We start from the raw sequence: 436,427 nt of genomic DNA on the forward strand, positions 1-436,427 counted from the left end.
TGAGCGCACCATCCGTGATGAGTAATGACGACTTATTTGCACAAAAGAAAGACCGGCGTTTAGGTTTGCTGGAATCCTTCACCACATTAGAGCTCGTTTCAAGCACCTTGTGACATTGACCATATATTCCAATGAGCCTTCCACCAGTTTCCACTGCAAAACCAGCTCTTGCTGAACAGGTCTCATACGAAGCCTGAAAAACAGAATGAGGCCTATAATTGATGCCATCAGGCCTATTAAGAGACTAGTATTGCCTCAATGTCCTTGTTTAGCAGCACTAGTCTTTACCGTTGTCTGCAACTTTGGATGGAAAGGCATAGCCGAATTGAGTGTCTAGTATCGTTCTCAGAAACTGGATTTTTTGGGGGTTTCAAAGCTTATTTTCCTTGTACAACGTGAGACCTAATCTCTGGAAGAGATTGATGCAAGAAATTGTGGAAGCTTTTGCTATTTCCCTGAAGGGCGCTTTGACTAACAAGTAGTCCAGGTATAGGAACACCTGGTGATCATCTCTCCTGAGAAAAGTGGCAACTTGAGCAAGACATTTGGTGAATATTCTCAGCGCCGATTGGAGACAAAAAGGGAGCACCTTGAAATGATAGTGCTGACCCGCTACTGAGAACTGAAAGTACTTTGTGTTTTATATAAATGGGAATGTGAAAGTATGCATCCCAAAGGTCCAGGGAGGTCAAAAAATACCCTTCCTGCATCATCAGAAGGACTTCTTGCAAAATAAGCATCCAAAATGACTTTATTTAAATAGGTGTTCAGCTCTCTTAGATCCAGTATTGGTCTCCATTAGGAAGAACTTGGAATAAAAACCAGATTCCTTTGCAATTTAGAGACAATCTCGAAGGTTCCTTTGAAGAGAAGAACAATTGTTACTTACCTGTAAACAGGTGGTTCTCCAGTATTGGTGTCTTTCATAGATTCACATGCTTGAATATTCCCAGTCGTCGGAGTGGGAGTCCCACGGTAAATAAAATAGCAATAAATACTAAATATATAATAATATATAATAAATATATATAAACATAGTAAGGAAAAACCCAAAAAATGCATACAAGAAGCATAGGGTACCTAACCAAAAAGTTCTCCATAGGAATGCATGGGAATATAACAGTTGCAATGCAGCCTATCCTTGTCATTATGTTAGTCCAAACTGCAGCCAATCAGGCGCCAGCAGCCCTCTAGAACCTTCTCCTCAGAGCTCAAGCCCTCAGATTTTCATAGCACAAGAGTGACCACAGAGTCTATGAGGAGAAGAGAGCCTCTGAGGGGAGGATGGGAGGGTCGCATGTGAATCTATGAAAGACACCAATACTGGAGAACCACCTGTTTACAGGTAAGTAACAATTGTTCTTCTCCAGTATTGGGGTGTCTTTCATAGATTCACATGCTTGAATATAGAATAGTTAGCAGTCCGTATCCCAACACAAAGTTTCCAGAATGCAATGTATAAACAAAAGGTTGGAATCAACGGGTGTAATGACCCATGTCATAGAAGTTATACAACTATATGTGTACATAGAGAAGACATGCATAAAAACTGGAAACTAGTAGGAGGAGGGTAGAATAGAGGCTCACCTTATGGAAAAAGATTACGGAGCACAGCTTGTCCCACTGCGGTATCTCCTTCAGCCATGGCACCCAGATTGTGGTGCTTTGTGAACGTGTGCCTGCTGGACCACGTGGCTGCTCTGCAAATCTGATGCAATGGAACTCCGGCAAAGAGTGCAGTCGAAGAGGCCATAGATCTGGTAGAGTGGGCCCGTACTGCAGTCTGTAAAGGCTTTCCCGCTTTCTGATGGCAGAAAGCAATCGCCGAAGCCACCCAGCGGGCTACCGTAGGTTTGGTGACTGGCCGCCCTTTTTGAAAGCGGCCATAGGCCACAAAGAGCTGATACTACTTTCGGAACTGGGCAGTTCTGCTGATGTAAAACTTTAAACATCTTCTAATGTCCAAAGAGTGCAAGCGTTGTCCCGCAGGAGATTGCGGGTTGGCAAAGAAAGACTTCAGTATAACAGGCTCATTAATATGGAAGTCTGAAGGCACTTTTGGAAGAAAAGTAGGGTTAGTGCGTAAAAGCACAGAATCCGGTTTAAACTGTAGAAATGGTGGTTTGATCGTGAATGCATGCATATCACTCACTCGACGTGAAGACGTCAAAGCAAGTAAAAGCGCGACCTTCCAGGTGACATACTTGAGGTCTGCTTTATGGATTGGTTCAAAAGGTGCAGTCATTAATTGTGATAGGACAATGTTGAGGCGCCACTCGGGAGGGGGACGCCGAACTCGTGGAAAAGTCAGAAGAAGTCCCTTGAAAAATGGACGTATTAACCTGGATGAACATAGGGAGGCGGAGCCATCATGGCGGAAGCGTGATATTGCCGCCAGAAAGACTCTTAAAGTAGCATGTGACAAACCCGACTGAGCCAGTTGGAAAAAGAAAGGGAGGAGCTCGGCGGGCGTGGCACGCAAAGGATGTACTCCGGCGTCTGCACACCAGTGGCAAAAGCGTTTCCATTTCAACTTATAGGTCTTTATAGTTGATGGAGCCCTGGCCTGAGCAAGGATGTTACGGCACTCCTGAGGGATGGTTAGATGTGCAAATTCACAGTGTTCAGGTTCCAGGCTGATAAGCTCAGAGAAGAGGGGTCTGGATGGTAGATTTGACCCCTGTTCATGGAAAGAAGATCCATTCGAGGATGAAGAAGAATGGGTTTGCATTGAGACAGGAGTAGCAGCTCCGAGAACCACGCCTGTCGTGGCCCCCTGGGAGCAATCAGAAGGATGTGGCAGGGTTCTCTCCGAATCTTCCAAAGTACTCGTGGCATTAGAGGGATCGGAGGAAAGGCGTAGGCGAAGAGATTCGACCAATCCATCAAAAGGGCATTGCCTTGGGATCCTTTGTGGGGATGCCAGCTTGCGTAAGCGGGGCATTTGCGGTTCTCTGGAGTTGCAAAGAGGTCGATTTCCGGGAATCCCCAACGACGAAAGACCATATCGAGTGTTGGCTGGTGGAGTTCCCACTCGTGGTTGGATGATCTGGATCTGCTTAGGGAATCCGCCAGAAGGTTGGACAACCCCGGAAGATGAACTGCGGTGATTGTGATCTGATGCTTGATGGACCAGTCCCAAATCGTCTCTGCCAGGCGGGATAACACCGGAGACTTTGTTCCGCCCTGCTTGTTTATGTAATGCATGCAGGTTGTGTTGTCTGTCTGTATGAGAACCGACTCCCCTTGCAGCACTGGTTGAAATGATTTCAGGGCCAAAAAGATAGCCATGAGCTCCAATTTGTTGATGTGCCAGGTCTTTTGATGCACAGTCCATTTCCCCTTGACGGAAAGGTCTAGGAGGTGAGCTCCCCAACCCTCCAGGGATGCATCCGTCGTTAAAGTTAGATCCGGGGTGTTGAACAGAAAGGACGTGCCTGCCGCTAGCTGATGTGGTTGTGCCCACCATCTGAGCGCTTTCTTCATGGGGACGGTGATGGTAACCTGATCGTTGAAGGAACCGGTGACTTGGCGCCACTGTTTGTCTAGAGCCTGTTGGATAGGTCGCGCTCGTAGTCGGTAATGAGGGACAAGAGCGATGCACGACGAGGCCATCCCTAGAAAGGACTTCAACAAACGGACTGAAGCGCACCTCTTTGCCAGAAGTAGCGAAACTAATCGGAGAATCCTTTGCTGACGCTCCCGGGAGACAAACGCCTTTGCTAGTTTGGTGTCCAGCGTTGCTCCTAGGAAATCCTTGCAAGTTGTTGGCTGCAATTGAGATTTCTCCAGATTGATGGACAGACCCAAGGAACGGAATACTGTCTGACAAATGGAAGTATGGTGTTGGAGTTGTGAGCGGGATTGCGATTTCAGGAGGCAGTCGTCGAGATATGGGAATATCTGGATGCCTTGGAGACGAAGAAAGGCCATGACCGGAGCCAACATTTTTGTAAAGACTCGGGGGGCTGACCGGAGGCCAAATGGAAGGACCTTGAATTGGCAATGAAGGTGCCCCACCTTGAAGCGCAGGAACTTTCGATGACCTGCGAGTATTGGGACATGGAAGTAGGCGTCTCGGAGATCGATGGTCGTCATGAAATCTCCGACAGAGAGTAAACGCAAGATTTCTGTAAGCGTTAGCATACGGAAGGTCTGATCCTTGAGATAGTGATTGAGTGCTCTCAAGTCCAATATGGGTCTCCATTCTCCGTTCTTCTTGACGACAAGGAAAAAACGGGAATAAAACCCCTTCCCTCTCTGAGACTTTGGTACTACTTCCACCGCACCTTTTTGAATGATAAGGCGAACTTGATGAAATAGTTCCCTGAGGTGCGGAGGTGGTGGTCCGGAAGGTGGCGTCGGAGGAGGAACCTCGACAAATTCCAATGCATGGCCTCTTTTCACAATGTCGAGTACCCAACGGTCCGTAGTAATGGAGGTCCATTGAGAACCAAACAGAGAGATTTGACCTCCAATTCTCCGTTCGACAGACAAGTCATTGACGTTTGTTGGATTGTCCTGTAATTTCTGGCAGGTTGCTGACGGGAAGACTGTTGACGGTTACCGGTGAAACGTTGGTTACCTTGGTTAAAGGACCGATATTGACTGCTTCCTCCACGAAAAGTGGATGTAGTGCCACGTCCTCGAGCACCCCGAAAGGGCTGCTTCTTAAATTGAAGGGTACCCAAAGCACGTGCAGTGTCCGTGTCCTTTTTTTTTTTTTTTTTTATTTTTATTTTTGAAAACCTTTATTGTGCTAAAAGACAGTACAAGTACGGGCCCACAACCATCCGGCCGGCCACGGTCACACATTCGGCACTGGTGCATGCAATACGATGCCATGGTAATGCGGCATAACAATGGCTACAGTATACTAGTAGACTGGAAAGCGCCGTCGTACCTTGGCCCAGGAGCAATGCAGGTTAATTTTCAAAGTCTTTTGTTTGCGCAAATAGTAGTCAGGTCATGCTGCTCCGCACTTAAACAACGAAAGTAAAAGGCAAGGTCCATGTAGGTGGGACTCGACAAAAATATCTATATCTGGCAGAGCAGTGTACAACATGCAAGTCCCGACCAGAGGATGGTCACAGGATAGTAGGACCACAGGAAGCTATCCAGCAACCCATCCCCAATGCTACCACTACCCATCCCCCAGTATTCCCAACACGGGCCTAAGAAGAAGGGAAAATCAAGAAGAGCATAAATGGTGCCATAGAAAGAAAAAATCAACCAATAAGTAACCCCCCACCCTACACACATGCAGAGGCTATGGCCAACCCCCCCCTAGCAGAGTGTCTGTCGCCCCGTAAACCCGAAATACAGAAGGAAGAGAAAGTAAGAAGAAGAGAAAGTGAAAGTAAAATAAGAATAAGAGCTAATTCCAATGACATAGGGAGTCTGAACAGGAACCCCGTCCCTGAACGTCCCTAAGAAAGAACCGGGAGGAGGGTCAAGCAAACATACGCGCAAGCTCCATCAGTCCAGTAAGCAATCCCCACCCCAATAACAACTTCAATAAAACTGTGGCAAGCAATACAGTGGGGAGGGAATCAATACTTATTCAGCAATACAAGAAGCCGCAACGTTATTACCCAGGCTCCCAGCCCACATCTAACCTCCCACCCGACCACCACGACCCACCAGAGACCATGTCAAATGCAGCGCAGAACAAACAGTTATACCAACCTTGTAGCCTCCCAATACATCAAGAGATCACCCAACCCAAATGCAAGCAGTCAAATAAAGAAAACCGCGGCAGGGACCCCACCATCCCCACCCACCCCAATACCAACTGCAGCACAAACCCCCATCCCCCAGGCAGAAATCAACAGCTGTACCCTCCAATTACAACCCCATGTCGGCCAATACAAGACGCCATCAGAAGTTCCAAAGTGGATCAAGAGTCCCGATGTCCAGCAGCTAGGTAAGCAAAATCAATACAAAAAGATATCACCCCTGGCCTGAGCGTTGCAGTCCATCCGGAGAGGACCTTCTCGGGAACCATGCCGAAGGCGAAACAAAGGGACAAGATGGCCGTCCCCAACAATGAGAAAAACTGACCAGAAGAGGTGCAGGGCCCCGAGCCACGGGGGGACGGCTGACCAAAAGGGAGGGCTTCCCAGCACCCTCGGGAGAGGAGATTACCAACCGAGGAGAGGAGGAAGTTCCTGCAGCAAGGGCAGCAAGGAGGTCCAGCCGTCGGGGTGGCAGCAAACCATGTGGGAGCAATAATGGCGAAGGCTGGGCCTCAGAGTACAGGGTGGGGGAAGACAGTGTATCCATCTTCGCAGCGGCAGACAATTCCGCAACAGTGTCGCCAGATACCATTAGTTTCGAGGCAGGCGCCAGCTGTAACATAGTATCCGGGCCGTTGATTGCGACAGGCAGCCGGTGTCTCGATACGGAAAGCACCTCTTCGAACTTGCGGCTCAACTCCTTAGCGGCTTGTCGACATGTGGAACCCAGATCCACGAGAGCCGCCAGGACCTCCATACGAGTCGGAGCCCGCTGCGGGGCTTCACAGTCCGGCATTTGGGTCGGTGTCCCCGGAGAATAGGAGCGGGGCGGTGCAGGCAGGGCAGGATAGCCGAAGGACAAAGAAGCAAGCACCTATCTTAGTCCGCCATCTTCCCCACAGCCATCCGGTTACAACGGGGGGGGGGGAGAGAGACTATCACAATTCGGGATGTTGCAGGCGAAGGGCGCCGGCAGAGGTGCAGATTGTAAGCCTGAGTAACGAACAGCAAGCAACCCCTCGCCGCTGGTCAGGAGGCGGCCCCCGGCGCAGGCGGCACCGCCAGCCGGAGCCGAGGCAGCCCTCCAGCCGAGCCACTGTCGGAGAACAAAGGGGGTTAGGGGTCCCAACCTGCCAGCGCCCACCGCATCCAAGGTCGGGGAGGATGACCCCACCGTTGCACTCCACCGGCAGTCCAATTGTAAGTGCGGCGCCTCCCGTGTCAGTACTCCCCACGCCGCGTCATCTCGCAGCGGCCATCAGGGCGAGGTCCAGGGGGAGACAATGGTGAACGGCTCAAGCCACCGTATCGTCGTCCACCCGGCCAGTAGAGCCCTCGGGAGAACGCGGTCGTAGTCTGCACGGTAGCGCGGTCGTGGCGCCGCGACTAATGATCAGGATTAATGACAGGATACCGGTAGAAGAGTAGGAGGCTTGCGGAGCTGGGAGCCTACACGACCGTCCTGTCGGCCATCTTGGCTCCTCCCTCCGTGTCCTTTTTTATGGATTGTAGCGCTTCATCAATATGCGCTCCAAATAATGACTCGCCGTCATATGGCATATCCAGGATTCTTGTCTGAACTTCCTGTCGAAACGAAGTTGAGCGTAACCAACCTTGTCGACGCAGGACGGCCGCTCCAGCGAGTTGGCGAAAACCAGTGCAGGCCACATCCACTGCACAATCAATGAGTTCCTCTGCAGTTCTTTCTCCTTCTTGCAGAATTTTCTGTGCTTCTGCCTTGGAAGCATCCGGGAGTAACGCCACATAGGCGGACATATCAGACCAAGCCTGACGGTCATAACGACCTAAGATAGCCATAGCGTTAGCTACTCGAACCGTTGTAGAGGACATAGAGGAAAATTTACGCCCAACAGCATCTAGGCGACGGCCCTCTCGGTCTGGAGGAGCGGTGATTGTAGACGCTGGATTCTTCGAACCTCTTTGAGCTGCCTGCGTGACGACAGAATCGGGCTTAGGTTGACCTGTAAGGCATGCTGGAGATCCCACCGGCGCCTTATATTTCTTTTCCAACCTCGGCAGTTGTGCTGGTAAAGAGTTAGGCGTTTTCATTAATTTGACCCCTTCAGTCCAGATGAAGTCTATAATCGGGACTGTGTGTATCTGTTTTAATGGTTGGTTCTTGAAATCATATAGGAAGCAATCTTCCTCTCTGTGGGCTCGTGGTAATTTGAACCGTTGCGCCGCCCTGTCCATTAATTGGTGGAAGCCTGCAATATCCACTGGAGGAGAATCCCCTGGCGGCACTTGAGAAGGGGATGGTGTCTGAGCACGATAGTCATCCCACTTCGCTAAATGTTCTTCACCATCCTCATCCACATCAGAAACTTCTCCATCCTCACGCTCTGGAGGATTCTCGTCATCATCATCATCTGGATAAATGGTTGTGTGAACACGAACTGATGTACTCCTGTGAACAGTAACAGGCGGCGCCGGTTGTGGAGGAGCCAGTGCCGGCTCCGTTATTGGTTTCAACACCGATGGGACTGCGGTAACCTGTGGAGATGGTGGGAATCGTCGATTGTAATCTTCCAACATACTTTGGAGGTTCGATATCATTGATATAGGCAACATCGCAGCTGGTACTTGAGGATGAGTTGCTTGATGTTGGCCATACTGATCCTCTTCATCGTTACTGAAGTCTTGGCACTTTATGTTCAAGTCCGAAAGACTTTGAGCTTGGTCATCAGACTCTTGATCTGAGTCAGTAGCAAACAAAGGAGATGGAGGATTAATCATTTCTCCTTCTGTAAAAGTCCCGAACTGGACAGATTTGCTGGACTGTAGAGGCAATAAAGGCATTGAAGCAAATGAAGAGGCTGGCGTGGAAACTGTGTCCTGCGTACGCGTCGACGGCATGACATCAGTCGTCTTCTGCGAGGGAACTGTCTTGGATGCCGTCGCCGACGAGGAGACCGTCGACGGAGTAATCTTCATGGGCATCGTCGTCGTCGTCGACGGAACCTTCACTTTCAAGGTCTTTGTCGACGGAGCAGTCGTCGACGGAGCGGTCGTCGACGGAGCGGTCGTCGACGGGGCAGATGGAACAGGTCCTCTCGTCGACGGGACAGACGTCGACGGTACGCTCGTCGTCGAGGGCGTAGACGAACCCAGAGTCTTCGATCCTTTCGTCGACGACGACCGGGTCGTCGACGAGTGAACTCTCTTCGTCGAGGAAGATGAAATTTGAATTAAAGAAGAAACAGTCTTAGAACTGAGAACCACTCTCATCGACGACGAAGACGTCGACGCCGAAGCCGACGACGATCCAGAGGCCAGCGTCGTCGTGACTGTCGTCGTAGATTTTGATCCAGAGACAGCCATTCTCGTCGACTGAGCTGAAACTACCGTCGTCGACGAAAAATCCGTTTTCTTCACAGAAAAACTGGAATTTGAAGCAGAAAGAGCCTGAGAGCTATGTCTCGTGGGCCCAGACGTGGTAGGTAATGGTGAAGACACCGCAGGGGTCAAAGCGAGGGATAGTTTCCTCTTTTTAAGAAATGGGGAAGGCACCTCCTGCACACTACCACGCTTAGAAGCTGCTTTAGAACGGCCTGACACAAGACTTTCAGCATCAGAAAGTATATTGTCTTTGTCTTTCAGTCTTTGGAGCCAAACTAGTAAGCGGCCTTCTCTGTCCTTAAGAGTTTTCTCTGAGAATTTTCTACAGAGCTTACAGGTGCCCACTTCATGGTCCGGGTAAAGGCAGTAAATACACTTACTGTGTGGGTCGTCATGAAATAATCTCAGCTTTCCACAGGAGGAACAAGCTCTGAAGAGAGACTTCTTACTTGAAGACATTGTGGAGAAACTGGAAACACTTGAAGAGAAGAAAACTGAGCAGAGCTCAGGGAGACTCCCTTACACACGACGTGCGGTAGAAAATCTGAGGGCTTGAGCTCTGAGAAGGTTCTAGAGGGCTGCTGGCGCCTGATTGGCTGCAGTTTGGACTAACATAATGACAAGGATAGGCTGCATTGCAACTGTTATATTCCCATGCATTCCTAAGGAGAACTTTTTGGTTAGGTACCCTATGCTTCTTGTATGCATTTTTTGGGTTTTTCCTTACTATGTTTATATATATTTATTATATATTATTATATATTTAGTATTTATTGCTATTTTATTTACCGTGGGACTCCCACTCCGACGACGGGGAATATTCAAGCATGTGAATCTATGAAAGACACCCCAATACTGGAGAAACATGCGCTTTTCCATTTGCAGCTCCTTCAGATAAAGATTATGTTCCTTTCTTGGTGGACAAAAGGGGGGTCCTGAATGAACTCCAATGTATGGCATGATTGGACAATTTGTATCACCTATTTGCCGGACGTTATGTACTTCCATGCAGGAGCAAAAAGGGAAATTCTCCCACCCACTTCTAAGGACCAAATTAAAAGAGGGTATTAGCTGGGTGTCAAGCTCTTTTCGGATTGTCAATGGTTCGTGCTTGTGAAGACCTTCTCTTCCTGATTAAAGACCTCCTGTAGGCCTTCTTTAGTTTAAATTGAAAGTATCCTTGATCCGATCCAGACTCTGGATAATAAGGACATCCATACAAATTGAATCCTACTCTGAAATTGTAATCTTTCTGAGCCACGAAAACTAGATGTCCCAAATCTGCAATACTGAAATATCCCCAACGCTTTTGCTGTGTCAGTGTTGGTTTTAAGGCTTTGCAAAGCTTCATCAACATGTTTACCAAAAAGAATTAGCCCATCTCAGATTTTAGATGGGGCATCAGTATGGAAGGCTGTGGGCTTTAACCAGCCTCGATGTGTACAATATCTCCTGCCAACTAGCGAATACCTGTATTCGAGGTATCCATTGCTGCGTCAATAAGAAAAGTTACATCTCCCTTTTTTAGGGTGGCTCTTGCTGGTTCCATCTCCTCCTCAGGAATAGGGTCCAGTAATGGAGCAATGTCATGCCACATTTAGCGATCATAAGGACCTGGAATCGCCACAGCATTGGCCTTCTTAATTGAGGTGGCAGCCATAAAGGAAATTCTTTGGCCCAGATTGTCAATACATTTGCTATCCTTGTCTGAACGACTAGATGATGGTGTTAGGTGGGGGTTTTTTGTTCTTTTCTGAGCTGCTGAAGCAATTACTGAATCCAGTCTAGTATGACCAGTGAGGCAAGCCTGGGCTGAATCCGGAACCTTACATTTATGCAGATGAGGAATCACAGCTGGTACAGTAGACAGTCTTCATTAATTTCAAACCTTCTGACCAGACATACTCAAGAACGGGAATGGACTAAACACATTTCCAAAGTTGCTCGGTAAAGTCTAAGAGATAGCATGGTTTGATCTACAGAGGTCATTGGTAGTTTCAATTTATTGGCAGCTCTTTCAATCAATGAAAGACATTTGGAGCCATCATTTGTTGAATACAGTGGAATCGGTCCTTCATCTCCACTTTCGCCCATTATCATCTTTCCCATCACCACCTGGTGGCTGCTCTACTTCCATAATAGAGGATGCTGAACCATTAGAATAAGCCTCATCCATATCTTCTCCATGGACTGATCCCGTTGGAGGTGGTAGCGGTGATGGCTGCCTAGGGGGTGAAACCAGAAATTGAGACGGCTGAGGAGGTGGGAAGATGGGTGTAGCAGGAAACACCAAGTTAGGATTATTAGTTGGTTGTTGCGCTAATCACTCATTAAAAGTATTCATCGTCTGTTGCATGGTTGATCAGACCATTGGCTTTAGGACCACATCTGGTTCTCTATAATATGTAAGTGGCTTCTCCCTGATACCAAATGGAGTACGCTCAGACTTATAATCCTGCAGATAAACATATTTGCTGTGGGACTACTCATCATCCATTGCTTACTCTCCAAAATCAGGGACATAGCTCCCATCCAATTTAAGCGGTCAGTGAGGCATAATCACTAGGCCCCTCTTGATCTGACTGCAATAACTGCACTGGAGGAAATTATGTCAACCTTAAAGGTGAAAAAACATTTACTCCTATGTCTTATGGTCTGAGGGGTTCTCAGCTGTGATGCGGATCACGGTACGGTTGGGGACAGTATCCATGTTGACTGTCATCCTCATCGTTGACTGAATGCTCGTCGTCAGGTATATTTTTGTCGGCAAGTTGAAGTTGTCAACGATTCCCTCATCAACAAGGTTTCATTTGAAGATGATTATTACAGGTGAATCTCTGTACCGCTTACATGCATACTAATCTGTTTTTCTCAGTCTTGAAGTCTTAGTTGAGAAAGATTTACAAATCTTGCACTATGCAGACTTATGTTTAGGATAAAGACAATAACTACAGAGTGTGGGTCATCAGTGTAAATAATTTTCCTATCAAGATGAGCAGGTTTTAAAAAACAGATTGCTTCTCTGTCAGCCATGCTGACAGTTAATTGTCAGACCAAATAATCTTCCTGGTCCAGAAATTGTCACAATCAAGACCTCACAGTACAGTAATGCTGAAGACAGGGCTTGTCCAAATCCAGGGCAGACCAAACGGAGACAATTTGTCGTTCACTGAAAGGTTCGAGCACAACTCTGGCAAATGACTCACACACAACGTGATGTAGAAATCTGAGCTATGGTGGCGTCTAGGGAGAGTAGGTAGCGTAAGCTTCCACCTTGTTGGCTGAAGTTTGGTTTCTTTCAATTGAGGTGTATGTGTTACTAAACATACTATGTTGTTTCAGGCACATTGACATTTTCCACTGTGTATTGAATATTTTACACTAAATACTATTTTAGTGCACCCAGGATTCCCAGCCTGACAACAGGGATTGTATATGAATGATCTTATGTTGGAGAATCAGACAATATAAATCGGATCCTCAACTGGTATCGGTGCCATCAATATCACTGCTGGAGAGGGCAATCATGGTGGTTAAAATGGCACAAAGAACTGGGCCAATGACCTTGTCAGGTCCAAATTCGATTGACTTGGAATGAGCTCCGACCTCAACCTCGGAGCAAGGTCAAGAGGCACAGCTGGCTTCGAGGACTGATCCGCCAATGTTAGCTTATTTTGAGTTCCCCTCCGATCCATTGGGCCTGAACGCACACCAGAGGGTCCTGGGCAACAATTTTCTCCACAGCTCACTATAGCTGTTGAAGTTGAGCTAGCATTGCCACCTGGTTGGGATGAATCCAGAACGGGGCTGGCATCAGAGCCAGTCCTGCAGGAGAGGAACAGCTCTGTGGCCAGCACATCTTAGCACTAGAGGCAGGGAATTCCTCTGGTAGGAGCACCCAAGCAATTTCCTGCCTCTAGTGATAAAAACACTACACCACTTGTGTGTTGGTCTAGTGCCTGTGATACAAAACGCCCTAAAACACAATGTGGATAATCGGCAATAGGGGTTACGCTAGAGTTTGGGCACTACAGCAGCCTCCCAGGAAAACCTACCAAACCCAGGCATTTCTGAAAACTAGTCATCCAGGGGAGTGTATGGTGGTGTGCCTCGTCTGATCTCATGTTTTCTTACCCACTATGCCCTGCAAATCTCAAACCTTTGACTAAAATCTCACATATCCTTGCATTTCTCAGATGTGAACTTACAGAAATCACAGGCATGCTTCAAACCAAGGTTAATGAGAGCCCCCTAATTGACTGATTTAATGCATGCCTGTCACAGGCACCAGGGCTAGCCGCTCAAGTGCGGTAGCATTTTTATCAGGACAACTGGGAGGGAGGCTAGATGGTAGCATATTTGTGGATCTCTGAGGTTCCCAGAGGTGTACGTCACAGAAATAGAAGGAAAATTTGGGTCTTTAGCACCAGTTTGAGGAATAATGGGTAAGAAAATCTGGTGTGGGACAGACAAGTCACCCCACCCTGGACTCCTATGGGTGTCTAGTTTTAAGAAATGTGTGGGTTTGGTAGGTTTTACTAGGTGCCACTTGAACTAGGGTCTAAATTCCACATCTACCAAAATTGCACAAAAAAAGGTCTGTTTTGAGTCGAATAATGTGATCTGTCCATGTTGCGTTTTGGGCCCATTCCTGTAGCGGGCGCTGGGTACACCCACACAAGTGAGGTAACACTTTTATTGGGATATGTGCGGGATGCTGGTTAGTAGGATATATGCGGCTCCCCACAGATTCCAGAACACTCCCTCGCAGAAATGTGAAGAAAATGTGTGTTCTTCCCCAAAGTTTGAGGTTTGCTAGGATTTATGGGTGAGAAAACCTCATGAGAACCATACAAGTTGCACCACCCTGGTACACCCCACACCCCAATCCCAGGGTGTTTAATTTTCAGAAGCGTCTAGGCATGGTAGGTTTCCCTGGGTGGCAGCTGATCCCGGGTAAAAAAACTGCAGCAACGCACATAGGAAGAAAAAAGTGCGGCTTCTGCTAGGTGAAATAAATTGCACACCCTGAACTCACTCAAAGGATGGAGGTCGCATACGTGATAGTGAAAGAAAAGGAGGTTCTATAAAATAAAATATTTGCTTAGGATCCCAAAATTTGGTAAAGCGAGGAAGCCAGGATCGGTACCAGGTTTTCTGTTGTCACATTGTGCATTTTATCCACAAGTCGCCTACTTTTTTCTGCTGTTTTTAATTCTTGGTGCATGATGGCAGAGCGTGGATGACAAGCAGAAGGCACCCTATAGCTGGGCTCGAGAAACTAAAAGCCAGAGCCAGGCATGTGGTTCAAGTCCATAGTGGCCCACCTCTAATAGCATTCTTTTTCAGTTGGATATTCTTTTGCATTAGTAGATGATATTTGCCCCCAATGCACAGTTTTGATGTTAAAATGTATCTGGCACCTGGAAAGAACCAAACTCCTTTCAACCAGTGCTTTAAGTGGAAAATTAAAAGTGCCGGTACTCAGTAATTTAGAGTGACCGAACGTCCTGGATTTGCCAGGACAGTCCCGATTTTCGGGAAATGTCCTGGTGTACGACACTTATTGTAAAAATTATAAAATGTCCTGGTTTTGAGAGAGGGTCGGGTAAGCACGAGAGAGAACAGTTTGAAAGATTCTCTTAATGTGCTGCCTGACTTAATTCAGGCAACAAAGCAGGGTTTAATGAAGGGTGAATCAACCCACTGCAAAGCACATTACCGGAGGCCAGAATCACAACGCTCCCCTTGCAACACACCCCAGTTTGGCACTTTCATCGCTGCACAACATATTGACAGAGCAGGGTCTGTCTAGAGACCCTGCCCTGTTAATCACTGCGTGGTGACGAGCGCCCACTCAAACCCCTGCAGTTTGGAAACAATGAAATGGGCGCTTCTAATCTTCAGCAGAAACTCTGCGAAAGGGCGGCTACTTCACGGCTCATTTACTTGCAAGCTGCTCGGAAGCCCTGCCCTGGAGGAGATGACTAGCCTGAGCCTGCCGTTGATGAGGGTACTAGTACTCTCCCTGTGCTACAGAGAAGTGCCAGTACTAAGGACCCAAAATTTCGGAAGTGCCATTACTCCGTACCGGTGAGTACCGGCCCATTTAAAGCACTGCTTTCAACATGAAGCTTAAGACATATAGGAGGATTGGCAATCAAACTATATTCTCCAGGAGCTAAAAAGCAAGACAGTACAACCCGTCCATCAATCTCAGATTTTGATACATTAAAGCACAAACTCGCTCAAGACAAGGACCAGGGTGAAAATCAATTTTATTAAATCATACAGTGCATCAAAAGCAAGATAAGTTAATTGGCACAAAGTATCAAACTGAAGCTGAGGAGTACTTCCTCCTCTGTTTAAAGGCACTTTAAGACCCCACCCAAAATAAAAGGCGTGTACAACTTCATGCAAAAAACTGTTCTAATTCAAAGTTGGTGAGACACTTCTTAAGAAAAGGCAAAAGGTGCAGTATCAGCTAAAATCTATCAAGGACACTTTGGAGGATTTAAGAGATATTGGCACTTTGGTGTTAGGGGGAAAGCCACACACAAGAGAGAATAGCCCCATCCTCATTGCAAACTCATTAATATACACATTTTCAGCTGCATGAATCTTCCAGCTTGTGGATGGACTTTGTGCACCTCTAGATATTTTGAACGGTCACATAGATGTTTTTACAGCACTGCTTTATATCGCCTATTTACCCGCTCAGACAAAACTAAAATACATTTCCCGTGTCTCTCAGCAGATCCGAGGGTCAAACATATAAATAAAAGGCAGTAGGTACAGCATCAACTATCTTCGTCATCCAATCAATGACAGAAACCTACACAAGAACGTGCCACTAACACTGGGCTCATTCATGCCATGCTCCCAGAGGACGTAGCCGGACTTAAAAACAACTTGGAATCTCATTAAGAATCTTGCTACTCATGAGCGCAAGTGCTTTACCAGTGAATGACATCTCAGGTGGACGTTAAAGGGCACTTTGGAGGAGATAAAAGATAGTGGCACTTTGGTGTTAGGAGAAAATCACCGAAGACAATGGGAAAGCTCCATCCTCCGTGTTATCAGTCGTTAATGTACCAATTTTCAGCTGCATGAATCTTCCAGCCTTTGGACAGCGTTTGTGCTTTTGTAGATATTTTGAAGTCACACAGGCGTTTGCAGCATTGTTTTCTATTGCCTATTTACAGTCTCACACAGCACAAAAGTACATTTTCTTTGCCTCTCAGAATAACGGAGTCAAACTGATAAAGAAAATGCACTGGCACAGCATCAGCGATTATGTTCTTCCCATCAGTGGCAGAAACCTGGACGAACGTGCTACTATCATGGTGCACCCCACGAGCACGTAGGCGGACTTCAACTCAATTGATTGGACTCTAATTGAGAAGCTTGCTAATCATGAGAGCACGTGTTTTACCAGCACATTCCAGGTGGCTGTAGCACAATATTTATCAGGAAGCTCCCAAACACCACTGGTGCGGGTTTAACACTGCAAGCAAATGGCTTCAGTGAAACGCCGGTTGTACATACCTTTGCAAGGCACGAGTTTGCTTTTTTCAGGCCAAGGCCTGGCCACTGTTAATGTTAAGCTGGCATATATGCACAGCGGTGCAATCTTCAGTCTAGGAAGGATGAGAATGGCACCTTCAGATCCATAATTTTAATCTAAGTCACCCTGGTTCCAGGTTGGCCGGAGAGCTTTATATGCCAAGAACAAATTGATCTGTGTGCAAATGAGAGAACTCCTTATTGATTTAAGTTGCGATTCTAAACTTACTAGACAATTTCATTAAGGACAAGTGGTAGAATACAGTTAGTGCAAATTAAGAACAACTATGCCAGCTCCGTTAGGGGCCTGTCACTGTGTGCTCTGCACTGATTACTCAGGCCACAAAAATTGGAATATTTAAGGACTTCAACCTCTATCAACCATCAGTCTGCCATGTTTTAAAGCTCAGATGTACTGCAGGTACCACTTTTAAGATGACACAAAGCACAATTTATACATGAGAAGCTGTACTTCTTGCACGGCAACAGGAAGAGTGGCTAAAACATGACAAACAACCATCACAATGTAGTATTTTTAAACTCATCCATTGCCAATTGTGACTCCTATCAATGTCTAAGCAAGTGCCGTCAGATGGTTACAGTATCAACATAAAATATTCTCGAATAAAATAATTATTAAATGAGAAACAAAACATATAATTTCTTGAATCATGTAAACTCCTGCAATACTCTCATCCCCACACCCAGATTAAGTACCCATGGTACGCTATGAAACATACAAACATTTACATTAAAAAGTGGCTTTTTCACATCGGACATTCCCCCTTTTTACTATTCTACCACTACTACCAGGGTTCTATGCATATGCTAAATCCCAGAAAACAAATAAAAAGATATACAGAAGAAATTAGGCATAATGACCAGTGTTATGTGCAGGACAATGAACCCTAAAAGCAAATTAATGCCCTTGTATATTCCACATATCAAAATATGAAATAGGGAAATTACTAGGAATAATAAAGGTTCAATTATGTTAAATATTATGGTATGTTTTACTTGTGCAGGGAGGAAACCTGCTGCTGAGGACATGCATAGTAACCTTAACTCCCTTAGTGAAAGGAGATTACAAGGTAGTAACTTGGAGTAAAAAAACAAACCGTCTGATCTTGTCAAAGAGCTTTGGAGTGGATAAAAGAGTGATGCTCCACATTAACAAACTGTTGTCTGGGAAAGAAAAATATGTTGTTTAGGGGTGAGAGCAGGTAACAAGATAGCTGTTATAATAAACATGTTATGTGTGAGACACTACAAGGTAAAAACTAATGGAGGACAGTAATAATAGTTCCTACCTCAAACACCCTCAGCATCCAGCCCAACACTGACAGAGGATTAGAATTATTTCCAAAAACCTTCATACAAAGTGAATAGTAAAAAATAATATGGACAGCAAGATGCTCCCATTCACTTTGATCAGCAAATTAAGCACCAGACATGCTAAATGTAAGAGTGGGCATGTGCAACTTTGCCAGCTTGACCCTGATCGGTTTCCTGGCCATCCCACATAAAGGCCTGCAAGCAACTCGTGCTCCAGTTTTTGGCAGATTGCTAATATGCTGGTGGCTGGTACCCGCCTGCAGGGTCTGGGTTGTTGCTGAAAGGGGGTTGCTGGTAGCTAGCACCCCCAACATTGGGGTAACTGGAGTAAGGGGGAATTGTTGAGTCCTGTGTGGGGTCAGCATAACTTTGGGTGAAGTCATCCACTCCCATTTTGTATCTCTTGTAGGCAAAGATTGAAAGCATGATCTAGGAGGGAAAACACAAGATGACAGTTAAAATTGGCACCATGCCCACCATCAGCTGTGTTCTTAAAGGCACAGTTCCTCCCACAACTATGCATATTACAGAGACTCATCCATCTCGCACACCACTGTCCCCTAAATCAGAAGGCAACATAAGGCAAACAATACTTGCCTGGTAACAGATGTTCTGAAGCTTGTAATTACTGATTCACATGCTGAACATATCCCTGCCATTTAGCGGCTGGACGGAGAATATCACTTTGCTTTTATCAAGTAGACATTGTTCGTTATAGAGTGACTCACGAGGACACAGACTCTAATGCCACCATGCTAGTACGCTTAACATTTCTTTTTTAATTGTATGATGCAAGGTGTATTGTAATATAAACAACCATTAGAAATCCTGGGGTCTATAGATGTGTGAAACCATTACTAGCAGTTTAAACAAATAAACCAAAACCCACGTGAAACGAAACACATAAGCCCAACACAACTAACCGTGGGCATATCCCTTTACAAGACTAATTCCCTCACTCACCAAAGGTGACATGCTTCATCATTTGGGATTCTCCTCCCAGAGGAAAAACCTAGTTCCTCTGGGGGCTACAACCCCCTCTCTAAGAGGGAAGAGCTCAGGGACATTTTAAGTTCACTATTGGATATACTAAATCCACAAATGAAGAGCTGAGGGCGCAGCGCACATTTTTTTTTAAAAACTGTGAGGAAAGTGAACTTAAAACTAGCTCAAGAACATCAAAAAACCTTTATTATGAGAGGTACTTCGCCAGGATTAAAAACGCAGTGCACCAATGGTCTATATTTAAAACCGCAGTGGTGGACAAGAAACTACTTGGTCAACATGATTCAGCCGTTGTGCCTACAAGTAGGCTAGGCTTTCATCAGGATCTATGATGCTGCTGCAAAAACTGTGCACGTGATAGAACACAAAAGGATACAAGGACACAAATCTTCTTGATGTGCCTGTAACAAAAGAATTACCTACAAACAAAAAACAACAAAGATGTAATGTTTGTAGGTGTATCAACCACATTTGCTGCATTTCTCATGGAGAAAACCATCTAAAAGCAAGAATGAACTTACCCGTAATCCCTGGGTAAGTCACCACACCTCTACCTGGCAACCGCTCAGGAAAGGGGCACCGCTCTAGAAAAAACGGTAGCAACTAATAGTTAGTAATAACATACTTCGGGAGCTAGGAGTGTCATAGAACTGTGACTACCCCACTAAGTCAAAGTGTAAGGAGCCAAACTTACAGATGGAAACTTATATATGAAGGGTAAAGATATAAGAGACTGTTTACACCAAAATATTAGTTGGCTTCGATAGTCTGAACTTCATCAATATGGTCTATTTGTAAAAGTCTGCATACCAAGCTCATATAAAGTCAAAAAGTCATCAGGAAGACTTTTAACTCAAATAACCAGCCGGCAAGAATACAGACAAGTTTTACCATAAAAAAGTAGAAAATGTCTACCACCCCCTAAAGAAAGGGTTCCTGAAAGTGTGTAAACATCAGGGTGAGGCTGGACTATGATTATAACAAGGTTGCTGCAAAGTCACGAGTGCAGGCGACTTAAATACAACGATAGACGGTTTTACAAACAAGAAACACAGAGTCCCTGCGGGGGGGGGCTTACCTGTCCGTCGGTACGCTGCAATGTGTGGAGCCTGAAGCAGGAGGTACGGGGACATTTTCAAGCCTTCTTTTGAGATAATCCTTCCGTAATGTTAGCCAATCAAAGCATGCATCGGGGCTCACATGTGATGGAATACGTCACCATAAGCCCAACACATGCGCAAACAGAGTACAATATTTCAGTGAGCATGTGCTGTAATATCGATGTGCCCAAACATACTGGAAAAACATATATATATATATATATATATTCTGCCCCTGTTACTGTGCATAAAGATAGTGTACTCGGTTCGCACATGCATTGGGCTTATGGTGACGTCTTCCATCACATGTGAGCCCCGATGCATGCTTTGATTGGCTTACATTACGGAAGGATTATCTCAAAAGGAGGCTTGAAAAAGTCCCGGTCCCTCCGGCTTCAGGCTCTACAAATTGCAGCGTACCGACGGACAGGTAAGCCCCCCGCAGGTACTTTGTGTTTCTTGTTTGTAAAACTGTCTATCGTTCGGTATTTACACTAAGTGGGCTCCCGCTTGACCTATATTATCGTTGTATTTAAGTCACCTGCACTTGTGACTAGCAGCAACCTTGTTATAATCGTAGTCCAGCCTCACCCTGATGTTTACACACTTTCAGGAACCCTTTCTTTAGGGGGTTGGTAGACATTTTCTACTTGTTTATGGTAAAACTTGTCTGTATTCTTGCCGGCTGGTTATTGGAGTTGAAAGTCTTTCTGATGACTTTTTGACTTTATAGCAGCTTGGTATGCAGGCTTTGGTAAATAGACAATATTGATTAAGTTCAGACTATCAAAGCCAACCAAAATGTTGGTGTAAATAGTCTCTTACATCTTAACCCATTATATGCAAGTTTCCCTCTGTTAGTTTGGCTCCTTACACTTTGACTTAGTGGGATAGTCACAGTTCTGCGACACTCCTTCTGGCTCCTAAAGTATGTTATTACTATTAGTTGCAACCGTTTTTTCTAGAGCAGTGCTACCTTTCCTGAGCGGTTGCCTGGTAGAGGTGTGGTGACTTACCCAGTGATTACGGGTGAGTTCATTCTTGCTTTTTGATGGTTTTCTCCATGTGAAACGCAGCAAATGTGGTGGATACACCTACAACCATTACATCTTTGTTGTTTTTTGTTTGTAGGTAATTCTTTTGTTACAGGCACATCAAGAAGATTTGTGTCCTTGTATCGTTTTGCGTTCTATCACGTGCACATTTCTTGCAGCAGCATCATAGGTCCTGATGAAAGCCTAGCCTACTTTTAGGCACAACGGCTGAAACATGTTGACCAAGTAGTTTCTTGTCCACCACTGCGGTTTTGCATATAGACCGTTGGTGCACTGCATTTTAATCCTGGCGAAGTAAGACTCATAATAAGGGTTTTTTACGTTCTTGAGCTAGTTTCAAGTTCACTTTCCTCAAAGTTAAAAAAAACATTTTTTTTTTCACTGCACCAACACTCATACTGTTAGCTCTTCATTTGTGGATTTAGCATATCCAATACTGAACTTAAAACATCCCTGAGCTCCTCCCTCTCAGAGAGGGGGTTGTAGCGCCCAGAGGAACTAGGTTTTTCCTCTGGGAGGAGAATCCCAAATGATGAAGCATGTCACCTTTGGTAAGTGAGGGATTTAGTCCTGTAAAGGGATATGCCCACGGTTAGTTGTGTTGGACTTATTTGTTTCGTTTCACATGGGTTTTGGGTTTATTTGTTTAAACTGCTAGTAGTGGTTTCACACTTCTATAGACCCCAGGATTTCTTATGGTTGTTTGTTCTGACTTTGGGGATTAAATCCTGTGTGGTCTTAAAACTTTCCCAGGACCCTCCGGCTCAAAACCGAACTTGGTTATAGTATTGTAATATATACATAGTAGCACTAACACTTCTGTATGGGGCTCTTCAAACCACTTCTCCCCCCCCAAGGATGCTTGGAGGGGAGTGTGTGGATCTTCATAGTTATGAATTTAAGCAAATCTGTAAAAACATAACCTGATCCTTAGGAACTTGCTCCTAATGTAAACATATTTTTAAAATACCTCCTTGCATATGGTGTGAATACTGAGGCAGTGTTATGGTACAGGTGATAAGCTGCCTACCATCCAAGAGGTGGCTTGCTTCTTTTGTGAGAATCGTGCAAATATTACTTCAATCATTCGAGTAGCAAAATTGCCGTTACATGCAATGCTTTTCTTTTGCAGAATAAATTTTGGGGTAGATTCACATCATGCTATGTATCAGCCTCACAGCAGTGTTCTTCCGCTCAAGAAGACATCAGGTGAATGATGTCACAATCTGCCTCGAATTCAAAACTGACACCAAACAAAGAACGTTTTTGAAGGCCTACTGCTGGTGACTGGGAGCGATGCAGAATAGAAGAAAGTGTTTTTTTTCTGAAATGGATGGCCCTTTTAATATTGGAGGTGGATGAGAAGCTTGAACAGAAACCAATATATATTTCTTGCATATATTTTGCCGCAGTACTGCTTAATTATGTAATTGCAAAGCTAGCCTCTGTTGGTAAACAAAGATTTACAAAAAATATTGGTAACTCTACTGAATGATAGACAAACAATGTAAGCACATTCGGCAAAAATTCAGCAAAGACCTAAAAACAACTTGGTGTTAATATCTATTAAATGATCTTGGGTTGCAAGCCCATGAAACTCACTGACTCAGGTGGTAGCAGTCAGAACAATGTTTACATGCTACATTGATGGGTGGTGCCTCCTGACACGATCACTCTTAGTGCATTCTCTGAAGGGCCTAATAACTATTTCAATAAACAACAAACTAAGTTTTCCATTTCACGTGTAGGAGCTCATAGCACCTAACATACGTTCATGTATTTGCCAAACCCAGGTTTACTAAATGGACAATGTATTTCCATAGTACTAGGTTAGTTTGTAGAGGTGAAAGATGTCCTAGTAAGCACCTCACACAAACATTTTGTGGTGTAACAATCTAGTAAGACTATTTGCTTCCAGTAGGACACCCAAAGTCTTGGTACTAAATTTAATGAATCCAAGTTCTAGGATTTTAGAAGCAAACGACCGCTTTGTTATGTGAAATGGGCTCTGGAGGAAATTCTGTTCATTATCGCAGTGTTACCAATTCCAATTCGGATATAAGAAGTGTTTGTGTTGCCCATGTCAGGTCTCTTTGCAAGTATCATTGTCATTCATGGTTCCCTGACCATGCGTACTCCCAGTCAGAAAAGAGGTGTTCTTGGAAAAGGGAATGCAAAGTTACTAAACAAATTCTTGGACAGCACATTCTTGTTATACTGTATTGGATAAGTAATTTTGCCATTTTTGTTTCCAGCCTGCAAAAGAAAGAGTTTATGTTTGGTAACTGTTTCTAGGGCAGTGCTTCCCAAACGTTTAGAACCACAACACAATTGCTAAAACGACAAACCTTTGCGGCCCACCCACCTTTATAGGACATGAGGTAGGCGATTAAGTGCACTTTCATTTTTAGTCTGCACATTTGCTATTGAAATGAGCACTGAAAACTATACTGCATACAAACGATAATGTGTGGAAAACGGTTTCAGTGAGTATCATCATTTGTGCATCACCAAGTAAAGTGTCTTGATTTGTTTTGATCCCATTAAAATAATAGCTTCCATTAAACTTATGAATTACAAAAAATGCCCTTCATCTTTGCTTTCCTAACTGTTGAATGTTTACAGGTCTTTTTTTTTTAACACAAACTTCATTGCACTTCTTTAGTCATTGTCACACTTACTATGAAAATTGACAGTGGATAAATAGTGAAAAAGCAAAGGATAATACACAACTATCCGATTAGTACACATCACAGGCTACATCGTGACATTTTCAGTGAAGATTAAATAACAAATGCTGCATCTCCAAATCCAATAACCAAGCCACCTAATCCAGGAAATCCATGTATGGATCAACACGAGGGGATACATATGTCAATTTTGCATGCGAGAGAGAGGAGGGGAATACTGTACATGAATAGTGATAAGGAGTAGGGAGCCAGCCCCATCAACTAAGAAAGTTAATCATTCCAAGCATTTTCAATGAGCTCGCTAGGTACAATGGGGCAAAGCTTATGGAATAGCATGCGCATCAGAGGTATTGCGAAAAAGCGGTTTGGGTGACTAGTCAGGTGCCATATTTAAAACCCCTCTGGAAGAGCATCCCACTCCAGGGAGATTTTTTAAATTTATTTTTTTAACAGAAGCTACACTACTCCTCTCGTCGAGAGCATCACTTAATAGTCCCCAGTGAGCCATCTCATTCTGCCATGTATCTAACCTCAGGGATATGGGGGATTTCCAGTTTTGCGTGACAAGTCTTTTTGCCAGCAATATGGCCAGATAGGCAAATCACAGTGTCACCTTGGAACCGCACGGCTGAGGATAAAGGCCAAGGAGACAATGCACTGGAGTACCCCATTGATCCAGTCCTGTGACGTCTAATCGGGCCAGTGCACCCCCACCCAACATGGAGATAAACTGGGACAAAGCCATAATATATGTAAAAGATCCCCCTCAGGGGCCTTACATCAAGGACAGCCGAAGGAAGTTGTAGGGAATATTTTAGCGAGTTTGTGGTTTTAAATACATCCTGTGTAAAATAGAAAACTGGATGAATTTAAAATCTGGAGTTGGGATATTCCAGTATACGTGTTCAAGATTTGTCCCGGATTCTCCAAATGAGGTTTGTTTCACAAGTCCGCTTTAGAGGAATCAGCAATGCCGCCAGGTGCCCTTGCAGCTCGCGATATAGCCAGCAGATAAAGTGTCGCCCATTCCCCATGGTATGTAGAGCCAGAAGCAATTCATGTTGCTGGGTTTATTCTTATTAGGGTCCCAGTGAGCCCGCATGTGATAACAGTGTACCCTCTTGAAACAGTGACCTGACCGTCACAACCCCCTCCCGCGGGCCCAAACAGCACATTCAAGTTCAAGTTCGGAAATTTGTATAGCGCACTACTCACCCAGAGGGTCTCAAGGCGCTTGGGGGGGGGGGGGGGTACTTTACTTATCGAATATCCAAGTTTTAAGTTGCTTTCTGAAGGAGAGGTGGTTCTGTACAAGGCGGAGGTGGGTGGGGAGAGAATTCCAGGTTTTGGCCGCTAAGTAGGAGAAGGTTCGTCCCCCCATGGGGGATCTATGGATGCGCGGAATTGCGGCGAGGGCTTGATTGGATGATCGTAGTTGGCGGGTGGGGGTGTAGAAGGATAGTCGCGTGTTGAGGCATTCAGGTCCTAGGTCGTAGAGGGCTTGTAAGAGTACATGAGGATGTTGGAAGCCAGCAGAAACATTTGACACATAAGGTATTTGGGCGCAGTGTATCTCAGCGCCAACTTCCAGTAGGCAAGTGCCACCTGAAGGAGAGGACAGGGCCGCGGGCTAGTTACCCTGGGACATAGCCTATGAAGATGACGGCAAGCGACCTGAGCCGGTGCCTAGCCTATTTCCAACAAATGATGCCAATATGACAGCCAATTAAGTTGCCCCACGATGCAATACGCTTTAAAGTCAGGGGGCCTCCAAATCACGCTCAGTTGTGCGGAGTTGCAATTTAATGACTTACCTTGTGGCGCCTGGTACCTCAAACAAGCTCCTCTGATAATGTATTCAACCGGCAACACTACAACAATGAGGTTTACGAAATAACACACAAGGTGTTCTAACAATCATCTTCGTCAGGGCCTGTTGGCCTGCTACCGACAGGGGCAGCGTGACCAAAAAGGTGATCTGCGGTTTGAGTGAATTGATAGACCTCACAAGGTTCCCCTTCAACAAGACCTTCCTATACCAGTAAATTTGAATGCGAAAGGTGTGAATAGCGACAGGAATGTTCTGGTCTCCGAATTGCAATGCCAAGGCTGTGGGTTGGACTGCAAAGTGATAGGCACAAGGTTTGTTGACGTTGATATAGAGGCTAGAAAGTGCCCCGAAATATGTTAGCAGATGAGATAAGTTCTGCAGTTCGGCACAGAGGTCCAGGAAGAAAACAAGTTACTCACCTGTAACTTTGGTTCTCCAGTATTGGTAACTTTCATAGATTCCCATAGCTTATGTCATTCCCTGTCGTCGGAATGGGAGCCTCTGTAAATAAAGAATAACATAGCAGTAGGTACAAAAGAGAAAGAAAGGCCTAGGCCTCATCTCATTTTGTAGCATATCCACCTCTTTTTGCAAAAGAGACCAAAATCATGCAACAACCAAATCAGATTAGCCTCACCCCATAGAACCTTCCTATGAGAGTCTCAGATTTTCGTAGACGTTGTGTAACAGTAACCAAATATTCTGAAGGCTGAGCTTTCCCAGGGGAGGAGGGTGGGCGCATGGGAATCTATGAAAGTTACCAATAATGGAGAACTAAAGTTACAGGTAAGTAACTGGTTTTCTTACTCCAGTATTGGAACTTTCATAGATTCCCATAGCTTGACTCAGAGTAGCTAGCAGTTAGAAACAAAGCACATTTTGTGAAAAAAATACTGGAATAACACTGTCTCCATATTTTCATAAGAAATAAACAGACATTGAAACGTTTGTCAGTAAACATTACCAGATACCAAATGTGCAATAATAAGAAGGAGGAATAGAAGGGAAAGCTCACCGCTTACTGGAAGAGGTTCCTCAGGACTGCTTGTCCCACTGCTGCCTCACTGTGTGGAAGAGTCCAAGCAGTAGTGCTTTGTGAAAGAATGGGCACTGCTCCATGTAGCTGCCCTACAAATGTCCTTTATAGGAACTTCAGCGAAAAGAACAGCAGACGATGAAACTGATCTTGTGGAGTGAGCCCGTACACGTCCTTCTAGCGGCTTCCCCACCGCTTGGAGACAGTAGTGAATTGTGCTGGCAATCCAACATGAATTCCCTTGCTTCGAAAGGGGAAATCCTTTTCGAGGAGCACTAAAAGTGACAAAGAGTTGGGTAGATTTCCTGAAATCCTGGTACACTGAAGATAGAATTTCAGATACCTTTGGGCATCCAAGGACTGAAAAGACCTTTCTGCTGGAGTCGTAGGTCGAGGGAAAAAAGATTTTAGAATGACCGGCTCATTCAAATGGAAATCTGAAGAAACCTTTGGAATACATTTCGGATTTGTTCTCAGAATCAGAGTGTCCTCTTTGAACTGTAAAACAGGTCCCTTAATCGTGAGAGCTTGAAGTTCTCAAAATCTTCTGGCTGACGTTAAAGCGAGAAGGAGAGCCACCTTCCATGACAGAAACTTCAGATCCGCTCTATGAATAGGCTCAAACTGAGGTATCATGAGTAGCAAGAACCAAATTGAGATGCCACATGGGAGGCGGAAGTCGAACTGGAGGGAAAACCCTAAAGAGTCCTTTCAGAAATTGTTTGACTATTCTTGCAGACCAGAGGTAAGGACCAGAGGCTGTCAGTCTGAATCCGGATATAGCCGCCAGGTGTACCTTGATAGAAGAATGGGCATGACCTGACTTGGCCAGAGACAGAATGTAAGGTAATACTTGATGAGGAGCAGAAGAGAAAGGATGAAGGTTTTCCCGATGGCACAACAAACAGATATATTTCCATTTTGAACAATAGGTTTTATTCGTACTTGGTGCACGGGCTTGAGCTAAAACCCCTCTACACTCCTGAGGGATATTTAAATTCTGAAACTCTGTGTTCAGGAGGCACGCTGTCAACTGCAGTGAGCTTGGATCCGGATGTACCACTTGGCCCTGGGACTTAGTCAATAGAGAAGGAATGGGTCGCAGGTGAACCGGCTAATCTTGAGAGAGTAGGAGAAGCTCAGTGAACTAGAACTGGCGGGGCCACGCCAGTGCTATTCGAATCATTGTGCAGGGTTCTGTCTTGAGTTTCCTGAGTAATCTTGGAATCAGGGGAATTGGAGGAAAGGCGTAAACAAATGCGCCTGACCAGGCCATCGAAAGAGCATCCCCCAACGACCCACCATGGTGTTCCCTGCTTGAGTAAAATCGGCATTACCTGTTTTTTGAGGTGGCGAACAGGTCTATGGACGGAGTGCCCCGACGATTGAAAATACTGTTATGAGTGCCCTGGTCCAGTTCCCACTCGTGATAGATTGACTTCAGACGTCACGTTGAGGGTACCTGGAAGATGTTCTGTTGAAAGAGTGACATGGTGAAGAATTGCCCATTCCCAAATCTCTTGGGCCTCCCTGAAAAGAAGTTGAGACCTCGTTCCACCTTGTTTGTTCACATAGTGCATGGCTGTCTTGTTGTCGGAACGGACCAGGACGGTGGAATTCCAAATCCTCGGAGGGAAAGCCTGTAAAGCCAGTCGATTCGCCTTGAGCTCCAGAAGATTGATGTGGAGAGTGGGTTGCTTGGGTTTCCAGTGATTGCTTACTTGGAGGTCTTGCAAGACTGCTCCCCAGCCTTCAAGAGAGGCGTCGGTGGTCAGGATCAAAGGAGCTGGAGCAACTGTAAAAGTGAGACCTTTTGAGATATTGTCTGATCGCCCACCAGCTGACCGCCTCTTTCATCAGAGGAGTAACTATTATCTTGTCGAACGAGCCTTCCGCTTGGCGCCATTGCATGTCCAGCTGTTCTTGTAATGGGCGCATACGAAGACTGCAATGCGGAATTAAGGGAATGCAAGATGAAATTGATCGTAGGAGAGATTTGTATAGGCGGACAGACAGAGACCGTCTACTTTGCGATGGACAGGCAGAAATAATCAGCCTTTTCTGTCTCTTCTGATGGAAAAGCCTTGCAACAAGTTGTATCCAGAATGGCCCCTAGAAACTTGGCCGACCTGGAGGGAAGAAGAACTGACTTGTTTCTGTTGAGTTGAAAACCCAGATGATTGAAAAGCTGAATGCGACTTTCGACTGCACTTGTAGTTGCTTGAGCTTTTATCAACCAATCGTCTAGGTAGGGAAAAACCTGCAGTGACTTTTCTGAGAAACGCTGCAACTGGGGCCAATACCTTCGTGAATATCCGCGGCGCGGATCTGAGTCTGAAAGGCAGGACCTTGAACTGAAAGTGGCTCTTGGGTACTGTGAAGAGTAGAAATCTCCTGTGGGCTAGGTGAATAGGACCATGGAAGTATGCGTCCTCGAGATCCAGATTTGCCATGTAATCGCCGGGATTCAGAAGACGCAAGATGTCCTGAAGGGATACCATCCGAAACGATGAGATCGGTGTTGAGCTCCCTCAGGTCTAAGATTGGGAGCCATTTTTCTTCTGTCTTGCGAACCAGGAAAAAACAGGAATAGAACCCTTTGCCTCGTTGGGATACAGGTACTGGTTCTATCACTCCTTTAATGAGCAGTTGATGAGGTTCGAGACGTAGAAGGTGTAGATGTTTTGATTCGGTGGCGCGAGGGGCTCTGGAAGGTGGGAGGTGTTGAAACTCTAGTGTGTGGCAAAACCGGATGATATTGAGGACCCACCGATCTGATGTTATGATCTCCAAGCTACGGAGGCATTGTGATATCCTGCCCCCCACTGATGTTACAGGGGGTGAAGGTACAGTAGACAGAGCCGGGAAGCCGCTTTTGGCATTTAGAGGAATCCCTCCCCCGACGCGCCTGTTGTCCTCTTGAATGAAGGCTGGCGAGAGAAACGCCGATTGGCCCTGGCGTTGAGAGTACTGGGGTTTGTCCGACTGTGAAGATTGCGAATAGGAGGAGTAGCGCTGCTGTTGGTATCCTTCTCTATAAGTAGAAAAACATTTCCCTCTTGCACCACAGAAAGGCACTTTGCGGTATTGCAAAGTCCCAATGGACCTTGCCGTTTGTGTCTTTTTTAATATCCTGCAGTGCGTCGTCCACATGCTTTCCAAAAAGCATTTCCTATCAAATGGCAAGTCTAATATCTTATTTTGAACCTCCGGGCGAAACCAGGTGGCCCGAAGCCAACCGTGCAGTCTTAGAACAGCCGAACCCACCAAGGCGCAGAAAGCAGTGGTGGAAATGTCCATAGCGCAATCGATGATCTCTGAAGAAAACCGCTCTCCTTCCTCCAGGATCTTCTTTGCGTCAGCCTTGGAACCATCTGGGAGCTGATCCATAAATGGTGATAAATCGCCCCACGTTTGGCGATCATATTGTCCCAATATGGCTAGTGCATTGGCAGCCCTAACAAGGAGGCTGGATATAGAGGAAAACCTTTTTCCTACATTATCTAGATGCCTACCCTCCTTATCCGGTGGTGTGGAAAGGAGCGCCAATGGATTTTTTTACTGCCTGAAAGATGACATAGTCTGGCTTCGGTTGACCAACCAGGCGCTCGCATTGATTGTTGTTCAGAGGTTTGTGATAGAAATCTCCTCTTATAATCTAACAACATGATTTGTAAGTCACTAATAAGTGAAGACGGCAAGGCCACCATACCCTGTTGCGGTTGATCCAGAGGTCTTTCTTGTGGAAGGTATTGCTGTTGTTCCATATAATAGTCCTCAGAATCCGAATCCTGGTATTTTACTTGAAGTTAGGACGGACTGTATGCATCCCCATAAGGACCCTCACCTTCCTCTGGAAATTCATCATCCAAGAGCAATGCTAGAGGTAATGGTTTCACTCTACGAGGAGATGTTGTTTCTGGTGTTATTTGACGTCTTTTTATTGAAATTTAAAGTTTCTGTATCGTCGACGGAGATTGGATCGTCCACAAGGACGGATTGGTAGTTGACGGTAGCGTCGACGAGCTTGTCGTCCGTACCATTGTAGATGTCGAAATAGTCATCGACCCCATCGTTGGCGTCATCATAGTCGATGACATTGTAACAGGTACCTGTAGTGTCGAAGTAGTAGTCGTCGCTCTCGTCTGCGCACCCGTCGATGGAGCTGGAATAGATGTCTGGTGAATCTTGGATGCCGTTGTCAACGTACCTGGTGTCGTCGTCGACGGATGGATTTTCTTCTCAGATCTTCCATCCTGAGGTAAAGAAGCTGTTTTTTTTTTTTAACAGCTTTGGCTTGTCAGATGGTGGAGGAGAAACAGAAGGTCCATGGCTAGCCTAAGTAGACAGTACCTCAGGAACTAGTCCCTCCCTCTCCTTTACACCTCGGTGAGGAGATTGTTTGGGACTGGGCCTGTCGGACCTATCAGAGGTCCCAGGAGGACCAGTCGAAGCTGAAGGGGAAGACCTACCCTTCTTTCTAGACCTCCTTGAAGATGTTGCTGAGGAGGCATCATCACTGTCACTAGATACTTCTTTACATGACTTTAGCTTCAGCAACCAGGTCAGCAAACGTCCTTCGTGGTCTTTTAGGGTCTTGGAAGAGAATGTCCTGCAGATCTTACAACCAGTGGCCTTGTGATCAGAGTACAAGCAATAAATGCAGTCCTTATGCTTGTCCTCAATGTAAAGCCTTTTCTTAGAACAAGTAGCACCAGCTTTAAATAAAGCTTTCTTCTCCTTGTCTGACATCCTGAAGATAATTGTAGAGAATAGAGATGAAATCCAAAGTTGTAGAGAAATCTAAGCAGAGCTCAGTGGAGACTCCCTTAGCACAACGTGTGGTAGAAAATCCTAGGCTCTGAGGCTCTCTCATCAAGGTTCTATGGGGTGAGGCTAATCCGATTGGTTGTTGCATGATTGTGGTCTCTTTTGTAAAAAGAGGGGATATGCTACAAAATGAGATGAGGCCTAGGCCTTTCTTTCTCTTTTGTACCTACTGCTATATTATTTTGTATTTACAGAGGTTCCCATTCCGATGACGGCGAATGATACAAGCTATGGGAATCTATGAAAGTTCCAATACTGGAGTAAATATAAGATCATCTGCATATAAGGCACAGAGTGGTACACCCCACCTGCCGGGTCTTGCCGGATATGCTGTGCTAGAGGTTCCAGCGCAGAACAAATAAAAGTGGTGACAAGGGGCAGCCCTGTTGAGTTCCACGTGCAATCCGGTATGAGTTCGAAATATGTGGACTTGTCCTAGCCCTTGTTGTAAGACCTGTATACAGAAGGTTGACCCATCACATATGCCTGTGGAATGCCATAATGGGCTAGTGCCGTGAGCATCAAATCCACACCCAAAGTGTTGAAGCTTAGCGTACGTCCAGAGATGCAACCTGCAAAAGGGAAAAAATACAGGATGCAGCCATGATATGGAGAATCCGGAAAATATTCAGCGAAGTACTGCGTCGGTGTACAAACCCACATTGATCATCATGAATTAACTGTGGGAGCAATGAGAGCAATTTGCGGGCAATAATTCTACGCAATCTTATATTCGATGTTCAGGATGGAGCGGGGTCGATACGAAATAAATTCCACAGTCTATTTGCCAGATTTCAACAGTGATGTTACCAACGCCTCTCTAGTAGAAGGAAGCATACCTTCCTCCAAAGAAGAGTTGTATAGTTTTTCCAGACAATGCACTAATTTAGATGTGTACATAGAGCCAAATTCGATCTGTAGCCCGTCCGAGCATGGTGTTTAGTTTCTGGAGTTCTTTAATAGCCCCAGGTATTGCTCCTGATGCTATGGGTGCACTTAAGGATTCCTGGTCGTCCGGCGGCACTATAAGCAGTGTTGCACGCTGTAAAAACCCAGCTAACCTCACAGGTTCCAGGGAGGGTGTGCTGTATAAGAAGGGCATAGAAGTCACAAAACACCCCATTGGGAGTCTGCTGGGTGCCCAGAACTCCATGGGCCCAACATATCCGCCTCTGCATGTATTTTCTCCTGCAGCGCGGTGTCAGTGTGTGTGTATGTGTGCGTTTTTTTTTTTTTTTTTTAAGGGCCAAACCTACTCTTCAGTCGAGTGGTTTCCTTCCCAACCTCCTGTCTATCTCTTACCACTGCACCAACCCACGAACCACGAAGATCTCCCATACTACTAAAGGGAAAAAAAACGTCCCACCGTTTTCTGTAAAATAGGTGTCAACGATATTCCTCAACGTCTTCCTAAAAACTGCATCCTATAGTAGAGCAGGTTGCAGACGCCAAATAGGTATCAGGGTCACCCCTCCACACCCCCCCAACCCTGAATCTACAGCCCCACATGCCAAGAACAGATGCTTATAGGGTAAGTAACAATCAGTTTAAGGCATGTGTGGCTGTTGATACACATGCTTCGCATATACTGTATAGCAGTGTTCTCCAAAAGCAGTGGCTAACCAGTGAACGTTGTGAATGTTTGCGAAAATGCATGTAGCGCCACCTGTCCTCATTAGTTTGTTGGCGTGCTAAAAAATCCATACAATAGTGCATAGTGAAAGTGTGTGATGCAGACCATGTAGCTGCTTTACAAATGTCAACTATGGGGAAGTTGCCCAAGAAAGCCATAGATGCCCCTATTATGCAATTAGAGTGCACTCTGAGGTATAGCTAAAGTTTGTTCAGGTTTGATAGAGCATGTCTAAAAATTCATTTAACGATCCATCTAGAAATGCCTAACTTAGAAATGGCCTTTCCTTTATGAGGCTGTGCAAAAACATCAACAAGTTTTGTTTTGCTAAAGTCTTTTGTTCTATAAATATAATACATTAATGCTCTTTTGACATCTAGTGTTCGAAGAGTGCTTTCTGCCACAGAATCTGGTTGAGGGAAGAAAACAGGTAGTTCAACAGATTGGTTTATGTGGAAAGGGGACAGTACCTTTGGAAAGAATTTTGGGTTGGTACGAAGAACCACCCTACCCTATGTAGTTGGAAAAAAGGTTAGTGCATTCAGCTCACCGACATACCTTAGCAAAGTGATGGCAGTTAGGAAATCATCCTTCCACAATAGAAATTGGAGGGGGCAATTGTTTAATGGTTCAAAAGGTGGACCCATAAGTCTTGTGAGAATAATATTGAGATTCCACCCGGGTGCATGCGGGTCTCTGGGTGGCATTAATCCTTTAAGGCCTTCCATGAAAGCTTTAATAAAAGGCACTTTAAACAAGGATACGTGTTGCCTGTTTTCTAGATAGGCAGCCACATATGGAAGTATAAGCATGGCCAGGGTGCAAATGGTAACAAATTATGTTTTGTACAGATGCATTTAGAGGATCAATATTTTGGTAGAAACAGTAAAAAAAACAAATCTTTTTCATTTGGCTGCAGAACAAGCTCTAGTGGTAGGCTCACATGCTTCCTTAAGAATGGTGATACATTCTGGTGGCAGATTTAGGTACCCTAATTCTACGATTTCAGGAGCCAAATTGCAGGTTTTGGTGTTGGATTTTGCCATGAGTCTGAGTGAGAAGATTTGGGTTGAGGTGAAGCCTCTTGTGTGGAAATACTGAGAGTTCAAGTAGTTTTGTGAACCAAGGTTGACGCACCCATGTGGGAGCCACCAGAATGAGGGAGAGAGACACTTGCCTGAGCCTCCGAACCAGAAACGGAAGAGGCAGAAAGTGTAGAAAAATATCCCAGACCAACTAATCCATACTGCATTGCCTTTGGATAAGGGGTGTGGGAACCTTTCTCTGCAGATGCATAGAGGTCTATTTTTGTACAACCACACTTGTGGAAGTAGGAGAGGAGGACATTTGGGGGGGCGGGGGGGGGGGGGGTTTCGGGGGGTTGAGATCCTACTCATGGACTTATTGCTGCATCATGCTTGGGAATCGTTGTCCATACCCTGAGGATGTTCCGCTAGCAGATGGATTTTGTGATGTATTTCCCAATGCCAAATGGTCAGAGGCGTGAAACTGTAGTGTGTCCACCCCAGTTTTACTATATAGTACATAGCTATCATATTGTCCGTCCGGACTAACCGAACCTTGCCTTTCAGGTGAGGTAGAAATACTTTCAGAGCTAGTGGAGCAGCTTGAAGCTCTAGCAAATTATTATTATTAGGAGCTTATAAAGCGCACTTAAACCCAAGGGCGTCCTGGCGCTGTGAACTCACTCCCTAGAGCACATAAAGATCTAATCTATGAATAACCAGGTCTTAAACCCCTTTCTAAAGGAGAGGAGCTCAGACGCATTCCTAAGATGAGTCGGCAGGCTATTCCAGGCCTCGATGCACCGTAGGAGAAGAGGTTTCCTCCCAAACTGGCCTTTTTAATTCGTGGCACCACAACTAGCCTGCCTTCGGAAGAACGCAAGGCTCATTGATATGGAGATTCTGGTGTTAGTGTCCCAGAGACCCTGAACTGAATTTTGTAGGTGAGCACCCGCTCTGTGAGGGAAGCGTCTGTTTGCATGACCTGCAGAACAGGGTCAATGAACTGACGCCCTTTTAACAGGTTTTGTGAGTTCAACCACTGCAGAGAATGAGGGGTGCGTCTAAATCTCCCAGTCAACTCTGTGATTGGGTACACTGTGGTGCTAAACTTTCTTGTAGAGGACTCATGCAGAGTCTTGCACCAGGCCTTATGGCGATGCATGATGCCATCATCCCCAAAACACACATGAAAGTTTTTGACTGTCAAGTATTGATTAGCTTGAAATTACCATAGCAGTGTTTGAAAATGTTGAATTCTGGCTACATTTGGATAGGCTAAACCTAATTGAGTGATGAGCATAGGACCTAGATATGGTTGCAGCTGGGATTGTGAATTGACATGGCTAGTGAACTTAAATAACTTCGATCCAACCATCTGTGCTTCCGCCGTGCTAGAATGGGCGTTCGAGCCTTTGCGGTGTTCTCCGCTAAAACTTGGAACAGCCTGCCTATCCCCTTGCACCAAATCTGAATCAATCTTCTGACGTGACCTTAAGACCTGGCTTTTCTCTAGTGCTTAAACCTGCTCAGTGTACTCGCATCCTTCGCCTGTCCAAGCGCCGGGACACCCCCATTGGGGGTAGCTGCACGCTTTATAAGCTCCTAAAAATAAAATAAATAAATAAATAAGCTAGTCATCTATATGAACAAGTTACTTACCTTCGGTAACGATATATCTGTAAGAAACATAGGTTAGTTATAGATTCCTTACCTTAAAATTACCCCTCGGCGTCAGACTGGATACAGAACGTTTTTAGTCAGCAGTACCCCTGCGCGTCAGAAGGTGGCGTCGGTCGACTCGTCAGTTCTTTACACTTTTTTTCCACGCCAGAAGTGCAGAGCTATGCAAGACACTGACCACTGGTGCACAAAACTAGGGCCCTGAAGGGATGTCCTTAACCCTAGAAGTCAGTTTGCAGAACAAGGAGGATGGATCGGGCGGTAAGGAATCTATAACTAACCTATGTTTCTTACAGATATATCGTTACCAAAGGTAAGTAACATGTTCATCTGAAAGAAACCGATATAGATTCCTTACCTTAGAATAGATACCCCAGCAATACCAATCTTGGTGGTGGGTCTGCGAACTAAGTTCACACCAGAAAGTCCTAGAGAACTGAACGGCCAAAGAAGCAGTCTCTCCGAACTTGGCTGTCCAGGCAGTAGTGTTTGGTGAACGTGTGCAGCGATGACCACGTAGCTGCCTGACAGATGTCATGTAGGGGGACTCCTCGTCCTAAAGCAGTAGTAGCAGCCGTCGCCCTGTTGGAATGGGCACGCAGCCTCATTGGAGGCACCTTCTTTGCCAAAGAGTAGCAGGCTTTTATGCACGGAACGACCAACCTAGAGATGGTTTGTTTGTGCACAGCCCGACCTTTATTAGCGCCTTAGTAACCAACAAAGCAGGTCATCCACCTGGAATTATTTGGTGTGATCCAAGTTAAAGGAAAGCGGACGTTTTGGATCCAGACGGTGGAGCCTCTCATCCTCTTTTGAAGGATGCGGAGGCGGAAAGAAGGCGGCCAAAGTGATGGTTTGGCCAATGTGGAAAGAAGTAACCACATTGGGAAGGAAGGAAGGTCTAGTTCTCAGGACAACCTTGTCCGATGGCTAGCAAGAAAGGGAGGCTTGGAAGTAAGAGCTTGTAGCTCACCCTGCATGTAGAGGTGATGGCCACTAGAAAGGCAGTTTTCAAAGTGAGAAGTCTGAGGGGACAGTTATGTAGCAGCTCAAAGGGAGCGCACATGAGGTAGGTAAGAACCAAGTCCAAGTCCCACTGAGGCATTACGAAAGGAATGTGAGGAAAAAGATGAGTAATGCCCTTAAGCAATCTATTTATAACAGGGAACATGAAAAGAGAAGGCTTATCAGGAAGCCTAAGAAAAGATGAAATGGCCGATATGTAGTCTTTAAAGAGTGCCCAGAGCAGAGTCCTGCTGGGCCAAAGAAAGGAGGAGCATGAGGACCTGAGAAAGAAGGGTGGAAAAGGGATCCACAGCCTTTGCTGTGCACCATGCTACAAATCTTTTCCATCTGCAGGTGTATACCGTCTTAGTGGAGGGACGCCTGGCTGTCAAGATAACCTAGCAAATGACGTCACCTGCGCCGCTCAATCGCCACGCAAGGAGGTGAAGGCTGTACAGGTTCGGGTGGAGGACATCCCCTGCTGCTGCGACAGAAGATCCTCTCTAAGAGGCAACCTGATCGGAGGATCAATGGCCAAGTTGAGCAGCTCGGGATACCAGACTCTTTGTGCCTAATCCGGAGTCACAAGAATGACTTGGGCCTGGTCGCGATTGATCATCTTCAGCACTCTGGGCAGAAGTGCCTAACGAGTACCGTCTTAGAAATTCCAACAAGCAGAACTGCTAACATTGCGCGTTATCTTCAGTGGCTTTCCCCACTGCTGAAAGATACCTTGCACCACCTCAGAGAGGAGACACCATTCGTGATCCATTATGCACCTGCAGCCGAGTTTGTACGCCCTAGAGTTCAGAGAACCTGCCAGGTGTTGAACCACCAGGGAAATGCTGTGATGTTCCAGCCATGTCCAGAGGCGAAGAGCCTCTTGACATAGGGTCCACGACCCCACCCTGCCTTGTTTTTTGCAGTACCATATGTCGGTGGTGGTGTCCGTGGACACCTGCACCACTCTTCCCCAGACAGAGGGAAGGAATGCTTTGAGTGCAAAACGGATCGCACGAAGCTCCAGAAAGTGGATGTGGAGCCCGGACTCCGCCGGAGACCAGAGGCCTCTGACCTCCGCCTCTCCCATGTGGCCGCCCCATCCCAGAAGGGATGCGTCTGTCACCACTGTGTGTTCTGGTTGAAGAAGGGAGAGTGATCTGCCGTTGACCCAATCCTGGTTTGTGAGTCACCACTGCAATTGTCGTGCAGTGTCCTCCGAGATCTGGGTGCAATCAGACAGATTCCCTTGATGCTGCCCCCACTGGAACTTCAGATCCTACTGCTGAGCCTGCATATGCCACCTGGCATGATCGACCAGCAGGATGCATGAGGCACATACGGCCCAGCAGCCTCAGGGTCAACCTGACCAAAACCCGGGATAGGGGCTGATAGATCGGAATCCTAGCCCAAATACCCTGTACTCCCTGTTCGGGAGATAAACCCAAAACTGGGTTGTGTCCAGAACTGCTCCGACAAAGAGGAGGTCAGGTGTGATTTCAGCACGTTGATGGGAGAACCCCAGCGAATGCAGGAGGTCGGCCTGAGAAGTTGGCCTGGTATAGGATGTCCACTATTCTAGTGGGCATCCTGTATCAGTCCAAACAACCCTTAAGGTGATGGTTGTAAAGTCAACCTTATAGACCAGATATCCTAGTGGTAGCATGGACAAAGCAGTGTTAGGCTAAAACTTCAGAGAGCATGTGAAGCCAGCTGTTTTACCAATAATAATTCCTTGAATATCAAATGAAAGGACACCACACAAGGTATATATGAACATAAGTTACTTACCTGTAAACTGTGGTTCTCCAGTATTGGTGTCTTTCATAGATTCACATGCTTGAATATTCCCAGTCGTCGAAGTGGGAGTCCCACGGTACATAAAATAGCAGTAATATATGCATATATAAGTAAAAGTATTATAATTATATAAATACATATACATATATAAAATACAGTAAAATATCCAGAAAACTCAAAAGTACCATAGAACAGAATAGGCCCATAGAAAGCCTAAGGGAGAAACTCAACTTGGTAACATCAGTGTCATTATGTTTTGGTCAAAATTCCAGCCAATCAGGCTGTAGCTCCCTCTAGAACCTTCTCCTCAGAAGCCCAAGACCTCAGATTTTCGTAGCACAGAGTAACCAAAAGTGCCTGAGGAGAAGAGAGCCTCTGAGGGGAGGACGGGAGGGTCGCATGTGAATCTATGAAAGACACCAATACTGGAGAACCACAGTTTACAGGTAAGTAACTTATGTTCTTCTCCAGTATTAGGGGTGTCTTTCATAGATTCACATGCTTGAATAAGAGTAGAAAGCAGTAATCATCACATAAGTCATAAAGGTAACAGTAAATTCAAGCATACAATAAACATATCATATTTAAAGAGAAAAAACCTTTATGACTGGAGGCGGGTAGCAACAGAGGCTCACCTTTAATGGAAAAGATTCCGCAGCACCGCTTGTCCTACTGATGCATCTGCGGCGTCTGTTGACTGCAGACAGTAGTGCTTCGTAAAAGTATGGCTGCTCGACCACGTAGCAGCTCTGCAAATGTGTCGCAGAGGTACCCCCGCAAAGAGGGCAGTAGAAGCTGACACAGCTCTAGTTGAATGAGCACGCACTGGAGCTGGAAGAGGCTTGCCAGCCCGTTGATGACAAAAGGTAATGGTGGAAGAAATCCACCTAGTAATAGTTTGTTTGGTAACAGGTTGTCCTTTGCAGATCGGGCAATAGGCCACGAATAGTTGATCCGATTTCCTGAAGGATGCAGTGCGCTGAATGTAAAACTTAAGACAATGTTTAAAATCCAGGGAACGTAATGAACGTTCCTCAGGAGTTTGTGGATCAGGAAAGAAAGTTTTTAAAATGACTGGTTCATTGAGATGAAAATCACTGGGAACTTTCGGAATAAATTCAGGATTAGTACGTAGTGTAACAGCCTCTTTTGAGAACTGGAGAAAAGGAGGCTGAATTGTGAATGCCTGAATGTCACTGACACGCCTAGATGACGTCAAGGCGAGCAATAGGGCAAATTTCCACGTGAGGAATTTTAAGCTTGCTGAATGGGTTCAAAAGGAGGTAGGAGGAGCCGAGACAAAACCAGATTTAAGCACCAAGCAGGCGGAGGACGCCGAATGGGTGGAAACATACGGAAGAGGCCTCTGAAAAACTGTTGAATGATTCTAGACTAATACAGTGATGTAGAACCATCATGGCGGAAGCGGGAGAGAGCCGCCAGAAAGACCTTCAGAGTGGAGTGGGAAAGTCCTGACTTTGCAAGGGATAGGAAGAAAGACAGGATCTGTTCTGGTTTGGCAGTCATCGGATCCAAGGCTTTGGTGTGGCACCAGACACAGAAACGCTTCCACTTCAACTGATAGGTTTTAATGGTGGAAGGAGCACGGGCGTGCGCTAACACCTCTACAGTCAGCGTCGATGGTCAGACGCGCAAATTCATGGTGTTCAGGTTCCAGGCATGGAGCTGGAGGTATGCTGGATCCGGATGGCAAATCTGCCCCTGCTGCATCGTGAGGAGGTGAGGGAGTGGATGAAGCGGAATTGACTCGTTCTGGGAGAACAAGAGCAGGTCCGAGAACCATGGGCGCCGCGACCACTTGGGTGCGATCAGGATGATGTGGCAGGGTTGAAGCCTCATCCTGTGCAACAAGCGCGGAATCAGAGGAAACGGAAGGAAAGCGTAGCCGAATGCGTTCAACCAGCTGATTGAAAATGCATTTCCGCTCGACTCTGTGGGGATGAAGACTTGCAAAGCGTTGGCATTTCCGGTTGGTGATAGTCGCAAATAGATCCATCTGCGGCTGGCCCCACTAGTGGAATATGAACGAGAGTTGGTTGATTGAGTTCCGACTCGTGGTTGTCCGAGAAAGACCTGCTGAGCGAATCCGCCAGAACATTGGAAGCACCCGGCACATGGATGGCTGTGAGATGAACTGGATGACGAATCGCCCAATTCCATATCTCCTGTGCTTGTTCGGAAAGCAAAAGGGACCTTGTGCCGCCCTGCTTGTTCAGGTAATGCATGCTGGTTGTGTTGTCTGTCCTCACCAGCAGAGATTGACCTTTAACGATCCGTTGGAAAGACTTCAGGGCAAGGAAGATCGCCAGAAGCTCTAGGCGGTTTATATGCCAAGTGCGTTGGACCGCAGTCCATTTCCCTTGTACTGACAGATCTTCGAGATGCGCTCCCCAGCCCTCCAGGGACGCATCGGTTGTAAGCGTCAGATTTGGAACATCGTCTTGAAAAGACCGACCTTTTGAAATGTTTGGAGGGTGAGTCCACCATTCCAGAGCTTTGAATGCGGGGCGTGAGAAGGATCCTGTCATTGAATGATCCTGAAATCTGTTTCCACTGCTTGTATAATTCCTCTTGGACGACCCTCATATGTAGTCTGCAGTGGGGAAATCAACTGTATGGCAGAGGAAGCCATGCCGAGGAATGATTTCAACATCCGGACTGAAACGTACAGTTTTGACTGCAAGGACCGTACCATCTGGAGCATACGGTCTTGTCTTTCCTGGGAGACAAAAACCATTGCCAGCTGAGAATCTAGTGAGGCTCCTAGAAAATCTCGCCGCTGAGGCGGGCGAAAGTGTGACTTCTGGCAGTTGATGGAAAGGCCCAAGTCTTGAAACAGGGAGCTGCAAGACTGAGTATGCTTGATTGCCAGTTGGAGGTTCGGAGCCTTTATGAGACAATCGTCCAGGTATGGATAAAACTGTATGCCTTGCAGGCGCAGAAAAGCAGCTAACGGGGCCATGATCTTGGTAAAGACCCTCGGTGCTGAACGGAGGCCGAACAGCAGGACTCTGAATTGGAAGTGTAGGTGTCCAACTGTAAAACAAAATATGTTTTGTGCCTGGGGTGGATCGGAACATGAAAATATGCGTCCTGGAGGTCGATCGTGGAGTAGAACTCTCCGGGATTGAGGTAATGTAGAATCTGGAGCAGGGTTAACATTTGAAAAGTTTTGGACGTGATGAATTTGTTTAAAGCTTGTAGATCCAAAATTGGGCTCTATTCCCCCGATTTTTTCTTGACTAGAAAAAAGCGGGAGTAAAATCCTTTGCCCTGCTGGCCTTGTGGTACTACCTCGACAGCACCCTTCCTGATCATTAATTTGACTTGAGTCAAAAGGTCTTTGAAATGGGGAGGCGGTGGGCCAGTAGGAGAGCGAGGTGGAGGAAATGTTAATTCCAAGGTCTGTCCTTTTGAAATCAGATCCAGGACCCACTGATCGGAAGTAATGTTGGACCAATTCAAGATGTAATCTGAGATTCGACCTCCAATTTTTACAGTCGGTGGAGAAATAGTGCTGGGACTGTCTCTGTTTCTTTGCATTTGAACCACCTCTATAGGTAGTTTTTCTTTGGTATGGTCTGGAGGAGGTCTGACGACTCTGGAACTGGTAAGTTTGTCTTTGCAGGTTGTCATTGTAGGAGCGATATTGGTTTGAGCCACGAAAAATGGAATAGGTGCCGCCTCTACCACGTGCTCCTCGAAAAGGGCGTTTCTTATAATGGAGAGACCCCAACGCCTTGGCAGTATCCGTGTCTTTTTTAATTGATTCGAGGACCTCGTCGACATGCTTCCTGAAAAGCGATTCCCCATCATAATAAAGATCGAGGACTTTCGCTTGGACTTCAGGGCGAAATGCTGTTGATTTTAACCAGCCTTGACGCCGTAAATCAGCAGCTCCCGCCAACTGTCTAAACCCCGCAGAGGAGATATCAATGGCGCAGTCTATGATCTCTGAGGAGATTTTTTCACCCTCCTGAATGATGGTTTGTGCTTCTGCGCGAATATCATCTGGAAGTTGTGGAAGCAATGTCGCAATCTTGGACCACATTTGGCGGTCATACCGTCCAAGAATGGCCAAGGAATTAGCTGCTCTTACAGTGGTGGCTGCCATGGTAGTAAATTTTTTCCCTATGGAATCCAGCTTTCGGCCTTCCTGATCTGGATGAGAAGTAAGGGGCGTGGAAGGATTGCGAGACCTCTTTTGAGCCGCCTGAGTAATGACGGAGTCCGCCTTAGGTTGAGACACCAAACATGCTGGAGAATTTGCTGGTGCTTTACATTTTTTATCAAGTCTTGGCAGGACAGCTGGGATCGAATTCGCCGCTCCATTAATTTGAGACCGTCCTCCCAAATGTGGTCAATTATAGGGATAGTGTGAGCTTACCTTTGAGGTAGGCCCTTAAAATCGTAGAGAAAACAGTCAGTTTGTTGGACGTCCAAAGTGAGATGAAATCTCTTAGCCGCGCGGACCATCAAATTGTGGAAGCTGCCAATGTCCACAGGAGGCGAAGCCAATGGCGATGTTGGTGGAGTGGAAGGTGTGAGAGCCCTGTAATCATCCCATTCTTGAAGGGCATTGTCGTCATCATTTGGATCCGTATTTTGAGGATCAGGATCGTCATTGTCCGTATCAGGCAGGGCCTGCACCGGTGATCGTGACGCAACTGGTGCCGAGACTCGTGTTTGCGGAGGAGGCTGCGGGACTGGAGAAACAGGCCGAGATGGAGGAAATCTGTGGTTATAATCATCCAGAATGTGTTGCAGATTCCTTACCAAAGACAGTGGTATCTGTGTCGTTTGGTCTGACATAAGTGCTTCCGACCTATCTACTGGAAAAAGTTCCGTCCCATCTTCGACGTACTCTTCGTCCTCCTCATCATAATCCTGGCACTTAGTGCAGCTCGGATGGACTAGTCGCTTGACCGAAGGCATTATCATGCTCCGAATCATCATTGGAGTCCTCCTCCGCAGACTGAAATAACTTTTCAGGAAGTGCAGAACCACTCTTAATTGGACTCAGTGGAATTAGAGGTACGCGTTGCAGCGTAGAAGCAGTAACCACTGTGAAGGTGGTAGCTGTGGCTAAAGAGTGGTGCAGCGTAGACAAGCCCGTCGACGTGGCGATGGAAGAGTCAACAGCCGGTTGAGGCGTTTGCACTGTGTCCACAGGCAAGGATTCCGTCGACGGATGTGTCTTAGGCTTCGTCGACGAAGATTTCTTCGCAGTCGACGGCGCCGTCAACAAGGCAATGGACTTGCTCGTCGACGAAGATGGTCCCGTCGACAAAGGGTGGACCGTCGACGGAGTGACAGTCGTCGACGAAGCCGTCGTCGACGGTAAGGCAGTCGTCGACGAGGTAGTCGACGTTGAAGCAGGTCCCGTCGACATGCGACAACGATGTAGAAGTCTTGGTCGACGTCGAGGAGCACGTCGATGAAAGGCGCGTCGACTGGTGAGTCTTCGTCGACGAGGTGGATTTAGCAGCAGTAGACGAGATCCTCAAAACAGAGGTAATAGGCCTCACCTCATGTGATGTCGTCGACGAGGTGGACGTCGTAGACGTAGTTTGAGGACATAGAGCAAGTCGGCGTCGACGTGGAGACCGCATCCACGGATTTAGTCGTCGTCGACGGACGCGTCGACGAGCCAATGCCCAGATTAGAGGATGAAGGCATGGCTTTGGACAATGACGCAAGAGAACCAGGTCTCGTAGGTGCATGTGGAGGTAAATCCTGTGGGGAGACAACCTTCGAAACATCAACAAGTCTCTTTTTCTTCAGAAAAGGAGAAGGTATTTCAGTCTCCGACCCACGTTTCTGAGAGGTCTTTGAGTGAAAAGAAGAGACACTCATCCTCTGAGACCACAGCGTCCGTTATCTTCAACTTCTGAAGCCACAGAAGGAGACGGGCCTCTCTGTCCCTTAAAGTTTTAGGTGGAAAAGTACAACAGTACTTACAGGTTTTCACTTCATGGTCAGGGTAGAGACAGTAAATACATTTACTGTGTGGATCTTCATGAAAGACGCAGTTTTCCACAGGATGTTTCCTTGAAGAAGACAGAGTTGAAAAAACGGCTAAATAGGTTGAAAAACTAAGCAGAGCTCAGGGAGACTCCCTTCACACGACGTGCGGTAGAAAATCTGAGGTCTTGGGCTTCTGAGGAGAAGGTTCTAGAGGGAGCTACAGCCTGATTGGCTGGAATTTGGACCAAAACATAATGACACTGATATGTTACCAAGTTGAGTTTCTCCCTTAGGCTTTCTATGGGCCTATTCTGTTCTTTGGTACTATTGGGTTTTCTGGATATTTTACTGTATTTTATATATGTATTTATATAATTATAATACTTTTACTTATATATACATATATTACTGCTATTTTATGTACCGTGGGACTCCCACTTTGACGACTGGGAATATTCAAGCATGTGAATCTATGAAAGACACCCCTAATACTGGAGAACAAGTATATATGTATTTATTACTAACACAAACCCTCTGAACTCTTTATGTGGTCAGAGTTCGAGATACGTTACAAGTTACTCATTAAGCATACTATAAGTTGCACAAATACAATTCTGCCCTAGGGGCCTCACGAATCTTATACTAAGTAAGTGGTATAAGAACCACTTCAGGAAAGGTGAATAGGCCTAGGGCCTAGAGAATCGCTGGGGCTACACTTAACAACCAAGGGATTAGAAGTAGGAGGCCCACGGGCGGCGTGTGCAGTGTCTAAACACACACGCGAGTTACCATAGAGTTAAAATGGGAATCTAAAAGTTACAAAGTAGTAGATTTCGGACACTTCCGGATGGACTACGGGAGAACCCTGTTAAACTAGGACACTTGGATAGTTAATACCCACGGGAGCACCAGAGTACTCTAGTTACTTCACCCAGGGAAGCCGGGTGCATAGCTGTTCTTTCGTGTCAGGTTTTGTCGCGGTTTCCTATGGAGAGCTGCAAGAAAGTGCTGCAGGCGACCAGAAGAAAAGTGTCTGGGTGGATCCAAGGGTGGATCGGAGTCAAGAAGAACCTGAAAGCAGAGGGGACAGAGTCTGGGTCACTAGCCAGTGACCAGGAAGGAACCAGGCGATGTCGAGATGCAATCAGGTGAAGAGGTGAAGCTTGTCTCTGCAGCCACGTGGACCAGGAGGCGTCGACGACGACCAGGCGCTCGATACTAGCTGTCCCACGAAAGATCTAGGTGACTGCAGTGTCAGTATCCGGATTGGACCCAACAAGCCTTGGTAACCGCAACCCACGAAGGAAGTGAAAACTGGCATCTGTTCAGACCAGCAAGGTCTGGGGCGCTTCTCCTTCACAAGGAAGCTGGAGCAAGACTGGAGAAACCAGATAAGCGTTGTAGATTCAAATGTTAGTCTTCGTAGGGCTCACTAGCCAACGGGCTAGCAACCGGGAAGACGCCTTGAGCTATAATCCAGGTACAGGCCCCTCGCGGAGTGTGGAAGGTTGAGCTTCGGTGCAAATGCTGCTTGGGTCTGGGGCTTCTCAAACCCCAATGCACAACTTCGAGAGTACCTCAGAAGCTGCACAGGTAGCAACAAACAGGTAGTCCAGGATGTCCGGTCGCACGTCTCTCGGCCCGGCACGGGTCTCAGCTTTGCTGTGGATGTGGGTCGTAGTCAGAGAAGTCTGGAAGTCCAGTTCCTGAGTCTTCAGGTTCCGGCGGGAGCGTCGACAAAGCAAACCGGCAAGTTACTGGTGGTGCCTGTTTGCAAAGGGTGGTCACTCCTTGACCACAAGGGAGATGTCTTCAGTCTACCAGTCGATATGGAACGTTGAATGTCCAAGAGTTTCGTTTCAGAGTTTTTTTTCCAGGATAATCTAATGTCTCTAGACACAGCTCCTATCTTTATACTAAACTAAGGGGCTGGATTAACTGATTGGTCCCTCCCATGGGTGGAACCTGGGAAGGGGGTGGTTACACCCCTTTCCCTTTGTCCACTTTCGCGTCAGAGCTGGGGCTGGAGTGCCCCAGCAACTGGTTTGAACCGGGCTATGCATGGAGCACCCTGTGTGCCCCAGGCAGTGTCTGGAAAAGCATCTTTCCATTGAACCCACTCTGCCCCAATCCACTACAGGCTGTCTGGGGCCGTAGCCAGAGAGTCCTTTAAGAGCTCTAGCCCGTGGTCAGCCTTGTTGCCGAAAAGGCGACAGCCATCACAGGGTGTTAGACCTGGCATGAGTCTCTCCTCCCTTTTTTGTCTGTTTGCCTCCTCTGTTTACGATGTTTTGCTGGAATATTGCTTTGGGCACTGTGCCACTGCTGATCAGTGCCACAGTGTAAGTGCTCCCTATGTTAAATTGGTACATTAATTGGATTCCATGTTTGGCTTATTTGGTTTACTGTCAGTCCCTAGTATAGTGCACCAGGAGTGCCAGGGCTTGTAAATACAAATGCTGCTGGTGGGCTTGCAGCACTGGTTGTGCCACCTACAGAAGCGACCTAGTAAAATATGTCTAAAGTCTGCCATCGCAGAACCTGCATGCAGTTTGGTACTGCCATGCTGACTGCGCAAGTACACCTACTTGCCAGTCCCTAAAACCTTCCCTTCACTTCATGTTAGTCACCCCTATGGTAGGCCCAAGGGCAGGGTGCATTGTAAGCATAAGGTAGGACAAGCCCTGATGTGTGTGGCATGTCCTAATAGTGAATTACAGCCATTTTCGTTTTTCACTATTGTAAGGCTACCTGCTCCCCTTAGGTCAGAATGGGCTGCTGGAATTATTACACTATATAATCCTAACAGACTCCGAGAGCATGGTGGAAAGTCGAGTTTAGTATCCCTGAACTCAGAAGTTAATAACACATCCTTTAGGATGGATGGTTTTTAGATTCTGAGTTTGAAACTAGCACTTTTAGAAAGTGACTAGTTTCTCGTCTAACTCTCTACCGGTCTCTGCTGGTTTTTGTGTGTATGACAGGAGCTGGGTGGCTCCAGAGGTCTGAATGAGTCAGTGTGGGGTGAATAAGGCATTTGCGTTTAGAGTGGGGGAAGAGTAGTTCCCGATAGCCTGCCCTGCCTGACACAATACTGGCTGTACCTCCTGCCGGGCGACTGATGGCCCTGCCAGTGACAATACTGGCTCCACCTTCTGCTGGGCGGCTGAAGACCCTGCCCTGCACAGTGAATAGGCCAGGATGGGGAAATTCCCCTGCATGGACAAAGGGATCAAAGCAGAAAAGGGGTATAAGAGAAGGACCCCTGAACCAAAGATTGAGATAACTTCTGACAAGGAAACCTATACCAAGGACAAGAAGCCTGCTGATCCAAGGACTTGCCTACCCCTTCTACCAGAGTGCTGTTTGCTGGGGGGGGAATCCTGCAGTTGCTTCTTTATTTTTGCCAAGGAACAAGGAGAGAGGAACTGAGTGTGTACTCTCAAGCTTTGCCAAGAAAATCTCCAAGGGCTGGAAGAGTGCCAGTCTCCTGTTGAAGTCACAGGGCTAAAGGACTTCACCATCTGCTAAAATTGCCTGTTGCTGGAACTTGGGAGTCCAGCACACCTAAAGAAACCAGCAATCACGACGCAGCCGAATCCAGCTCGACATAGTGAATACGACTCCAGTGTCCCGCACCTTCGACGCCGGCCGCGATCGACACCAGTAGCGACGTCGCTACCGATCGCATTGACACCACGGCCCCTCTCGACGCAGTGAGCGCTGCTCACTCTTGCAACGACGACAGACAACGACGCCGTATCCTGCTTCGCCACCGTGAGCGCTGCTCCGGCCCGACATCTCTCGACGCCGCTGCGGATCGCCCCGACTCCGAAGCTCGATCGACGCCGACGCCTACACTTCGACGCAGTGGATCATTTTCTTCATTCTAAAAGTTACTGTGTTTCTGGGGTCTGTTTCAACTCCGGGCTCGACGTAGCGCTCCTCGTGGTAGACGCCGAACCTTTGGAATAACTATGCCTCGACGTCATGTGACGCCTGTGGGGGTTACATTGTTGCCAAGAACTGTGCTTTAGAGAAGAGTTACTTTTGTTGCTAAAGAACTATTTACTAAGAAGAAACTTTACCTGAACTATTATTTTTCCTTCCAAAGAGTATTTATTGAGATTGTGGTATATTTTTGTTGTTACTTGGTCTTGTGCTAAGCCTTATATAAATATCCTTATTTTTATAATACCCTCTGTGTTGTGTCCATTTGTGGTGTATTCACTTTATTACTGTATGTGGTCATAAATGCTTAACACACTGCCTCTGAGATAAGCCTGTCTGCTCTGCCAAGCTACCAAGGGGGTGAGCAGGGGTTATCTGAGTGTGTGATCCCCTTGCCCTGACTAGAGGAGGTGGGTCCCTATTTGTCAGAAGTGTATACCTCTGCCAACTAGAGACCAGCCGATTCTAACACAGGGCATGTCCATAAGGGTGGATTGGGCATCCCTGGAAAACCCAGTTGAGCGCAACCAGGCGTAGCGTTGAAGGGCTACGGACATGGAAATCGTCCTGCCAAGTGAATCGGCGGTACCCAGCCCACAGCAGATGGTAAACTTTGCTACATCTCTCCCCTCGGCTACTGCATAGGAGTATGTTCCGGGCCTCCTCCAGGCACTGAGGCAGCACCAGCGCCACCATATCATACACAGAGTGGGTGTAACAGCCCAATAGACATGCAGTGTTTACAGGTCGCAATCCCAAGCTGGCGGAAAAAACATTTTCTTCCCAAGGTGGTCCAGCTTTTTGGATTCCCTTTCCGGTGGTGCAGTAGGGAATGCGCCTTCAGAAGTGGAGGCTTGAACCACCAAGCCCTCAGGGGTGGGGTGCTCGCAGAGAAAAGTGGGGTAGCCCGGGCCGGGTGGTGGTGGTGTCTGGCAATCATCCTGTCCCCCAGGAGCCCGTGTAGGGCCTGGACCACGTGCCCAAAAGGATGTCCATGAGGGCTTCATTAAACGGCAGCAGGGGCTCCGAAGAGCTGCCTGACAGTTGAAGGACTTCTGTCAGTGGGTCGGGGAGAAGTCGAAGAGCACAATGCTTCTTTGACTTCCTTTTGTGCTTCGACTTCCCTGACCCAGAGTGCGAAGACTTAGAGAATGACTGGTGGGCACTCCGCCACCGGTCCCTCAACCTCATCCTCGAACAGCACAGAGCCAACTGCCGGGCTTCAAGTAGCTTTCGAGACTGCTCCCGCAATGTCATCGGGCCATGGTCCGGCAGTCAGAGTACAACTAGGAGAGGCACACGTGGTGCGGATCCGTCTCCGACATCAGTCGGGTACAGGAACAGCAAGCCTTAAACCCAGGCATCCCTCGTGCACCAGGAGTCGTGAGGGATAAAAAAAAAACAACAAAGTCGACAAAAGTCAAGAAAAAGGCTACGTCAAAAAATGACTGGGGGTACCACTCTCTCCGGATCTGCGCTTGCTGGCGTGAAAAAAGAAAGAACTGCCGTCAGCGCAGGGGTACTGCTGACGAAAAATGTTTCGGATCCAGTCTGACGCCTGGGGGAGATTCTAAAGTAAAAATATCTATAACTTTCTTTCAGATTGGAAGTGTTAAGATCTTACACTGAAGCATAAATACTTCCTGTGAGACTGCAGAATATGGATGCAACAGCAGGCATCCAGCAAGTCGATTGACACCATCTAGTCTTTCAGCTTACGTAGAAGAACCTGAGCTAAGATCAGCATCTTGAACTTTTCCTGCTTGAGAAACAAGTTCAAAATCCAGAGATTCAGGATTGGACGTAAACGCCCGCCTTCCTTGGTTATCAAGAATTACCCAGAATAGTATCCCTGACCCTGTTCCTGATCAGGAATTAACTCCACTGTGCACTTTAGGAGTAGGGATTGGACCCCCCCTGCTGGAGGAGCTGAAGGTCGTCTGCCGAAAGCAAATTTGGTTGTGGAGTAAAGAGTGGAGGAAATTCTTGGAAGGGTATGGTATACCCTTTTTCCACAATACTAAGCACCCAATGTTCTGATGTTCTAGACTTACATTGAGGTAGAAATTGATACCCTATCCTCCCAGCAGTAAAGGATGCTTTAAGATGGGAAAAGTGGGGCTGCTTTCCTATGTTCTTAGCAGATAAGGAAGAGGATGAGGTGGAAGGTGGAAAGAGGGGAAATGGCCTGCTCCTTACCTAGGTCATGCCCTCTTTAGCTCTTCAAGAAGTGGGCGCTGGGGGGTGGAGGGGGGAAGGTTAGGTGACTGCTGCTGTTGGCCATACTGTTGTCATTGTTGAAAAGAAAAGCCTCTGGAGAAGCCTCAAGATCTTTTAAATGGTCAATACTCCCTTGGCGGAGAGGAGAGACTCAGAACAAGTTGCGACTTTACTGTCCTTGAAATGTTCTAAAGACGAATCTGCTTTAATTCTGAACAGATTAGAGCCATTACAAGGTAAATCCAGAAGGGTGCTCTGTACATCCCGAGAAAAACCAGAACCCCTTTACCATGCATGTCTATGGGTAGAAATTGAAGTACCCATAGCTCTTGCTACAGAATCTGCTGTATCAATTACCCAATTGTATCACTTGGCGGGCTGCAGCCCTTCCATCATGTATTAATTCTAAAAAAGAAATATGTATCAATCCCAGGCAATCTGGGAATAACTGCCTGCACTGAATCCAGAAGGGCATGGACATATCTCTCCAGAAGGCGGGTGGTATTGGTAGATTTAATGCCATGTTTCCAGAAGAGAATTCTCAGCTGACTGTTCGATTTTCTTGGATTCTCTATCAATCAACCAATTAGTATTTGTAAAGCGTTTTAATCACCACAGGGATATCCAAGCGCTGAGGGGGGGGGGAAGCTACTCTAAAATCCAGGTCTTGAGGCTGCTCCTGAATTTGGCGAGGGAGGCGGAGGTTCAGAGGAGGATGGGGAGGTTGTTCCAGGCGAGTTTGGAGAAGGTGTGTCCTCTGGCTCAAGTGCTCTCTATTTGGAGGATGGTGGAGGGCCAGGGGGGCCAAATACAGGAGTCTGGTGGGGTGGTGAAAAGTCAGGCGGTTGTTCAGATATTCAGCTCCTGCATTCTGGAGGGCATTATAGGCATGCAAGAGAAGTTTGAAGAGGCATATCTTCTTAAGGGGGAGCCAGTGCAGGGTGCAGAAGTGGTGTGAAACCATCTTGGCAGATCCGGGATTATTTTTGCCACTTTGTTCTGGATGGTTTGGAGACGTTTGAAGAGGAGGGCGTTCCCGTACTCAAGACGGCTGGTGATGAGGGCTTGTGGGATGGTTCTCCGATGTCTTTTGAAATCCATCTGAAGATTTTGTGGCAAATTAAGAGGGTGCTGAAGTAGGTGGAGGCCACTCAGTTGACCTGTTGTCTCATGGAGAGCTCACTGTCGAACTTCGCTGCAGGCGAAGTGGGAAATTAACTTGGGGTCAGCTTCGAAGAACTTGAGGCTACGACAACCAGACTCTCTGGTGTAGGATGAGATGATAGACTAATCATAAGGAGCCGTGTTTGTAACATCTGGCTATTAGCTTTGACAAAGCAGTGTCCATCATAGGTTTCTGCCAAAGGTCTAAGACTGTTCAGTCAAAGCTTCATTAAAAGGAAGCAGAGGCTTTCAGTACACTGTAGAGGAGTGAAGTATTTCAGTTAAAATCTTAGGCTTGAGCTCTGCCATACGGAGTCTAAGAGCCAACATATCCTCAACCTTTCAGATGACCGAATGATATGTAGTGATTTCCCAAGGTGAAATGCCCTTTGGAAATCCCCACACTGGATAAGTGTCCAAACCACATGCCTCTTTTAGACCTTCAAAGTCCAGGTGAACTGCAGGGTGCCCCACAATCTCTACTTTTTGAGAATCCTGTTATCCTAAGAAATACTCTCCTATTAGCCACCAGGTTTGTTCAGGATCCTGGTTGAGACTTACAACTACATTCTTTTCTCATCTTTTGCCTTGGCCATGAACAAACAAGACTATCTCCTTCAGGGCCTTCGGATTCATCCTCCGACAGCTGGAGCAGGCATCTACAAGATTGTCTGATCCTAAATGCCAAAAACGGATGCCATTAGTCTCACTAATGGACATCTGACCTTCACAATCTTTGCATGGTTTAAAACCAGATTTCGAAGGTTCGGTTATAAAAACACCAGTTAAACATATGAAAAACATTGAAAATACAGTTCCCTTATGGAGATTTTGAAAAAAAGTTATGCATCAAAAGGAGCAGAAAAAGGGAACTTGCGACTGCACCTCAATAGAGAGGCGGCTTATGGCTCCAGTGATGTTACGTAGCGTTGCGTACAGAGTTGTGTTGAAGCAGATGCCCCCTATGGGTATGGCAGAACTATCGATACCTTTTCTGTTCCAAGCTGGGGCACAGGGATGTACAAAAGGTGAGAAATCCACAGATAGATGCATCCTGCAGAAACAAATTTATAGAGGATTTAGATCAGTAGGTTTAGATCAGATAGATCACTTGACTCCATGCACCATGCCCAAAATGTCGCTTCACTGAAGCTACCACAGTACCACGGCTAATGCAAACAAGTGCTCAGGTCCAAGTTGTAAGAACCAGGGTTATTGGTGGAAGGGGTAAAACCATACTCAAACAAGCCACAATCTTTTCCAGTATGAAATCACAAGCAAACCCTAAACCCTTGGGTAGCTTGGCACAGAGTTGTCAGGCTTAACTCCAAGGTAATGTGTACAGTATTTGTGCAACACTCCAAAGAGCAACAGTATGAGAAAAAACTCCAAGAAGATCCTCACCACATTAATGAAAAAAAGTGTTATGTTTCCCAACCTACTAGGCCTATGTAGCAAAACGACCTTTCAACCTACATTTGTCCTACCTAGCTCTGCATATTGGTTCTAGCACTGACCTTTTACCCAGTTAAGTGCTGAATAAATGTCGATTGGTTTCCTTGAAACTAGGCTAATTTATTATGCATTAGGATTCTTAGAAAAGTCCCCTGCACAGGACATACATGACAGGATTAACATACTCTGTATAAAAGTAATGGTCTTCATCCTAGTGCGAGAGAACTGTTTTGCATAATTGCAGGTATTGATTTAGGCTCATTTCATAATCTTACTCCAACTTCGAATGTGTAGGAACCCCAAGGCTATCTTTTTAGTATAAAAGAACCATACCTTCAATAGGGAAGCAGAGAAAACGCTTCCATGCTGACAAGACATTGAGGTCCAGGCCTGCTGAAGCTTCAACACGCAGCTGTCCGACATCCCTTGTGGGGTGTCCAACTCAAGACAGGGTCCTTTGTTCTCTTTTCTAGGAAATCTTGGCTTTACACCTACATGCATGCTAGGTACACAAAGGTAGGGTCCACATCGTAGGAGTATGCTTGATTACTTTCAAGTTTATAGCCTGCACGTATTCACTGTTTTAGCACCATGGTAGAATTCTACCGTCTATTTACTTTGTTAGTGCTTGCAATCTTTTACATTTGCTTCGGTCTAATGATTGTCGCAGCAAACATGTTTTCTACTATAATTACGCAGGTTCAATGAATGCTTATTGAAAACGGCCCCCATGTTAATTCTGTTTATCTCTCAGAGACTGAGCGAGCACGACTGACTGAAAAGTACTGTACTGTACAGTTTCCACGATCCCTGAAGGGTCAAGTGTTGTCATGTTCGATGGTGGCCAGGAACTATTCGCTCCTTGGTAAGGTTAGGGGGCTTATGGTGCCACTGTGAGCTATCTGGTCTATGGGCGGATATATCCTATGGGGAAGCCTGGAATCAGACTTGGCACCAATCCCTTAGTTAATGTTGGTCAACAAACACTCATACTATGCATTTTTAGGACCAACACGACATGGGTAATATTTTAATAAATAAAACAAGACCAGAACAACAAAAATCTAATCAATAGAACTAGGGATCTGCAGTTTTAAAGATTTCAGTAATAGCAATGCCAAAAACACATAGCACCAACTGTGGGTACCTAGTCTTGCCGTACCGGGACAAAGTCACAAGTTCAAGCCAACCGTGGTAGAGCATAGGCCAACTACAAGGACCCAATTAGGCCAGCTGAACAAGAGTTCCTTAATTTCTAGCTGCAGAGTGTCGCGACATCTCGCACCAAGGATGTCAAGAGGCCAAGGCGGGGCACTGGTTCTGAGGTGTTGGAATGCTGCAATGCGAGGTCCGGCATGGTCATCGAAAATGCAGTCAAGAAGGACTTGCGATGGGAAGTCCAACATCAAGCATACATTGTTCAGTCGAGGAGATACATAGTTTCCAAGAATTGATGAGGCTGCGATGCAACAACATGCATCGTCATAGATGCTGCCCTCGGCAAATGATTTGCAATGAGAGAGCCTGTGTTGGGAAAGCTTCGCATAGGAGGGGGTACGGATGCGGACTGCAAAGTTGACAAATTTCATGCGCTGAGGGAACCTTCTCAGCAGAGCCGATGCGTCAGTTCTGCTTGGGATTGCGCAGCACAACAAAGGAGAATCGTCGGTTCTACTGGGTTCACAGATGGTCTGGCAGAGCACCTTTAGGCCCACTTCCTATGGTCCAGGACTGGGGTGGCGCCACTTGGCAGTGCAGGACTCACAGATGGTCGTATCCAGGTGCTGGGTTCAAGGTTGTTGGAGGAGTCTGTCCCTGAGACTAATCTGGAGGCCAGATAACTCGTGGTTGGAGGCACTCTGGGAGCCCAATTTCAAGAAATACAGGTCCAAGCCCCCTAACCCAGGCAAGAGGGCAGCAGGCAGCACAGCAGTTCAGCAGAGTGGCAGTCCTTTTCGGTAGCACAACAGTAGTTTTTCCTGGCAGAGTATTCACAGTTCCAGAAGAGTACTGAATAGTTGGTGTCTGAGGTCCAATATTTATACATGGGCCTTCCTTTGACGTGGGAGAAGTTTCTAAAAGGTTCCCCTTGAGGTGCACAGGCTTATTGCCTGCCCTAGCTCCAGACTATCTACAGGGGGTATGCAGTCCATTGAGTGGAGGCAGGACACAGCCTATACAAGTGTAAGTAGGGCTGTGAATAGATCCGCCCTCCCATCACACTGGTGTGGCTGTCTAGGAGAAATACATAAAGCCCAACTATCCGCTACACCCATTCATGTGACCCAGAGGGATGCTGCAGGAACTAAATGGCTAAGACAGGAAAAGGCAAAGTTTTTAAAATCTGCATCTGAAAAATGCCAACTTTCGAAAATCAGCGTTTTCAAAATTGTAATTTTAAAATCAGACTTTACTGTAAAAGAGGATTTTTCATTACAATTCAAAAGATGCCAAACATGATCTGGTTGCGTGTACCCATTTAAGAGTTACAGCTTACTAAATGTAATAATGCAACTTCATTATCCTATGGGAGACGTTGGTCTTGCAGTAGTGAACAAAATTAATTTAGTAGTTTTTGCTATCAGGACATGTAAACTTAAAAGTACATGTCCAACCTTTTAAATACACTGCCCCCTGGATTGTCGAGGGACTACCTTTGCGGGGTCTTACATGAATTATAAAGAAAGGTTTGGGCCTGGACAAGGATTATTTTGCCAGGTTGAAATTGCTGTTTTAAACTGCACTCATAGACTGCAATGACAGGCCTGAGACAGTACCACTTTACTAGGGACTTCTAAGTAAATTAAATAAGCCACTTGGGGATACACCAATGGTGCCATGGTTTAACAAGTTAGTACATGCACTTTAGCACTGGGTAGCAATGGTAAAGTGCACATAGTCCTAAATCCAACAAAAATAAGATCAGAAAATAAGGAGGAGGAAGGCAAAAAGTTTGAAGGAAGACCACCCTAAACCTAATAGGTCTAACAGGATTATTTGAGATTGCTTGACATCAGCCAACCAGGGAATCCTTTGGGATTGCTGGTAACCAACAAAATCTCTCAGCGCATCTCTATATGGTTTAAGTTCCTGAGTACTACAGACTCTAAACCAATATAGAACAGGACGGAGCTTAGCAGGATCCGCAAATGGCCTCCAAGCAAGATCAAATCTCAGAAGCAATAAAGGAATACTTCTACCAAGATTCAAATGTTCCCTTAAAAAGTTATTTTCACCTACCCCAGAGAAAATGTACTACAATGGCCACATAGATCTGCACCGTACAGTGCAGCACTCCTTATATGGACATTAAAAATAACTACTACTGGTGTAATGGGGCGCAATGGTGCCTTTTTTTACAAACCTATTTAAGGTAGTAGGCTCATGTTGAATCAACAAGCAGCTCTTAGTAATTTGGGACATCCAAGAGCCCATGTTGGACAGCCTAACTCCTAGATCATCAAATTATTTAAACCCTCTCCGGGGTTATTAGACCCAACTGTATGGGCCCTTTTAAAGTTCTGTGCTTGTTGTAAGTCACAAATTAACTTTTCAAGTCATTACTTTCCAGCCAGTGAAACTCACAAAATAAGGAAAAACCATTACCAAGAGTTTGCAATCCCTGAGGGATCTTAGAAAGTAAAAGGTTATAATTTGTAAACAGTAGAACATGCACCTTCTTTCTAGCTAAGATAGGGGAGTCATTTACACAGTGTCAAAAAACAAAATCAACCATGTTGCCAAATTCTTACCAAGGTTTATTTCTTTGGCCAAATCAAAGGCAGAACGTAGGTCGACAAAGACATCAAAAATGTCTCCTGCACCAACGTCAGTCTTCAGCTTGGTTAACAAAAAGCAAAAAACCTTGACCTGAACCTGTTTGCAAAAACATCTTTTGGAGGTTATCCAATATGCGAATAGGGCAATAGTTGCTAAGGATGTTATGACTTTCTTTTTTAAAACAGAACAGGAATGATCTGGGCTCATTCCAGGTCAAGATTATTGGTGCACTCTCAGCTCTTGCATTAGAAACTAAGCTGATGTAAGGAAATGAAATAGCAGGGTCAGAGCGAAACAATTCAGCATGGACCTGGTCTAACCTAGGAACTTTGTCAAAGTTTTTGCGACAAGGCAGTCTTATTTGTGTCAGCAAGCGATAACTTGGGCAGAGGAAAAATAGGCTTGGGTGATTAGTCCATTCCTGGGGCTACACAAACCAGAGGTGTACCAGGTCGAGGAGTAAAGCGGCTCAAATGGAGCAGTCCACATTAATCTGCAGGCCTCGAAAAGTCCACTCGCAAATTGGGAGTGAAATTTTAGCAGGTCAAGCTATTTTTAGCACATATTCAACCCTGCTGGCTGGGGAGTAGCTGGAGGAAAAAGTTCTTCTGTTTCTTCAGAATGTGAATGAGTAATTAAAACTCCTTTAAATCTTGTTTTATCTCGACACATTGCTCAACTGTTCAAGGGCAGAGGTCAAATGTCAATTTGTCTTTTTACTAATTGTTGCTCATGTGTTCCTGGAAAATGGTGCTTACTTTTCTTTCTCTTTTTACAGTTAATGCTTTTTATAAAGTGAGCTATTTGACAATAGTTTTGAAACAAAATGCAGTAAAGTCCTTTTATTCCCTAACATTTGAACAGCTTGTAAATGAATAGTACAAGTAGATCAGAAATTATGAAAACATTTTTTGCAATTCAGAAGTGTGATGCAAACAAAGATTTAAATTGTAGGAAAACAAATCAGAAAACTTTACTTGGTGATGTGCAAATGACAAATATTTGCAGAAACTTTATTTCCAAACATTGTACACAATATAGTTTTAAAACCACATGTCAGTGACGAATTATGTGGCCATTTCAACGTAAAATCTGCTGATAGCAAATAGTGGGCTGCTACTTTATGCTTTAGTTATGTATTTATTAAAAGTGATAGTTTTTAAACGATGTGAGAGACATGCCTGCTCAAGCCCTGATGACAATGCATTTAATGAACTAAGAGGCAAGTCTGCAGTCAAGTGTATTATATGTTGCTAGATTTGCATTCTATATGGAGGTAATGTTTTTAGCCTACTAAATCAAACAAGAGTTTTCGGTACAGCAGACGTGCTGTACTTGCACATTTGAAGGTGCACTCATATGTGATCAAGAAGAAAATGGCCTCTCACTTAGTGAATTAAAATACTTGCCCAGGATCACATAATTTGAAACCAGTTTATGGGTCAAGATCATTATAATTAGGTCGAGTAGATTATTTAAGTCAATGGACCTGCAGGGCTAGTAAAAAAAAAAAAAAAAAAAAAAAAAAAAATGATTTTTCGAGCCCTGGTCTGGATGTGTACCTCGGGAGTCTTTACTGGACATAGAATACCCTGACTGACAATATGCCAGAATGTGCTAAAATCTTTATTCTTGGCAGCTACAAGACGATCCTTCCAGATACTATGTTTCCAATTTGATCTGACTGGTCTTAAATTGTTTTCTAGAAGTTTCTAGTCTCCCTGATCATGGGCCTGTTCCCTTGTTTAATAGAGGCCAGAAGAGCCTCCTTGACAGACCAACAGGCTAGGAAAAGCACTCCTGCCCGTAATGCCATTTTATTTCTTTTGTATATAAAAAAAAGTTTGTGAAAGATGTTCCAAATCACCTTTTGCTGAACCTGTGACCTGTTTAACAGTCATTTTTTATTTTAAAAAAAAAAAGGAAAATAATTGCATTTTGTAGCCTGTTGATAAGCAGCAAAGAGTTGTTTTTCACTCTGTTTAAGGGCACAATTTCAATGAAAAGCATTGCACATATGTTAAAATGTACATTTTATATACGTATTTGTAAGGTGCTCTGGGATCCCACGTGTCTTGAGGGACAAGTCCGTGCTGATTACGAGCCTCTGGAAAAGTAGTAATGTTCCCTTCTTTCCCCAATGCATTCTCCTGCCTGTTCATATAAAGTAGAATGCACTAGCAAGGTAACCCAACCTTAAAAGTGCGATGAGTGCACAGTATCTTATACAAATCAATTACGAAGGAAAGGCTGAAGTATCTGGCTGCATGTCAGAATAATAATAATGTCTACTTAGAAACGGTATCAATACCCCAGGGAACGCCAAATCCGTCGCAGATTTTACCAATGGGGTTCCCCCAGTGATTAATCTTGAGAATCCAACATGCAATTGATCCCTTTTTCAATCTCTCAAGACATGCCTTAACAGAGCAGAAATGCTCCCTACTTAGCAAAGGCCTCTCCTTTGTTGCAACAGAGCGCAGTAATTTCTTTGATTTCCAAGAGAACTTTTTCCAATTCTTCAGAAGAATTCGACTTAGACAGTTTTTTTGCTGATAGACCACCCACTGATCATGTACCCCATTCTCCCTTTCGGCCTCCTACTTTTGGTCCTCCAGCTACTCTTGCCACCGGAAAACTATTGTTTGAGAGATTATTCCTCCATGAGATTTCTGAGATCAAGGAAGAATTCAAGTACATTCCCTATAATATAATCTTTGCAGAAAAACAGGCATTACTCAATCTAAAAAATAACCCTAATGTTGTAATCAAACCAGCAGACAAAGGTGGTGGTGTTGTGATGGACATAGACAAATATGACAGAGCTAACTAGACAGCTATGCAACAGCTCCCACTACAGTGCACTCACTACTGATCCCCTACCAGACATTAAAACCAAAATATAAACCATGACTAACCAAGCAAGACTACTCAACATAATCTCTTAGAAAGAGCCCGCTTACCTGAATAACCAACATCCTCGCACGCCTGTCATCTAAGTTCTTCCTAAAATCCATAAAGATGCCTCTAACCCATCAGGGCGCCACATGGTCTCTGACTGCAGTTCCATCCTTGAACCGTTCGGCAAATATACTGATGCCGTGATAAAGGAATTTGTTCCACACAGACACCTATGTCAGAGACATTATGGATCTAATTGAGGATAGACCATTCGACACACTCCGAACTGATTGTTGGACTGGACATTGAGTACTTATACACCAACATCGTGCATGACGATGGCCTACTCATTATCCAAAATCTCCTGGAAACCAGACCTGAACCCATACGGATACCAACGGATTTCATTAGGGATCTTCTCAGAATTGCCTTCAGCAACAACTACTTCTTGTACAGAGATACTTTTTATCTCCAAATAAATGGAGCATCAATGGGTGCTTGTTTTGACCCGAATATTGCAATCCTGTCAGTGGCGTAGCTAGAGCTTCTGACGCCCGGGGCTATCCCCAAGATTGCCGCCCATGGCAGGTAGCGGCGGGGAGGGTGGATATGGGGAAAAATTTTGGCGAGCAGCAGGGGTGGATTGGCAGGGTTTAAGTTATGACGCCACTCTCTACTCCAATGCATAAGGAAGGGTGTGAAACTGCAGCGTGAGCATAGCGCAAACCTCGAAGGTCAAGTCTCAGTTGATGAAGGCCCACCAGCACTAAAATGGCAGATAAACGCATAAGTAAATGTATCCCTTCCTCCTCTTACACCTCTCCATACTGAACTGCTGCTACAAGACCACAGCAGTAAAACCAGCCGCTAGACATCAAGCACACCACCAAAACAACTCCCACATAGGTCACACTGTACACCCACACTCTACCAAACAACCACAGTACTTAAAAACATGGGCAAAGCTATAGCAATAGAACAGCTTCATTTTCTCTTCCATCCATGCATCTATCTATCCATTCTTTTACCCTTCCATCCACCTACTGGCATCCACTATTTCACCTTTAGATTCTGTCATCCATTCATTCTCTCATCCATCATTCAATATTTCGCCATTCTATCCATTTATCTATCTAGCCATCTATCCAATTTGCCATCCATCTATTATGTCATCCATCTGCCCATCCATAGTCGAAAAACCAATCATCCACTCTGCCACCCATTGATCTATTCACTCTGCCATCCATCCTCCACTCTGTTATCTTACCATCACCTCTGCCATTCATCGATCAACTGACATCCTTTCTTCAAATTCATTAACTCTTCCATTCATCCACTCAGCCATCCATCAGCCTACTCTGTTATCCATCCATCCTCCTATCCTCTCTACCATCCATCCATCAATCCACTCTGTCATTCACCCTCTCTGCCATCCACTCTGCCACCCATTCACCAGCCATCCACTCTGTCACCCATCCATTCATCAACTCTTATATCTATCCATTCAACCACCCATTCACTCTGCCATTCATTCATTTATCCATCAATCCACCCACTCTGCTATTCAACCACCCATTCATCCACTCTGCCATCCATCAATCCCCTCTGCCATCCATCCATCTATTCTGCCATCCATCCGCTCATCCATTCATCCATTTATCCACTCTGCCATCCATCCTGCCATTCATTCATCAATCCATCCACTCTGCTATCCAATCATGGATACAGTCACTTTGCCTTTAATCCATTCACGCTGCCACACATCCATCCATTTACTTTGCCATCCATCCAATCTGCCATCCATCCATACATTCATTCACTTTGCCACCCTTCTATTCACCCTGCCATCCATTCATCATCCATCCACTACGACTTCCATTCACAGATCTTTCGCCCACTCATCCATCCCTTTACTCTATCCTCCTTTCAGCTGTCCCTCCACCTATTCATTCACTCAACGATTCATCCATTTGTTCTGCCATCCTTTCACTTGCCCATCCACCTATCCATTCATGCACTCACCCATCCCTTTACTTTACTATACTTTCATGTGTCCATCCATCATCATTCATTTCTTTCACCCACTCATTCATCCGCATATCCATTCATCCTCCTACTCCATCATCCCTACTTCCTTTTTTTCACCCTTTTCTTCCAGCATTCCTTCTTTCTTTCCCTGTTCTATTTTTACAGCTGTCGCTTTTCGTCTGTGGCTGTGGGAGTGTTTCCGGTTTCCACTGAGGCACGTTTGGTGTCCTTGCTGGTCCACAAAATGTAATTAATTGAATTTGTGCTTATTGTGGCGCTGGGAGTGAGCCTCGCATAACAGAGCACACGAGGACGGAGACGAGAGCAGAGAGGCGGGCGGGGCGGCGAACATAGGAGGATATTTGACTTTTTGGGAGCACTGGATTCAATGTCGGGCATCGGAACGCCTAAGAGAAACCGAATGAACAAGTGCAGTCCTATCCTAACTAAAGCTTACCTAGGAGGATCTCCTTATGTAGGCGGCTTGGAGCGGTGGTGGTCGGTCTCAAACTAAGTGAGACTGGTGTTCTTAATGTAGCTGGACTGTCTGCAGACAATACCCGGCACTCCAAGAGTGCGTAGTGGTGGCGCGCGAGCGTGCGCCTGCGCATCACTTCTGCATTTTAAAAGCACAGTGCGGGGGCTGGCCCAAAATGTCCAGGGCCTTCAATGGTAGCACTTTTGCGCGCTACAATATTGACGGCCTGGCCCCTGGAACCAGGTGCGCGTGCACTTAGATACACGTGAGGTGTGCAGTGCACTGTGCTGCTCGACAATGTGCCTAAGTGAATCCTGGGCTGGCCACTAGTATAAGGCAGCTGCCGCCCCCAAAATAGTGCCGCCTGGGGCGGACCGCCCCCCTCGCCCCCCCCCTAGCTACGCCATTGAATCCTGTACATACACAACCTTGAAAAAACTCCTATTCTGATTGCCAATAACCCTTTCTTTAAACACATTTGCTTTCGGCGAAGATACATCGATGTCCTCATGCTGTGGCAGGGCAACAAAGAAAACTTGGATTCCTTCTTAGATTGGCTGAACGCTTCCCAACCACAACTGAAGTTTACCTCAGAATTAAAGTCCAATGATTTTCCTTTCCTTGACCTCACCCATCATGTGGAAGATGATCGAATAGGTACTACATTGTTCAGGAAACCCGCTGAACGAAATACACTGCTACTCTATTCCAGCTACCACCCTGTGGCCTCAGATGGCCTTCCGAACGGGTAGTTCCGCCCTATCTGGAGGAACTGTACATGGAAAAAAGATTATTTCTGATAAGCTGCCATTCTCACCACCAAACCTATCCAACGTGCCTAACTGTCGCTTAGTCTCTGGAGCACATAAACGTGCATGGTACTGCCATAGAGACATTCTACTGAAACAGAAGAGTGAAAACAACAGTATCCCTTTGCCTCCACTTTTTGCCCCTCAAGCAATAAGGTTAGCAAAATCATTAAGGAAAATTGGCACATCCTTCGTACTCAGGCATTTCAACAAATCTCAATTATTCTCCTATAAAAGAGGAAGCAATTTGGCCAATCATCTAGTATATGCCATCACTTGGCATAAGAAACCCAATGTCACAGAATAGATTACCTCAGCATGGGGGCTCCCGCCCATCATTGGACACTATAAAGGTCAGAACTTGTGGAATGTGCCTTGACGATCAACACTAAAGAATTCAAAGCAATTGTGATATTTTCAAAATTAACAGTCAACACTGTTCAAATGAGTCTTCCCTACATGACTGTAGTCGCGTCCTTACTTGAATTGCTATGCCTTTCCTTAAGTGCCTCGATCCTTATTCAATTTCATTAGCTTTTCCAGAGTGTTTCAGGGCTCTGTTTCATTTTTTCCTTTCACTTCACGCTCTTTGTCACTTTAATCAGTGTCCCGGCTGCGACCACGCCTCCCCCCACGCCTGCCGTCATGACACACCTAGTCAGAGACGTTTAGGCCACTCCCTAGTTGCGCTTGACTTTCTATTTCACTCGGGACTCACGCTGAGGATCGTACCCTGCCTGATGAGGATCCCACTGGACCTGTAACTCCCAAGTCACCTTCCCAGGATTCTTCCGATCTTCAGGTTAGTACGTAGTACTACGCTTGCTCTCGACCACCCTGCCTCTCCTGTGGTCAGCACTTAACTCTAGTTTTCCTGCAGACCAGTCCCTGGTCGCCCTCCGCATGATGCCGGGTCGGCACACCCTCAACCCCTTGACAATTAGGGTCACTAACTATGGGTCACTATGCTGGAACCAAACCACCCGCCCACTTTAATTTAACACGATTTGACGTTTCTCCAGTATAAGGGTGAGTCCCACCAATTGCTATGTAAATGTTTTTGTACTTGTATAGCGCACAACTACCCGCTGTGGGTTTTCCAGCGCTTGTACGAATACCGCAAGGGAACCATTCCTGGCTTTCCCTGTGAAGTGTCCACTCCTGGGCATCCCCATGGTGCAGACCAGGCATCCCTCGCGTTGTGGGGGCCGTTGTGGAGACTAAGCAAGCTATTGCCCAGAGTTGCGGCGTGGGACCCATGATCGGAATAGGCACTGAGGCGAGAATATCCAGCCAGGGGAATTAATGAGCCCGAGACCCGCCGGGGCAGGAATCGAACCCTGGTCCCTGGCCAGAGCTCTGCATCGAGGTCTTCCCGCTCTAACCATTGAGCCACACTTCTCCACAAGGCTATCTATAGGGACCATAGTCCTCTGCTGGGGCCTTTGCACGAATCTCTCCTCTTATCTCATCAGCAAATGCTCCCTCTCTCTCTTTTTCCCCCTCTCCCCACAGATCAGCTCACTGAAGCACACCGGATGGTGTTGCTCCTTGATTCCCCACATTGGTATTTCCTCCCTTCTGGGATCCACATTGAGCTCAGGTCCCCTCTTACTTTCCCTACCTCCGTTCTGCTATGTTCCACTCCCAGCTTATCCTAATTCTTGCCTTTCACTTTCTCCCTTAATGTACATCATGAAAAATAACAGTAACCTGGCCCTGAAGATGACCGTAACTCATTATAGGTCGAAACGCCGTTGAACTTCCAGTGCAATCCTTGGCGCAAATCTATTGTTCACAAAATTGTTAATCCTTTATAAAATAATTGTTAAAATTACTCGTGAACCAGAAAGTACCTTGCATATATTGCCAAGTGTGTTTTCTCTGCGCCGTTCCTGGCGGTTATTTTCAGGTTACGCACACTTATTGTAAACCGTGCCGATACGGTTCTCCTGCTTATACTTTTTCTAAATACAGATTGCTCCTTGCATCTTTCACCAAACCCTTGAGCCTCTAAGCAACTTAATGTGCATGTTTTATTTAACGGCCTTCTAAACATTACCTGTTGAGACATTGTTTTTTGCTATATACTTAGTAAAGGTAGTCACAGATCAACTTCCAAGTATCAGCTTAACCAATTTCCTGAAAGGGGAATTTTTTTTAATCAAAGCAGCAGTAGCAGCAGCTGTTTTCCCCTTTGTTGAATGGGACCCGAGATTATCTGCTAGCATCCTTTTATGGAATAACTCCAAAGACCGTCTGGAAGGTACTAAGGAACCCAGTGCCAATTGTTTTTTAAAAATGTGCTATCTACGAAGTATTGAAAATGTTATTAATGCGGTGTGCTGCTCCCCAAAATGGGGTGGGAGATTACTGCAAAGTAGGGACTGTATCGCAGAGGAAGACCTTTCAACTTGAAGATCATACATTTCGTGTGAAGACGTTAAGGCCACTTCCTTCTGGAACAATCAGGGTATCAGGCTGCTTAAAGCATCGAAGTTATCGCTCAAAATGTTTATCGAAGGTCAAATTGTAGCATCCCTGACTGCAGGGACAGATGGAAATAGCACTTGTGTCACAACCCCAGAAACCATCACCAAACATGGTAAATCCTGGTTTCATCCCACAGAAACTTTGACATCAAATAACTCCTATTAGAGAGCCGGGTAACCTTTCAGATAACATGAAAAATTTGCCTTGGATGCATTGCATGTGCCATGTAGTGTAACCTCTTGCAACTATAGAAGGCCCTAAAGTATTTTTGCAGTCTGTACCACTAAGAAAATACTCAGTTGCAGCATTCCTACAACAAGTGAAAGAAAGGATCCATGACCCCATGTACAAACCTTTCTCCTAGCACTTCCTATCTGCCTACTTGATAGTATTGCAAGCAGTATTCGAAGTGAAAAGTTGAAATTGGCAAAGAAAAAAAAATGTGCATTTCCAATCTGCAGATGGTATTTCCACCACAGTAAATGGTACTCTTTCTAACTTTTCAATGTGTAACAAAGTAGGTCACATCTTTCTTAGCCATACGGTCTGTTCTTTTAATAAGTTGTATGGTAAAAAGAAACTAGATGCACATAAGCAAATATGTGTCAAATGTCAACATTCAAGGAAAGATATCAACTTTAAATTTGAGCATGTAAAATGGTGATGTTCCTGCCCTGTCCTAATGTGACCACATGACACTATGGCCAAATGATCTATGAGCTCTTACACTGAGACTCAAAAATGGGATGGTGGAAACCTGATCAACTATCCGACTGTTGGCATCTTCTCAGTCAATGGTCTCTTCCTCTGTGAAAATAGCATTACCTTTGGGGGCTCCACCCCCAAAGCCGCATCCTTTCATACAGTTGTTAATAAATCTGAAGATGTGCTAGAGCTAGACTTGTCGCTTCCCTTCTTGAACGTGAAGGCTAATATTGAGCCCCCCCCGCTTACATCTTCGACCTTGGGCCCGAGCTCCTTTTTAATGATACCCTATTGGAATCAGTCCTGGGGGTGTAGGATGAGCCCCTTCAGTGCCAACAGTAAAAAGATTATTGGCAAGGAACGATCATCACCAGCTGATCCACCCCTCCTGTCCACTCTCCAGTCTCTGGGCAGCCTAGTTCTTCAGGCTTCTGGGTAGATATGGATTAGTTACTTACCTGTAATACTCGTTCTCTTCCAGGGGTATCCTTATCAAAGTCAAATGCATTAGAATATTCCTGCCCATGCGCGGGACCCTGGAAACACTATATTATATGGGGGTGTATATATACATATATACATATATATATATATATATATATATATATATATACATATATACATACTTGATAAAAATCACTGGGGAAAACAGTTGGTCAGGGAGCGGAAACAAACAGATTTCAAAAGGTTTGGGAAGCACTTAAAAAAGACAATGCTGAATTCTACCAAAAAAACATTGGAAATAGGACAGCCTATGCATTAGCATCTTCACTAGGCGTCAAGTGGCAGTCAAAGATTTTAATGCAATACTTCCAACTTGCAAAATGTTCTTAACCCAAGCCTCCAGACATTTGGATTCCTTGTCTAGCAGTGTCGCACATAAAGTCCCAGTTCTCTTCCAGGGGTTCCTCATCAAAGTCATAAGCATTGGAATATTCCCGCCCATACGCAAGACCTCGGAAACACTATATTATATGTGCCCCACATATATATACACCCACATATATATATATATATATATATATATATATATATATATATACACACATACACATATATACATATATACACACATATATACATACACATATATACACACATATATACATACACATATATATACACATATATATACACACATATATACATACACATATATACACACACATATACACACACATATATACACACACATATATACACACACATATACACATATATACACACACATATACACATATATACACACACATATACATATATATACACACACATACATATATACACATACATACATATATACACATATACATATATATACACATATATATATACACACATATATATACACACATATATATACACACACATATACACACATATATACACATATATATACACACATATATACACATATATATACACACATATATATATACACACATATATATACACACATATATACACACACATATATATACACATATATATACACATACATATATATACACATACATATATATACACATACATATATATACACATACATATATACACATACATATATACACACACATATATATATATACACACATATATATATATATATACACACATACATATGTATACACATACATATATACATATATACATATACACATATATACATATACATATACATATACATATATAATATATACAAATTATATTACCTACTGGCGGTCGCCAGTAGGTAGTTATAGTTATGATTGTTTTCCATAGGAAATCCTCAACATTCTATTTGGAATAACTTTGGCCCTGGTTGAAGAATCTTAGCGAATTTCTCAAAGAAGATGGCTCGGTCCGCTGCGCTCCTTCCCTGAAAGTTTGGGGGGGATTGGTCAAGTGGGGGCTGATATATATATAGATATATATATATATATAAAAAAAATAAGCAATTGCAGCCTAATAAACACCAGAGCTGAATCATGCTGTAAAGAATTTCCACCATATATGAAAAACATGCATTAGAAACAGGAGACACAACAACAAAATTTGTTTAGAAACTGTTTTAATGCTCAGAAAACAGTAGAAATTCTCAGAAATCACTGAAAGCATAGGAAGCTCCCAGACTGCATTGCAAACACACAGTCTAAAAAGACTGAAAAGCTAACCTGTAGCTGCATAGCAATAAACTGACACCGTGCCTTTAAGGCACTCCTGACCCCCAGCTTCCCATCATGCCTCAGGGGTGACAGTTATGTCAGTTGTTCTTTGAGGAGACTGAAAAAAACATGCAACAAAGGGGTTAACAATATCTCCAAAATATAATCTTCCTTTGCCCAGCTAGGATTACAGGTAAGTAACTAATCCTTCTCTTCCAGGGGATCCTCATCAATAGTCATTAGCATTAGAATAGAATAGCGAACCTCGCCTCATCTCCCTGCGGACAAAGGATAACACAGAAAACGTGATCAGTAAGCTTAGAAAACACCAAGCTAGGATAGAGCAAAAAACTATCCAAACAGATTTCTCAATGAGGCATGGCCTACTTGAGCATCAGCCCTGGAATCAGATTCTAGGCAGTAGTGCCTCGTAAAGGTATGAACTGATTTCCAGGTTACAGCCTTGGGGCGTCATGTAAGAAAGTAACTGTGGCCGCTTTCTCCCTAGTGGAATGTGCCTTAGGAGGCAAAGGTAAGGGCCTTTTCGCCAGCTGGTAAGCTAAGGTGATACAGGAAACAATCCATCTCGAAATGGATTTCTTAGCGGCTGGGAAGCCTGTTCTCATGGCGCCATAATTGACAAATAACTGATCTGTCTTCCTTGTGCCCTTGGTACTATCTAAGTAGAACTTAAGCACCCTCTTGAGGTCTAAGGAATGAAGAGACCGCTCTGCCGGGGTCACTGGATTAGGGAAAAAAGATGGCAGGGAAATAAACTGATTGATACGAAAATCAGACACCACCTTAGGGTAAAAAGAAGGATGCGCCCTTAAAACTACCCTGTTATGGTGGAAAACAGTGTAAGGCTCATTGGTACACAGCGCTTCGATCTCGCTTACTCTGCGCGCTGATGTAATGGCTACCAGAAAAGCGGCCTACCAAGACAAATGCTGCAAGGAAGCTCTATGGATTGGCTCAAAAGGTGGGCCCATCAATTTAGATAACACCAGGTTCAACTCCCACGGAGCAGAAGGTTTTCGAACAGGGGGATACACTTTCTTCTGCCCCTGTAAGAAGTCCTTGACAACCTGCATTTGGAAAAGGGAGGGCTGACTAGGAGACTTCCTGTACGCCGAAATGGCCGATAAATGCACTCATACTTTAGACCAGATCTTTCTAAGTACAGAAGGTAAGGGAGAATGACATCCTCCTGCCCCTTCGTAGGATCAAGGTGATGTTCTCTACACCAAAGAAAAAACCTCTTCCACTTTAACGCGTAGGACGCTCTTATGGAGGGCCTTTTTGCTTCGTTCAAAATATGCATGCAATCAGGGGGCAGTTTCAAATGTCCGTATTGCAGGACCTCAGGAGCCATGCTGTCAAGTTCAGGGAGGAAAGGTTGGGATGAAGAATCCTCCCGCCCATCTTGGTCAGCAGGTCCGTCCTGCAAGGTAGTCTCCTGTGTGGAGGTACCAACAGATGAAGAAGGTCTGGGTACCACCACTGCCATGGCTAGTCTGGAGCTATCAGGATCATGGTCTTGCTGGATCTGAGTATCTATTACACCACCTTTGGGGTTCGGGGCAGAGGAGGAAAGGCGTAGGCAAATGTCCCCGACCAGTCCATCAAAATCGCATTCCCTCTTGTCCCTGGACGATTAAATCTGGACGCGAAGGCGTGGCATTTTGAGCATTCGTCGTCTGCGAATAGGTCTATTTCCGGACGACCCAAACGATGGAAACGGTCCGCCACCAACTCGTTGTGTAGCACCCAGTCTGGCTGATCTTCGAAGTGCCTGCTGAGTGCGTCTGCTTTGACATCTCTCTCCTGGAAGGTGCACTGCCACCACCAAGAGCTTCCGGGCGAGAAGCCAGTGCCAGATTGCCTGTGACTCCAGGGAGAGAGGATGCGACAGAGTTCCACCCTGTTTGTTCAGGTAGAACATGGTCATCATGTTGTCGGTCTGGACCAGGACTGAATCGGACTCTATTGCAGGCAGGAAAGCATCCAGAGCCAGATGGACCGCTCGTAGCTCCAGCATATTGATGTGGTAGGACTGCTCTTTTGCCGACCACGTCCTTGTATCTGAAGGCACCCCATGTGTGCCCCCCTGCCTTGCAGAGACGCGTCGGTCACTACCGATTGAACTGAAAGTGGCTGGTGAAAAGGGACTCCCACCATCAGATTGCACTGCTGAGTCCACCATGAGAGGGAGGATCTCACCGCCTGGGAGAGAGATATCTGATCTTCCCAGCGACCTGTTGACTGATCCCACTGGTCTTCCAGAGTCTGCTGCAAAGGACGCATCCTCAGCCTGGCGTTGGGAATGAGAAAGATGCAGGACGCCATGGATCCTAGCAGGGATGCCACCTGCCAGACTGATTCTGCACCTGGAACAGAAGCCTGCACCTGTCGCATTGAAGACAGTCTCTCCTCCGACGGATATGCTCTTCCCACGCTTGTGTCCAGAACAAAGCTGAGGTAGTGGATGGTCTGAATGGGATGCAGCACTGACTTCATGTTGACATGAAGGCTGAGGTCGTGCAGCTGTTGCAGACAGGTCTGGAAGTCGTGCCTCACTTGCAGCGGGGATGGACCTTTCAGCAGCCAGTCGTCCAGGTATGGATAGATGAAGAGACCTTTCTTGTGAAGAAAAGCTGCCACCACTGGCATGCATTTGGTGAAGACTCGCAGAGCCGACTTGAGACCAAAGGGCAGGAATTTGTACTGATAATGTTTGTGGCCAACCACAAAACGTAGGTACTTGCGTTGACGTCTTGCAATGGAAATGTGGAAGTACGCATCTTGGAGGTCCACCAAACACATACAATCCCCTACTTGCACATGTGGACATATTTGGTGAAGGGCCAACATGCAAAACTTCTCCTTGACTATGACCTTGTTCAGAAGTCTAAGGTCCAGGATCGGTCGAAACTTGTCCTCCTGATCTTTTTTGGGAACAAGAAATTACCTGGAGTAAACTGCCAAGCCATGCCTTCCCTGGACCGGAAACAAGCTTCCGAAGACTGGTTTCTGGCATTCCAGCCGTCTTCAGCCTGGCTTGCTTGAATCCAGTGGTGTGGAGAGCATGGGACTCACGTCTGAGCATACCTATCCCACTCGGGGTGAGAAATGTAAAAACCACAGTTGATGGACAGACGTGAGTTCGGGCTGGACTGTTCCCATGAGGCACAGGGTCAGACTGATTTGCATATGGGCATGTCTGAACTGGGGTGGTGTGGAGTGCAAAAAACGATGGATTTAGGCCAGATCTCTGTACTGGGGTGAATGTATGACATGCATTCTGTCCATCAACTGTGGTTTTTGCTGCTGGAGTTAAAATAATGTCCATGACCGGGTCAAGGATCCCAAGAACCAATGGAAGCAATGGAAGCAATGGCCGAGATGCAGTCTTCTGATGGAGTCTCGAAAATCACTGTTGTTGTGACTTGTGGGATAGACATCTCAATATTGAGCTTCTGAGCACCTCTCTGCAGAACCTCATGGTATGTATTAATGTCATCTATGGGAGCGACCCTGGAAATCGGGCTGTCCGATAAGAGCGGGGGAGTAATCCCTCCTGGACGACCGGGTAGAGGAAGTAGATGGTGTTCTCCTACTTTGCCGGTGTGCACTGCGCCTCCTCTCCCGTGATCGGACTACGCGTTCTTCGCGCCTCCGAGAACGCGATCTATAGTGCCTTCTCTCAGGAGACCTCTCGTGCCTGTGCCTGGGAGAGCTCACTCCGTCCACCAGTCTCTGAAGAGGAGATCTATGAACGGGACTGGCATACTCCTGCATACGCCTTGTTGCCCCAGTGTCCTGCCAGTGAGTTAAGGGCAGCCGCCATCTTGGGGACAACTGAACAGCAGCAGGGACCTTCTTTAGCCTTGAAGGAGACTTGCGGACATGGGCAGCAGCTTCCGGAGTGGCCGACCTTGAAGAAGCCCTCCTGGAAGAAGCCCTCCTGGAAGAATGAGAGGACGAATGGCGCGAGGCTGACTCCGTCACCAGGACCACTGATCCATCTCCAGACCTCTATGAGGCCTGTCTCGACGTAGAGCGTGCTCTCGATGTCGAACCTGCACGCACTCCAGACGTTGATCTAGGTTCCTGCCATCTGCTCGACGGCGACCGGTGCCGATGACAAGCAGGTTAGTGCTGTCTTGACGTAGAACGGCGATGAGAAGCAGACGACGGAGGGTGTCTCTCTCTCTCGACGCCGAGCGTCGTCTAGACGACGGCGGTGCTGCGTCCAATCTCGACGTCGAAGGTCTGCGAGACGAGGGTGGAGGGTTTTTTTAACCCTCGAACGCCGTCGAGACGACAGACGTCATCCTCGACGCCGATCGCCGCCGACGGCGGATGGGACCTTGCTCTAGACGTCGATCGCCGATAGGACTGCGATGAAAGAAGTGAGCCTGCCCTAGACGCCAAACGTCATGCCGACGCCGGCGGAGGAAGAATTTCTATAGCTCCATTGAAGAGGAATAAGATAATTTCCTAGTGAAGCTCCTTCAGATGTGGAGGATGCTTCTTCGTGAGTGGGTTCACAAGAAGTTTCTGAATGAACTCAAACATATGGCCTGAAATAACAATTTGCCTCACTTGATGATATAGCAATTGGAGTTGCTATATCATCTTGTCCTACATCATCTTATGGCAGTTCACCCTCTTCCATATCAGCGTATATCGATTGATTGGAGTCATCCTCTTCCATATGCACAAGTTACTTACCTTCGGTAACGATATATCTGTAAGAAACAGTAGTTCGTGTTAGATTCCTTACCTTAGAATATCCCCAGGCATCAGACTGGGTCCCGAAAGTTTTGCATAGCAGTAACCCTGCGCATCGGTAGGCGTCGTCTGCGGCTCCGCGTCAGTTGTCGGTGTGACGTCGGAGTACTTAAACGCCGCCCTTGCGCGATGTCAGTTCTTATACACAGCTTTACCGCGCCAGGAACGTAGAGCCATGATAAAAACCGACACTGGTGCCATGAAACTAGGGCCCTCAAAGGGGGGAACCTTAACCCTAGGTATCGTTTCACAGAACAGGGAGGATGGGTGGGGCGGTAAGGAATCTAACAACTACTGTTTCTTACAGATATATCGTTACCGAAGGCAAGTAACTTGTGCATCTGAAAGAAACAGGTTGGTGTTAGATTCCTTACCTTAGAATAGATACCCTAGCAATACCAATCCCGGTGGTGGGTCTGTGAACCAATGATCACACCAGAAAGTCCTGGAGAACAGATAGGCCGAAAAAGCAGTCTCTCCAGACTTGGCTGTCCAGGCAGTAGTGTCTAGCAAACGTGTGCAGCGAGGCCCACGTAGCTGCCCGACAGATGTCCTGCAAGGGGACTCCCGGACCCAGGCCAGTAGTAGCCGCCGTGGCCCGAGTGGAATGGGCCCTCAGCCCAACAGGAGGCTCCTTTTTAGCCAAAGAGTAGCATACCTTGATGCACAACACGACCCACCAAGAGATGGTCCGTTTGTGCACCGCCCGTCCCTTCTTAGCGCCCACGTAACCACCCGGAACTGGTGTGTGCGGAACAGATAGAACGAAAGTGCACGTTTTGGGTCCAGACGGTGGAGCCTCTCTTCTTTCGAGGGATGCAGAGGCGGAAAGAAGGTGGGCAAGGTGATGGACTGCCCGATGTGGAAGGCTGTGACTACCTTGGGCAGGAAAGAGGGATGCGTTCTCAAGACAACTTTGTCCGGATGGACAGAAAGGAAAGGAGGTTTGGAAGTAAGAGCCTGGAGCTCACTCGCTCTCCTGGCAGAGGTGATGACAACCAGGAAGGCAGTCTTAAGAGTGAGAAGATGAAGAGGCAAATTGTGAAGTGGCTCGAAAGGAGCGCACATCAAATAAGTAAGAACAAGATTCAAGTCCCACTGAGGCATCACGAAAGGAACAGGAGGAAACATGTGAGTGATGCCCTTCAAGAATCTATTCACAACAGGGGACTTGAAAAGAAAAGGCTGATCAGGTAGCCTTAAAAAGTCTGAAATGGCAGAGAGGTAGCCCTTGATAGTGCCCAGAGCAGAGCCCTGCTGGGCAAGAGAAAGCAGAACCTCTGAAAGGGGGGCGGAAAGGGAATCCGCAGCCTTTGCTGTGCACCATGCAACAAATTTGTTCCACCTGTAGGCATATACAGATTTCGTGGAGGGACGCCTGGCTGCCAGAATCACATCACAGACCTCAGGAGGCAAGTCAAATGGCATCAACTGCCGCCACTCAATCTCCACGCATGGAGGTGGAGATTGGACAGGTTCGGGTGGAGGACCGTCCCCGCCTGCTGCGACAGAAGGTCCTCCTGAAGAGGCAGACGAATCGGGGGATCGACTGACATGCTGAGTAGCTCGGGATACCAGTATGTTCGTGCCCAGTCCGGAGCCACAAGGATGACTTTGGGCCCGGTCTCGCCTGATCTTCTTCAGCACTCTGGGTAGAAGTGGTACAGGCGGAAAGGCGTACAACAAACCGCAACTCCACTTGAGACAAAAAGCGTCGCCGAGCGAGTGCTGCCTTGGAAATTCCAACGTGCAGAACTGATGACATTGCACGTTCTCTTCGGGGGCGAATAGATCTAACCAAGGCTCTCCACATTGTTGAAAGAGACCTTGCGCCACATCAGAGTTCAGACGCCATTCGTGATCCATCATGCACCGGCGGCTGAGTTCGTCCACCCTGGCGTTCAGGGAACCTGCCAGGTGTTGAACCACCAGGGTCACGCCCCGATGTTCCAGCCATTGCCAGAGGCGCAGAGCCTCCTGACACAGGGTCCACGACCCAATGCTACCTTGTTTGTTGGAGTACCACATGGCGGTGGTGTTGGCCGTGAACACCTGCACTACACTCCCCCGGACAGAGGGGAGGAATGCTGTCAGTGCAAGCCGGATCGCCTGTAGCTCCAGAAGGTTAATGTGGAGCCGGAACTCCGCCGGAGACCAAAGCCTCTGATCTAAGTCTCTCCCATGTGCCTCCCCCACCCCCAGGAGGGACGCATCCGTCACTACTACATGCTCCGGTTGGAGTAGGGAGAGGGATATGCTGCTGAACCAATCACTGTCCGTGAGCCACCACTGCAACTGTCTCGCAGTGCCCTTTGAGATCAGGACATGGTCGGACAGGTTGCCCTGATGCTGGGCCCACTGAAACTTCAGGTCCAACAGCAGAGCCCGCATCCGCCACCGGGCGTGACGCACCAGAACGATGCAGGAGGCCATCAGCCCCAGAAGCCACAGCGTCAACCTGACCGAGACCCGGGATAAAGGCTGAAAGATCGCAATCAGAGCCTGAATATCCCGAACCTGCTGTTCGGGAGCATAAACCCGAAACCGCAACGAGTCCAGAACTGCTCCGATGAAGAGGAGCTTCTTAGAGGGACACAGGTGTGACTTTGGCACATTGATGGAGAACCCCAGCAGGTGCAGGAGGTCGGCCGTAGTCTGGAGGTGGCTGACTGTCTGGGGCGAGCCCGCCTTCAACAACCAGTCGTCGAGATAGGCGAAGACTGTCACCCCTAATCTGCGCAGATGAGCTGCGACCACCGCCATCACTTTCGTGAACACCCGAGGGGCGCTGGTAAGGCCGAAGGAGAGCACGGTAAACTGAAAATGCTCGTGGCCTACCGTGAACCACAGGTAGTGAAGGTGGGCTGGCAAGACGGGGATGTGAAAATAAGCATCCTGCAAGTCCAACGCCACCATCCAGTCTCCAGGGTGTAGGGCAGCTAGGACCTGAGCCAAAGTCAGCATCTTGAACTTCTCCTTCCGGAGGAAGCTGTTGACGTTCCGCAGGTCCAATATAGGGCATAGGCCCCTTTTGCCCTTCTTGGGAACCAGAAAGTAGTGGGAGTAACAACCACACCCTACTTCTGGCCCAGGAACGCGCTCGATGGCCCCCTTGGCCAAGAGGGCCGTTACTTCCTCTTGCAGAAGTTGCAAGTGATCCCCCGACATGCGGTGGTACTGCGGTGGCATGGCTGGAGGGGGTCGCCTCGAAGGGGAGGGAGTAGCCCTTTCGGACGATTTGCAGCACCTGTCAGACGTGATGGTGCACCAGTGGAGGAGGTGATGGCGTACCCTGCCCCCCACTGGCGTCAAATGGGCCTGAAAGCTCGGACTAGGAGGGCTTTTAGGAGGATGCTGTGGGGGTGGATGTGGACAGGCCTCGCTGCTGTCCCCTGGCACCACGGTTACCACCTCCGCCCCTGCGCTGGATTTTAGTCTGCGGCCCGTGGCTGGCAGGACATGAGGGGCGCCCCTTACTTGTCCACAAAAGGCAGAAGTTTGCTTGCGCTCGCCCGACAGGCACAAGGACTTGGCTGTAGCCCTGGAGAGTCCTTGAAACGCTCAAGCGCACTGTCTGCCTTGTCGCCAGAGGCGACGGCCATCAAACGGCATGTCCATGAGGGAATTCTGGACATAAGCCGAAAAGTTGGCGGACCTCAGCCAGGCGTGGCGGCGAACCGCCACAGTCGTGGAAATCGCCCTGCCCAGCGAGTCCGTGGTATCCAGCCCACATGGGATAGAGAACCGTGCTGCATCTCGCCCTTCCGCAAGGGCTGGAGCGTGTTTGACCCGGTCCTCCTACGGGCAACCTGGCAGCACGTCGGCGACCGTGTCCCACAGAGAGTGGGTATAACGGCCCAAAAGGCAAGCGGTGTTGACCGACTCAAACCACAAAAACTGAGTGAGCAGAACTGCTTCTTACCGAACTGCTCATACCTTTTTGATTCTCGATCAGGTGGAGCAGTCGGGAATGTGGTCTGGGAGTTAGAGTCCTGGATAACCAGGCTCTCTGGGTGGGGTGGGTGGACAGGAAGCTAGGGTCGCCCGGGGCCGGGCTGTGGCACCTGGCCACATTCCAATCTACAGGGGGACCAAGTGCCCAACAGAACGTCAGTAAGGGTCTCATTAAACAGCAGTAGAGGCTCCGAAGAGCTTGCCTGCGGTTTAGGGACCTCGGTGAGGAGGTTAGTCCTCACGGACGTGACAGGGAGCTTAAGACCCAAGGCCTTGGCCGCCCTCGTCAGCACCACGCTGTAAGTAGCCCCCCTCCTCCGTAGCCACGGTAGGAGCGGAGACAAAGCCAGTGTGAGCGAAGTGTCCAAACCACTGGCCTCCCCTAGATCCACTGCCCAGTCCTGATACGACTGCACTCTCGTGCCTGAGGGTCCTCAGACCCCTCCCAATCCTCCTCGTCTCCCATCTCCTGATAGTCCGGTGCAAAGATGGGGCCGGATCATAGAAGAATTGCTCTTCTCTCGGCGTTGAATGTGGCATCGAGCGACGCAGGTCCGACGCCGGATCCAGACCGAGGGAAGGAACGAGGAAGACGTCGGGGGTAAAACCCTGGGGGGGCGGTACCAGCGGAGGGGTCGTAAGGTCGACCAGCGGCGACCCGGATCCGGTGGGGCCCTGCGGCTTCGGGACCGTAGTCGTCGACGGCGCCGGGGCCGAAGCACCTGGCCCGCTTGGGCTCCCAGCCGGGGCCGCAAGAACGGAAGGCGCCACAGCGGGACTAGAGGGAGGAGAGAGTGACCTCATGGCCATGAGGAAGGCATCAATATCCTCCGGCGTCGCGTTCAGCTCAGGGACCGGTGGGTATCGGCTGCGCGGGGGGGGGGGGGGGGGGGGGGGGGGGTCAGAAGAGCGATGTTGTCTCTTCGACTTCTTGTGCCTCTTACCAGAGGACTTGGAGCCCGGCGAATGGTGTCGACTCCCCGAGCTGGGATTAATGTGGCCCTGCGACTGGTCCTTCGACCTCCTCCTCGACCTGGACCGTGAACGGCGCAGGGCCCACTGCCGGAGCTAGAGGCGCTTACGGGACCGCTGATGCCTAGCCTTCGCTGTCAAGGCCTGGCAGTCGGGGCACGACTTGTCATGGTCGGCCCCAAGGCAATACAGGCACCGGCGATGGGGGTCGGTAACCGACATCAGTCGTACAGGGCTTGAACCAAGGCAACCCTACCTGCACCGATAGTCTTACGGCTCGAAACAGGATCAAAAAGATCAAAACAGTTAGTCAAAAAGTGACTGAGGAGTACTGCCTTTTCCGGATCTGCACTTGCTGGAGCGGAAAAAAGAAGAACTGATGTCACCGCAGGAGGGCGGCGTTTAAGTACTCCGACGACGTCATCCCGGCGCCAACTACGCAGACGACGGACGCGGAGCCGCAGACGACGCCTACCGACGCATAGGGGGTACTGCTACGCAAAACTTTCCGGATCCAGTCGGACGCCTGGGGATATTCTAAGGTAAGGAATCTAACACTAACCTGTTTCTTTCAGATATTCAGGCACTGATGGTGGTTTCTGAACAACTATGGGTAATTCTCTTAGAGGTATACCATCGACGAATTACATTCGATAAATTTGTCACAGTCGATGGTGTCATCGTCAAGGTCATGTTAAACATTGTAATTATGAATATTTTTTTCTCCTTGTTAGTAGATGGATCCCCCATGGCTTTTGAAGTCTGTTTGGATTCTTTAGCAGAATATCCATGTTTAGGGACAGAAGAAGTGGCTTTAAACGCTGTCCCAAACAAATTCAATTCAGGAAACTCAATCAATGCATTTGTAGAGCGTGCTACTCACCCGTGGGGTATCAAGGCGCTGAAGGGAGGGGGGGGGGTGCGGCTACTGCTTGAATAGCCAAGTCTTGAGGTGTCTCCTGAAGGTGAGATGGTCCTGGGTCAGTCGTAGGTGTGCGGGTAGGGAGTTCCATGTCTCGGCTGCCAGGTAGGAGAACGATCTTCCTCTGGTGGTGGCTCTGAGAATCCGTGGGACGGTGGCGAGGGCGAAGCGGAGCTGGCGGGTGGGGGTGTAGAACAAGAGGCGGTTGTTGAGGTATTCGGGGCCCATGTTGTGGAGTGCTTTGTGTGCGTGGGTGAGCAGCCTGAACGTGATCCTCTTGCTGATGGGGAGCCAGTGCAGGTTTCTCAGGTTGGCGGATATGTGGCTGTGGCGAGGGATATCTAGGATGAGTCTTGCGGACGCGTTCTGTTTGCGCTGAAGGAGTTTCTGGAGTTTGGCTGGGGTTCCTGCGTACAGGGCGTTCCCGTAGTCCAGTCGGCTGGTGACGAGGGCCTGGGTGACCGTCTTTCTGGTTTCGGTGGGGATCCACCGGAAGATCTTTCGGAGCATGCGCAGGGTGTTGAAGCAGGAGGACGAGACTGCATTGACTTGCTTGGTCATCGTGAGGGAGGAGTCCAGGATGAATCCCAGAATGCGTGCGTGGTCCGTGGGTGTCGGTGCGGTGTGGTCCCAGCATCGTGGGCCACCAGGAGTCGTCCCAGGCAGATGGGGATTGCTAAATGATGAGTACCTCCGTCTTGTCCGAGTTGAGCTTTAGACGGCTGTGCTTCAACCATTCTGCGAGATCTTTCATTCCGTCCTGGAAGTTGGTTTTGGCGGTGAGAGGGTCTTTGGTGAGGGAGAGTATCAGTTGGGTGTCGTCGGCGTAGGAGACTATGTTGATGTTGCGTTTGCGTGCGATGGTGGCGAGGGGGCTCATGTGGATATTGAAGAGGGTTGGGCTGAGTGAGGAGCCCTGGGGTACGCCGCAGATCTTGGTTGCCTCGGAGCGGAAGGGAGGGAGGCGGACACTGGGTTCTGTCGGAGAGGAACGATCTGATCCAGTCCAGGGCCTTACCTTGGATCCCAGTGTGGTAGGGACGGGTTATTAGGGTGCGGTGGCAGACGGTATCAAAGGCTGCCGAGAGGTCCAGGAGGATGAGAGCGGCCGTCTCTCCATTGTCCATCAGGGTCCTGATGTCATTGGTGGCTGCGATGAGGGCGGTGTCGGTGCTGTGGTTGGCTCGAAATCCGGACTGGGATGGGTCGAGCAAGTTGTTTGCTTCAAGGAATGCAGTCGGCTGTTTATTGACGGTCTTCTCTATGACTTTAGCAGGGAAGGGGAGAAGAGATATGGGGCAGAAGTTCTTGAGGTCTTTGGAGTCCGCTGTTGGTTTCTTCAGTAGGGCGTTGATTTCTGCATGTTTCCAGCTTCCTGGGAAGGTGGTTGACGTGAAGGAGCTGTTGATGTTCCGGAGGTGGGGTGCGATGATGGCGTTGGCTTTGTTGAAGATATGATGAGGTCATGGGTCGGAGGGGGAGCCGGAGTGGATGGTGTTCATAACGCGGGTGGTGTCGTCAGTGCTGATGGGTGCCAATGCACTGAGGCTGGTGTGGGGGTCAATGGTTTGGTAGCCGGGGGCGGAGTCTGGGGTCCGAAGCGGTCATGTATATCTGCGATCTTGCGGTGGAAAAATGTGTCAGGGGAGTTGCAGAGGTCTTGTGACGGTGTGATGTCGTTGTTGCTGGCTCTGGGGTTGGAGAGCTCTTTGACAATGCTGAAGAGTTCCTTGCTGTTATGGGAGTTGTTGTCCAGCCGCTCTTTGAACGCTGTCCTTTTGGTGGTGCGGATCATCTGGTGGTATTCGCGGGTGGCGCTCGAGGGCTGTCATGTTTTCTGATGTCAGTTTGTGGCGCCAAGCTTTTTAGAGGGTTCGGCATGATTTCTTTGCGGTCTTGAGGGCGTCTGTGAACCATGAGGTTTTTCTGTTGCCAGTCTTGCCTGGGGGTTTCTTCAGTGGGGCGAGGCCGTCAGCGCAGTTGGTGATCCACTGTGCGAGGTTGTCTGCTGCGTCGTTGGTGTCAGGGGTGTCGACAGGTGGGTTCTGGCTCAGCGATGTGGTCAGCTGGTCTATGGTGACTTTGCTCCAGCATTTGTGGGGGATCTGTGGTGTGTGGTGGTGGGATGTGGTCTTCTTGAAGGTGAAGTGGATGCAGCTGTGGTCAGTCCAGTGTAGTCTGGTGGAGTGGCTGAAGGAGACGTGAGAAGATGGGGTCGAGCGTGTGGCCAGCGAGGTGGGTGGGCCTGTTCACCAGCTGCTTGAGTCAGAGGTTGGCGAGGATGTCGAGCAGGGTGGTGGTGGGGTTGTCGTTTTTCTCCAGGTTGAAGTTCAGGTCCCCTAGGAGGATGTACTCAGGTGAGGCTAGGGCGTGCGGGCTGATGAAGTCTGCGATTGTTTCGCTGAATTGTGTCCGTGGGCCTGGGGGCCTGTAGATGAGCGTTCCTCTGAGGGTGGTCTGGGGGTCGGTGTGGCCCTGGAAGTGTATGTGTTCGGCGGCGGTGAGTGTGTCATCTGTGTTGGTCGTGATGCTGATAGTGTTCCTGTAGATGATGGCGATTCCTCCTCCGGTTTTGTTGACATGGTCCTTCCGGGTGATTTTGTAGCCTTCCGGGATGGCTATGGCGATGTCGGGGGCCGAGGAGGCGTTCATCCAGGTTTCCGTGAGGAAGGCGACGTCTGGTGCTGCTGTATCAAGGAGATCCCAGAGTTAGACAGCGTGTTTGTGGGCGGAACAGGTGTTGAGGAGGATGCACTTGAGGTGGCTGTTATTGTTCCTGTGTTCGGTGGGCGGGTTGCAGGTTCGGAGGCAGGTGAATTAGCATGCTTGGCAGGAGAAGGGTCCGTGGGTGTCCCTCTCGGTGGCAGGTCGTCCTGTGTTGAGTGCGATGAGGGTGGCGGTGTAGTACCTCAATCTGGTTCCCTGGAAACAACGGGGGCCAGGGGTTGTGGCGTTGGGCGCGTTCCAGGCGCAGACGTGCTTGCTTCCGCGCGGTGTTGACCGAGTAAACTTCAATTTTTGCACTGCCTTTATGTAAGTGTCCGAAAAAGCACTTTTCACAGAATCTTTCCCTGAAGAGGAGGCATCTTCTTTAGAAAGAGGAAAATTGTCTTTAGCCTTCGGATACAATGCCAACCTCCTTTTTTCAGTTCTAAAGAGTCTTAGATGAGAAACTGACAAAAATCAGATTTGGATGCCTTTTGCTTTCGAAGAAGACAAATACACTGAACACTAGTATCTTCAATTTAAATCTTTACAAACTTGCAGGATGAACAACCGTTGAAAAGAGATTAACTCAGTCAGCCAAGGTGACAGTTGACTATCAAGTAAAAAGATCTCCCCAACCCAGGATTTAATAGAAATTCCTCAAACACAACTCCCAATACTTCAGAGCTGAAAACCGTGATGGTTCCGATCCAGGGTACATCATTAAGCAACAACTTACGGTTCACCGAAAGGTCATAGCAGAGATCTGGCAGGAGGGCAACCTCTAAGGACTTGTGGTAGAAATATGAGCTATGCAGGCCTCGGGTGAGCGAGGGAGTAAGGAGAGCTTTAGTCTCCATCTCATTGGCTGAAATGTGAGCTCTTTCAAATGCAAGACCAGAGACTCCAGCCCAAGAAGAAAACAAGTTACTTACCTGTAACTTTGGTTCCCCAGTATTGGTAACTTACATTGATTCCCATGCTTTGTATCATTCCCCGTCATCGGAATGGGAGCCTCTGTAGTATCACAACCATAGAAACAAAAGAGAAAAATAGACCTAGGCCTTATCTCATTTTGTATCCTATCACTCTCTTTGTGTACAAGAGACCAACATTTTGCCAGGACCAATCAGAGCAGCCTCACCCCATAGAACCATCCCGAGAGAGCTCAGAGCCTCAGATTTTCATAGCCGTTGTGCAAACCGCCACTAACTCTGTAAAACAACTGAGCTTTCCCAGGGGAGGAGGGTGGGCGCATGGGAATCTATGAAAGTTACTAATACTGGGGAACCAAAGTTACAGGTAAGTAACTTGTTTTTTTGCCCCAGTATTGGAACTTACATAGATTCCCATGCTTTGTATCAGAGTAGCTAGCAGTAAATTACCAAGACACATTTTGTAGATACATGGCATGACATAACCATATAGCAATACTTATAGCACAGCAAAAACAAGAAACAAAATGTGCTCACCAGGAAGGAGGGACTGTAGGGAAAGCTCACCTCTCAATGAAAAAGATTCAGCAGAACTGCTTGACCAACAGCCGCATCGTCTCGTCCTGCAGACTCCAGGCAGTAGTGTTTCGTGAAGGTATGAGCACTGCTCCACGTTGCTGCCCTGCATATGTCCTTAATGGCGACTCCAGAAAAAAGAGCCACAGACGATGCCACAGACCTTGTGGAATGTGCACGGACTTTTCTGTCCAGTGGCTTGCCCGCCTCCTGATGGCAGAATTGAATCGCACTTGAGATCCAGCGGGAAATGCCACTCTTTGCCAAAGGAAACCCCTTCCTTGGTGTGCTGTAGGACACAAACAATTGGGATGATTTTCGAAAGGGTCGTGTGCGTTCTAAGTAGAATTTCAAGCATCTTTGAACATCCAAAGAATGTAATGTGCGTTCCGCAGGCGTAGAAGGGCGCGGAAAGAAAGACTTTAAAATCAAAGGTTCACTCAAGTGGGACTCAGATGGCACCTTCGGAATAAATGTCGGATTGGTGCGAAGTATAAGCACATCCTTTTTTAATTGAAGGAATGGATGCACTATGGATAGGGCTTGAAGCTCACTAACTCTTCTCGCTGATGTTAGAGCTAAGAGGAGAGCCCGTTTCCAAGACAGGAATTTCAAGTCCGCCTTGTGCACCGGCTCAAACGGAGCTTTCATGAGTTGAGCCAGGACAAGATTGAGCTGCCAAACTGGCAGAGGAGGGCGAACAGGAGGATACATCCGAAACAAGCCTTTCAAGAATTGTTTCACAATCCTAGAGGACCATAAGGACGGGCCTGAAGAACTGCGCCGAAACCTCGATATGGCTGCAAGATGTACCTTCACAGACGAATGTGCCAACCCAGACTTAGCCAATGATAGTAAATAGGGCAAAAGTTGATGAGGCAGATTTGTAAGGATGGAGACCTTGTCTTTGACAACACAGGCAGAAACTCTTCCATTTCGCCTTGTAAGTTTTATTAGTGCTTGGTGCTCGAGCCTGGGACAACACTCCTCTACACTCCTTGGGGAGATTCAGATGACGGACCTCTCTGTGTTCAGGAGCCACGCTGTCAAGTGCAGTGATTTCGGATCCGGATGGAACACCTGCCCCTGAATCCTCGATAAAAGGGATGGAATTGGTCTCAAGCGAATTGGATAATCCTGGGAGAGTAGAAGGAGTTCTGTGTACCAGAATTGCCGGTGCCACGCCGGTGCAATGAGAATCATCTTGCAAGCTTCCGCCTTCATCTTCCTGAGTACTCGTGGGATGAGGGGAATTGGAGGAAAAGCGTAAAAGAATGCGCCGTACCAGGCAATCGAAAGGGCGTTCCCCAGAGATCCCTGATGGTGAACTTTGCTTGCGTAGAACCGGCATTTGGCGTTCACCGGAGAGGCAAAGAGGTTGATGGTCTGTGTCCCCCAAACCGAGAACACACTCTCCAGAATGGACTGATTCAATTCCCATTTGTGATTCACTTCTGTCTGGCGACTCAGGAGAGAACCTGCCAGGTGTTCGGCCTTCAAATTGATCCCGTGCAGAATCGCATAATCCCAGATTCTCTGAGCTTCTTTGGACAGAGTTTGTGACTTCGTTCCTCCTTGCTTGTTGATGTAGTGCATGGCCGTCGTATTGTCCGTCCGGACCAGCACTGTTTGATTTTGAACTCTGGGAAGGAAAGCCTGCAAAGCCAACCGAATGGCCGTTAGCTCCAAAAAATGTATATGGCACTGGCGCTGGTCTGGACTCCAGTGTCCGCTGACTTGACGCTCTCGGAGCACTGCTCCCCAGCCTTCCAAAGAGGCATCTGTAGTCATGATCAGGGGGGGATGGTGAAATCCTGAATGTCAGACCTTCCGCGATATTGTCTTTTACTAGCCACCACTTGCATGCTGTTCTCATTTGTGGCGTCACAAACACCTTGTCGTTGAATGATCCCTCTGCCTGGCACCATTGTTTGTCTAGCTCTTCCTGCAGAGGACGCATTCGCAACCTGCAATGCGGTATTAATGGTATGCAGGATGACATCGACCCGAGCAGGGACTGGTATTGTCGAACTTTAAGGCATTTCTTGTTGAGCACCTGGCGAGCTGAGACGATCAACTTTTGTTGACGTTCCTCCAAAGGACGAGCTGTGCATTGCGTCGTGTCCAAAGTGGCCCCAAGGAACCTTGTGGATCGTGAGGGCTGCAGAACTGACTTGTGTTTGTTTAGCTGAAGGCCCAGGTGACTGAACAACTGGATGCAAGTTGAAACGGCTTGAGAAGTTTCCTTGAAAGATGGAGCCTTGACGAGCCAGTCGTCCAAGTAAGGGTTTCATAGAAATGCTGCTACTGGTGCTAACACTTTGGTGAAGACCCGTGATGTAGACCGAAGGCCAAACGGAAGCACCTTGAATTGGAAATGGCTCTTGCCCACTGTGAAGCGTAGATAGTGTCTGTGAGATGGGTGTATCGGTATGTGGAAATACGCATCTTCTAAATCCAGAGACGCCAAAAAGTCGCCTGGGTTCAAAAGAGGAAGAATATCTTGGAGAGTGACCATCCTGAAAGAGAGTTTGATGAGATAAGTGTTGAGCTCTCGTAGGTCTAGTATGGGGCGCCAAGTCTGCTGTCTTCCGAACCAGGAAGAACCTGGAATAAAAACCTCTGCCCCTCTGAGAGAGAGGTACCGGTTCTATTGCCCCCTTGATGAACAATTGGTGGGCTTCGAGGTGGAGCAGATCCAGATGTTTTGTGCGGTTGGCGCCCGGAGCTCTTGTTGGAGGAAGATCTTGGAATTCCAACGTATGGCCACTCTGAACAATATTCAGAACCCACTGGTCCGATGTTATACACTTCCAGCTGTTCAGACAAAAGGATATCCTGCACCCCACTGATGTTACTGGGAGGGAAGGAACAGTAGGTAGAGCCAGGAGGCCGCTATTGCCTCTTGGCATTGTCGTGTCCTTGGCGGTTCTGACGCCCTCGCTGAGGCTGGCGAGAGAAAGACGCCGATTGTCCCTGCCGTTGATTTGAATATTGAGTCTTATAAGACTGCGAAGACTGTGAGGAATCTCTCTGCTGGGTGTTTCTTCTATAAGGAGAGAAGCCTCTGCCTCGTGCACCTCTAAATGGGACCTTACGATAGTTCAGTGATCCCAATGACTTCGCCGTGTCCGTATCTTTCTTTATACTTTGCAGGGCATCATCAACATATTCACCAAAAAGCATCTCCCCATCAAATGGGAGGTCCAGGATTTTATTTTGGACCTCCTGACGAAAACAGGTGGCTCTCAGCCAGCCCTGGCGACGTAGTACTGCTGACCCTGCTAAGGCACGAAAAGCCGTGGAAGCTATATCCATAGCACAGTCGATTACTTTGGAGGAAGATTTTTCTCCCTCCATAAGGACTATCCTGGCCTCTTCCCTCGCGGAGTCTGGCAGTTGTTCCACAAATGGCTCCATGTCACACAACATCTGGCGATCGTATCTGCCTAGAATGGCGAGAGCATTTGCTGCTCGAACAAGCAAGCTGGCCATGGAATAAAACCTCTTTCCCACGTTATCCAGGCACCTACCGTCCTTGTCCGGAGGCGTAGTCAAAGGAGTTGATGGGTTTTTGGATTTGCTTTGAGCGGCCTGAGTGATCACCGAATCAGGCTTCGGCTGACCAAGAAGACAAGCTGGACTGCCCTCCGGAGCCTTATATTTCTTTTCCAGCCTGGGAAGAACCGGGATAACAGTGGCTGGATTTTGCATGATTTTTATCCCTTTATCCCACACATGCTCAATTATGGGAATGGATTTGACTGATTTTCTGTATTGTTCTTTGAAGTCATACAGGAAATATTCAGGCTCTTCCCTAGCAATTGGTAGTCCAAACCTCTTTGACGCTCTCTCCATGAGATTATGGAATCCCCCTATATCGACTGGAGGGGAAACAGAAGTATCTCGACCAGTGGCGTCTAGATCTTGTAGTCCACTGTCACCGGGATCCAAATCTGGGTCCTGCAATGGATCAGTCAATGGATCCACCTGTACTTCATCATCAGAAGAGGAATCCTGCTGAACGGTATTGGCGGGCTTGGGATCCGAGGTCCTGGAAAGGACCGTTGGTATGATCACTGGCGTGAGAGGTACCACTTGCGAAGGAGGCCGCACGACAACTGGTTGCGCTTGCGGCAACACCTGAGGCAGAGGTTGTGCAGGCTGCAATAAAGGTTCCGAAGGAAACCTGGTTCTATAGTCCTGCAGCATCATCTGTAGATCAGAGACTAGAGAGGCCGGCATGGCCACCATGTCCTGTCCTAAACCAGGTGGACGTCGCTCCTGAGGAACATAGCGATGCACCTCTTGATCATATGCATGTTCATAATATTCCTCCGTGTCAGTCTCTTGCAATTTGACATGTAAATCCGAGGGACTGTAGGCATCCCCATATTGGCCTCCATCCTCCTCCTCCTCATCCGACTCGTCATCCAGAAGCAGTGTAGGTGGAAGCGTTGAAACTCGTCTTGGAGACGTCATTTCAGGTGTAATTTTCAGCTTTTGTATAGGAAATTGCGGTTTTTGACACGTCGACGACCTCGTCGACGGGGCAGTCGTCGACGCTATCGTCGATGGAATAGTAGACGATATAGTGGACCTCGTCGACAGAGCCTTGGACTTCGTCGTCATCACCATTAGTGTCGTCGAAGTCTTTGTTGTCGTCGACGTAGTCTTAGTCGACGACGAGGCAGTCAACAGCACCTTCCCGGAGATCATCATCGTCGACGAGGAAGAAGTCATTGTCGACGAACCTGGTACCTTAAATGACGAAGTCGTCGACGTCGAAACCGCCACCGACGACTATCTCGTTGACGGAGCCAAGGAAACAGCGGGAATTTTCATAGAAGCAATAGTCGTCGACGTACCTGATGTTTGTGTCGTCGACGGATGCTGTTTTCTCTCAGGCACGGTCCCTGGATTGACTGTAGAGTATTTTTCACCAGTCTTTTCTTTTTTGGATGGAGGAGAAGTGATAGAAACATCCTTTTTGTCCTTAGTGGCTGTAACCAATCCAGCAGCCTGTCCCTGCCTCTCCTTTTCACTTCCGTGAGGAGATTTAATGGGACTAGCCCTCTCAGACCTGTCAGAGATCTTATGAGGGGCCTTGATCAGGGGCTTGGCTGAAGGAGACCTACCCCTCTTCTTGGATCTGTGAGAGGAAGCCATAGATGTTGAATCCTCTTCATCTGATGAAAGCACCTCCCTCCGAGTCTTCATTTTCTGAAGCCAGGTCAATAGCCGGCCCTCTTTGTCACAAAGCGTTTTTGTAGAGAAGGTTCTACAAATCTTCCATTCAGTGGCCTTGTGGTCCGGGTATAAGCAATATATACAGATTTCATGCTCATCTTCCACAAAAAGTCCTTTTTTTCCCACAAGACGCACAGGACCTGAATAAGGCCTTCTTCTCCTTGTCAGACATGTCTTGATTGTAGTACAAAAGTTGAAGAAATAACTAGTAAGAATGAGAAAACTGAGCAGAGCTCAGTGGAGACTCCCTAGCACAACGTGCGGTAGAAAAATCTGAGGCTCTGAGCTCTGTCAGGAAGGTTCTATGGGGTGAGGCTGCTCTGATTGGACCTGGCAAAATGTTGGTCTCTTTTACACAGAGAGTGATAGGATACAAAATGAGATGAGGCCTAGGCCTATTTTTCTCTTTTGTTTCTATGGTTGTGATACTACCGAGGCTCCCATTCAGATGACGGGGAATGATACAAAGCATGGGAATCTATGAAAGTTCCAATACTGGGGCAACAGAGACACCGGCCCAGGAGCAGATTCCAAACTCGTAACTTTACTACACTTAAGTACCTTCCTGAATCATGCCCATAGAATCCACCAGAAAAATTGTTACCAAAGGTCAGTAACTTTCTCCGATTGATACTTCTACCTGCAGATTTCTCACCTGTTGAATGGATTCCAAAGTAATACCTCCTAGGTGGTGGGTCTGAAGGATTAGTCATACGAGGAAATCCTGGAGCATGAAGCACACGAAATGACCATCACGTCGCACCTCCGAATCCAGACACAAATGCTTGGTGAAGGTGGGAAGGGAATCCCATGGCAGTGGCCGGGCGATCTCAGCCACAGAATCACCACTGAGAAAACCAAGATGAAAGACGTGACCCCCAATGTAACAGCCCCAGAATCTATGCAGCGATTCCTTCAAGAGAGTAGCACATCTTGATAATTAATTGGAGCAGGTTCTCCACTCAACTGCTTTGCACTTTGGGCTACCTGTGTGTCCCAGACAAAGCTGTTTGACATCCCTAATATTTTTTACACAGTCGATATAGTAGCGGACTGCTTTTCTGGGGTGCAGCTAGAGTATTCTCTCAACCTCCTTGGTAGGATAAGGTGGAGGGTAAAAACTGGGAAGGGTAATAGATTGACCCAGATGGAAAGGTATTAGCACCCGAGGGAGGAAAGCCGCTTTATTTCGTAGGACCAACTTACCTGGAAAGAAACATGTACAAGGTGCCAACAAGGCCACTATGGTTCTGTTGGAAGTGCCCACTGAAAAGCATGGCAGGGAAATTGAGATCAGTAAGCTTCAATGGGTTCATGCTGTATTCTATGCATCAAGCAACAAATTTATTCCATGTTCCGGAGCATGAAGGGCTGAAAGAACGACAACTTGGCAGGGAATTGGAAAGTATGCTTAAGTACCCTAGTTCAATCGCCAGGTATGAAGGTGGAGGTTCTGGAGATTGTCGTACAGAACCGGACACTCAGTTCGGGAAAGGAAGGCAGAGAAAGGGGCACAGGGAGAGGTAAAGAAGGTCCGCTGCGTATCACACCCTTCTCAGCCAGTGTGGGGTAATGAAGACTAGTTAGGCAATATGGGAGAAAAAGCATAGTGAAGCAGGAAAATCCACCTCAAATGAAACATGTCCCCCAAAGCTCCCAGGAGCAGACATGGGAGGGCACAGAACTGTGGGCAATGGCCATTTCTGTGAGTGGCAGACAGACCCACATGGGGGTGCCCATCGGGCAAAGATCTTCTGAAACATCTGCAGATTCAGATGCATCTCATTATCAGCAGGATGACGCCACCTGAGCCATCAGCCCTCATGGTAAAGAGCCAGCCAAAGGTTCATCACCTGTGTGAAGACTCAAGGTGCTGATGTCAATACAACAGCGGGAGCAGCAAACTGGTAGTGAGTTAATCCTACAATGAAAACCAGTTGCATCCTGTATGACTGCAGGATCGCTATATCAGAAAGCGTATCCTGCAAGTCAAGTGACACCTTCCTGTCTTCTGCTTCCAGGGCTAAAAGAACAAGAGAGAGGCCCAGAGGTAAAGGTTCAAGAGCCAGTTAGGATAGAACAAAGACCGTTGTCCTTTTTGGGTACTAGAGCCCACAGTTCAGTTCTCTTTTTACCCGGATTATAAAACCCACCAAATAATTCTTTGTAGAGCCCATCTGTTGAACTGCCTAAGAATCCATAACCTACTTTGTAGACTTTTTACTGTGTTCCGAGATTAGGAAGATTTGATAATTCGCCAATTATCTGTCGGTATGTGCCAACTAGTTTTAATCCCAAACAGAGCTCCATTCAGATTACATGCTCTACACTTTCACTGCCCTTGTACAATCTTCCTGCCTAGAGTTCTACTAATCCTCAGCTCTACAACACCTATTTAGTTTGCCTATCTCTACTCTTTCCTAGTTCTCATCGTGATCTCTAGTGTAATGCCTGCTCCTACAGGGCACAGACTCCTCTCATATTTGATATGTGGCAGTCAGGATACTGATCAAACGTCACTCCGTGTCTACCTGAACTGTCATTTGTTCGCATCAGAGGAAAATCTTTTGCAGTTCTTGTTTCAGCTGATGGACTTCAAGAGAATTCCCTTGTAATGGTTCTATTATTCTTTATGGACTTCCTCCCTCACATAGAAATAAGTGGGTATCTTTATTCACTCGGAATTGCTAAAGGCAATGGTCACCCACACCCTCCCAACAATCTAATGATCACATAACACCCTTGTATCTCTTTCTGTACACTTCAGAAATTGTTAATTTGAGTATCTCTAACCAAAGAAACTGGAACCTGACAAACATCACCAAAACGTTTTTACAAGTCAAATTTGACTGCTTAAGTCACTTTCCATGCATGCACAAATAAAAAGCTTAAACATACCCATGATAAGATGGAGAAGAAGCTAAAGGCAATAGCAGCTTGAACTCCACTGACGATCATAATTGTACTGAACTTGGTTATCGCCCACTCGTGTGTCAAGAAGCAAAACCCCACAAACCACAGGAAACACCAAAAACCTAGTAAAGAAAATAGAGCATACAAAAAAATTCTCAGAGAAGTCAAGTCAAGGGTCACTTATAACATGCACAGAAATCATACAAGCAGTTTGTCATACATGCCTATATACATACACCTGTAACTACAGTAACCTTTGATATATTCATGCTTTTATTTTATTGCCCTTTGGCTTAGGAAAAGGATCACACAAGACTTCTAGCTTTTTGAGAATCTGTGCCATCAGACATGCACAACCAACTGCTGTGAAAATGTTGTACAAGTCATCAGACTCCCCTTCATACAGCAGTTGATTCACTTTAGGTGCTACTCTTCCTGGCTTTTCAAAGTATTAAATTTGAGGACCTAAAGCTGGCATAGTGAGTCCGTGAACCGTTATTACACTGCAAATAGTAGTTCCAAGTTCATAGTCCAAAGAGGACAGAAGTACATGTTGAAATTATGTGTCACATTTACACAGTGCCACCTAACAAGCCAGAGTGTCTCCAGATTTCAACCCTTTCTTTTTCCATGGTAAAGGCCAATTGTGAGATTGGATCGTGGGTGGATATGGCGGTGAAAGGAGGACAGAAACTGCTAGGACTAAGACAGCAAGACAACACAGTGAGTAATGTATATTTACTCACATTATTAGCAATATTCCGGTATACTAACCGATTAAACACACACTGGCAGAGGCAAAAGGTCTCGCTTAGGAGACGTATTGGCTTTGCAAATGATTTATAGCAAGGCTGCATAAAATGCTTCAGGTGTGCCGCACAGCTGAAAAACAAGAGCAAAATAAAAAGCCATTTTTTATTTTTGTGTACCAAAACAAGAGATTGGTAAATAAAATGTAGCCTCAAAAGTGCTTTATTAAAGAGCAAGTTACTTATCTTCAGTAATGCCTCATCTAGCAGAGACTATACCTAGTCGCAGATTCCTTACCTTAGAATTATTCCCAGGATTCAGATATTTTTTGTGGGCAGTAACCCTGTGTGCCAGTAGGTGGAATAGATAGGCTCCTCGTGGCGTCTGAGGACATTCATGGTGCATATATAGGCCGCATGCTGACATCAGTTTTTGTGAGTTTTCAGACCAGGAACACAGCCACGAAGAACACTGACCACAGGTGTGGAAAACTAGGGCCCTGAAAGGGGAAAGCCTTGTCCCTTAAAATCTATTTACAGAGCTGGGAAGATGGGTGAGTCGGTAAGAAATCTACAACAAGATATAGTCTCTACCTGATAAGGCATTAACAAAGGTAAGTAACTTGTTCAACTGAGAGAGACTTGTAGATGCAGATTCCTTACATTAGAAAAGATATACCCAGGCAATACCTCCATAGAGGTGGGTCTGCCAACCAATTTCAAACCAAATAGTCCTACAGGAGGAAAAAAGCAAAGTGCCCATGCCTACGGACCTAATGTCCCAGTAGGAGTGTTTAATAAAGGTGTGCAGAGAGACCCACGTCGCTGCCTGGTAGACGCTAGGACTGGGACTGCGCATGCTAAAGAAGTGGTCACAGCCTTGGCTCTGGTGGAAGAAGCTCACTAACCATCAGGGAGTTGCTTCTTGGCCAATGTGTAGCAGATATTAATGCAGAGCATGATTCATCAGGAGATGGTCTACTTATGCACACCCTTTCCTTTCTTTGCTTCAGCATACCCCACAAAGAGTTGGTCTTCCACCTGGCACTCTTTTGTGCGGTCAAGGTAGAACGAACAAAGCTCTTTGGGTCCAGTTGGTGAAATCTCTCCTCTTTAGAGGAATGTGGCGAAGCGTAAAATGTATGAAGGGTGATGGATTGGTCTACATGAAAGGGAGTGATGACTTCTCGGAAGAAATGGAGCTCTAGTTCGAAGAACCAGTTTGTCTGGGTAGATGTTCAGGTATTGAGGCTTTGGATGACAAAGTCTGAAGCTCACTGACCCTCTGGGCAGATGCTATTGACACTAGGAAAGCCATCTTGATGGTAAGGAGTCAGAGGACAGCGTTGCAAAGGCTAAAAGGGAGCGCACATCAGGAACGTTCAAACTAGATTAAGGTTCCACTGTGCAATTATGAAAGAAGGGGGAAACATGTTTCAAACCTTTCACAAATTTGAAGAGGGATGGCTGATCAGGCAACCACAGAAAGACTGCGATAGCAGAAAAGTAACCCTATTAGGTGCCCAGAGAGGAGCCCTAATGGGCAAGGGAAATCAAAGAAAAAAGCCTGAGAAAAGGGAGTAGGAAGGGTGAACCTGTTTTTCTGCACACCATGCCAAAAACTTGCACCAATGGCAGGTGTATACCATTTTGTAAGAGGAACACCTGGCTGCCAGAATAACATCACAGACTTCAGGCGGAAGGTCGAAAGCTGGCAACTGCTGCAGTTTAATTTCCACACAAGGTTTGGGTGGAGAACCCACCCCTGCTGCTGCGATAAATATCCTCCCAAAGAGGCAGCCTGATCGGAGGACCAATGGAAAGTTTCAACAGCTCGGCATAAATAAAAAAATTTGAGCCCAGTCCGGAGCCACAAGGATGACTTGGGCCTGGTTGTTCCTGATCTTCAGAACTTTGGGCAGGAGTGTAATGGGCAAAAGGGTGCACAAGCTTCACTCCAGAGCCGCCTAGGAAACTCCAGCACGCAGAAATACCGACATTGTGCATTCTCTGCAGTGGTGAACAGATTTAACGGAGGATATCTCCACTGCTGAAAGAGAACCTTCAACACCTCCAGATGGAGACGCCATTCATGAGCTGCTCTGCATCTTCAGCTGACTTAGTCTGCCATTGTGTTAAGAAAGCCCGCAAGGTGTTGAACCACCAAGGATATCTTAGACGTTCCAGTAATGCCCAGAGATGCAGGGCCTACTGACCAAGGGTCCACAACACCACATAGAAGTGGTGTTGTATGTTAATACCCGCACTAGCCTTCCCTTAATGGAAGGTAGAGAGGCTTTTATTTCAAGTACGATCGCTTGGAGCGCCAGAAGGTTGATGTGAAGTCGGGATTCTGCGAGAGACCAGAAACCTCTGGTCTCCACCTGTCCTAGAGGGCTGTGCCATCCCAGGAGTGACTCATCGGTCACTACTGTCAGATCTGGCTGGGGAAGGGAGAGGAGTCTGCTGCTGATCCAATCATGGTTTGTTAACCACCATTGCAAATCTTCTGCAGTCCCCTCCGAAATATAGACCATGTCAGATTACCCTGATGCTGCACCCACTGGAACTTTAGGTCGCACTGCACTGAGCGCATATACCATCTGGCATGTCACACCAGCAGGATGCTAGGAGGTCCAGCAGCATCCAAGTCAGTCTCACCGAAATCCAAGAAACAGGCGGAAACATCGGTATTATACCCTGGATTCGCTGACCAGTAGGATAGGCCCACAGCTGCGCAGTGTCCAGAACAGCTCAAAATAAAGGGAGCCTCTGAGAGGGAGTCAGGTGTGACTTTGGCACATTGATAGCAAATCCCAGCGAGTCTGTCATAGCGTGGAGGTGGGAGAAAACATAGGGTTAGCCCGCCTTCAACAGCCAGTCGTCAAGACAAGGGAAGTCTGGAACCCCTGATTTCCACAGATGAGCTGAAACCACAGACATCACCTTGGTAAACACCCGAAGGACACTGGTAAGGCCAAAAAGGAGAAGGCAAACAAAATGCTTGTGGCCCACTGTAAAGCTTAGGCATCGTAGCCCACCGTAAAGCGCAAGTAATGCTTGCAGGCAGGCAGGATGGGAGTGTGGAAATATGCGTCCATTAAGTCCAACGTTACCACCAAGCACTTGATCAAGCGTGAGCACTTTGACCTTCTTGAGGAAGAGATTGAGAGGGTGCAGGTCTTAGATAGGACAACAGCCTCCACTCTTCTTGGGCACCAGGAAGTAGCGAGAATAGCAACCACAAACTACTTCTGGCATCTGCACCCTCTCTATACTTCCCTTGGTCTGCCATAAGCAGGTGGCATGGGTGGAGGATAGTCATGAAGGGGAGGGAGAATCCCCTCCAGGCAATCTGCAAAACCCATTGGCCTGTTGTGATAGACCTTAGTGTGGCAGGTGATAGCGTATCCTGCCTCCCTCTGGGTGCTCATGACAGTTCGAGGGCAAACTAGAGGAGCTTGGAAGCTACGGGGAGGGCGGAGGGGTGGTGGTTGGCCGACCCAACCTCTGGCTGCCCAAACCACGAGGTCTGTGGGGACCACATCCTCTGCCATGCAGAGGCTGGGAAGCTTGCGTGCTGTGGTGTAAACGTGTCCAGCGCTGAAACCACCTTGTCTCGGAAGAGACATAAGCCATCAAAGGGCATGTTCATATGCAATGCTTGGACATCCTCCCCTCAAAAGGTGTGGCGCAGTAAGGCCACCAATAAGGATCTCTCTCTGCCAAGCGAGTCATTGGCATCCAGCCCACATCCGATTGTGAACTTGGCTGCGTCTCTCCAGTCAGCAACAACAAGAGAGTATGGGCCTCACCTAGGGCAATAGGCAGCACCTGCGGAACCGAATCCCATACAGCATGGGAGTAAAAGCTTAAAAGGCACACTGTGTTCATGGACCACAGTGACAGGCTGGTGGAAGAAAACCTCTTCACCTAAGGAGTCCAGCCTCTTGGATTCCCGATCCTGAGGGACGGTAGAGAATGCACCAGGATTACGTGGTAGGTGGAGGCTTGGACTACCAAGCTCTCCCGGGTAGGGTGCTCAGTGAGGAAGCTGGGATCCTCTAGAGCAGGGCGGTGATGGCAGGCAATCATCACATTAACAGGAGCCCCTGAGCTGTGCTTGGACCAGGTCCCAATCAGAACAACTGTAAGGGCTTTATTAAATGAGAAAAGTGGTTCTGAGGTGGTCACTCTCGGCTGAAGCACCTCCATGAAGTCATTCATATGGACTGTCACGGAGGGCAGGCTAAGGTCCAGGCCCTCAGTCGCCCTTGTCACCAATGTTGCAAAGGACATCCCTCCTCCGTATCCACGGTAGGAGCAGAAAGCATGCCAGTATCTGGAAAAGTGTTCCGCCAAATCTTCACACCTGTCAAGATTTGGGTCTAAAGTCTGGCATTCATCAAGGTCCAGCAACCCCTCTTAATCCTTCCCTAGTCTGAGCTCATAGCAATAAGGCTCAAGTGCCGGCTTAGAGTACTTGGCTCCAGCTGGTGTCGGATCAAACCCCTCTGGCTCCGTGTCAGAGTCTGGGATCAGAATGGGGATAGCGCCTCAAGCTAACCTCTGAGGCCTTAGTAGCAGAAATCTCCCGCCTGGTCATCCTTTGTCAGATCGTGACGCCTGTACCTCTCCGTCCCAATCTGCCCAGTAGCACGGTCACTAAAGGACTTACTGCCATCTATCTCAATGCGCGGTCCATTTGTAAACATTCATTCGAAATATGGAGCCTGCTTAATTTAGAAACTCCGGACATCTGCTTCGTCCTCGAGACCTGGCTACATGAGAATGCCACTCCCGATTTACATGTTGCCATTCCTCCCGAGTATAACATCACACGATTCAACAGGAATGACTCCAGGGGGGGCGGACTATTAATCGCAACCAACCAAAACATAAGTGTTGTCAGTGTGGAAAATCTTGTTTCTAATCGTACCGAAATGATCATGTTCAAGATTAAAGGTCCCTTAAATAGCACCTGGAAGGGAGCCTTACTTTACCACCTTCCTGGAGCTAAAGAGAGTTTGCCAACGAACTGCTTGAGATCATCGCCCCTCACGTTTTGACCTCTGAGAAAATTCTTTTCATAGGTGATTTTAATTACCATGCGGACGTACAGCTGAATGAGGATACTGGAAAATTAATTTCTAATATGAACACCTTAGATCTTGTTCAGATGATCTCAGGCCCCACCGATCAGGCCGGTCATACTCTTGACCTTTTTTTTCCTCAAATTCTCCTGACATGGTAGACCACCCCATTCCATTGCTTTGGACAGACCATGATCTGTTGAAATTTACCATTCCTATTGCTACTTCCGAAGTGGCTCTTGAAAATTAATTCGTATTACGCAGACATCTGAAAAAAATTACCCTATCCTCGTTTTCTAAACACTTCCACTTTGATCCAACAGCTCTCCCTATGAGTGCTAGTAGAGCAGCACAAACGGGGGTGGTGATGGACGGAGCATCTGAATCAATCAAACACTCACACCCAGTCAAAAGATCTGGGTTTAATCCATCACCGTTCTTTAGCCCACTCCACACCACCCCAGTTCAGACATGGCCATATGTAAATCGGTAGGACCCTGTGCCTCATGGGAACAGTCCAGCCCGAACTGCCAAGCCATGTCTTCCCTGGACCGGAAACAAGCTTCAGAGGACCGGTTTCTAGCATTCCAGCCGTCTTCAGCCCGGCTTGCTTGAATCCAGTGGCAAAGTGAGCAAGGGACTCCCGTCGGAGCATACCCTGCCACACTTATGGCGGCCAAAAGCGGTACAAAAGGGGGTGGTGATGGACGGAGAATCTGAACCAATCAAACACTCACACCCAGTCAAAAGATCTGGGTAGAGCAGCACATCACTTTGATAAAGCCATTGAGTCTACATTGGATAAAATTGCCCCTTGGAGTAATGTTAAACATAAGATCATAAGTGCCCCATGGTTCACTGAACAACTAAAAACCACTAAATCCTTAACTAGAGCTGCTCAGAAAATATGGCGGAATAGCAAAGAGCAGGTCGACCGCAAGGCATATAAAGTATTGCACACTGGTTATATGCGTGATATAAGGTCGGCAAAGCGGACGTTTCTTGCTGAGCGGATAAATAAAGCTGAGAACTCCTCCAAAGAACTGTACCAAATCCTAAAGGAGTTTACCACCTTTTGCAATCCGTTATCAACACCTAATTCCCAAGAGTGGACTGATGCCCTTTCAGTATTCTTGGAGGATAAAATAACGGCAATTCACATCTCATTTCCCCCACATCAAGCTATAATGCAGTCTGAAGCTCGGGCAAACCTGTCATGCGACCCTTCTCATATCCTGAGTGAATTTGTGAAATTCGACAGTGAAATGACCATGTCAGTTGGGCAAAAAATAAAGTCTGGTTCTCCTACTGACCATATTTCCCCCAAACTATTTTCCATACTTGCCCCGGTTTTGGTGGAATGTCTGACCGGTCTCCTCAATAAATGTCTCTCGGAAGCAGACTTCCCCACAGCATGGAAAGCAGCAAGAATCAGACCAATATTAAAGAAACCCCTGGCCGACCCTTATATCCTCTTAAACTATCGACCAATCTCATTACTCCCGTACTTTGGGAAAATACTTGATTTTTTTGTCAACAAACAGCTTGTGAGCCATCTTGAAAACCAAGGACTTCTCGACCCGTCTCAATCGGGTTTCCGGTCATCACACAGTACAGAGACAGCATTGGTCGAGGTTGTTGATAATATTAGATTAGCATTAGATAAACAATCAACCAACCATCCGTGTCCTGCTCGATCTGTCCGCAGCATTTGACACCATCTCCCATCGCATCTTAATTCAACGGCTTTGGGAGATTGGTGTCAGAGGCAATGCCCTAAAATGGCTCACTAGCTATCTGATCGTACTACCGCGGTCCAAATTGGCAAAAATATAGCAGGTAAAAGACCTGTTAAGATGGGTGTCCCTCAGAGCTCTATTTTAAGCACTACGCTTTTTAATGTCTATATGACACCCCTGGCCAGAATTATCAGAGCCTTTGGCTTTGATGTTTTGTCTTATGCAGACGACACACAGATTTTAATCACTCTGGATCCGGATCCCAATGAGACAAGGCAGCGTTTAAAATTTTTTATGATTGAGGTTGATAAATGGATGAACACCAACCAGCAGCTAAATGGCAGCAAATCGGAAATAATGCTCTTTGGCAAGGCCGCAGAACACTGGGCACATGACTGGTGGCCAACTAACCTGGGCAATTGTCCAATGCCCAAAGAATCAGTGCGGAATTTGGGTTTTTATTTGGACAACGAACTATCCATGAGAAACCTAATAAATCATATCGTAGGGACCTGCTTTGGACTTATGTGTAGCCTTAGAAAGGTCTTCAAGTGATCCCAGCTGAGGCTCGGAAACCCTTAGTCCAGGGTCTAATCATAAATAGAATGGACTATGGGAATGCGCTTCTACTAGCCACCAATGAGTACCATCTGAATAGACCCCAGGTTCTTCAGAACACTGCAGCTCGACTGGTGCTCAACCTTCCACGAAGATCTTAATCGGCCCCTTGTTTAAATACCCTTCACAGGCTCCCGGTAAAAAAACAAATCCTGTTCAAAACACGATGTCTAATCCACAAAAATATGCACGGAAACGGTCCAAAATACTGGTCTCAAAAGTTAACATGGTACCAGCCTCAAAGAGAACTCCGATCCAGCTCAGAGTCTCTGCTAACATCTCTTAGAATACATACTTCCATAAATGGAGATCGTGCATACTTGTTTCTGGCCCCCGTTTCATGAAACAAAATGCCCCACTACCTCCGCATCATCCCCAAACACAGCTGCTTTCGTAAGAAGCTGAAGACATGGCTCTTTCTAAACTAAGATCTCTCACTTTCGGGTCAGAGCCGTCTGCAAGCGCCATGAGACTTTGGATGTGATATGTGCGCGATACAAATGCTTCTGACTTGACAGAGTGTTGTGTAGACATCAGGACCGGCACTGGGGAAGGTGGAGTTGGTACGAACAGTGCAGGGCCAGATCCATCTGTGGATCCAAGAGGCTTGAATGGCACCAGAGCCACCTGAGTGGAAGTGGTTGCACCTCTCAAACCCACTGTGCCGGAAGGCACCGGATGGAACGGGCTGCTCAAATATGAAACACGTGGACTTACACAACTCCCAGAGTTAAGCAGGGGTTGCTACGGTTCCCAGAAACTCGAAGCACTAAACTGCCCCAAATGCTGGCTCCATTGTGGAGCAAGACTTAGAATGTCGACGCTCCCTTATCTGGTAGGTCGACGGACAAGGAGAAGTTGAAGACTTCAACTTATTAATTGGTTTCTTTTTGTGGGACTTACCTGAATGACCTGATGACTGAGTGTGATTAAGATTTTGGGCTCTGTGACTTGTCCAGAGACCTTTCTTTTGACTGGACGAGATTGTTGTGGCATAGCCGGTTGAGGCCACCAGGAGTTTGAGGGATTGCTCCCTTAAGGCCTTTGGGTTCATGGCATGGCAATCAGCGCAGGCCTTCGGAATGTGGTCACGCTCGAATCAGCAAAGGAATACTAGGTGTGGGTCAGTCAATGACATTTGAATGTGACAGGCGCCACAGAGCCTGATGCTGGCCTTCCTAGTTGGCATCACTGTCACACCAGGAGAAGATCCGAAACAACAACTTCAACTAAAGTAAAAAATAAATAAAAAGGTTAATCAAAAAGGGACCTTGAGGTAGCTCTCCCTGGATCTGCGCTGACTAGTGTGAAAAGAACTCACACTCTGAGATTGCGCTTAGATAGGTACCACCCACATCACATCCACCGCAGACCATCCCATGTAAAACCGATCAACACCACCTACCTGCACGCAAAGGGGTACTGCTCACAAAAAAAGTCAAGATCCAGTCTGATACCTGGGGATACATCTAAGTTAATGAATCTGCGGCTATAAGTCTCTAGCAAATCATTGGCACAAACGTGTTTTCTTAAAAAAACAAATGGGTAGCAGGCTGGGATGGGGAACTAAAGAAACAGAAAGGTCAAGTTGGGGGAGAAGGACAGGTGAGCAAGAAACGGAAGTAGGTTGAGGGATTGCAATGGGTATGGCGAATGAGAGGATGGGGAGCAAACTGGCATGGAGAGTGGGAAGGCTGGGAGGCAAAAAGGACAACTGCAATGGACGGTGGGGGAAAGACAGTGGCAATGGATTGTGGCAGGAGGGAGAGCAGAACGAGAGCTCTCAAACCACACAAACAACATTCCTGGTTAATTGCAAACTCTGAATTTCCCTTTAAAACGTAAAAAGCTGCTTATAAAAGATTTAATACAAGTGATCCACTCTGAGCATATACTATCGCCTTGATTACAGTAGTCTGATGAGACCCCAGTTTTAACTCACTGGAACCCAATAATTCTTCCCAATCATGAGAGAAGGAACACACTCCTGGATAGAAGTTACTTACATGTAATACTAGTCTACAGTCATGGGAATTAGCTATTGGTTTTGCCTAGTTGGGTGTCGGAGTCCAGATCAAGGGAAAAACATTTTAACACATATGCCCGTTATAAAAGGACAGATTAGAGATGGGCAATTAATAAACTAATCTGACATATGCAGCCAGTTGCCAATGACAGACAGCTGCCTATTTTAGTTTTTCAGACCTAAAAATTATACAAAGCGGGCATATATGCAAAACAGCCTTAAAGGGTCGGAAAACTGCCTTTTATTGTTACGGCCCAAGGCTGATGCAGTCATTCAAGAGGCAGAGCTTCAAAAGATGATCTGTGGTTTCAGAACTATATGGGAGTACTTCATCCAGTTCAAGGTTTTTGCTTAGCATTCTTAGGCTATTAGACCCATTTACCCCATTATGAAATTAGGATTACAAGTCATAGAATGCAAAGCGAAAACCTGGACTGGATGAATGATGCAACACACCAATGACCTGGAAATCCAAGAGCTATTAGGAGAAAGGCAATATGATGTTCCTTTAGTAATATCCACTTATAAGGTTTCAGAGACAGAGGATTGATCAGCATGATTTTAAAAAATGCATTAATTTTCCTTCTCAATTATGAGATCTGCACCAATATTTAAGAACAATAAGAAGGATAATTCGCATTCATACCATCAGAAGAAGAAATGGAAAACTAGTTAGGTGGAGGAGGAATGGGCAGAAAGTATATAAATTCCTGTCATATAGATGCTGCTCTTCTATATACTGTGTTAAGTTAGCATGAGTTTATTAAGTGTTTAAACAACATATTTTCCTTTGGCTTCAGTTTGCACACGACACGTAATTGTTATTGTAGCTTTCAACCTAGACGAAAGATGTGATTTATTTCAGAATAATATGTTATTGCTCTGATATCAGTTGTGCTTGGTACACTGTCTGAACAGTGAGTGCGGAACCCTCTAAGAATAACCTAACACAAGGTTGCTGGGAGCTCTGATCCTCGCACCACTAGACATAACACAAATACAGTTGCTGCCAACATTGGGCTCTAAGCGGGTTTAAGATAGAGTTACTGAGAATGCAAAAACACACTTGATGGTGCTTTGAATGCAGAGAGCTGGTCGCTGATGATGTGATCTCCTCCTACTGACATTTAGAGGTATGGGCCCGCCCTGCTAAAACCCAAATGAGACCTTAGATATAATATAGTATGCTAAATAGGGTGCGCGAAATATAGGTGATACAGATTTCTATAGATTTTTGCATTATAATATGCTATCACCGTTTGCTTATTCTGGATTAGTGACTATGCTGATAACCCTGGTTTTTATAATATGTGTTCTCGTATTATATAAGATACTGCGTTTGAGAACCTTGCATTGAATAATAAATATTTCAAAATTGCACGTGTCTTCTTTTACTCCCCGTTCTGGGTTGAAATGATTATAGAGCGAAAGAGTGTTCATGTGTTCCACGATACCTGAGGTAATTTAAGTTCATGTTCTGGTTTGTCTAAGTCATTTGTAGTTTGTTATGACCAATGAGACACTGTAGCTAGCTCGGTAAGGGCATTTTGGATACTGAGGTGAGTTTTGGGTCACCCTAATTCACTGAGGTTCCTGATCTTAATGCACAGTTCTGTAAGAGAACGGAATCCCTGCTACATGGCGCCCGTACGTTGTTGGCCTTATATCATGACACTCGAGTAGTATATCATTCAATCCTTAACCCCTTCATTCCCGTTGCCGGAAAACGGTGGTGTCGGAAAAACCTACCTATTTTTGAAATAGGTCTTTTCAAGCTTGAATTAATCTAAAACGGTTTCCTTGAATTACTACCCAGTTATGCTACAAAGTAATCTTTGTTTTTTCAATTTCCTGTGCAGTCATGGCACAAGCCGTGGACATCCCGCTGCATAGCCGCATTGCGGTGCGTGATCATTTGCGGGCTTATGATGTTCCTGTGGAAGGCTTGGCTGTGGTTCTGGTGGTGAGTGCGGAACATGCTTAACCATACGAACTGTTTTATTCGTGGGTGACATTTACGGCAGTGGACGCAAATTCTGGTGTGTTCCACTCGTACACTGCGTCACCTGTACCTGCTGAATATGCTCCGTACAGAGCACAGGAAGTACCTATTGATGTTTGGCAGCATGGAGTTTGGTTTGGTGGCGCCCTACCCCATTTTTTAACCGCTCCGAGGTTAGGTCCTTTGTCCATTCCGGGCGCAAATTGGCCCGTTTTGGCTGGATTTACTCCTCACCCTAATCACGGCACTTGTAACTTAGGTGAACTTAGGCGACTTCATGTAGTCGCAATTGCCGTGATTCGAGCCCTTGTACATTACACGAGTCGTAATGTTCAAGGTGAAGCCCCTAGAGGTGCAGCCCTTCTGGCAGGGCAGGCTGGTTTGAAAATCAGTCCGGTCATGGTAAATTCCGTAATTTGCAGAAAGCCCCAGGATAAGGATGAATTTCCTTTCTGGCTTGCCGAGAAATTTGACCAGCTGGAAGCAGTGCTTTCGAATAAGACTCCTGGTGAAAAACACTGGATTCTAACGCTTAGCTTGCCGAAGGATTTGGCCCCTGAGCTTTGTGACCGAGTCTTGGGGTAAGACTTTTGCAGCGGTCTATTCGAGGTGCTATGGCACCCCGTCTATGTCCAATCTGTCTGCGGTCCTTAAACATGTTCAAGATGACCACAGACCGGAGTCTGCGGTTCAATTGGGTATGCGGCTGTGTGGCACCTTTGATGTGGTTTGCGATCTGAACCTTGCAAATGTCAAGGGAGATGCAGTGAACTTTCAGGTGGCTAACGCGTTAAAGGCGATTCCCGAACCCGAAAAACCCAGACAGTTAGCGAGGATAATTGTGGCTGCTTATAAAACGGTTGGCCGCAATGCCAAGGGTCTTAAGCCTTTTTCTGACAAAGAGAAAAAGCAGCCCCAGGGACAGATTTCGGCAGCAGCGGTTCAACCCAATACCAATAAAAAACAAAATTGGCCTAAAAAACAGAATCGGGGTAAGCAACAGCAACAACAGGCTCAGACATCTCGCGCTGCGTCTCCCTTGCCTGCGCAGTCGGAACGTGATTATGATTTGCGCGACAGCGCGATGATTAAATCTCCTGATCGGTTTCAGGCTTCTGAGCAACGCTCTCCTTGTTCCTTTCAGGACTCATCGGCTTCGTCAACCGGTGGTGGAGGGGGCGGCAGGGGCCGGGGTGGCCAGCAAGGACGTGGTCAGCCCCGCCCGCGCAACGGTGCAGACAAGCAGGAAGGCTCTACGCCTCAGAGACCGCAGTTTGCCAAGAAAAAAGTCGCAGCCTTAACGGCGCATCGATATGCCCCAGATTGTGAGAACGCGGCTTCGGAATCTGACGTGGGCTCTGATCTTGCTGGACAGCGCGGCGGAGATTACCATAGTGAGAGAGGCCCTCCGTCCACTACTGAAGGTGACAGCGACTGACACTTATGTTGTGATCGAAACAGCTGATACAAGAGTTGCTCCCCCTGATAGACTTTTTGAAATCGTCCTGTTAATTGAAGGTGACATACAGCGTACCATAAAAGGGGTATTTTGGGAAAATCTTTCGTCTACGTATGACATTTTGCTTTCGGAGGCTGACTGGGCCCCACCTTTTGTGCTCACGGCTCCGAGAGGGGAGGAGGTAATCCTCCCCAGTTTCGCGAATACTGTCTCTAGAGTGGAAGCGCTGCACTTTGCAGAAGAGTGGGCTCTAGCGCTTGCACCGGCTGTGTACCACAATCAATGTGGCTGGGATAAATTGTCCCCTAGCCACGAGATTCCTTTACGGTCTCAGCCGCAGCCTCAACCTCAACCTCAATATCCCATACGACGTGAAGCCAAAGCTTCGGTCGCAGCGATCCTTGAACAATTTGAATATCAGGGTGTAATTGAAACATGTGTGTCACCGATGAATAACCCCCTTTTTACTGTAAACAAGCCAGACGGCTCTTAACGTTTGGTTTTGGATTACCGGCATTTGAACTCGCATTGCCGTAACTGTGCAGTACAGAATACTCACGGCTCTGCCCTTGTAAATAGTCTTGTGCGTAAGCGGTTCAAAACCACGCTTGACATTTCCAATGGTTTTTATGCCCATTCATTGGACAGTCTTAGTTCCCAATGGACTTCTTTCACATGCGGCGGTGTCCAAAAAATGTTTCGGCGTCTCCCAATGGGCTATAAGAATAGTCCTGGAGTATTTTCCGCCCGCATTGTCTCTCTGTTGGAGAGGGTCGACCCAGATGCTTGTTCCTATGTGGATGACATCTATCTCACAGACGACGAACTTTGGGAGCATCTGTGTCAGGTGAACAGTATTATTTGTAACTTTGCAGACATGGGTTACAAGTTTAACTTTGCAAAATCGCACATTGCAGAGTACACAGTGTTGTTTCTAGGCTATGAACTGAACAATGAAGGAAAAGGCTTGGCACCTCACTTCCTGGAGAAATGCGCACAGCTGCGCTCTCCAACAACACTGAAGAAATTACAATCTTTACTGGGCTTTTTGAATTTCGGAAGGACATACATTCCGGAATATGCCCAGCGTATCAAGCCTTTGTATGCTTTGATACAACTATCTTTTTCCAAATCATGCTGGCTGCCTGAGCATTCAGCTATTCTGCAGTCTTTGCAGGCGGATTTGCTCGCTTCTGAATATTTACAGACTCGTGATAACCAAACCAACCTGGTGATAAGAATTGTCCCTGGGACGGTGGGTTGCACGTACCTAACCTTTAATGAAGGAGATACAGTACCTATTGCTTACAAGTCACACTTGTACACTTTGGCTGAAATGCGCTTTTCCACTGTGGAGAAAGTTTTAACGGCTGTGCAGATGGCGATTCTCAAGGAACGTGCCCTGTCACAGGGAAAACGCATGTTGGTTGTTACCCCGTGTCCTGCCTTGGAGGCAGTTACAAAAGCCAGTGTACTTAATTCTAAGGCTTTGCACCCTCGGTGGATCCAGTGGGCTGCATCCTTGACATCCCAGGATGTCACGTTTATTTTTGACGCCACTTTACGGTCGCAGGAGTACTTACAGTATGAATTTGTTCATCCTGCTCCTTTAGCTATGCGGCCGTTGGAGGATTTCCATTGCATCATTTACACCGATGGTTCGGCGCAGGTTGCGTATGGCTCTAAACATGCCTACGTTTCCGCATGCGCCATTGTGGTCGGTGCCATGGTGAACGATGAGTTCAAGTCCAGTGTCGTGCGCACGCAGACGCTTGGGGACTGCACCGCACAATTAGCAGAGCTTCGTGCTCTGATGCTTGCATTAGAGTACGCAGATCCTAGTGTGACGACTTTGATCGTAAGTGACTCTTACTACTGTGTCCAGTCTTACAATGAAAACTTGTTCTTTTGGATTCAGAATGAATTTTGTGATTCCAAAGGTAGCACAATAAAACATAAAATGATCTGGGTCCGAGTGGCAGAACTTAAAGAAAAGTTGCCGCTCATGTTTGTGATTCATACTCTTGGCCATCAGAGCGTGGGAGTCCACGCTGTCGGTAACTCGCTTGCTGATGAAGCAGCGAAGTCAGCAGTATCAAAATACTTAGTTGCAGCAGTCACGCGGTCCAAAAGTAAGATAGATGATGACATCTTGGAGGCTGTTGCTGCCACTGAGAAGGGAGGTAAATATCCTGCGGGGTTCCCTTCGAAGTACACATACCACTTAAGTCCTGATAAGGTTCCTTATGTGAAAATTCCTGATGTTGGTGAACGTTTAATTCCCAACTCGGATCGCAGAGCTACTTTGATTACAGCGGCTCATGAAGGTGTAGCATCTGCGCATGCGGGCGTCTCGGCCACTGTAACTCCGCTACAACAGAGGTTCTGGAGCGGGGACTGTACAAACAGACGAGCGATTATGTCCTTCAATGTGACATTTGCCAGCAGATTAAGCCATCAACTGCTGCGCGTCCGCCTCAGACACAGTTGTACATTTCTAATAAACCACTGGGTTGCATTTATTTAGATCACTGCGGTCCTTTTTCTTCTGATACTGCGTATAAGTACATCTTAGTAGCAGTTCATTCATGCACACGCTTTGTGTGGGTCTGGCCACATCTGAGCGCTGATTCACGGACTGTCATTAAGGATTTGTGAGTCTATGTAGGGATTTTTGCCTGTGGTACCTTCCATTTGGATCAGGGTCCGGCTTTCGCCTCTAAGGCGTATAAGGATGCAATGGTTTCGTTGGGGGTCCAAGTCAAGTTTTCGTCTCCGTACAGACCTGAGGGTAACAGTGTAGTGGAACGAATGAACCGTGACTTAAAGCAATCTTTGACAGCTTGAGTTATAGGCACTGGCAGAAACTGGTTGGCCCACCTCAATGGCGTGCAGCGTGCGCTTAATAATCTCCCTAGAAGGTCTCTGGGTGGGCGGACCCCATACGAAATGCTCTTTGGTATCAAGATGTATGTCCCTGACCTCGACGGTCTAGACTGCAAGGCCCAGGCCGCGGCCTTTGACGTAGATGAACATTGCAATGCTTTACAGGATCTACAAAAGACCAGAGACAGTCTAGCTAAGGAACATTTGCCCTCCACATCGGATGACGCGTTGCAGATCCCTGTAGTTGGCTGGCTACCCCAAGTTGGAGAACTGGTTCGAGAGAAGATCGATAACAACAGAGTTTGGTCCCTCATATCGTGCACCGGTTCGAGTTCTTGGAGTGAAGGGCACGAGAGCAGTCATTTTACCACCACTTCCAGGTCGTAAGGAAAACAGATTTATCTCAATTGACAATGTCAAGACACACAGGGTGGCCGATTGTTCATAGCATGACACCGGCTGTATCCTGTCCTTCCATGGTGAGGCACTCTGTGCTGGCTATTACTTCTGGTGCAGAACAGGAGGTGGCCCTCGAGATGCCTGCTATTTCCAGTCCTTTATTAAATACTATTCCCGTTACTAACATTGATGAGCTGAACTACACCTATCCAACTGATTTATCAATGCCTGATTTGCAGACTCGTTTGGCCGACCAGTCCAGATTCTCTTTTGACTGTTTCGGAACATTCAAAGAAATGCTCAACTATTGCAAAATATGCCACTTTATTTAAAAAACATTTTTTAATTCCCCCTTGGACATACGTTTGGTTGATTCTATTTTCATTTTATCTTTTTATGTCAATTGGTTTTGTGTTTTATTTTTTCCGCCTGATCGATGGCCACTATGTCAAAGAAAGAACAGGAATTCGGTACCTTAATGGAACATTGGCCCCTCTTTCCTCTTCACATTCAGCACACAGACTGAAACGAGACTTGAATACAGTCAACATTACTGCTTGGCCTGTCCTTGATGGGATTGTGTGGGATGCGGTTAGATTTCAAATAAATGGCCCCACTGAAGTGATTAATGTTCCAAACGTGCTTAGAGTAAACATGGGGGATGTGATTAAACAAAATATACGTTCTGATGATTAAGATATTCAGGCCGTAGAAGCATTATTTTTTGATTTGAAATACTATGCTACCTTTGATGCTGAGGATTTATACTTAGATTCTATTAATTATGGTGATTTGTTTTGTTTCCAACATTATGGTAATCATTTTTTACATAAGACATATTCCAGGAGAGTTGCTGTAAATTGCACACAGTGGGAACATTGCCCAGCTCCATTGGGAGGCAGCTCAAATGCATTTCTGAAAAAATACACTTATTTTACAGACTTTAATCAATCAAATCCTGAGTCATTTTATTTCAAAATGACACAAAAGTCCACGTCCAAAGTTAGACTTACCGATACAAAATTGCTGTATTCGAAGTCCTTTCTAGACAAGTTAGCTGTAGATGGCTACGAGTTATGGAAAGGAACAATTGACCTTAAATCGGTTTGGGGTACCAAAGATTGGCAGGTACAAGGCACTGAGGCTTTGCACCGTGCATGTCTCATCCCGAATCACATGTTGTTTCTAAATTCTACTATTTCCCAAACAACATGCTTTGGATTGGCTACTTCTAAAAAAATTAAATACACCAATTATCCCCGAATTGGAAGAATATTCAGGATGGGGTAATTATACTGAATTGTCCATTCGTGAGTTACAAGCTCTATTGCGCAATTCATCCTTTAATATATCCAGTTTGGATCCGAAGGGTTGGCTGATGTGGCATAGAAGTGCTGATTCTTGCCAACGTCGTTTTTTGGGTTTGGCTGAAGGGTTCACACAAGTCAGACCTGATCCCCGTTTTGAAACTGATTATACTGTCACTACTTACTCTGTGGGGAAACTGTGTCAGAATTGGTTACACCATTCCACGTTAGCTGCAGTTAAACTACATCTGTCTCAGTTAAATGATAATGTGGATTTAAACGATTTTATAAAAGGCCCGGCTAAGGGTAGGTCTAGACGGTGGATTTATGCGGTTTACAATGAAATTTGGAAATTTTCACAAATTGAGGCTGCTAAGCGCCTAAGGGCGATTGACCAAGCAAATTTGGAAAAAGTACTTGCAGTTGTCGATAACAGTATTAACATGCTTTCTTCCTGAATTTACACGTTGAACAATATTGTCTATTCTGTAGTTGACATTGTGAATGATGAGGTGTCTGTGTTGTACCATGGTCAAAATCAATTGCGTTCTGTAATGCAGTTTGCATGGACACTACAGACTCTTAAGGCGGGCCGCGTGCCCTGGAGTTACATGAACGTGTCCTCCCTATTTGCCCCATTTAATATGACTGACAAGCAGCACATGCTTTCCATGCGAGATGCGTCATTTTCTATGTTACACATTGAAAAGTTAGAATCTTTGCCCTTTTCTGTAGCTGAGGCAGCTGCTGCAACATGGCTTATCCATGGAGTTATTACGTTACCATTTGCTTTGTACAAGTTTACTAATTGTATGCGGTATATTGCGATAGGGCGATATGAACCATTAGGCAGTGCTTTCCTCCATGAGGCATGGTCTTTACCATACACGTACAGATGTCTGAAAGATGGAAAGGAAGTGAATCTAAATGGTGAAGAATGCACACAGTCGCCTGACCGTTCACGGATATGCAGACACATTCAGTTGCATGGTTCTTGTAATCAGGACCGGCCTAATTTAGCCTGTGTTTTAAAAGGCACACCAGTTCCAGCGATAGTTCCCACATTTACGTTATTGACAAACAATAGTTATTTGCTTTTGAATAACGAGGATTGTTGTGGGTTAATGGTCGGTATCGCTTATGTGGTTACTGTATCAGAACGTGTGGTGTGTTGCAAAAATGTGCTATATCCTCCCACACATGGGAATTCAGATGTTTCCATCTGGCCGCGCATCCCAACCTTGAAAGCGGAGTTCAATGGTATTAGCAGAATAAGGGCTCTTTTGTCTCAAAAGGAAGTGGCCCTGAGCTCGGCCCGTGAAACTTATGTCCTTCACATAGCTAACACACGCACAGGGGTGCAGGCACTTTTAAATACTGACTTGGCTTTTCATTTCTGCGAATTAGTTCATCAAATCTTTAATGCCTCCTCCACGTCTGGCTTGGCTCATTTTTTTAAATTGGTTAGCAGTGGTCTCGTGACTACTTTTGAAAAGATTTTTGGTGTCATCCTCGCTTTCTTCCATTCTATATTTTTGAGTTTGTTTGGCGGATTCCCTGTTTTGCTGGCTTTAGCTGCAGGCGTTTTGATATTATTCTGCTTCCTAAAACATGGATGCCCATCCTGCGCAAGAAGCTGCTCAGTCCCTTCTGACACTGTTTCGCAACCGGAAGCTTGATTACTAAGGCACCCTGCCGCTAGCGACCTTAAGCACGGCATTTGGATTATCGTTTCGATTTTCCTATTTCACATGTGTCCAGCCTGTGTTTCATTGCCTGAGCTGCGATTTCGACTGGGCCATTGATGTGTGTCTCTGCTTGCCGATCTCTCCTGACGTCGATTTTAATCACCTGATGGGCCCCGTAGTTGCTCACGAGTTGGTTTGTTCTGGCGAAAGGATTATGGCCTTGGCAGCGATGCATGGACTAATGGGTCAGTGGGACATACCCGCAGGGGCGCATGAGTTTCTGGCACATAGCGTTCTTGAGAACCCACCGAGTTGTCCTCTGATGTTGCTAGAGGGTCCGGTGCTGGAGGAGCACGTATGTTCTTTCCCATTACTTAATTGGATGGCTCAACTGTTTTCGGATGATGACAGTGATTTCATGTTGGAGGCTGTTGCTACCCATTTTGCATATTCCATCCACCCATGAATTGCTTTGAAGACTTTCATTATAATGGCACGTGACTTTTTAGTATCTCTGAATGGTGCCTTTTTCTTACGAACATTCAATTTTATATGATCTAGGCCTATGGTTTTATATTTGGCCTCTAGTTCAAGACTTGCTATTTCATTTTTTGTTTGGCCACTATAGGCATTCATACATATTTTTATATACATTTTTTTAGCTTGGCTCAATATTGTTGAACTCTGCTTTCATGTTATGCCTTTATACTGATATTGGCTTGCTAGTTTTGACGTCCTCGGATCATTGGGGGGGTGTCATATAGATGCTGCTCTTCTATATACTGTGTTAAGTTAGCATGAGTTTATTAAGTGTTTAAACAACATTTTCCTTTGGCTTCAGTTTGCACACGACACGTAATTGTTATTGTAGCTTTCAACCTAGACGAAAGATGTGATTTATTTCAGAATAATATGTTATTGTTCTGATATCAGTCGTGCTTGGTACACTGTCTGAACAGTGAGTGCGGAACCCTCTAAGAATAACCTAACACAAGGTTGCTGGGAGCTCTGATCCTCGCACCACTAGACATAACACAAATACAGTTGCTGCCAACATTGGGCTCTAAGCGGGTTTAAGATAGAGTTACTGAGAATGCAAAAACACACTTGATGGTGCTTCGCATGCAGAGAGCTGGTAGTTGATGATGTGATCTCCTCCTACTGACATTTAGAGGTATGTGCCCGCCCTGCTAAAACCCAAATGAGACCTTCTTAGATAGAATATAGTATGCTAAATAGGGTGCGCGAAATATAGGTGATACAGATTTCTATAGATTTTTGCATTATAATATGCTATCACCGTTTGCTTATTCTGGATTAGTGACTATGCTGATAACCCTGGTTTTTATAATACGTCTTCTCGTATTATATAAGATACTGCGTTTGAGAACCTTGCATTGAATAATAAATATTTCAAAATTGCACATGTCTTCTTTAACTCCCCGTTCTGGGTTGAAATGATTATAGAGCGAAAGAGTGTTCATGTGTTCCACGATACCTGAGGTAATCAAAGTTCATGTTCTGGTTTGTCTAAGTCATTGGTAGTTTGTTATGACCAATGAGACACTGTAGCTAGCTCGGTAAGGGGATTTTGGATACTGAGGTGAGTTTTGGGTCACCCTAATTCACTGAGGTTCCTGATCTTAATGCACAGTTCTGTAAGAGAACGGAATCCCTGCTACATGGCGCCCGTACGTTGTTGGCCTTATCGAGGTAGGGTTCTAATTTGCAGATAGATTTGTGCTCACAGAACACCTCAGTAAGTTTCCCTGTTTTGGGATTGCATAACTCTTGCATCTGTATTCATTCCCAGTAGGCGCGTTTTAAATCCTGTTTGGATGGCGGGAAATGGCTGGCCCAGGCCTCTCTGAATCCTATATAGGTTAAAAGCTGCCTAAGGTCAGTTATCCATTTAATCCTGTTCCCTGTATCAGCTATTATTAAATCATTAAGGGCAGCAGCATAATTGTACAGCTCAGCGTTCCTTCTTATGCGCACCCAGAAAAGCAGGGGACGAAGGCGTGCAATGTCCTGAATGGAGAGTCTTCCCATATCATAAAATAAGGGTTTCAACTGGGTGGAAGTGGGGAGGGAGATGAGGTCTCTTAAAAACTTGTTTTCTGATTAGGCAAGCTCGCTAATATTCTCGAAGCCCCAGAGTTCGGCCCCATATAGGGCCAAGGTAACGCTTTGCCGTCATAGACCACAAGAGCCGGTAGCAACTGGCCTGATCGCCGAAAGATGGTGTTCTCCAACGATGGCCCCAGACACCCGCTTGCGGCTTAGGAGCATAGTGGCTAAGTGGGAACTCCATTTCATGCCTTTAGAGACCCGAATTCCCAGATAGTCAAAAGACTCATCAGCGTCTAATGGGGTATCGTTCAGAACGATGCCATTTCTAAATAGTTTTGATGGATTAATAGTCATTAATTTGCTTTTGCTTGTGTTAATTGTTAACCCCCGAGAATTGCAGAAAAGGCGAAACCTGTTTAAAAGTTTTTGGAGACAGCTCGGTGACTAGGAGATCAGGAGTGTATCGTCGCGAATAGGAGGGTTGGTGTTTTTCCCCCGCCAGAATGGGAGCATCAGCTGGTTCCTCTCAGATGGTCTACCACCCCATTGATGAATAACGAAAACAGGGTAGGGGCCAGCACGCATCCCTGGCGTACCCCCCCTATTCACCACGACCCTCTCCGTCAGTTGCCCTTGTGATCACCACCTAATTTTAGCATAGTTGTCCTTATGCAGGCGTTTTGTAAAGTCAAGGATCTGGGGGGGGAATGCCCAATTCATGTAGGACCTGCCAAAGCTTATCCCGGGGTACTTAATCTAATGCAGTCTTCAGGTCTATAAAGGCCAGGTACAAGGCCAGGTACAAACTGCCTTTCCCTATAATCACTGTTTTGCAGTAAATCATAAAGAATCTGAACACCTTGTCCATTGTACCGACCTTTTGCCTAAAACCTGCTTGGTAGTGAGAGAGGATGTTCCCATCTTCCATCCAAGTTCTAATCCTCATAAGGAGCACCCTGCCAACCACCTTCTGCATCACATTGATTAAACTAATCGGTCTGTAGTTAGCAGGGTCCTCCTTATTTCCCTTTTTGAATATTGGGATAACCTCCGCACCTTTCCAAGAATCTAGGACAGGGGACCCCTAGCTATTGAATTCATCACAAGTAGAATAATATGGGCCCAAGGCTTTGGATCATACAAAAGCAGGTCCAGGGGAAGACCATCAGGTCCCGCAACCTTTCCGGGAGCGATACTATTTAATGTTATATCCACCTCATGGAGCTCAAAACAATCCAATGGCTGTGGAACGCAAGGGATGTTTTTTTGAAGTTTCGACATAAGGGGGCAAAGGGCCTTCTTCTCCTGAATAAAGATTGGAGAAGTGATCATGCCATTGGTGGTCTGTAATATGATTTGGTATTAGGTCAGATCCCTTTCTATTCCCTCTATTGATTAAATCCCAAAATAGAGTTGCACTCCTTTGCTTGGAGGTATGTTTAAGTACCTGCCAATGGGCCTCGTCCCAATTACGTTTGGCTTCCACCAGTGCCTTAGAACAGTCCTTTATTGCTACTTTAATTGCAGATAAGTCTTTTTTTCTAACAACGACGGATAGCGCCGCCCTCTTCTCCCTGCAGCCCGATGAATACCAAGGGTTTGTAGACCTTGCTCGATCTCGCTTTGAAGCCGTTTTCCCTTTCACAATAAAGACCAAACTGATCTTATCTATTGATTCTCGGTAGAGCAGGGAAAATTTGGATCGTTTCCCCATTTCACTATGGAGCACTGCAAGCTCCTGATTCTTAAGCTCAAGAACTTCCCTGATACTTAAGAGTTTGTCTTCTTGCTGAGAGACTTTATGCCATTTAATGCATCTATTACAGTTGGAGGGGGTTACCTCTTGAGTTGACAGTAGAGCAGGATTGGGCGCCTTTGTCCCAGAGGATGGCCAATCGTTGTTGACTTGTAGACAGAAAGGATTATGGTCGCTGTCTAGAGAGGGTTTAACTACCATATCTGGGATACGAAGAAGGACAGCAATACCCCGACACTATGGGTTGAAACAGATTGAAACAGCAGGGGCAGATTGTGGTGGACCCCACGCAAGATGCGACAGATGAAGTGGATATTATGCCGAGATCAGACTGTGTCCCCCCTACGATGGTGCCCGCACAGATAGACAAGCTGGACCTTATTCTGCAGGAAGTGCGAGACTCCAGAAAGGCCATAGAGTCGCAGATAGCTACTCTAACCACAGGTCTAACCCTACTGAGAGCGGATCACACGAAGGTAGCGGACAAAGTGAAGGACCATGCCAAGACCTTAGCGGGGATGCTACCGCAACGGAAACAAGCGGAGGCAGATGTGAAAACCCTGCAGACTCAGGTAGCCGTCCTAATAGACCGGGTGGAGGACGTGGAAGGAAGGGCAAGGCGCAATAACAGAGTGATCGGCCTACCGGAGAAAAGTGAAGGGACTGACGCCACAAGCTACATGGAACAATGGTTTAGGGACCATGTAACGATGGAAGGTCTCTCCTCGCAATATTGCATTGAACGGGCACATCGCATACCTACTGGCAGACCGAAACCGGGTGCCCCGCCACGTCCCCTTATTGTGAAACTGCTCAATTTCAGAGACAGAGATGAACTATTGCAGAAGGCCACAGAGAAGGCGCCGATCACCTTTGAAAACACGAGTCTCCCTATACCCGGACGACGCGCAGACGGTTCAACGCCAGCATTCCTCATTCCTGGATGTGAAACGAAGCTTACGGGACCTGAATGTCCAATATTCTCTCTTGTTTCCGGAACGCCTGAACATCCTACATGAACAAAAAGCCTACTTCTTCGAGAGCCCTGGGGACGTCGAGGTTTGGATCGAGGTGATGGAGCAAACTGCCACAACAGATGCCACTGGCCGCCAGGGCCTCGCCAAAGGATCTCAGCAGACTGCATTGAGGGGCCGTAGAGGTGGACACATCCGTAGGACCTTCCTGAGTAAGCGATTCCACTCTCAACGGCTGCAACAATCTAAGCAACAGGCGATCGTCGCGACGGCAACCTTTACAAACGGTCCGCGAGCTGGTAATGAGACTAAATCCTCCACAGAAGTGGAGTCTTCACATGGTTCAGACTCTGAAGGCAGCGTGGCCCTGTTCCCCTCGGCTACACCCCAACTGATCACGGACTTATTTGGTTGATATACTCACGCAAGTATACACTATGCTGCATTTCTATGGCATAACTAAGATACACTGTTGAACATTGTTACTTGCTATTTGTATGCCTATTGCAGGAAAGTACCGATAGGGCTCGGATACCGTCGTAGCTTCACAAAGTTCTTTCAAGGTAATGCACGTGCGCATGCGAAGTGCAGGAACCGCCCCCTAAATGGCCAAGGCCCTTGGTTTGCAATTTTTTATTTGCCTGTTGCAATGTTACGTTGAGGTCTGGTATAGTTCCGGTCCCAGACTGTGTATTGGGAAAGTTGGGGGGAGGGTTGGCCACATTCATGCCGTATATAACACTAGTCGCTTTACTACACACCACATTTGCACCCTATTGGATGTACAGATTGACACAATGCATGCACTGGACAGCTATACTATAATCACATGGAATGTACGAGGTATGGGCACCACACACAAATATCATAGGATACATGCACATCTGATTCGACGTAAGGTGCAGATAGCCTGTTTACAGGAATCACACATGGTGGCCGGTGAAATAGTAAAACTTAGAAAGAAATGGAGAGGGCAGATTTTCTCCACCTCTTATTCAGGCTACGCTAGGGTTCTACGATATGGGTACGTCATGGGGTGCCCTTTGTGGCGCATGAACACAAAAAAAAATAAAAAATAAAAATCGATAAGGAGGGCAGATATGTTTTTGTACGGGGGACATTGGACGGACAATTGGTGGTGTTAGGATCCATCTATGCCCATAATACCGGGCAGGACAAATACTGGGATTTCCTCCGCAGTGCACTTGCAGGATGGGATACGTTCCGCTGGATACTGGGTGGGGACTACAATACGGTAGTAGATGTGACCTTAGGTAGATCACACCCGCCACTATGCGGAGCAGGGGTACTCAAGCAAACTGAGGCGTTTGTACGCTGATGACGGGTTGGAGTCTCTGATGTGTGGAGGATGCGACATCAAGAACACCGGGAATACTCATTTTACTCTGCAGTGCACTCCTTACACACTAGAATAGACAGGATTATATGCTCTGCGGATATTGCAATGCAGGTGCTTCGCTCTACAAACCTACCCAAAACATTCTCCGACCATAAACCACTAGAGGTCACCATCACATGGGGCAGGGTACCTTAACCGGTCCCTACGTGGCGCCTTTGGCCACAGTTACTGGAAGATACGGTATTTCGCACAGATATATTACACACAATAGATCGGTACTTCACCGAAAACAGCGGCACTGCGACCAGCAGACTGATAGAATGGGATGCGTTCAAGACGGTGTTGCGGGGTTGGGCGATCAGCGCAACGCTAGATGCACGACAATAATTACATAGGTCACTGGTAGAAACCGAAACGGAGATGGGCAGATTAGATTAGCTGGCAGCGACTGACGATACACACTCGGGGGCGCTCCAGGAAATGCGGATTGTACATGCTGAACTGTTGGAATCTCTTAGAAAAGTAGATTATCAAGAATATACCAGACATACACATGTAGATGCAGACAAAGCAGGCACCATGCTAGCCAGACTTCTCCGGGATACTCCTCCCACAATAGTGATTACTGAAATCAAAAAGGTTGATGATACAAGCATATAAACACAGGGAAAGATCAATGAGGCCTTCAAAACATACTATGCTTCTCTATATGGCGTACCCGAGGCAGCACCCGCCGAGCGAACAGATTATTTCCTATCCACCTCGACCTTCCCCACACTGATACCCACGGCACAAAAAGACCTCTCAGGGCCCATAACCCCACAGGAAATAAGGGTTGCTATGAAAGACCTCCCTCGTAATAAGACCCCTGGTATGGATGGTCTACCCATCGAATTTTACACCACGTACGCAGAGACTTTAGTACCCAAATTAACAGACTTATACAAGACGGTTTGGGAGGAAGGTGCACTGCCTCTTACTACCGCACAATCACTGGTAATATCATTGCCTAAGCCAGGCAGGGATCATACGGACATGGCCAATTATCGCCCGCTCGCTTTTACCCACTGAATACAAAATACTGAGTAAGGTGCTGGCCAATAGGCTGCAACCCTTCTTACCCCACCTGATACATGTAGATCAGACAAGGTTCATACCAGCACGTAGCACCTCCATGAGCATTAGAAAGTTGCATCACTTGATGTCGGAGGCACCGCAGGGATTCCCACACGCGGGGTGTCTCTCTTTAGACCTCAATCAGGCGTTTGATTCGATCCACTGGGATTACATGTTTAGGGCACTCCCACGCTTTGGGATACCAGAGAGCTATATAACATGGCTAAGACTGCTTTACATGGAGCAGACAGCAAGAGCACGGACCGGTAGACACATCTCGGGCGAATATAGGATACACCGAGGGACGAGACAGGGCTGCCTGTTACCGCCTGATTTATATACTAGCACTGGAACCCCTGGCGATTCCACTGAGGCAGACCTTCCCAGATATGGGAATACCACTCAGACATACTACAAATCTTTTTGCGGCTTATGCCGATGACAATTATCTATCTCCGTGACCTCCGTCAGCCTTTAGCTCCACTTTATGACTTGTTTAAGTCCTTCGAGATCATGTCCGGCCTTGCCGTGAATATTGCCAAATCACAGGCCTTTTACTTTACGGGTCACGCTGCCACAGCAGAGGTGGACTTCGGGGACACTCCACTACAGGTTGCCCCCACTACATTTAAATACTTGGGTATTTAAGTGTATAGAACACATGCTAATATGTTAGAGGGCAATCTTGACAGGACTATACAATCCCTGCGATCCAGTATTGTTTTTTGAACCTCGCTGCCTTTATCAGTTATGGGGAGAGTCGCAATAGCAAAAATGGTAGTCCTACCACGCCTGCTTTATTACTTTACGAATTTGCCCCTAATAGTGCCACTATCCAACTTTCAAACATTGAACACGCTGCTACTAGACTTAATATGGGGCACAGGAAGGCGGCGTATTAGCTTGAAGAAATTACAAGTAGGTAGTAGTATGGGAGGATTGGGAGTCCCAGATTTCCGGGCATATCATTACGCCTGCCAATTGCAATGGTTATCCTACTGGACGGCAGGCCGTAATCTCCATGAAATAGGATACACTACAACTGATTTGGAAAATGGAGCCCTACACGCTCTCTTACTGCCCACCTACAAATTGCGGAAAGACTTACCTTCACTACTAACCACTGCATTGACGTGCTGGAAGGCGGCAATCCAATACGCAAAAGCACCCTCCACATATGTAAGCAATATACCTCTGCTGGGAATCCCGCTTGCCGCTGGTATCCTCACTACATGTATACTGACACCATGGGCAGACTCTGGTGTCACAACAGTGGCGGACCTGTTTAGCCACGAGCTCCTGATGGATCATGACACGTTCGCTCACGAGACAGGCGCACCGCAACACTTATTTTTAACCCACGCTGCTCTCCTACAGTACATTAAAAAGTATTGGGCACCACAGGGCCAGGAACCCGACCAAAATGAATTAGTGAAGATGGTACATTATATGGGGAGAGGACGGCACTTGATCCGCTGGATAGATCATGGGATCAGCGCCCACACCAGGATGAGCCTAGATTCATTGCGTGCTATATGGGGGGGGGGGGGGAGATAGGTAGGGAACTTTCGGACACTGAGTGGGCAAAGGTTCTAGAGCACCCCAAAAAGGTTTTTGGATTCAAGTTTATACAAACCATGATACTGCATCGAGCCTATCTGGCCCCAGGTCGGCTGGATAAAATGTTCCCCCAGACAACACTCATGCCCACGATGCCATGCCGCGGGAGCGTTATTATTACATATGCTGTGGACATGCCCCTCCCTATTAGACTATTGGGTCAGGATTAGAGAACTTATGGGAACAGTAACACCTTACATTGCATGATACGGTGGAGGAATGCCTACTGGGCTTACACAAACACAGATCAAAGCACAAGGTACCATTTCGCTTCATTGACCTGGCGTTACTCCTGGCTGGCGAAATCCAGCAGGCCCCCTGAAATACGCAAGTGGCACGCGGAAATGATAAAATGGGGTAGTGCAGAAGAAGCAGCGCTGCGAAGAGCAGAGGCGAGAGGATTACGTAAAGTACAGATAGCCCTAGAATGGGAGGCTATGTTAGAGGCGCTCAGATCGGAGGAACCTGATGCGTTCGTTTGATGATTACAATGTATGTGTAGTAAATATCGCAAATTGCCCACACCTGGCTATCCAACGGAATGTGTAGTTCTGTTACGCAGCTGTATGTAAATGAATTTACTTGGAATGCAAATGTACAGATACGGATTTTGCTTTTGAAATGTGACCACAGTTATTGGGGGGGGGGGGGGGGGGGGGTTGTACAGGGGTATTTCTTTATGGTTACCCGTTATGGACCACTGATATGTATTTCATTGTCGTAATTGTAGTACCAATCATATTTATGACATGTAATGTACTTATATGACCATTTTACAAGACTATGAACTGAAATTAAAAATCAATAAAATATGTTTAAAAAAAAACTACCATATCTTGGAGGTCCCCCCAAAGTCGAACATCGACAAGAATATAATCTATTCTGGTCGGGGAGCTTATCCTGTTAAAAGGTATTTGCTCCACTTGGAACAGAACCTGTCCTTCCATTTGCAGCTCTTAGATTAAATTACAGAGTGAGGGCATTGATTTGAATTGCCCTCTGTGACCATTTCTTGACGAGAGCTAATTTGAGGGGCGGGATAGCCCATTTGGTGTCCCTCTTCAGGGGCACCCAAAAGGTCGTCCGTACCCAGAGGTTCAAATGTGCAATTGAGGTCCCCAGCTACTATAATATTGGAAAGAAATGGAATACGAGATAGCTCGCTCTCCAAAGCTGTTATGGTCGAAGATGTTTGGGCACCTACAGTGCCTCTTGCATATATATTAAATAACTCTAGGGATGTGCCGTTGGATGACCCTCTAGCGGTCAAGCGCAAAATATCCAGTGACAGACAAGTATGAGTGACAATTGTCCAATTTAGGGAAATACTAATCCAGATTTGTAGTCCCCCAGAGGGGCGACCCTTACCTAAGCCAATTGCTGGAATAAAATAAGAAATGTAGCTGGATTCATGTAAAGACGTTAAACTCCACGTGTCCTGGAATAAACATACATCTAACTTTGACAAACTCATTCCATTCAGGGAGCAGTAATTTCTTCTGTAGCCCCGCTATGTTCCAGGAGAGCAGATTGAGCACGTTAGAATCTGACCTGGCCTCCGTTGCTGCACTGTCTAGTGCGCCAAGTGGGGTCCGTACATGTTCTACAATCATTTCCTGGCCCTTTAGGATTTCTATGGAAGGGGAATTTGCAATGGCATTAGTCTCACTACATCTAGCTCCAGTTATATCAATAATGCTACTGGATGGGCCCTCGATGTAGTCAGTCCACCCTGTTTAAACCAGATCCTCCTCCCAATCTCCCCGATGTTTCATGGTCTGCCACCCCAGATAGTGTCCAGAGTGGAGAGCGTCTAATCTGAATAGCAGAGTGCTCTGGGGAGGAGGTGCGGAACTCCAGAGCTAGCAAATTCCCAGCAAGAACAGCATTAGTTAGCAATAACTCAATGCAGTCTAACTCAGCATTACGCGATGAAATCCTCCTTACTCTAAGAATATCATCACGAATTATAGATCTGCATCCCCTCACATGTCGCAGCCAATGCGTTGCATTATTGCGCAAGGACTCGCTGCTTTCATACCCCTGCCTACAAGAGGGTTTGGGGACTTTGACCATATATACAGTTGACGGGTTGTCCCCTTGTGGTATGGAGTCTCCGTGGGGGGGAGGCTGTAGCCGGAGTTTTAATACTGGTGCGGGATGGAATTGCCCCTGGAACCCCATGCTATTGGAAGGTGTATATCGAGCCCCAGGAGCTTTCATTAAGTCAGCATACGATCTTTTGAAACTAGGGGTGGGGGCCATGGGAGGGGTGGGAATGCCTCGAGCTCGTAGTCCAGGATGGATCCTTCCACCCCCCTCCGTGAAAGCACTGATCAGTGGCTATTCGATTGTGCAAAGGATGTGGGGGAAGGACGAGACAATGAAGTAGCAGCTGGAAGAGGGGGCTTAGCCCTGCAATTTAAAGCTTCCACCATCTTTCTCAGGGAATCTACCTCTTTTTGGAGTAGTTCCACTTTCTGTAGCAACCCCTCATTTGTATCTCTACATTTGCATCTATTCACAGAATCGCCAGCGTTGGCAATATTACATTTATTCGTTATTGGGGATAGAGTACCCTCAACCATATGCTCCAACGCTGCAAATCTGTTTGAACAAGGGATTGGAGGAAAATGCTCAACAACTACACTGTCCCGTGGGTCCCCTAAGTTATTTCGATTTAAAAATGGTGAAAGAGGAGTGTGTAAGGGAGATTCCTTGGTGCCCTCTACCAATGGGCTGTGGCAGATTAGATTGGTGGGATGATGGGACAGTTTTTTTAAACATGGATGGAATTACTCGTTTGGGATTATTAGCTAATGCCTCCTCCAGATGGTCGGTAACAGTATCAGATGCTACATTATTGCCTCCTAGAATCTCCTCGCAGTCGCTTACTATTGACTCTGTTCTATCGAGGACACAGTTGCTGGCTGCATGACTCGCTTTTTTTACCTTTTTACATTTCTTGCTCCCAATTGCCCCCCCCCCTCCATTGATTATCTTTAGCCCAAAAGGTATTTGTAGACATCAATAGTAAGGCTTTAACAAAAACGGACTGTCAAAATGCGGCTTTCGCTATATAAAGTTCACCTATGGGAGAAGCCACCAGATATACGCCACAATGGTCCAGCAGAAATGTTAGTAAAAAGTACCTTATGTCCCGTGGCAGAGATGAAAGAGGGGGGCCCTGCCCTGCCTCTTCTTGGCTAGGACGGGCCTGCCCTTGGCCCGGGCTTCACCTGCGCGAAGCGGGAGGCGCAAGAGCTTAATAAACAGCTGCAGGTGGGCGGGCAAGAGCAGGACAGCTGATGCGGGCCCTGTGTGTTCCTGGGACCTGGAGTCCTTTGCGCTGCCAAAATGCCCCCACAAAGGTCTTCACAAACGAAGCGTATCCCCTTGATGCTACAAAGACACGACGAGTCAAGAGAGCAACACACAGAAATGGGGAGGCCTGGGAAAAACAGTTACACATCAATGCGCGGACGAGGTCTTCTTATGGCTCTGATGAGGTCATGCGGAGTAGAGTGCAGAGACTATTTAATGTGATGTCCTCGTCGGCATAGGAGAGCGGAGGAGAAAGTTCTGTGGAATGCTGCACATGCAGGTTTTTCAAAGGTGAGGAATCCACAGGCAGATGTATCCATCAGAACCTCATTCACATGTCGGCTTAGTTGATGGCAATGAGGAAAACAGTCTTGAGAGTAAAGTGCCATGAAGGACAGCTGTGAAGCGGCTACAATGGAGTGCACATCAGATAAGTCAGGGCCAGATTAAGATCCCATTTGAGCATGACAAAAGGGAAAGGGGAAACATGTTGCATCCCTTCCATAAAATCGCACACAACTGGTGACTTCAAAAGTCAGGACTTTCCTGAAAAATTTAAGAAGGCCAAAGGGGCAGAAAGAGAACCCTTAACTGTGCCCAAAACAAGAACTTACCAGGCAAGATACAGAACAAAGAAAAGAATGCCAGATCCTCCTACCAGCACCCCACTGCAACAGTTCCAGTCCAGCCTGCCCACAGTTCTGTTTTACCATTACTGCTCGATTTTCTGCCCTCTAGTTTGGCTTATTTATGCTCATTTTCTGCCACGTTTTGCTTTTTCTGTTCAATTCTCTGCCCTTTGTTTTGCCTTTCTCATCCTCGTTTTGCCTTTGCTGCTCATTTTTACACTTTGTTTTGCCTTATCGGCTTGTTTCTCCGTTTAGCCATTTCTGCCCTCTGCAATGCTCTCTTCAATTTTGCCATTTTCAGCTTGTTTCTTCCCGCAGTTTCCCTCCTGTTTCTCTCCCGCCACACAGTGCTTCGTCCTCCCTTAATGGAGGGAGCAGCGTCACCACATTGAGAAGGTACTCATGCCAGCTCCCCTGTCCAGCTTGTCTGCAGCCCGCTACCCTCTGCTGCTGGTCTATCTGCTGCCTTCTGGTTGTGTCTGCTCTGCTAATTTCTTGCCTTTTCTGCTCGATTGTTTACCCTCCGTTTGCCTTTTCTGCTTGTATTCTGCCCTCCATTTTGCTTTTTCTGCCCTGTGTTTTGCTTTTCTGCTGGTTTTACCCCGTTTTGACGTCTTCTGCTCTGTTTTGCCTTATCTTCTCACTCTTATGCTCTCCATTTTGCTTCTTCTGCTGTGCCTTTTCTGCTACATTTTCTATTCTGTTTTGTCCTTTTCTGCTAGTTTCTTACTGCTGTTTCCTTGAGACCTGTCGCAGGGGAAGCTGGCAGGACAGATCTCGCACCCCAGAGCCCAGATGAACAAGTTACTTACCTTCGGTAACGCTTTTTCTGGTGGATACAGCCTTCGGAAACTTTTGTAGCTCTCCTCGCCGACAAGGACGTCACAAAAGGGACGGCTTAGCTGCGAACTCCCTGACGTCACCGGAGCCATAAGAGCGCCCAGTTCCGCCCTTTCCATGCCCCCGAGGCACACGGACGGACTGACATAAATAGGTATAGTATACACAGTAATCAAACCAACACACACAGTGTGAAATCAATGCAAAAATCAAGAACAATTAAACATTTCCAGTATAATATATAATCATAAAATAAATAGTTTGCAGGTATAGAAGAGTGAACAACGGGGAGGCGGGTGGGTCAGTGAGCAATCCACAGGCAGATACTGTATCCACCAGAAAAAGCATCAGCGAGGGTAAGTAACTTGTTCTTCTGATGGATACTTCTGCCAGTGGATTCCTCACCTTGTGAATAGAATCCCACAAAAGCAGTCCCCACTCCCGGAGGAGGGTGTTCACTCTTTTATACCAAGAAATCCTGTAGGACAGAACGCACAAAATAGCCATCTCTCCTCACTACGGATTCTAAGCAGTAATGCTTCGCGAAAGTGTGGAGGGAGGTCCAAGTTGCCGCTCTACAAATGTCCTCAACAGGAACACCTCTAGATAAGGCAGATGTAGAAGACTTTGCCCTGGTAGAATGAGCTTTTAACCCCTCTGGAGGTTCCTAACCGGCCAAAGAGTAACAAATCTTGATGCACAAGACAATCCATCTGGAAAGTGTGAGCTTGTGCACCGCTCTGCCTTTTCTGCAGCCAGCATAGCCCACGAAGAGCTGGTCATCCACACAATAGTCTTTAGATCTATCAAGGTAGAAGCTCACGCCCTCTTTGGGTCCAAGCAGTCAAGCCGCTCCTCCTCCTTGGAAGGGTGAGGGGGAAGATAGAAGGAAGGGTAATGGACTGCCCCAGATGGAAGGGAGTTACCACCTTTGGCAGAAAAGCAGCCCTGGTCCCGAGTACCATTCTTTCAGCATGAATGGTCAAGAATGGGGGTTTCGAACTCAGAGCTTGAAGCTCCGTTACCCTCCTTGCCGAGGTAATAGCAACTTAAAATACTGTCTTAAAAGACAACAGTCTCAAGGGACACTTTTGCAAGGGCTCGATGGGAGAACTCATCAAATAGGTTAAGCCAAGATTTAAGTCCCATTGAGGCACAATAAAAGGAGATGGCGGATATTTGTTGGTAAGGCCCTTAATAAAGCGCAAAACAATAGGTGACTTAAACAAAGATGCTGATCCGGCAAGCAAAGGAATGCAGACAAAGCCAATAAATAACCTTTCACAGTAGCCACAGCAAAACCCTGCTGAGCTAAAGAAAGAGCAAACTGAAGGATGTTGGATAAACAAGCTCTTAAGGGGTCAATAGACTTCTCTTCACACCATGAGACAAATTTGGATCACCAATAGGAATAAATAGACTTGGTGGAGCGTCGCCTGGCCGACAGAATCACATCCACCACATCACGCAGGAGAGAAAAAGAATTCAGATTGCCCCGTTCAATCTCCAGTCATGAAGGTGTAAGCTCTGGAGGTGGGGTGTAGAACCTGCCCCGTGACTGCGAGAGGAGGTCTGCCCTGAGAGGGAGACGGAGCAGAGGGCACAAGGAGAGGTGGAGAAGATCTGTATACTACACTCTTCTTGGCCAATCCGGGGCGATCAATATGACTTGGGCCTGATCTTGGCTAATCTTCCTCAGAACCCGAGGAATCAAGGGTATAGGAGGAAATGCGTAAAGGAGTTGTGAGTCCCAACTCAACTGAAATGAGCCCCCCAAAGCTCCCTGCATCGGATACTGGAGACTGCAGAATGACGGGCAGTGAGCATTCTCGTGAGTGGCAAACAGGTCCACTCGAGGAGTTCACCACGTCCGGAAGCCGTGTTGAACCACCTCTGGATAAAGCCTCCACTCGTGATCGGCTGAGAACTGCCGACTGAGACTGTCTGCACGTAAGTTCAGAACTCCGGCCAGATGATTTGCCAACAGACAAGTCTGATGGCCCTGAACTCAGGACCAGAGACTCTCTGCAGAGACAATGCAACCCTACTCCTCCCTGTTTGTTGACATACCACATCGCTGTAGTGTTGTCCATTAGGACTTGAACCGACTGACTGCAAAGGGAAGGGAGGAAGGCCGGAAGACCTTGAGCGCCAAACGTATCGCCCGTAACTCCAGAAGGTTGATGTGAAACAACCTTTCTTCTGGAGACCAAAGACCCTTGATCTCCAGGACCCCCAGATGAGCACCCCACCCTAGAGTGGATGCATCCGTTATCACTGTAGCCACCGATGGAGGTAGGTGGAAGGGCTTTCCCTGAGACAGATTGCCTTCCACGCTCCACCAAGATAGACCCGCTGCAGCTTCTCTGGAGATACTCACAGACTCCCTGAGATCTCCATTGTGATGATACCACTGCCTGCGGAGGCACCACTGGAGCGCCCTCATGTGCCAGCGTGCATGGTTGACCAACGGGATGCAGGAAGCAAAAAGACTGAGCAGGCGAAGGACCTTCAGGACTGGAACAACCGCTCCATTGAAAAACAAGGGAAACATATCCTGAATGTCGAGAATCCTTTGAGGAGGAGGGAATGCTCGACACACAGTAGTGTCCAGTACCGCCCCTATGAACAGGTTGCACTGAAAGGGCACCAGGTGAGACTTGGGCACATTTATCGAAAAACCCAACTTGTACAACAGCCGAGTTGTCACCTGCAGATGATGAAGCACCTTCTCTGGTGACTCCGCTTTGATCAGCCATTCGTCCAGATAGGGGAAAACTGGAATCCCCGATCTTCTGAGATGGGCTGCCACCACTGCCATCACCTTGGTGAAGATTCGAGGGGCAGTAATAAGTCCAAACTGATAATGTTGCGACCCCACCGTGAAACAGAGATTGTTCCTGTGCGACTTCAGGATCGGGATATGAAAATACGGGTCCTGCAAGTCGATCGACACCATCCAGTCCTCTTGCTGCAGCGCATGAAGAACCTGCACCTGGGAGGAGCATCTTGAACTTTTCTTGCTTTAGAAAAATATTCAAGATCCTGAGATCCAGGCTTGGACGTAACCGCCCATCCTTCTTGGGTATCAGGAAATACCGGGAGTAGCATCCCTGACCCCTTTCCTGCTCTGGCACCACCTCTATCGCACCTTTTATTAATAAAGCTAGAACTTCCTCCTGTAGGAAAAGATGGTGGTCCTCCGAGCAAACCCCTTGACAAGGAGGGTAATTTGGAGGGAATTCCCGAAAGGGAACAGCATACCCATTCTCCACAAGATTGAGAACCCAAAGGTCTGTAGTGACCGATTCCAAATCTTATAAAAAATGAGTAAGCCGACCACCCCCCCGGACCAACATGATCCAGAATGGTGGATCTAGTGCTGCTTTGTTGTGGTAAGGAGGGAGGAGGAAGGAGGGGGGGAGGGAGGAGGAGGAGGAGGGCTGACCACCTTGTAGGCAACCTCTGTTTCTGCCCCTATATGACTTATATAGGGTGTTCTGCTGCTGAGGCCGTTTGTAGGTTCGAAAGGACGACCTCCCAAAGCCTCTGTACTTTCTATAAGAGGAACCCCTAGGCTGTGCCTGCAGACCCAGGGACTTGGCTGTAGCCTTGCTATCCTTAAATCTTTCTAAAGCTGCATCTGCCTTCTTTCCAAAAAGACCAGAACCATCAAACGGGAGGTCCACAAGAGTCACCTGGACATCCTGAGAAAACTCTGAAGACTTAAGCCAGGCACTCCTAGATTCAACTGAAGACCCCATTATCCTGGCTACAGAGTCCGCAGTATCAAGACCACTCTGGATCACCTGTCGTGCAGCAGTCAAACAAGACCTCATCAAAATGCTTTCTGTCCTCCTCCGATAACTTTGGGGCCAGCAGTTTAGCAGAATCCATTAAGGCATGAATGTACCTGCCCAAAAGGCAAGTAGCATTAGTGGACTTAAGTGCCATAGACGCTGAAGAAAACACCTTTTTAGCAGCCTGATCCAGGCTCTTTGACCGTTACCCAGAATCTGCGGAAAAGCACCAGCAGATTTCTTTGAACAGGCAGCTTGGATAACTAGGCTCTCAAGTGAAGGATGTGAAGTTAGAGACTCTGGATCTCCTGGAGCCGCGCTGTATCTCCTGGCAACAGATCTTGAGACTGCCGGAGCCAAAAAGGGCTTTTGCCAAACCTTCATAACCGGTTCAGTGATGGAGTCATTGAATGGTAGTAAAGGTTCTATTACTGCAGAAGGAGAATGGAGTACCTCTGTTAGAATGTTGGATTTAAATTCCGCTGTCGGGAGTTGTAGACCTAAAAGATTAGCAGCCTTACGTATCACAGTGTGGTAGGGAGTCACATCCTTAGAGGGAACCTCCGAAGGAGGAGAGAGTTGCCATTCTGGTGACATATCCAGACCACTTGCCACTCTTAAGTCTTCAAAAAAGTCCTCTGACTCCTGAAGCTCACCTTCCTTTATCTCATCCTTCCTATATTGCGGTTCCTCCAACAATCTTTGTGCCTCCTGCCTGGACCTTATCCTCTGAGTCGGCGCCGACGGAGTCGTACACGGCTCCGATGGATTGGGAACCGGCATCGAACCCGGATCTAGGGGCACAATCGAAGTCGAACGAGGTCGAGCTGACGGCGCCAGAGATGGAGGTATCGACGTCGAAGTCCTCGGTGCCGAGAAATGCCAGGACGGAGCCGCAGGAAGAAAAGGCATAAAGGGAGCCTGACCATAGGCTTGAGGAATCCCCAAATTGAACGTCATAGGACCCATGGGACCCGAAGGTGCACCAGAGGGGTACATTGCCCTCGCAAAGACACCATACATAGCATTAAGATAATGCAATGGGTCTTGCCCTGGACCAGGAAAAGGAGGGTACTCGCCTGGAATACACTCAGGCATAGGCATCACCGGACTAGGGCCTGCCGGCACAGATGGTGGATCCATTGGAGTAGACGGCCCTTCAGGTACTGGTACCTCTTCTACCGGAGCCGGAGAATGTTCCTGAGATGGAGAAGGAATCCGCGCCGGCCTATGACTGTGGGTATGCAAGCGTGCACCTGGGTGCGTTATTGAATGCATTAGTATTTGGCAATCTGTGGCAGTGTCTGCATTGCTGTATGCAGGGGGGGGTGTCAGTGTCTGCAGTGCTGTATGCCCAGGTGTGAGAGTCTCTGCCGTAGTAAGTCCCTGGGTGTCTCACTGTATGTGGGTGTGTTATTTCATGCATTAGATTTTGGTTGGATATTTCAGTGGCTATATGTGTGTGCCACTGCCTATCAATGTGTGTCTAGCTGTATCAATGTGAGCCTGTGTGTACCTCTATTCGTCTGTAGTTGGGTGTGTGAGTTGCTGTGCTGATGTGTTAGTAACTGTATCAATCTTTTTGTGGGTGTGCATCCTCAAAATCTAAAGTTAAGCAACAAACCTGTAAGAACTAATTAGTAAGTACATTACCTCAATAGATGCTGCCATTAATCTGCATAAAAGGAAAAATAACTAAAAGTTGTATTAGTTTTACAATTAATAGAATTACAAAAGCAACTTACAATGCATAAATAAATTTCTAAGAAGTAACTAGACATTCATCATTCTGTAAAGGTATGTATAAATATAAACAAACATTTAATTTTCCCCTTTTTACTGTCCCCAGCTTCTTTACACATAGACCGTAAACTATGCACTGTTTAAGCGCCACTTAAAATATGTATTCTAGGTTTCCATTTTCCCTTCTACTGTACATATGTGAATGACTGTAAAGGTACATGAGTACATGTATGAGAACCTGTAAGGTTTGTTTGTGACCCGTAACTTCATAATAAGGAAAATGCTACTTACCCGTATGCATCTGTTCTTGGCATGTAGAGCTGCAGAATTGTACACTTAGCATTAGATCGCCACCTGTTGTTGAGCTCGGATGATTGCATTTTGTTGTCGTCTTGGAAAAAGTCTTTGTAATCACGAGATAGGTGACTCCTCCCTTGGACGATAGTACGCATGGGCATAGGATCCATCCTTATATTGTTTTTCGCCATGATGGGAAATGATGGAGTTAGTAGAAGTAAAGAAAAAAGATGTCCATGCGTGTGCATCTAAGTAAGATAAAACAAACAGATACAGGTCCCGGGTAGGGGGAGGGCGTGTACAACTCTGCAGCTCTACATGCCAAGAACAGATGGATACTGGTAAGTAGCATTTTCCGTTCGAGGCATATGAGCTGCAGATTGTACACTTAGCATCGATTGTGCAGGAGTGTCTCCCCTAGCGGTGGTCACTTGCATCTGTTGCAGTAGTTTGAAAGAGTTTTAAGGACAGCTTGGCCTACTGCAGCTTGGCCTGCACATCAACACAGTAGTGTTTAGTGAAGGTGTGTGTTGTAGACCATGTTGTTGCCTTGCATATGTCCACTAGGGGAATGTTTCCTAAGAAAGCCATAGAGGCTCCTAGTTTGCGTGTTGAGTGCGCTCTAGGAAGAACTGTTAATGTACATTTTGCTTTTTGATAGCATATTTGTATGCATTTTACAATCCACCTTGCAATGCCACCTTTAGAGATGGGTTTGCCTTTATGAGGCGGAGAAAAAGACACAAACAGTTGTTTTATTTTTTGAAAAGACTTAGTCCTATCTATATAGTAGAGAAGAGCTCTCTTAACATCTAATGTGTGTAGAGCCCTTTATGCCACAGAGTCTGGGTTTTGGAAAAACACAGGTAATTCTACAGATTGGTTTAAATGAAAAGGAGTTATTACTTTTGGAAGGAATTTTGGATTACTTCTTAAAACCACTTTGTAACGATGTAGTTGTAAAAATGGTTCTTGTATAGTAAATGCTTGTATTTCACTTACTCTTCTAAGAGAGGTGATAGCAATAAGGAAAGCTGTTTTCCACGTGAGGAATTGCAGTTCACATTTATGCAAAGGCTCACAAGGGGGTCCCATGAGCCTTGTAAGAACAACTTTTAGGTTCCATACTGGAGAAGGTGGCAACCTAGGTGGGATGATTTTTTAATCCTTCCATAAATGCTTTAATTGCAGGTACTCCGAAAAGATACAGATGTGGTCTGTTTTGTAAATATGCTGCAAGGTGCAGGCGTATGGATGAATATGACAAGTTACCCCTCTGTAAATGTAAAAGGTAACAAATGATATTCTGGATTGAAGCATTCAGGGGATCAATTTGGTTATTGTTGTAATAAATGGCAAATCTCTTCCATCTAGCAGCATAACAAGCTCTGGTAGTAGGTCTCCTGGCCTCCTTAATAATGTTGATACAGTCGGGTGGTAGGTTAAGATAACCAAACTCTAAGACCTCAGGAGCCAGATCGCCAGATTCAGTTGATTTGGGTCTGGATGTCGGATGTCTCCAGGGTTCTGCGTGAGCAGGGATGGAGTCAGTCGTAGCTTTTGGTGTGGAACTAGAGATAGTTCTAGCAGTGTGGTGAACCACGGCTGGAGTGCCCATGTGGGAGTTACTAGGATTAGTTTGAGAGACTGTTGTCTGAGCTTGTGTACTACTAATGGTATTAGTGGCGGAAATGCGTATGCAAATTTGCCTGACCAGTTCATCCATATTGCATTGCCCTTGGACAGCGGGTGTGGAAACCTGGCGGCGAAGGTTGGGCAGTTTGCGTTTCCGTGTGTGGCGAACAGATCTATGTCTGGATGACCCCACTTGTGAAAGAATGGTTGAAGAACCTGCGGATGTAGTTCCCCTTCGTGAATTTGTTGTGTCTGCCGACTCAACAGATCTGCTATCTAATTGTGAACACCTGGAAGGTGCTCTGCCAACAGATATATATTTTGTGGAATGGCCCATCTCCAAATGTTCTGTGCGAGCTGGGACAGTTGTAGAGAGTGCATCCCCCCCTGTTTTTGTATATAATACATGGCTGTCATGTTGTCCGTTCGGATCAAGACAGCTTTGTTCTGTACTTGTACTTGGAATGTTTTGAGTGCTAAGAATATTGCTAGCAGCTCCAGATGGTGGATATGGAACATTTTTGTTGACTGTTCCATTGTCCTTGAGTCGTATGATGTAGGAGATGGGCTCCCCATCCTGTGAGGGATGAGTCTGCTGTGAGCACTAACTGTGGAACAGGTTCGAGGAACGGCCACCCTTTTGTCAAGTTTTTGGTGTTCCACCACTGCAGAGAGTGATGTGTGCGGCTGTCTAACAACACCAGGTCGGTTAGTTGACCATGAGCCTGGTTCCACTGTTGTGCTAGACATTCCTGTAACGGACGCATTTGCAGTCTTGCATATGGTACTATGAAGATGCAAGATGCCATCATGCCTATTAGTCTTATGAACACTCCGGCTTGCAGAGATTGTTGCTGTTGAAAAACTGTGACTAAGGCTTGAATGCTCTGTATCCTTACTGGACTGGGATATGCTAGAGCTGTAGACGTGTTTATTGTAGCTCCTAGATACGGATGTATGTGAAAGGGTTGTAGGTGCGACTTGGTGTAGTTGATGGTGAACCCTAAGTCGTGCAATGTTTGAATTGTCTGATGTGTGTGTTGGACACACTGATTGAATGACTTGGCTTTTATGAGCCAATCGTCTAGATAAGGGAAGACATGTATTTGTTGTCTTCTGAGATGTTCTGCTACTACTGCTAGGCACTTTGTGAATACTCGTGGTGCCGTTGTCACTCCGAATGGAAGGACTTTGAACTGATAATGTTGTCCTTCCAGCACAAACCCTAGATACTTCCTGTGAGCAGGTTGTATGAGAATGTGGAAGTAGGCGTCCTTTAGGTCTAGTGTTGTAAGGCAATCGCCTTGTTGCAGCAATGGGAGCACTTGTTGTAAAGTGATCATATGAAAATGATCTGATTGTATGTAGTGATTGAGGGGCCTGAGGTCGAGAATTGGTCTTAGTGTCCAGTCTTTCTTGGGAATTAGAAAGTACAGCGAGTAAACCCCTGTTCCTTGTTCTTGTAAAGGAACTATTTGTATTGCGTCCTTTTGTAAAAGTGACAGAACTTCTTGTTTGAGCAGGGTAAGGTGTTCTGTAGAAATTGGACGCTGCCTGGGTGGTATGTGTGGAGGTGTTGCTGTAGGTTCTAGGCAGTAGCCATACTGGATAATCTGTCGTACCCACCTGTCTGTTGTGATGGAGTTCCAGACAGGCAGGAACTACGTTAATCTGCCCCCCACAGGAGTGGAATGCTGTTGGGGGAGCAGAGGGAAGTCACTGTTTTGTGGCGGAAGAAGTTCGATTACTGTTGTTACCCGACCTCTTCCTTTATTGTTATGACCTCTATATCCTCCTCTAAAATATCCCTTGATAGAGGATGTTTGTGTGTTAGATTTGAAGGATGTTGTATTGTCTACACCGGTTTGTTTGGAGCCCCCTCTATAGAAGGAGCGACGAAAGGAACTTCCAGTTTGTGTGGACTGTAAATCTCCCATACATTTGGTAGTGTCCGTAACCTCCTTCATTTTTTTAAGTGCTGTGTCTACTTCTGGACCAAACTATTGGTTTTGATTAAAGGGTGGATTTAAAATGATAGTTTGCACTTCCTGTTTAAACCCTGAAATGCGTAGCCACGCATGTCTTCTAAGTACGACACTAGTATTTACAGCTCTAGATGCAGTATCTGCTACATCTAGTGCGCACTTGATTGAGGCATTAAAAATAAGCTTGCCTTCTTGTATACGATCAGGTGCCTGTGCCCTATATTGGTCAGGTAGATGTTCTAGCAGTTTCTCTAACTTATCATAATGAGCCCTATCATATCGTGAAAGGAGGGCTTGTGTATTAGCAATACGCCATAGTTTGGTAGCTTGCGCAGCTATTCTTTTGCCTGAGGCATCTATGACCTTGGATTCTTTGTCAGGTGGGGGTGCCTCATCTGAAGTTTGTGAGTTTGCTCTCTTCCGAGCATTTGACACAACTAGTGAATCTAATGGTAGTTGTCCTTTAATGTAGGCTGGATCTGCAGGTGCAGGCCTATATTTTTTCTCAATTCTAGGGTTTAAAATTCTAGTACATACAGGGACTTTAAAAATTTCTGGAGCATGTTTGATGACCCCATTAATCAAAGGAAGAATTTGAACAGACCTCTGTGATTGTTCAAATGTGTCTAATAGAAAATCTTCCTCTGCCTCGTCAGAATGTATAGTGACCCCCTGGTAAATGGCAGCTCTGTTCAAGAGGTGCCCAAAGCCAATGTTATCTTCTGGGGGAGAATGTTTTGATGGGTATGACTGTGGATCAGGAATACCTGGTATATCTTGTGGGTTTGGGTACTCCCAGTCTGTGTCATCTGTAGGGTATGGGAAAGACTCATCTGTGTCTATCCCTGTTACTAAATTATACTCATCATTTTGAGGTGAGTGTGGAGATAAAAGAGAAGAATGTGAAGGAGACATCTGTGGTGAATTGTTAAGAGGAGCAGGAGATGAAGGAGAAGGAAGTATAGGTGAAGAAAGGTGCATAGGGGATGTGGCAGAGTCCTTCTTCTTGGCAGGAACCACAGATGTGGATGTTTCATCTGCCTTCCTCTTGTGTGGTGTAGTGGACACCTGACCTGTTTTTGGGTCAATGTAGATCTTCTTTTGCAGAGGATCTGGCTGGAAGAGTTCTTCTCCTTGTGGAACTTTTTTTTTTTTTAAACACTTTATTAAGGCAGATGTTGCAATCCACAGCAGTAAAACAAACACTGTGACAAGTACTGTACTTATGGCCGCCAAGTAACTCGGTCAGCAGAACAATGAGTACAGCGGAACGTACAATCGGGTTGCACCATAGAGCACTGTAACTGTTACAATAGGAACATTTTCTGATAAAGCAACTTAAATACAAAATAAACATAACCATTAGTTCAAAAAGCAAAGAAAGGATAAAAGGGACAGGAATCATGAGAATCAGATTGCAAGACCAGCACAGTAAATCGATCTGTATCACGTCAAGTGGCACCGTTGACAATAACCACATCACAGTAAAAGCAATTAATGAACCTTTCCACCCAACAATGAGCTGGACTAAGAGCAGGAGTTCGCGCACTTCAAAATTGTCGTGAAGGGCCAAGAGTTGGGCCGCAGGAGTGTGAAAATAACCTCCATCGTTGGCATAAAGACCCCTGAGTCGGGAACAGTATCGGGGCCCCCACCTATCCAGGTCCTGCACCCACACCCAAGAGGCGACGGCAAGTAATAGCAGAAGCAGCGCCAGAGTGGGTGTATGGAATGGGCGTCCCATGGTCTAGCCCACCCCGGTCGGTATATTGGGATGTAGGGACTGAGAGGGCACTTCAAGGGCCTTCCCTGAAATGTATTGGTGGTACGGACCCCAAATGTCCGTAGGGCGGGAAGAGGCCGGGAGTTGGTCAGAGTATTCCGCACTGTTTACATTGCAGTATGCCACACTCCTTAGCCACGCGGCAACAGAGGGAGCACGTCTTGAGCACCAGTGCAGTGCGATCTCTCTCTTGGCCAAAAGGAAGCAGATCGATGCTAACTTGCGAATTTAGCGGGGAAAATTGGACACATATCCCATCAGGGCAATCTCCGGTAGGACAGATAGCGACAGGCCCACTATTGCACCCAGTGTGTCGTGCATTTCAACCCAATAGGAGTGTAATTTTGGGCAGGTCCAGGAAAGATGGGCAAAGTCGGCCTGAGGGGCGTTACATTTAGGACAAGTGTGGGGACGTGCTGGGTCGATTCTGTGGGCCAACGCTGGAGTGTGGTACAGCCGTCGAAGGAATTTAAAGTGTATAAGTTTGTGCCTGCTATTCATTGAAACCTCCCTGGTCATGGCACAGCACGCCTCCCATTGGTCGTCAGAGATCTGAGCGCCCAGATCCAGTTCCCATGCGGCGCGAACCGCCTCGTCGGACGATGGGAGTGAGGACAGGCAAAGTTTGTAGAGTTTGGACACAACGTGGGCCCCCGAAGAGTTCTGGATGATGGATGTGAGTGCGTGAGTGTCATCAGGTGGCAAATGTAGCCCGCATCAGCGCCCTAAGTCTTGCGCAAACAAAAGTATCCATAAAAGTGCGCTCGGTGAAACGGGGGTATTCGGTTACAGAAATAGCATGGCCATCGGGGAATAGATCACCGATCGTGTTAAGTTGGTATTTAGAGAGTGTTCGACTAATCACTGTTTCGCCTGTTATAGGGAGCCAATGTGGGTTGGGCAGCGGGAGGGCAGGAGAGTACAGAGTGTCAACGCGCAGCAAGCGTCTAAGTTTGTCCCAAGCCCAAGTCATCGTGGTGAGAGGGAGTATGTCGTGTGGGTCGCGGGGGAGGCCTCTAGGAAGAACGGCATCCAGAGACACCGGGAGCGCAGCGTCTGCTTCGGGTTTCAAATGTTGGATCCTGGCATCAGGATGGTACCAGGGGTGGGCATATGAGCATTGAGCCACCAGGTAGTAGAGGTGGAAGTCTGGGACCCCAAATCCGCCCTTCTCGTAAGGTAGTGTCAGTGTGCGCCAGGCAAGGCGAGGGCGCTCCCCCCCCCCCACACCAGTCTCAGCAGGGCAGTGCGCAATTGGGTGAAAAAAACCTTTGTGAGAGGGATGGGAATGTTGTTGAAGAGATATAAAAACCGGGGCAGAACCACCATTTTCACTATAGCAATGCGCCCAGCCATCGATAAAGGGAGGCAGAGCCATCGGTCAGTGTTATCCTCCAAAAAGTCAAGGGCGCGTCTATAGGTCAGGCGGATAATGGACACGGTATCTAGGTGGATATGTGTCCCAAGGTATTTAACGGAGTCCTCGCACCATTCCAACGGGAGGGAGCAAGGCCATCTCGCAGTGGCGAGGGTGAGAGGAAACAATTGTGATTTGTGCCAATTAACCCTAAGGCCCGAATATTCGCCAAAGCGCGTAATTTCAGATAGTAGGGGCTGCAGATTGGTCTCAGGGGTGCGGACGTATAGAACCATGTCGTCCACGTAGAGTGATACCAAAAGAGGCCCGGTGCGGAACTGGAGTCCCCTATGTAAATGCTTCTCTTGGAAGTGTCGGACCAGAGGATCCACTGCCAAAATAAAAAGTAAGGGGGATAGGGGGCACCCTTGTCGCGCACCTCTGGAGAGGGTGAACCTGTCGTTGATAGTGCCGTTAAGGCGAATACGTGCCGTGGGTGCTGTGTACAGCAATTCAACAGTCGCCACAATGCCCATCCTTCGCATCACATCCCAAAAAAAAGGGCCACTCCAGAGTGTCAAAAGCTTTTTCGGTGTCCAGAAAGACCGCGGCAGCCGGGATGGCGGGATCAATTCTGTGCAGGACCGAGAAGACCGTGCGAAGGTTCAGGGATGTCGACCTCTGAGGGACAAAGCCAGATTGTACCGGCGAAATAATAGAGTTCACCAGCAGCGCAAGCCGCATTGCGAGCACTTTGGCCAGGATTTTATAGTCCAGGTTCAGGAGTGACAGCGGGCGGTATGAACTGCAAACCGTTGGGTCGCGGCCTGGCTTGGGCAACAATACTATAACCGCCTCACGGAGCGTAGGGGGGAGAATACCGGACTCCAGGGCCTCGGCATAGACCTCGACCAGAATGGGCACCAGTTCCTCCCTGTATTCTTGATAGAAATCGGCCGTGAAGCCATCCAGGCCCGGAGCCGAGGACCCCTTCAGTGAGTCTATCGCCGCTGCGATCAACTCGGGCGTAATGGGATGCGCCAAGAAATCTTGCATATACTTCTCCAAGAAGACCATGGCAATTTCGTTAATATATGGGCCGGGGTCACGGCGTTCGTCAGTAAGGGCAGACTTGTAAAGGCGCTTATAGTAAGTCAAGAATGTGTTGCAAATGGCGGGAGTAGTGAAGTGTGGCGTGCCGTCGGCATCAGCTATTTGTGTAATGTACGCAGCCTGCCGAGGTGGGCGCAGCAATTGGGCCAGTAGCCTGCCCGGTCTGTCTCCCTCGCCATACTGGCGCGCCGAATGGTACCTGCCCAGATACTTCAGTTCCCTGTCCGCCGCATCCCTGAACTCCAAAAGGAGCTCAATGCGTCGTGTTTCGTTGACCGGGGAGGGGTCAGCGAGGATCCGGGATTCAATAGCCAATAGGTTGGTTTCTAGGCGGGACAGGGTGGCTCGAATTTCGCACAGCGCTCCAACATGTTTGGTGATGCACACCCCCCCTTATGGTAGCCTTGAATCCCTCCCACAGTGTTGCCCATGCGGTCACCGAGCCAGTGTTAAGGTCGAAATAGTCTTCGATCGCTGAGCGAATCTCCTCTGTGAAGACCGGGTCCGCAAGTGCTCGCCCAGGAAATCGCCACTGCCGCTCATACCCACCCAATCTGGGAACCGCAAGCGCCAGAATCACCGGAGAGTGATCTGAAAGGGTGCGAGGCAGGGTGCGCAAATCAGTGACCCAACCCGCCACGCCTGGAGAAAGGAGCCAGTAGTCAATTCTGGTACTCGTGTTGTGGTAGCCGGAATGGTGCGTGAAGGAAGGGGAGGCAGTGTGTCGCGTGGCTTCTATGTCCTGAAGTGAAAAGTGTGAGCAAATGTCCGCCATCGCAGCGCGGGAAAGCGGCTTGCGGTCAGGGGAGGGGGATGTGCTGTCTCTACCGGGGTTCATCAGTAAGTTGAAGTCACCCCCCCATCGCCAGTAAGTCAATGTCTGCAGGTAATAGTGACAGGTGTAGCTCCTCGAGGCAGGCCGGGGAATCAACATTAGGACCATATACCCCCACAATGGCAATCTTATAACCAAACACTAGCCCATGGAGTATCACATATCTGCCTTCCCCATCAATTTTGATACCCGTCAAGACAAAGGGTATTAGTTTGTGTATTAAAACTGCCACACCACGTGCATATCTACTGAAGCTTGAAAACACTCTGTGGGCGCCCCAACCCCGTGCAAAGGAAGTTGTGTCTGATTGAACCATGTGCATCTCCTGTAAAACAAGTACATCAACATTATGTCTCTCTGCATACTGTAGAACTTGTTTCCGTGTTCGGGTGGAGTTCAAGTCACGGACATTCCAAGTCATCAATGTTAGACTAGAAGGGCCAGTCTGCAAACCTATCCGGGCCATAGAGCCATGAACGTCCACCTTCAGCCGGGCTGGGTAGAGCATGCTGTACTTAAGGCCAAGATTACAAAGTGCCGCCTTGACGCTGGTGCACTTCCTCCGAGCCTCTTGCACCATAACTGTATAGAAGGACAACTTGCTCCCCTGCCACCTTACCTCCCCCATCTCTCACGCTGCCCAAAGTGCAGCATCTCGGTCACGAAAGTTCATTATTCTGGCAATGATGGGTCGGGGCAGCTGTCCAGTGCGTGGTTTGGGCCCTAAGGACCTGTGTGCTCTTTCCACAACAAAGCCAGCCGTTAAAGTGTCTTTTCCGAACAGTTCAATGAGAAGGTTTTCCACGAAAGTGTCGAACCGGCCAGAGGCTGTAGTCTCCGCCACGCCAAGGATTCTGATGTTGTTCCGCCGGCTGCGCGCTTCCAAATCCTCTTTCTTGATGGCGACATCTTTAAGAATCTTTTCTACCCTCTCCAGCCGCTTTAGAGCCTTGGAGGACCCGTTCTCGCTGGCAGCCCCGGACCATCGGTAGGCAGGACACGGCGTTTGGTGTCGGCAGGGGTGCAGCTTACAACCTATCTCGTCCGTAGTGGGAGCCCGCTCGGAGGAGCCTCACAGCAGAGCGGCCATTACGGTTGCCGCCGTGGCCACGCCCCCCTGTGGAACCTTTGTTGGCGCCGATTTTTTCGGTACCGGACAAGGTTGTTGCTTGTCTTTAGCCTTAGGAGTTGTTACAGTGTCCTTTGGCGTAGTTTGACACCGAAGTTGTTGTTTTCGGTGTTGTAGGCTGTTTCGAGGTCTTGGACACGTCAGAATCAGGCCTTGTCTGTTTCGGCACCAAAGACTATGTCTTTGAAGTGGAAGCAGGTCTCGTCGGCTTAGAGGCGTCGGAATCTGGCTTCATACCCTTGTCTTTAGAAGTCGACGGTTTCGGAGCCGAGACTTCTTTCGGTTCAGAGGATGCTTGTGGGATCGGCACATGCGGCTTGCTCGGTACCACCCGATGGTATGGAGTCACCTGAGTCGTCTGCCTCTGATACGATCTGGAGATCATCGGAATCTTCTTCGGGAACGAGCGGAACCTCCTCGTCAAAGATATCCACCGGTTCCGGAACTGATCTCTGCATGTTGTGTTGACAGGCCCTCCGATCTCTGATGGTTTTCCCTGGATCGAAAGGACGCGCAGGCTGTACAGCTAGATTCGTCGTAGTCTGGCGATAAGCACAGATTGCAGACCTCGTGGTGGTCACTGTGTGGAAACTTTGCTCCACACCTGGGGCATTTCTTGAACAGCGTCCTTTCCATGAGGTGTAGGCCTCACGGCGTGAATAGGTCCAACGGCCCACGCCGGCGACCGGAATTGAGCTGATGGAGTCGAAACGATGTTAGTTGATGTCGAAAGTAGTTTGGTACGTTTTTAGGACGTTTTATGCGCTTCGAAGTGTTTGAAAAGTCTATTTCTAGCCGGAGCGGAAAACTTTCATCCAAACCCAGTTGCGGAAAAAAACTATCAAAGGATGGAGCTGATGCCCATGCGCACTATCGTCCAAGGGAGGAGTCACCTATCTCGTGACTACAAAGACTTCTTTCAAGACGACAACAAGCAATCATCCGAGCTCAACACCAGGTGGCGATCTAATGCTAAGTGTACAATCTGCAGCTCATTTGCGTCGAACAAAGATTTATAACTTTACAAGTATATTTTTAACCTATTAAAATAGAATTTAAAACAAAATTTAAAATAACTCATAAAAGAACTTATTTAACTATTTACTAATACAGAAACACACTAACTTCAACAAAAAGCAGTACCAATGGAGAAGAGAATTCCTAGAAATGTAGAGGAAGAAATAGGTGAAGAGGTACAAGGGATGTGTATACATGCTCATGTGTATAAATGGGAGTGCAGAGGTTCGCGTATTATTTTTTGTCTTTCAAAAAAGTGGTACTGTACAATACCAAGAACATAACAGTTTGGCTGTGTGGAATCAATCAGATACATAGTAGGAACCTGTGACATACACAATTGTACAAACAATATATATTGTGAGGACAGCGGTGACATTGTAGAACTGCATATAAATCGATAAACTTTGTGTATATATGCACCATGTAGTGTGACTCAACTTGACAGTTAGATTGCGTGTAAACACCACTGGGAATATATATTATATATATTTCTTATTTCTTTTGACACTTATTGTCTAGTAGCCTCCATTTGACCTTGTTTTACACATTGCATTCTGAAGATCACACAGGAATTTCTACATCTCCAGCCTCCCCAGTATGAATAGAGTTAACAGCATGTGTCCGAACCCATTCGATAAATGGCTCCCATATCTCCCTAGGCCGGGAGGTCGGTGGCATGAGTTCCCAGTACGTCGCTAGTTGTGTTTGACCATATGTTGCTTCCATCAGCCATTCTTGGATTGTGGGTGTCCTTTATTTCCCCCAAACAATTGCTACCTGTCGCCTGGCAAATAACAAAAGCAGCGCATGCAATTTGCGTTTTTTAATGAGCGTGTTCTTGATGTATCCTAATAGGTCCACCAGAGGGGAAAGGGCTACCCTGAGGTCTAGGATTTGAATAATCGATTCAAAAATTCAAGACCAATATGCACTGAGGGCAGGACGTTCCCAAGCCATATGGAGGAGCAATGTGGCATACGTGCCGCACAGCAAGCAGTCGTTTTCTCGTAACCCCATCCTGTGTAGACTAATAGGCATTCTGTAATAACGGTGTAACATCACTAGCTCTTGCCTGCATTTTACTCCAGCGGAGGAAAGCTGCTTGCTGTCCACGGAGCATTTCACGGACCTTTGGGGATATCTGACGGGTCGCGCTGCTGGTGGGAGCAGTACCGCACTCGGCGGATACTCTGCATGCTCCCAGCGTGCGCTTGACTGTTGGAGAAAACTACTGCTGACCACACCGGGGGACTGCGAGGACCAGCAGCCTCTAGCCCTTACAGCTGGTGCCTCTTCCCCCGGCGGAAACGCCCCCTCATTACCGGCCTTTTACTTTTCGCGACACCCGCTCCGCGGGTGCCGCTCACTAGCTCTTGCCTGCATTTTACTCCAGCGGAGGAAAGCTGCTTGCTGTCCACGGAGCATTTTACGGACCTTTGGGGATATCTGACGGGTCGCGCTGCTGGTGGGAGCAGTACCGCACTCGGCGGATACTCTGCATGCTCCCAGCGTGCGCTTGACTGTTGGAGAAAACTACTGCTGACCACACCGGGGGACTGCGAGGACCAGCAGCCTCTAGCCCTTACAGCTGGTGCCTCTTCCCCCGGCGGCCACGCCCCCTCGACACAACATAAGAACTAGTTCAGTCTTTCCCGCAGCGCGGGGCGAAGCCCGGGCCATGGGTGGGCCCGTTTCAGCCCGTTCCAGACTGTGAGAGACTGGACTGGGCCACGGTATTTGTGTTTTATTTTTTGATCCTTAGTCTTGTTCTGATAATAACTGTAGGGACCCACACCCACATCTTCAGTCAACAGGAAGACCTGTCTGTGTCTGCCCTATCACCATTGTATAGCGTCCGACCATGACCCGAGTCACTAGAAGTAAAAAGACAGACAAAACCACTGACATAACCGGACCCATTGACTTATTCCTGAACAAAGCCAATGCTGTTATCGATAATACCATACAATTGATAGATCGTCGGGTGTCACATGAACTGGAGATTGCTAGAAAAAAATCGTCATTGGGCCCCTTGGCTCTAGCACAAACTCCAAGTTGCAAGGGTCCAATCACTCCCTTGTTGAATCAAGCAAGTGCACTAGTTCACACAGTTCCAAATACTGTGGACCTGTCAGCAACACAACTGTCATTAGGATCTGATTCTGTGGAGGACTTGGAAAAAACCCCGGATTTGCAACTCCTACACAGTCAAGACATGGCATTAGAATCTAACTCCATGGGTGAAAGGGAGGGGGCCATACCTAAGAGGTCAAGTAAGGGGTTGATTTTACAGGAGAACACACCGTCTCCACTTAACCGTGCAAACCCTTGTAACCTGAATAGGAACAGCAACAATATTGTAGTACTGCAAACCCCCCCACCCACACATAGAGCGGTCCCTGACATGCCCCCACAGTTCACTGAGTCCAGGGGAAACCCAGACGCACTAGGCGCTGCAGGTGGTACACACAAACCATGCACCACATGTGTATCACTACACGATTTTCTTACAAACAGCATGGGGGAATTGTTAAAATATCATCTGAAACCCCTGGAAAAAAGTATAAGAATAATCGAAAAACAACTTGCAAAATTAAATACCCCTGCATTTACTCAGAAGTCACTGGGCGCCCTAGTCATGGGGGAGGGGAAATCCAAAGAGCCAAGTAAACCGGCTAAACCGGCTCAACCGCTTACCTTACCAGCGGCGTGCCCAAAGCCGGCCAAACAGGCCCAAACGCTTACCACACCAGCGGCGTGCCCAAAGCCCCGTGTTCAAGATAAAGTAGCAAACACCCAGACTAATAAAAGTGTCAAATCAAATTCACAAAATACCCCTAAACCCCTAACTGTAGAAGGGAAGGGCCAATCCGATAACACTAGTGATAATGCGCAACCCACCCCAGCCCTTGTGGCGTTAAATACTCAGTTAGCTAATCTAAAGGAGACTGCACACACATCACAAAAAAACCAGCCACCCCAGTCTCAGGGAAAACAGAGGACGGGCATTAGATTCAGGCGGCCGTTCCACCTGCCACCTGAGGCTACCCCGTACACTGTCGTCCTAACAGGGGTGTCAGAATTGCCAGATGGCTCGGATGAGCCCCCGTGGTCACTGAGGAACAAAGTTCTGCAATGGTTAAGCCAAAATAGACCCATACAGCCATCGCATCTAAGCAGAATAAATTCAGTGAGAAGAGTGTATTGGATTGGGGACACGAAAAAAAGCCTACAGGGTGATTGTGTTATAGTCAATTGTGACGATCCTGCCATGGTTGACTATATTTCCTCCTGGCCAGCGCTCGAAAAAAGGGGGGGGGGGGTTGACGTACAGCGTCTTTCCTTCTTCTATCCACCTTTAAATACTCCCAATTATGGTGATACAACCGGTTGGGACGAAGACCAAGAGTGGCCATGGACGCAGGTGGGGTACACCAATAGAAGTAGAAACAGGAATAGCAATAATCACTGGAACAGAGGTTGGGATTCTCGCCCCTGGTATTATAGTAGAGGAAACCCAAATCACGATTACTGGAGGGGGGCTCCTACAAGGAACAGATACGACTGTTTAGATATGGTCGATTGACCAACAAAGGTCATCACAGGGGTACCAGTAATCTTAGTTCCCCAAATTAAGACCCATGATGTCCCTTCCCAGGTAGAAAGCTCTGATCCCGTGATGATAGAGACCACATTAGATCATGACACAGGAGGTGTAATACTGTCAGGCCAGCATCTAACAGATAAATCTAGTAAGCCACTGAAGGAGAACGGATCTGAGTCCACAACCGTAACCTTCTCTATGCTTTCACATCTGAGCACAGTAGATAAGTATAAGAGTCAAATCCACAATGAGATTGGAGCCCTGCCCGTGGGCATTGCCCCACCAACTACCCAGGAAGAACCGAGTCCAACCAATGAGGGGAAATGTTCATTAGAAATAACATCATGGAATATTGCTGGGCTGGCAAAAAAAATGCGGGACCAGTTATTTCTAACTTTCATGGAAAGGCAGGATATAATCTGCCTACAGGAGTGCTGGGACCCAGTTGAGACCCACATTGAGGGTTTTAGCACTTTCTATGTTCCCTCGATCCAGGGCAACCGAGGCAGAGGCTCTGGGGGACTGTGTATTTTCACTTCAAACCTCTGTAATATAGAACAGAGTATGCATGAGGCAAGCGGACCAAAAGCAGGCGTAGGGAGCTTACTACAAGGCCTGTTTTTTAAATCGAACGGGCGCTCCTTTTTCCTGATCAACCTCTATAACAACGCGCCAAAAGTTGAGGTTAAAACCTTAATAGCGGAGTTGGACTCTCTGTTAAAGAAAGGTCGGCAGACTGCTTACTTATAGCAGGGGATTTTAATTGCCACTTATGCCCCTATAGTCAAACTAAAAACTGTGGCATTTTTGACCTAAAAGGGGATCCGACTACGCACTTTGAACACTCCATAGGGGGCGACCTGTTAAATCAACTCATGCACGAGTGGGATTTTGCTTTTGCAAATGAACTCTGTCAGCCACCTGTAGCGTTCCATACAACTTTTTTTGGCCATGGGGCAGGCACTGTAATTGACTTTATTTTAGTCTCCAACAGGAATCAAGGCTGGGTGGGGGGTTTTGATACGGAGGATCTAGCAATAAGCGATCATTTCCCTATCAGTACCTCCCTTAGTCTAGGGAAATCGGGGTCCCAAAAAACAAGTACTATGAATATACTTCATGGTCATTCAGTCGCGTTGGCCAGAACAAATGGCTACGCCATTAAATGGGCAAAAATTGAACCTACAAACTTTCTAAAAGATCTGGTACGGAAAGAGTCTAGACAATTTGACATCTGCTTGGAACCAAGTGCCAACCCCGAGCTAATAACACAGGCGTATGAAGGGATCAAAGCTACAATAAACGCCAAGTTAACAAAAAAATTAAAGTTAGGGGATGACACAAGATTACATGGCTGGTTCAATCGAGCCTGTTCCAAGGCACACAAAACCCTGTTACAGGCCCTAAAGATCGTACCTAGGGATAGCGGTCTGGTTAGGGAAGAGAGACAGGCTTATAAGCAGACCCTCCGACTTAGACAGAAAGAACTCAAAAACGCAGCCTGGGAAGCCCTGATAAAGGCAAGTGCTCTAAGGGACAATACGTCGTTCTGGAAAGAAATTAACGCCCCCTTCTTTCTGGACAGGAAGGCAGACACCATAGAAATAGGCATACCAGAAGATGTCTGGGTTAATTACTTTACCTCCCTCTACAAGAAAGATTCACTTGCTCCGATCCCACAAGGTGAGACGGATGCGGGGCAAGGGGTTCTTTCACCTCTTCAGGAAAATTTCCCACTAAAAGTACTGTTTTCCCCTGCAGACGTGGAACAAGCTATCTGCCAGAGCGCTAGTTTAAAGGCCCCTGGACCTGATGGAGTTCCCATTGATTTGTTTAAAGGGAACGTAGATCTTTGGGCCCCCTTATTAGCAAATGTACTGAATGCTTACACTAAACTAGGTTTTCCCAACACATGGAATGAAGCAATAGTTATCCCAATATTTAAAAAAGGGGACAGACAAGACCCAAAATGTTATCGCCCCATCTCCCTGCTAGATAACCTAATGAAAATAGCAGGCAGGGTGTTGTTAACCAAATTACAAAGCTGGTCTAAAAGCAATGGAATACTTTCAAAATTCCAATATGGTTTTAAGTCTGGTTTGGGAACCATAGAGCAGGGTCTAAACCTGTCCCTCATAATGAATAAATATATTGGAACAAAAAAAGGGAATCTGTTTTTAACATTCGTCGATTTAACTTCGGCGTTTGATTGTTTGGATCATGGTATGCTGTGGAAAACCCTGAACACAATGGGGATAGATAAAAACATCTTAAGTTTCATCCAGGAGCTGTATAGAGATGCAGGCGCTACGGTGAGATTTGGCAAAAATGGCGAGCAAACTAGAAAATTTCCCATAGCAAAGGGTGTTCGCCAGGGCTGCATACTTGCGCCATTTCTATTCAACCTGTACATCAACGAGGTAGCAGCTTCTTTGTCTGATCTGGAGGTGGACTACCCCAAGATAAATGGTCTCGCAGTCCCACTATTGTTATACGCCGATGATGCGGTGATCATGGCCCGCACACAGCGGGGACTCCAAAAGGCATTAACGGGCTTTGCAACCTTTATGAGCTCTAGAGGCCTAAAAATAAACGTGGGGAAAACTTTCACGATGTCATGCACCACCAGTAAAAAAGTTCCTGATTGCAAAACCTTCGTTAGTGATTTAAAGATAGCTATGACTAAAACGTTTTCTTACCTAGGCATTACTTTTAACAATAGGGGGACATGGTCCGCAGCAATCACCTCCCGGAACCTGGCCTTTGCCCGCTCAATAGGGGCGGTCAAGCAATTCGCTAAAAGACTTGGTGGAAAACCGGTAGACACACTACTCAAGATCTATGCAGCAAAATGCGTGTCTACAGCTGTATATGGGGCGGGGATATGGGGACTTGCAGACAGTTCCCAAATTCAGAGGGAGGAAAATGCTTTCCTGAGATATCTTTTAGGAGTCCCGCGTTCCACATCTACTACCATATGCCACAATGAACTTGACAGATCCCATATTAGTGATCTGATAAAGATAGCGCCAGTCATGCTGTGGTACAAGATTTGGACATGCGAGGACACGACCTTTAATAGGGAAGTAATTCATGACTGCTTGCAGCAAGCCAAGGGCTTTAAACAGCCATGGCTGGCCTACGTTAAAAAATTCCTGATTTCCATCGGCCAACCGGAATTTTTCTCAAACCCAACCTCATGTGCCCAAATGTCAAAAAAAGCACTAAAAGAGACATGTCTTGGTCTACTGGAGGAGAGGAGATATTATCTAGATGGGAATAAGTCTACCATCGTAGCCCATCGCCAGATCCTCCATGATCATGGCCTTCACCCCTATCTGACGCCAAACTATTCATGTTATCATAGAATGCTCTTAGCACGATTGAGGACGGATTCTTTTTTCAGGCTAATAACGTTCCCCGCTCCAAATGACTGGTCTGGGAATTTGATAAAATGCCCATGTGATGGAGTAGCCACTCAGTCTAACATACACTGTATTCTTTTTTGCCAGTACTATCAGTGGGGAAGGAAAAAACATCTGTTGCCACTATTAAAGCTGTGGGGCCTGAGAAGTTGTAAACCTGCTCTTCATAGATTGTATCTGCTCCAAGATGAGCTTACCATTGTAGTGGTGATAAAATTCCTGTCGTTCATTATAAAATGTAGAGGAACCATGAGAAGTGACTAGAAGGCTGAGGGTTTGTTGAGTATTATTCTGTGCCTAATAAACACCATATAATACATAAATATGTCATATTTACCTCAACCGTTCCATCAACCAAATGAAATTACTTTCCTACTAAATGTATTTTATAAAAAGGTTTTTATGGCTTGTAAGATTAGATTAATTGATTGATATATGTAACAAAGTGTAATTGCTGCAGTGATTTCGTTTTAAAAATCAAGTTTTTAATGTTGTGTTTGGTATGTACCTTGCATTGTTCGCTTTTATGGTGTTTTGACAAATACCGAATAAAGTTATTTTTGAATTTGAATTTGAATTTGTGTAACATTTTTTCATGGATTAATCTGAGTTTGTAGTTAGGTGACAGATCAGTCATCGTCGGTCAAGGGGACAGGCAACTCTGTGTCCCATTTAAAACAAGCATTCAAAGTCACGCCAGGCGCATATGTCAGCATATGTATGTATAGTCTGGTGATCAATTTACGAGTAAGCGTATTATTTGGCAGGAATAAATTAATACAGTAGGACCCCACCCATGTACTTGCAGCGCTGCTGTTGATTTACTTTATCTTGGCAAAAGTTATTACGAATGAGTACTGCATCGTAGTCATGTTGAGTTCAAGTGCATGTTGTGAAATTTAGGAACATTAGTTTGGTTTCTAACTCAAGAGTTGTGCAGAATGCCCATGGGATCACTTGCATTACTTTAGAGAGAAGCAATCAACATAAAAGGTACCATCTACAGCGCTTCAGAATGGGCTTACAGGTACAGTTGTGTATTTTCCTTTAGAAGTGAAACACAATATTGAACCTGTGGGTGTAGAGGAAGAACCACTTGTTATTATAGTAGTAACTAGTGGATGTAAATAAGGTTAAGAAAGTTACATTATTTCTTAGGCATAACAATGTGCACTATAAAGATGTAGATGTTCCTTCCTCTCCGGCAGAACCCAGAGAGTCCGCCTCCCACCCTACCGACCCGAAGCAACTGACCTTATCTGCGGCGTACCCCAGGGCTAATCCCTCAGCCTGACCCAGTTCAACGTCTACATGGCCCACCTCGCACAAGTAGCCCGCAACACGACCTAAACATCATCTCCTATGCCGACGACACCCAGCTCATCCTCTCCCTCACCAAGGACCCGCAAACCGCCAAAACCAACCTCCACGAGGGAATGAAGGCCGTCGCCGAGTGGATAAAAAGCAGCCTCCTGAAGCTGAACTCGGACAAGACTGAAGTCCTCCTCCTCGGCCCTACCCCTTTGGACTATTGGTGGCCGACCACACTAGGAACAGCGTCGACACCCACGGACCACGCACACAACCTGTGATGTATCCTCGACTCCTCCATCTCCATGTCTAAGCAGGTCACGCCGTCTACTCCTCCTGCTACAACACCCTCCGCATGCTTCGCAGGATCTACAAGTGGATCCCAACCGAAACCAGAACGGTGACCCAAGCCCTCGTCAGCAGCAGGCTGGACTACGGCAACGCACTCTACGCAGGAATCCCGACCAAACACCTACGGCAACGCATCCAGAACGCCTCGGCCTGCCTGATCCTTAACATTCATCGACACAACCGTATCACCCCCCACCTAAAAGACCTGCACTGTCTCCCCGTCAACAAGAGGATCACCTTCAAGCTCCTCCCCCACGCACACACACAAAGCACTCCACAACACCAGACCAGCCTACCTGAACAACAGACTCAACTTCTACACCCCCGCCCGCCAGCTCCGCTTCGCCAGCCTCGCCGCCATCCCGCGAATCCAACGTACAACGTCTGGTGGGAGATCCTTCTCCTTCCTCGCCGCCAAGACCTGGAACACCCTCCCCAACCACCTGCGGCAGACCCAGGATCTGCTCACTTTCACGATGCTCCTCAAGACCTGGCTCTTCGAGCAGTAGCAGCAGCCCCCTCAGCGCCTTGAGACCCTCACGGGTAAGTAGTGCTCTTTACAAATTCTATGATTGATTGATTCTCTAACATGAAGTTGTATGAAGGAAGAAATGATGCCTTTAAGTGGACAGTTTGGAGAAGTGCATAGAAGTAGATCTGAAGAAATATGAGCATTACAGCATCCACCCACTACATTCAAGAGACATAATGGGGGGTGACTTAGAATTGCATCTGATGATACAAGCTAAAAGAACTCCAACACATGTGTTGCTAAAAGGTTCCTCAAGTTGCATCTTCTCATTTCTCTTAAAAAAAAAAAAGAAAAAGTATAAAATTGTTAGAAAAAACACCTTCTTAAACAACAGTACTTTAAACAAACATTTCAAAGCTGCCCCATGAAATCCTCCAAGCAGCAGTGACACAGTTTCTCACCAATTTACAATTTCAACCTGCACTCCTCTGGGGTTACTTCATACTTGTGGACGTGGAACTCCTTTATATTGGGATATCTCAGCCTTTACCCTTTCTCTAGAGCCAGTATTTAGTCCCTCCCATCACCATGAATATGACTCCAAAGGCACCTCTCTAATCCTCCTATGTACCACTACAGCTACTTCTTATGAAAGAAATAACCTGTCAATATCAAACCCCTTCTTAAAGTCAGGCACCAAGTCCCTGAATAGATGAACTTTTTCTTCTGGCCTGGACACAGCAGTGGTGCTCACACCTATTTTGCAACACTAAGAGCTACTTAAGACTTCAAGTGCATCTCCTTAACACTCCAGCCAGCAAGACCCTTTTCTCCTCCAAGGTTCTCTGAAGCCTCTTCTCTCCTCTGCATCTAAATGGGCTAGCTGCAGCCTCAGGACCCACTCATCCTGTCTGTCCTTGAGGTCCTCAGGGGACTGCTGAGTTTGGGAGGAGACAGTACTTCCTGCACCTCAAGGCTCTAAGGGCGAACTAGTACTCAAACTAGGACTTATAGGTGTGTAAATGGGTGCGTGAATGGTCTTATTGGTGTGTCACCGAGTGTTGCAGCCACTTTCTGGCTATATGAGTGGTGGGTATGCAAGTGCTTTTCTGGCCATGTGCAAATTACATGCTATTAAAAGGACATACAATAAGAAACACCGACATCCAATTTCAAACACATTCATTCATTCTGGCTTAGTAAAATTATTAAACTTTTAATACCGATTTCTCTTCCTCCTTTCCTGCTCACTGTATTTTTAGTTAATGTTCTCGTCCAAGCTCCTTTCTATTTTCCCTTCTAGTATATGTCTAGAAAGTACACATTTTCTTTTAGCTTTCATATTTTATCGAAATATACTTTTATATACTACAAACTAATTAACTTACCTGTAAAAGCTCTTTGCTGTTCTCTCAGTTTTATTTCTATGTTTGGAAACATCTGATGGTAACATCTGTTTCCATTCCAATCCTCCAGTCAGAAATCCTGCAAACCACCTCCTTTTCTCAGTAGAAAAGCAGGTAAAATGACTAACCTTCACAATGTGCTCCTATCCTTCTCTAGTTAACAAATCACAGGCTCCTTTCAATTTTCTATTTTGTTATACCACTTCTAAATGGTTAGTATTTCTTTTAACACTTTCCACGTTTTCTGCGGAGAAGCCCAATTCGGTTGTTTTTTTCCCCCGATAATCCTCCGGAAAGTTCAGGACATCCCCAATTTAACTTCACAGCGAGGTTTGTGGATTTACACATGGAGCCGCACTGAGCTGCGGAGTGGCTCGGCCTGGATGGCACTGTGCTAATCCTAAGCTTTTAGATTTGATAGAAAAGCAGACATTTGAGGTGAGCAAATTTTGAGTGCTGCTGGTGTTGTAGGGTGCTCTATACAGGAGCTGCTCTCCACCTAAACTTGGGAACTCCCCGGGTGGGGGTGGGGGAGTGTGTAATATATATATATCCGATTTGGAAAGGAACAAAGGAAGAATTTATGGAATATCTTGACAATTAAAGAAAAACATCCATTATGGTGAGTTGATCAGAATGAAACGCAAATGCTCTGATGAAATGGAATTAGAAATCAAAAGGAAACAGAACAGAAATTATACAGATCAAGAGACATAAAAGAAGGAAAGAAACTGGCAATATCCAGGACTCGTGCAGAAACTTTGATATGCAAGACCACAGAGAAAGAGGATTCTAAAATAAGAATGATACTAAATGTTAGTAAAGAGAGTCAACAAACCACTCAAATACTGGAACATACTTTAAAAAGACCCTGACATTGGACATATGCTGGGAGATGAACTGGAAATCACATATTGGAAAGCCCCATCTGTGAAAGATCAACTAAGTCACTTTGAGAACAGGAAATCCAAATCATGGTTAATAAAACAACAAATAGGATTTGTAAGATGTGACAAATGCAAAGCATGCAGGATGGGAAAAGACATTTGTGTAGTCAAGGACTTTAATGGTAAGGTTTTCACTATAAATGAGAGGTTAACAGGTGAAACAACCTATGCAGTATATATGATTGAATGTCAGTGTTAACTAAAATATATGGACATTACTATCTGCCATTTGAAAAAAAGAATCCTGGAGTCTCTTCTAGAACATACATGCAGTGCAAAATAAAGACAAGTATTATGCTATGGCCAAACACTTGGAGACACATACAGAATGTAACTGAAGGGAGATTAATTTCTATGGAATAGCGAACATACCTAGAAGGTAAAGAGGAGGAGACAGGACATTAAAACTGAGGCGTTTGAAATCGCGTCTCATCATTAGATTCAAAACAAAGAACCCGCCCCATAGGCTTAACGGGGACGAAGAACTTTATGTTCACTTTTGAACTAAGTAGGAGTGAGGCAACATGAACATATCAGTAAATTCAATGAAATGCTCAAAAAGGCTTGTTATACACCTGCACTCCACAGAGTTGCGACTTCACTATCACTATCACTATCACTATCACTAAATGAAAGTTACGTTGTCGCCGTAACTCATTTAGTGATAGCGCTGTTCCCGAAACATACACTCATTGAAAAAACTACAATTCCCATCCTACTTCCTGTTGAATGACAGGAAGTGACATCAGCAACAATTGTTTGTGGCGAGTTTTTTTCAAAACATAAGAGAACCGCAACATTGTACCCTTACCGTGAACAAGCTACAGGGTGTAGCGAAACGCGTTGGTGTTGTGCAGATGATGCTGTAAATCTGAAAATAAATCTAGGAAAATGGGAAGCAAATCCTTTGTTGAGTGCTGACTTTCTCCATCGTTCGATAGAATTGTGGACTATATGAAAGCGGGGCTCTGCTTTGTAGTCAGCACCGGTGATAAGAGCGCCACTGGACTACGAAATTGGAGCCAAGGCTGTGGATTTTACGAGGTGGTCCTGGTGAACGCCAACCCTGTGAAAATTGTCAGCAAAAACGCAGGACGTTTGAAGAGGGAAACGCACAGGACCTGGCGGACCAACATCGGAAGGTGGAGGTAAGCACGGGAACTGTGTCGCGGTACTTTTGATATACATCCTGACAAAGTATGCTGTTTAAAATAATTTAAGGGTTTGGCTACATTGTGAATTGGAACCGTCGGGAGTACTGGATAATAACAATACCGCAATTAATTGTGTATGATACACAGAAGCGGAGTAAAAGACTTTACAGTAACTTCGAAGTACGTGTTTTTCTCACACAAAGGACTCCCAAATAAATATGAACTCCTGTACAAACAAGGCAGCAGGGTTCTAAATAAAAGTCGATCAGATTTCAAATAAAAAGGGAGAAAAAGTACGGTGGTCTTTTTCTTCGAAGCATCCAAACACAATTGTTTTTTTTGGTACAAAATGAATAAACGAGACGCCGAGAGAACGGAACTATTGGACTCACGCTTTTTTGAGCAAAGAATAACCGGAACTGACAAAACCAGAAACAAAGATGACAACCTAAAAACAGACACTAAAAGTAAGCTTAAGATGTGGGAAAGACTAAGTAAGAAAGAAATCAATAAATGGTGGGAGCTGATTACTTTGAAAAAATATATTGAAGTTCAAAGAGTCCCAAGAGGATTACGGATCTCTTTAATGCCAAGCCAACAAGATGTATCGGATGAATTGTTAAATGAATGGGGAGAATTTATACTGGAATCCTCTTTGGGATTAATTAAAATCCTAGTCAAACATCTGGAGGCTGCACTCACAAAAATAAAAGAGGAACTGGCGGAGCTAGAAAAAGAATTGGATGTATTGGAATTAACCCCAGAACAGATCAAGTTCAAAGAAGATTTGGAAAAATATGTGAGCAAACATGAAGAAGTGGTAAGAAACCGCAAACAATCCAAATTCCAAAGAGATGAGGAAGATTATACCAATGGATGTATTTTCACGTATGCCAGGAAATTCGATATCTTCAAAAAACAAGGTAGCAAAAGTTTTGATAAACAAAGCTCATCAAGTGCAACATCACTAACTTCTACCGGAACAAGTGAAGATGGAGTACAAAATCCTAATCAAACCAACAAGGATTTTTTAGGAGATATGAGACTGGTATTAGAACAAAGAACATGGGAGTTCAGTCAAAACCAGAGTATCAGAGGAAGAGGTAGAGGACGCAGATGGGTACCCAGATCAGGAATATCTAAAAAAAAAACAACCAGAAGAGGACAAAGAAAGAAATGGATCAGAAACTATAGGTACGGAAACAAGATCAATGCGTCAAAAGAGGCGCAAATAAACATAATGGAAGATGAACTTGTGGTTTTGAATTTATCTAATAGAAAAATCAGTGAATATGAAACATCTTTACTAAAAAGAGGAATAACTTTTTGTCCGTCAGAATCAATGGATATAGCACAAACGAGAATCGATATATACAAATATATCAGAAAAATCAAACTAATGAAAACCTTTGAGGAAAATGAGAAAATGGCAACATATGTGAAAAAGAAAAACCAAACAAGAATAGATCAAACAATCACAGACAAAGGTTTGACCTCAGCGGACCTACCGGCATTGGTAGCACTCACAAATCTGGATACAGATAATGAGAATGATAACATCTTGGAATCAGAAATAGTACCTCAAAAAGGTACGGGTTTAAGTGGGATGAAAGTACCCTCAAAATTCTACCCTCAATTACCTCAAGGGAATAAGATCGATCTTTTTCAAGAGGCTATCGTCAAAGACATTTACAAAATTAAAGGACAAAAGTATAAAGACAACCTATCCAAAGAGGAAAGAATGGCCCTGAGTAATTTAAAAGATGACAAAACAATAACTATAAAAACCGCGGACAAAGGCGGAAATATCGTCATCCTAAACACAATTGAGTATGTGGCTGAAGCACATCTACAGTTGGACAACAATAAATATTATAGGAAACTAGAAACGAATCCAACTAAAATGTTCAAGGAAAAACTGGACCAGAAACTTCAAATGTGGAACAACCAAAATCTAATCGACCTAGACGAAAAGAAATTCTTATGCACGGAACATCCAAAAATGGCTACGATTTACTTTCTACCGAAAGTGCACAAGAATCCACTAAAACCACCAGGGAGACCCATTGTGTCATCGAAAGGGTCCCTAATGGAGCAAATAGCAAATTATATAGATTTCTTCCTTATGCCGTTCGTTACCAACTTAAGCTCATACTTACGAGACACAACAGACCTCCTCAAACATCTAGAGGACCTACCATGGCAAACCAATTATCTATTGGTCACAATGGATGTTGTATCTCTGTATACAAATATTGATAATGATATTGGTTTGAAGGCCTGTGCTTTCTTTTTGAAAGAACGTAATATCCAACTCAACCAACATAAATCAGATGTTGATAGATATGGTGGAGATGTGTTTAACCCAGAATGTATTTCTATTTGGAGATGAGATCTACCAACAAATCCATGGCTGCGCCATGGGATTTTCTTTCAGCCCAGCATATGCGTGTCTCACAATGGGATGGTGGGAACAACAGATTGCTTGGCACACAGACAATGATTTTTATGTGGAAAAAATAGCTAAATGGACAAGATATATAGACGATGATCTGATAATTTGGCAAGGAACAGCCCAAGAATTTGAGAACTACTTTCAGATCCTAAATTCCTCTACTTCAAACATTCGCTTTACATATCAAATCAGTAAAGAGAGAGCAATTTTTCTTGATACGGAAATCTATATCCAAAACAACAAGGTGGAGACGACACTCCACAGAAAAGATACGGCGACCAACTCAATCTTACATTTTAATAGTTTCCACAAACCTTCAATAAAGGAAAACATACCGTACGGAGAGTTTTTAAGAGTAAGAAGAATATGCTCAGAGGAAAAAGAATGGGAAACAACAAGCAAAACCATGGCACAAAGGTTCAGTACCAGAGGATACCATAAAGCTATCATTGAAAAGGGATGGCAAACAGCAAACATGAAAGAACGAAAAGATGCCTTGATCACTAAAAAAACATTAATAAACACCACCCAAAATAAAGAACCGAATGAAAGAAAAGTGAGATTGATACTTGACTATACGAGAGAATCAAAACAAATTGTAAATATTTTAAGAAAGAACTGGAAATTATTGCAATTAGATCAAACAGTGGGCAAGATAATGGGGAACCATCCTCTTGTAACATATCGCCGGGCCAAAAACCTAAGAGATAGACTTATACAGAGCCACTACCAAGACAGGACCAAAAAGAAAAAAGGAATCCAATGGCTGAATACGAAAGGATTCATCAAATGTCAACGGTGTAAGGTGTGCCAAATTGCCATCAACAAAAAAGAAGTAATGTTACCAAATAAAAAATGGTGGAAGATCAACCAATTAATAGACTGTATGAGCACACACGTAGTATATGTAATCTAATGTCCGTGTGCGCTCAAGTACATCGGCAGCACGAAGAATGAGTTTAAAAAACGGATCCTGGAGCATATTAGAGCTACAGTAAACAAAGATAAAAGTAATGCTGTCGCGAAGCATATGGAGTTGGCTCACAACAGTGACTGGAAACTCCTCAAAACATATGCATTGGAATGCATCTTGCCACACGAAAGGGGCGGAGATCAGGAGAAACAACTGAGATTTTGGACAGCTGGAGAACTGTTTGTGTATCTGAAAAATTTCTTTGCAATGAAAAGTGAGAACCAATAGTAAATAATTAAATTAGAACAAAAATGGGTGGAATTATATGGTTTCCTGGGAACGGCTCGAACATGAAGGGACAATGCGCTATCTTTTGTACTATGAATTAATAGTGATGTATACAACATGTGGCAGAGAATAGAAAATGTGAAAGCGTGTAGATTTGGGTTGACAAGGAACCAATAACGTAATGGAGTCACATCTTAGACAATTGAAGGGAACTATATTTTGTTTGCCCACCTGAGGGCCTTATTATAGTTCAGGCACTTCAGCCTAAATGCTCACTAGAGAGCTTTATTGAAATAACAAAAGTTGAATTAACTTTGCCCACTAGAGGGCAATATATATTCATTGATTTCTTATGTTCATTCGGCTATCAGAATCATGCATTAGACCGAAGGCATCACCCTTAAACATGTGAAATTGTAACATGCTTTCTCACATAAACTGCCATTCAATGAGATATAACTACTAAGTGTTATACATTTGTGACAACGTAACTTTCATTTAGTGATAGCGCTGTTCCCGAAACATACACTCATTGAAAAAACTGCAATTCCCATCCTACTTCCTGTTGAATGACAGGAAGTGACATCAGCAACAATTGTTTGTGGCGAGTTTTTTTCAAAACATAAGCCTTGGCTCCAATTTCGTAGTCCAATGGCGCTCTCATCTATATATTTATATCTATATCTATCTCCACACGAGCTCCTTCCAAGAAAAGAGACAGAAACCCTGGAGGAAACGGTAGGAAGCCTTCTTTTTATTACACAGTGGCGACAGCATTTCGGCAGCCCTCTGCCTTCTTCAGCGCCCAAAGCATCCTGTAAGTGTGGTCACACGCGGTGGAGGAGTCCCTCCTCTTAACCATTTGCCGTTGCAAGCCCGCTCCACCCCTTGTTGTTAAGTTCACGCACCTGTGTGAAGTCCCGAAAGTAGGGCAAGACTTCATTTCAGAATGCAGCATGATGAAGTCTGGGAACTGCGGTGCCAGGGTGAGACACAGAATGTCAAAATAGACATTGCGGGGGGGGGGGGGGGGGGCAGGGAACAGCGTGCGACCCACAGAACACTCCGATGGATTTTCCTGCTTTGGTGTGCAATTTGCAGAGTGCCTCCTCCGGTACCCCAATACTACCTCAGCCACGATATCCAGAAAGTGTGTGTATGTATGTGTGTGTGTATGTGTATGTGTGTATATATATATATATATATATATATATATATATATATATATATATATATATATATATATATATATATATATATATATATATATATAAATAAATAATCTACTGGCGTGTCGCCAGTAGGTATATATAGTTAGGATTATTTGTCTATGGAACTTTTGAAAATTCTATGTCTAATAACTTTGGCGTTTGTGGACGGAATCGGCTGAAATTTTCAGGAAAATGGCACATTTTGTTTCTGAGCAGCCCCTGAAAATTCGGGGGGGGTTTCATCAAGGGGGGGCCGAGAAAAAAGGGGGGTCCCAAAACACGTTTTTCCCATTCATTTTTCCATAGGGCCTTTGGCCTCACTTTTAGCTCTAACGGCTGAATGGATTTGCACGAAACTTGGCAAAATTGTAGGGACTGTTAGCCCGATGTGCCTTTGCTAGGTCTCAATATATGTGCTCCAGTGGTTTTTGAGAAATTAACGTTCAAAACAAGATATATATCTGTAACAGCGCTCCGGGCTGCGCTCCGGTCCGCTTACTTTTCGCGAAACGGAACTTTGCGCACAGAAAGCTGATTGGCTCTCCGGTGTCTGTCAACATTCTAAACAGTCCGGAGCGGCCGCCATCTTATCTCTCGGTAGGATCGAGAGAGAAGAAGAGGTGAAAAACGAAGGGGGAATTTAATGAAAGGGGGCAAGGTATACCCCTCTTGACCCCCTAGGAATGATGTTGGGGTTATTAAAGGGTCCCGTGGGGAAAATAAAAAAAAAATGATTTTTCACGGTAGAAGCGCATCCCGGGCCGCGAACTGGGCCGCAAACTGGTAGCGAAACGGGAATTCGCCATTTTGTGTTTTGTTTTAATTAAATTACTAGGTATAAGGGGGTTCGGGAGACGTATCCTGACCCCTTATGTTTTTTGAGGGTGGCTGAGGAGGCTCATATATGTTGATACATGTCTTCAAGCGGCTGTGCGTGAGTTTTTTTTTTTTTTTTTGCTGCGTGACGTCTGATAACGTTCGATTCGATGGAAATCAGGAAGTGTTGACCACCATTTTGTCACTGCGAGTAAATGTTTTGTTATAAATGAATCCTTATTGATAAACATTGTCTGCGCCATCTTGCCTTTTTGTCCAATGCCACAATTTTGTCGTGCACGGCAGCCATTTTAGATGCCTTGACCAGACCCACTCTCTGCACGCCGTCGATTCTCAGCACGGCTCCCCACCCTCGCAAGCATCTCCCCCACGCACTGGTCACCCCCGCTCTCTCTCTTATGTATGGGCCATATACTTCCCCCCCATCTGCGCTGCTCTTCCCTGAGAATCACACCCTGTGCCCGCCCGACACCTCCCTTTCACCCTATTCACTACCGCACCCTCTGACAATCCTCTTCCTCTGTGTCCGATTGTCCAGGCCGGACCCAGGCTATCACCTAGCCCTGCGGATGTAGTTTATGGCCCCAGCTGTAGAGAATCCAGACATACCAATCCTCCCGATTCAGGCGTGAGACTACTGATTTCAGTGCTAGTCTTCCGCCTCCCGATTCCTGCAAGGAAAAACCCGGGGGCATATTACCAACAACTAGCGATAATTTTTGTCTCTAACTTGTTTAGAGACAAAAATTATCGCCGCACATCGGCGAATTTTATCGCAGATAAACCTTGCTATTAGCAAGGTTTATCGCAAATGCGATAAAAAACGGCCGCAATGCATGAATATCGCTGAAAAGTCAGCGATATTCATGCATTATCCAGCAAATGCTCTTAGCCATGTTATCCACCTTCCATTGGATAACATGGCTAAAAACTGCTCAGGGCAGGTGTTAGCTTTTGGAGATATTCGCGCTTAGCGTGAATATCTCCAAAAGTTGGTAATAGGAGATAGCGATGTTAGGGACTGTTTCCAGTCGCTAACATCTTGGCACGCCCACTTTGCATTTCATTAGTGATAAATATCACTGACATGCAAAGCGGGGCCCAAGATGGTCGCTATCTCCTTTTAGCTGTCACTAACTGGTGTTAGCGACAGCTTGGTAATAGGGAGATAATTTTATCTCCTTTTTTTGGCTTTTAAAGCCAAAAAAGCGGAAATAAACCCCCTTGATAATATGCCCCACGATTCCTCGGGGGTTTCAGCTGACAGGGCTTGGTATTGTGTTACGTGCTAATTCTTCCAGGAAACGTCAGAGGGTCGATGCAGGGGTTCTAGAAGGGGTGATAAACCATTTAAGCCTCATGAACAAGCGCATGGTCTTTTAAAGATTTGTGAAGTACTCGGGGCGGCGGTGTGTGTGTGCCCTCTTTCAGGAGCGGGCGGGGGGGAGTTGGGGGGGGCACTGCCAGCAACTTGCCAGGCCAGGCAGTGTTCAACACGTGCATCACCCTTTCTCTGCCTGCTATTGCGCTCCATGCTTCGGAAAGGTAAGAAAAAGAACGTGCATTTGAGTTTGAAATGTCCGATCCTGTAGCAGTACACTTGCAAAGCCCACACATGACAATAACCCGATTCAAGGCCCCATTCACCCGATTTTTAAAAAAAATATAGTACTCCAAGAAAGTAGGATTATAAAACTTTATTAACTTTTAAATATAACGAACGCAACAAAAACTGTAAATATATTTAAACATTTTTTGATAAAAAAAAACAACAATGGTCAGAAGCTGTCTTTTGTGCGAATAGTCCCAAGGCAGCACAACGTGCTGAGTTGTGGAAGGCACCCAGGTGAAGAACCATCCCTTCTTTAAACCCCATGGTGACCAACTATAGTTTCAATGAGTGCTATGTCCCAGGTTTTACATAAAGTAGTGTTTACCTAGAGTGGTGCTGTGTAGGACACTCTGAATGGAAATTAACCAGAACTATAACGATAACAACAACAACAACAAGAATATAACTTTTATGCCCAAATTACGCAAACATTTAGCTAATCTGCTAAAGGGGGGAGTCGCCATTTCTTTTGATAATTTATTCACCCATCCGTAGCCTCTCTAATCTCCATTACAATGTGTTTCTTGCTGAAATTAACCAGAACTATAACCATAACAACAACAATAATATAACTTAAATGTCCAAATTACGCAAAGATTTAGCCTATCTGCTAAAGGGGGGAGTCGCCATTTCTTTGGATAATTTATTCATCCATCCGTAGCCTCTCTAATCTCCATTACAATATGTTTCTTGCTGTCGCTAGCTGATGAAAAAACTAAAGTGATAACTTCCTCATCCTTATTTTGTCTTTCTTTGTTCCTTAAGATGTTATCTGTGTCAACCTCTTCCGAGAATGCTGATGCGTTAGGGATTTCCTTGTGTTTCTTAATAGCATTGGTGTCTGCACACTTCTTTGTCAATTCTGTGAACATGATAACTGCTTCATAAACAGACGATATCTTTGTTAAGTCATTAGTGTTAAGTGTGTCTGAAACTACAGTGCCCTTCTGTTTTTCTTTCTTCAGGCTCTACAGAGTTTTGTGTGTTGTTCTTTTGAGCGACAATTATTCCAGAGCTTTCAGGTTCACTTGTTTTGTCCTGCAGTGAGTTAACAGCTTTAGAGACTTCATGTTTATTTGCTATGTCCTGCTGTGCGTCAACTGCTTCAGAGACGTCAGCCTCATTTGTTATGTTTGACTAGATCCTGGACCTGCCCGGCCGCGCCCAAAATGGCGCCGGTGTAAATGGGACTCGTAACTGCTTGTTGTGTACTGGTTGCCCAACCTTGATATCACGAGATACGTATGCAGTTTTGAAGCACATGGCGGAGGCTCGTCTGCTGTAGTGGGGCGCCCCTTTATCTTTTCAGTTGCCATTCCGCCCGCTTTTGCTACACTGTGCCTTTTCCGCCATTCAGCTGTTTACCGCCCGCTCTTACGGCTACAGCGTCTCGCTCACCATGTAGTTGAGTTGCTCCCACTCTTGCGGTGCAGCGATAGGCGGCTGCCACAGGACTCTTAAAATGGCGGCCGGCTCTTCGGATTTGGGCCTGGTCCAGTAAAATGGCCCTGGGACACCTTGGAACTCGGAAGCTTGTCTGCCAGGGCTTGGGTCCCATTCTCGAAAGAGTCCCCTCAGCCTTGAAGATTCTACAAAAGTCTTGGGGGCCCTCGACTCCCGCAGGCTTCCGGTGGGGAGCGGCTGCCATGATTGCTTGCGGAATGGCCACGACGGAGCTACGAGATGGTGGTGCTCTCATGGTGACGCCAGCTTCAGTCTGAAACATCCAGAAACAAGGTGGGGCTTTCATCGTTTGGGAAAAAAAATGTTTTCATCCAATGAAAAGTGTTATTTTTAGGTCACATGACCTAGTCTTACATCATTAGGAAAACAAAAGTAAAATGAACCAATGAAAAGTTTTATTAACAAGTCACATGACCTGTTATGCTTACGTTACGCGCTGCGCAGCGCGCTCTGGATCGTTTCCGGGAAGCTGCGCCTTGCGCACCGGAGCACTTCCGGGTGCGCTAACGCGGCGCGTCATATGACGCATTACGCGACAACGCAGGTCCAGAATATAGTCAAAATGTCTCCACCAACCAGCGGTCGGAATACAACCGCTTTCAGCAGTCCAAAAAGTTCTGTTAAATCTTAAGAGCGGGAGCAACTCAACTACATGGTGAGCGAGACGCTGTAGTCGCAAGAGCGGGCGGTAAACAGCTGAATGGCGGAAGAGGCACAGAGTACCAAAAGCGGGCAGAATGGCAACTAAAACGGTAAAGGGGCGCCCCACTACAGCGTGTCTTCAGGTCAAACGGATTGTGGGACAAGGTCCAGAATGGAAGAGTCATCAAAAGGCAAAAAATTCCGCCGGACCCCGGGAGCCGGCCGCCTATGTCGGGGGCGATCTCAGGCCACACCAGGGCAACACGACTTGGGGAGGGGGCAGGAGCCAAGCGCCCCTTCCCAGTCCGCGCCATCTCACCGCCCCTTGGGGGCCTCCGTCAAGCGGTTTAGGGAGGCAACGTATCACATTGTTTTCCAATGCAGTCAGGTCCACAAACGGACCCCACTTACTTTGAATAGTGAAGCTGCAGCAGGTGCAAATAAGGTTTAGACAGTGTTACAAGCGCTGCTTAGAACTCTGAAGTATGGCACTCAACATCCAGGACTTATGCCATTTGTGTAAGGCAGTGACATCGAAGCAACTCAGGGACCAAAAGCATGAACGAACACTCACGTATGAAAATCTTATTTGGGGAAGGGGCAGGATCCAAACGCCCCCTCCCAGTTCGCGCCACTACACCGTATGTAGAAAATCTGAAGCCATCGTTCTACAAACTCTCAACGCTTGCTATCAGTGCATGAGTTTCATGCTTGATCGATTGAGCTAGCCGGATCGGGTAACAAAAAGTATAAAATAGTTATGTAAATAGTTATTTAATAAAATGTTTTACCCTGTTTCTTTGCTGGTGTGTTGTCTATATTTATAATATTTGCATAGGGTTTGTCGTTATTTTGGGCGGGGTGGGTGGCGGAGTCGAGCTGTCTTGCAGCCCTCATGGTGTGGAGCTCAGTTAATTTCACTATTTTCGTATTTCTCATGAAGGGTTGTTCCTAATGCTTGTATTTTAGCGAGGTCAAAAAGAGATCCAATTAGTGGTCTACTGATTTTGCTCGATTACTTTTATTTTTTTACACGATTTTTCACTATCTGCAAAGACTAAACAGAGTATTGCGACTTTGTGCTTGTTTGTAAATAGAGAATGATCCAAAGAGAACCAATTCTAAAACAGTAAATGCTTGGATAACAATCAATCAAATGGAGAGACAAGCAGGTACGACGGATTACAACGGGGGTAAAGGTCTGCGGTAACTACCCTTCACTATCTGCAAAGAGAGAGTACTACTAAGAGAAAAGAGGGGGGGGGGGGGAGGGGGGCAGCGTTCAAAGCACATCAGCGTGCATAAACACGAAAACGTTTTTACCTATCACGTACTTGACATTTGACAGCTTTTGATATTTGCTATTAAAAAACCATTGAAATTCACAGAAAAAAACCATAGGTTATAGTCCATATATAGTTAGGAATTTGCATTTACAAAACCTTGAAAATTCAATGAAAAAACCATTGGTTATAGAACATATATAGTTAGGAATTTGCATTTACAAAACCTTATTTTACTCGCATAAAACCATTGAAATTCCATCTATAGTTAGATGCGCTAACTATATATCGCGCACCCGCAATCCACTGCTGATGATGTCACATATTACATCATTCATGACATGGTTAGTGACATCACTGATGACATCACTGATATTGGGTGCTGTGGTTCCTGAGATTACCCGCCTCAAAAGGTTTGGGTTCTCTCTTTATTATATTAGTATTGATATATATATATATATATATATATATATATATATATATATATATATATATATCGCAGCTCCTTTTTCTTTTGTCTAAGCAAAGAAAACAGCACTCACAGGAGTAGGATCAACGATTTTATTTCGACCCTTCGAGCACCAGACGAGTTTCGGCTCCTGCCTTTGTACCACTGACAAAGGCAGGAGAAGAATCGCGTCTGGTGCTCGAAGGGTCGAAATAAAATAGTTGATCCTACTCCCGTGAGTGCTGTTTTCTTTGCTTAAGACAAAAGAAAAAGGAGCCGCGATATTAGCGAGGCACGTCCCTCGCAACACGCACCCGTGCTGGAGTGCAAGACCAGGCGTAATGAGAAGCAGTGATATATATATATATATATATATACACGCTGAAAGGTCCCTTCACTCAAAGGAACGACAGCACTCCGGGGGGGGGATGAATTTCACAGCGGTCTTAGTTTATTCAGATGAAAGTCAACAACAAACGCGCTTCGGCATCAGCCTTCGTCAGTGTCAATGACACTAAGCACATGATATAATTTCAAACCTCCCTCATGGTAGCAGACATAGGTGAAGGACAAACCCTTAGATCTAATATGGCCGCCATCTTGTAATGGATAAGATGTGCACATTAACACATATAATTACCCTTCCAAAGTGATCAAACAGTGTATCGGTTAGAAAAACAAGTGGTAAATGCCAAAAGTAACAATTATACAAATTATATAATGTGTCAACATCTAGCCGTGGATTGGCATAAGTCCTTACATTATTGGTCTGCTGTTATAAGAATGAGGCTTATGTCGGCATGAAAATCAAAGAGCAAATACACTAATAAATATATACATATATACACATATATGCATTACATCTGAGGGGTTGTACAGAAAAATATATATATACACACATGATATCTGACCTAATCTCATATGTCTTGGCTTCATATTATTTCAAGGTTTCAGAGAGTATATACATATATATATACAAGTTAATGAATAGGCTGGACAAACTAATAGTGAAAATCCAAAGAATCATTTCTTACTTTCATATTCTTCTGATATATTCATTTTCTAGAATCATGAATCTTAAGCACTTCTACTCTGAGATCGTACTTCAGACTTTTTTTCCTATTTTATCTAACAATGACTACAGAACAGAATATCAGCTAGAAGCGAATACCCTCCCTAGGCAGATCATTTTCCTAGGTGAACGGCCATCTCCTCCCCGCTGTTAAGGCCTCCCGGATGTTTGGTCGCTAAATCGATGATCTATTTATATATAAAAATCTTTCCAATCAAAAGAAAGATTTAGCTCTCTTTGGGTTCCATAAGGCTAGTCAGAAATGCATTTGACGTACATAATTGACAGTTACGTCGTATATATTTGGGTAGTTCGGAAAAAAAAAAAACATCTGCACACAAAATTGTAAAAAACAAAGAATGAAGGTGAAACAATTCATCAGTGGTATGATACCATTTTAATGGACTTGTTCTCTCCAGCTTTTTAATTATGCACGGTTTATTTTCCACATAAAACTTAGACTACATATCCCACAATGCTCCATTACAAGCAACAGTGGGAAAGATGTATATATAGAAGCTGTAGAAGGACTCACTTTACGTGAACTAGACATGAGAATCGAAACTGGTTGGTAGTGGCAAGAGATGACCACAAAATAAAACATCTGCAACAGACTCCTGGAGTGTGGCGTATATGCCATATTGACAGGCGATGGTTTCATCCGGATTGCTGGCAACCTTTCACAAGCAAACTATCCGTGGGAAGCGATTTATCTCCATTGTTTGATTAATTTGAAAATGTATGGAAAAACTTTGGGAGGGATCCCAACATTACTGTTTCATGGTGGAAAACTGAAGGTTCTATTGCATATAATGCGGTTGGCTGACTGACTTTTTATTTAAGCTGATGTACCCAATACTGAAAAGACCGTTTTATTGGAAAGGCGCTGCAATTATGCCTCATGAGTAGACTCACAAATAGATGCCATTCATTTAGTGGGGACTAAATGAAGTTTCCATGGGGAAGAAAGATGCCCTCTACGAAGAAAAGTTTTATTTAACCCTTTAAGACAGGCTTATTACTGGGATTGTAAGGAATGGCCTTTGCGTTGGGCAGAACTGCAGCCAGGTGAACTCTTATGGGAGAATATTGTAGCTTCGCTAATAGTGGAGACCGGGGATGGTTCCATTTTCCGAACAAAAACAGAATGGGACTGTTCTGCAGACAATTAAAAAGTATTTTCCAATTAAAATTATAATGAAACCCAGATGGGCATACATATGGCTTTATGACTTCATACAATCCGGAGGTATATTTAGGTGGCAATATGCTAGACCTCAGGAGCCATGCAGCCAAATTCATATTCTATGTTGAGGATGATCTATTTTCCCGGCATTTTCAACAGTAGAATCAGTCTGCACAGCAGTTCTTTTATGCAGTTTTATTGTTAGATAAAGGTCGGGAATCACCACTGCACTCTGGATCAATGAGAATCTTAGTGGCATTTCACTGCTCCAGTTTTATCCGCACTGATGTAATCAGTGAAAACCCGTACAAAGATTGATTGCACCAATTAATCAAAAGTGCATTGCACAGTGATCCTGGTCCCCATACTCGAGGCAAAGCTTGGGCATTTCACTTTGTTTAGTATCAAAGAGGTGTACTTGAGAAAAAACAATGTCATGAAAAATATATCTTTCAAAATGTCATGGTCCAGCTCCTATTACCGATTGTCAATTTAATACGTCAATTTAATATCTGCTTAGCTTGTATGTTTCGCAATTCTGAAGACTTGGAAGATATACTGTTTGGATAGATTACTTTCTCGCAAGAAACCGGGCAGAATTATTTTAACCTCCAGAGACAAGAGCCTGGAACTGGCGATGCTTCGCTTGCTTAAAGAAAGCACTGTGGTTTTGCCGTCTGTCAGTATTAACCCCTTGTAATGGAGAGTAGAAATGTTTTCAGAGCTAAATGTATATAACTTTAGGATCTATGGTTTTTTATATGATACAGTTTCTGTTTCTTCAATCACAGCAATTATAATAACGGGGGCTGTAAAAGGGCTCCCGAAACACGTCAGAGATGCATCTGTCACTGTAGTCTGAAGAAGTAGGTTGTGGTGAAAAGCAGTTCTGCTCAAAAGCTTTTGTATTGCACCACAGTTTCAGTGGCTTTAAGGTTTGTAATGCAAAAGTCAACTTGTGCTCCCAATTGTATTGAATCTATTTGTCATGCATATAAGTTGGAGAGGGTGTCATGAACAGATTTGCAATGAGCACTAGATAAATGCACATGGTCATTGTTCCCAGCATGGATGAAACTTGATGAGCTGTAAGCAGAGTTTGTAGCAATTGATTTTTTAAAATTAAAATATGGACACACTGCCATACGAAGGAGGCACTTCTCTTTTCTCAGTGTTCAGAGTTGCCTCCAGAAGGTCCAGAGTCTGTAGAAGGGTTGCTGGTTCTTCAGGAGTTAACACGAAGACGCACACAAATGTGCAACTGGATGGTGATTAGGAGATCCTAACGAACTTGCTCTGGTGAATGTGATTTTATTATTAACCAGTCATCTGGTTACAGGAAAATGTGTATGGTAACGCTATGACTGCCATGCACTTGGGAAACATTCTTAGTGCACATTTTAGCTCGAAAAGGAGTAATTTGTATTGGCATTTACCTTCTCATAGAAAAATACAGGAGGTTATTGAAATTCACCGTTAGTGGGATGTGAAAATGGGAGCCTTGAAAATCCACTGAGAATCAACAAAGAGGTGCCAGTACTGCACTTCAATTCAATATTTTCAACAATTGAGTAACAATCCTCAATTCAGAAAGACCAATCTTTTAGTCTGAAATCTTATGAATAATTCTTTTTATTTTAAATTTTCATTTGAAGTTTTTTTCTTTTGACGTTATGACAATATATTTATATGAGCCTTTGTTTTCAAAAAGAAGAGACTTGAAAGGTATATACAGAACATTCAATATGAACACGAATTCCGTCAGTCTAATTAATTGAGAGCATGTGGGTTTATCATAGATCGTGTATTGGAGAAAAAGTAGTCCAAAAGTTTGTGGATTTGGTTGGAGCCCGCTGCTCGGGTTTATGTGAAATGTAGTGTGTTGTGATAATGGAGGTGTTATAAACATTGTTGTTTTGGTCCTTCCAAATGTCGCAATTCCGTGAGTCAAATATTACAGCTATATCATCAAACCATTCTTTGGGACAACAACTGAAAATAAAAATACAGGTATGACCTGAGTGAGTGCGGTACTGCTTTGAAGATGGGTGTTGCCTAGCATGACTGACTGATTGTGTGTTTATTATTTTTTTTAGATTGATTCCACACGGTCCTGATGAGATTCCCTTTCACATAAGGGATTCGAAACGCGTCGACCCCTGTTCGCACGAACCTCCGTTCTCTAAATAGACCAATCCTCCCATGATTGGAACTCAAATATTAACTATTGGATGGTCTATTGCATAAATTATGCTTGAACAAATCTCGTACTAAGCACCAATACTCGCACCTGTTGCTTCAAAAGAACTTTATTAAAAGCAGGGCGTGTATATTCACTTCAGAATAGTGAATTTTTTGGCACAATTTCTGTCAATTTGTCTTGTCTTGTATGTCCTTGTCTCTAAGTATATTGAGTGTAGTGTTTTGAATGTCCCATGTGTCCACAAAACGTTTTGCAAAATGATATATATTGTCTTTGAGCTGTGATATATTGTCTATTTTGGTATTCGTGTTCATATTGAATGTTCTGTATATACCTTTCAAGTCTCTTCTTTTTGAAAACAAAGGCTCATATAAATATATTGTCATAACGTCAAAAGAAAAAAACTTCAAATGAAAATTTAAAATAAAAAGAATTATTCATAAGATTTCAGACTAAAAGATTGGTCTTTCTGAATTGAGGATTGTTACTCAATTGTTGAAAATATTGAATTGAAGTGCAGTACTGGCACCTCTTTGTTGATTCTCTATGTAGGCGCAGCCTTACTGCCCAAGCCAGAACCCCCATTGTTGTTACTTGAAAATCCACTGAGCACATCCAATCTATTTGCATAAGTGTTGAGTAAATCTGATTCAAGGCTAATATTCTGATATTTTGCATCTGGATCCACTTGTTGCCGTATGCAAATGCTACTTACCAGTATGCATCTGTTCATGGCATGTAGGGCTGCTGACATTCATATCTGTGCATAGATCGCCGCCTAGTGTTGGGTCCGGATGATTGCACATTGTTGTCCTGGAAGAGTCTTCGAAGTATCACGAGATAGGTGGCTCCTCCCCTGGACTACAGTGCGCATGGGCATCGACTCCATCCCCAGATTGTTTTTAGCCATTGTGGCCGAGATGGAGTGAACTTTGTGAGTGATGACCATGGCATGAAATGCATGTAAATACTGCAGCTGCTACAGGCGCCGGGGAGGAGGGCGGGCGATATGCATGTCAGCAGCCCTACATGCCAAGAACAGATGCATACTGGTAAGTAGCATTTGCAGTTCGAGGCATGTGGGCTGCTGAATTCATATCTGTGCATAGAATACATAGCAGTCCCTCCATTAGCGACGGCCGCCCGTGCCAGCTGCAGCAGTTTGGAAAAGTGTCTTGAGAACAGCCTGCCCTACAGCTGCCTGCTGTTTAGAGTGCACGTCTTCACAGTAACGTTTTGTAAATGTATGTGTGGTAGACCATGTGGCTGCTCTACATATGTCCTCTAAGGGAATGTTTCCAAGGAAGGCCATAGAGGCCCCCAACTTTCTGGTGGAGTGGGCTCTTGGTGGAATTGTAAGAGTACGTTTAGCTTTTGCATAACAGATCTGAATACATTTCACGATCCACCTAGCAATACCAGCCTTGGAAATAGCGTTACCTTTGTGCTGTGACGCAAAGACAACGAAAAGCTGCTTAGTCTTTCTAAAATCTTTGGTTCTGTCAATGTAATACATTAGTGCCCTCTTGACGTCAAGGGTGTGGAGCATCCGCTCTGCCAGTGACTCAGGATTTTGGAAAAACACTGGCAACTCAATTGTTTGGTTTATGTGGAATTGAGACACAACCTTGGGTAGAAATTTAGGATTAGTGCGGAGCACTACCCTGTTAGCATGGACCTGGAAGAAAGGTTCCTGAATTGTGAGGGCCTGCAGCTCACTAACCCTCCGTGGCGATGTAATTGCTACTAGGAAAGCCACCTTCCAAGTCAAGAATTGAAGTTCGCAGGAATGTAGTGGCTCAAAGGGAGGACCCATCAGCCTTGTAAGAACCACATTGAGGTTCCATTCTGGAGCTGGAGGGGTCCGTGGTGGAATGACCCTCTTGAGTCCTTCCAGAAAAGCTTTGATAGCAGGCACCTTGAAAAGTGAAAGGTGCTGTCTATTTTGGAGGTATGCGGCCATCGCAGACAGGTGAATGCGGATGGAAGTATATGCCAAATTACACTGGTACTGATGAAACAGGTACCAGATGATGTTCTGAATGGAAGCATCTAGTGGATTGATGTTGTAGTTTGCACAATAAATGACAAACCGCTTCCATTTGGCCGCATAACAGGCTCTAGTAGTGGGCTTTCTTGCCTCCCGAATGATGTCCATGCAATTGGGAGGAAGGTTAAGGTAGCCAAACTCTAGGACTTCAGGAGCCAGATCGCCAGGTTGAGCTGTTGCGGATCTGGGTGCTGAATGTCGCCATGGCTCTGCGTCAGAAGGCTGGGTGTGAGGCGAAGCCTTTGATGCGGTACCACGGACAGTTCCAGAAACGTGGTGTACCATGGTTGGCGAGCCCACGTTGGAGCAACCAGGATGAGGGTCATCGAGTGCTGCCTGAGCTTGCGTGCCACCAGCGGTATCAGGGGTGCTGGGGGAAAAGCGTACGCAAATCTGCCTGACCAGTTCATCCATATCGCATTGCCCTGCGATTGCGGGTGTGGGAACCTGGCGGCGAAGCTTTGGCATTTTGCGTTCTCCCTTGTGGCGAACAGGTCTATTTCTAGATGACCCCATGTCTGAAAGTACGGCTGGAGTACTGATGGGTGTATCTCCCACTCGTGCATCTGGTGGCTGTGCCTGCTGAGCAGGTCCGCCATCTGGTTGTCCTTGCCTGGGAGGTGTTCTGCCATGAGAAAGATGTTCCTCTGAATGGCCCACTTCCACATGCTCTGAGCCAGATGAGACAGCTGTGGAGAGTGTGTCCCTCCCTGTTTCTGAATGTAGTACATGGCCGTCATGTTGTCCGTCCGGATCAACACGACCTTATTGCACAGATGTACTTTGAACGCCTTTAAGGCCATGAAGATTGCCATCAGTTTCAACACATTGATGTGCATCTTCTTTTGCTGTAGTGTCCATAGTCCCTGCACTGTGTAGTGGAGTACATGCGCTCCCCAACCCTGGAGAGAAGCGTCCGTCGTCAGGATAATCTGTGGCACAGGCTCCTGGAACGGTCGGCCCTTGCAAGGGTTTTGTGGATTCCACCAATGCAGAGAGTTGTATGCCCGACCGCTCACCAACACTAGGTCTTTTAATTGCCCATGAGCCTGAGTCCACTGACGTGCTAAGCACTCCTGAAGCGGGCGCATATGTAGTCTCGCGTGCGGCACAATGGAGATGCAGGAGGCCATCATGCCGATCAACTGAATGAACACTCGTGCTGGAAGTGAGTGTTGAGGTCTGAATTTTTGAATCAGCGATAGAATGCTGTGGATCCTCACTGAATTTGGCTGTGCTGTAGCCACCAGAGTGTTTATGGTCGCGCCCAAATACTGCCGTATGTGAGCGGGCTGGAGATGGGACTTTGGGTAATTCAGTGAGAATCCCAGATCGTGCAGAAGGTGAATGGTTTGGGACACGTGGTCGGCGCACTGTCTGTGCGACTTTGCTTGAATGAGCCAGTCGTCCAGATAGGGGTATACGTGGATGTTCTGACGTCTCAGATGCGCCACCAGTGTCGCTAGGCACTTTGTGAAGACCCTGGGCGCCGTGGTGACCCCAAAGGACAGAACCTTGAACTGGTAGTGCTGGTCGTGAATGGTGAACCTTAGATACTTTCTGTGTGAAGGATGCAGGGGAATGTGAAAATATGCATCCTTGAGGTCCAGAGTTGCCAGGAAGTCCCCTTGCTGAAGCAGTGGGAGAACCTGTTGCAGAGTAAGCATATGAAAATGCTCTGACAGAATGTACATGTTGAGAGGTCTGAGGTCCAGGATGGACCTGAGAGATCCGTCCTTTTTTGGGATTAGAAAGTACAGGGAGTAAACCCCTGTTCCCCTTTCCTGCAGTGGAACGAGCTCTATTGCCCCTTTTTGCAGCATGACCTGAACTTCTTGCTGCAACAAGTGCAAGTGCTCGCCGGACATAGGACGGTTCTTTGGAGGTATGTTTGGTGAGATGGAAGTGAGTTCCAGACAATAACCGTACTGAATAAGAGATTTGACCCACCTGTCCGTGGTGATGGACCTCCACACGGGCAGGAACCTCCCCCCACCGGTGTTGTGTGGTCGGGGGGCAGTGACAAGGCGTCACTGTTTGCTGGCGGTGGAGGACCTGGAGCTATTATTTCCACGTCCTCTGCCCTTGACGTTGTTACCACGGTATCCCCCCTACCTTTGTTGGTATATGAGGTTTGGGTGTTAGTCTTATAGAATTGTGTGGATTGTGACGCTTGACCCCTTGAGGTGCCTCTGTTATTGGAGCGGCGAAAGGAACCACCCCGAAACTGCTGGGATTGAAGGGCACCCATAGATTTGGCGGTGTCAGTGTCCTTCTTCATCTTTTCGAGTGTGGCATCTACTTCAGGTCCAAACAGGTGGTCTGGATTTACTGTTTGGTTGAGGATGGTGGTCTGAATGTCTGGTTTAAAGCCTGATATTCTGAGCCATGCATGCCGGCGCAGCAGAACGCTAGTATTTATAGCTCGCGAGGCGGTATCAGCCACATCTAGAGCACACTTGATGGAGGCATTGGTAATGAGTTTACCCTCCTGAATCATCATTTCCGCACCCTCCTTATACTGATCTGGCAAGTGCTGTAGAAGTGTTTCTAGGGTGTCATAGTGTGCCCTATCGTAGCGTGCAAGTAGCGCCTGCGTGTTTGATATGCGCCATATATTGGCTGCCTGCGCAGCAATACGTTTCCCTGATGCCTCAAACACCTTTGATACTTTGTCAGGGGGAGGAGCATCACCCGTGGTCTGTGAATTGGCTCGTTTACGGGCGTTGGAGACAACCAAAGAGTCCAGTGGCAACTGTCCCTTGATGTATGTTGGGTCAGTGGGCGCTGCCTTGTATTTTTTATCAATGCGAGGATTGATGACTCTTGCCCGGGTGGGCTCCTTGAAAACCTCTGGCGCATGCTTTAGCACACCCTTAAGCATTGGCAATGTCTTGACGGTCTTATCAGCCACTGAGAAAGTGTCAAAAAGAAAATCGACATCCACTGGGTCGGCGTGGAGGTCGACATCATGGTTGGCCGCAGCTCTTTCAATCAAAGCGTTGAAGGCTGCAGAGTCCTCCGTTGGTGAAGTTTTTGCAGCAAAAAGTTGCGGCTCGTGTCCTGACTGAGGGTCCTCGGGGTCGCCTCCCGCAGACCATGGCTCATGGACATCCTCTGGGTCTGAGTATGCTGGATAATTATACTCGTCCTCCTCGTCTCCGTCACCCTCCCCAGCGTTAGAGTGAGTGGGTGAGAGGTCCAGACCCTGTGGAGATGTCGGCTCCATAGGGGCAGATGCACCGGCAGAGTCCAACTTCTTTTTAAGAGGAATATGGAAATGTTCCAACGCAGGCTCCGGAGTGATTTTCCTCTTGAGGAGAGAGAGCTTGCCTGTGTTGGCGTCGATGATGACCTCTCGACGCTCCTCGTTTGCCAGTGGTTGATGCCGTGTCTTCGGCACCACCAATGATGCCTTCGGCGTTGAAACCAGCTTCAAAGGCACCCGGCCCCATGTTTCGGAGCGAAGGCCTTCGGCGCCGTTCTCGGCGGTAGCGTGAAGTGAATCGGCTTCTGCGCCTTTGCCGGCTTCTGTGGAGGCTTGTGCGGCACGGCGTCCTTTGGCTCGGCCGCCGCGGCTTCCTCCCGAATCCGCTGCAGGGACTCCTAGACCTTCTTGGTGAGAGATGGGGAGGGCCGGATCGGCTCGAGCGAGTCCTCCGAGTCCGGATTTGGGTAGGCGACCAAAGCAGCCGTCTTCGGAGCCGACGCGTCACCTGCCGTTGCCTTATCAACTGGGATTAGTGCAGTCATAGGCTTGGGGTCGTCCTGACGCTTCTTCGGGGCCTTCTTATGGTCATCGACTTTCTTGGCGTCGACGCGACTCTTTAGAGCGTCGACCAGCTTCGGCGTCGACGCCGCCGCATCGGGGGTCTTAGCCTTAGGCTTCGGCACCGTGGTCTTCGGATCGGCCATTTTGGCGTGGCTCTTGGGCTCGACAGCCATTTTGGATTTCTTCGGCGCCGAGGTCTCCGGCGCCTTTGACCCAACCAGTGCGACTTGCGCTTTCGGTTTCGATCCGGATGGTGTTGACCCCGATGGCTTCTCTTTCGGTTTCTGGACCGGGAGTGGCGCATCACCAATGTCTGTGGCCGGGCCAGGAGGCGGGGCCGTGGGACGAGTATTGAGGTCTTGGGTAAGGCCCGAAGGCGATCCCTCGACCTGGGCCTTATGATGGGGGTTGACCCCGGAGTCAGTCTGAGGATGCTCCTCCTCTGAGCTATCCTCCATGGTGGCAATGGCCCCGTCGTCGTCCCCTACCTCCTCGACGACTTCCTCGAACTCTTCGTCTCCCGCGTCGTAGTCTTCCTCGCCCACCGACGCCGGGTTAGAGTCCGAAACATTTAGGATGGTGTCGTCTTCAACATCCTCTTCAAAGATGTTTGTTGGTGGGGGTGCCGATATCTGGGCCTGCAGTCTTGCGGCCCGACGTAACTTGAGAGTCTTCTTCGACCGGAACTTGGAGCAGGCCATACACTTGGCCTCGTCGTGGTCCGGCGACAAGCATCCGTTGCACACAGGGTGCACGTCGATGTGGGAATACTTTGAGGCACACACTGGGCACCTCTTAAATGGAGTTCGTTCCATGTTGAAGTAGTCTGGAGCGTCGTGTAGGCCCGTCCGCGCCGACAGCACGCGGAAGTGTTCGGAGCCGATGAATAAACCAACCCGAACGATAGACAATACCGACGCGAGTCCTAAAGACCTTTTGGTCTCAAGTAAAGAAAAGTTAAACAACTATCGATTCCGACAGAGGGAACCGAAACACATCCGAACCCAATGGCGGAAAAAAACAATCTGGGGATGGAGTCGATGCCCATGCGCACTGTAGTCCAGGGGAGGAGCCACCTATCTCGTGATACTTCGAAGACTCTTCCAGGACAACAATGTGCAATCATCCGGACCCAACACTAGGCGGCGATCTATGCACAGATATGAATTCAGCAGCCCACATGCCTCGAACGCTTGCGTCCAGGATCAGACTATATTTATTTTTGTGCTTTTGAGAGCCAAAAAATATTGAGTAGATACCTTTTCCTTGTAGGAATGGAATAACGGGTTCTATTGATTGTTGTTCAAGGAGAGGGATTAGTTACTTACCTGTAATCCTAGTTCTCTTCCAGGGGTATCCTCATCAAAGTCATAAGCATTAGAATATTCCCACCCATGTGCGGGACCCGGAAACACTATATTATATGTGATATATATATATATATATATATATATATATATATATATATATACACATGCAATAGCAGCCAAATAACATCAGAGCTGAAATATGCTGTGAAGAATTTCCGCCATACCTGAATAATCAGCATTAGAAACATGAAACACCAAAGATTGTTTAGAAACTGTTTTAATGCTCGAGCAACAGTAGAAATTCTCATAACTCACTGGAAGCATAGGAAGCTCCCAGGCTGCATTGCAAGCACACAGTCTAAAAATACTGAAAAGCTAACCTGTAGCTGAATAGCCATAAACTGACACCGTGCCTTTAAGGCACTCATGACTCCCTGTATCCCATCATGCCCCAGGGGTGACAGTTAGGTCAGTTCTTTTCGGAGACTGAAAACAAACCCAGTAACAAATATGTTAACAATGTAGGAAGGTGGATACCGGACTATGGTTGCCCCCAACTTTTTGCTTGGTGTTTTGCTAGTTTTCAGACTTAGTTGACCTGGGGCCCTACCAATCAGGACCCCAGGCCTACTGCTCTCTCTCTAAAATGGATTCCATGTACCTTAGGTACATTTCCAATTGGTACTGGACCACCTTATCAGACCCTGTAACTCAGGGCATAGGTGTACCCAGGGCCTACCAGGGGCTGAAGCATGTATTATGCCACCCCTGGATGGCCATCTAAATCTGACACAACTGGCTGCACGACAGCTGGGGCAAGGTGGTGTAATCACCCTTTGCTGTAGATATAGTATACCTATATCTAACCCTAAAATGGACACACAGATTCCTATCAGTCACTCCTATGGCAGGCCTTGACAAGCCTGAAGGCAGAGTGCTTGGAATCGTGTGAGATGGTGCTCTGGCATGAGCTGAGCCCGTTTGCAGCTTGCGGAACCAAGTCCTAATAGCTGTTCCATGATAACGCATACCATATACTCTTAATTGCATTATAATCCTCGTGGTTAAATGCTATCTTTGGTATCGCTTTATCAAAACATGTCGAGTAAGGTGTCATACGAATTGGAATACTAACCCCTCGCCAATTCTGGCGACGGGGTTAGCATTCCACCCTTCTAGAGGGACACGACATGTATGTAACTGTGAACCCCGGTTAAAGTTAACTCAAGCCTCAGCATCACAAAATGGATGCTGCCACCACAGACACGAGTCTGACCCCCTGCAGCTGGGAGTCCTTCCAGCGAGGGGAGCTTGGACAAAGGGTTTCCTGTTGGGGGCGGTGCTAGCACCATCCCAGACAGGGTTTTGTGTATCCTGGGTAGGCAGGGCTTTACAGGAAGGTGACTGCAAGTGGCACCCTGGTGCTCACTACGCATCTGCCGGCTAGAACCAGTTCCAGGGGCACACCAGCCCCTGGCCTGGGGAAAGTCCGGCATGGGAGAGGGGTGTAACCACCCCCCTTACTGGTCCCACCCCTAGGGCAGGACCTAGTCGCGTACCTACCCCTTTCTTTAGGATAAAGGCAGGAGCGGGGACCCTTCCAAATTAGATCATCTTTGAATCAAGAAACTACTTTCTACGAAAGGATCTCTCGACTTCTTCTCAAGATTTCTCCCTTGTGACTAAGGAGTAGTCACCCTGCACCCGCAGGCACCATCTAAAAACACTGCAGTTTGCTGCACGCCCTTCCTCCGGAATCCGACTGACCAGCACGACGAGACCCGGCTTCCCTGGCCCCTCTGACCTCTACCTACGTCTACAGCTCAGCTGTGATCCGTGGGTGCGATGAGACCTCGAGGGACCGGCCATCTTCCAGACTGCACGACTCTTGCCCAGCACGACCGCCGAGGGATCCTCGTGTGAGTGCTTTGGGGTCCGAGAAGCCCCAACCCTGAGCAGCTCCAGCACCGAAGTTCAGCTCTCCAGCATCCACCAGATCTGCGTGGGGCCCTTCTGCTTTTTGCTGCTCACCGCGTTGTCTGGCTACTAGCCCGCTGGCTTGTGGCCTTCCCGACGACGACCGACGACATCACCACTGCTAGTCTGGTTGCTCCAGACTGGCCCTTGCTCCCTTCCAAAAGAGGAGCACCCCGGACCCTCCTGGTCCACTCCAGACGCCATTTTAGGTCCACCGCGTGGGCTTGAATTTGCCAAGACTTGTTGCCCCAATCCTGGGTCCAGCGACGTCGACAGCATCAACCATCGTGGGACAGCTCGCACCTTCATCCTGGTCGCCGACAACGCCTCCTGGTCCGTGAGACTGCAGAGCCCAGCGTCGCCCACTCACCTGGTCGAGGTGACTCCATCCGGTGCCATCCTGGTGCCCATCTGATCACTGGCCAGGACTTGGTGCCCTCTGCTTACAGGTGTCTTCCATCTTCGATCCAGGCTTGGCTCCATCGAACAATCTTCACTGGTCGCCTGCCAGCAACTCCTTTCAGGCTCCGGTTCGTCAACGAGGATTCCCGACGTCTTTTCAGACCTATGCAGCCGCAGCCCCTGGGCTAGGTAACTTCGGCATTTCGGTGCCCCAGCATAGCCTCACTATCCAAGGGTCCAGATCCACTTTCGTTTTTGACCTACCTAGTCGGGTTCGCCCGAGAACACCAACTTTGCTTTTACTAGCCTCCATAGACTTTGTCCCGCATCCCGCGTGAGAGTGCACACTCTGCACCCGAGTCCCCTAGGCCTCATACTAGTAATCTGAAGGTTCAGTAACGTAGTCCTAGCGATTCCAAAGCCTATTAGTCCAGTACTTACCTGCTAGTAATTTCGCATTCCCCTTTCATAGTATATGGTTTTCCGTGCCCCTCGGGCATTTGTGTAAATTGTGCAACTTAAAGTATTTTCGTAAGAGTTTTGTTGTGTGCTTAGTACCCTGTCCTCATAAAGAGTACAGGGCTGTTATGAAAATAAACAGTGTATTTATTTAGATCACAACACTTGTGTGGTGTCCTTTCACTTGGTGTTCAAGGGGTATATGTGATGGTATAACAGCTGGCTTAACACGCCCTCTAGAGTTTAGCCCGTAGACTGCTCTTGTCCATGCTACTAGGATAGCTGGTCCATCGGTTGACTTACAACCAATCATCAATAAGGGTTGTTTGGACTGATACATAGTGATCACTAGAATAGTGAGCACTGAATATCAGGCCAACTTCTCACAAACAATATCTCCTTATTAAAGAGTATCCTTTGCCCGGGGAGGCGGGAGGGTTGCTTATGACTTTGATGAGGATACCCCTGGAAGAGAACTAGGATTACAGGTAAGTAACTAATCCTTCTCTTCCAGGGGATCCTCATCAACAGTCATAAGCATTAGAATAGAATAGCAAGCCTCGCCTATTCCCGGCGGGCAAAGGAATGATAAGACAGTAATCACATCAACGAGTCTGAGTAGGCTATAGGCTACCCAAACAGATTCCTCAAGGAGGCTTGCCCTACTTGAGTATCGGCCCTGGAATCAGATTTGAGACAGTAATGCCTCATAAAGGTATGAACCGATTTCCAGGTTGCAGCCTTGCATATTTCTGACATTGGAATGTCATGCAAGAAAGCTACTGTAGCGCTTTCCCTCTAGTGGAATGCGCTTTGGGTGACACCAACAAAGGCTTGCCTGCAAGCTGATAGGCCAATTTAATGCAAGAGACAATCCATCTGGAGATGGACCTCTTGGCCGCTGGAAAACCTGTCCTCATTGAACCATAGTTTACGAACAGTTGATTCGTTTTCCTAATCCCTTTAGTCTTTTCCAAATAAAACTTGAGCACTCTCTTAAGATCTAATGAGTGAAGTGACCGCTCGGCTGGGGTCGTAGGATTTGGAAAAAACGAAGGGAGGGAAATGAACTGATTTATATGAAAATCAGAAATGACTTTAGGCAAGAAAGATGGATGAGCCCTTAGGACTAATCTGTTGTGGTGGAAAACAGTATATGGTTCCTTCGCACAGAGTGCTTGTATCTCGCTTACTCTGCGAGGAGAGGTAATCACCACCAAAAAGGCTGCCTTCCAAGAGTGATGTTGCAAGGAGGCCTTGTGGATGGGCTCGAAAGGAGGTGACATTAACCTGGATAGAACCAGGTTCAATTCCCATAGAGGAGAAGGATTTCGCACAGGGGGATACACTTTTTTCAACCCCTGGAGGAAGTCCTTAACCACTGGAACCTGAAAGAAAGAAATCTGATCAGGTGATTTTCTGTATGCTACTATGGCTGACAAATGCACTCTAATAGAAGTGTACTTTAAACCAGCAGTTGCCAGGGAAAGGAGGTATGGCAAGATGACGTCCTCCTGCCCTTTAGTCAGATCTAAGTGATGATCCCTACACCACAAGTAAAACCTTTTCCACTTGAACGCATAGGACGCTCTCGTGGAAGGTCTCTTAGCCTCCTTTAAAATGTTCATGCATTCAGGAGGCAAGTTCAAATGTCCATTTTGCAGGACCTCAGGAGCCATGCTGTTTGGTTCAGTGATGGGAGGTTGGGATGCATTATCCTGCCGTTTATCTTGCTCAACAGGTCCGGCCTGCAAGGGAGTCGTTTGTGTGGACACACAGATGTAGAAGGTCTGGGTACCACCACTGCAGCGGCCAATCCGGAGCTCTCAGGATCATTTCCATGTTCGACCTGAGGAGCTTGGAAACTACTCTCGGAATCAGAGCCAGGGGAGGAAACGCGTATGCGAATGTCCCTGACCAATCCATCAGTAGAGCATTCCCCTGCGTTCCTGGCCGGTGGAACCTGGACGCGAAGGCGTGGCATTTGGCGTTTGTCGTCTGCAAACAAGTCTATGGATGGACGACCCCAGCAACAAAAAAGCTCTTCTACTACTTTGTCGTTTAGCACCCAGTCTGGCTGATCTTCGAAGTGCCTGCTGAGTGAGTCTGCTTTTACGTTCAACTCGCCCAGAAGGTGCACTGCCACTACTGTGAGGCCTCGAGAGAGAAGCCAATACCAGATTGTCTGAGCCTCTCGAGAGAGTGGGCGAGATCTTGTGCCTCCTTGTTTGTTCAGATAGAACTTGGTGGTCGTATTGTCCGTCTGAACTAGGACTGAGTTGGACTATCGCTGGAAAGAAAGCTTTGAGAGCCAGGAATACCGCTCTGAGCTCCAGCATGTTGATGTGGTATGTCTGCTCCTGCGCAGACCACTGGCCTTGAATTTGAAGCGGACCCAGTGTGCTCCCCAGCCTTGCAGGGAGCCGTCACTATAGACTGGGATGGAAAGGGTTGGTGAAGCGGTACCCCCACCAGTAAATTCTTTCTCCGAGGCCACCATTTGATGGCATCTTTCGTGGCCTGGGAAACAGTGATACGATCTTCCCAGCGTCCTGTCGCTTGGTCCCACTGGTCCTCTAGAGCCTGTTGTAGAGGACGCATCCTTAGCCTGGCGTTTGGGATGAGAAAAATGCAGGACGCCATGGAACCCAGCAGGGATGCTACTTGTCGGGCTGTTGGAAGCCGAGACTCTAGCAGAATCCCACATTTCTGACTCATGGAAAAAAGTCTCTCCTCCGAAGGAAACGCTTTTCGCACGCTTGTGTCCAGAACGGAGCCTAGGTAGTGGATGGACTGTGTAGGCCGCTGGACTGACTTCTCCAGGTTCACATGGAGGCTGAGCCTGTGTAGCTGGTGCAGGCACAGTTGTAGATCGTGCGTTACCTGTACCGGAGATGGGCCTTTTAGGAGCCAGTCGTCCAGGTATGGGTAGATGAAGAGTCCCTTTTTGTGAAGAAAAGCCGCCACCACTGCCATGCATTTGGTGAAGACTTGTGGCGCGGACTTGAGACCGAAGGGTAACACTTTGTACTGGTAGTGCTTGTTCCCTACAACTAACCTCAAGTACTTGCGATGTTGTTGAGCAATTGGGATGTGAAAGTACGCCTCTTGCAGATCCCCCGAACACATCCAATCTCCGGCTTAAAGATGTGGACATATTTGCAGAGGCGGCTGGTGACATTTGAAAATGGTGCGGCGTTAACCAATTGACGTACAACACTGTAGCAAGCGAGCGTAGCGAACGAGCCCGAACCACCTACCCCCCCCCAAGAAAATTTAGAAAAAAGAGTGGGCAAACAGTGGATTAATGGCACGCACTGCCAACCCTTTCAACCATGCACAAAGACCAGACAATTCTCCAAGCAGGACTTGTACTCCTTTCCTTTCACAATAAAAGGGATCCTTTGAAGCGCCCAACAGCCCTCCCTTAATTTCAAGTACCGAAGCAATGATGAAAGTATCAATGTGAAGGGCATTTTTGAACGGGGGCCACGTTCAAGAAGCCCCTTAAATAGAGCACAAAGAAGAAAAAGTAAACGTATTACAGTGGATTAGCAAACGAGCAAGCACTCATTACTCTGTCCACAAAAGGACAATTACAATTGGCTGCAGAGTTCATATTCCATACAATTACAATACAATACTGATCCCACTGGAATCAATTAAATAATTAGCGGGCAGTGATGAAGCATTTCTAGATGGTGAAGTATTTTCAGGAGCCAAATAGTATGTTCTGTCAAACATTTGTTACAGTCTGTATTTCGCACGTCACATGCCCTAAACTGACATAACATCCAAACTTCAAAAGTTGGATTACATAATTTACAACATATGTACATTTCCTCTTGTGTCTGGCGTTGCCCCCATTAAACATCACTGTTCACCTGTCTGAGCTTGCTATGTTTCTTGGAATTCCAGGTTCCAGATTCATAGGGTCTGCTTGGACTCAGTCGTACACACCTCCCAGTAGCAAGAGAAAGCAGATTAGGTACAAAAACACACAGGGTGCAGGTTCAATATTGGCATGACCCCACTGGATTTACCAAGGGGGTGAGGAGAACTGTTCCTTCTATGTAGAGGAATAAAGGGTATACCCCACTATCGCCAGCCAGTACTGCTCCCAATCTAAGGGTCAGCCATTACGACTCAGGAGGATACTACCCAAGATGAGGAATGTAGTCCTAGCCCCCTAGAAACCAAGCACCCTGGAACGAGTAACTGTGTGGTCTCTGTCATAGGCAACCATGAAGAACATATGTATAATTGGTGAGAACTCTAAGGAGACACGGAAATATAATCACAGGATGGTGTATCGGCAACAAGAGCACAGGGCTTTGATCCTTCCACTTCTACTTAGACACAGCCCTGCACAAAGCTGAAGCAGACTAAAGGAAAGTACCCCCCCATCCTGCCAGAACATTTGTTATTGCCAGGACTGAATGTAATGCAAGCACACCGGACAAATGGACTGAGGAAGGCAAAAGGGATGCCCAGCCCTCCACTAAAGGAGAACCCTGAAAGAGAACATCTCAGAAAAAGATGACTGACTTCACCAGTGAAGAGCATCGTTATTCAGCAATTAAGGGGGCATACCTGTGTGTTGGTCAAGATGTTTGCAATCACAGCAATGTGTGAAGCATGATTACTGAAATCATACCTGCGTGTGGTGCACGATTGCAGAAACAATAGTAGAGTGGGACACATTATTACAAATACTCCGAGCAAAATATGGTAAAGTCAGCCTTAATTTCAGAGATCGGCCTACGTAGTTATCTATAGAACTGTTTACACAATACTTTAATATCAATGAGGTTGACTGCAATGTTGCACCACTTATGCCTCTCACAATATGAGGGGTATTGCGCTTGTGAAAAATAAACTCCTGCTGGAGCAGGAAACAAATCAGCAGCAAGATATTTGAGTGAGCTGGCTCCCCGGGGGCTTTAACTTAACAATATTACTTCCACTTGTGAAACGGACAAACACAATGTCAAAGGCACTGTGGCAATAATGCTGCGAATGCCACCAGCAGATGGGTGCTTCGTATGGGATTCTTCGACTTTGCGGCCCATGGCTAGGAGGTCAGGTCAAGCAGCTGAGGCTGTGAGCTTCATACTGCCAACCGAATGTACCTGACATTTATCTGTGGCTCATCCCGCAATCAGCTTCCCTGTACTCATGGAAACTAATCACGGACACATCCGCAATCTGTGCCTCTTGTAACGTGCAGTATCCCTGCCCTTTAGAGACGGGTATTAAACTCTTACTGAGTTTTCCCTCAGATAGTGGCATTTACCATTAAAATGTGTGTTGTCCTCAAAAGTAGGCAAAACAAAGCAAATTATGCAGCTTAATGCGGCACACTTTCAAACACTTTCACTGTTTTGCCACTGCTGCATACATTAACGCCGTATGGGCAAACATTTCACCTTTTTATCAGTTGAATATCTAAATATAGCAATCAGCAACTGACAGGTCTGAGGGGACCTGCAGCCGCGCGATAGAAGGAAGGTCTGCCCCTGCACAGCAACACATGCGGTACCGTTTTTATTAATGCGTTTTGATCTGTTTGAGCTAGAAAAAGTAATTTTTTTGTCAAAATCAGCAAGTTATGCAAACCGTGATGGATTATGTGGCAAGTGTGGCAAATCAAAGATTATGCCAGAAACGCCGCAAAATTGCATGTTTACAGGGGTCGTACTCCAGTAGTGAGCCCCACAAATTCACAACAATACTTAATTATTAACTGTCACTTTGCATACATGTGTTTACTTTAATATCAAGCGAGTACGCCGTCTCAGAGAGAATAAGTTAGAAGGGATCCATCAAGTCAGGCGGAATTCTCTTCACTTCGTCGAGGGTTCATGTAAAAGTTGCTTCTTCAGTCGCGGCCGGTGGAACGACTCCAGTCACGGCCGGCATGAATCAGGGGGCTGGGGGGAAAGGGGGTAACCGCGCGGGGAGGGGTGGGTTAATGCAATGAATTAAACTTACCAGGCATGAGGCATCTTCTTCGGTCCCACGTCGCCCCACATCTCCTTTGCAACGCTCAACAGGAAATACTAACGGCGCCAAATCAGGAGACCGAATGCGAGGGGGGGGGGGGGGGGGGGGGTGCGGGCGGCGGGCCCTTGTTTCCTCGTATCCTGGAATTTGATAGGGCATGGGGCGACTTTGCGCAAAACGCGTCACCGCCCGGGCAGGAACCTATCTACAGACGCATGCACTACACTGGGCATGCGCAGCATCCTAATGGTGTGTGAATGTGAGTGAGGGGCAATGCTCCTCACTCACATGCGCAGTCAGACCATCTTCTGGATGCCTGCTCTCGCCTGCGTGCGCAGGCGAGAGCAGGAGACATGCGCACTTTAACCCCTGAAGCACAGGCCGGCCCGGAAATGTAAACAGATGAATTGTGAAAGCCGTCAATTTGTCTGCTTACATTCCTGTTGCCCAAACTGCAGTGAGCAGTTTCTTTTATGAGGCGCTGCCCCGGCGCCCCTATGGACCAGCCGCCCCTGCTGATTTGCGGAACTTTTCTTTGACAATGACTTTATTTAATAGTCTTAGATCGAGTATTGGTCTGAACTTACCCTCCTGATCTTTTTTGGTGACAAGAAAGTATCTGGAGTAAACTCCCTTTCCTCTTAGAGAGGGAGGAACCTCCTATCGCTCTTTTTTGCAGTAGGACTTTCACCTCTCTTCGGAGCAAGCTTAGCTGGTGAGGGCAAGAGCTCTTTGGAGGAATGCTCTTCGGAGGCGCACGGAAACGTAGCTTGTATCCATTGCACAGTATATTCAGCACCCACTGATCCTTTATGATGCTGACCCACTCTGCCAGGTGTTGTGAAGCACTTCCTCCCACTGGAGTGGGTAACGGCGCCAGAGGAAGCCACTGCTCAGGCCTTTCCTCCTCTTGTGGTGTTAGAGGATTGTTGGTGACCTCCTCTACCTCTGCTGGGTTTGCCTCGAAACTGGGGTTTCCCCTGTTTCTTACTTTGGGACCACTGAGGGGTTTGAACCCTCTGTTGAGCCCCTCTCCCCCTGTTGGTCTTGAAGCGGCGTTTGAATTCTTATTTCTTCTCCAAACCCACCGCTTTCACTGTATGTAGTTCAGTCTTCATTCGGGTCATCTCTTCGTCAGCATGTTCCCCGAAGAGAGCAGAACCCGAAAAGGGGAGATTAAGGATGCGATGTTGAGCATCCGGCTTCAGACCTGTAAGGCGTAACCAGGCCGACCTTCTGGCACAAACCCCATGTGAATAGGAATGCGCCGCAAGTACTGCCCCATCCGCAGCCGTGCTTATCATCTGATTCGCCACCAGACATCCTTCTGTCACAGTCTCTTCAAAATCCTGCTGGGCTTCCTTTGGCAGTTTGGATTTTAACCTTTCCATGGAGTCCCATAAGGTTCTGTCGTATCGACCCAGAAGCGCAGCCGCACTAGACACCTTAAGAGAGGAAGCAGCTGAGTTGCAAACCTTGTGACCCCAGGAGTCTTGAGATTTGCTGTCCTTGTCTGGTGGGACTGAAGAGGAACCAGCGACTGCGTGCGTCTTCCTCGCCGCTGCCACAATTACAGAGTCTGCTGGAGGGTCAGATTTTACAAAAACCGGGTCAGAAGAGGCCGGTTTGTATTTTTTCTGAATGCGGGCTGGCACCGCTCTGATAGCCGCTTGAGTTAGGAAAACCTCTTTGACAGGATCCATAATCCCCGGGACTAAAGGCAGCAGTGGACGGGAGATGGCTTTCTTGTGCAAAGTCTCAAAAACGACTGTCGTTGTTACCTGAGGGACAGACATTTCAATGTTCAGTTTCAGTGCTCCTCTTTGCAGGGCATCCAGATACGTGCCAATGTCATCCACTGGGGAGGATCTGGACGTAGGACTGTCCGTCAACGTAGGGGTGTAGTCCCTCTTGGACGACATGGTAGAAAAGGTAGATGAAGTAGACAGAGTTCGTCGACGTCTACGGTGAGCACTGTGCCTCCGCTCCCGCGATCTTTTTGAACGCTCCTCCTGTCTAGGAGAGCGAGATCTGATCCGATCTTCTGACAGAGGTCTTCTTCTGTGAGATCGGGATCTTCTGGGAGATCTGGTTATTGTTCTCACAGGTGATTTGCGCCTGGGAGGACTACGGTTGTCCATCTCCTCTACCAGATTCTAAAGAGGAGACCTGTGTTGTGGGCTGGCATATTCTTGCATACGTTTGGTAGCCCCAGAATTTCGCCAGTGGTCCAAAGACTTGTACCATCTAGGTGACAGTCTGACTTGCTCAGCCGAAGGATCTGGCCGACGCTCAGGAGACCTGCGCACAGGACTTCTGGACCTTGAAGATTCAGTTGAGGAGCCAGAGGACCGTGAAGAAGAATGACAGGAAGCAGACTGTTACCATGATCACATCTGAATGCCTCGACGTCGAGCGTTCTTCCCTCGCCGCCAAACGCCTTCGGGGAGTCGGCGGGTCAAACAAACAATCTCGACTTCGGATGCCTATGTGAGGATCTATGGTCTCTCGACGTCGAGCGGCGATGACCAGCCGTTGACTGAGTCCTCTGTATCGATGTCGAACGGCGATGACCGGCCGTCGATGGAGCTCTCTGCCTCGACGTCGAACGGCGATGCCCGGCCGTCGACGGAGCCCTCTCGCTCGACGTCGAACGGCGATGACCGGCAGTCGACGGAGTCTTCTGTCTCAACGTCGAGTGCCTGTGCGACGACAGTGGAGGGGTATTGGGCACCCTCGACGCCGAGCGTCGACGAGACACTGACGGAGAATGCGTCCTCGATGCCGATCGACGAGTTACTGTCGACGGCGGAGGGGTCTTGGTCCTCGAAGCCGAACGCCGCTTCTTGGACGACGGCGGAGGAGTCACACTTCGACGCCAGTCGTCGCCTGGATGACGACGGCAGAGTGACCTCCCTCGACGCCGATCGTCGCCTGGTTGACGACGGCGGAGGGGATTTAGACGACAGAATTGGATCCTTCGTCGACGTACCTGTTCTTTGACGGCCTTTTTGACGCCAAACGATCCACCGGTGGTTCTTTCCTCAGCGCCAAGCCTGACGCTGAGGCTGAAGGGATGGAAGACCTGTGTTTTGAAGGTGTTTTAGTCTACTTGGAACCCTTCTTTCCCGGAGACCTTCCTCTGGATGACCTATGAGCCAGGCCATAGATGCAAATTCTCTCCCTGTCTTTGAGAGTTCTTCCTGACAGGTGCTCGCAGTGAGGACAGCTGCCTGGATCATGTTCTTCAGGCAGACACAGGATACAAACATCGTGGTTGTCTGATTTTGCTTTCTTGTTACCACAAAAAGGACACTTATCAAAAAGTGAAGGCATTTTCCACTGAAAAAGCCCAGTAAACTGACTTAAAAAGGCAGTTCCTTACTTGACTAGATGTAAAATGTCAAAGTAAGTGAAAAAGTTGTTCAAAGTGAAGTAATTTTCTGTCAGAAAACAGAAAATAGTGGAGCTGTGTAACCAGGATCCTTCCTGAAGGAGCCGGAAAGAACAACTGACCTGTCACCCCTGGGGCATGATGGGATACAGGGGGTGATGAGTGCCTTAAAGGCACGGTGTCAGTTTATTGCTATTCAGCTACAGGCTAGCTTTTCAGTCTTTTTAGACTGTGTTTGCAATGCAGCCTGGGAGCTTCCTATGCTTCCAGTGAGTTATGAGAATTTCTACTGTTTCCTGAGCATTAAAACAGTTTCTAAACAATCTTTGGTGTTGTTTCTCATGTTTCTAATGCTGATTATTCATGTATGGTGGAAATTCTTCACAGCATATTTCAGCTCTGATGTTATTTGGCTGCTATTGCATGTTTATACATATCTATATACATATATATATATATATATATATATATATATATATATCACATATAAAATAGTGTTTCCGGGGGCCCGCACATGGGCGAGAATATTCTAATGCTTATGACTATTGATGAGGATCCCCTGGAAGAGAACTATAGTTTCCTTTTGTAATGCACGCAATGGGCGTTTTTAAGCTCTTTGGTAGAATCGTGGGCAGAGGGGACTTGGACAGAGTTGTGAATTTGTTCTCGATAATTTGCAATACTCACTTGTCTTTCATCAGATTCCACTTTTTCAGGTGTCTTGATGTACTCCCTCCCAGTGGAGTGGTGAACAGAAGCGAAGAATTGGAGCCCTCATTGTTTGGACTGAGTTCTGGATTTTGCAGAGGAGGAAGAGCATTGCTGCGGGTGTCCTCTTCCTCCAGCCAGGGGTATTTTTCTTGTTGATGTTGCCCTCAATGTTTTGCACACAGGACCACTGTTGGGACTGAACTTGCTGCCTGCCTTGGTATCTATATTGTTATCAGGGATATCAAGACTCATTATTTAGGTTTCTCCTTTAGTCCAACTACTTTCAGTATCTCAGCTTCCTCATTCATCCATTCCATTGTCCATGTGGGAGCCAAGTAGGACCGAACCAGGGAAGGGAAGATTCACGAGTTTAAATTGTGTATCTGGTTTCAAGGATGTTAAATGCAACCAGGACGAACATCAAAAAGAAACATCATGGCACTACAGTGTGTCAATTAAGTATGCAGAATCGAATCAACAGATGTAATGACGCCCCGGTTTGAAACTAGTGGTTCTAAATTACCTCTAGAAGTCTTGTATGCTGTACCTTGGCAGACTGTCTGCAAAAAAGGGCAGCAACTCCCAAAGTGATGTGTTTAGTCTTCGTAGCAATGTTGAGATGCTTGTTGTCTTAAAGGCAACCACGGAGGGTGGCGGAGTGAGCTAAAGAATAATGATGGATTAAACCCAGATCAGTTGACTGGGGATGAGTGCTTTCAATGTTCAACACTACGTCCATCACCGCCTTTGGTTTTGCTTTGGTAACCACTGTAGTGTAGTTCCTATTTTCCCTATAGGCCCTGCGCATTGGAATAACAAACAGTAGTATGGACGTAGAAGTGCGGTCTTCCAGGTCTCTACTGACTATGCTAAACTTAATTGGGTTTGTACCAACTAGCTCAGAGGTCACTGGAAACTTTCTTGACTGAATAGGAAGTGATCAGCTTCCCTGGTACAGACAATAAGGGATTCAGTTTTCCAACAACCGCATAAACATGACAACGGGCGTTTTCAGGACTCGATATTTGTGGCACCTGTGTCATCTTTGTAATCGTTTTTAACCCAGCTCTAACTTATTATTGTAAGAGTTGACGCAAAAATGCGAATCGCACACGATTAGTGTCGGGAATTCACGTTCTGCATTTTCAAGCGCCATCTTTAAAGATCTGATTTCAGCTCTCTGAGCCGAACAGTTTCTCACTGATTCAGTTTGTTATTTTCGCTCTGAATTTACCGCACAGCCAGCGACCTTTAACAATCGCGCAGGCTGCATCGTAGGATTTGTTCTCTACGTTGTAATGCTGTACAAATCTGTCTGTATAGATTATACAGGAGTATTGTTGGAGGCAGAATTTCGATTGGCAGAGGATATTCTTGTTCATAAGTCAAATCATTCAGTTTTTTTCATGTGTGGGGCGAAATAGTATTTCACATCTTCCGCGCCAAGAGAATTTACATACTGTATCCATTTCGGATCCAGTGACATAGGCAGGTTTACTGGGCTGAATAGCGCCTCGAAGGCGGATTCCGCTGTGAGGACATTGATCCTTTTGCTATGTGCTAGTTCTCGTTCATTCGCTAATGCAGTTTCTACTGCTTTCACAGTATTTTCTGTGGGACTGAATGTTTTTTCTGCTTGTGTGTACAAGTGTGATTTGTAAGCTATTGGTACCGTTTCTCCCTCATTAGAGGTTAGGTACGTGAATCCGCATCTTCCTGGGATGACTCTGATTACAAGATTGCGTGTGTTGTCACGTGCATCTAATTTTGTTTTTGCTAACATATCTGTTTGCAGTGATCTCAAAATTTGTGTGTTTTTGAGTCCAGTTGATTGGTTTAAAATCAGGTTTAATTCGTTCGTAGAGAGGTTTAACCCTCTCCGCGTAGCTTAGAATGTAAGTTCTTCCGAAATTCAGGAAACCTAGAATCGATTGCAAGTTCTTCAGCGTTTTCGGTGCTTGGAGTACAGCGCACTTCTCTAAGAAGTTGTCTGCTATGCTTTTTCCTTCACTTGATAATTCGTATCCGAAAAATAATACTGTCATATGGGCAATTCGAGACTTTCTAAAGTTGAATTTGTAACCCTCTGCTGCGAACCCAAGTATTATGGTGTTCACTCTTTTCAAGTGAGTCTCCAAGTCGTCGTCTGTTAGATAGATATCATCGACGTTAGATAATGCCTCATCATCATACATTTGTAGTAACTCTGTTACTCTGGCTGAAAATAGTCCTGGGCTGTTCTTGAATCCCTGTGGGAGCCTACAGAAATTTTTCTGAGACCCCATTACTGAGAAAGCGGTCAAGTATCTGCTTTCTGGTGCAATATTTTGACAAAAGAAACCATTAGATATATCTAATGTCATTTTATATTTTTTACGGACTATGTTATTCATTAGTGAAGCACTATGCGAATTCTGTACTGCAAATGTTTTGCAACATGAGTTAAGGTGTCTGTAATCCAAAACTAGACGATATGAATCGTCCGGTTTGGAGACAGGAAACAAAGGTTTGTTCATTTGAGAGGTGCATGTTTCAATCACCCCCTGGTATTCAAGTTGATCTAAAATCTCCCTGACTTGTTTTTTAGCTTCTTGCTTAATTGGATACTGCCTTTGTGCAGTCGGTTGACTTTTTAACTGGATTTTGTGAGGAGGAGAGTCCTCATCCCATCCTACATGATTTTTATATAATGCTGGTGCCTGGGCCACTGCCCATTTCCATATTTAGTGTGAATCGGAATGTGATTCGAGAAGGCAGGCATAATCATTTCTTCGCCACGAGGGCACTCCCTGACAAACTCTGGGGGCCAATCTTTTTCAGCTAACAGGATGTCATAGCCTTTTGAGAGTTTATCCCAAAATAGACCCCTTATTTTTCTGGTCTTATCCTCTATACGCAATGTTATTTCGTATATCTTATGAGGGTCGCTAACTCTGGTGTCGGCAGTTTCTACTTGAAAGTATTCATTCGTGTCCACTGTCTCCAGATGACTCATCAGGATCTTGCGAGCTATGGTGATTTCTGCTGCACTGTCTAGCATTGTCTGTGCCCACTCCCCGTTTTTCAACTGTGTCCTCAGTATTCTCGGCATGTTCGATTACTTTAATACTGGCTACCTTCTTTCTTGGAAATTGAGATTTTTTACTTTGAGCAGGTTCCTTGTCTTTGGACTTGGTGTGCTCTCCTGGGTCTGACCGTCCTCTTCTTTCCGATTTCTGCGAAAAAGATCCAGAGGGACGTGTATCAATACTTTGATATCTATCAGGTTTCTTCAAATTATCCCTATTTCTAAGGTTATATCTTTTCTCAGAGGGCTCCCTCTAGGGAGACTGGTGTTCTCGAGTCGGAGTTCTTTCCCTCCGTCGAGGAGACCTTCCTCTGGATTGGAAAACTTTTTCCTTGGGAGTGGATTGTTTATTTCCATCCCAGCTCTTTTTAGGAGTATTTGAATTATTTTTAATAAGTTTTTCAGGATTTTCGAGCAGTTGGGGCTTTACTGGTTTTCCACCCAAGCTGTCTCTACCTAGTTCTTCATAACATTTTTCTATAATTCTGGCAAGCTCAATTGGTTGATCTGTTATATCCGTTTCCTTCAATTTCTGGCGGATCGCTTTATCCTCCATTGCCAATTGAACTAACTCTCTATATGCCTTTGTTAATTCTCTTATTTTAACTAAGAGTTTTTCACTTGACATTTTATCAATGTCCGGATGTGGTGTGTAGCTGGCTAGAACCGGCCACGTTGCTCCTGGTCTACCTAGTGGACCGAGCCTGGTAATATGATCATTGTGTTTTAGGGCGCCTTTAAACCAGAGAAGGTGCTGTTGGTATTTTAATGGGATTTCAATCTCCTCGAAAGGAGCGTACTCATCCGGTGGTTCCCCTATTTTGTAATAGTGGAACTCGTTTGTTGCAGCGTTTGCCGCTGGAAATTTTATCCAAGAATAGAATACCTCTGTCTGCCGATATTCGTGTGCCTCTATCACGAAGACGACTGTGCCACCTTGTGTGGTCAGTCCATTTTCTATAAGTTTTAACGTTATAGTTTTTCTTATGGGATGATTATCGCACCCGGTTCAGTAGTCCCTGTACCATAGGGACCCTGCTGAGTCGCATTTACTGCAGCATCAACAGTTCCGTTTTCAGTGTCTGACATTGTAAAAATGCAGGTTTTTTGCAGAGCAGGTCTCCAAGGAGACAAAGATTAGGTGCACAATATTTTGGAACACAGCATCCTTCAACGTTTAATAAACCAGAGCTTTACATAGGAATCTCTTCCTACTAAGTTCGGGCGGATTTTAACCTTTCACCCACTCCAGACGTCTATTGGAGTATTTACGGGAGAAAGGGTCTGTGTGAAAAATGCACGACTGAGTTACTCTAACGTCTTGCGTTAGTTTTATCGCCTTACCAAACGTTGGGCGCCATGTAGTGTAGTTCCTATTTTACCTATAGGCCCTGCGCATTGGAATAACAAACAGTAGTATGGACGTAGAAGTGCGGTCTTCCAGGTCTCTACTGACTATGCTAAACTTAATTGGGTTTGTACCAACTAGCTCAGAGGTCACTGGAAACTTTCTTGACTGAATAGGAAGTGATCAGCTTCCCTGGTACAGACAAGAAGGGTTCAGTTTTCCAACAACCGCATAAACATGACAACTTTGCTCCTTAGAATAAGAGTCAATCTCTAGAGTCGTGTGAAACAATAGACAGTTATTTTACTCAGTCAGTTGTGCAGATTACTTTCACCAAGATGCAAAGAACAGAGAGACGGGCGTTTTCAATAAAAAGGTATTATTTATTGAACAGTCTTTCTTCTCATGCAAGAGAAATGAATTGCCACAATTGCAAGACTTGTTATTATAAAAAGTGCGTACAGTAAAATGAGGATTGCGAAATAATACTGTAAAAGCATTGATATGGTTTCTTAGCCATACAATGGTTAAAATGAATAAAATATATACATTCATATATATACACATTTGACTAACGTACTCAACTGGTGCTTCTAACTACGCCTACCCCAGTGTACCTGACCTAAGCCTAATACTTGGGAGGGAGTAAGTAGCAGTTTTAGTTAAGTTGGTTTTGCCAAGGTTTGCTTCAAGAATTCTCTCTAAGGGTTTAGTCAACACCATACCTCTGAAATAGAATGTTGGAGGTCTTGTATCTCCTTTCAGGACTCGATATCCCAGTCACTCACAAGAGTAGGCTGGAAACGCCGGAGCTGGATTTTCTCTGCAAGAGAAAAGACAGCGTCTCTCTCAGCGCGTCAAGGAGGAGGGGCAGCGTCCGTGGGCTTCTCGCATCTGCTGGGCTCTGCAAGGGACAGCTGTTCTGCTCCTGTATTCACCACACCATCGCTATCATCGATGTCGCAGCTTTTGCTTAAGGCAACGTTGGTAATATTTATACCTGAAAGGTGCCTTGTTTGACGTAAGTTTTTGGACATAAGACTTCAATAAAGATGTCACTAGGAAGTGATCATCCTTTCAGTGCTCATTAGAGTTCTATTACTAAACAAAACATAGCAAGCAGGGTTTTCCCAGGTTGCTGAGTTTTATCTTGTTGAAGAACCCTGAGTGTAATCTCGGAATCTAAGATAGTGGCTTCTGCTGTGTCATCTGCTGTAATGAGCTACAGAGGCGAGTTTCAGAAATGTGGCTGAAATATGGCTCTGATCATGTATGCCATTATAGGGGTATGAATGGATTATAGCCGTATAGGGGCATACGGTCACAGTATTGATCGGGGTCCTAGATTAGAACACGACACCACGGAGGTTCAACAGACTTTGGATCAGCAGTATTCTTTTGCCCTTTGGGTCTGTAGGTACTGATGTCTATAGAGCATATGGATGTTTTTTGTCTTATTGCCACCACAGTGACTGAATACGGCTATGGCTACTACTGGGATTATGGTGGAACTTTCTCTGAGGTTTTGTACTGCTGGAGGAGCTTGCTTGCGGTCATCTGAACTGTCACTGAGGAAAGACATTTCTCTAACCCTTCAAAAAAAACTGTAACCAAAGGCAACGCTGGTCTCAGTCTCACCCTTGGCCCCAGTGTTTCTATGATTGTGTATATAGTTTTTGTCACACCTCCATTTGAATATTTTGTTTAATAGCCCATCTAATCAGCACAACTTGAAAAATGGTAACATCGCGGTGATATCATCCATGGAACAAGTGTGAAATGGAGATGCTGGTGATGTAGCATGTGCCTAGATGGAGATGTAACTAAGCGTGGAATGTCTTGAAAAATATGGAGAACAGGATAGAGACCATTTTCTTTTGCATCTATCCAGCATGCTGCTAGTAGAGTATTAGTCCAACTGGCTGCCACTGTAGGTGAAAGATGCATTGGCATTTTCTTTATTGGGGACACCAAAACAGTATTTTGTATTATTCCTGGCTTAGAAGGTAAATCAAGAAGTAGAAGATGATTCTGTAAGGTTCACTGGCAAAATGGTCATATTTGGTATTTTTGCTAGCGATATAAATAAATGACAAGCACCCTTATCAACCTGAATGGCTGAGAGGGGTCACTTAAGATTGGCTTGATGTAGACTTCTTCAACCACATGTGCTTCAAAGATGGTCGTTTTGCAGTCTAGGACAGTGTCCCTGGCAATGGTCTTTGTGGCAGTAATTTGGGTAGGGCCTTCTGACTGTCGTCATCCCTGCGGTTGAGCTGCGCTTGGACGGCGAACAAGCCAGTGCCTTGGGTTATCTCAACGTCAACAGATGGTCATGAGACTGTTGGGAGGGATGGTGATTGAATCTATGCCTCCTTTTCGCTTGGATCGTCCTTTTCGGGAGCTCCTTCTGTGAGAACGCAGGAGTCTAGTGGAGAGTTCCCACTCTCTAACTTGCTTTTGCCATTTTCTATCTCTCAACTACAGCATTAAGATCTTCAACTACCCCATGAGGCAGATCCGTCCACCGTCTTTAAGCATTCTTCATCGCTTACCAGATATCTGACCTGATTTGCAGCTTGTGACAGTGCACAGATAGTAAAAAAAAATATTAAATAAAAAAAAAGAGTTTAGTAGCCTTCTTCCTTTCATAAAAAGGACATGTCAAACAGTGAAGGTATTGTGAATGAAAATACTATCCACAAATGTGGCAAAAGGGGTTGATGCAAATGAAAAGAAAAAAAACACACAGTAAAGTGGAACACCACGGGGTTTGAAGAGTCAAACTTCAAGAAAATAGGAAGAAAATCTCCCTGCAGTGTTCAAGGATCCACTTTGCATGAGCAGGAAAAATATATATATTTTTTTTTAAAACAGAAGCTAGGAGTTAAACTGCAAGTACAATACATGCTGAGAGATAAAGGGAAGCTGTTGGCTACTTAAATGACAATTATATCTATATTCACCTAATGTACTGGTAACCTAGCAGACATCCTTCACCTTTGCTCTCCACTGTACCACAGTTGTTTGGCATTTTCCATGCTGAGAACTGACATTTTTCAGTTAGGTGTGGTAATGTCGTATTTACCCGCTTTTTTTGTTAAATAGACGATTCCTGGAATAATCAACAGTTGACCTGTTTAGTCCCATGGAGGTGACAAACTGGGAACTTTGAAATATCTAAATCCAGTGAAACGGTTTACTACTCTGCAAACAAAAAAATGTGTTCCTTAGTCCTACAATCCAGAAACTGATGCCCCTCCACATATGAAAAGGCAATCATTAAACCAGATTCTAAGACAACCTTTACATTATCATTCATAACTCAAAGACAACTTTCTGCAAATCTTACAGAACAGCACAATGAGATCTGCAAAGAAAGGGTATTGGCACACAGCTACAATCTAACCAACAAGAGCAACCTACCAGCTCAGAGAGATACAATTACAGGCACCATTTGAAAAGTGGGTGGGGTGTCTAGGTTGTCACCACAGCACTGCTATGAACTATCCAGTCTCAGGGTCGTCACAGTGCCTGTCGAATAGAGGTGGAAAAATGACCGCAGAATGCTGTAATCAAGGAGAACTTGGAAGATGAGCAGTACTTGCTTCAAAATAACGATTTAAAAAATATGTTAAATGTTTTGTAGCGTTGTTTGAGAATATTTTAACCTTTTAGACGTCACTGAAAAATTATGTTTGTTCTGCAATTAAACCTTCAAAAACAAAGAAAACAATCACATTTAATAGATTTGTCATACATAGAGGAACTACACATTTAGCAAGAATGTCTGAACAGACATCAGCAATCAAATTTTTTCAGGCTAAAACAAGAGTCGCCCATTACCACTCCCTCGAAAATCGCTTTACCACCACTACCTGGTCCTTTTAGCAAAATGTCACCGCAATTTTAAATTTGCTTTACTTAGAATAGCAATCCATGAATACTTTCTGCTATCCAATAAATGAGCAAATCCTCAATAATGGGCTGCTGTCAAGTCTACAACAGCCATGCTGAATGGAAGGCCTCTTGTCAGCATTTGTAACTGAGGAAGTAATCAAGCATTGCAAAGCCAATTGGTCTCACTTAGCCATTGTTCAGAGAGCGGCACAATCTGCTTGTCAAAGCACGACAAGCCAAGTCATAAGTATAGGAAGCAATGATATTGCTGGCTGTACTTTAAACATGGCAAACACGTTGCATTATCACAGGACAAAGAATCCGTAACTGTAGACGGATGTGATTTAGTCTTCGTCTGCGAAGATTTTCTCGCGGTCGACGAAAGTAGAGCCTTACTACTAGACGAAGATGGTCCCGTCGACTAATGTTGGGCCGTCGACGGGATGGCAATCGTCGGCGAAGTCGTCGTGGACGGTGAGGCAGTCGTCAACGAAGTTGTCGTTGACGATGAGGGTCCCGTCGACGGACGGTGGCCCGTCAACGATGCTGTAATCTTGGTCAACGACGAGGAGCGAGTCGACGAATGACGCGTCGACGGTGGCTTCTTCGTCGACGGTGTTGATTTGATAGTAGTCAACGAGATCTTTAAGATAGAGGTAATGGGTCTCACCTCATGGGTCGCCGTCTACGTGGACGTAGTCCTCGAAGACACTGAACAGGTCGTCGACGACGTGGAGACAGCATCCATGGATTTAGTCGTCGTTGTCTACGACGGGCCAGTGCCCGTTTTTGAGGATGATGGCATGGCTTTGGACAGCGACGCCAGAGAGCCAGGTCCCGTAGGCGTAATTGGAGGTAAATCCTGTGGGGAGACATCCTAAGAGATTCCCACAAGTCTACTTTTCTTGAGAAAAGGAGAAGGCATCTCCGTCTCCGACCCACGCTTCTGAGAGGTCTTTGACTGGAAAGAAGAGACACTCTCAACCTCCGAGACCACAGTGTCAGTGGTCTTAAACTTCTGTAGCCACAGAAGGAGACGGGCCTCTCTGTCCCTTAAAGTTTTAGGTGGAAAAGTACGGCAGTACTCAGTTGTTCACTTCATGGTCCGGGTAGAGACAGTAAATACATTTACTATGTGGATCTTCATCAAAGAGACGCAATTTTCCACATGATGGACATGGTTTGAACAAATATTTCCTTGAGGAAGACATCTGAGAAGAAGAAAAAAAACTAAGCAGAGCTCAGGGAGACTCCCTTTACACGACATGCGGTAGAAAATCTGAGGACTTGGGCTTCTGAGGAGAAGGTTCTAGAGGGAGCTATAGCCTGATTGGCTAGAAAGTGGACCAATACATAATGACACTGATATGTTACTAAAGTGAGTTCTCCCTTAGGCTTTCTTTGGGCCTATTCTGTTCTATTGTACTTTTAAACTTTTGATATTTTACTGCATTATATTTATGTATGTATATATGTAATTATGGTAATTTTCATTTATATATGCATATATTACTGCTATTCTATGTACCGTGGGACTCCCACTTCGACGACGGGAAATATTCAAGCATGTGAATCTATGAAAGACACCCCTAATACTGGAGAAGTACAAGTTCTCCAGGATCCCTGCACATGGGCGGGACTATTCAGTGCTTATGATGATCAATGGAGAGTCCCTGAGAGAGAACGGAGATTGATAAGAAAGCTTTCTAATCCAGAGAAAGGTCTGGCTTTGTGAGGTATTGTATACCCACACCAGGCGCCAATCCCTACTCATAGGCGCAGCAACTGCCCTCGTCCCCAGCATCGCCCCTGCAACCCTTCACACATTTACACCGCCCCGCCAAACTTGTCCCCCACCCCTCCGACTAACTCTCGCTCTCAGCTACCCCCCAATCTGACAGCAATCCCAGCTCTTAATCGCAACAACCGCTCTCAGCTACCCCCCAATCTGACATCAATCCCAGCTCTTAATCGCAACAACCGCCCTCGCCGCACCCACAACTCTTCTTCTGACCTCGACACACTCACCCTTCTCCGCTCATATGACCCAGCCCCCCAAACTCACACAAGCACCCCACACCGCAACATTCCCACGATACACCCAAATCCCCTTAGACCACCCACACTAAACAGCAGATCCTCCATCCCCAATAACCTTAGAAAAGTCCCTCTCTCGATAGAACCATCTAACACCCTCTACACACCCCGTCTCAAATGCGCTCTTCTCAACTGCAGATCGGCCACAAAACACTCAGCAGCCATTGCTGAACTCCTCTTATCGCAGGACCTTGACCTAATCATCCTGACTGAAACGTGGTTAACTGAATCCTCGACACCCATAATGGACATTCTGGTTCCTCCCAACTACCACATTATCAGGCTCGACAGAACAGGCCAAATAGGTGGCGGAATCGCATGCATATACAAGAACAACCTCTCTGTTCAGAAAGTCAATTCCACATCACTACCATCCCCAACATCCTGGGAATACATCTGCCTCAACATTATTAGTGAGGGCAAACCGATATGCTCTCTGCACAGCATTTACCATCCACCCAGGGACAACCTCACCTTTTCCCAACAAATCATGGATATGATCTCAACCAATTCCGGACGCCAGCTCACCCAAATATACCTTGGTGACTTCAACCTCCACTGGAATGACCGCAACGACGCGGTGGTAAATAGTCTTAAAAATTTCCTCGATGCCCTGAACCTCACCCAAATATGCAACAGCCCGACCCACGAGAAAGGCTCTACCATCGACCTGATCATCTCCAAAGAGCACTCTATCCAACTCGAATCCATCCAACCCTGTGACTGGTCAGATCATCATATTATCACATTCTTTATCAACGAAAAAGTCAAAGTCAACCCGGCGCAACTCGCCAAGCCCAAAGTCTGGAAAAGAGACTCGAAAAAGCTCAACCCTAGCTCTCTGCCCCCTAACAGCTGCAATCTCCTACTCCCTCCTGCAGGCGCCTCGGACGTCCAAACTCTAACTGACCACTATCTCAACACTATGACCTCTATAATTAATGAGGCTGCACCTATGCAGCTAAAAAGAGTCTCTACTAAAATCTCCAAACCATGGTACGACGGGAGTCTCAACGAAGATAGAAGAGACATGCGAATGGCAGAACAGACCTGGAGATCAGCCCCCTCCGCAATGCACCTAAAAGATTTGAAGAAGAAGAGAAACGCCTACTTCAGGAAAATAAAACGCTCAAAATCGGACTTCTTCCGCCTCCAACTTAACCAAGCAAAGAACCGCCCGAGAAAACTGTTTGAGCTAATCAAATCGCAATCCAAGGAGCAACCACAACCACTCAACACTGGGCGTGAGGCACCCACATGTGAAGACTTCGCTGCTTTCTTTATCCAAAAAACTGACAAAATAAAAAGCGATCTCCTCATTGACGCAAGCCTCTACTCCAAACCCAAATGCCCAGCACCCGCTGAACCAAAAAACAATGCTACATGGTCAACCTTTGACACATACTCGGAAGAAGAAATTGGCAAATTACTCAGCACCCTGAAACCATCCAATCACCTCACGGACCCCCTCCCTGCCTTCGCAGTAAAAGACTTTACCCCTTTGCTTCTCCCTCTCTGGACTAAAATCATCAACAGCTCTCTCCAACAAGGAAGCATACCTGACTCCCTCAAAGTTGGTCAGGTCACACCTCTACTAAAGAAGCCAACAGCCGACCCCTCTGATCTCAACAACTACCGTCCCATCACCAATATCCCCACTCTCGCCAAACTGCTGGAAAAATGCGCACAACTACAATTGACTAAACACATTGAGCAATTCGATCTCCTCAACCCTCACCAGTCAGGCTTCCGAGCAGGACACAGCACAGAAACTGCTATGACTCACATAATTGACGACGCACTTCAAATGCTAGACCAAAACGACACCTGCCTCCTCATCCTTCTTGATCTCTCCTCAGCATTCGACACCGTTAAACATGAGAATCTACTAGAACTACTAAACACAAGAATGGGCTTATCTGGAACTGTCCTCAAATGGTTCACTTCCTTTCTCCGCAACAGGTCGCAGAAATTCAAGAGCAACAACCTGATGTCCACGCCAGTACCTGTAACGCTAGGCGTCCCCCAAGGATCCTCTCTATCCCCAACTTTGTTCAACCTAGTCATGGAACCTCTCACCACCTTGCTACAAGCATCCAATGTACACTTTCACATGTACGCTGATGATACCCAACTTTACCTCAAATTACAATCACCCAATGACATCCTGCTCCTGAACTCAACGATCAGATGCACCCAATCCTGGCTTGCCGACAATCACCTCAAACTCAATGCCCTGAAAACAGAGTTCCTTCTGATCTCACCTCCAGCGAAGATATCCACCACTCAACATTGGCTTAAACTCCTAACCGCACTCAATGTCCAACCCACCATCGTGGACTCAGCAAAATCTTTAGGCATAACACTCGACACCAATCTCAACATGCAGCAACATATCAGCAAGGCAACAAAGGGAGCGAACTTCCAGATCAATACTCTGAGGAAACTTAAATCGTACCTCCCAGCCAAAGACTTCCAAACTGCGGTGCAAGCACTAGTCATCCCACGAATTGAATACGGCAGTACCGCCCTCTGCGGACTCCCACTAACTACAACCGCACCACTAAAAGCGTCTCTAAATGCTGCAGCGAGACTCATCACTGGGTCAAAAAAGCACTCCCACATTACCCCCGACTTGAAATCCCTGAATTGGTTGCCGTTTGAAGCCAGAATACATCTGAAAATCGCCTGCATGACACACAAGGCGGTACACCTAAACTCACCCGGCTACCTTGCTCAGAAATTGACAATCTCCGGGGGAATCAGAAACACGAGAGGCGCAAACAATCTTCTGCTGAAACCCCGAAGATTCCGGAAGGAGAAAACATACAAGCGCTCTTTCTCAGGAATGGCGCCTAGGATTTGGAACTCACTCCCTCCCGAAACCAGGCTTATCTCCTCCACTACACTTTTCAAAAAAGAAGTAAAAGCTATCCTCATGGCTAAATACACTTGAACTACTATCTCGAACCCTATTAACACCCTGCAATGATCTGTATTACTTGCTTGACCTCTTTACTTATTTGTACGGGTTGTCTTATCATTCACATGATTGGCTTTGCAGACACCCGTTTGTATTATTTGTACTGTATTATCTACTGATTTACTTATTTGACTTTGTTCCCTCATGTACCCTTCTGTACTGTGTGAACTATTGATTTACCTATTTGATTTTGTTCCCTCATGTACCCGTCTATGTAAAGCGCTCTGATATCTGCGAAGATCTTGTTCGCGCTATATAAAACTCTGAAAATAAAAATAAAATAAATAAAAATAAAAATAAAATAATGCGGTCTGTGACAAACAGCTAAAGATGCCTCTAGCAACACTGAGAAAAAACAAGTCAGTGAAACTTGGCTACATGTTGCTTAGCAGTCTCGAATAATTTGGGGTGCCAATTCTGGTATTGTGTTTGTGTTGCAGCCCTTCCCCACAGCCATCCCAGAGTCTACTGTTAGTCTATGACTGTAAAAAAAAGCTGGCAGACCACCAGGATAATGTCGGAGATGTACGAGGCAAACAATATATATATATGTATATGACATTTCCCACATGCGAGACCTTTTCTTCGGGTCTCAAGACGGGGTTACTGAGCTTTAATTATAACTAATGTTTATCATTTTATACTTTGATAACAATACATTTGCACTCCAATTAAATGAACAATTATTCCCTTTTAGCACTTGACTCAATGTAGTGAGTAAAAAAAGAAATGTAACTGTACAGAAATTATATATCGCACACTAAACACAATCAAATGTTCCCCCAAAAAATTGCCTTGCACTTTCTGCTCCAGTCATCACCTGAAACACTAATTTACCTTCATTGGTTCATTGGAGAATGTGGAGGTTCCCGAAGTTTTAGCTGCAAAGATTTAGTTTACATGATGCTGAAGAATAGACTACAGTGAAACAGCTCGAAAACTTACGATGCAAAAGGGACTTCCCATGAATAGGAATGAAGTGCTCACTTCCTTAAAGTAACCAAAGCATTCAGTTTGTGGAGTCCTGTAGGATCTTGAGTGACCCGGTGTCCAGATTAGGGGACCTCAGCGGCAGGAGTCGTCCTGGGACAGAGAAAGATCCCTCTTCTCAATGTATGAAGGCAACAGTGTCTCCAGGACCCAAATGGCGTTGTGCTCAATGTGGTTTTCCTAAGGCAGCTAACTACTTTAACAGTTAGTATACCGGGCAGAATGTTAGTGTACAGGGGAGCCTACATACGTGGAGGCAGTTCGGCGGTGTCCTTCCAGCAGCTACACTCTTTTTGCTGGAGGGCAGCAAGGCTCTGCTCTTCGAGAGCAATCAATCATAAAAGAAGTTGCATGTAGTGCTTCGGACAGGCAAGGGACTCTGTTCATTTGCACAGGACAGTTGTTGAACAGCTCCTTAAACACTTACCTGAATAGATCTCTTATATGTTGAAGAGAGTAGTGAGACAGCAGCCTTTCCACTTGTGCTTCTTCTGTGTTCTCCCTCTACCACACTGGAGACTAGCAATACCCAACAAGACATGTGGCAGGGCTTTCCTGATAATACATATATATTACATACACTTCAGGCATAACTGTATGACAAACATGAGACACTAACTCTTTAGAGTGTGTATTAGGGTCTAGAGAAACGAATATTTTGAATGGTGATAAAGTGAGCGAGATCGCTATAATATTATCTAAGTTGCACTAACAAAAATTACAGAACAAAGCAGAGAGAAAAAGTACATTCTGCTGTCTTACAAGCTTGTGTAAGTAGTTAACTTTGCAAGGACTTCCAGCTGCACAGAGAACAGATATAGAAGGAAGCTGGGTTGGATACATTTGCTTGACTTTTGAATGAGTCTTAGACATGGTTTTTTGTGTACAGTGCCGTACAGTGCAGTACAGTGCAGTAGCGTATATTGAGACGGGAGAATTTGGGAGGAGCAGTCACAAAAACTGGTTGCTTGAGGGTAGATTCCAGAGGGCCCCTATCAAACTGCACTTCTGGCAGCTTTCTAAAGTGTATGGGGGTACACTACATAGCCTGGATTAAAATAATAATTAAAGAACAAAAGTTACTTACCTGTAAACTGTGGTTCAATCAATCAATCAATCAATCAGTGACACTTATAAAGCGCGCTACATACCCGTGGGGTCTCAAGGCGCTGGGGGGGGGGGGGGAGCCGCTACTGCTCGAACAGCCAGGTCTTCAGCTTCTTCCTGAAGGAGAGGTGGTCTTGGGTCAGGCGCAGGTCGGTCGGGAGGGAGTTCCAGGTCTTGGCGGCCAGGTGGGAGAAGGACCTTCCTCCTGTAGTCGCTCTTCGGATGCGGGGGACGGCGGCGAGGGCGTGGTTGGCTGATCGGAGGTGGCGTTTGGGAGCGTAGAAGTTGACTCGGCTGTTGAGGTAGCTCGGGCCTTGGTCGTGTAGGGCTTTGTGTGCGTGGGTGAGGAGGCGGAAGGTGATTCTTTTGTTGACGGGGAGCCAGTGAAGGTCTCGCAGATGTCCGGAGATGTGGCTGGTTCGTGGGATGTCGAGGATGAGTCTGGCTGAGGCGTTCTGGATCCGCTGGAGTCTCTTCTGGAGCTTGGCGGTGGTCCCGGCGTAGAGGGCGTTGCCGTAGTCCAGTCGGCTGGTGACGAGGGCCTGGGTGACGGTCTTCCTGGTCTCGGTGGGGATCCACCAGAAGATCTTCCGTAGCATGCGTAGGATGTTGAAGCATGCCGAGGAGACGTTGTTGACTTGCCTGGTCATGGAGAGGGAGGAGTCCAGGATGAAGCCCAGGTTGCGTGCATGGTCTGTCGGTTTGGGTGCGGTGCCCAGGGCGGGAGGCCACCAGGAGTCGTCCCAGGCGGAGGGAGAGGAGCCCAGGATGAGGACCTCCGTCTTGTCCGAGTTCAGTTTCAGGCGGCTGGTCGTCATCCACTCGGCTACCTCTTTCATCCCTTCGTGCAGGTTGGCTCTGGCGGCGGCGGGGTCGTTGGTCAGGGAGAGGATCAGCTGGGTGTCGTCGGCGTAGGAGATTATGCTGAGGTTGTGTTTGCGTACGATGGCCGCGAGGGGGCTCATGTAGACGTTGAAGAGGGTGGGGCTCAGAGATGATCCTTGGGGGACGCCGCAGATGACTTCGGTGGCCTCTGATTTGTACGGTGGTAGGCGGACTCTCTGTGTTCTCCCGTCGAGGAAGGAGGTGATCCACTCCAGCGCCTTGTCCTGGATTCCGACGTTGCTGAGGCGCCGTACTAGGGTGCGGTGGCAGACCGTGTCGAATGCCGCGGAGAGGTCTAGGAGGATGAGGGCCGCTGTTTCTCCATTGTCCATCAGGGCTCGGATGTCGTCGGTGGCGGCGATGAGGGCGGTCTCGGTGCTGTGGTTGGCTCGGAAGCCGGACTGTGAGGGGTCGAGGGATCCGTTCGTCTCGAGGAAAGCGGCCATCTGCTTGTTGACGGTCTTCTCGATGACTTTGGCTGGAAACGGGAGGAGCGAGATGGGGCGGTAATTCTTGAGGTCGGTGGGGTCCGCTGTTGGTTTCTTGAGTAGGGCGCTGAGTTCGGCGTGTTTCCAGCTCTCGGGGAAGATGGTGGTGTCGAGGGATGTGTTGATGATTGTTCTCCAGTATTGGTGTCTTTCATAGATTCACATGCTTGAATATTCCCCATCATCGAAGTGGGAGTCCCACAGTGCATAAAATAGCAATAACATATGCATGTATACATGAAAAATATCATAAATAAAAATATACATACATATAATGTAATAAAATTGTACATTTTAAAAGTACCATAGAACATAATAGGCCCATTGAAAATCCTAAGGGAGAACTCACTTTAGTAGCATATTAGTGTCATTATGTTTAGGTTTACATTCCAGCCTATCAGGCTGTAGCCTCCTCTAGAACCTTCTCCTCAGAAGCCCAAGTCCTCAGATTTTCGTAGCACAAAGTAAGTTAAAGTGCCCGAGGAGAAGAGAGCCTCTGAGGGGGAGGATGGGAGGGTCGCATGTGAATCTATGAAAGACACCAATACTGGAGAACCACAGTTTACAGGTGTGAGAAGTTGGCCCGATATGCAGCGTTCCCTATTCTAGCGACCACTATGCATCGGTCCAAACGACCCTTATGGTGATTGGTTGTAAGTCAACCTTAGACCAGCTATCCTAGTAGCGTGGATACGAGCAGTCTTCGGGCTAAACTCTAGAGGGCGTGTTAAGCCAGCTGTAATACCATCACATACCCCTTGAACACCAAGTGAAAGGACACCACACAAGTGTTATGAAATTAAACAGTGTATTTATTAGAATCACAACAGCCCTGTACTCTTTATGAGGACAGGGTACTAAGCACAGAACAAAACTCTTAGGAAAATACTTCAAGTGCACAATTAAAACAAGTGCCCGAGGGCACGGAAAGTTCTAGTGGTCTCGGGCGGACCCGATAAGGCAAGTCGGAAGCGAGGGACTCAGGACCCTTGAGTAAGGAGGCTATGCAGACACCGTAGTGTCGGAGTTACCTAGCCACAAGGGCTGCGGCTGCACAAGTCTTACAGGCGTCGTGGGTCTTCGCTGACGAGCCAGGAGCCGGGAGGAAGGAGTTGCTGGCCGGCGACCAGTGATGAATAGTTCGTAGAGATCCAAGCCTGGATCAGAGATCGTTGATACCTGAAAGCAGAGGGGACCAAGTTCGTACTACTAGCCAGTAGTCAGAGGGTACCAGGAAGGTACTGCATGGCCGTCACCTCGACTAGGTGAGTGGGCGACGCTAGGCTCTGCAGTCTCATGGACCAGGAGGCGTTGTCGGCGACCAGGATGGAGGTGCGAGCTGTCCCACGAAGATTGATGCTGTCGGCGTCGCTGGGCCCAGGATTGGGGCAACAAGCCTTGGCAGATTTCAGGGCCATGTGGTGGGCCTAAAATGGCGTCTTGAGTGGACCAGGAGGGTCCGCGGTGCTCCTCTCGTAAAAAGGAGCAGAAGGCTAGTCTGGAACAACCAGACCAGCAGCGTTGGTTGTCGTTCGTCGTCAAGGGGTCACAAGCCAGCGGCTAGTGATCGGACAACGTACTGAGCAGCGGCAGAAGAGCCCCACGCAGATCGTGGAGATGCTGGGAGACTGCACTTCGGTGCTGGAGCTGCTCAGGGTCGGGGCTTCTCGGACCCCAGAGCACTCACTAGAGAATTCCTTCGGTGGTCGTGCTGGTTAAGAAAGCGTGCAGGTTTTGATGATGGCCGGTCCCTCGAGGTCTCGTCGCACCCACAGATCTCAGCTGAGCTGACGACATGGGTAGAGGTCAGAGGTGCCAGGGAAGCCGGTTCTCGTCGAGCTGGGTCGTCGGATTCCTGAGGAAGGACTTGCAGCAAACCGCAGAGTTCTTAGATGGTGCCTGCGGGTGCAGGGTGACTACTCCTTAGCCACAAGGGAGAAATCTTGAGAAGAGTCTCGAATGTCCTTTCGTAGAAAGTAGTTCTTGATTCAAAGATGATCTAATTTGGAAGGGTCCCCGCTCCGGCCTTTATCCTAAAGAAAGGGGTGGGTACATGACTAGGTCCTGCCCTAGGGGTGGGACCAGGAAGGGGGGTAGTTACACCTCTCTCCCCTGCCGGACTTTCCCCCAGGTCAGGGGCTGCGCGCCCCTGGAACTGGTTCCAACCGGCAGATGCGTAGTGAGCACCGGGGTGCCACTCCGTAGTCACCTCCCTGCAAAGCCTTACCTACCCAGAATACACAAACCCTGTCTGGGACGGTGCGAACACCGCCCCTGACAGGAAACCCTTTGTCCAAGCTCTCCTCGCTGGAAGGACTCCCAGCAGCAGGAGGTCAGACTCGTGTCTGTGGTGGCAGCATCCATTTTGTGGAGCTGAGGCTTCGGCTAACTTTAACCAGGGTTCACAGTTACGTACATGTCGTGTCCCTCTAGAAGGGCGGAATGCTAACCTCGTCGCCAGAATTGGTGAGGGGGGCAGCATCCAGATTCGTATGACACCTTACTCGACATGTCTTGATAACGCTATACCGATGTTACCGATATGATACGCGTTATCATGGAACAGCATTTGGGTCTTGGTTCCGCAAGCTGCAACCGGGCTCGGCTCGTGCCAGAGCCCAGTTCAGTTAACTTTGCAAGGACTTCCAGCTGCACAGAGAACAGATATAGAAGGAAGCTGGGTTGGATACATTTGCTTGACTTTTGAATGAGTCTTAGACATGGTTTTTTGTGTACAGTGCCGTACAGTGCAGTAGCGTATATTGAGACGGGAGAATTTGGGAGGAGCAGTCACAAAAACTGGTTGCTTGAGGGTAGATTCCAGAGGGCCCCTATCAAACTGCACTTCTGGCAGCTTTCTAAAGTGTATGGGGGTACACTACATAGCCTGGATTAAAATAATAATTAAAGAACAAAAGTTACTTACCTGTAAACTGTGGTTCTCCAGTATTGGTGTCTTTCATAGATTCACATGCTTGAATATTCCCCATCATCGAAGTGGGAGTCCCACGGTGCATAAAATAGCAATAACATATGCATGTATACATGAAAAATATCATAAATAAAAATATACATACATATAATGTAATAAAATTGTACATTTTAAAAGTACCATAGAACATAATAGGCCCATTGAAAAGCCTAAGGGAGAACTCACTTTAGTAGCATATTAGTGTCATTATGTTTAGGTTTACATTCCAGCCTATCAGGCTGTAGCCTCCTCTAGAACCTTCTCCTCAGAAGCCCAAGTCCTCAGATTTTCGTAGCACAAAGTAAGTTAAAGTGCCCGAGGAGAAGAGAGCCTCTGAGGGGAGGATGGGAGGGTCGCATGTGAATCTATGAAAGACACCAATACTGGAGAACCACAGTTTACAGGTAAGTAACTTTTGTTCTTCTCCAGTATTAGGGGTGTCTTTCATAGATTCACATGCTTGAATAAGAGTAGAAAGCAGTAAATCATCACAAGTCATAAAGGTAATATACCAAAGCAAGTAAGGTAAACGTATCAGTCAAAATGCAATGAACATTAAAATATTATTAGAAAAAACCTTTATGACTGGAGGCGGGTAGCAACAGAGGCTCACCTTTACTGGAAAAGATTCCGCAGCACCGTCTGACCTACTGCCGCATCCGCAGTGTCTGTTGATTGCAGGCAGTAGTGTTTTGTAAAAGTATGGCTGCTCGACCAAGTAGCAGCTCTGCAGATCTGCCTCAGGGGTACCCCGGCAAAAAGGGCAGCAGAAGTAGACACCGCTCAAGTTGAGTGAGCACGAACTGGAGCAGGAAGGGGCTTCCCAGCCCGTTGGTGGCAAAAGGATATGGTAGAAGATATCCATCTGGTTATTGTCTGTTTGGTAACAGGTTGTCCTTTGCAAATTGGGCCATATGCCACAAACAATTGATCTGACTTTCTGACAGTTGTAGTTCGCTGAATGTAAAATTTGAGACAACGTTTCACATCCAATGAGTGTAATGACCGCTCAGCTGGAGTTTGCGGAGCAGGAAAGAAATTCTTCAGGATTACGGGTTTGTTGAGATGAAAGTCACTGGGAACCTTCGGGATGAACTTAGGATTAGTTTGCAATGTCACAGCCTCATTGGAGAATTGTAGAAAAGGAGGCTGTATGGTATATGCCTGGATGTCACTGACATGCCTCGAGGATATCAAGGCGAGCAAAAGAGCAACTTTCCATGTGAGAAATTTTAGACTTGCAGAGTGGATAGGCTCAAATGGAGGTAGAAGCAGTTGAGACAAGACCAAATTTAAGCGCCAAGCTGGTGGAGGGCGACGGATAGGTGGAAACATTCTAAAACGGCCCTTGTAAAATTGCTTAATGATTCTCGAGGAACAGAGATGTAGAACCATCATGACGGAAGCGGGAAATCACCGCCAGAAACACTTTAAGAGTTGAGTGTGAAAGACCTGATCTCGCCAGGGATAAAAAGAAAGGCAAGATCTGTTCAGGTTTTGCAGTCATGGGGGTCCAAATCTTTAGTGCGGCACCAGACACAGAAACGTTTCCACTTTAATTGGTAGGTCTTAATGGTGGGTGGAGCGCGAGCGCTCGCTAACACCTCTGCAGTCCTCGTCAATATTTAGACTTGCAAATTCATTGTATTCAGGTTCCAGGCATGGAGTTGGAGGTATGCCGGATACGGGTGACAGATTTTTCCCAGCTTCATCGTGAGGAGGTGAGGTAGAGGATGAAGCGGTATCGGGTCGGACTGTGAAAATAGGAGCAGGTCCGTGAACCATGGGCGCCTCGGCCATTTGGGTGCAATCAGGATGATGCGGCAAGGTTGAAACCTCATCCTGTGTAACAGGCGAGGAATTAGAGGAAGTGGAGGGAAAGCGTAGATGAAGTTGTTCGACCAATTGATCGAAAATGCATTTCCACTCGACTCTGTGGGGATGCCGACTTGCAAAGCGTTGGCATTTCCTGTTGGTAGCAGTCCATCTGCGGCTTGCCCCGCCGCCGGAAGATGAAATCAACGGTTGGTTGGCTGAGTTCCCACTCGCGATTGTCTGACGACGCCCGGCTGAGTGAGTCCGCCAGAACATTGGCCACACCCGGCACATGGATGGCTGTGAGATGGATTTGATGTTGAATCGCCCAATCCCATATTTCTTGTGCCAGTTGTGAAAGCAGGAGAGACCTCGTGCCACCCTGCTTGTTGAGGTAGTGCATGCTGGTGGTGTTGTCTGTCCTCACTAACAGAGTGTGTCCCTGCACTAACCTCTGGAAGGACTTCAGGGCCAAGAAAATCGCCAAGAGTTCCAGGCGATTGATATGCCAAGTACGTTGGGTCGCAGTCCACTTTCTTTTTACAGACATGCCGTCGAGATGCGCACTCCATCCCTCGAGAGACGCGTCTGTTGTAAGCGTCAGAGTCGGAGGTTCGTCTTGGTATGAACGGCCCGCAGATATGTTTAGAGGGTGAGCCCACCACTCCAGCGCTTTCTGGATGCGAGGTGTTAGAAGGACTTTGTCCTCGAATGACCCTGACACCTGTTTCGAATGTTTGTCTAATTCCTCCTGTAGAGTCCTCATGTGCGATCTGCAATTGGGGATAATTTGGATGCACGAGGAAGTCATGCCAAGGAATGATGTGAACATTCGAACAGAAACGTACAGTTTTGACTGTAGGAATTGCACCATCTTTACCATGCTGTCCTGTCTTTCTTTGGAAACGAACACTTTCCCCCCGAGAATCTAGCGAGGCATTGAGAAAATCTCGCCTTTGCGACGGATGAAAGTGTGACTTCTGGCAATTGATTGAAAACCCCAAGGTTTGGAAAAGGGAGACGCAGAGCTGAGTGTGCTGCTCCGTCAGTTCAAAAGTCTTGGCCTTGAAAAGCGGGTCGTCCAGGTATGGATAAAATTGGACGCCTTGCAGACGCAGGAAGGCAGCTACCGGGGCCAAGATCTTGGTAAAGACCCTCGGCGCTGATCGAAGGCCGAATGGTAGGACTTTGAATTGGAAGTGCAGCTGTCCGACTGTGAAGCGTAGATACTTCCTGTGTCTGGGGTGAATTGGCACATGGAAATATGCGTCTTGGAGGTCGATCGTTGAAAAGAATTCCCCTGTATTGAGATAATTCAGAATTTGAAGCAGAGTTAACATCTGAAAAGTTTTCGAAATGATAATTTGCTCAGGGCTCGTAAATCCAAAATTGGACGCCATTCTCCCAACTTTATCTTGACTAAGAAGAACTGTGTATAAAACCCCTTGCCGCGTTGACCTTGCGGCACTACCTCGATGGCTCCTTTTTTGATCATCAATTTTACCTGGGCCAAAAGTTCTTTGAGATGGGGAGAGGGTGACCCCGAAGGTGGACGAGTGGGAGGGAATTTTGTAAACTCCAGGGTATGTCCTTTGGAGATAACGTCCAGGACCCATTGGTTGGAGGTGATTTCGGACCATTTGCAAAAGTACCTTGAGATGCGACCTCCAAGATTTACAGTCGGCAGAAGAAAGGAACTGAGACTGTCACTGCTTTTTATTGTTTGAGCCACCTCTATATGTTGTTTTTCGTTGGTATGGTCTGGTGGAGGACTGACGATTCTGGGATTGGTAGGTACCCCTCTGCCGGTTATCGTTGTAGGTGTTGTACGAACGATATTGACCTGATCCTCGAAAAGTAGAGGAACCTCCGCCTCTACCTCGTGCCCCCCGAAAGGGCCGTTTCTTGTACTGGAGGGTAGCTAAGGACTTTGCAGTGTCGGTGTCCTTTTTTATCGCCTCAAGGGCATCATCTACATGCTTGCCAAACAACGATTCCCCGTCTTACGGCAGTCCAGGACTTTTGCTTGTACCTCTGGACGGAAGGTGGTAGACTTCAACCAGCCTTGACGCCTCAAGACTGCAGCCCCAGCCCATTGACGAAAGCCCGTGGAGGAAATGTCGAGCGCGCATTCAATAATTTCGGATGAAATTGGCTCTCCCTCCTGAATAATGGCCTGCGCTTCTGCACGGATGGCCTCGGGTATTTGAGGAATCAGTGCGGCAATCTCGGACCACATCTGGCGGTCGTAACGGCCCAAAATAGCCAAGGTATTAGCCGCCCTCACAGTAGTAGCCGCCATTGTTGTAAATGTTTTGCCTATAGAGCCCAACTTGCGGCCTTCCTGATCAGGAGGAGACGTGAGCGGTGTAGCAGGATTGTGGGATCTTTTCTGTGCTGCTTGAGTTATAACCGAATCTGCTTTCGGTTGTGACACCAAACAGGCCGGGGCAGACGCCGGAGCCTTATATTTCTTGTCTAATCTGGGCAAGACTGCAGGTACCGAATTTGGATGTTCCATTAACTTAAGGCCCACCTGCCAAATAAAGTCAATGATTGGCATTGTGTGGGATTGCCTTTGTGAAAGGTCCTTAAAATCATACAAAAAGCATTCACTTTCATGTTGTTGTTTTTCGACAGTGTGATGAAAACGCTTTGCAGCACGGACCATCAAATTATGGAAATTTGCAATGTCCACTGGAGGCGATGTGGGCGGAGTGGAAGGTGTTTGAGCCCTGTAATTGTCCCACTCATTCATATCGACGTCATTGTCGTCGTCATCAGTGTTGAGAGGATCAGGATCCTCGTTGTCGGTGTCAGGACGAGTACCCCCCGGTGACACGGGTGGAAAAGGTGCAGGTGCTTGAGGAAGTTGAGGTTGAGGCTGTGGAGAAAGTTGTGATGCTGGAGAGGCAGGTGTAGATGGAGGGAACCTGCGGTTATAGTCATCTAGCATGTGCTGCAGATTCATGACCAAAGATAATGGTATTTGCGTAACCGGCTCCGAAGTAACTGGTTCCGATTCCTCAACAGGAAATAATTTGTTCCCCATCTTCGATGTTTTCCTCTTCGTCACCCTCATCACTATACTCCTGGCATACTCCTGGCACTTAATGTACAAATCAGATGGACTAGATGCCTGTCCGAATAGTTGTTCCACCTCTGAATCGTTTCCGGATTCTTCCCCACCAGACTGAAACAATTGGTCTGGAAGACGAGTTCCACTTCTCACTGGACTTAGTTGAAGGAGAGGTACTGTCCTCAAAGAAGAAGCAGCAACCACTGTAAAAGTGGCAGCTGTGGCCAAAGGTTGAGGAGACTTCAACGAGCCCAGTGATGTAACTGCGGCAGTCTTAGAACCAACCTGAGGCGTCTGCGTCGTCGCCATAGATGTAATCAACGCTGAAATTGAAGGCTTTTTCTTCGTCGACGAAGACTTCTTGTCCGTCGACGGAGCAGTCGACGAGATTGGAGCCTTACTCGTCGACGATGATGTAGACGTCGACGGGATGACAGCCGTCGACGAAGTCGTCGACGATATGATGGTAGTCGACGGAGGCGCCGACAACGAGACGGTCGTCGACGATGATGGGCCCGTCGACGAGCTGCTTTTAGAAGATGACTTTATCTTCGACTGGGTTCGCGTAGACGATGACTTCTTTGTCGACGGTATTGATCTGACACTTGTCGACGAGATCTTCACAATAGAAGTAATGGATCTCACCTCCTGGGCTGTCGTCGACGAGGTGATCGTCGTCGACGCAGTACTGGTTGACATAGTACATGTCGTTGTCGACGTAGAGGCTACAGTCACTGACTTAGTCGTCGCTGAAGACTTCGACGGATGCGTCGACGGGCCCGTCGACAAGCCAATGCCAGATTTAAAAGCGGAAGGCAAGGCTTTGGGCGCAGACGTCAGAGAACCAGGTCCCGTAGACGTGCCCTGAAGCGAATCCTGGGGGGAAACAATCGTGGAGGATTCCAACAGTCTACTTTTCTTCAGAAAAGGAGATGGAACCTCAGTTTCAGACCCACGCTTCTGAGAGGATTTTGAAATACCAGATGACAAACTTTCTACCTCAGAAACCACAGACTCTGAAGTCTTCAACTTCAGTAGCCACAGAAGGAGACGGGCCTCTCTATCCCTCAGAGTCTTGGGAGGAAAAGTGCGACAGTACACAGTTTTTCACCTCGTGGTCTGGGTCGAGACAGTAAATGCATTTACTGTGTGGATCCTCATGGAAAAGGCGCAGTTTACCACAAGAAGGGCAGGCTTTAAATAAAGATCTCCTATTTGAAGACATTTTCTGAAGAAACAAACAGCTACAGTGGAAGAAAACTGAGCAGAGCTCAGGGAGACTCCCTTCACACGATGTGCGGTAGAAAATCTGAGGACTTGGGCTTCTGAGGAGAAGGTTCTGGAGGAGGCTACAGCCTGATTGGCTAGAATGTGAACCTACACATAATGACACTAATATGCTACTAAAGTGAGTTCTCCCTTAGGCTTTTCAATGGGCCTATTATGTTCTATAGTACTTTTAAAATTGACAATTTTATTACATTATATGTATGTATATTTTTATTTATGATATTTTTCATGTATACATGCATATGTTATTGCTATTTTATGTACCCTGGGACTCCCACTTTGAAGACTGGAAATATTCAAGCATGTGAATCTTTGAAAGACACCCCTAATACTGGAGAAATTACCATTCGTTCAGTCAATCTAATGACCTAGAGGATGAACAATATACGTAGATGCTTAGCAGGGGGTATGGTAATCTATTACAACTATCAAGGATGAGTGTTATAAAGGTTTTTATAATGCTCATATCCTTTAATAAAATTACTGCGTAGAGAACCAGAATTATTACTAGTATTCTGACAAGGTTGATGTACTGATTGTATGTAATAAATAACCTCTTGTTTAAAAGTACCAATAGCTATGTGTGTCCGCCATTTATGGGTTCCCATGGGACAGTTCATACATATACTAATAACCCCTGTGCAAAAGAGTTTGGCAGTGTTATCCGACTCATAACACTCTGAATGTCGATGAACCTAACTTGTCAAAGGAAACAGGGAAAAACACTGGTCTTTTTTCCTTTTATCCATAGGGGTGTGTGAAGCACATAGCCCCTAGGTGCGAAGACGATCCAACCAGGCATGCCCCCTCCAAATAGGGAGGTTCACTACAAAGATATTGAGATGAAATGCTAGGAAGCTCAGTACTTATCCTTCAGAGGCCAGTCACGCCCTATTAGAAGCGATGCAGCTTTTGGATTTTTGTTGCCTCTATGAAATCCCTAAGGGCATTTTCCAGGTGAAACGCCTTCGTGCCAAGGGCATGCATATCAATCTGCCTAGGGACCATTTTAGATTGATGTGAGAAATAATGGTTTGAGAACTGGAGGTCAATCCGCATGGGTTGCTCACAAAAAGGCAGGAGGGGGTAAAGGCGAAGTCATTATGGTGAAAGAAGTCTGCTATTTGAAAGGGCTGCTCTCCTCTGGAGGCTGCAGTGCTGGTCGGCCTGGACTATGTTCACTAACCCACTAAGTTGCAGCTTGTATCAGGGAGGCAGACTGGGAATGTGTCTGTAGGTAGCACGTCCAGCAGGCCAATACCAGCCTGGTTACGACAAGCACCAGGCAATCATAGTTCATTCTTAAACAGTGAAACATGCATTTTTCTGTCACAACCAGTGAGATGCCTTACATGCAGTTCTCAAACACCATGAAAGCTATGGATTCTATTTACATGAGACTGCAGTCTTTCCTTATGTAGCGGGGAGGCACCCTCCCCCCAATCGGGGCCCAAGTAAAAAAGGATCAGCCCCTGACTTTATATAATGATGCCAAAATCGTTATGCACACAGCTTGAACAGCAGAAAGAATAGTCACCCTAATGAGGAGGTGCATTTTTGATGCCCCCCATTCACATCCCAGCAGACCTCTGCTTCCTAATATTCTTAGTCTCACTCAATTTCCTTGCCTCTCATTCTTATCTTATCTTATCTTAGGTGCCATTTGTAAAGCGCACCGACGCCGAAGCTTCCTGGCGCTGATGGACAGAGAGGGTGAGGAGAAATCGCAGGAGGCGAAAATCTAGCTAAGGAGGGGGGGGGGGATAGGTTTTTAACAGTTTTCTGAAATTAAGAAGAGAGGAAGAAGATTTGATAGACAGAGGAAGGAGGTTCCAGAGCACAGGAGCTAGATAAGAGAAACGGCGGCTGCCGAATTTCTTAGTTTTGTTTTTGGGGGTGACTAGCAGATCACGGTGGGCTGATCGGAGGTTGCGTGTAGGACAGTGGGGACGGATGAGGGATTTGAGAAACCCAGGGCCGGAGCAGTGAAGGGTTTTGAAGGTGAGACATGCCACCTTGAAGGCAGCCCTTTGGTCTATTGGTAGCCAGTGGAGGCTATGGAGCAGAGGCTTGGCTGATTGCCATCTGGGGGTTCCATGGATCAAGTGGGCCGCTTGATTCTGGACGACTTGGAGGCTGTGTAACAGAAATTGTGGGAGACCGTGGTAAATGGAGTTGGAAAAGTCCAAACGGGAGAGCACAAGTGAGATGACAGTTTGAGTGATTGCCGCGGGAGGGAGAAGGTGACGGACTTTGCGAATCCTCCGAAGTTGGTACATGCATGATGAGATTACCGCTCTTACTTGGGCTTTGAGAGCGAGTTCGGCGTCGATGAATACGCCCAGACTCTTTACTGTTTTTGCTGGGGTAGGGGGAGAGCCGAGCTCCGACGGCCAGAACTGTGGGCCCCAGTGGGCGTGGCTGAGTCCAGGGAGAAGGAGCTCGGTTTTACCGGGGTTCAGTTTTATGGATTCTGGTTCATCCAGAGTTGGTTATGGATCATAACTGCGTGGAACGTATTGATAGCCTGTGGTGAGTTAAGTGAGAGGATGAGCTGTAAGTCGTCGGCGTAGTTATAGGCTATGATGTCCCATTTGAGGAGAGATTGAATCAATGGCCGGAGATATAAATTAAATAGAAGCGGGGAAAGGGAGGAGCCCTGGGGGACTCCACAGGACGTGGGGGATTTTTTGGCCGTGTAAGGTCCCAGGCGGACCGCCGGTGTTTTCCCAGTGAGGAAGGACCTGACCCACTCAAGAGCAGACCCCTGGATGCCTGCCTGCTCGACACGGTGGAGGAGGATGTATGGTCCACCGTGTCGAACGCGGCCGACAAGTCCAGGAGGACGAGGGCTTTCGGACGCCCCGCGTCCGCGTTGCTCCTGAGTGTGTCAAGGACTGCCAGGATGACGGCCTCTGTAGAGTGGGCAGGTCGGAAGCCAGCCTGATTAGGCTCAAGATGACAGGAGGATTCAATAAAGTTTGACAGGCAATGGGTGGGCCTCAATGATTTTGGAGAAGTAGGGAAGGAGGGAAATGGGGCGATAATTCGACGGCTCTGCAAGGTCGGCACCAGGTTTTTGAGGAGGGGTACTAAGATGACCTCCTTGAAAGAAGTGGGGAAGATGCCACTGCTAAGAGATCTGTTGAGTAAGTGTAGAATACAATCTGGCAGATTGAGACACATGCTCCGCAGGACAGAGGGTGGACAACAGTCATTGGGGGAGCCAGATTTCACACGGGTGGCAAGTTCCGCTAGGGAGGTAGGATCCAGAGCGGGAAAGGTAGTGACGGTCAGGGGATTATTAGAGGAAAAATCCGGGGGGGATGACTGGGGAAGGGGGGCGGGGGGCGGGGGGGTGGGGGGGTAGACTTTTTGATTTTTATGATTTTTTCCAAAAAGAAAGAGTTCAGAGTGTCGCAGGCATCCTGAGTAGGGGTCTGAGCTGGGAGGGTTCTGTCATCTGTAGTTAGCTCGTTCAGGACTCTGAACACCTCCTTGGATTTGTCTGCTGCCGATGAGAAATATATTAGAGAAGTGTTCCATTTTGGCTGACCTGATAGCTGATTTATAGTCTTTACGTGCGGCTAGATAGGACTGTCTGGCTGAATCAGAGTAGTCGCGTCTCCAGGTGCGTTCTAACTGGCGCATTTTTAATTTATGAGCCTTGAGGTCGTCTGAGAACCACCTGTGGGAATTCCGGTGCCTGGTGCGAGGGAATTTAACTAAGGGGGCAAACTGGTCGCTGGCCGACTAACCAGGAGCCTATGTCTTGTTCTAGTTCGTCGATGTCACTGGAGGGGTGAGAGCCTGGGCGAGAGTCGGCGAGGGCAGTGAGGAAGCCCTGGGCATCGTATGTGCTTCATTTCCGTGACAGGCCCCCGGCCATTGGGGGGGGCGGAGATCTGGCCAGCGACTGTGATGGTAATATCCACCAAGTGGTGGTCTGACCAGACACAGGGGAGAATGTCCGGTAGGGACAGGGCCAGGTTGCAGGACCAAATCTGGTCCAGAATATGTCCTTTGATATGGGTGGGTTGAGAGACATGTTGAGTGAGATTCAGATTTTTAAGGGTCTCAAAGAGCTCAGTGGCATGGGAGCCGGCGTTGGTGTCGTTAACCAGTAGTTTAGATCGCCAAAAATAGCGAAGCAGGAGTGCATTGTTAACAGGGTTGACAGTTGTTCACTCATGATGGAAGAGAAGGAAGGCATAGAGTGGGGAGGCCGGTATAGGAGGAGGAGGATGAGGGGACCGATGTCAGTTTGCACACTGATGAGTAAGTTCTCCACCTCAGGGAGGGGAAGAGAGTAAGAGGAGATAGAGGTGAGGCGTTTGGATATAATGGCTGCCACCCCACCCCCAGGCCGGTCATCAGGGCGATCGGCGTGAAGAATATAATAATCAGGGGGAGGGCTGCCAGGATGTCTGGAAGGGACTCTGATGTTAGCCAGGTTTCTGTAAGTAGGAGCATGTCAGGGTTGGAGTTAGACAGCAAGATAAAAATGTCCTCGGAGTGTTTCACCAGCGAGCGGGTGTTCAGGTATAATCCCCCGATAGACGTAGAGTTCCTAATTGGCGTAGCTGGAGGTGAGCGTCCGCCTAGATGGAGTTGGTCAGGGCGCGTGATGCCAAACAGCAGATATGCGTCGAGTGGCCGTTGGAGAAGGCGTGGTGGCGAAGTGTTGTAGATCTCTAAGGGATTGAGCACAGTACGTGGCTCTCTGTTTTGTTTTTTACCTCACCTTCGCCTCAACCTCCCTCCCACTCCTGGTTCCCCCTTTACCTTTTCACAGCCACCTTTTGTTTAGTTTCCTTTATTTTCCTACTTCCTACCTCCTACCTCCAGAAATGGACTGCTGGCTATCTGACTAAGTTTGTACTAAATGGTTACATTCAGTCTGTTTTGATCCCTGTTAAAGGATGCCACGCATCACTGGCTGTCCTATTGAACAAAGTACTGATACCCTGTTAGGCTGAATTCACTGGATTGGAAAGCAAAATTTAAATCACATAAAATAAAATGATTTTCAAGGTCAAAGTGAAAAAATACACTGGACTGTCCACAAGCGTACAAGAGTTAATAGCATAGCTTCTCCAAGTCATGCAGAGGACTTTCACCCCAAATATGCCTCGAAGTTGGAGAGTTAACAAAAATAAATAAATACAAGGTCATTCCGCAATTTTTCAGAAAGGCCAGATGAACACAAAAATACAACATTCGGTGGGGAACTCAACGGGTAACGGCCATTATTAAATAAACTGAAACCATCGTTCTAACACCAGTGATGTACTTGCTACTCAAAATACAAACTATTAACACAAACAGAAACTACAATCTCCCCCAAAATTCTCAAGAGTGGGCTAGCTAGAATACAATTCTAGTATTCTACCCAAACTAATCAAAAATAATTGGTGTAAAAAACATCCTATGTAAATGGAAATCATTCCAAAACCTCTCATACCATACATGGTGGGTGTAGGTCTACTTTACAGAAAGCGCATACATCTAACAGCAATTAGAACAACCAGACATCGCAGAAACTATGGAACAGACTAAATCTATACATGCAAAAAAAAAAAAAAAAACTCCACGGAGAACACACCCCAGCACCAGCAACATTGGGGCCTGCCTCATATCCCTTTCTCATTCCGGAGATTAGCAAGGACATTCAGATCACGGCTAGTGCTCGAACCCCAAATCCCAACCCCCATCCCCTCCCCCGCTCTTTCTCGTATCCCTCCATCCCTCTGGGGCCCCCTTGCGACTTTTCCCTTGTGTCATTTCCCTTCCCCTTCACCCCTGCCTCTTCACCGACCGCCTCCCCGGAGTTTTCTACCATTAACATTTCGAAACAAACATCTGATTTAGATCTGTACCCAGCGGATGGTATTGCGTTTTATCCTTTGATGTTTTTAGATTCCATAATAATTCCTCTCACTATATACGTTCAATACCACTCTTTATCCTTATTTTTTTTGTACCCCCCCCCCCCCCCCAAAACTAAAAATACTTTGAAATTAAAAATATTAAATGCATTATAATTTCATAACAGCTTGTTTCTATAAAAAAAACACAGTCATTAAATTCAGTCAACGGGGGTATTGCAACCAAAAGGGCGAAAAAGTGAGTTTATGGTGCACAAAAGGCAGATCAAAACAACTCAATATGATACAATGTCAAAGTAAAGATAAAAACGTACATGATTATATTAGCAAACCACAAGAGACTCAACGGTGGTGTATTAAAAGCACCATCGCGCTTTACACATTATTAAATACCAATATCGGCTAATTCAGCAGAGAATGCTAATCAATAAAACATTTGACAAGAGCCAAAAATTAGGAACGTACAGGAAAAGGCGAGGTCTGCGAGTACGACATAGCGGCGGTCTGTGGCACTGCTCAGCTGAGGGAAATAGATGTCGATGATAAAGAAGACGATGCACCCCAGGAAGGCAAGGAATCCGATTCCGATACCGTAACGACACGCGTCTTCGTTGCCATTATAAAGGCACTTCACGGTGGACGTTGAGTCGTTCCAATACCCCTCTGAGATGATGCAGGCAAAAACAACCAGCGCAAACAACTGCACAAAGGACAGAAGAGAATAGGTTACATGGTGCTTTCAAAGGCACGAGCACAAACATTTGCTTTCATCAGGCATGACGGGTCTAAACGACAACCCAAATCTGTCATTCCATTAAACACATTTGGAATAATGCAATTATGTTAGTTTTTTTAAAATAAAGTTTTGATTAAGTTTTCAGTTTTGATGAAAAAAGCGCATTACATTTGATAGCTTCGATATTAATCTGTGAAATCGTGGAACCAACAGTAGGCAATGACATGGTATCTTTGTTAAGCACTAAGCAGACAAGAATTACATTGTGATAACGTCCACTTACATATACAGGTCGTTGAAATGAGCAAAGCTGGATAGAACTAATAAATCAAATGTGTTATACATGTATAATCAATATATTGACCATAATCTGGAATGTAATAGCCATCATCATATTAATCCACAAATCTGTGTCAATGTTAAAACACAACAATAAAGAACTGTGCTACTAAGAACTAATTGTCTGTGCCAACTACCATCGGGGTGCAATCATGACGGGCAGAACAAGTATTTGCAATGCAATAGCTCTCGCTAGGAAAGTTTGAGCTATTGGCATTGTAAATGACAAATTTTGTATTTATGTGTTGGTTTTGAAAATAGATAAATTAATAGCATTGTCATTTACAATGCCAATAGCTTAAACGTTCGCAAATGTGACACCTATTGCATTTGTAATGCAATATGTGTTGAGAGTGAGTGAGTGTGTTTTGGTATGCTACGCTATATTTTGTTATGCTACGCTAGGTTTTGTTATGCTACGCTAGGTTTTGTTATGCTATGCTAGGTTTTGTTATGCTATGCTAGGTTTTGTTATGCTATGCTAGGTTTTGCTATGCTATGCTAGGTTTTGCTATGCTATGCAATGTTTTGTTATGCTGTGCTTTATGCTATGCTAGGTTTTGTTATGCTATGTTGTTGTTTGTGTTTTGTTATGCTATGCTGTTTTGCTGTGCTTTGTTATGCTATGCTAGGTTTTGTTTTGCTATTCTGTTTTGTTATGCTATGCTTCGTTGTGCCATGCTATGCTTCGTTATGCCATGCTATGCTTCGTTATGCCATGCTATGCTTCGTTATGCCATGCTATGCTTCGTTATGCCATGCTAGGTTTTGTTTTGCCATGCTAGGTTTTGTTTTGCCATGCTAGGTTTTGTTTTGCCATGCTAGGTTTTGTTATGCCATGCTAGGTTTTGTTATGCCATGCTAGGTTTTGTTATGCCATGCTAGGTTTTGTTATGCTATGCTATGTTTTGTTTTGCCATGCTATGTTTTGTTATGCCATGCTATGTTTTGTTTTGCCATGCTAGGTTTTGTTATGCCATGCTAGGTTTTGTTATGCTATGCTATTTTATTTATTTATTTATTTATTTATTTAATTGCTTATATCGCGCTAGAATCGACCCATGAGGTATCTCCGCGCTTTGCTCACAACAAATTCTGGAATATGTTGGCTCTGTGGGATACCACAGGGAGGGTTATGCTACCTGAAACAAAAGAGTTTTTAACCCCTTCCATGCTGGTGACGAACCCCAGCCGTCATGCACTACGGTGCGTGTGTGCTGATGACGGCTGGGGTTCGTCATGGCCCGCCCGTGTTCGGCCGGCGGCCGCACACGGGAAAAAAAACGGCCGCATCGAAGGGGTTAAGGCCTTCCTATAACATAGATGGTTGTCGTTGTGTCTTAGGTCAGATGGAAGTTTGTTCCACATGGTTGGGCCTACAAATGAAAGGGCACGTCCACCTTGTCTGGCTTTTTTTATAGTGGGGATTTCCAGTAGACATTGCTTTGTTATGCTGTGCTTTGTTATGCTGTGCTTTGTTATGCTGTGCTATCTTTGGTTGTGTTATGCTATGCTTTGCTTTATTTTGTTATGCAATTGCTTTGTTATGCTATGCTAGGTTTTGTTGAGATATAGCATAACAAAACAAAACCTAGAATAACAAAACAAAGCATGGCATGGGAAGTTGGGGTTGTGGTTGTGTGTGTGGGGGGTTGTGGTTGTGTGTGTGTGTGGGGGGTTGTGGTTGTGTGTGTGTGTGTGGAGGGTTGTGGTTGTGTGTGTGTGGAGGGTTGTGGTTGTGTGTGTGTGGGGGGGGTTGTGGTTGTGTGTGTGGGGGGGGTTGTGGTTGTGTGTGTGTGGGGGGTAGTGGTTGTGTGTGTAGGGGGGTTGTGGTTGTGTGTGTAGGGGGGTTGTGGTTGTGTGTGTGAGGGGTTGTGGTTGTGTGTGTGAGGGGTTCTGGTTGTGTGTGTGAGGGGTTCTGGTTGTGTGTGTGAGGGGTTCTGGTTGTGTGTGTGGAGGGTTCTGGTTGAGTGTGTGTGGGTTGTGGTTGCGTGTGTGGTGTGTGTGTGTGCGGGGGGTGTGTGTGTGTGTTTGTGGTCGTGCGTGTGTGGGGGGGTTGTAGAAGTGCTCAACGTTTTAAATTGAACTATTAATAAATGCAGAGTACTATATATACATATTTCTAGGTGGAGAGGACATTAGGTCTGTTGTGACATAATTTTTCTAAATTACACTCAAGGCGAACACTTAAAAAGCAAGATTTGTGCTGTTGTATGCAGTACTATTATTCTGTCTCTTTGTTGAATGTTGATCTCGTGATGTACTTATTAATACAATAAACAATGGATGCCGTGGTAGAAACTCCACATGATCAGAATTTAAGACAATATAGGCCATGTTAGAGCCAGTCAGATGTTTCCCAGTATACCCTCTGAAGCAAGTCTTGAGAATACTTTTGTGCTTTAAATAAAACAGTAGGTGTTATTTACAACAGTGCAGTGCTGCCTGAGTTAGGCTTAATGTGCACCAGTATGTGTAATGTGGCAAGTGGCAAGACTGATATAAGGCAAGGTGAAATGAAGGACATAGGGAACAAACCCAAAGATGTACATCATTGACAAAAGTAATTCACAAAGCCAACAGGTTTCAAAAGCGCAAGACCTATTGGCTTTGCCAATGTTTTTTTTTTTTAAGGTAAACACGCATACAATGCCAGTGCCATAGTGACCAGGATCTCCCTCCAGATCACCAGAAACTCAGGTGGTGTGGAGTAATGTTACTACTCGGGCACTCTAAGACTTATTAGGTAAGGAGTTTCAACGCTTATTTACATTGAACCTCCCATCATAGTTTCCGCTAGTGTGCATGTTAGAAATCAAGAACTTCTCAACCAACTCGTGGTTTAAATTGGGCATGATTGAAAGTCAGCCTATGATCCGTGCACGAGTCCAGTTGAACCATTCTGGAGATACATCCTCCGGGATGCGATAGTGGTCTTGTGGAGGTACAGTTCTACCTTAAGAACCAAGTTTCTCCCAGGGGTGGGGTAAGATCTTTATTGCTTTCTTGAATTCTAGTTGACTGCTGATGATCCTTATTCTCTTTAGGGTGTTTACCAGTCTTTGCGTGTTTGCTCAGAAAAAGCTCTAAGGAATGCAGGTTCTCTTATGAAAGAGGAATTTTCTGGAGTAGAGCTATTCACAATGTTAGCTGTAGAATCTAAGTTTAGATGTCAGGAAAGTTGGACCTGCGCCACAGATCATGCAAAGATCTGTAGGCTTTGAAGGAGGCTCCTCTTCTGATTGGACGCCATTGTAGGACCTCCGGTACTGGGGTAATGTAGTCATTACTAATCAGGTTTATGACTTTTCTGGCAGCAGAATTTTAGATCTGCTATAACCTGCTGATTAGTTGTCAAGAGAACCCAATGTTAAGGCCAGCAGAACAGACATTATATGAAACTACTGAAGGCTGCATCTTCAAAGTAAAGGAAAATACACTATAAATGGTTCATTGTGTAGAAAGTGCATCAGATCACACTAGTCACCAGCACCTTTCTACTTTGAATGGGGAGATAAGGAATGAGGCTATTGAAGGAACACGTGTAAAATGAAATGAGTTTGGCACCTGGAAAGTATTATACAATGTAAATGATAACAAAATGGCGATGTAAGAGGTTTATTTTCAAACCTTCGCATACGATTGTCAAATAGAGGTTAGCAATGAAATAGGGATACTTAAGTGTAGAAGGCCTGAGAGTGACCTTTGGCTTTTAGTATGCACTCAAACTTCAGGCAAGGTGTTGCAGTTTTGTAATGTCTATATATTATGTACGAAGGAGGCCTTGGTAAGAGGGGGCAAGTGGGTACGAAATCATGATGGGGGTTCTTCACCAAAAGAGAAAGTAACGCATATGTTAGTAGCAAAAGAAACTCAGACACATTCTCAACAACAGAGGCATGACTTGGAGAGGTACCACGTAGTGAGTGGGTGCACGCAAAAGGTCAAAAGGGAGGAAAATCGAAGGGTCAGTCTCTGTGTGGGCGAAGAGTGACACGGGGGAGGTAGATAATATGGGTGGCAGGCAGTGTGTGCATAGCTGGAGACCGCCGTCTGAGAGAATGATGGGCAGTGAATGGTCACATGGAGGGACGGAGGTGCAGCCCATAAACACTTCAATCTGCTTTTGGATCGTTGTCAGGCACAGAGAGTGCGCCCACTGGAAAGCGGGGTCTGCTTTGCCATGAGCATACGAATCGAGGGAATGTGGTACTAGGTGCCGGACACTAAGTAGTGGCGTGTAGCTGGACACATAGAGAGAGTGGCCCAGAGAAGAGGCAGACACTGAGTGAGGAATGCGTCTTATGTGTTCTTGGGCACTCATTATGCACTGGTCTGGTGCAGTGGAACCGGGGGGGAGGGAGGGCTAGAGAGCTGCTAGGTCCTGAGCCTAGGCACCAGAGCAGGGGAAGGGGTCCATGAGAGGTGCAATGTGAGGCACTTTGTGTTCACATCGTCAACAGAAAGAGTACATAGTGTGCATATGGGGGAAGGGGTGTTGCCCATCACCAAAACGAGGTGCCATGTAGATGTGTGGAGACCTGGGAAGGGTTCAGTTCTAAACATGATTCAAAGTTATTACACGCCGCCCATCCATGCTGTTTGCATTCTTGTGAGAGCACAGCGATTCGTGCCTGCCAAGACGCTCTCTGAGCAGCACAAATGCTTCCAGGGAGGGTGAGCCGGAGGAGGAATAGTGCGCACCGGAGGAATAGTGCAACCGGAGGAATAGTGAGCACTGGAGTAATAGTGCACCGGAGGAGGAGGAGAGCGAGCCGGAGGAGAGCTTGCCAGAAGGAGGAGGAGGGCGATCCGGAGGATGAAAACGAGGAGGAGGAAAGTGAGCGGAAGGAGGAGGGCGATCCGGAGAAGGGGGAGGGAAAGGAGGAGGGCAAGCCGGAGAAGGAGGAGAGCGCGCCGGAGGAGGAGGTGGGCGAGCCAGAGGGGGAGAGCGAGTCGGCGATCTCTTGTGTTTCAGGCTGGTATCCCTTGGGAGCCAAGAGCAGAGTGCAGTTTCAATTAAACACTGGCGGTTTCTGTGGGAGACAGCAGGATACCTGAATATGCTATTTAAAGGTTAGCCGCTGAACTGGTGGCTGTGCGGACATAACAATGGTTTGTGGTGTCTGGGAGGACATGAAAGTATGGTGGGAAAAAGGACGGCAAGGGGGCGAAACAAACTGAGCAAGAGGTGCGGTAAGGTAGGGCATGGCCTAGGAACACGAGCCGCGGGTGTAGGATGGGCATTTTGAAAACAAAAACGCAGGCACCGTGCTGAAACATTAAGCGTGGCGGGCTGGGACGGGGATAACTGGATGCGAGCCTCGTGCGCCATTATTAAATGTGTGCGCTAGTGTTGTGAAAGTAAAAGGAGGTGCCGTGCTCAACCATCAAGTGCGGCGCTCGTAGGTGGGACTATGACGGGTTGCGATGTGTGCGCCCGTGTTGTGAAAATAAATGCGGGCGCCTTGCTGAAACATTAAGCGCGGCGCCAGATGGCGGGACGGCGAGGAGGGGCTACGAGATAAGCGTTCTAGGACAGGAAAGTGATGCCTCCTTTAACAAAACAAGCGCGGCTGCGAAAGCGAAGTGGAAGAGGCGCACAGGGACAATCGTGGGTGCATGGTAAGGAGAACAAGCTCTTGGCATTGCTGTGGCAGGGGAGCGCATTGCTTTGAAGTCTGATGCCGAGGCAGATTGTGTTTGATGTGCACACGCCTGAATCACATGAACTGTATGCGATCCGCAGCTAGGTAGACTTTTCGGACTGCTTACTATAATCTCGACAAACAAGCATTGCTAAAGCAATGCTAGAGGTCGAGACCTAAAAAAAATGAATGCTGAAGCAGCCGGCCAGTTGCATTCACGAGATAAGGCCCAAACAATGCCAAGTAAGAAGTGTCACCCTAGATAACACCCATGACACACCCGGCCACCTGGACCACTTCAGAATATGACCTCCTGTTGATATTTAAGACCTCTACTATCAGAGTGGGATCAAGCATAAAAGCATGCAATTTATGAAACCCTGTACCAGTATTTCGGCCAACAGTGGGACGAGCTTCACTTTATTGCACCTACTGTACAGTTTACAGCATGCCGTGCACCTAATGCAAATTGAATTCCAAAACGCAACTAAGATGTGGCTGCTATTCCCAGCCGTTATTTTTTAATTAAACTTAAACTGTTCCCGATTGTCAAGCATCGCTGTTCTCCTGTTTGATAATCAGAACCGGCTTCAACGTTTCAATATCGGATATTAGAACAGGTTTTGTATAGAGTTATTTAAACAGTACAAACAAACAGACTAGGGGAACTAGGATGAATGATGCATTAGACCATGACAATGCCCTAAATGGCATTTGAAATAGCCAAATTCTCATTGAATCTGTTACTAGACAAAAACAAAACAAATCATTTTAAAAACGAACACTACACTGTCCGAAGTGGTTTTTGGAAAACTCTGACAGATTTTTAAGATATCCAAAATAACAAGCATACAAGCTCATGCACTAGTGATCCTGAAAAACATCCGCAAAAACAGTTGACGGACAGAATGCAGAACAATGTCATACATTTACCCCAGTACAGAGATCTGGGCCTAAATACATAGTTTTTTTTGCTAACCATGCCGTTCCAGTTTGGACGCAGTGACTCGGGTGAATGCTTGCATTGTCCAGCATTCCGTCCATCAATTGTTTCTTTTGCATATGTTGCCCAAAGTGGGAAGGGTATGCCCAGATGCGGGTCCCTTGCTCACCACACCACTGGATTCAAGTTAGCCGAATGGTGATGCCCTGAAACCGGTCCCAGGATGCTTGTTTCCCATCCAGGGAGGACCAGGCTTGGCAGTTCGGGCTCGACTGTTCCCGTGAGGAACAGAGTCAAGACTGATTTGCCTATGGCTGGGTCAAACTGGGGTGAGCAAAAGAATGATGGATTAAACCCAGATCCTTGTGACTGGGGGTGAATGCTTGCATTGTACAGCATTACGTCCAATTGTTTCTTTTTCATATGTCGCCCTAAGTGGGAAGGGTATGCCCAGACTTGGTTCCCGTGCTCACCACATCACTAGATTCAAGCTAGCGTGGCCGATAATGGGTGATGTCCTGAAACTGGTCCCAGGATGCTGGTTTCCACTCCAGTAAGGACCTTGGCTTGGCAGTTCGGGCTGGACTGTTCCCATAAGGAACAGGGTCAAGACGGATTTGCATATGACTTGGTCCAAACTGGGGTGGTGCGGTGAGCAAAAGAATGATGGATTAAACCCAGATCCTTGTGACTAGGGGTGAATGCTTGCATTATCCAACATTCCATCCATCAATTGTTTCTTTTGCATATTCAGCATATGGGCATAAAGCTCAGTCTACTTTCCGCCCATCTTTTTAATTGGCTCCTGTCCTTTGTAGATGGCGGCTTTTCATTTGTCATTAGCTTAGTAGTCCCTCCTTAGTACCGCATTGTCTCTTCTCCTAACCTCCCATGAGGACATTCCCTGTTACATGTGTTGTTACGCCCTAGGTTTTAATTACAGCCTCAAGGAACTATTTTCTTAAGGGCCTTCAGTCAACACACTCACTTGGACCTAAACTAGGTAGGCAGTGGTTACTTAACACGCTAGCACAACTCACATTTATATTAGCCCTCCTATAAAACTTCCCTTCATCAACTCCACAAAGAGTACAACCTAATCCGGAATTAATATAATTATTTTGTCTCATTTCAAAGCTACTAAATTGCATATATGGACATAGCTATTTGAATGTATCTGTGGTACACTCTTGCATGCTATGCATTATGGGTAGGGTGGTTTTACCATATCTTCTGCAGGGTGCAGTACCATATGGGACACAACGTTTATGATTCTCACTAGGGACCTCTAGGAGCAGCTTGCGGTACTGCACTGAGACATACAATGCTGGTTCCTGGCTCACTAAGTAAGAATTTGCAATACACTAGGTCTTGCATTACCGAAAAAATGAGCTATTGGCGTTGTATTTATATTTGCGACGCCAATACCTAAAACTATCAGTAATGCGAGACCTATTGATAGCAAATGCTTGTTACTTTATCAAATGTCGATGGATGATTTTATCAAAACGGTCTCTTAATCTGTTCAGGAGAATGCATAAGAATGAATGGTTGGCCTTGTGTGTGATAATACTGACAAGCTAAAATAAGCTTTGGTGAAGCCAGTAGGTCTGACCTTGGCACAGGGATTTGACATGAGACAAGATTAGCTTAAACAATAAAAACAGGATAAGAAATATGAAGCGAAAAGACATTGTCAATGTAAAGTTTTGGCTCACCAGCCTCGACACTCAAGCACACTTCTTTTAAGACCTGTGCACATGTGATCAGATTGCAGGAGTCCACCCAGATATTTTACGACTCTTTCAGAACCATTACACAATGGTCTACAAATGTCCCAAACAAGCCTGCCAAAGACTAGCCAAACACTTCCTAGCACCCCTCGGATCCCAATAGAGGATAGATCACTCCTTGAAGCGGAAATCACACCCCCGAATGTGAAACAAGCCATACAGGCCCTGGCTCGGAACAAAGCCCCCGGGCTAGACAGCCTGCCCTTGGAGTATTAGGGAACTTTCGCCGCATTGTTAGCACCGAAACTAGCAGACACGTACAAATCAGCATTGGAGGAAGAGGAACTTACCAATTTCCTTCGGGAATCTCTAATAGTTTCATTCCTGAAGCCTAAAAGGGGCCAGATGCAAATGGCCTTGTATCGGCCAATAACGCTGCTATCCGCCAATTGCAAGATCATGGGTAAGATCCTAGTTGATAGTTTAGCCCAGGCCCTCCCACCATTAATATACCCAGATCAAAACGGGTTTGTGCCAGGTAGAAGCACCTCGCAAAACATTTGCAGACTGTTCTATGTCCAGGAGTGGGCACAGAGCCATTACCCGAGGGCGGCCTGTCTGATCCTGGAAAAGGCATTAGATACCCTGACCTGGCCTTACCTTTTCGGGACGCTCGTACGGATGGGGCTTGGTCCAGTCTTCAGAGCGTGCACAAAACTACTATATATGAAGCTTACATCCAGGGTGAGGCTGGGAAAATATCTCTCATCGATCCTTCAAATAGAGAGGGGCACCCGCCAAGGACGTTCCCTCTCCCCCCTGTTTGCCATGGCGATGGATCCTCTGGCAATCTGGCTGCGTCTGGAGGGAGATAGCTGGGGAATCCCGATAGCAAGCACCACACAAAGTGTGTCCTCATATGCAGATGACTTGCTGCTGTATGTACGAGATATCAAAGCAGACCTCAGCTCCATTTGGACAATGCTTTCAGACTTTGCGGCTGCATCAGGCCTGAAAGTTAACTGGGCGAAGTCCACCATATATCCACTGAGTCCGAACCTTCCTCCCATATACGCAGGAGGCTCGAGAATAGCCTGGAGTGAGCAAGACCTGCGCTACCTCGGTATCAAGCTTTACCATTCCCCCTGAGACCTACTCAAGAGCAATTACCACAGAGCTCTGGCTGGAGCTAGAACCCGGATAAAATGCTGGATGAACCTACCCCTAGCCCCTCTATGCAAGATTTCATTGGCAAAGACGATCCTGGTGCCACAATTCCCCTATTAGTTTGCCAACATCCCAGTCATTGCCCCTTACTCCCCCTTCGGAGTACTAGATACACTATTATGCTCCCTCTTATAGGGAAACTGATATCGCAGAGTAGCCCTTACAAAACTACAGCTACCAACAAACCGTGGTGGACTGGGAGCCCCCTCATTCGAGGCTCATTTCCTCTTAGCGCAGTTCCAACTGCTGTCTCGCTGACAGCAGGGAGACACCTGGGGGAGACCACCTTAGAGGAAGACCCAAGGACAGTGCAAGCTCTCTGCTGGCTACTGCTCCCGGGAGCCCACCCTGCATTTGCGTACCCTATACAGGTAGCAGTGGCACGCACTTTCACTCAGCGCCTCCTACGAATGTCGTGTGGAATTCCCCTATACACCCCACTGCGCCCCTAGCCGGTCTCTGGACAAACCACTCTACGCTTGAGGTGGGATCCTTGTTTACAGAGGGCCAGTTTCTCCCATTCAGTCAGCTGGCAGAAGAGACTGGTCTCCCACGGGGCAATTCCTACTGCACAGACAGATAGTTCTCAGTTGCTGATGTCTCTGGAAGCTCTCGGAGGGGGAGCCTGCAACACACCCCATGCTCCATACATTACTCCTCATGGGCACAGTCCAGCACTTAATCACCTGGCTTAATAAAGCTATCCGCGACCTTACCACCATTGTGCCTGAGGTGCCAATCCCTGGACGCAACATTCAAACACATGTTTTGGCAATGCCCCATGATACATCCCTATTGGCGCGCGGTACACACCACTACGGGAAATAATGGGGCTCATCGACATTAACACATGGGAGGCTAGTGGGATCGGAGTATTACGCAGGCAGAAGACTATTAAGGCGCAAATGCGATTTGCCTCCTTAGCTTTCCTACTGGCGGAGAGCGATTGCAATGCACTGGCAGGATCCAGAGGGGCCCCTGATCGCAGCATGGATCGAGGCGGTAGGCAAGTGGAGCTCAGCGGAAGAAGACAACAATAAGGCAGGAGGAGGTTCGGGGTATACATAGGAAACGTAAATCCATGGAGTTGGCCACGCTACTACACCAATTCCGACACCATACAACAAACTCCCAATAACCACCTTCATCGCCACCAGAAGCCTCGGGACCCCAAGATACCCAGGACGGCTTAGACACGCACAGACATTGCCATGGCCTACACACGCAGGGTGCTATCAGGAAGACAGAGACTCTTGCGAGTCACCCAGACACACAAGCGCCATGACTCAGAACACCTCCTAAAGCACCCATAACACCACAACCCCTTGGTGGTCCACTGGGGATGGCCCATGCCACCGCCTTAAACCCCTCCCGCCCATGGTCCCAACCACAAGTTAGCTGTTCGCAACAGTAGTTCTAGAGACCAGGCATTACCCAGGAAGGCTGGTCACTGGCCATACTCAAACACAATTCGACACAGCATGACATTAGTAGAGCAATCAACTGATGTACCCACTATTCATACGCATCACCATGGACTCTATGGACAAAAAGAAATGTGGTATACGCATGCAATAATTTTGCCAGAAATACGACAATACTTGTGTAAAATGTAATCAAAAGGAAATAAAATTGTTCAAAAAAAGTGTAAAAGTACAGCCAAGTGGGAGAAAATGTTTCCATATTATGAACATTTTTCTGCACTTTAAATTTCTCCCAATTAAAAACGGTAATGTTTGTGTATACATGCATTGGTGCCAAATATGGCGAAAGGTATGTATGTCCTGTTAGACAGTACATACGACCCAGGCTCAAAAACACACACATCCCATTAATATGCACACATGTTCGTACATCCCCAAAGACCAGGCTCTAACTGACACACATTGCAGCCCTGCCATAGTGTTTCTAGCCAAAGTATTTTGTTCAAACTATAGTATTTGGTGCCATTGACATTATGCTTAAAGTAAGGAAGCAGGACGTGGGGGTGTCTGGTAACCATGCGCAAGTGGCTTCACCGTGAGCAGCTCACAATGATTTTTACTGATTAGAAGTAGCTCTCACCAAAGAAAAGGTTGTAGACTCCTGTGTTAGGATGATGAGGAACTGGAAGTCTCAGTATCACACTGTAATTATCAGAAAAGGCTGCAATCAGTCCCTGAACTGTAAATCACATTCAAATTTATGGTGGGAAGTTGTGCACCACTACAAGTCCAGGCAGCCAGCTCAGACCTGGAATGCAGGAAGACATGTGAGGCAAGAATTGTAAAAAAAAAAAAAAAAAAAAAAAGAAAAAAAAACACCTTCTTGTGTGTGAGCCTGTAGTGTATGTGAATGTCTGCTTTTGTCTATGACAGGGTGTGGGGGGAGGAGAGGGCGTTGGTGGGGGAGTTTAGGGGGGGGGGGGGGGAAATCGGGGCACTAAGAAGATATTTCAAAGAAAATTTTTGGAATGCTTTGCATGTGCATGTCTGCTTGTGCCCGTGTGGGTGTGTGGGTGTGTGTGCAAGCAAGAGTATGTACGATTGTGAGCATAAAGCAAACAAAAAAAGCTGAAAATATAACGAAACCCAGAAACTTTAGTATAATAACATTGTTTGGCCTTCATTTAATTTTTTTATTTTAGACAAGTTAACCTGTTTCTGCATTTATAATGTGTTTTGGTATGTGCCGCAACTGCTGTAAGTCTTTATTTACTGATATTCCAAAGTCTGACTGACCATTAACTTAATAGTGCTATTGCTGGCAGGGCTGTGGAATTCCTATACCCCGACGCCCAGGACATACTGTTTGGTGTCAAGGACAAGAAGTTTTTATGTTTATTTTGTCCTTGGGGCAAGTAGACCTAGCCCCCTGCAACACAAACCCTCTGGCTGCCAGATTACACCAACACATTATTGATTGGGGAAAGGCATTGTCTGAAGTTAAGGCAATATTTGTGTCTATATGTTAATGCTGTTCGAACTTGCATTTATGGTTCATTTATAGAAAGCCTTTATTATTAGGCTGACTGCTCTGAGTAAAAGTTGCAAGTTCAGACTCCCCTACTGACTGGTTCAAGTATAAAAACGTGTACACACGTTTGCGAAGTTTAACAATATAAGGCTACATATAATGCTTCCAGGATGCTCTCGGATTAGATGCACCTATATGCAAAAGCTTGAAAGCAAGATTGAGGATTCTTTGCTTTAAAAATGAAATAATTAAAAAAAAAATGCAACTAGGAAAATAACGATTTGCTACACTACTGTAAAATTTTAGATACCATTTCTTTGATGGTATTATTTCCCCAAAAAATCCATAATGGAAAATCGGTGCAACCAGTTTAAAAAAAGATTATGGGAAGCGTGAAAATAATCAATGGCGAAGGCAATAGGTATGACATTGGTGGTCAGCCTTTTGGTTTTTCAATGCGTGTCTTGTTTTGACATAGGTTTTGTAAAGCTTTATTGTTGTGGGAGATGCCAGGCCCTTAATATTATAACAAACATTGGCAAAAAGCAATAATATTTTTTGGTCTCAAAAAGCACACATTGCCACAGTAGTCCCTGGCACTGAACAAAACTATTTTGTGTCAGATATGTTCCTTGTGAAAGAACAGAATGAGGTCACACACAGTGAATGATGTCACACACAGTAAAGCCAGCCTACAGATAGATCGAGAGAGAGACAGAATTCTTATAAAAACAAAAAGGTCTTGGTTAACTCAATACGTAATTAGGGGCCCAATTCTTAAAGTAGTTCACAAATGTGCATCCAGGTATATGTCTTTGCAGATTTACTGCTTTCATAAATTCACAGTAACTGACAGAAGTAGGCCAGAAACCGTACTCCTAAAACATATTTGCGAACTGCTTTTTAGCATGAGCAAATCTGCATTTGTAGTTTTGCTCATGCGAAAATCTGGAGTGTTTTTAAGTTCACTTTCCCTCCAACCACTTTCATCCCAACCCTAGAAAAGGTTTCATTTCTGCCCTTGTCAGGAGTACATTTCCAACCTTTCTTAGTACAGGAAAAGATTAGAGTAGACTCAAAAGCGCATTCCAAACCTAAACTATTAATTGACACTACCTCTAGCTCCAATATGAAGATCTGTGGAAAGGTGGCAAAATAAGGGAACTGCTAGAATTTAAACCCTACTAAAGCATTAGCCCTGGCATAATCAGAGAAGCTATTAACAGAGCTCTTATATATTGAGATTGTTGCCATAATTTGGTGCCACACCAAAGAGACAAGTGTTTTTTTTTACCGGACAAATAGATTTTTGAAGTAACCAGCCCCATGGACAAGTAGATATTTTATTAAATTCGACAAGTGCTAAGAAGGCATGACTGCAATGAAAATAAAGAGGATACTTCTCTTCTGGGTTAGAGCCTCTTCCCAGCAGGTTTAACACTCCTGAATGAATTGAATCAATGAATGAATGAATGAATTGAGGATTTCTACAGCGCAACTAAACCCGAAGGCATCAAGTCGCTAACAGATGGTACGGCTGTTTGCACAGAGGGGAAAAGGAGAGTAGATTACAGGTAGGCTTCCAGGAAGAGCCAGGTCTTGAGTGCTTTACGGAAGAGCGCGTGAGAAGCCAGGCCCTTGAGATCATCTGGAAGAGAGTTCCACAGTCTGGGCGCAAGAGAGCGGAAGGCCCTTCCTCCCCATCTGGCCTAAGAGAATCAGGGGACGGCTAGCAGTTTTTTGTTGGCAGAGTGGAGGGTCCTGCCGGGCACATAATAGGAAACAAGGGACCGGATATCTTCGGATATCTTCAGGTCCAGCCTCAGACAAGGCACGGTGCGTAAGGCAGAGGACCTTGAAGTTGATCCTGGCCTGCATGGGGAGCCAGTGAAGGTCCTTCGTAATGGTGGAGCCCGAGGAGCGCTTCGGGGCGTCTACCACAAACAGGGCAGCTGCATTTTGCACTATCTGAAGGCGCTGAACTAGACCTTTATTAGTGCCAAGGTAAAGTGCATTGCAGTAGTCGAGCCTGGAAGATATAAGAGCCACAGCGACCGGTTTTCGGGCTTCGAAGAAAAGATACTGGGTAATCTTTCTCAGGATCCTTAGGGCACCACAGCAGGTAGAGACTGTTCTGCTTACTTGTTTATCAAAAGAGAGGGTGGTGTCCAAGATCACACCCAGGTTGCGTGCCGAAGTAGATGGTGTGGGGCAGGTGCCAAGAACAGAGGGCCACCAGTCCATTGACCAGAGCTCCCATTTGCCTCCGAAAATAAGGACCTCCGTTTTCTTCCCATTTAACTTGAGGAAGTTCTTAATCATCCAGCCTGGGACTGCCTCCATACAGTTCCTAAGGTTTAGGGCCGTTATGTTAACTGATTGTGACAGAGAGACCATGATCTGGGTGTCGTCGGTATAGGCAAGAACTTTCAGGCCAAACGATCTTACAAGCCTGGCGAGTGGGGCCACGTAGATGTTAAAAAGTGTGGGGCTCAAAGATGAGCCCTGGGGAACCCCACACTGCACAGGCTTGACTGCCGAAAGGAAGTCACCTAACTTGACCCTTTGATTCCGTTGGTCCAGAAAAGATGTAAGAAGGCTAAGTGCTGGTCCGTCGACTGCAGTCTCCCTGAGGCAAGTAGCCAGAATGGAAGGGGACAGGGTGTCAAATGCGGCTGTAAGGTCGAGCACTACCAGCAAAGCAGTCTGGCCACTGTTGACCTTGGTGCGGATGTTATGGACAACCACTGTGAGAGCCGACTCGGTGCTACGCTGGGAAGAGTCCAGAGAGCTGGCGCTATCCAGGAAGGTACTCAAGTGGTGGTTAAGGTGGGCCTCTAGCATCTTAGCGGGAGCAGGAAGAAGGGAGATGGGGCGGAGGTTTTTCAAGATTCCGGGGTCTAGGGAAGCCTTCTTTAGATGGTGCTTGACTATGGCATTTTCCAAGATGATGGATAGACACCATCAGAGATTGCCAGGTTCATAACCTCCAGGAGGGGGGGGCAGCATTATCTCCCTACACTCTCTAAAGATCCTCAGTGGACAAGGGTCCAAAGGGGATCCAGAATTGAGCTTGTCCAGGAGCAGACTAAGTTGATCAAGTGTGAGGAGGAGGAACTTTGAAAAGTTGATGCAGGATTCATGGGTCTGTCTTTCCTGGGGGAATGGAGCGGGCAAGGGGGGACTCGGAGTCAGAGTGGAGGACTTCCAGGGCTGTGTGAATATACATAATCTTAGTATGGAAAAAGGCAGAGATCTGATCACACAGCTCTTGAGAAGGTACTATGGGGTCGGGTGACTGAAGAAGAGACAGGGAGTCAACAATTTTAAACAGTTCCCTGGGGGAGCTAAGAGAGGCGGTCAATTTTGCAAAGTATGCTTTCTTTTCTGCCAGCACCGCGATTTTATATCCTTTAAGTAAGCATTTGTGTTTCTCCCTCTATTTAGGATACAAATAAGACCTTCAGAGTCTTTCTTGTTTCCTGCACCCCTGTCTAAGCAATCTGAGGAAGTCTGAGAACCATGGGGCCGAAGGCCGTTTCCTGGCAGAATAGTGATGTCTGACCGGCGCAAGAATATCCACTGCACTTGCCAGCGTGTTAGACAGGTCAAGGGCGGCTACGTCGGTATCCCTCCGGAGGTGAGGTTTGAGGCTAGCCATCAGGGGAGCAAGAGTTTCATTATTCAGCCCCCTGAAGTTCCTCCTCAATTCCCAATTATTATGATCTAACTGAGACATATCAGGGTGGGAAGATGCGAATTCGAGGGGAACGGCCAGATGGTCGGACCAGGACAGGGGGAAAGGGGAGCCAATTTCGAGTCTGGAATCGTTGGTGAAGACTCCATCCAGGGTATGACCGGCTGAGTGGGTGGAGGTCCCTACTCCTTGTAGCAGTCCGCAGGAGGCCAGGGAGTCCAACAGGTGACTAGTGTCAGAGGAGTTCACATCCTCCAAATGAAAATTAAAGTCCCCGAGAATGGTCATATTGGGTCTGTCAATATAGGGTTCAAAGATCTCAAGTAGATCATGCCTGAAAGCAGACCTAGGGCCTGGGGGTCTATAGATCAAAATCCCGGAGAAGGAGACGGTGGGGGAGGAGTTTAGCGCAAAGTACATGGCCTGGAAGGAATCCAGCGGGGAGGGCAAGGGCTCAGTTCGACATCTGATTGAATTTTTGTGCAGTATGCCCAGCCCTCCTCCCCTGCGGCCTACTCTATCCATTCTAGCAAGGGCATATCCCTCGGGGATAGCAATTATTAGTTCAGGCCCTGAAAATTCAGAGGCCCAAGTCTCAGTAATGAAGGCCCAAGAGGGATTTCTATCTAAGATAAGTTCCCTGAACGCCACGTTATTTTTAACAAGTGAACAAGCATTGATAAGAAACCTGGTGCCTTTTGTCAGGGGGAACCTAGCTTTTTAAGGGAGGGCCGCTTATGGGAGCAGTCAGAGGTGTTTAAATGACTTCCTCTCCCACTACATCCGCAATCTAGGGCACCCATGAGCTATTACGGGGCGAAAGTGTATTGGCAAGGCTGCCAGGAGGGTTTGAGGGCTTGTAAATAACGTAGGTTGTATAAGGGACCAGCTGGGACGTGGGAGTGGATGGAACTAGCTTCCCTGGCCCCTGGCGCTTCATTAGCGCAGACTGGCGCGACTCTGACATTACCACTGATCGCGTCTGCTGCGCGGAGCCATGTCCGTCTCCTTATATACTGACGACTAGAGTGCAGCGTGTGATGCCTCCCACCCAAGATGGCCGCTGCCAAATAGTACAACCCGGGAACGAGAGAATCAGCACCTGACTCGGCTGAGTATCGCCCGGAGTGCGGGGAAATACAAGTTAAAACTGCCTAGGATAGGGCAGATTGCAAGGTAACAACATTACCAGTGAATGATTTTAAATTCATAAAAGCGAAATGAGCGCCACGATAAGTCCGTGACACAGCATGAGGTTAAAAATATTACCAGTGAGTGATTTAAAGTTCATAAAAGGGATATGAGCGACACGATAAGTCTGTGACACAGCACATCATGAGGGTTCACACACGCACGTCAGACACTTCACTCAGCACAGCTCCCGGCTTTCCGCCTCAGGAGTAAAAACGAACCCCTCCTTATCAACATATCTCAAGTTCATACCTCCTCCATCTCACTGTATATAGGAGGGTTGGCCCTTCGATGGAACACTTTCGCACTTCAATTATGTGTAACTACATACTCTTCAAGCAATTTGTTTCACTCCAGCTGGGTGCTTTCAATTCAGTAACCAGAAATCTAGTGTTGGACTTTGTTAATTTAATAAACTGAACAAAGAATCCTTCCAGCTGTAGTGCAATTTCAGAACAATCACTAATGCAATCAGAGCATCTGGCTAATCTAAAGTCTTTAGTCGAGGATACACATGCTTCTACATCTCGTGCAAAAATAATTTTATTATACTATCTATGCGTGGTATACAGTCACGGAATGAAATATGCCACGTTTATATATATTGTCCAGAGCAAGTCACTGGACAGGAAACGTGCACAGGCAGTAAGTATAATAAATCTCCATTTGGAATTAACTGTGAAAGAACCAAGCTCTCTTTAAGTACACTAAAGTTGTGCACATAATCAATTAGGCGCTTCTCAGCAAGACGGTAAACATTATATGAGGTGGACAGACAATTTCCTCGATATAATGTTGGTGCATTAAAAACGCTCATCTCAATACACCGTGTTGGCCCAGTCCCTCTAAATACACAGAATTAGGCCAAGATCATTCAGCTATCATTGTGGCAGTACCAGACAGTACGGGCTGGGTATCACAAAGCGCTGCCACAGTATTACAGTGCTCATCCAATATACATCAATGGCACAACTTCACATGCCATCTTACCAACACCCAATATCCTAAAGTCCTGGGGTCACATAATACTGACTTAGAACATTGTGCAGGCCCAATATCGCACACAGTGAAGACCAATCTGCGCAGTTCTTAGTCAAAGACATTCTATGGATCCTTAGGCATGGTTTAGTGTGTGGCATGTTCCTATGCATGCAACTAACTGACTTAATATACCCATTGTGTATAATAGAAAATTAGGATGGAGCCCATCAATTCAGGATCACTTAAAAACTGGTGTAGAAGCGGGTTGATGTCCAGGACTGTAAAGATATTGATTGGGAAAGCAGTGTTGAGTGTCTGTTGAAGATGCTTTGCTGAAGGTGTTCCTCAATCCGCTTACATGGTTGTAAACATAGGTGGAGGGACCATGACTCCTCACAATACAGACTCCATTGTATACATTGCAATATACTCGGAATAGATTCAGACACATACAGTTCAATAATTTTATTTTCCGGTTAGCTTATCAAAATGAAAGGTAAAGTATGAGAAAGTTAAAATATAGTTTTAAGACAAAATGTCCCCCATCTACATTGCGAGTTTTGCCATAAGGAATTAAGTGTTTCCCTCTGTGAACTCGCCCTTATATTTTCAAAGGATGTGTCCTCTGTAGGGAACAAATCACTGGGAAGAGATCTGAAATTACTCAGCCACGATAAAACAGGGCGGAGCCAGCCCCCACAGAACAAGACAGTATATCAGAGGGCCAGTATCACCCAGTGTTGGCCTAAATCACAGTAATGGCTCAAGGACAGGCCAGAATGCCTTAAGATCACAGTGTAGAGCCACGAAAACACACTGTCAGCTAAATACTACACACCCTGGACTCAAGGTCACACAGTACTGAACCAATATCAGAAACTGCTTTGGCAAAAATCAACTAGATGCTTGCCCAAGATCATGGAATCCTGGGTCAACAACACAAAGATTAGCCAAGATCATCAGACACTGGTGGGTCACAAGCAGAGCCAAAATCATGCATGACGGAGACAAGATTATCACACCACAGAATCAAGAAAACAGAGCTGGTTCAGTATTGCCTGCTGCTAACCCAATCTCACTCAACACTAGCCAAGATCATACATTAATGGCTTAACAACGCTGGCACAGAATCAAACACTGGTGGTCCATGATTAACCACGAGCGCCCAAGATCAAATAGTACTTAGCCAAAGTCAGGGCCGGCCTTCTATCACACTGTGTAGATGATGATACACAGCTCTAGACCTTGTAAATGTGTACTGAAAATCCTGTGCCATAGAAGCTATGGTCCCAACTTAAAATGCCCCATTAAATGCAACAGGTTGCTTACATATTTGAGAGGGTCATAGTAGCAGACATGCTAGTAACTGACTATATATACACACACATATACATTAGGCAAAAATACGTCTCCTGTAGTCACGCAGGTTTGAAAAGACGAGGCGAGCCCAGGTACTGGTGCTAGTTATTTTATTTTGCTCTCCACCACACCACCACACACACACACACACACACACACACTCACCACTTGTGCCACACGTGTAGAGAGAATATGCATATGTAGGAAAATTGAGACTTAACAAGGGCAATATGAATACTTGACAGATGGCGGAAGTGTCTTTGTATAATCCTGCCCCCAGCTCAATTTGAGGAGTACCCTCACTTGTATTTTACTAATTTAAAGCACAGAAGAGGAGGGAATGAGGAACATTTTGATGTTGTATGTTGTTTTTGGGAGTAAGTAGAGTATTAAACCATCAAATGTGTAGTGTGCGCGCCCCTGGTCATTGAGGGCATACATCACATCCATGATGGTCACAGTCTTCCTCTTTGCATGCTCTGTGTAACTGATGGCTTCCCACATCACATTCTCCAGAAAAACCGTGAGCACCCCGCGAGTCTTCTCATAAATAAGGACAGAGATGCACTGTCTTGGTAATGTCCTGGATGTTGTCCTCAAGCACCTTCTTGTGCCATTTGGCGCCCGTGGACCAATACATTTCCCCCCTTTGCTGCATGCAGACATGTTCTGCTTCTACTGTTGAACTGGATGTGAGATTCTGATTGAGCCAGATGCCGCTAGTGGCATTTGGCCAGTTCAACATGTACTTGCACAGAAGAATTGGTCTTCTTTTCAGAGGTCTGCTATAGCAGAATAAAGGAGACAAAAAGAAAAGGGTAAGGTAGCAAGCCAGACTCTGGGAAAGTCAGGCTGGATTGAAATTTTCTGATAGGACATAGAAAAAAAAAAGTATAACAAGGGACTATTAAGTGGAAGGATCCAGCTTAAATAAACAAACTCACTATATAACACTGGTAGCAGTGTTGTGGCTTTGTCAAACTTCATAAGTATGTATTGTAGGGTCGTGTGTTCCAGTTAGGCCCGGAGGGAACCTGCCATTTTACATGTACATAGGTCTTTCTAAAAGCTGAGTGACATTTGCATTCGTGACAATTTGGAAACTATACCTGCTTACAGAATCAACTTCGGAAAAACACCGTTATGCTACCTTGACACCATGTACAATATTTATACCTACGTTTCAAATGTGCTTGTCGTTTTCGTACAGATGGCGACATAGCTATCTTTTACACACAAACAATGGCAGCCTGATCAAGATCTCAACCCAATGAAAGGATTCCTTTGGTTATAAATAAACATCAGTTTCCGGGTCTTGGCAGAGGAGCACTTTGCTGTCATTGGCGAGGTCTCGGCATGATAATGCATCGCCCTGCAGGCAGCATGCTGATATCTCTGCCAGGGGTATCCAGCTCGTGACCACAACAGGTATGTACATTCTCTCTCTACAGGTAACAGGGGTTTGGATCATCCAGTATGGTGATTCTTGGCAGAACACATACACTTCCTAGGCACTTAGGTTAGGGGACGCATAGTAATAGTACATCAGATTTCTATATTGTTCTATATGCTTGCATATATACACGTTGCTTTGGCACAATGGTGGAAATGTGTATTCCGTTCACTGCATAGTACGTCCCATAACTCATTTGCTTCGGTCTATTGATCACCTACTGAAAAATCCTGACAGCAGTGCAGACTGCTTTGATGTGAGCGCTGGCTCAGAGTAAACGCATAGTAGTTGTGACCCTGGTGCAGACCTTAGAGGCAGTCAACCAAAGCAAGCATTCCAACTACTAAAGCTTTACATTCATGATGGCTACAATGGGCTAACACACTCACCACAACAGATGTAGGCTACAGATTTGATTCTACACTACAAACATTAGCTTTTTTTTGTGGCGTTTTATATAGAGCGAACTTGGCCCGAAGGTATCAGATATCAGAGCACTTTACACGAGCACCAATTGCATCACAGGAAGACTCATTCATTTTTGTCCAGAATCACAGGATGTTGCATATCCTTGTCGAGAGTCAAGCCTGGTTCCCGAGATTGGAGTTTGACCATCCTAGCCGTCAGGCCAACTCTAACCCCTCCCCCACCCCCAGCTTTTCGCCAGTATGAACACAAAAAAATGCCTCTTAATCGCTATGATTATAACATATACTGATGGGTAGGCCCGCCTGTCGTAGGGAATAAGCAGCAATACTCAGCTGCGTGCACAATTGTGATAGGGCGCGTGCACGATAAAGAATTCCATCCTGAGAGAACCTATACACAGTCACTTGGTGACTGCGCAGCTGGCAGCACTAAAGGCTCTAATTCTGGCAGGAGGAAATACAGGTCCAGGATTCCCCACACTTCTAGTGTGTGATTCGAACTACTGTGTCCAGTCCTATATCCAAAGGATACGTACACTATTGGAGCCAGAATGGACTCAGAGAATCAAAGGGTTACACAATATGCTTAAGGAACAAGTGAAAAAGCTGAAAGATTGCTTGCCACAGACTCATGTAATACAAACATGGAGTCATCAACGTGTTGGTGTTCATATTGCAGGGAATTCAAAGGCTGATGAAACACAAACGCAACAGTTTGCACTGCTGCGGCTGATGCATTTACTTGTTCTAGCACGAGGATGGACAGAGATATCATGTGGCTGTCAACACTGAACGCGATGGCACCCACCTGCCTTAAGGTTTCCACTCAAGTACTCCTACAAATAAGTTGCACAGAACATACGATATGCTCACATTCCTAGAGTGGGGAATAAAGTGATACCCAACACTGATTGCAGAGTGGGGTTAAGACTAGCTGCACAGGAGGGTCTCGATTCAGCACATGCAGAGGGGGGAGGGGGGAACTGTTACAATTTCATTTTTGCAGCTGTGCGATTGGTGGCCAGGTCTTTATAAACAGATCAAGGACTTTGCCCTTAAATGTGATATCTGCCAGCAGATAAAGGGTTCTTCTATAACCCGTCCACCCCAGACACCTACTGATTTCACAGAAGCCACTGGCTTGTGTCTAACTGGACCATTGCGGCCCTCTGTCATCAGATGGGGGCTTACAAGTATTTCTTGGTAGCAGTGGATTCTTGCTCTCGATTCCTTTGGGTATGGCCACAGCAGTTGTCTGATGCCCGAACTATTATGAAGGATCTGCAAGTCTTTATGGGGGACTTACGCAGTTGGCACATTACATTCTGAGCAAGGTCCGGCGTTTCGCTCCAAGGCTTAGCTCTAGGGCTTACAAAGAGGCCATGGTAAGTTTAGGTGTGACCCTGTGTTTCTCGTCTCCACACCATACAGAAAGAAATGCGGTTGTGTAGAGGAAAAACCGTGACTTGAAGCAGTTCTTTAACAGCTAGAGTACTAGGCTCAAGTCGAAGTTGGGTCCATCTGCTATATTGGGTCCAGAGGGCACTCAAGATGCCGTTAAAATCCCTGGGTGGTTGGACTCTCTATGAAATCCTGTTTGGGGTTAAGATGCAGGTCCCAGACCGCTACAATCCAAGCACGGGGGCAGCAGATACACCATTTGACCTCAATGAACGTTTGGCTGTTTTACAGGAACTGAACGACTTCAGGGACCAACAAAGCACTGTCCAAGTAAAACGTGTCAAAAAATTGTGGACAAGAAAGAAAGACTTTGGGCCTGTCCTGGCTGTTGAAGGTGCCAGAACTCTACTTACTCTGCCCCTTACTAGTAGCAAAGAAAAAAAGATTGGTCTCCATTGATCTGATCAAACCACACTGGCCTCTAGGGTAGATTCCTGCCTTCTCTCACTACCGTGCAGAAAGTTCAAATGAAAACTTTGATAACTAAAGCATCAATCTCTCTTCAACGAGAGACAACAATCAACAACAAAGTACGTCTTCTACTTTTTAAAACTACAACTGTGCAGTCAACTAGTACAGAAATGCAGATGTCAATTCAGAAACCTGACAAGAACACGGTCTACGTCTATGTACAACAGATATGTTGACGTACCACAGATCAAGTCATCTCCCAGTTCTACAGAACCTGCTGACCTGCCAAACATAGATCAGACGGCATCTAGCTACTTCATCGACCTTGATGACTTCTCATCGGATTCAACTGGCCACCGTCACTACGACTGCCTCTTCCTTTCAGGCTGAAAGGGCACGTTTTCAATTTCTTGCTGAAAAGGACATATTTTGTTACTCTATGGATACATCTTTGGATTACAATTGCGTTACTTTTCCTAGTACTTTGGAATTGTTTTTTCGACAGTCTCTTCCCTGCTTCTGAATGGCCATTTCTTCCTAGAACGCTCTGCAGTACAACTGGTGAACTTGGTTCTTAAACCACATTTGTCATCACACCAAGAACAAAAAGACCTTTCCCTGGTGATCCTACAGCTGTTCCAGTGCCTGAGGGGATTGTTTGGGATCGAGAATTGCATGATTTGTATGGCCCCACTGAGCTTTTACAAGTTCCATATTTGTTCAAAATTTCTTTAAATTACGTCATTATCCCTAGTACCATTTCTGATGATTGGGACGTTGATACAGTGCATGAACTGCTAGAAGATCTAGAGTATTCAACTGTATTTATTACAGTCATTTTCTGCATAAAGCAAGTATTACAGGGTTTCGATTTTTGGAGGGACTGATGTAAAGTCTATTTGGGGGAGAAAAGACCAGCAGGTTCAGGGAACTGAGGCTTTGTTTAGAGCATGCCTAATACCACAACAAGTTATGTCCCTGAACAAAACTGTGCAACAAACACCATGCCTTGGAATAGTCGAGATGAACGATGTGAACACCATGAATTCTCACATTTGCACGTTTTGAAAACTAGCAACAATATACACACTACAGTGAGAATACATTAGATATCATTCTGCAAAATGGCACATACAATTCCTTTGACCCCAATTGGAAGGGATGGCTAGTTTGGCCACTAGACATGAATGGATGTCAGGGACGCTACTTCGACAACACTAAGGTTGTTAAAACAAGTAGGCCTGATATGCGGTACGAGCAGTATGAACACTCAGGGGGTAGCACCAACTTACAGTGTTGGGACATTGTGCCTTGATTGACTAAAACCCATGACACTGTCTCAAATGAAACCCCACTTATCCCTTTTATCTGATGAGTTCGTCAAAAGCGCTTCTTGTATACCATATACAATGAAATAGGTTCGGGCTCTTAGCAGGAGGCTGCTGAAAGATTGCGCGAAATTCACAGGGCTAATTTAGAACAGGCTCTTGCAGTAGTTGAGAACAGCATGACCGCCTTATCAATCTAGGATATACTCTTTGGGAAACATAGTATCCTCAGCGATAGACATGTCCTCATTACAACATGGGCAGTCACAACTTGGGTCAATTATGCTACTGAGATGGACATTACAAATACTATGTTCTGGCCACGTGCTGAAGCAACATATCAACGTCACACAACTGTTTTCCCCAATACCATCTTACGGGATAACATTCTTAATGCACCCAAGGATGCTAAATACACTGTTTTACACAGAGAAGTTACTTTTCACAGTTGCTGAAATTGCATTTGTGGATTGGATAATCGATGGGTATATTGCACTGCCAATCTTGACATTTCTTTTTCAGCACTGTTTACAACATCACCAAGAGGGCAGATATGAAGCGTTAGGAGAAGGGTTTGTGCACAAGCCTTGAGAACTTCTTTTTAAGTTTGTGTCGAAACAAGGGAATTGATGTGTTTATCGGTTTCGACTACGAGAGTACTTTAAGTGGATCCTTCTTTGCAAGGACATTTCGTTGCAAGGGGCTTTCAATGCTTCTCTAGCTAACCAGTTCTGCTACTTGAAAGGTTCTCCTGCAGCTGTAATACGTACGACTTTCAGATAACTCTCTAAAGGGGGTTACCTGATGTTGAACGGTCAAGGTTGCTGCCGAAGGAAGCTGGGAGTAGCCTATCAACTGGAAGAGGTGTGGCCAGTTTGCCTGACTCCAGACCACGGGGTTCACGGTTCGCTCCCCGGTGCCAGGTTAGCCCAGCACCATGTGACTCTGGGCAGTAGCTCGCTTAATCTTCCCAGCAGCCCCCATTGCTGGGACTCCTCTCCGGAGGTAGCTGTGCGCTTTACAAATGCTTGTATTTCATTTACTATCTGGTAACGGTTTCTTACATTGTTACTTGTTGTACACAAGTATTGTTTCCACCTGCCCATACAGTGAGGAATGGGACGCTTTGGCCTTCAATTAATCTTACCACTGTGCATTTGGACACCCTGAACAAATAAACTTTACTGTTTCAAAAAGATGTGGCCTTAGCTTCTGCTAGGGAGGCGTTAGCTCTTCAGGTGGAAAGGTTCTCTTCAGAGATACAGGCGCTACTCCGCACTAACTCCCCCACGACATTTTGAAGAGCTGATGCATCTTATTTTTTAACATGTCTAGTATAAAAGAAATCGGGCATTTTGTCAAAAGTATAGGCTCTGGGTTGGTTAGCACCTTCCAGACAGTTTTCAGCGTGATTCTATCTTTTATATACTCAGTTCTCTGGATCCTCTTTGGAGGTTTACAGTTGGCCCCGTTCCCGATTGATAGGACAGTCATTTTAGTATTTTTGGTCCCCAATGGATGTCCCATTTTGAGATGAAATGGAGCTGGAAAAGCCTCATGTCCTACTATGCCACAATAGCATGATGCATTGCTTTGGTGCACCCTTGCTTTAAGAACTGAATGAGCATTGGTTCTTATTTCAGCCTGTGTGGCTTCACTGCCTGCAGCCAGTGATCTGCTGAGCACTTTCGAGTGTGCCTTGGATTTATGCCTGGGGTCGCAATTGGTTGAGCTCTGACATAGGCATACTGGTGGACCCCTTGAAAGTCCATATGTATAGTGGTCTGCTGTGTATTTTATTACTCTTGGGGCGCATTTTAAGAGCCAACCTGGGATGCTTCTGCCCCGAATGGATTGGATCTTGGCTCTGGTTCGGCAGAACACCAACTGGCTGTTCTTGCTCCCTCAGAGGCTGCTGTGGGGTTTGGACGGGAACATTTTGCTCTGTAAACTTGCTCCGAGGTGCGCCTTTGAGATCACAGTCTGTGGATTCTGGGAAAAGAAATGCTTTTTCTAACACTCAGAACCCAAACATCTGGCTATTCATCCTGTTTTTAACATCTTAAATTGACCCAATACGATTCTGTTGATGAGGGGGGAAGCTCAGGGACACCTGTTAGGACAATTACATAGGGATGGGCATCTGGGGGCAAATTAATATTCCAACGTATTTTAATATTCGCTGGATGGAATAAAGAAGGTTTGGGATCAAGAGTAATGGGAGGTTTGGAGGCAGCAGTAATGGGGCCGTTTACTTTCTGGGGGTATACTAGGCACAGTAGAGGGCAATTTATTACTGCTATTTGTATTAACCTTGGTTGGAGGTATTTTGGACGAACACTCTTGGGGGTAAGGTTTTTCCCTGCTACTTGAGTATTAGACAATGGTGGTTTGGCACCAGCCAGTACTGGTCCACCGGTTGCCTTTTTGGCAGGAACTTTTGGTCTGGCTTTTAATTCCAGATTTAAGGCCTGCAATTGGTCTTCGATGCCTTTTAGTCTAGATTCCAAGGGAGACAGTAAGGTTTTGATGAGCTCAGCTATAGAGCTCATAAAAATACCCTTCTTGTCTTCAGCCCCATCAAAGGATTCATCCAGGCTACTCTCATCAAGAAAATTTGCCAAACTTGGGGTTGAGGCTGTATCATCAGGTATGCCCAGTGGTAGGGGGTGTGAAACACGGCGCCCCTCAGCTTTATCTTCACTATTTTCTAAAGTAACCACTATATCCCTCCCCACCTCTAGCCCATAAGAAGTACTAATTGGATCACTGGGAGTTCCAATAGTTATAGTTGACGGGGCAGGATCAGCACTATCCTTGTTTGATGTTTGGAAGCATTTAGGGATAGCGCCTTCCCTCAAATCTCTTTGTACAAGTGCGGTGTCATGATCGTTTATAGCAATCGGAAGAGCCATTAGAGAGGTAGGAGGGGCTACTTGAGGGGGCATCAAAGGCGCAGAATCCATGGGTACAAATTGACTATTAGAAATAGGGTGGCTTACGGGTATAGGCTGAATATGATCTAACTGGGGAGTGCATGGAGCTCTACTTGGTGTGCGCACAGAGGCTATAGGGCCTAAAGATGATCTCCTCGCTAATGCGAGATCCTGTGACACTCTTCTTTTCATGAGGGCAATGCCCTCATCGATTAGAGTGTTTGTGCTCACAATAAAATTATCCAATGTGCCCGTCAACTTGGTGGCACTAGCCGCAGCCTTACTTTCGGGTTTCCCGAGTACACATCTCTATACCCAAGGGTCAAAGACTAGCTGATACAATATACAACAGCAATTGCCAAATCAAAGCAACCAACAGTAATATATAAAAGTAGGCAAAGGTCCTCGCACTAAATAATCCCAAGGCAACTAAAATGAGAGCAAGTTTCAAAACAGTATGCAGAACCAAGAGCTGTGGCCCAGACCAGACTCTACAGGCCTCAAAGGGCCACAGAGGGCCCGACCTTTACCCCGGGCGCTACCGCGCAGCGGGGAAAGTTAATTGCTAATATAGGGCTGTTGGTTAGTGGGGCGGGCGAGCAGGGAGAGCGGCCCAGGTGTCACAGGCTCGGGTTTACCAGGACTCCTGGGATATGGAGTCCCGGTCCCGACGCTCGCAGCCCTGCACACAGACACGCACCCACAGCAGTTTCCACAGGTCCAGGAATGATGCACCGGCAATGCGGGACCCACGAAGCGGGTTCCGCGAGGTATGGCGTTTAAAACTTGAGTGCACCTATAGCAGCAGGAACCTGAAGACCCAACAGGTCAGAAGTAGCGTCCCGAGTCCATTCGGCAGGCAAAGGTTTTTAAAGTTTGTAGGTGGGGCGGGCCAACCTGGGTTGCTTCTGCCTCGAATGGATTGGATCTTGGCTCTGGTTCGGTAGAACACCAACTGGCTGTTCTTGCTCCCTCAGAGGCTGCTGTGGGGTTTGGACGGGAACATTTTGCTCTGTAAACTTGTTCCGAGGTGCGCCTTTGAGATCACAGTCTGTGGATTCTGGGAACAGAATTTTTTTCTAACACTCAGAACCCAAATATCTGGCTATTCCCTTTGGTGAGAACTTTTATTCATCCTGTTTTTAACATCTTAAATTGACCATTTTAATGTTTTTAAAATTGGCTTTCTTTGTGCTTCTGAATCTCATGATAGCCTTTTAAACAGTTTTTTAGCTTGATTTTAAGAAATATAGGGCCAGATGTAAGAAAGTTAAATTTTTGAATTTCCTAAATAGCCAATTTTAAGAAATGGTTATTAGGAAATGCAAATTTGTATGTAAGAAAATAGTGATTCCCTAATAGCGATTACTACAGTTGCAATTGCAATAATGTAATCGCCGTTAGGAAATTCTAAGTGCACATATGCATTTTTGGTGCATTTTTTTAAAGTCACACATGGTTATCATTAACTTGCAATCAATGGGAAAAGCATTTCCTGAATGCTCATTTCGCATTAAGAAAATGCTTGGTGCATGTGCTTAGGAAATTGCAAAAAAGGAAATCCCTATTGCGATTAACTATTTAGGGAATCGCAAACTGCAATTTTCTATTTTAAGTAGCAATTTTAGGAAAGTGCAAAAAATTGCGATCCCCTAAAATTGGACTTCTAATGCCTTTCATACATCTGGAAAGGCTATTTTGCATTTGCAAACAACTGTTTGAGAATACAAAATAGGTTGATGCATATGGCCCATAGTATTTAGGATTTCCTTTTGCATATACTAATGCATTTTTAGCAATAAAAAGACACACAATTAATGGACAGAATGCAGAACAAATCAAAACATTCACCCCCAGTCAAGAGATCTGGGTTATGCTCACCATGCCTCCCCAGTTTAGACCTGGCCATATGCAAATCAGTCTTGACCCTGTGCCTCATAGGAACAGTCCAGCACGAACTTCCAAGCCAGGTTGTAAAATCAAGAGAATCTTCCATAAGATGAATAAAAGTAAGTTTATTCAGGAGAAGTAATTGTCCCATCCATCAGCTTGATCTAGTCAGATGCAATTGACTCTCTGAGCACACATGTCTATTCCATTGCCATGGAGCTGCTTGAACAATAACTAAAACACTTAAAAGGAACAACTAGGTCAATATAAGTAAAAGGCACAATGTTACACACCTTCCTCCCATACAACCAAAAAAAATAAAAAAAGAAATGACAATGGACTATGATATACAGTGTAATAATATTTAAGAACTCAAAGTCTTTGAATCTGGATGGTACATTTTTATTTCTAAATTCTCGCTGGATAGGGGTGGGAACCTTAGATGTGGTATTAGACCACTATATCACCCTTGTTTTTGTCATTGATAAGTGCTTTATTTTTCAGTACGACTACCCTATTTAAATTCCATATGCGAGAGTCTTCAGCAATGTTCCCTCTAATTATTTTCCTCTGTGTGCGGCAGTGGAAGGTCTCCGTGCACTGCAACCAAGGCTATGTGCGCCAAGAACCAGACCACGCGCGTGTAGAGCCCCAACTGTCACTCTAAATGTTTACTTAAAAAAGTGAAAAGATGGTGCATTTTCACACATACAGCGCCACGTTAAGGGTCTTAAGGCCGGTTTGAAAATTGGATAAGCATTTCCTATACGCTGATTTACACACGTATGTTTGATTGTTTATGTGTAATGTGTGTGTGATGCGAAGTGCCTCTGACATCCTTTAATGGCATGAGTACCATACCAAAGACATCTCGCCCACACGCCACCACCATCTGAATGGTACCTTTAGCCACCCAGTTGGCCCTCTCAGCAATACCATTCCTCTAGGGGGTTGTTAAGAGAGGTGTGGTTGTGCCCAATACCGGAGAACGCTAAAGACCCTACATTTCTAGGGAGGTCAACTGCATGCCATTATCCATTATGATCACTGTCAGAACTCCTTCATGCAAAATGTCCTTCAATATACCAACTATCGCTTTGGTGGTAAACTCCTTCATAGACATTACCACCAGCCATTACTGCCGCAGACGGAAAGTGGAACACCAGAACTGACTGTGTTCCACATTCCTCCAGAACACAGAGAAAGGCTATGCAAACACAGTCTTATAGGACTTAACATACAATATAAGTCACAGACTTATTTTAACTCCAGTGTGAGGGAATGAATGGCTTTCAGCAACTGAGAACGACTGTGGAAGAACATAAGAGCTCCCCTGGTTCATTGAATCATCGGGTTCTTGTTACTACATGACTGCCGCGCATTAAACCTACCGTCCAATGCCATCATATTGCGGAAGGTAGATTTAATGCTGGAACTGAAGATGTTCATAACTGGAGAGGAGAAAGCAAAGTTTATTAAGAAGATGCCAAACTGGGTTGCAGGATCAAAATCGAAATTGGAGTAGTAATCAATGAGCAGAACCTTGCTATAATTGCAGATGTGTGCCCCTCTAAGGAAGTTGAATGCTACTCCACATAGAGCATAGATTCTGTAATCTAGCAGTTGCCAGAAAAAATAATAATTCTGCATTGGAAAGGATACAACTACCTCTAGAACAGGGAGATACTACTTATATATTAGCATTAGATTAAGTCATGAGCCAAAGATGACACCCTCAGTTTCCTCATATCGATTCTGGCAGGTCAAACCTGCGGGCGGTGAATGATTCTAGTTGCATCAAAAATATAGTATAGCTTTTTTTTTCTTTTACCTAAACCTTCATCTGTTGTACTGAGTAGCTGATGACTGGTTACTGAAAGTCAGGAAATGAGTAGAGGTAAATGTGCATAAGTCGTCAGATTTCAGGCGATAGTTGGGAAATGGGGAGTTTAATGTTTGTGAGTAATGGCACAAACACGACAGACTGGCCAGTGGCATAGTGAGAACAATCTTAATTTACTGTAATGCCTCGTTTCCTAATGGATAGTGTTGCCCTTGATTTTTTGTTGTTAAATGCAAATAAAAACTTGAAAAAAAAGAAAGCGGAAATGATTTGAGAAATTCATAATTCACTCCCTAAAATTGATTTGATAAGTTCATAACTCTCCCCCTAAAATGATGGGCAGAGGAACTAGGAGCCCAATGTGCAAAGTTATTTGCAGTTGGAAGGTCTGCGAATTGCTGAAAACACAGGTTTTGAACTCACATAATTAAACTAGAGCCCTTTTCAGATGCTTGGATAGTAGGGGTCTGAGGGCTCAGGGGACTAATGCGTCCATTGCTAGAAAGTGTTTCCCATGTTTCAGAGAGTCAAAAGCAAACAGAATGTTTCCTCCAAAACAATTCAGTTTCCTCAGTTGTCAAAGAAGGAAACATCAAAAATAGTTAAGCAGCCCAGCTTCCGTAGGGCTTCATGAGGTCAGTGGCACCACAGGACACGGGGCCACCCAACTGCTGCACAGGAGGAGGGGAGCCCCACTTCTATTTTCATTGAATGAGGTGATGAGAATAGTCAGTGTCTGCATCATTATTTTGTTAGCCCACTTTGTACCCGACCCTGCCAGTGAAGCACGGAAACCTGTTTGAGCTCACAGAAGCGATTCAGGAACTGTTGACCACTTGCACAATTTTCAAACGGGTTTTGCTGTTTCAGTCCGAGAAGCCAAGTCCCCAATCGCCTCATTTACCCTGACTACTGATCTATCTGTCCCGAGATCCGTGTACATCACTTGAGCTGTAACTCGAACCATGAGCAGAGGCTTACTACCAATAACATTTTTTTATATTTCAAAATAATCTTCAAGTTTTCAGAAAGCATGGGATACAGCGGCGATAATTATGGCTAATTAAATAATAGCACTCCCCCGCAGCCTCGTGTTATTGCCAAACCAATACAGTCACTTTAAAAACACTGCGTGTATTTCTAGGCTACTCTGCCTTGTTTGCAGACTTGCTGTATTGTTTTTGTAGTAACGCGAGGCTGCGGGGGAGATGAAGTGCTTTATTTAAGAATCCATGTTAATTGCAGCCCCTTCACGAGCGGCGATTAACATGGATATTTAAATAAAGCACTCCATTTCCCCTGCAGCCTCGTGTTACTACAAAACCAATACAGCAAGTCTGCAAACAAGGTAGATTAGCCTAGAAATACACGCAGTGTTTTTAAACGTGCTGTATTGTTTTTGTAGTAACGCGAGGCTGCGGGGTAAATGGAGTGCTTTTATTTGAATATCCATGTTAATCGCCGCTCGTTTGGGGGGCTGCAATTGACATGGATTCTTAAATAAAGCACTCCAGCTCCCCCGGAGCCTCTCGTTACTACAAAAACAATACAGCAAGGAAAGGCGCTTCAGGGAAATACTTAAAGCAAACACCAAATGGGCAAAGGAAACACCTTCCCTCCTTTCTCCGCCGTCTTCTGCAATTTGGAAATGCCCATGTTAAACAAGGAATGACTTGGTTTGAACAGGTCCGTAATGAATCTGACCATGTTGGTCAATTTTGACACTACAACTTCTATGTCGCTAAGTACATAAGAATCTGGCACTCTTGTTTAATCATTCTTTTTAAATGTGGATTTTAATTGTATGTTTATATGTTTTTTTGGCAGCCCTGAAGAAGTCCTATGAGGACGAAACGCGTCGGCTGCAAGCAACCGTGTTTTGATTGTACACCTGTCCTGTTTTTTGGAATAAAGAAAATCATAACTATAAAACTCACGTCTGTGACTATTGATATCAGATTTCTAGATGTATGTGGTGCACCTTTGCTCTTATGTATTAATTTACTAATTTCTTGACTGAACCTTCACTATGACAGTGGGTGTTAACCAGTGTGCACACATCTTGCCCATACAAACTATCTTGGGCTTGCTTTCTTAAAACATTTTTGGAGTAATTTGAGTTAGGTGCTGTAATTAGGAAGTTTCCACTGTCTCTCCAGCTGTTTAAACATTGCCAAACTCACCTCCAAAGCACTAACCAACTCCACATTTGAGTTTCAATAATATTCTCTCTATACTAATCTTCATACTAAATAGATCATCATCATGCCAGACTTCAAGGATAGGCGACAGGAGTTGGCTCAGGACCTGTTTGCGACCAATTCTAAAAACACGAACAAATTGACTCCAATAACCTCGGGCCTAAAGGCTAAATTCCAAAAATTGGAAAAACTTAAAAAAAGTGAAATGTCAAGGTGGTGGGATGGGACCACCCTAGAGAAGTACATCGAAAATGAAAAAATCCCACAAGGCCTCCGAATCTTAATCTTTCCAACATTTGAGGACCTCAGCCCTGAACAACTAGAGGATTGGGAGGGCAATTTACGAACTGCATCCTATAACATGATGAAAATCCTCATAAAGAATGCTGAAATAAAAGGTGAAAAATTAAGACGAGAAATTGAGGAACTTGAAAAGGAAATTGAAAGTTCCACATTGAAGGAAACAAAAGAACTATGCAATCTTGGATGGCATCTTAGAGAACCATCAGTTATATCTAAGGGACAAAAAGCTCAAGAAAATAAAAAAGGGATGACAAAGACTATAAGGATGGAAGAATTTATACATTCTCTCATAAGTTTGACAATGTCAAAGTGGCAGGAGAGGGAAAGAGGCAAAGAGAGGAAAACTCAGAACTGACCTCCGCAGGAAACATAACCTCCCTATCATCAGTAGCAAGCTCCATCTCAACAGATGTCCCTGTAACATCAGAGACCGGGGAAAATAGATCTGCCCGAGCAATTTTTTATTGGAGATGGAAAGATTAAGACTAGGTGCAAGACCAAAAGATCAAAACAAGAAGGGGGGTGGAGATGGCAGGAACGTAAGCAGAAGCAGAAACTCAAATGTGGAAACAGTGGCGAAACGAACGAGATCGAACAAGAACTAACTGTTCATAATGACACAAAAACTTAGTGGAACAAAATAAGTCAATTATTGTCAATCTTTCTGAAAAATGTCTGACGGATGATGAAATATCTGTATTGGAGTTGGGTTGGGGATTCTGTCCTAATCAATCAGGGGATGATATTGAGATATTTGCTGATTTGTTTAAATTTATTCGTACCTTAAAATTGAAGGACCACTTTGTTAGAAACCCAATGTCTAAAGAGAAATGTGTTGAAGCCAATGTTGTTAACAGCCATACTGTAAGTGAAATACATTTATTGCAAACAATGATGTCGGTGGAACTGGAGACTTCTATTGATTTGGATGTAATTTGCCAAGTGTTAGAACTGGGGGTCTCTAGTTGGCAGAGGTAAGTACCTTAGACCAAGTAGGGACCCTTGCTTCTAGTCAGGGTGAATGAATACACACCGTAGATAACCTCCGCTCTCCCTCTAGGTAGCTTGGCGCGAGCAGGCAGGCTTATCCCCAAGGCAATGTGTAGAATAATTGCACTTTACACCACAATAATCCCCAATCCACCACAAACTGAGACCACACAGGTAAGTATATTTTTATAAAAATATATAACTTTATCTAGTTTCAGCATGTAAATGAAGCAGTTGCATGATAATCACTTCTGTAGACAACTTAGCATTTTATCTTAAAGGTTGCACTTAATCTTATGGTTGCAGTTGGTTTCAGGAAGTTCTTAATAAAAAAAATGTCTCAAGTCTCTCAAATCTGGTATTAAAAATAATGCCACTTATTTATAATTGATGCGCTCTAAAAACGAGCAGTCCAAACTATGCCAGCGTTAAAAATATGCCACAATGATCCCCTAGCCTCAGGGACCCCAAGCGCTTCAAGCGCGTCTCACCCGGTATCCTGGGGACTTCTTTTCCGCTGTGTGGGGGCTTCCGCGTGCACCGGATGGTCTCAGGCGCCTCGCGCCTAGAAGCGCACACTCGCCCTTGCCCCGGCCGGTCCCCTGGTGCTCTCCCGCCCGCTCTCGACAATCCAACGAGCGGCGGGGGATGCAGCACACCTCGGGGGACGACAGACCCGGGGTGAGGAACTCAAGCGGACTCACTCCCTCGGCGAGGACGGGTCAGCCAGCTGCTCCGGCGGTCGGCTCCTCGCTGGGGGGGGTAATCAGGTCACGATTCCCTCGGCGGCTTCGAGGCTGCTCCACGCTGCGGGCCAATCAGGTCGCGGCCCTCCGGTCGAGCCCCTTCAGTACCAGGGAGTCAGCCAATGACAGAGCGGCTCCCGGGACAGTCAGGCGCTGACGCTCCGCTACTTCGGCCAATCACGGCCCACCACGCTGATGACGCTGCGCCGCACGGGCCAATCCCGTCGCGCCGTTAGTGAGGGGGCTCGGCTCCGATCAGGATGGCGCTTCACGTAGAGGTTTTCTGGCCCCGGGCAGCGGCGGTGATCAGGCGGCAGATGATTTTAGAGGGCGCGGTCATGGCCAGACCGCCCTCATAGCCTCACAACCGCTCTGGAGTGGATTCTGCGAGGGGAGGCACCACAGACCTCCGACCCTCGCCGGGAATGTGCCGATGAGCACCACGATCCCTTCCCACACTCAGCAATCGAGCACCACACGCTCCAGGTCCACAACAGCACGATCTTGCAGTAATTCTGGGCAAAGCTTTAGGAACCTTTAACCCTGGGTTCCCATCAGGAGGCCAGCTCTTCTCAGGCCCTTGGAGATTCAGTAAAGATACAGCACGCAGCAGAGTCTTGGCAGTTTCAAGTAGGCAGGGTCACAGCACACAGCATAGTCCCTTTCTCCTCCTCAGCTTCCAGTTAGACAGTAGAACAGGTCAGCCCTTAGAGCACACAGCAAGGCAATCTTCCTTCAGTTCTCCAGCAGTCTTTCTTCCAGCAGAGGTTCCTTCTTGCTTGTAGAATTTTAGAATCTAATCTTCTGTAGTAAGGGGTCCTTCCCTTATACCCCTGAACGCCTTTGAAGTCCTTTGTGCAAGGGGCCCTTAGCTCTGGAATGTTTCTGGTGGTGTTCTTCCTGTCAGCTTCAGGGCTAGAGGTGACAGTGGGCCGGCAGGGGAGTTAGCCAGCACGGTGGTCAGGCAGACACAGCCCAGCACTATCAGGCGCCTCTTCCTCCCCTTCCCCGGGCAACAGATGTCGCCTTTCACCCCTGGGCTGACTCCAACCCCCTCCGGGGCCCTGCAGCTCCTGTCACGCAGGCATTCCACACACAGGTCCAGGCACACAGAAAGGTTTATACAAAAGAACAGCCACTTTCTAAAAGTGCTATTCTCAACTCCAGGATCCAAAAACAACCTTCACTAAAAGATGTATCATTTAATTCTGAGTTCAGGGATATCTTTCATTGATGTTCCATCTTGTTCCTATAGGAAGATAGGCTGGGATCCAATGGGACCAGCCTCCCCATGTTACCCTAGGGAGCCATACAGCCCTACAGCAGTGAGCACACAAAGTGGCTGCTGCTCTCCACCAGAGCATGTTACCTGCACTAGTGCATGCTCTACCCTATCCATACACTGCACCCTGCCCAGGGGGGTACCTTGAGCCTTCCATAGGGGTGGCTGATGTGCACAGTCAGGGGAGGGTTAAGCCCAGCCAGTGGGGACACTGGCCAGGCGGACATGGCAGTCCACTGACTGCACACAGGCCCTGCGCTGGCAGGCCTGAGACACCATTTTAGAGCTTCTCCTGTGGGTGGCGCAATCTGCGCTGCAGGCCCACTAGTAGCATCTGTCATCACCAGCCCTGGCACACACAGTGCACTTTACTAGGGACTTCATGGTGATACAGATATGCCAATCAGGTATACCCAATCAATATGACAATTTACAGAGGGAGCACTTACCCTCTGACACTGATCAGCAGTGGCAGAGGGTCCAAAGCATCTAAATCAGCAAAAACGAAATCCAGCACAGCATCAAAAATACATGAGTCAGAGGCAAAAAGATGGGGAAAAACCACGCCAAGGATGTCAGGTCTAACACCAAGAATTAGAAATTGTCGAAAATGTATCAACTGACAGTGGCCTAAAACCCAGGTCAAAATTCACACCGGTAGGAACACATCCGAATATAGACATCTTTAAAAATAGAGTAACATCAGGGTTTCGCCATTTGATTGACCATCCCACCCGCTCTAAACCTAGTGCTCAGAATCCGACCCCCAAAGAAAAACTAGCCTTGAAAAATTTTAATTCAGACCAGTCGATTGTAATCCGCGAAGCGGATAAGGGGGGGCAATGTTGTCCTAATGAGAAAAATGGACTATATGAATGAAATCAATCTTCAACTTTCAGACACCGCCTGTTATAGAAAACTCTCAGACAACCCTGTAGCTGGACTTACTGCACATATAAACATGAGACTAACAGATTGGCGAGAAACCGGATTACTAAGCGAGGAAGAACATAAACAGCTCACAGTTTCAAACCCAAACTATCCCTGCATATACATTTTACCAAAAATTTGCAAGGGCGGCCCATTTCCACCTGGCCGCCCTATCATTTCTGGGGTCAACTCGCCAACCGAAAGGTTGTCAGAGTATGTCTATGTATATATCCAACCCTTTGTTCAGAACTTGCCCGCATATATTCGGGATACAAAAGATATACTCTCGAAATTTGAGGGTCTAACATGGGGTGACAGTATGTTGTTTGTTACCCTAGATGTTACAAGCTTATACACTTGTATTAAGAAGGAGTTTGGCATGAATGAATTGGCCTTTTCTTGGGTCAGAGAACAGCGGATCACCTGCTTCACAATATTAATGGAAATGACAGATATAATCCTGTCCAAAAACTTTTTCCTCCATGATTCAATCTGGTTCCAGCAGACACAGGGTACGGGGATGGGATCCAGGTTTGCTCCCGCTTACTCCGGCCTTTTCATGGGCTGGTTCGAGCGGGAGCATGCCTGGGGCCGACATGCGGCGGAATGGTCAGATCATGTGATTTTCTGGGGCAGGTATATTGATTATATTATTATACTCTGGAATGGACCTGCCCCAGATCTGTTGTCATATTATGACTTTCTTAACGACAACCCATACAATGTCCATTTTACTATGGAATTCAGTGACAAGCAAATTGATTTCCTAGACGTACCTTTCTTCATTGAGGACAAGAAGATCAACAGTAGAACCCACAGAAAAAGTACGGCGTGCAATAGCACTTTACATTTTAAAAGTTCCCATCCTCGACATGTGATTGAAAACATACCCTATGGAGAGATGCCCCGCATGCGGCGGAATTGCAGTACGGAGAATTCATTTATCTCTAACATAGGTGAAATAGAAAAACGTTTCTTAAAGCGAGGGTATCCACCAAAAATATTGCGTAAAGCCAAAGAAAAAGTCAACAATGTAAAAAGGGAAATGACGCTTATGTCCATGCCCGGCAAGAAACAACAAAATGCCCCTATAGCTTTTGCAACCAAATATACTGATGAAAATAGTAGAATCTACAATACCCTAAGAAAGCATTGGCACTTGTTAATAGAAATACCAACTTTACCAATATCATATCCATCAAACCGAAAATAACTTACAGACGGGGACAAAACTTGAGAAATATGCTATGTCCAAGCTACGTGACAACGAAAAAGTCTTGTTGGCTCCCACCTAAGACTGTAGGTTTTTACACCTGTAGAGGATGCAACATTTGCAAACTGGGCAGAGATAAAACAAAGGAATTTTGTTTCAATACTCCAAAAACACACCAGATCAAATATTTAATCAATTGTAATACATCCTTTGTGATATATGTTGTAGGATGCCCTAGTGAAAAAATCTATGTGGGTAGCACAAAACGGCCCCAATTGAGAATCCAGGAGCATGTTCGTGCTCGCCGCAATGGGGATCACAAATATGCAATGACTTTTCATATGCAAGAAAAACATAAACCCGAAGATGATCTTTGGTTTATGGGAATTGATCATGTACCTGCACACCCAAGAGGTGGTGACAGGACCCTGACCCTTCGAAAAAAAGAGGCAGAATGGATCTGTAGATTGAGGAGTGTGGAACTGGGTCACAACTTTGATGAAGAAATGCAGTATTTACTAGTGTGAACAACATCCTCCTTTCCATCAAATGCAGAAATCTCTTTAAGACAACGGTCACTTTAAGTGACCTTCCAGAACAAGTGAATTACATCTCACTATTATGTCAAAGCGATTGACAGATGAGCCCTTATGATCATAACATTAGAAGGAACACTAGGAACAGTAAGAATGATAGTCTACTACAAAACAGTTGAACACAAAATGGAAGTTCAAAAAATACAAATGCAACTCTCAATAATTTTGTTTGTAATTATGTTAATCCCTACATCTCCACTGTGTGATGTACAACTAAGAAAAATACTGCCAATATTCATATATAATGATTTATTACATATATTTCTATTAAGAAACTTGAAATGATCACTAGAACAAATATTGGAACTGTACTGTGTATTGATAATTGGAATGTATCAACGCAAATGTTAAGAAACACTGTAGTGTATTAAGTTCTCATCAAACGTCCACTGATGTTAATTTGCTGTTCCTTTGTTGCTATTTCAAATAATATACTCTTTGCATCCATATGCTGACAATATGTTATGTTATGTTATTAAGTCACTTATAAAGCGCGCTAACACTGATTAGTTTCTTGGCGCTAAAATTGACAGTAACACAACCTAAGGTGGAGGAGGAGGTGGATTAAAAAGCTTGTCTAAAGAGCCAGGTCTTCAGAGCTTTCCGAAAAGGTAGAAGGTCTTGGTAAGATCGGATCTCCAGGGGAAAGGTGTTCCATAGACAGGGGGCAAGGGTGGCAAATCTACGACCACCAGAGCGTTTGAGTTTAAAGGGGGGGGTCTGGAGCAGGGCTAGATGGAGTGAGCGGAGGTTGCGGGAGGGGACGTGTCTGGTGATCAGTTGATTGATAAATTTAGGGCTTTTGCCATGTAATGACTTGAAGACAATACAGTCCTTTGTTTTCCACTGTCTATCCTTCTCCCAATTTTTTGTATTCTCTTGTCTATCCTTCTCCCGCTCCTTTTCTTCCAGATGCTTTAAATCAAATTTCATATTCGAGATCATAGGTATCTCCCCTTTTTATGTATACACCCGGAAGTTAAATTCCATAAACGTGCACATTGAGATTTTTATATAACCTGATAATAGCCTGTTTTTTATTTACTATCATTATTAGGGACTTCCGTATGTCTTTTTGTTATCCTTACTTTCATATCGATGGGACTATCTATACATCCGGGCCCGTTTTGGACTTTCCAATATGGCCGCCATGTGCTGCGTCGTATTACCCCTGGTGGTGATCTTATATACTGAAATATACATATGAATATACATATGAATACCAATCTTGGATTTACCAGTCGCAATCACCTTTTCCTTTTGTATTCAGATATCAGTAGGAAAATTCATATCATACCATTTGTACAGTACTCATATTCAGAAGTTCCATCGTTAATACGACTTTACATCGCCTGTAACGTAATTTAATATGGAGATGAGATATAGAAAGGTCAAGAGTTCTTAATAGCAATTTGTCTTTATTAAGGCCTGTTCCTCGATATAATGTATATCATCCTCCGGATCCCTACATGCCCGATTCCCTCATGTATACACAACATGGATGACATCTTTGGAGAATTGCTTCATGCCTTACATAACATGGCGGACGCACAATGTAGGTATAGCCTCGCTAACAATCGTTGCTGGATCCTTTTTACTCAGGTGGTAATTAAAACAATTTACATTTCCCAAATTATCAAAAATGCTTCATAAGTAATAACCCACACGACATTTTCATATGTGAACGCATTTTTTCACGCAAACTCAACAAAATGGAACTACAGACATGGCCGCGACTAGCAATAACAGACCGAATGACTGCTCCAACATGTCCGCCGTGCAGGTACGAAGGAGGGATTTTTGAACACAGGTGAATTCACTTTTACAATTGATTTGCGCTATATATAGCCTGGGAGTATGCCTCACCTTTACACGCCCTGGGTCTAGGAAGGAAGTCGAACCTTTACGCGATGCGGTATTAAGGAGGAGGATGTGAGACTTTGCAGACTTTATTAAGGTAAGCACATTGGGAACGCTGTTCCTTGGAGATAACTCTTAGAACCACCACTGGGGATATAGTCCAAAATGAGAACTTGCCCCCATGTTTCTAGAGGCATATACGCCTACGTTAATTTTTACCCATGTTGTAATTTCGTTTTATTTTATTGTAGGATTGCAAGAACCTTGAGGGGACAGTGCCTTTAATACTTACCCATGTCTCAGATATATTGGATTCTTTGCTGGATCCAGAAGTATTAGGATATATAACTAGCGTACATAGACACTTCTAGACTTCGGTCATTTTAAATGACATTTTTTATAAAGCTCTTGGTCCACATATTTAATGAACATGATATACTATATATGGATCGCCCTAAATGTTGGGTTTCTACCATCAGATTATTGCACTTGTTTTCCCACCATGACTATCATAATATACTTACCTACATTGGAGTTATGAGTGACATGGTTCCTATATATATATTTTTTAGAGTCTACCCTGATGGAATATCTTTCCTTCAGTTCATCCTCCTCAAATATTTCCAAATCCATACCAGATTTAGCAAGGTAAGATTTTTTTCTGTCTTCTTTCACTGGCTATTATAAGACAAGCAGATCCACATAGATATTTAAAAGGTCTTATCTTCATCTTTTCAGGATTACTTGCAGAATTTTAATACTTTGAATAGGATACATACAGTGACTCCAATACTGCATATATAGACAACCCATTTGTGAGTTACACTCTTAGTATACAGTTTAGAATATAGACGTAATAACAAGAAAGACAGTCTCTTTGATAAAATGGGCATCTACATTGTCCTGGATCTTTTCCATTCAAGACGGTTTTATTGTTGATACCTTCAGAGTGAATAATGACAATATATTAAGTATGCCGATACAACTTAGGTCTGCATATCAATCTGACATATGTGAAATAATCACGTGCATTCTCAACATATGCACATAGAAATTGGATTTCGATTCTTTCAGTATTGGTATATATATATCCTAGCTGGAACGTATTGATCATGTAAACTGAGTTATAAATACTCTCTATGAATAATAGATATTGTTTATTAGAACGCGGTCCACATCATTTTGGGATACTGTGATATCAGTGTTTCCTTTCTAACAAACTATTGTTTGTTTACCCTATTGCTATACTAGACTATCTGGGATACTGTGTTTACAGTGCTCTCTCTCTGATAGACCTCATTGTTATTTGATTTCATTCTCATCAGGCTTTTCAATATATATTGCATCTAAAGATAGTCTGGACACGCACCTTCATTAAGAAAATCCTTCTTCGTACATGCCCTTTTTTCCAAGGACCTTGGTAGGTTATATTTGCAATCCCTTTCAGACATGACAAAAAGTACCCTATGGCTCTCTTACTACAGGTCTTTCCTCTATTCTCTCCTAATATCTTATCTAAACTTTCCCTTTCGTCTTTCCATCTTACTCCCACATCCAAGCACACTTTTGAAATGGATATAATATACTTTCCTTATTGAAAGTATATACAAAAAAAAATCAAAATAGATACTAGAAAATATAAAAAACATTCAACAAGTATTTCCATGTTGTCTTCCCATCCGATATCAAGAATAAGTTCATGTTAAACAAGGATTTACTTGGTTTGAACAGGTCCGTAATGAATCTGACCATGTTGGTCAATTTTGACACTACAACTTCTATGTCGTTAAGTACATAAGAATCTGGCACTCTTGTTTAATCATTCTTTTTAAATGTGGATTTTAATTGTATCTTTATATGTTTTTATTGCAGCCCTGAAGAAGTCCTATGAGGACTAAACGCGTCGGCTGCAAGCAACCGTGTTTTGATTGTACACCTGTCCTGTTTTTTGGAATAAAGAAAATCACAAATATAAGAAACTCACGTCTGTGACTACGGATATCAGATTTCTAGATTTATGTGGTGCACCTTTGCTCTTATGTATTAATTTACTAAGTTCTTGACTGAACCTTCACTGTGACAGTGGGTGTTAACCAGTGTGCACACATCTTGCCCATACAAACTATCTTGGGCCTGCTTTCTTAAAAAATTTTGGGAGTAATTTGAATTAGGTGCTGTAATTAGGAAGTTTCAACTGTCTCTCCAGCTGTTTAAAAATACTTTCTCTAATGCCCTCTGAAAAACTGATGCTGCCGAGACTAGACAAAAAGGCAATCTTAAGAACCTAAATGTGCCAAAAGGGGTTATGAAAGTGGTGAGATCTCTGGAACTCTCATCTAGCTCTATCTGATGGTAAGCTGACTTAAGGTCAACTGTGGAGTAGACTTTGGCATCTTTGAGCAACATGAGCAGATCAGAGATCTTAGGGAGAGGATACCTATCCACAATGACCTGCTTGTTGAGAGAGCGCAAGTCAATGCATAGGAGCAGGCTCCCATCAGATTTCCTGCCTGCGACCACTGGGGCCAACCACTATGTGCCTTCAACCTCCTCTATAATGCCTTCACTCTTCAACTTATTCAATTGACTTTCCATTTCTTCACATACTGAAAAGGGTACACCTCGAACCTTACACGCAACAGGTCCAGCATCAGGTACTAATTTAATTTTAGGAGTGTAATTATGTAGACAACTGTAACGGCGTGAGACCATCACAGGTGCAGGGGTGTGTCCAGGGTTCACTTCACCAGATGTCCACTACCTCTTCTCCTTCCTTATGCTTCCCACAGAACGTCGATATTGACTTTGAAGACCAAGAGAAGGTGACGGTACAATGGCCCTTTAATTCGGACTGGAACAACAAGTGGGAAGAGTCACAACCAGACGTAGAGACGTCTTATACGAAGAACGACGAATCAAGAGTGTGTTTATTCACCTGGAGGGAGAGAGTTGTCAAACGGAGCGTGGAGAAGAGAGGAAGCGAACCAGAGGAGAGTGTTGGAGAGTTCGGGGAAGAGGAGACAGGAGGCGGAGAAGTGAAAGTGGAGAAGGAGAAGCCAGGAGGCCACCGATATCACGAGTCGCCCAGCCATACACCCACGGGAGGTGTATGGCTCACACAGGTACGGAACAAAATCAAGGGCTGGGTCAGTCGTAAGGGTGTGTCTACCAAATGACCTGGGTATTCCCACATCCCCGGTTTGTTTTCCCTATCCTGAGCACTAACCCCTCACTTCGGCACTGTAAATAGATGTGTTGCACGGGTTGCTGCTTCCTCACTCCTTTTCCCCTAACGTGGTAAAACAAGAGGACATCCGACTTACACCCTGTTATCTCCTTCTGTTTGTACCGAGCGGCAAGACGGAACCGGACGAGACACTACATCGACGGAACCCAGAGAGAACCCGTCGAACGGAATCTACAGAGCCCTGTCAAAGAAGAGCAGAGAGAAGCCATTCACCGCGTCGGACTGTACAGATCAAGAAGAAGAGTTCGGATTTGTTGTATAGAAAAATAAAGCCTAAGAAAACAAACTCACGTGTTACCTATTCGTCCTGCGCCCGTCACAACAACCCAACTTGTCCTTAAAAACACTGGGAAATAAGTTTTTGATATGTTCGGTATACACGGTATCACTCATTCCCATTAATTTCACACACATTTAATCTCTCTTTTAATAAAATGGGGGGGGGAGGTTACTGTTGGGATCGAACATGACCAAGTCTCGCTGGTGGAACCAGCTTGAAATGCTGTCCCCTCTGTGAGATACATAAACCTTCCGAGAGACTAATCTCCCTTACATTCAATCAAACCATGGAAATAGCCAATGAGTTTGATGGGTTCACCACCGTATGCAAAAGGTTTTATATCAGCTTTTAACATTTTAAACTTTATCCTCCAGATGAGGAGTGTAAAAATGTCTGGAAATAATGGTTATCTTCGCTCCGGAGTCAAATAATAGATGTCTTCCACAAGTATTTCATCAGAAGGTCCTTTCTTGTCACAATCCGACACTTGTGATACAATGTGTCCGCAATCCACATCTGAGTCTGAATCACTATCAGATACTACTTGTCGTGACAATGAACTTACTTGGACTCCTTTTTTCTTAGCATGACAGACTGAGGTGAAATGCCCAACTTTCTTGCAAGTACTACATGTGGCTTTTAGTGTGGGACATTTCTTATCATTGGCTAAATGACCCACATTACCACATAGATAGCACTTGCCTATAAATGTAGATTTTTTGACCAAATGTGATTTGTTGATACAGGTTTGGAACTCTTAAGAATCTCCTCCGTTGGAAGAGGTTTTTATTACATGTACCATATCACCTTTATGTTCATGCTCAGTTATAATCTCAACACATTTTAGTGAATGCTCAATTTGCTTTGCAATGCTTATAACTTCATCTAGAGAGGGATCATCTTGTTGCCAGATGTCAGCTCTGACTTTTTGAATACTACAACCTAGCATAAACGGGTCCGTAATTCTTTCCTCCAGTAAGCCATCAAATTTGCAAGATACCCCAGCTTTCGTAAAGCCGTGATGTAATTTTCTACAGTTTCTCCTTCATTTTGGCTCCTGCAACCAAAATGGTACCTTTCTAGAAAGGTGCTAACCTTTGGTAAGTAACGTTTATCCAATTTTTAAATGCAGATTTCATACTCATTTAACGTTTGATCATTTATATCAGGAAGATGATAAAAAAAACTTCCTGTCCTTCTGACCCCGGATAATGTAATAAAAGTGCAGTTCTACGTACTGCGCTTAAGTTTGTTCCACACACCTTCGCGTATCTTTTCCCACTTTTGCCACTTTATGGGTGGATCACCAGGTGTTGAAAGGAAAAACGGAGGTGTGGCAACATTCTGCATTTTAACACTATACACGTATACATATTTATCTTCAGAATATAACTTCAACTTTACATGAAATGTACTGAGAGGTGCACTCAGACTAGAACAAGTTAAAAACCTGGAAGAAAAGAAACACTCCAATGTATAGCAAATCTATAAATTCGTATAGCTTGTATCTCTATCACGTAAGAACAAAGTTACCCAAAAATCAAATAAAAAAAAAAAAGTGTATCTTGAGGCAGAGGAAGAAAAAAATATGGATAGTTTCCACTTTGAAAATGAGGTACATAAGTTACATCAAGAATCCACAAGATGGCCCTTTTGCACAATGTTGACAGAAGTCAGAGTCAGTTTTCCAAACGAATAAAGATACTGATTCAAACCTAAAAACGCTGATCCGAACTTAGACCAATCCTGATTTTCCCCCTCTTTCTTTTTTAAAAGAAATGTTTCAGTCTAACTTGGTATTTTTCTTACAGGGAAACGTTTCAAATACTTGTAGTTCAGTCAATGGCAGTTTTGAAGAGCTTTCTTTCTCAAGATGCGATAAAACTATTACAAAATGGCACCCATGTGACGTTGCACGCACATGTAGCGCTGCGTAGTGACGAGGGAGAGAGGAAGTTCGGAAGCTGAACACTGCCGGTGTCCCTCGAGGAGCTGTGACGGCAGAACCACTATGAAGATAGCTGAACAAGCATTTACAATGCAATGGTTTCGCCTTTGTTAAAGTTAGAGCTATTGGCATTGCTCTTGACATTATTTTTATTTATGTATTTTTTAACATAAATAAATGGCATTGTCATTTACAATGCCACTAGCTTTATCTCTCGCAAATGACACACACAGAGCCCCCCCCACACACACAGCCACACAAAGCTCCCCACACACACAGCCGCACAAAGCTCCCCACACACACAGCCGCACAAAGCTCCCCACACACACAGCCACACAAAGCTCCCCACACACACAGCCACACAAAGCTCCCCACACACACAGCCACACAAAGCTCCCCACACACACAGCCACACAAACCTCCCCACACACACAGCCACACAGAGCCCTCCACACACACCCACATGGCACAAGCAGGCAACAGGGGCACACTGAGGCACAAGCAGGCAACAGGGGCACACGGACGCACAAGCAGGCAACAGGGGCACACGGAGGCACAAGCAGGCAACAGGGGCACAAGCAGGCAACAAGGGCACACGGAGGCACAAGCAGGCAACAAGGGCACACGGAGGCACAAGCAGGCAACAGGGGCACACGGAGGCACAAGCAGGCAACAGGGGCGCACAAGCAGGCAACAGGGGCACGAAAACTGAGGCACAAGCAGGCGACAGGGGCACACGGAGGCACAAGCAGGCAACAGGGGCACACGGAGGCACAAGCAGGCAACAGGGGCGCACAAGCAGGCAACAGGGGCACGAAAACTGAGGCACAAACAGGCGACAGGGGCACACGGAGGCACAAGCAGGCAACAGGGGCACACGGAGGCACAAGCAGGCAACAGGGTCAGGAAAACAAGCACAAGCAGGCAAAAGGGTCACAAGCAGGAATTGTAATTTAGACGGGGCTGAAGTGGAGAACGGTCAGTAGGGAAGTAGTGTGGCTGGTGCAGTGGTACCAAGTGGTACCAATTATTCTGCAATTGACACTTGCTTTATTCCCACCTTTCTGTTTACAGACTACACTCCGAGCTACTGTAGTGGCAGTATCCTCTGAGCTCGTGTCGCAGAGCTGCCAGGTGGTGCAATGTATATTCAAGAGCACGTATGGGCCCCTATGTATAATATAGTCTCGGCGTGAAAGCAGCAAAATACAAAAAATATGTATGATTACAGCTTTACAGATGAACAGCAGTAAAGATGCATGATTAGAAATAGTGAGTTTAAACTACTAGTGTGAACTTTTTGGGTGTGTTCCTGCCTAATCAAATATATGAAGAATGCTACCTTTTTTTACTGGATCTGTACTATAAATGTATTAAAATGTGTTTTATTGGAATACAAATAGCTTAATTAAATCCCTCCTTCAGAAACAAAAAGAGTAGTTTTGGGTTCAAAAAGAAGGTTGTGTGCTAAAGGTCACACTGTGTGACAGAGCTTGGGTATAGTAGTCGTTTTACAAAGTGCACTTAAGCCGAAGCTGGTTTAGCATTTACTGTATCATAAAAAGATATAAAATAAAAATGTTCTTTAGAAGAAAGCACTCTGTCTGAGTGGGACAGGTGGGTACACGACGCCCCCTGAACGATCGTCGCCACCCTAAATTTCATGTTTCAGATTTCCATTTATTTTTACTGAGTATGTAATAAATAGAATATTAGTCTCCAAAATATGAAATGCCCAGGGTGTGTACAGGGAGGACTAAAAACAGTGGAAGCGGAGCCATTGCTAGTTACCTGATGACGTTTGTGACAGACTTACGGTAGGAGGTGGGGTGAGCTAAGAGTCTGGGACTCCAGACATTCACGGTGTCATTACAAACACTGTCTAAAACTGCTCCCATGTATCGAAGTTCTGAGGTTCCCTACACCTTAAATATGGGGCTCCAGCACAGAATGCATATCGTGTGCGCATCGTATTTGATTATTGGGTAATAAATGTATTTCCAATTAAAAACAAGTGCCTGGCCCGTAAAATGTGTCTCGGGAGTGAACAGACCCAATGGGCGCAGGTAGCCGGGTGTGGGATGATGGACATGGCGGGTAAAGGTAGTCGGGCTTACCGAAACGTTATCGCGCCCACACCTGCTGCCGTGGATGGGGCGAGAGACTGCTAGCGCTGTTATCCAGGGTGGGGAGTTGTCATACGCATGTGTATGAACGCACCTGTTGCTCTGGTGGTCCTCACAGTGCACATGGTGGAGGGAGAAGGCTTGAGTCATTTTTCTTAGTGGTATCTCTTAGTGGTTATCACTTGTGTAGTGGGTAGGTGTTGAGCTTAGTTGGTTATCTTAGGTAGGAGCTACATACATATTTACCGGAGGCGATTTGACCTGATGTGCATATGCTGACTAATGCTTTTGAGTATCTTATTGTCTTCTGGGGGGCAAGGGCGTGATATATTGTTCAGTGGGCATCTGGTGCTCACAGTGATAAGTGGGTGGAGGAGGTTGTCTGTTGTAAGGGGGTGTCTTGGGTAACGGGAAGCGAACGTGTATGAACTAGATACTGATTTTGGTGCTACGTGGGACGGGTGACCGGCTGGCTCGCAGCCGCTCAGCGTAGTGGCACTGCGAGGGTCATTCTTTGTTTTTCTCTTGACCACGACACCTGCGCGCTTCGGTGGTACGTGCATTTTCCACAACATCCAGACTACCCGTTTTGTGATCTGAACGCGGAAATGAGAAACGGGGAGCCGACGAGGAGCAGCAGCAGCCAGGTTTGGACTGTCACATGTGCGTGGGAAGCGGGCCCCGCCCCCTGGACTCGCGGCAGGTTGAACGAGAGAGGTTGGCGCTTTGCGCTGACGAACAAGTCCTCCTTGGTCTGCCTCCCGCGGGTGCACACAGGACACCAGCAAAGGCGTCATCAATGGTGGCAGTGCCAGTCTCCTGAGCCCATTGCTGAACCTTCGGTGCAAGCGAGGAGCATGGTGGTTTTGAGTGTCCCATGGGTGGGTATCTGAGAGGTCTACTTAATAAGCGGGAGTTCCTGTATTCTCCTCCCATATGCTTATATCGTCTTCCCCACGCCCCCACAGCTAATCCGGGTCTCCTTGGAGAGCATCACACCCTTGGTGTCGCAGTATTTATTGTATTAGTTACGTGATGCGAGCTTCCCCATTCCACAAGAGTCATCCCCCCCTAGGCACCCCCGCAGTCGCTGTTCAGTCAAAGAGGAGGGGGCGCGTGGGAAAAGAGGAGGGATCCCTCTTTCCCTAGCTGTGTGGGCAGGATGTTCGTCCAATCAGAAGACAGAGCCGTATCCCGCTGAGCAGAACGGAGGAGAGAGGGGCAGGGCTAGAAGCCTGGAGAAGTTTTAGGCTTGCCCAGTCACGTGCTGCTCCTCGGGCTTTATCTAGCCGGCTTGAGAGCAACTGTCAAAGGCAGAATCACGCTGCTTCGCTAGGATAACGCCCCGTGTCCGCCACACACGGAAGGCAGGCAGCAGCCCAGAGCAGGTGCTTGAGACTGGTTACGAGGCCCACACCCGTCCTGCGGAATCCTCCTTTATACTGATAAATTCATCTTGATTCGCTCTTACGAGCTCGCATGCTTTATTAGTACCGCATGGAGAGTGCCACCCGTTAACACTCGTTCGTATCCCAGTTTCCCGTGAAAGTATACAACCGAGTACAGGGCTTAATCGTTCTAAGGTGTCATATACAGCCTAAAACTGAAACTATTATTCGAGAGGCCGCGCGCTGAGATTTCTCAGGTCTAAAACGTTTCTCAGGTCTGATTAGGACCTACGGGGTCCTGCTATGCACTTTGCCGCGCTTCGCGGTGCCTTGGACGGGTGAAATCCCGACTCCCTACCAAGTCTCACGCTTCCCGCGTGAGACGCGATCGGCCCGGTCGGGTCTTGTAGAGCGGATGGCCCCCCTGGTCTACAGGACCCACTCGGGGGGGAACCACCGACCTCAGGGCTATCCAGGGGGAGGGAAGGCCCAAGGACCCAGCGCCGCCTCAGTCACGCGGGCGGGGGCTTCGTTTGCAGCCTGCTGGACCCGACCGCTAAAGGATTCCAGCGGGAGGGGCTGGAGCGCTCTCGCAGCGCGGAGCTGCAGGCAGGCAGAGAGACACAGAGCGGTGCGAGTCAGCGGGAAGGGGCAGCTCGCACCGCGGGGGATATCAACAATACCTTGGCACTTGCAGGCAGGCTGGCAACCCCAAAACCAAGGGGGGAAACAAACGTTGCGGGCCCCGAGCCCGATGATAGTCTCGGTGGCGGCTTTTCTCCGGGGACAGATGCGACACGGGGCAGGAGAGACGTAGGAGTGCCGGCAATGCCGGACCAGACACGGGGGCGTTCCCGGCGTCGCGTGACGTCGGCAAAAGCCAAAGAATGTCGGGAACGCCCCCGTGTCTGGTCCGGCATTGACGGACAGGCCCCTCGTCCAATGGCAAGGCTCCGTTTACGGAGCCAGCCAATCAAGGACGAGGGCCGAACAAAAGCCACACTACAGTTCTCAACAGGATTTCGCCTGCGCGGAAAAGCTGCGCAGAGCGCAGCTTCCGCTAGGCGAAACCTAAAAAGGAGTAGAGATGGAATTCCAAAGTCACTTAGCAACAGGTGAGAGCAATGCGGGATGAAACAGTTAGGTTCGATGTTTATTTTCAATTGGCTCGACATAGTTGTTTACTTTCGATGATTTTAAGCTCCCATGAAATTGCAATTAACACAAAGGTTGTAATTGTCAAATAAAGTTAACAGCATAGAACTCAAAATGCAGTGCCCTGGCAAAATTGTTAAGGCCACAGTTTAAGACTACAAAAATCCACGCAAAGTATTCACTCAAGTTCCTTAGGCAAGCAGACAGTTCAAACCTCGTGAAAAATCAAATATCAAAAACAGACTTCAATCCAAATTAGTCACGCATGTTGCACAAATTATGCAATGAAGTAGAATAAGTCCAATCGAGTCCCTATTAAGATGGAAGAAAGGGAAACTGACTTTCTAGCTCAGAGTTACAGATGAAACAAGGAGTAATCAACTTAAACCAACTTAACTTAAACGTCAGATAAGTTATGAAACCGCTGTGTAGTGATGTTAAATGAAGATCAGGTCACGTAGGTTCTTGTAGAAAGATGTATTTATTAATCAAGTTGACATGAGGTGGTAGTTCATATAAGATAAGATGGTAAGAATAATCTTCAGTTAAATTCCTTAGTAAATCCCCTAGTAAATCCCCACCAGGAGCTGTCACCAGTCAGCTCAATCCTCAGCTCCTAACTGACACTAGCATCAGAACATAACATTCCAAATGATGACATATGTGAAACAACTAGAAAGCCAACACTACACGCTGTCACTACCATCAAAGATCATTATCATTATACGTTTTAATAGGCAGTAATCTTTAGTGAGAATGTCGAAGTCAAATTAAGACAATGACTAGAAACTTTCCACAAACATGTAGAGAACCTACATCGAAGCCTCTCAACACTAACAGAGAAAAATTAAGTTTATCTAGAGCAGAGGTCTTCAAACTTTTGTCGGCTGAGCCACCCCATCTAAACCTTTTTACAGGTCGAGCCCCCCCTACCACCACCACCACCTGACAAAAAAGTTCTGGAAACTGGCACTCTGCATCATTGATGGATATTCCCTCCTGCAGAGCCCAGGTCGTATAGGGCAAAAAATATTAAATAAAGGTAGAGTGTTTAGAATAAGCACATGGACTAACAAAAACTTAAATTTACTAAAGTTCAAATGAAAAGTCTCCAAGAAAAAAGTTAGCACAAAAAATTACATTGGTGCTTTATTTTTCCACATAAAACACAAAATTTAGGCTAGATTAGCAAAAACGCTCCCAAAACACAGGTGTGGGAGTGCATGTTTTTCTCCACAGAGACAATGTGTGGATGGATTCTTGCTTCTGCCATACTTAGGTTGAGCTCCAGTTCCAGTCTTGAGCAGTGCCTTGAAATGGGAGTGCTCACAAAATGTTGTAATATATTTTTTGCAGTTTTATATAGTGCGAACATGACCCAAAAGTTATTGGAGTGCTTTACAGGAGCATCTTTTATATTACACAAGCACACATTCTTTTTTTGAAAGCACGGGGAAATTAAGTGATTTACCCATAATCACAGGATGTTGAGCAGACATCAAGAATTGAACCTGGTTTCCCAGCTCTACAGTCATCAGCTCTGGCTGTTGTGCCACATCCTTGCCCCTAAACAAGTTATCAGAAAAAGAAGTTCCACAAAACATGCTTTCTGACACAATTGAAAAATCCATGATTATGTGGAGTATGGCCATGTGTTGCCATGCTTCCGGTTTTAGAGGTCACATGGCTCGAGGAGAGCTCCAGTGGGCAGTACCCCCTGTGAGCGGTCCTATTTCAATCTCTGCAAGTTTCGACCGCAGCTAGGGCCAAGGGGTCTAATTGCATTGCTAAACACTGAAAATCTGTAGTCCCCCTTTGTCACCCACCTCCACGCAGACATGGCTGAAGAGCATGGGTACATGAGGCAGGACACAACAGCTGGATATGTTATGGACACGCATTTTATCATCATGTGAGAATTGACAGTATCTGAATCGGTGGCGGCAGCCATGTCAAAGGCCTTAAAAAAACCATACAGGGCCTCCTGTCTGACCAGTTTCGACTTGCAAAGAGTCGCAATTCAGACACACCCTGTGGGTGCAGGTGGAACCCCAAAGTGTGGATCAGAGATAAGAGAAGTTGGGAACAAAGGCATACTCTTTTGACAAGTTTCAGTTGCGAAGACCAGAGGGATGAGGTACCTGCTGGGCCCAGTGGTGTATTTTGACCAGATTAGGGTGCCGCCCATAAAGGGGCTTCTGACTAAGACCTGGGGGATACAAATGCCTTCATATCAGGTGTGCAACCCCCATAGGGCTCAAAGGGCTTTGTCATGTGTGTCAGCCCAATATGAGACAGCTTCCCGGGCACACACACACACAGACAGTTTTGGAGCTGCCAGCCGCACCAGAGTACTTCACACAAACATGATTGTTCGCCATCACAGACTACTACTGCAGGGCTAAATTACAATCCAAATCAGTGCAATTCAGAAGCTGGTATTTAAAAGACCATTTCATGTTAACAAGGCTTTGTTTTTTTTCACCCTTCTTAAACCCCTGCATGTCTAATCTTCGTATTGCTGGAAGAATTAGCCCCCCCCCCCCCCTCCCCAACTGTTGTGTCTCTGGCCTGTGACTCCAGACACTGTCAGCCAACCATGGCTTGGTCAAAGCAAGTGAATTTAAAATGACTTTTCTGTGACCACGTTTGCAAACAATGCCATTACTGAAGTAGTAGATGCAGTGGAAGGTACAATGCAATTCCCTGAATCATGTGAAAGTTGCTAAGGTGTTACAAACATTATCGTTTACCATCACAGACTACTACTGCAGGGCTAAACTACAATCCAAATCAGTGCAATTCAGAAGCTGGTCTTTAAAAGAGCATTTTGCGTTAACGAGGCTTTGTATTTTTTTTACCCCTTCTTAGAGCCCTTGCAAGTCTACTCTCCCTATTGCTGGAAGAATTAGCCCTACCCCCCTGCCCAACTGTTGCGCCTCTGGCCTCTGACTCCAGACACTCTCAGCCAGGCTTACAGCAACAGGAGCTGCAGCAGCCCTGGGCTAAGACACGTGATTCGTGAAGGTGAAGTGGTGGGATGAAGTGTGTGCCCCCCAGAGGGGCACGTCCCACAGTTTGAAGACCTATGATCTAGAGTGAGGCATGTGACGGTGCTCAAAATGTTAAGTGAAATAACTACTCACTTGAAAGCTGCCAATCTCCATGTAGAGCAAAGCAGATGTAGAGGAGGTTTCAAAAGTCAGAGTCTCAGTCAGAGTCTTCTTCCCATTTGAAGGAGAGCAAAATCTCTTGATGGTGGGACAAATCCATAAAAAAAAGTGCAGGAAACACAGGGTAGGTTTCAGACCCTCGTCGCCCGTGTAAAATCAAGAGAAATCTTCCATAAGATGAATACAAGTAAGTTTATTCAGGAGAAGGAATTTTCCCATCCATCAGGTTGATCTAGTCAGATGCATCTGACTCTTTGAGCACACATGTACATTCCATTGCCATGGAGCTGCTTGAACAACAACTAAAACACTTAAAGGAACAACTAGGTAAATAGAAGTAAAAAAGGCACAATGTTACACAGGTCCTCCCTGGACCAGAAACAAGCATCCTAGGACCGGTTTCAGGGTGTCACACGTCTTCAGCAAGGATAGCTTGATTCCAGTGGCACTGTGAGCCCAGGACCCACGTCTGAGCATACCTGGCGCACTTAGGGCGAGAAAGCAAAAGACACACAATTGATGGACGGAATGCCCTTTGGTATAGCTTTGTTTGCCCTAAGTTGGCAGGGTATGCCCAGACGTGGGTCCCTTGCTCACTTTGCCACTGAATTCAAGCTAACCTGGCTGATAACGGCTGATTAGCCAGAAACCAGCCCCAGGATGCTTGTTTCCGGTCCAGGGAAGACAAGGCTTGGCAGTTCAGGCTGGACTGTTCCCATGAGGCACAGGGTCAGACTGATTTGCATATGGCCATGTCTGAACAGGGGAGGCAGAGTGAGCTAAAGAATAATGATGGATTAAACCCAGATCAGTTGACTGGGGTTGAGTTCTTGTATTGTTTAACACTCCGTCCATCATCCCCTTTGGTATTTTTAATAATAGGATTTGCTCTTATAGACAGCATTCGTAGTCTACTTATATCCTAGGAGTAGGTGTCATGTGTTCCAGTTAGGCCTGGAGGGAAACACTGCCATTTTACATATATATTGGTCTTTACTTAAGTTGCCTTCACTTTTACACTGACTTCCGACACATTTGTACACTTGACAGTCTAGATTAGTTTTTAGGAAACAATACCTGCTTACAGAATCAACTTCTCAAGAACACAATCATGCTACCTTGACAACATGTACAAGGTTTATACATACGTTGTGTAATGTGCTTGTTATTTTCATACATAACGCGACAGCTATAATGGAAACCTGATCAAGATCTCAGCCGAAGGCAGGCATCCCTTTTGTTATAAATGAACATCCGTTTACCGGTGTTGGCAGAGGAGCGAATTGCTGTCATTAGCAAGGTCTCTAAATGAGGATGCTTAGGTCCAGTAGCCTGCTGATCTCTGAGGGGGGTGTCCAGCTCGTGACTACAACAGGACCGGTAACAGGGGTTGGATCATCCAGTATGGGGATTCTTAGAAGAACATACAAGACGCCCTAGACACTTAGTAGGATTCATAGTAGGAGTACGCCAGATTTCTTTAGTGTTTTATATGATTACATATATACAATGTTTTAGTACAATGGTGGAACTTTTTATTCTGTTCACTATCCTAGTACTTCTAATAACTTTTAATTTGCTTCTGTCTATTGATCATTGCGGCACATATTTTATATAAGAATAACGTTGGTTCAATAGACATTGAAGACGTCACACAGTGTATTCCTTGTATATTTCTCTGAGAGGAAGAGAGTATGAGTGACTGAGCAAAAGGCTTCTAAGTCTGTTGCTAGGATTCCTGGGGGGTGGGGTTTAGATCAGGGTTGTCCTGTTCCGTGGTTACCAGAATCATTTGCTACCTGCCTAGGTTTAGAGGTACTCATGGTGGCACTGAGATTCGGGCCTATAAGACTACATATACTGAGAAGGGTGCATGGAATCTGTCTGCCACCATCCCAACGGTTAAGCTGTCCACAAAATGTGTAGTTCCTACCAGAGGGTGGAAACTACACAACAAGTGTAATAAAAAAATTAAATTAAACACCAACGGCATGTATAGTTCAACAATTCACTAAAATACTTAGGCAATAATTGTTTGGCTTTGCAAACGGAGGGAATGCTGGGCGATGGGTTTCGTCCTATCAGCGAGAGAAATAGCTTTACTGTACAACTGATTTGACAATAAGCACTTACATATAAAGGCCCAAATTTTAAGAACAAACATTGAGGCAGACGGCCTGCTTAAGTAGAGGTTAACTTCACTCCTTAAGCGCGTCCTTAAGATTTGGCATAATCACCTCCTGACACCCACCCCCGGCATGTGGGGTGAATAATCCAAATATGGGGGCGAAGGGGGGAGGGTGGGGGGGGGGGGGGAGTGGAAGAAAGCCCACTAGACACCAGTGTATATATTTTTTTAAATAAACAGAGGAGTAGAGGCTGCCCATCATTGGCATGGCCATACCCCATCCTAAAAGGCCAAAAGGGCACAGTCTTTCTGCCCCTCTGTGATGGGTGTGACTACCCTGAATCTGCACCTCAGAGTGTAGAAAGCCCACTAGGGGAAATAAACTCTGGGATGGGACTGCCGATCATAGGCATGGTGATGCCCTGCATCCCAAAAAAGGGCTCTATCTTTCTGTCCCGCCTAGGAGGTAGATGGAACAATTAGCCCCAATGTGCTTCTTTCTCCCAGTGAACAGAAAGCCCACTAGATACGAGGGACTGCATTTATGCAGTATTGACGGGGGTGGGAGCAAAAAGCACAGTAAACACCTGTTATTTAAAAAAGGACACCAGGCCCTTGTCGACGGGTCCGGCTCTGGCGCCTGCGAGGCCATATCCACATTACCACACGGCCCACCTGCCTCTTGTCGGCCTACCGGGCCGTGACCCAGCTTTCACGCCGCCGGAGCAATCCGCCTCCTACTCCAGGGGCTAACAACACCGAGCCTGCCCGATAGTGAGACACTGTGGCCTACAGCAACGCCGCTGCGACCACGCCTGGGTCTGCGCATCCGCGCCATACCTCTCAACGTCCCCGGATCTCGCACCCAGACCTGGGCTGGGCGTGGGTGCCTGAATGGCGGGTCTCAGGAAGAGAGGGGAATGCCCACTCCCGGAAATAATGGCGAAAACTCAGACACAGGCCGAAAAAGGGCCGCCCTCCCCCGAAACCGCCAAGTCCCAGCCGACGTCATCTGGCGATCAAGTACCTATCACTAAATCCTTCCTGGAATCGCTGTTCAATTCTCTCCGCGAGGACTTCAAATCCCTGAAACGGGACGTTGCTGGAGAAGTGAGATAACTCAGGAGGGATGTAGGAGGGATGTAGAAGGCCTCGGAGAACGTGTGGATGCCGTGGAGACCGCCGACATCGCTAGGAGTGAAGAAGTCAAGCAACTCCAGCATGAAGTCCTCCGACTCCAAGACCAACAGCTAGATCTTCAGGCCCATGCTGAAGACCTTGAAAACCGGTCCAGTCGCAATAACATACGGGTCCGAGGGGCCCCTCAGAACTCGGAGGGGTCGGACATTACGGCCTACCTGCAAGATCTTTCGGGACATTCTGGGAGAACCCTCCGATTTTGACATCAGGATAGATAGAGCACAGAGTGGGGCTTCCCAGACGCTCGCCCGCGCCGCCACCTGACATTCTGGCGTTCCTTCCCGACTTTACGCTCAAAGAAAGGATCCTTCGAGAGGCCCAGAAGAATCAACCCCTCCACTTCCCCACTATATCGCTTTATATCAGGATCCATCGGCTATCACTCTCCAGAAGCGGAAAACATTCAAGGTGGCCACGGACTTTCTGCGGAAACAGGAGGTTCCTTATTCCTGGGGTCACCAGTTTCGCCTGATATTCAGATGGAATGGCGCCCTACATCAGATGCGATCCCTCAAAGACACTTGTGCCTTGTTGAACATTGACCTGCCGGACGACACATCGCCCTTGAGGCCCTCCAAGAGCCAATCCAGAGGGGGCTGGCACACAGTGGATCGTAGATGCTCTCCTAAACTGCGCTTCAAGCCCGAAGCCCACATCATTTCTCAAGAAAAAGCTACTGCCATTCTGGAGATGGCCAAGGACACTTCGTCCTCTGATTGAATCCTCATGCCAGGGAGGACTGTCTTAGCATGTTCTTCAGCAGGGGGGGGGGGGCGGGGGGGCAAGGGGCCGTGCAGGTCATTACTAGACTTCACCCTTCTAGATACTTTTCACCACAGCCCTGTGTTGGACTGACAGGACTGGGACTTTATCTTCACACAGTTTGGGGGTTGAGAATGGGAGGGTGGGTGGAATTGGGGCTTCCGGGAGGGAGGCGGGAAGAAGGGACCGCCAGTTGGGCCGCAGTTGGCTTGGAAGTTGAGGCTTCAGGCGGGGGGGGGGCGGTCTGTGGGGAGGGACAGTTGGGGCGATGTTGGGGCGGGGAGTGAGATTGCGGGAGGGACCCAGTGTGCCAGGGGGTTCTGTGGGGCTGGGATGCTCATTGCATCTTCATCGGATCAGACAAGGGGAAATCGCACTTACATAGCGCAAAGCCCGTCTGACCTCCCATGATGGACTCCAGTTTGAAGATATTAACCCTTAATGTGAAGGGCTTGAATAACCCTATTAAGCGGAGGGTTGTGATCTCGTACCTGGAGAACTCCGGGGCTGACATCTGTTTATTGAAGGAAACCCATCTCCTACCTAAAGACTGGCACAGGATGCGCTTACGAGCCTTTCCCCAGCAGTTCTTTTCATCTCTCCCAGCGAAAAAGGCAGGGGCGTCTATCTTGGTGTCCGCGCGCTTCCGGGGTAGCGTGGGAGACAAGATGGGGGCGATCAAAGGCAGGTTATTAGCATACACCTTTTTAGTGGGGGGCCAGAGCTTCACGATAGTCTCCCTTTATGCTAAAAACTCGGGACAAGAAGCCTTTTTAAAAAGCGCCATTTCCGAATCACTTCAATCCCCTACCTCCCTCTTGCTTCTCAGGGGAGGGGGGGGGGGGGTGGGGGGGGGGGGGGACCTCAACCTAGTGATGGATACACATATGGACAGGTCGGGACACCGCTACGGGGACACTGGCGCCATTACGACCGCCGGTAAGGACTCGCTACATGAGAGAGATCAGATAGATCTATGGAGGGCTACACATCCCAACACGCTACATTTCACATTTTACTCCCACGTACATCGCACATATGCCAGGTTAGATCACTACTTGGGTTCCTCTGAACTGCTCGCCACCCTCGGAAACGTAAACATTGTACCGGCGGCATTGTCAGATCATGACGCGGTTGAGTTAACGCTCCGGGTCCACGCATCCACCCGTCCCCCCGGATCGTGGCGACTGCGCGAAACCCTCTTACAACGGCCGGAAGTCATCAAGCAGCTTCATACGTGCCTCACTGACTATCTGGCCATCAATGATACCCCCGAGATATCGGTGTCAGCCCTCTGGGGGGCTTTGAAGGCGGTGGCCGGCGGCGAACTTATTGCAATCGCAGCGGCCAAGGTCCGCAAGGCGAAACGGGATGAACCCACTGCTCGGGTCTCCGAACTGGAGAGGGTTCACGGCCGCACCGGTGCTCCGCGTGTCTGGAGACAATTGAAGTCAGCCAGAGCCCAGTTAGCCAGCCTCGATACAGACAGGGCGGAATTCGCCGCTCTTCGCCTCCTCCATACTTATTACGTTGGGGGGAACAAAACTGGCCGTTTGCTTGCCAGCGCTCTGAGGGCGAAAACCCAACGCTCCAAAATCACCAGTCAAGGAGGACTCTGGTTTGGATATCACTGGGGAGACCAAGGTCGCGGAGGCGTTCCGGACCTTCTACGCCACTTTATATAACGCCGACTGTCTCACCGGAGGATGTTGATGCCTATTTGGAATCGGCGAAGATCACAGAGCTATCTCAAGCTAACACGGATGCCCTAGATGCCCCTATCCGCCTGGATGAGGTACTCGCTGCTATCTCACGCCTTCGCCCTCTCAAGTCTCTGGGGCCCGACGGCTTTTCGGCCGGGTTCTATAAGACCTTCAACCAACTTCTGGCTCCTATCCTCACCAGGCTGTTCAACTCCTTCGAAGGCCCGAGCTCCATCCCCCCAGATATGCTTGCAGCCGAAATTGTAGTGCTGCCTAAACCAGGTAAGAAACCCACACATTCCTCCGCGTTCTGGCCTATCTCTTTACTTAATCTGGACCTAAAACTCTTTACGGGGTCCTTGCAGCACTTCTTGGTCCATGTCTGCCCGGAATACTGGAGCCCGACCAATCGGGCTTCGTGCCGAATCGCCAATGCAGCGATAACACTAAGAGGATACTCCATTTGATTGACAAGGGCACTACCAAAACTAGGATTCTGCACTGCTGTCTGTCGACGCTGAGAAGGCGTTCAACCGGGTCGACTGGACCTACCTTCAACGGGTGCTGCGGCGCTTCGGTTAGGGGACCGCTTCCAGGCCTGGATCGCAAGTTGCTACCACCGTCCTCAGGCTAGGGTCCTACGTTCGAGCGCTTTTGAGATCTAGCGCGGCACGAGACAGGGGTGCCCCCTCTCGCCTCTCCTGTTCGCCCTGTATGTAGAGCCCTTCGTGCAAAGGACTCGCGACAATCCTGCTATTCACGGCATTACCTTCGGCCGGGAACCTCATGTAGTCGGCCTTTACGCTGATGATATCATAGCTGCTCTGGATCGCCCGGACCGCTTTCCTTGCAGAATTGGAATCTTTTGGAGCGGTCTCCGGCTTCAAATTCAACAGGGGGAAATCCCCCCTACTGCCACTGGGCAAAAATGCCTAACAGCGGGCAAGTATACCTGTGTATGGGGGAGGACTATCGTCGACCGCGCAACTCCCATACTTGGGTGTCACTCTAACCTCGTCTACGGAGTCAATGGTAGCTCTTAACTATGCAGCCCTCACCCCCCAAATCCGAACCAATCTGGCGCGTTGGTCCAAGCAACCCCTCTCCCAGCTAGGACGGGTAGCGGTGGTGAAAATGTCGGCCTTGCCCAAAATTCTATACATTTTCCAGACCCTTCCGGTGTTTCCCCCGGCTGGCACAATCGCGTGCCTCCATCATTTTATCTGGGAAGGTAAGCGTGCACATACGACTAGCATACAGAACTGCGGACGAAGGGGGCCTTGGGATCCCCAATCTGTTGCAGTACTTCCAGGCCTCACAACTCCGATATCTGGTGGAGTGGTTCCGACCGGAATCCGAGAAGCGTTGGTTAATCCAGGACAAGGCAATGGCCCAGACATCCCTCTGGAAAGTTCCATTCCTCCCCCGGCAACACCGGCCACGCCATCTCTTGCGATCCCCCATCACTCGCACCGTCATGCAAGTCTGGAAGGCGGTCGCTGTAAAGAAAGGGTTGACTACCTTCCCCTCCCCACTTACCCCTGTCTTGGATAACCCCAAGTTTCCACCAGGCACTGCTCCTCATGCATTTCCGCAATGGCGGGATATTAGCTGCTTCTCCGCCGGTCACCTTTCTGACCTACGGGGCTTTCTCCCTCTCGCGGACATCATTCAGGGCTACGATGTGGTCTCCCCACTTATTTTGATACTTCCAACTCCGACACTGGCTCACACAACCAGACATTGCCCCCTTGGTTGGTAGACCTATGACAGATTTTGAGAAGTGGCTGGTGACGAAGGACTCGGATAGGCATCTCATCTCAGACCTTTACAAAATGCTTACACCCCCTGCAGCTTCGGAAAAGTCGGCTGGCCAGAAACGTTGGGAGGCAGACCTGGGGAGGGCCCTGTCACTGAAGGAATGGAGTTATGTATATTATAGAGCCTCTCATACCACCCGCAACACCACAGGTAGGGAAACAGCAACGAAGTTGGCCATGTACTGGCATCTCACCCCGGTCCGGCTCAACAGGGGCAACCCGACACGTAGTGCGCTGTGCTGGAGAGGCTGCGGGGAAAGGGGCACCTTGACTCACCTCCTCTGGGAGTGCTGTGAAATCCAGGACTACTGGAAGGAGGTCCTGGATGACATTGACTCTACCTTTGATACTGACATCCCTAGATTCCCTACTTACACCATTTTAGGTCTACCTAATGCACTCACCTTTCACCTTAGGTCCCCCAGAGGTCGCCAAATGGGGATTGCCATGCAAGCTGCAACACAACACGCTCTGTCATTTTGGGGCTCTACCACCAGGCCCACTCACACGGGATGGCTACATAAAATCTGGTTCACCCTGGGGATGGAACGTATCCACGCCACGCTCACACATTCCACGACTGCTTATCGGAAAGTCTGGCTCCCGTTACTTTACCTCTTGTCCAAAGAATTTAACGAGATCACCTGCCCCAGGTATCTTCGCATACTGCGACTTACGGAGACCACACATGATCCTCCGTGATCCCATGGATAACTGCGAGACTTACACCACAAATGCATCCATGATTGTTCCACGAGTACGGCACACTGGGTGGGGTGGGGGGAGGCAGGGATCGGGGAGGGAGTTCTGGTTTGTATTCCTACAATTTTGTTACCTCACTACACTTGCCATTTGCAGCCTTGGCACTACATCTCTGTTATGTCAACTAAACCTAGCCTGCTATTTGATCAGTAGAGAAGACATACTTATCTGTATTGTCTGCATTCTATGCCTGATGCATTTCTTTTGTACTGTAGTGTCTACTATCGTTCTTAAACGAAATAAAACAAATTTGAAATTAAAAAAAGACGCCAAATAAAAAAAAATGTAAAGGAGGTGGAGGCTTACCCTGGAATTGAGCCAAAGCCTGCCCGTTCTTCCTGATCACACTGATTAGGAGCCACACCCTTTGACTAGGTCTCAAAACCCATGACCTTGGGTTTTCTTTGTTTGTATACGTAAGGAGGGCGACCTAGTCTCTTATCCTCTACCTCCCCCTCCCTACCTTGTGTACTAATCTCTAAACTCTACATACCATGTATGGATAGCCTCATGAAACTGATGAAACTGGATAGCCTCACTATTCCAGTTGGCCATATCTGAAACTGTGGGAGAGTACATTAAATAGGGTGAATATGCTAAAAGAATGGGAGTGGCTCCAAGTGGAAGTTGGTCATACTGTGTGAAAAATCGAAGTAAAATACAAAATTGTTAACTGGAACTGTACCCCTAGCCCATTGCACCACATGCACCCAGCGATTGATCCAGTTTGCTAGAATGCTCCTGAATTTCACCCTTTTCGGAGAGAGCAAGAACGTTGAAAGTAATGGCATACTTCCTGCCCCTAGACATGGGACTTATACTGTTGGGCTTATGTCCTCTAGAATACAGGCGTGTGTGTAGTTGAGTGACACTTAGACCATATCTGAGTGATGCAAAACTCACAAACAAGCTTTGGCATGGCCAACAGGTCATGCCTTTGGGACCTTACAAGTGTTTAGCCATGCAGCATATTACCCTGGGTATTGTGCTACAAGTGATTAAAAAGCTATAAAATTACTACACACTGGGCCATGCAGCTTGATTCAGGAATGCATGGTTGCCTCAGGAAACAGAATTAAATCCTGGTTGGTAAATCTTGGTTGGTGCAGTGTAGAATATTAACCAGTGTATTTTAAGTGCTACGAGGTCAGAGCCTGTGTGAATATACAAGTCATTTAAGATTTGTATTACACAGTATAATTTAGACTGGTAAAAATGCACTAAAAGATTTAAGAAAAATGGTGCTTCCAAAATACAGATATTATTTCCAAAACTTTACATAATGCAATTTTTTGGGACAGGACTGTCCCTTCAACACATAGTCAGAGATAGTAAGCACTATATAAATACAATTTCAATTGAAAGTGCGCACTTTACAGCTCAGTTAACTCTCTGTACTACCACTGAAAAAGAATAAATCTTTGTAATCACACAGCTTCGAGTGATTCGACCAATGAAAGCCAATAGTGATTCTTCCTTTATATTTGCGGATTATCCAAATCATTTTCAGACTAACTAACTGCGCACACTTGCATTTCTTCCAGGCAGTGGATACCCTGGCAGAAAGCATTATTTATCATGACTGCAGATTCAAATGGGTGACGGATTTCATCCATCAGTAATGGAGAGATTGTGGCTGTAGGGCAGAGAGCAGCAACATATACAGTGATTAAGAAGGGGTTAGAAAGGGAAGGTGGGCCAATCAGACACCAATGAAGAGATGCACAGGCATGACGGAAGGACTGGGCATTGGAAGGGTAGGGCATTAACAAAGATGGGGACTAGGGCAGTGACGGATTTGCTGCAGGGGATAGATTCACTTGGTAGGAGGCAGAGAAAAGAGTGATTCGGAAGAAAGTGAGTGGCAGTAGGAAAAGGAGTGACGGTAATGAGTCATAAAGCCTTACGATCAGTAGACGTATTTTTCTTAATTTCTCAGGCACAAGAAAGTGTCTAATACCATTGAAAACTGTTCCCTTTTTCCCCAAAACAACTAATGGAAATAACACTGCGAGTGCTGTAGAAGGCCCTGGCAGACCTGAACACCGCATTGCAGAATTGTAGCATTGTTTCAGGTTTGAAAACAAGGGGTAGTGTGGCTCACTGGTTAGAGGCGGCAGACCCGAGAGCAGAGGACGGCCCGGGACCAGGGTTCGATTCCCGGCGCGGCAGGTTTCTGGACCAGGGTCAGCGGACTCGATAATTCTCTCGCCTCGGTGCCCACTCTGATCAGCGATCACACTCGGCAACTCTGGGCATTAGCTTGCCTCATCTTCACTAACGGCCCCACCAGACCGCCGGGGATGCCTGGTCTCACCCTGGAGATACCCATTAAGGGACCATCTCTCAGGGAAGCCAGGAAGGGTTTCGCAGCGGTCGAAGCGCCTTGGGACCCTCCGGGTAAGTAGTGCGCTATATAAATGCCTATACATTACATTACATTACATTACATTACATTACATTACAAAAGATTACCGGGATCACTTGACAAAATGGAGCCCCAATAGGCATAACTGATGGATTTCCCCTGAGTGGCTTGGCAAGGATAAAAAGTATGGGTCGGCCAAGGGTGGCAGTAAATGCTACAGAACTGCAGGTCCTAAATGGCCGTCTACCTCGGCAAGAAATTTGATGCAGTGACTAAGGAAAATGTTTTGGCTTTTGACTAATGCTTTTCTCAGCGGCACACAATAGGAGTGCATATGATATTTGCAACACTCAGACCAACTCCTGGACACAAACACACACTCTCTCTCACTCTGGGGCCTCGGCCGTAGACCGGTCTTGGCTGGAGCAGCAGAGAACGTGGTGGTGTAAGAGCAGTGTGGAGAGGCCTTCTGGTTGCCTGGGCATGCTCCGCCTCTGCTATTCCAAAGCCTAAGTCCTTCTTCTCTCTGAACACTTGAACCCACCCACCGTTGAACCAACTTTCCCATCGATCTTCTCCTTCCAACCAGTGAAGAACCTGGACAACTCTATTTCTCACCATAACAATCTTTTGAATTAACCTACCAACGTCTTCTCCATTGTATATTGTCTTCAAACGCTGCTGTTAACCTGTATACTCCACCATAATTTATACATTATCATGTTTGCCTGTTGTCTTTATTATTTGCCCTATACATTGCCAGTAAATATTGCTCTGCATAACATGTAAAGCTCTCCGATACCCTCAGGTCAAGTTTGCGCTATATAAAACCTAAATCGATCGATAATAGTCTATCTGCCTTGCCCGGGGCAGATAGGAAGTTTGTCGCAATCAGGGAGGTTGCCCCCAAATCTACCCCCTCTCCCTTAGAAAGCCCACTAGACGCTCTGCATTTTGCATCTGGGGCAAAGAAAGGGGCGCAGTAAGGAGCGCAGCCATGCACTCTGGCATTGGCCCCCTTCACCAAAGGGCACAAACCATTAATTCGTTCCCCAGCGGAGAACAGAGAAGGAGTCTGCACACAATTTACCCCCGGGAGCAGTTGCCTAGTAGATTACAAGACGTTTTCTTTTTTTTTTTTTCTTCAAACAACTGGGTGGGTGTGGCCCATCCTGACATCAAGCCCTTCCCTCACCTCCAAGGCTCTCCTGGAGACTATAACATCACATCCCAGAGGCATGAGAGGACATTGATTCATTTGAGTGTTGCTTTTCCATATAGGCAGGAGAGTAGAGCTAAATCCAACAATGCTTTTCCATATAGGCAGGAGAGTAGGGCTAAATCCCAACAACTTCCAGTAGGAAAGTGCCCCTTTTTGTCATCGTCACCTCCCCTTTTTGCCACTGGTATGGATGTTTTTCGAACGATGTGCACTGTGTCCCTGCTAACCAGTTCCCAGTGCTCTTTCCTTAAAACAAGGTAAAATGGTCTAATTGTAACACAATTTTCACACACTTTACCACCCCTTTAAGTCCCTACTAAGTGGTAGCCCTGGTACCTACGGCATGGGTACTAAAGAGGGACCCCAAGGGCTGCAGCACGTATTGTGCCACCTTAAGGTCCTTGCCGCAGAAAACCAGCCTAAGGAGATCTTTACGATTGTCCATAACCTGGCGTTCTCGGACAGAACAACTCTCAAGCCCGCCCCCTCCGAGGAACTCTGCCACTCCCTCAACAACTACTTCATCCACAAAATTGCTACCATTAAAGCCAACATCCCGCCCCCTTCTTCCTCCTTTGTTGACCCCCAATGTCCCCCTCCCAAGTGACACCTCACTGCCCTCCCCCCCATATCTAAGGAAGCCCTGTCCTCCTTAGTACCCTTGGTTAAATCTGGCTCTCCACTTGACCCCTGTCCTGCTCACATTCTTCGCCATATCTTTGTTACCTGCCCAGACCCCCCCCCCTTCATCTCCTCAACAGTTCTCTGGCTCAAGGTGTGGTACCACCCCCCTTGAAGTCCGCGGTTATTGTGCAGATTCTCAAAAAACCTGGGGCAGACCCCTCTGTCCCTGCCAATTTCAGCCCCATTTCCCTTCTACCTTTTCTAGCAAAGGTGCTCGAGCGCCATGTCACCTGCTCTGAGCTCCTTTGTAGAGACTCATGGAGCTCTCGCTCCCCGCCAGGCCGGCTTCCGCCCCGCACACTCCACGGAGTCCGTTGTCATCTCGGTCTTAGACAACCTTAGGGAGGGTATGGATACCAACCAGCGCCAGGCCCTAGTGCTCCTCGATCTCTCAGCCGCCTTTGACACAGTGGATCATACCATCTTGCTTTCCCGTGTCGGGCGGCGGAGATCGGGGGGACTGCTCTTGTCTGGCTATCCTCCTTCCTGAGCGACTGCACCCAGGCCGTCCGCCTGGGTGACTTTACAGCGGACGTCCGGAAAGTCCAGTGCGGGGTTCCCCAAGGCTCCTCCCTTTCCCCCCTCTTGTTCAATCTCTATGTCGCCCCTCTTATCTTTTCTCTTCAACAAATGGAGGTCGCCGTATTTAATTATGCGGACGACCTCCAGCTTGTCTTTAACCTCTCCTCTTCCCCCTCTTCTGTCCTTAATTTCCAATCTGTCATGCTCCACATCCAGGACTGGATGAACCACAACCACCTTAAACTCAACCCCGATAAGACCGAGCTGGTGTTGACGGGTGGTTCATCCAGCCCCTGGTCCTCTCTCTTCTGGCCCCCTTCTCTTGGCCCCTCTCCTGAACCCACTACCTCCGTCAAAACCCTCGGCATAAAACTCAATTCTCAACTCACCCTTCACTCCCAGGTTAGCTCTGAGGTATCTTCCTCTTTCCTTTCACTGCGCACTATACGCAGGGTGTCCCGTTTCTTCACTTTCTCTGCTCTTAAACTCATCATCTTAGCCATGGTGGTATCCCGCCTGGACTACGGCAACGCCCTATATGCAGGCATCCCTGCATACAGCTTACGGCGTTTGCAGCAGATACAAAACCAGGCGGTCCGCCTGGTCTTCAATCTTCCTAAATTTCACCGTTCCTCCCCCCTCTTGAAATCCCTACACTGGCTCCCTGTGCGAGCCCGGATCCAATTCAAGGTCGCCTCCATCACCTTCTTGGCCCGACTGGGCCTGGCACCTGCATTCATCTCCTCAGAGATCACCCCCTACGTACCTACCAGGGAACTTCGCTCGTCCTCCCAGTCCCTCCTCACTATCCTACGCTACCGGACAAAGAAGTGGGGAGGCTCGAAATTTGCCACCCTTGCCCCGATCCTCTGGAACTCCCTTTCCCTGGAATTTCGAACCATCACTCTGTACCCTCAATTTCGTAAACACCTCAAGGCCCACTTGTTCACAAAGTCTTTTGACTAAATCCCCAGCAGTTTCCCCCGTCTTTTAGCCCTGGATCTTGTTAGCTGTAGCGCCAAGAAACCGCAGGTGTATGAGTGCTTTACAAGTATTTTAAAACTCAAACTCAAACTTAAGGGACCCCCTCACAAATTGTATGCTGGCTGCCATCGCAGACTGTCATGGTGCAAATTATGAGTGAAAACATAACATGGCACATTCACTGCGTGCCATGCCAAAGTCACTGCCTGTAAAATATGTAAATGGGTATGCCCAGATGTGGGTCCCTTGCTCACTATGCCACTGGAGTCAAGCTATCTTGCTGAAGAGGGCTGATAGCCAGAAACCGGTCCTAGGATGCTTTGTTCCGGTCCAGAGAAGATATGGCTTGGCAGTTCGGGCTGGACTGTTCCCATGAGGCACAGGGTCAAGACTGATTTGCATATGGCCATGTGAGCAAAATAACAATGGATTAAACCCAAATCTGAGACTGGGGGTGAATGTTTTGCCATTGTGCAACATTCCGTCCATCATCTTGTGTGTTTTGCTGTAAAATATGTAAGTCACCCCTACAGCAGGCCTTGTATCCCTAAGACAGGGCGCATTATATTACATGTGAGGGAATATCCGCATGAGCAGCTATGCTCCTGTGCGGTCTCGTTCAATTGCTAAATGGTACAAGTGAACAGGCAACCATCTTAAGCAGCTGTACTGGGCACCGGTCATCACGAGTTCCCCAGCTACATGAGTACTTTGCTGAAGCCTATGGTGTTTGGAATCAAACACCTTGTCTTAATAAATCTTTACTGTAGCCAGTCAGATTTATTATGACATGCACCCAAAGGACACCTGACAGGTGACCCTGAAAAACCTAACAGTGTCTAGTGTGCTGACATCATCCAGCCTGCCACCACAGAAGTTTCTGCCCCACTGCAGCCCATGTTCTGAGATAAGAAACAATGTCTGCTCCAGAAGAAGGTGTTCACACCTCCTCTAGCAGAATGGCTAATGAATCTGCATGGCCAGGAGCTTTAAAGCCCCTGAAGACTTTGATATAAGACGCCTGCTTCCCCCAGACCTGAGATGCCACCCCATGCCCTGAGACCCTATTGGCACCAGGACACCTGGGAAAATTGCTACACAAGTAGGTGTGTAGCACTATAGGCCAGTCACACCTCTAAGGTGGATTACCTAATATGCCCCACGAAAAAGGGTTCCACTATCTTGTTTTTGGTGGAATTAGGAACTCTGGGAGAGGGCTATGTCCACTCCCCATTGTAAGAGATCATAAAAAGGGGGTGTAGTGACCCCAAGGGTACGTAGCCCATTTGCTGCTACCCTTCACTTTCCATAATGCCCTTAAATTTAGTATTTAGATGCCCCACTGACACCAGGAACTCAGATTAGCCTGACTAAAGAAGAAGGACAAAGAATGTTAAATCGGTGGACTAGCTGTGGGCATGGTGCCAAGCCGTGCCTGCCTGCTCCTGCCCCGACAACTGAAAAGAGCCAACTAATCCTGCAGATGTGCATCCTCCCAAAGCCTTGGACGGCTGCCAGCACTTCGCAAACCAGCCAGCATATCTCTTGAAGTGGAGGAGCCACTTCCTTGCAGCCACGGACTGCAACATCTGGTTCACCAATCTGCTGACAACAGGGTACACCAACGTAGGGGCCACCCAGGAATAGGTCACAGAGCTGCAGGAGCTCAGTTATGCCTCAATCACCAATTTAGGAGACAGTAGGACCCCAGGAGCCGCCCTGCATGAATAGCTGGTGAACCGTAGCCCTTGCAGCAGCCAAGGCATGTTCAATTTCCAGCCCGGACTCAAACACCACCAAGAATTGACCTACCAACATGGAATGTCTGCATCTGGGAGGCCATCTTCAAGAGTGGTCCTGTTTTGTCCCCATCTCCAAGTCAACCAAAAAAGTGACAGCCTTCAACGCATGCGATCAACTGGAAAAAAACTACTTCTGCACCTGAGCCCCACAGCCCATGTCAGAGCATACCAACGGTGCACCAGGGGCACTGAGTGTTTCAAGAATGGGGCCCATTTTTGGGTTCCAACAGACTTGTCCCCACTTGCAGCATTTTTTTGTTACAGGTTTCTCTGTAGACTTCAGCAGTAGTAATCGAGGCTACCCTTGCGACCAGCACCTTTGCCCCTGGACAAACCAGGTCAGGTAAACCGAAACTGCTGGTGGTTTTAAGAACCTTGGCCCCCTACTTAAGTCCAGAAGAACAACCCTGTAACTCAATTGCAAATACCTCTATGCAGTGTATATGTCTCTCATAGGATAACAGTACCAAGTTAGAGGCTCATGGCTCAAATCTGACAGCTGTATTTTGTGTGTTTCTGAAAATCTGTAACTCAAGAAGTACTTACTCAATCTCTTATATCTTGATATCTAAATATAAAAATTAATGTCATTATTAGGTCTCGGCTAGTGTAGGCTGCGCACATGCGCAGTCTCGCTGGAGAGATTTAATGAGATAGAGAGAATATCACTAGCGATGTTAAGCCCCGCCCCTCTTCTTCATTGGCTGGCCTCCTTAACGGTGGCTAGCCATTGGAGAAGAGGTCCTAGTGACGTTCTCCTTTCTCGCTAAGTCCCGTCCTTTTCAGACTGGCTGACTTGACTTCCTGCTGGTTTAAAAGCCTTCTTATCTTGTTTATGGGGCCATCTGTTGGCCTCATAAAGAAGATAAGAAAGCTTTTACACCAGCAGGAAGTCAGGCGTTTGTTCCGAGCGCTTGTTTTTCAAACCTACTACACTGTGCGCGTAACGTAAAAAAGTGACGTTTTTACTAAGGAATCTTATCTAAACACAAACTTAACCCGAGGCAAAACCATTAGAAATTTTGAACAGTGAGTAAATTACATGCATTCGCGGTTTTGTGGACGTGTGACAGGAATGTGCAGCCGGAGCATGTCCAATCAGTTTTCGTTTCACTGTACATTCTTCTGGGTGCCTTGGGGGGAACCCACACACCTACAGCCTGGTGAGACAGCTGCGCGAGCAGCCAGCAGCATGGCTACGAGCTAAGGTCATCCCGTCAGCGCTGGCTACGAGTTGCCCGTGAGAGCGAGCGCCAAAAAGCTTCAGCCCCCGCCTCCCTCCCTCAAGCTTTCGCTTTTCCTAGAAACAAAGGAAATTCCGCGCTCCATGTAAGAGGTAAGTGGCAAGCGAAGGGGAATGCATGTCAACAAACGCTTGTTCCGAGCGCTTGTTACTTCCTGTATGGGAGAATGGAAAGCTTCCACCGCGCTGCTCCCCAGCCCTGTGCAGCCGCCAAGGCTCTGAGAATGGACTGAGCCTCCTCGTGCTCCGGGTGCCTCGCACTATGCGCCTCCCTGAGACCTGGGCAGCGCGGACTACATGAGGAGCCGCCGGTGGCTGGGAAGAAGCCCCTCTTCTGCGCCTCCTTCCCAGGCGCCCCAAGTTCGGAGATTCCTGCAAGTGAACAGCCGTTGCTGTCCTGCGCCAGGCCCAGCACTGCAGGGGCTGGTTTCTGGCAGAAGGGGAAGAAGGCCAGGAGACACAGTAGCGTTTATGGCTGGCTTCAGCAAATCGTGCTTTGGGGAAAGGGCGCTCAGTTGAATGCGACAATGATTTGTGGATTTAGTAATAACCTGGCAGGAAAGCCCCGGAAAGAAGTATGGGGGGGCTGGCTGCGGTTGAGGATGTGCGCCAACGTCTATTGGAGGCGAAGCAAGCTATAGCTCTCGTTTGCTCACAGTTCATGCTTCTGAGGGGTCAGTGGTTGGGAGTGTTGGATTTGTTAGAGATGGTGTTGTTTACAGACAACCACGCCGGCTCCATCGTGGAGTCACCGGTTGAGTTTCTGCTCTGGGCAGTCCAGGTTACGTTTCGGAGCTTCTGTAGTCAAGATCGTTCTCAGAAGTGAAGAGGCCAACCAACCACAATGGCTAGGGGGGGGGGGGGGGGGAGCCCTGTGACTGTACTGCACAGTCTGGTCGACGTGTACTTTTAAGACCACTTATTGAAAGCGAACTCCATGCTCTGTTTGTGATGTATCATTTGAGGGCTGAATGTGGAGGGGGCGTGGCTTCCATGGGTTCAGTAGCACCAGGGCCACGAGCCCTTATTTCCGTGGTTGATAATTCATAAATTAGCTAGAGGGGACATTTCTTTCCTGTCAATGGGGACCTGGCACAGCAGCTACGCTACAGTGATTTTTGCTGTCCCCTCTCTCTCCCCGGGGTGTTGCATTTGCTGCTGCCCCCTCTCTCCACTGGGTGCTGTGCTTGCTGCTGCCCCCCTCTTCACCCTGGGTGCCCAGTATACCAGTCCGTCCTACGCACCCGGACTAAGATAACCTCTCCGCGATGCCCTTTGGTAAACATGTGCACAGACAGGGTGCTCACCTGCAGATTACAGGGCTGAATACCCAGGCAGCTCTTGCACCAGCCTTTAAATTACATGTCTGTCGGGCAGCGCCACAGGTCCATACCCAGGCAGTTCTTGCACCAGCCTTTAAATTAAATGTCTGCCGGGTATCGCCACAGGTCCAGACTACTCCTATGGGGGAGAGTGAGCTTGAAGAGGCTACTGCCTTTGGCTCAGAGCTCCCCACGCACAGAACCAATATCGGAGCTCGCCCCTCACACAACCTAAGCCGGGCGTGCTGATGGCACTAGTCTGCTCAAAGAAACTAGGACGTGCCGATTAATAAAAGAGCAATTTGAATCTAAGAACGAGCTCTTGATGTGTATTCTTTTCAGTTAAGGCCAGCATGCCAGTAAAGACATTTTTTAATAAAATCATGGATAGTTCTACATATTTGCATAATAAAATGTCGTCGTTGCATCCCTCAAGCGCAAGCCGTGATCAGCCGTAAATGTTCATTTAAAGAGAAGACTGTTTGCTTTAAAGAGCAAGAAATCCGAGCTGTCAAACTTTCAGTGGCGCCTTGACAGCACGCGCCGGACAGGACTCTGGTGTACCTGCCCACTCCCAGTCCACGCGCAGTCTGGGCACCCGCTGCCGTCTGCTTCATGTTGCCCTTGAGAGGCCGATAACAGTACATGCTGCTGTCCAGATGCAGTCAAGAAACATGGATATTTGTGATAAATGAAGGGCACCTGTCTGTCAGTGGCACATTGCGCCGGGACGGCGAGGCAGGAGGGCAGAGCGGCCAGTTATTCCCACAATATATAACGGCATTTTGGGAAATATATACTCCGTCTCTTAAAGGCGTCTTAGCATCAAAAGTTTACGAGCAGTGCTCTCAACGGTATGCCAATCCTATTAATCACAGAGGCCGACCCCTGGAGCTGAATGCGGACTGGCATGCTAATGGGAGGCAGGGCGTTTAAAGGGAAAACTTCACCGCTGGCTCTGTGGCATGGAAAAAGCGTTAACCTTGTACTGGCAGAGAACCAGTGGGGAAAAAAAACTGCTACACGGTTTGAATCGAGCATGCATGGTAGCTGCTGCTCTCTGGGATAGCTGTGGGGTTGTTGTGCAGTGTCCTTGCATCTTGGTTGCATCACGAGGGCCAGGGCGATGCGGTGGTTTCTGGCTCTAGGGTTTGCGAGCTGGAACGTGACCTGACCTGACCTAAGCTAACCCCCCTCCCCCACCCCCTTATCTAAAATATCTGAGACTGGGAGTAAATAACTGTGCTGATGTCATCGGCAAACCGGTGTGCATGCGGAGTTTGATTTTGTAGACATATTTACACCTGGTTCAGGCTCCATGAACCCCCATATTGCCTACATATTAAATTAGTATAACTAAGGGCAATCGGCGTTCGAACTGGTGGTTTAAACGTGATTGTAGCAGGCACTGGGGCGACGAACTCTCCTGCTGCCATTTCAATCCTGAAGTGTCTCCGTGCGTGATCGGAGGAAGGGGGTCGGGGGCTGCGAGAGGCAGTGTTGGCTGTGGTAGGTAATCTACTTCTACTTTTAAATCTGTTATTTGCTGTCCAAGTTATAAATCTTGGCCTACAAGTTCTCCAATACAAGTAAAACCAAACATTGTCAAAGCCGGGGGGGGGTTGTAGGGGGCGGGGTATTCTACTACTCACTCTTTACTACTCGCTCTTTACTACTCTCTAATACGCACTACTACTCTCTCTAGTCCTCTCTACAACTCACTACTACTAACTCTCTATTAATCACTCTATTACTCTCTAGTACTCACGCTACTACTCTACTACACACTACTCCTCTACTACGCACTCTCTACTACTCACTCTACTACTAGGTCTCACATTTGCGAGAGATTAAGCTATTGGCATTGTAAATGCCATTTATCTATTTTCAAAACCAAAACATTAATAACAATTTTGTCATTTACAATTCCAATAGCTCTAACTTTTGCAAAGGCGAGATTGTTTATAATTGTCTCGTATTTCCTTATCGAGTGCATGTCTCTTTTTGACTGTGCCTGCAACAAATGGCCAATACTCCCCTCTGCTAACCTAAGGCTGCTCAACCACACTACCACAAATAGAGCACCTTGTGACTGTTAAAGCAAGCACCTGTACACGAGTAAGGGATATCTTGACTTTCAGGAAAGTGCACCTTATTTTGGTACACTACACAGAGAGACAGCTTCCTACACTTCCCACTTGCAATGGTGAATGGCTGCACTTTTTGGGCTTGGCTTTGGGCTGAAAAAATTACCAGTCCCAGATATATCAGAAGACTAGACATCAAGGGGAATCCAGGGTGGTATGCCTTGTCTGGGTCCCATTATTTTGTCTTACCCACAATGCCTTGCATACCTCAAACTCTTCCTCAAAGTGCAGGAAATACAGTGGCCAAAAGCCAGAAAACCATACAAGTATACAGTATTACATTGACCCCCACACCACCCCCTCCCCAGTGAAAAGGATTTGGTGGCCTTGGGCACTAGGCACCTCAAATACTGTGGTTCATTAGACCGAGCCAAAACTGTGAGAGCCTGAAAAGGAGGACAATGGAGCCCACCCACCACCCTTATGAGCAAAAGACAAAAGGAAGCCCTTTTATTATTGTCTCCCTCGCTAATACTAATTTGCATTGCCCTTCTACAGTATTAAGATCTCTTCAGGACACTAATAACAAGCATTGGCATAGCCAATAGGTCTCGCCTTTGGTACCATATAAGTTTTTAGTTATCCAGCACAATATCCTTGGTGCAACAACATCAAGTGTTAAATGGTTAAACACTTATAAGGTCGCAAAGGCAAGACCAATTGGCTATGCCAATGCTTGTTTCAGGAGCTCCGGCTAGTTCTCAAAAAAGTCTTAAATTTGTGTCATAGTAAAGATTTTGGAGGCCCCATGATAGAAATATTTGGAGCAGCATTTGGAATAACTTTGAACTTTACTACCGATTTTATACTAATTCAAGCCTATTATGCCAAACAATATTGACAGGTTGCGATAGGGAAATAAAAGCGAGATAAAAGGTTCACTTTTCGAGAGCCCTGTTGGAAAAACAAGACCCTGTATATGGTCTACTTGCTCCATGCCTTAAAACACAGATGCTGCGTCACACGGCTGGCAAACGCTCGGAGCATACAACTGTTTACAGACTTATCATTTGATGTTATCTGTAGGGAAATATGCAAATGCTGCAGATACCTCATAATACATATAACTCAAGGCACACTAAAACAAGATGACCTGGGTACTGAAATATTAATGATATCAGGTGTGTATGCATCATTAGCAATTGTACAGTCTGGTTTCTTGAATTGTCTTTTTCCTGAACGTGTACCAGCCATAATGTTTTGTTTTTGGAGGGGGGGGGAGGGAGGTCAGTCCGCGGGCTCCCATACTATTGATGCAAATCACACTGTAGCTGCTGCACTAATCGTGTTTCCTGAACCTACTTCACCTACGTAAACAGAGTATTACATATGTAATGAGTGAAGCCGACCATAACTCAAAACACCCAAAAGTGTAAGTGTGGCTGCCTGGCCACGCACATAAACAGCGCTGCCACCCCTGAACTCACAAAAACATAATTCACGTTCGTAAGTAATATTTCACTTTAGTAAAGTACTTAAACGGTAACCATCGGTGGTGGCAGAGAAAGCAGTTGGGTCTGGAAGTGATGCGACCGAGATCTAAACTGCTGCATGCCCTTTCGTGTAGCTCCTACACAAATTAGGCAAAGTCTAAAATGAAACTTCTTTCTGTTGATAAACGGTCTATGTTACGGGGATGGGGAGGGGGAGGGGGCAAAACGATGGACATGAAAAACAGGGAGGAGGCGAGTGAAAGCAAGAGACAGATGGAAAGAGATAAAAGTAGAGAGGGAAAGCAAGTAAAAGTAATAAAGAAGGGGGAGAGAGAAAGTGGAAGCAGGAAAGAAAAGATGGAGTGAACGACAAAGAGAAAAGGAAGGGAAGGCAAAATAAGAAAAAGTGGGACAAAAGGAATGAAGTACAAGTATGAGGAGACAAAAAGAACAAGCAGGCAGCAGCGGGAGAGAGAGGTGGAGGGGTGCACCCGCGAGTGGTGCGCACATGCTGGGGAGAGCAGTCTGCTTTTTCAAAGCAGATACTTGTGCTTGTGGCGTGCCGCTGCGCACTCCAGCAAGGCGTATGCCGCCAAAAGCACGAGTATGTGCTGCACGACGGCTAAAGGTCAGGTCTCCTATGCAGCGCATACGCGCTGCGTAGGCGAGACCTAAAAACAGAACATGATCAGTAACCTCTGAGATTACTGGGTAGAAAAACCCACCTCGTGCCCGATGCACACTTTTTTAATGCATCAAATACAAATATTGATATGATGAATCCTGATGAAAGAGCTGCCCTTTGCCCCCAGGCCCGGTTTTAGGGGGGTGGGAGCTGGGTCGGCCAAGCCCTCCCAAGCAAAACCTCTTTTGTGAGGCTGCGCCGGCGCAAAGCCAGCGCCATGCTGCGAGGTATTTACTACGTGACACATCTGGGAGACGCATCACGTTGTAAAGCCCTGCGCAGGAACGCCTCGGAAAAGTGGCTGAGTGAAATCTACAAGATTTCCCTTAGTCACTTTTACAGCCATGCTGCGTCAAAACCCTGTGCCTGCTTGAAGCAGGCGTAACGATTGACGCGGCATAGGGGCACCCGTGCCTTGCTAGAGCTGCGTCGCCCATGTGACGCAACTCCAGCAATGCGCTGCCTTTCCGCCAGGGGATGTGACACGCATCTGCCCATCCGTGCGTCACGGTCTGCCGCATAATAAATGCGGTGCATCAGTGGTAGCGCACTGGTGGTTTGGCGTGGCGCAACTGTTCTGGCGCACGCATCCCTGCTGATTAGCAGAGAAGCGCCATAAGTTGTAAATCTGCCCCAGAGAACGGAAAGACTCCTTACGGTCAGGGAAACGTTCACCTGACTTATAGAGAGGAAAGGTATAAAGGCAGCATTTTGTGCATTCCTGCATTCTTTTTCTTCGCCCATCCATGCTCCCTCATGACCCCAATTCTAGAATCCTGCAACTGGAGCTGTGTCACACTGCCCAAAGGACAGCAAGAGGGAATTTTAGCAGGCCAGAGAGATGAAAGTTATCAAAGACCAGGCTACCCAGAACAAGGAGCAGTAATGTCTTATTCTGGAATAAACTGCTTGCTAAAGAGATGATGATGGACTGAGCATTGAAACTTTTCAGGCACTCAACCCCATGTGACTCTTAGATCTGGGATAAACCCATCATTGTTCTTCTGCTCACTTCGCTATCCCAGCTCAAACCCAGCATAACAGTCGTGACCCTGTTCCTCATGAGAACAGTCCAGCCCGGTCCTCCCTGGACAAGAAACAAGCATCCTGGGACCGAATTCATCAGAAGGGTTAGCTTGAATTCAGTCAGTTATATGTGTGAACAGCTATCCATCTAGTAACCGTCTCGGTGGTATCAGAACGGGAGAAACAGTATTTTGAAATGATACTGTTGAGACAACTCTTCCTTGGCAAAGTGAGGTCAGTGCCCACTATCTATGCTAAACCCTTATTTGTACAGAGCAAATTCTCCAACAACTGAGGTTAAAATCAGGTAGTGGGACAGTTTGGTCAGTCCGAGCCATCATAATGTATTTAAGCATCCTGGCTCCCAGAATTGCCCCTCTTGATCGCTGCAACTCAAAGGGATGCTGACTGAGGCTCCTGCAAAAGTCCTTCCACGGCTGTGCAAGCATACCGCTGCCAGGTGCATGGCTACGCAAAGCTAAAAAGTGTAGCATGTTCGAGGCAGCGCTTAACCCCACCCTCTGCTCTACAAGTTGTTTCTAACCTCGGATTATGACAGGAAAGTGAAAATGCAACTGAAAGTACATTTTCTAACTGTGTCAGCAGAGAAGACTACGGCTCTAAATGCGTAAAGCTTTCCGGTTTCGCTGTCAACCGTAGCACGATTGCCTATGCTCATGGTTCCTCACCGCGCTAATGATTCGGGTCACAGTCTGTGGCTGCCGCAGGAACCTCTCGAGGTCGAAGCTGCCGCCAGAACTAGGAGCTCCATAAGCCCCTCGGGCCGCCCCGCTTCCGCCGTCTTCCATCAGCCCGAAAACGTGTACCGACCTGGCCGCCGCCTCAACTGTCAACCGCTTCACCTGGAGCGACAAGTATGCAGTGCAGCCAATCGACTCTTGCTACGTCATGCGACACGCGCATCACGGGACTTGGGGCCAACCAGAGTCACGGGATTTTGGGCTAAAGACTACACAGGCAACTTGGGAAACCCGGAAAACAAAAACGTAGCGTCATCTCTACGAACCCCCAATCGATTTAAAGTCTAATCTTTTAACTTGGGAATTAACTTCTTTTCTGCTTTATCAAACCACAAATGAATTTAGTATGCTTCTTAAAAACTCCGTCAAGTATAATAGACTTGTTTACGCTTCGATAGTCGCGAAGTCTCAAAAAAGCGGCCATGTTTGTGTCAGGCACGAACTCGCAATATCGTCGGCCCACAGGTGGCCAAGAAAAAACTTTACGTGCACCTGAGGAGTCGTAGGCCCTAGGCCTAGGGCGATGTTTGAAGAGATTTGAGCATTGTCACATCAAAAGTTGTAATGTTTTTTTATTGAAAACGAAGCTATACCACACATCTTTAGAACAAAACAAGTGTTTCTGTATAACTCCGGTTCCACAAAGAACAGAAACAAGGAAAGTGGCTGCAGTAGCTGCAGGTTCTAACGTTACCCATTTAAAAGGCACAATGCCCATCTTAATGCAAATTATTATTTTGTGTAATAAATGTGTTTTAAGCAATACAGTCATATAATTCTACAGTTAAATAATAGACGTTAAAACATCACAAACTACGAACTATCGCGCAAAAAAGGACTCCAACACGACTCTGCTTTCTTAGCATAAAAGGTCACTTTTATTATACTAGGACAGCCGAAGACAGACCCGCAACATTAACTTTACCATCAAACTTTGTACTATTTCCCCAACCTTTTTCCCCATTGTATACATTTCCTTTCCCCAATGCTTTATTGTTTGCAACAATCCATAGCTTGTTTTTCCATATCCATCAGTATTATTTCCATTTTTCCTTTTCCTTCCCCACCTACCCTCCCAACCCCTCCCCCTAGAGAAAGGATTAATCCGCTCTAGATTATCCTATCCCTTAAAACACGCCAACAACATATAACAAAAGAGAGTCTGCCTATAGCGCCCTAAAGTGACATCTTTTCTTCAATTTAAATACCACAAGACCAACACATTCCAATATAGAACAAAAAACACCTTCCCCGACTTCTTCAAAAGCCAGGGTGGGTCAAACACGACACCACCGCTCCTTCACTCGCTCAGAGTGACGTCGCCCTCCCTCTCCCTCCCCGCGCCTGGAAACAGCCCCTCCCACCCTCCCAATCCCCCAATCAGGTCGCGTGAGGAGATCCCTCGCGCGAAATACCCCAGGGGAACATCGGCTCTCGCCAGTCCCCCTGGGGCCCATCGCGCAAATAAGGACTCCAACATGACTCTGCTTTATTAGCATAAAAGGTCACTTTTATTATACTAGGACAGCCAAAGACAGACCCGCAACATTAACTTTACCAACAAACTTTGTACTATTTCCCCAACCTTTTTCCCCATTGTATACATTTCCTTTCCCCAATGCTTTATTGTTTGCAACAATCCATAACTTGTTATTCCATACCCATCAGTATCATTTCCATTTTTCCTTTTCTTTCCCCACCTACCCTCCCAACCCCTCCCCCTAGAGAAAAGATTAATCCGCTCTAGATTATCCTATCCCTTAAAACACGCCACCCAGGAAAACCTTCAGAGTTTTTCTGCCCCACCCAAACCTTATCAACCCCAATTGGCATCAAATGTGTTTCCTAACATATTATTTGCGCCAAGTTCACTTTTTTTTTTTTTTAATTTCTTTCTGTGAGCACCATAAATCAATGCACCATAAGTTAGCTAATGCATCCCGCAGCTCCATGAGATAATATGATTGTCCCATCTGTGAAAGGTGTACACCATCACTTCGCAATAAATGCAGCATTTTATTGTTAAAATGCTCATGAGCCAGTACCGTGATACCCATAGCTGTGCAGAAATTTTTTAGCGCTCTGTTCACTTTGCGGTGAGCTCTCTCAACATCCGCATGCACACGTGCACCTCTCCAATGATTTCTGTACAAAAATTCCGTCCAAACCACCCGCGTACCCACCCAATTGTCCTTAATGACTGTTAAATCCAGCTTCATTTGCTTAATGAGCGTTAATCCAGACAAGTCCACTAGGTCGTTCTCACCCAGGTGTATTATTAACAAATCCGGAATCCCCAAAGACACTGCTAGCTTGGATAGCGAAGGAAATAAATCCTTCCATTTCATGCCCCCCACACCTTTCCATAACACCTCATGGTCTTTGCTATACAAACCTAAACCTCTTCCACAAATTTGCTGTTCAGCAAAAATTGCCGCCCATTTACCTATGGAATGTCCAATAATCCACGTTCTCTTTTTGCGAGGGAAATCCAGAACTTGACCTATGATACAAAAACTAATATTACTATGATAAACAGTAACACTTGCTTTACAATCTCAAATATCTGTAGCAACAGTTAGATTTCCATCTCCCTATCTGTTGCAACTCCTCCTTCCCCCAACCCAACCTAGCAGCTTCTGTAGCTGCGCCTATTCTAAAAGAGTGTGTACCAAAACTCCTTGGATTCACCCCCACCAATGATAAAGTTTTTCTCAAGACTGCCAAAAATTGAAAACTAGTCAACTTATCTCCTTTCTCGTAACAAAATATTGAACCCTCCCGAAACCTTACCGACTTAAGAAAAGATTCCCACTCTTCTACAGGGCAACAACCCCCCACCCCACTCCTTCCCAACCTCACCCACATCCCCCTCCCCATTTGGTCTGTCTTTGACTGTCTCAACTTGATCTGCAAAAACTCTCCCCCCAGAATGTGAATATCCGATGTCTGAATCCCAACTTGGTTCCGCAACCCCAGTAATTCCGAGATGCGAAACGCTCCGAAAAACAACCACATCATACATAACCTAAAACGAAACAATTCCCATTCATTGTAACAACAATCAGGCAGGACACCTAAAATTCGTTGTAACAAATCAAAAGTAATAGGATCCCTCAACTGTTTTGCCTGCAAATTGGTTTTTCCAAAACCTTTCAACATTTTTCTCAAAAGGAAACCTATCCGAACCTCACTCCCCAACAACAGCTGGCTATAAAAAGAAATACCTGCCAACTTGCCTGAAATCGTCGTATGGGACCAACCTTTGTCCATCAAATCTAGCACAAACTCTAACATAAACTGTTCACATTGCACTGCTGTACCGTCCATCCCGCGCTGCAAAGCATAGCCTAGAAAGCCAGACCACGCCTGCTGGTAACTTCGTCTCGTGCAGTCCGCTAATGACTGCTCAACCAGCTCTGCAATCCTCAGTCCCCCAGGTCCCAAATGCTCGAAGGGATCGCTGTCTTGTGTCTGTCTGCTCTGGGTGCCAACTCCCGGAACCTCTGCCACTGGCAACAAGATAAAGCGTCAGCAATTGAGTTGTTCACTCCAGGAATGTGCTTTGCCTTAAAAACAATATCCAACTGAAGGATTCGTAACATGAACACCCTCAACAATTGTAAAACCCTCACATCTTTTGCCCGTTGGCCATTGACCAAACTCACTACCGCCATGTTATCTATGTGAAACAAAACGCAGCGGTCCCTGAATTCATTACCCCAGACATGTAGTGCAACCAAAAGTGGAAAGAATTCTAAAAAGGCGATGCTACGACCTTGTTCCAACCATTGTGCCGGCCAAAGCTCCGCACACCACCTTCCTTCCCAAAACAACCCAAAACCTAAGGCTCCGGAGGCGTCTGAGAAAATTTGCACTTGCCACACTGTGTCTTCATCCACGAAGTTGACAGACACTCCATTGAAGTCCTCCAAAAATCTCAACCATATATGCAAATCCTCTTTGATTTTATTTGTTAGGTGTATGTGATGATGAGGCAATACAGCACCCGCCATTGCAAAACCAAGGCGCCTGCAAAACGTCCTACCTGCCTTAACTACTCTACATGCAAAAGTCAGGTAGCCCAGAAGCCTCTGGACTTGACGCAGCTGTACTTTCTTAGCACCAATTATTTCCTGTATAAAAAGCTTGATCTCCTGCACTTTAGCCAAAGGCAAGCGAGCCACCATCGCTATGGTGTCAATCTCTATACTCAAAAATACCAATGTTGATGTCGGACCTTCCGTCTTATCCTCCGCCAATGGCACTCCAAATTCGCCTGCCATATCTTGGAAACAAGCCAAGACCTTAGAACACTGTTCAGTACCAGCCTAGCCAACAAACAAAAAATCATCTAAATAATGACAGACTGCTGCATGCCCGGAACGACGAATGACACACCACTCCAGAAATTTGCTAAATGTTTCAAATAGAGAACAGGAAATAGGGCAGCCCATTGGTAACACGCGGTCCACTTAATATGCTTCCTCAAAATACATACCCAGTAATTCATAATCCATGGGATGTATGGGTAAAAGACGAAAAGCTGCCTGAATATCGCATTTTGCTAGTTCTGCTCCTGTCCCAGCCTTGCGAACCATCTGCAGAGCATCATCAACTGACGAATATGACACAGCCGAGTCATTTGTCGAAATAAAGTCATTGACCGACTGCCCTTCCGGCCAAGACAAATGATGAATCAACGTAAACTCACCTCGGGCCTTCTTCGGAATAACTCCAAGGGGTGACACCATCAAATTTGGCAAAGGGCAGTGTGAAAAAGGTCCAACTATTCTACCTAATTCCAGCTCTTTTTGCAACTTGCACTGTACCACCTTAGGCAATTCCTTCACTGACTTGAGGTTATCAGCCCAGCGCAACACTCTCGGACCTTGATACCCAATTCGAAAGCCCAGCCTGAAACTCAAAATCAATTTAACTGCCGCCTCGACATCCGTGTACCTCTCCAGGTAACTCATCATCGCTTGCAACTTACTTGGGGTAGGAGCCTTTTGGTAAAAGAGGCGGTAGTGCCCCACGTCCCCTCTGTCCCCTCCCATGGTCACCGTGTTGTTGGTTAGGAAAGCACTGGAAGATGGCATGTCTACCCCCACACTGAGCACATTCGTGTTTGAACTTACAATATTGACGTACGCAGGAGCCTCTATTGAAACCCCAACAAGCTCCTGTGGTAGGCAACTGACCTCTCCCCAATTCCCCCACCCCCATCGTGGCGGGACCCTGCAGAAAGGGCCGATAAGTTATTGGTTAATCACTGGCCGTATGAATCATGTTAGAAGCAGCGTGTCCTGACAACCATTGCAACCACAACTCCTGATCCACTTCTCCCCATGGTTTATCATTAAAGAGACTCACCCTAGCCCGAAACTCCTCGTCATAATTCAACCAAGCATAGCCTCCCGCCTGCAGATGTGCCCTTCTGATAATATCTATATATTTAAAAAGTGAAACTGCCCTTTCAGGGTAACGCTCACAGTAAACACTGGCATAGATAATGAAGGCAGCCGTCCAATTTTAAATTGTTTTCGGCACTTTGGGGCAGCGAGACAATTCCAACTCCTCCTCCTTAGACCCTTCCCTGGCTTGTAAATCCCTATGCAAAAGGTGAAAAATATCCACATAATCGTGGCTCCAAATTCTCTGCCTAGTTCTCTGAGACAAATGGGTGCCTAAGGGCATAGCTACCCCCATATATGGCAATTTTGTACGGCTAACTCTAGGCTTCTCACTGTGTACTGAGCTAGATACCGATGACACCGGGCTCACCCTACCTTCCTTATCCTTCTGCTCCTCCCGCCCCAAAGTGGACTGCGGTCTCTCCAATACCTGTGCACCCAACTCTTGACCTTTTGCCAACTCCCCATTTCTCCCTTCCACAGGCGCAGCACCTGGCCCGCTTGCCAACGGCCGAGTCCACGCAGCCCACCAGTCTGCCTTACCTGCTGGTAGCTGTGAAGCACGTTGACGAAATTCTTCCAGACCATCACGCTGATGATGTCTGCCATGTTGCTTGTGTTCCGATGAGAGAACCGTTCCAGATCTCTGTTAAACACTAGCAGAGGTGAATTGGCCTTCCCCCCTCCCTCCTGACACCTGGTCGCCCAAACCAGCCGCCACTTCTGAAGCCACCCCACCAAATCTTGGGTACATGTCATTTTCTTTATCCCAGTCATCAACATTATCATCCTGCACATTTCTGAAGTCCGGAAATTCAAAACTCGTACCTGGCCTAGCACCAGACGCCATGTCTACATCCTGACATACTACATCAGACTCAGGCCCCCATGGAAGATGCCTAGTCGCTGGCCTAAAATCCGCACTAGATCCGCTGTGAGAAATGCACCTCCCCCCCAAAGCCGCACTCTGCTTCGCTGTGTTATGAAAAGAACTCAGAACCGTAGGAAAACGTCCAGAGTCCGCCATACAGTTCCCGCCGCTCCAGCGTGAAACCGTTCCATACCTACCTTTTACCTGCTGTGCTGGGGTACCAGACACTTGTTGTTTATGTATGTCTGTATGGTTTACCCACACCCATTGCCCTTGCTGTGGACCCAATCCAGACTCAAAATCCATTGGGGGGTGCTGGGGTGGGGGCCTAGATTCCGGAAATACCACACCCTGACCCCTGACATGACTTTTAGCAACCTTAACACCCATTGCCCCCCCCCAACACCTTGATTCTCCCCAACCTGCTGACCCCAACAGGTTTCCTGCACCGCCTGGCAATCATATATATCACCAGAAGCATAGAGTTCTTCAAAGTTAAAGTCTGAGCCATTGAAAGCTCTTGGAGGGCCTCTAGGCTGAGGCATTATAACCTCTTGGCAGTCCGCAAACTCCCTCTGTCGCATTGTGTCAGCCGGCGCTCGCTCTTCTCCCATGAGGCCCTCACATTCCATCACCTCCAATTGCTCATAATCTTCTTCCTCACTGTCGCTCGAATAGTCTACTAAATTAGCTTTCTGCCCAATAGAGCAAACCTGAGGTGCAATGTCTACACTATTGCTCACTTGGGATACTGCAAAGGACCTTTGAGGCATTACTCTGGACAACTCCTTGTCACCATGCAAGACAGCCACATTTGATGACTGAGACGTGTTTCCAAAACCAGCACTGCTCCCACTGCCAGAAACTGCCTCCATCAATTGTATGTGGCTCACTCGAGTATCAAAGTAACAGCTGGCTCTACCTCCACGCCTCCCAGCCCGCTTCCTGGCTTGCTGCGCACCTGCCATCTGATTGCCACTCACCACACACGGAGCAGAAACAGAACGAACAGGTGGGGGCTTCTTCACTCGACTGCCCCTACTTGAGGATCTCGCTCTTCGCGCTCGCACAGCCGGCGCTTTCAACACACCCATAACTTCTGTGGAAATACTTGCTGTGGACCTGCAGGCAGCTACAGCACGACCCACACCTTCAGCTGCTAGGCGACGAGGACGCTTTGCTTCCACAGAAGTGTCCATTATAGCGCCTGGCCGTAGTAAATCACTACGTCCTACAGCCACTAATGCTCTAATCGCCTCTCTGACAATCTCTTCATTCGCCATGGTTTGACAATTAAAAAGAACTTCTTTGAAAAACCACTCACAAATACAGTTTGAAAACGCTGACAGGAATACCTCACAGCTGTTCCTGTCAAACACGACACCACCGCTCCTTCACTCGCTCAGAGTGACGTCGCCCTCCCTCTCCCTCACCGCGGCTGGAAACAGCCCCTCCCACCCTCCCAATCCCCCAATCAGGTCGCATGAGGAGATCCCTCGCGCGAAATACCCCAGGGGGACATCGGCTCTCGCCAGTCCCCCTGGGGCCCATTCAGCCACTTAACCGTTCAATAAATACAATAAAAGTACAAGCGGGAGCCCTTGTAATTTCAGGAGTGATTAATGAAAACACAAATGATGTTGCATAGTTAAATCCAGGGCTTTAATTGGGCCGGGTGTGCCCGTGCTCAGCACGGGCAGTTCTTAAAAGCAGGTGCCGAGACGGGTCCCTATCGGGCTCTCCATCTTTACTCTCAGGGTGAAAAAAAATACTTAACTCTGCAATAGTAAAATCCGTCACTGCGTTTGATATAACTTCAAAGGCACTGTTTTTAATGTTGTGCAAACTAGGAGCATTTAACATGGGAAACAGTTACATTACACAAGGACATATTAATTTTTTGAATCACAGAATGTTGAGACATGAGGCTCGAACCTGCTGCTCAGTTCAAAAGTGGGCAGCTCTAGCCTAATGCCACACCCTCGTCTCAAGAACAAAAGCATTTTCAATATTAAATACAATAAAGTCATAGTTGTTGCTTATTTATTTTATTCAGCTAATAACCATTGACAAAGCCAATCGTCCTGGCTTGTTGTAGGTGTAATGTTATTGTAGTAAGGTCCAAAAAGTAGAAATCGAGTGTTCCAAGCAAGGGAAGTGGACACAGAAAACCTGTCCCAAACCCCACTCTCTTTTTTTAGCTTCTAGGTACAACCAGTACATTTACATATGGTGAGACCTTGACCTCGGTCACCGACCTGCACTCCCCCGACAGCTCCTGCGATCTGCTGCTTCCCCCTGGTCACCTGCCTTGTGGGTATGAGGCTGCTGTGAGCTGCTGCCAAATTCTTGCACTGATTTATATTGTATTTCTCAGACCATTGTTGTGTGCCTTGTATTTCTCTTGATTCCACGCTTGCCTGCTTCTTGCTTTATTACTGCCATTTTCTTGACCCCATTTGTCTCCCCTGGTTTCTGGTCCCAATTTGGATTGTATTTCTCAGACTATTGTTGCGTGCCCTGTATTTCTCTTGATTCCACGCCTGCCTGCTTCTTGCTTTATTCCTGCCATTTTCTTGACCCCATTTGTCTCCCCCTGGTTTCTGGCCCTCTCGCCGTCCACACCCCTCGCTTCCCGCCTCTGTTCACCCGGCCACTCCCCTCTCCTTGAGCCCATTCTCCCGCCTGTTCTCCCACCTCCCAGTTGAGCGTCCTTCCCCTCCCCTACAAATGCAGATCGCTGCGCGGTCGCGCCGCTGGCGCACCAAAGGCAAGCCCGTCTGCGCCAGTCCACGCCTGGACCGCACCCAGCGACAGGACCCCTGGACCCCGCAAACGTCACGACCACGACGCCCACCTCCGCTAGGACTCCAGCACCCTCCACGCACTCAACACCAGACGATCCCGCACCTGCTGCCTGGCCCCTCCAAAGCACACCCATGGACCTGTCTCCTGCCGGTACTGCAGCTTCACTAGCCCCAACACCCTGCCCACCAAACCACCAACCATCGAAACCCAACTACCTCAGATGCATACTCCTCAACACCCGCTCTGCCCGCAAACAAGCCGTGGAACTTTGGGACCTTCTCAATTCTACCTTCCCAGACGTCGCCTTCCTGACGGAGACCTGGCTGAACCCCACCTCAGCGCCCTTCCGAAGGCTCCCCATCATAGCCATCCCGAAGGCTAGAAGATCACCCGCAGGGACCGTACCAACGGCATAGGAGGCGAAATCACCATTGTCCACAGGAACACCCTCAGAGTCTCCACCAACACCGACGACACCCTCAGCACCGCCGAACACATGCACTTCCAGATCCACACCGACCCCAACACCACCGTCAGAGGAACCCTCATCTACAGAACCCCCCGGTCCCCGACCACAGTTCAGCGACTCCATCGCCGACTTCGTCAGCACTCACGCCTTCGCCTCCACGGACTGCATTCTCCTGTGGGACCTGAACTTCCACCTCGAGAACAACAACAACACCAACTCCACCACCCTGAATGACAACCTCGGACTCAGACAGGTTGTGACAACACCCACCCACGCCGCCGGCCACACGCTCGACCCCATCTTTACCGCAAGCCCCCACATAACCTTCAACCACACCACAGAACCCCACTGGACTGACCACCACTGCATCCACTTGACCTTCAGGAAGCCCACCATGCACCACAGCACCCAACAGATGCCTCGACGTTGCTGGAGAAAAGTCACCGCAGACCAACTAACCACCGCCCTCGCCCAGAGCCCACCCGCCGACCCCACAGACCCGGACACCGCCAGCCGCAACCTTATAAAATGGATCAACGACTGTGTCAACACCCTCGCCCCACTCAAGACACCCTCCAACAGCCACACCAGCAAGCAAGCCACCTGGTTCACCGAAGATCTCCAGGCCTCCAAGCGAACATGCCAAAAACCGGAGAAGAACTTGGCTCCATGAATGAATACCGGACAGCCACGCAGCCCACAAGAATGCTACCCGCAGACACCATCAACTCATCAGAGCCACCAAAAGAGCCTAATTCAAAGACCGCCCAGATAATAACGCACACAACAGCAAAGAGATCTTCAACATCGTGAAGGAACTCTCCAACCCCAGCTCCAACACCAACAACATCCCGCCCTCGCAAGACCTGTGCGACTCACTGGCCACCTTCTTCCACCATAAGATCGCCGACATTCACAACAGCTTCAACGCCACGACTGCCCGACAGCCACTGCCCCCACGACCACCACCTGCACCAACCGCCTGCTCTCCTGGACCAGCACCAACAACGAGGACACCAGCGAGATCATGAACACCATCTACTCCGGATCAACATTAGACCCATGCCCTCACCACATCTTCAACAAAGCCTGCACAGGCATTGCACCCCATCTCCGGAAAGTAAGCAACATCTCCTTTGTCACCTCTAACTCAGTTTTGTCAGAGTTCAGTTTCAGTTGACGGTTATCAATCCAATCCTGTACGTAAAGCATGATGTTTTGAAAGAAGGTTTTTGATTTTAGTGTTGTCAATTGTGAAGATCAGCTGCATGTCATCAGCGTAGATATATATCTTCACCTTTCACTGCCAAAGAGAGCATATCAGGGGCCGGATATAGAGATTAAATAAGTGAGGAGAGAGTCCTGGGGTACTCCACAGCCAAGTTCAACTTTCGGTGAGTAGAAGGGAATGAGGAGGACCACCTGAGTACATTTATATTGAAAGGACTTTATCCAGTCAAGGGCGGTGTCTTACAAGCCAGCAGTTCTGACACGGTCGATCAAAATGGAATGGTCGACCATGCCAAAAGCAGCAGAGAGATCCAATAGGACCAGTGCCTGTGTAACATCTGTATCCGCTCCATGCCTTAAGTCATCCACTGCTGCCAAGATGAGTGCATCCATTACATGAGCAGGACGGAAGCCAGCCTGGTGGGGGTCCAGAAAAGCAGACTTCTCTCAGAAGGTACCAAAGTGATTGGCAACATTTGCCTCAAGTAATTTTGCCAAAAAAGGAAGTAAAGAGATGGGCCTCTACTTTTTCAGGTTGGTAGGATCCTCCCCAGCTTTGTTCTGGAGGAGTACCACCGCCTGCTTGAAGGAATGAAGGAACTTCCCCTGCCTAAGAGATTGATTAAGGAAGGAGATGGTTATATCTGAGAAGTGGAAAAAATAGTTTTGGGAATCTTGGGGGGATAGCTGTCATTTAAAGAGCCATATTTGACCTTAAGCAACAGTTCATAAAATAAGTGTCAGCTGATGTCTGGGAAGGCTGATAGAACCCAAGGATTACTATCTTCAAGTGGGATTGCAAAATTCAAAGAGCTAGGATTGATACTATCTTTTATCATTTTTATTTTATCTATAAAGCAGGAGTTCAAGGCATAGCATAGCTCTTGAGATGGGACCACGGGTCTAGATTTTATAGTTCCACCACTGTCTCAAATATAACCTTGGTTTTTATTTTCAGAGTTCACAATTTTGTTAGAGAAAAATGTTCCTTTGCCTGTAAGATTCATTTTTTATAATGTTTCAAACTCTCCACAAAAGCATCTCTCAATTCAGGCGTATAAGACTTTCTCCATTTCTAATCAGCTTGCCGAAGTTCCAGTTTGAAAAAACAACAGTTGATGGACAGAATGCAGAACAATGTCACAATGTCACACATTCACCCCAGTACAGAGATCTGGGCCTAAATCCATCGTTTTTTTGCACTCCACACCACCCCAGTTCAGACATGGCCATAACCAAATCAGCCTTGACCCTGTGCCTCATGGGAACAGTCCAGCTTGAACTGCCAAGCCATGTCTTTCCTGGACCGGAATCAAGCATCCTAGGACTGGTTTCTGGCTATCAGCCGTCTTCAGCCAGGATAGCTTGACTCCAGTATTGTGGAGAGCATGAGACTCACGTCTGAGCATACCCATCCCACTCGGGGTGACAAATGCAACAACAACAGTTGATGGACCGAATGCAGAACAATGTCATACATTCACCCCAGTACAGAGATCTGGGCCTAAATCCATCATTTTTTTGCACTCCACACCACCTCAGTTCAGACATGGCCTTATCAGCCTGAAGACGGCTGATAGCCAGAAACTGGTCCTAGGATGCTTGATTCCGTTCCAGGAAAGACATGGCTTGGCAGTTCGGGCTGGACTGTTCCCATGAGGCACAGGGTAAAGGCTGAACTGGGGTGGTGTGGAGTAAAAAAAAAGGATGGATTTAGGCCCAGATAACTGTTCCAATTTAGCAAGCTTTAAAGTCTCCGAAAACCATTTGGAAGCTTCATGACGCAACAGTGTTTTTATTTCTTGTAAGGGGGCATGAGTATTGCTGGCAACTGTCAGCCGATTTGTTAATATCTCCTCAGATTCTTCCAGGTTCTTGGTGGAGGTAGGAAAGGAAAATGAAAGGGTATCACAAAATGTCTCAATATTCATTCAAATCCAATTCCTAACAAGGGAACTTAGACAAGGGGAAGGTTTCCATCAGTAGGAATCTTTCAGTGAGAACCTAACAAGGTGGTGATCTGACCATGTGCAAGGCAAGACTGTATGCTCTGAAATGGTTGGGATGGATTACCAGACTTGGTCTAATATGTGACCTTTTTCATTTGTCACCTCATTCACATGTTGGGCAAGGTTAACGTTGGTGATAGTGTTGAATAATTCCGTAACAGTATGACCACCTAACTCCTCATTCACCCAATAGTTTAAGTCTCCCAGAAGCAAAATGTTTGCATAATCAAGGGCGAGTGAGGCTTAAGAGTCTGCTAAAACTTGAAGAAATTGTTCCATGTAGCCTGGAAGTCTGAGCAAAAGGACAATTAGTAGGGGGCTGGAGGAAGATGCAGATCTATTAATATTTACGTGACAAATAGGATGTAGGAATTGTCCCCTTACCTGCAAACATTTAGCGCTTATTTTTTTATTGTTGGAAGCTGTCTCTCTATATAGTGCACTAAAATCAAGTACACTGCTCAAAGTGTTCAGTGAATCCCAAAATGGTATACAGGTGTAAAAACAATGAATTCTAATGCTCTTTTTCTGGTAGTGTGGGTGAGCAGTTAGGCTTGTAAGAGGATAGTGCTAAGCATTTGTTGTACTCTCAGAGGCAATAAATGAGACATACACTCAAGAATAAATCCGAGAACAATTTATAAAAACAATTTTGATTTGTATGTAGCTCTTAAAACCAAGAACAAAGTTCTAAGGTAAGTACTTCTGGAGTTACGATTTTTGAAAGTTCGGAAAAATGTCACTTTTGTGCACAATAAGCGCCATTGGAAAGAATGGGGAAAAAGTAGAAAAATGCATATAAAATCAGGCAGGGCTTTCACCAAGTTCACCTTCTCGTTTAAGATCGATGTCGGGACCAGGTCCAAAGTTCCAGCAGGAGAAGTTCTGTAGCGTTCCTGATCTACTGGGAACTGAGTGCTGAGGGTCTTGGAAGCTTAAGCGCAAAGATGAAGGTGGCCAACTGAAAGTACACCGCACAAGAGGACTTACAGGTAAGTGCGATGTATCTCCTTCGAGGAAGGAGGTCGCAAGGACTTGGGGCTATGAGAGCACAAATGGTTGGTCGGAATCGGGGTCGGTGAGGCCGAGTGCAGAGTGAACAGGTCAGCCAGGCATCGTGCGTCTTGAGGTTTTCATGGTCAGGAGCAGGCAAATTTGAGAGGCAATCTCGGGACCGATGCCCACACAGGAAGTGTGTCTCAGATTTCTCGATGTCCCTCGACTGGTGCTGCTAGCTTCTGGTGTTATAAGAGTCCGATGTGGACTTTTCTTCTTGGAGTTTACCGTTGGGAGTCCGGTACCCAGGGTATTGGTACACCGCGGCTCCGGTAGGTCCAGGTGTCTCCAAACCTGGTGTATAGAACGATCTGACCCCCCGGAGCTGTTGTACTGTTTCTTGCTTCGATGCTGTGTCGAGGTTGTCAGGGAGCAGCAAGTTGACAAACTGGACTTCACGGAATCGGTGCCTCCGGGGTGCAGCGGAGAGATACATTCACTCCAAGGGAGCTTCTTTGCAATTACTTGAAGGCGGAGGTGCTCTGGGGTTCTTGGAGTCCTTTCAGGTCCAGGATGACACAGCAGGCAGCGACTGTTGAGTCCTAGAGGCAGCAGCCAGGGTTTGATACCTTTTTCTTCTGCAGCAGGGCTTCAGTTCTCATGCAGCGGGTCTTCTTTGCCCTGGTCTTCTCTGGTCAGTTGAATTTGATGTTCAGGGAGTGTTGTACCATCTGTATACTGAATGTAGGGGAGTTACAAGGGGAGACAGGTAGTAGCCAATGGAGCCCTTCTCCTATTCTCACTAATTTCCCTGCCTTTCCTTCCACTAAATGTGAAACAAGAAAGGCGTTTTGGCTTCCTCCTTTATATTGTGGTTCCTGGGTTGGATTTCAGAGGCGGCATCACCTTTAAAGCTTCCCGCCCAGGAAGGCCATCCTGTCCTGGAGGAGGTGTGAATCATTTCCTCCCGGAGCAGGCTTTCTCTCTGTCCTCTGAGAGCGCTGGCTTGCACCCCATGAGGTCAGAAACATTCTGGTTGTAGCATACTGGTGAAACAAGTCAGAGACCACACCAGTGCTTGGTAGGTTATCAGGGGACCCTCAAAAAGGGTTGCCCATGTGAATTTATCAGTAAATCCAACACTGTCATCAGTGAGGATTTATCAAGACAAAATGTTTGGTACCAATCATCCTATAAATCAGTAAAGCCATCCCGGAGCTAGTAAACTCATTTTGACAAGTATCCAGCCCAAGTACTCATTATGTCGTCACTGTGCACCTACAATACCTCAGAATAGAAAAGACATTGTAGGGGCATGTCTGCCCATGCTGAAATGCCCTCACATATGATATAGTGCATCCCGCCATAGGGCTAAAGGCCTGCAGTAGGGGTGACTTGCCTATATCCTATGCAGTGTATGGGTGGCATGACACACAGGGCTGTGTGCCATGTCGGCTCTTCGGATTTCTCTGCACCAAGACACATAGCCTGCAGTTTCAGAATTCGTAGACTTGGTGAGGGGTCCCTAGGGTGGAACAACCAGTGATGCAGCCCCAGAGGACCCTCTTCAGTATCTAGGCAATAGGTATCAGGGGTACCCTTTACTTGGGACAGTGAAGGGTAGTCTCTAAAGCAACACTAGCATCCCCTGCAGGCAGACCAGTGGGTTTGTTTCTAGGAAAACAGGGATCCCTGCCTATATCTCCTGTCTTGTTGCAGTTTGCACCAAGTCTTCTTGGGGACCTAGTTCTTTCTCTGGTGCCCACCTTTATTTTGTGAGGTGTCTCTGTACCCATCCTTGTGGACATGTTTTCGGGGGCCTACAGGGGACTCCATACCTTTGTCTTTTTTCAGAGAGATCCACTGTCTTTTCCGAAGTGGGAGAGGGTAGGCCCTATTTGGCCTCTTTCTTTTGGTCCCCCCACCATGTCTAGTTTTGGACACTCTGGTTCTTACCCAATGATCAGCCTTCTTCCCCCAGCTCTTGGGGAGATACTGGCCCCATGTCTGCTAGGTATTGATGCAACTTTTACTGAACACAATTACTTAACTTTCATTATTAAATTATGAAGCCCATCATAATCATATACATTGTTGCCTTTTAACCAACCACCTAGTGTTTTCACTGGGAAGTCCACAAAGTCACTCCAATACGGACTCTGGGTTTTCTGAGTCTCCCTGAATTTGATTCTGTATTCTTCAGTGGTGAGTTCAAAGCACTCCATGAGGGTACGCTTCATGAGGTCGTAAGACTCGTTATCTTTCTCATTCAATCTCAGGAGTCTATGCCTGCATTTTCCTGAAAACAGTTCCCACAAGAGAGAAGCCCAGTTTTTTCCTAGCTACATTTCTGGCTACACAGGCTTTTTCAAATGCAGGGAACTATTTGGTAATGTCACCGCCATCTGAATATTTAGGGACAATCCCTTTGGGGAGTTTTGAGTCATAAGAACCTTCACTTTCCCTATGTATTTGTATGCTGACACAAGAGATAGGTCCTAGACCCATCTCTTTCCTTTTGCCTTTCTATTTTCAGGAGCTGAGCTTCTAAGTTCAGTCTCCTGGTCAATCTTTCTAGCATGAGGTCCTCATCTGAGGGGGCCTCATCTGTGTCTGAGGGGACCGGCTCAAGTTCATATCAGTAACATCTTCATTAGCAAGCTCATCATCCTCAGAGTGAGTAACTAGCTATGTATGATCTCCCTCAAACTGAGCTATCAGTTGGCTGAGATATTCCTTCTTGGTACTTTTACTTGGTTTGATACCACATCCCTTACAGAGGGCCACACATTGGGCATGGCTCAGGTCCATGGACGGGGTCAGATCGAGGTCCTGAGCTTGGCTATCAGTATCAGGCATTATTTGACTTAAGTTGGGACCTTTTTATGAAGTTACCAAAAAGAACTACACACTAAATACTTTGCCCTCACTAAAGTAAAGATTTTTACATTTCTAACCATTTACTTTCAGGGACATAGCCAAGGTCCTAACAGTTAATTGCAGAAATGTAGGAAAAATAGACCAATTGAAAAGCATTAACTTACCACAAAGAATGTTTGTATTTATTCATGTGATCCCTTATTGGTAAAGTGGTTCCAGCTAATGTAAAGTGATCTGTTCCACTGATGCCACCGAATGTAGGAAGCTGGATCTCTATATAGTGTACTAAAATGTACACTGTGCTGAGAGTCCAGTGAATTCAGATAATTCTAATGTTCTTTTTGTGGTAGCGCAGCTAGGCTTATCAGAGGGTAGTGCTAAGCATTGTTGTACTCACAGAGGCAATAAATGAGACACGTACTCAAGAATAAATCCGAGACCAATTTCTTAAAATAATATCAATTATTATGTCATTTTTAAGACCAAGAACATAGTTCTAAGGTAAGTTATTTCGGAGTTAAGTTTTTTTGAAAGTTCGAAAAATATATCACTTTTGTGCGCAATACGCACCATTGGAAACAATGGCAAAAAAGGAGAAAAATGCATATAAAACCGGGCAATGCTTTCATGAAGTTCACCTTCTCTTTTTAGGTCGATGTCGAGAACAGGTCAAAAGTTCCAGCAGGAGACGTTCGGGAGAGTCTCAGATCAGCTGGGAGCTAAGGGTCTTGGAGCTGGTGAGCAAAGACAAAGGGGGCCTCTTGAAAGTACACTGCACAGGAGGACTTACAGGTAAGTCAATGGGGCTCCTTCGAGGGAGGAAGTCAAAAGGGCATGGGGCCGCAGGAACACAGTTGGTTGATCGGTGCCAGGGCTGGTGGGGCTGGGTGCAGAGCAAACAGGTCAGCCAGATCCATATGTCTTGAGGTTCTCGCAGTCACGAGGAGGCAACTTGGAGAGGAGATCTCGGGACATCTGGGCCACTCAGGAAGTGGGTCTCAGGTGTCTTGATGACCCTTAACTGGTGCTTGCTTCTGGTATATTGGAAGTCCGGTGTGGACTTTTCTACTTGGTGTTTGCTGTTGGGGGTCGGGTACCCCAAGTATTGGTACGCTGCGGCATTTGGTAGGTCCTGGTGTCTCCAAACGTGGTGTGGAGACAGACCTGACCCTCCGGAGCTGTTGTACCTTTTCTTGCTTTGGTGCTGTATCGAGATCGTAGGGGAGCAACAAATCAACAAACCAGATTTCATGGGATCGGTGCCTCCGGGGTGCAGGGGAGTGCACCCCGGAGGCACCGATCAACCCAGAAGACGAGACTCCGCCAATGGGTGGGCTGATGGGTTTATATATCTCTCCTTTTACAACACACATATACATATATATATATATATGTACTCCTATATCTGTACACTACTTACTGAGTGCTCTGGCAGTGTTCTCGAGACCCTTGGCATCCTTTGTGTTTTGTGATGAGAGATTTGGGGGATAGGATGCAAGCAGGTCTTTAAAAGGTTCCCCTCTGACCCCTTTCCTACGGTTTGTTTTTTGTGTTTCTCCACCATCCCAAGTTAGTGGAATTTCAGGAGAGGGGTTAACATCACCTGCCCCACCCCAGGGATGAGGTAGGCTTAGTGGGGACCCTCCTCTTAAACTAACTAATTTTCCACCTTTCCTCCCACCAAAAGTGAAACCATTAAAGGGGGATCGGCTTCCCCCACTATCTGGAGGTTCCTGGATTGGATTTTAAAGGTGCCAGTGCCTTTGAAGCTTCCCGCCCAGGAAGATAATCCTGTCTTGGGGGAGGCGTGAAGCACATCTGCCCAGAGCAGGCTTTGTCTCTGTCCTCTGACAGCGCTGACTATCACCCCATGAGGTAAGAAGCTTATCTGGTGCTGGCAGACTGATGAAAACAAGTCAGAGACCACACCAGTGCTTGGTAGGTTTTCAGGGGACCCTCTTTAAGGGTTTCCTGTGTGGATTTATCAAAAGTCCAACATTGGCACCAGTGAGGATTTATCAAGACAAGATGTTTGGTACCAAACATCCTAGAAATCAGTGAAGCCACCATGGAGCTAGGAAACTGATTTTGACAAGCATGAATCCAATGTACTCCTTATGGCTTCCCTGTGCACCTACAATACCTCAGAATAGACTTGACATTATGGGGGCATATCTGCTCATGCTGATATGCCCTCACATAGAATATAGTGCACCCTGCTATAGGGCTAACAGCCTGCAGTAGGGGTGACTTACCATATATTATGCAGTGTTTGGGTGGCATGATACACAGGGCTGTGTGCCATGTCGACTCTTCAGATTTCTCTGCACCAAGACAAACAGCCTTCAATGGCAGAGTGTATAGCCTCGGTGAGGGTCCCAGTGTTGCAGCCCCAGAGGACCCTCTTCAGTACCCAGGCCTTAGGTACCAGGGGTACTCTTTAATTGGGACTTTCAAGGGTAGCTGACAATTGTGATACATTTTTAGGGAAAGAACACAAGTAGTGGGAGGGACCCAGTACACCTCAGTCAAAGTTGCATCAAAAAAGCATTTTGACAAGTATCAAGCCAATGTACTCCTTATGGCTTCCCTGTGCACCTACAATACCTCAAAATAGACTGGATATATCTGCTCATGCTGATATACCCTCACATAGGATATAGTACACCCTGCTGTAGGGCTGAAGGCATGCAGTAGTGGTGACTTACCATTATCTTATGCAGTGTATGGGTGACATGGCACACAGGGCTGTGTGCTAGGTTGACTCTTCAGATTTCTCTGCACCAAGACAAACAGCCTGCAATGGCAGAGTGTATAGCCTTGGTGAGGGGTCCCTGGGGTGGAACAACCAGTGCTGCAGCCCCAGAGGACCCTCTTCAGTATCCAGGCCTTAGGTACCAGGGGTACCATTTACTTGGGATTTTCAGGGGTAGCTGAAGTTGTGACCATTGTGGTACATTTTTAGTGATAGAACACGGGTACTGTGAGGGACCCAGTACATTTCAGTCAAAGTTACATCAAAAGCCAGACAAAAAGAGGGGGGGTACTGTAACACACACCCAGTTTCTCACATTTATGTATTTATTTATTTATTGGTTTTCTATAGTGTGGACAAAGCCAAATGGTGTGTTAGCGCTTTACATGGGTACAGGTACCAGATGCATTCTAACATTTACAGCATAGAGTATTGAACATGCAGTGGTGATTACATATCCAAGTTTATGGTTTAAGGGCCCGATGTAGGTAATTACATTTTACCACTTCTTAAATACTGAATGATACCGAATCGGTAATTAAGAAGTGGTAAAATAGAGGGGGGGGTGGATGTAGGTAATACAGTTTTGGTAAATACCGAATCTAAGGGCATGTCTGTGTGTCTGTGTGTCTGTGTGTCACATTGCACAGGTGTGCATGCACAGATGTGCATGCACACCTGAATTCGGTATTTTACCACCCAATAGGATTGGGTGGTAAAATACAGATTCTTAAGGGCCTGTGGCACTCTTAGGAGTGCCACCTACATGTGGATTTACCGAATCGGTAAATATACAGATTCAGTATTTTACCGATTCTGTAAATTTACCGATTCGGTAAATTTACAGAATCGGTAAAATATAGACCCCCCTACATCTGAAAACCCATTTACCGGTCGGTAACGGCCAAATTCGGCCGTTACCGGCTGGTGAATGGCCACCTACATCGGGCCCTAAATGTTTTATTATTTTTGCAGAGACAAGTGTAACAATAGCCGCCACCTACATACACCGGCCGGTTGGGATCAGTTGCTTTCAGTGAAATGAAAAATATGGAGAAAACAAGAGATAGTAGAGAAGAGGGGGAGAGGGTAGGCCTATTATTTACGGGGTGTTTTCTGTGAGTCAAGTGGACACTGTGTTGGCGTGCAGGGGTGGCCGGAGTCGGTTACCTTCATTCGTCCTTGGAGGAAGGAGCCTTAGTAAGCTCCAGCACTCGGAGATATCTCGGGCATGTAAGCTCTGTGAATTCGGTGGATAGGAATTCTATGGTGGAGCCCCATGTTTTGTCAAACTTAGGTAGAGAGCATGTGAGGCCGGCTGTAAACTTCTCCATCCCCAGGGTTTCCAATAATTTATATAACCAATCCAATCGGGAAGGTATCTCCTCAGTTCCCCACCTAGAAAATAGCGCCTGTTTAGCTTCTCCTAGAGCTAGGGTAATTGCTCTGCCTCTATAGGATCAAAGAAGGTACATCAAGGCATTGGGGAGTCCTAACAATATGAAAGATGGTTGTTTAGGTAAGTCAGTGTGGTATATGCTGTCTGTATCTTGAAGGACAGCATCCCAGTAGGCTGTATCTTCAGACATGACCAAATAATATATGTAAGGGTGCCCAAATGCCCACATTGACGCCAGCATAACCTATTCCCTCCCGGTTTCCATCTAGCTAGCCTCGCCGGTGTATAATACCAATAATGTGCTATTTTTAAAAACATCTCTTTACCAGCGGTACTGCAGGAGGAGGCTCTGGCTCTATGGAAAATGTCTTGCCACTCCTTGAGAGAGAACTCATATTCCAATTCCGCTTCCCACCTACCCTGTGCAGGGGACTTACCATGCTGCTTAGGGGAAATCAGGAAAGACTAAATGTCCAACAGTAAATGCTTATCAGATGTACTTTTAATGTACCACACCTCATACTTGGTCAGGGGGTGACCTCTGTGGATTCACACCTGTGGATGGGACACCCACTGGCGAAGAGCAAGGTATTGTCAATATGCTTTCTGGGGGATCCCGTAGCCTGTGATAAGGCTAGCAAAATCCATCACTCCCTTTTCATCAAAGAGGTCTCCAACGCTTTTGCAATTGGCCTCTTGCCAATGGAGATAGCCATCACCCACGCTTGCCGGGGGGAAGTCCGGGTTTCCTATGAAGGGGGTTGGGAGAGACAGGGGTTGAGCAGCCGAACAACTCCTGTACCCTATCCCACACTCCCAGGGTGTCTCTCAGAACTGGGGACACATACATCCCACTGGGTCAATGCCTCTGAGGGAGTCATGGCACTTTCCAGATGTGCATGCTCGCTATCGAGCGGTTGATGAAGCACCAATGCTTCTCCGACTCCAGCTTGTACCATTCGAGCATATATCTGAGTTGTGCCACCTGGAAGTAGCATTCCAAATGCAGGACACCAAGCCCCCCATCTCTCTGCCTCAAATATGTCAGGTGACGGGCCATTCTCGCCTTCTTCCCTCCCCAGGCACAGTTACCTATGAGGCATTGTAGTTGTGCCATATTCCACAAAAAATATTCCAATGTAATTCACCAGATCTGAATGCCTGGTGATGTGTTGCCTGTAACCAGGAACAGGAATACCCCTTGACAGGTAACAAAAAATATAGCTATCCTCTCAAGGAAAAAGAGCCATGATAATCATACCCATGTAAGGTTATGCCAGTCATAACCTTATGTTAGGTGGGGAAAAGCACTATTTCTTTTTAATTACCCTCACACATCCTAGTGGTGTCATGCTTCATCATTGGGTCAGCTCGACCCCTAAAAGGCGGGGTGGGCTCAACCACAGTGTTGGGTAGCTCTTTGGATAGATGAAGGAAGGGGGGCTTAAATAATAAAAAAACTCAGTCAGACCCCTGGTTTCCCTTTATTCTTGGGTCTGGCTGGGTCAATTAAATTCTAAAAAAGCGGGTCTCATTGGATTTTAATGGTCCTAAGACCCTAGTGCCGACATGTTTCAGTCCATGATGGCCAAAATAACCCCCTTATATATGTGGGGAATTACAGGATGGGAAGTCCCTATCCTATCCGTGTGGCGAGGGAAGAGTAGCTTCTCCTCTTATGTTGTAAGAATCACTATGTCTGTGTGTTGCCAGGCTCCATCTGTAGAACACAAATCACAAATGGACACAGTTACATGTATCGCAATTTTAACTGTAAGTGCTTATTCCGGAGTGCTGCATGCATTTTGACTGCTGAACAGGCGGCTATATTACGCTTGTTTTTCCCGCAATCTGGGAAGACAGCCTGAGTTTTGCTCCTTAATTGCCCCCACACGTCTTGTTTTTCTTACATTCTCATTAGGAACACTCAAACGCTCAATTCGGTCCTGTGAGAAACACAAAGCCCCCATAATTTGCGTAAGTGCTAATGTGAGTACTAACACGCGAGTGGCATGATTGAATGTATGCATGTATAGATGTATGGTGGTTTTATAAAATGTTTACAGACCGTGTTCCTTATCCTGCAATTCAGACTACATCTACAGATATTACCTTCTTTCTATTACCCATCCTAACACAGAGCTAGTGTTAGAATGCAAGTTACATTGCTACCCTATAGATCTGTCACATTATGATAGCATGTAACAGAGCCTCTAGTATGAGTGGCACAAAGTGGGGTAATTCTCCACCACAACAGCATGCACACTGAATTCGGCATGCAACACTCCGGAATAAGCACTTATAGTTTACATTTTGATACATGTAACTGTGTCCATTTGTGATTTGTGTTCTACAGATGGAGCCTGGCAACACACAGACCCAGTGATTCTTACAACATACGAGGGGATGCTACTCTTCCCTCGCCACATGGATATGATAGGGACTTCCCATCCTGTAATTCCCCACATATATAGGGGGGGTTCTTTTCCAGCCCTGAAGAAAGTCCTGAACCTTTATGGCCATAGTGGACTGAAACATGTCGGCACTAGGGTCTATCCAAAGAGCTACCCAACACTGTGGTTGAGCCCACCCCGACTTTTAGGGGTCGGGTGACCCAATGATGAAGCATGACACCACTAGGGTGTGTGAGGGTACTTAAAAAGAAATAGTGCTTTTCCCCACTTAACATACGGTTTTGACTGGCATCACGGGTATGATTAGCATGGCCCTTTTTCCTTGAGAGGATAACTATATTTTTTGTTACCTGTCAAGGGGTATTCCTGTTCCTCGTTACAGGCAACACATCACCAGGCATTCAGATCTGGTGAATTAGTGTAGCGGGGTGGCAGGGAACGCTACTGAGAGTGACTGGTGGTCGACAGACAAACCTGATACCCCTCTCTTTCACCGCTTCAGGACACCTAGGAAACGGAGTCCGAAGCGTGGTGGAATAAACTACCATTTAGAAATAAGGACAGTACCTTTAAAGGGGCCGTGTTTGCAGGAGAAAACACACCCACCCATGACGCGCTGCTGTGCCGAGCGAATCGACTGGAGGAACAATGTATGCCCCACGATGACGAGCCGACTCGAGGAATGGTCAAAAAGCAGGAAGTGGAAGAATCCGTGTGTCTCGACACCTGGAGGAGTAGAGGAGAGCGACGGGAGACTGCGGAGGACGGAGAAGGATTGAGTGAGGACATTGCGGAGAACGGGAGTAGCAGTGCCTGGAGGCCAACATTCCCAAGCACCGCCCAGCCACACCCACGGAGGAGTGTGGCTCACTCAGGTGTGTGACCGAGTATCGGGTTGGCTGGGACGGCGTGGCAACGCCGTGTAATTAGTGTAAATATCGTCCTGTCTTTCCACTCCAATCACTCCCAAGAACCCCCCTACCTCCTATCCTCACCACATTTTCCTTCACCTGTCCTACACTAAAAAACTGTACAGAGCACAAACCACCAGTGTCCGCGCTTCCCTGGCGTCCCGAGGGGAACCTTAAGTTCATAGCTCAAAGCGCTAAAGCCCTCTCTTTCTTCTCCTGCATGTGGCACTGAAACCCGGCCAGAGAGAGAGAACGGGAATCACCAGAGGAGGAAAGAAGGCAGACCAGTCCCCGAAGATTCCGCGCCCTCGCTGACACCTTGGACCCTGCAACCTTAGCTCGTGAAAGACACACTCAGAGAAAGAAAAAAACTTTCATAAAAATAAAACCCCATTTACCTAGCTCTGTTGTCCGGGTCCCTCCTTCTGAACCACCACAACTGGTGTCAGAAGTGGGATTTGAGCCTTCTATCCCGTCTGCCAAGATAGATCAGGTGATACAACACATTGTTAAGGGTCAAGAGAAGCTAGAATGCGCGGTTGAACGCCAGATGACGTCAGCACAGGCTGATAGAGAAATGTTCAAGGCAGCTATGGCTGCCCAGATGGAGGGACTACAGAGAGCATTGAAAGAACCCGGTAGCGCCCCCATGATAGAACGAAGAGCTCCGGTGCCACATCCCTCAGGGGTATCACTTCAGAAATACAGTCCTAGCGAGGACCCGGACGTCTTCTTGACAAACTTCGAGAGGGCAGCCAGAGCCTGTGGATGGCCGGAAGACAAATGGCCATTCTTCTTGGCTCCTCTACCATCAGGAGAAGCACAGGCGGTGTACCAAGTAGCGAACGGTACCGGAATGACACTGTTAGAACCGGAGGTCTCTGGTTGGCACAGGTATGCACTTGTGACAAGCAAGGACCCTCAGCCCCAAGTCAGGGCAAGGGAACTACTCCTTTGAATAACCCCTGCTCACCCTCTAGGTAGTGTGGCGCGAGCAGACAAGGCTAATCCTCAGGGCGATAGTAAGTTAAGCATTCATGATCACACACAGTAAACGCACTGACCCACCACAAATGGACACCAGTCGTATGGTTGTATCAAAAATACATATACTTTATATAAAAGATAGATTCAAGCAGGATTATCACTTTAGTAAATTGAGGTCACCAGATTACAATAGGCAAACTTAGTCTTTCATTGTTCGTTGTTTAGCAAGGTACGATGGCAGGGAAATAAGAACGTTGCGGACCCTGGATCCGATATGATCTCGAGACGGAGTTCAAGTGTATCTTGCTGGTGGAAGTCCGAGGCGTTTCAAGCGCGGCTACTTGTGAGTGTGGACCCCGAACGAGGCCGACGGTTCTCCAGAGGATCTCTCCGGCTCAATCCCCCTCAAGGAGCGAGGTGAAAGAGCTAGACTGTGGAGGGTTGCGGCGATCCGGGATCGGTGCAGCTCACGGGGCGAGGCGCCGTTCAGGCCTGCGGGGCGTACTACTTCTTAGCACGCCGGGTCTGACTCGTGGATCTGTGAGGGGCGTAGAGTTCTCGGACTGACGGGTGCAGCACCAGGCTTCCGGTACCACGGTATGGGAGGCCTTTCTTGAGGTGCGGCACGAGCCTTGGTATGCAGGAGCGCAAAGAGAGACAGTCGGGCACGTTACGACGTACAGACCATCCGAGGCTATGAGATGCTCTCCGTGCATATTCAGGCTGGAGAAGATGAGAGGTGCGAAGCTCGCTCCATAAGCGGCGAGGTGACAGGAGAGCAGGCGGCCCGGCACTGAAGCGGAGAGCGGCTCAGGGATGAGCGGGCTCTCTACGGCGGGGCGACCAGGCTCCGAGCTGTCACGACCTGGGAGAGGACGAAGGCACCCGAGTCACAACTCTGGCGAGGGAATAAGAACTGAGGCCCAACAGCAAACGGGCACAAGCAGATAGAACTCAATGGTCCTGGGGTTCCGTTCAGGGGGCAAGCTCTCGATCAAGCCCTTGGAGATCGTTTCAGGCACAAGTCTACAAAGTCCTCTCTGGTCCTTTCCTCTCCGTTCTCAGCAAGGCACCACTGCAGGCGAGTCTTACAGGATACAGACTGGTTTCCGTCCTTCGGCTTCTCTTGGTCCTTCTAGTCAGGCAGAGGTTTGTCGTGGTCAAAACTGGATCTGATTTGTAAGGAGCGGAGCTCCTATATTTATACGGCATTTCTTTTGTCTTTGCAGGCCAGGGGGCCTGAGCCTGGTCCAACCCGGTTCTGAAGTACTTTGTTGACAGGACACTGCCGTCTTCTTTCAGGGTGCAGGGCAGAGACATCAGACGCTCCGCAGGAGGTGGAGCCAGCATTGTGGTGGTGGAGCACAACCCTATTCAGAGTCAAGGACTACTCCGCCCACCCATCCTGGTGCAAGCATCTCATTCACCCTCCTGAGCACCCGACTATCCCCGGCGCTTACAATGCACCCTGCCCGTAGGCCTACCATAGGGGTGACTGATATGAAGGTGAGGGACTGGCAAGTGTGGGCACTGCATTGTCAGCGTATTAGTACGGGACTGTACGCGGGGTCAGCAATGGCGGACCTGAGAGATATCTTATGAGGCCGCTTCTGTGGGTGGCGCAACCAGCGCTGCAGCCCCACTAGCAGCATTTGTATCTACAAGCCCCTGCACACCTCTTGCACTTTACTGGGGACTGACAGTAAACCAAATAATCCAATCGTGGAAATCAATTACATATACACTTTATATTGGGAGCACTTGCACTGCGGCACGGATCGGCCGTGGCACAGTGCCCTGAGCATCGAATACCAGCAAAACATCTGAGGCACATCAGCAAAAAGTGGAAGGGAGACTCACGCCAAGGTGCCGGGTCTAACAGACACCAAATGCCCAGATAAAGAATATAATTTTGGATCACCTGGGTATGGACTCAGAAGCCTACCGAGTCCGCTTCCGCAAGGAAAAGGGTTTGACAGGCGAAAACCTTAAAACATTGTTTTTTCGCTTGAAAAACGCTGCTGATAAGTGGATTCAGCGTGAGAGCAAAACTAAGGAAGAGATTATGGACGGCATATATCTTGAACAGTTTATGGAGGCATTACCATACGCTACCCAGAGGTGGTTAAGACAGCATGCAGGCTTAACACCGGCTCAGGCGATTGAAATGGCCTCTACTTATACTAGGGCACAACCGAAATCTTACCCCTGGGAAACCGAAAAACCAAAAGCGCAGATGACTAACAAACTAGAGAAAAAAGGGAAGCCTGGTCTGGAGCCCCTCAAGCAAAAACCACCTTGAGTCGAATATCCTGTGATGAGGGGGCCCCAGTGTTTCGACTGTGGAGAGTGGGGCCACATAGCCCGGATGTGCCCGAGAAAAAAAACAAGCGAAGACCCCATGGAAGTGGGCTATGCTCCTAGAGCCATCATGTATACAGCCGAAATGGGCCCTTCCTTTTATGTAAGAGTCATGGTTAACCAGAGGTGGGTTAGGGCATTGCTAGATTCAGGTTGCCGACAGTCGGTTATACAAAAGTCCCTGGTACTACCCCAACAGCTCATGCGCGGTTCCCAGGTGTTTATCCGATGTGTCCACGGGGATGTGAAACCCTATACCATGGCCGAGATCATGATACAGCCCATGGGTAGGAACCCCTGTAAGGTTAAGGTAGGAGCTGTAGAGACACTTCCTGAAGACCTGATCCTGGAGGTTGACAACCCGGACTTTGTAGCTATGTTTACAAAACAGACACAGAAACCGGCATCAAACACGCTCTTAACGCAAGAACCGTGGGCACTAGACCGCAACTTTAGATTTGAACAAGCAAACGACGCCACACTGTTCAATGCCTGGGAGGCGGCCCACTCAGGTCAGGGAAACCCCCATACACCATACCCCAGGTTCATCATAGAAACGGATTTACTGTACCGGGAGGGAAAAGAGGAGGATCCCAAACAATTGTTAGTAACTAAAGAGTTCAGAGAACAGGTCCTATATTATGCACATACACACTTGACTGCTGGTCACATTGGGGCGGAGAAAACTCTACAGAATATACTAAAGTGGTTCTTTAAGCCTGGCCTGTACAAGGAAGCAACGGCCTTTTGTAGGACCTGTGAGGTTTGTCAGGGGAAAAACCTAAAGAGACCCCCAGCTGTTCCCTTACAGCCAATGCCGATAATAGGCCAACCATTTGAGAGGGTGGGTATGGACATCATTGGACCTCTGCCGCGTTCTTCCAAAGGGAATACATACGCGCTAGTGTTCGTAGACTACGCTACACGCTTCCCAGAAGCTTTCACTCTAAAATCTCCTACCACAAAGAATGTAGCGGAAACGTTCTTAGAACTGTTCGCTCAAGTAGGGTTTCCCAAAGAGGTCGTAACCGACCAGGGGACACCCTTCGTTTCCAAGCTGATGAAGGAGGTCACCAAGTTGTTGAATATCCAACAAATCCGCACGTCTGTCTATCACCCGCAGACAGACAGCTTGGTTGAGCGTTACAACCGGTCACTCAAAACTACCTTGAGGAAAATGCTGTTCCTAGAAAACCAAGATTGGGACCGCCTACTCCCTTTGGCCCTGTGTGTCTTGCGGGCACAAATGCAGAGTTCCACGGGCTATTCTGCATTTGAACTGATCTACGGAAGACAACCTAGATCACTGCTTGAAATTACAAGAGATGCCAGGGAAAGAGAAGAACAAGAGGAATCTCGGTCACTCCTAGAATACACGCAGCTACTGCGCAGCAAGATAGGGAAATTGAGGGACCTTGATTACTCTAACATCGAACGCAGCCAGCTACGACAAAAAAAAGCATATGACAGAGGAAAAAGGTGGAGAACGCTTAATTTGGGGGATTGGGCTTTGGTCCTAATGCCAACCACAGCCCACAAATTTTAGAGGGAATGGAAGGGACCATATCAGGTTGTTGAAGTAATCGGGACAACAACCTATAGACTCCAGATATCTCCCGCCAGAAAACAATGCTTTCATATAAACATGCTAAAGAGGTGGCTTGGACCTATACACAGGAATGCCTAGTTCAGTTTACCATCCACTATGGATGCCACCACCCTTGCAGCACTCCCTATTAACAAGGAGATCAGTGCCGACATGAAGCAGGAAATAGATGACACCCTCAAACCCTTCGCTGATTTATTTTCGGATCAACCAGGTTGTACCTCGTTGATCGAACATAGAATAGACACAGAGCCAGGGAAGAAAGTGAAAATGCGACCCTATAGGATTCCAGCCGCTAGACGGGAGTCCGTAAGGAAAGAGGTACAAGAAATGTTGCGCCTAGGAGTAATCAGGCTATCACGCAGCAGCTGGTCATCACCAATTGTAATGGTGCCTAAGCCAGACAGAACCACGAGGTTCTGTATGGACTTTAGAGCACTCAATTCTATTTCCTCATTTGATGCGTACCCCATACCGAGGGTAGATGAGTTAATTGAGCGCATTGGTGAAGCCCGTTTTATAACAACATTAGACCTAACGAAGGGCTACTGGCAAGTGCCTCTACGGGAGGAGGACAGACACAAAACGGCCTTCTCTACAGACTAAGGACTTTTTGAATTTAAGGTGTTGCAGTTCGGCTTACATGGTGCACCAGCCACATTTCAGCCGTGTAATTAGTGTAAATATCGTCCTGTCTTTCCGCCCCAATCACTCCCAAGAACCCCCCCCCACCTCCTATCCTCACCACGTTTTCCTTCACCTGTCTTACACTAAAACACTGTACAGAGCAGAAACCACCGGTGTCCGTGCTTCCCGGGCGTCCCGAGGGGAACCTTAAGTTCATAGCTCAAAGCGCTAAAGCCCTCTCTTTCTTCTCCCGCATGTGGCGCTGGAACCCAGCCAGAGAGAGAGAACAGGAATCACCAGAGGAGGAGAGAAGGCGGACCAGTCCCCGAAGATTCTGCGCCCTCACTGACACCTTGGACCCTGCAACCTTAGCTCGTGAAAGACACGCTCTGAGTCCCTCCTTCTGAACCGCCACAATTACATTGGAGTATTTTTGTGGAATACAGTTTAAGGGAGGATATACTCCAGTTATTCTCCTCCCCAACCCCCCAGCTACTGGAAATCTTACCAGCAGCTTCTTTTGATAACATTGTAGTTGTGCCAAAATTGTGGGTGGAGGTCATAACGGTAGTGTTGCATCACATATAGGATGCGTGGGAGGATGGTCATTTTAATGGCTGCCAGTCGACCCAGCCAGGACATCATGTGCCTTTTCCAGTTCGAGAGTTCTCCCCTGACTTCCGACAAGAGAGTGGAGTAGTTTACATGAGCTATCTTGTCTAGAGTGGGGTACATCTGCAAGCCCAGGTACGGGACGTCATCGGCTGCCCACGCAAATGGGAATTGTGCCACCAAAGTCTGTTGCTCCGTTCTGGGGAGGGTGAGACTAAGGGCCTGTGTTTTGTGGATAATAACTTTAAATCTTGAGGCTCGGCTGAAGCACTCAAGTTCCTCCACTAAAGGGGATATTGATGTCACAAGCTGGGTTAAAAACAATACCACATCATCTGCGTAAAGTGCGATTTTATGCTCCCTATCGCCCATTCTGATCCCAGAGATAGCCGGGTTTTGGCGTATCCTCTCTGCAAATGGCTCCATATATAAAACAAAGAGAAGGGGCGATAAAGGGCAGCTTTGTTTAGTACCTCTTCTAATATGAAATTTGCAGGAGGTCACCCCGGTAACTCTAATCTGCACCTGTAGGTCCCTATATATGCAGTCCACCCATCTCAGAAATCGGTCCCCTGCTCCCAATCTGCGCAATACCAATTGCAAGTATGACCAGTGAACCCGGTCGAACGCCTTCTCTGCGTCTATCGAGAGAAGCCGCGCAGGTCGCTGAGCATGTTTGGTTTTATCCAGTAAATGGCACATCTGTCTCGTTCCATTGCTGCAATTAAGTTCTGGAATGAAACCCGACTGATGGGAGCCAATCAGCCCTGGCATATAAGGTGCCAGTCAGGCAGCCAGAATGCTCGTAAAGATCTTAAGATTGACATTCAATAATGAGATAGGGCAGTACGATGCGCAATCCAGTTGATCCTTGCCCGGTTTAGGGATCACAACCACCTCAGCCATGGTCATGGTTGGAGTCAAGCTACCGGTGTCTCTAAAGGAGTTAAATTAACAAACCAGCATATGGGGCCAAATCGTGGGCGAAGGTCTTATAAAAATTAGTCTAGAATCCGTCCTCCCCAGGCGCCTTTCCGGACGTAAGCCCACGAATGGCAGTAAGTACCTCCTCCAAGTGGACACCAGCATCTAGGTTTGTTGCCTCCAGTGGGGGGCGAGACACCACCGGGACATCCTGCATGGAGTCCTCGACTGCTTCTGGGACTAGATCGTCAGCCCTATATAGATCAGTGTAAAAGGACTCGAACCTGCCTGCTATGTTGCGATCCGCTCACAGGACTTGTCCTCTGGGGTTTCTAATTTCTGCAATAGGCCGTGCATTTGTTTGGATTCGGAGTAGGTTTGCAAGAAGTTTCCCGGCTTTATCGCCTCCAGGGTAATAACCCTGTTTGGTCCGCAGGAGAGAAATTCTGCCAGGTCGTAGTCAAGGGCTTTCAGCTGCTGTCTAGCAGTGTTGAGTTGCCTCCTAACTTGTAAGTCTCCCATACGACAATGGACTCCTTCTAGTTCTTTCCTTTGCGATTCGAGGTGGTCCAGTTTTTCCCGTCTATCTTTATTGACCCCTGCCGCTAATGCAATAAATTGCCCTTGGATGATGGCTTTGAGTGTGTCCCACAGAAGAGCAACTGAAGATACACCATCGTCATTAGTCTCAAAGTATGACTTAATTGCCGCCCTTATTTCCTAGATTTTGGCTTCATAGGTTAGTAATTTGTGATTGAACCTTCATGGCCTGTGTCCTGAGGAGCCCCCCTGAATGTGCAACTCTAAGCTAATTGGTGCTTGGTCTGAGAGCGCCGCGGTTCCTATCGAAACCCCCCTCGTGGCCTCCGTGACCCACTGGGAAGTTAAAAACCAGTCTATGCGGGTAGAAATTTGGTGATCCGCTGAGAAGCATGTACACTCCATGGCATTAAGGTAATTCTTTCTCCACATATCCGTCAAAACCAATTCTCACAGTTTTAGCTGCATCATTTCTGAAAGTGCCCCAGTGTGTCCCTGTCTGTGTGCAGCTCTATCTAGTTGTACATCAGGTACTATGTTGATATCCCCCCAGGACTAGGTTTTCATCTGGCGACTCCAATATAACATTCAAAGTGTCATTCAGAAACCCCTCCTGGCACTCACTCGGGCCATAAATGGATGCAATGGTATATGTGTGATTCCCCATCACCACTCTCAAGGGCAAGACTCTGCCCTGCACCTCTGCGTGTATACCCACAACTGAGCCACAGTAGTGTGTAGCCAACAGGATCACCACTCCCGCTTTCTTGCCCCACAAGGAAGAGAAATATTGCCTATCGAACCATCTGGATCAAAGGCATTTCCAGTCTGTTTTCAGTAAGTGGGTCTCCTGTAAGAGGCAGATCTCACACTTGGACTCTCTCAATAGTGCCAGGAGCGCACGTCTCTTAACCGGGGAGTTACGGCCTCTGACTTTGAGGCTCAAAATGCTCACCTTAAGTGTCAATGTTGGGTCTAGTTGGTGGTTCTAATTGCCCAGAGGGCCACGCACGGAGCATGCGCAGTACGCGCCGACATAAAACGGACCATGGCCGCAGGGAACGACGTCGGATATTCCGTGTTCGTGGTGTCGGAACACAGCGCCTGAGCCTCTGACAAGGTGAGACCTCGCTTCCAGGACTTCTTCTTGGTTACCCGGAGTTAGCGTAGCAGGGGACGCGAATGCGCTCTACAGGTTAAAAGTCCTGCGAACCGTTGTTTAGATCCCGCGGTTCGGAGCTGCTGTCCCCGCTTGAGGGTATTTGTGCGAGCAACACGCTCCTTGCCTCCAGGTTGTCCCAGTCCCCGCTCGAGGGTTATCGAGCGTGCAGGACAAGGAGCAACACTGCACATTTGGCCCCAGTCCGCGCTCGAGGATTATCGAGCGTGCAGGACAAGGAGCATTACCGCACATTTGGCCCCAGCCCCCACTCGAGGGTTATCGAGCGTGCAGGACAAGGAGCATTACAGCACACTTGGCCCTAGTCCCCGCTCGAGGGTTATCGAGCGTGCAGGACAAGGAGCATTACAGCACACTTGGCCCCAGTCCCCGCTCGAGGGCTATCGAGCGTGCAGGACAAGGAGCATTACCGCACATTTGGCCCCAGCCCCCACTCGAGGGTTATCGAGCGTGCAGGACAAGGAGCATTACAGCACACTTGGCCCTAGTCCCCGCTCGAGGGTTATCGAGCGTGCAGGACAAGGAGCATTACAGCACACTTGGCCCCAGTCCCCGCTCGAGGGCTATCGAGCGTGCAGGACAAGGAGCATTACCGCACATTTGGCCCCAGTCCCCGCTCGAGGGTTATCGAGCATGCAGGACAAGGAGCATTACTGCATATTGGGTTGCCACAATCCCCGAGGGTATCGAGCAGGACCAGAGCTAGCCTTTGTCTTTTGCCCTCCTTTGGAGAGTGTCGGGACCGACACTAATGCGGAGGACGATAACAGGCGTGGAGACCTAAAGCGTTACTGAAGCCCTATACAAGTATTCGAGTGGCATTGTCGGCCACTGCTTAGCACGGTGCCCTCTGTTGGTGAATGCCGGGACCGGCATTCGTGCAGAGGACGGTTTGACGGATAGGGCTCAAACCAACACGGGGTGTCTTTAAACCCTGTAGCTGACCGTTGCTGCATTGTTTCCCTCTAGCAGTACCTGGAGTTAATAAATCTGGTTTACGCAACCCAACAGGTCTGTACTGTTTCATTACACTGAGAAGGTTGTTAGGGTGGTGTTCGTAACGTACCCTATCCTGAGGAACCAGGGGATTACACTCTCCTGCTGCTTTTCAAATTCCGTGGGTTTTGTGGGCTTCCCTCTCCCAGTTCTCCTGCGTCTTTCCGTGTTGGCCTGCCTTAGGGACATCGCAGCAGACCTTTGGCTGCCTTCTGGCTCTTCTTAATCTGGGCTGACACCAAGTATTTCCTGTGCCTCCTTCAGGGATCTCACTGTTCGCCACTTCTTATCCCACGTAAAGGACAAACTGAAGAGGTGGCCCCAGCTATAGCGTATTCCTTTTTCCCTCAGGAGAGAAGTAATTGGTCTAAGAGCCCTCCGGTATTGGAGAGTAAGAGGGGAAAGGTCCTGATATATGCCAATCTGGAGGCCCTCAAATGCAATAGTTGCCTTGTCCATGGTAACATTCATGATAAGTTCCTTCTGTCTGTACGAGTGAAGGCAAGTAAGGATATCTTGCTGCTGTCCTGGGTTCGTCACTGTCGTCCCGCACGGTGCGTGCGATCCAGGATGATCTCTCCATCTCCAAACTCTGGGGCTGCGTGTCGGAAGAAGGGCACCACCCATTCTTCTAGCTTCCACCCATCCGCCTGCACTGGCACCCCCTTGATGCTGATGTTGGATCTCTGGGAGTCGTTCTCCAGATCTTCCAGGCGGAGATGTAGCTCTTCGTTGTGATCTCTGAGCTCCAGTAGCACCCGGACTTGTTCTATAAACACCTCATCTCTACGGTAGCTCCCGGACTTGTTCAATAAACTCCTCATCTCTATGGTCTCCTGCTCGCTCGAGGGAGTCCACTCGGTCCCCAGTTTCCTGGACATCCGCCTTAAGTAATTTAACGTCTGAGGCCACCTACTGTCGGAGGGCTGCGAAGTCCTCTCCTGTCAGGAGCCAAAGAGTTGCTCCAAGAACCCCCTCGTTATTGGCTCTGCCGACTGGTCGCTCGCAGACTCCGTCTCCTTCTCCGCAAGCAGCTGGTCAGGCCCATGCATCTCTGCCTTTTTAGAGTTAGTCTTTTGTAGGAGATCTTTGATTATGGAGTACTTCTTTTCTCTGAGGGTGGGCATCCCGGCAGCTGATTATGTCAGAAAGCGTGGTGGGAAAGTAGATCAGGGATCCGTTCCCACCTTGTGGCCAGTTCTGGTCAGTGTCACTTTGTCACCTCTGGCTCCTCCAACTGACCTCCACCTCGTGTCTGCGGCTGCAGACCAATGCTCCGAGGGCCCAACCAGCCTACCTTCGCTTCTCGTGGTGAGCCGACTCCATGCGATAAACAGTTCCGCCGCTCGCCCGGCTCCCAGGACCAGGCCGTCCCTGCGTCACTGGGCTGCAGGCCCTATCTACCACCTGTGGCTCGAGGGGCACTCTGGCGGTGCCAACCAAGCCCTGGCTTTGTCTTTGTCTACGAGGCCGTCACGCACCGCAGGCAGGCTCCTCCCATCCTGATGCCGTGGCTGCGCTATTTGGCTGAGGCCTGGTGCGCTGCTGTGCAATAATGCAATCTCCTGCCTCTGCCCCAAGGCCTTTCTTTAGGACCCAACTAGGCCCACCAGGCAGGTAGTGCTTCTGGCCCCCACCGCTACTCGTAGCACCTCCGGGTCACCCCAGGCTCAGTTTGCCTCCCCAACCATAGGCATCTTGTTGCAGGGGGGGCACGAATCCTCGCGCTCACCTCCTACACCAGGCACCGGGTCTGTTCCTCTGTAGATGATACCTGCTGCAATACATTCAGTCCCTTCTGGGGTGCGGCCCACCTTCTCTCTGCTTCAGGAGGACCGAGGGGCTCCGACCGTCATCCGCTGCTTCACGCCGGCCCGGCTCACGGGATCTATGTCAATGGAGACCCTTTGGACTCAAAATTAGAGCGGCTCCATCTCCAGGGCTCCTGCAACTCCTTCAGATCCTCTGGAGTCCCAAACCAAGCGGTATGGACGCTATAATCAGACACGGCGAGTGGTGCTCCTAAAGTTCTCTGCTACTCCACCGCCATCTTGGTCACGCCCCCCACATCCAAGTTTGTGGACCAATAATCTTTGCGATTAAGAATACAGATAAATCTTCCTTTGTATACTCTGATGTCAGCCAAATGCAACCCAAGTCTGACTCAAAGAAAGACCTGTCTCATTTGAAGCAGTAAACTTGTATCAGGGTTAATGACTTAGTGAAGCAGAGGACATTTAGTCTGCTACACTGATGTACTACCGCTCATCAAATTTAGAGATTGCTACCAACCTATAAGTCATCTCTGTACATTGAAAGTGTTGGTGTTATTTTCTAGTTTAAATAGTATTTGCTTTGTAAAATGACACTTTACAATTGAAAATATTAATGCTGTGATGTTCAGAACTGGGTTTTTCCTGGTAGAGGCCAAACTAGGCTTCAATTAGGCCTCAACTTCATTTTGGATTCAGAATTAACTGTTTTCACTTCTCATCACCGTAGCACACTGTGAAATTTGCACTGATGAGTCTCAGGAGGCAGTTCTTTAGTTCAAATGTTGCTTTCCAAAGTCTGTCCCTTCCCTGACTAGGGTAGACATTAATTTATAAGGCTACTGTTGTTTATGTAACCAGATTTATACTAACATGTAACATGCTAGGATGGTGGTTGTTGGAAATAGCCCTCTTTGCAGCGTCACCCCAAACCTTTTGTCTTCTTCCAACCTTGTTTGCTGAATTCGTGTTTGTTGGCCTTAGGACTCAGTACATTTTACAACTTCTAACCAGTGCTAAAGTGCTTGTGCTCTATGCTTAAAACATGGTAGTATTGGCTTAGCCCCAATTGTCATATTTAATTTACTTTTACGTCCCTAGTAAAGTGGTACTACATGTGCCCAGGGCCTGTAAATTAAATGATACTAGTGGGCCTGCAGCATTGATTGTGCCAACCACTTAAGTATCCCGTTAAACATGTCTCAGGCCTGCCACTGCAGTTCTTGTGTGTGCAGTTTTAAATTACCATATCGACCTGGCTAGATAAACCTCTTGCCAGGCCCAAACCTTCCCTTATATTACATACAAGTCACCCGTAGCGTAGGCCCGGGACAGCCCTAACGGCAGGGTGCAATATATTTAAAAAGCAGGACATGTGTTTTTAGGTTTTACATGTCCTGGTAGCGAACAACCCTTACATTTGTTTTTCAATACAGCAAGGCCAACATCTCCATAGAATAACATTGGGATTACCGTTTCACATTTTCTAAGTGTAATTTACAAATGGGACGATATAACTGATTGAAGGTTGGTGTCTCTGAAATACTAATTTAAAATCCTAGTTTATATTGAAGTCCGAATTTAAATTGAAATTCTGAAGATGCCACTTTTAGAAAGTTGGATATCTAACTAAGGGGAATGATTCAGTTAAGGGAGACAGGCTGGAATCAAAAATGTAGTATTTCAACAAACATAATGCCTCTGAAATCATAAATCACAATAAAGTTTTTTGTCACAGAAGTCCCTTTTATTGACTCTGTGCTTATATTCCTATTTTTTCTTTCTTCAAAAACTTCTTGTAATTTAAGTATTCCTTCACCTTATACATAACAAGACGTCTTCAATGTTTTCTGAATAGACTTAACATTAATATAAAAAAACATATATACAGTACATTACTCACTAGATATACCTTCACTTATTAAATGACAGTACACATAAATACATTCAAGAATTCTTATATATTGCATATTTTTTCATTTACTTCATGCATAAGAATGTATTTCGCGCTTACATTAGCAGGAAATATCAACACTGTATGTTTTCCTACGTTTCGTGGTGTCCTACTAGTAACTGTGGTGCTGGAACTAAGTCCAACTTAGTTCTCTGCACTTATCTAATCTTCAGGTCCTTTTTAGTGGTCAGGGACTTTTTGGCGACTTTTCTAAGTGAGTTTGACTAGTTCAACTCTACTGGCTGAAGGAAGCAGCATCCTCTGGTTTCCTAAGTATCTCTGAGCCGCTAAATGAGCCGACGCGTTTCGACCTTGTAGCTGTGGGACCAGCGCACTTTGTTTACACCAAGGTCTTCACCAGGGCTGATTTTGATTGAGGTAGGACATCTTTAAACTCTATGGGGTAATAATAGAACTGCTTTTAGTGTGTACTCATCAATATTTAAGATTATGGTTCTACGAGTAATTTGAGGCCTCACACACCGTCTTATGTTGCAGAAGTAGATTACTGTAGCTTTACTACCTGTTTGAATGAAATTGAAAGTTAAAAGGCCATCTCAATTTGTATGGCTGCTTACTAAAAAAATAGACCAAACTTTAACATACTCTCATTTGGTACCTACCAATTCTCCTATGGTTCTGCGGGAGAATGGTCTTAATTTATCGTGGATCTGTTACTTCCTAGGTATTATGGAGGCTGGGGAAATGGAAAGGAGGGCACTGTATTATAATTACGTCCCTTTGAGTGGAGATTATGATTGACTTAGAGATGGCTATTCTTAAAAGTGATGTGGAGTACTACAAAAATTTACTGCATGCGTGCATTAGGGTGAACAAGTGTGGCCGAGTTGCAGAGAAGGCGAATTAAACTTTGGCCATGCTTCTCATGCTGTTCAATTGGTGCACTAGGTGATTTCCCGTGCTCTCGATTAGTTGGATGATCTTCTTTCATTGAAAACATGGAACTTCAGAATTATGCGTGTGCTTTAGGTTGAGCAGAAGCTCATTATACTTCTCTTTACATGGGCTGTTGGAATAAAGTTATTCACAGTCCCTTATACATCTCCATGCTCGCGAGTGTATGAGGTGGCATAATTAAATTATGGGTGCCGGAGTGTGGCAAAGTTTTAACGGCATCGCATATCGTGCATATCCCGGCTGGTTACCTTCTTGTCTACGGCGTCCTATTCGGCAACAATTATCCGGGTTTAGGTTCTCGCTTCGTCTGGCAGTATCCAAGCGCTAGGGAAGATTAATCGGTCATGGCGATGTATTTCACGTACCTGCCTGGCGTCTGACGTCAGCGTCGTCAGGCTGTACTTCCTGTTTACATCACATGACTGTTTTGGTATTTTTTTAGTTACTAGTGGACTCCTCATTTGGAGATGCAAACTTTCATCATTATTACGTAATGCAATGTTTCGGGTACAGATAATTTTTGAGTTTGATATCATAACATTAGGTGCTCGGTTATACATGAGCTAATTTTTCCCGATTTTATTGATATCCCTTAGGGCTACCCGTTGTGTTTGTATTTCATAGCTGGCAATTCTGTGATTCCCTTTTACATGCGGAGATCGCTTTTGTAAATTTGGTGTTGTAACATGGGAGCTCCGGGGTTTCTTAAGCCTGTGTTTTGCCGATTTGCTTATCTCACTTTGCACTATATATTGCACATTAGACTCAATGCTTGCGTCCCTCTGGTTTCGTAACATAGAGGCTCAGGGGTTCGTGAGCCGGTGTTTTCCGATTTACTTACCTCACTTTTCACTGTATGTTGCACATCGGTAGACTGCACCTTCTTTCACAGTTACTTTTATTGAGTCTACATTTGCCATTAATCCTACTTCTTTTCCGGTAAAATCCCACACATCAGGATTTACTGTATTTTGGACCTCTTCAGGTAGCTCATCTAGGGTCATCTTTTTAACCGCAGTTTCCTGTCTAGCTAACATGATCTTGTACACTCTTTCTTCATCAGGAGTCTGAATTGCAACACCATCCGGTGTGCAATATATTGTGCAGTTCATTTTGCACAATAAATCCCTTCCTAACAAGTTTACAGGACTTGAGTCACAGACGACAAGCTTGTGCATTTCTTTGAAGTTGCCAATACATACCTCCATTGGTTCGGTAATTGGGGTCCTTATCTGTTTATTACAAACGCCCACTACTTGGATCGCTTCTCCCCAGAGGGGTAGGCTTGGGACGTCTGCTTTTCTCACAGTAGAACAGGTAGTACCAGTGTCCAACAAGAAATTTATGTAATTTCCAGCAACCTTACCTTCTATGTATGGACCTGACTGATCTACTGGCAAGGATGCGCCAAGTACACATTCCTCTTCCCCCCCTCTCAGGCACCGTCATTGAGTTTCTTTGTCAAAAAATGTATCCTGCAAAAGAAGCTGTTCAAGAGGTAAAGTTCTCAGGCGCATCGCTGGTAAGATGGGACTTGGCAACTCTTCAATGTCATTGTTCAAGGTCTTTCAGTGTTTTTTCAACGCAGGCATGTACATTTCAAAATGGAGATTTCAGTCACCCTCCAGGCCCAAATATGAGCTAATAATAAAGTGAAAGAAGAACAGGTTAGAATACGAAAATAAATGAATGCACTGTATACCACTTATTCCTACTCTGATTCCATTATTTTAACTATGACATTAATAGTTTAGCAGAACATGCAAGGTTTAGTTTGAGCAAAAGCATATGCATTAGCATGTGAGGTTCAAAGTGGCCCTTTTAGTTATTACTGCGCAGTTGCAACAAATTCCCACCAAAAGAAAAAGACGTCATGCTACGTAGATGCAGTAGACGCATGCGCAGAAGAGTTCCTGCGTTTTCGGCAGCCATATTAAGACACTTGGGTTACTAGTTAGTATAGCACATTGATGAAGAAAATGTTGTGTAATACAGTTATTAGCATTCACAAAACATATTGGTTATGTTATTGCATGTTATTCGAGAGGATTGAGTCCGAGCAAGTTTCTTTACATATGAAACCTTGCTCCATCAGTAAAGCAAAAAAGAAAATGTCTGAAGTAGTGAATGAAGCAAAAGCCAGTAAGAGTGCGCTTGGAATTAGATCAGTTGTGGCTGGATTCCCGTTGCTGTAAATACATGGAGGTGATAATTTGTGTGTTCCTTTGCAGGGATCTGATCTCCATGCACTTACAACCAACCTTCTAGAGCAGAAAGAAAGGAACCAGAGAACTGGTATACATAAGTTGATAGACTAGTGACAGTCTCATAAGAGCAGTGGGTTGATTTGAATATGTTGTTCCAAATTGTGATTCTGAAATATTTGTAGGCAGAATGTAAAGCAGCAGTAGATTATCCAGCAGAAGAGCCTCCGAGGAGGCCTCCTCATAATACTCTAGCTGCTTAGTTATGGAAAAGTACAAACAGGGGAATGCCTGTTTGAAACACAAGGTTACAGAGAAAGAGATGAACCGTTCAAAGATTACAAGAGTTACTCAAAAGCTGAAATAGTTGGTGCATGCATATTACGAGAGACTTATGCAGATTTATAGAAAGTTCGATGGAGTTGAAGATTCCACAAAAGAAATCAGTGATTTCCTATCTGCATTATTTTGGGTTTGCGTCTGGAGTAGTTCTCATATTCAGCAGTGTGTTATGCTGGCTGGCTAATGATATACATAAGACATTGATGTATGTGAAGTTTTGTAGTGATTACTTCGAGGCACAGTAGCCGAAATTGAAAAATAAGCTGCTTGTTGGGCAGAAGAAGCATGTTCAGTGAGGTGCTAGAAAGCAGCAAGTGGATATAATTGATTCGGATTTTGTTGGTGGTACAAATGCTAGTGCGAATTCTGATATGCATGGTATGAATGCAGTTTCCTGTGGGAATGGTGCTTATAATGCGCAAGTTCTTCCAAGTAGATATAGGGGTTTTGTGAATGGTTCAAATGGAACAAATGTGAACATTAACATGTTAAAGAAGACTATCCCTTGCCACTTATATAGGCACCTGGGACACTGGAAACTGGAATGCAGATCAAATCCAAATCGAATTTAGGATGGTTTTTCCCCAAATGCAGCAGTACACTTATGAGATGACACAGTCAAATGTCCCAGCCGAACAGGCGTCAATGGAGAATGTGTACATTCAAAGAAAGTTCCATACAAATGTGTCTGTAGCTCCAGTGATGCAGCAAAACATGAGAAATAAAATGTCTTACTTACAGAGAGTTCAGGTTTTCAGCAAAACATTCTGATTATAAATAGTGAATCTCTAAGGTTTTGACCAAATGTGATTACGTTTGGTACAGGGAGAAGGATCGGATGCTTGGTGTAGTCCTAGAGGCTGACCATAATGGCCCTTATGTACATTTTGAGGTGAATGGCCACTCAATATCATTCTTCATTGCTACAGGAGCTACATTCTCCACTGTGCGTTCCATGGAGGTCCCAAATCTACACCACTCGGCAAAAGATGTCCAAGTTGTAGGAATCTCAAAGTAAACAGATAACAAATAAGGTAACAGCAAATGTTCATGCGCAAGTCAATTGAATGGAAAATGATCGCTAATTCATTTGTGTTTCGAGTCCTGTTAATTTGCTAGGAAGGGACTTGCTGTGCAAGATGAATTACATAATTTACTGTACACCAGATGTGTTGCAATTCAAATTCAGGATGAGGATTTAGAGTGCAAAATAAATCACAAGAGTCAAAAGTTCAGCTGTTCCCAATTCTTACAAAAGAAGACCTGGAGGAATCTTTCCCTTTAAGTAAGTTTTTACCTGATTATATTTTTTCATTACCTCATCTGACGGTCTCCTGTTTTTGGATCTCTTGGGTACTCATCGTTAGGCCAATCTACAATGATTTTACATACTGCCCATAAATCAGCAGGAACCACAATGTCAAATGAGCCATCAAAATCTTTCAACAAACTTTTGAAATCTTCACAAACATTTCAACTTGCCTGTACCATTCTACTGATTTTTCTCTGAGCTTTGGGAAATCATTTGTAAATGATAAAATATCTTGTCGGGTCCATGGGACATGTACATAACCTCCTCTCGGGAACCTCTCTCATTGGGCACAACCTCTCAACTTTCTCTGTTTCCTTCATTAAATATTCAGATGTTGTTCGATTTGCCTGAGCTTCTTCCTTTTTCTTGGTCCATCTAGCTTTCCATCTATCTAAGTCTCCCCATTTTTGCAATAATGTCAACAATTCTTTTATCTGTAATTTCCTTCTTGACACATTCATGTTTTCTAAATCTTTGTCAGAGAATTCTGCTCTACATGGTTTCTGCAATACTTTAGATTTACCTATGTCGATTTCCATTTCTGCAGCCAAACTCATTAATTTCTCATGAAATATTTTTGTATTTCGGGTAATGCTCCTGCATATAAATAATAATTCTTCTTCGCTGAAAGTATTTAATCTTTCTATCCCTACATTTCCAGCAACCATTTCTTCCAATTTGTCATTTAAATATATCCAATATCTTTGGTTGCGATTTTGGATTTTCTATATTTCGTGTCCATCATTCTATCTTTTCTGGGGTTACTACAGTAGCATTTCTTGTTCCTGTGGGACTTTCAATCTGTACTTCTTTTGAACACCCAGGTGTAACTTTTCTAAATGAGTCACTAATTGGCTCTCATATTTGCAAATCCATTAGAGAAATTATCGACTCACACTCACTTGCTTGAACATCAACTATTATTTTCTCTTTCCTTGGTTGTGCGATCGGTGTAGTCAGAACAGGAGTTTTAGGGCAGCTAGGTTTGTCTCCATATAAGGGAAAAACAGGACCTATAGTTACTGGTATTGTTAGGGCTTTAGGATTTGTACTTAACTGAGTTATTTTCTGAATTAACTCACTTCTGTTTTTATTTATCGTTTCCCTTTCTTTTTCTTGAAGTACCATTCCCATTGAAGTCTCATATATAATCTACGGAACTAAAGGTGTTTATAATAGTGGAGCATAGGGGTAATTCTATTTAATTCTTCTTGATATGGTGGAGGATTTTTCATTAAAATATCTTCAAAATAATCATCTGCTGAATCTCCACTACCAGTCATTAAATGCTTTGTTTTCTCTGTACATTTACATCCTGTTGCTTCTTCTGTGTTCAAAGCAGGATATAATCCTTCTACTACCATAGCCTGTCTCCATTGTTTCATCTGCTTATCTTGAGTCTCTCGTGGAAATCTTGGATGAAATGTACTTAAGTTCCTGTCACAGCGTGGTCTATTTCGCTCAAAAGCCTCAGTTTCCCATTCTTCTAGAGCTTCATACTGAGTTAATCTAGGCTTTGGTTCTAATTCATTCATGCGAGTTCGTAAATTGTGCAAAATTCTTCCATTAAATGTTCCGTATGCTGGAAATGCTATTATTCCATCATTTTTATGTACTCTATCCAATTTCCTAACCATACACAAGTGAGGTTACCTCTTTCTATCATCATGTATGATGCAGGTGTTTTCGGGGGAGGAATAATAATTCCTTCTCTAGTTTTGATGGGCTTGTCCTTTTTAAAATAATTCTTAATTTTCTGCATAAATGACATTTTCCATTTTCCTCCTTACATGGCGGTTGGTTTCCCTCTATTGTACTGCTCGTGGGCAAATCCTATAAATCCTCTATCTGGACAGGTCCCTATAGTTGTTGGATCTAATCTCCACATACAAATCCCTCCGTCTATTATTATTGTTGGGGCTTCTATTTTGTTGGCTTATTAAAAGTTACCTTTTACTTTTGTGCTTCTCCAATACTTGTGCGTCTTCTATTTTAATTGACCAATTAACATCAGGTTTACTATTTTCTTTAACCAATGCTAGCGCGGCTTTCCTGTGACGTGAGTTTCACTCTCTCTACTCACCCCTCCTTTAAATATTACCTCAGCTACACACCCGCTGTCTCAACCAATCCCAGTGCGGCTCTCAGTGATGTCAGTACAGCACCCGTGACTAACCCCTCCTTTGTAAGGTAGTGCAAAAACTCAATTTCTTCCAATTTTTAATTACATATTTAATTAATTAACAACGTAAAAACATGCGCTACTATGCCTTAATGACTAATTTCAGAAAAATATCAATTTCTTTTGCTGTGAGTAAAACCTTCTGTTTACCCTTCACACACTACGAGTAAAACCTCTTCCCTTTACTCTTCACTCAAGCATCAAAGAACCTGTTACTCTTTTGCTACCAGTCACTCTCACTTTTATACAAGAAAAGAATCCCTAATTAGTGCTTCAAGTTCTACCGAACATTTCACACTTACCTTCATCAAGGCAAGTAACCTCACTGCAGTGTGGCTCCCATTTACCACCCGCTATTCAATATCCCCAGGGAATTCTGGACAATGAATAACAATACAAACGGGTTTTGGTTAATACATAAATCAATATAAAATTAATACACAACTACCTATCTTTAACAAAAACCTAACCATCATTATGCTGCCAAGAAAATACTGATGGCGCGAGATTACCAGGTTGGGCTATTTCCAAAACACCATACTCACCTGGGCCCATAAATAATACACATGCTAAGCCAGTAATCTAATTGCTGCTGATCAGGAATTATTTTACCTTATAATGACTTGTACCTGTACACCATTGCTTACCAATCCTTTGTCACCTTATTTCTCAATTTACTCAGGTCGATAGATCAGGTTGTAAGCCTAATAGATATAAACAACAATCTACCTTTTTTCATAAAAGGACCACAGACTCGAGAGAGTTATAAAACCTTTATCTATGCAATATTTTGTGAGTCAAATACCAATACATGTCAATCACCAACTTCTCAAGGAATAAAGTAATGATCAATGCAAAAATCTTTAAAGACTTAGTAAAATCTCTAGATATTGGTACCTGGGAATGGTGAGGAAGGGAAAACAGTACAAGGACATACCACACAGATTTTTATTGACCTAATATGGTGCGAGGACCAACCCCTGGCCAAGGGCTGGAAAGAAAAGGGGCTCCTGACTAATCAGGAGTCAACAGGTCAGGACTGGACAGATAACATCCTCTAAGTGCAACACCAGCGTTACACCCTTCTCTGGTGCTACTCTCGTTCCCCTCAAGACAGATTGATTCTTCTTCGGCATCAACGATTCTTATCCCAGAGTGCTTGTTTAGCCCTCTGGCCTCAGTCTCCTTCTTCTGCAATGTTGGGTCAGTGACAGGTCTGTGACAAGTCGGACAATCTAACTGGCTGAGCCTACCTTAGTTATACTATTCGCAGTGTATGTACCACCCCCCAATGTTTCAATATTCATGTATTCCCTTCATTCGATTGGTCAGTGGGATGGGGAGAGGTCATCACACCATACTAATGTGAAGTAATTTTCTTTGGTTTAATTGTTCTACGTTCCAACCCTTAAATATAGTTTCCCATGCTTTATTCCACCCAGCAACATTCATATTACTTCAAGTACAATGTATATAATTTTAAGCAAGTCTTCTTCCCCTCTGCTGGTCAAGAGGTAAAGTTCTCAGGCGCATCGCTGGTAAGATGGGACTTGGCAACTCTTCAATGTCATTGTTCAAGGTCTTTCAGTGTTTTTTCAACGCAGGCATGTACATTTCAAAATGGAGATTTCAGTCACCCTCCAGGCCCAAATATGAGCTAATAATAAAGTGAAAGAAGAACAGGTTAGAATACGAAAATAAATGAATGCACTGTATACCACTTATTCCTACTCTGATTCCATTATTTTAACTATGACATTAATAGTTTAGCAGAACATGCAAGGTTTAGTTTGAGCAAAAGCATATGCATTAGCATGTGAGGTTCAAAGTGGCCATTTTAGTTATTACTGCGCAGTTGCAACAAATTCCCACCAAAAGAAAAAGACGTCATGCTACGTAGATGCAGTAGACGCATGCGCAGAAGAGTTCCTGCGTTTTCGGCAGCCATATTAAGACACTTGGGTTACTAGTTAGTATAGCACATTGATGAAGAAAATGTTGTGTAATACCGTTATTAGCATTCACAAAACATATTGGTTATGTTATTGCATGTTATTCGAGAGGATTGAGTCCGAGCAAGTTTCTTTACATATGAAACCTTGCTCCATCAGTAAAGCAAAAAAGAAAATGTCTGAAGTAGTGAATGAAGCAAAAGCCAGTAAGAGTGCGCTTGGAATTAGATCAGTTGTGGCTGGATTCCCGTTGCTGTAAATACATGGAGGTGATAATTTGTGTGTTCCTTTGCAGGGATCTGATCTCCATGCACTTACAACCAACCTTCTAGAGCAGAAAGAAAGGAACCAGAGAACTGGTATACATAAGTTGATAGACTAGTGACAGTCTCATAAGAGCAGTGGGTTGATTTGAATATGTTGTTCCAAATTGTGATTCTGAAATATTTGTAGGCAGAATGTAAAGCAGCAGTAGATTATCCAGCAGAAGAGCCTCCGAGGAGGCCTCCTCATAATACTCTAGCTGCTTAGTTATGGAAAAGTACAAACAGGGGAATGCCTGTTTGAAACACAAGGTTACAGAGAAAGAGATGAACCGTTCAAAGATTACAAGAGTTACTCAAAAGCTGAAATAGTTGGTGCATGCATATTACGAGAGACTTATGCAGATTTATAGAAAGTTCGATGGAGTTGAAGATTCCACAAAAGAAATCAGTGATTTCCTATCTGCATTATTTTGGGTTTGCGTCTGGAGTAGTTCTCATATTCAGCAGTGTGTTATGCTGGCTGGCTAATGATATACATAAGACATTGACGTATGTGAAGTTTTGTAGTGATTACTTCGAGGCACAGTAGCCGAAATTAAAAAATAAGCTGCTTGTTGGGCAGAAGAAGCATGTTCAGTGAGGTGCTAGAAAGCAGCAAGTGGATATAATTGATTCGGATTTTGTTGGTGGTACAAATGCTAGTGCGAATTCTGATATGCATGGTATGAATGCAGTTTCCTGTGGGAATGGTGCTTATAATGCGCAAGTTCTTCCAAGTAGATATAGGGGTTTTGTGAATGGTTCAAATGGAACAAATGTGAACATTAACATGTTAAAGAAGACTATCCCTTGCCACTTATATAGGCACCTGGGACACTGGAAACTGGAATGCAGATCAAATCCAAATCGAATTTAGGATGGTTTTTCCCCAAATGCAGCAGTACACTTATGAGATGACACAGTCAAATGTCCCAGCCGAACAGGCGTCAATGGAGAATGTGTACATTCAAAGAAAGTTCCATACAAATGTGTCTGTAGCTCCAGTGATGCAGCAAAACATGAGAAATAAAATGTCTTACTTACAGAGAGTTCAGGTTTTCAGCAAAACATTCTGATTATAAATAGTGAATCTCTAAGGTTTTGACCAAATGTGATTACGTTTGGTACAGGGAGAAGGATCGGATGCTTGGTGTAGTCCTAGAGGCTGACCATAATGGCCCTTATGTACATTTTGAGGTGAATGGCCACTCAATATCATTCTTCATTGCTACAGGAGCTACATTCTCCACAGTGCGTTCCATGGAGGTCCCAAATCTACACCACTCGGCAAAAGATGTCCAAGTTGTAGGAATCTCAAAGTAAACAGATAACAAATAAGGTAACAGCAAATGTTCATGCGCAAGTCAAATGGAAAATGATCGCTAATTCATTTGTGTTTCGAGTCCTGTTAATTTGCTAGGAAGGGACTTACTGTGCAAGATGAATTACATAATTTACTGTACACCAGATGTGTTGCAATTCAAATTCAGGATGAGGATTTAGAGTGCAAAATAAATCACAAGAGTCAAAAGTTCAGCTGTTCCCAATTCTTACAAAAGAAGACCTGCGTCGTGTTTTGCCCCAAAGGGAAGTCCTCTACCTCCTAAGCTTTTTAACTCAGATGAGGTCGTGACACTAGGTTTTAGTATAAGTGAATTATTTTATTTGTAGCAAAACAGAATCTCCAGTTATCGCATGTGAATAAGGGATAAAACAAATCCAAACAAATCAAAGTCTTTCTCTCTATAAATCATACTGTGCTCCACCACCACCGGTGTCCCTAAAGTGCAGTGTCTAGGTGAGGGGGGATTTAACGTGTTGTTCTCAGTGTGGCCCTTAGACCCGTCCACCACCCCCTGAAAGAGAATGGGCACGCAGTTGTTACTTGCCTGACATCATGACCCTCCAGGGCAGTGGTGTAGGGAGAACCAGCTTCCGTGTCCCTTCCAGGAGAGCTGGTCGTGTTTCCGTTACTCCCGTCCTCGCCACCTCTTCCCGCCGATCGGCCAGGTTGGGAGTCATCTTCTGCGATGTCCCTCGTGGTCCCCTAGGTTCTGCTGGACTCGTGGGCGCCTTCCTCGTCTTCTTCCGTCTCTCCAGCTTCCCGCTGCTTGTGTCCTTTTCGTTCCTCCATCTCTGCCTTTTGTCCCTCCTCCAGGTTCCTGCTTCCGGCACTTTGGGGGAGAAAGTCTAGACCGTCACCACTACTTCCTGTCAGTGGTACAGCAGCGGCCATGTTGGAGTTCTCGGACTTCTCAAGCGGTGGTGGTCATTCGGTATCCTCACCACAACCTGCTTTTTGATTTGAGACTTATAGTGAAATAAGAGGTATGGGAATTCACAAGGAAGGAAATTGGGCTAATTAAAAGTGCAGAGCCAATTAAGGTTATAGTAATAACCAGATGCAGTCTAGCCTCAAATCCCTCAATACAGGCTTACACAGGAAGCAGAGGAGGAAATGAAGCTTATGATCGAAAACATATTAGAGCTGGGTGTTTTAAAAGAAGTGCTAGGTAACCCATGCCAGTGTCCCATGCTAGTCCTTAAGAAACAGAGCAGAAAATGTTGGGTGGTTGTAAAGTTCTACCTTATTAAGTAGACTGCTACACGTGATGATGATTTATAATAGGATTTATTGAAGGATATAAATATAAAGGAATAAACGGAGACACACGTCTCTAAGGATTAAAAGCCTGGGCCAACTGACATTGTATGGAATCTGGAACTACCAGGTTCTGCCACCAGATTCCATACAAGCGGATTGGTCAGGATACAACACATCCCCTATTATTAATACATGAAACCTAATACAACTAACAACAGGATCTATAAACTCTTGAACACAGCACAGTACATTGAAGGTTGCAATGGAACAATTCAATAAATATATATGTATATAAATAGATATATATAAATAAATATATATATATCTCCGCAGTCATGCAGAAAAATGACGAGACAAACCCAGGAATTGGTGCTGGTTATTTTATTCTGCTCTCCACCACTTCACCACCATTACACGTTTTGGCCGACCACAGCCTTGATCACATGACAACGAGTAAGGGCGTGTGTGCTCAATTTAAAGTGCTAGTGCCAATGAAAAAAACCCTATTGCTAGTAATAGACATAAACGACATACTGTCTTAACTTGTTAATCCTTAAATGCAGTTAACCACAAGCCTGTCAATAGCTCATGAAAACCCGAAGGGTATTACTGTATAAATACAATGGCGGTCACTCATATAAATACATCTATAAATAAATAATTATAAATATAAATATCAAAAATATGAATTGTGAGCATAAATATAAATATAGTTATAAATATAGCAGCAATCATAAGAATAATGGCATTCCTATAATGATTCATAATAAAATCAATGTTGTTCCACCATTGCTGATATAAACTCAGATTTTACCACCTGTCTGTTGCCACAAAGAATGAGACAACAATTGACATATCATGAGCTAAAACAGGCATATGTGCAAAAATTTGCAATAAATATTGGCATAAAAGATAAGTGCTTCCAAGTGTAAACTAATACAACTAGCTAAAAAATGTGTGTTTAAAAACAATGCTCTTCAATAGAAAATTTAGGAATAGATATAGGCTATAGGTATGTTTACAGTTTACAATAAATTTGAAAAAATGATGTTCACAAGTAGGTGTAACAGTCTTCCCCTGCGTTCAAACCATTCGGAGTCTTGGTGTCTAGTAAGATAATTTGTCTAGTCTCCAATCGACGCAATATGGCTTCACGGTCTCCTCCCCTCCTCTGGGGGGCACTGTGTCAATTACAAAATATCTAAATTCTAAGGCATTCTTATTGTGCTTCTCTTCAAAATGCCTGGCCACAGGGTAAGCAGTGTCACCATTGGTTATGGCCCTGAGGTGCTGCAGAATGCGTTTGTATACGTGCGGTCTCGTACTGCCAACATAACGCAGGCCACAGGGGCATTCCAGCACATACACTGCATAATCTGTGCAACATGTTAATTGGCATTTGATGGCAGTAGGCTTGTCAGTAAATGGGGTAGAATATTCCTTCCTGCTAACTCCATTTTTGCAAGCTTTATAAGAGGCACACTTACGAAAACCTCTACTTGAATCTAGCCATGATGTTGTGGTTCTGGTTTCTGGGCTGCTAGAGACTATACAATCACCCATATTTATTTATTTATTTATTTATAGTGTTTTGTATTGCGCGGACAAGACCCGTGGGTATCAGAGCGCTTAACATTGACGGTAGATTACAAATAGACATTATAATAGCAATTATAACAACAAACATATGTGAGGTAGAAGGCGATAGGCTATAAGGGTGATTAGATATATATATTCTTAGGCCTGTGCAGTTAGCATTACGAGGTGAATAAGTATTAGCTTGAGTCTTAGGCATATAGCCAGGCTCGGTGAGGTAGGGTTATATAGCATTACCAGTGCAATCACATGTGCAATTAGCATTAAGAGTTGAATAAGGCTTAGCTGTATCCAGGATCACCGAGATAAGCCAAAGTGAGGTAGAGGTTATATAGTTTTGGCTGTGGGATACAGTTATCAGATCACATAGATGTGAAGTAGTAGTAAAGGGAATAGCCGAAATCTTGAACGTGAAATCAGTCATTTGTCAGATATTGATCTTCAGAAAATTCTTGACAAGGCCATCCTCCTTTTTGGCGTAAATGTTCATATCAGTGATCAATAGGCTTCTCTATGTAAGGTATTTACTCATCATGTGACTCTTCAGTTCCTGTTTGAAGGTTACAGTATTTTGAATCTTCCTGATGTTTGGAGGTAGTGAGTTCCAGACTCTAGGGGCGGCTCCAGAGAACGCTCGGTCATAGGTCTTTTTCTTACGGAAGAAGGCTGGCCTCAATAGCAACTCCTTAACGCTTCTAGTTGGTCTGTTACCTCCGAATAGCTTAATTTTCTTGGCTAGGTATCTCGGCGTGTTGAAGTGAACCGCTTTGTGAGTTATACAAGCCATCTTCATTTGAATTCTGGCCTCGTAAGGTAGCCAGTTTAGTGCTTTCAGGTGAGGAGATATGTGATCGAATTTCTTCGAACCCTTGATGAGTCTTGCAGCTGCGTTGAGACAGGCTTTTAGCGGTGCTGTGGATGTTTTTGGTAGGCCAGCTAACGTGGTGCAGCCGTATTCGATCCTCGAGATAACTAGGGATTGGATAGCCAATTTTAGATCCGCCTCTGAGATAAACGGTTTCAGTTTTCTTAAATAGTTCAGGTGGAAACGGGCGCTCTTGGCCATTGAGTTAATGTGGTCTTTCATGTCGAGGTTCTCATCTAACGTAATTCCTAGTGATTTAGCTGAATTGACTAGGGTCGGGGTGCAATTCAGCGCGGTCACCAGTTTAGTCCATTCCTTTACCTCGGGCAGGCTCCTTGTAGGTGAAATTAGTAGGAATTCTGTTTTATGGGCATTTAGTTTTAGATGGTTAGTGGTTAACCATTGCAGAGCTCTCTTTAGTGTCTCGTTCATTAGGTCAATGTCATCAAGGGAGGCGATCTTTATGTATATTTGCGTGTCATCTGCATACATGTGATATGATATCTGTGATTTTTGAAGAATCTCCGTGAGAGGTTCCACGTACAAGTTGAATAGGTCAGGGGATAACGTTGAACCTTGTGGGACCCCGATTGCGTTAGGGCGCGGGGAGGAGATTGCTTGGTTGACCAGGAATCGTTGAGTCCTATTCTGCAGGAAAGAATTGAACCATTTCAGCACGTTTCCGGACAAACCCATCCTGTCTTGTAGCCTGGTCATTAGCATTTTGTGATTTACCATGTCAAATGCGGATGACAGGTCTAGGAGAATAAGTAGGCATGCTTGATTTCGATCTAGGGCTTGTAAGGCGTCATCAACAATATGCAGGATCGCAGTTTTTGTACTATGCCCTGTTCTGAATCCAGATTAGCAATCATCTAGTAATGAGAACTTCGCAATGTGTTGACTCAGTTGGCCCTGCACGCACTTCTCAATAAGTTTGGCCAGTAAAGGGATGTTGGTCACTGGTCTGTAGTTGTTCGGGTCTGTTGCATCCGCTGTCGGTTTTTTGATGATGGGCACAACCTGACCTGTTTTTAGGCAGTCAGGGAGGATCCCTTGTGCCAGTGAAGCATTTATTATCTCGGTCCAGATCGGAACTAGAGTGTGGCTGATTTCTCTTACGCACTTTGCCGGTAGAGGGTCTTGGTAATGGTTGTTCGGTCTGAGCTCCGCTAGCGTTTTGGAGATCTTTTCCTGGTCGTATAATTCAAAAGTGTCCCAATTTGCCTTATTTTTTGTTTGGAGACCCTCTGTTGTCACATTGGCCTCCTTATTAGGAGAAGGAAGGGTCAGGAGGTTGGCCACGGCACTTGTGAGCTCAGTTTCCAGCAGTTTGGTTTTCTCCGTGAAAAATGTGGAGAATTCTTCGCAACCTATGGGAGTTTTTGAGTTCTCTTGAACCGTTTTGGTTAGTTTATTTGACTGTTGTTTTAGAATCTCAAAGAGTTTTCGTAGTCTGTTTATGGCATTGTCCAGTTCAGCTCTTATAAATTCTTTTTTGGAATTGATTATCTTTTTGTTATATTGATTTCTGGTATTTCTGAGGGCTTTCAGCTCGGGAGAGGAGGGATGTTGCCTCCATTTCCTTTTGGCCATTCTCAGTTTGCGCCTGTCTTCGTTCAGTGATTCACTAAACCAAGGATTTTTTGGCTTCTCTGAGACTCTTTTCATTTTTTGTGGCATGGTGTCATTGACGATGTTTCCTATTGAGGTTATGTAGTGATCCGTCAACTCATTAACATTCTGTCTGTTGTTAGGTGGTTTCAGGTCTTTCTCGCATCTATCAACCAATAGTTCAATATTGGCCTCTTTTGTATCTCAGATCAGTTTTTTGAACTTGCGGGGTTGTATGGTCCTGCCCTTTTTAGGTTTCGCTGGGGAACGGAGCCTTTAGGCTCCGCCTCCAGAGAAATCTTATGTTTCTTAGTGTGTACTCTTAGTCCCTCCCTCTGTTTCATTGGCTAGCTCCATAAATGGAGGCTAGCCATTGGAACAGAGAGGCGTCCGTCATGGCCGGAGGAGACTCGGGGGCGTTCCCGAGAATCTTTGGCTTTTGGCTACGTCATGATACGTCAGCCAAAAGCCGGGAACGCCCCCGAATCTGGTCCGGCCGGGCCGTGCTTGCTGCTGTCCTGCCTTCTTCCGTGTCCCTCCTTCCGCCGTCCCCCCTCCCCCCTCCTCGCTGTCCTGTGCACGTTTCCCGCCGTCCGTTCCTCTCCCCCGCCTCCCGAGCCGCAGCTGATCCCGATCCGCTCTCCCCGCCTCCCTCTCCCCTCCCACAGCAGATCCCCGCCTACCGGCTGCTGTGCCGTGCTGTGAGGTCGCCGTGTTCATCGACACGTGTTTGGTGCAGACTGAAGGTTTGTGAGCCTTCCCCGAGTAGAGCGCACTAAAATAACCTGTGTGCAGCTTCACCACCGCGACCCGGGATCAGTAAACCCCCGACGAAGGGCCCCGTACCTTGCTGGTACCAACGTGACCGAAAACGAGCCCGCTGCTCTCCGATTGGACGGGAGAGCCGAGCCCCCTCACCAAACGCCGCGACGGGATTGGCCCGTGCGGCGCAGCGTCACCACTGTTGCCGTGTCCCCTGCCCCCACTGTCCTGTGCACGTTTCCCGCCTCCCGTGTCCTCTCCCGCCCCCTCCCGCCCCCCTCGTCCTCTTCCGCCCCCCTCGTCCTCTCACGCCCCCCTCCCCCTGTCCTCGTAGGTGCTTGTCCTTTTCCTTGCCTTCCCGCCCCCCTCCCGCTGACCGTGTGATGTTCCCGCCCCCCCCCCCCCTCGCTGTCCTGTGCCACCTGGAGCGCGTGGCCCCCCACAATGCAGGGGCTGCGGGGGCTTGTGTTACGCCCCTGGGCAAACATTGTTGGCAGCGTGCATCTGTGACAGAATACAGGGTGGAGAGAAAATCCCTGAACAGTTGTTATTGATTCCAGCGTTTACCGACTGAGAGGTAAGTGCCGTTTACGAAACAGAACAGATGCAGATGTTGACAAAAAAGGTAAACAATTGTTTCATGGCGCGCTGCCAGGCCCCGCGCCGATATATTAAACTCCAAGTGAAGCGCATTTCCCCTATGGATTGCACTTACTGCCACTTCATTTCCTATGTGCGCGGCCTCTCCAGGGCTGCGCCGAGCACTAAGCTATTTCCAGGCTCGCGCTGACCCCCGAGGCCTGCTGCTACCTCACACTGCCATTAGTGAGGGGAATTGCATGTGTCTGACACGGGCTGAAACCAATTATTAGATATTTTCTACAGAATGCTGCCCAACTCTGTTGGGAATGAGCAATCATGAAATAATTTACCTCCTGATTTAATTTTTTCCTGAACAAATTAGTTGTAGCGCGAGCCCAGCCGTACACAGCTGCCTATGACACATCTCTGTCTTATCGAGATTATACCTGGAATGATGAGAAGGAAGGAAGGGACGGGCGGGAGGGACAGGTTTGGGAATCCTCCGGTGAGGAAAAGCCATTGAGAAGTGTATCTGATATACTGATCACATGTACTCTCTGCTGATTGAAAATGACAGAGCCATAAAGGACTATCAGGGCAAGGCTGAATGGCGCAGACGGCAAGCCTTATCTCAGCGAGGAGGATTTTTTTGAAACACTTGTCTGCCTTTCAGAAGCTTTTTGTCCTGTTCAGTCCCGAGGATGGTATCACACATCTGATGAAAGAGGCTAGAATACTCAAAAGGGCAGCGCGTGCCTACTCGGTATTAAACAGCTTTCGGGGAAGTTATAAAAACAAAATCATGCTGCCCGTGACCGTGGATATTGTCAGTGTGGCGAGCTTCTGAAATGGCGGCTCTGAACTGCACCAGACAGAACTCTGCACCAGGAGACCTGCTTCGCATCAGAGGCCTAAAACCAACTCTCCTTTTCATCTGCACAGAGCCCAGTCGTGATATAAGTAGTATGGGTATTTCTTCCTTCCTGTCCAAGACTTTAGTACCTTGAACTGCTACTGTCCTTCAGACGTTACTAGGATGGGTCTTGCAACCATTCCTTTTAGGCCTTTGCCGCTGTGTACCACACAAGCACAACATCATCCTATCTGCCTCACCATTTTACCTTCTCATTAGTACTCCGCAGCAAATGGACAAAGTAATTTACAGCTTTACAGAACTTTTACTAAATAGCAAATATTAGCGCAGAGACGTGTGTAATGGTTGTAGAACTTAGTAAACACAAACACAAACAGGTATACCATGACCATCATAAATGTGGACCTTTTAAATTACACATTTCGTTTACATATATAGATGAAATTGGCACCAGTTGGAGACCTGTACCTGTAAACAGAGAAAGCATGTATATATCGAAATGTTTATACACAAATATGTAACAGCAGCAAACAAATTTCACTGCAAACTGCAAGTGGAGCAAAGCAGTCCCAGTGTAATCGGAAATACTCACTAGAAAGAGAGGCTATGTAAGCTTTACACAGATGCACGTTTCTTTAATTATACCTTTCTTCTCAATTATTATGTTTATTCTTAATGAGATGGCGCTCGAAGATACTTTTTCGAACTGCTGTACAACAGAGCTTGAGCCAGTTCAAGGTCAAGATTTAATTTCCTTCTGGCCAGTGACCTCTGATGAAGCGCTTGCAGATCATTGGAAGCCCTGAGACCTACAATATGATCACATTAGGATTAATTCAGTTAGCAAGAAAGGAAAAACCTTCATGTGGCTTCTTGGAGAGCTGCCTGTGTTTTGCACACTCCCAAGGAGATGGGGGGCTACTTCAAAAGTCCTTTGTTGTATCTGTGGTAAGAAGTAAGGTCTGACCATAAACAGGCATGCATGCCTGCACCTCTACACCTACATGTGTTCTAATCGTACTGCCAGGGCCGGACTGGGATCAAAAACCGGCCCTGACAAAGTGCTCGGCCGGACCCCCCCCTCACCCCCCCAACCCTCACCCCCAGGGTTTGGGGGTGCGGCCGAGCTCTTTGCCAGGGCTGGCCTTCGGCCGATTTTGTTACAGGGCAGATTTTGCTACAGGGCCGATTTTGCAGCTATCGGCCCTGTAACAAAAACGGCCCCCAGGGGCCCAAAACCGCCCCCCACCAGTGCAGCGCACCAGGGGATTGCCCGGTGCCCGCTACGGCCAGTCCGGCCCTGGGTACTGCCAGTACTGGCTCCAAAGTCATGGCCCGACCAATGGCCCTCTACTGCGCAACTGCCCCACTGCCCCCACCACTTGCTCCATCTGGGTTTGGATTCGCACAGTGGAAACTGCTCATGTGCTGAAAGGTCTGCTACCAGATTTAAGAAGTGTTCTTTTTTGTATGTTTCTTGGTAGTATTTATTTTCTCTTTAGTTCAAATCCGACTTAAGCAAGCTCTGAAATGACCCACCCAGTCTGGAAAAGGGGAGTGACATTTTCTGTAGAGTGTCACTCACTAGGTGATCATCCATGCAATGAATCAGTCTCGGAAGCCAGCACCAAACCCTGGGAGAGAATGAATACTATCGCCCAAAAATGTCCAGCAAAAAATCCAACAATTGGATCATTGATAAAATTGGAGTTTTGAGATTAAAGCGCAGCAATGACATCTCTTCAGAATAAATGCAGTCAGTTAGAAAATGTAAGGTAATTGTTTGTGACCATAGAAGATAACCAACTTACCCTGAAAAACAAAATGCAAGAGATACTGAACACTGAGTTGGAAATGCCTACAATGCGTACTGTAGTCAGGAGGATAATGCCAATCAATACAATATTAATTCATTTATCCTTTTGTTTTAAAATGACTATGCTTTGACACGTGTTTCGTATTTATTGGACGTTTGCTTGCAATGTGCTGGCATTAAAGGTAACTGAATTAACAAGCATTTACAATGCAACGGTTTCGCCTTTGGAAAAGTTAGAGCTATTGGCAATGTAAATGACAATGCCATTTATTTATCTGTTTTCAAAACCAACACATAAATACAAATGTTGTCATTTACAATGCCAATAGCTCAAACTTTTCCAAAGGCGAAACCGTTGCATTGTAAATGCTTGTTCATTGTAGGTATTGCGAATGTTATAGCGTGGTGGTCCGACCAGTCACACGGGTCTATAGCGAGGATTGATGCCTCTTTATTTCTTGAAATAATCCATTCTAAGGTCGCTCCTTGTGAATGAGTGGGTTGGGTGCAAGTTTGTGTAAGGTTTAGCTCAATCAGGAAGTCTTTAAGCGAGTTAACCAGTTTGTCATTGCCGTCGTCCCAGTGGAGGTTGAAGTCGCCTAGGAAAATATTGTTGGCATCCGAGTTAGTGTTGGCCGTTATGATCTCTATTAGTTGCTCTGTGAACTTTGCGTTCTCTCCAGGTGGATGGTAGAACGCATGCATATTGCATCTTTGATTATTTGTAAATCTTATATTAAGACCCAGGTATTCACAAGATTCTAGGGGGTCAGATTGGAATTGACTGACTTCGATCTCTGACCGGTGAATGCAAGCTATACCTCCTCCCACTTTCCTTGGTCTGTCTAACCTAACGATATTATATTGTGGTGGTACTAAGAGATCGATGTTAGGAGATGATGATTCACTGAGCCATGTTTCCGTGAGGATGGCCAGGTCGATTTCCTTGTTAATGATGCGGGCAGCTATGTCTGAAGCATGTTTAGTTGCCGAACGACAGTTAAGTAGTAGGCAATTTAGGGGTTTCTGTGAGTTAGAGAGGTTTCCATTATCGGATTCGGTTGCGGTTACCTGGATATGTCGTAAGTTGTGGTGGATTGCTTTCCTGTCATTCTTTCTGGACGTTCTATTAGAGTCAATAGGTACTATTTTGATATTCTCCTCTCTTCCCCGGGCCAGTTGTTCATACGATTGGAGTAAGGCCAAGGCTTCTTCATTTGCCAAGGGATTGGTCCATACTTCTGGCTCGTTTATAAGTGATATTGGGACTATCCTTAACTAGACTACCTAACACCGGGTCACTAGAGATTAATGTCCAGTTGCGTTTAATTATGTTTCTAATGACCAAGTGTTGGTTGCTAAATGTTAGGTTAAGTCGGGTCTCATTATTGGCAATTGGAGATGATATGGTTCTGTTCTGAGTAACACTAGACACCAATGCTGTTCTGTCTCTGGAATTTGCTCTGCTGATGGCCTTGTCTATGCAATCATTGGTGTATCCTCTTTTCAAAAATCTAGCTTTGCATGCTAGTTGAGCTAACCTACAATCGCTTTCTGCACTACATATCCTTCTTATGCGGAGCATTTCCCCTTAAGGGATGCTCCTAATGAGATGGGCAAGATGATGGCTAACTGCATGGAGGATACTGTTGCCAGCAGTTGGTTTCCGGTATAGCTTGGTTTCTAGTTTTCCCGCTCTGGGAAAAACCTCTACATCCAGGAAACACACGGTTGTCTCGCTTATCTGTGCAGTGAACTGTAGGTTTAAGTTGTTTACATTGAGCTGTGAAATGAAATCATTGGCCTCATTAGCTGATCCATCCCAGATTATAAAAAGGTCATCAATGTACCTTAACCACCTTATAACTTTAGTCTGCATGATTAGAGTATAGTTTTGCATTAGGACCTGCTCCTCCCAGTAACCCATGTGCAAACAGGCATAACTGGGAGAGAAGCAGGCCCCCATTGCAACACCCCTCATCTGCTGAAACAATTGCTTGCCGAGCAAGAAAAAGTTGTTCTCCAAATACATGGTAATCATAGAAATAATTATGCGTGTATGTTCAGTTAAGCTTCTTGGTCTTGAGTCAAGAAAGTGTTGGACTGCTCTCAACCCATCCCTGTGAAAAATGCTATATATATATATATATATATATATTTTTTTTTTCAACAGCAAACTTTGAAGAAAATGCACTCCTAAACACGAGGCTTTCCGTTTTTTGAAGCGTTTTATTCCATTAGCACAGCCACCATCACCCACCAACGTTTCGAACAAATATTTTCTTTCTCACGGTGTCGTAAGTCCTTTTTTAGTTTCAGTATATATAGGTTTCACTTAAAAAGCCAGAACAGTGCATTCTGGTATTTGTATTCCTGTAAGGACATCAGCTATCCTAAACATATTTTTCTTTTACATCGTTTCAAGTGCATGTTTATCAGATGTAAATTGTGTGTGTACATTTCAGCATTTGTTTTTCGCAATTCACATTGAATTTATCATTATTGTAGAAAGCGATTATTTATGCTATCAGTTGACATTCCTGAGTCGAATTTATATTGTTGTGATATATATGCGATTATTAAAGCATACATTTGCATTTCTTTTTGCAACAGAGTCAATGATTTTTTGTTGTTAAAAGCAAAGTCTTGGTTTAGTACCCAAGATCTATTGTTCATTTACTAAGAGGTATAGTACCTTTTTATAACATTTATGACTCGGAAATTGCTTAGCATAACAGTATTATAAATGTACATACATCTCTTCATCCCCGTTCAGTCCATACGGGATTTTTGTTTTGAAACGTATGATGAGACGTGATTCTAATTTTCTCAATTTCAAAGTTCGATTGCCGCCTCTTTCATTAGCCGGCACTGTAGCAATCCCAAAGTAACGAATGTCTTCCCAATTAGTTTGATGTTGTAGATGAAGATGTTTGGAGATTGCATACGACATGTCTTTGTTGTGAATTGCCCTTAGATGTTCCAAAATGCGCTTTTTCAGGGGGCAAATAGTACTTCCTATATAGCGCATTCCACATGTGCACTCTAGCATGTAGACTACATAGGGTGTCTCACAAGTGATCGATGGGCACCTGTTTTGCCCCCAGCTATGCCAACCTACTGGTAGGCTGGTGGGAGGAACAGGTGCTCAGAGACGATACCCTTGAGGAATGGACAAAAAATGTGAACATTTGGGTAAGGTTCATCGATGATATTTTCTTTGTCTGGGAGGGAGGTGAAAGAGAATTAACCACATTTGTAAGTGTATTAAATTCGAATTGTTTAAATCTGAAATTCACGATGATACACAGTCAAAAGACCTTAGACTTCCTTGACATTAGACTGAATATTATTGAGAACAAGATTGAAACTGAAATCTTTAGAAAAGAAACAGCTGGGAACTCAATACTCTATTCCACTAGTTGCCACCCCTGAGTTTCAGGTGCGCAATACCATTTGGCGAATTTCTTCGCGCCAAGAGGAATTGCAGCTCTCAAATATCATTTGAGAACCACAAAAAAGCTATGCATGGGAGATTTGTTGTAAGAGGCTACCATCAAAACATGCTCCAGAAAGGTGAGGCAAGAGTCTCCCTAATAGACCGGAAAGACACCCTGTTTCAAGCACCGAAGTGCAAACAGGACCCCTCCACCGAACCCATAAGGCTGATCACCACATATAACACTCAATCACCCGAGTTTAGCAAGATTATAAGAAAGAGATGGGATATCCTTTTACAGGATAAAACTTTGAAAGACAAACTAGAAAAACACCCATCAATAACCTACAGGAAAAACAAATCCATTAAGGATTTAATTGTACAGAGCCATATGGAGAAGAAAAGGATATGGCTAGAACCAAAGGGTGGATTTTCAAAATGTGGGAAATGCAAAGCCTGCAGATACAGTACAAATGTGAAGGAGGTGGTACTCAGTAGGGTGAACAAAAAGTGGAAGATAAATAAGAAAATTACATGCACTACTGAGTTTGTAATTTATTTAGTGACATGTCCCTGTGGAAAATGGTACATAGGGTCAACCACCTTTCCAGCAAAAAAGAGAATTCTGGAACATTGGCGTGCCATTACCAATAAAGACTTTACATACAGCACAGCCAAACACTTTCACACCCATCATGACGGAGATTGGACTAAGGCTAAATTCTTTGCCCTTGACTCAATTCCCAAACATGTAAGAGGTGGTGATAGAGTGACAGCACTACACAGAGCAGAATCGAAGTTTATCCTTCAAGCAGGCAGTATCGTTCCGATGGGGATGAACGTTGATGAAGAAATGTACGTTCATCTATAAAATTGCTTTCTTGCCTTAGATCTTCCTTACTCCCCTTGAGGGACTCTGAATCTATGATCATATGTTTTTTAAACACACCTTTATAATTTTGTTTTGTTCGTATATAAATATTTGTGTGTATCTGCAAACACCTTGATTAATCGGAGGAAAATAGAACCCAAAATATAAATGATTATATGATGAACTGACTGTATATTGTTTAATCGATGATGAACAATGATCATAATCTCTTCTCTCTACTTTATCTTTAGAGTACGGGCTATCGACGCAGCATTATGAATAATCACCTTCACGGATAAAGATATTGATACGAGCACAACTACGTTCACGAAATTGCACTAGTCATACGATATGAGCACAGATTTGCATGGAAATTATGAATAGACACGGTATACCAGTTTTATTTATGTATTAACTGCTTACAATCAGTTTGGGTGATACTGTCTAGACGGGATTACTATCGCGAATTTTTCAAATTAATTGGACAGTACTCCCAGCTCTAGACTTAATATAACTATTATGGGTACTATACCCGTTATGTTGAACATCAGTCAATTAAGCTCTATCACACCGTAACCTAACTCCGTTATAGCCCTATAAATCTTGCCCATATCATATTTCTCATAATCACAGTCTGTCATTTTTCTTTACGACCAATTGGTAACTTCTTCCCCTCTGTCCTCTTAATGGTCTTAAATTAAGAATCAACCTGGGTACTATACCCTCAATATTTTTTGTTATGTGTATAAAACAAGATAAAATGTTTTGCATAAAATCACACATGTATTATAATTGTGCTTTACTCACTTTTCATTTGAATGTCTTTAAATTATTATAATTTATAAAAGCACAATTGCAAACTCTGTGTGACGTAAACACAGAGTCTTTCTTTCATTGTCATTACCTTATGTTTTTATAAAATGAGTAAAAATGTCTGTGGTGGTCATGTGACCAAAAGCCAGTGTGCTCGAAACGCGTCTTCTTTGTGCCCAATAAAGAAAACTTGAGCTTACCCGGCTGGTGCGGCTTGTCATTCCTTCGCTTTGCGGGAAGTTCGAGTGAATATATATATATATATATATCACAACAACCCTCTCTACACGAGAGTGGAATGAGTCGCCACTCTATCCGGTTGTTTCAAATATTTATTGGCAATTCAGCACGTTTCTTTTTCTTGTTTTCTAATGCATTTCGGTCACTTCTGTGATCTTCGTCAGAGATTAGGTGAGGCTCCGTAGCTCAAGGTAGCAAACAGCTTCTCCACACGGCCAAATTGTTTTTATACCATCCGTTTTATGCCCCCTACTGGGCGCCACGTTTTAGGCTGTTTGTGTTTGTGGGACATGTAGTTCGCTGTTGCCTTGTGATTCAACAGCTTCTCCACACGGCCAAATTGTTTTTAATACCATCCGTTTTATGCCCCCTACTGGGCGCCACGTTTTAGGCTCAGTTCGTGTTTGTGGGACATGTAGTTTGATGTTGCCTCGCGATTCTTTCCCTCCAGTGGGTGCTGCGTCTTTAAAGTCTCCCATCCAGTGCTCTCCCGGAAACCCGTCAAAATGTCCTTTTCAACACTGACAGGACCCAACCACAGTCCAGTCCGTGGCGGCACCTTACACCCTCCGTGTTTCCACTTCCAACCGTTTGGTCCTTTTTTTGGGTGCACTTAGGCGCTCTTGATGGGCGGTGCGTGTCTCTTGGGCCGGACCAGGCCACATATAAATCACAACAACCCTCTCTAAACGAGAGAGGAATGAGTTGCCACTCTATCCGGTTGTTCAAGTTATTTATTGGCAATTCAGCACGTTCTTTTTCTTGTTTTCTAATGCATTTCGGTCACTTCTGTGACCTTCGTCAGAGATTAGGTGAGGCTCCGTAGCTCGAGGTAGCAAACAGCTTCTCCACAAGGCCAAATTGTTTTTATACCATCCGTTTTATGCCCCCTACTGGGTGCCACGTTTTAGGCTCAGTTCGTGTTTGTGGGACATGTAGTTCGATGTTGCCTTGCGATTCAACAGCTTCTCCACACGGCCAAATTGTTTTTAATACCATCCGTTTTATGCCCCCTACTGGGCGCCACGTTTTAGGCTCAGTTCGTGTTTGTGGGACATGTAGTTCGATGTTGCCTCGCGATTCTTTCCCTCCAGTGGGTGCTGCGTCTTTGAAGTCTCCCATCCAGTGCTCTCCCGGAAACCCGTCGAAATGTCCTTTTCAACATTGACAGGACCCAACCACAGTCCAGTCCGTGGCGGCACCTTACCACCTCCGTGTTTCCACTTCCAACCGTTTGGTCCTTTTTTTGGGTGCACTTAGGTGCTCTTGATGGGCGGTGCGTGTCTCTTGGGCCGGACCATGCCAAATATAAATCACAACAACCCTCTCTACACGAGAGAGGAATGAGTTGCCACTCTATCCGGTTGTTTCAAATTATTTATTGGTAATTCAGCACGTTCTTTTTCTTGTTTTCTAATGCATTTCGGTCACTTCTGTGACCTTCGTCAGAGATTAATTGAGGCTCCGTAGCTCGAGGTAGCAAACAGCTTCTCCACACGGCCAAATTGTTTTTATACCATCCGTTTTATGCCCCCTACTGGGCGCCACGTTTTAGGCTCAGTTTGTGTTTGTGGGACATGTAGTTGGCTGTTGCCTCGCCATTCAACAGCTTCTCCACACGGCCAAATTGTTTTTAATACCATCCGTTTTATGCCCCCTACTGGGCGCCACGTTTTAGGTTCAGTTCGTGTTTGTTGGACATGTAGTTCGATGTTGCCTCGCGATTCTTTATATATATATACTAGCAGCCCGTCACGACGTTGTCCGGGTATGAATTGCTGCCGGACAGTAGTATATTGTTTTGTAGGATTTCGTTTTGATAGCATTTCGTATCTGTGACAGACCTGTGAAACGCTCCGATTCACAGTGCACTGCTGATGCACTTAAGAGTGCGCGTTCAGGTGTGTGTGAACTCGAGTTTCCCTACTATATTTTTCTTTGCAATATTATATAGCGCGAACTCGACAACATGGCATGAGCACAATTTACATTACAGAAGAACACATTCATTTGTGGTAGGCACGGGGAGACAAAGTGATTTGCCTGGAATCACAGGATGTTGAGCTGATGCCGAGATTCGAACGTAGCTCCCCAGCTCTAAAGTACGCAATTCTAGAACTTGTGGCGGGAGGTGTGTCTAAAAGTGTATGTCGGTGCTGGCCATCAATGAGAGAGACCTGTGCATTTTTCAAATGGGTGGTGAAAAAATATGAGTATGTTGCTGGAGATGTGGGCCGACGTGCCACCAATGTACTTACCGGGGAGGGTAAACACACATTATCCCGCAACTTTCTTTCGGCATACCATCATTCCGCATACTTTCATTACGAAAGTACCATGACTCCGCAATGCCATTATAACACATGGCATTACATTTCATATTCTTTTACCAAGCATACATTTACAACGAAATTCGTTGTGAATGCATGAATGGTAAAAGCATGTTCTTTTTAAATGTTTGGATAAGGTCAGTATGGGTATAGGGGTATATGTTTTTGGGGTACTGAGGTATGTTTTGGGGTGTTTTGGTATTTTAAGGGTTCAGATATAGTTTTGGGTTATGAGGTACAGGGGTAGTTTTAGGGTTTAGGGATAGGTATGGGTTTTGGGGGTACAGGGGTATTTTTAGGGTTCAGGGCTAGGTTTGGGTTTTGGGGTATAGGGGTATTTTTAGGGTTCAGAGTAGGTTTGGGTTTTAGGGTACAGGGGTATTTTAAGGGTTCAGGGCTAGGTTTGGGTTTTGGGGTACAGGGGTATTTTTAGGGTTCAGGGTTAGGTTTGGGTTTTGGGGTACAGGGGTATTTTAGGTTTCAGGGGTAGGTTTGGGTTTTGGGGTACAGCGTTATTTTTAGGGTTCAGGGCTAGGTTTGGGTTTTGGGGTACAGGGGTATTTTTAGGGTTCATGGGTAAGTTTTGGGTACAGGGGTATTTTAAGGGTTCATGGATAGGTTTGGGTTTTGGGATACAGTGGTATTTTAGGGTTATGGGGTAGGTTTGGGTTTGGGTTTTGGGGTACAGGGGTATTTTTAGGGTTCACGGGTAGGTTTGGGTTTTGAGGTACAGGGGTATTTATAGGGTTCAGGGCTAGGTTTGGGTTTGGGGTACAGGGGTATTTTTAGGATTTATGGATAGATTTGGGTTTTGGGGTACAGGGTATATTTATAGGGTTGAGATGGTTTAGTGTTTAAGGGTGTTGGGGTATTTTAAGGAGTAAGGATGGGTTATGATTATGGGGAGCAGGGGTATTTAAAGGGAGCAGGGTGGGATTAGCACACGATATGAGACATGGCATGAAGGGCGGAATGTACCACACGCCCCCAGCATTTGTCACGCCCCCAGCACACGCCTACAGCACAACGAAGACACGCCCACAAGAGACTACTTTGCTGGCACGGTTCTTTTACCTTTTAAATGTGTATGGTGGGCATCTGCATAGCCTATGTCCTTCTGCTGCAACTGCCCTTTCCAACTCTGTACTGGGTGTTGTGCTTGGTGCTGTGGTTCCTGAGATTAGCTGCCTTAAAGGTTTGGGCTCTCTCTTTATTATATTAGTATGGATATATATATATACGGTGACACCAAAATAGAGCTGTTCAAGTACGCTCGCAAGTTGAAATTGCGCAAATACCACAGTGTACACAAAACTGTTGTTCCTTCAAATACGGCTGTGACCAGTACACAACAATCCACTTTGCCAGCATTAGATCAAAGTCTCTTAACTGCATTGGTTGACATGCAAATGGAAACTACATCACCACAGCATGGCCCGGGCTAGGGTCAATTACAAACACTAACGGCTACGAAGTTTAAACCAAAATCAAAATTCTTCCCACTAATGATCAAGGACAATTTGTACCAATTTCACGACAAGGTGTCCCATGAATTGAGAGAACTGTATCTCAAGCATAATGATTTCTCTAAAAAGCACAGATATCGAGATTTCGAATATCACCAACTTATAAAGAAATTGAAAAACAATATAAAGGTGGTAATAAGACAATCTGATAAGGGCGGAAACACCGTATTGTGGCCCCTTCAGATGTATCTGGATGAGGCAATGGGCCAACTGAATGACCGCACATGTTACCGCAGGGTAGACGTCAACGAGGTTACTCTGGCCAAAAACCAGGTTTACTCTAAACTTATGGCATGGAGGAGCGCTGGAGTGATAACTATGGACGAATCTAGGTTCATGAAGAATGACAATCCTATCACTCCGGTCATATACTTCATACCCAAAATACACAAAAATTATCAAGTGCCTCCTGGTCGCCCGATTATTTCCGCATGTAACAGGTTACTGTAAAACACCAGCAAATATGTGGACTTCTTTCTTCAAGACTTTGTGAAATCATTACCATCTTTTGTGTTAGACACTAGTGATTTCCTTAAAAAGGTGTGTGATATAAAATGAAAACCGAGCTATTTGTTGATAACTTTGGACGTGTCTGCACTATACACAAGTATACACCACAGGGACGGCTTGAGAGCAGTACAGCATTACCTCAACTCCAGACCAGAGGGATGTAGAGAACACACGCGCATGATCATGGACAAGATCAGCATATGCCTGGAGAACAATTTCTTTCTGTTTGGGAAACAATACTTCCAACAGATAAGAGGAGTTGCGATGGGGGCCTGCTTCTCTCCCAGTTATGCCTGTTTGCATATGGGTTACTGGGAGGAGCAGGTCCTGTCGCTCAACTTTGCAGACACAATGGCCACTAAAGTTGTGACATGGTTAAGGTACATAGATGACCTTTTCGTGATTTGGGACAGATCCACACATGAAGCTGAGGAGTTCATCAATAATCTGAATGACAATAGTATGAACCTCCAATTCACTAGTCAGATCAGTAATACATCAATCTGCTTCTTAAGATGTGGAGATTTTTGTGAGTGGGGGCAAGCTGAAAACCAAGCTGTTCAGAAAAGCGACAGCCGGCAACAGCATCCTCCACTCAGGTAGCCATCATCCTGCCCACCTAATTAGGAGCATACCCTATGGAGAAATGCTCCGCATTAGGCGAATATGCAGTACACAAGCAGGTTGCATATCGGCACAGCTAGAATGTGGGGACAGATTCAGGTAGGGAGGCTACAGTAGGGCCGTGATAGAGAGAGCTATGAATCGCGCAAATGCACAAGACAGAACATCTCTGTTAGCAATTACATCTTCTGACCCTACTGAACCACAGGGAACAACAAGCAGTGTAGAGCAGTCCAACGACCGCAAGGTGGAAAGTGAACTCGTTTGATTTTCACTTTCAGTAACCAGCATCGCACCATAAGAAACATTGTTAAGCGCAACTGGGCACTCATCACAAGTGATCCAGTATTAGGCAATCAAATTAAGGGGGCTCCCAAGATTGCCTACAAGCGAGCTAGAACACTTGGTAATTGTCTGGTATCAAGCAGCCCAGAAATACGTACTAAGATTCCCTGGCTAGAGAAGAGCAAGGGGTTTCTGCGTTGTTCAACTTGCAAAGCTTGCAAAAATGGAGTAAGCAGGAAAGACTATGTCACGCCTTTCAACAACATACCTACTACCATTAGGTACAAACTGACCTGCCGCACCGAGTACGCAGTGTATGTGCTGGAGTGTCCCTGTGGCTTGCGCTACGTTGGTAGCACGAGGCCACAGGTGTACAAACGTATACTCCAGCACCTACGGGCCATTAACAATGGCGACACTGCGTACCCGGTACCCAGGCACTTTGGCTTGGTTCATGAGAAAAAGGCTTCTGAACTGCGTTACTTTGTAATAGACACGGTGCCACCCCAGAGAAGAGGAGGAGATCGTGATCTATAGCTACGCAGGTTAGAGACACGACATATAATCCTGCTTGACACAAAGAATCCTAATGGACTCAATGCGGGTGAAGACTGCCATACATACCTCTGAACACCAAACATGCTGAGTACTAATGAGCAAAGTATTTTAGTAACATAGCAGCTGCCTCTGCCAAATATCACATTTTAAATATCACATTTTAATTTGCACTATTTACAGATTGTATTATCACAGGGTTGCACGTAATTGCTCTGAAGCCAATGTTGGTCAGCCTATAGTAGATTCATATGTCCGTGGGGCACACCAGTATAGCTCACTTTGGGCTTTATATAGTGGACAAACGGTTCTTCAAGCAAGATTGATTTTTAAGTATATGGGGAGCCTATAATGAACTATTCAATCTCAATGATGACTGAATATCTATGGTTATATCTATTCCCGATGAACCTAGTTTATATTTATATGCACATATTTATATATTTATATATTTATATGCGATATTATGCCTGGTTTTAAGAATATTTATTGGTAGCTTTCCTTGTTGCACTGGATTCTACAATATTGCAAAGTTTTGCACAGTGTTTTTATTTTACCTGTTGCTGCTTTGGATGTATAGATGAACTTTAAATAAGTATGTATATCAATGTATTTATTTATTTATATTCAGTGCATAGTATGATTCAAACAACTGGGTCATCACAAACTAAACTTTTCTTCATGCAAACGAATTGTCACTGTTGTGTCCACTACGGACATTATTGTATTTCTGCATTTAAGCAGTTAGTTGAATATGTCAGTATGTCTTTCATTTCTATACATTTGGCATGCGACCGTTGGCTCTGAGCCCTTTAAATTGAGCACACCCGCCTAGTAACGTTGTCATGTGATCAAGGTGCTGTTTGCACCGAAACGCTTCATGGTGGTATGGTGGTGAGCAATTAAATCACTATTCACGATATCCGGGTTTGCCCGTCTTTTCTGCTGCTGCATTACTGCGAGACGTCTTTATGCTGAAATAAATAAATAAATAAATAAATAAATAAATAAATATATATATATATATATATATATATATATATATATATATATATATATATATACATATATATATAAATATATATATATACATATATATATAAATACCAGTGACGTTCCAAGCTGCCCAGGAAGAAGGGGCGTGACTGCCCTGAAACGCGTAGGCTAATGAAATAAAAGAAAGGAAACCATCAGATGTGTCATCATTTATGCCGGAGGGCGCAGAGACAAGTCGTGTGCTTTTCTCAAAGCTGAAGGGCTGTTTGTTCTTGATAGACTGACACGGCTGGTCCTTGCCGTGGAGAAGAGGCACCATCTCGCAAACCAAAGAGAGGCCGGGGGAAGAACTGATCTTCACTAAATCGGCACTTTGCTCTGCTGTTAATGAAAATGGCGCGTATGAAAATTCCATATCCACTCAGGATTTTAAATGCTGGAAAAGAATGGAACTTTAACTGAACTGATTTAAAGCTATCATGCCAGGAATCTATAATATCGGAACCACATGTCCCAAAATACACTGCTGCCACACGTGATGGGAGGAGGTGGAGCAGAGACATGTGGGTGTTTGAAACCGGCAAAAACCTGTTGTAAATACCAGTGACGTTCCAAGCTGCCCAGGAAGAAGGGGCGTGACTGCCCTGAAACGCGTAGGCTAATGAAATAAAAGAAAGGAAACCATCAGATGTGTCATCATTTATGCCGGAGGGCGCAGAGACAAGTCGTGTGCTTTTCTCCACGCTGAAGGGCTGTTTGTTCTTGATAGACTGACACGGCTGGTCCTTGCTGTGGAGAAGAGGCACCATCTCGCAAACCAAAGAGAGGCCGGGGGAAGAACTGATCTTCACTAAATCGGCACTTTGCTCTGCTGTTAATGAAAATGGCACGTCTGAAAATTCCATATCCACTCAGGATTTTAAATGCTGGAAAAGAATGGAACTTTAACTGAACTGATTTAAAGCTATCATGCCAGGAATCTATAATATCGGAACCACATGTCCCAAAATACACTGCTGCCACACGTGATGGGAGGAGGTGGAGCAGAGACATGTGGGTGTTTGAAACCGGCAAAAACCTGTTGTAAATACCAGTGACGTTCCAAGCTGCCCAGGAAGAAGGGGCGTGACTGCCCTGAAACGCGTAGGCTAATGAAATAAAAGAAAGGAAACCATCAGATGTGTCATCATTTATGCCGGAGGGCGCAGAGACAAGTCGTGTGCTTTTCTCAAAGCTGAAGGGTTGTTTGTTCTTGATAGACTGACACGGCTGGTCCTTGCCATGGAGAAGAGGCACCATCTCGCAAACCAAAGAGAGGCCAGGGGAAGAACTGATCTTCACTAAATCGGCACTTTGCTCTGCTGTTAATGAAAATGGCACGTCTGAAAATTCCATATCCACTCAGGATTTTAAATGCTGGAAAAGAATGGAACTTTAACTGAACTGATTTAAAGCTATCATGCCAGGAATCTATAATATCGGAACCACATGTCCCAAAATACACTGCTGCCACACGTGATGGGAGGAGGTGGAGCAGAGACATGTGGGTGTTTGAAACCGACAAAAACCTGTTGTAAATACCAGTGACGTTCCAAGCTGCCCAGGAAGAAGGGGCGTGACTGTCCTGAAACGCGTAGGCTAATGAAATAAAAGAAAGGAAACCATCAGATGTGTCATCATTTATGCCGGAGGGCGCAGAGACAAGTCGTGTGCTTTTCTCAAAGCTGAAGGGCTGTTTGTTCTTGATATATATATATATCGTTACTGACGAAGCCGTTGGCAGGGGAGTCAGTACTACTCCATTCAAACCAAAATCCACCTTCCTTCCAGTATCGACCCATGACAATCTGGATGTATACCACGAACTCGTCATTGGTGACTTGAAAAAACTATACACTGCCTCAAATAAGAAAGAAAAAGTCATCAACAGGCATAATCAATGCTATTACAATCTGGTCAAAAAATTGAAAAACAATGACAAAGTCATAGTTAAGCCGGCCGACAAAGGCGGAAATAGTGTCCTTTGGAAACGTGAGGAATACATCAAAGAGGCGGAGCTCCAATTGGGCGATATGGACTGCTACAAAAAGAGCAACTTGTCCACTGTTAAAGCTGCCTGGACTGACCAAAATTCAAAGCTAATGGCATGGCGAAGTAGTGGTTTAATTGCATTTGATGAATATAAATATCTGAAGAAAGACTACCCAGTTAGCCCCAGTTTCTACCTTCTACCCAAGGTGCACAAGGATGCCCTTGTGTCCCCTGGTAGGCCAATAATATCGGCCATAGACAGCTCCACGGAATGTATTTCCCCCTATATTGACTACTTCCTACAAGAATGGGTAAAGAGCTTGGGTTCTTATGTCAGAGACACGACTGACTTTTGTGCAAACTGGCTTCAATTACCTGGGATGATGAACTATTGCTTATCACCATGGATGTTACTTCACTGTATACATCAATTCGACACTGCGATGGTATCAAAGCAGTTGAGTATTACCTTGGCAAACGCTTACAGCATAATAAGATGATTGTTGAAGATTTGTTTGGAACAGAACTTTTTTATTTTCAATAATCAAGTATACCAGCAATTGAGAGGGGTGGCAATGGGGGCCTGCTTCTCCCCTAGCTTCGCCTGTCTACATATGGGGCTATGGGAGGAGCAGGTCCTTATGTCCACTGTTAAAGCTGCCTGGACTGACCAAAATTCAAAGCTAATGGCATGGCGAAGTAGTGGTTTAATTGCATTTGATGAATATAAATATCTGAAGAAAGACTACCCAGTTAGCCCCAGTTTCTACCTTCTACCCAAGGTGCACAAGGATACCCTTGTGTCCCCTGGTAGGCCAATAATATCGGCCATAGACAGCTCCACGGAATGTATTTCCCCCTATATTGACTACTTCCTACAAGAATGGGTAAAGAGCTTGGGTTCTTATGTCAGAGACACGACTGACTTTTGTGCAAACTGGCTTCAATTACCTGGGATGATGAACTATTGCTTATCACCATGGATGTTACTTCACTGTATACATCAATTCGACACTGCGATGGTATCAAAGCAGTTGAGTATTACCTTGGCAAACGCTTACAGCATAATAAGATGATTGTTGAAGATTTGTTTGGAACAGAACTTTTTTATTTTCAATAATCAAGTATACCAGCAATTGAGAGGGGTGGCAATGGGGGCCTGCTTCTCCCCTAGCTTCGCCTGTCTACATATGGGGCTATGGGAGGAGCAGGTCCTTATGGGTGACCACAAGGAAACCATGCAGAACAAGGTTATGCTCTACCTAAGGTACATTGATGATCTATTTTTGATTTGGAGGGGGTCGCAGGAAGAGGCTATTGATTTTGTGAAACAGTTGAATATGAACAATTTGAACCTTGAATTCACATCACACATTGATAAAGAAAAGGTTACTTTCTTAGATGTGGAGGTTTATATCAGGGATGGCACTCTGCAAACTAAGTTACACAGAAAAATAACTGCTGGCAACACAGTCCTACACGCCAGCAGCCAGCATCCCCAACACCTTATCCGCAGCATCCCCTATGGGGAGATGCTGAGATTGCGGAGAATTTGCAGCTCTGATTTGGAGTGTGACCTGGCACACTCCAAATCAGAGCTTTGAGCCAGCAAAGCCAGGTTCAAATCACGAGGGAGGATGCACTAGTGCCCAAAACTAAACCTAATGCAGAATGTAGTAACAATGAGCAAATTCAATCCAGAGCCATTGTAACCTACAGTAACCAACATTCCCAGATCAGGAAAATTCTAAACAAGAACTGGAACCTGGTCAAAGGTGACCCTATAATAGGTGACCTGGTACCGGATAAACCTAGCTTAACGTTTCGCAAATCCCCCAGCCTTGCAAGTGCCCTAGTCAGCAATACACTAGAACCCACAAAATCCTGGATGGATCACATTACTGGTTTCAAAAAGTGTCTTACTTGCAAAGCTTGTCGCCACGGAATTAACAAAACTCAGGTCTCACGCCCTTTTTCAGACAAACCCTTTATTATCAACAAAAGACTGACATGCAGGACAGAATACGTTGTCTATGTCCTGCAATGCCCTTGTGGACTACAATATGTGGGGAGCACGCGCCCACCTGCCCATAAGCGCATCCTGCAACATCTTAGGGCAATTTCCGGAAAGGATCAGGCCTACCCAGTGGCTAGACACTTTGAAACCACACATAATAGTGACCCCAGCAGCTTGCAATATTTCCTTGTGGACTCAGTTTTGCCTCTAAAAAGAGGAGGTAACCGAGACGCAAAATTGCGCCTTCTGGAAACCAGGTCCATTCTTGAGTTTAACACAAAGAGCCCGGGGGGTTTAAATAATAGCGAGGATCTTTACACCTGCCTCTAGCTAATGTATACCTGCTGAAAATTACTTTCGATGTATGAATAATTTCCCTTAACCGACTCTCAATCTGTTTTTATCAGACTCTGCTACCTGCTGTGAACTGTAGCATGTTTTTAACAACTAGTATTAGCACCTATTCACTTTAAAAACACTTTCTGATCTGCAGTAATCATAAGAGGTTGACTTAAAAGTGCTTGTCTTTAATGTCTTTATTAGTTTGTGCAGTTTTTTTGTGTATGCCCACTGGGGCGTAATTTTCTTTCTTGTGTGAAGCCATGTGTTTTTTAACTACAAGTGATAAATCAGGGTTCCCTAAACTATATATGTTTACAAATGGACAAATGTTATACATACTGACCAAATTGTGTATATATATGGAGTATAATTGATGAAATTACTATGGATTAATAATTTTTAACCATGTGTATATATATGAAATTTATTTATTTATATAAATTTTAAAAGAATAAATTTTATACTCTACTACAGCATTTATGCACATTGGAACCCGTTGGGCACTATGTCCTTTATTCTTGGTTGATTGAACACAGGATGTCTTCACTGTCGATGATTTGAAAAAAATGTAATCTGCACATCTGAAATGAATTACGCATTAGCACTTTATAAACCCTCGTTTGTGTTCATGACACGTTATGTGAACAAGCCTCTCTCGAGGTGAAACGCGTCATGGCGGAATTGCAGGCTGTAACTTTGGCACGGAATAAAATGCACTTAGAAACTGCACTTACCTTGTGGTCTCGCTCTTTTTCGTTGTTCTGCGTGGAAGGCAGAGGGAAATACGACAACCTTTTGGACATATATATATATATATATATATATATATATATATATACTGGCTGACATGTAGGAAGATATGCATACTATCTTATTCATTCTGACATATACAAATCTATGAACCAAACAGGTTTTGGTTTCCCTTTTGATGTCAGACTTCTTTTCACAGTATCACCCACTCGTGGTCCACCATCACCACTATTATGACCTAAAGAACAGTCTGTGTAGCTTCTTCCTTTTGGCCATAAACAAATGGATACCTTCAAAACCTTGCTCATACTTCACACATTAACATCAGATAATTCTACCACCTGATGACCAACCGTGACACTTTTCATGGGAATAGAATACTTTGATTCCCTAGTCTTAACCAACCTTCCTTTTTTTACACACACCCATTCACCAATATCAAATTGATGTGCATGGTCTTGGTGTTCTTGATGGGAGATACATTTCTCCTTTGGTAGCCATCTCCGATCTGAGGCTCATTCTATTGGACAGTCAACCTTATTTTTCATTGCCATCCTCCACAGCTGGTTGAGGTTGCACACAGCCTTCCTACGCCTCATCTTTTCAAACAGAGACAAATCTCCCAACATTCTTGGTGTGACTCTATAATTCCACAACAGATCTTCGAGAGCCTGAGTACAACTTTTCCGATTGACCAATGCCAATGGTAGACCTTCTTTTTTAATACTCTTATCCACCTTTCGACTATGCCATTGCTTTTTGGGTAATATACAGAAGTTTGTTAATGACTAATTCTATGCTTATCCAAGTACTCCCTAATCTCCGAAGACCTCAACTGCACACCGTTGTCCGTGACTAAGCACTTAGAAAAACATTATTTTTCAAAAACATTGTTTAAAAACTGAATTACTGCCTGAGAATCTACTTGATGTACTAATTTAACCTCAGTCCATTGTGATAGTAGATCAATGAGAACAAAGGCATAAACACTGTTTTAGATATACACATGGGACCGGCAATATCAAGAGAAATCCTTTCCCAAACATTTCCAGATCTAGAAACAGGAGCCTTCTCATAGTTAACACTTTTTGGAGATTTGTCACTGACCGCACACTCAATACAGGATCTAACTTTTGCCTCAATACACCTATCTATGGCTGGCCACCAAAATTCACAACAAATCCTATGTTTCATACTGAACATGCCGGGATGAACTTCGTGAGCCATATCCAATATAACCTGTCTCAGCTCCCAAGGTACAAAAATTGTGCACCTCAAAATAACATATTGTCAACTACAGAAAGTTCATTCACAATATTGAAATACAGTAACAGTTCTACATTTAATAGTTTCTTCTCTGGCCATTGTGACCTATTGTATTTGATGACTTCTTGAATTTCCTCATCATTATTGCATGCACTCTGCCATTTATCCTGTTTAATACAACCACTAGACACCTTGAAAATGGATATCACCCTATACATGTCGTCATCAATAAATTATCACCCTCCTTCTTGATTGGAAGGCGAGATAGACATTCTGCCAAGATGTTTCTGGCACCAGGAATAAATTCAACATTGAAATACAAGTCTTGTAGTTTGTATTGCCATCTGGCAATTCTTGGTGTAGCCTTATCACAACTCTTAGTGGTAAACAACTCTACTAATGGACGATTATCTGACCTTACTTTGAATTGTGGGCCTAAACATATTTTCGCGAATCCGATGATAAGCGTTTGACAGGTCTAATGTTGAAAATACAGTGGCCCCCTTCAATGCCGAAAACATTTCTCCAATGTTCGGCAGAGTATGACAATCCACCCACACACATTCATTTAGATCCCTTAAACCAACATATAGTCTAATTTTTCCATTAGATTTGTGTACAACAACCTCAAGTGACAACCATTCGGATGACTCTATCTCTTCAATTATATCCTGTCTACATCTTCTATCCATTTCTTCCCTTTTCCCATTGGATTTGTGCACAATAACCACAAGTGACAACCATCTAGATGTTTCTATCTCTTCAATTATATCCTGTCTAGATCGTCTATCCATTTCTTCCCTTAAAGCTTGTCTCATTGATAAGGGAATATTTATGACCTTATGTACCTTGGGAATAGCATTGTGTTTTAGTATAATTTTATGCACAACATTTTTTAACAATCCCAGGTTAGATGAAAATACCTTAGAAAATAATTGTTCCCATTCAACCGATTTGTCTTCAACAACTTGGGATATTAAGTCATGGTAACCTAAAACTTGCTCTGGATGATTGGGGTCTAATGTGATGAGCAAGTCCCTTTGCTGTGGCCAACCCAGCAAACAGGATCCATCTTAAGCAACATATACATTCACAATAACAGACTTGCCCTTAAAACTTATGTCAGCACTGAGGTAGCCTATAACATCTATGGGTTTATTCCCACACCCCACTAATTTTATGTCTGATGGTAAAAATTGTACATTGGGAAATGTATTTAACGACTGATCACCTATTAAAGTGTGGTGGGCACCAGAGTCAGCCATAACTTTGACATCTTCTCCATTAATAGAGATAATTCAAAATGGAGAGTCTGTATTCATGTTGTTGACTTCACAAATACCTAAAAGAAACTCTTCTGATGAATCATCAAACTCTTGATGAATTTCTATGAATTGAACTGATGTGTTTCTGTCTCTGAACCTGTTTTTTTCCCTGCACATTCTGGCATAGTGTCCTTTACTCTTGCAATAGCTGCAAATCTGCCCTACTGCTAGATCCGATCTATCATTAGCTAGGTGACCAGATAAGCCGTATTTGAAACAGACATAATCTTTTTTTTCTATACCCTGGGACTCAGGTTTAGGTCTGGTTTTGCTATTTTTACTAGCAGCTTTATGCTCATACACATTTTTCTTTACTACCTGTACTTCAGAAGTGTGTTTAACAGCCAATTCCTTCATACCCAACTTCATCTCCTCAAATCTATGACTGATGTCAATGGCTTTTTTCTAATCTGAGATCTTCTGCAGCTAGCAACTTCTTTTGCAATTTCAAATCCCTAATCTTATGAACCAATTGATCTCGTAACATCTGATCATAAAAATTCATTATATTTACACTTGGCTGCAAGAATCCTTAGATCATTAACAAAGGAATCTATGGACTCATTTGGCAATTGTGCTCTACTCAAAAATGTGTATCTAGCAACAACTTCAGTAACCTTTTTGATTTATAAAGTATCCAATCATAACATAGCTGCATCATAAACATCAAGATCCTCATCATCGCCTTCATCTCCAACCAAAGGTGGTAAATGGCTTAACACACGCATACCTTCCGCCCCCAATCAATGATTTAAAATGGCTTATTTCCTCTTGTCAGTATATACATCACCACCAATGGCTTCTAAATACACCTCAAAGCCATCTTTCCATTGCTTCCATTCCAAAACTGGATGATCTGGATTAGGGAGAAAAGACAAAGGTGCAATAATACCATCCATAACGTTGCTTAACGTTAATATAAATAAATAAAACACTGCTTAATTGTTTCCAATGTGTTATTTATATGATTGAGAAGAATACAAGTAAAAGCGTAGAAAAGCAGCAGGATCCGCTAGGTGTGCGAATTACCGTGACAATAACATTATTCATTGTTATGTTATGTTATGTTATGCGTATTTATTAAGCGCACAGATGCTCCAGCGAAGGAGCGTCCTGGCGCCCGACAAGGCAGCAGCACAACACAACTAAGCAACACAGAACCGAAAAAACAGAGTACTAAGTGAACAAGAAGGTTTTAACAGCACGGCGAAAAGAAAGCAGATCCCTGAGGGCGTGAATTGCCGGGGGAAGAGAATTCCAAAGCACTGCAGCACGGACTTGAAAAGAGCGTCCGCCAGCCCTGCTGCGCTTAAAGCGGGGGACAACAGCCAATTCTAGGTCTGAGGATCTTAAGGACCGGACAGGAACATAGCGAAACAAGAGCTTGGAAAGAATCGTAGCCGGAGATCCCTTAAGGATTTTATAGGCAACACAGAGGACCTTAACTCCTTGGACGCTCATGACGAGCTCAGCTCGTCATGATGTACACCTCCATACACTCATGACGAGCTGAGCTCGTCATGAACAATGGTAAATGTGGGATCCCAGCACCGGGGGGGAAAACCCTTAGCAGCCATGGAGTTAAACCGGATCCGCTGTGCCACCGGAAGCCAATGCAACGAGCGCAAGGTGTTTGTAGTGGAGCAAAATCTGGGTAATCCTACCACTGCTCTTGCTGCGGCATTCTGAATGCGCTGAAGGCACCCAATTTCCGCTTGATTCAAGCCCACTAAGAGGGAACTAGCGTAATCCAGCCTGGAGATGACTGTAGCTTGGATCACGAGTTGCCTGGTGGTGGCATCAAAGAACTTAAGCACGGGACGGAGTCCACGCAGGATGCCAAAACAACAGGCCGCCGTGCGTTTGGTGTGGCAGACGAAGGCAAGGGATGGATCCAACCAGACCCCAAGGTTTTTAAGCTCAGAGACTGGGGTAGGTGTAAGGCCCAAGTCCGATGGCCACCATCTATCTCCCCAGAGTTCCGTTTGTTTGCCAAAAATCATGACCTCGGTCTTACTTGCGTTCAGCTGCAGACAGTTGGACGTCATCCAGCCGGCGACCGCCCGAAGTCCTTGTTGGAATCTGGGGGCATCCACGTCGGCATCCCCGCTGATCGTGACCGCTAGCTGGGTGTCATCGGCGTATGACACCATGGTCATACCCCACTGCCTGACAACCTCAGCCAGCGGAGCGGTCTTACGTATAGATTGAATAACGTAGGACTCAGCGAGGAGCCTTGGGGAACCCCCAGATCCAAAGGATGGAGTTTGGACTGATACGGCGGGACGGCCACACTAAAGGCACGGTTGGCAAGGAAAGAACGGAACCACTGGAGAGCAGGGCCAGCAACGCCAGCTTCCTCCAGAAGACGCAGAAGGATAGGGTGGGATACGGTGTCAAAGGCGGCGCTCAGATCTAATAGCACCAGCGCCGCCGTTTGACCCGCATCAAGCACGGAGCGCAAGTGCTCCACCATATACAGTACAGCCGTCTCCGTGCTATGCCCAGCACGGAACCCATTCTGTGTCATGTCAAGGATATCGGCCTGAAGTAGATGGTCCGAGAGGACAGCGTTGACATGCGCCTCAGCAACTTTGGCAGGCCACGGAAGAAGTGAAATTGGACGGTAGTTCTCAGGCTTGCTGCCATCCAAGTTAGGCTTCTTGAGAATAGGCCTAACCACGGCCTGTTTCCACTTCAGTGGAACTACGCCAGATGTAAATGACGTATTAATCAGTGAGCAAAGTGGCGAGATACCGTGCGCAGCTAGATCTTTAAACAAAGCCGGCCATAACGGATCAGCCGGAGACCCAGACTTCACTTGTTGAGCCAGTTTACTAAGACTTTCAGATGTTAGGCTCGGGAAAGAATGTAACACATCCGATACCAAAGGCTTAGGAGGTCTGTCAACGAACGGAGCGACCAAGGGAAAGGCTCGGTAAATGGCATTGACCTTTTCCAGAAAGAAATCCGCAAAAATTTCACAGTGCTCCAGAGAGCTCTGGTAGGTCGCAGTCACCTTTTTGGCGGTAAGGTCTTTCAACACCTTAAAGATAGTTTTGGAGGGGTTCATGCTGGTACGAAATTGCAGGGCATAAAAGGCAGCGCGGGTTCTGCAAACTGCCCGATGATAGAGTTTCACAGTGGCCAAATACAAAACTTTTTTATCGCTGTTATAAGTTTTGCGCCAATCCCGCTCTGCGCGCCTACAGATGCTTTTAAGTGCCCGCAGCGAGTCATCGTACCATGGGCTGGAATTCCTTGCCCCAGTTTTACACAAAACTATTGGAATAAGGAGTCTAGCGCCCTAGTTACCCAATCGCAGAAGTGATCATAGCCCTGATCCGCCGACTCAATTATACCTAGCGGATCGGAAGACAGAAGCTGGAAAAAATCGTCAAGTTTCAACTTGTTCCAACGCCGCCTAGGAATATAGCGCACCATTGGTTTGAGTTGCGGAGCAGGCAAGGGGCACCAGATACGTACCAGATAATGGTCGGTCCAGGCCAGCGGTGTTGGACTAGAGATGCTAGCTTCCGCTATGTTAGTAAAGAATGGGTCTAGGGTGTGACCCCCTATATGAGTAGGCTGTGTCGCCAGCTGAACCAACTGGAGCGCCTCGAGATCTGCCACAAAACTGGACACGGTTGGACTAGATAAGTTGTCAAAATGCAGGTTCAGGTCGCCAAGAATAGAAAAATTGGAGCAACCTGCAGCCAACGTGCTAATGGCGTCTGGAAGTGCCATCCTAAAGGCCACTTCACTCCCTGGAGGGCAGTAAATCAATAGACCTGAGAGAGCAAAGTTAGGCGAGATGGCAACCTTAAACATAGCGCTTTCGCAGCCAGAAATATTTTGTCCCTGCCATATACACGAGTAGCAGGATTTAACTGCAAGAGCTATCCCCCCACCTCTAGAGGCTCGGTTAAGGGTAAATACCGAGTATTCAGGCGGGAAGGCCAAGCTCACAACTTCCGTATCAGCGTCTTGCAGCCAGGTCTCCGTCAGACAAAAAATGTCTGGCGACTCCTTACTTACTAGATCGAGGATATCTTGATGATGTTTAACCATCGACCTAGCGTTTAGGTTCCAAATACTGAGGGATGGATTTAGACTGACAGCCGCAACAGCGAGCTTATTGCATCCCCTTCTCAAGGGGGCGGGGTGTATGAACATCCCGCAGCTACACGAGAAAGGGCCGCACAGCGGACCGACCCGCGCTGCCCCACAGTTCACATGCAACTGGTCAATGGCCAGTAGCCTGTCCCTGGTGTAACACAGCATTATGAACCAATTGCATCTGTGTTGGTTGGCAAAACGATACACTGCTCTATAGTAGAAATTTACATCACTGCATCATATAATCCATTAATTTTTATGGCAGTAATTGTTAAACAATCTATTCAGTGTGCGGATCATCACATGTTTATGCATGTCAGCACAATGTCATCATGTTAATGTTGTGGCTGATCGCACCGTGTACAGCGTGTATCGGTAATTGCAGCAAAAACAACTCTCCACACAAGCATAAGATGGCCTCCAATTAACGCTTAGTGGGATTTTGAAGGTCGCTGGGCCTCACACTGCGATGCCTGACTTTTTGGGAAACAGGGCAGGCAAATTAATATGGACAATTTGATGTATGTTACATCGGCACCTGCGTGCGAAAAGAACACCTCACAGATGCCCGCCCAAAGCAGACTGGACAGGCAAGAAAAAATGTCCGAATTGATGTACCTTACGTCAGCACAGCCTCGGCCAACTTGGAGCGTGCGCCCGGCATCAATAGCATAACCATTTACGAACATCCTAATCCTGAATTGCTACAAGAATGGGCACTCTTCGTGGCCAAAACATGCAGGGGAAGGATGGAACTCTTAGTCAAGTATGCTAGAACTGACTTGGAAACAACATGCAAAGAGTTATCTAAATTAATAGAAAAAAATGGCAAACACAAGACAGAATCATGTGTTGTTATGCGCATCGGAAGAGTTCTGACTTTCTCCGAGCAAGTTGTCATTTCAGAGAGGTCTACAGATAACAGAACAACATGGGCAACAAGAATTGGTATCTACTGGGTCCAGCTCCTGTAGAGAGCCACTCGGGCTCTCCACTACTTTGTATCTTTTCCCCCACGCACGCACGCACAACCCCGGGGCGGGCTCGCGCCGGGGTATAAATAAAGATGCGGAAGACCGCTCGGGGTCTTTCCGGCTAACCAGCAAAGAGAGTCATTGTCCAGTCATTGTGTACTATAAGCGCCACGTGTCTAGGCCTTACCTCGAAGTCTACACTGGCGACGAGGCTGGTAGTTCCTAACGCGTGCCTGCTGCCTTTAGCACGCCATCCGGCTGGCATCATCCTACAGCGGTGCCCACCCGCTTCGTCGCGCCGCGGCCTCCGTACTCGAGACCCGCCCACGCGTCTCCCGTGAGGGAGCGCCTTCAGCTGGCGGGACTCGTGGAGCCTCAGCGCGGCCTCATCGTCCTGCGGGTGAGTGTTTCCTTCTGCCCCGCCTGCGCATTCACCGCGCCTTCCTCGATTCGCCGGCCGGCGTGGAGGAGGCGTGCCGGCAGCTTCCGAGGCCCGACAGCAGTTCCTCGTCTCCGCGGCCCGCAGCGGCCCCGCCCCCCGAAGAAGGCGAACGAGCGGCTCCTCTGCCGCGTGTGCCCGCAAGGCCTGCACCTGGCTCCGCCCGCGCTCAAGCGCGCCTGTATCACCGTTTCTCGGAAGCATCCGAGAGGGCAACAAGCACTGGCGAAGGCAAGCCCCACGTGCTACACCTCCAAAAAACACTGGCAAACAAAACAATCCTCACACCGGACAAAGTGTATTATACACGTGGCATCGACTTCACACTCACAGTAGGGCACTTTGAAGAAAAAAAAAAAAGGGAAAAACAAGAAAGGGGGAAGTGAAGTCACAGCAATCACTAGGAGTTGGGGAAGCATCGCAGCGAGGGGTGGCAGGGGTGAACATAACCCCCCACAAGGGCCACCTGCATCAGCGTACCATTCCAAGCCCTGCCATTCCCCAAAGTCCTAAGCGCCCTGCTTTGCGCGCATTACCAATCCCGGAAAGCACCAGACCACCTCGCATAGCGTCTCACCATGAATCAAAATGCGACTGGGGCAACCCAGGACGGGGCTGCTCAGCCTCCACCACCAGCGGTCCAGCCACCGCCACCGGCACCTGCAGTCCCTCCACAGGCCCAAGCACAAGCGGGAGCCCAAGCACCTCCTGCACCTGCACCTCCTGCCCACCTACATGCCGGCGCAGCGCCCATTCCGCCTTTCAGCGAAACATCCGATCCAGCCACGGCCGCGCTCCCCTGGAGAGCGTGGGTCGGACGCCTCAACCTATATTTCAAAGGCACCAGGGAAACGGATGGGACAGTGAAGAGTTCGCTCCTCATCTTGTACGGAGGTCAAGAGATCTACAACTTATTCGAGTCGCTCCCCAATACTGGGCCCGAGGATGACTACGACGCCGCCGTTGCGGCCCTCAACGCCCACTTCGACCCACAGTTGAACAACGACTTTGAAAAGTTCAAGTTCAAGCGCGCCTGGCAAACTGAGTCTGAATCTGTCGACATGTACTATGCTCGACTCCGTCGCCTCGCGAGCACGTGCCCGTTCACCGACCCCAGAGAAGAAATCAGGGATCAAATCATCGTCGGATGCAAATCGAAGCTGCTGAGGAAACTGATCCTCAGGCAACCAGGGATATCGCTTGACGAGATTCTTATCCTGGCCAGATCACATGAACTGTCCGATGCCAGGGCTGAAGAGATGGAGGTGGCGTTGCGCACCCCGGTCATAGCCCCGACAATGGCGCGAACCCCGACCATCAAGGAGGAGCGGGTAGATGCAATCCACAGGCGGTTCCCGCCGGTAAGGCAGAGACAAGGCCCACCGCGGAGCAACCGCTGCGGGTACTGCGGCGAAGATCATCCTGCCACCGCCACGTGTGGCGCCAAAGGCAAGACGTGCCTCAAATGCGGGCGCCTAAACCACTTTGCCGCTGTCTGCCGGGGAGGAAAGTTCAGATCAGCAGGCCCACGTGCCCGAGCAGTGACTCAGCGGATCCAACAGCTGTCAATTGATCAGGAGCGGCCCCCACCTGACACCGAAGCACAAGACAGACGACCCAGGTACGAGGACGACGAAGATGACGAGGTATACGTCATCTCCTATGTCAGCCGAGCGTCTACGAAACGAAGGCCACCACCCATGTGCTCCATCACCGTCGACGGGACGAGCGTCAACGCGCTGATAGATACCGGAGCGTCCCTCAACGTCATGGACTCGGATCAATATGACAAAATGTCCCCGAAACCGATACTGGCACCGTCTATGGCAAGAATATACACTTATGGAGGGACGGAACCGCTACCTCTTCGAGGGGTTATCCAAACCACCGTAGTCAATGGGGAATACTCTACAGAAACCAAGTTCCACATCACGGAGGGCAAGAAAGGCACCCTCCTGAGTTGCCACACCGCAGAAGATCTCGGCCTGGTATTCTTTGCCAACCAAGTGCACCAGGCACATGCGGAATTCATGCTAAAAGACTTCCCTGAGCTGTTCAAAGGCCTCGGCAAACTCAAGGGACGGAGGTTCAAACTCCACATAGACACCACCGTCAGGCCCGTCGCACTCAGGCATAGGCGGGTACCTTTCAATCTCCGGCCACATGTAGAAGAGGAGCTACGGAAGCTCGAAGATCTGGGGGTAATCGAGAAAGTGTCGGGACCGACACCCTGGGTCTCCCCGTTGGTCGTCGCCCCCAAGCTGAAGCAGCCAGGAGCCATTCGCTTATGCGTGGATATGAGACTCCCGAACACCGCCGTCAAGCGCGAGAGGCATATCACCCCCACCATGGATGATATCATAGCCGACCTCAACGGGGCGAAGTGGTTTTCGAAGCTGGACCTCAACTCAGGTTATCACCAGCTAGAGTTGGAGCCAGCCAGCAGATACATCACCACCTTTTCGACGCATGTGGGGCTGCGTCGCTACACCCGGCTCAGCTTCGGCGTATCATCGGCAGCCGAAGTCTTTCAAAACGCCATTCGTGAGGTGCTGTCAGGACTGACGGGCGTAATCAACCTGAGTGATGATATTCTAGTATATTCGTCAACCCTCGAAGAACATCACACCAACATGAGAGCGACCCTACAGAGGCTTGCCGACAGTGGGCTGACCTTACACCGTGCCAAATGTGCCTTCTACCAAGAATCGGTGGACTTCTTCGGATATACGTTCACCAGGGAAGGCCTCAAGGTAGACCCAAAGAAAGCAGAGGCGATCAAAGCGGCCAGCACGCCTCGAAACCCAACTGAAGTGCGCAGTTTCTTGGGCATGGCCACGTACTGCGGCCGGTTCATTCCGAACCTGGCTGCCATTGCGGAACCCCTCCGGGCTCTCACCCGAACTGATCAGAAATGGGACTGGACCGCGGCCGCCAACAAAGCATTCCAGAACATCAAGGCCGGTCTTCTGGACAACACCACCATGGCCTACTTCCAGCCAAGGAGAAGAACCGAACTGATTGTGGACGCTAGTCCTGTGGGACTAGGAGCCGTTCTCTTGCAAGAGTATGGTCCGGAAGAATGGAGACCAGTCGCCTATGCCAGCAAGGCACTGACCGACACAGAGACCCGGTACGCACAGATAGAGAGGGAGGCCCTGGCCATCAAATGGGCCTGCCAGCATTTTCATCTCTACCTCTGTGGACAGGAATTCACCGTGGTCACGGACCACAAGCCTCTCCTACCCCTCTTCGCTGGGACCTCAAGATTGGCTCCCCCGCGGATCGAACGGTGGGCCGTCCAGCTACAAGGCTACCGATTCAAAGTTGTGTTCCGACCTGGGGCTCACAACCCCGCTGACTACCTGTCTCGGCACCCGGACGTCACCTCACAAACACCACCCACAGAGGACGGAGAGGAGGTGGAGGAGATCGTGCACATGATCACGCAGGCCGCGTGCCCAGACAACATGACCCTCAAGGAGATTGGAGACGCCACGGCTGAAGATGAGACCCTCACGAAAGTCAGGCAAGCCCTTGAAGAAAATCAATGGGCCCGCTTCCTTGATGGTGCCGCTAGCCTCCGCCCAGAAGTCAGCCATGCAAGACAGCAGCTATGGCACATACGCAGTGAACTCAGTGTGGGAGAGGAGGGGGTGATCCTGCGAGGACACCTCCTCGTCATGCCAGAAAGCCTTCAACAACGAGCGTTAAGCCTAGCACACGTGGGACACCAAGGCATGGCCAAGACGAAGGCGCGTTTACGGAGCAAGGTGTGGTTTCCAGCGATGGACAGCCAAGTGGAAGCAATGATACGGTCCTGCCACGCATGCACGATCACCGGGGGTGAACCCATTCCAGCACCGGTGATCACGGAAGAGTCGCCTCGGGCTCCCTGGGCCCAACTCAGTATTGACTTTGGCAGCTTCCCGGATGGAAGGCACATGTTGGTGCTGGTAGATTCCTTCTCGAAATTCATCGCATCCACAGCTTTCCCACACGTCAAGAAAGTACTCAACAGGGTATTCGCCACAATGGGACTTCCCGAGGAAATCAAGTCCGACAACGGACCCCCCTTTCAAGGGAGAGAGTTCCAGTCATACCTGGAAGCCCTCCGAATCAAACACAGAAAGATCACCCCGCTGTGGCCTCAAGCCAACGGAGAAGTGGAGAGGCTGATGCGAACAATCAACAGAGCCCTTCGGATAGCGGTGGACAATGGGGAAGATCTGGAGATGGCCCTGGATCAATTCCTAGGAGCCTATCGACAAACACCGCACTCGACGACAAAGTGCAAACCCGGCTCGCGTACTGTTTAAGCGGGCCCCCAGAGATGGCATACCCACGGTGAGCGCGTGGGTACCGGCTGAGAGAGATGCCGAGGCCACCCAGGCAAGGAGACAGGCCACCAACGCCAAAGCGAGCCTACATCGCCGCGCCAAAGAACCAGACATCAGAGAAGGGGATGCCGTGGTCGTCAAGGATCGCTATCCTGGATGGAAGTTTCGAACGCCATTTGAACCCGAAGTGTGGAGAGTGGACAAGGTTCAGGGGACAATGGTCACCGCAAAGAGAAACGGACAAACCGTGACACGAAACATCTCCTGCTTCAGGAAGGCAACGGAAGCAGCCGCTGGACACCAACGAGCGGAAGAAACGGAAGTGGAAGAGCTGGTGGTCCAAGGCGCAGACGGTCCCAAGTCCCCGAGTTGTCTGCCAGTACCGCCACGAGGAGAGAGTCAACCGAGGCCAATGTCACCCGGCCTCGGCGCTGAGCCAAGTCAACCAAGGGCTCCAGAAGCGAGCGCTGATCCGAGGACAGCCCCGGCCGGGGTTGTTGAATCATCAGGGACCCGGAACCACCGCTACAGCCTAAGGCCCAATCCGATGCCCAGCCAACGGCTCAGAGACTTTGCATGGACATCCCCTTGAACTGTGGTCCGAGTGTCGGGTAGCTGAAAGAACTAAAACAAAGGAGGGATGTAGAGAGCCACTCGGGCTCTCCACTACTTTGTATCTTTTCCCCCACGCACGCACGCACAACCCCGGGGCGGGCTCGCGCCGGGGTATAAATAAAGATGCGGAAGACCGCTCGGGGTCTTTCCGGCTAACCAGCAAAGAGAGTCATTGTCCAGTCATTGTGTACTATAAGCGCCACGTGTCTAGGCCTTACCTCGAAGTCTACAGCTCCGAGATAGGATCGGAAGTTGAATATCAAGCAACCTGTATCCTTTTAGGGATTTGCCCTAGGAATTACGATCTTGCAAGCCAAATCAAGATCAGACAACATTCAGTCGAACAAAGGCAAGAGGAGGAGGAATGGCCGCAAAGAAATCCGTAGAATAACACGCAGGGGTAGCAGTTATAAACAACTAATCATCGTGACCACAGCATGAATGTCTCACAATTAATCTGCAAGTAACAAAGGTACAGATACACACAAATCGATAATCAATCTGCCATCACGAGAACTCTCACAGACAGAAGTATCCATTTTAATGTTAGGTTTATCATTTTGTCCAGGAACAGATATGGGCTAGTCCAATACAAGAATTAATCTTTTTTTGTATGCACATTAAAACTCAAGAAATTGCATGCCATGACAAAAGGTACTCACCACACTAAGTCATATGGTGAAGTTGACTCGGTATTCACCAATTTTAAATTACAGGACATTGATTTTATTCTTGGGGCACATGTTCTGGAAAGTACAAGAAAATTGCCACCAATGATAATGATTGCCACTTTAAAAGAACTAGGCTTTGTGGTAGACACTGCACCATCTAGTGGTCTTAAACCTAGATCAAGACTGAATCCAAACATGGTATACAAACATGGTACACAATAACATAGAGGCATTCCATACAGTTATGATTAGGGAATTTTGACACACTGCTGAAACTTCTGAATTTGAAAATCTCACAAAGCAACTGAGAATAATCCTACAAGGTCTCATGAAAGATTCCATCACAGTTATTAAACCATCCGATAAGGGCGGCAATATAGTGGGGATGGATGTCTCAGATTAGAGAGCAGACGCCATAAGACAACTATATGATTCAAGTTGCTATGAAAGAATTCCATCCGCACATACCATGACCATTTTTGGGACTGGCATACCAACAATTTGTTGGATATTGATGAATACAGATTCTTAAAGATCGAACACCCTGCAACACCATGTCTGCATATGCTCCCCAAAATTCACAAGGATGCCCCTAGACCACCAAGAAGACCAATAGTATCATCTAATAGGGGTCTAATAGAAAATACTGCCATTTTTCTTGACCATTTCTTATCTTCCTATTTACTTGGCTGAAGATCCTATTGTGGAGAAAGCACCGATTTCTTATGTAGAATTCATTACATTAAATGGGAGGACAACTATTCCATGATCACCCTAGATTTTTGCTCATTATTATACATGTAGTGAGCACAGATTGGGAGTAGACACATGCAGGTATTTCAGTCGGGACAGATCTATTTCTTTGTTTGATCATATCAACATGTTAAACAAAACATGCAATTTTGCCAACGCTCGGGCCACCATGGAAATCTTCTTCGCCCACAGTTTCGCGAATATGGTCCTTGGCTGGTGGGAGGAGCAGGTGGTCTGGAAGTAAACCAACGAGTAATATACCAACCATATCCCAATATGGAAAAGGTATGTATATTGGCAGAACTGAGCTACCTGTCAAGAAGAGATAGATATTAGAACCTCTTTGTGCCATAAAAAATAATCATTCTGCTTATACTGTGGCACATCTCTTTGCAAAGGAGGATTCATCATTTTGCATGCTGAAAGCCATCATACCCATCTACATATGTGGATCATCCCCTATGGGGAGCTCCTAATAGTACATCATAATTGCAGTACTGAAAAGTCAAATAATAAAGAACAACAGAACATGATGGAACACTTTAAAGAATGTGGGTATCCCCCCAAAAGTCTCAATCAAGCTAAACAATAAGTTCAAACCATGAAATGCAAGTATGTCCTTTTTAAGGCAAAACCTAAGAAATGAACTATGGGAAACATCCTTTACCGTGTTATGGGATATTGTAAAACCAGCGTGGCTGCGTAGAAACCACTTCTTTACCCTCCATAGGGCTTATTATTCACCCCAGAGGTTGTCCAAATTCTCACCTGGTAAACCGGTGGCCTGCCCTCGGTGTGGACAAGTCGAAGCCTCAGATGCACATATGTTTCACGATTGCCCACATTTAACATCTTACTGGCAATCAATAAGCAACAGACTAACATCTTCTACAGGCACCATGGTGAATATAGATCTAGGCCTTGTAATCTTTGGAGTAAACGACAAAAAGCGTAGTGCAAATAATAACCTTTTGTTCTACTCAATTTTGGTGGCTCGACGAGAGATTTGTAAGCGTTGGAAAGAGGCCCCCCCCCGACACTACAAGATTAGAGTTCCTCCATGCTTTCTATATCGAAACTAGATTTATCTAGAGGAGGTAAACCAGAAAAAAGAGCTTTTTGGTTGAAACTCGATTGGTCTTGATGAGTAGAAACTGGTTTTTTTTTTTCTTTTTGTTTTTTTTTGTTTCTCCCCAGTTCCAATGATTACGAAGCCATGTCGAACTCCTTTTTGCTTACTCACATCTGTCCTTCATACCTAAGGTCAATTGTGGCATAGGCGGTGGTGTAATTTGGCTAATGACAAGTTCCATCTTATATTGTTAATGGGGTTGTGACTTAGCGTTAAGCTAATCTAGCTGTAGGGTCATGGCGCCCCCTCTTAAACGACCGACCCCCACCAGTCATGTACTGAGACAGCATTTTAGTCTTCCAAGTCACACTCTTTCGAGCCCACGGCTCTGATGGTTCAGCCATGGTTGAGATGAGGAACAAAAAAAAAATGTAACAAAAAAAAAAAAAAAAAAAAGAAAGTGGACACTAATGATCCTACTCCTGAATTTATAACTACCTATAACATGGGCTCCTACAAAATCAGAAATTGCCTCCAAAAACATTGGGACTTAATCACTAATGACGCGGTTAATGACAAAAGTGTAGAAGCTTATAAAAACCCAGATCTATTAGTGGTGTGCTTGTTCACAGCTACTCTAATCGTGAGCAAACACATTCATGGTTAAAAGAGCAACAGGGCTCTGCACTCTGTAAGTACACATGAATGTTTAGCTGGCCGTCTTGGGCCGGCCAAACAGTCATGTGCCCTTTGCATTACAGCCTGGGTGGAGAACATGCCCAGGCTCCTATTCCCCAGCTGAATGCCGAACTAGGGTGCTCAGACCAATCACAACACTGCATTGCAGCATTGTGATTGGCTCAGGGGAACCTCAACCTGGGTGCTTCCTGTTCCTTGAACATGTGGGACAACAGCTGAGAGGTACAGCGAGGTGGTAAGTTCTTTTTTTTCTTTTTTTACAGCCCTGTTATTCCTCTGTCCCTACCCCCGCACCACGCTACCCGCCCGCCACCCTGAATCAATCCAACCACTCCTGCAGGGGGCACCCTTATCTGGTTCCCCTTTGAAGAGGAATCCGGGTGGGGAGGGCACTGTTTACTCTAATATGAATCTTTGGGCTACATAGCTGGCCAACACATAGGCGATCATACGTGGGCCTAGCCCAGTTTTCAAAGAGGGCTGCTTGAAGTAAATGCCAGTCGACCCAATCAAAAGCCTTCTCCACATCTAGTGGGAGAAGGATAGTTGTGGTATTGGTGCATTCCACCACATCCACAGCATTTACAACTAATCGCACGTTGTCCCTGACTTGCCTGTTCTGGAAGAAGCCAAACTGGCAGCTAGACAGCAGCAATAGCGGAACTGAAGCACAGAGACGCTCTAAGGCATGGGCAAAGTGGGCTCTGGCCCAAGGCCCCTGTCTTTCAGGGGGCTCCTTGATAGTGCCAGCTCTGTTCTGCAGGGAGTCTTGTCTTGCTGACCTTGAATAATTTGTAAACAGATGGTTTTAAATACAATTTCACTTTCATTTATTTATTACGTTTTTTTTTTAAATATCTGTTTATTAATGCACACAAAAGAAAATCATAAACACATACAGTAAATACACTGGGTTGCGTCTCACACACATTACATATATATGTATGACCTCCTGATCAAAGAAAAACATCAGAAATAATAACATACGGGTTCATGGGTTCTCCGACATTACTGGATCATCCGGTTCGACAGGGGGAGCGCATATATCCCCCCTATATGTATTCCAGGTCCCCCAGATCTTGCCCCATTTCTTGGGTCTTCCCCTGGCCACATACACCGCCCGCTCTCTAAACATGCACCAATCTAAATCTTCCATCCATTTCCCAGCAGTAGGCGGCTGATTCACTCCCCACAGCTGTGCAATATTGCACTTGGCAATCCCGCAGGCCAACGTGGCCCAAATCTTTCCATGGGATGAGAGGTCAGTCGGGTCCCAGATGTTCAGTAGACACCGCCGTGCCTCCAACACAAAGCTCACTCCCCAAGCCTCACGTACCTTGGCATGAATAGCAGACCAATACTCCTGAATCAGAGGACAGTCCCACAACATATGAAAGAACGTTCCAGCCACACCACAGCCTCTCTTGCATGCATCACTCGCAGCCAAGCCGATTCGCACCATCCGTGTGCCGGTCACATAGCAACGGTGGAGAATCTTTAATTGAACCAGCCGGAGCCTCATTTAAATTGCAATGACCCTCTGAGAGGCCACAGCCTCCTTCCAGTCCTCGTCATCTAGCATCAGCCCCTCAGCTGCCCACTGATCCCTAAGTACCACCAGGGGATCCTCCGTGTGGTTAACTAGTTTCTTATAAATCAAGGAGATCGTCTTCGTGGGAAGAAGACCATCCAATACTCGGTCCTCCAAAGGGGAAGCCTCTGGGAGCGCAGTCTCCCGGGGAATACCGGCAAGCAGCGCATGTCTAATCTGGAGGTAACGAAACCTCTCGCTCCCTTGCAGTTGATACTGTTCCTGCAGGGTTTCAAACGTAAGGATACCGTCCTTAGCCCAGAGATCCCCCACACGGGAGATCCCAATGAGGTCCCATTTGCCAAAGCCCTTGGACTTCCATAGACTGCCTAGACGTTCAGAATTCCAGAGAGGTGTAGCCAGTGTAATCCTCCCCTACCACCCAAGGGAGCGGTTAACCTCATGCCAGACCTGAAGCTTTCATTTATTTTTAATGCTGAAATTGGACCGTTAATTCAAAGCAGTTCTGAACAAGGGCCCCCAAAATTCATCCGGCCCAGGCCCTCAAAATGCTTAAGACGTTTCTGCTGAATTAACCAAGTAACTAAAATCGAATAAAAATGTTACCATCAAAATTGAGCAGTGAGATGGGCTAGTAAGAGGTTTCAGTAATGATATGACGATTGATTCTGTCGTGGTTAAGGATTGCTGTTTTAGTGAGGAGAAAATAATTTAAGACCCCGCATAGTTGCTCTATTAACAGTTTGCAATAAACCTTATAGAATGAATTAGAGAACCCAATAGGACCCGGGCCTTGTTGACTTGTAATTGTTGTATGACGGCTCTCACCTCATCCAGAATGATAGGGTCCTCTAACTCACCAAGAGTGGGGTCTATATGAGGGAGGTTAAAATCCTGCAAGTAGCGGTCCTGGGTGTCAGCTGATGAAGGTTGTGCCCGGTATAGGGTGGTGTAGTAGGACGTAACAAGATCAAGAATTTCGTAGATGTCTGTGTGGGGTATGCCTGCATCGTCTTTGATAGAGGAGATATGGTTTCTCGTCGGTTTCTCTCTCAACTTATATGCCAACAATATGTTGGCTTTATCTCCCTTCTCAAAATATTTCTGATTAATGGAAAGCAGCTTCTGATCCGTGTCAGTCATATATAGCTGCTCCACGGATGCGTCAGACCACTCTATAGACTCTATTTGAGGCTGCTGCTTTGTGTTGGGCCTCAAGCCAGGATAATTGGGCTTCCAGGTCCACCTTTTTGGCCTTTTTCAATTCAGTAAAGATGGTGACGTGGGCTTTACCACTTCGCCCCTCAACACCGCTTTGGTTGCATTCCACAAAGTAGCTCCCAACACTTCTCCAGTATAATTCTCATTGAAATAGCACTCTAGAGATTCCTGTAATTAATCTCTCAGTGCCAGATGACAAATAGCCATCTCATTAATACACCAAGGGGGCGCCAACATATAACAGTAGGAATACCGGGCGCAATCAGGCAGAGTTTGAGTGCCAATGGTGGCTGATAGAATTAGTGGTTGTAGTGGTAGGGAAATTAGGAAAGAGTCGATTTGTGTATGAGTCTCATGAATGTTGGAATATAAAGTATAGTGTATCTCTCCACCATGTGTCTCCCTCCAGATGTCTAGTAGGTTAAGTCTAAAATACCTTATGTTAGTGATGGTGGGACGGGGTATAAGTTATAATGTGCCACAGAACAATCAACCGTGGAATTCAGGACTATGTTGAAGTCTCCCCAATAATTAAGTCACCTTTAGCAATGTTTGCTACCCGTGGTAATATTGAGCTAAAGAAATCACCCTTATGATCAGTGGGGCGATATATGGAGAAAAGCATAACTATGTATGAGCCCACTTTGTCCCTCAAGTCCATCCCCTGTCCTTTCCAGGCAAGTATGTTTGCTCAGTGGTTAAGAGCAAACCTCACCTTAACAAAAGAGCCACCCTCTTGGTCTTCATGTGGCTAGTCGCATGCAATTGACGGGGGTACCGATATGATTGGAGTCTTTTAGTGTCAGAAAGGAGGAGGTGTGTCCCCTGTATCATAGCAATATCTACATCCTTAGTGTAAAGCCATTTTGGGAGTGCTTTCCTTTTCATCCGGGAGTTCATCCGTTGAATAGTCAGTGAGGTTATGTTGAGTTGATGGATAACTTAAAGGACAGGATTCTTGCCCTATCATTGTCAGCATCAGTATTTGTGGAGTAAGCCCTGCTGGTAGTAGTGTAGTCAACAGCCACCGTCATGAAAGTAAATGTAATTAAAATTAAGAGGGAGAATAGCAAAGGTTAATTTGGATTATTGATGAGCATTGGAAAAAATTATTGCCAAATGTTATTCAAATGTGTCTACGGGCGTGCCATATGGACAACCGCAATTAACATTTGAGACTGTGTTGTCAAAGGTATAGCCCATCAGTTTCTGGAGGCCATATCTAAAGAGTTGAGTCAAGCTCTAGAGATGCCAGCTCTGGTGAACTGTGTTCTTTCTGAAGGCCAAATCTGAAGCGTTATTCTCTGTTCTGGAGGTTTAGTCTGGTGTATTGTATACCGTTTTGGACGCCACCTTTGACTCATTATGGTAAGCTCTGGGAGCTGCCTCTGGCATATTGTGTGAACGTCGGAAAATCACATATGATATATTGTGTAAAAAAGCAAGTATGTTTATTTATGTGTGAGTTTGTGTGGCTGGGTAAATAGGTGGTTGGATAGATGACTGAGTGGGCGAATTTATGGGTTTGTGGGAGGATGGAGGATTAAGCTGGGCGGTTACTGAGTGAGCGGATGTGTGAATGGATGGGTGAGAAGTGGTTGAATGTCTGGTTGTACACAAGAAACTTAAGTAAATGGATTGTTAAAGTGCTGTGTTCCAATGTTGCTTGATGATTGAGATTGTGTTTGTGATTGTGTAGATGGGTGTATGGATAGACTGATCAATATGGATGGTTAATGAATGGATTCAAGAGTGACAATTAACCAGTGTTTGGGTGTATGATTGGTTGGTTGAACAAGTGCATTAAGAGGTGAGCAATTGAGATATGAGAGGGTGATATGAGCATACAAGGAGGGAGAAAACAACAATCACAAGTGTCTGCGAGAGGGGCCGCTTTACGTATTGGGGACGCAAGTGGCAGGAATGGCCATCAGAAACCCCTGAAGGTCACTTAGATAGAAAAAGGACAATAAGAACATTATATCTGCTGCTTTTGCTAGCAAAAGTGACTCCTTTTTAGGTCTCGCCATAGGAGGAGACCTAATGCCATCGGCAGAGCTTTTTCAGCAAAGAAGTGCACGCGTTGCATTGCTTTCAATGAAACGTGTGCACATCTTGGCGATTTCCTTTCAGGAGTGCGCGGCGCCATGTGGTGGCGCCATATGGTCGCACGCTCCCGAAAGGAAATCGCCCATGCCCCCTTCCCTTGCTGCCACTTTCACTGCCGCGCGGCAATGCTTGTTTATTTTTGTTGCTTTTCACTTTATGAAGCACCTTCAAATTAACCTGTTGCGGAGAATTAATCACAGCATAGACTTTCTTTAACTCACTCCCATTGCGCATTGCGTTAACTAGATGCAAGTATACGCTCTGTTTTCTATAAAAGTACATTAGTCCACTTTCTACGTTTAATGCCGTACGTCGACACGCAACGTACCTTTCACCATTTAATAAATGCGAGCATGAAAGTGAACTCTAAACACTCCCTGAACTGTTACAAGATGAGGAACACGCCACATTAAATCGGTAAGCGAACATAGCCAACTAACACTTATAAGGTCCCAAAGGCGAGACCTATTGGCTGTGCCAATGCTTGTTCAGCATTACTCCTGCCTGTGAAACTTCAATTTGCATAGAAGAGGATGAGTGCACCATGCTTGCAATGTGTGCCAAGGAAAACATCTGCAAGGAAAATGAATATGTAGTGGCATTTGTCAAGTCTTTCGCTATAGTCCATTTTCTTGCAATACAAAATTATCCTTAGAGTCCACTGGGTCGACATGTTTCTTGCAGTTGTGGCCTCATTGGGTCTGTGGCATTGGTCAGGACTAATTCAATGCCCTGATCTATGAAGTTGAATCGGATTACTGATGTAAAATCAATTCCTAATATGCTTTATATTTTAATGCAAAATATAATCACTAAAAATAACTCACATTCATTTCTGTCGTTATTGTAGTTGAAAGTGAAACTCATCAGGGCCCATGGGGTACATGTGCCTGGTCTCGTCTTATGAGGAGAATTTCCTCTGTGGAACTAAACCTCTGTCTGATCCCCGGAGATTAGTAGAAGAGCATATTTATGTCCAGGGAGTCACTCACTGTCTTTGATGAGGTGGCCCCTGCCCGTAGGGAAAGAATAGCAAATAGTAGGAAGGGGACCCCCTGGTACACTCTAGAACTGAGAGGGGAAAAACAAATACTCTGGCGGAAACGTCCTGACCCTGAATTTAAGGACGTTGATAAAGCAAAGTTGGCCTGCTATAAATCCTCGATTATTAGTACTAAATCTGCGCACTATGAAGCTAGGATTAGCGAAGCGATTGACACTCAGAAAGAGACATTTGGTGTACTTAAAGAGCTGAGTTGTCCGATAGAGCCAAGGACGGCCACTAGTCAGGTTGATTGCGACAAGATGCAGGATTTCTTTCTGACTAAGGTGGAAGATATTATCACAGACATTGGTAATACAAGCATTACCCCCTGCCCCTTGTCAGTGGAGGACTTGGTGAATTTTCAGAGTACTACTCTATCTGTGTTTCCCGTGCTTGAACACATGACTTAGCCCATATTGTGGCCAAAGTTAAATCTGGGTCACCTGAGGACCCTTGTCCACCGAAGCTGTTTAAAACCATCATTCGACTGATAGAGGAAGAGGTGTTATCCATATTAAATCTGTGTCTGGCTACAGGAAGGGTTCCACTGAGGTTTAAGGAAGCCCTGGTGATCCCACTGTTGAAAAAGGCTGGGGCGGTCGCCAGGATCCATAAAAAGTTCCGACACATTTCCAGACTCTCCTTCCTGGCAAAAGTCCTTGAACAACACATACTTAGGGTCCTCTAGTCTTTTGCTGAACAACATCGGCTGCTACACACTCTGCAAGCCGGTTTCATGGCACATAACAGCACCGAGTTGGTGATGCTCTCAGTGCTGGATGACCTGCGGCTTGCAGAAGATAAGAAGATCCCCTCTGCCCTTATTCTTTTGGACCTCTCAGCCGCATTTGATACGGTGAACCATGTGCAATTGTTAACCCGTGTCTGGCGGCTGGGAGTCACTGGGACAGTCCTCCAATGGTTTACTTCCTTTCTGGAGGACCAGTCTCAAAGAGTCCAATTAGGAGACCATATGTCTAAGCAAGGTAATTTACAATGGGGGGGGTCCAACCCTCCTTTTCCCCTGATGCATCTGTAGCTTCTCCCTGCCCCTTCCTTTAGGAGTCCGAGGTTTCAGCGCTGGGATACTCGAGGGTGACTACGCGCTCTATAAAAACCTAAAATAAATAAATAAATAAACAGGGCTCCGCATTGTCCCCTCTACTGTTTAATATTTACCTTCAGCCCCTGATAGATGCATTGTTAAGAACAGACTGTCAGGTGTTCAACTATGCCGACGATACGCAGTTAATTGTGCGAATCGACAACTCTCTTGAGTCACAGCATAACGTTCAGAACATCCTTTGGCTTACCATGAATTGGATGACTTCCAATTCATTGAAGGTAAACCCAGATAAAACAGAAGTGCTCGGCCTCACTTCAGGGGTCTCGCCCTGGTCCAACCTTTTCTGGCTCCAGGAGCTGGGTACCAGCCCCGCGCCGGTGCTCGTGGTAAGGAGTCTGGGTATAAAGTTGGACACTGGACTAACCCTAAATGACCAGGTATCTGCTGTGGTGGGGAGTTGTGTTGGCTTGATGCGGCTACTCCGGAAATTGGCGACCTTGCTGTCTTCTTCCACCCTGCAGTCGGTCGTGACGGCGTTAATCCTGTAACGCCTTGACTATGGTAATGCAGTCTACACGGGGCTTCCCGAAAAACTTCTGGGGAAGCTCCAAGTGGTCATGAATGATGCGGCAAGGTTAATTTATAAACTGCCAAGAAGAGCCCATGCCACCCACCTACTACAGCACCTACACTGGCTTCCCATCAAACAAAGGGTTAAATTTAAGGGGCTTTGCATTGTACACAAGTCCCTGTTCGGAGAGGCACCTAAATACATTAATGACTGCTTAAGGCCTTATATGCCCGGACGCTCCCTTCGGTCACCAAAGTCTGGTCTGTTAGTTTGTCTACGCTATAACAGAATGGCCCTATGGGGGCAGGCTTTTTCAGTTACCATCCCCAGAGTTGGAACAAAACTGACGGACGATATGCGTAAGGAATCTAGCTTACTATCGTTCCGGAGGAAACTTAAAACCCTCCTGTTCAGGGAGGCATTTGGACAATTTGTAGGTGGAGTATAGTGGCGCGGAAAGGAGTCTGGATTTTCTATTCTAGCGCTTAGAAACCTCCTGGTGATTAGCGCTCTATAAATAAAATGATAACATAACAAAACATAACTGTTTTTATTTAACCTTACCATGCAGTCAAATTGTCAATAACTACAAAATTTCCCTTCCTTATTTTAGGTTTCCATAGGTCATTTTAGATCCACTGTGTGTTTCGTCCCAGTTTACCCTCCGCAACCGCTTGGATTAAAAAAGAAACCTTCAGCAGGGCGAAGTTCAATAAACCACATTGGAATTTTGAACTTGGAACAAAAGATCTCCTTAAAGAGTTCTGGAAGGATACCTGTCGGGTTTGCACCCCCCACCTGACAAGGAGCAGGACCCAATGATGACCACCTGGGGGGGGGAGAGGGATCTGCATCCTAACAAGGGATGCCCAGCGGCAGCTCTTCTGCTGGAACCGAAGAGCGTTGCTCCACTTACATTACCCCCAAGGCCGAAAAATAAATAAATGGTAATCATCCCTACCCGAACAGAGGGTCAGGACGTGACTGGGTCGCTGCTGAAGGACAGTAGCAGGGAAGAAGGTGGGCTGCACTTGTTTAAAGTGCGCATGTCTTTTTGGCCGTCTTGCCACGGCCAGCCACACAAGCGCACTTTAAATCTCTCAACCCAGCTGTATTAAGAAAGCTGAGGTTGAGAGTAAGTGCAGCCAGCCTCTAGAGCGCTGTGGAGCGCGGAGTGAGGCTCCTCCCTGCAATCAGGGCGATGCTCACATGCTGCATGAGAGCAGCGCCAGAAATGGGCAAGGGACTGCTGTGGAAGGAAGAAGGCGTCCGCGCCGGAGGACGTCTTGTTCGTCTACAGGTTCGTTTTTAAAATATATTATTTTCGCGTGCGAATCCACCCCCCTACCTCCCCATACACGCCAGCCGCTACTGGAGATGCTCCTACATTAGAGACTATCCCTAAAGTAGCCAACAACTGATCTGTAACTCACAAGCAACCTTTAGAGTTAGAGTTTGGAGGATGCATTACTCCGTCACAAACGTGAGGGATATCCTGTCCGCCATGTTAAATGTGCAATATATTCAATGGCACTTGTAAAGTGGTGGAAGGGATATTCGTCATGCTTGTGATGGATCACCGCGTCTGCCAAACTCTAAATCAGGCCGGTAGTTCTGGAACGTCATACTTTGGGTATATGCTTGCTGGGTGGAAAGGCTTCAATTCTTGTAGCAGGTGACCCTGTCCTAGAGGTGGAGCTCTCCAGAGATGTCATTCTACATGGCATGCTGGTGCAAAATATGAAATATATTTGCATAATGGATGATTCTAACCAAGGTTCAGCTGGGGGAGGTGTAGTTGAAGGGGTCTGAGAGCCATTTGGGGCAAATATTAAAAGGATTGATTGACTCCCCGCAGTGCCACCCCCACCCACATTATTAAATAAGCCTGGAATCCTTGGGGACTCTTAGCCAAGTTCCTGCTGCCTGTTTCAGGCCTGTAGAAAAGTATAATGCGCACTCATAGATGCTCTGTAGTCCTTTATGCTGAGTAATACCATTTATTGTGGCACACCGTCACGTACACGCTGAAAAACTTTAAGTGCGAAGTAATAATGATGGGGTGAAAAGAAATTGGCAAAAAGAATGAGAAGCTAAGGAGAGAAAAAGAGAGAAGATGGAGCAAGTAATGTATGTAATGTAATGTAATGTAATGTATTGGCATTTATATAGCGCACTACTTACCCGTAGGGTCCCAAGGCGCTTCGACCGCTGCGAAACCCTTCCTGGCTTCCCTGAGAGATGGTCCCTTAATGGGTATCTCCAGGGTGAGACCAGGCATCCCCGGCGGTCTGGTGGGGCCGTTAGTGAAGATGAGGCAAGCTAATGCCCAGAGTTGCCGAGTGTGATCGCTGATCAGAGTGGGCACCGAGGCGAGAGAATTATCGAGTCCGCTGACCCTGGTCCAGAAACCTGCCGCGCCGGGAATCGAACCCTGGTCCCGGGTCGTCCTCTGCTCTCGGGTCTGCCGCCTCTAACCAGTGAGCCACACTACTTCACTTCGCAAGGTGGCTAGCCTGGAAAAAGGCGGAGAGAAAGAGGTTGTATTTGCACATATATCAAGAGAGGGTGTTACAGGTGTCGCATAGAGAGAGCTAGCAGACACAAAGATTGAGAGGGAGATAAAGCTAAAGAGACATTGATAGCAAATTGTACAAGCTGATGAGAGGTAAAGGGTCGAGACCAAATAGGATCTGTGGAAAAAATAAGCAAGGAGAAAGGCGGTGAGAGAGAGAGAGATAAAGGGGGGGGGGGGATGTGCTGTGAGGAAAAGAGGGGAATGAAAGAGGAGCACAATATATAAAGAAAGAGTGAGATGGTGAGAGCGTAGCATATTTAAAGGAAGTTGAAAAAAACAAGAAGATTGAGAGAAAATGAATCGTGAACAACTGAAGGTGAAATGAACGGAAAAGGGAACTGGAAAGTTAAGATCAGACTGGAAGACAAAAATGAGAGATTAAGAAGTGGCGGCGAAAGGGAAGCAATGGAAATGCATGTGAGAGAAGGGAGGTAGACATATGACCTGATCGAGAGGACGGGGCGGCCTTTGAAACAAGGATCCACAAGAACCTCCGAGGAAGACTGCACACGAAAAGATGTAAGGAGCACATAGGTTAAGCAGGTGAAAAGGAAAAGGGGGGATAAACGTGAGGCAAACAACCTCTATAGGGTTGAGTCGAAGGGAACGGAAAGACGCTCAGAAGAGAGGGTCCGGAAGCGGAAGGGAGAGTGCAGTTCAGGATGTAGTCACAGGAAAACGAGGTGAGTCTGCAAGGGAGGGGACCTTGGGAACAGGGGCCAAGGGTATGTTGATGAAGGGCTAAAGGTGTGAACACTGTCACTTGGGGGCAAATACAGAGGTCTTGAGACTGAGGGAATGAACGGGCATCAGAAAGGAGGTCAAAACGCATGTATATGTATTCGAATATTCAATCCAGGGGCATGATGGGATATTTTGTAGCATTTGTGCGTCACATTTCTGATAGCTATATTTACAATATTCGTTCCCCCATACCTCATCCATACACACAAATCAAGTACATTTAGCCCATCAAGCTTTGCACCGAAACAGGACACATAATGTACTGCTCTCATTTTTGCAATGGACACCACACCCACCTACATGATTCATGCCGATGTAACCTGAGACATGCAACATTTGTCACACAAGGCACTTAAAGTGTCACTCCTAAGGCCACGCACTTGATGAAGTTACTTTTAAATCAGCTATCCCTTAACTCTAATAAAATCAAGTTGACTGCGGCGAATCTTGAATCTTGCTCCTAAACCCTATTTGCAATGTGTGCTTTCAAGCATTGCCCACCTCCAATCCCCTGGCGGTCCTTTACCCTTTTCTTAACACTTTGCCGTCCTCCAGGACCCCAAATTTGTCAGTCGTAGTAAACAAGCATTTGCAATGCAATTGGTCTTGCCTTTGGGACTTTAAATGTATTTAGCTATGCAGGACATTAGTCTGGGTGCTGAAACGTCTACTGTTCTTTAACATGGAGGGAAAGTAAGCACCAAAATGCGTGACACGCCAGGCATGGGAACATATGGAGAGAAATAGTGCCTTTTCCATGGGAAATGGTATAGTCCAAAGCTCTGTTTTTAATATAAAATCAGGCCTTCGGTGGTCATATCACTGAAAATACAAGATTTGAAAAAAACATTATTGTCTACGGGTGCTCGTGAAAGACAATTTCTATGGACTGGAATCTAGAGAATGCTAAAGTGATCCTGGTATTTCCCTAACCTCTGCTAGTAATTTTCTACAAGAAAGTTTTGTTTTTTTTAAAATCTTTTTATTAGTTTCAAAACAAAGAAAATAATAGACAGGTGCCATACATTCAGACATAATAAAACGGCGAGCCGATGTAGATACAGGATGGATACTAAGCAGTGACGAAATAGCTGAGACGCCTACGCCAATGTATGAGAAACAGGATGTGCCACAGTACAATATACAATTCACATTAAGTGCAAGCTCCCAGAGTCTGCCCACCCATAGAATCAGGATAATAGGAGAAGTATGAGCACCAGATACTGGAATACCAACAAAGTCAGGATGTTCCACCAACTATACTTATAAAAGGAAAGTGAAAGAGAGTGTGAAGAAAAGAAACCATAAAAACAAAAAAGAAGACAAAACAATAAACGCATCCCCCCACCCTGCACCCCTGCATATGGCTGTCGCCTAACCCCAACTAGCAGTGTGCCTGTCGCCCCAACTAACTAAATACTAAAAGTAGAAAAATGGAGGAGGGCATCTTCATACATGCCCCCGGTCTCCACTCCCCCCCCCCTCCAAAGCCAAGAATCCCCAGACTAAGGTCTCGAAATCTATTAAGCTGCAAATACGTAGCGCAACAGGGGAAACTCCAAACACCGCCCCACCACCCGAACGCATCGTGGTTGCAAATCCCTTGTCAAGTAATACCCGATGGCAAACTCAATCACACAGTTTCATCCTTGACCCCGGCGGAGCTCCCAACCAAGCAAACACCGGCGGGGCCCTAACCGGGCCACCGGGCCAGGGACCCCCGTCCGCCGCTCCAATTGTACGTCGTCACCCCTCCTTCGATATTCACCAATTCAGCCAGCCATCGTCAACTTCGGTCCAAGGGAAAAAAAAATGTCACCTCGGTAGACCGGACCCTGTTACACAACTACAACTGATGTTGTTCAACTGAAACCCGGCGGGGCCAGTACTCGAGACCCCGGCTTCCAGGCTGGTCTAGGCCGCAAACTGCCACACGACGTATCTTTGTCTACCAAACTGGTAGAAATCTCGGGATTGCACCGTTATGCTCCAGTCCGGTTCATACACACGGAGGCAGGGCGCAAAAACAACAGGATAAATAACAGGATCTTCTGGCAGGAGACGGAGGTCGGCGGAGCCGGGAGCTTACGCGGCCATCTTGTTTGCTGGCGTAGCTCCTCCCCCTCTATCAAGAAAGTTAAATAGAGGCAGTTGCCAAAAAAAAAGAAAGTCCCTAAGCAGAAAGCAATTCTGGTATTTTACTGATCTCTTCAGGTCGTTTTCTATCAAGACGGTTAAATTGAGGCAGTTGAACAAGCAGAAAGCAATTCTGTTTTTTTGCTGACCTCTACTGGTCGTTTTCTATCAAGACAGTTATATATAGAGGAGCTACGACACCAACCAAGATGGCCGCATAGTCTCCCGGCTCCGCTGACCTCCGTCTTACGCTCTACTATCCTGCCACCTATCCTGATTTCCTGCCCTGGATCCGTGTGTGTGACCCGATTTGCACTCCGATGATGTGATCCCGGAGTTTCTCCGACATCGTGGAGCGGAGTAACGTCGAGGACCGATTTGAGGCCTAACCCATCCGAGAAGCCGGGGACTCGAGTGCTGGCCTAGCCGGGTCCGAGTTGAACAACAACGGACTGTTGAATGCGGTTGGGTCCGGTCTCTGGAACATTCGGAATTTTGGGATTGCTCTGCTACCATCTGCTGCCTGGTGCTCTATAGGAGGTGAGGTGACGAGTGACGCACGGGGCTGTGCTGCGGGGGTCCCGGACCGGGGGTCCGGCATTCATATCGCCGGTGCCCCTTGGGTTGGAATCTCGCTACGCGCTACTGCACGCTAACAGTCTGTCCCTCATGGCTCATTCCTGCTCCGCCTAATCCTCCCCCGGAGAAGGCGCCTCTCCGTGGGGACCACCATGCCTGAGGAAAAATGGAGGCTGACGGAGCAGGCTCAAAGTGGCCCGTCATTGCGGACGGTGCTGGAGGCCCTTGTGGCACTTCAGGAGACTGTTAAAGCTCAGACCTGCAGCCTGTTGTTGGCGGTGGATGGAATCAAAGGATTGAGACCGGATCCTGACTTGACGCCCGAGACCCGGCGGCCAGCTCGCCTTTCGATTGATGCCCCGGTGGCGTACTTAGACCCGGCGCTGGAAGCTGTATTTGCCCCCATCGCAGTGGAGCTACCCGAAAACTGTGCTTGGTGACTCAATTAATTCGTTGGAATCCCCGGTTTTGCAACTGTCGGTACATTTACATGCTGTCCCCACTTCGGTTCCTTTTAATTGGTACTGTGAACTGTTTTAGACTGTGTCGACCCCCCTCCCCAGTCGGTCTATCAAGATGGCGGATGGGATAAAGCCTGGCTTCGGAGACGGGGAGGGGCATCGTTGGTACCAGCCGACTAATTTGGGACCTGCCGTTCCTTTTTCATCTGTGGACCCCTGTTCTGCCAACTTCTGTGTAACATTCGACATTTTGAGGACGGGGCTTTCTTCCCCTTACGGACTCAGCGAATTTCATCGACGGGGCCAAGGCTGAGATTGTTGTCTGGGTTGTTCATTGTGGTACTATGGTTAACAGGATTGTTTTATTGAACTAACGGAGTCCGGGGCGGGGTTGGTTAGGACGGGGGCAAGAGACCGGGAGTGCGTTGAATAAAGCCCTCCTCCATTTCCCCTCTTCGGGTGGGGTTTAATTTCTTTCTCTTTTTTCCCTGTTTCTTCTATATTTCGGGTTTCGGTTTTTGGGCGACAGGCACGCTGCTAGGGGGGTAGGCCGTAGTCATCTGCAGGGGTGCAGGGTGGGGGGATGGGGGATGGGAGTTTTGTTTTTTCTTTGTTTCTATGGCCCTTTTTCTCTTCTTATCTTTCTTTGGCCTTCTCTTTTCTCTTTTTCCGGGTCAGTGTAGTGGGTTCCTTGTTTGGTCCATCTCTGCTTTCACATCTGTGTCTCAACTCTCGCAATGTTTCGGGGCCACGGGGCGGGCATAAATGTTGGCGCGAACCGTACTAGTATACTTGTTTATCCGGGTGTCGACTGCTTAAACGCCACTGACCTACATGAAAACGAATTACCTCTGGACACATTGCTATTTCGCTCGCCCCCACTTCATAGCTTGAGATATTGTATGGCACCTGATCCTTCTATATTATATTATAAAATGAAACCTTTTGTATCCTGTTTCCAATTTGATATGTCTTCCAACCAGTACGCATTGTGGATGTAGCGACTATGCTCCCCGGGAGGCTGGGTCTGAAGTTTTGATCGTAGTATTGTGTTGCAATTGCTTAGCGGCCAGCCCTGGGGGTTGTAGGCCCGTGTTTGTATTTGGTTGAAAATGTCAAATAAAGGTTTTCCAAAAAAAAAAAAAAGACAGTTATATAGAGGCAGTTGAACAGAAAAAAAAGTGCCTAAGTGGAAGGAGACCAGTCCTAGGGCTTATCCCCAGAACCCACAAAGTACATACACATATAGGTATATACTAAATTATATACAAGAGGTCTCGAATGCCGAACCTGAAAAGGTGACCTACTTGCTGTAGATAAAAATCAAGTTGGCAGCATTTGCTGCCTGAAGCAGATTAAGTCTGTTCGCTGCTGTAAATAGTTTCCAATCCTGTTTTGATATTTGATTGCAAAGTGTCTCACATCGTTTCTTTCTTCCAGAGTTCTCCTTTTGCATCTCATTATCTTGTGTGGCGACCGCTCCCACCTTTCGAAGATCCTGCGTACATTCCCACTGTCCCGCATTAATGTTGTAGTGTAGAGATCTATGGGGAGTATGCAGACGATGGTCCCCCGCATCAGTCGTGCTCGGATGGGAGGGAGATCCTTTAGGTTCCTTGCCAGCAAATACTGGAATGAACTCCCACTCGAGCTTCGGATGGAGCCTTCGGAACCGCGCTTCAGGCTGAAACTGAAAACTTACTTGTTCCCCAAGGTCTAGTAGTCCTGCTGCTTTCTGCTCTCTCCCCCCTGGGTTGCTGGGCTTTTTGTTCGGAGTTCTGTTGGTATGCATCCACAGCGCGGGACGCACTGTCTTCCTGTGTAACCAGGCGCTTAATAAATGTTTTTATTATTATTATTATTATTCTCTATCAGTGTCCCCCACTGTGACAGGAGGCAGCTATCAGCAATGCTCAATTCCCTTTGACGTCCTTTTACTCTTTTCCCGCCACCTCCGGCATGTCTTAGGTAGGTGCTAGAGTGTGGGTAGGGAAATCCAAATCTGCGAACATATTACTTAACAGCTGATTTTTGAAATGTATGATTTTTTTGTATTTTCTTTGAATATTTTGGAAATTTCACACAGAGGTTTTATTCTCTGCCTGAATCTCCAGGCAGGGGGCACCTGTGCAGAACCATCATAAACTAAAAAGGAACGACAGGGGCCAAGAAGCAGCTCTCAGCAGCCAATATCAACGTGACTAGCAACACTTCTGCCACTAGTTTGTTGAAATGGTGGCTTAGCTCACCTTGCAAGCTGGGCTGAGCATTGTGCACAACCTTAGCCAGTCTTTGCAGGGAAACCGCCAGAAAAGGGTCTTATCCCCTGTGGCTGAGCATGAGAAGAGCATTCTTACTGTCAAGGGCATATTCAGACACAGGTGGGCGTGCCAGGGTAACTACCTTGCATCATCATGACCAGGCCACAGGAATTATGCAGCAGCGGGCTCCAAATTATGCAGCAGGGTTGCTTAAATTATGCGGCAAGAAAAGCAAAACCATGCAGCAATGCGCATTTTTTTTATAGTATTACTTCATTATGTTGTCATTATTACACATGGTAATACTGTCTAGGCAAAGATTTCACCTCATCAGTACAAGTTTATCAACTAAATAGACAACTTACAGATGACCAGTTTACCATTCTTAACGGGCCTTCCACTGCACGCGAACACGTCACAACGTTTTTAGTAACTTTTGATTAGTTTGAGCTACAACTTTTTCTGTGAAAATCTGCAAATTATGCAGCAAATGATGGATTATGTGGCAAATCCATAACTACGCAAAAAAGCATTGGCTGCAGATCACATAATTCCAGTGGCCTTGATCATGACAGAGGGAGACATGTGATAGATGCTCTAAGGGGAAAGAGTTTGACATCAGGATGCACAGAGGAACTGATGAGAGGTGAGTAAGGAGGACAGGGGTCTTACATATTTAAATTGACTTGCTTTTACAACACTCAGGAATTAATGCAGTGAGTGCTCTGTTTAATTATATTTGGGATTAAAATGAGAAAATTAAGGTGATGATGGGTATCTTCATGAGTCTAGCATAGGTTTTGTACTGGAAGGGTCCCTCCCAGTACAAAATACCAGGCATAGAATGGCTTTAACTCTTTTCTGACTTTGTCTGTGTGCTGAACAGTGCAGCACATACAAAGTTGGTAAAGGAAGGAGAAATGAAAGCATTTCTCCTTCCTTGAGCCTTCTTTAAAAGGGTGCAGTTTAATCACGCTAAATCCTGTCTTCTTTGTTTAGTAAATTGGGTTTAGCGTCAGAAACCTTGGGTGGGAACGCCCATGCACCACCAAGGTATGCCTCCTTGGTGCTAAGTAACGCTGCTTTGAAAAGATTTAGCGCCAATTTGTGTCACTTTTGTGATGCAAACAAGGCGTAAAATCTTAGTAAATCTCCCCCTGAATCTGAACTGGAGAAGCCAGTCTCATCATTTCTTACAAAAAGGGTGTGGGCCTGGCATAGTGCAGGCACAAATATACAAAATCAAGCATGAACAGTTCACATTCATAATGGTTTATTACAACACAGCATTAGAGGCCCAATGAGCAAAGTGATCAAACACAAGAGAACACGGTCCCATTGTCTTTATCAGGATGAAGCTTTAAATGGCATTTAGCTGATGTTAGTAACTATTGGTGACCTTGGGGTCAGCCAGATTGTAATGTTGCTGCTCTCCCTTCAGCCTTGGACTTTGAATGTTTCATGTATGCAGAGTCATATCTCCAGTGCTGACAGGTATAGCTCCGCTGTGAAACCCCTGGGGTACCTCTGGCTTGTGAAAGCGGCCCACACAGTTTCTGTTCTGGAGCCCCATAGAGTAAGAAAGGTTGCTTCAGCAACAATGTCGAGGTCTGATCCTTATTATTCTTAAGGGGTCAATTTCAAGTGACCATCTTTAAGCCAGGAAGACATGGGATTCCCATCTAACCTGACCTCCTGGGATGGAATAAACAGCATTCCAATCCAACCTGACCATGGAGTGACTGGGGATATCTGTCATTCCATATAAATCTCGAGATAAGAGAAATTTGGTACATCCTTTTAACCCAGTTTGTTGATGCCAAGGATATCCAGTAATGCAGTAGAACCACTATTTCAATTACAATTGACTATCCCAGGACTATCTGGGTTTTCTATCTCATCTGATTATCTTGAAGGTGGAGATATTTGTTCTCTTCCAACTTATCTGTGGTTGTGTCATATGTATTTTGTACAATACTCTATAACCTAACAGATCTGGGTTAAGAAAATGCAAGTATAACTCTATCAACTCCACTGAAGACCACAGAAAAGCTGAACACAAGGGAGTGATTTTGTGATCTTTCAAGTTATTGCATGCTAGCAGGTTGAGCGTGGTCACCCAAGAGACAGGCTCAGGGAAGCCCAGAGCTCAAAGAGCAGGCTTCTAGGGTCACAAGATGCCCAAAGTACTAGGCCGCTGGTAAACCTTGGCTCTTCCCATGAACAGAGGGCAGCAGCTGACTTATCCAGATGTTCCCCCATCCATGAAGGATGCTTGTACCCTCCACCTGTCTTTTTAGGTCATTGATGCACATACGCATCGGGACATCAATTCGTTCTGATGCCATATGCATAATTGTCTAAAAACGCAGCATCCTGGCCGCCACAGCAGCAAAAAATAAATCCAGATATGTCCGCATCATCGAGGACCCCATATGTAACCAAGGGCCAGATGTAGGTAACTTCCATTTAGCGATTCCTTAATAGCGATTATTACCGAATCACTATTAAGGACTCGCTAAATAGAATGTAGGTAGAAATCGCTAAAATATTATCAATTCCTTAACATTCATGAATAACAAATCAGTAATTTGGATTCGTAATTAAGGAATACCTAGCCAATCATTCCTATGGGCTAGGAGGCCCATAGGAACGAATGGGGAGAAATTCACTATTAGCGATTCGGAATTACCGAAACATTAAAAGCGGGAGGTATTTCTTGAGTGCCAGGATGTCCAAAGGACACCCTGTTGCACCCCTGAAATGTGTATGTGTGCACATGTGGCGCACATACATCCCCTAAGGGCATGGATGTGTGCCACATGGCAGGGCCGGCCCTAGGCATGTGCAAACTGTGCACCTGCACAGGGCCGCCAAACCCCAGGGGCCGCCACGACGACCGGATACCAATCATACAATATTCATGGCACTGGCGGCCCCTGGCAGGATTTGGCGGCCTCCGAGTCCGACCACCCGCATAGCACCATTTTTGAGGCGGCGGCTGCGACGTTTATAACTGGTCCGATGCCCCGTTTCAAGTGTAGGCCTCAGTTTTTGCCAGTAACCAATTGGAAGGTAGATTATATACTAGGCGCGGAAGACCCCGGAAGTCTTACCCGTACACAGCCCTACGGGGGTGTGGGGTTTAAGCACCAGTCATGCGAGCGAAGGCTGGAGCGCTCGCTCAATCCAGGGAGAGTTTCCTCCACAGGGCTCGAGGCTCTGGATCTGCCCACGCAGCTTAGCCCCCGGCGGCGGCAAATGTCTTCAGAGGGGCCCCTGTTCCCAGAGCCAGCCCCCAAGGGCACAGGAGTCAGGAGCCACCGGCTACCAGCACTGCACCAGCCGCAGCAGCCTCCTCTCACCGTACAGTGCAGTCCTGACCTGACGGAGCACCCAGGTCTCCACTCGTCATTGTCTAATGCTGTGCTAAACTTCTGGGCACGGAGTCTAGGGGATCCGGACGCACTGCAACAAGGGGCCCAGGCAGCCCGTGCCAGAGGCAAGGAAGTCTTCAGCATGAGGCCAATCTGTGAAGTGGGGCCTGCCTGATGACCAGATGAAGGTAGGAAAAAACACAGCAATCACCTGCAATGTCGGGCGGGTAAGTGCGTGCATCTGTTTTATTTAATTAAACTTCAGAGGCTCTCTTCACCAGATATAATGCACCGGATTGCCAGGCTCTCCTCGTCATTTCATTCGGCTCTTTCACAGGCGCTTCTGTTTTTTCCCACGGCACTGTTAAAACGTAATTCACTGAAATATCTAAATCCTAATCATGCCACCAATGATCAAATGAAGTTTCCTATTTTTATGTAAGGCAGCTAACATGTGTATTTATTTGAGGATGGAAATACATTTTAGAAAGTTATCCTTTCTATGGAAACCGCAAATGTATATTTCTATTGTAACACAATGTTTGCTACCTCTCACATTTTGTTTGCTTTTGATACTTGCACTAGTGCCACCATTGCCTACATAACGTTTGTTCTTGTGCCTCTGTGTCTAGCATATATTGCAGTATATTACCTCTAAATGTACTTTGTTTTCTCTTGTAACCTGCACACTTGTCACTCTTTCCTCCTGTGTAATGCACTGTTTGCTACCTCATATAGTTTGTTTGCTCACAATTGTCACTTTTACCTCATGTAACTTATCGTCTGCTTTTGTAATTTGTTCACTTGTAATTTTCTGTTCCTATTGTGATGCGCTCTGACGCCTTCGGGTAAAGTTCGCACTATATAAAAATGCATAAATAAATAAATAAATAAACACTGCATGCGTATTATGGCGCACCTTACAGTTTAACTTGGGCCTTTAGGTGGGATGAATGTGGCGGTGCCCGGATGGCTGTTATCGATTATATAGCCTGCAAAACATGTAAAGGAAAGAGGATAGACGACGTTCTGCAGGAGAGTGGGTTGTGTGAATGAAGTTTAAAACACTATTACTGACATTTTAGATATGTTTACTTTAAACTTATAAGGTTTCTTTAAGTCAGGGTATAAGTTACAGTAAAAAGTTGCTGCTTAAGTACTACAGGAACATTTAACACAATCGGCCACATGCATCATCCCGGCCTTTTGCAAATTCCAAATTGCGAAAAATAGGGAATCGCAATTTGGAATTCGCAAAATGGGATGCATGTATATTTTCGCAAAATATTTGCGATTCGGTAAAAATCGCAATTTTTACCGAATCGCAAATATTATGCAAATTCCAAAGTGCGAAGGTGCAATTCCCATTGATTCCTATGGGGCAAAAGGCCCATAGGGATCAATGGTAAGGCTTTAACAAATTGCGATTTTCTTTTTGAAAATCGCAATTTGTTAATGCATTCCAAGGGTGCAGAGGGGTGTCCAAAGGAACCCCCCCTGCACCCCAGAAATGTAATTTGAAGTGCATGTTTCACACACACATGTCCTAAGGACATGTGTGTCTGAAACATGAAAGTTTAAAAAATGCATTTTTGAGCATTTTCAAAACTTTTCGCAAATTACCACGAGGTTCAACCTCGTGGTAATTTGCACCTCCTAATTGCTAATTCGCAATTAGAAAAACAATCATGCATTGCTTTTAAGGAATCTGAAATTTGCGATTCCTTAAAAGCAATCGCATTTTTGGAAATCGCTAAAAATAGCGAATTTCACAAAAATGCATGATGCATCCCAAAACTTATTTAGGAAGTGCAAACCGACGAATTTACCAATTCGCACCGTTTGCACTTCCTAAATAGGTTGATGCATGTGGGGGTATGTGACCAAATAGCCCGAAATACTAAAAAGGGCCTTTCACTTGCATGTGATGAGAATAGGAGTACCCATCATTTTACAATTCACAAGGCAGGCCAATCTTTGTTCCCCATTGCTTGTTGAGTCCTAGGCATCTGCAGGCAGGACAGCTAGGAGGGCGTGGTATCCAGTGTGCTCACTCTCCTTTTTCCCCAGCACCTCCCCCTACCCCCAAGGGGCGGCAATCTGAGGGATAGCCCTGGGCGCCACAAGCTCTAGCTACGCCCCTGCCTCCGACTTTTTACTAACTTCCAACCAAAGCCTGAGACTCAACCTAACCTAGTGCTTCCCGTGCGTTGTGGTGCCTTGGCGTATGTGAGTCTCTCTCTCTAGTCTCTGCAGTGCAGCCATTTCTCTGGTGTGGTGGTGCCACTGGTGGTGGTCCTAAAGCTGAGCTCAGAATAAGGTAAACTAAGTGAAGTAATAGTATAACGCACCTGGCGCGTGGGAGGCAGATCTGAATGTAGTCGATTCTGATTCTGCAGCAGTGTCACTGACTCTGACTGACTGCTGCATCAGTTAATGGCGTTTGTTGAAGCAGGTTAATGCCTTGCCTTTACTATCCTTTTGTGCAGTAACGCAGGGTAGTATAGGGGGCTGCAAGAGACCCTTCAGGTTCAGAATCTCTGTTCACAATCACCCGTCCAGCCAGGGGTTATTTCTGCTGCCCCGACACTATTACCACAAGGACTCCACCATGCGTAGCTACCGCGGAGCCGGGTTACCCTGATGACCGTGATAACATTTTATGTTAAAACTAAGTAAGATTGAAAATATGAACACATCCAAAATAAAGGAAAAAATCCAATGTAAAAATACAGTTTTTTCCGACTTTTTGAGAGTTGGATGAGGCGTCTCTCTCTGTTATTTTGTAGGGGTTCTGTCAGTCTTGTAGAAAGCCTTAAGCATAATTAGTTTTCCTCTCACCTCTGAGGCCTGCCCTTTTCCCTGCAGTGTTCTGTGCACTTTAGCATTCTCTAGATTCCAGGCCGTAGAAATTGTATTCCACGAGCACCCATATACAATAATATTTTTTTCAATTCTTGTACAGTGATATGACCACAGAAGACCCGGATTTTATATTAAAAACAGAGATTGGGACTATACCATTTCCAACTGAACGGCAATATTTCTCTCCATGTAATCCCATACCAGGCGTTTTTCACGTAGTTTGGTGCTTACTTTCCCTCCATGTTAAAGAGCAGTAGATATTTCAGCACCTAGTTCTACATAGGTAAATCACATATAAGGTCCCAAAGGCGAGAATATTGCATTGCAAATGCTTGTTTAAATTGTTATAACTGCAGCCACGGCAGGTTTTTGCTCAGATAGGGGCCATGACAAAAGCACATTTTGAGCCCCTTCTAATGCCCTCCCGCTCTTGCCCCCTCCCCCCTCCAAGGTTTACATTTCCGCCTGTTCTAAGCGCTGTATGTAGCAGGGGATTGTATTCTGTATCACTGAGTGACCCGGTTCTGAGACGAATTCGGAAGGGTAGGAGCAGCCGCAGGTACTGGTCATCTAATGACTTTTCTGGACGTATTATTAAAACACCTTCCTGAGCTCCGCACCGGCCGGACCCCCTCTTCCGGGGCCTCCACCTACGCTCCCTGCACAGGGCCACCATGAGCCTAGAGCCGGCCCTGCACATGGCACTTCAAAAAAAGCAAAAAAGTGCTTTTTGGAAGGAAATCGCTACTTACCACCAACTTGGAGTTGGTGGTAAATAGCGATTCCTTAACACTTTCCATGCTCATGACGAGCTCAGCTCGTCATGAGGCACGGTGCTCCGGTGCTCATGACGAGCTCAGCTCGTCATGAGCCGTGGAACGCTCGCATGAGGGGATAATTCCCCTGCTGTGCTGAGCGTTCCACGGGAACCGGTGCACCTGTGACGAGCTCAGCTCGTCATGAGCACCGGAGCGCCGTGCCTCATGATGAGCTGAGCTCGTCATGAGCATGCGGGCGCTGTGCACGCCTCCCCTACCCCCCAGCACAGCGGGGGAATTACCCCCCTGCAGCGAAGGGGTTAAGGCTGAGGTGCACTGTTTTTAGTGCTACCTACATTGCATTTAAGGAATCAGTATTTCCGATTCCTTAAATGCAAGAGCAAAATAAGAAAATCGCTATTTAGCGATTCCTTATTTTGCATGTAGGTTTAAAGTCACCTACATCGCGCATGGCTAAATACAGGTCGGTAACGCTGAAATTTACCAAATTTCGACGTTACCGACTGGTATTTAGCCACCTACATCTGGCCCCAAGTTAAGACATCCAAGGTGGGGGTCCCACCAACTCCACAGCCAATGCCTGAAGAAGTCCCTCTCCATCTTTAGATACAACCCAGGAGAGTGGAGCCACAAGAATCTAAGAGACAACCTGCAGGGCACAAATGTAACCAAGTAATATAGTAGCTCCTTAACGTACTTGCTGACTGTCAGATCTATTCTGAGTACAAGCGGCATGTTGCAGATCTAAAGCCCAGATGGATTGTTATGTTATGTTATGTTAGACTCATTTGTAGCATGGCTGCCCCAACAAAGGGGCGTCCCAGCGATTCAGTTGTTCATCCTCCAGAGGTTGATGAAATGAGAGCAAACCTGTTATGTAAAAGTAGTCTTACAACAACATTTGTACAGCACCAGTATATGTCATGAGCATTTTGCTTCAGCAGGGCTAGTCTCATCTTCACGTGAATGTGACCACCTCACATATGTGCTAATTCCCCTAAAGCGGAAATAGATTGAGGCGACATGCATCTACAAACTTGCATGCTTAACCAACAAAATACCTTGCTTAGATACCCCGAAACAGCTTTCTAATAAACCAGCCATCTCATGTGTTCTCGTGTGGTTAGAAGCAAAGGAAACGATGACCTTTAGACCCAAAGCTTCAAGAACACATCCTCTGCTCCTCTGGCTTTCTCAGCCCACGTGCATGTGTCAAGGAACTCCATCTCTGTCCATGAGACTAGCTAAATCTTTCAAATTTCTCACAACATGGCTCTCGAGGGTTGTTTCAAAGATGCTTACTGTCTGCAACTACAAGTTCTGGTGTACATATTTATGGAAGTTGTATCCGGATACATTCTGGGTGTGTTATTGTGCTGAACCTGAGTAAAATGCACTCTAATGATTGATTTTGTGTAACTCCAGACATATTAGAAGTTATTTATTGTTCGAAGGTTCATGCCAATGTTGTGAGGCGCTCTAAAATTCTAAAATGAATACATAATATCAGGAGTTTTTGGGCTGTAGCTCGTTGGAAGGGCAGGATGTTGCAGTAAGGGGGGTTGGACTCTCTTCTCCCATGTACTGGCTGTCGTGTGAGAGATTGTCATTCGTCATTTCCTTTTCCCTCAGAGACAAGTGTCGTTGGGAGAGCCGCACCGATCGAGCCTGGGACCGGTGGGCTCAGAGACAGCGCCGATCTTGGAGGAGGGCCTCGGAGGCCGTTCAGCTCTTGGCATCAGCGTGCAGTCCTTGGAAGAAACCTCTCTCTGAGATTGAAGGTGGGTGCTGAGGGGGGAACGAGAACCGGGCTATAGAGATCCTCGCAGGCCACCGTCTTAGCAGTTCCAGTGGTTGCAGGGGGTCGCAACCTTAGGCCATACATTTTGCAACAACCTTCGAATCCACATGTTTGTGATGCGATTGGTAAGCGTATCAATCGCATCGTAAAATAAAGGCCACAAGTTTTTCATTGTGACTAAGCCTTTTGTACATCATGCCCTATATTATCGGAATGCGTGTTTTATATCGCGTTTGTTAAAATGGGAGATTGTGTATGAAAATAATCCTGCCTGTTACTGCTGCATACAGTAGTATGCTGTACTGCATTCCAGCAGTCTCATTTATTGAAATCTGTAATCCACAAAAATAATGTAATGTTCACGAATTATGCAAAATAACAATTAGTTGGTTTAACATAATTCCTGTGTCCTATTAAATCTAAAAGTACTTTACAGATATTTTTGGATTCACCTCTTTGGCATAACAAAAATATCAAATTGTCCAATCGCACATTTTTTTGGAAACCATGAGCCGCCAAAGGGATTTTCAAATTAAACAATTAATACAGGATTCTCGTTGTCTGTCCTTACAAGAGGTTCAATCCGCTTTTGTCTTACCTGTATCCTGTATAACGGAACAGCTTTCTCAACTTTCTGGATGTTCTCTTCCATCTCAAGATCCTGTGTCAGAACCTTTATCCGCTTCCCTTTCCATAAGAGCTTCCCAAGTTTACAAGTACCTACATTTTTCCTTCCGAAATCGTCCTAAAAGTAAGGTTGAGCTCTTATAGGAATCTGATTTACAACTTACCCTTTCAGTTCATACATGGAACTCCATCTGGACACGCATACATCACACCTCTTGTAACTCTAGTACCACTCAGACCCTTTATTATTTTTAACCATAGACTATTTTTAACTCCACTATCACTCTCCAAGTATATATAGTTCACATTTATCCACTAATTTATCCCCGTCCTGTACTTTACAGAAGCGGTCGCTCCCTCACGCTGCTCCCCGCTCTCCCCGACTCCTACACTGCTGTCTGCTGCCTCGCCTCTGCCACTGCCTGCACGAAGTACCGCAAGTACCTTGTAGCGCTAGATAACCCGATAATTGATTAATACCGATGCGCATTTTGGTTCGTAGCTCATTGATTGAAAATACGCCTTGATGGGATTTTGAGCAGTGCTGCGCCGAGTGTAGTGCTGATTGCTGCCTGGTTGTGCCGGTACCACTGCCACTTGCACCGCGTTGTTCCTGTTTGCGCCCCAATCCTGTTTGGCTTCTGGCCTGCGACCATTTTGTTTGCATTGTTGTTGTTGTGGCTCCCTACCCGAGTCTCCACCCCCGCTATCGCCTCCCAGCTGACCCTCCCTCGCCCTTCCCCCTCCACCATCCACTTATGACAGATGCATCTGCGTGCAGCATTCACGCGCAGCGGTCGCGCCGAAGGTGCACCAAAGGTAAGCCCCTCTACGCCCGTCCGCGCCTGGACCGCGCCCAGCGCCAGACCCCCTGGTCCCCGCAAAATCCACTCCTCCCGCATAACCTATGACGCCGCTACCCTCTTTGCCCTTAACCCCGGACGCACACCTCAATGCTGCGAAGCTGCCCCAGGACACACCCATGGTCCATTCGCCTGCCACTCCTGCAAGTTCGCCTGCACCAGGACCCACACCAAACCCACTACCTCCAACCACAGCCCCAACTCCAACCACCTGAAGTGCATCCTGCTGAACACCCGCTCGGTCCACAGACACGCCACTGAACTCTGGGACCTACTCGACACTGCATCGCCGGACGTCGCCTTCCTTACAGAAACCTGGATGAACGCTTCATCAGCACCCGACATCGCCATAGCCATCCCGGACGCTTACAAGATCATCCGAAAAGACCGCACCAACCAGGAGGAGGCATCGCCATCGTACATAAGAACACCATCCGAATCACGACCAGCTCCGACGATAACCTCGCGACCGCTGAACACCTTCATTTCCAGATCCACACCGACCCCAGGACCACACTTAGAGGCACCCTCATCTACAGACCACCAGGAACCCGCACACAATTCAACGAAGACATCTCCGACTTCATCAGCCCACATGCCCTCTCTTCCGAGAACTACATCCTACTGGGAGACCTCAACTTCCACCTGGAAAAGAAAAACGACAACAACACCACCACCCTTCTGGACAACCTGGCCAATCTCGGACTCAAACAACTTGTTGACACCCCCACCCACCTTGCCGGACACACGCTCGACCCTATCTTCACCTCCAGCAAACACATCTCCTTCGATCACACCACAGCTCTCCATTGGACAGACCACAACTGCGTTCACTTCAGCTACAAAAAGACCACGACCCACAACCCCCCACAACCTATTCCTCGAAGAAACTGGAACAAAATCACCACCGACCAACTCTTCACATCGCTAAACCAAAACCCTCCTGCCATATCATCGGACCCAAACCAAGCGGCCACCAAACTCACACAATGGATCACCCACAGCGCTGACGTATTAGCACCCTTGAAAAACCATCAGATCAAACAAGGTAGCAAAAAGGCCCCCTGGTTCAACGATGACCTTAAGAAATCCAAGAAGCTATGCCGTACCCTCGAGAAAACATGGAGAAAAAACCCAACCTCTGACAACCTGAACACCTTCAAGGACGCCACCCGCAAACACCACCAATTGATCCGATCCACCAAGAAATCAGCATTCAAGGATCGACTCGCCAACAACGCCCCCAACAGCAAGGAACTATTCAACATCGTCAAAGAATTTACCAACCCCACCGCCGGCACCAACGACATCACTACCTCCCAAGACCTCTGTGACTCTTTATCCTCTTTCTTCCACAACAAAATCGCCGACATACATAACAGCTTTGAAAACCAGTCCGATGAACAGCCCACCACACCCACCTCCGAACGAAAACATCACTCTCACAACCTTTTCGCCTGGAACCCAATCACCACTGAAGACACCATCCGCCTGATGAACTCCATTCACTCAGGATCGCCAACCGACCCATGTCCCCACCACATCTTCAACAAAGCAGACTCCATCATCGCACCCCATCTCTGCGATGTCTTCAACTGTTCCTTCAAATCCGCTACCCTCCCGGAAAGCTGGAAACATGCCGAACTCAGCGCCCTTCTGAAGAAACCCACAGCAGACCCCTCTGAACTTAAGAACTACCGCCCCATCTCACACCTCCCATTCCCTGCCAAAGTAATCGAGAAAGCCGTCAATAGTCAGCTCGCCGCCTTCCTTGAATCCAACAATTCCCTCGACCCTTCACAGTCCGGCTTCCGAGCCAAACACAGCACCGAAACCGCCCTCATCGCAGCTACAGACGACATCCGAACGCTACTGGACAACGGAGAAACAGTTGCCCTCATCCTACTTGACCTCTCCGCCGCCTTCGACACAGTATGTCATAGCACACTCATACAACGCCTCAACAACATCGGAATACAAGGAAAAGCTTTGGATTGGATCATCTCGTTCCTCCCCGGAAGAACCCAGAGAGTCCGCCTCCCCCCATTCAAATCAGAGGCCACCGAAGTCATCTGCGGTGTACCACAAGGATCTTCACTCAGCCCTACCCTCTTCAACGTATACATGAGTCCCCTCGCGTCCATCGCGTGCCAACACAACCTCAACATCATCTCCTACGCAGACGACACCCAGCTGCTCCTCTCCCTCACCAAAGTCCCAAACACCGCCAAAACTAATCTACACAAAGGCATTAAAGAAGTAGCCGAATGGATGAAGAACAGCCGTTTAAAACTTAACTCGGACAAAACGGAAGTCCTCATCTTAGGATCATCCCCCTCAGCCTGGGACGACTCATGGTGGCTACCGGCCCTGGGTACAGCACCCATACCTACAGATCACGCACGTAACCTGGGCTTCATCCTAGACTCCTCCCTCTCGATGACCAGACAAGTCAACGCCGTCTCCTCTTCATGCTTCAACATCCTACGCATGCTCAAAAAAATCTTCAGCTGGATCCCCACCGAAACAAGAAAGACAGTCACCCACGCACTGGTCACCAGCCGACTGGATTATGGAAATACCCTTTACGCCGGGACCACAGCCAAACTACAGAAAAAACTCCCAACGCATCCAAAATGCCTCAGCCAGGGGGGAGGAGCCTAGCCTGCAGCCGAGATGGCCGCCTAGCTCCTCGGCTCCGTCGGCCCTGGCGCCCTTCGCTTATATCCTGCTCGAAATCCTGTGCCTCCTGGCAACACGTTTCCCGGCGCTGCTCTCCTGACCACGTTGCAGTGTCCCCGGTCCGAAACGGAGCTGCCAGGGCGGAGTTCCACCCCGGTCACCACTCCGGCCTTCAGCAGAGGGAGCGGCCGGGCCATTGTTAGTGGGGACGGCCGGAGACCATTGCGACAGCGGCGGCCGCTGCGGAGAGGGAGGAGCTGGGGCACCGGCCTCGGAGCTCGGCGCTGGTGTGATTTTCGTAACAGCCTTCTCCTTGCCAGCAGCCCAGCGCGATTCGATCGCAACATTGTTGCCGGCTCCTGCTTCATGTATCCCGGCCCGGCTGTGAGGGTCCGGGATTGTTTCTTTGTTGCCGTTTGTAGCAGCGGTCGCCATCTTCTGCAACAGGCGCCCTGCTCCTGCCGGTGGGTCTCCCAGCGCCACAGTTGCTCCTAGCATTCCTGCCTCTTCATATTCGGCTGCCTTCACGTTTTCTGCACCACCGGGACCTCACAGAGGTTTCATAGATTGCCTGATGTCGATGGCTGATGCCGGGGGCTTGATCCCGAGGGCGCTCCATGGCAGATTACCCAAGATGGCGGACGCAGCAGCACCCTCCGTTCTCTATCCTCCGCTGAGGCTCTGTGACATCCTGGCGGCACTGGGGGACCTGAGATTGGCCTTTCGTGCTTTTGCTACTGATTTGGGGGCCCAGCTCGATGGGGCCCTGTTGGCTGGCCAAGATGACTCTCCAGAGCGGTGCGTTAAGCCATATCCTGAGCAGACTGTCGGTGGATTGCCCGAATTGGGGTGCGGATCGGTGGCGGAGGGACGTGTCCCGGGACCCGCTGCGGTACTCCTCGGTCCTTTTCTGGAGGAGTCTGACGACGTTGCCTCTCTTGTGCTGCCGGGGCTCGGGTCCCCGTCGCCGCCTCTCCCATTTCTTTTGTTCACGGGTGCCATGTTGCCGAGCGCCCTCCTGGACTTGCTCTCTGTGCACCGGCCGGCTGCTATCTTGGAACCTATACACCGTTCTGCCCCCTGGAGCTTTAGCCGTGGATTAGCGATGGTACGTCCTCTGGTTCTTCGCAGTCAAGCAACGATCCAGTTTGCCTTGTCTCCTGCACCCCAACTTTCACGATGGTCTCCAAGGTGGTCCATTTCGTCCATACTGGCTGCGCTGCGACTAGTTTCGATCGGACTACGGATTCGAAGGGGACAAGGCTGAGGATGGGGACTTTCTTGCTGCACACCGGGACATATAAGACTGAGACTGGGACTTGTGATTGCTGGAGGTACAAGTTGTATGGGTGTTAGGTTGGGGCCGGGGGTTGGGTGGCCGCAGGTATCGATTATGTTTTGCTTCCATTAATCCTTGGCCCTCCTCCGATCAACCGTGACATTTTATTCTTTTCCTTATTTTTCTCTTTATCTTCGTCTATATTTCGGGTACTTTTTTGGGGCGACAGACACTCTGCTAGGGGGGGGGTAGGCCGTAGCCTCTGCATGTGTGTAGGGTGGGGGGTATATCTTCTTGTTGGTTTTTTCTTTCTATGGGCCTCATTTTCCTTTCTTTCTTCTTCCTTCCTCTCTTTTTCTTCCTGCACTTATTCTTCTGGCTAGCTCTTTCATCACTTCTTTCTTGGGTCTGTGGGTGGAGTGGGTGCTTTTGGGTAGCGTTTTGAGATCGCCATTTGCTATGCTTTTAACTATCCTGGTTCCACTGAGTGCGATCGCTTGCCTATTGGATAATGTTTGCTAGTCCTCCTTGAGATTGCTGCCCTGTATAAGTCCTAACTGCATTGCCCTGATTCATCTCCTTCCGGACCTGTTGCTATGGACTCATTTTGGATCTTTATTTTAAAATTAAACCTCATCATCCTGTTGCCTAGCGGCATGACTTCGTTGGACGTGACTTGACGTATATGTGGTTCTATCGCTTTGCCGCTGGGGGTTGCCATTACTTGCTGATGTGACCATTATTGTCGAGGCCGGCCTGAGGGTTGTAGGCCCGTATTTGTCTGCACATACTGTTCAATAAAGGTTTTCCCAAAAAAAAAAAAAAAAAAAAAAAAATGCCTCAGCCAGACTCATACTGGACATTCCCCGTCATGCTCACATTTCCGGTCACCTGAAGGATCTCCACTGGCTCCCCATCAACAAGAGAATAACGTTCCGTCTCCTCACCCACGCACACAAGGCCCTCTATGACCTAGGACCCGAATGCCTCAACACACGACTGTCCTTCTACACACCCACCCGCCAACTACGATCATCCAATCAAGCCCTTGCCGCAATTCCGCGCATCCACAGATCCACCATAGGAGGAAGATCCTTTTCCTACTTAGCGGCCAAAACCTGGAATTCTCTCCACACTCACCTCCGACTTACACAGAACCACCTCTCCTTCAGAAAGCAACTAAAAACCTGGCTATTCGATAAGTAATGCACCCACCCTCCCTCAAGCGCCTTGAGACCCTCTGGGTGAGTAGTGCGCTATACAAATTCCTGAACTTGAACTTGAACTTGAATTGTTGGGTATGTCCTTCCATTCCCGGCTCCTTTCTGCATTCCTTTTTTCTTTTCCTTAATATTGCATTTTTTGGACTAAGGTTTGTGAGTCAATTTCCTCAATTTGTACTATTAAATTTCCTTTCGACATATACTCCATATTTTTGAGAAGTAACTCTGCAAACTGGTTTGGCTCTCGCAGGTGGGCCTATTTGTGGACTTGTTAATTGCTATTGCCTTTCAGGTAATTACCTTTAACTGGAAAGATGCCTCTAAGGCAGAGGTCTTCAAACATTTTGATGCCGAGACCCCCTTGTAAAACCTTTTTAGGCGTAAGGACCCCCTTCCGACAAAAGTTTCTAGAAACTGGTACTCCTCATAAACAACTTTTGACAACCATAAATGCGCCTGTTAGATCTCATCACATCCCTCCATCCTTCATCCGTCCACCCTTTCATTCTTCCATCCATACATCTATCCTTCACCAATCTATCCTTCATCCATCCACCCTTTCATCCATCCATTCACCCTTCATTCATCCACCCATCTTTTGACACATCCATCCATCATTCATCCATCCACCCTTTCATCCATCCATCCTTCCGTCCACCCTTTCATTCTTCCAGCCATACATCTATCCTTCACCAATCTATCCTTCATCCATCCACCCTTTCATCCTTCCATCCATACATCCATCAATCCAACCTTTCATTCATCCATCCACTCATCATTCATCCACCCACCTTTTCACACATCCATCCATCCTTCAGCCTTTCATCCATCCATCCACCCATCATTCATCCACCCACCTTTTCTGTGCCTCTCTCTCATGGGGGGGATCAGTATCTCTCTGCGTCGTCTTCCTTCTTCTTTCCCACTCATGGGAGGGCATCTCTGTGCCTCCCTGCTGGGGGCGGGGGACATGTCACGGGACCCACAGCTCCAGGTGCGCAACATCCATTGAACTCAAAGGGCTACACTACAGCCACTCCCCCAGCCCCCCCAGCTCTCCCAAGCTCGTGTATGTGAGCCCGGCTGTAACAGCTTCAGGGACACACACACAGTCACACCCAAGTACTTGACAGGTCTTTAAAAGACCTTTTACTTGTTAATGAGGCGTTGATGTTTTTCACACCTCGGTGTTAATTAGGCCTCCGCCGTGATCACCCTCAGCCCAATGCCAGGAACTGCAATATGCAGAATCTGCGACCCCCTTCCCAGGACTCCACGACCCCCCTGGGGGTCGCGCCCCACAGATTGAAGACCGCTGCTCTAAGGTATCCTTCTCCGCCTGGTGGAACTTTCTTTGTTATCACCACAGACTGGACAGGGCTTCTTCCAAAACTTCTCAACAACTTATTCGAAAAGAAGCCCTCTGGTCCCCACTTACTAATTACTTATCTACATCTGCATTACTCTCTCAAGTTGGTTCCTTTGTTTATCAACCACCATGAGTACTTTACTGTTTTTTTTTCTAGTTTACTTTCTTTCATATATCACATGTACGGTTATTATTTTGTTTTAAAAACCAATGCGATTATTATATGATCAATATTCCAATATAATATTAGATGACAATAATACTGTATCTCCTGTCTCTTTTCTCCTTTCTTTTTAGGTTTCGCCTGGGGCCAGAGCTCCTAGCTCCGCCCAGGAGAAATCTAATGTCCCTACAGTGTGGAGCTTAGTCCCGCCCTCTGTTCCATTGGCTAGCTCCATAAATGGAGGCTAGCCATTGGAACAGAGATCTGTCCGTCATGGCCGGACCAGATTCGTGGGCGTTCCTGCATTTTTTTCCCTCACCACCCTTTTCGCATTGTCATCAAGGCCGTGGGCGGGGTTTATTTTTTTTTTTTAGTCAGTTTCGTTTGGTCATTGTGCGGCCGATCTCCGCCAGAGGAAGTCCAGGTCCAGGTGAGTGCTGGCCGTTCCCGCCCCCCCCTCCCGCTGTCCGTGTGCCTCCCCGCCCCCCTTCCCGCTGTCCGTGTGCTTTCCCGCCCCCCCCTCCCGCTGTCCGTGTAGCGCTGTATTGTTGCTGCCTCTGTGTGCCATAAGAAAGAGCAGCGAACAAGTTTACGTGATAGAGCGGGAGGATTGCTTAGCGCTACATTGTAGTCCACCAGGCGCTGTAAAAGACAGGAGAGGAGACTGGTCGACCTTACTCTCTCCGTCTGGCAAGAATACGTGCCTTCCTCTTTCCCATCCCTTTTCTGGGCGCCTCTTCTAAACCGGTGTGCAGAGCACTGCTGGCCCCGCTCCCGGCTCCGAACGCTAGAAACACTATCAATACACAGGCCGTACAAATGTATGTGGGAACGGGACGTGGTGCACACAGACATGGTAAGTAGGAGCACCCAGGCCCCTTGCCTTCACACACCCTCTCCAAAATAGATGTCATTCAAAGTTGCCGGTGCCTCTGCAGGGTGAGAGCCTGAGGGCACTCTGTGGTTTTAGTTGTTGCAGCTGCGAGTTGTTAATCTTGTATCTTCTCAGACACAAAGGTGCTTCTATTAAGCAGCATTTAAAATACATATTTAACCCTCCGTGGTTTAGCAGCGCTCTCTGCGTGTACAGACACTAGAGACCCGGAACAGACCCGCCTGGGAAAAATACACGAAGCAAATGGTTCTATAAAATAATCATGCGTTCCCCCATATGCGCTGCGATTCTGAACACTTTCATCGATTTTATTGGGTTTGGAGGAGGGGCCAAATGGTCTATATGGCTCAGAGTCCATATAGACCACTCGCATCCACTTCCAAGAGACCCGTGACGAGCAGGCGCCTCGCAGCCAACCTCGGAGGCTGCCTCGAGTGCAGGCGCTCCGGGTTCCTCCCGGGAGTTGGCGGGGTGGTGCTGTCGGCCCCTGGCCCTCTGCCTCTATCTAGGCAGCTACTAGATGCTTCTCACATGCCCAAGTGCACAGTGTCCATACGAGGATGCGCTGGCCTGCCTCCCTGAGGGTGCGGGCGCAGGGTGGCGGACGCGGGTGTCTGTCAGTGTCACCATTTGAACCGTCGGTGACTTTTTTCTGACGGGATATCGGTGATCAATTTTCAAAACAGACTCACACCCTCCCCCGTGGTTTGGTGGGATTTGAGGCGTGACATACGAATGCTGTGCTCATGCCAACTTCATCGTCTGTAACAAAATGGGGCGGGGCAATGCCCATCCCCCACTTAGTTCACCATTTTTGCTCTGAGCCTCGATGCGTGATGCTACCTCTGGTAGCTGCCACTGCCCATGTTTTCTATATTCCGTATTATTTTAGTATTTCAGAATGTTTAGAGTGCTTCGAAGCCATCCGAAAGATGTGACTAGAAGCATGTTGGTGCTAAACTCCACCTAAATAAAACACGAGCACCTTGCTATGGTGCCCCAGATTTCACCTGGTGGCGCTTGATGGCAGAGCAGCTTAGGTACACTTCCGCCAAGGATGCCTGAAGGGGTCTCCAAGGGACATCAGATATCTTGTTTATTCTGACACAGCTACCACTTGCAAGGCGTCCAGGACCCGCGTGACCTACGCTCCCCTGCCTGTCCCAATTAAGCAACAATTCCAATGCCAAAGGCAACTGTGCCGTTTGCATTTAGCGCCCCGCACTTGCTTCCTTCCTCTTTCTAGGCGCTCCCATATATTTAAATGAATCTACTGAGGCATGCACCAATTAAGTGCCCAGGATGACACAATTAGGCCAAGTGGGAAAGCTGCAACCGCTTTCCCTTGGGTGCTTCATCGCTTGATCTCTGCTCCTAGAAACCTAACACCAATCTTCAAAATGTTTGTGTGCCATTTTCAGACACTTTTCTCCTTTCTTGTTCCACTGCTCAGGGTCATCTCTTCCTGAAAGAAGGCTAACAACAGCGACTGGGTCAGGGCAATGTGAAAACCCGTGGTGATGGGGGCGGCGGGCAAAGACAGTCATTGTAGTAAATGCACGTTTGAGATGTTGCTGCCATTACATTCTGTATTAGGCCCTACATTATAATAAGACACTAAATGAAAGATAACTTTAGGCATTATGAGGTTGCATTATATGTTCCTGTTTTTCTTTTTATATTTTTTGTACATGCATTTATTTCCTTAACATGCATGCATACATCAGAGGAACGGACGTACACACTCGAATAATCTAAATATTACCTTTATGTTACAGAGGGGAGTGCTTCCTAAAAGCTTCCATTGTAGTGACGCCCTACAAAATATATTGTTATTTTCTATAAAACAGAATTAGATGTTCTGTGTGGACCAAATAAACCGCTATACGTCCTTATCTATACCTTATGCATTGTATTGTAAACAAGCGGTGTATTAGATGAACCGATTCCTGTATTACTATCTGGAAAAGTCATCTAGCAACAACACTACATGGAGGCTGGAAGGCATTTCACCATCACACTGTTTATCACTGGCGGGTTTGGGCGGGAAAGCACAACTCGGACGCTGAGCTGCTCTCCAAAGCCGACCTTGTCCTTAACCGTGTCAGTGATTGACTTATTCTTTAGTGTGATTCTGCAAATGCCAGAAGTTGTAAGGCCCCTATTTCATACGCATGACGTCATCCCTGCAAATAGCGGTATTTCAACCCCCAAAAGAACGTTTTATTGTTAATTTCTCATAAAAATTATTTTCCATTTTTTTGGGGGGTGGGGGGGTCCTACAATGCCATCTCATAGTCCTATGACAATAAAGAACAAGGCCGCGATTGACCTTGTCTCTAATATCCCATGTGCAATTATAGGTCCATAATGCCTGAAATGTTCGCTTCACCCCCTCTTATTTCTTTGTCACTTTTTCGGAGTCTGTCTCGCACTTTCACGCTCTCTCTCCCACTCACTTTATATCTGTATCCACCGTATATATTTCTGACTACCATTCTCCCCAAAACAATGCATTTCCATTTCACAGTACTTTTCTCTCCATCTTTTTCTTCCTCACACACACACATATTTTTCCTCTCGCGCTCTTCCTCTTTCTCTTTCTCTCGCTCTCTCTCTCTCTCTCTCTCTCTCTCTCTCTCTTTCTCTGATTCCCTCTCTTACACACGGACATCATTTCTCTCTCTCTCTCTCTCTCTCTCTCTCTCTTTCTCTGATTCCCTCTCTTACACACAGACATCATTTCTCTCTCTCTCTCTCACTCACACTTTCTGTTTGTTTGAACATCTCGCCATACTCGCTCTGACTCTGTCACTTTGAAGGTCTCCACTGTCTTCTTCTCAGTTCTCTCTCCCCTCCCCTGTTCTCACTCTATGGTTTTCACTCTCTCTCTTTGTCATGGTCTCCGTACATATGTACTCACATAAACATACGCAGACATTCACATACAAACACCTGTATACATGCATGTATAGTCAACCCTATCAGAGAGTCCTGGGCTCATTTTTAGGTTTTGCCTGGGGCTGGAGCTCCTAGCTCCGCCCAGGAGAAATCTAATGTCCCTACAGTGTGGAGCTTAGTCCCGCCCTCTGTTCCATTGGCTAGCTCCATAAATGGAGGCTAGCCATTGGAACAGAGATCTGTCCTTCATGGCCGGACCAGATTCGTGGGCGTTCCTGCATTTTTTTCCCTCTCCACCCTTTTCGCATCGTCCTCAAGGCCGTGGGCGGGTTTATTTTTTTTTTTTAGTCAGTTTCGTTTGGTCATTGTGCGGCAGATCTCCGCCAGAGGAAGTCCAGGTGAGTGCTGGCCGTTCCCGCCCCCCCTCCCGCTGTCCGTGTGCCTCCCCGCCCCCCCTCCCGCTGTCCGTGTGCATCCCCGCCCCCTCCCGCTGTCCGTGTGCCTCCCCGCCCCCCGCTGTCCATGTGCTTTCCCGCCCCCTCTCCCCCCTCCCGCTGTGCGTGTGCTTTCCCGCCTCCCCCCTCCCGCTGTCCGTGTCTGCATCGACCCCGAGAAGGAGCAGAGAAGCGGCTGGCAAGTGGGATCCCGAGCGGAGGACCGGAGCAGCCAACATGACTGGAAGGTGGGAATCCTCAACCCCCAGCCCTAATATAACTTACGACTTATCCCCTACTTCTCTAGCAGACACATAGCCCACCACATGACCATTTCCTCGTGCACCTTAAGCATCGACTGAGGATTTTTATTGGAAACCGTGCTTGCCTGCCACACCCTGCAGATCATCACCCGGCATCGCTAGGACAATGACTAACTATTTTAAAAGAACTAGCCCCCTCCTCTGCCTCGTACCCCCAGACAAAACCCGCCCACCAGATCCTGTAGAAACAGTGTCCATGCAAACACCAGCAGACATACATTCCCGTAAATTGCCTTAAAACACAATCCTGCGGCCAGATCTTTTAAACAAACACCTCACCAACTTATGATCTAAGAACACCTTGCAAGAAATAAATAGTCCCAGACCAACCGGCATGACTATGAGAAACAATATCTTAAATAGCCCTGGCAGAAACAGTACATTGATCAGCCCCTACCAATGACTCCCATCTTCCCAACACTAAGGCCCACGACTACTAAAGGCAAAAACCTCAGCTGCCAGACCACCTCCATCTCTTCGGAAACAATCCCCCCGAATAACAGACACTATCATACTTCTAGAGCTATACTTACGGCCACTTGTGCCAGTAACAGCGCTCAGATCCAACCTTTACCGGAAACAAATTCCAATCACTATCAACATCATGATAGGGACCTTCTGGATACAGTTCGCATGATATCTGAATGACCGCATTATAAATGAATGATGAAGTGGATTATGACAACTCCAGTGAGTCTTGACGTTGTAGCCAAACACCCTTTGCACTCTAAGACTTGCACTAATGCATTATCATTTGTATTTTGCAATTACTAGCCCTGTGTGTGACACTGAAGCTCTTGCCTAGATGGGCAGTATGCTACATCTTCTAAGGTGTGGGACTGGAAGCGTGTTGTCTTAGTTTTGATTCTATGTTTGTAGTGTTTTTATGTAGCATACGATGACCACCAACATGTGGCTATCATGTTATGGGATGCAGCACTTGCTAGTGTGAATGGGGGAAGCAGTGTAGGTAGGCATGCAGTTTATCGTTTCCAGTAAGCTGCCAGCTTTGGTCAGTGCTGCAAGTTTCATTAGGGTACTTCCTATAGTGGTTACTGCATATAGTTGTTGTGAGATGTCAAGGAGCAGCCCTCACAGTATTTTGTTATTTGGGACATGCTGCAGTAGACTAAATTAGTCGTACGGTGGCATATCTCATTAGTTTTTCCTGTTAAGTTGATGATTGGTTGTTTATTTGTATGTTGCTGTGGACCTGCACATTATTGGGTGCCAAACATGACCTGTAGCAGTACTGTCTTCCGAAAGCGTGAGAGGATCGAGCAGTACTAGTGAATTACTATGAAGCCGGTTTGAGCTGCGTGCCTGCTGGGTGAGAGCCAGAAGAGTTGTTTGTGAATTTATATTCCTGTATAATACCCCAGTTAGACACAAGTCAGCCCTTCATAACTTATCTGGACATAGAACGTTGTTTGCTTGGTAAGGCTGTTCTATATGTATGAACTGTAGATTGTACTTAAAGGAGCGATTACTGTTCCAGGTTCTAGCTCAGAGTCATTGTATAGTGTAGTTATGTTGCAAGCAGCTGTTTCCCCTCCCTCCAAAATGTTAAGGCTCCGAATCTTGGCTGATAGTGAGCTCTAGAGCTTGGCGTCATGAACATTGCTTATCTATCTAGTTGTGAATAACCAGTGGAGAGCTTCCAGGACTGATGTCATATATTCTCACGGGTGGAGGGGGAGACGGAGTCTTGCAACACCATTTTGAATTAGTTGCATTTACATATGATGTAGCTGGGGAGCCGAGGATGGGCTGTTTACATAGTTGAGCTTGGAGATTACGAGTGTGAGGATAGATTGTAGTTTAATTACTTTGGGACAGATGCACAACCTTTTTTTTGCGGTCGCAAATGGGAAATTGGCCCGTTTGCGACCGCAAAATAGGAAAATAGGCCTGTGCAATGTACAAACCCTGTTTTGCGAATCGGCAACATTACCGACTCGCAAAATAGGGTTTGACACTCGCTATTACGAAGGGATATACAAGGCTGAGAGAGCTGTGTGGGCTGAGAGAGCTGTGTGGGCTGAGAGAGCTGTTGGCAATGTAAATAACAATGCCATTTATTTATAAGTTAAAAAAAAAAGAAATGTCATGAGCAATGCCAATAGCTCTAACTTTTCCAAAGGCGAAACCATTGCATTGTAAATGCTTGTTCTTTTCCTTTCGTTTCTTTTTCTCTACTTCTTCTTTTTCTTCTACTTTTTCTTTTTCCCTTCATTCTTCCTTAGACTTTCCTTTCTTCCGAAAAATGAAACACAAAAATAAATAAAATGCTTTTTATTCTTTAGGTACACATTTTTATTATTGCTTTTCCACTCTGGCTTGTGTTTAGATTTATGATTGATATATTATATCACTTATTCCGTCAAATTATTTATTCAGTGTGCTTTCTAGTGCTTTTTGTTTTATATGCATTGTTATATATTGTACCTATGATTCTATTTACTTTAATAAAGCTTTTTAAACTAAAAATATATATAACTCCTGTGAAGTGTAGGTTTAAAACTACTGCAGAATGAATAAATATGAAACAATAAAAAAACTGCAGAATTACTGCATTATAATTATGTTCTAATACCTAAAAAACAAAATGTTCACCTTTTTCGGTTAGCTATGGTACCGCAGCACTCCAAATTCCCCCGACCCCAGTACCCATGCCTTCGGTAACCTCAGCAGGGACTCTGTTGGGTTCCTTTGTAGTTCATTGGCACAACTAAAGATGGAGACTGAAACCAGTTTTCACACAGGTGAATCAATCACTACAGGAAGAATTTGCAACTTTCTTCATACAGAGTGCTCCAAATCCTGTGCATATAGTGAAGAACAGCACAGCGCTCCTGTATCGTGAGAGTACGCGCAACTTTGATCATGAGATAGTACGGGCAAATGCAATATGGAGATATCAGAGCTGGACTATTGTAAGAACCAAGGCACTTGCCCAACTGGAGAATTATTATGCTAGTTTAGTTAGGCTTCCATGAAAATAAAAAACTTTGCACGTACTATCGGAGACAAAAGCACTGTGACATTCTTCACTATGTGCACTGGGTGTGGAACACTCTGTAAGAAGAATGTTGTTTATGAAGTGACAGTAAGTAATGTAGACACCCAGATGGGTGTGCAGCTATTTTATGCATATGTGCAAATTCTTCCTAGGTGACCCTGTTTGCAGTACTGCACCAGAGGCATGGCCAGTCCATGAGGCACCATACTACTAAAGATATGTTAATTTCACTTCTTAGACATGTCAATAGTGGACCAAAGTTATCAGTGTCTGAAACAGCAGATTCCTCAGAACTCTTTGATGAATTTTACCTGCTCATGCACGCCTCTTGTAGGCCCATTCTTTCTTCTTCATGGCCCTCCCAGATCCAGAATCCTGGAGCTGGGCCTGGGTATTCCTGGGTAGAACCTACCTTCTCCAAATGAAGGTGGTAATATTCACCACATGTCTAGTAACCCTGATTATTGATTAGTAATACAGCTGAGTGGTTGAGTGCATACTGCAGAAATCTGTGTGAAACCTGCAGGTCACGGGTTCAAATACCAACAGTACAGATGCGTTTTTTAAAGTTTCTGAGGGCGATACAATGAGCACTTTTGAGTTGATATAGCACATTTAAGCATCAATCCGCTTTTCACTTTGTGGTCGTGTGCACTCTGCAAATATTCCATAATATTGCTACTATATTTTTGTTATTGACCAACCAGGAAGATCCGCATTGGTGGTTCTGTTAGTATTTAGCTAATTGTTTGTGCTCTTCTATCAATTTAGGGCGCTTCGGGTCTGGGATCCACTCTTTCTTCACATTCCTGCGATTCCTAGTCTTCCTGAACCTAGTGGCCCTCACCCTGATCTCAGCATGTGTCCTGGTGCCTACCATCTTCTTCACCCAACCTTCAGGAGCTGCCGGTCCCAGAGGTGAGTGAGCCCCCCACGACTTGGAACTGTACTGTTGTCTATCGACAGTGTCTTCAGGTCCTGTGGGTGGGGGAGTGACCGTGCTGCACTGTATCATTGTGGCTCACTGGTAGCCAAGAAAATACCCTTAAATGCAGATGGGGCCACTGAGCCCACCTGTCTGGCTTTGTCCTTTCATTCCCAAACGATAGGCATATAACAAACCATAAATGTGGCCCCAACAAGAGGGACCAGCAGATGCCACTTAGTGCGGCACAAATCCTACACCGTTCCTGGTCACCAGCGCCAATTAAAGTTTGAAG

At 46.3% G+C, this 436,427-nt stretch overlaps 1 protein-coding gene across 1 annotated transcript; it reads right to left on the reverse strand.

Moving 5' to 3' along the window:
* Positions 1-15,359: 15,359 nt before the first annotated feature.
* SYNGR2 (synaptogyrin 2) lies at positions 15,360-303,123 on the reverse strand. The gene is made up of 4 exons (XM_086931086.1): positions 302,961-303,123; positions 222,927-223,161; positions 91,819-91,955; positions 15,360-18,428 (listed from the first exon to the last, which is right to left on the reverse strand). Exons 1-4 carry the CDS (start codon positions 303,078-303,080, stop codon positions 18,231-18,233), a joined length of 690 nt encoding a protein of 229 aa, XP_086787212.1. The 5' UTR covers positions 303,081-303,123; the 3' UTR covers positions 15,360-18,230.
* Positions 303,124-436,427: the final 133,304 nt, after the last annotated feature.

Source organism: Lissotriton vulgaris, chromosome 7 (genome assembly GCF_964263255.1).
Source record: "Lissotriton vulgaris chromosome 7, aLisVul1.2, whole genome shotgun sequence".
NCBI classification, from domain to species: Eukaryota; Metazoa; Chordata; class Amphibia; order Caudata; family Salamandridae; genus Lissotriton; species Lissotriton vulgaris.

Bases quoted from the DNA above. Each gene is read 5' to 3' on its own strand.
- SYNGR2 (XM_086931086.1), bottom strand. From the start codon at position 303,080: ATGGAAGACGGCGGAAGCGGGGCGGCCCGAGGGGCTTATGGAGCTCCT. The intron at 91,956-222,926 runs GTACGTTCCTAA...TTTCTTTACTAG, and splicing joins CGCAGACCTCGCCTTTTCCT to GTTTTTGGTGTTTCCTGTGG. The intron at 18,429-91,818 runs GTATGTTTAAGC...TTTCCCTCCTAG, and splicing joins TCTTCTCCATCTTATCATGG to ATCATGCTTTCAATCTTTGC.